Raw genomic sequence first — 572,360 nt, forward strand, 5'->3', positions numbered from 1 at the left:
GGTGCCCTCAGAAGTGGTTTCCTCTCCCCCCTCCCAGACCTCTCGGTGCGGGGTGGATCTCTGTGTACCTGGGATGCTGTCTGCAGCCTGGCCCAACCGCGGGCCAGAATTTAAGTGCGTTCTTCCGCCAGCTGAGAAGTCAGTGCAGAGAACAAAGGTCTAGTCAGGTGATCCGGGCTCCAATTTTAGCCCTAGCCTTGGTCGGCTCACCTGCCTTGCGGCGCGGTCCTGGGACTAGCACATGGTGGGGGTCGCGTGAGGTAGGCGCCCATCCCCGCTGACGGAATCCAGGGCCTGGGCTGGTTTCTGAGCCTCGCACACCGGCTCTGTTACACACCCCTCCGCCCCGCCGCTGGTCTCGGCCTCTCCTCTGCTGGCTCACAGGCAAAACTAGGCCCCCATGACTCGTTTCCAGTTTTTAATGTTTTTCTTGTAAAACCCAAAATATAAAACTGGAAGGGGAATGGAAAACAAGTTCTGTACATTTTATATACACGAGGTCTGTGATTTCAAAACCATTGGGGAGGAAAAAAAGGAAGGCACAGTCAAGGGAATGTCGGGGGCCACGGATCCTGACGGGTACCTCTGAGCACCCAGCTCGGGCTCAGGTGATTGTCCCTGGCCAGCGCAGGGCAGCCGCCGCAGACCCAGCACCCTGAGTTTGTGGGGAGCCTTGGCCTGGCAGCTCAGGCTGGGTGCACAGAGGGTGGGGACAGATGGCGAGTGGGCAAGGTAGTGTCTGCGATGGAGGGAGGACAGGTGCAGGCTGGGCCTTCCTTCAGGTGTCTGCGTAGATGGACGGGATGTGACTCAGGCAGTGGTCAAAGGCCCCATTGGGGAAGAAGCCGCAGTCCTCGGGGCCACTGGACACAATGTCTTCAGATGGCTGTGGTGGCAGTGCTGTGGGGCATGGGGCTTCGGCCAGGGCCTCGTAGCCTGTGGGTGGGGGAGGGAACAGGGTCCGGGCTGGAGGATGCAAGGGCTATGCTTTGTCATCTTCTCCCAGCCCCCTAACCCCACCTTCCTGTCCAGGGTCCCTTTACACGGTATCCCTTCAGTGGGGCCTGCTCGGAGCCTCTGCTCTTCCGGACAGGGGAGCTGCTGGGTGGGAGGAGGTGCTCCAGGCCTTGCATTGCCAAGGGACCTGGGGAAGCTGGACAGACAGCCGGCTGGCTTGGAGCAGTCCGTCACCCAGCGCTGGACTGTAGGGCCGAATGTGGGGGAGGGTGGGATGGGCTATCACAGCTCTTGTCCTCGGGGGCTGGGCCCCTCCTGGCAGAGCAGCACAGCGCACCCCCCACCCTTTTAGGTTCCTTCACCCCACCAGACATGAGAAACCCAAAGAAGGGACCAGCACTGACTGGGCTCTTACCAAGGTTTCACTGAAGTCTTATCTCCCTTCAGTGACAACAATCCTGTGAGGTAGGAGTCATTATTCTATATTATAACCGAGAAGATGGGCTGAGAGAGGCCAAGACACTTGCCTGAGGTCATATTGCCAGTAAGTGGGGGAACTGGGATTTGAACCCAGATCCATTTGGCCCTGAGACACCTGGTTCTTCCATTGGACATGCTCCGCTGCTCAGAGGCCCTTACCCTGGAGGGGCCTGGAGAGGTTGTCTTATCCAGTCCCTGCCCTAAGAGCTCTGTCCCTGAGTTGCTGTCACAAATCCACATAGCCCATGACAGGCAGGCCTCAGTCTTCCCATCTGTGCAGTGGGATCATGACGAACTACTACCCCGAGGCCCCACAGCCCCACCCTATCAGTCTGGATCAATCCCGCGTGACTATTCTCAGCTTGGCAGAGGACATACAGGCAGATGCACGGGGCCTGGGACGGGCACTGAACGCCGGGCTGCCACCCAGATAGCAGGGGAGACGGGAGGCCGGAAGAATCCACCACCCTGGTGTGGGGGCATGGAAGCTGCCTCTTGCCCATCAGAGTTACCTATTTCTGCTGCTAAACCCCAAGAAAGCTCGCCGCAGGCTGGATGGAGCAGGGGGAGGATGAGGTGGTGAGCCAGCAGTGCCGGGAACAGCAGCCAGGGCCTCATCGCACACCAACCCACGCATGTGCACACGCGGAACACGCCCCACCCACCTGCACGCACCCTGTGATCGGCACACATCTGCCTATGGTGCGTGTATGTGACCCGCGTCCACCTACAGACACACCTACACCACGGTTGAACACAGTCTGTGCACACAGGGGTCATGGGATGGATAACACCCAATGTGTCCACACAGACGGGACCACAAACACGTGACAAAAGAAGACGTACGTGGACGTGAGAACCTGTGTGTGAACAGGAACACATGGGCCCTCACGCAGATGGACCCACAGGTTTCTGCATGCTTGTCTGTGGCCTCATTACTGTCCCTATGTCCTTAATCCTCGATCCCCGGCTGCACACACCCAGAGCTGCCCAAGGGGCCTCTGGCACAGGGTCTCAGGCTCCCCTTTGTCTGGGGCCCCCAGCCTGCCCAGAACTTATAACTTCCAGCTGGACCCAGGCCTGGAGGCTGACTCGGGGTGGAGCTGGGCTTGGGGAACTCAGGGAGGGTCTGCCCCCCCCCCCCATCCGATGCCCCTGCTCTGATCAGCACTGGCCCCGCTGGTCTGAGCCTGATTCCACCCTGGGCTGTGCACAGCCCTCCCTCTCACTGGGTTTCTCCACCCCAGCCAGGGGCATTACGTGGGGAAGGCCCAGGGCCCTGTAGGGGACACGGATGCAGCACAAGGAACAAGCACAACCTCTAGGTCCTGTCTTTCCCGGTAGGGTGGCCTCTCTGGCCTCATTTTCTTTATTTGTTAAAGAGAGATCAGTATTTGTCTCTTTCCCTGCTGTCTCCCCAGGGTCCACAACTGTGTACATACTCTGTGCTCACTAAATATTTAAAGGGAAACCTCAACTAGCCTGCAAGCGTCCAGTTTGAGTCTTCTGTCTTCAGAAACCTGCCAGAGTCCAGACACGTATCACACACCTGCTGTGCGACCGTGTGGAAGACACACGGACGTCGGAGGTAGACAGGGTGCAAATCCCAACTCTGTGGGGTCCTGGGACCTGTGTGAGCCTTTATTTCCCTTTCTGTAAAATGGAGAGGACTCTGCCCCTCTGGGCTGTCCCAAGGCTTCAGGACAATGTGCACAAGTACCCAGCACAGGGCTGGGCCTTGGTAGGTGGCCAGGGAAGAGAGGCGTGCAAGTGGGGCTCACCTGTGGCAGGTAAAGGTGCGCTGAGGCTGTGGTAGCCATTAGGCCGCAGGGGGTTGAAGCCGTGGGCTTCCCCGGCCAGACTGTCCCCGCTGGCTGCTGGCTCGGCTGTCCGGTAGCAGTCACCATAGGGGAAACAACTTTGGATGGAGTGGAAGCTGCCCTGGTACCCTGCAAAGGGAGGTGGCAGGGGATGCGTTAACAAAGGAAAACCGCCCAGGGCAGAGAGGGGACCATCCCGCTGCACTGTCCAGCCTCCCGCATTGTCCTGTCCAGGCACGGTGGGTGCAAAGCAGAGAAGAGAGCCCCAGGGTGGAGAAGGTGCCAGGGGTCCTGGGCCCCTTTCCCAGCTCTGTCTGGCACCGGAGGGGGTAGGGTGAGGCGGCCTCACGTGGCTGCGCTGGACTTTGTGGCTGACATAGTGCTCTGAGGGAGGGGACTGTTGGCCCTCCATCCCCACCTCCTGAGATGCCCGCTCACTCACGTCCTCCAAGCAGCAGGCTGTACCCACCCCCCTGCCAGTGTAGATGCTGTTCCCTCCGCTGGGAGAGCCCTGCGATGCCTTGTCAATGGGACAAACGCTTCCTCACCCCTCAGGTGGAATTTCCTCCAGGAAGTGCCCCGGACGAGGTATGTCGGGTCACCCGACTCCTGGTTTCTCTCACGGTGGCCCTCAGTGCCCTCCGTCATTCCGAGTCCCCGCCTCCCTGCCCTAGGTCAGTGCCTTGTTCCTCCTGGACCCTGGAGGAGTCAGTGGAGACATATGGAGAGGCCCTCAGCCAGAGCTTACCTTGCGGACTGGGCAGAGGCGGGGGTGGAGGGCTCTGGAAAGGCGGGTAGGGTGGCTTGCTGGGGAGTGTGGGGAAGGGCTGGCCCCCTGGAGAATGGCTCTGGGAGGATGGTGGCAACGGTGGTGGCCCGAGCCCCTTCAGTGGGCTGACCATAGGTGAGAGGAGGCCGGGTCCCAACCTGGAGAGAACAGAGATGGCCATCAGCAGGAGAGGCTCTGGGGGCAGTGTGTGGGGTGGGGAGTGGGGGCCAGAGGCATGGCTGCTGCTGCTTGCTTCCCTCTAGCAACGCTGAGCTCACTACCTGCTCTGCTCTGACTTAAGACAGTGCAGTTAGAAGAGGAAGCTTTCACTTCTGAGTATGTTCAAACTGGAATTAAATGTTAAAGTCCTCTGAGCTTCAGAATCCAAAGGAATCAGTAAAGAACTTCTATCTGGCATGTAGGACTGGAAATCAGCAAGGAACACTGGTTATAAACATGGGCCTTGGAGTCAACAAAAGTGTTTTCTACCCATCTGCTCTCACTGGCCACGTGACTTCGGGCAAGTTGCTTAATGTCTCTTAAAGCCTTGGTTTCCTCACAGTGTGGCTGTGTCTCCCCCTGGTGCACTTACTATTATCACCCAGGACTAACCACCAGCCTCCCCCACTGGATCCTGACACTCTCCCTCTGTGCTTGCCGCTCCGGCCGCCTCTGGAGGACAAGCCCAGGAGCAGGTGCACTGAAAACTCTCGTGCTTCCTTAGCAGGAGAACATTCCATGGCACTTCCAGTCCCCACTTATTGAGCGTCTGTCTCGCCTCAGGCCCCATGAGAGAAGTTCTTGTGTCCGCCTCACAGATCAAAAAACCAAGGTTCAGAGGGGCTGCTCACCAACTCCCGGCCGCACAGCACTGACCTCACAGGTTATGACAAGGGTAAAACTAAATAAATCAAAATAGACAAAGCACCCAAGATGATATCAGAGGTATTCTCAGCCACTCCACGAATCGTCATCGTTATTCTAAAGATGTGGGAAAGAAAACTAGGAGATAGGTCTGATGTCCAAGTTGGGCTTTATTCCCCTGCACAGTGTGCCTTGCCTTCAGGGGCGTTCTGTCTCCATCCCTGGACATCTCCCCTCCACTTGCATACATCCTGTGATGGGGGGCTCACCACCTCCATTCATACAGAGCCTGAGGTGGTATAGCCCAAGTCTGGGCTCTCTGGAAGCTCATGTTCTGAAATGCGGCTGTAGTAGTGTAGAGCTGTTCAGTTACCTTGAACCCAGCTGAGCCCATGTGGGTCATCTAACTGGACTGCATATCACTGTGAACTAGGTTCCTTCCTCACGCTGACACCTAAGCCTCTGGAGTCTGTTCACAGGAACCAACATGGCCCTGAGGTCGGATGGACTTAGGGGCTCTTGGGACCAGGCTGAAGGCTCCTAGCCTACAAAGCACTTATGCGCATTGCAGAAAGGGTGGGGGGTAGCTCAAAGAGTCCATCTTCTTGTTGGCATTTGGGATTTTGGACCCTCCACATTAAAATATAGTATAAATTCAATGTCACAGCTATAGGTGACCTTTTCAGGCCAGGAATATTACCCTTGCCTACCCTCTAAAACATGATGGGTTAAAGGGACAGATCAGTGCCTTTCTCTGAAACAGAGAAAGATTTGGGGAGAGGCCAGTGGGCTCCACGTCTGTAACTCTGCTGGGTCCCCATCTGCTCCCTCCAGCCTGGGCATCCTGCCGTTTCTGCCCCTTGGCTGCACTGCCATCATTCACATGTCTGGAATCCCACCACTGTGAGCGTGCTGAAGACGGAGGGAGGGCCTTAGGCCTGGGTCCCCAGTCCCCAGCCCAACATCTAACACACTCTAGGTACCCCTCAACCTCAAGTTAATGAACTGAATCCTCATCGAAGCTCCATAAATTCTCATTATCGTCATCATTAACATTTTCAGGCCTCTCTCACAGGGCCGTCAAGTGGGACAGGGTCTACCACTGCAGTCTGTAAACTGTAGAGGGCTGTGCACGAGCTGTGTGTCCTCACAACAAGTTCTCTGGCTGAGGCCAGAGAGGCTGGGCCGTGGCGTGGCCAGGGGGGTGGGTCCTCCTTCAAGCCCTCTTCATGGGGTCCACTGGCCTTACGCCCACCCCATCCTGGCACCCATACACAGCTCTTCCCCGACTTCCTGATCGTCCCCTCCCCTGGGAGCTCGTGGGGAGGGCCAGGTCTCTGCCTCTGAGGCACTCTGTGCTTAGCACTGGGCCTGACACACAGCACACAGCTGATAAATACTAACAAATGGGCTTCTTAATCACTCGGCTACAAAACCCAGAGATTAACAGCATTGCAGAATTAAGGAGAACCAGATCTGAAGGGGGAAAAAAACCACGCATTCTCAAAGTTTGTTTTTCCTGTCTCAAACCTGCCATAAATTCACATTTGCCACCTTCACAGCCAGTGAAATTAAACAGAACACGACTCTCCACAGCAGACGTGAAGGCTGAGGCTACGCTGCTCTACCTGAACTCTTTAAAAGGAAAAAAAGATCATCTGGAGCTCCTCTTCTGAGTCATGCAAATGATTCCTAAATCAAATATTTTTGCTTCAATTGGAACCTATAAAAATTAATATAAAACCTCACTGGCTTGGCAGACTGCGGGCTTCATACCTCGTATGGGGCTGGGGAAAAAAAAAAAAAAAACTGCCCTATTCGGCGTCTACTCTGAGCCAGGGTAAATACATTTGGTCATGAAGTCAGGCCCTCTTAGCATATTTTTGAGTGAATCAGATAATTCTGTCAAGCTATTTAAACGTCCCAGCAAACCACCGGGGAGCCGCGAGTGGCCTTCCCTGTTGACTTTGGCAGGAAGGGGAGGCTGAAGGCCTTTTCCCCGCCTTGCCTCTCTTCTCAGGGGCTGAAAAAAGAAACCCATTCAAGCCGGGCCCGGGCCTGGGCCTGGTGTCGGGCTTGAGGGCCCTCCTCTCCTGCAGCCCAGCCCAAGGAGCCGAGGCGCCTGGCTGTTGGGATGACCCGAGCCCTCGCTCCCACTCCCGTAGGCCAGGGCAGGCGGATGGCGGGCCCGGCTGTCCTGGTCTTGTCATCACTCTGCCTCTCGCTGCAGGAATTCTTGACCGGCACTTATGCAGGTGGCAGGCGGGTGATGAATGAGGCGGAGCAGAGAGCACGGGCCTGAGCAGGGAAAGGCCTCTGTGGTTTATTTTTCTTTGGTTGGAGATGTTTTGGGGCCGGCTGGTGGGTGAGCAGGTGGCCTGAGCCGGTGGGTGGGGAGGTGGGTAGTGTCCGTGGAACCTGTCCCAGATGACACATACGATGCCAGGCATGTGTATTTCAGGCATGGCTGATCCTCACCACCTTCTTAGAGGAGGGTATTTTAATACCTATTTTACAGAGGAAGAGACTGAGGCTCAGGGAGGCCTGGTTCTCTGGGCCCCCCTTTGAGCCCCATCAGGCAGCCTCGTCGTGCCTCTCCCCCCACTCACAGTCTTCCCACTTTCCCTGCTCCCCGAACAGCACTTCTGCCTCCCCAGGGGCTCATCTCTGGTGGCTCCTCCCTCCTCCTCTCCCCGCCCAGTGGGAGTTTCCCCAGCCCTGCTTATGCTCTGTCACTAATGCCTCCTGGTGTTCCTCCTCCCCACCCACCAGCCCTGGCCCAGGCTGCCATCCACCCACATTTGATGCCTGCCCTGGCAACCAGCCCCACACTGCAGGCTGCACCCTCCTCCCCGGACTGACCACATCCCTGCTCGGCACCCTTCGGATACACTCCTGCCGCAGGCCTCGTGATCTGGCCCTAGCGACCTCCCTCCTGAGCTTGTCACCCCACACGAAGGTTCATGTTTCCCAGAACACGCCAAGCTCTCACCATGTCTACACTCTCGCTGCTAGTCCCTCCCAATCTCTCCACTCGGTCAACTCCTACTTAGCCTCGGAGGCCCGGCTTAGCATCACCTCCAGGAAGCCTTCCCTGACGTCCTCCAGCTCACTGGGTTCTCCTCTGGGCTTCTACAGCCCCTTCTGCTTCTTCCCTCAGAGCACTTGTCCCGCGTGGTCAATCCCTGCAGCTCTATCTCCCCTCCTCATGGTGAGCTCCTCCAGGACTGGGCTCATCGGCGGCTCCAGCACCGGGCCCAGGGCCTGCCCACACCAAGGACGCAGGAACCGGACACCGAATGAATGGATAAGTGAGTAGCAGAAGGAGCCTAGTTCGGAGCCCTGGGCCACAAACTTGGTGATGAAGCCGGGCTGGTCCCAGGCACAGGCAGGCCAATGCCAAGGCTAAGGCTAAGGCTGTGGCCTTAGGGAGGAAGGGCAGAGGAGGAGGCAGGTACTGAGGTCAGGCCTTGGGGGCCAAGTCTGATCAAGTCCTGCCAGCGATAAGTGAAAGTGGCAGGCAAGGCAGGAGGTGGGGCTATGTGACCTCCCTCTGCCCATCTGCAAGGAAAACAGATTCTGGCAGCATTAGGGACCAGCAATTAGCACATTTACCATTTCCAGCCGATTAAGCGGCCACAATGGGAACCACATTGAATACAGAAAAGGCTACTCCTCTCTGCAGTGATCCTACAGCAAGGGCCCCGGGACAGCCCGGCAGGCTGAACCAGGATCACGGCTGGAGCGGCCAGAAGTGGGGGTGAGGGCAGGATGAGCACCTCTGGTGTGGGCGGCGGGCAGTCTGCTCACCAAACGCACGGTCTGAGCCGAAGAGAAGCCAGGGTGAGACTCCCAAGGAGGCCTGGTACGGCAGTCCGGAATGCGGTACGGGTGCACAGCATCTTCCCACGGCTGCGCTCACAGGGGAGGCGCACACGAGGGGAGGCGGCACAAAGTTCAGATGCCAATACCATCCACCTGCTAGGGTCGCCGTGAGGCGCCAATGAGATGGTGCCCAGCAAGTGTTTGGTACAGGGTGCGGTATACAGTATGTGCCGCATAAATGCTGGCTACTTTTGTGGTCAGTAGCGACCACCTAGCGCGCGGGACGCCTGTCCTCGCCCTCGTCCCGCGCAGGTGCCTGCTCGCTATGCCAGGGGAGGATTGGCTGGCTGTACATACCCATCCCTGGTGCTCTCGGCCGCGGGCAGGGGGGACAGATGGTGGTGGGAGCTGGTGGTGGCGTCCAGTGGGTGGTGCCTGGAAGGGACATCGTGCATGGGGGGCAGGATGCCTGATGCGAGCCCATTATGGGGGGTGATGGAGCCAGGATATACGCCTGCAGGAAAGCAAACAAATATCACTGGGCTTCGGCCACTCCCGAGAGGTGGCTGTGAATGACCCCGGAGCTGTGTGCCTGCTGACAGAAAGAGAAAGACACAAAAGGAAACCATCAAGGTTGTATTAACAGAAGGCTAGGGGCCCAAACGGGGAGACGATGGCTCCACGCTGCGGTTCATACCCTGGATGAAGGGCTGCATGTGGGGCTGAGGCCCTACCCTGAAAGCAGGGTAGGTGGTGGACTACCAGGGGCTGTCAGAGGCATTAGGTGGTCAGGCCGTGTGTGTGTGCACGTGTGCGCGTGTGTGTGCCCACAAGTGTGTTTTGGGGGAGGAGGGTTGTATGGAGCAAGCTGCCTCAAGTCTCTGGGGCTGTTCTGAGAAAGAAGAGGTTTGCTCTGTGCAGCTCCAGAGGCAGACATGGATCCTGGAATGGAGAGAAGCTTGAGAGGAACTCGGGGCTTGGCCATGGCTTCTCACGGGCAGAGCCGCTGGAGGGTGATGGGCCGCCTTTGGAGGAAATGAACTACCCATCCCCAGAGATGTGCAAGCACAGCCTGGATGTCCACTGTGAAGGACCCCAAATAGAGGATGGCTGTACTAGCTAGATGGCAGGCCGGCCTAGGAGACCTATGGTTGTACAACCAGAGATGGTTGCACAGGCTGTACACTGCACAAGGGTCCTGACTGAGGAGAGGAGTCGGCCATGCTCTAGTCTACGATTCTAAACCTCTAGAAGACACCTGCAGGGTGATACCACCTTTTGTCACCTCTTACTCCTAAGCGCCTTACCCTTGTTAAGAAGACAGGTGGGGGAAGAATCAAATGGGGGACATTAGGTCATAGTCAGATGTTGTTCCAGGGGCCTGACGGTCTGAGAGCAGTTACTGACGCCAGTGTTTCCCAAATGCCTTCACCAAGGAACCCCAATTAGAGGGGAGATCGGACCCCTACTCTGGGACTGGAGCCTGGGAGGGACTCAGCAAGGGTTCCATGTTTTTCTCCATTTTATCTGAAAAAAAAAATGGGGCCAATCTTATTCCCCTTTTTAAATCTGGCCACGTTTATTTGCATTTTAATAGAAACTGACATCCTTTTCCTAGAAATCAACCCATCAAGTTGATGCCCTGGGAAGACTCTGCAGACCGGGGGGCCGCACACAGAGCCGTCCTGATGCGGTGTCCATGCTGATTAGTCAGAGCTCACCTGGGCCAGCTGTTACATTTTGAATATTACTCTGGTCATCACGGATCGAGACCCAAGGCTCCCTATCACGAGGACCATCTGAGCGCAAACCACATAAAGAAGGAAGTTTCACCTTGTCAGATGGCTGCCGTTCCAGGCTAGCCTGTCTCAGGCTGGCCCCTCACACCCAGGCCTGCAATTCAGGGAGTTACGGCCAGGGATTGAGGAGGCCAGGGCAGGGGTTGCAAGCTCAAATCTTCAACCGCAGCTAATCAGGCTTCCCAAGTGATACCAAAAGAAAGTCTGTTTAAAGCGAGGCCCAGGAAATGGCCTGGGGCTCCGGCTCAGGCTACGTACGTCCTAGATAGCCAGGTAGGGTCCTATGGTCCAGGCTTCACTGGGCTGTGAGACCCCAGTGCTCTAAATGGGCTCTTGGGGGCCTTCCTCCCTTCTGCAGTCCTTACCCCTCTGTCTCAGGGAACTCTGCCCACGGACAGCCTTGCCCATCTATCTATCCACCACCGCCCTTTACCACCCATCCTCCCCCCCACCCCCCACCCCCCAGCTTTGTCAGGAAGGCACTGGAGAAGATTTTGTGGATGGAGCCTGGCTCGGTGCTGTTCACGGCTGGCTCTGCTCACCACTTTTCGGAGCACCTCCTCACCTGCCATCTTGAACCAATTTGGGGGCCTGACCGCTAGGAAGGCCTAGAATCCTGATAAATCCTGCTTTCTCTCCCTCAGCCATGCCGACCTCGTGCTTCTCACATCCTCGCTGCCCATCACGTTACCTGGGTCTGCTAAAGGAGCCTGCCAGAAAAGCTCCTGAGGGTTTCCTGTGAGGTGAGTTCGTCCTTCCTGATGAGAGACAGGTTTTGGGGAGTTTCCTACCCTCAGACAACGAAAATTCGAGGTCATCCTTGCCAGCTCCTCCCTTGTCCTCAACTCTTCTGTTCTGGACTTCTCTGACCTAACACTCCTTGAATCTGTCCCGTTTCCCCCTGCCTTTTGCCCTGACTGTCCAGCCCCACGCAGGCAGACACAGGGTGGGCCACTGAGTGTGTGAACGAGGCATGTCAAGCAGTGGACAGACAGCGGAGGGCAACGAGGGAGTCATCATGAGGGGCAGCAGGAGGAGGACGCCATGGAGCCTGCTGGCCTCTCCCCCAAATGCACCATTTGAGGCTATAAATCAGCATCATCAATCATCAGCCATGAGCGCTTAACCTCTGGCCCTAACATCTGTTCCCAACTGTGCCTCAAGCATTTGCAGTGTTGCCTACGGAAGAACCTGGCACTGAAACCCGGAGGGATCCAGGACTTCTGGGTTCTCCCGGTTGGTCCCTGTCTCCCTGCTGTGTTGGAAGCAGCTTGAGGACAGGGACCGGCACAGAGCCTGGCACACAGCGGGTGCCCAGGATGGTGAGATCTAGCATCAACAGCAGGGAGGCAGCAGACTCTCTGGTTAAGGGCAGGGCCTGTGGCCAGACGGCCCGGGTTCAAGCCTGGCCTCTGCCATTTACCGGCTGTGGGACGTCAGCAAAAAGTTACTTAACCTCTCGAGGCCTCAGTTTCCTCATCTGGAAAAGAAAGAGCATAGTAGCATGTACTTTATGAGGCTGACGTGAGGATTCTGTGAACATGTACTTGTACGACCTCTAGAATGGCTTCCTGGGGTGAAAAATATTCAATAAATGCTGGCTGTAAATTATTAGGAGATGGGTGAATAAATGGTTCCTCTTTTCATTCACGATGAGCAAGAATAATAACGATGACAAAAATTATCGGTCACAGCGGGTTTATATAAGTGATCGCGTCACAATCACATCTGTTGTCACAGCAGGTCTGGGGGAGAAACTGAGGCTTGAGGCAAGGAGGACACCACTCGCTTGCTATTGGAGCAGGCCTGCATAGGCGTATTACCCTAACGCCCCCACCATCCATGCTGCGGCCTCAGTGACTTTGTTTCTCATCTGCAGCATGGGCTCATGGGGACTGAATGAGATGATGTTTGTTTAGGGACCAGCCCATGCGGGCGCTCAAGAGGTGGCTGTTGCTGGCCTAGCCCTTCTCCCTGGGATAGGCCCTGGCCTGGTATCTGGGAGAACAGGCTTCTAGCCTGGATCTGCTGCTGACTTCTCCAGATGACCTTGGGTCAGTCCTCCTCCTGCCCAATCCTGAATCCTCCCAGGATCAAAATGATGGGGCTGCAGGACTTCTTCCCCAAGGAAGCCATTGCTCATCAGTCACAGCCCTCTTTTCTGCCAAGCCTCAGTATCCTCAACACATCCCTGTTATCCCTTGGGTCTCTTTGTCGCCAGCTGTTTTAGCAAATCTGACGCTGTGAGAAACAGCCACGGCAGAGGGGCCTCTAGCTGGAGGAAGGAGGGTGTGATCCCTTCTCCATAGATCCACCCTCCCGGGGTGTCCTTGCCCTTGTGGACCTATGTGAGGGTAGGGCAACCCAGAAAAAAGTGTAAACACCTTCTCTCCCTGAGGCTGTTTGGTAAATGCTTCGACATAGTTTTAAATCTGTTGCTACCTCAACCCTGAGGGGAAAGCATTAAAAATTAGAAAATAAGAAATGTCTAAAATGGTTAGAGTAATTCAAGAAATCCCAGAGGGTGGGAAGAGCTTTCTGCTCTGATACTGTGGTTTCTTTGTGGGATGGGGAGGGTAGAGCACGAGTCTTGTCAGCTGGAATCCGCCCGCGGGCCACATCGCAAGCCACGCAGTGAAGCGTTCCTGCCGGACCCGAGACCCGCCTCCCGGCCTGCGGCCTCCTGGGGAGGACAGACAGGCTATGTCGGCTGGACCAGTGGCTCTGAGCGTCCAGCTGGATGGCCCGGAAGGGTCCCGGGGGTTGAGGGGCTCCACCTCTAGGCCACAGAATTGAATAAGCTGGAAGTGATCTGGACCCATTTGCCCACCCTCTCCGAGCCTCGGTTTTCTCCTCTGAAGCCAGAAGCCAGAAGCTGTGGTATGGAGACCTGGTGGGGAGCACGTGGGTCTTTAGGTTGAGGCCCAGGCCTGAACCCTGAGGTGGGGCCTGAAGAAAGCGCAGGAGCTGCCTCGGTGAAGGGCTGGGGTGAGGAGGCCGGCAGGGCGTATACGGTGGCTCAGAGGCAAGAGGGAGCACGGGATGTCCGAGGAACTATGTTTGACGTGCCAAGCAAGGCTGGTGTGGGAGGCCGCTAGGAGTGCCTCGGCCCCGTGAGGCCCCGAAGGCCAGGCTGAAAGGATCCTGGGCTTCCTCCCCTGAGCACTGGCGCCACACGAGAGCGTGAAGGAAGGTATGTCAGAGGAGCGGGTGCCCCCCACCGGCCCCTGGGCACCCACAGAGCATCACTGTCTTCCCGCAGGGCTGGCTGGCTGTGGAAGAGCCCTCCTGGGCTGTGCACCTGGCCGCTGCCTCCCCACACGCATACCTGGGAGCAGCTCCGGGGCGCGGCCACCCTTCCTCTCGCCGGCCGCCAGCTGTGTGGACCCGTGGAGCTGCTGCAGGGCCAGACATTCGGTCAGAACGTCAGCCTCAGTATCAGGGCCTGTGTGCAGCTGAGGAACAAGCAGAGGGAGAGAGAGAGGGTGTTAGCGCGAGACCATCTTCCCACCGGCAACCCTCGGTTTAGGGGACAGGGCAAGGATAGGTGGCTCCAGAGCAAGACCCTTCACCTCACTGCACCTCAGTTTCCTCATCTGTAAAACGGAGCCAACTGTATACGTTGGGTTAGTTCAGGTCTGAGAAGCAAACACTAGGAGTGAACATGCAAGGATTTTAACAGGGGAAGTGCCTGCGCGAGAGAAAACCAGGGAGCTGGGCAGTCTGGGAAAGGGAAGAGGGGGGAAGGAGTTTGGTGGAAGCTTCTAGACTAGGAGTCCTCAGGGAGCTGAAGTGTGCTGGAAGTCACGGGGTCCTGTGTCTCCCAGGCATCAGCATCTCTGCAGGGCCTGCCACACTCAGTCCTTGGCTGGGAGCAGCCTACAGGAGCCATGGCCTCACACATGTGCCCAGAAGGGTGTCAAAGTACAGCAGCTGGGGCCTCCCGCAGGTAGCCAGAGCTCCGTGTGGCCCGTTCTCGGGGCTGCCCCACAGTGAACTCATGTGGGCAGAGTAACATACAGTGGGCACCCAGGGAGTGTCTTTCCTTCTCTCCCCCTAGCCCCCATCCTCCTTTCTTTCTGGTATGAGGCATGATGGAAATAGTCCAGGGCAACCCGAGTTCAAACTCCACTCCCATCTCTTCTTCCTCCCTGCGTGACACTGGACAAATACCTTAACCTCTCTGGCTCTCCCCTGCCTGTAATAAGCAACGACAATCACCACCACCACCCCCCAGGCTGCTAGGTGGAGTAAGGAGATGACAGGTATGGACAAGCTTGTGTGAAGGGCTGGCTGACCCCAGCTGGCCGTGTCCCACATGGTCATGTGACAGTAGGCATGCTGGATCCGTATATGGACTTGAGGTCACTGGCTGAGAACAAGCCTGGGTGGGCAAATCCTTGGCCAACAACCCTTAGCCGTCTTTAAGGTAGACTCGAGCTCCATAGCCAAGAACGTCTTTGCCTTCCCAGAGAGGCCAGATGGGGACAGGGAGTGGCCAGTTGAGGCCCTTGGGACACCGGGCCATGAGGTAGGAGCGCATCTGGAAAGGAAGGGGCCCCTCTCCTAGGGAAGTCCCCAAGCCTGACTCTCAGAGCCCTGAAGATTTTGTCCAGATCCTCATTCCACCTGGGACAAAACAGACCCAGAGAAGGTGAGAGCCTTGTGTCACGTCACACAGCAGCTGAGAGTCAGCCCCAAGGGTTTTTCCACCTTCCCAGGCCAGAAGGGCTAGCACCCAGGCCTGGGGAAGGCGTGCCCAGCCTCCCGATGGGCCCTCGGCTCCCTGACCCAGCAGCTGTTTTCCATGTAAATTAAGTTTCTGGCAAAAGAGGGCCAAGGCATGTTCTTGCAGACCGCAATGTCGATCGGATTAGGAGCAGCAGGAGAGGAGAATTAAGGAAGAAAAGCATTTCTAATTCTCTCTGAAACGCAGCAGGGCTGCCAAGGAGCTGTCATAATACAAGGGTCGCTTTACCCAGAAAGATACATCGTCCCCGATGGCTCCTAATGGATGCTTATGGTTGGGAAGTTTGCAGATCTGCGGCCCCAGGTCCCTGGGGCTCAGTGCGAGCCAAGCATGGGGCCTGGGAAAACCAGGGCAGGATTCTGGTCCTCGGGCACCAGTCTGCTCGGGATAGAGGCCTCCTTGGCATGGAGCCCGGGCCATTTTCTGTCCCTGCTCAGGCCCTTCAACCTGAGATCAGTAGAGAGAGCTCAGGCCCCGGGGACAGGCAGGTCTGGAGTGGGACCCTTGGCTCCGTCACTCCTGCGTTGCACAACCCTGCAGATTTGTTAACTCTCTGGGCCTCAGTTTCCACGTCTAAGATGGGGGATTAAAAACTGCCCACCCCCTGGATTCATAGAGAAGACTAAATGAGATACGGTGTGTGAAACACCAGGCCCAGCGCTGGGTTCAGGTTCAGGTTCAGGTTCAGGTTCGTCCCTCCCTCACCAGAGTGAATACACATGTGGTGTTTTCACCAGCAAGCTCATGTGCATACTCTGACGGTGTCCCTCCTCTCCTCTTCTGCTTCCAGTGGCTCCCCATTGCCTGCAGGATGAAGACCAAAGCCTCAAGCCTGGCTGTGCCCCTGCAACGTCTTCCCAGCTGAGGCCTGCCTGTCCCAGACCCATCTCTGTACGCCCCCACCCCACAGGACTGAAGTAGTTTTCTTTCTCCAGCCTCTAGACTGTCTCTGCTTTATTTGCAGCTGTATCTCGGAAAACAGTACGTGCTCCATAAATCTTGCAGGGCAAATTAACAGGCTCTCCTTGCTCTGTTGTCCACTGTCACGCTGATGTCCCCGGATTGGCCCTGGTTTTCTCTTCACCCCCCCCCCCCCCCCGCCCCCGTCCTCCCTTGCACTCAAGTACCCACCGCACATGGCCCTGGTGCTCTTCTGGAGATGCGGGATGAACCGAGAGGTGGGCTTTGCACCAAGTAGCTGTCCCATCCCCCTGCTGCACTGGGTCCCTCTGTGGCTCACACACTTGTTGTCCAAACAGAACTCAATGCTTTCTTCCGCAAGCCTGCTTCTTTCTTAGACCCTCTGTCCTGGTGAAGGGGGCCACCACCATCCTGCCCCCCAGAATCTGTTTCTGCTACTCCTCTGCCAACCCCCTTCTCCCCCGCCCCCGCCCGCCATCCCACTCTGCCCCAAGCCACCCCCACCACCTCTCCTGCTTCCCAGCAGTGGCCTCCCTGCCTCAGGTTTCCCAACCAGCCCCAACCAATTCTCCATATGGCCCCCAGAGCCATCTTTCAAGGTGACACGTCCCTTCTCTGCTTAAGACCCCTTGATGACACCCACTGTCCTCAGGATGGCCCAAACTCCTCGGCAGAGCTTTGGGCCTGTCACGTCTGCTCCCCGCAGGACGCCTCTCCTCCTTGCATAGCTGCCTGGCCTCGAGACAGGCAAGGTGCCTGCTGTTTCAAGCTTTAGTGACTCTTGGGAACGCTCTCCTTACTGTCTTGGCCTGCCCAGTGCTTAATGACAACATGCACCAACTTCTTCTTGGAGCTTTTACTTTGGGCTAAGTACTGTTCTACACCCTTACTGTAGATGTACTAGTTTAAGCCTCACGGCAACCCTCTACACAAGTCCTCTGTTGCCCCCATCTGACAGTTGAGGAATATGAAGAAGAAAGGCGCTAAGAGATGTGCCCAAGGCCACGGGCAGGCTGGCTCCAGAGCACACACAACTGCAGTCCACTGTCCCCCATGTCATTTCTTCCATGGACCCTCTTGCTCCCACCCTTCTCTGTGCCCCTGACTATTCTCTGCATCCTTCCATTGCCATCTTTATTATATTATATTGAATTATCTCTTTATGTCTATCTCTGCCTGCCAGGTCTCCATTGGAGGAGGACACCATGGTTTTCCATTTTTGTATCCTCAGTGCCTACATGGGGCCCTACATCATGTATTACTAAACGAGCCATGGCGAGTGGGCAGATGGATGACAGAGAAGCCGGTGGATGGTCTGCGGGCAGATAGATGTCTGGCCGGCTGGAGGTAAGGAAGTGAACTCTGGGGCCAGGTGGGAGGCAGATCCCGGACGATGGACAGGACCATCCTCGGGCGTGTGGGTGAATGCACGTAAGGAGTGTGGGCACCTGGCTTGATGCTGGACAGGTGTCTGGGAGGCCAGCGGGGCATCTGCAGAGGTGGGCCTGGAACGAAGACCGTCTTACCTTCTTACGCACCTGCTGCTCTTTAGCTGAATGGGCCTTCACGTGCTTTCGGAGGGAGCTGGGGTCCGTGTAGCGCTTGGAGCAGCCAGGGATCTGACAGGCGTACGGCTTCTGTAACATCAGAGGTGCAGAGGTGGGGTGAGTCAGGGCCATCTGTCAGGCCCCAAGGTCATACTGTGTGACCTGCAATTGGGAGGGGGCAGGCAGCAGGTTCACACCCTGTCCCTCCCTCTCTGTCCCCAGCCAGGAAGGATCCAACTCTGCCAGCCCTGCCCACAGCCTCGTAGTGAAGGAGGGGTTGTGTCTCCATTCTACTCTCGTGCTGGAACCTCAGATAAGTCGCCTCCCATCTCTGAGCCTCACTCTTCTCCCTTGCAAAATGGGGCCAACTGAGTTCTAAGGATTCTCCCAGCTCTGACAGTGGCTCTGAGAAGAGTACACCCTTTGAGCCCACGGCTGCAGAGAAGGTGTGAGTGGACAAGGAGTACAGTGAGGTGGCGGCCTTGGAGAGGAAGAGGAGGAGCAGGGGAAGAGAGGGGACAGCACAGGGCCAAGCTGGAGTACGGCAGGGCCCCAGGCTGGGAGTGACTAATCACACCTTGTAGTGGGTCCAGAGATGCCAGACTGCTCTCTGGACCATGAGAAAACCAGATCCTCATCTGATGATCACGGGAAGCTGGGGGAAGGTGGATCTCAGACACAGGCCTGGGGAGGCTGGGGGTCTGTGCCCTTTGTGTACTTCCTCTTAGGGGCCCCCACTGCTCATGTAGAACCAATCCATACCCTTTACCACCTCCCCTGTTCCCCTGTTCCTGCCTGGGCCTCATGCTGCTCTCCCTGCCTCCAATCTCCCCTCCCACCACAGCCAGAGAGCCTTTCTCACAGACCTGGCCATGCTCTCACCTTTGAAAAATCCTTCCATGGCTCCCTCGTGCCCTCGGACACAGCCCATCTCCCGGTACTGAGGGCGCGCTGTGACTTGGGCCTACTGAAATTCTCACCTCTCCTCCTGCCCCTGTCCTTGTGTGCCCACCCACCCAGCCCTCCTGGAATCTTCTTTCTGTCTCTACCTCCTGATCTTCCCAAGGGCACCACTGTGCACCCAGCAATGCTGGGTGGTGCATTTCCTCGGGGGATAATCCCTTCGGATTCATCTCAGGTCCCAGGGACTGACCCAGGAAGTTGCTCCAACTGAATTCTGAGCTCTCCCTTAGGGGCTCCTGCTGAGGCTTGAAACAGTCCATCCCTAAGGCCTCCCTTTTTGACTATACCTAGTGGTCCTGATTTCTCAGGGCCCTCCGGCCTCTAGCAACTAGCAGGGAGGGTGTCTGCAGGATGTGGTGCCTCTCACATTAAGTACCGGGGACCACTATGTCCCTGTCAGACATGCCCATGTGGAACTGCCCCCCTCCCCCACCCCAGACCTCAGGCAACTCTGTCCCTGCTGGCCTGAGGACAGGCCAGTCCAACTGCAGACCCAGGGACCTCATGGGGAGGGGCAAGCAGAAAGAGATGACCATACCTTGGTGCTGCCACGGACAGTTGCCAGGTTAAAGAAACGGAGGAGAGCAAAAAGAAAGAGACAGTGAAGTGAGAGGCTTGCCGCGCTGAAAGGAAGGTGTGGGGCAGGAGGGTGGAGGGCACACTCAGACGTGCCCTCCCCAGCCGCGTGAGACAGACATGCTTGCACACACACACATGCATGCACACACACACGCACACACACATGCACACAACGCTATGGGCCTGCTCCCACCCCAACACATGCACGTACATACACAGAGACATTCTCTCTCGTGGGCCCTGCCCTGTCCTGCCCCAGGCCCCTTCCCCGGGGGATGCTGATACAAATCCACACGTTTTTGCCAAAAAGCAAACAAACAGAGCTCCGTGTGTGCAGGCGCGCTTGCCTGGAAAGGGCGCGAGGCCCATCTCTGTGTTTGTTTTTCCAGGGCCTGACGTGTGCAGAACATTCCTCCAGCCCCGCTCCTCCGTGAGCCCTCAGGAAACCCTGTGGCTGTCCCAAGCAGCAGCCAAGCCCCAGGCCTGGAGTCACTGCCCCAGCTCCGAAGCCTTGTTAGTAACAAGGACACTCGTGATGGTGTAGTAAGGACACAGTGCCACGGCCGAAGCACAGATGAGGAAACAGAGGCTGAAGCTTTGTCCAAGATCTCGCAGTAAGAGTGTGCCAGTGACACTCTGTTAGCAGGCCTCCTCTCGTCTGGGTAAAGGAGAGACCATCGCCCCCTGGGGCCGTGGCAGTCAGGACTGAAAGCCCACGCTGAGTGCCTGGGGATGCGGCAGGGTTTGCTCAGCATTCAGTCAGCGAGTCAGAGGAGGGAAAGGAGGGACTCACATTTGCCATGCAGATCGTGTGTCAAGCCTGTCTTTGCATCATTTCAGTTGATTCCCCTATGATGTAGGTGTTTGAGGAAATGGAGGCCTAGAGAGGCTAGGGGCATTTCTTCGAGCTCTGAGACCAGGTGGAGGGCCAGAGTTAAAACCTGGCTGGCTCTCTCTAGTCTGTTCTTCCACTTTCCTGCCCGTGGGGAGAACCCTCCGATCTCTGGTGCCAGAGGGGAGCTGGGAACATGACAGGGTCCCTTCTGGAAAACAAGGCCCAGCCTGCATGGGCCTGACCCACTGGCCTCTGGGCTGTGGGTGCAGGGCTTGGCGGCTGTACCTACAGGCTTCCCCAGGACCTTTGGGGAGATGAAGGCCTGAGATAACCCCGTGGGCTCATTCTGGGCCTGACCTGACCTAGTCCTCAGAGCTCTGTTCACACACCAAGTGGGGGCCAGAGGCCTGTTGCTTTGGGGCTGGGTCCAGGAAATGCAGCAAGGAGGGAGGGAGGAAGGGAGTAAGTCAGAGTAGGTGACCCTGAGAGGCCTGGAGGGACATTGCTCAGGCTGGGGGTGGGGCGTGCAGAGAGGCCTGGTGCTGTGGGTGCTGCCTTGTGGTCTCTGGGAGATGTAACCAGGAGGCTTGGGCACAAACTGTGCCCCTCGGGACCTGGGTGGGGGCCATGGGCCCCAGGGGCTGGGCTTGTGAGATGGTAATGAAGGCAGGGGTTTGTTAGAATGCCTCCTCCCTTGTGTCTCCAACAAAGCCTGTGATAATGCAGCCTGAGAGGGGAGGGGTGGAGAGAAGGGTCGGGTTCAGCCGGGGACAGGGCTCCTCCTTCCTACCCTGTCCCTTGTACTCCGTTCCACCTCTCCAGGGTGGCCGATACACTGGCTTTTCCAGCAAGGGCCACTGGACTCTGCCACTTAGGAGCTGCGTGACAGTCTGTGACTTAACGTGAGTCTCAGTTTCCTTGCAAAATGAGGATAATGGCCCTTACCTTGTGGGTTGTTGCCAACATTAAACTCGAGGAGCGCGTACATGATACTGATTGTGAAGAAAATGTATAGACCATTCTGCCCAGGGCCTGGCTGGGACCCAAAACAGTGAGCTCCCTATGATTTCTGCCACCCCCTTCCCCACCATCTTCTTTGGGTCTTGGCTTTCCCAGCTTATTCACATCCAAATAAAGGGTTTGGATCAGAGGGCCTCCAGCTCTGACCACTGTTGTCTTGTGGCCTCCAACTTACCCTGGAGGGGTTAGTCGGCCTTGTGGGCCTCTGTTTCCTCATCTGTGTATCTGGTACTAGACAGGCTGGGCCGGATGGCCACTCGGGTCTCCCAGCCCCCGACCAGTAGAGCTCCCCAGACATCTGCCCAAAGAGCACAGGTACATGGACTCCGGCTGTGGAACTATCTCCTGCTGTACATGGGGGCTGGGCTCCTACCAGGCTGCACACACACCCTCACACAGGCCCTGTAAGAGGGGTGTGAGGCCCAGCTCGGGGCACTGAACCTCCTGGAGCCCTGCTTCCTCCATCTGTCAAATGGCATAGTGACTGACTGGCCTGGTCAGTATGAGATGGTGGACACGATGTTCTAGAAAGTGCTCTGTTAACCTCTGAGGTCTGTAGGCATGGGAGAAAACGGGGAGACTGACACTGATAGAGCTTCAGGTTGTCACAGTTTGGCCCAAACAAGGGAAAGGGGGTGGACATATAGGTATCTGGGGACCAGAATTAGAGTCTCAGGCCCTGCTCACTTCAACCCCTCAGCCACCACACTCAGGGGGTAAAGAACAGCTCTGGAGAGGCTCTGGACTGTCTGCACAGAGGGCGTGGGGTGGGCGGAGCGGGGAAGGCCTGCTCTGGGGCTGGCTGACAGGCCCGGGGAGAGGAAGAGGGTGGTGAGCCCACTCTCTCCACAGGGACATGCCTGGCCATTGGTGCCTGGGCCAGTATCCACAGACTAAAGCAGTGGTTCTCAACTCGGGGAGAGTTTGCTTCCTCCTCCCCAGGATGTCTGGCAATGTTGAGAGACATCTGCCACAACTGGGAGAGGGAAAATTGCTCCTGCCTGTCTAGTGGCTGGACGCCAGGGATACTGCTAACTGTCCTACAAGGATGAGACTTCCCTCTCCCTGCATGCCGTCATCCCGCCCAGAACGCCCAGCGCTTGGGACGAAGGCAGGGTTTCTGCGAGGACCCTGGGTGCTACCCTGCATCAGACGAGTGAGGGACTGTGCACGCCTCCCACACCCCTTCCCCCTCGGCCTCTGCCCTCGGGCCTACCGTGTCAAGGTGGGTGCGCTGGTGCTTGGCACGGTCGCTGGAGTTGCTGAAGGCCTTCTGGCAGCCTGGGTGCTGGCACAGGTATGGCTTCTCGCCCGTGTGGCTCCGCAGGTGAATCTTGAGGTTCTCCAGCCGTGAGAAGGCCTTGCTGCAGCCTTCAAACTGCAGGAGAGGCCGGTGAGGGGCGTTCCGCAGCCCCCGGAGGGCCCACTACTCAGCCTGGAAATGGCCCCCCGTCTCCTCTGCCCCCAGTCCTGCCCAAGGCCTCCAAGTGCCCTGTTTCAGCTCCCCATGAAGTGATCAGGACCCAGACTATATCTGGGAAGCCCTGGTGGGTCCAGAAAAAGTACTCCCCTGACTTAGAGATGGCTCCCGGTGCTAGAAAAGAAAGCGGTCTTTCCAACTCTGGATCTGGAAGGATCCCAGTGGCATGTGGAAAGGACACACGGCTGTTGGCAACCCTGAACGGACAGACAGGACAGCAGGTGCAGACAACCCGCATTCGGAACCTAAGGCCTAGATTTGAGTGGGGCTCTGTCCCAGTGAGGCTTTGGGCAGTGCCTGTCCCTTGACCCACCCTGTCCCTTATTTCTTTGCCTACAAACTCGAGACCCTGTGGTCACCACCCAGGGCTGATATGAGGGCCTCAGGGTGGGGGGACGATGACTGTCAAAGGGCTTTGTCCACCTGGAGTGCGGCGTCGGTGCTGATTGCTGTCAGAGTAACAACCGTATGTGTAAACTCAGGGTCTTTGGTTTATCATTTGGCTATTTGTCCAGTGCCCACCATGTACCAGGCCCCATGCCGGGCGGTGGGCATGCAGCAGGTACAGCACAGACCTAGCGATGCCCTTGGCCGGAGTGGGGGTGGACAGCAACAAATGCACTGCCTCCTCCCATGGCTCAGGCCGCCCCATCTCCGTCCCACAGCCTCTGTCCACCTCCCGTCTGCCACCCCAGAATCCTCTAACTGCTCACTCCTCCCCACGTGACCACCCGAGATCTCTGAGGTAACAACAGGACCCCGCTGCTCCGCCTGAGGCCCTGGGATGCCTGAGTGGCTCAGTGAAGTGTCCGACTTCGGCTCAGGTCATGATCTCACAGTTCGTGGGTTTGAGCCCTGAGTCGGGCTCTGCACTGACAGCTCAGAGCCTGGAGCCTGTTTCTGATTCTCTCTCTCTCAAAAATAAATAAACGTTAAAAAAAAAATGTTAAGCCCTGCACCCTCCACGCCTTCCTGCCCCTCCCGACTCCCACCCACACCCTCAACACGGCAGGAGCCCACCGGGCAATCTCAAGCCTTAGATCACACAAGTTGCTCAGCAAGGTACGTCCTCTTTCTCATCACCATCCATCCAATCTCCCCTCAGCCTTCAGAGTCCAGCTTGAATGCTGCCCCATGGCACATTCCCTGGTCCCCTCGTGTGACCGGCCGCTGCTTCCTGCTTCTCCTCAGTGTCTGGGGGGCCCAGCCAGGCCGGTGTTCCTGTGGTGGGCACCACGGGGTGGGAAGAGGAACCGACACGCACCCGAACCTGCTCTGTCCACCCAGGCGTGGTGTGAGGTGTTGAACCACACCATCACTCTGAAGTGTGAGGCCTCAACACCTCAGGGACAGACGCTTCATGTGGTGATCACAGGTGATCACAGGTGTGGTGATCACCCTGCAACAACAGGGTGCAGGCCACGACTGACCCCAAAGCCCAGGTGGCTCTGCTACGCCCACTCCCTGCAGGTGGGCGGGGGGGGGGGTGACCCTTGAGGAGGACGAGGCCAGAGGAACCAGCTCCTTTGCCCAAATCATTAGTTTCATCCTCCAGCTCAGGACAGACACGAGGACAGAGACTCGAGAGACCATGACTCTCTCTCGGGTGAGCTCCCTTCACATCTGTCTCTCCCTTGAAGGCCTGGCCGCAACGGCAGGCCACGCTCTACTGGGGCTCATCCGGGGCAGGCCGCCTGCAGCCGGGTTTCAGAGCCTGCCCCGCCCCCTTCTCCCAGATGGTGCGCCTTTCCCATGCATCAAAACCAGGAGGAAATCCTGTTTGGGGAATAAATAGGCCACAACTACTCCCTTGCCCTCCTGCAATGGCCCTGTGCCAAGTTCACCCCGAAATGAGGTGGAGGAGCCACGGCTGGAAAGCGGGCTGCCTCTTGGCACTCAGCCGGTCCCTCTGTTCCTCCTCTGGCCCATGCCAGAAGGGTGGACATCTAAGGCCGAGGGGCAGTGACTCCTAATGTGCTGTGTGCTTTTCCTGACTCTGGGGGCGTCCACCAGACCCTGGAGACCGGTGTTTCATCTTCTCCCCGCTGGCCAGCCTCCGTCTCGGCAGCGTCGCTTCGTTCAAGCTGTACCCCTCCTGGGTACCCCACCTTCCCTTCCAATTCGTTGATATTCTAATTCATACATTTTTCAAAAGCCCAGGATCCGCAAGCTTGGTGTTCATGGCCTTCCACCACAGCCCCGATGCCTCTCCTGGATGCACACCCACCGTGTGTCCTGCTATAGCTGCATGGGAGTGTGATTCTCAATGTGTCAGGAACTTTCATGCCCCTGGGCCTTTGCTTGAGCTCTTCCCTGGGCCTGGAATGCCTTTCCCTCCCTCACTCATCTTGCAGACGTCTACTAGAGGTGCTAAGCACTACCTCCTCTGAGAAGCTTCCCCAACCTCCGTGGCCCCTCCTTGGTCACACCCTGAGTTTAGGGGTTAGAAGATTTTTGCTGCACACTCACTTCTCACCATGCCTCTAGGCTGAGGGTTTGGGAGTTCCTTTGACGGCAGGGCTGGCATCTCATTCACGGGACAAAGGGTGGGTTAGAAACTTGAGCCAATGGGAGCACGAACAGAAATTCCCAGGCCTGGGGACGTACGTGCCCTTGTGAGTGCACCCCCTTCCCTCCAGTGTCCATCGAAGTACCCTGATACCTGTGCCTTATGTCTGTGTCACGCCCACGTACACTGGCCCAGCCCTGTCCTAACCCCACACCCGCGGAACCTCCCAGAGCTGAGTCCCAGGCTGGGGTGCGGCAAGCAGCTATCGGGGTAGAACCCCCGAGGTGGGACCAGAGGTAGTAGCAGTAGGTGGGGAGAGGTGGCTGCCCCATCAAGACTGTTCCAGGGTGAGGATGCTGCAAGTACCACGGCAGAATAACACCCCCATGAGGCCAGCACCCAGACATGCCAGGGACCTTGAGGCCATGGGGGCTCTGTCTGCAGCTGCCTAGGTCCACTCGGTCCTCCCCATTCAAGCACCGCACAGATGGCCCACAGAGGCAGAGAGAGGAGGATGGCACACTTGTGGGTTCACACCTATGTGCACCCTCTCTGTTGGGCCCAGGATTGTCACCAGGGTGCCCTCGTATCCCTCCACAGCCCTAGGGGCAAATATTCCTCTCCTCCTGCCAGGAGCTGGGGCTCAGGGGACCAGCACAGCAGTCATAGACACCGCTCTGCCGTGGGACAAGCTGGGCTTGTGTCCTGGCTGCTCAACTCCCTGAGTGCTCCGGGAGGAGTCCCTCCAAGCCTTCGAGCCTCAGTTTCCTCATCTGTAAAACTAGGTGAGTCCTTCCAACTGTGGAAGGTGGCTGTGAGGGTGAAACGAAAGAGTGCCAGGTTAAGTGTTTAGCTCAGCACCAAGTCCCCACCTAGTGTTGTCACTGCTGCTCCCGGGCAAGGTCACCAAGCAGGTAAGCAGCAGGTGGCATTCTGCTGGGGTGGCGTCTCCCGGGCCTGCCCCTCTGTAGAGTGGAAGGGTGTGTGTGTGTGTGTGGCATGGTGGGCTCCCGCATCTCCCCATGTCCCGTTTCCACTTCTCACTCCTTCACCCCTTACCTTGCTCCCCATCCTCCTCCTCCGGCCTGGCAGCTTGGACTAACCATCCCATCACACCCTGTGCTTTCAAACCCCTTGGCTCAGGTGTAGGGGGCGGTTAGCCTGGGCTTGGGGCCTGGAGCAGCATGGGGACTGGGGAACAGGATGGGGGCTTGAGGGGCAGGTGTCCAGGGCTGTCCTGGTTCCACTTCTACAGGAGCATATGCATCCTGGACAGGTCTGTCTCCCCTTGTCTCTCTACCCTGGGGATCCAGGATCTGGAAGCCTAAAGCTGAAGCCTGCCCATCTGAGTTTCCTATGAGCCCCTCCCTGCTGCCTTACAGCCAGCGGCCTCACCAGACACCCCTACGGCCCTTCCCGCTCTGTGAGTCTATTTCTACGCTGCACATTTAGGTGGGTCACCTCCACTCAAGACTCTCTAGGGCTCATCATGCCTTCTCACAGCCAGCTAATCCCCTTAGCATTGGAGGCCTCCTAGGGTCTGATGCCACACAGCCTGGGGTGAAGGGTCCAGACTTGGAAAGCACAAAGTCCAGCAAGTCAGCGCCCCCTCTGTGCCTCAGTGTCTTTCTCGGTAAAACGAAGACAGAAACCAGCTCACGGAGTTGGTTGTGGGGTGAGACGATGTGCATGTGTGCATGACACACAGGACATACTCTGTAAATGTCATCACTGTTATTGTGGTGGTGATTCTTTCTATCTTGCCCTCAGAAAAAAACACCAGCCTAGGTCAGGTTTTACCATGGCAACCCCATGTGGTGTCCTTTGGGTGCCAGCAACAGCCTCTAATGAGAGCAAGGCAGCCTTTTGGGGGTGGGAATGGCCCGATGGGGCCCCATCTACTGGCCGTGTGGGGGCTGGGAGGTCAGCATGGAGAGGTGCCCCACCACTGTTGTGTTGTGGGGGTGCAGATGCTGCTGGAATAGACACACGCGTCTTGTAGCAGAAGGGTCCTGTAGCATGGGTCTTGGCTTTGTTTCTGGCTTTGAGCTTTGGTTTCCCTGAGTGGGGTGGAAGATGGGTCCTAAGGCAATGCCACTGTGACCCAAGGATGTAAGGATGCTTCCATGGGGTCTGTCCCCCAGAGGGTACACACAAGGGCCTTCCTGACATTCCTCCCACAACACTCCGGTCCCCTGGGGTTCGAAGGCAGACTTTGCCCTGGACAGACAGACCCCTTCCTCCCGGCTGTCAATGTTGAGGTATATAACCCTGCAGAGCAGACCTCCTGGGGCATCCCTCACCCTGTTGCAAGGGGGGCACAGGGAGAACTGTCCCTACTGTACCAGAAGGGCCAAGCCACAGTCAGAACTGCCCTCTCTCGCAGAAAGAAGGGACTCCTCAATCTTCAACCCGAGGTGAGCAGGTAGGACAGACCCCCTGACTCTGAAAGTTGTTCATGCACCCCATCCACCTGCCCCCGACCTTATCACTCACCCTCACTGCTGGTATCCCATCTGCACCTGCCCAGGCTTCCACCTATTCACTTCTGGAATTCACTCTCATCCTCTCATCTTTTTGCACATTGATTCATATCCTCTGCCTCACTCAGCTGCCCCTGTATGCCTGGCGGCACGCTGGGAGCTGAGACTTCAGGGCAAAGAAGACCACAAAAGACCCATAAGTCCAAACGAAAGACATGTATTCAGCCCCAAGGAGGGGCTAATCTCAGGGGGCTTCTAGCTGGGGAGGTCAGGGGTCACTAAAGCCTTCTTAGAGGAGCCGGGACTTGACGCCCAGGCAGGGTTTGGACAAACAGGGCGGGAAGCACAGGGAGACTGGGAGGGGTGCTGAATATTCTGGAGATTAAGGGGAGCAGGGAAGGAGAGGTGGAAGTAGAAATGGGAATTCGGGGGCTCCCTTCATTCCCACCCATGCAGTGGTGATCCATTCTAGAGCAGGTAAGTTTAGGGAGTTTTCGATCCCATTAAGACACCACAGAAACTGCCCTGTGCACTCACTGATGTGGCCCAGAAAATGGGGTGGCCCGAGGCTATTCACTGGAGGGACTCCGGTGCCACTGCTGCTGGCTAGACTCCCCACTAACTGGACCTCCCACCTTCCACCTAGATGCCTGAGCCAGGAACCTGTTCCCTCCTCCCTGGTCGCTGTATCTGATCGGCCACCAGGTCAGGGAAATGCCACCTCTTAAACCATCTTTCACGTGCACCCTCTTCTCTTCTTCGCTGCCCCGCTGCCCTGGTCCACACCCCCTGCATTTCTCACCCAGGTGACTGAACTAGCCACCATCTTGCCTCCTGCCCCTCCTCTCTCAACTCATTCCCACAGGATATCTGGGATCTAGAACGAAAACTGCAGCCCACAGGTCTGTCCCAGTCCCTCCCTGCTCAAACCCTGCACGGGTTCCCTAGTGCCTGGGGAGTACAAATCCTCACCACGGCATCCCAGCTGGTGTGATCTGGTCCCCGGTGACAGTTTGGTGGTGCCCGCCCCCTCCAACTCCCACCTCCAAACCGGCGTGTTTCAGTATCAGAGCGGCCTGGATGCAAATCCACACTTCCCAGCTGGATGGCCTTGGGCAAGTTCACTTCATTCTGCCGGAGCCCAGATTTTTCATCCATAAGTGGGGGCATCACTCGGGCACACCTGGGCACACAGTAGGTGGGTGGTCTCCGTGAACCACAGGGTGCATGCAGCATTCTGTCTTATTTGGGGTGAATGTGAAACACACCAGCTCAAATAACCAAACACACAACACATTTATCTGGCCAGAAACAAAGGCTCACACGCCATGGGCAGTAGAGAGGGTAGCTGCTGTGGACAGGAGGTACAAAGAGAGGGGAGAAGAAACAGAAAGGACTTTTGTCTAAAAAATGCGAAGAAATGGGTGTTAGGGATTTCTTCTTTACTTTATGATGCAGAAACGTAAACTATATCGTAAGACAAAACAGGTGAATTCAGAATGATGTAAGTGACTGGGAGACACCCTCTTGGACACCTACCAAGGGCCGGCTGCTGTGTGTGTCTCACGGGCTGTGTCATTTAATCATGACAACATGCTCTGCTGATAAGCCTCCTTCTTAGCCCCCCTGTGCAGATGAGAAAACTGAGGCTCGGAATGATGACACCACTGGCTCAACTCACAGCTGGTAACCGGCGGAGCTGGGGTCTGATCTCGATGGCTGATGTGCCAGTCTGTCCCTATGTGTCCCTAAATACTCTGGCCATTGCCTCAGGAGTAAAGCACCAACCGCGGGGTTGCACTCAGCAGCTATTACTAGGATTTCCAGCTGGGCCCACATCCTGGGTTCCAGTCCCAGGCAAAGGCCAGGCCCGGCCCAGGATGTAGAGCCGACGCTGGGAGAGGAGGACGCCCTCCAAGAGAGGAGATACCACCGCACAGAAAGGAAAAACAAGGCGGCAGAGCAGAGAAGAAAGAGCACAGAGCACAGAGTCTTGAAAGGCCCAGTTTCCACATGTGGGGCGTGTTACAAGAGAAGATTAAAATAACGGGGGAAAATACCCCGGGAACCGTGAAGCCCTAGACCATCTGGAGTTTTATAGTAACAGGCAGGGGAGAATCAGAACCTAATTGAAAAAAGTCCACTGCAATCCATTACCGCTGCGTGCAGCTCACAGAACCAAGGGCAGGAGATGAAAGACGGGGGAGCCATCCCAGGAGCCGGGGAGGCCGAGCCAAAGGGCCCTTTAAGTTCTGGCTGGGGGTGGGGGGAGGGCACTGGGTCAGTTGTCAGAATCTGCAGGCCTGGGCTCACCTCACTCAGCAATCTGCCCTCTCTGAGCCTCGCCCTCATCTGTCGAATGGCTAAGCAAGATCACTCGGGGAAGCCCCAGCACGCTGCCAGACACACCTCTGGTGCTGAGCATGACCGTTCTCTCCCTCTGGCCCCTGGGGAAGGAGGAAGAGTGCCGTTCCACACGTAGGGCAACGCGCCGCATGCCACAGACCCCAAGGTCGTGCAGACAGAGGCTTGTTCCCGGGGGCTCCACCACCGAGAGTCACCAACTTGGGCAAATCGTGTCCCATCCCTGCCCCCATTTCTCTCCTCTCTAAAACGGGGCTGCCACTAACTACTGTTGCAACTGGCACACGGTAGGCGTCTAGCGAACGTCAAGTTTCCTCCCTGTCGCTGTTGTGGCCCGAAGAGGAGCGAGGGCCTGGTTTCTCATGCTCTGGCTAAGAATCTGGACGCAAAGGGCAAGGAGGGAGTTTTGGGGGAACAGGGCATGGGTGGGGGCAGGGGAGGAAATGCCTCCACTTTTGGCATTTGCCAGTGACTTGCTTCTAAACAAACACATTTCTGGTTTAAGGGTAAAATATATTGGGTTACAACAGTCTGGCAGGCCATTCGGGGATCAACTTCTCATTTTTGTGCAAACTTTTAACTTACTTTATAACAACGATTTGGATGTGCAGTGCCAGATTCTTCTCCAAGATGTCAAATAATTCTGTGTTTGGCCAGCTTGAAAGGCCAGCCAGCCGGGAGCTGAGGTCTACTCTTCACTCCCGCACCCCTGCAGGGGACTCTGGCCCCGAGGTTACTGTCCTATGAGGCCCTCTGGGGTTTCCGTGGAAGTCTCTTCAGAGCCTGTGCTTCGCCAGTCCTCAGGGGGTCCGGGCAAGAAGGGGAGGAACAGATATGGAAGGATCCCTGGGAGGTGAGGCTGGAGGGCCAGCCTGGACTCTGTGCGCTGTGAGCCCACAAGGGTCTGGTCTAGCTTTGGGCACGCAGTGCCATCGGAATAAATGGAGTGGGCAGATGTGTGTACGAGGGAGACTATGACCCTAACAGCAGCTATCACATTTACTCTGTACCTGGGACTGGGCCAAACTCTTCTTAAATACGATCTCCTTTGTCCCATTAGGACAGTGTACCACCCCCCCCCACCTCATTATACAGGCAGAAACAAAGGCCCAGAGAGTTTAGGGGTCAGATTCCCAGAGCTCATGAGGGAGGGAGCCTGGGTTTGCCTCCAGCGCCTGAGCTCTGTGCCCTGGGCCAGCCAGGACTGAGATCTGAGGCCGGGGTGGGGGTCTCTTCACAACTGCTCAGCTCTCTGCGTCTTCGTAATCATCCAGAGAGGCGGCAGGGCGGGTGGGGGTGGGGGGCGTGGCACACAAAAGGCAAAGGGAGACTGGGCCAGAGGCACCACGGCTCTCCAGGTTTCCAAGGGTCGGGATGAGGGCTGCAGACCCCTTGTCTTTCCTCACCAGGACTGCACTGGAGGCTCTTGGCTGAGAACTCTCCAGTAGAAGGTCTCTGGGCCAGAAGCAGGTTCTTATTCCCAGGCAGCAAGGGCCAAGAGGACTATGCCACCCCTCCAGGCGGGATAGGAGAAGCGAAGGGGCTCAGAGTCTGCTTGCGTAGACAGGTGGGATCTGGGGAAGCTCCCGGTGTCAAGAGAAGGTCAGACATCATTGGAGATGCGGAAAGAGGCCCTACTAGGGGCCAGGGGCCAGCAGAAGGAGACAGCACGGAATGGTTAACACACGCACATGCACCAAGCCCCTAGCCACAGACCTGGAGACACACACACACACACACACACACACACACACTCTGCCTGATACCTCCCCTTCCTACCAAGCTCCACATCAAAGACACAGAACCCAGGACACCAACACACAGCACCGATTTAAACACATGGCCACACAAACACGACTCACGTCACAGAGACCCAGAGGCCAGCACATACACGCTCACACATGAGCCAAGGACCGAGCTCCAGGCCCCACCACAGGCTCAAACGTACAACCCCCCCAGACCCCAGACATACTGACAGACAACCCCACGCACAGTACAGCACATGCAGGAACCGGCCCATATCTCGGCACAGGACGGCCTCATGATGGTTTGTGCGCACAGGGAGAAGACACTCACCCAGAGACAACATCCAGAAAGTCTTCCAAGAGGTCAGTAGATAAAGACATGCCCTCATAACATCTTAACACCCAACCCAGCCAGTCCTGTGGACACTCCCACTCCCACATGCCTCTCTCCACGGCTCTAGGCAGCCCTCAGGGGCCCACCGTATCTCCCAACTTTCCCATGGCAGCTGGACGGACTGGCTTGGCTTTGGGGAGGGCACACATGACCTTAAAGAACCCTAAGACAAGGCCAAGAACGCCCTCTGGCTGTGCTGACCTCTAGCCCAATGCTTCCTCCTCCTCCCCGTGCTCAGCCACCAGCCACACCTTCCTGCCTCCAGGCCTTTGGCAATGCAGTGTCCTCTTCACATGAGGTCCATCTACTTGCCTGTCTTGTCCTCCCTGTCTTCTAAGGCTTTGGCTCAAGGCTCACGCCTGCTCCTCTCCCCAGTCTTTCCCTAACCCTCCCTGTTTCCGCCCTTCTCTGAGCACCTGGGACTGCGTTCTGCCGGGCCGCCATCCTGGTGCCGAGGCCAGGACTGCCCGCCTCTCACTGCTCACCCTTGGTGCAGACACCACACATGCCCTGGGGCCTTGCCTGCTGCTGGGCCCGGTGTCTAGAAACTCGCCCCCCAGGAGGGGAGGCAGGCAGGCACAGGCCAGAGAGCCACATGCAGCCGACCCCATCTCCACGGCCAACCACCAAGCAGGAGTGCCTGGTCCCCTTTACTGAGGTGACACCTTTGCAGACGGCTGCAGTGTCCAACTGGAAGAGCTGCTTCGGGAGGAGGAGGGAGAGGGACCACGGTGAACAAAAGGATCCTTTCCAGTCATCAGCTCCAAACCCCACCGCCTTCCCCCAAATAAGCTCGAGCCCTGGTCTGGGCAGGATATCTCCCCACCACCAGCACAGCTGGGGTTCAGGGCCGGTTCCTCTTCCTGCTGGCCCCTGTGAGGCTCAGTGTTCCCACTGCAAAATGGGGTGACTCTCCTGGCCTGAGATGCATGTGATGGACGTCAGAATGCCATGCCCTTGGTACTGAATACAGGACAGGTGCTCAGGAATGTTAGTCCCCTTTTTGGCTCCTCTCTCAAATTCCAAACAGCAACAGCAGGGATGGGTCCAGATGCGAAAACATCAGGGTCTGAAGACCCGAGGCCAACTATGTAATCTTAGACCAGTCACTTGCCTTCCCTGGGCTTAATCACCCCAAGGCTGCCTGCCCAGGACGGGTGGGACAGTGGGCGTGAACGTGCACCAGGGTCATACAGGTGGCAGCAGCATAATTCCCAGTGTCCTAGGACTGCTTGGGGAGGAAAGAGACCCCAGACTTCCCACCCATCTCCTGAAAGAAAACCTCACATCAGGCCACCGGGAAAGATTACAAATGTACAACATGCAAAGCTCCCATCTAAGGTTGTGGGTGGGTGGGAGCAAGCTTCCCAGTGTGCACCTGGGAGTTAGATCGTCCGAGGATGTCCTATGAGGCTCCGGGCCCCCACCTTGAGGTGGGAGCAGCGTTCAGAACCAGGCCTGTGAGGGGCAGGAGCAGGGCTGGGTCAGACTAGGTCCCGCACGGGCAGCTCTGGGGGCGGCAAGGGCCACGGAGGTCGGTGGAGGAGTCACAGAGGCCCTGCTCAATGTTAGGAGGAACCCTAGCAGGGAGGAGGGGAGTGGCCTTTTCCCGATGTTCAGGAACAAAACCAGGCAACTTTGTGTTCACTGGGGCTGTTTGGACGGTACAAGATGGCTCCCAAAGCTACCGGCTCTAAACTGGGATGGACCTGCTACCCGAGGCCCAGCGGAATAAACGGGCCAGGATGACCCGCCTCAGCCTCAGGACCACTACCACTCCCTCATCTAGCCACCCATCACTGATCATTTCAGGGGTGCCAAGGTGGGCTGACCCTGTGCAGGTGACGTAGGGCCACACTCTGAATGAGGCCAAGCGGGCCCATGTCACATCCTCCTGCCATGGATTCGTAATGGGTTCTGAGTAACGGTGGGTGGAAGGAGAGGTGGCAGTCTTGCACTTGTACCTGAGCTAGTGAAGGAAGGTCACTTACAATTAGGAACAAATTACCCAAGCAAAAACCCCAAATGAAACCCAACCCATGGAGGGGATAAGAGCTCAAGAAGAGACACAGCAAACCGTTTTGGTGGCCAAGTGCCTCAGTCGGCAGAACACTTCTTCTCGTTGGCTCCACCAGCATCACAGCGACACCGTGAGAGGCGTTGTGGGGTTTCTCTGTAGCTGGGACTGCTGTCAGGGCCCCTCCGCCCTGTCCCCAACTGCCCCACTGTGCACAGTGACATCCAGCTACAAGCCAGGCACCCAACCGGTCAGCCACAGGGGAGCCCCCTGGGCCAGGTATCCCGGGAAAGTCCCTTTCCCTGCTGGGCCTCAATTCTCATCTGTTGAATGGGTATGTGTGGAATAGCATTATGCTTCTACTCAGGTGCCTCAGGGAGGAGATAACTTAGTAGAAAGCAGGGCAGACAGGAGTGAATTTCTGGCTTTTGGGTTTCACCATCCCAGGGACCGAATGGAAAGATCTCTGGAGACAGAGATGAGTCACGCACAGTTAATATTTCAAACGATTTTTTCTGCCATAAACCTAAAAGTGCCCAACACGGCGCTGGCACCGAGTGGGCTTTCGTAAATATCTGTTAATGAATGAAAGAACCGAGCAACAAACAACTGAGCCTCGAGCGACAAACAACTGAGCCTCGAGGGAAGTGAGGGGCAGGGAGACCCCTAATTAGTAGAGGTCAGGAGAGGTTTTGTCGGAAGAGCAAAGCTTCCTGTGTCCCTGCTCCTGAGACAGCGCTCCAGCTGCGACAGGGACAGAGGAGGGGTAGCAAGATGTGTAGACGGCTGCAGTCCCTGGAGGTGGAGAGGCTTTGGACTTTGCTCTTACGCCTCTGGGGCCAACCCCTGGGTATGCAACAGCACCCCCAGCTAGACTTGTGTGACCTGAAGCAGGGCTCTCCCCAGGCGGGGCCCAGGCCCCCTTACAGGCAGGGCTCCAGATGTTTCAGGAGGTCCCACACCCTGCACTGTGGGGGAGACAGTCTGAGCTGGCCCTGAGGCAGCCTTTCAGATGGACGGCACACAGGCAGAGTCTGGCCAAAGATGGGGCCGGACGCCGGACAGCTCAGCAGGTGCCAGCATGACAAAGGCCCTGAGGACCCCTCGGTTCAGTGTATGCCCCCACCCCCAAGAACTTAGATACAACTAAGAGGAAACATGGCAGTGTTCTTGAAATGCAAGCATGTAGATGCTCAGAATGGGCAGGGAGTTCAAGGAAAATGTCCACGTTACATTCCTTTCTCTCTCACTGGAGTTTTCAGACTTGATGTTTGAACCTGACGTAAATAAGTTAGCCGTGGACCCTTTCGGTGCACTGCCTTCTTTGACCCTCAGGGCACCCTGGACACAAGATGCCATATCACCATCTTTCACAGATAAGGAGACAGGCCATCCCAGAGAGCCTGAGCTCAGGGCACCCGTGGAGTAAAGAGGCAGCATCGGGACTGAACTGAGGGGGGGACTGATTTGTGGGGCAAAGCCCTTGGTCCTGCTCTTACACTGCATTCGACAAAAAGCAGAATGGTTAGGAAAACACTAGGCCGTGGGAAAGAAATGGCAAAAAACATTAAGTGTCTCACCTTACCAGAAAACAGCAGTACTAGCAACAACAGCCACCACACCGTTTTTCAGATTCCCTAAGAGCACTGATTGCCCTTAAAACCCAAATCCCCCCCGCTCTTCAGTCCAGCACAGGTTGGAAAACTCTGGAAGAGTCTGGGGGAGGCATCCCACCCCTCACCTGAGCCTCGAATGCCCCACGGTTCTGAAGGAGAAATGTGGCTTCTGCTGGGTCAGGCGTGCTGTCTGGCTCTCCTGGGAGCCTTCTGTCCCTCAGACAAAGGGAAACACCCTGTGGTCACCCCACGAAAGAAGACCAAGTGAACTGAAAAAAAAGTGTAACCATATGATAAAACAGAAAGGGGTCCTTAAGGAGAAACACGCTGCAAGGCACTTGGCCGAGAACCAAGGGGGGCGGCTGGAGGGGCGTTCCGGGGAGCAGAGCCCCTCCCAGAAGCCTGGCCCTGCAGAGCTGAGCCCAACTCAGGGGGACGCCTGGAACTCATTAGCATTATGTCAGGAATAATGTAAAATTAAAACATTTAGCTTTGGCTTCTAAAATTAAGGAGGACAAAAAGAGAAGGATGCCATTGTGCTGAGCCATGCAGCTATGACTTGGGCACCAATAATTTACAGAATATAAATCTCTGCCTTGCACTTGGGCCCAGCCCAAGACTGAGGACTGAGCGATGAGTCTGTAGCTCTGTCCTGGGGCAAGCCAAGTTGGGAGCCCGGGGGCCGGGGGGGGGGGGGCGGCTGGGGGCGCAGGGCCCAGGTGAGGCTTTCCCACTGCTCACTCCCCACGGCAGTGCCAGGTTCGCGACCACCCTGCCGCTCTCCTCACTGGCCCCTCCTTACCTCCCTGGCCACTGTGCTCAAATCCATCACCTATCCTGCAGTCGGACAGATTCCTAGATCGCAAGCCTGTCCTTATCACTGCTCAAAACCCAGTGATGGCTCCCTACTGCCTTCAGGATAGGACCCAAGGCCTTCAGCCTGGTGTTTCCAGCCTCCCAGCATCTGACCCTGCAGGCCTTCCTGCTGTGGCTGGCTCCCCAAGCTCCTGTTTCCTCTCCGGGTGCCAGTTACACCGACTACTTGGGCTTCCAGAACTTCCTGTACTTTCTCAGCTTTTGCATATGCTGTTCCCTTAGCCTGGAATTCCCTCAGGCATCAGGGCTAAACTCCAATAGTGGCTCCTCTGCAAAAGCTCTGGGCTTTGAGGCAGGCCCTGGGCCAGAGACCTCTCTGGGTCCACTCTGGTCCTGGGATAAAGGCAGGATGGCTGGGCCAGACTATGTAGGAACCCAAGACTCAGTGTTAGGACTGGCCAGTCTTTGGAGGGCCTTGTGTTACAGATAGGGACATCGAGGCAGACCAGAGAGGGCAGGGCTGACCAAGGCTTCCCTGGCCCCCCCCCCCGCCGCCCTAGCTTTGGCCCCTTGGATTCTTAGGGCAGGCTCTTTCTGCTCCCACAGGCTCATTCTGGGGTATAGAGTACCCTGGAGTCACCCAGGCCTGAGTTCAAGTTGCAACTCCCCTCCAGCTCCGTGACAGCTGCAAACCATCTAACCTTTCTGAGGTCCCGCGTCTGTCAGCATTACAAGAATGGTAATGATAGCATAGGGTCACCCCCTCCTAGGGCTGTGCAGAGTCAGCATCGGATACTGCTGCAACACCGACCATCACCCCCCTGTGCAGACGGAGAAACTGAGGTCTGAGGCTACAGAGGATGGGGCATCAGTGACAGGATAGAGTCAGAAGCTCCTGCCTCTGGGAAGGCAGTCTGAGTGCAGTTCACAAAGCCTGACTTGTTTCAGTGACACAAGATAGCAGTTCATTCAGTTCTTTACTCGCCATTCATTCATTTCCTCGTTCACTCACTCACTCAGCTAAGTGCACAGAACCAGATGTCCAAAATATAATGTAGAGAAAAGAGCAAGTAACCAAACAGTAAATACAGCATGATTCCATTCTAGTAAAGAGTATAATTATCATATGTACAGAGAAAAGTCTGGAAAAATACTCTAAAATGTTAAACAAGGGGTATTTCTGAGTGGTGTAGTTAGGAGTAACTTTTCCTTTTTTTCTTTGTACTTCACTGTCTACTTTCTACTTCTTGATAGGTTACACTTTTGTTTTTAATTTTTTAATGTTTATTTTTGAGAGAGAGACAGACAGAGAGAGAGAGAGAGAGAGAGAGAGACGGAGCATGAGCGGGGGAGGGGCAGAGAGAGAGAGAAAGAGAGGGAGGGAGACAGAGAATCTGAAACAGGCTCCAGGCTCCGAGGTGTCAGCACAGAGCCCGATGCAGGGCTCGAACTCACAAACTGTGAGATCATGACCTGAGCCGAAGTCGGATGCTTAGCCGACTGAGCCACCCAGGTGCTCCTTGATAGGTTACACTTTCACATTTTTTTACTTTATGTTTTATGCTACTCTGTTTTGTTGGAAGTTAAAACAGAAAACCACAGTGGTCAGTGTAATCCTTTCATAGCCAGATTGAGGTTGCCGAACCAGACTTCTCAGTTCTCCATGGGGCTTTGGAGGAGCCGTCCTGGGGAATAGGACCGAGGATGCTCCCACCCTCAATGTGGAGCCAGAGAGATTGAGTCAGGTCTGGACCTGACATGTGCTCCTTCCGTCCTCTGTGATGTGGGCAAAGGACTTTGCTTTGAACTCAGTTTCCTTCCACATTAATATATGGGGGCAACACGATGACCTCTAGAAGGGATCTGAGGATCAAGGAAGACATGGATGTGACCAACTTTCCAAACGACGGGAGAGGAAGCCCATGACAATGACAGCTGTGTACCTGCATCAGGGGACCCAAGGCCCACCCCCCTGGACGCCCTGAGGGACACAGATGCCTCCTCACAGGATGATATCACTGAGCTGTTAGATACACAGTGGCCAATGATGACTGAAGAGTCTCTGGAGACGGAGTGGACAGTTTAATTAAATAATGGTGACAGACGGCCTCACTCCTAGGGCAGAGGACACACAGGCAAGTCTGAGCCACAAGCCCAGATGAGGGAGAGCAAGGTTGCAGTTCACTTCCCGGCAGCAGCCAAGAGCTCAGAGCACTGGGGAGGAGACAGCGCTCCTTCTACACCCATCTCTACGGCCTCGGCTGAGTGTCTGGGGACACGATTCTGAGCCAGCTGGATGGGGTGTGGGTTTCGGGTCAGGCGGACCAAGGTTCAAGTCCCAGCTCTGCTGCTTACTGGCTTGTGTCCTTAGGCATGTAATTAGCCTCTCTGGTCCAGAACTGTCTTCTGAAAAGAGTCAACAAGCCTTCCTTGTGGGTTTGTGGTAAGGGCCAAATGAGATAAGAGGTGGCAGGGCCCCACCATCTTTGGGCTTGGGACAGGGCTCCACCCAGCAATACAACATGACAATGACGGGAGTCACACTCCATGCAGCCAGTGCCACTGCTCCCATCACTGTCTACTTAGAGTGCCCTTCTGCCCCTGCCCCTGGCAAAATCCTGCTCATCCTCCAAGCTTCAGCTCATATGCCATCTCTTCCAGGGAACCTTCTTTGATTGCCCCACTGGTACAGCTAGGCCTCTCTGGGGTTCCACAGCCCTGTCCTTCACCTCATCACAGCCCCCCAGGACTCAGGATTATAACTGTCAGCTTCTGTACCCTTTCCTCCTGCCAGCTGGGGGTGTGAGTCAGACAGGGGATGGTCCACTGACTGGTCTCACTCCAGAGCCCAGCAACGGCCTTGACACACAGCGGGGGCTCAGGGCACATTTGCTGACTGGAACAATCTGCTCAGTCGCTGTTAGTCACCCTTGTCCAGTCCCACCCTCGGGTAGGGAGAAAGGCTCTTTTAAAATCACAGAAGGTCCGAGCTGGAAGGAGTGCTAGGGCAAGTCTGCCCCCATTTTACAGATGGGGAGACTGGGGCTGGGGAAGGAGAAAAGATTGGCTCAAGGCTGTCCATTAAGTCGGTGGTGATGCCAAGACAGGGAGCCAAGTCTTCGGACTCCCAGCCTAGTGCTCTCTGACCTTTGGCCTCAAGGGTATTCTCCTCCTTCACCCAGAGAAAGGACGTCAAGGTCATCTCCTCTTGCATGCTCACAGAACTAGCTCTTGACTCCTGGGCCCTGACCTCTATTCCACTTTTCACCACCTGCTCCTGCCTTTTAATGGATGCATGGTGCTACTTATCTCTGCAATGTTCCATGTCTCAGGCCCCGACCCAGGCCAAGCCCCCGTGACACACCTAGCCCCGCAGAACTTCACCAAGAGCCAGGGCTCCCCGGTGGGCCCCTCCAGGCCCGCTCAAGCCTGGATCCACAAGGGCCCTGCTTTAAAGTGTATCTGCTAACTGCAAACACCACAGTGGGTTTTCATCATCTTTGGAATGACTGTACATTCTGGAACACAAACTTGGCGAACTTGGCTCAGTCCAGGTCTGACAAACTCTATTTCCCTGCCTCTCCCTTCGTGCCGAGCCAAGCCTGGGCTGCCAGGGATTACCAGAGCAGAATGACGGTAATTTCTCATTAGAAATATGGTTCATAAAGTCCATTTCTATTTGACTCAAGGAGCCAGGAGCAGCCCAGAGAGGTCCAGTTTGAGAGTCTTTTTGTGAGGGGAGAGCAGGGAGGACTTTCATGTTCTTACAAATCTATGCTTATTGTGTTTTCCATGTTTTCCGCAATATGCGTATAAAACTTCTACAGATATTTGTTTTTAAAAATTCAAGGACAGAATACTCCGGAGTCTCCGACTCCTCCCCAGTGGCTTGCCTCCCTTGTTGCTTCTTTGCACTGGGGCAGTTTCTGCTAAAATGGGATGAATCTCTCCCCTCCAGTTGCCAAGCTCCACCTGGACCCTGGGTTTGCTCACTTTACCTTCTCAACCACTCCACGTTCTATTTTATTTTTTAAAAAGTAGCCTCCATGCCTCGCATGGGGCTCAAACTCACAGCCCTGAGATCCAGAGTCACACGCTCTACCGACCGAGTTAGCCAGGCACCTCAACAACTCTACATTTTAAAGATGACTCTTGCTCAAAGCCACCCCAGGAGTCCAGGCTGACTAAGACCTGAATACAAGTCTGCCTGATTCCTCTTTTCCACTATACCACTTTCCCTCTCTGGACCTCAGTTTCCCCCATTTGTTAAATAAAGGGAAGAGGGTTGAAGATAATCCCACCGCCCCTTCTGGCTCTGGCATGCCACGCCTAGTGTGACTGGCTTCTTTCAGGTAAGCATAATGATTTCAAAAAAAATTTTTTTTAACGTTTATTTATTTTTGAGACAGAGAGAGACAGAGCATGAACGGGGGAGGGGCAGAGAGAGAGGGAGACACAGAATCGGAAGCAGGCTCCAGGCTCTGAGCCATCAGCCCAGAGCCCGACGTGGGGCTCGAACTCACGGACCGCGAGATCATGACCTGAGCTGAAGTCGGACGCTTAACCTACTGAGCCACCCAGGCGCCCCTGCATAATGATTTCAAAGTCCATCGGTGCTCTAGCGTGAATCAATACTTGATTCCCTTCTATGGCCAAGTAACATTCCATTGTATGGAGAGACCACATTTGTCCATTCATCAGTTGATGGACGGTCAGTTTGTTTACACCTTTTGTCTACCAGGAATCGCGATGCTGCAGACATTCGTGTACAAGATCTGTGTAGACATATGTTTTCATTTGCTCTGGGTATAATACCTAGGAATGGCACTACTAGATCTTAGGGCAACTCTATATTTAACTGTTTGTGGAACTGCCAGACTACTTCCAAAGTGGTTGAACCATTTTACATTTTTCTCATCAGTGCATGTGGGCTCCAATTTCTGTACGTCCTTGCCAACACTTGTTATTACTCATCTTTTTTTTTCATGTTTATTTATTTTGAGAGAGAGGGAGAGAGAGAGCAGAGAGCAATCAGGGGAGGGGCAGAGAGAGAAGAGACAGAGAATCCCAAGTAGGCTCCGGGTGTCAGTGCAGAACCCAGTGCAGGGCTCAGCCTCATGAGCCATGAGATCATGACCTGAGCCAAAATCAAGAGTCGGATGCTTAACTGACTCAGCCACCCAGGCACCCCATTACCCATCTTTTTTATTGTAGCCATCCAGTGGAGGTGGACTAGTATCTCATTATGGTTCTGATTTGCATTAACCTGATGGCTAATGATAACGATGTTGAACATCTTTTCATGCGCTTTTGGCTAGGGGTGTATCTTCTTTGGAGAAATCTCTCTTCAAATCCTTTGCCCACTTTTACAACGGGTTATTTATCTTTTTCACGATTGCGTCGTAAGAGCTCTTAATATATTCCGGGTACAAGTCCCTTATCAGAAAAGTGATTGCAAAAGTAAAGCCATTTTCAAGCTAAAGCAACAACAGCTAACACTGACTGAGTGCTTACTATGTGCTGGGCCCCGTTGCCAGTGCTTTACATGTAATGAGTGTTTTCATCCCCACAACAACTCCATGAGGCAGGTATTATTATTGTTGTTGTGTTATCATCATCCTTATGTTACAGATGAATATACAGAGTCATAAAGCAGTACCCTGCTCAGGTCGCCCATCTAGGAAGTGGCAAAGTGGAAGCTTTGGGGCATTAAGGGAAGGGCATGGTGCCCCTGGGGCTGATATGGGGCAGAGTGGCAAGAGAACCCTCAGAGTAGACCCGATGCTCCTGAAAAGAGCCAGAAGATTTTCTGTCTCTTTTGCCACCTTCGGGAGAGCTGGGTTCAATTTTATTCGGGAAGGATTCAGTTTCCTTATAAGCCATACAGGCTCAAACTGGGTGGAAAAGGGATTTTTCTCCCAGGAGGTTTCAGACTCCTGTCCAGGAATCAAATCACTGCAAAAATCACAAATGATGAGGTTTTGAGCCATCAGTGCTAGAGGGAACCTCGCCCGTTAACACATTAGCAAGCGAGCATCCGTGCCCTTTCTCTCTAGTCTGGGCGGGAAGGAGGCAGGCGGTAATGCCGGAGGAGCAGCGAGCCTGATGGGAGAGTCTTGCCCCAGGGGTTGGAGGATTAGGTGTGACTGTGTGTAGGGTGCACACAGACTCACACAGTGCCACGTTCCAACTGCCCTACTGCCATCTGGGTTCTGGACACCTACGCAGGTTGGCAATCAGACAAGCTTTATGCCGGATGATAGTTAATGAAACGTTCTTGTTATGAAGTAGGAATAGTGGAAGTTCAGGAACAACCTAGATCCAACAACGTGAGCAAAGCGGAGTAAACTGTACCACCATCCGCGCGATGGACTATAATACTGCCATGAAAAACGATGGCTATGATGTGCCACGGAATCACGGAAGCTCCTTAGCCACAATGCTAAATTTATCAACACTGATTCTATTTATTTATTTATTTATTTATTTATTTAGTTATTTATTTATTTTTATGTTTATTTATTTCTGAGACAGAGAGAGACAGAGCATGATTGGGGGAGGGGCAGAGAGAGAGGGAGACACCGAATCAGAAGCAGGCTCCAGGCTCTGAGCTGTCAGCACAGAGCCCGACGCAGGGCTCGAACTCACAAACCGTGAGATCATGACCTGAGCCGAAGTCGGTCGCTCAACCGGCTGAGCCACCCAGGTGCCCCTCAACGCTGATTCTTAACAATCCTCCTACCGGCACAGAGCGGGGCTGGGACTTGGACTTTTCTCACTCTAAAATCCCAGCAATGAATTTGAAGCCACCCGCTTGTTGAGCTCGTGCTGTGTGCCAGATGCTGCGCTAAGCACTATGTCACACATGGACGGGAGCAGGCCCAAAGGCAACTGCGTCCCGTGCTGGTCCAGAGTGGTCCGCTCTCTCTTTTTGGTTCCGCAAAATTTCCAGCATACGATTATGTCACGTCCATACAAAGAAATGCAGAACCCCGGCCTCTTGGGGTTGCAGCAAAGCCTGGGGAGGTCACGAATGAGGTGGCGTCCCGGGAACTGTGGCAGCCCACCTACACTCAGCATCTGAGCCCAGGAGGGAGGCCTCTCACAGACGATGGGAGACGTCCAGGCCTCAGGCAGCTTCCTCCCTCCCATCCCGTGTCCTCATCTGTCCAGTGGGGCAACCATGTCTGGCCTATTGCCTCCGTGCGTGCTGGGAGGGTGCCAGGTCAAACAGTCGCTCTACAGGCACCTGGGCAGAGCCCTGGAGACCAACGGAAGCCTCATGAAGTGGCTGCCTTTCTTCTCAGGGACCCTCTGCGCACTTCAGAAACTACCGCTGGCAACACTGGCCCTCCCAGGGCCTCTCCCAGGACCTCTGCGGTAGCCTGCTCCATCTCTCCCTCCGCTGCCCACGGAATCACGTCTCTGTTTGTTGGCCTGACATTCAGAGTCACCGCGTCATGGCCCAAGCGCCACTTCCTTCTACTCTCCCTCACCTCACACTCACTCTCACACCCACCTGCTTTCCCTGGATGCACTGCATGACGTCCGCCTCCTGGCCCCTTGGCCTTGAACGTCCTTGGGTGCCGGTGCTCTCTTGAGCACCCTAAGCTCCGCTCATCTCCAAGAAATCTTCCCAGATGCCCCCTCTAATACCTCACATGGTCCTTGACTCGAGGAGGAAGGAGTGGGGGCTACAGGCTCCTGGGTTCAAATTGCAGCTGGGCCGAGCCGGCAGACTCATCTCCCCCAGCCAGTGCGAGCTCTACTCCGGCGCCTCTATACCTAACACACACACACACACACACACACCCGATGCACATCCAGCATCCCATCACACGCCTAAACACACACACACAAAACCAACATCAACATACATTCCCATACCCGATACACACGTACGCGCAGGAAACAGATTCTCAAACATACTCCTCCAAACACACGCATGCCTTGACTGTGCACATGCACACCCAACATATGATCAACACCCAATGCAACACTATACACTCAACACATACACACACAGCACATGCAACACACACCAAACACTCAACCACACTCGCAAACTACTCTCCCCCAATATAAGCACATGCACGACCATACCACACCTCCTAAACACAAACTCAAGCTTCTACTCACTCGCAGGCACACAGATGTACGTCTGTTGGAGGAGCGTGCTTGGGAGGGTGTCATGTGAGTATATGCTGGTGAGGGGGTGTTCACTAGGGGCCGGATGTGTGTGTTTACTAGGTGCTGGGTGTGGTATTAGGGATGTCTGGGTATGCTCTGGGTGTTGATGTGTAGGGACAGATGGGGTGTGCAATGGTATATGTCTGTCTCAGCCATATATTTCCCCGACCACATCCCCAGTATATACATACTTAACTGCATAACACCCCCATCCCACAGCAAACGCTACACCCCCCCACCACAATCCCAAATGTATAATCTGAAATCATATACCTCCAATCTTACTGCAAACAACACCCCACACCCACACAGATCTAATCATACAAACACATGTACCCCCTCTCTCCTAATCCCTGCAATGCTTAACACACACCCGGGTATAGCCAACCACACACATACACACTTTCACAGACCACCTCCCCAGGCCCCAAGAAGGAGTCTCCCCCTAGACTCTCCCCTACTGGCTCCCCAGGCCTCACCACACACCCCAACCTTAAACCTCTACGGGTGGAGACTGTGTCCCCATGGGAGTGGGACAGGCAGGTCCCTGTGAGCCTGTGTACAAACTGCATGCTTGGGCCAGTTCTGCACGGCAGGGCCCAGGTGGCTCGCAGACTGGCAGCCCCCACTGGGCCTTCATCCACAGGTCCCCTGGCTACATTCCTGCTTGCTCCAGAGGTTTATTCTTCCCTTGTTCATTGATGATTAAAATACTTTCAAGCCAACCACAAAGATTGTTGTCTTTGTCTTTCTTTCTTTCTCTCTCTCTCTTTTTTTTTAATATAAAAACCAACAGATGCATTTGGGGACCCTCTGATTTTCCTCCAGGGTGATTTACATGACCACAACCAGTTCTTGGAGAAGAAAAGCAAACATTCCCGTGGCCTAATAGAAACATTCCCTCCCTGCCTCCCTCCTCTCCTCTGCAGGCTTGGCTCATTTCCAGGGATGGCTCCCCGCTTGGAGGCTGAGGGCCCAGAGGAGGATCCGGCCACACCAAGGCCACAGCCCCTTGTGGGACTATCTCCACGAGCCTCTTCCTATTTTTAGTCTTATCATCAACCCTAGAGGGAGGAGTTGGGCAGGCAGAGACGAACCACCTCAGTGACAGAAAAGAAGGAAGCTGCCATTTATTTAATCGGACCTTTTAAACAAATAATACCCCCTGGAGGGTAAGTACTACTGTTATTTCTATCTCACACACAAAAAAACCGAGCTTAGAGGCAATAAGTAACTTGTTCAAGTCCTCAACTAGGGGCAGGGCTCAGACAAAACAATACACAGCCGTTATTTGAGCAGATTCCATAGGCTGAGGAAGGAGACCACCAACCTTCTCCACCTTACCTAGCTGGCCCGCAGGGGCCGTCAGGCAGCTGTAGTCAGCCCCACCCTTGGGAGCCTTGGTGAACACAGGTTGTGCTTCAGATCCCAAGGACACCAAGAAAGCACAGCCAGGGCTGGAAGGACTTGTGGGGTCACCTCACCCAACCATCCCCCAGGATAGGAAACTACTCCATGGCCTCCTTGCCAGGGACCATTCCCTTGGCTTACACACCTGCTGAGATAGTGCCCCCCACCCGAGGTAGCCTTTTCCTATCCATCTACCACCTTTCCATCCAACCATGACTCATGCATCTACACGCTCACCCATCCATTACCCATCCAATGTTAAGTGCCTACAAGATGCTGGGTACCCTTGTCACAGCTGCTGGTGATATAGTGGTGAACAAGACACTACATGGCCTCTGCCCTTCGTAACTCACATGCTAGTGGGGTGACACAGATAACAACCAAGAAAGCGAACCAGTAAGATAATGTCAGACCATGTGAGTGCAGTGGGCAAAAGCACTTGGCCCTGTGATGTGATGGGAGTGCTGTGGTAGGGAAGAGATGGTCAGGGAAAGCCTCTCTGAAGAGGTGGCATTTGAGACAAGACCTCAAGGATGAGAAGGTGCAAGGCACACTGAGCTCTCGGGACAAAGAATCCCAGGTAGGGGGAAGAGCCAATGCAAAGGCCCTGAGGCAGGAAAGGAAGCAGAGCAAGGAGGCCAGCATGGCTGGAGCAGACTGGGCAAGGGGAAAGATAGCTAAAGGGGTCTAGAGAGGTGAGTGAGCCTGTTTTGCTGGGTCTGGCCAATGATCTGGGAGACAGGGCCCACTAAGACAGTGTAGTGTCAGCCTTGACAGCCTCCCTGGGTGTTCCTAAACAGTAAAGAGGACACTAGACCTCTCCAAAGTCTGGCTCCAGGATCCCCTGCCAGGGCCACTTCTCGGTGCAGAGAATGCCATCCTGAACCCATGAGACCTCAAGACTCCACCCCGCATTCTCTAACCCACACCCCACCTTATTGCAGCCCCTTCCGTTACATGCCCTGTGAGACTTTCACACTTGAAATCCCATCTGATGGGGTGCCTGGGTGGCTCGGTTGATTAAGCGTCCCACTGTGGCTCAGGTCATTATCTCATGGCTCATGAACTGGAGTCCCGTATCGGGCTCTGTGCTATCAGCTCGGAGCCTGCTTGGGACTCTCTCTCTCTCTTTCTCTCTCTCTCTCTCTCTCCTTCTCTGTCCCTCCCCTGCATGTACTCTCTCTCAAAAATACACATTAAAAAAAAAAAAAAGGAAATCCCATCTGAGCATTCCAAAGTCAAGGAAGGGAGGACAAGCATGACAATGTCCTTTAAACAGATGAATAAACTGAGGCACAAAGACCTAGGACAATCATCTGAGGTCACCTGGTGAGTGGGACTTGAACCCTAGCCCTTTGGGGTGTCCAGAGGACCCCATCAATCCCACCACAGCCCTATGAGGTAATGTTTGGGCAACTGAGGTAGTGACAGGCAGTAGGGGCCAAGCCCTTTACATACGTTAGCTTATAAAATTAGAGAACCAAAGCTCAGAGAGGTGAAGCGACCTGCGCAAGGTCACAGAGCAAATCTGAGGAGGGGCCAGGACTTGACTCAAGTCTGGCACCAAAGGACTTATCAAGCAGCTGGTTCAGGCAAATTTCCTCCTTTGATGCCGATTTGGACTCAGGTTTGAGCCTGTGGGCAACAGGGTCACCGGGAGAAGAGTGTGGGGTTAGATGGTGAGGGGTCACCTCAGGGAGGCAGTGACACAGGCCCCACCTGGTGTAAATCACCCTGGAGGAAAATCAGAGGGTCCCCAAATGCAAATGTCATCGGGCCTCACTGGCCACTTCTGAGAAACTGAGGGACACTAAGAACCTAAGAACCACTGCCTCGGGGGTTCAGGAGGGCTTCCCACCCTGACATTCCTTCTGGTCCTGCTGAAGCCACCAATGAAGGACACTGTGTCATCCTCTCAGGTTCCATCAGGGCCTATGAGGCTTGAAGGGGACATTCTCTGAGGTGCAGAATGGATAAGACCTCATAAGAAGGGCAGAAGACCTGGGGATCTGAGAAGGACTGGCAGCTCCCAGGGCCCTGAAGCTCTCTCTCTGGGCAGACATGTGTGCTGCCCACTGGGTGGCTTCTCTAGGCTCAGCAACCCACAGAGCTGGCATGTTCCAGAAAGTTCCACAGGGACTCTCAGGTCTAAAGCCTGGCCACCCCTCCTCTCCATTCAGGTGGCTCCATTCCCTTCCCTACAAAGCAGTGTGTTGGGACAACAGAGGCTCCTGGGCCACCCTGATTCCTTAATTCCTCTACCCCAGACCTTGTCTGTGGCTTTGAAGCCTGTTGAAAGAGACAGGGCATGGCTCCCCTGGCCGCGTGCAGGTTTACTGCAAGCACGTGTGTGCGTGTAGGCTGCAGGACTGTGGCCCCAGGGACGAGCTTCAGGAGAGGTTTAAGGAGCAAAACCCCTCAGCTCCTCAACACCAGGCACATCGGGGAGCAGCACTTAGTGAAAATGAGGCGAAGAATTCACTCCCGGCTCTGGGAGGAGAATGCTAAGCTACAGACCGTGTTCACCCAGCACTCACAGCCAGCCACCCTCAGAGCCAGCAGCCTGGGGCTCAGCAAGCTTTGTGCACAGCACACCCACTCACTTCCCCAAACCCCAGGGTGATCCCGCAGGCTAGGGTGGGACCAGAAACAAATTGTATCCGTTTGGCCACGCCTGCGTCCTCAGATCAGCTTCAGTGGTGGGCATCACCATCATCCGTTTTACAGATGAAAAAACTGAAGCACAGAGCATTCGTTAACTTGCCCAGAGAAACTAGTTGCTGTTGGGATTTGACTCAAGCAGCCTGGCTCGGGAGAAAGGTCTAGGAGGCCGGGTCTTCAGCACTTGGTGATGCACTAGATGTAAGGAAGTGAGGAAGAGTTCAGAAAGCCTCTTGGGGTCCTGGAGGAAAGGGAGCGGTGGGGGGGGGGGGCACCAGTGGGTTTCCGGAGGCAGAGGCACCACACCCTGTGGCGGAGGCCAGCCTGGGAAGAGCAGAGCCTGTGACCCCATCAGGTGTGCCTTGAGATCGACAAAGTGCATGCAGATACCATGGGTGCATGGCACCGACGAGCAGCTACCATGAAATATCTTGTCACTCCAATTACATTTCTGAATGTCTCTCCCAATTCACTTCCTGTAAAATCAGACAGACTAGGTAAATATGTATCTTTTTCAAATGAAGCACGTTATAGTACCTAAACGGTTTTTATCAAGTTCTTTCCAGTCTCTTGCAAATTTCTGATTTCTAAATAATCTCTTATCTGTTCCATATGCCCCTCTGAAGTCATTGTTAACAGAACAGAAGAAAACACGTAAAGAATCTGCCTTTCCGCATGAGCTTATGCTTGACTCCAGTTACTGCCAATCAAATGTCTTTAGGAGAGCCCCAATCAAAGCAGGATGGAGCCACTAATTAGACTGGGAACAGGGCTCTAGATGATGAGGGATGAGGCCCTGCAGTGGGCAATGCTTGTCAGGCAGAAGGGCACACGGTCAAAAGCACACATGTGTAAACAATGTGCCGGGAGCCTGGGCTCAGGAAATGGAACAGCTCATGGGTGGGGCCGTGGGGCAGGGGGACACATTCAAAGGGTCCAATGTAGAGAAGGTAGCTTAATGACCCCGGAGGCAGGCTGAGTGTCATACCGTGCGCCATCCCCTGGGGTTAAGTCACTGCTCTGACACTATCAAAGCGATCTTTTGAAAGCTGATGGTATCACTCCTCTGGATCTCCAAGGTCGTGTCCCAGCTCCTCTGTGTGACCCAGCCCTGCGAGACCTTTCTAGTCCCCATCTGCTGCTCTTCACCCCAGGCCCTATAATCTGGCCCCAGCAGACTCCCAGTCAGTCCTAGAACATGACCGTCCTTAGCTCACACTGTCCCTCTTCTCTTCCTGGCAAACTCCCACCCCTTGGGCCAATCTGCACGTCTACTCCCTTTGTTCCAGTTGCCTGGCTTCCACCCGCCAAGACTCAGGGCAAGGTTGACAAGGGTGTTCCATTCGTGTTGTGGTGCTCAGCACCAACCCAGAGCCGGGCCCAGAAGAACTCTTGGCAAAGGCCGAATGAGTGAGCAAACGAATGCCCATCCTCCCCTGGGATGAGCCAATTAACTTGCACAGTTCAGGACTCTGTAGGCCTAGGACTCTGTAGGACTCTAGGCCACCTAGAATTTGTCACAGAGCCAACAAGGCCTGTAGGTAAACGGAGCACAATCCTGGCCTCGTCTGTGCTGTCCCAGAAACCAAAAAGCTGAGAGGCACAAAGCCCAACCTGGTTAAGTGTGTGCCACAGATGAGAGAAGACTCAGGCGCACAGTTAGAAGAGCCTAGAAAACGTTCTAGTCTTGAACCCGGGGGCTTCATAGAAATGGTAACCCATAATGCAGTAGGCTTTTCTGGCCTCTGCCATTTGTATAAACCCTGTCTTTTCAGACCTTGGCTTCTCTAGGGGCAGAGACTAAATCTTTTTTGGCTGTGCCCATCCCTCTCAGAGCCCAACTTGGCACAGAATGGACAGGCACTGGGGCTGCTGACTGGAGCGAGGACCTCAGGGCCCCAAAGACCACAAAGTCACAACCCTGCCTCGTCACGTGTTCAATCCCAAAACTGGCCCAGAACTTGGGACTCTCTGAGACAGATGGACTCTGGGTCCCTGCCCTCACCAAGGACTTCTCCCTTGACTGCTTGTCAATCCCTCAGCCCTGGCGATTGTCTTTCTGAAGATCCCTCCATCTGCTCTGCCCTTGCCCTGATCCAGACATGCCACTTCAGGTTGGGATGATGACTGGCAGGCTCTGACTCTTATCTGGCTGCCAGGCCTGCCCCTCCCGTCCATTCTCTCACTGTGTGGCTCTCCTTGTCCTCAGGGTCAAGCCCAACTGCCTTAATGAGGCACAGGGTCCTGGTCCTGAGGCCCCTGTGAATCTCTCCCTTTGCTAAACCTCCACCGGCAAGCCCAGCTCCAGCCCATCTCAGCCCCTGCAGCAGCCACCCCGACAGGTTCGTGACTTTAGGACTCCAGGCCCGGCTGCCCGAAGGACCGCGGGTGGTATATTACACTCTGCTCTCCACTCCCACGTCTGCCTCTGCTCCTGCCCCATCCGGCTTCAGGCAGCCAGGCAGAGTACCAAAGAAGAGGCCAGCCCCATGCCAGAAGTGTGGTTCTTTCAAGAGCCCGAACGTGCATGCCATCACTGAGCATCTCCTATGTGCTAGAACTGTGATGGGCTCCCTATTGCCCTTGCTCATCTGTTTGATTCCCACAAGGCAGAGCTATCTACTTAACTCTTCCCAAGTCCCACTCTGCCACTCTTGTCAAGTTATAGATGAAGGAGTTCGGCTCAGAGAGGCTAAACCACTTGCCCAAGGTCACACAGCAAGTAGTAGAGAGCCAGGATTGAAACCAGGTCCCCCTTTCTAATAATCTCCTAGGGTCACTTTAACAAGCAGCTAGGCCACAGGGGCTCTAGGCTTGCAGGTAAGCTGAGCAGCAAAACAGTTAAGAATATACTGCATTTATAAATGGTGTGCAACTTTACAAGCCTCCAGCTATAATTTCATCATAGCACAGACCCTGGAAAGTCTGCATAATCCTGGAAGGCGCTGGATTTCAGCTGAAAGACGACTGTGACTGCTAATTGGATCGTCAGCCTACGCTGTAAATCAGACCAGAGTGTGGGCACCTAAATGCAATCTTTTTTCAAACAAGTACTGTATGTCTTTACATTATTGTTGGCCAACCAGGGCCTTAAATAGTTTCTGTGTGACCAAGTTCATAAATCTGCCCTCGCTCCATGGCTGGCAAATGCTGCAGGAGAGGCGATCGCACTCCCAAGGTAAACAGTTGGCTGGCAGCTGCCTCCCAGCCAGTCAAGAACAGAGCAAAGGGCCTGGGGTGGGGGCTGGGCTCATACACGGGAAGCCTCAGAACATGCTGGGCTTGGCAGGGGCTGATGGGCCCAGCAGCCCATGGAGCAGTCATCCTAAGGAGTGGAACCAAAGGAACTTAGGCCCCTGTGAGCCAGAGTGTTCTGGTCAGGTGGAACATGTCGGCCAATAGCAGGGCCAAAGGCCAGCTAGGGAAACTGGAGGGAACTCACCCTGACCATGAACCTACAGCATGCACATGTCTCCACACTCCTGGGTGGCCGGTCTCACTATCCCCATTTCAAAGCTAGAGAGACAGAGGCTCCCAGAGGTTATGTTAATTGTCTGCAGAGCCAGCAACTGTAGAAGCCACAGCGTGGGTCCAGGGCTGACTAGTTCCAGAGCCCTTTTCCGTGTCACACAGGAACAGAGTGTGTGGCACTCGGAGGGCAAACGGGTTACAGATACTTGCCAAACCAGAAGATCTATCCGCTAGGAATGACAAGTGCCAGGGTGATTATGAGGGCAACATGACGGATCGAAGGTAAGATGATGCCGGAACACCATGCGGGGGGAGGGAGGGAGCTTCCCAGAGATGAACAAGCAGAGGCTCATGAAGACGCTGTAGATGTGGGTGGGGTCCCTGCATGATGCAGTAGAGAAGAGCCATTGTCCATTCCCGGAAGCAGCGTCGGCTGAACACCGGTGCACCAGGCCCTTGCCAGGTGACAAAGAGCCAAGCAAAATCCGTGACTTTAAGCATTGCCACTCAAGGAACTAAGACGCAAGCAGAAAACAGGGCACCAAGAATTCCACTGGCCACAGAAATGAGACAGACAAGGAACCTGGCAACATCTGAGAAGTGCAACTCTCCCAGTGAAACACTCGGAGCCACACCTCTGCGGTGACTCACGATGTACTGAAACACACTGCTGCACCCACAGCTCACCCCTCTGCTCCTAAGGGATGAGCCAGCACCCCAGACCACGAGCTGAGCTGACTCAAGATCACCCAGCAGAAACCTGTCAGAGCCACAATGCCACCATTCCTCCTGAGTCCAAGCTGCGCTGAGTAACTTCCCACCACACCACACTGCCTCTCAACCAACAGGTGGGCGGCCCACCCCGCTCCCTTAGACCCTAGGACACCCACAGGTACTCTCACTTCCTTCTCCTCCAACAACAACACAATGATAATAACAGTGATGCAAATGAACCTTAACCACTTAAAACATCAACTTCCTCCTTTGTAAAATGGAGGTGATGACAGAACCAGATCTGCCGGAGGATTAAATGAAATAATGCATGTAAAGCACTCAGCACCGTAAAATATCAACAACATATGGTGGTTATACTTCAAATAACATTTTTACGGTGCTTTGCCATATATGATTTCCTATGATTCCTACAACGACTTGTGGGGCAGCTCTTCCTTCTCCTTCTTCGTATCGGTGAACATTTTACAGATGAGGAAACTGAGGTTTTGCTTCTGGGCAAAGAACCAGATTATGCATAAAAGAGTTTTTGTTGAGTTGTTTGTATCCTAGAAGGTAAAAAGACTCTCAGAGGCTCGGGGAGACACAAAAGCAAGAAGCCATGAGCTCAGACTAGACAGCTAAGGGGCGGAGCTGTCCTGTTAACATCAGGACGGCAGCAGGGTTGGGGACCTTTGACTCCTAGACTGAGCTTGGGGTCTGGCTGGAGTTTGGAGTGACCTGATTCTGAGTGCTCCCTGGCTTCTGGCAAATGCAAACACTAATCTTCCAGAGAGGAAAGCAGGTCAACTCACGCCTCAAGCGTGCCCAGAGACAAAGACCAACTACATGACCTCACACTCAAAATTACCCAGCAACTAGGGGACAAGCACAGGGAGAACTTGAGGAGACAAAGAAGCACAAAATTAGATGCTCCCTCCAAAGATTTCACAGTTTAAAACTATCAGACTGTGCATATAAACTGCTATGGGTGAAATGTTGAAAGAAATAAAGGCTGGAATCACAAAATATGAGCAAGTAATAAGACGGAGTCAAAAACAACCAATGAGATTTGGGAAGGATCAGGTAGAATTTTTAGAAATTAAAAATATAATTGTTGACATAAATGTTTAAAAACTGAAATGGGCGAAACAGCAGATCAGACACAGCTGAACTGGAAGAGCTGAAGAAATCTCAGGAATTCAAGACCAAGGAGATGTGCAGCTTGGCAAATAAGAGGTGTGGAGGCCAGAAGAAGAAGGCATGGATACCTTTAATCAAAGCCTCAAAGGCAAAGAGGAAAGAATGGAAAAGAAGCAGTATTTCAAGAGACAATGGCTGAGAATTTCCCAGAGCTGGGGGAAAAAATTAAAACAAGGTCACACCTACTCACAGAGTAGTGAAAATGCAGAGCACCAAAGTACAAGATCATAAAAGCAATAGAGAAAAAATATAGATAAACCCACAAAAGAATGACGATTCTATCAACAGGCTTCTCTACGACAGAATGGGAACCAGAGGCAGTGGAATCATGTATTCAAAATGCTGACAGGAAGTAACTGTCAATCCAGAACGGGGCACTTCAAAAACTATCTTTCAAAACAATGGTGAAAGAAAAGACATTTTCAGATAAACAAATGAGAGGGGAAGAGAGACTTACTCGAGGAACCTCTAAGGAACTTACTAAGGAACCTCTAAAGGATGAACTTCAGGAAGAAGTACAAGGATTGCAGAAGGAGGGTCTAAAATGTTCAAGAATTAATAATCATGGGCAAATAAATGTGTAAACAGGTAAATATGGAGGTGGAGCTACACAAACATTGTCTTACAAAATAATAACATTCTCTAATTTGTGGCATTGAAACCAGGACAGAAAGAGAATACTGTATGACAACTGGATATAAACTTGGATGGAGTAATTAGAGGTTGTGTTCTGAGGTCCTTCTGTTACTGGGGAAGGGATTAAGGTATTCACTTTAGGCTCCCTTAGGTGAAGAATGCATGATAGAAATTCTAAGGTAATCACTAAAAACAAAAGAATTAGAGTATATAACTTCCAAACCAGCAGAGGGAGAAAGGTAATAAAGAGTAAAAAAAAAAAGCAAACAAACCCTCTCTTAATTGATCAAAAAAGCAAAACAAAACAAACAACAAAAATTAAGCCCAAAACGAACAAAAAAAAAAGTTAGCATAGAAAAAGCAGAGGTAGAAGCAAAATGTAAGATACCAGCAACATATCTACATACATTAGTAATCACAATAATTGAGAGCAGACAAAGCTCTAATTAAAAGAGAATACGTCCAAATGAACTGAAGAAGCAAACCACAGCTTCCACTATTTGCTAATTACAATAAACATACTTAAAGCATAAGCACATGAGAAAGTTAAGTTTGAGGACTGAAAAACCTAGATCATGCAAATGCTATCCAAAACAAAGCTGTAATGGCCATATTAATATTAGATAAAGTAGAACTTAAAAAATTATTAGGAGTAGAGTTATCTAAATGATAAAAGTTTTAAACTTCTAGGAACCTAATTTTGTTGCAAATATTGATTGAAATGCGGAGCCTACCAACTTGGTGGGAGATTGCAACACCTTTCTCTCAATTATTAATAGGTCTCACAAAGAAAAAATTAGCAAGGCTATCAAAATGTTGATCTATTGGGTGAAAATAAAACGTGCACATTCTTCTCAAGTACATATGGAACACATAAAAAACTGCATCATAAGTCATAATGGTTGATATTTTATAAAGAAATATTCTCCAACTACACTGAAATCAAATTAGAAGTCAATAACAAAAAGGGAAAATATTCCCCTATGTTTGGAAAATTAAGGCTCACTGGGTAAATCAAAGCATCATAATGGATATTAAAAATACTTATTCAGAACTCAACAATAATACCAACATTACATATAAAATTCTGAGATGCAGTAAAAGTAGTATTAAAAGAAATTTATTTTGCAAATGATTATACTAGAAAAAGAGAAAGTCTGAAAAATTAACGTGCTAGGCGACCCATTTGAGAAATTAGAAAAAGGGCAGCAAAATAAACTATAAAAAAACATGAAAGGAAAAAGATAAATACAAAAGCAGAAATTAATAAAGTAGAAAACAAAGACACAATAGAAAGAATCAACAAAGCCAGGAATTAGCTCTTGGAAAGACTAACAACAGAGACAAACCTCTGGTGAAATGAATCAAGAAAAAAAAAAGAACAGGCACAAAAAAAAGAATAATGTTAGGAACAAAAAGGGAGACATAACTACTGATCCAGCAAAGACCATAAAATAAAAGAGAACACTGTGACCAATTTTATGCCAATAAATTTGAAAACATACACAAAATAGGCAAATTCCGGGGGTGGGGGGACTGACTTCAGAAGAAATAGAAAGCCTTACTAGTTCTATGCTAATTGAGGTGACTGGAACAGTAGTTTAAAATCTTCCCACAAAGATAACTCCAGACTCAAGACAGTTTTACAGGCAAGTTTTGCCAAATATTTGAAGAACGTATCATTACAATCCTATACAAACTTTTCAAGGAATAGGAAAAAAGAGGAACACTCCCCAGCTCATTCTATGAAGCCAAAAAAAAAAAAAAAGATACCAAAATGAGAAAAGTATGCAAAAATAGAACTACAGGCAAGTGTCACTCATGAATAAAGACGTAAAATCCTGAATTTAGTAATAGAAAAAAAAAGTACACCATAATCAAGTAGGGTGGATCCTAAGAATTGTCAGACTGATTTAACAGAAAAATGATTTAACAGAAAAATCTAGAAATTTTACTCATTATATTTACAAATTGAAGTAAACTATACATATATATACATACGAGAACCTCAATGGATTCAGAAAGGCCATCTGATAAAATTCAATGCTCATATTTTCTAAAATTCTTGTCAAATTAGAAATAAAAATGAATGCCTTGAATAAGACAAGGATGTCCTCCTTCTCTCCTTTTTCAACATCACACTGAAAGTCCCAGCTAATGAAGTAAGACAAGAAAAGAAAAGAAAAAGAATAGAGATCAGAAATGAAGAAATAAAATCTTTTTTTGCAGGTGACACAACAATGTAGAAAATCCAAAAGAACCAACAAAAAACTATTGGAACTAATAAGTGACTATTGCAAGGTTACAGGGATACAAGGTTAACATGCAAAAGTCAATCACTTTCTTATGTCCCAGTGATGAACAGATGGAACTAACACTGAAAACACAATAATATTTACATCACCACACACATACACCCTGAAAATGAAATACTTACATATAAACCTAACAAAATAAGTACAAGATCTACAAGAAAAACTACACAGTTTGTGTGTGTGTGTGTGTGTGTGTGTGTGTGTGTGTGCATGTGTGTGTGTGTGTGTGAGAGAGAGAGAGAGAGAGAGAGAGAGAGATGAAAGAAATCAAAGAATTAAATAAATGGAGAGATATTCCATGTTTATGTGTAAGAAGATTCAACACTGTCAGGGAGCCAGCTCTTCCCAACTTAAACTACAGATTCAACAAAATCCCAATTTAAATCCAGCTTTATGAATACTGACACTGATATGAAAGTTTATACAGAGAGGCAAAATCTACAGAAGAGCAAAAATAATACAGAAGGAGAAGAACAAAGTTGGAAGACTGACACTACTTGACTTCAAGACTTACTATATCAATACAGTAATCAAGACTGTGTGACACTGGTGAAAGAACAGACAAATAGGTCAATGGAAAAGAATAAAGTGCTCAGAAATAGACTCCCATAAATAAAATGAACTGATCTTTGACAAAGAAAAAAGGGTAATACAATGGTTAAAAGGTAGCCTTTTCAAAAAATAGTGCTAGAGCAACCAGACATCCACAAAACCAAAAAATCTAGACACACACCTCACACTCTTCACCCAAATTAACTATAAACAGATAACAGACCTAAGTATAAAATGAAAAACTATACAATTCCTAGAATACAATATACGAGAAAATCTTGATGACTTTGGGTTGGATACACCACCAAAGGCATGATCTATGAAAGAAATGATTAACAAATTGGACTTCATTAAAATTAAAAATTCCTGCTTTGCAAAAGACACTGTCAAGAAAACAAGAAGACAATCCAAAGACTAAGAAATATTTGCAAAAGACATATCTGATAAAGGACAATTATCCAAAATATACAAAGAACTCTTAAAACTAAACAATAAGAAAACAACCAACCTGGTTAAAAAATGGGGAAAAGGTCTGAACAGACAGCTCACCAAAGAAGATATATAGATGGCATAGAAGCAAATGAAAAGATGTTCCACATCATATACCATTAGGGAATTGCAAATTAAGACAATAAGGAAATACCACTACACTACCACTACCACTACTACTACTACCATTCTATTAGAATGGCTAAAATCCCAAACACTGACAACATCAAATGCTGGAGAGAATGTGGAGCAACAGGAACTCTCATTCATTGTTGATGGGAACGCAAAATGGTATAGCCACTCAGGGAGAGAGTTTGGCAGTTTGTTATAAAACTAAACATACACTTACCATATAATCTAGAAACTGCACTCCTTGGTATTTACCCAAAAGAGTTGAAAACGTAGGTCCACCCAAAAACCTACACTGTATGTTTACAGAAACTTCATTCATAATTGCCAAAACTTGGAAGTAACCAAAACGTCTTTCAGTAGATAAATAAATTATGGTATATATCCAGACAGTGGAATATTATTGAGTTCTAAAAAGAAATGAGTTATCAAACCATGAAAAGACATACAGGAAATACATATTGCTACATGAAAGAAGCCAATCTGAAAAAGGCTACATCTTATGATGTCAACTGTATGACATTCTGCAAAAAGGGAAAATTATGGAGATTACTGGTTGCCTGGAATTAAGGGATAGGGAGAAATAAATATAGCACAGAGAATTTTTAGGGCAGTGAAACCATTCTGTATGATATAATGGTGAATACATGTCATTATACCTCTGCCAAACTCACATATGTACAACACCAAGAGTAAACCCTAATGTAAACTATGAACTTTGAATGATAATAATGTGTCAGTGTAGGTTCACTGATTGTAACAAACGCACATTTGAGTCCAGGATGTTGATAGTCAGGGGGCTGGGGAAGGAAGGGGATACATGGAAACTCTCTGTACTTTCTGCTCAATTTTTCTGTGAACCTAAAACTTCTCTAAAAAAATAAAATCTATTTAAAAAAAAGAAGTGCTTTTCATCTTGTAGAAGGTATCTACAGAAATCCTACAGAAAGCATTATACCAATAATAAAATGTTAGACACATTTAAAATCAGCAGTAAAACAAGGAGGTCCACTATCATTGTTTCTTTTCCAAGAGATAAAAAAGAAAGTATAAAGACGGAAAAGGAATAAATAAAATTATCATTACTCACATATATTAAAATCTATATAGAAATACCAAAAGAATCTACATCAAAAATTAACAGAAATAACAGAAGAACTTGTTAAGATGGCTGGGTGTAAGATCAATACACAAAACAGCAATTATATTCCTAGTCACCAGGAAAAAAAGGTAATTTATAAAGAGATCTAATTAACATTAGCAACAAAGAATAAAAGAAACCTATGAATCAATATTTAAAAGAAATATATGTAAAACATGTATGGAAAAACGTATAAAACCTTGCAGAGAATCACTAACAAAGACCATGTTTACAGGCAGGAATAATTAATATCATAAAGAGATCCATTTCCCCAAATTGATCTATAGAGTAAACGGAATGCCAATCAAAATCACAAGATTTTTTTCATGGAAATTAAAAATTTTTTTATTTTACATGTTAAATTTAAATGTTAAATTTTTATTTTAAATGTTTATTTTTGAGAGAAAGAGACATACGCACACACAGACAAAGCACAGGCAGGGGAGGGGCAGAGACAGAGGGAGACATAGAATCTGAAGCAGGCTCCAGGCTCTGAGCTGTCAGCACAGAGCCCGATGCAGGGCTCGAGCTCACAAACCATGAGGTCATGGCCTGAGCTGAAGCTGGATGTTTAACCGAGCCACCCAGCACCCCTTTCGTGGAAATTTTAAAATTGATTCTAAAATAAAAATGGAAGGGCTAGGGTTAAAGTCCCAACAACAGTAGAGGAACATTAAAAGAGACTGGAGTGGGAGTGGGGGGAGGATGGACTTTTCCATTAGATTAGCAAAGACTTCTTACAAAAACGATAGTAATTAAGTTAGTATGATATTGGTACAAGGATAGAAAAGTTGACTGATAGAACAAAAGTGCCTAGAAACAGACTCAAATGTTAGAAACTGATATATGACAGATGGCACTGCAGATCACTGGAGAAAGGATGGGCAATTCAATAAATGGTTAACCACATGGAAAAATATTAAATTGAGTCCCTACCTCACACCATACACCCTAACTACTTCCACTGGATTAAAACCTTAAATGAGAGTTAAACTTTAAAACTTGAAAAACTTGAAAATAAATCCTCTCATTATGATACAAGATGATTTACTTGCAACATCTAGGTAGAGAAGGATTTATTGTAACAGACACAAAAGATAAAAGCAATGAAAAGAAAGACTAATAAATTCAACTCATTAAAATTAAGACTTTCTGCTCAAGAAAAACACCGTCAAAAAGGAGACATTACAAGTCCTAAGCTGGCAGAAAGTATCAAGAATTCCTATAAACTAATAAAGAAAAAAGCAAACAGCCAATAGAAAAATGGGGAAGGACACTAAAGTCATTTCATAGAAGAGAAAATGTGAATGGCCCACAAACTATGAAAAGGTACTAGTAATCATTAGTAATCAGCTAAATGAAAATTAAGAATACCACCCGATACCATTTCACACCCACCAGACTGACAAAGTGGTGCAGTGTTTTTGAGGGTGTGGAACAACAGAACTTCTATACACAGGTTTCCCCTGCTATGCAAAAATAAAGCATTCCTGTGAAGACTTCTGTAAGCCCAAATGGCATAAAGTGAAGAAGCAATTACCACGAATAGAAAAATATTTTGAGGGTTTCCAGACTCAAAAAATAAACTCTCTTAGGTTTTTCTGGTACCTTAGGACACCTTCCGCTAACAGATGCACAAAATAAACAGAGATAAAACACAGATGCTCACAGACACAGTTCAAAGCCATGCGCTGGATGCTGAGATGCTGAGTGTGGTCCCAGGGAAGGAGCGTGGCCATGCCATGTGGGCTGCTTGGGGCGCATGCTGCCCATATAATGGCTTGCTGCAAAACAAACCCTGAATGCTATTTTAGCTTTTTTATTTTTATTTTTTTATTTTTTCAATATATGAAATTTATTGTCAAATTGGTTTCCATACAACACCCAGTGCTCATCCCAAAAGGTGCCCTCTTCAATGCCAATCACCTCCCCTCCCCTCCCTCCCACCCCCCCATCAACCCTCAGTTTGTTCTCAGTTTTTAAGAGTCTCTTATGCTTTGGCTCTCTCCCACTCTAACCTTTTTTTTTTTTTTCCTTCCCCTCACCCATGGGTTTCTGTTAAGTTTCTCAGGATCCACATAAGAGTGAAACCATATGGTGTCTGTCTTTCTCTGTATGGCTTATTTCACTTAGCATCACACTCTCCAGTTCCATCCATGGTGCTACAAAGGGCCATATTTCATTCTTTCTCGTTGCCACGTAGTACTCCTTTGTGTATATAAACCACAAGTTCTTTATCCATTCATCAGTTGATGGACATTTAGGCTCTTTCCACAATTTGGCTATTGTTGAGAGTGTTGCTATAAACATTGGGGTACAAGTGCCCCTATGCATCAGCACTCCTGTATCCCTTGGGTAAATTCCTAGCAGTGCTATTGCTGGGTCATAGGGTAGGTCTATTTTTAATTTTCTCAGGAACCTCTACACTGCTTTCCAGAGTGGCTGCACCAATTTGCATTCCCACCAACAGTGCAAGAGGGTTCCCGTTTCTCCACATCCTCTCCAGCATCTATAGTCTCCTGATTTGTTCATTTTGGCCACTCTGACTGGCGTGAGGTGATTATTTTAGCTTTTTTAAAAAATAAAAGTGAAAATCATCTTCCAATTTCTTCTGGTTAGCGAAAACGGGTACTAACATAAAGTCTTTTGTAAAAGTAAAGTGGCATAACGTGAACTTCTGAAAATCAGGGGAGCCTGGTATTGCCAGCGGAAGTGTGAATTGATAGAAGCACTGTTGAAAACAACCGGGCACTATCTCCCATTCCCTGACCCAGCAATTCCATTTCTAGGCACACATTCTAGTGAAACTCTTTCACTGGCCTAGAAAGACACATAAAGACACCCGTTCACAGCAGCACTGTGAACTGGCAGGAAACCGACACAACCAAAACGTCCGCCAACAGGAAAATGATTAAAGTTTGGATTATTCACACAATGTAATATTACACAGTAGTGAAAATGAATGACAGCCACATACAATAATAAGGATAAAATCCTAAAAACATAATATTCTGTGGAACAATCGCAAAGACCACATACGGTACGATACTATTTTTATAAAGTTTTAAACCAAGCAAAACTAAACAATGCACTGTTTATGGATAAATATGTGTGATGAAACTACGTACAGAAAAGCAGAGAATGCTAAGCAGAAAAAGAACAGGGGTTCCAGAAACTCATGGATGTTCATTTTGCTACGCTTTATTAGGTACACATATTTGCATGTATTCTTTTGACTGTATCAAATAGGATGTAATTTTTTAAAATGTAAACATGAGTAAGGGCTCTGGGGCTAATCAGCGCTTGTTTAAAGCCTGGTGCTTCTACCTCCTAGCGTGTGTCCTTGCCAATTCTCTTCGCTTTCCTAAGCTTCCGTTTCTTCATCTGTAAACCAGGGATAGTGACGCCTCCCTCCTGGAGTGTTGGGAGCCAACCCTAACTCAGCACAGTATCTGGCATGTATGAAGCAATAAGCATTTGCTATTTTTATGGCCAGGTATCCCCTGCTTTCCGAGAGTCTGCATTATGACCCTTGGCATTTATCAAAGACCTACATTTTGGCTTCGCAAAAGTTTTCACTATTTTCCAATAGTAGGGGAAACCTGTATTGCTCGTGATAACGATAAACATAGTGTTGGGGCAGGGACCTGGGTCACCCCCGCCTCCCACTCCAACGTTCCTTCTATGCTGCCCTTTCTGCTTGGTGTCCCTAGGCCGCTGGGGGTTGCAGCAGGGCGAGTTTTCAGGCCTTGTCAGAGGAGCAGCTGCAGTGGGCAGCACAGTGGCCAACAGCCCCCATGCAGTCACGGGCCGTTTACATTCCTGGAGGATTAAAATCCTCAGCCGGCACTGCAGCGGCGGCCTCGGGGCCCTGGTGATTAATAACCTGGCTCTAGTGCTAAGAGCTCTCAGAGGATGGCTGGCAGGGAACAGGCGGGATGGCCCGGGCACCTCTTGGATGCACATGAGCTCTGGGGACAGAAATGAGCCTCTTCCAGGCCCTGGGTGGCACTATCGCCTGGAGCTGGGGCAAGGGATGGGGGCTGGCAGTTCAGGTCCTCTTGACTCGGGCATGCGGGTTCCACGCCTAGCGGGTTCCATGTCTCTTCTTGCTGTGCAGACCCCAGGCAAACTGCTTCATCAGTCGGCCTTCAGTTTCCCATTTGTAAAACAGCACCTGGCTCAAGTGCATCAGAGGCTTAGACAATGTCTAGCACAGTAAGGACTCCATCGCTTTTAGCTATTATCATTATTTTTAGTTATTTTTTAATGTTTATTTATTTTTGAGAGAGACACAGAGCATGAGCAGGGGAAAGGCAGAGAGAGAGGGAGACAGAATCTGAAGCAGGCTGCAGGCTCTGAGCTGTCAGCACAGAGCCCTATACGAGGCTCGAACTCACAAACTACAAGATCATGACATGAGCCAAAGTCGTACTCTTAACTGACTGAGCCACACAGGTACCCCTATTATTATTATTATTATTATTATTATTAATTATTCTCAGGGCTCAGAGCAAGGGCTGGTACAGAAGTTTCGGGGAATGTCTGCTGACTGAAATCGCCAAGCGGCAGGCCAGCCTCTGCACCCACACTTTGGGATGAGAACCTCACCCTTTCCCTCCACTGGGGAAGGTCCTGCCCGTTAGAAAGTCATTCCTGGTACTGAGCTGAACTTGCTTCCTGACAGTATCCTCCTCTGAGCCTTGAGAATGGGGGAAGGGCAGTGGGGAGGAGAAGCCTCCCCTCTCCCCACTGGTAGCCACTCTCCAGGTCCCGAATCCAGCCTGCTCTTCTCAGGGGTCCTCCCCTGGCCACTCTGGCCAGGAAGAATACAGATACACAAGACAGGTGCAGGCACCCACCCCTTATACAGTCACATAGTCACAAACCAACTCACTCACAGGAACATACACGACACCTGGCCCCTGGAGACACATTCAACCATACAAACGCGCCCACAGATACTAACATGCAGTCACACGTGCAAACGTGCACACGTGCGCGCGCGCACACACACACACACACACACACACACACACACACACCAGGTACATGTAGTCATGGTGATAAGCACCCAGAGACAGCAAGCACAAATGCAGGCCTTCAGAGGCATGTGGAAACTTCAGAAGCCAGACGGCCAGGGTCACAGCTACCTCAGGACAGGAGGGCTCCATGCTTCCCTAGAGATGGACTTGACTGACCCTGAACTCATTCATCCCTTGGGGGCAGCTCAGGCTAATGCCAGAGACCACAGGTCTCCCTCTGGCCACTCTCAGCAAGCCTGGCATGGGAGGGGCTTTTTTTTTTTTTTAGAAATGGCAGAAACAGCCTCTGCTCCACTCCATGCCACGCAAGCTGTTGGACAAATTACACGACAATGACAATTAGAGCAGCAATTGTTGCAGGCCAGTCAGCCCGTGCACACAGACCTTGCAGCCCGCCTCCCCCCACCCCACGCCCCCCTCCAGACATCAGGACTCGGCAGGGCCTCACCCACCTCCAGACCATTTGCACTTCTGACCTCCACTTCTGCGGTCCTGCTCTGAGCTCCATCGAGGTCACTCTCTGTAAGGCCCCGGTCAAGCACAGTTCTGAGCCTCAGTTTCCCCAAGTGTTACTGAGCCTTTGGTCGGCTTCCCCTGCAACTTCTCCACCTAGCCTGTCTTTCTCTTAGGCCCCACTCACCTCTGTGTCCCCAGCATTTCACACATTGCTGGGCATATTCTAAGGATCACTAAAAGACTGTTGAAGGAATGAATGAACCCCCTCTCCACCCTGCAAGACAGGCACATTACCGTATGTGGCAGACCCTGCCTCTCATCCTCGTACACAAAGCTTCCTGTCAGGGTCTGCTTCTGGGACAGCCACCTAAGCACCATTTTACAGACGAGGAAACGGAAGCTTCAGAAAGGTAAAGAAAATTTCCCCATGCCACATAGCATAGCCAGCCCTTGAGGTTTAGTTCTGGGGAGGCAGCTCCCCAGACCTCATCTGACTGGGGTGGCTGCTGGTCCCCAATAAAGAAAGCAGCTGCACTTTGCCCTCGTGTCCGAGCCGCACTCGTGGTTCCAGCTGTACCATCGACGAGGGCCACTGTGATCCTCGCCTAGCTCTGGGGTCTAGACACGAATATAGTTAAAAGGAGAACTGAGTGCAGCCAGGGATTGACCTCAGTCCCGCAGGAGGGGGGATGCCCACCTGACCCAAAGCTCGGGCTCCTTTGAAGGGCCTCTCTAGACACACAGTGCAATTACTCCAGGCGCAATGCAGGCGGCCCTGTCTGGCCCTGACATCTCATAAGGGTTCCTCACTGGACACCCTGGCCCGGCACCGAGGGTTCTTGGGCCAAGTTGGAAAACTGCTCGCAAGCACAGTGTTCTCCAGCAGCCTATATAAATCTGGAGAAAAGGGTTTATTAAACCCTGAGAAACTGCAACCAAAGACACTACGTTCTTGGAGAAGCCTCCAAAATCAAGTCGTTACCTATTAATTAACAAGAGTGGGGCAGAGAGTTTGGTTAGTGGCCTGGCATGACCGTCTGCATATGTTGGCTCTCGTGAGGCACAAGAAGCGTATACACGTGTATGTTCACACACACCTCATGCCCCTCCTGCTCCAACCTACTCTCGGGTCTCTGCAGCCCTGTAGGCAAAGCCTGGGCTCCTCCATCTGACACACGAGGTCCTCTGATACGGCCCTACTCACCTCTCCCCCATTCCACGTTCTGAGTCACTTGCAGCTCCCATCTCCATGCTGTTCCCTGTCCTTGGGACACCCTTCCCATCCTTTTGCATCTGGATAATTCTTACCTAGCTCTCTTCCAGAAGCCTCTTCCCCCTGGATTAAATCTTCTCCTCTCGGTTCCCATTTATTTTCCTCCAGGGGAATTCATCACAGGGTCTAGTAACTTGGGCCCTCGTCTGTCCCCCCTCTAACCGTGAGCATCTCCAGGGCAGGACTCCATGCTGCGTGGAAAATACTCAGCACAAAGCAGGCGCAGAGCAGGCGCATGGCGGTGAATGGACACACATAGAAGCTGCTCTGAGCCGGCCCTTGCACCTGCCCAAGGCACTGGGGACGGCGCAGGAGCTGATGCACAGAGGACTCCCCTTATCCCAGCAGAATGAAGAGGTACCCCGGCCCACTGCTATCTCTTCCTGGAGAACAGGCCAGCCCAGTCAGTAGGGGGTGGATGAGAATCCGAGAGGGCCCAGGTGAGTGAACAACCCAAAGCATCCCGTACTATGTGATCCAGCCGATTCACTAGGCAAGACAACCCACACCGCCACACTGCCCTCGCTGTCCCCTGTGCCTCCACCAAGCTCTCTCAGTGGGAACAGCCCACTTTTCTCTGCCTCTTCATTTTGGATGGTCACTGTTCCTTCCCAACCTTCCGGACGCCCAACCCCTTTCTTCCCTGGCTCCTGGAGAAGTGGTCCCTGGGCACCTCCCCCTCCATACTCAGCAAAGTCCCTCTTTCCCAGTTCAGGCTCGCTCCCTGGTCCAGGGCCTCATCTTAGTGACTCCCTGCGCTGGTCTTGGGTCCCCAATCCTCCCTCCTCTGCTCACCTCAAACGCGCCCCCTGTCCCCACCACATTTTGGGTGCCGGCTGCAGACTTGCACATCTGAGTGGGAGTCTGAGTGTAGCCCCAGACTGCAGGGACAAACTTAGCTCCGGCACTGTGTGACCATGGGTAAGTTACCTAACCTCTCTGTGCCTCAGTCTTCTCATCCACAACAGAGAGGTAATAACATATCTCTCCCAGTTCAAGATGACACATGTAAAATGCTCAAGCATTGTTACCACGGCTAACTTTCCTTCCAACTAGCTCACCCACGGGCCTCCTGTCTGTCCTGGTTTCTCGGATCTCCATCTCCCTCCCTGCCCAGCTCAGATGCCTCTCACTGTCTTCCCAAGCTTCTCGGCTACTGCCCAGCATCACCCCACTCTTGGGGCAAATCCACAGATGAGCTTTGCCTGCGTGGACTCGGCTCCTCTGTCCGAGCCACCCAGCCCAGCGTGCAGTTTCCCTCCAACGCCCCTCTCCGCCTCTCCAAAACTCCCCTGCTCTCCTCCAGCCTGTCTCATCCAACTTCCAGCAAGTCCAAGATTCTCTCTCTTGAAACCAAGTTCATCACTTGGCTCTTCAACCCACCACCCTGCTCTACCCTACCACCCAAACGCCTTACCTCTCTCCCCCTGGCCTTGGCCTCCCCCATCCTGTAAAGGCCGATAGGCTCACTCCAGCCCCTCCCATATCACTGACCAGGTCGGCCCCCAGGCCGATGACACCCATCTTCTTGCACACCCCAACCCCAGGGACTCTCCGGCTGGCACTTCCCTACTCAGCATGGACCCAACCGGCTCACACCCTCCTCTCCTGTGCTGCTAAGGCTGTACCAGCATCCTCTCGATGATCCCAGGCCAGCGTGAAGCACCAATCCCTCGTTTAACAGCTTCATCCCCTTCTGCCCACCGTCTCTCCTGGGTATCTCTCAGAGCCAATCATTTCTGTAGCTGACAGATGTGCTGGTTTGACTGGCAGCCCAGTTTCCCCCACACTGAAGAGTCCCTCAGTGTGGGAGGTGAAGGTGTGAACAGGGAGGGCCCTTATGCCCTCCACAAAGGAGGAAGCGATATTCCGTCAGCCTGAGGGAGACTAGAGAAAGGCCAGGCCACTGGGATGTCCTGCTACAGCTTTGGCCCTGCAGCGAGAGCACAGAGGTCTCTTAGAGAAGCAGGTGGAGGCTCCCTGCTTGCAGGCCTTGCTCCTCTTTCTTTAGACAGATGGTCTGTGCTCACAAGGGCCTGCCGATAAATTCTAGGGGGTGTGGGGAGGGGGTGAGGGGGGACACAGGGCTCATTACGGCCAGAGCAGCCACCTCTCTCCACTCTGCCACAGCTCTGACCAAGGTGTCACCATCTCATGTCCTGGCCCATGCTAGCGCCACCTCCTGGGATGCCCTCTCTCACCTCCTCCATGATGCTATTCTGACTCTGCCTTCCCCTAGGCCCAGGCTGATAGCTACTCCTTTTCCTAGCCCCCCAAACCCCCTGAGCTCCCTCAGAGCACACAGCATACAATGTTACCCTCTTTTTAAGATCCATAGAGCCCCCTTAGGCTATGAGCACCTCGAGGAAGGGACCGAGTATGTCCCAAGTAGTAAAGCATGACATCTGCAGAGAAAGGCCACTTGCCAAAAAATTCAGGTCCCGCTGGATGATCAGGGCCAAGTTACTTAACTTCTCTGAGCCTCAGTTTCTTCATCCGTAAAAGGGGGATGGACAGACTAAAAGCAGGACATAGACTACAGAACATAAGTAAGGTACCTTCACTGCCAGTGTTTACTTGCCTCGGCTTTTCTCAAAGAATGTTAGCAAAGTTATTGGTGAAAATAAGGTCTACTGTTTTGTTCAGTGACTCTGCATTATCAACAATCAATTCAACAGCCTTCCTCCAGCCATTTAATCCAGGTGACTCTCACCATTGCCTCAAAAGGATCTGAGAGCGCAAAGAACTGGTCCCGATACACAAGCTGGCTGGTTTGTTTCCTTTCCCAGACAGCCAGAATTCTGCAATTCAACAAGTTGCCTTCTTTGCCTTGGCTTCTAGGAAGCTCCAAGAAAACACACAATAACTAAACGAACTCAGGTTTTTCATGTATTTACATCCTTTTCTCTCACTGTCAGTTTAACTACATATAGATCTTTTATTGTAAATGTCCACGAATCCTTAATGGAAGCCAAGAACTCGATGATAAAGAAAAAAAGATGGACTAGAATAGAAGGGAAGAGACTAGAACATCACAACAGGATTTCTGGTGTTTCCTCTATCTATTCCTCTTTCCAGAGGATGCAGCTGAAGCCCAAGGAAGGAAGGGGAAAGGCGAGGCATGGATCACACTTCAAGCGTTCCCAGCCTCTGCAGGGCTTGGCTTTTGGGCTGACTTATCCAGTGGGCATGCAGGCACAGTGGCGAGAGTCCACAAAATTTTCAGGGCCTCGTGAAAATGTTTTAATTTAAAATAGGAAGAAAAAAAAGGAACTTCTAGGTCAAAGAAAATGTTTTCATACATAATACGAATATGTGTCTTTATGCCAATGCCATCATAAAATGTAGTTTTTAGTGTTTTTATGGCGGGAGAAGCTGAAGCCAGAAGTGCTGGGGTTGGCAAATGCCATGGTGAGGCCCTGTTCACTTTACCACCTCACCAGGGAATACAGGAAGCTCCTACTTCTCACTCGCCCAACTTCCTGGGGGCCCAGGCCTAATCCATGCTTCTCTGTCTGACAGGATCCGATGGGAGCGTTTTTACGAATATTCCAGAGGGAAGTGGGGCCTTGCCAGGTGAATCTAATTTATACCCTTCGGTAACCACCTCAGACAGCTCTTGAAAAGCTGTGGGAGGGGGATCTCCTGGCTGATTTCACCAACCACTTGTCAGGACAAACCTTCCTGGGTTCACAATGTGGAGACAATTAAAGGCTGGCGCTTTGAAGGCACGAGCCGAGAACTTCCTGACAGAGGTGTTGACTGCAGGCGGCAGACCCTCTGTTCCTCAGGTCTCAGGACCACACCTCGTCTTCCCCCAGCTCTTGGGCTGGGCTCACTGTGCGGGCAGCAGCAGCAGCAGCAGCAGCAGCAGCAGCAGCAGGGTTGGGCTGAGAGACACCATATAATCCCTGGGCACAACAGCTGACAGAACTCAAAGGACAGGTGTGGCAGGGGAATACCTTGCCTTGGGCATGACTGCGGACCCACTGTGTGACCCTGGGCCTGGATGCGGACCCACTGTGTGACCCTGGGCCTGGCTTCGGACCAACTGTGTGACCCTAGGCCTGGCTGCAGACCCACTTGTGACCCTGGGCCTGGCTGCAGACCCACTGTGTGACCCTGGGCCTGGCTGCGGACCCACTGTGTGACCCTGGGACTGGCTGTTAACCTGCTGTAGGACTCTGGCCAAGGCTGCTGACCTGCTGTGTGATTCTGGGCAAGACTGTGGCCCCGTGTGTGACCCTCTGCTGACCACCCTGCTTGTTCAGGCCCCTGCGTCCTTCCTGTGAAGATGGGGCAATGTTCTCAAAGACACGAAGTCATTATGAGGATGATATGGAGCGAAGAACCCTAAGCAATTGCACCCAGATAAAGCAGGATTATCATTCCCACTGAACAGAGGTGGCAACTGGGGCCAGAACCAGCAAACAGCTTACCCAGCCAAGGTCATGGTAAATTAGGGGTCAGGCAAGGCCTTGGACCTGGAACCTGGATTCCAGGAGCCTTGAGGGCAGGGTCTAGATCTCTCCAAGGAGTGGTTCCACCTGCAGGCTTACCTGGATTCAAGTCTCGACCCTGACTCTTCTGGCTGTAAGACCTCCCCACGTTCTCTTCTGTCCCGGTGTATGCAGTCATGAGCTGCAGAGCCCCTCCATCCTGACCTGGTTCCTGCACCCCTTCTCGGGTCTGGAGCTCCAGGCAGCTGTCCCCCAACCTCTTCCTTCCTCTGACGCCTGCAAGGCCACCCTGAGCTGTGAGGCCAGCTATCTTTTTGCACGTAGAAGCCAGGACAGTGGGACATGAAGAGTCCTTGGACTCATGGTGCTGATTCTTGATCCAGCACCCCCTCCCTGCCATCCAGTGCAGGTTAACTGGAAGGATCAGCTCCAGATCCATGAAAAGCCCAGATTCCATGTGATTGCTTTTGAGGAGTCCCAGTAACGAATTAAGATTCCTTGTTAGGGGTTCCCCGGGGTGAGCTCAATGAAAACAAGGAATAATCAGCTCATGCTTGATTACAGAAAACCGTGTGGACGCAGCGAGTAAGCTGGAGCAGTGGGAGGCCAGGGGCTGATACCCCAGCACTTAACTTCTCTGAGCTACAGTCTGCTTATCCATAGAATGGGGCACTAAAGCCAACATCAAAAGTTTACTGAGAAAACATGAACAAAGGGCTTAACCTGGTATCTGGAGGAGAGCACATTCCTAACAAATACCACTTTCCTTCCTTCCTCACACTTTCAAGTAGCTGCTTTTGGGTAGTTTAATCGTTTCCCTTGTTGCATTCTTGGCTGTAATGCGTTTTGGTCATCAATTAATACAAAATTGTTCTCCTCCAGCTCTGGGCCCACGGTCGTAACGGCAGAACCTGTGGAGACCGAGTTAGTGGGCAGCTGCTGCACGTGGGGGCAGAGGCCGAGTGGGCAGAGGTGGGGCTGGGCAAGAGTATTTGGGGCACAGGGAACAGCCAAGCGAAAAGCCTGAGGAAGGAATGAACTTGGCATGTTGGAGGAATAGTCAGGAGCCGAGTTGCTGGAACAGAGCAAAGCGTGGAAGGAACTGAGACCAGAGGGCTCACTGGGGGCCCCCACACTTGCCCTTTCTTTGTACTCCCTCTCCTTCCTCCCCCCGGGATGATAAAGATGGATATCTGAACATCTGAGTCCAAAGGATCTTTAGAAGTCCTGGAGACTTAGCCTCCCATTTTGCAGATGGGAACACTGAGGGCCCAAAGGGGTCTCGTGACTTTCCCAGTTTGAGCTCTGAACTCGTGGGCCATGCTCCACCTCTACTGACCAAATCAGGGTCCTGAGTCCTAAGAGCTTTGAACTAAGCAAAGACCTCATCACCCAGGTGGAGAAAGTGAGGTCCCAAGGCCAGGTGGCTCTGTGTGCTTGAAGAAAGTAAAGCGTGGGGGCAGGCAGGGGAAGAGCATGCCTGCGGGCTTCTGCAGGGAAGCCAGGCTTCCTCGGGGCCTGACACCCCCAGTGATCAATCATCATGCTTTCCCGGTGCACGTAAAGAGGTGTGAGCTTTGACACCTACTGCCAGCTAGAGTCTCCCTGGAGCCTGCTGGGCAGTGCTTCACAAACCAGACCCTGTCGGGAGGGGAAGGTGATGCTGACAGGCATGAGCTGCACAAGCCGCAAGTCATCTCCCGCTGTGTGACCTCTAGCGGGTCATCAGGTCCCCATCCGTCAGAGGGTGCTGCAGGGATTGCGGGCAGCATCCGATGAGACGCCCTGGTGCAAACGCAACACAAGCCTGTGTTCTTTCAGGATACAGGAGGGAAAGACGGTACAGACGGAGACAGTGCACAAAAGCCCTTAACACGGGGCCTGGCACGTAGTAGGTTCTCAACAGTTAGTGGCTCTGTGGCATGGGACGGGCACCGGGCTGGGAGGCGAGGGAGCTGAGCTCTCCTTCCTTTGCCCTGTGACCTTCAATGAGCCAAATCCTCTCTACAGGCCTGTGTCCACATAAGCAAACAGCAAGAGTACAAACAGGCCTTGGGGCTCACAGCCTCAGTGAACCACCTCCTCTTCCCCTGGATGCCTGGGGAGAAGGAATGGGAGCAGGGTTTGGAAGGGGAGGAGGACCTCCAGGAAATACCTGAGAATGGCAGACTCATTTTTCTCCCTGGAGCCAAGCCCTCTTGACTTCCAATTGCTATTGTGACCATTGGCAACTAAACCTGGTCAGAAATGACCCCACAGGCCAAAAGGACTCCTGAAACGTGGGTTCAGAAGATTCTGGGAAGCACGGACTTATGGTTAAATGGGGGTACAGAGGCAATTGTGGGCAGTGGGAAGATCACAGAGCAGGGAGCCAGGGACATGAGGCGGAGTCCCAGATGGGACATCTGGCCAGGTAGCAGAAGCTCTGGATTTCAGTGACCTCACTGTAAAACGGATTCTGCCACTGCCCTGTGCATTCCCAGGGTCCTGCACGGGAACAACCCACCAAAACTCTGCATCCCAGGGCCCTGGGAAGGTGCAAATGTTACCTTCAGCTCAAAACCCTATGCGTTTCAGCTCTGATAAAACAAAGAGGCTGGTGGATGGTTCATCAAACACTCACTGGGTGCCGGGCCCAGCAGAGACTTCCCAGTCTTACCCACAGGAATGCACAGGCCTGCAGAAACCTCCAGTCCCACTGTCCCATCTGCAAGAAATGCACAGTCCAGTACTCCTGTGCATGTCTGCCCTCTCGGGCTCATGTGACAGACTCATCCAGGGGGTCAGGGGCATGTGGAGGGCAGGCGTGGGCTGTGCCCCTTCAGGAGGCCACCTCCTAGCTATTTGGAAATCGCCACGTACAAAGCCACAGAGTCCCAGTGATGGGCTCCCATTTTATCACTACCCACGTCAGAAGAACGATCGTGAGGAGGCAGTGCTGCACCATTCAGTGCTGTAATCACTTACAGACCACGGAGGCCCCGGTCCTGGCAGTGGAGGAAGATTTATTGTGGGGATGGACGGAAAACAAAGAACAGTTGTGCAAACTTTACAGAGCCACATTATGGGAAATGCCTTTCCCATTTCCCACTGGTGAATGTGCTGGACGCTGCTTCCAAAGGGAGTTGAGCTCGGTTACCCAACCTTACGGACACAGTGCCCCTGCATGGCTTGCTGGGCTGAGCCGGCCTGGCCCGCGGTGCCCAGGCCCTGGCTGACAGCCAAGCTCTGCTGGCTGGGGGTCACAGTTGACCTGGGCTGCGCGGGTGGACCTGGGAAAGAAGGCTCTCTCCTGCCTCCGTGTCCTCATCTGCCTGCTGTCACTCCCCCTCCGAGGACTGTGTACCCACCGCATGCCCAGCGTTCTTCTCCATGTTAACACTCATTGTGTTGCTCTCCTGCTCAGAACCTTTCCACCACTCCCTCCACTTCCCTCAGGGCACAGGCCAAGCTCCCGATACTGAACTTGGACGCCCCTTACGGTCCAATTCCAACTACCATTTCTGCTCCCAGCGCCGTGCAGGTAACACACCCCAAGCACAAGGAGACACCTATGTTCCCCCCGAGGGCCGAGACTGTCACATCTCAAAACTTTTGCATGTGTTGTTCCCTTTCCCTGAAAAGCCTTTCCTCATACACACCCTTCAAAAGCTCCTACACACCCTTCAAAGCCCAGCTCTCATGACATCCTGAGGGGAAGCCTTCTCCCTCTTCTGTTAATTCCTTCACCATTCCTTACTGACGCTGCACCCCACGCTTCTAGCATCAAACCTGCCACGGTATGGGTGTCAATAAAGCTGGTGAAGGGTTGGCAGGGGTGAGGAAAGAGACAACACAGACAGCACAAGGCTCTCTCCTGAGGGAGGGGCACAGGTAAGGAGTCTTGAGTATCCCGGGTCTTAGAGTGTCCTCGGAGACTGAGGACACAGGGTGGTGAGACCATGACCCGTCTCACAGATGAGGGCAGGATCCTGAGGTCCATCACTGGGGCAGTCCAAGTGAGGCACGGGAAGTCAGCTCAGCTAACCCATCTGCCATCCAGTGGAGACAGCGCCTATTAAGGCTCAATCATGAAGTTTACCATTTCCAGGATGTTCCTCTCAGAAAACATGGTCTGGACACTTTCTTAGAGTCACTGTTGATTTTATCTGACTTTCTCATTCTAATAAGACAATCATTTCAATGCCATTTACATTAAATTAAAAAGCTTTTTTTCCCCCTTTTATTATTTTAAATTCAATTCAGAAGGTTGTTTTTTTTTTTTATCCTTAATTTTTTTCATATTCCATAGAGCAGTGCTGAGTTCACAAAACTTGGCCAGCGTTCCCATACCCTCAAGTTTGGTGCTCCTAGGATGCGAGCGAGACCTTGGGTTTGATGACTCAAAAAAAAAAAAAAAAAAAAAAAAAAAAAAGAACAAGGGCTCCTGTTTTCAAGTGCCAAGTATTTGCCAGGCATGAGGTAAGTGCTCCACATGCATGATCTCATTTAATCTCACAACTGTCTCCCCTGTACACACACACAGGAAACTGAGGCTCCCAGAGGCCACGTGGCTGGTTTGAGGTCCCAGGGCTGGTTAGGCCTCCACTTGGCTCATAGATTCCTGACTCAGAATTTAAATAAGGCAGAAGGGGGTGGGCAGGGATGGGGATGAGGTAGGGGAGGGGATGGGGAACTGGATGGGGCCGTGGAGGTGGAAGTGAGGAGGGTGGGCTGTGGTGCAGGGAGGGAGGAGGCCCTGGAGAGCTGCAGGCTAGGAACTGCATTTGGGGAGCCTGCGGCTAACCAGCACCACGCCTGATGGAAGGCTTATCTGGGAGGAACACGTCTATGAGGGTGCCTGCGTCCTCTGAGGCCTGGGGGTCGGGAACCCAGCTGGCTCCCTCCTGAAGGGCGCTCTGCGGTTTGTAGATCACGGCCCCTCTGGCTCTCACAGACACTCTTCTGGGGCGAGCATCACAGCCCTCAATTTACAGACACAGAAGCAGAGACTGGGGAGCGAAATGACTTGCCCGAGGTTACACAGCTAGTGCGCAGGAGAGCTGGGATGAGCCCCCACACCTGCCTCCAGTTCTTCTCCCTTCCCCCAGGCAAGTCATTTCCATCGGGGGCCTCAGTTTCTCCTCCTGTACAGGGCTCTGACCCAATCACAAGGCCAGAGCTTCTAGGAAGCCTCTCCTTAGGACGTCCCCCGAGTTTGATTTTTACAAACTAGAGGAGAAAGGGAGGCAGCCCAGTTTGAGCCAAGTTCTGTGGAGCTGGAGCGTTGGGTCCAAGAGGGTAAAAGGAAGGCACTAGTGTAAACTGGGCTCCCACTGAACACAGGGTGCTAGACATTATCCCATTTCACAGCTCAGGAAGCTGAGGCTCAGCACAGCGAGGTGACCTGTCCAAGGTCACAAGGCCAGTCGGTGACCAAGCTGGGACTTACACCAGCCCTTTCTGTTCCTATGGGGATGTTCACGACTGCATAGCTACTATCCGTTTCAGACTCTCCCTTTTCTCTTTTCCTAATACAACCTGCCCACAACAGTCTGAATTATCTGCTGTGCATCTACTATGTGCCAGGCACTGCCGAAGCACCTCATATATGGCATCTCACGGGAGCCTCCCAGCTGTCCTGCTCCCTCCACTTCACAGGTAAGAACGCAAAGCCTTACAGAAGCCGGGTTACTCACACACGGTCACAGGCTGTCAGGTAGCAAAGCCACGTGTCAAGTTCAGACTTTCTTGCAGAAAAACTTTAAGCACCAGACTAGAGGGTGGACGTGCCCATCTTTAGGGCCCTGCCCATCTTGTGACTTCACTGGAAACTGCTCTGGAGGACAGTGTCCAGGCTGCTTCATGCACAGAGCTGGTCAGAGCCTCTGCACCAGAGGGCAGGCTTAGCTCCTCTGTCTCAAGGCTGAGCCAGACATCAGAGGGCACACGGTCCCCAAGACACTTGGCCATACTAGGAAATGTTGCTCTACATGGGGCAACACGTGTGGGGAGAGCAGGAGGCATGGAGAGGGGGGAAGCGGAGGAGGGAACATTGGACTGGGTTCTGAAGGATGGTTAGGAGTTTGCTGGGCTGGGAAAGGTATTCTAGACAGAGAGACCAGCAAAAGCCAAGGCCCAGAGGAGTGAAAGGAGCTGGAGTGTGCCAAGACTCTCTAGGCGTTCGGTTGCAGAGGAAACCTCAGGGCAGGGAGAAATAAAGCAGGCATCCCACGGCTACCATTACTTGCTGGGTGACAATGGGCCACTCTGCACCTTCTCTGGGCTTCGGGTTTCCCACCTGATAATAAGTAGACACGAGAACTGCTATGATCCCAGGAGGCACCCCAGTCGCGGTCATTGAAAAGGGCACATCTGCATGCCAACTTAAAAGCTTCCTTTGCCTAGAAAGGCCTTTCTACCCAGACCCTTCCCACCTGAGAACAAAGTGACACTGAGACCCCATTTCCAAAGTCGGTGGACTTGTCACCTAAGCTGGTTGGGCCAGCTTGACCTCTCCGTGCTCATTTACAGCAGGATTTTCAAGGGCAGGGGTTTTAAACCATGCTCCACTTTGCAGCTTTTTAGCTCACCAGAAAGTAAGCTTGTCTTCGGGTGACTTATTTATTTATTTTAAAGAAGGTGAAATGTCTCCCCCCTCATCCCACAAGGGCCCTCTCGTCCAAGATAGAACAAAGGAGTCATCATATCAGCAGGGCAGGGGGCCTGCGACAGGCTCTCAAGGTGGTGGGGGCGGGGGTGGGGGGTGGTGGGGATTCGTGCGGGAAAACAGTTAAATGCAAAAATGCAAGCGTCTATTGGTTTTCTCTGCTTAACAAAGCCTCCTCCAGACCAAAGCTGGCTTTGATTCCCTTCTGTGACCCCTGGGTCCACCAGGGCCTGGCATACAGGAGGTGCGTGCTCCTTGACAGCTTGCTGAAATGAGTTTCAAATCTGGATATTTTCTTCATATTTACAGGCAGACTGATGGTCCTCTGCCTGGGAAGCGGCTTGAGGTCACAGCTAGCATACAGTCTCCGGAGTCAGGCTGAGACCTGGGTTCAAATCTCACCCTATGATACACTTGAGACCTAAACTTGGGCATGAACCGGACTACCCTTTCCCTATCTGTAAAATGGGGATAATGATCCAGTCCCCAGGAATTATTCCTCCACTCTGAGGAATGCCTGTGTGGAAGCCCTATATAAGCTGAAAAATTCCCAATAATGTTCCAGCCGCCTTGACTGACTTAGACAAGGTTATGCAGCCAGGCCTCAAATCCTCAGCGTCTGGCTCCCCTCCCTCCTTCATCCAGCAATAATAGCATGAGACTCAAGGGTGGCTGGTGTCCTCCCCAAGGTGCCAGAAGTCTCGTTATCACCTCATCTTTGTCTCAGGACCCCCAGCTCAGCATGAGGCTGAGCACACGGGGGCACCCATCTTTTGGGTGAGGCAAGTGTTTCTGGGAAGGACTCTTCCCTCATCTGCGGTCACTTTCCCCACGGTCTAACTTTCCCCAACTTTTGGTTACTAGCCCCTTCAGGAAACTCCCTGTCCACTGAAGCTGCCCCATTTGCTGTGGGATCCTGGGCCCCTCACCGTCCTCTCAGGATCTGTCTTCCCTGTCTCTTCTCTGTAACGATGAAGATGGAAGGAAGACCCACCTGCACATGCATTTTGGGCTCTAGGAAAATTCCCGAGAATGAGTTGGAGATGTTGACGTGAGTCGGGGGTGTCCGCTGGCCCAGAAACATGCCCAACCCACGGGGCCAGTCTCAGGACGTGGGGCAGGGGGGCAGCACATGCCCAGGGACCCACTCATTGTGGTTTAAGGAGCACCAACTCGCCTCTGTGTGGAAGAGGCTGAGCAAAGGCAGGTGGGTGGGGGGCCGTGTGGCCCGTGGAGTGGCCCAGGCAGCTGAGCCGGGTGACAAAGAGCAAGCCATTTCCTCCGTGAACGTCAATTTCTCCTGAAAGAATGGGCACGGTGATGCGTGGCTGTACCTAGCATACCTCAGAATGTATTAGTTCTCTTCTCCCTGAGGACTTCCAATGAGATATGATCTCACCGCCAGTCAAGATTCTCTCTGACTCCCAACTCACAGCCTGGCCGGGCAGGTGGGCAAATCTGATGTGTAGCTGTGCCCGGCCACTTGGCTGACTGTGTGACCCTGGAACCTGATCTGGCCTCTCTGGGCCTCAGCGTTTTGACCAGTGGTTTTCTGAAGATGGACTAGGACATGGCTAGCCCTGGGCCCGGGTATTAGAATCTCGGCGTCTCAGCCAAGAGCACCTCCTTCTGCCTCCCTCACCTCTTCCAGCACCCTGCGTTTTGTTTCTCAGGGGTTGGGGGACTGAGGCAAAGCCAAAAGGGAGAGCCGGAAGCCCCAGGATTATGGGAAAGGAGAGAAGCTTTGGCCCAGGCTGGCCCTTCTAGGAGGTGGGCAAGGCCGTCCCAAAAGGCTCAGCCAGGTGGCTCGTGTCTGACTCCTTGGCTGGTTACGGCCAACCAATAATGCTCGGCTTTCAGTGGGCTGTATTTCCCTGGTGCCAGGTCCAGTGGTGGAGAGGGGCGTAAGGGATGGAGACCAGCGGCCAGAGCAGGTGCAGCTACCAGAGGAACCCAGGCAGGACGTGAGCCCAGCCTCCAGCCGCACACCGGGCCTGGGAAGGCAGGGACCAGAGCCTCCTCCCTATGTCCCCACCCCAGTTTCCCCTTCTAGCTCCAGTCACCCGGAGCAGACACCGTCTGGCACAGAGCAGGTGCTCCACATTGCTGGCAGACACCTGACCAGGCCACCGGCATGGGTGACGGCCCTGTCCACCTCACCCACAGTGAAGGCCGCTGGAACTGGCTGACCTCAAGTCCAAGCTCCACTACTGGCTGGCTCTTTTGGGTTTCTTCATCTCTAAGATAGCCACAAATGATCCTGTTGTAACTCTCAGGGCTACAGTGTCAATCTCCTGAGATGGTCGACGTGACGGAGCGTGACGGGGGACGAGAGAACTAACGAAGCACTTCCCTGTGTCATCTCCTTAAACCCTCGTGACAAAAATCCTAAAAGGGAGGTACGATTATCATTCCATTTTACCACCAAATGTGCTATGGTTCAGAGAGGCTAAGTCACCTGCCTGATGTCACACAGCTGCTACGTGGCTGGCCCAGGAGGGAACTGGGTTTGTGTGACTCCAGACCTGCCTACACATACCGTCCACACTGCACTCACGGCTTCGGTTAAAGCTCTTCACAAAGGCAGGAATTGCTGTCATTATTATTGTTATTTTATGAAACCCAAGGTTATGAAAGGTTTTCCTTTTTCACTCTGCCTCTCTTTTTCTTGATGGGGAGGAAAGCAAACTACACAGCCCGCTAATTTCTGCAGTCTCAGACAATCAGGATTCCAACTGTCTGGGAGAGCCAACCTAAGAAAGCAAGAAATTAATCTTTTCAAAGTTAACGTCTTCGAGGCGTCGCGGCAGTATTTGGGTTGGACGTATCCTCGCTATCCTAATGCAGATGAAACCCCAAATTTAATAAGGCTAAGACAACTCGGACAACATAAGAAACATAACAGGATATTGCAAAGAGATTAGGGAGCTTCCTCTGGATGGCGTGGATGGGCCGGGGAGAGGGCAGAGCTGGTGGGGCGGGGGGATGGATGGCGCGGCCTACCCCGGGGGCCCCCGCCAGCCGAGGCCCGATCCCGGGGCGGACCTGAGAACCTGGGCAGAGGGCAGCCGGCTCCTCGCCGCGCCTCCGGGCCTGCCTGGTGCGTGAGCGGAGGCTCCGCGGGCTAAATGTAAACCAGCTGGCAGGGACCGGAGTGGTACAGTTGGATGGGGCGGGGAAGGCTTACCTCATGAAAGAACTGTGGAAACGGCTGCTGGAAAGATAATAAAAGGATTAACTGCTATTTTAGTGGGCCATTTACTCTTCAATCAAAGTGTCTCATCTATTTCCTGTTCTCCAGAGGATCTGGGCCCAAAATTCCTTTGTCTATTACAGCACATGGTAGCAGAGGCCTGTCATGAGAAATTAATAATTTTACAGGGAAGGGAGACTGTACTTATTTGGGTGCGGGCTGGGGCCTGCCCCTTCCCCTGGGTCACCTACTGCACCAGCATCACAGGAAGGGGGAGCGCTCCCACGGCAGGCAGGGAGATGTTCAGAGGAGGTCTCTCCCACCACTCCAGATGATGGCACCCAGCAAGGCTGGCCCGAGGACCCCAGAGAATGAGGAGTGTAACGGGACAATCTACACAAACAAAAGCATCACAATTTAGAAAGATGTGGGTTCAGATTTCACGCTAACGGTTACTAGCTGTGTAACCTCAGGCAAGTTATTTTTACTGTTGTCACTATTATTACCACGATGATTAGCAGTCTCTGTTATTATTGTTGTTGTTACTGTGCGCTCCTAACTAGCTGTGTGACGTGGGGCAAATTCAGCAATCTTTCTGAACCTCAGTTTCCTCATCTGTAAAATGGGAGTTAATAGTCTCCACCCTGTAGAACTGCTCCCGGGATTGCATGGAGTTATCACTTAGAATGGTTTCTGCACACAGTCAACACTCAGAGGCTGCTTGTTGGTGTTATCATCAAAATCCTAAACCCCTCAGGAGGCAAGATAAAGTGTTCTCATAGTAGCAGGGAGAAGGCCGGCTGGACACCACTGAGCACTTGTTTCTTCATCTGTAAAACCTTGGTTTTACAGGGTTTTTGTAAAGATTTAAATGTCAGCTTGAACGTCACCTCCTCCACGAAGCCCTTGTGGGCCTCCTGTCCTTGGATCTATGCAAACTCCATCCAGAACCTGTCCACACCCATCTCCCACCCCTTGCTGACCACAACTGCCTGCAGGCAAAGACCTTGGAAAGTCTACGTCTGGGTCGCGGAGACAGGCACGAGCCAGGTGTAAGCCAGTGTTCTGTGGAGTCCGTTGAGCCAAATGAGATCCTGGAAGGCCCAGGAAAAAGAACCGTAGAGAAAGATCCCCAGACCGCACTGAGTAAGCTGGGCCTCTCTGACCCAATTACTAGGCCTCTGTTTCCCAGCAAATGGGCAGGGAAGGCTAGATTATCTCAAGGTCCCTGCCGTCCAGCACGGGCACTACTGGATGCTGTAATTCCACACAAGGGGCCTTGGTGGGCGGAGGCCCCGGACCGCACCACGCCAGGGTTTGGGCCTCCGCCCCGGCCCCCACAGACAGGAGGATCCCCCACAGGAAAGAAGACATCAGGGACCGCCGTTCAACAGCTGTCAGCTCCAGGGTCTCAGAGACGGTACCCTCTGTCTTCCAGTAGTCTGCTGGTCATCTCCTTCCAGAGATGGGCGGCGGGGAGGGGGTGGGGGGAGGCATGCCTTTCAGCAAGACTTGTGTTACAACACCCCAGAGGAACAGGGGCATGCCCGGGACTGGCCCCGCCCCCAGCCCTTCCCAGCATGGCTTTAGCCCCAAGGCACACGATGAAGTCAAATCCTCAGCCTGCCCAGTTCAGCCTCTCCCCACAACACTAATACGCCAACCGCAGGCTCCCTCCTAATCTGAGGCTGTCCTTTTGCAGAGGCTGTTCACTGCCTCTCCTCCTCCTCTTCAAGAACCGGCCCCCTTGAGCTGAATAAGCTGGTCTAGCTGGATGCCCAGGCCACAGCTCCACAAGCAGATGGGGCCCCAAGGGTGACCCCCAAGGGGTCCCAGGAAGGTGGAGTTTATACTGCTGGTTGCCAAAGCTTCCTCCTCCCCCGGCCCCTGTAAATACTACCCTGGGCCTTGAGCAGGGACAGAGGGGCACTCCATCCCAGACTGAGTGCTTCATGAAGAGGGGCCCAGCATCAGTGACAGCATGCACGTGTGGGGGAACCTGACGTCGGCTATGACGCTGGCCTTGCAGATCAGACACGTTGCTTTCTCTCCTGCCTCACCAACGCCCCAGTGGCTGGAAGATGGAGCTGGGCCTTAGAAGACTGGGTGGCTCCTCCAGCCTCTCCACTCCCAGGCGGGAGCCTCTCCCGGTGGGGTAGCTGGGCCTTGGGGTTAGGCACAGCAGCTCGGCGGAGGGTATCAGGGACTAAGACTGATAGGGATTTCTACCACCGTGAGAGCATAATACAGAAATGACCAGTGAGAAGGCTGGAGGCCTCGGTGCCCACTGTTAGTGTGTGTGTGTGGGGGGGGGGGGGTTTCCCTGGAAACCTCAGGCTCAACCCCAGCCATGGCACTGCAGGTGCCATCCAGGGCCTTATCTGTTACCCCTCCCCTTACCTCCAAACCTGCTCCAGGGACCCAAGCTCTCAAGCCAGATGCCTGTTAGGACACAGTGCTCCTTGGAGGAAGCCAAGCCTGTGGGCCGCTCCAAGGCCCAGAGAGCCTCCCTGGGAAGGCTGCCCGACCAGTGGTGGGTGAGACACTGAGCATCTGTGTGTAATACAGAAGGTGGCCAGGCCTGCTCTGACTTCAGAGTGTGTGTTGTCACCACCTGAACAAGTGTGTTTGACCAACACACAGGTCATGTGCCCTGGGGTGGGGGAAGGGCACCCGGTGAGCAGAGGAGCCAAAGATTCCCAGTGACAGGGGCACTGATTATCTTGACCAATGACCACATCCACAGCACTGATCCTTCCCCTCCTCGACCGCAGGGGATCTCAGCCAGCCCCCAGGGAAGGAGCCCCCGGTTGGCCACTCCTAGCACGGAGGTGGGGGCTGCTCTGTTTGGCCAGGCAGGGGCACGGCCTGGTGGCCGTGGGAACTCACCATGCATTTGTTGGGCTTCTCACCCGAGTGCACCCTCATGTGGATGAGCAGCTTATAGCGGGCATTGAAGGGCTTGTAGCGGCGCACGCAGCCCGCCCAGAAGCAGGTGAAGTCCTCGCCCTTGCGCTGGTCAATGTGGCTCTTCTCGATGTGCCGTACCAGCTCCTCCTGCTGCTCGTAGGCCGCACAGCAGTCCACCCAGCGGCACGCCTGCCGTCCGGCCACCCCCCTGCCCACCAGGCCCAGCCCCAGGCCTCCGAGCCCCGAGCCGGGCGGCAACTGAGACACGGGGTAGGGGGGCGGCAGGCCTTGCTGGGGAGGCCCAAAGAGATCTGAGAACTCATCCGCAGGCTCCTGCTTCAGGAAGCCCGCTTTCCGGCAGGCTTCAAGTTGCAAGCCGCCCTCGTGGCTCTCTGTGGTTGCAGGGCCAGGCCGGGCTCGCTTGGGGGCCCCCCCCGGGTCTCCCGGCAGAGGGGGGCTCCGGAGTCCATTCACGCAGGTGACCAGAGCCGTCTGGGAAGAGCGGATGATGGAGGTGACATCGGAGGAAGCGCAGGGGGAGGGGGAGGCCGAAGAGGTGGAGGGCAGGCCCAGGAGGCAGCAGCGCTTCAGGCCACCCTCGGGGAGGTGGGCCTCGGGCTGGGGGCCCAGGCCAGAGCTGGGTTCACTGCCCAGAAGGTAGCAGGAAGGTGCGGGGTTGGCGAGGCCTCGGCCCGGCAGGTCCAGATCTGAGTGCAGGCCAGTGGCTGGCGGGGCCCGGCAGTGAGCAGACAGGGGTGTGCGAGCTTCCGTCATGGCCCGGTAGTCAGGCAGGGACTCCTGCTTGATGTGCTGTGTGGCCGGAAGGCCACCATTCACATACGTGGCCTGGGGTCTGGGCGACCTGAAAGACAGTGACCAGAGAAGCTGTGAGAGGGTGGGCACTTCACAGTGGGGAGACCCGGGCAGGAGACAGCAGGGAACCTGGGACCAAAGGATGGAGAAGCCCAGAGCAGGAGTGAAGGTTGAGGGCTGGAGGCAGAGGGAGAGAGAAAGCAGAGGCTGGATGTGGTCAGCAGGAAAGAATATGGGGGAGACAAAAAGGGGAGGGGCTGGAGAGAGGTTCCAGAAAGGGAGGAGGTCTGAAAAGGATGCCAGGAAAGACCACCGTTTCATCCTTTTACCTCTCCAGCCCCAGATGCCATCCCGTCCTATTGCTGAGGCTTCCCTAGGGTCTCCCCTGACCTTCTCCCTGTGACCTTCTAGTGAGTTCTGGAGGAAGGAGGCTGAGGCGGTCATTTTGAGGGACATCCAGGTCCAGTATGTTTTATTTTTAATTAAAAACATTTTTTTATGTTTATTTTTGATAGAGCATGAGTGGGGGAGGGGCAGAGAGAGAGGGAGACACAGAATCCAAAGCAGGCTCCAGGCTCTGAGCTGTCAACACAGAGCACGACGTGGCACTCAAACCCAAGGACCACAAGATCATGACCTGAGCCGAAGTCAGATGCTTAACCGACTGAGCCACCGAGGAACCCCAGGTCCAGTATGTTTTAAATTCTGCCTATTTGTCCCTTAGATCTTTCTTAATTTTTGTAATCTTTGTTAATTTCTAGAAATGTTAATTATGTGACATTTTGCCCCAAGCAGTCTGTCTTTTCCACAGTGAATATCAGTAAGTTGGGGGTCTGAAACACAAGTCACGACGACAGGGGGCATCCTAGGAATGACTGAGGAAAAGCCAGGTGGAAAAGCCCAGACACTGTGACTACATGAAACTCAATTCTGGGGTGAGGCTATGGGCGGGCAGGCTGGGAGGGCAGCTCGGGGGAGGTGGGAGACCGGGGTCTGGGACCAGGCTCGGCCACTCCCAGCTGCACAAAGCTGGGCAAGGCACTCTGGGTCCCTTTCCTCATCGCACGTTCTTCTCCCGAGCGTGACTACGGTGTGACGTGCAGGGCCGCACGTGGTGCTGTCTTCCTTAGGCATGTGGTGCACGCGTTCGTAGAGAGGGCCTTTCCCAAATGCAGGACAAGTGAGTGCAGGTAGAGGCACCAGGGCCTCCAGCCACCAGCAAGGGGATGTAGATGAAGGGTCAGAGAAGCCCCTTGGCCGGCTGGGCAGAACAGGAAGCCTGCCGATGGGCCCACTGTCCTGACTAGGACACGCCATGTGTCCTTGGGCCTGAGCCTCAGTTTCCTCACCTGTGAAGCAAGGACTAACCCTCACTACCTCAGAGGGTGGCTACCAGGACCAAGTGGGACGGCAGGTGCCGTGACAGTCCTCTGGAAAGGGGGACAGCAGGGTGAATGGTGCCTTCGTGACCGCCATATCACCGCCAGTGTTCTGGAACTCTTTGCAGACGGGCTGTGGGGTCATCACCTGTCCCTGTGCTCCAAGCTGCCCGGCAGCCCCAGCCCCTCTATCTCTGGCTCCCTGCAGCTGCAGCAGCCCCAGCACTACTCAGGAGGAGGAGAAGGAACGAAGGGGCAGGGGAGACAGGGAGGCAGAGCCCAGAGGGCCTCAGAGAGCATGGGCTCCAACCTCATGACTCCACAGACAAGAAAGGAGCCAAGAAGGCACAGGGCTTTCCCACAGTCACGAGCAGCAAGCCAGTGATGGGGCCTGGGCCAGGAGCCGGGCTCCCCTTCTCCTGGAGGTGTGCGTTTCTTCACTGTAGACCCGAAGCACTCCCCGGATAAAGGCTTGCGGGAAGGCCCTTCTGCTTCTCAGCTACACTTGACCAATAATTATCTGCCTCACCCAGAAAAGACCTCCCTTCCCTGCCCAGAGCTTGGCCCCCAGATGGAATCAGAAGGATCCTGCACTCCAAGGTGGACAGCAGATGCACACCCCCCCCCTTCCCCAAGCCTGGGGACGCTGGGCCACCACTGCCAGCAGAAAGCGCTGAGGAGCTTAAAGAGCTGATATGAAAGTTGTGACTTTGTGAAGCTTAAAAAAATTAAAGCATAGCTGTTTTCCATATGGTTGTCATCCTGGGTGTGGCAGGGGTGGGCCCCAGGTAAGCATCTGTTTGGAATAATCCCTTTAAAGACAGCATCAGGGGGTGCCTGGGTGGTTCAGTCGGTTAAGTATCCAACTCTTTCTTTTCTTTTAATGTTTATTTATTTTTGAGAGAGAGACAGAGAGAGAGAGAGACAGAGCACAAGCAAGGGAGGGCAGAGACAGAGGGAGATACAGAATCCGAAGCAGGCTCCAGGCTCTGAGCTCTCTGCATGGAGCCTGATACGGGGCTCGAACTCACGAACCGTGAGATCATGACCTGAGCCGAAGTCAGATGCTTAACTGACTGAGCCACCCAGGCGCCCCAAGCGTCCAACTCTTGATTTCAGCTCAGGTCATGATCTCGTGGTTCATGGGACTGGGCCCCACATTGGTCTCTATGCTGACAGCACAGAGCCTGCGTGGGATTCTCTCTCCCCCTCTCTCTCTGCCTCTCTCCCTGCTCGCTCTCTCTCTCAAAACAAATACATAAACATTAAAAAAAAAAACCCAGCTTAGCATCAGGCTAAATAATCAGCAGAAGAGAACAGGAGAAGCAATCAAGAGAACAGTTATAGCACCTATGAGCATCGGGTGGGGAGGGGACAGCTCAGGCTGTGGTGTCTCCTGGCTCCAAATGCTAGCTGAGACAGCCCCCTGCTTGTCCTCGTGGGTCCCTCAGTCCCTGGAAGGCCGGCAGCGATTCCTGCCCTGCTCTGCCTCTGAGCCCTGGGTTCCCCAGACAACTCCCATCACATCTCTGGAAACTGTGAGCAGGGGTCCCTGGACAGAGCAAACAACTGCTGAGCAGCCCTGCATGCCAGGAACCTTCCTGAAGGCTGTCCCACGCAACCCGACCCCAGCAGAACCGATGCGTGGTATCTGCCGAATGCATAACTGAATTCTTCGGGGGAGAGACCACCATCTGTTTTATACTTCGGAAAACTGAAGCAACTTGCCCAAGCCCTCAGAGGCAGTTAGTGTGAGAGCAGGAATCTGAACCTAGATTGTCTGAATCAGAAGCCTGGGATTTTCCCACAACAATGTACTGCCAGGGGCCCCAGCTTCCTCTTATATAAAATGATGTAATTTGATGACCATTACGTTTCCTGGCAGCTTCAATGTTGTGAGTATCAAGAACTCCAACTCTGTCTGTCATCCTGGTCCCTGGAAGGGAGCTGCTGAAATTGGGAAAACTAGTGTTTCTCGGGCAGAGGTTCAAGCGGAAAGGAGGGTGTCTTTGGATCTCATGGGGTTCATGCACCCTTTGGTTCAGGGGCTACAGCCTGGGCTAGGGGCCAGTGAGGTCACTCTGCAGGCTTTTCCCTCTGTGCTCTGTGATGCTGAGGACACGAGATGTTTCATAAACCAGGTCCCTGCCCTCGAGAAGCTTCCCTTCTCACAGGGGAGACCGAGGACCGGCTCTCATGGGAACACTTAAACTCTGCTAAGAGGCGGACAGAGTTCTGGCAAACATAAGCAATCAAGGGGGAGTTCTGAAGGCTGAGGCATGAAGGTGGGAAAGTGTGCAGCCCACGGGTCCCAAAGCCAGGAGGCCAACGTGATGGGTGGGCAGGCAGCAGCCAGATCACAGGGCGCCTTCCCACACTACTGGTGGCCTGTGCACTCTGTGTTCCTATCCTCACCTTACAGGTAAGGCAACAAGGCCCAGAAAGAGTAGCATCCTGCCTGGGGTTACCCAGAAAGCCAGTGATGGGGCTAGACCTCAAACTGCATGTACGAATACATTCTCTTGACCACAGCAGTGGTGGGTAGTCATTTTTAGCACAGAAATGACAAAGTCAAGGTATCGCTGACATTACTTAATACTCTCATCACTTGCTGGGTGACCTCAGGCTGGTTTTGTGGCCTCTCTAACCTCAATTTCCCCACCCTCTGGCAGACGAGAATTGAGTGAGCTAATAACATGAAGAGTGCTTGGCCTAGTGTGTGGCACATAGCAAGTACTCCAGGATTGTCACTCATTAGCAGTGAGGATTAAATGAGAGATGTGCACAAGCACATTAGAGGCACTCAGAAAGCAGAAGCCATTTTTATTAGTATTAGAAAGCTGGGCCCGGGTGCCTGGGTGGCTCAATCGGTTAAGCATCCAACTTCGGCTCAGGTCATGATCTCGTGGCTCGTGAGTTCAAGCCCCGCATCAGGCTCCGTGCTGATAGCTAAGAGCCTGGAGCCTGCTTTGGATTCTGTGTCTCCCTCTCTTTCTGCCCCTCCCCCACTCACATTCTGTCTCTTTCAAAAATAAAATAAAAACATTAAAAAATTAAGAAAGCAAAAAGAAAGAAAGAAAGCAAGCAAGCAAGCAAACAAGCAATCTGGGCTGGAGGCAAGAAGGCCTCCCAGAACCCAGGCAGTGGGTCAAGGAGCCAGAGCACAGGAAGGGGGCAGTACGAAGGGAGGGGAGGGGTCCCTAACATAAGGCAGTCCAATGGGAGGGAGAAGGGAGAGGATCCAACTGGATGTGGGACAGGGGCTAGAGCCCTCTGTTGCTTCAGGAAAATGAGGGGGTATGATGCTGTCACATCAGCAGAAGAAATGGCAGCCCCTCAGATCAATGCGTATGTGGGGTTCTAGGTACAGGCTCTAAATCGTCAAAATGACACTCAAAATGACAAATATTTTGGATCATCTGTATCAAAATAAATAAAAGAAAAATCCCACCTGCTTTAGCTTTCCCTAAGTTAGCATGGCTTCTACCCTGAGATAGGAAGAACTTCCCTAGATAAACCAGATGCTGCTGGGGGGAGCGTCAGTGAATAATCAAGCAGATAAACGCACTGGCCTGTCACTGACCAACACGCGGCTCGAAGTCGAAAAGATGCTTGCTCCTTCTTACGTACTCAGTCGCGTCCCTCCAAAAATCCCATGCTGAAATCCTAACCCCCAGTGGGATGGTCTTTGAAGCCAGGGCCTTTGGGGAGGGAAATGAGGTTAAATGAGGTTGTAAGAGTGAGGCCCTAATCCAATATGATTGGCATCCTTAGAAGACGAAGGGCGTGCAAGCAAAGGAAAGGCCATGTGAGGAAGGTGGCCGTCTGCAAGTCAAGGAGAGAAGCCTGAGGGGACACCATGACCTCAGACTTCCAGCCTCCACCACTGTGAGAAATACACTTCTGTTGTTTTAACAACCCAGGCTGTGATCTTTTGCTAGGGCAGCCCAAGCAGACTAACACACTCCTAGAAATCAGAAGTCTCACTAATACCAATGAAGGCCACAGGGATTCTATGTGCTAAAAAAAAAAAAAAAAAAAAAAAGGCTCCGTGTGGAAGAATAAGCATCCTGCTATTTAGTAATACCTCTCACCTGAAGCTCTTACTGGACCGTCAACGCCACTGAGGAGCTCTCTGCTTCTTTTTTTTTTTTTTTAATTTTTTTTTTAACGTTTATTTATTTTTGAGACAGAGAGAGACAGAGCATGAACGGGGGAGGGTCAGAGAGAGAGGGAGACACAGAATCGGAAACAGGCTCCAGGCTCTGAGCGGTCAGCACAGAGCCCGACGCGGGGCTTGAACTCACGGACTGCAAGATGATGACCTGAGCCGAAGTCGGCCGCTTAACCGACTGAGCCACCCAGGCGCCCCTCTGCTTCTTTTGCCAAGGCATCTCCAGCATCCTACAGTGCCCGGCGCACAGCACATAATAAATGATAAGAGAATGAATTGCGAACAGGCAACTGGGCCAGGTTTTAGCATCTCTTATCTGTGAGGCAGGCCTCGGCCAGCATGCCCAGGCGGGGAGGTGCAGGCCCTGGGGCTGAGCTATGGGAACAGCGGCCTGCCGGCGGTTGACCTCTGCGTGTCAGAGGTCACAAACCAGAGGGCACAGAGGCACCGCTGGGACCCCAGGAGGCAGATTCCAGCCTAATACGCAATCTGATAGAACATCTGTCCACAAGTGGACATCACTGGAGATGTGCAAGCACTGAATGAAGGTCACCTGGCAGGAGGGCTCTGCGAGGTATGGCCTCCTGGGGCAGGAGATGGCCCCAGGCGGAGGAGCCCCTCCCTCCAGGAGTAGTCCAGGGTTTGACAGCACAGTGCACACAAACCCTGAGCTGGGTTTTCCATCCCCATCCCACCATGCATCATCCTCTTCTGAAATTACTGATTCTCTGTGAAAAGCCACCTCGGCTTCCGCAATGGGGAAAGACACCCCAAGAAAACCATCTCCGTCTCTCATGAGGCAACGTGACGCAAGAGGTTCAAGGCCTAGACCAGGCAGCCACCACTGTGCTACCGGGCTTTGGCTGGTCCCCGGCCCTCCCGTGCGACAGTTCCCCTGCGTATCCCACAACCGGGCAGACCAGGTGAGGTCCTTGACCTTCAGGAAGTGTCTGCAGAAGGCAGCTGATGGGCGAGGATAGAGCACCTACCTGCTAGGGTGGGGGAAGTGCAGGAGCCTCTCGCAGGCTGGGGGGTGGCCCCGGGGTGGTGGGGTGCCCGCGGGGAGGAAAAGGCCCTGGCGGCAGGTGGGGCCGGGGCCTTCCGCAAGGTCCAGGTCCAGCAGGCTCTTCTCCGAGCCTGGCGTGCAGTGGCCGTAGCTCCCGTTCACTGTGCAAAGAAAGACAGGAAGAGGAGACAACGTGAGTGGAGATAGCATGCAGAGGGGTGCAGGGAGAGGGCAGTCTCCGGGGCACAGCGTGGGACAGAGCACACTAACTGAACCTCTGCTGCATTCAAAGCACTGGGGATCCCTTATTTAATTTCCATAATCAGCAGCAGGATCGGGAATAAAATCCCCAATACTTAGATGCGGATGCTGAGCTCCAGTAGTCGAAGGACCCTGACACAAGCGCTGAGCCCTGACGATGTACCAACACCCTGCCAGGTGCAGGAAACAGTGGCAAACCAGGCAGACGAGCTCCTGCCTCCTGGAACGTAACCATCTATGACCCTCACGCTGGTCACCGAGCGCTCATGCGACAAGGTGCACGGATGCATGCTGGGGCTGCGCTGCCGGGCAGGCCGGGTGAGCAGCTCTGATGTCCGTACGTCCCGGAGCAGGTGCTCGCTCAACAGCATCTGTTCTTGTTCTCACCAAAACTCAATCTACGTTATTCCCCAAACTGCACCACGTCACGATTCTCCACGGTTCTTTGACAGCCTAACTGTCACATGCCCCGCCTTGCCCAGCTACTGGGTTTTTATGAAGACTAATTGAGGGAGAAGATATGAAAACCCTGAAAAAAAAAAAACTGTACACAGTGTAACAAAACTGTTAGGCGGTTGTTAGAAGCTACTTCCTCTCTCTGGGCCTCAGCGTTCTCTTCTACAGCACGAGGAGAGTTAATCTGGAAGCTATGTTCTCAGTCTTTCTGTCCTGTCACCTGGCAGCCATAACCCTAAGGAGGACAAGACACGGCCTTTGGGGCCTGATGGACCTCGGGGTGAGCCCCGACCGCCCCTAACCAAGTCTGTGCCTTGGACACATCCCTCCCCGAGGCTGACCCTCCGCTCCCTGGTGTAAAATGAAGACAGGGCGCCAGCTCTCCAGAGATGGCCGTGAGGTTTTGAGAGCTGAGGTGCAAAGCCCCCAGCACAGTGCTGGCACCTAGTGGGTGAGCTCCAGGAATGGAAATTGTTCTCATTGTCAAACAGCACTCTGAAAAGCATGAAGTGTCCTACAGGCATTATTCTTTTTTATTTAATGTTTTATTTATTTTTGAGAGAAAGAGACAGAATACTGGCAGGGGTGGGACAGAGGGAGGGAGACACAGAATCCGAAGCAGGCTCCAGGCTCCGAGCTGTCGGCACAGAGCTCGATGCGGGGCTCGAACTCACGAGCCGTGAGATCGTGACCTGAGTCGAAGTCGGACGCTTAACCGGCTGAGCCACCCAGGCGCCCCTATGATAAAGCATTATTAACAGGCCCAGGTATTTGTCCAGTACGGTCAACTCTGAGCAAGACAAGCCGTTAAGATGAGCAGGGAGCTGCCCCCAGGTCCTGATTTTAGCCGCCGAGACTGAGGATGAGGAGAGGCACAGCGGAAGCAGAGGCTCAGGGAACTTATGTCACTTGCCCGAGATCACACAGCTAGTAAGAGTCTGGGCTGGATCTCTGGCTCAGGTCTGTCGCACCCAAACCCCAATTCTGAATCGCTACGTGACAAAAAGTAGCCTCTTAGACAAAAATGCAACCCCATCCTCAAGGATCCACCTCACCCAACCCTAATCCTCGCCCAACCCGAAGGGGGTTGGAGCCTGCGTGCTGACTTGCCGAGTGCCCACAGCTCTGACAGGTTCCAGGCATCCACCTGCCAAGCACACTGCAGTTTGCAGCCCGGAAGCAATGCTCCCAGGGCCGAGGAGGGGCTCAGCTGAGCCTCTGCATTCCCAAGCACAGGCGAGCCTGCTGGAGAGGGCACGCATGAAGATTTGCTCAGAAGCGCCTGTCACCTTCCCTGGGCTCATTCCTGCTGCGAGGAACGCTCACTCCCGCTGGCTCCGGCTGCTGCTGGGCCAGCCGCTCACAAGCCTATTTTTTAATAACTTGGTTGTTTTTTAATTAAAAAGAAATCCCTGGTAACAAATGTGAATGGCCTGAGTTAATGAGAGCAGGCTGCCGCTCGTTTAGCCCCAGCTCTGCTTGGCGGTCTCTCCCTTTTCCAAATCGTTTCTGCATGCGATTTTATTGTCCCATTGAGGCAGACCCTGGGCCTGGGCCTCAGAAAACTGTGGATAATTTTATGACCATTAATAGCATTTGGAGCAAAGAAAGCTTAATCATCACACGGGGCTGTTTTGCCAGGGTCTTTCTCCCAGTCTTTGGGTTGGGGAGGTGGTTCTGAGCTTCCTCCAAAAACCCACCAGACCCACTGGGGGCCTCTGGGTTGCTTATCCTCCCTTCACTTAAGGAGGATGTGTGGAGCGATGGAAGGTGGGCCCCCAGAAAGGCGCCGGGGAGCCCAGCGCTTATCAAGCCCCTCCTAGGCATGAGGCACATGGTTCCCTTCAAGTGTCCGTCCCTGTGTGGCGGACTCATTCGAGCCATTTTTCAGATGAGAAAAACTGAGGTTTGGAGAGACTAAGTGCCCCTGACCAGGCTCGGGAATAAGAGGTGGGGGTCACAATTCAAACCCAGATCTCTCAGACTTCAAAGCTTGAGTTCGGTCCTGCTGCTTCTCAGCCAACCGATGAACAACTGGGGACCCCCAAACAGGCATCCCCATCTTTGACTCCAATGAAGATCATGTTGGGGGGGGGGTCTTGTGGGAAGTCAAAGTACAACCATTCCAATGGCTCCTGAATTTCAGTCTTTGTCACAGGATAGGACCACTCCATCTACAGACAAGCACATGAAGGCTCAGAGAGGTCTAGTGGTTTACCCAAAGTCACACAGGGAGTAAAGGGCATTGCTGAGATGCAAACCCATCACCTCCGTGGGAAAAAACAGTTATTACCCGACAAATAATTAAGGCCCGTTGGCTTCTTCTCCACTGGATATGTAAGATGTCTTCCTACAATAAACAAAGAAGCCGGCTCTTGGAGGGAGGAAAGAAGGAGCCCCTCAGGTCACAGTTTGGCACTGTTTAGGGCTCCAAGCCCATCCAAGCTTGTCTTGTGTGACCCTCACAACACTCTGGATAAATGCATCAGCCTCCCTAACTCACAGAGGGAGGGGAGCATCAGAGCTGGCAAGCGACTGTCCCAGGTCTCGTGGCAACTGCTGGCACAGTCGGGGCCCAAACCCAGGTCTCCCAAAGCCCATGCCAGACCCTTCCCTGGGCCACCTGCTTTCTCAAAGGCTGGAAATTAAACCATAGACTATAATGTGTGTCCCAGAGATGCTGTTACCACTGCCCACCACGGGTCCCAGTCAGCCAGGGGGCCTCCCACTGCCCTCCCACCTACTGGTATCTTGCTTCTCCGTCCCCAAAGGCGTCCCAAGAACCACCCCTGCTCACTCTTCATCTCCAGGGAGCAAGGGCAATCTTTTCCTGCACAGGCAGGGGAATGAGAAGGGCACATTGGCCCTGCTGCCCTGAGGCAGGCTGGGGGAGGGAGGTGCCCTGGGAAGGGCTGTGCCCGCAGCCATGTCTCTCTCTGTGCCACTGGAGCCAAGAGCAGATCCTGGACCTGGTTTCCATGTAATTGAAGCTTCACTGGAGACTTGGAGGGTGAGGAAGTCCTATGTTCGCTTTTATAAGTTAGTGAGAAATTCTAGAATGTTAGGGCTGGAACGGACTGCCCACTCATTTAATGAACAGATGAAGAAATTGAGGCTCAGAGAAGAAAAGGACCTGCCTTGGTCAGACAGCAAATCCACAGCACAGCCTGGATGGCACCCCCGGGACTAGGTAAGGGTTTGGTTTAGTTTCCTCTTTAAGTCTCTGTTTTCTCATCTGTAAAATGGTGCTAACAGCTACTCACAAGGTTGTGAGGACAATCACACGAGATTATGGACACAATGCCTTTGGCATGGCGCCTAGCGCACAGCACTTGAAGAGAAATGAGGATGATAACGATAATCATTTTCTTCTCCTATTTATCCATGAGGGAGGCAAAGCCCCTGTATTCTAGCCCCAGAATGTCAGGTCTGGCTAACCCTGAGGCCAGACTCAGGACAAGTCTCCAAGACTCAAGGGTCACCAAATGCAGGACCGGGCAGCCTGAATGAGGTCACAGCCAGCAAATCTGAAGCAAATGACTCCAGTTACACACCAGAGAGTTTTGCAAATTACCGTAATGACTTGGCTATAAAGTGGTACCACATATAAGGTGACTCCCCACAAGAATTTTAATTTATGCTTAAACCTGCCAAGTCTGCACAAGAAGAACAATGATGCATTCAGCATCTCAGGCCCAGATGCCACCTCCTTGCGGTCCCAGGAGCAGCCAGCAGCTGGGTCTAGGAAGGCCTGCACAATGACTGTTCCTCGTTCACCAACAAGCAGAGTTTTAGTGTCCACCAGGTGCCAGGCTGGCGACAGGGTACCACACTTCACAGTATAGAAAACATTTTGCAGCCATCACCTATGACCTTCACCACAACCGTCAAGAGTTGGCTGGGCAGGCTCAGAGGGGGCAAGCAATTTGCCTAAGCTCACACAGCAAGTGCAGGGCTCAGACATACACTGAATCTTCTGACTCAGCTATCTAGTCTAGCAAACATTTTTACTCTAACAAATGTTTTCTAAAAAAGGGCAAAGCAGCAAATATTGTAGGTTTTGCAGGTCACAGTCTGCCACAACTACTCAACAGTGAAAAGCAGCCACAGACAATATGTGAATGAATGAATGGGGCTTTGTTTCAATAAAATTTTATCTAGAAAAACAGCTCATTGATTCTGGGGCTGTAATCTGCCAACCCCTGAGCTCATGCAGCATTTAGAGGTAGGGTTTTTGCAGTTAGAAAGACAGAGATTCAAAATATGAAACCATCGCACCTTCTTGCATCTGTAATACGGGGAGATTTTTAGAAGGTGGAGTTGATGTGAAAACCCCTGGAAAATACTGAATGCAGGGCTGGCCCCTTGCAGGCATTCAATAAATGAAGTCCCTTTGGCCTGGATGGGGGGCCCTCACAGCCTGGGCTCATCCCTCCACTTGGGCGTTACCTTGCACTCCCATAGTGCTTTGCTGCTATGCTGCACACATCCTCACCCACCCAGTGAGGACAGCCTGACACCTCCCAAACTCCTCTGGGCCCTCAGAGCTTGGGAGTAGTGCATCTCCTTCCAGGATATTCCCTGCCCTCCGAGCTCCCCTACCTCAGCTCACAGCAGTCTCTGTGAACAGCTACCATTCAAGGTGTACTTTATGCACACCCAGCGCATGCCAAGTACTTGAAATATTTTATTTCTAAATCCCCACCATGTCACCACAAAATCAAGATTACACCACTCTGTACTACCACACTGATGCTTTTAAGTGCAGTTAGAACCCTGCCTCCCCCACAAGTCTATAAAAACCTTCGGGACAAGAGTTGTGGAGCCCCAGAGATGCTAAATGTCAATGCCTCCTGAGACATGATTTTGTCCAACTTACTTCACATACAGAAAACATGAACCTAGATGAAGGACAGGCTTATCTTGGTCACACAGTAAGGTTCTTTAGACACCAAGGCCCCCTTGGAGATATTCCCCTCATTCCTAGCACACGGCTGGACCCGCAGGAGGTGCCTGGAAACCCTGGGAAGGTGGGTGGCTGGAAGGACTGTCACTGTCACTTGTTTTTGTGACACATCCACCCAGATTGAAGCCCTGGCCCTACCCTGAATTTTCTGGTTATGTGACCCTAGATGACCTACCTCACCCTTCCGAGCCCCAGTTTCTTCATACGTAAAACAGGGATAAGAATCCCAGCTCCAGAAAAAGGCAGTGAGGAGTAAATGAGTTAATGTATTTAGAGGCACGGTGGGTGCAGCACCCTAGAAAAGGTCCCTCTGTTTTACTTTCTTGACGGGCTGAGGAGACAGAGTAATCGCCTTCCAGGGTGACCTGTGTCTCTTGGGACAGAAATGCGTGTTCCCAAGTAGTGAGCACTAATGGCCAAAGAAGGGTAACTTCAGGCTAATGGGGTCCTGAGTCTGAGCCTGGGCTCTGCAGGCTCGGTCAGGGTAGAGCAGGGCCCTGGCCCCCTCTCTGAGCCTCAGCTTTCCCCTCTGAGTAGTGGGAGTGCCAGGCCGGGGCAGGAGGAACACTAGAGATCCCACAGAGTGGGAGACAAGAGCTCCACTTCACAGGCCCAGGAAGGGCGAGTGGTTCTCTCAGGACACACAGCAGAAGCAGGGCCCGCACTGCCACCCTGCAGGACCCCTTTGGCCTCACCAGGCTGCACCGTCCCCTCCCTCTCCTCACCAAACCCAAAGGTCTGGCAAACAGCAGGAGGTGGGGGCTTCTGAAAGAGGGGAAGCAGGAAGGCACACAGCCAGATTCGTTCTCATGTCCACAGACCAGGTGGGATGAGCTAGCCAAGGCCCACTCACCCAGGCTGGAGCCACCTTGGGGCATTCACAGCCATCAGGGGGCCTGTAACCTTGTCAGGGCTTCTGGAGCCGCAGAGCCTAATGCTCAAGGCCTCACACCGGGCTTATGGCTGCCCATCGTCTCTTATCCCACATCCCCCAAACTCTATAAACTCCCCCTTTAAAGCTAAGCTAGATTTATTTACGGGAACTCAGACTAGTGAAACCTGAGAAGTACTAGGCTCTTTCCATGCCAGAGTTACCAGTGCCATTTTCCAGAGCAAGAGTAACTGACTTGTCCAAGGTCACGCAGCTGGCAGAGGGTGGAGTCGGGAGATGCAAGCCCAGCTCTCTCGGACTTGGAAGGCAGGATTGGCCTGATGTTGTTGCCCATCATGAAGGGATTTAGAGGCAATGCAGTGATTGCTTCCCCAGTGTGTTAGTCCACTTGGGCTGCCATAACAAAACACCCCAGCCCGGCTGGCTTCAACGATAGACATTTATTTTCTCACAGTTCTGGAGGCAGGAAGTCTAAGATCAAGATTCCTGCTGATTTGGTATCTGGTGAGAGCTCTCTCCCTGGCTTGTAGATGGTGGTCTTCTCGCTATGTCTTCCGTATGGCCTTTCCTCAGTGTATGCAGAAAGAAAAGAGAAAGAGAAAGAAAAGAGAGAGGGAGGAGGAGAGGGCATGAAGGAGGGAGGGAGTGAATGCACATACCCTCTGGTATCTCTTCGTTTAAGGACACTAATTGTATTGGATCAGGCCCTACCCTTATGACCTCATTTACCCTGAATTACTTCCTTAGAGGCCCCATCTCCAATTACAGTCATACTGGGGGTTAGGCTTTCAACATATGGATTGGGGAAGCACAAACATCCAGTCCATTACACATAGTATTCATTCCTTAACACAGTCCCATATTTCCTATATCTATGGGGCTTGAGAAGGAGACTCAGTATAGATAGCATGTGGGATGCAGATTCTGGGGCCTAACTAGGTTTGAATCCTGGTTTTTCCATTTACTAGCTGTGACCTTGTCTGGGTCAAACTATTTAACATCTCTGTGCCGGTTTATGAAGTTGAAATGGGTTCCTATACCACACGTAAAATGCCTACGATAGATAGTACCCCTGGCACACAGTAGACGCCATGTGAGTGTTTGCCTCATTGTTTTCTCATTAACCCACTCCAGAGGGGGCAGTGGAAGCCTGAACCAATCAGCATGACGTTCTCTTGCCAGCCACAGTGCCACAGTGATTGGCACATAATACAAGTTGGTTTAACTAGAGTCCTGGAACTTCTGTTGACAACTGGGGAAAGAGCAGCCTCTCCTCCCTTACATGCAAGTGAGGAGGCGTGAGGCCCTGACAGCTAGGGGGAGCCATCTTGTCTTCCCACGGGAAGTTGGTTGGAAGGCAAGAACAATAAACCAAGAGACACTAAATCATAGCATTGGTGGCGCTAAGAACGTTTTGTGTGAAGAGTGAAGTTCCTATACAATTTTAAGCCTATCTCAAATGGGTTTTCTGTTACTTAAAACAAAAAGCATCCTTACTAATACAATATTCTTCTAGAAAATAATTCTTATCTACTGTGACTTTTGTTGTTGGGTAGTTCATTTATACCATTTACATTTAATGTAAGTAACTTATATTTTGCTTTAAATCTACAATCTTACTACTTGTGTTTTATTTGTCCCACCTACTCTATATTCTTTTTCTCTCTTGCATTCTTTCAGATCAGGGATTTTTTTTTATCATACCAGTTTCTTATCTCTATTAACTTGCTAAACACATTCTTTTATTATTAGTGGTTTTCTAGCAATTATAGTCTCCATCGTAGACTTATTGCATGCAGTCTAATACAGACTAGTATATTTACTATCTCCTGTAAAGTGCAAGAACCTCAGGACTCTACACACACACACACACACACACACACACACACACACACACACACTTTCTTTCTCTTGCTCTCTCGCTGAGTTATTCTTGTGTGTATTTTAATTCTACATATATTTTTAAACCTCACCAGATATTATCAATGTTTTATATAGTCTATATTTATTCAAATATTTTACCTTCTACTGATTCCATATGGGAGTCATTTTCTTTCTACATGAAGGTATTTAAAAAATTGTTAAGTCTGCTGACAAAGAATTCTCTCAACTTTTGTTTGTCTAAAAATATTCTTTTTTCCCCTTTACTTCTGAGTGATACTTTTGCTGGGTATAGAATTCTAGGTTGGCGGTCACCTTCTTTCAGTACATTACAGATTCATTCCACTGTCTTCTCGAGTTCATCATTTTTGCTGAAAAGTCATCTTTAAGTCTTTCAAGATACTACATTGCCCCCCATCTCTATTTTTAAAGTTTTCTCTTCATGTTTCATTCTCAACAGTTTGACTATGACTAAGATGTGCCTAGATGTGATTTTCTTTTATTTTAAGTTTATTTATTTATTTTGAGAGAGTGAGTTGGGGGGGGGGGCAAAGAGAGAGGACAGAGAGAATCCCAAGAAGGTTCTGCACTCTCAGCATGGAGCTTGTGTGGGGCTCCAACTCACAAACAGTGAGATCATTACCTGAGTCAAAATCAAAAGTCAGACGCTTAACCAACTGAGCCACCCAGGCACCCCTAGATGTGAATTTCTTTGTATTTATTCTGCTTGAAGTTCATAGGGCTTCTTAAATATGTGGCTTGATGTCTTCTGTCAGTTTTGGTAAATTGCTGGCCATTATCACTGTGGATATTACTTCTGTCCATTATCTTTCCTCTACATTCCTGGGGAAACAATGTATGTTAGACCTTCTCATCATGTTCTATAAACCTCTTATGCTCTCTTCTGTATTCCATCTTTTTAAACGCAAGCTTCAGTCTAGATATTGTCTACTAATCTATTTTCCAATCCATTAATCTTCTCTTTAGCCATATCTAATCTATTAAATCCACCTTTGAGTCCTTAAGCTTATTGTATCTTTTAATTTTCCAATTCATTGATTTTTACAGCTTTCAGATATATTGAAATTCTCCATTTCTCTATTTTCTCAAACATATTCATGACAGTTATTTTAAATGCTATGTCTGATAACCCCAAAATGTGGACTACCTGTGAATCTGTTTTTATCATGATTCTCCCCCTCTTGCTCCTGTTTCCTTGTATCCCAGATAATTTTTGACTAAATTCCCAATGTTGTGTATGAAATTTTTACAGGCCTCAGATGATGTTATCTTCCTAAGAGAGAATTTCCTTTTGTTTCTTAAAAAAAAATGTTTATTTATTTTGAGAGAGAGAGAGCGGGTAGGGAGGGAGTCTGTGTGAGCCAGGGGAGGGACAGAGAGAGAAGAGAGAGAAAGAATCCTAAGCAGGCTCCACACTGCCACAGAGCCTGACATAGGGCTCAATCTCATGAATCATAAGATCATGACCTGAGCCCAAATCAAGAGTCAGACACTTAAACAGCTAAGCACCGAGGTGCCCCTCTTTTGCTTTTTATAAGTAGTTAAAAGAGGGGAAGATCGTCTTTATCCACTTTAGGTTTTAGCTGCTTTAAAGCTGGGCTTAAGTCTTTGTAAAAGTAGCTCTATGTCTTACTCATCCTTTCTCCTAGGATGCTGCCCTTCAGGGGTCCCAATTAAAAGCTTGGGAGGCCAGGGCTCCTCTTCCTTGGTTGACACTAAACTTCAGTATGTGTCTTCCTAGAACTTGAAGCTGTTGAAAGCTCTGCTTAGCTTCTCAACCTCTTAACTGCCATACTCTGTTGATTTCTCAGCCACTTAGCCTGAGCCACTTAAGAACCAACAAATATTTTGAAAGGAAAAGCAACACACTGAATGTTAGGCTTGCATTTTGCCACTTCCTGTCTCCATGGAATCTTGGCCCTTCCAGAACTGCCTATCTTGGTAACCCTAAACTCCAATTTTTGTCTCTCCAGCAAAGTAAGGTTGTAGAAAGCTGTTCAGCTCTCTCTTAGTCCTACACTACTTGCAAATTGGCAAATACCTGAAAGGAAGAAGTGGTACAGAGTGTCAAATCCACATCAGTGCGTTTCTTTTCTCTTCAGAATGTTGGTTTCTCAAGCCCTGGATGTCTTGGTAGTCCTCTGATGTCTTTAAACAGTTGGTTTTTATATTTTATACAAACTTACTTGGTATAGCCAAATGTAAAAAGCCCCTTCCAGCAAATAATTTTAATGACTGTCTAGTATTCCATCATATGGTTGTACATACTTTATTTAACCTAGCCTCCAGAATTGGGATTAAGACTGTTTAGAAAAGTTTAAAGCTAGAAACCATCATGTAATGAATGTCCTTATAGACCTGTCTTCATGTCCGTCCATATTTACAGCCTTAAGATAAATTCCTAGATGTGGGATGGCTGAATCAAAAGACATGCAAAATTTTAAGAATTTAGCTACCTGCAATTCAAATTGCTCTCCAAAAGGAATATGAATATATCATTTGATACCATCAGCAGTATAGGAAAATACCTGTTTCCCTGTACCCTCGCCAGTCTGGTATTCTTGTTAAAACAAACAAACAAATCTCTTAATTTACCAGTTCAGGGTTGTTTATAACAGAAAAGAGTAGGAGACAGCCTGTATATCTAATAATACAACAATTATTAGGTAAACTACAGTAAGGTTCTTCAGAAATTTCACGTGGCCATTAAATCTGATACAGTAAAATCTCACCATAATGCAATAGCGTGGCGCAAAAACTATAATTAATTAGAAGTACAGAGTTATATTATTACATAATTTAAAAATTATACTTTTGGTGGTTTTCCAGCTAATATGTGGGAAAAAAGTTCTTAGTTATTAGATATGTTGGGAATAGCCCATTTACCACAAAATACACAGCACACAAGGAACTGAGAAAGTCTCATGTGGTTGTGAGGCGGTCAGTTCCTAAGACCAGCATGCCTTGCAAGCGCCAGAGAAATGAACAATCTCACAGCCCCATTTGTGAAGAGAAGGGATGGAGGGCAGAGGCAATGGCCAATCATGTTTTATATGAATTTGCCTCATCACGAGGCATCTGATAGGTTTTGCTGGATTTATCAAAGGCTTTAATTAGAAGGGAAAATATTTATGAGAAGTATATTCAATGGAAAGGGCAGGATTCAAAATTCCATAGACATGAAAATAACCTGGGTTGTAAAAAAAATGCAAAATTTCCTTTAATATCAAATGCAAAATGTACATCAAATGCTATTAATTCCTTCACCCACTTAACACATGTACACTAAATGCCTATGTGCCAGGACCAGGCACTAGGCACCAGAAATGCAGTGTTCTAGGTACCAGTCACCAGGAATGCAGGGATGAATGAGGAAGATAAATCCCTATTCTCACAGTGTTTTCATTCTGCTAAGAGAGAAGAAGACAATTTCAAATGCAAACACACAAATATATCCTACGATATCAGGTAGAGATAAACGTTGTGAATTAAAATAGGGGTAAGAAGCTAGAAAGTAGAGATGGAGATGGTCAGGACAGGTGTCTCTGAGGGGTCTGCACAGAAACTTAAGAGAAGGAAAGAGCCAGGTGGAACCAGGAGGAAGAGCATTCCCACAGAGAGAGCAGCAAGTACAAAGGCCCTGAGGTAGGAGTGTTCTCCAGAGTAGGAACACAAGAAGTCCAGGGGTGGCTGTAGCCCATCGAGCAGGGGTGAAAGGGGCAGGTGATGAGCAAGCTGGACCTGACTGGCAGGGTCTTGGGAAGGTCCTGGTGAGGATCTGGGTTCTACCCTGATGCATCAGGAAGCCATCAGAGGGGGAAAGCAGGAGCAACCAGATCTCACCTATGGCGTGGGATCACATCTGAGTTTTGTGTTGAAAATAGACCTTAGAAGGAAAAGAGTAGATGATGCAGGGAGAGCGGTGGCTTCATCATAGGAATGTTTTCTAAACTCGCCATTCCTTTGGGAGGTGAGGGAACTGTCCCAATTGCTGACTGTAATGGTGTTGCACTCCTGACGTAATGACTATGCATTTGTCAAAACTCATGGAACTGTTCACACTCACACGTGATGTGAATTTTATCTTACACAAATTTTAAAATAATGTCTTTTGAAAATCTCTGTATTACACATTCCAAAATATTTTCTATTATTTTAATAAAAATCTCTGCCAAAATCCATCCTTGAGTATAGACCCAAGATGGAGTTGGCTGTCCCTAACATGGCACAGACCATCTTCCAGCATACCCTTCCCTCCCAGCCCACCACAAGCACTTCCGGGGCAGGGTACATGTGAGCACGCCCAGACATCAGCCTGGGGGACCTCTGGGTACCTGTCCTTTTAATGGCTTACAGAAGAGAACAGCCCTAAAGGACATAGGCATGTTCACATGAGGTAAGGGAACTGATTCGAAAGATGCGCTGCCCAGTACGTCCTCAGGACTCAGGGCTTCCTCTCCTCAAGAGGAGCCTCTGCCCTCCCCCTGCTGTCTCACAGCCCCCTAGCCTGTCCTCCTCCCCACCCCCTCCTCCTACTCCTCCCCTCCCCCTCCCAGCTCCATCCTTGGGAAAGGCTGAAAGGCTGCACCCACATTGGTTGTAAATGACTGCTAGTGTGCTCCCCCCACTCCCCAGGAGTGACTGAGATTCCAGGCTGAGTGGGGAGGGAACCCAGGGGCTGGCTGAAGAAAGCATTATGTGTATTTAGCGTATGTAAATATATTGGGGGGGGGCGGCGGAGGGCTAATAAACTGGTCTCTCTTAAAATTCTGTTTCTACACTTTCTCATGCTGAGCCATCAAGATTCCAAAATTTAAAATGAGAAATTTCCATGCATCTGGGATTCTAAAATTCCACAGTTCTCTCCTTCTGAGATGATGCATTTTTAGAAAGCTAAGCATTTCAATTACTACGGTTCTAAGATTCTGTGATGTCACAGATGAGACATGAGGAGATTCTCTGGTTCTGGGATTGTAAAATCCCACATGTCTCTAATCAGAAGTCCTGCCACTACCTAGAGTGCCCGAGCCCACGCACGACCCTGGCTGGTCCAAATCATCAGGGAGCAAAAGTGATGATCACCAAGAACCACTTTTTATCCAAGCCCCAAACAGCCCAAGAGTCATAGGATGACAAGAAATTCAGAGGAAATGACTGTTGAATCTATAAAAACTTCTCAAAGACAAACATATTCCATCTGTCTTTTTTTTTTTCAGTAAATACAGGACCATAAATGTTTATGTGAGGCATATATTTATTATTTCATGCTTGACTTAAAAAAAGAAAAAAACCTCTTTCCCTTTAAATCAGGCTAATTAACCTCTATGTTCATGCTGGCTCTTCCCCCTAACGGATGAAATATTCCCCCAAAGTGCTCAAAAGTATATGAAACAAGAAGAAAGACATAACAATAGGGAGAAATGCCCAGCTCCAGGCAGCTGGCGGAATGTGGGGTAGGATGTGAGATGCCAGCTAGTTAAAATCCCCATCCTCCCTCTCCGGTCTCCCTGGGAAGGATCAGTTGTTTTGACTGAGAAAATACCACCACCTGCAGGAAGACACCTCGACCTCCAGGAAAGGGTGCATCTTGGGATGCAGCCCAGAGCAGGCAGAGGGAACCTTTCCTCATCCCTCAGAGAGAATCAGACTTTCAGACTCTGGAAAAGATGGTTTGTTTCGTATTAAGGCCACAAAAGGCTGGCAAAGCCTACTGAAGAAGTCATAGAAGTTGCTTTGGCTTCTGAAAAAAATCCCGACCTTGGTACCCCAGATCTGAATCCACACAGCTCCCAGGGCCTCTCCTCCAGGAAGCCTTTCTGCTCTCCTCCTCTGCCCTCGTCGAGGAACTACAGCCAGTGTTCCAGTCTGCACTGTCACCCACCAGGCCCAAGGGGCATCACTGCAACAGGGACTCTCCAGGGTGTATGTTCTACCCCAGGGAGCATGCTGAAAATCACTGGGGGAATTTCTGTTGGTCACAAGGACTGGAAGTCACTGTCATTTAGTGGGGAGGAGTCAGGGATGGGCCCCAAGGAGGGTCAGCTCTCCACTAACTTTTGTATATCTTTCCAGATACTTAAAAGAACTGTAAATGAGCCACCTCGTCACCTATGCCTAGAACATAGCTCCATCTTACATATAAACAGCTTTTTCATGGTCTTAACATATACTGAATTTTCCAGGAATGGAACTACCATGTACATTGAGGAAAGACTGGCTTGTGTTTTGTTTGGAACTTGCCCAGGAGTTGTTCACCATTTCAGAAAATCACGTCACCCTCGGTCACTCAGCTTGTGATGTCTGTGTGTCTGTAGCTGGCCGGTTCGGGGATGCCGCACGCAGGTGCAGGCAGCTGACTACTTCATCCCGTCTCCTGGCGCGGTTGTGCCTCAGCTTACGCGGGGAAATGCACGTTACTTGGGAGTTCCTTCCCTTTCGTTTCTTTTTTATAATACAATTGAAACATTATATGGAATTTTTAAGAATTATGGTGTAGGCGGGTTACATTATCTGTGAATTTCATTTTAGGAGAGTAAAGGAGGCAGGACAAGAAGGGCCCTGTTAGGAAAAGGAAGCGCTGATGTGAACCCCCGACCGCAGCCAACTCATTTTTCAGATGGGGAAAGCAAGGCCTCCTCCACAGTCGCATAGTGAGGGGAGTACCGGAGAGCCTTTTGGCCAAGTGTGTCTGATTCTACAGTGCTCAGACACACAGAGGGAGGGCCCATGTCTTGAGGTCTTTGAATCTCATGGTCCGTTTCTGGATTCAGGGACACAGAGAGAGCCCTGAACCCAGAAGGACCGTCAAGAAGGCAGGTGCATGGTTCCCAGGTGGGTCCCCAGGGAAGGGGCCTGGGGACACAAGGTGGGCTGTGCCACGTTGACTCTGGGAAGCCCCCAGAGAGGCAGGCCACAGAAGGGGCTCCGGCAGGTGCAGTCCCCGGCACTGGCTGATCAGCAGCGGCTGGGGGGTTGAGACTGAGCTCACCTCTGCACCCCTTTCCTCCCCCACCCCAAACCTTCCCCACTCTCCTGCAATGTTCCCCAACTCAGCTCTCTTCTCTCCCTCAGCCCCCCATTCCCGCACTTAACCACTCTCAATCTCTGCCTCAGTTCAAACTGACACCTCTTTCACCTGGACGACAGTCTCCCCTCTTCCCCGAATGCAATCCCTGCACCCCACAGCAGCCAGGTGGTCTTTCCAAAGCACGAGAGTCTGACCAGTCCCCCCCTGCTCCTCACCCTCCAAGGCCCCCACAACCCATGAGATAGCTTCTGAATGTCTAAGCCAGGAAAACAAGACGGAGCACCTTCTGTTGGCCCCAGCCCCTCTCCTGCCGTTCCCAACATGCTCCCTGCTGCAGCTGAGGCCAGCTGCTCACAGACCTGGCCTGTTCTTTGTTCCTCTGAGTCCCTGCCATTCCCCCCACACCACGCATGCCCTCTGTGCCGCCACCCGCCCCGGCCCTGGGTCCCCGTCAGAGCTCCCCGTGCACCATGCAGTGTGGCTCAGGTGGAAACTTGAAGAAGAAATGTGGAAGCGAACACATCCACGAACGAGGCCTTGGATGACTCGTGAACCCCTGCTGCCAGGAAAGGCAGATCTAGAAAGGCAAGAGAGACAAGAAGCCTTTTCTCTAAGATTCAGCCCCTGGGGGTGGGCCGGCCAGGCGCAGACTCCGCTCCAGCCATTACAGCTTTACTGACCGAAACCCACGGATTCCCCTGAGAAGTGGGGGATGGAAACGCAGCGAACATATCCACAAACGTGTCTGAGGGTCTGGGAAGCAGCACCTAGCAGTGTTTTCATTCCAAACAGCAGCAGGCCTCTGTGAGGTGGTGGAAGTGTGGGTGGACACTGCCCTGGCCCAGCCCGGGCTCTGCTCCCAGCTGCACCGCCCGGACTTTGCAGGCTGCAAGGAAGAGGTTTCTAGGAAACGCAGCTGATGAGGGACAGCCCATTCGAGGATGCTCGTGGCTGCTGTGATTGCAGAAAAGTCTGCCCACGAGGTCACATTTCACCTCCGTGGGGAGGCAGGCAGGTTCTCATTAAAAGTAAACGCATCAATGGTGTATTTTGGTCCAGTGGCCCTCACGTTCAGTGCTGACCCCATATCTCACACTTGGGGTCAAGAGTCCGAGGAAAGGCCCCCTGGGCAGGGACGCCGAGCCTGGCATTCTAGGCTTCCCTGAAGACTCACTGCATGTCTTGAGCAGCTCCCAGCCCCTGGGCCTGTTTCCTTTCCTATAAAATAAAGGAAGTGCACTGGAGGTGCCCCTAAATGTTCGTGTTCTTTCTAGACCCACACAGCCATACTGAATTCCCTGTCAAAAGGCCTCACGACCCAGAGGAGGGGCTGGTCTTGGATAGGCCCCAGCCTCCCCTGCCCCAACCCAGGCCCTAGCACTTGGGGCTCCTCACTACCCAGGGGCCTGCCACCTCCCAAAGGAACCCAAGGCTTTCTCTGGAATGTGCTAAGAACAGCACCTATCCCTCCCCGACACTCCTACTCTGAGCCAGGCCTGGGTACTGGACGCTGAGATGAACCAGACTCTGGTGATGCCCTCAGGAGCCAGTCAGTGGTGAGTGACATGGACCTTTAAATACAGAAGAACATCAGGACGGATCAGTACCAGTACTGAAGTGCCCCCCATCCCCAAGGATGAGGTGGCATACCTGCGTACTCATCCTTTCTTCAGCGTCGTGGCCACTTCCTCCTGACCCTGCCTTGTGACTGGCTGCTCCCAGGAATGATGGGAGTCCCACTCCTGAGCCCTTACTGCGTGACATAAGTTATGTCCGCACCCGGTAGGGCAGAGTACTATGCTAAGTGGGTCACATGAGCCTCTCAATAGTCTTGCTAGATAGATCAGTTAGCCCATTTTATAGGTGAGGAAACCAAGGCCCGGAAAGGTGAAATGACTTCTCCCGAGTAACACACCTAGAAACAAGCCGACCTGGGACTTGATTCTAGACTTGGAATAACCCCTTAGCCAGGGTTATAGTGTTCATCCCATGCCCCACCCACAGGACAACCCACAGGCCCAGGGAGGCCATTCCCAGTGGGACCACAAACACACATCCTAAGAAGCATTACCTCAGTCATTCTGATGTTAAGATGCCAGGGCTAAAACAGGTTAAAAACTCTATTACAATGATCATCTAATCTCAGCCTTCTGTTTTACAGAAAAGAGAAACTGAGGCCCACAGAGAGCAAGGGGGCTTGTCCACGTTCACACAGACAGTGGCCAAGTCAGGATCAGACCCAGTTCTCTGCAGTCCCCATGAGGCACTCACTCCATGGTGCCTCACTTCTACCTCTTAATGGCGGCTGGAGGGGGTAACACTCTCCTTAGCCTCCTGGAAGAGATAAGATATTCATAGGCACAACTTGGTTTATGAGTGCGTCTCAAGGATTCTCCCATCAGTTCTGAAGGCAGAGGTCATCGTTAACCCTACTGGAGAGATGAAGAAACTAAGTCTGGGAGGCAATGAGGACCATGCCGGTAAACTGCCTGGGGTCACGCCCAGGCTCTCTCTAGGATGCCAGGCTGCTAGGCTGCTGGCTTTGACCATACGGCACCTCACGGTAACCTGTATGGCCCCACTGGGCCTCACCGAAGCCTATGGCTATCACTGACCTGTGCTTCTGATGCCAGCTCAGTGTCAGGGCATCATTTCTTCAGGCCAACCCTGACATTGCAGGGTACCACCTTATCGCAGGCAACTGTCTAGAGAAGAGTGGGGACAGAAAGGGGCAGGAGGGCCTGGGCTCAGGACGTGAGGTCCCCAAAGCCTGCCCGCTTCCTCCTCACCCTGCTTGGCTGCCAGGTTTTGCCGGGTGAGCCGTGGCAGCTCACTGCCAAGCACGGGGACCCTGTCAGCGGGCCGGCCATGAATGAGTGCAGTGTTTGGGAGCAGAGTCAACAAGATGGATGTTGTTTCGTTCCGGCTCCACGCACCGTAAACATTCTGTGGCAGACGCAGCGCCAGGTGGCTCGCTGGCTCACACCCGGCAGCTGGACCAGCCTGCAAAGGCCCATTAACATGGACATAAACAAGGAGGGCTGGGGGGGTGGAAGGCAGGGAGGCCTCTGGGGTCTGTCCCACTTTCAGAGACAACACAAAGGACACAAAGGAGCAGAAATCCAGGAGCCGGGCTGGAGGTGGAGGTGGCCGAGCGAGGAGGAATGAGGCCCCGCCTGGTTCTAATCCCAGCTCTGACGCTGATCCTCTGTGCAACCTTCCAGAAATCTCACACCTTATCCAGGCCTCGGTTTCCTCATCTGGAGAAACAGGAAAGGGCTTCACTGTCAGGTTGCAATGAGGCCCACAGAAATTCTTTCTGAATGAGCTGACTGCACCAGCAATTGCTTAAAAACAAGGACTGTATCTGATTCATTCTGACCAAGTGGTTAACAGCATGGGCTTTAGAGGCAGACAGACAACCTACCTGGTCTGGAATCCCCACTCTGCCACTCATCTGCCGGTGTGGTCATGGCCAGGTAACCCAAACTCTCTGAACCTCCCCCTCCCTTCACTGTAAAATGCAGACGATCATGCTTGTTGCACAGGTTTGCTGTAGGGGTCAAATGCCACAGGCACTTAGCCCAGGGCCCAGCACACAGTCAATGAAAGGTCACTCTCATTCTGTTAATTATTTGTAGCTCCCAAATCTCCTGGAGGAGGGTCTCACGATGAAGCGGGGCTGGCCAGGTCTTCTGGGATTCTCCCCTCCTGATCTAAGATGATCTTTGGATCCTGGACCAGGCGCTCAGCCTGCCAGGCGCCCGTGTGGGCCTCACAGCCTGGCCCCAGACATCAAGCCCCAGGCCCATGTGGGAGGCAGTCCAACTTGACGAACATCACTTCTCCAAGAGCCAGTTGGCCAAAAATCAACATGTCAAATGACCAATTTATCAAAAGCCAATTAGCCACAAATTACTTTGCCAAATGGCAATAATCCCAAATTACCCAAACAGTTACCCAAAACTTGTTTATTTTAACCATTTGTAACGATGACAATTTGTGTTGGAGGAGACGGTTTTAGTTTTAGTAAGTTTTCATTCTGTGTTCAGAGTAGCATTTTAAAAAGTATTAAATTGGTCAAAATCAAGGATCATAGATTGATTTAGTCTTCTTATTTAGTATTTATTCAGTTTATTTCATTATCAGAAATCAAGTACCATTGTTTGCTACAGGAAATCTTAAAGTTACACTGTGTAATAGGCTGAAGAGTGGCCCCCGAAAAGATAAGCCCACATCAAATCCCTGGAATGTGTGAACGTGATCTTGTTTGGAAATACCGTCTTTGCGGATGTAATGAAGTTAAGGGTCTTAAGATGGGAAGATCTTCCTGGATTATCCTGGGGGCCCTAAAGCCAATGGGAAGCATCCTCATGAGAGACACACGCAGGAGAGGAGACAATGTGTCCCCAAAGGCAGAGACTAGAGCAGTGCAACTACAGGTCAAGGAACGCCAACAGCCACAAGAAGCTGGAGGAGGCGAAGATCAGATTCTATCCGTTAGCCTCCAAAGCCAGCACCTTGATGCCAGACTCTTCCCGAAGGGTAAGAGAATAAATGTCTGTTGTTTTTAAGCTACAAAGTTTATGGTAATTTGCTACAGCAGCCTCAAGAATCTAATATACATATTTCTAAATCATTATTTTATGCCATTTCCTATTTTGCCAACTCTTTTCTTTTTAAGGGATTCTTTTGCTAACTTCTCAAGAAACCTAGTGACTTGAGTTTGTTTATCTCTGGCAATTAACACACAGCTGTGACAGGGCTGCGTACATGACTTCTTAGTTTATTTATTACTTTACCCATCGTTTAGGACTTTTTATGGCTTATAAATAACTTCTTACTTTTTTCTTTAAAATTTCATATTTATGGGTCACCTAGGTGGCTCGGTCGGTTGACTGTCTGACTCCTGATTTCGGCTCAGGTCATGACTTCAGGGTCATGGAATCCAGCCCTGCATCAGGCTCTGTGCTGAGCATGGAGCCTGCTTGAGATTCTCTCTCTCTCTCCCTCCCTCCCTCCCTTCCTCCCTCCCTCTCCCCCTCTCCCCCATCTGAATGCTCTCTCAAAAAAAAGAATAAATAAAATAAAATTTCATATTTATGGTTAAAGATATCAAGTTTGTTATCTATTATTTTAAAAAATCAGTGAATCAAATCCAGCGATATATAAAAAAGATAATTCATCATGACCAAGTAAAGTTTATCCTCAGAATGCAAGGTTTTAGATCAATCAACATAATTCACTAAATTAAAAAAATAAAGAAAAGCCATATGATCAGCTCAACAGATGCAAAAAAAAAAAAGCAATAAAGCAATACTTATTCATGATAAAAACTCTCAGCTTACTAGGAATAGAAAAGAATTTCCTCAATACAATAAAATAAAATCAATGATAAACTATAGCTAACATTATGCTTTATGGCAAAAAACAACAACAACAACAACACAAAAAACTGAATGTTTTTCCCTAAGATTGGAAACAAAGTAAGGATGTCCACATTCACTACTTCTCTTCAATATTTTATCAGAGGTCGTAGCTGGTGCAATTAGGCAAGGCATGAAAATAAGAAAATAAAGAGTCATAACTCTTTATTCCCAGATGACATGACTGTTTACATGGAAAGTCCTAAGTAATCTCCAAAATCAAAAACAGAGAAATAATAAATTAATTTAGCAATGTCACAGGACACAAGGCCAACATATAAAAATAAATTATAATTCTATATACTAGAGAAAATGAGGCAAAAATGGAATTTAAGGAATAATACCATATATAATAACATCAAAAAACATAAAATGCTTAGGAATAAGGTTAAAAAAAGTTGCATAAGACCCTTTACCCTGAAAATTACTAAATACTCCTGACAGAAAGTAAAAAAAGACCTAAATAGGGGAGCCTGGGTGGCGCAGTTGGCTAAGTGTCTGGCTTTGGCTCAGGTCATGATCTCACATTTCGTGAGCTTGAGCCCCGGGTCAGGCTCTGTGCTGACAGCTCAGAGTCTGGAGGCTGCTTTGGATTCTGTGTCTTCTTTTCTTTCTGCCCCTCTCCCGACTGCGCTTGGTCTCTCTCTCTCTCTCAAAAATAAATAAACATTAAAAAAAAAGAAGACCTAAATAAATGGGGAGAGATACCATGTTCATGGATGGAGGATTCAACATGGTTAAGATGTCAATTCTATCCAAATGGACTATAAACTTAATGCCATCTTAATAAAAATTCCCACAGGCTTTTTGGCAAAATTTGTCAAGTTGATTCCAAAATACTTCTGAAAATATTAAGGACCTAGAATAGCCAACAAATACTAAAAATGAAGAACAAAGTGAGAGAATTTAGACTATCTGATTTCAAGGTTTTTTATAAAACTACAGTAATCAAGACAGTGTGGTGGTGGTAGAAGAATAGACATATAGATCAATGGAACAAATAGAAAAGTCTATAGATAAACCCACACTACTATGAACAATTGATTTTTTTACCAAGGTGCCAAGACAAACCAATGAGAAAGAAGTCTTTTCAGTAAATGCTTCTGGAACAACTAAATAACTGCATGGAAAAGACAACCTTGACTCTTATCTGACATCATACCCAAAAATCAACTCACAGTACACCATCAATCTAAACATAAAGCTAAAGCCATAAAACTTTTAGAAGAGAGCATGACTTGGGACAGGCAAAGGTTTCTCAGAACACAAAAAGCAGAAAATATCTCAAAGAAAAAGTTGATACGTTGGACTGCTTCCAAGTTAAGAATCTTTGTTCTTAAAAGACACCACTGAGAAAATGAAAAGGCAAGACAGAAAATGTGAGAAAATATTCCCAACACATATATCTAACAAGACTTGTATCCAGAAGATACAAAGAACTTTTACAACTCAGTAACAGGACAGACAGTGCAACTGAAAAATGGACAAAGGACTTGAATAGACTCTGAAAGAAGATATGCACATGCCAATATGCACACGAGAAGGTGTAAAGATGCTCCACATTTTTAGTCACCAGGGAAATTAAAACGGGGAGACAGCCAGTGCTAGCAACCTTGGCTTGTTGGAAGGTTGGACCTGCACACCTACTGCTGGACTGTCTTCTTGTTGAACAGTTCTGAACAGAAAGCAAAATGTAAGCCCAGCTTCTGGCAGCTTCAGGTCTGCATCACATACCTGGTATTAAGCTTCTTTTTTTTTTTTTTTTAATATTTATTTATTTTTGAGAGAGAAAGAAGAGACAGAGCATGAACGGGAGAGGGGCAGAGAAAGAGGGAGACACAGAATCCGAAGCAGGCTCCAGGCTCCGAGCTATGAGCACAGAGCCCGAAGCGGGGCTCAAACTCATGAGCCGTGAGATCATGACCTGAGCTGAAGTCGGACGCTCAACCGACTGAGCCACCCCAGGCGCCCCTTAAGCTTCTTTTCCTGCTTCTGAGCAGGAAGGAGTCAGAAAAACCTTCCAGAGGAGATGACTCTCGAGCTAAATCCTGAAAGATTATTTTCCAGAAAGGGCAAGAAGACCATCAAAAGTGCATGGACCACCAACTAGCCAGAGATATGCAACGGCAGGAGGCATGTGGGGGTTTTGAGTGTTCAGAACTAGGACCAAGAAGCCCAGGAAGTAAGACGAGCAGGGCTGGGGCAGGTGGGGCCTGGTGGGCCACTCCAGTAACCTTGGACTTTATCCTCTATTATGACAGAGTCATAGATTTATCACTTGGCCCAGGTCTGGACCAAATCCCAATATGCACGCCACATTATTAGCCATTCATTCTTCATTTATTTAAGTATTCATTCAACAGACATTAACTGTGCACCTACTGTTAACATTCCTGTCTCCCTCATTCCCAGCCCACACTCTTTCTCTGGGAAATGCAGCCCCTACAGAGTAAGCTCCTACTATACGCCAGGAGCTGGGCCTGATGCTATTTAAGCAAAATCTTATTTAATCCTCGTGTTTTCTCCATTTTGTAGATGAAGAAATGAGAAGCTCAGATCAGAAACTGATTTAAACCTAGGCCTATCTGACTCCCAAACCCCTATTCAGATCAATCCATCCATCTGTGCAGAAATAGTGCCCAAGTGCATGCTGTAGGCCAGGGAGACGGGTGGGGGACACAGGTGGCCACAATGCTGCCTCTGAAGAGCTCACGCCTGCCTGCCCACGACTGCCTCACCTATCAGAGGTGGAGCCACCTTCCCTCACAGGGATCTAGGTGGGCCCCCAGATGCCCGGGCTGAGTGACCTTGGAGCTGTAATGAGGACACTGACCCAGTCTCCCTGGCTCTCCTCTCTAGCCACTCACAACAGTGGATGCACTATCCCTTCGCCTCCTGGTAGAACTACCAGGCCCAGAGTTGGGGACTGCTCTTGGGAATGGTATGGGGGGCAGGGCATGGTGCCAAGGTCTAGCCTCCTCTGCTCCGAGCCCACACCTCTGGTATGACCAGACCCTGGCCAAATACTGAAGCTCCCATTACTGCAGCTAGTGGGGTCACGAATCCAATCACAGGCAAGTCACATAAACAAATAACAGACAACCCATTACTTCCCTAGGAGGCAGCCTCCCCTACCTCCCCTCTGGAGCTCTTGCCAAGTCTGACCTCGATAGCCCAGTAGTCACAGGCTCTACATACTGCCACCTCACTCCGGGAAGCCCCAACTTTGCTCCAAACCTTCTTCAGGGACCCCCCATTCCCCAAGTCTGATGGTCCCCCACCTGTATCAGGAACCCCTGAACTAGCTGGGGGCTAAGTTCTCTGCCTCCTTATTAGCCCCTCACTGTTATGAGATGAATGTTCATGTCCTCCCCAAACCCACACGTTGAATATCCCCAGGGTGATGGTATATTTGGAGATGGAGTCTGCGAATTCCCAGCCTCCACCGCTGTGAGAGAGAAATGCCCGTTGTATCTTTGTTATAGCAGCCTGGACCAACTAAGATGCCTGCCTCGTCCTCAAACACACCTCAGGAGCTTTGCATTTTCTAGCCTCTCTTCTCCCAGGTCTACGCAGCAGTTTCTTATCACCACTCCAGTCTCAACACAAACGTCGCCTCATCCAGGAAGCCTTCCCTTGCTTCCTGGGAGCCTCACGGTCATGCCGTCCTGTTTGACCTTTACGGCCTTTTGTGTTCTTGAACAGCATCTTGTTTCTTTGTTCACATCTTTGATTTTCTACACTCTGCGGGCATGGACTTGGTCTGTGTTGATCACTTCCCAGGTTAGAGAACACAGCCTGGCTCACGATAGGAATTCACAAATACCTGTCACACGCATGAATCCCAGAAGGCCCAGCTTTCAATGATGCCTCCTCAGTGAAATCTGCCTGGACACCCTTGCTCAGCTCCCTCAGAGGTGTAGAACTCGCAGTCTCTCCCCCAGGTGCCCGAGGGCACGGCTGTGGCTGATTCACTTCCACATCCGGCACCTTACACAAGGACTGGCCTGCCACAGGGGCTGAATACAATTTCACTGAATAAATAAATGAATGCAATTCAGCTTCACCACCTGTGATATATGTGGAAGGACTCTGCAAACTGTGGAGTGCCATGTGCACATGCATACGAGCATTCATACACACACCACACACACACACACACACACACACACACACACACACACACACACACACTTTCCAGGGCCTGACGGTCACAGGGCCTTACCGTACATCTGCTGAACTGAATTCTGGGCAGTTTCTGCCTGTGCCCTAACTCCAGGTCCCATAATCACAGCCACGCATTGGAACTGCGCAGCCACTACCACGGTTGGCATGAGTCTTGAACAATTACCTGAGCAGCCTGGGAGGCAGAGGTTAAGAAAACCCCAGCGCTGAGCGCTCTGCAAGCCTGGGAGGGGGAGGCGCAAAGGGCCGCCTGCACATGTGAGCAGCAGATGGTCAGCCTGGCCAGTCGGAGAGTTCTATTTCAGTGACAATTCATTTTCAGTAATTATCCCTCTCTCCTTTAAAGTCACCTAAGGCAGCCCTCGTGGGCACAGCGGACCTCTTCCCTGGGCGAACTTTCAAGTTATTTGCACTTTTGGAGATGCGTGGAATTAAAAGCAGATGTGCCAAATTGAGCCTCCTACTTGCCTCTCCATCTCAGATTTTTTTTTTCCTGCCGGCCCACTGTAATGTTTCTAAAATGGGACCCCGGCACTAGCCATGTCAAACAGCTGAGTTCAAGGTAGAGGAGGCTGCCAGCAGGGAAGACGGATGAAATTTAAAATCCCTTTCGACAGATTAACTAGAGACACTTTGAAGCCATAAATCATGCAGACAGTCTAGAAGAAGCTAATAATGGATTTCGGTTTTGTTCGTATTTATTATCTTGAAGAGATAGCAGAACGCAGGGCCAATGTGCCTGGCTGGGAAATCCACCGGGGACTTCCCAAGGCTGATTATCAACCAGAGGAGAGGTGGGACAGGGAGGGAGGAGGGACGTAGGAACCAGCATTAATTATGTACCTGCCGTGTGCCAGGCACTGGGCTTGGCATGACTTGTTTTATCTAAGCCACGATGCCAACCACGTGAAGAACACGATACTGTCCCCACGTTACAGAAGAGGACTCTAAGATGCTCCAAGATAACTTGTTCCAAGCCACACAGCCTGGCCTCCCTGCCTCAAAAGCTCTGCTCTTTCTACTTAACAGGATATAGGAAAAGAGATGGCCCAAAACGACAGCACAGATCTCCGAAGAGAGAAGCAGACAGTAAGAGCATGAGCTCCGGCACCCTGAGGGGCCATCTCCCCAAGTGACTCCTGTACTTGTCCACCACCGGTCCTTTTAGCCTTCCTGTGCTCTCTACCTGGGCTGTGTTCTTCAGTCATTTCCTGAGCTCATAATCAGGCCAGGACCTGGTCTGGGTCTCTGCCCTCAAGAGAGTGTGCTCAATTACAGCATTTTTGTGTTTGCCTTGTTGATCCCCAGAGGGCTTGCCTCAAATAAATATAACCCTATCCATCCCTGCATCTTCCCACGGCCACCTAGGAGATGGTCGATGCTGTTTCTACTGAATTCTCTGTTGCCCCAGCACCTGAACACCAGGATCACATCCACCAAGGGCAGGGGAATGGCCAGGGGAGGAAGCTGATATTTTAGAGCACCTCACTGACTCATTCAACACACCGTTTTGATGCCCACTCTGTACCAGTACCAGTGATAGAACCACGAACTGGACATGGTGCCCACTTACAGCCTACCCAGAGCTTAAGTACCAGACACTTTATATACTAATTTAACCCTATCAACCTAGGGGAAGGGATAACTACCCCCACCTGAGGCTCAGAAGGTGCGGCAGCTCAGCCATGATCAAGTGGGATGTGCACCCAGGCCACCCGTCAGGTCCCCCTTACCCCCCCCCCTCACCAACGTAGTGGGTCTAAGTGCAGTCTACTATGTGCTGAGCATCAGGCAGCCAGGGGTGCAAAATGCAGGGACCAGGATGGACTTAATGACCAAAGGCTCAAATACAGGAACAGGAAACACCACCCTGAGAGGTCAGAAGGGGCAACCATCAGGGAGGACTTCCAGGGCAGAGGGCAGAGTCCTGACTCTCCGTCTACACTTCTCAGCCACTCCTCATCCATGGCAGTGGGCTCCAAACTTCTGCTTCACATCAGAATCACCCTGGGGGACCTGAAAAATATATCTGGGTCCTGCCCTTGATAAATCAGATCGGAACCTCAGGGGTTATGGGCTAGGAAACTGTACTTTTATGAGGGCTACAGAGGATCCTGCTACAGCCAGCCTAGTGCCAGCCCTACCTAGTGTTTGGCCACCACCAAACCTCAAGAGTAGCGAGTCTCACCTCTGGCCTGGCACGTTCAAGGTCCTTGGCTCCGAACCACCTCTCCGGTCTGATATTCCGGGATTCTCTGCACCTACACTCACATACCCCCAGTCATAGCCTAACAGCTATTTCCCACTCCCCTGTTATGTCCTGATTCGTGCCCTTCTCTCTCCTGAAATGCCTTTCTATCCACTTCAACGTGGCGAAATCATTCCTGCTTATGCCCTCCCAGATCTCCTCTGTGCCTCAGAGCCCCATAAACATGCACCCCCAGATCCCAGCTGCCCCCCTGAGGTTGGCGCCTCAGGTCCTCTCTCTAGTTCTCCCGCTAGCCTCACTTCCTGGCCCAGTGCCTGGCTCAGAATGGTGCTCTGGAAACAAATGAGGCATGAGGTGGTCTTGGGAGAGAAGGCCTCCCCCCAAAGGTAAGAGGAGAAGGAGAAGCGTCACTGGGAGCCTTACTCCACTCTCCCCACTACGGTGCAGACACGCTGGCCCCATCCCACACCAGCAGCTTGCTTTTCCTTCTGGGCCTTTGCACTAGCTGTTTCCTCTGCCTGATGTGCGCTGCCCTAGACAGTTCACGGATGGCTGCTTCTTGTCACTCAGAGCTCGCTTCCCCAGAGAGGCCTTCCCTGCCCTCCTCACCACTCACTATTCCCTCACCTGCTTCGATCTTCTTCTTAGCACATGCCGCTACCTACATATCATCTATTTGCTGTCTGTCTGCCCCACTCGAACACAAGCTCCATGAGGACAGGGAGTTTCTCTGGCCTCAGTACGTATTTTTGCTACACCAAGTGAACTCTAGAAAAGCCTGGAGGGCCTTCTTGTTCTTTCCCGCACACACACAGCCTTGAGAAAGCCATCACAGACCGTGCAGTGTGTGAGCCTTGGGCTTTCCCTCCTGAGACGCATTCATGGCTAACTGTGCATGTTCATTTATGGTGAACCTTCAGAGGAAAATCTCCCCAAATTAAAAATAATTCCATAATCTCATCTCTCAGACTGCTTAGCTTTTGACACACTCCTTTTTTTTCACTACACCTACGTGTGTGAATGTGTCTGTGTTTATAGGTACCCACACATACAAATATATATACAAATATTCAGCATCTTATTACATACTGACATTTATTTAGTATTTGTTACACAAACCATGAGCATTTTCCCCTTGTCATGAAGGATTCTTCAAAAACTCCCTTCTGAAAGGCTGCATAGTACTCCATCATGGGATCACACCATAATTTATTTATCTATTCCCTGTTGTTAGACATTTAGGTTGTTTCCAATTTTTTACTGTTATAAATAATGCCGTGATGAGCACCCCTGGACATAAATGACTGTCTGCATCTCTGAATGCTTCCTCAGGAGAATTTCCCAAAGGAGGAACTCCTGAGTCAAAGGGACTGAATACTTTCCAGGTTCCTGGAAAATATGGTCAGATTGCCCTCCAGAAAGATCGTCCCAATTTATACTCACACCAGTGACTTCACTGCACATCGCAGCAAGGAGTGGCAGGATTTCCTTTGCGTTTGCTACTTTGCAAGACCGAAGCGATAGTTCATTTTTATTTGGAGCTGAATACCAAAGGGGGCAAATAACTGCATACACTTTTTGGCTCTCTGTATTTCTTCTTCAGTCAACTGCCGGCTCCTGTCCTTCCTCCATTGTTCTCATTGCTTTGGGGTGGCTTTCTTATGTGCTCAAGACATCAGGCTTGCTCTCTGTAGCAAATGCTTTTCTCAACTTGTTGACTGCCTTTTATTGTTGTTTATCCATTTCTACACCGGAAAGTCTTCTAAATTTTCACACAGTCCGATGTAACAGGGCTTTGGTCGAGATCGTTTCCACGGGCTTTATGTAAAGCTAGCCCTTTTCCAACCAGACATAAGATAAATATTTCCCTATAATACCTTCTAATTTTTTGTGCGGCTTCATTTTTCACACTTAGCTCCTTAATCCATCTGGAATGTATTTTGCAGGATAATGTAGGTGAGGATTTAACTTTATTTTTTTCCCTGAATAGTTAACCAATTGTCCCCATCTGTGTTCTTTTTTTTCAAGACCTTATGGCAGAGTTTCTACCATCTCCCTTAGTAGCGACCACAGTGTAATAATAATCATCACAGATATCACATGTATGTACTTACGCTTTACAAAACGTTATCCATCATTCATTCATTCATCACATTTTTGTCGAGCGCCTGCTATGCACTGGGGACTATTCTAAGTGCTAGGAATAGAGCCGGGAATAATACAGATACGTGCTCTCACGGAGCACACCTTCTAATAGGGGATGTAAAATAAGCGAGTAAATTATACAGAATGTTAGTGATAAGGAGAAAAATAAAACAGGAGGGGGATGGAAAGTATTTGAGGGGAACATGTACTTCTGCATAGGACGTTCAAGGAAGGCCTCACGGAGAAGTGTCACTTGGCTAAAACCTTGAAGCAGGTGAGGGATTGAGCCATGAGATGTTGGGGCTTGCGGGAGGACATTCCAGCAGAGGAAACAGCCAGTTCCAAGGTCCGGAGGCAGCGGGAGACCTAACATGTTCCAGGATCAGCAGCAAACCAGTGTGGTTAGAGAGGAGTAAGTAAGCCTGAAGGCACAAAGGAGGAGCTGAGACCAGAGTTACAAGAGAGGTGTGTGTGTGTGTGTGTGTGTGTGTGTGTGTGTGTATCACGTAGAGCCTCACAGGGCTTTGTACAGATCTTGCTTTACTTCCACATCTGGATGGGATGATTGATTTGGATGTGTTTTAAGCAGAGGAACAACATTACTAATGTTTTCACACAGGGTTTTTGAACCCCAGCACTACTGACATTCGGGCCAAATAATTCTTCGTTCTGAGGGGCTGTCTCTACATTGCAGGATGTTTAACAGCATCCTCAGCAGCATGAGCGTGCATGTGTGTGCACGTGCACACACACAGTTGTGACAATTGTCTTTAGACGTAGCCAAATGTTGTCTACGGGACAAAATGGCCCTGGTTGAGAACCACTGCTTTAACAAGACCACTCTGGCCGCTGTGCTGATGGGGCAAAGGCGGAGACAGAGAAACCAGCTAAGGGGCCACTGCAATCAATCAGTGAGATGACGGCAGCTGCAGCCAAGGCAGTGAGAAGTGGCTCGATTGAGGATATGCTGTGAGTGCAGAGGCATCAGGATCTATTGACAGATCACCTTTGGGGAATGAAGGAAAAAGACGAGTCTGTTTTATATCCTCAAGACCTATGAGGACGGAGCTGCTGTTTACTGAGATGAGAAACATAGGAGAAGGACCAGGTTTGGGGGAGATCATTGGGAGCTCAGTCTTAGTCTGTTTGAGAGACTTTCTAAAACAAATGTTGTTGTTGTTGTCGTCGTTGAGTTCAGAGAGAGAGGGAAACAGAGAATCCTAAGTAGGATCCTTGCTGTTAGCGCAGAGCCCAAGATGGGGCTCGATCTCACAAACCATGAGATCTGTGACCCGAGCCAAAATCAAGAGGAATCCAGAGTGGGACAAGAGGACGCTTAAGCCACTGAGCCACCCAGGCGCCCCCTAGAGACTTTTTTGACATGTAAATGAAGACACTGAATAGCAACTAGATTGACAAGTGTGGAGTCTGGGGGCGAGATCAGGGCCGGAGACATAACTTTAGACCAAGAGCAGATGGATGGTGTTTGAAATGCAGTGATACAGGATGAGACCACCAAGGGAGTGAGTTAAGAAACAGAAAAGAAAGCAGTCCAAGGACTAAGCCTGGGCACATCAATGTGTAGAGGTCAGAGAGCTGATGGGGGCGGCCAGAGGCGCAGAAGGAAAGCCACGTCTGAGCAGAGTCCTGATGCTGAGAGAAAGAAGTGTTTCCAGGAGCAGAGAGTGATCTACCGTGTCCAAGGCTGCTGAGAGGACAACCAAAATGAGGACTGAGAGTTATCCCCTGGATTTGGCCACGTGGAAGCCGCTAGAAACCGTGAACAGAGCTGCTTGGGGGTAAACAGGGAGTGAAGGGGTGGTTGGAGTTCATTCATGAAGGAACGGGAGGAGAGAAACTCGAGATGCTGAGCGTAGGCAGCTCTTTCAGTTTGCTACAATGCATCCTCGGACTTCTCTTATGCTCCTCTGCCATCCTCCCGGCTGCCTCTCACTGCTGCGGGGGCCAGGTGCAGGCAGGCTTCGGGCTTCGGGCTTCAGGCAGGGGCAGCCTGCCAGCGCCTCCTACAGAACAAGTGTGTGCGGTGCAACTCCACACACCCAACCCTAACGTGGGAAGGGGTTAATGCTTTGGAGCACCCTTGGCCAGCAGGCTTGGGCACCCATGAGTAAGTACTTCCTCCCTGACAGACAGCGCTCCGCTAGGCATGTGAAAGACTCTCTTGACAGGCTCTCCCCGCTGCCTTGTTTGACTCCTACGTCTCTCAATCGGGATCCCTGGAATCACCTCTCAAGAAAACTACCTGTACCAGAGCATGAAAATCTCTGCCTCAGGGGAAGACAGGGTAAGACAGATGGGAAGGATAAGAGAAGGGGACTGGAGATGGATATGCAGTCAGGAGAGGATTTTGCTTTTGTTTTTTTAAAGATGTCAGAAATAACAGCAGGCTTGTGTGCCGATGGCAATGATCCAGGAGGGATGCAAAAACTGATGCAGGAAAGGGGAGAAACACTGGAGCAGAGGTGTCCTTGAGTGAGTGAGAGGAGGGTCCAAAAACTGGGCCACAAAGCAACCCTCAGTAAATTTCAAAGGACTGAAATGAACAGAACGTGTTCTCCGGCCACAATGTAAAAGGGAATTAGAAATCTCCTAGGTTTAGAAGAAACATGCCCCTTTAGCTACAGCTCAAAGACACAATGGAAACTACCAAATATTTTGGATGATTGATAATGAAACATCTACATAGCAAGACGTGTGGGATGCTGCTAAAGCAGTGCTTCAGAAAAAAATTATGGCTTTTAATGCCTTTAGTGCGTTTTTTAGAAAAGAAGTGTTGAGATTTCGTGAGTTAAATATCCATTTCAAGAACAGGGGTGCCTGGTTGTCTCAGTCAGTTGAGTGGCTGACTCTTGATTTTGGTTGGCTCGGGTCATGATCCCAGGATCGTGGGATCAAGCCCCGTGTTGGGCTCTGTGCTGAACATGGAGACTGCTTGGGATTCTCTCTCCCCCTCTACCTCTCTCTCCTTCACTCTCTCTCTCAAATAAAAATAAAAATTAACATTAACATTAAAAAGAACAAAATAAAGCAGAAAGAAATGATAAAGATACGAGTAGAAATCATGAAGATAGAAAATATATTCACACATGTGCACACACATAATAGAGATCAGTAAATTAGTCTAAAGTCGGTTCTTTGAATAGATGAGTAACGTCAACAAACAACTGACAAGACAGATCACCAGAGAGAAGAAGTGGAATGAATAACTAATATCAAGAATGAAAAATGAGACAACGCTTGATGTTACAGGCAATTTAAAAATGTTTAGAGGATATTCTGAATATCTTTATGCCAACATTTTGAAAAGTAGTCAAAATGGACAAATTCCCAGGAATATGTAATTTACCAAAACTGATTAAAGAAGAAATAGAAAACCTGAATAGTCCTATAGGCACTAAAGTAACGGAGTAAATGGTCTAAAATCTCCCTACCATGAAAATGCCAGGTCCAGATGCCTTTTCCAGTGACTTACACCCAACATTCAAGGAAGAAACAATCCTAATCTAACTCTCACTCTTCTGGAAACTAGAAAAGGGAATAATGCACATTCATTTGGCTAAGGAAACCCTGCTATTAAATCTCAAAAAAGACAGTATGGGGAAGGAAAATCACAAGTCAATTCCATTTGTGAACATAAATGGGAAATTTTTAAATAAAACATTAACAAATTTAATCCAGCAGTATGTCAATGGAAAAAAATATATAATGACCAGATTGGGTATATCCAAGGAATTCAAAATTGGTTTAACATTAGAAAGTCACGTAACGTTATTCACCACATCAGTAGATTTAAAAACAAAAAATAATAAAAGCATCTCAATAACTGCAGAAAACGCATTTGATGAAATACAATATCCATTTGTGATTTAAAAAGAAAACGATTAGCCAATCTGGAAAATAAGGGAACTTTCTTTATATGATAAGGAGTATGTTACAAAAAGCCACAAGTAAATTTCAGACAGTGGTAAAATGTTGAAAGCTTTCCCTTTGATACTGAAAGCAGACCAGGATGTTCATCTTTGTCTTTCATCCCTCATCCTCCACTCCTATTGCATTCTATACCATACTCTATATAATAATGTCAGAAGGAGGTCCTAGCCAGAATGGAAAGGCAAGAAAAAGAAAGGACAAGATTTAGAATGTATGAATACAGCTGACAGCCACGCCCAGGCTTCTCTGTTTCTAGCCCACACTGAGGGCTCCCATCTCTGGTTCCAACTTGAGTTTTACCTGTTTTTTTCTTTGTTCTGATTTTGTTTCTGTTTTCCTTTATCAGTCTTTGATCCTGCCCCTACTCCCTCACTCAGTCATTCAGCAAATGTTTGCTGGGCTATCTGTGAACCCACTCATCACCTGATATTTTCTGCCTACCGCTGCTCTGGACCTATGGTGTGTTTGACTTCCCTTCCTCATAGACTGCATTCTGGGGGCCGGGACCCCTCTTGTATTGTTCTCCAGGCTGGACAGTCCTTCCCTCTGCTTCTTTAGCTCCTTGTGGGCAGGACCAGGTCTGCTTCACCTGTGCCCCTAGCCCTGCACATGCAGCAGGTCCCAGCTAGTGCTTGCTGAACGATGAATGAATAAAGGGACTGTGACTGCAGCTGCAGAATTCTGTCTCCCAGGCAGGGCCTTTCTACTTTACCAACATACATCAGCTTCTGCCTTTCTTCCTTAAGAGACTATTCCTGCTGCTATGCACTGAGCAGCTACCCTATACTGGCCCTACACTGGGTGGCTACTAGGGACACAAAGAGGGCACACTGAGACCAGCCCCTCTCCAGTCCGGAGAGCTGACAGTGGCCACATGTGATGGTGGGGACAAGAAGGTGACTGACCCAGCCTGTAAGGTCAGGAGAGTCTCCCAGGAGGAGGAGGTACAGGTAGGTTCTTGAGGGTAAAGCGCCATGAGCATCAATGAGGAATAAGGGGGCACTGAGACCAGAGAGGTCACTCCTATAATGTATGAAACCGTGGACCCTCCCCCCGCCCCCAGAAAAATGCATGGACACAGTCACCAGATTGTGCACATACGTTAAAGCCCATCCTGGACCCTTAGGTTCTAAGAATCTGGACGGTCTCCTGAGGATGGCAAAACCAAACTGGTCCAGACCTAGGGAAGAAGAGTACAACTGAGTTTTACTTGCTGATCATGTTAGCCCGTGACGTGGGCCAAGATTCAAAATAATGCCTCCAAGGCTAAGGCTGACCTCCCAGCTGGAACAGACACTCTACTTCCAGTTTGCAAAGGTCCTGCAAGCCTTGGCCCATGGCACTGAGCAGAGTGTGTCCAGCACAGGCCTTGCAGTGGCTCCATCACTGCGAGGGAAATGTCACCATCTGCCTCGTGAGCACCATCACAGTTACCAAAATTGCCCAGCACCTACCACGTGCCAAGCAATAATGGATAAGCATATGTCAAACAGGCAGGGGAGAGAAGGCTGTTCCTGAAACAGGACACATGTGAGTAGAGGATGTGCACCTGAAAGAGCCTGGTGTCTCAGGGGGTCTGGCTGAAGGATCCGATGCCAGGACACTGACTGAACATCCTGGCCCATGTGGGCCAGATCCCAGAACCTGGGTGCTCTCCCGAAGGCAGAGGGTAGCCAGAATCCAATTTGGGCTTAGAGCGATCACTCTGGTTGGGTGTGAAGAGGGATCCAACATGATGGAGGTAACTGTCATGTTCAAGGCAGGGCCTGACTTGAGAGAGACAGTGCATATGGAAGGGGTCTGGGGAGACCAGGAAAGTATCTCTAGGGAAAGGAAGTTTCCCCTCCCCCCCCCCTTTTCTTTCATTTTGACAGATAATAACTACAGGCCTGTTTGGTGCCGCACACCAGAAATCCAAAGGCAAGGGTGCCCGCCGACTCATTACGATCACAGCGACTATAATGGGTGTCAGCTGCAGGAAGGAAAGACTGAGCAAAACAGATACTGGCTCAAAAGGACAGGCTTCCTCCAGGTCATCTCAGGCCCAGCTGGTCAGGAGTCCAGGTCCCTCCCTCAGCTGACAGATGAGGCCAAGACCCACAGGGGGTTAACCAGAGGCCACCGCAGAGTCAGAGTGTAGAAATGGCCAAGCCAGTCCTGAACGTGATCCGAGCTCTCTCTTTCGCCAGCCCAGCAGCTTCCCAACCTCAGCAGAGCCACCAAGGCAACAGGGAGCAACAGCAAGGCCTCAGGAGCCTGGGAGCAGGGAGTCCCGTGTCCACGTCCTAGCTGCACACCCCTGTGTGTCCCTGGCCAGCTCCTGTCACGGCCAGTCTGGGCCAGACGGCTGTCAATAAGCCCCTTTCCAACACTAAAAATTCACTTACCCAGAGGCCAAAGGAGGGATGTGGAGAAGGAGCCAACGGACATAAAACCAGCAGTGACCCTGAAGGGGCGTGGTTAGGGAGGTCACAGGAAGAAGGAAGTGGGACCTGACCGGGTGACCGGGAAACACAGGAAGCAGAACCAGTGGGAAGAGGGCCACTGGGCTCTGGGGTCTGGACTTCCTCATCCACAAATGGGGGTCAGGGGGTAGAGGGCAGAAGGAGAAAGTTGGACCAGATGCTTCCAAAGCCCTTCAGCTTCATAGTGACAGCACAAGCCTCAATATCAGGATCTGCCTCTGGTAGCCGTGCAACTTGGAACAAGTCCTTATTCATCTGTAAACTGGGTATAATAACACCACCTCATAAGGCTGTTCTAGAGATTGAACCATACCAGGAGACACAGAGCAGCCATGTGACAACGCTCACACTCTCCAGATCTACACCAAGAGAGCCTGGTAAGGCTGGGGGGTCCAGCAGCCTCCACCAGGCCCCTGCGCTCCTCCCAGCTCCTCCCAGCTGCGCCAAGTCAGTGCCTGGCTGCCGGGGAAACCTCTTCGGCTTCCCCGCTTCAGTCAGAGTTTTCCTTGGCCCCCAGGGCCACTCGCCTTCCCTCTCCACTCGTCCCACAGGGTAGGAGCTCTGAGAGGGCCTGTCCATCTCCTCAGGGCTGGCAGGAGGCGCCCTATAAATCAATCAATAAATTCCAAGCAGATGCGCACAAGTTGTTTGAGTTGGAACCCTGGCCCTTCTCTGCGGTTGCCGTGAAACCAGACTCTCTCAGGTGATTCAGAATTTGACAGGGCCGGGCCTGGATCCACCAGCGGGTGACGATAATATTTTCTTTCCTGTCTTACCTCGGAGACAGGGTGGGGTTTTTTTTTCCAGCCCTCTCTCCTGGGCCGACAGCAAACCCAGGTTTACTCAGTGCATATTTATAGACCCCTGGGCTTGGGGAAGCCAGTAACCAGGACAGCCAGCACCGCTGTGGGGCTTCCCAGCGTGCGAACACCTTCTCCCATGGGACTCCATTTTCCTCACAGCCACCCATGGGGCTCTGCCTGAGGAAACCAACAGCGAAAGCTGTGGCTTTCCTGCCCGTGGTCTTGGGTTCTAACCCCAGGTCTGACACTTCCCTGAGGCTCAGTTTATACTTCCGTTTTGTTCTGTAAACAGGGATGATAACACTTAACACATCATAGTGAGGCGAGGGCTAAAGGAAAACAATACACAGGAATAGCTTACACAGAGTCCAGCACATTTTATATATTTGATAAACTGTCACTATATGATGATGAGTGCTCAGAAAGGAACACAGCTCAACACCTGTGACAAGGTCACGGCACAAAGTTCAGCGGGCTAGCTCCAGAGTCCAAGCCGTCCTCAACTTCCTCTGCAGCCGACTGGACGGACCGGTCCCTCCCTCAACACAGGGGGCACGGGGCAGCCGGTCAAGGAGAAGAAAAGGAAAGGAAAATACGCCACAATGGGTGCGCCTGTGTGCTGGGCCCCTGCCCCACGAAGCAGGGATGGGACACCCGGAAGACAGAGTCCGTGCCCAGCACCACTCGGCCGGGTCCCAGGCAGCCAGGCTTCAGGCAGGGCAAACACCGACTCCCCCTTCCACGGTCCCACAGACACGCTGTATGAAGAATGCCCAGAAAGAAGGAAAAATACCTGAGCACCAGTTAATGATTCAACTACTTTTTGTTGTAACCAAATAGGAGGAATATAAAATTTAGGCCACGAGTCTTGGTTTAAAAGCAGGCCAGTGATTCCACACCTTTTTTGGCTAAAATCTTGACCTGCCCCTCCCTGGGTCTCGGTTTTTCATTGGATGGCAGGGCGTCTGCGGTCCCCGGCACTCTGCCCTTCTGTGGGGTCTGGATCGGCAGCCGCCCGCCGGCTGGGTGTGTGGAATCTAACAACCACGGCCATTTGCTGAGCGTGTACCATGCTGAGCACCCAGACCACCCCACGCCTCACCCCAGCCCTGCGAGGTAGGAGCGCCATCACTGTGCCCACCGTACAGAGGAGCGTTATCGTGCAGAAAGGTTAAATAACTGGCCCAAAATCATTAAAGATGTAAAGGCAGGATTTGAAACCCAGGCACTCTGAGCCATTCTACTGGCCCTACCCCTACCCTGTTCCCCTACACACACACACACACACACACACACACACACACACACACACACACACACTTTCTCTCATGTACATGCTGATGCAGCTGTCAGAGTCTAGGCTCAGCTGAGAGTCACAGCAGGACTATGACCTTATTATCCCTGAGCCTCAGTCTCCTCATCTGTAAAAAGGGAATAACAACACGTACCTCAGAGGGTTGTTTTAGAGAATAAACAACACCAGATGACATACAGTTTCAGAGGTCAGGCTGACACGGCCTCCCTGCCCTTATAATGGAACAGCCAAGAACAGAGAATTATGACACGATGCACACGGCACAGGTCTCAACCTGGCTCCCGAGGCCCCCGCAGCCTGGCCTCGGCCAACCTCTCCCCATGACCTGCTCTTAGGGTACAGCTATACCCAACATCTTTCAGAGCAATCTGGCTCTTCGCCACCTCTGGGCCTATGCTCTCGGAATCACTCTGCCCATAATGTCTTCCATCACCCCTTTCCTTGGCAAAGTCCTACTCATCCTTCAGGACTCAGTTCAGCAGCCGCCTCCTCCAGGAAGCCTTTTCTGACTACTATAAGCTAGGCTAGAGCCTTTTCTGGCTCTGGCTGCTCCTGGCCTCTCTCCACCCCAGCCATGCTCACTCTGGGTTACACAGCTTTACATACTCCCCTCTCCTAGACTCTGGGCTCTTCCAGGGCTAATGCTGTGTCTATTCACCTGGGGCCCCCAGCCAAGGGCCTGGCCCAGAACAGGTGTTCAGTGCACATTTGTGGCATGAATGAGTTAGTAATTCAACAGCTGGATGAGGCAGGGATGGGGAGCCAGAACACCTTCCTGAAGACCAGGCTCTGTGCTTCCCCCACCGTGTCTTCTCTGTGCCCTGAAAGCATTTTGTCCATCCACCTCCCCTTACACCTCTCCTTTAGGGCACCCATACTGACTCCTTTTCTGGGATGGGCCCAGGGAACATGGAGGTGAACCCGAGGGACTCAGAAGGGACCGTAAATCACAGGCAATACAGTCCCATTAGGTTCTCCTGCCAAGCACCAGCTCTGGAAAGGGAGAGGCTGTGACAGTCCGACGGCCACCTGCTCAGCACCACGGTGTGGCCAGGCCAGGCAGGCCAGGCTGCCAAAGCTGACTCTGCAAAGAGATAAAAAAGCCTGAGAAACAAGAGTGCACAAGGGAGGGAAGGGAAAAGGGGAGAAGGAAAAAATAATAAAAAAGGGTTCTTTTGGTATTTGTTTTCAAAGCCACTGACGAAAACCAGATTTGAAGTTTTGGGGAAAAAAGGGATTTGGGCCTTTCAAATTCCACTCTCCACTAATTGACTGCAGTTTCCTTTGAAAGAGCCCCCAGCTCTTCTGAACAATCAGCAGCCCAGCTGGTCCTCCACAACCAGCAGCTTCCAGGCCTCCCGGCTCCAAAGGGTCGCCCTGGTTGTGTGAGCTCTGGATGGACAAACAGATGGATGGAAAATGGGGCACTGGGACCCGCAAAATGAACAACACTTGGAGCCGGACCCGGTGTGAAGTGCTTTCCATGGAAAGAGGTCGGGCCAAGGCTCAAACCCGGGTATGTCTGACCTCAGTGCTTGTCATTTTGCCATGTTTCTGCCTGCCTCTCAAGGTGCTTGTGGCTTTCAGAGGCAGTAGGGAACCACAGCAGGTTCAAGCACCAAATTCCAGGAGTGTGCTCCACCACTGTGGGCTCTGAGAGTAGAAATCCTGATGGGGTTAGGTACCCACTGTCTCACACATCCTGCCCAATGTCCCTCCCTACTCTGCCAGTGACAGTGCTTCTGTTCCTGTTCTCCTCCCAACACAGTCAGAAATGCCTCCCCATCAAGCCCCGTGAATCCTCCCGCCTCTTCCCGTGCCTGACCTCAGAGCATTTGGCCGATGGCTTCTCTCTGCGGCAGCTCAGAAACAAATATCCCTTCTCCCACTTTTTACTCAGAGACACCTAACCAAAGGCCCAAGAATCCCAGCAACCCAGCTCGAGGGAAATCCAGGGGCCTCACCTGATGACAGCTCAGACCATTAGCCCTCCTCCTATAGGAGGCTTTTCTACCTCATGTCTCACGCTGAGGTCCAGAGGGGCAGAGGGACCTGCCTGAAGACACACGTCAGCCCTAGAGTTAGCAGAGTCTAAACCCAGACCTGACTGTGAGTCCTGCCCCCATTTCCCTGGACCAACCCATCCGTCCAGACAAAGAGCCTTACTTGCCTTCCTGAGCATTACCCCAAAGGGATCTATGAGCAGCAAAACCAGAAAGTCCTGGAAATGTCAGCTGTCCTTCCACAAATGAAAAGGACCAGCATCCTTCAACAAAAGCTGGCCTCCTGGCTTTTGCACATGCTGGTCCCTCAGCCTGGAACGCCCTTCCCCTTGGAGAACTCATACTCCAACAAGCTTTGCTCCAGTGTTCACCTCCTCCAGGGCATGCTCCTTGACGCCTCTGGGCTCCTGTGCTGTCCCCTCTTGTGTCCTGCTTGGCACAGTGCAGAACCACTCCGCCCATCTGCTGACTCCCACAGACGAGCTCCCCCAGAGCAGGAACAGCTTTCCTATCGCGACCTCCTGGTGCCCACAGTAGGAGCTCCAGTAGTGCCTGAGGAAGGAGGAAGGCAGGGGGAGCCAGAGGAGTCCCAGCACTCCAGGTAAAGCCCTGGGTGCAGGTCCTGACTCTGCGTGACCTTGGGGAACTCACTTCCCCCCTGGGCCTTGGGCTCCTCACCTGAAAAAACTGTGGGTGCCTTAACTCTGCCCTGTGTGGTTGTCACACAGATCAAATGAGACTGAGGATATGGAGGCACTTTGTGAATTATGTAGCTTTGAGTTGATAAGGACAGTGGAGGGGTGGTGATGATAATTGGATGCTGGGGACAGGCAACCTCGCTGGTGGAGTGAGGGTGAGATCCCTAACACGTCTTCCTGACATGTGGCCACCTCTCCTCTCGGGAAGGAAGAGCCAGTCTGCCCATCTGTGCTGGGAAAAAGTAGAGGAGTTAATGACCGCTGCGCACTTGTTCTGCGCAACTGAGAATTGCCTCGGCCAGCACCGCAGTTAATTCCCCAGCCCTGAGGAGGGGTGGGTGCGTATTACCTCTCTTTCACAAGGTAGTCACTGATGCCAAGGGTGAGGTACTTGGCCCAGGTCTCATGGTCAGGGCAGCCCCACCCCAGAGCCTGTCCTTTGCATACCGCCCTCCCTAGGCTGAGTGCAAAGCTCTCCTTCACACGGCGTCTACCCCACCCTCAGGCGCCGCCAGGCCTTGAGCCTCACAGGCTGTTCCTGGGGCCAGCTGGCCAGGGCCAAGACGCCTCAGTGGCCCAGCAGGACCAGAGCCCCTCGGGCCAGGGCACACCCACCCTGATGAATCCCCAGGCAGCCTGCTGCCCTGCTTCTGTTCCCCATTATGAGCAAGGACCAGTGCCCGTCAAATAAATCAAGCCTATGAAGTCTGATGAACAAAGATTGTGACGGTAGGAGCTGAAATTATAAACATCAGCTGCCTGGCAATCTGGGATCAGGGCTGCCGCCTTTCTTTGATGGGGGAACGAGTGGCAGAGCAGCTCGACTTAAGATTATTCGGGACACTGCAGGCCGGAGGAGTCTGGGTCCTTTTGCCCTGTCTTCCCGGCACACCGCTAGAGTTTCAAGTCGCTGCACGACACATGAGGCCTTGCTCCGTGGGGTCTTGCCAACCCCTCCGGTCCCCACCTCTGTAATACCCTGCTGGCACTGCTTATTGCGCTCCATACTCACCACAGCACTTCACATTTCCAGGCCTCTGCAAAGGTCATTCTACGTGCCGATCCATCCTGCAATATCCAGCTCAAATGCCACCTCCTCCAGGAAGCCTTCTGAGCATGCCACCAGTAAAGCATTCCTCCCTCCTGCTATAGGGGTTTCTTCCAGTCTCACACAGAGCTAAGCTCCATCTTTTCTCATGTCAATCGTTCTCTCTGCCTTACCCCTGCAGCTGTAACTCCAGCTCCCCTTTCATGTCTCAGATTAGGTGTCTTCCTTCTCCTCTGGGAAACTCTGCCTGATCTGCCACCAGGCTGCCATGGATGCTGCCCCATCCCTCCCAGATCCCTGCTCTTGCCCCCCCCGTACTATAATTGGCAGTTTGCGTGTTTGCAAACTAGAAAGTCTCTGTTCCCAATGCCCAGCACAGGCCTGGCACCCAGTAAGTTCAATCATTCTCAAACAGCCAAGGGGCAGGGCAATCCGAGGCCCACAGACTCTGTCTTGAGTCCTCTCTATTGCATCTAAGACTGATCAGAAGACCCAGCTTCTAGTAACTGAACAAATGAAACCACCAAGGGCTGCCATGACCCAAATGCAGAGGGCTTCATATGGAAGGAATCAAGGGGACTGAGGAATAAAATATCAGTTGGAATAGACACTTTATTATCCAGGCCATAAACCTGATTTACACTCAGGTTTCTTCTTTCCAGAAGCTCTATAAAGCTTTACCTTTGCCCCTGCAAGCCTTGAGAACAAACCTTTAGAGCAACAGGAAACTGCCCATTATGACTAGGAGAGGGGAAGGGGGCTCTCTGATGCTCCTGCCCTCTGGGCAACCCTGTGGGTCAAAATCACCTGAAGAAGGCACAGAGGATGGGGCCTGGAGAGAACCACAGGCAGGAGGCCTAGACACCTGGGTTTAGTACAGGTTCTGCTATGTACATGGTATGGCCTCAGTCTCCCCTTCTGTACAGTGCCATGGGGAAGGAGTTTAGGTCCCAGCCAGCATTAATGTTGAAGGCACAGCAGCTGTGGGTTTGAATCTCGCCAACTGTGACTTAGGTTATGGAAGTTCTGCCCCGCTTTGTACACCTCTACCATGGGGCAACTGCCTCCCAGGGCTAGTGTGAGCACTAAGGGGGTTAATGCTGGAGAGGGGTCTAGACTAGCACTTGGCACACAGCGGAGCCTCTCCACTATGCCCCTGGGTCTTCTCCTACCCCCCTCGGCCATCAGATGCTGACAAGTGGAAATAAGACCCTTCTAAATCCATTGTCCAAAGTCATCCCTTAGACAAGCTAAGAGGTACATGTCACCCCCCATTAGAGATGAGAGAAATGAGGCTTGGAGAGGGCCCTTACCTTGCCTGTAATTCAGCCAGCTGGGAGCCTGGCCCTGGACTCTCAATGCCAAGCCCAGTGTTCTTTCTTTCCCTGACAGAGGATGGTCTGGGCCAACTTGTTTTAAAAAGAAGGGGCAGTGTAGAGGGGGGCATAGTGTAGAGCTAGGGTTAGCTCACAGATACCAGAAGATCTGTCTGAAAGACACCACTTAGGGTCAGCTGATTTGCCTCTGTTTCTTTCTGTTTACCTCAGCCCCAGTCACTAGCTCCCACTGTGGTCAGAAGCATGGACCCCCTTCCCTGCAGAGCGCTGGGCTCCCTCCTTCACTCCACCAGGCCTGTGTTTGGATGCCACTGCGTCAGAGAGTCCTTCCCTGCCCAGCCATAATAGCAGCCCCACCCCGCCAGCCTCTTACCCTTTCTTTTGTTAAATCACCATATAGCATACTACTGGACACAGTATGAATTTTTTTCTTTAAACAAATATTAACTGAGCACCTATTACCAGAAGCTGTTATAGACATCTGGGAAATGACAGTGAACAAAACAGACGCAAGTCCCTGACTTCGTGGAACTTACATACCAAAGGAAGATAAATCATAAGTAATAAACCTGATAAATATGGTCAATATAGCAAACGTTAGACTGTGAGAAGTTATTTGAAAAAAATTGAGCGGGGTGATGGGAATGCGTGTGCCAGGGTCAGGAGAGGGGCTGTACTCTTGATTAGGTCGTTGAGGTGGGCACCATAGAGAAGGGGGGGTAGTTAGCCCAGCAGCTATCAGAGGGAAGGGCATTCAGGCAGAGGGAACAGGTAACTCAAGGGCCCAGAGGAAGGAGTGTACTTGGCTGGAGTGGGGGAAGTAAGTAGGGAGGGAAATAAATGATGCTGTGGTCAGAGGGACCCCGGGCCTCCCTGTAGGCCGCCGTGAGGACTCAGGTGCTGGTTCTGAGTGAAAAGGGTATCATTTCATAATAGCAAGTATTAATGGCAAAGAAGTGAGAGTATAAAAGGATCACTCGGACTGTTGTGTTAAGAGCAAACTGTCTCGGGGTACCTGGGTGGCTCAGTCAGTTAAGCATCCAACTTCAGCTCAGGTCATGATCTCATGGTTCATGAGCTTGAGCCCCACGTCTGGCTCTGTGCTGACAGCTCAGAGCCTGGAGCCTGCTTTGGATTCTGTGTCTCCCTCACTCTCTGCCGCTCCCCCACTTGTGCTAGGTCTCTCTCAAAAATAAACAAACATTAAAAAAATTTTTTTAAAAAGAAGAGCTGTCTCAGTTGTCAGTTGGTTTATTGTTTGTCTCCTCCACAAAACTGTGAGATCCACCAGGGTAGCACTTGATCTGAGTTGATCTTCATTATCCTCAGGGCCTAGAACAAGGCTTGGCACATTCAGGTGCTCTGACAATGTCTGTGAAATGAATGACTGGGTAAACAAACAAATAGACAAACATGCACTCCAGCCACACCAGCCTCTTGGCTATTTCTCACACATGCCAAACATACTCTGGCCCCAGGGCCTTTGCACTTACTGTGTGTTCTATCTGGAATGCTCTTCCCCCAGAGATCTACAGGGTTTATTCCTACACTTCAGATCTTTTTTTTTTTTTTAATGTTTATTTATTTTTGAGACAATGTGAGAGACAGAGTGCAAACAGTGGAGGGGCAGAGAGAGGGAGACACAGAATCTGAAGCAGGCTCCAGGCTCTGAGCTGTCAGCCCAGAGACCAACGTGGGGCTCGAACTCACAAATCGTGAGATCATGACCTGAGCCGAAGTCGGACGCTTAACCGACTGAGCCACTCAGGCGCCCCCCCTACACTTCAGATCTCTACTCAAATGTCACATGAACACTGAGGCCTTTCCTAGACATACTGTTTAAGAGGGGCATGCCACATATCCCCCTCCAACACATCCTACATTTTTTTCCTGCTCATTTTTTTCTCTGTTGCACTGGTACCAAATGACATACTCTACATTCTCCTTTCTTACTATCTGTCTCCATCCACTTTTCTCTTATATTCACTGATTAAATCCTACATCTAGGGCAGTTGCTGACACACACCAGGACTCCAGTAAATGCTTGCTGAATGACCGAGTGACTCTTTCTGCCTGCTGTTTTGTCCAACCTCGGTGAGCAGTATGGCAACACGGGCTGGCTGTGGCCTCCCTGCCAAACAGCAAGACCCCCTGCAAACCACAGCCTTGGATACAGAGGCCAGAGCAAAAGGTAGGGCGTCGCCACCCACGCTAAGCTGTTTCATGGCGAGTTAGCACAGGGTAACCACACAAACCGTTATCATCTACGTTTTACTCGAGAGGGAAACCTATCAAAGCTCAGAGAAGCTAAGCACCTTTCCCAAGATCACAGACTTTACGAGGCTGCGGCACTGGGATCTGAACGCTGGCCTACTGGGCTCCTTCCAGTTTTTTTTTTTCAATCAAAAGCTACTGACCTGCCAGGCCATGCCCGCCCTGTGCTGAGGAAGTAAACAGGAGGCAGCAGCGAACAAGAGGCTGGAGGCTGAGGTAAGGAGGATCATTTGGCAGAAGGAACAGCACATGCAAATGCCTGGAGGTGAGCGGTATGGTCTGGATAGACAGCTGTAAGAGGAGGCGGAAAGGGGAGGGGGCGCGGGAGTCAGGTCACAGAAGGCCTTCTTCGTGAGATGCCTTAGGAAGTTGGCACCGCAGGGAAACGTGAGTCAAGACCAAATGAGGTGCCGTTTTACACCTGTCTGACAGGCAACATTAGTGAGTCTGACAGGAGAAGCTATGGGCGCCGCGTCCTTCGTGCTCTGCTCGTGGGGTGCACACTGGTGCATTACTCTGGAGACCAGCTGGGCATTATCTTGTAAAGGTGAATCCACATGCCCTTCAGCCCAGAGATTCCGTACCTCAGTGATACTTAAGAATGCTGTTTATCAAAGTGCAGTCTGCAGACCACAGAAATCAGTAAACACTACAATCAGGGTTTCCCACCCCGCGCCCCCCCCCCCCCAGAGAGCCAGTTGGTAAACATTTACTAGCAAATTATTGGACATAACCCATGTATGCAAAAGGGCCCTGGGTGTCCTTAATGATTTTTATGACTATAAAGGGATCCTCAGACCAAAATGTTTGAACTACCACCCTAGAGAAACCTTTGCATATGTGCACCAGAAAATGCATACAGTCCATGTAGCAGCCCCACTTGCAATAGCAAAAAGAAAAAAAAAAACTGGAAACAATCCAAATATCTACCAACTGGAGTGAATAACAACAACTGTGTTCTGTTCCTAAGATGGAATGTTACACAGCAGTGGAAATAAATGAACCAAAGGCACCTGCAATGACCAGTAACATAATGTTGAAGTTAAAAAGTGAGTTCCTGAATTCCCTAAATTAACTAAAACTAAACAATACATTGTTTAAGTCCATGCACACAAGCATACACACACACACACACACACACACACACACACACACGATAAAAACTTTTTGATAAAAGCTGTTTTAAAGAAATAGAATGACAAAGAAGACATCCAGATGGCCAACAGACACATGAAAAGATGCTCATCATCACTTATCATCAGGGAAATGCAGATCAGAACTACAATGAGATATCACCTCAAACCTGTCAGAATAGCTAAAATTAACAACACAGGAAATAACAGGTGTTGGCGGGGATGTGGAGAAAGGGGAACCTTCTCGCACTGCTGGTCTGGTCGGAATGCAAACTGGTGCAGCCACTCTGGAAAACGATACAGCGGTTCCTCAAAAAATTAAAAACAGAACTATCCTATGATCTAGCAATCGCACTGCTGGGTATTTACCCAAAGAATATAACACTAATTCAAAGAGATACATACAGCCCTGTGTTTATAGTAGCATTATGTACAACAGCCAAGATATGAAAACAACCCAAATGTCCATCCGTTAAATGATAAAGAAGATGTGAGATACACACACACACACACACACACACACACACACACACACACACACGGAATATTACTCAGCCATAAAAAAGAAAGAAATCTTGACATTTCCAACAAATGGATGGAGCTAGAGAGTATCATAATAAGTGAAATAAGGGGCACCTGGGTGGCTCAGTTGGTTAACTGTCCAACTTCAGCTCAGGTAATGATCTCACAGTTCGTGGGTTCGAGCCCCATGTCAGGCTCTGTGCTGACAGCTCGGAGCCTGGAGCCCGCTTTGGATTCTGTGTCTCCCTCTCTCTGCCCCTTCCCCCTCACGCTCTGTCTCTCTCTGTCTCTCAGAAATGAATAAACATTAAAAAAATTTTTTTAAATAAGTGATGTTAAGTCAGAGAAATACATATACCATATGATTTCACTCATAGGTGAATTTAAGAAATAAAACAAATGAACAAAGGGAAAAAAGAGAGAGGCCTAACAGACTCTTAACTATAGAGAAGAAACTAACGGTTACCAGAGGGGAGGTGGGGGGGATAGGGGAATAGGTGATGAGTATTAAGGGGAGCACTTGTTGTGATGAGCCTGGGTGTTGTGAGTGTTATAAGTGTATAATGGACACCTGAAATGAATATTACACTGTATGTTAACTAGAATTTAAATAAAAACTTAAAATGAAAAATAGGTAATTAAAAAAACTTTTTAATGTTTATTTTTTTTTGAGAGAGAGAGAGAGAGGGAGGGAGGGAGGGAGAGAGAGAAAGCACAAACGGGGGAGGGACAGAGAGAGAGGGAGACACAGAATCCGAAGCAGGCTCCAGGCTCTGAGCTGTCAGCACAGAGCCCGATGCGGGGCTCGAACCCACAAGCTGTGAGAGCATGACCTGAGCTGAAGCTGGATGCTTAACTGACTGAGCCACCCAGGTGCCCCACCACCAAATAAATAATTTTTAAAAGAAAATAATAGAATGACAAACATAAAATTATCTCTGATGGGTAGGCAGACATGAAAGAAATATATAAGAATTGAAAAGAAAGAAAGAAAACTTACTATTCACTGATGACAATCAGATGTCAAAAATGATCTAGAAACATGATTGCCATTAATAACTGAATTTCACAAGACATGCACATAGGGTGCATACTCAAAAATCAATTGCATGTCCATCTCCAGTAAACAGAAAAGGAAGTTTTTATTTTATTTTATTTTTTTTTTTATTTAAAAAAATTTTTTTTCAACGTTTATTTATTTTTGGGACAGAGAGAGACAGAGCACGAACGGGGGAGGGGCAGAGAGAGAGGGAGACACAGAATGGGAAACAGGCTCCAGGCTCCAAGCCATCAGACCAGAGCCTGACGCGGGGCTCGAACTCACGGACCGTGAGATCGTGACCTGGCTGAAGTCGGACGCTTAACCGACTGCGCCACCCAGGTGCCCCCAGAAAAGGAAGTTTTTTAGCCATTTATAACAGTATCCAAAAACATTAAATACGTAGGGATGAATCTAACAAAAGATGTGCAAGACCACACAGAAAATTACAGAACATTATGAGAAAAACAAGATTTAAATGAATTGAGAGATACGTATATTCACGGGTCAAAAAATTCTAAATGTGGATTTGGAAATTCCGAATTCATCTTCCCAAATTTACCCTGAGATTTAACAGCAATCCAGCTCAAAATCCCAGCAGGCTCTTTCTGTGTGAGGAAATCACCAAGCGAACCCTAAAATTTACATGAAAATTCAAAAAGCCAAGAAGAGCCAGGGTCATCCTGAAGAAGAACAAAGTAGAAGGGCCTCCACAACTAGACAGCAAGGCTTACTGTAAAATTGCAGACTGTGAAATCAGCACAAAGACAAACAAATAAACCAGTGGAACAGAACAGAGAATTCAGAAATCGACCCCCTTGCTTAATTGATTTATGACAAGGGAGAGTGGAGAAAGGACAGTGTGTTCAATAAAAGTTGCTGGCTCAATCAGATTTCTATATGACAAAAATGAAACCTGACCCCTACCACACACCGTACACAAAAATCAAATCCAGATGGATTATAGAGCTAAATAGGAGGCGTAAAACGACCAAGCTTCAAGAAGAAAATACAAGAGACTATTTTCACAATTTGAGGCAGGCAAAGATTTCTTACCTAGGACGCAAGACCTCACTAACCACAAAAGTAACGATTACTAAAGTAGACTGTTTTGAAATTAAGAGCGTCTACTCATCAAAGGTCACCATGAAGACGCCTGGGGAAAGCTATCTGTATGGCACCTGACGGAGAGCTTAGATCCCGAATAAACATCTTCCCTACACAAAAAGGCAAATCATCCCCCCTAAAGAACATTTTAAAGGACTTGAATAGTCACTTCACAAAAGAATATTCAAATGGCCAAGAAAACATGTGAAATAGTGCTCAGTATAACAGGTCAACAGGAAAAATGCAAACCAAAACCACAGTAAGATACCACCACACATCCATCAGAAAAGGTTAAAATGAAAAAAAAAGGTTTTTATGATGTTTATTTATTTTTGAGAGAGAGAGAGAGAGAGCACACGTGGGCAGGGGGAGGGGCTGAGACAGAGGGAAACACAGAATCCAAGGCAGGCTCCAGGCTCTGAGCTGTCAACACAGAGCCCGACACGGAGCTTGAACTCACGAACCATGAGATCATGACCTGAGCCGAAGTCAGATGCTTAACTGACTGAGTCACCCAGGCGCCCCAGAAAAGGCTAAAATTTTTAAAACAAGCAACACCAAGTGTTGCAAGGATGCTGAGCAGCAGGAACTCTGCTCTCCTGCAGGTGGGAGTTTTAAAACAGCGCAGTCGCTTTGGAAAACTGTATGGCATTACATACTACAAGTGAACATACCTGTCCCTTCATATACAGCCAACCGTCAGTGCAAATATACGTACGTGATAGGACACGTACACTTGTATTCATAGTAATATCACCGCTAATGGTCAAAACCCGGAAACAAGCCAAATGTTTACCAGCAGTGGAAAAAGATCAATAAACTTGTAATACTACCTATCAATGGAAATGAAAAAACCACAGCTCCACAAAAATACGACCACATTTCAGAAACATGATGTTGAGAGAAAAAGCTAGACACAGACAGCAGGTACTGTATGCCCCCAGCTATATTAAGTCCAAAGCAAGCAAAACCGACTCGCCCTGGAAGGCAGGCCTGGGTACCTGGGGAAGGAGGCAGGGAGTAGTGCCTGGGAGGAAGTGTGAGCACGACTTTCTGGGGTGAAGGTAATATTCCATTTCTTGACCTGAGTTTTGATTTCACAGTTACATTCATATTGTAACACTCACCGAACTGTGTGCTTAGAATTTATGTAATTTTATATATATAAGATTTACTTCAATAAAAAGTGTAATTAAGATAGAATAACAGGAATAAAATTCAGTGATGTGATTAACCTGCAGACTGGAGGCAGCGAGACCAGGTTGGGGAGAATACACAAGTAAACGTATTTTCTTGTTCGTTAGTGTTCAAACGGGGAAGAGGGAGAGGAGAAGGGAGAGAGAGAGAGGTGGGCACATTAACGGGCCAAAGAAGACAGTGACACAAATGACACTGCTTAATCCAATTCTAAGCATGTAAGATTAAAAACAAGCACATAAAAAGGACCCACGCTCCAGGAAGAAATCACAGGAACCAGGACACCACCACCCACGTCATAGGGTCATGAGACAAGTGAGTGGTATAGTGCCCTGTCAAAGACAGAATAAAATAAATATTATTGTCTTGATATGTATTCAGCATCTAGAACAAGGCAGATTTCTGATAAATAAGTCCCGGGGATATAAGATACAGCACGGTGACTAGAGTTAATACTGTATCGTGTATTTGCAAGTTGCTGAGAGAGTAGATCTTAAAAGTTCTCACCACTAAAAAAAAAAAGCCTAACTATATGAGGCGATGGGTGTTATCTAAATTTATCGTGGTGATCATTTTGTAATACATTCATGTATCAAATCGGTATGTTGTATACCTTAAAAGTAATACACTGTTATGTCAATCATATCTCAATAAAACTTGGGGGGGAAAAAGAGCTGGAGGGACAAATGAATACAGGAAGCAGGACATGCCCCCACCCCCGCCCCACCAGGGCTCATCTCACCCCACCCATCCACCAGCAACCTCTCCCGGTGCTTACGTTCTTTTTGGCTGGCACTGGCCTAATTAGCGCAGCCTCTATTAAACCCCCTCACCACCCTCTCTCCGGCAATGCACTCTGGCCCAGGGAGTCCTGGTCATTGGGCCAAATAAGTTAACAATTTCCTTTCAGCCCTATGGCGTTTCTCAAATGTTAGTCCATTTTTTCACAGCCTGAAAGAGCCAGAGTCTTTTTAACAGTCCAGTCCTGGGCTGGATCTGTCACCACGACAGTAAAAAACAAAAATTAAAAAAAAAGTTTAAGTGCATCGTGTGCTTATAATAAATAGTTTGCACAAAATTATTCCTTCCACATATGGGCAGAGCGATGCCTTTAATGTGCACATTGTTTGCGGACAGCCTGTAACTGAGGCTGTTACTAGGCAGAATGTGGAAGTCGCTTTCTACTATTAAATAAGGGAAACAAGGTTCTCATTTTAAAATTAATTCAATGAAAACTATTAAGCAGTTGGCCGTGAATGCGTCAGTATTTTTTCCAAACTGATACTAATAAGGGCTCCCACTCCCAGTCCTGCCTAAACAAAAACACAGGGTCAACCACAGAATTTCCAAGAACCTTTTCCCAGTGTTGTAGTTCTGAAACACGTAACCAGGAGGGGTGTGCAGACCCAACCCAAACCACGACCCGAGTCCCTGTGACACTGTCTTTGGGTGGGTTTGGGTGGGGTGGCCGCCTTCTGGTGCCACAGGGGCTGGTGCAGGGAGTGCTGGTCTCCCTTTGCCATACCACCCGTTGACTGGGGAAGGGGGCAGTGCTCCGTTCAAGTACTAAAAGGTGGGAGGGACTCAGGGGTGCATTAAAGTCCCCGATCTTCTCCAGACCAGCGTGGTCAGCAAGTGCTGACAGGGCTCCCACTGTGGGGCAGCTGATGAAGGGCAAAGACGGCAGGGCTGTCTCAGACATGCCACCCCCTAGCTTCATGGTCTCAGTGTCTTCGTCTGCAGCGTGGGGCTGTTCTCTGAATTCCATGTGTCCTTGGACACAGAGACCACAGCAGGTGGCCATCTGATGTCGGGCCCCCTTCTCCCATTCCGTGCCAGCTCTGGGCTCAGGACGCAGAGACGGCCACTGCTCCTGGTGGAAAGCCAGCTCATTAGAGCAGGAGGTGCGGCATGCTGTGGGAGCTCAGGTGCAGAGGAGGCTGGGATCTGAGTCCCCATGGGGAGTCTCTTCTATGCCGTTCCTGAAGGGGTATCTCTCGGCTGCTGGCCACTCAGACCAGTGCCAAGCAGGAAAGGGGGTGTCAGGGACAGGCTAGAGGGGAAGCCAGACTGGAGCGACATGGCCAAGGACTCTCTGGGAGCCCCAGACCACGTCCCCCAGGCCCTGTGACCATCGGCCCTCTGAGGGCAAGGATAGCATCTGACTCATTTCTGAGTCCTCAGTGCCCAGTCTGGGTGGCAACAGATTAAAACTCAGTGAAGGTTATTGATAAGCAAGTGAGTCCTCAATCACATCTTCCATATGGTTCCTACGGTTCAGGAGGAAGCTCATCCTGGGTGGAAGCCTGGATCCCTGTGCAATACAGCCTCCTGGGTCACCCCTCTTAAAATTGATGTTCATGGGGTCACGGAAGGTGATGCAAGGACAGCACAAGGCCACCAAAAAAAGAGGAGAAGGCAGCACCCCCAAGCTCCCACGTCTGCATCCGCAGGTGGGGATAATGAAGCAGTAACTCTGTCTCCCAGCGCTGCCCACGGGACCCAACGACATTACAAGGGGACGAGAGGTGCTGGACACACATGAGGCTCACCATTCCTCTCTCTCTGTTCTGTCTCTGTTTCTCAGCAGATTCTGACTGTGCACCTGCTGTGGGCCACGCTCTGTGGCCTGCAGGGATGAGCCCAGGCTAGAGGTCAGCCTGGGGGTGAGAATGCAGGTCCTGGGCATCAGCTGGGCTGGAAGAGGCAGAGGGAAAAGAAAAGGTGGCTGTGAACCCGATGCCTGGTTCAAATGGAAGCTTAATAAATGTTGGACTGACAGACGGATGGTTGGACATACGGATGGGGACAAAGGAATGATCAACAGAGCGGGCAAGATTCAAACCTCTAGTTCTCCGTTCTTCCTTCTCCCACAGAGGTGGTTTGCTGCGCTCTGCCCCCAAAACACCCAGACCCAGAACCACACTCTTGCCGTGACTCCCATGGAAGTGCCTGTGAACAGCGCTCGGCCCTCCCATTGTGTCTGCTGTCTCTTCCTGGAAGGCACCATTCTGTCTTTTGGCCTCTCTCTCCAAGTCTCTGACTTTCTCTGTCCCATTCTGGCTTTCTCAGGAAATGGGTATCCTCTGTTTCTCTTGTTGTCTCTGCTTCTGTTTTTTGGCCTCTCTTCTCCTTTCTTCCTTCTCCTTCCCCTTGCCCAATCACCGGGCTGCCTTCCCAATCCTGCTGTGAAAGCCTCAGTTCAGCCGGCGCAGGTGTGCCTACAGGGGCTTTGACCAGGGACACACTGCTTGTAAGCGGTGAGAGAGGATCAGGGTGAAGTACACATCCCATCAAAAGGGGAAGCCCAGCTGAGAGGCAGGTCACAGGCAGAGGAGACCGGAGTCCCTGCCGTGCCCACCCACCTGGTACCTCACGTCTTGGCTGGTACCGAGCCCTAGCTCTCCCGTGGCCGAGACCTTCTGGATGCCAGCAGGGGCGAGGAGGAAGAAGCGTACACAAGGGAGGTCCCCACCCGGCTCAGACCTAATGAACAGGTGCCAAGAGACCACTGCGCTGGTTGCACCAAGGGTCTCCCAGCCACAGTACTGCCACCTCTGCCCCAGGACAGAAGCAGGGTGATCCTCTGTGAGGGACATCACCAAATTCCAACTGGCTGTGGGCTGAGACCAAGACGCCTCAGCACAACAGCAACGTGGGTTGCGTGTCCACGTGGGCCCGGCACGTCACAATTTCCAAGGTCCTGACACCGCATCCATCCATTCAACAGATACTTAGGGAGCACCCCCTGTGCCAGGCACAGTTCTAGCTCCCGCACCTCGATGGGGCGGAAACAAGGTGGGTACGCAGAGCTGCCACTCTGGAGGGGGAGACGGACCACATACATAACCTGAACACTGAGGACAGTGCCGACAGAGCTTCCATCCCTGTGACAGCAGTCTGGAGGCCAGAGTATCCCCAGCCTGGTTTTGAACACATTAAATCTGGGGCACTGCCCACACATCCACGGGGAGATGACATTTCGGAAATGTCACCCACACATCCACAGGGAGATGCAGGGAAGGCAGCTAGGTACATGTACAAGTCTGAGCTCCAGGGGAGGGGCTGGGCTGGGCACATAAATGAGAGGGTCAGCAATGGACCTTCCTCAAAGCCACAACCAACACAAAATCAGAATGCAAGAGAAAGCTCCCTGAGATGAGGGGGACCAGGGAAGGGGGCTGGAAGCAGCAGAGGGCCACGAGATCTGGGGAGTGTGGTGTTGGTCAGGAGGCCAGCGAGCCCGGGCTAACGCTGCTGACGGGCACGGGGACTGAGAGATGGCGGTGGTGGCCTGGGTGACACAGAGGCCCCGGGGGCCACTATAGGAGCTGCATCCGTGCAGCTGGGATGTGAAAGCCTAGCGTGGGCTCGGAAGGGAGTGGAAGAGAAACAAAAAGCACAGCCCACTCTTTCAAGGAGCTTTGCTCTAAAGGGAGGGAAAGAATCGAGGCGGGATCTGGAGGCTGAAGTGGGTCGAGAGGTTTGTTTTGTTTTGCACTATGGTAGAAAGAACAGCTTGCTTATGCAGAGACAGGAATGACTCAGCAGAAAGCAAAAGCAGCTGCCCAGGGCCAGCCAGACTGCTGGGGCTCGTCCTTGAGCAGGTGAGGGGCATCTGGTGCATTGGTGCCACCCCCCCCCCCCCCCCCCCCGCTGGCAGGTAGGACAGCCTGCCCTCATTTTTCAGATGAGGGTCCTAAGGCTGAATACCACTGACCCGCATCTCCAGGACAGTCACCGGGAGTTTCCTTCCTCACCTGCCCCCTCAAAAACCTCCCATGCCCCTCAAGGAGGGGCCGGAGGCCACACTCAGCCTTTTCCTTAAATATTTTTCAGGCACGCTCAAGTCTGACAATCCCTGCTCCACACCAGGAGTCTCCAAATGTTTTTGATCTCATATCCCTATCGGGAGAAAACGTATTCATTTATCAATCACAGACATAAACTACTATTCTACCACATGCTAGGTATACAGCCTCGGCCGAGTGGCCCCCCCACAAAAAAAAAACCAAAAAAAAAAAAAAAAAACAAACCTCTCTGTGCCTCAGTTTCCCCATCCATAAAATGGAAGATAATAAGAGCACCCACCTCATATGGTCATTGTGAGGACCACAGGCGCTAAAAATGCATTCAGCGCTCAGAACAGTGCCTGACACATATGACCGTCATTACTTTTACTTCACCCAAAACGAGATATGTCATAAACATCAACCCCATTCTGGTGTTTCTCCCCTACTCATAGATGGTCTTGGTGGCCACCTTAGCGATCCTGGTCCTCAAGGACAAGGACCACGTGTTTCTTACTCATCCCTTCATTCCTGATGTCTAGCAGAGGGCCTGGCACGAAGCAGGTGGGCAAGAATCTGCTGCTGGAATCAAGAACCATCATTTGTTGAGGCCCAACTGTGAGCCGCACATCACTTCGTCCCTGCAACAACCACTGAAGTGGGGGAATCAGTATTCCATTTTACAGTGGGAGAAACTGAGGCTCCAAGGGGTAAAGTGAGTCGCTGAAGGTCATAGAGCAAGCTACAGCAGAGCTGGGGTCCACGTTGAGGCATCTGGATCCTTAGTCCCACAGCTAGTGGCCTCATCACCAGAGGTGTAGCCAGAAGATACTGCTGGGGTCTATGGGGCAGGGACTGGCTCTTAGCCTGACTGTTGACCCTGCCCCCAGCAGAAAAGGAAGGATTAGCTGGGCAAACACACACACACACACACACACACACACACACACACACACACCCCTCATAATTAGCAGAAGCACAGGGGAAACCAGAGCTGGGCGTAGGCAGGAAAGGCAGGAGAGGCGGAGACCCTAACCTGGAGGCCCCGCCCACCCCAGCCCCCCAGAGCTGAGCCTGGCCTGAGCCAGAGAAGCATCACTGCCATTTGGGAATCTGCACCTTCCTTTCACCTCACGCCTCCCTGCAGGCCAGGCTGCACATCGGCTGGCGAGGCTGCATTAACGGATTTCTGAAATGTCACCAAGAACAAAGCTCCCCTTTCTGCCAGCCCCTAGTATTTACAAGCAAGCACAAATCTGTGAGAAAATTCAATTGAACGCAGATGGCAGGAAATTCCTCTAAAATGACAGTGGCCAAATTCAAACCACAAGACATGAAAATAACCCAACATACTAGACGTGAAGAACACATCTATAGACTTCTCCTCGTGCGATTTGCAATCTGTGATTGATTACCAGGAAGACAGACTGCAGATTTATTGGACTTCTGTAGAACACGGATTCCATTTGCAACAATTAAACCTTCCGTGGTTGAGAAAGGGCTTGGAGGGGCTGGAGGGAGATGGTGAAGTTAAGGAATGTGGTGTGAGACTGATAAAGGCTGGTGTTAGCACCCAAAGAGCTGGGCGTCTGCTTGGCTCAGGTACTGGCTGGCAGGAGATGGTCCTGGTGTGCCGGGGCATCTGCAACTCATGCCATTGGGTCGGAGGTCCAATCTGCGGCAAAGGGTTGGGGGCAAGACGCATGCTGACGGGCTTCTGAAGGGACAGGTATACGCAAATCTGCTGACCCGTTGGGTATATACGGCTAGACGCGAGCAGGGGAGGGACCCTCATAATGGCAACGGTCCTGGTGGTGCTAAGGGGAAAGAGGAAGCAGAATCAGGGAACCAAGGGATAGTGGCAATGGCCTTCCCCAGGCAGACAAGGCAGACGTCACTAATAGATCACACCATCTCTTTTCTGCTAAGCTCAGAATCCTTTTCCACACCATTCTCCAGGCAGTACTAGTAAGTGGCCAAAGCCACCAATCATGGGCTCCCGCGCCGGGTGGCCTTCTGGTGTGTGCTGAGGGCCGGGGTGCCAATGGTGTGCTCCGGGACTGAAGGAAGCAGGTGTGTGTTAAACTCTTAATGATCTCGAAGGAAGCCAGAGGCTCAGCTGTGTGTCACGGGGCAGCGGTTGAGGTGTGTGCTAACAGGTGAGAGATTCAAATCTGTGCTCCAGAGTTCTGTTTCTCTACCAAGTGGCTGAGACCCAGCATCTGTAAGATTCCACCTCCCAGTCCTCAGAGGGGCTCAGATCTCTCTGTAGGAGATGGTGGGGGCTGCATGTGGACGGACGGGCCTCTCATTAGGAAGCGGGTCTGTGTCCTCTTTGAATCCGAGCTGGCCTATGACTGCCTTGACGAATGCCGTATGGGGGAAGTGATGCTGTGCCTGGTTGTGAGCCTGCCTTTCTAAGGACTGGCCACTTGCCTCTTGGTCTCCTGGAGCCCTGAGCTCCCACAGAAGAAGTCTGACTACCTTGCAGGAGGCAGCCCATGGAGACCACATGAGAGGGAGCAGGACCCAGTTGAGCCCAGTCTTCCAGCCATCTTCAGCCATGTGCCAGCATACAATCAATCTGTCCTGGACTCTCCAGTCAGACCTGAGGCCAACTGAATAGCACCAAAGGGCCCCCCCCCCCCCCGCTGATGCACGTGGGGCAGAAGGATCACCCAGAAGAGCCCTGCCTCAAATTCCTGACCCACAAAGTTGCAGAACATAGTGAAATGTTTGGTGATTTGAACCACTGAGTTTTGGGGTAGTTGTTATGTAGGTCATCCGTCCTTGCCCCCTGCCTCCCCATCCTCACTGTTCCCTCCCTTTTAGCCTCATCATCTCTGCCTGAAGGGCCACCCTGGACTGGGTTCCCAGCCTCCCATCAGGTCCCTTACCAGCCATACTCTTGCTGGTCTCCGGTGACCTTGCTACACCGAGGCTCTGATCACACCCAAACTCAAAGCCCTGTGGGGTCCTGACCACCTCTCCAATCACCTTGCCACCCCTCCCATTCCCCACCCCTATGCTCTCCATTCCTCAGATGGAGTACAATCCTGAAAGGCCTCCATGCTGTTGTATGTGCTGTTCTCTTTGCCTAATGCCCTGGACAAACTCCTACGCATCCTCCGGTGCCCAGCTCAAATCCGGGATATTCATCGGCTCCTTCCTCTGGGCCTTTTTAGTGTTCACCATCCTGCACCGTCATATACAAGGCTGGGAAGCAGCTGGAGGAGAGCATAAAAGCTCCTGGGCTCTCATCAACCCAGCACTAACATGGTACCTGGCACAGAGTCCAACAGAGTTTGACTGAATAAGTTAGTACAATAACAAATGCATGACACAGGAAGTCCAGTGCAGGTCCTGGCCCCAGGCTGTCAAGTGGGAAGGAAAACATGAAAAGTTGAATTCCAACAAAGAGTTCTGACAAGCAGCACGGCAGTGACCACTGGCTCAAGGTCAGAGAAGGGAGAAGCCACTAGGGCCTGGGTAGTCAGAGAGGACTTCCTAGAGGAGGAGGACCATACTGGTGTCAGCATGAGCTCCTCCAGGAGCTCCCAGAGAGTCCCCTGGGTCGAGGCAGCCCCTCAGACCCCCACTAGCTGCACTCCCCTGACTGCATCACAGGTGCTGGTCATGTGCCCCACTCCCCACTCACTGCCGCATCCACAGTGCCCAGCCAGGGGCTCCGAGACAAGCTGATCTCTCCCAGGGCATCATAACCGGGCTGTCTCTCCTCCATCTGAGAGAAAGGGACCAGCACAGCACCCCACCCAGAGCACACACACAAAGGCCGGTTGTCGAAATGAGTGAGGGGGAGGTTAAGGAGGCATTGTGGGCAGGATGACGCTCAGAGCAGCCCAAAGAATGCCCCAAGGAGCCATGGAGCAGGCACTGCACCGCTGTCCTGGCCACGAGACCCCACGGCTTCCCCTCTGTAAATGGGGATCGTGGCAGGGTGAACGCAAGAAGTTTCTGGCACGGGGTAGTGTGTGCTGATGTGTGGTAAACAGGAATCCGGGCACCAGGGAGTTGCTGGGGGATGACCTCAGGCCCTGACGGCCTTTTGGTGCTCTAACACTGGAGAAGGCGTCTGGAAGGGCCCAGGAAAGGGAAGGAAGCATTTCCAAAGCAGCAGCCAAGGGCCAGGCTTGGCTGCCACATTCACTGAGGGAGCACTAGAGCAGGGGAACCAAGAAGAGGCAGCAGAGAAACTCTTGGGCCCTCAGAGAGTTTGGCTCCTTGCAGAGGAGAGCTGTCCAGCACACGGACAGGCTGACTAGACAGGTAGTGAGCTGCCCATCACAAGGTGATCAGTAATAGGGTAACCCCTTAGAACAGAGAATGTCAGGGCTGGAGGGTCTCTCACACTTCCTCACCGCACACACACAGGGAAACTGAGGCTCAGAGAGTGTAGAGCAAGACGCCACTCTACACACACCCTTCTCAGCTGACGCAGAGCCAGGGGCATCTGTGCGGGATCCTACAGGCAAACTCCACCCAGACACCCCCCACCAAGCCCCTCCCGCTGATGAACCCTAACCCCACGGCCCTGCAGCACCAGGAAGGTTGTGCCACCCTGGGAAAGTCGCTCAGCTACTTTGAGCCTCAGTTTGCCCATCTGTAAAATGTAAATAATAGGGCCTACCTCAAAGGCTTTAGGTGAGGATTAACGAGATTAAATACGAAAAGCACTCACGACAGGCCTGGTATATTGCAAGCTGTGGTAAATGTCAGCTGTTGACTTTTTTCGACCATTTGAGGCACTGAAACACATAGGACCCAGCTCTGCTGCCTTCTGGCTCGGTGGCCTCGGGGAGGCCTCTTTCGCTCTCTGAGTCCCTGTGTCTCTGAAGTGACAGAGACTCAGTTTGGCTGAGTGACGGCAAACGTCCTGGGCGGCTCCAAAGATCTCCCAACTACTTTAGGTTTTCTCAGGTGTTCCCAGTGTTGGCCAGCCATCTCATTAGCATACAGGAAGCCTCACCCCTTTTCCAGACACCTCAGGTGGGGGAGCATCCAAAAGGCACTAGGGCCTTCCTCAGGAGACCAGGGATCCCCTGCCTCTTCCTTCTTCCAGATCTCTGGCAAGGTCTTTCTTGGCTCACTTCATCCCACCCCACGCCTCAGTCTGCCCTAGCCATCCTCCCTTCTCAGCAAGGAAGGGGCTGGTTTCTCACGGATGGAGTAAGGAAAACTAACATCTAGTCAGCATCTCCTGTGTGCCAGGTAGGGCACCAGGCCCTCCACGTATGTAATTGCACCTGTCTCAGCAACTCAGGGGCAGGGACAGCATACCGCATTTGTGCCAAGGAAGCCCAGAAAGGGGAAGCGACTGGCCCCTGGTCACATGGGGACATGACAGAAAAGACACCAGAGTTCCAGCACACAGTCCATCCTCAGGTGCCTTCCAGGGGCGCTAGGCCGAGGAAGGGTAGAAGAGGGAGAGAGCGTGGACCAACGTCCCTGCACCTGACTGCTGGCCTGGCATGGGGAGAGGGGAGAGCCTGGGCCGGCCTGGAGCAGGGCAGGAAGAGGGGGGGAAGCAGTCCCAGGGGACCCCTGAGCCCAGGCCAGCCTAGACATTCCTCCCTCTCCTCTTCTCATCTGGCCAGACAGAGGAGGCGGGAGCTCTCTCCTGCTCAGGTTTATAGGAATGTGTCCCCCCAGGGTCCACTGGAGAGGAAGGACTACGAAGAGAGGAGTGGGTCACTGCAAACCAAAGCACATCCACCAGTGAGCTCCTCTCCCAGCAGGCCAGGGAGGACCACAGCCGACAGTCACAGCAGGATACACTGGGGAGGTGACTGCGTGGGGTGGAATGTGTGCTGGCAGACCCACGTTTGAATTGTGGGTCTACGACGGGGTGGCCTTGGGCAGTGCCCACTCCACAGGGTTGTAGGGCTGAGCAAGAAGATATACGTGCGTGTACATACGTGTGCGTGTATTTCGGTGTCGTCCAACTCCTGGGACACAATCGGGAGAGGTGCAAAATGGGAAATGCTAGCACCTCCTTGGCATTAGGGACAAGGCTGGGTCCCTGCCTTTTGGGAAGACAAGAAAGCAAATGCTTGGTAAAAGAGAGATGCCTGAGGACTGCAGGAGCATTAGGTAAGGCCCCTTACCTAGTCAAGAAATTCAGAGAAGACTTCCTAGAGGAGGGGGTATTTGAGCTGGGCAGCAGGATGGGGAGTAGGGTGGGGAGACTGAGGGCAGCACATCTGGGGCAGACAGGCAAAGGAAAAGGGGGGTCCACCATGGATGGCTTGTTTGCTCAGATACACATCTGAGCCTTGTCCTGGAATAAAATTCCTCCAAAAGCTTAATTTGCTTTCATCAAAAACAATCCCCAAACATCAACTCTTGCATCAACCCCCCGAATGTCTGGTCTAAAATCTCCTAGACTATTCCACACAGGCCCACACAGTTGGAAGAACCTTAAAGGGAAGGGGCTGGTAAGGGCATGATTGAGTTTTTCGATTACTGGGGGACCTTAAAGACTTTCTAATTCAAGGAGGCCTAAAAGGTGCTGACTTCTCAGGGTCAAGTGGAGCCCAGAACCCCAGATGCTCAGCCCAAGGCTCCTGCTCACCAACACTCCCTGTGTGATCTCTATTCTGCCCCCTCTCTGGGGTAGGTTCAGGATGTGCCCTAACGGGGGGTCAAGATAGAGGCAGTAGGATAGATACAACACAGAGATGAGGACTCAGTCGGTACAGGGGCTGGAAACCACCTGGCCATTTGAAAGGTCATTTAAAAGGTCATTTGAAGGGCTGTACATCAGGAGACAAATCTCCTGTCCTGATGGCTTAGCCAGGCTGTGCATCACCAGACCACACAGCTAGGACCATGGATTGGGGGACAGACCTCTGTTCAACTTAGGTAGTGAGCTTCCTGACCCTGGAGGTATGTAATCAAGTGGCTGAGCTGCTACTACAGAAGAGAGGCCTGCCTTGTATGGAAAGCTAAGCTGAAAAAAGAAGACCCCATTAGCCCCCCATTCTACCACTCAAGTCCCAGCCTCATAAGCTGGGACATCTCAAGCGAGTCACTGAAACTCTCAGGGCCTCAGATTTTCTTGTCAAATGGGATGTTCATTCCCGGTTGATGAGCCTTGTGAAGAGCCACAGCGAGGGCCAAATGCAAGCATGGACGTGAGGGCACTTTGCGAAGTACAAAGCACTATAAAAATGCACCGCATTATTATCATTTGAAACAGACTTTCAGAGGAGTGGGCCCCACAGGACCCGAGAGAAATGCATCCTTTGCCTTCTATTGGAACCATGTGTTCCCAATGAGGTAATGGATGAGAAAGCACTTTGTAAAATGTAAATCCCCACACAAATGGTAGTTGTTATCATTGCCATTATCATGATGATGATGATGGTGATGATGACCATTGCTATTCTCCCATCTCCTGCCGCGGGGATCCCAAGCGGCCCAAAATAATCAAGCCGTAGATCCTGAAGGCAGACCTGTCACCTGTGGGGCCATCAGCCTCCCGGTTTGGAGGCGGCTGGGAAGCAGTTTCTGACAGGCCTGGTCAACCCCAGAAAGGCCTCCCCATCTCCATGGGATGCCTCACAGGTACCCAGATTCAGCCGAGCTCCCTCCCACCCCAACCCCATACCTGCTCCTCCTTTCCACCTCCAGATACCCAGGGCATCATCCTACATGCCTCCCTTTGTCCCAGGCCCCCAGCTGACCAGTCACCAATAATAACAATGACAGCTAATGTTTACTGAGCCCCACATACACGCTGAGATCGTTCTAAGCCCTTTTAAGGTTATCCCCCTAGAAAACACTGTTTTATAGATGAGGAAGCTGAGGCACAGAAAAGGTAAGTAACCTGCCCAAGGTCACACAGTTGGTAAATACTGGAGCCAGAGTGTGAACCTGGACAACCTATAGCCAATGAACTGCCTCTTCCATGTGCTGAACGTCTCACAGCTCCCCACCCTTCTCCGTGACACCTGCCACCACCCTAGTTCAGGCCACCAGCACCTCCTCTATTCCCACCTGCCTACCACACCAAGTGCGAGTAACTCAAGGGCGCGGACCTGTCTGGTTCTTTCTGAGGCTTCTAAATTCTGGCACAAGGCTGGGCCCAAAGCAGACAGACATCAGTAAGCACCGAATACACTGACCCAAACCAAACCCACTCAGAAGGCCTGGGGGCTGCTGAAGCTGATGCTGGGGCCATGAGCAGCAAATGGATGGCCCCTGGGTGCCAGGCACAGGCGGAGCACTCTCATGCATGACCCCATTTCATCCACACCAGGACCCTTCCAGGTATAACTGTGCCACTCGATGGATCAAGGCTCCTTCTGCTCCACCAGCTGGAGATTCCCCCTTTAGACCACGGAGCTGACCGATGGGCACGGTTCAAGATGAGAGGTGAGGCTGACCTCTGTGCTCCCACCTCACTGCTCTTCACTGCTCCATGCCTCAGTTTCCTTGTCTGTTCTGTGGGGTGAGCCACCCCTTCCTGGCAGGGTGGTTGGGGCAGCCAGAGGAGTGACACTATCAGGGAACTGGTGGCCTAGCTCTGGCATGTAGCTGGAGTTCAAGAAACGCTGGCTGCCCATGCTCCATGGCGGTCTCTCTCAGGGGGAGCCAGGGGTCAGGAAGACAAAACGTTCTGAGGCTGAGCTGTGGCTCCCTCTGGGCCAGCAGCTGGGTGGCCCCAAGCCCTGGCCTTTACAAGGAGCCACAATTTATGGGCTCATGTCGCCGGAAAAGCCTCCTCTGATGTGGCTCCAGACACCTCTTAAAGGAGCCGGACTGCAGCACAAGATGGGCCCGGGGAGCCCCGTCCCAGGCTGGCCCTCCCCTCCCCTCCCCGACAGCCTCATCCCGGGCTGGCCCTCACCTCCCCGGAGAACCCCCTCCCAGGCTGGCCCTCCCCTTCCCAGAGAGCCCCATCCCAGGCTGGCCCTCCCCTATCAATTCCCTTTTGCTTTTTGTGCCCAGCTGACTGGGAAGGTGGCAGGGAACTCAGTTCAGAAAAAGAAGGGCAACCCAGAACATGTTCTGCACCAAGTTGAACCCCTGTTAGCTAGAAGGTCTGAAATAACCCTGACAGAGTCTGTACAGTCCCCAGTCCAGCAGACAGCCCAGGTCCACCAAAGTCCTGGTGTGCAACCACTGGAGAGTTCTGAGCCGCAAAGTGACATCGCTGGGTTTGTGTCAGAATAGGACACCGGCTGTAGGGAGGCCAGGGTAGGAGCAGGGAGCCGGACCGAAGGTGACTGCAACAACCCAAGGAAGAACGATTGAGGGAGGTGTGGACCAGGCTAACAGCAGGGAAAGGATGGAAAGGGGTCGGATTCTGCCTCTGTGGTGAAGGTACAACAACAAGATTTGGAAATGGGTTTGCCGAAGGATTTGGGAGAGAGAGAAGAGAGGAGGGGACTCCAAGGCTTTGGACCTAAGCAACTAGTAGGGAAATGGGGGTGAAAGGGGTTGCTGCAGGGGTGTTTCTAGTTCAGCTCTGGATATGCCAAGGTAGAGCTAGCTATTAGACATGCAGCTGCAGAGGGGGGCAGCATGGAGTGCAGAGGTGAGGGCCAAGCTGGAAGTATAAATTGGGACTCCCTGACGTGATTTAAAGGCACAAAGCGGAGGAGATCACCAAGGGAGTGAATGCGGGCAGCGATGAGAACCCCAGGCACACAGACATTTTGACGTGGGGAGGAGGAGGCACGTAAGAAGGAGCTGCCAGGGATACAGGAAGAGAACCAAGACGTGTCTTCAGAGCAAACGAAGAACATGTTTCAAGGAGGGAGTGAACAATCGTGTGTCAGACAGTGCCGAAAGGCCAAGGACACTGAGACCTAAGAACCCAGTCCTGGTTCCAGCAACCCGGAGGGCACTGGTGACTCCACGATGGGGTGAGAGTGTGCGTGAGAGTAGATCCAGGAGAGAATGGAAGACAGAAAGTGAGTATTAACTCATGTCCTACTCACAACAATCCTAGGAGGTCAATATGACTTTTTTCAAATAGTTTCAAATTTAAAACGACAAAACTAGAGAAACACGGAGAGGGCTAACCGGAGTGCCCAAGGTAGCAGAGCCAGCAAGCGTGAAGCCAAACGTTGAACCTGGGCAGGCTGGCTCTAGGGCCGCTGGTCCCAACCACTTTGCTCTGCTGTGGCTGACTCTGATAGACACACAGCCACCTGTTTACGGAGCACCTGCTGTGTGCCAGGGCTAGCCCCTCACAAACACCACCCAACAGCATTATCTCCCCTTCACCTACTACACAGGTCTGTTACTTCCCTACCTGGCACATGAGGAAACCTGGGCTCGGAGTTAGCAAGAGGTGAGACCAGCATTTGGGCCCTGGTCAGGATGACCCTGATGCCTGCGCCCTTCATTGATAGCTTCCAGGATGGCATCCTGGGTCCCACTGGATCAGGTACTCTGTTCAGGCAGGGACCAGGCCAACCACCCTGACTTGGGGTCCCCAAATCCCACCAGTTGACAGAGAGCTCAAGCACCGTGGACAGCTCTTGGGTCCTTGAAGGTCTGGCCTACCTCCCCTCCAGCCTCCTCCTCAGCCCACCTCCCACCCCACAGCAGTCAGCCACTCCTGTGGGCCCAAACCCTGGGTCCAGCACACTTGAAGTCCAGCACAGAGAGGCACAGAGCCCAGGCACACCCCTGAATGGAGGAAATAATCAGGCACAGTCCCCACGACCTCTACAGCACTTTACCAAACCCCTTCCCCTCTGCTGGTTTTGAGCCAGGATGGGGAGCCACAGGGCAAGAGTGAGGAAGTCAGACTCTGCCTCGCTCTCAACGCCTCTATCCTAGCAACGCTGCCTCTCCCTGCAGACTCATCCTGCCCCAGAGCCAGGGACTAGTCCTCTCCCAAGATGTGGCTCGCTCTGGCCTTTGTCCTCAGAGCATATTCGCCTCCTTTCATGAACCTTTCCTGTGCTGCCCTATCCCTGTACTACTTCATCCATCCATTCTCTTCCTAGAAACCTCTGAGGCTCGGTTTCTCAATGGACAGTGAATGCAGATAATAATGTATACTTCTCAGTGTTATAATGAGGATAAAAGAGATTCAAAGGGCTAAAGCACTGTGGGAACCATGTCAAGTACGTGTGCCACCCTGGGCCTCCCCCATAAGCCCAGTGGCATCTGCCCCACCCACAGTAATACACGGTCCACTCCAGGTATGATGCTTATCAACCCACACCCTCCTCCTCTGAACATAAGCCCCCCCCTCCCCCCGATGGCCAAGATCCCATGCAAACCACCTTTCATAGCTCCTGAGGTTGGCCTCATTATTCCCATGCTATAGATGAAGAAACTGAGGCCCAGATCAGGGCAGTATATCCCCGGGGGCCCCTAGCCAGTTGGTGGGGGAGACCTGCCATGGTTCAGGACCCTCCAGCTCCAGCCTGGCCCCATGGTCCATTCTCAACCCTGATACCCAAGCGAGGCTTCAAAATAACATTCTCACTTGTCTCTTCCAGGCTCACATGACTTCAGTGGATCCCAGCAGGTGCTCAGTGAGGGACAGATGAAGGAAAGATGAAGGAGGGAACACAGATTACTTTCTACCAGGTAAGACTAGGTGATGACTGGTCCCCTCTACTCGCATACCTAGGCTGGGTTAGGTACTACCCAGTCATTCATTTCACAGATATTTACTGAGCATCTATTCTGTCCAAGGCAGCGTGCTACAGGTAGTATGGAGAACAAGCCAGATACAACCCAGCCCCCATGTACCCTATGGGCTGGCAGGATGTCCAAGCTTTACAGCCCCCGTGTTCCCTTGGTCTAAGCCCCTCCCACAACATAGTCACTGCCTGGTATGTATCTGTCCCACAAAGACTGAGCACACCCCAAAAGTAGAGTCCAGATCTAACTCCTCCGTGTCCCCACACCCTGCCCCCAGCATGAGCTTGGCCCGGAGTAGACCATTTACTGGTTGAACTGAGAGATGGGGCATCCAAGGACTGGGGTGAGGGATATCTGGAGAGTGCTTCCTGACCAGGGCTTGCAGCCCAGCATTGCTTTGTCAGGCTGGCAGCAGGCACTGGAAATGGAACAGCCTGCATGACAACAAATGGAGATTATTGGTCTGGCTTTTTATCCGCTTTTATCTAAGTGACCCAAAGCATAAAACAAAAGTGGCCCAGCAGCCCCAGCCCAGGCAGGAATCCTATTTCTGGACTGGCTCTCTCTCTGGATTCAACCAGAATCTGGTATGAATGGCTCAGCTGACGGGAACTGAGCGTTCCCCCAGCCTGAACCCACATCTCCCGTGTGCAAAGATGGCTTCCTGAGTCACACAGCACCTGGCCGAGCACAGACAGAATAGCTCAGGCGGTGCCACGTTTTGCAAGTGAGGCAACAACTCCCCCAAATCCCCAAAAGTGAGGGTACCCCCAACCTCCAACCTGATCCCTCTTCTAAGCCCTCTAACTTCTGAACACGTCTTCTGGGATGTCCACCTGTTTTACCAGTAAGACTGTTATTGGTTCAAAGACAAGGACGAGCCCCACTCATTTCTTCTCTGCCCCAGACCCCAGTACACAGAGGCCCTTAACAAAAACTTACGGTTTCTACATCTTAACAATTCGCTAAAGGGAAGACACCTTCCATTCAAATCCTGGGACACAAGCCAGATGAAATCCTGAAGGGATACATATCAAGTCCCATAATGAGGTTCAAATTACATGCTGGGTCCTCCAGGCTGAACTCCAGCCTCTGTGTAAACTCCCGGCAGAGAACTAGCCAGACTTTGGTCTAATCATTTGTTCATACCTCCATCTCCCTGACCAACCGTGCTCCTCCAAGGTGCCTTGCTCATCTCTGCCCTCCAGCACCCTGCACGTCCCCTGGCCTGCAGGAGGAGCTTACTGGTTCTTTGTTAAATGAAGATGTCCCTCACATTATTATTTACAATAGTGAGAGAAAAGCAGAAAACAACCAAAAAGTCCAGCAACAGAGCAAAGAGTCCATGGATCCAGGTAGTGTCCAGGTAATGAGACACCATGTGGCCATTACTCTGAGAAGATATGGCTCATGAAGAAAAACTTCAAAGTAGAATATAAAAGCAAGGGGCACTGGGGTGGCTTAGTCGGTTAAGCGTCTGACTTCAGCTCAGGTCATGATCTCACGGCTCATGAGTTCGAACCCTATGTCGGGCTCTGTGCTGACAGCTCAGAGCCTGGAGCCTGCTTCGGATTCTGTGTCTCCCTCTCTCTCTGCCCTTCCCCCTCTTGCACTCTGTCTCTCTCTCAAAGATAAATAAACATTAAAAAATTTAAAAAAAATTAAAGCATCTATGCCATGATTCAAACTATTTTTAGTGTATTTTCTTTATTATTGAGCTACAGCTGATAAACAATCCAAAGTATTTTTATTTTTATTTATTTATTTTTTTTTTAAATTTTTTTTTAACGTTTATTTATTTTTGGGACAGAGAGAGACAGAGCATGAACGGGGGAGGGGCAGAGAGAGAGGGAGACACAGAATCGGAAGCAGGCTCCAGGCTCTGAGCCATCAGCCCAGAGCCTGACGCGGGACTCGAACTCACGGACCGTGAGATCGTGACCTGAGCCGAAGTCGGACGCTCAACCGACTGAGCCACCCAGGCGCCCCGATCCAAAGTATTTTTAAACCATGCATGTGAACAGAAAGGATCAATGAGCAGGGGAAATGTGATTTTTTGTGGGGAGGGGGCGGGTTTGTGAAAGTGCATCTCATTTTGATTTAGTTAAGTAAAGAATTCTTTCAAAATAATTTACAAAGAACAGGAGATGGAAGCCTGTCTTAATAGCAGAGGATGTTTTTAAAGGACAGAGAGGGCTTCGAAGCATGGAGATGTCTGTATACCGTGAGTCAACAAGTTGGTAAACTCGAGCTGCATTTGCCAGAAACCTTCAGGTGTGAAAACTCTCCTCCCAGACCCAGCTGGGGAGTACCCTGGGGGACTCAGCTCCTGGCACCAAATTTTGAAAGGAGCTTGGGTACCCTACCTTCTGAGAAGGGTTCCCACGGCTATGGCCCAGGGAAGTGGCTCTTGAATAAGGGGAAGGCTCACTGGCCTCCAGTGCCTGAGGCCTCATGGAACAAAACCAGGATCAATGGGGGAAGCAACAAGGGACCAGATTTCATGTAATAGAAGGACTGTCTTGAAAGCAGAGAGCTCACAGGGCGCCTGGGTGGCTCAGTCGGTTAAGCATCCAACTTCAGCTCAGGTCATGATCTCACGATTTGTAGGTTCGAGCCCTGTGTCGGGCTCCGTGCTGACAGCTCAGAGCCTGGAGCCTGCTTCAGATTCTGTTGTGTCTCTCTCTCTCTCTGCCCCTTCCCTGCTCACACCCCCCCCAAAAAATAAACTTTTTTAAAAAATTAAAAAAGAAACTAGAGAGCTCCCTATCACTAGGAGTAATTGGGGACAGACTGCGGACCTTCCACTGGGAATATTTTGAGGAGATAGGCAGTTTAATCTCATGTATGCTGTGGGAAATGGAACGCATAGTTACTGAGCATCTATATACACTGGAATGTACTTTCAATACATATTATTTCATTAAACTTTCATAGAATTTTTTTTTTTTTTTACAGAGAAAGAAACTGAGACTTAGGAAGGTGAAACGGTATGCTCAAGCTTTCAAAGCCAGCCAAGGCAGAGCAGGAATTCAAACCCAGATCTGCCCAACTCCAAAGCTCCTTTCCCTCACCCCCTACTTTTATCTTAAATATTTCATCCGTGAGCAAGAAGGGACTCTGAATTCTAATTCAGACTTCCTCCCACTGTAGAATGCGGAAATTCTCAGCTTCTCCACCCGTGAGCTATGGTGTGGCCTGGAGAATGCAGCAAACCCCAGTCAAACTGGCAGTGGCCCATCTGCAGGGCTGGAGGGCCAAGGCCAATGGCGTCAAGTCCTGCCTCCAGGCAGCCCTGAAGCCACCCTACCAAGCCAGTCCCACTAGTCCAGGTGCTGAAATGGCACAGGAGTCCAGGGCATATTCTAAGCCTTCCCAAGGTTCCTGCTGGGTGCCTGAGAGTGGACTTAGGAAGCAGTGTGGGGCAGTGGACAGAACAGCAGATGAGGAACCAGGAGGTCTGGCCTCCACCTATGGTAAGCCTCTCCACCTTCCTGAGCCCTGCTTACTTTTGTGTAAAATGGAACCATTCCATCCACCTGGTCCAGCTGAGAGCTGCATGGAGTTTCACCTAGAATGCCCTCTCATCAGCCTATCAGGGAACTCCTACACACCCTTCGAGGCCCAGCTCCAATATCACTTGCTCTATGAAGGCTTCCTTGATCACCTCCTGCCCTTGGGCCGAGAGTGAGTTACTCTGCTTCACTAGTACCCAGAACATCCCCTATCCTTGGACTATTTATTTGACCGTGGATCTTGAACCAGGTTCCATGCGTCTCCAGGCGCACAGACTGCTGAGTTGGATGGACAAGACCTCTGTGCCAACCCGAAACCAGCGTGGCCTTTAGGGGCTTACATTTGCAGATCTCTGTCAAGTCTGCCTACAGCCTCTGAGAGCAGCTCTTCTACCTGTTCCTCTCACCCACCTCCCTCTAGAAGACTCCGTTTCTCTTTCCTTCCTATGCCCCACAGTACCCAGCTCAGGGCTAGGCACGTAAGAGGACAGCACCTCCGCGAATCTCTCCTCGCATGACATGGAGAGTGTCCTGGAGCGGCTACAGCCCCACCCTACTCTGCTGGGACCGGCCGTGCTGCCTGGCCCTCGGCCACTCCTTACCCCACCCGCCAGGCTAAGGCCGTGCAGGGCTCTCCCCCAAGCCCAGTCTTGCCAGACTGTCCCCGGGTCTCTGCCCTGCCAGATCACTCCAGTGTTGGGTACATTATTCCCTGAGCTGGCAAGCACGCCATGTTCTCCACAATCTCACGTCTATAAAGGCAGAATGGCGCCAGCGGTCACGGAAGCCTCGTTGCAGTCTGTGTCCCCCTGAGGCCTCCTCTGTCTCCTGGAGCCCACGCTCAGTTTGGGACCATAAGCGTTGTATCTTTAACCTCCTGTCCGCACCATCCCCACAGATTTTTTTTTTTTTATTAGTGAACATTGGAGTGGTTTAGAGAGATAGCAGTGATAAAGGGCCTCTGAAAGGGCCTGGATCAGCACTGGGGCCCTCTGCCCAGGGAAAACCCAACCCCAGAGACACGGGAAAAACAATGCAAATCCATACCTCCAGTCAGACCACGTGGAGAAAATGAGCCAGAGGGTTTTATAGAGACAGCACAGTGCAGGGGAGACCTCCCTCAAGCCCTGACGCTATGCTGACCAGCCCATGTGGTTCTGGGCAATTCACCTCCTCCGGGGAGCATTCCCTGACTTCCCTGCACTGGCCCCGTTCCTCCTTGAGCTTCTCATGCATGTCCTGCCACACTGGGATTTCTTCCCAGTCAGGGATACCCAGCTCAGCCTACACAGAGGCGCACCAATGGGTATTTATTGGCTGGACGGATGGACAGAAAAACAAAAGAACAAATAAAGTTCGATTCTTTGGGCCTACTGTTCACCTTTAGAATAAGACTCAAGCCTCCTGCCGCTATAACCCTAATGCCAGTACCACGCCTGGTGTCAGGCAGACGCTAACAGCTCTACCCAAAGTCTGGGTCACAGTCAGGTGGCATCAGCATCTCCTCAGAACTTGCTGGAAATGCAAATTCCCAGGCCTCACCCCAGACCTATTCAAACAGGTTCTCTGGGCAGTGGGGCCCAGGAATTTGGATTTTAGCGAGGCTGTCAGGTGATTTTTCTGCACCGGAGAAAGTTTGAGAAACTCTGATTTTAATCATAGGTCTGAGTTCTTTATGTTTTCTACGCCCCTGTTTCCACCTGTGCAAAATGGAGACAATGCCCATAAACGTGCTCTGGAGGGTCGCAGGCGTGTTGTTGTTACTAAATGCCTACACCAGGGGCCCGGCAGGAGAGAGGGGCAGGGAGGGATGCAGATGTAGCAGGTACAGCCCCATTCTGCTCTCCAGAGTTCTGTTCCCTCCATGGCTTACGCTCGGGATAAAAGCCCAGTACACCTGAGGGGATATGATGACGTGTTTGGTGGTGTGGCTGGGCCACGTGAGTGAATCTCTTGGCTGATCCAGAGGCCCTTGGGATTGAGCTGAAGCTGCCCCCATAAGGGATGCTAGGAAACTACTGGAACCTACAAGTTCCATTTTACACAGGACGAAACGAAGGCCAGAGAGGGACAAGACTGGCCGGAGGTCACCCTGGCAGTGTGGATGATCCAAGCCTGGGATTTAGGGAGATTTCGAGTAGATTCAAGCAGAAGTGCCCACTGCAGGACCCCGCACTCACCTCAGCCCAAGAGCAGCGGGGACAGGCTGCCTGCATACAATAGGGGCCAACTCAGTACTCCCAACATGCTCTGGGCCAGGAGCCTCATGTGGGCTGACATTCACAGTGAGGAGCCAAAGTGTCTCCAAGGTGAAGGTTGGTTCTCTTGGGCCCCCTGCTTTGTTGGACTGAGATTAAAGGTGGGGGGTCTGGATCACTCCAGCAACCTAGGGTCCCTCAAAACAGCTTCTTCCCAGTCCTGACTCTTAAACTCACATTCATTCACTTACTTATTCGACAATTACTCTCTGAGTGCCTCCTGTGTGCCAGGCTCTGCTCAGATGGCTTTAATCCCAGCAAGGACAAGAAAATCATTCATCTGGGTTATTATTCTGCTTTTAGAAACAAGGCTCAGAGACGTTATGTGAACTGCTTGTGGTCACACAGCTCAAGAGTAGAGTAGTCTGACACCGAAACTCACGCTCCACCTGTACTCTTATCACTCCCTTGAATTAGAAGCTTGGGTTTGTGCCTGGCTCCCCCTAAAATTAGGTCCCAGATCAGGCAAGTCACAGCCCCACTCTGAGTGAACCCAGATGTCCCAAAGTCAGCAGGGAAAATATCACCTATCTCCCAGGCCTGACTAGAGAAATCTAAAGAGAAGATGGAAACAAGGAGATGTGCAAACATGCGGCGTCATTGTCTGCTCACCTCTCACTGCTGGCTGCAAGGCACAGACATCTGCAAGGGTTATCTCCCCATAGCCCTGCAGGCAATGTTTTAACAGAGGTTTAGAGACGGGTAGCTCTCACAGAGCATACAGAAGCCAAGTCCGAACTTGAACCCAGGTCTTCCGGCTCCTAGACAGGGTCCCTTCCATCAGGGCTCTCATGGTCCTGCCACCTCCTTCAGCAAACCTCCTCCTCCAACCACTCCCGGGAACAGGGGCCCTCCCCACGCCACCCGACTCCACCTCCTCTCTCTACCTGGCCCAGAGTCCAACCTGGAGCCAGCAGCCACCAGGACCCTGTCCAAGAATCCCCAGGCAAAAGCAGAAGGGGAATAAGAGGCACTACTAAGATTTAAAACTTCTTGAACAGAACCTTCTTTTATTTTGAGGAAGAAATCGTAGACTTGGTTCACAGTTCAGGAAAAAAAAAAAAATTAATCCTCAGGTTTGGTTTGGGATTCAGCAAATTAGCACCGTTTGCTCTGGTTTGGGGTTTGAGGTTTTGGTCAAGTCCGTGGGAAGCGAAAAACTGGGGACACCTCATTCCTCAGGCCCCGAAGGCTTCAGCCTCAATGGCTTTGAAGAACAGGGAACAAGAAAAGACAGTCAGGCAGGAATCAGTCCTGGCCTGGATTGAAAACCATCCATTCTTGCCCAGGGCCATCTCCTCCTCCAGCCCGGCTGAGTGCTGGACCAGCCCCCAGCCTGCCAGGAGGGAACCAGCATGGCCCCCTCCCCGACACCCTGGCACAGCCGCCCAATTTAGATCCTCTGAGCCTGAGAGTTCCAACCACACTTCCCTCAGACTGCCCTGGTCTTCCTGATGATCCTTCCACCTCCCCCCCCCCCCAAATCACCCCCCCCCCGCCCCCGGCACTGGGACCCTGCGGGTAGGTCCCCATGCCAGTCCCAGGCCCGTCCACAGCAAGTCCTCAGTCCAAAATCCCCCACCCACTGGGCCTGTCACAGTTCCTTAAGGAAAGGCTGAAAGAAGCAAGGCCCCTGCCCATTCCTTCCCCAACCCTTGGGTTGAGTCTTTCGGTTTTTGATGTTTGTGTCCTGGGGCCAGAAGCACCATCCTTCCCAAGTCCCAAGGAGGGTCTCGCAGCCTAGGGCTGAGCCATGGCTGTATCCCCCTCCTCGGCCTCATTCGGGGGCTGGGAACTTTAATAACCACTTGAAGGTATTAAAATTTCTCCCTCACTCTTGCCTCATACCCAAAGGAGCATGGGCTTTGGACAAACAAGCCTTCAAATCGCACCTACCTCTCGTGCAACACTGATAAGGCTGCTCTGCGACTTATCCACAAAATAGGAGTATCAATGATACCTATTTTGTTGGGTCTCAAGGATTAAGTGATATGATACCACTTAATGATTGCATCTAGTGAAACAACCCAAGGTCTCCTTCCTCCCGTCCCCACTCCCAGGGTGCAGTTCCCGTGAGGTCAGTGCACCCCACTAGCTACAGCTCATAATCACAAATGCATGGCAGCAGAACAGGCTTCATGCTGGGGTCCACAGCTCCATCAACAGGGTGCGGTCTGCAGGGTAGTTAGTATGGAAAGTCAGGGATCACTGAAGCTGCTTTTCCCCCACAAACGAGCTTGGTGGAACCAGATGGGCTCCCTCCATGCAGGACGCACAGTCACCCCCTCTTCCAGGTAAGAAAAGGAGCAGCCAGGAGGACTTGCCAAAGCCGGTGACAGAGCTGGGCTGGAATTCAGGTCTGCTGGCTCTAGAGCCCAACACCCTGCAAGTGACACAGCTGCCTCCCCAACACCTCAGCGTGTTCCCAAAAGTTCTGCTCCCCAGCCTGGCCGTTCAAGGCACGCCGGCCGGCCAGAGGAAAAACAGCCCTGTTTGGAAGGCAATAAAAATGTGTTTTTTCTTGCTAAACAAATTAGTTTACATCTGGTGATGTACAAATAAATAGAGGGGCCTCAGCCAGGCCCAGACCAGACGTCTCCCAGGGCCTGGGCTCCATTCCGACTGGATCTGGCCCCAGGCGCTGTGTGGAGCACCCTCACTTCTCACTTGCTCTCACGCCATCTCTGGGGTCTGTTGTGCCTCCTCACCTCCTCTCCCTCTTCTCTGTCATCACCCGGAGGACTGCCCATCTAGTGGGGATCCCCCAGTCCTCTTCCCCCAGGCCAGGGGCGGAGCAAGGTCTCTGGCATTTGCTGCCCACCTCCCTGCTGTGAGGGCCTCAGGCATTACTTTCCCCTCAGAGCTTCAGTCTCCTCATACATAAAATAGGGATAATGAGGTCTTCCTGCCAGAGCTGTTGTAAAAATAAAAATACCTGGGGGCACCGGGTGGCTCAGCCAGTTAAGTGTCCGACTTCAGCTCAGGTCACGATCCCACAGTTGGTGGGTTCGAGCCCGACGTCAGGCTCTGTGCTGACAGCTCGGAGCCTGGAGCCTCCTTCGGATTCTGCGTCTCCCTCTCTCCCTGTCCTCCCGCACTCACGTTCTGTCTCTCTCTCTCAAAAATAAATAAACATTAACAAAATCCATTAAAAAAAAAACAACCTGAAGTCCCTACCATCGTGCCTGGCACTGAGAAAATGGCCCCCAAATGTGGGATTCCTTTACTGTTCCCTGGCACCATCAGGCTCCTTGGGAAACACACGGGCTGAGTCTAGTCCTCCCATACTCCTGAGGCAGTGAGCACCCCCACCAGTCCCAACTCTGTTCCCCACCAGGCCATTCCCTGAAGATACCCCAATACCCCTTCCTGGAGACCCACACCACATACCAGCACCTTATACCCTCTGAGGGAGCCTGTCATCCAAAGCCTTGCTCCAGAGTCGTCTTAGACAGCTTAGGAGGTGCTGCCTTGAAGTGGGCTGAGGCTGTTTCGCTCCACTACATACATGAAGAAACCAAGGCCCAGAGATCAGATCACTTGCCTGGCGTCACGCAGCAAACCAAGTCCCCAGACTCCCTGCAAAGCTGGTACCTTCCACCCGAGGCCACGACGAGAAGGTTACTGCAGTGATGCAGTAACGGCACAGTCCACGGCCTGTCCAAGTACTAACACCCACTGCAAGTGCCCGATTCCCTTCAGACTTAAAGGCTTCTGACTTCCGCAGCCACTGACTTAAAAGGCACATCACAGGGGCACCTGGGTGGCTCAGTCGGTTAAGCGTCTGACTTCAGCTCAGGTCATGATCTCACGGTCCGTGGGTTCGAGCCCTGTGCTGGGCTCTGTGCTGATAGCTCAGAGCCTGGAGCCTGCTTCGGATTCTTTGTCTCCCTCTCTTTCTGCCCCTCCCCTGCTTGCGCTCTGTGTCTCTCTCGAAAATAAATAAACGTTAAAAAAAAGTATTTTTTAAAAAATAAATGGCACATCATGAAGGTGTGCATGTTGGCGGGGGGGGGAGGTCATACCTCCTGGAACTGTCAGCCAGGACACAAGGTGAGCTGAGAGCAGAGCAAGGGTGATACCTCTGAGTCTAGGGGAGGTGAGGAGGGGAAGCGAGCCCCTCCCTCTCTGGACCTCAGTTTCCTTTAACTGCAAGAGGAAAGCGCTGGACAAGACCCCCAAGGTTCACTTCCTAGCCAGAAAATCTGGCTTATCTGGACCCAACTTTCAACCCATTTTGGCTATAAAGTGAGGTGTATCTGTGACCCTGGTAATCAGAGTGTGAACCTATGACCAGCCCTGGCTGCTCCTTCCCTAGCGACCCCTCCTCGGCCTGGAAGGTTGCCCCCTCACCTCCATGTCCTTCTCCCACCAGGCCCGGATCCGAAGCTGGTCTCTTGGACACCACAGCCTCACAGCGGGTGGACACGGGAGGGAGTGGCCTCATACCTCACTTCATCACCCTCCACTACCTCTGGGCCACCCTGGGCCTCTGCTGGAAGGGGACGGGGTCCACAGGGCAGGGAGGGAGGCGGCGGCCACATTCATCCTAGCAGCAGTTGGATGACTGTGGGACCTGGGCCCACAATTAAAATAAACCCCCAAACAGCCTTAAAATAACTACAAGCCATTTCAGAAAGATTGTATTGTTGAATTTACTGTTTGTTTACTGAGAATCCGACTTGGGTTTCAGATGAAAGGAGGAGGGAGGCCAGATGGGAGGCTGAACGTCTGACCTGCACATCTGCTGCTTCGGCAGGAGTCCCTGCATGCTTGGAGGGGAGGGGCTGCCCAGAGACCCAGATTCCTGCCCCAAACCGGTACTCAAGGTATTCGGGACCCAGAAAGCCAGCATTCCACCTCCACGCTTCCTGCTTTTACGTGGAGGGCTACTCGGAGGCAAGGAGTCCCAGAAAGAGGTCTCGGCCGCAGAATCACAGACACGAAAATCCACATGCTGGCTGTGCAACCCAGGACAAGTCACTGTGCTGGTCTGAGTCCATTCTTCAGCACACACCAGCCTCCTGCGCTGCTGTGAGCAGAGAACGGGCCGTGGTCCGGAAAGCCCCGGGCACAGCGCCGGCCTCAGGGGCCTCTGTGATGGCAGTGCCAGCCCCACATCCCCACTTCCCCCTCCAGCTCATTGGGTTTCTAGAAATGAGTGACAGCCGAAAGAGTGCTTCAGCTCTGTGAACTCCTCAAGGTCAGGTACCAAGTTGGAATTCTCTGGGTCCTCGGTGCCCATCCTGGCGCTGGGCACAGAGCAGGGGTTTCCAGCCACGTGTTGCATGAAGGAGGGAGGTGACAGGGCGGGAGGGAGGCCTCAGGAAGGGTCTGACAGCACAAACTGTCCATCACATGTTAGCAACTAATAGTTTTAAAACCTTTTCATATCAAATATGGTGGCTGTCCTTAATGTCCTCATAAGGAGGGGCAAGGGGGGAGATTTCCATCCCATCCATTTAATGGATGGGAACATCAAGACCCAAATCGACTCAGAAATCCCTGCTCTATCCATGTCACAAGCATGGGGCCTGCCACCGGATGGCACCAGCACCAGACTAGGACATGGAGGGGAGAGCAGACGGCCAGAGACCTCTAGAGCTGTGTCACCTGGGGCAAGATTCTTAACCTCTCTTAGCCTGTTTCCTTCTCCTACAAAATAGAAATAAAGAAACACCCTCACCTCATGAACATTAAATGGAACAATGGTAGGGAAAGTGTTCTGTAAACTGTAAACAACATGGAGATGTGAGGATTATCATTCTCTTATGATCACAGAAGGTTTTAAAACTCACAGGGTCAGAAACAAATCAGCCCTATCTGGGGAGGGGTTAGGTCCAGGCAAATGTGTGTCTGTGATGCTCCAGATACCTGTTGAACAGGTGAGTGCGTGAATGAACGAATGGCGTTTCAAAAGCTGTTCAGGTCACCTGAATGTATTCTAAGACTGATCCACCCCAATAACTAAGCAGTAGGAATAAGATATCTGATCCACTGCTGTCCTGGGATCTACACTTGCATCAGAAGAGCAGGGTTCTCTTCTGAGCCCATGGCTGTGTGACGATGTGTGCCCAGCTGTGAGTCACTGGACGGGGTGAGGGACACGTGGCACACTCTTCCCCAGAACCGGGAACGCAGCCCGTGGTGGGCAAAGCCCATCAGGGCGGGGCTTCAGGGCCTTGTCGCCTCTCGCCTGGGCTGTTACAACAGACCCTCATAGGCCTCACTGTTCAAGGGATGATGCCAAGTGGGGTGGAATATGCTGGTCAGAGCCAGGAGAGGGGCCTGGATCCGAGAAGAGATTTGGGAGAATTCATGTAAAACTGTGAGCAAACTGAGAGAAATGGATGCTGCAGGCCAGGGCTTATGTCTCCAAAGGCGGCCAAGAAAGAGAACATGCGCATTCTCTCTAGGCTGACCAAGTGAGGGACTGGACTTCCTTCCACAGCTCCGGCGGTGGGGGGGGGGGAGGGGGTTGCTTTTCAAGGACCACTAAGGACAGGCAGGTAAAGTGGCCCCTCAGTGACCACCCATTCCACAAGCAGGTGTGGGCGCCTGGAACAGACAGGCCCCAGACATGGCCAGACATGGGCCTTCTCCCAAATAGCTCAGAGGCTAAGTGATACACTCAAGGTCACATAGCAGATAGGCAGCAGGGCTGGGTCTCAAACCCCTGTTTTCTGATCTTCCATTATCTCCTTCCATAGAGTCACATGCACCCAGCCAGCCACTTGCTCCTTGTCTTGGGACCTTCCCTGTCCCCACCCGCCGCCCCCCCCCCACCACACACACACACACATACACTCCTGTGCTGAGTTTATACTACACTAACTTAAACCACTTTGTCGGCTACTTTGCAAGTGTTCTTAATCTTTCAGCTAATTCATCGGCTCTTGGAGAATAAAGGAAATTTGAAATTGCTGTGTTGCATGCAATAAACTCTTGGCATCTGGCCAGCCGGGGCCATTCCAGGCGGATTCAGCACCAACCCTGCACAGATGCTTCCTGTTGTAAAGGTGAGGAGCCTCTCTCCCTTTCTGCAACCCCTTCAACAACCCCAACCCCACGACCCACTCTGCAACTGTCCCCACTCTGCAACCATTCCTTTTCTCCTTTGGCCATCCAGCAGTCACTGACAGGGCTGACACCTGGCGGCGGGCCCTGGGCCAGGCCAGGGGATGAGGCGAATCAGGCATGGTCCCTGCATCCCCATGTGAGGAGCTCACTCACAGTCTGGGCAGGCCAATGGTCACTCACCTCTCACCCCATACATGTGACTGAAATAAACTGAACATAATCAGAACAGGGACTTCCTCTGTGGGTTACCTTTTAACATGTGTCCCCAGAAAGAATGCAGGGGCACAAGCAGATGCCAAAGGCCCTGGCAGTGACCCCATGTGCTGGTGTCGCAGGTTGGTAACTTTTTACCTGGGTGGATCTGGCATCACTCATTAGGATACCTCTACGCTCCTGTCTGAATGGATTCTGTGTGTGTGTGTGTGTGTGTGTGTGTGTGTGTGTGTGTGTGTGTGAGAGAGAGAGAGAGAGAGAGAGAGAGAGAGAGAGCAGTAACCACAGAGCCAGGGAGGTCAGGCAAGGAGGAAAAGGATTAGGAGAGGCCCTTTTACCACTGGTTAATCTATGAGGATTTTCACCCAAAAAAAAAAAAAAAAAAAAAAAAACCAAAACCAAAAACAAAAGAGCAGCAGTAATTCATTAAATCATACTACCAGAGAGTACAAAGGGACCTCAAAGATCATCTCAGACAACCCTGCCATATTACAGATGAGGAGACTGAGGCCCAAAAAAAGAGAAGAAGCTACCACAGGCCTCCACAAAGGCTGGAACAGGGCCTGCTCAGAAAGGTGGGATGCCCAGCAGAAAGGTCGATGCTGGCTTCATCAGTCCAAACTCCTCCTGCCTCCCCGAGAGAGGTCCTGGTGGCTCAAGGAGGATACTGGCCCACCCGAAGAAATCCACAATCGGTGAGCTTCCCAGTAAAGTGTCACAATGCGGTAGAGTTGTTGCAGAGAAGGTCCCCAGAGATGCTGACCACCTGTGAGGCCCAGGCTCACTCCACTGGATTCTCCTCCTCTCCTCCTAAAGGTCCCCGGGTACCTTCCCCTTCTTTCCTTTGAACTTTCATTCAACAAGCATTTGTTGCAGACCACTATATGCCAGACACTGTGGACATAATGATGAGCTAAACAGATGTCCCTGCCTTGAGCTTAGCACCTAGCGAGAGGGTCAGAGAGCAAGAATCACCCGGATAAACGCAAAATGAACTCTGCAGGTGGCGCAAAGGGCCTGCACAGGGCGCTATGAGGGCCCAGGAGAGAAGTCGGGGAAGGCTTCTGAACTGCAGGGGCAGCATCTGAACAGAGACATGCAGAGCAGTAAAGATTATGTGGGCAAAGGCTGCAGCAGAGGAAGGGAAAGCAGTCCAAGTCAGGGAACGACCCGTACACAGGCCACAAGGCAGAGGGAACAGCTCCCTGGAAGGGAGGGAAAGAAGGCTAGTGTGGCTAGCATACGCAGACTGCAGGGAGGCCACTGAAGAATGAAGCCACAGAGGCGGTCACAGGCCAGAGCGCCCAGGACCCTGCGGGCTAAGGTGCAAAACGCGAGTGCTGTTCCGAAAACAGGAGCAACCCAGCAGAGCCGTGAGCAAGGTGAGGGTGTGTGGCGTGACCAGATCTGTGTTATACAGGGTCACCCCCCAACTGCAGGGTGGGAAACAGCCTGTGGGGAAGCAGGGAGACCAGATGGGAGGTCACTGCAGTTGGCCAGGCTCTCCCTGGGGTGGCGACAGTGGAGATGCATGGAAGTGGACACGCTCAAGAGAGATTCAGGAAGTCAAAACGACAGGGCTGGCAGAGGGACTGGAGGTGGCAAGTCAGGGGGCTGCATCGAGAACAATGATCAGACAAGCTCGGTCCTGGCATGTGGAATCTGGGGGTCCGTGTCCTCACTCCCCGACCTGCACTGCCGGCAGACCTCGCTAACACCTCCTCAGCATTTACCAAGAGCCAGGCCCTCTTCTGAGCACTGATACCCACTAAGTCCCCTATCATGGAAGGGAAATGGTAGCTGTGACTTTGAACCCCTGAGGGCAGTCTCCAGAGCCTGAGAGCCACACCAAAGGCCCCCTCTCGACGAGCCACAGAGCACGGTGACTGAGCGCAGAGGTGGGTGACGCTGGGTGAGTTATTCTACCTCTGAGGGTCCCATCTGTGAAATGGGGGTATGATAGTGCCAGCTACCAAGGACAGTCCTCACATGGATCAAATAAGAGCATCAAACAAATCCGTCAGCAACGTGCCCGGCTCCCGGTAAGAACAACAACTGTGTCCCCAGCACTGGCAGAAGGCTCGGCATGGGGCAGGTTTGTGGAATGGAGGAACCACCCAGGTGCCCAGTAAGTGCCCAGTAAGTGAGTGTCACACCCTGAAGGGGTATACGGCGAGGGAGGGTGGGTAGCAGGGACACTCAAACACATGCGGGGTGGGGTGGTCACTTGCTGGGGACGCCGCACAAGGGATCGGGGCCCGGGGAGGGCCTGGCCTGGAGGGACGAGAAGCTTTGGACAGTCCTTCCCAAACCTGAGGTTCAGCGACTCTCTCAACTCACCGGCCTGCCAGAGCACGGACAATTTTATGGAGCTCAGTTCCTTAATCAACCTTACTCTGCCGGGGCTTAGAGCTGAATCCTTTCCCCAAATTGGACATTTATGGGGCTGGAGGAGGGGCGCGAGAGCAGGATGGATGAAGTGTCCACATTCCAGCTGGGAGGTTACAGGCTTTCGTGTTCCTTCTTTCTAAACCCCAAACGTTCCCAGCCAGCCCTGGGAGTGTCCGTGTCTCCTCAGATGGGCAGCCCCCTCCCGGACCTCTGGATTCCAGCTCCTCCTCCTGTCTCTGGAGGGAGCCAGGCTGCTAGAACCTCAGAGGACCCCCAGGCCTCAACACAGAGCTGCCACATGGTAGGTGAAGGTTTGTGGAGGGTGTAAAGCAAATTTGGCCTGATTTCAGGCTAGCCCTGCTCCCTCTCACTCCTGGGCGGACGTGGGCTCTCCGTGGTCAACACCAGCCCGGGTCCCTCAGGGCTGTGCATGGGGACCAGTGCACGTGTGCCTCGCTTTATAGTGCAAGCTGAAACAGCCCATGGGAGCTCAATCTACCTGGGCAGCTGGCTCAGAGGGACCCCATTCTCACGAAGAAGCAGCTCAGGTGTCTTCTGAAGCACAGCTCTGTTTGTGTCACTGCCCCAGATCAAACCTTCAGCAGCACCCCATTGCTCTGAGCGTCAAATCCAGGCTCTTCAGCCTGGACTCCTTCCCATCTTCCCTTCTAATGAATCTCCGTGGACTCCAGGCTGGGGGAGCCACCTGCCTTTCCTCATTTGGGCAGCAGGAGAGTGAGACACTCAGGGACTTCTGACCCTGGCCAGCGGGCTCCCAGCACCACCCCCCTGCCCCCATGAGCACCTCTCAGCCAAAGTCCTGGGGTTACTCCTAAGGCAGGTAAACAGGGCTTGACCCTGCTTTGCTCTTTTCCTGTGGTTTCAGGGACTTGGTTCTGCCCAGATGAGTGAACGGACATCTACTCGGTGTCTGGCACTGAGCGGGACACACAGGTCATGGAGAGGCATGCTGCCATCAAGGGACTCAAGGTGTGTGGGGGGGCGGGGGGGCAGGAGTGGGGAGGAGACACACACACACAGATGATGACAACCCAGAATGACAGAGCTGTGGGGATCCAGGGGGTGACACCTCACCCAGGCTAGGGGGTCGGGGAAGACTTCCTGGAGGAGGTCCTGAAGGGAAGGCTTAAAAGAGGAAAAGGGTAAAGGAGGCTCTCCACCCAGCAGGAAGGGCATGAGCAAGCACTCAAAGGTAGACAACAGCAAGGCGCACGCTCTGGCCGACCTCTGCCAATGCCCGGCTCCCAGGAGCAGTCCCCATCCACAGAGGCCACAGACGGGGGACCAGACTTCCACACGCACCCCCTGCCACCTTCGTGCCCATCGGAGCCCGCGGACATACCATTCCTTGTGGCCACCCCGCCGTGGAGCACTGCGTCCCCAGAGCGCCGTGGTGTCTGCGCTGCCGGGTACGATCTGTTATTATCCCCCGTCAGTGCTGCCGGCCTGTGTACATTCCTCGGTAATGAGTCTGACCCTCCTCGGCAATGTTTAATCAGAGCCTAATCGACCCTGGCTTTGATCTGCTTCATTTTCTGCAAAAACCCCGGTACCTGATTTTTACAATCTGATTAGCAGGGCTAGCTCTCCGAAGCCAAAATTACCCTGAGTTGCAGAGATCCCTGCTGAGCCCTTTGTGTTTTTCCCCTCTCTACCAACAAGTTATTTCCTGAGACAACTGTCACTTCCCCACTTGCCTGCGACAGTCTCCCTCACCCTCATCTTTCACATGCAGCCAGTCGCCAAGTCTCAAACAGCGGCCCTGACCCATTCCTCCCCTCCCTGCCAGCCTTGGCCCTGGCCGCCAGCCTCCTCGGCCCTCCAATCCACATCTGATCAGAAGCAAGGCGTCCCCGACCATCTGGCCTCAGGAACTGCTCCCTGACCCCTCCAGCCTGACCTGCAACCCCACCCCCACCCCACCCCCACCCTACCCCCACCGGTGACATGCCAACTCTCATCCACAGGTTGTGTGAGACACAGGCCCTCCCCTCCGCCAGACCCTTTAGCTATTTCACGTCTCCCCAAAGTTCACACCAGGCTGCTGGGCTGACTCCTCAGCGTCACCGTCCTGAGGGCTTCCCTGCATTGTCCCAGTCCTGCCTATGGTCACTGCTTCCTCCATCTCTCCCACCAGACCGTGAGCTCCTGCAGGCAGGGGCTCTTTTATTCTCCACTGTTTCCCTGGGAACCAGACAGAGTTGGACATGCACCTGTGTACTCACTAAATGCTCACTGGATGAATGAATGAATGAATGAATGAATGAAGATTGCCCTGCAGCCCATTGTGGAGGCCGCACACCGGCAGGTCAGATAATGGCCCCTTCTTATCTTTCAGTGCCTCAAAGCACAACTCTCCCCTCCCTGCCTCAGCCCCACCCCTCTTCCTGCCAGCTCCTATGCCTCTGCCACAGAGGACACTGCTTTGTTCTCACTCACAGTACTGTCTCTTCCCTCCAAAGGGGAGAAGAAGAGCAGGTGGGAAATGGAGCAAAACTCACAAGCGAAGGAAACTGGTCTTTGCTTGGTCTGTGCCAGACCCTGAGCCGGGCACTGAAGGCACAGATGAATCGGGCCTTTTCCTTTCCTTTGGGAAGCTCAAAGCCTATCAGGAACCAAAGAACGGAGCCAAAATACTAGGACACAGGGTAAATGGTGCTTGTATTTAGTCAGGATAATGGACTCTGCTTGCAAAAGATGGAAGATGTTCAAAGAGGGGATATTTGAGCTGAGTTTTGAGAAATAAGTAAGAGTTCTCCAGCCAAGGAAAGAGCAACTATCCAGAGGCGCGGAAGCATGAGAACACATGGTGTGTCCAGGGGATGAAAACGTTCGGCGTGGCCCAGATGAAGGACGGAGGGGTATGTTTGTAGGGCCAGATCCTGAAGGGCCCTGTCCACCATGCTAGGGAGGTCAGACCACGTCCTACAGGGTCGCCCAGTCTGTCATCTGACTGAACTTCCAGACAGTGTTGAGCCCTTCCCTTGCCTTGGCATGCAAAGGAATCCAGAGCTGTGTGTAGGATTCTGTTAAGTTCTCGAGAGCGATCCCAATGCCAGGACTTTGGCTGTGAGAACACAAGCTAAGAGAGACCAAGTGACTTAGCTAAGGTCACACAGCCTATGAGGAGCACAGCCTGGGCTGGAACCTAGCAGGTCCAGAGTTAAGGGAAGATGTTCACAGGATGGAGGCAGATGAGCAAGGGGAGGTGAGAGCTGGAACCGAAACCAGGCAGGTGAGCCAGACGTGGAAGGGGGCCACTCGCCTCTTCTGTGGAAGCTGGGAGGGAAGTGGGCCCAGCTCCTAACACCTTTCACACCCTTCGTGGTGCTGCCTGCCTGGATCTCTCAGATACCGTCTTGGGCGAGGGGTAACAGGAAGGAGGAAAAAAAGGATCTCCTAACAGTTTCCCGTGGGGTTCTTTTACAAATTATTTCTTCCCCGCCATTCCAAGGAAACTTTGGATGCAACACCTAGCACCTGGTCCAACCATCGAACTCAGCTTTTGCCAAATCTGAAGCGCTGAGCCCCCGTGTCAGGGCTTGTCCAGTTTGATCCCCACAATAACACCTCATGGCAGATACTATCATATCCCTGTCACCCTCACCTGGAGGAGAGGCCAAGGAGCTTCCTAAAGGTCACCCAGCTGGAGAGTGGGTTTGCTTATTCTCTTCCTCAACCCCTGAAACTTGCTCAACAAATGATGGGTCCACCCTGGGCCAAAGTCGCTGCCTCCTGTCAACCAGCCCAGGGGTCTCTCCTACACCTTCTTGCCACCTGCTCTCCAAGGTGAGGATGGTGAGGCAGGAGCTCTGGCTAATGGGGGTTCCAGTTAACGGGGGTTGGCAGCCCCATGTCACCAGGTGACGGTGACAACTGCCCCCACCTGTGGAAGCTCACGGGTGCAGGCACTGGGGCAGCTGCTCGCCTCCCCTGTATCTGACTCTCACTCTGGCTCGGGAAAGCCACAGATCCTTCGCGTCTCAGGTGAGGAAGCGGCTGCAAAGGTAAACCAGGCTGCCAGAGGCCACACAGTGATCTCAAGCCTGTGGGACCCCAGCTTCCCTGCCCTCCCTGGGGGCCGCCCCACTGGGGGCCATATAAGCAGTGTTTCCTGCACAGCCAGCTCGGCCCTGTGTGTGGCAGGCGACGCCTGCTCAGTCCCTGGTTCATGGCGAGCACCTCATCAGACTCTCATTAGGCTCTGTTTTCTCTGCAAACATCTCCACGGGCCCGCCGCCCCTCCTGTGCCCAGGAATGCGACCATGGGCTCACGGGGGATAAATCTGTCTGAGTCTCTATTTTGACTAGTCCCTACAACATGTGCTCTGAGCACTTCGCAAGGGAAAGGTGGGGAAGAGGGAAGACATGGGAGCGGAGAAGGATCCCCTTCCTTCCTCGTGCAGATGTGTGAGCTCCTGCTCAGGCAGTGAGCTGAGCACTCCCGACCGCCCTGCCATCCCCAGGCCGCCCCCCGCTTCTGTGCCGGCCTTTCCAACCACTCTTTCTGCTCTCCCTCCCATTAACCGCTAAAACCCTTCCATTCGTTAAGGCCCAGAACAAAGACCCTTCTTCCAGGAAGTTTTCCTTGGTTTACCCCTACTGGGAAAGATGCCTTCCTTCCCTGAGCCGCCACAGCATGTGCTTCCTCCCTTGTCTGACACGTGCTTTCCCCACTAGACCACCAGCTCCCCAAGGGCAGCCCCATAGCACCTAGAAAGTGTCATGAACCACAGTAGGTGCTCAGCAAAAATCTGCTAAACGTGTCCATGAGTAAGTCAATGTTCTCACTTGGAGAGTTTTCAAGTTTTTACTGAATGGTGGAGAATTCATTTGGCAAGTACCTTGAGAACTCTAGGGGGACAGGCACCTGTTGGCAGAGCCTTGGAGGCCCAGGTGTTGGGAGATCTTGCACTAGCCACATGCCCCCGGCCCAGGGGCCAACTCCATGCCAGGCATCGATACGGAGATAAAACAGTCATCGTAATTGGTATGGTAATCTCACTTTTGCCTTTAATAGTACTTTGTGGAAAACTGAGTACTTCCTCTCAAATTACTTGATTGTCCATAGACACCACCCCCATGGGAGGGGGAGGTTGACAGCAGCCCAAAGTCACGGATTGCCCAGGCTTAATCATGCATTCAACAGACTTCGGGAAGACAAACACAGGAACAAGGAGGGGGGCGTGGAGCACACAGGGCCACAGCCCCTTAGAGGGAAGTCAGTCTCGGGGACGGCTTCACAGAGGTGACACCTGAGCCAAACGGTGTAAATCAGGGAGGAAATGGGCAAAAATATAAAGAAGGGCAGCCCAGGCTGAGGGAAAGGTGGAGGAAAGGCACAGTGCCGTGGGGAAGGAGCATGTGGTTCAGAGTAAAGGCAGCAAGACAGATGTGGTAGCATGCCGGGGGCAGTCACTGTGTGCGGGGCCGGGTCCTGACCTCAAGGGGAGGGAGTAGAGGGAGTGCCCAGCAGAGGCACGCCCTGCCAGGGAGGTACAGACATCAGCAGGAGGGAGGGAGGAAGGAGGGTTTCTGGATCTTGGGGCAGCCCATCTACTCAGGAATGAAGCTCCCTTGGGCTCCGTGCTCCCTCTGGACTCCGGACCCGAAGTCACTCTGTGTGGTCATTATCTCATACCCAGCTGCCCAACCCCTCCGCTGTGAGCTCCTCCAGACAGGCTTGGACCTGATTTATCTCTGGGTCCCCACCATCCAGCACAGACCAGAAGGAGCAAAGAACAGGAATCAAACAGCGACAGGTCCAGCTGTCGCCTGAACCTCTTTCTAGAATGAAGGCATTCGCTCAGCACCGTCGTGGAGCACCTTCAGGGCCCCAGGCAGAGATGGGCCCTGTCTACCATCTTGCCACTCCAGCCCCACATGACGGAGAAGGGGTGATCTTCAAGGCTCTGAAGGTCCGTGCTGCAGGGCACAGCGGGGACCACTTCAGCCGGCCTCGTGCGGGACACGGCAGTCAGGCTCTGGCCTGAACTGACCTGCCAAGCCCCCAGACGGAGGAAGGACCCTTAATTGTTTTTTATTTTTTTTTAACGTTTATTTATTTTTGAGACAGAGAGAGAGAGAGAGACAGAGCATGAACGGGGGAGGGGCAGAGAGAGAGGGAGACACAGAACCGGAAGCAGGCTCCAGGCTCCGAGCCATCAGCCCAGAGCCCGACGCGGGGCTCGAACCTAGGGACCATGAGATCGTGACCTGAGCCGAAGTCAGACGCTTAACCGACTGAGCCACCCAGGCACCCCAAGGAAGGACCCTTTAATGCAACAAGCACCTCTCAGTTCCAGTTTCCACATCTAGTAGATGAACCAAGGACGAGACGGCAGAGCGGCTTACGTGGCACGGCCTGGTCCAGCACGCCCAGGCTGTCTCTTCTCCCTGGGTCACCCATGAGGCGGGCAGGGCAGAAAGGATTAACTCCTATTCTCAGCTAAGAAAGTGAGACTGAGAGGCGGCACATCCGAACCGGGCCTTTAGAAGGCAAAGACAGGAGGAAAGGGCATTTTGGCAGAGGGACTGGCGTCGGCACGAACACACGCTGGCCACGCTGCATGGACTGTCCAAGGTGGGGCTGAAGCGGGGATAACAAAAGCCAGGTGCCACTCTAGCCACTCTGCAGGTACTTAAACTGCAAGTACTTATGACGACCCCCTGAAGCGGGTGCAGTTATCCCCCCCCCCTTTTTACAGATGAGGCGACTGAAACACAAAGATTAAGTACCTTTCCCAAGGTTGCTCGGCCAGCAGGTGAAGGAGCAGGGGTGATGCACACTCAGGCTCCAGGGGCATGTTCTTTCCTAACCACCAGGCATCACCGCCTCTCAAAAAGGAAGGGAGCATGTGACAGCACCCTATTCAGAGCCTGGCCCTTAATTCATATTTGATGAGCAAACAAGTGGATGAATGAATGGAGAGCCTCGGCATCTCTCCCCGTCTGTAATACTAGCTCCCTGATCCTCACCACTGGCTGGGACCACCTACCCCACACAGGAGAGCACGCTCGTCCCCCGCCCAGGCTCTGGGACCCAAACAGCTTCCAGCTGGAAGATCTGTGAGGGTTTTCAAGGAACCCAGAGCGAGGCACTCAGGGCGGCTACTGGTCCTGCTCTGACTTCGGCCCTATCTCCATGGGCAAGGCCACCATGCCCTCAACCCCCACACCATCGTCACGTTTGCTCTGGCCCTCCTTTGTCTCCCTAGCTGTGGACCTCCGCTTCTGACCCTTCAGTCTGATTCCCTGGACAACCCCCTCTCCAGTCCCCACCCGGATCTTGGATCCCCACATACCCTCTATTTGTGTCATCTCTTGTGACCAGCCTCTAACCAAAGCTCTCCAAAACATTTGCTCCCACCCCCTTAAGCTAGGCCCACCCCTCCTTCTGTCCCGCCAGTGGGAGTCCCTTGGGCCTAGGCCCAGCCAGCCCTTTCACCTCCTGCTGCCTGTCACATCATCCCCTCTACCCACTATGGGAAGCAAAGTTGGGCCTAAATCAGTACTCCTCAGAGCCTGTGACTTTGCCTTTTGCCCACAGACTCTTGTTTAAAATGCAGATTCTGGGTCTACCCAGGACTCTACGAGTCAGAGTCACTAGGTATGAAGCCTGGGAAGGCCCCTGGGCCCAGGGTCCCATGCACACACATTCAGAGTTGCCGAGGGCCTTGCTCCCCCCCAGCTCCCTGAACTTCCCTCCTTCCTCAGTTCCCCCTTCCTCCCTGCCTCCCCTCAGCTTTTCCACTGGCCGCTCCCAGCAGCCACTCAGCCAGCATCAAATCATACACTGGCTGAGCTCCGGATTTGCTAAGAAAGGGTCCTTCATCTCCACACAGCTCTCCTTATCGAACTTCCAGTTTCTCTGAGTGGCCTCTGTATTCCTTTCGAGGTCAGTTCCAACCTCCCTCCTACGCCCACCCCAATCCAGCTGCACCCACCAGTGCCACCAGTTCCACCAGACCAGATCCACCCAATGTCTGCATCCCTGAAGGCACAGAGATCATGTATATTAGAATTCTTCCTAAGTGCCACATGTATGAGGCCGATGGGGCAGGGGGATTTCTTTCCACACTCACAACCTGACTTGGGGCCATCGTTTATTTAAATTTTTTTTAATGTTTATTTATCTTTGAGAGAGACAGAGACAGAGCTTGAGTGGGGGAGGAGCAGAGAGAGAGAGGGAGACACAGAATCAGAAGCAGGCTCCAGGCTCTGAGCTGTCAGCAAAGAGCCTGATGAGGGGCTTGAACTCACAGACCATGAGATCATGACCTGAGCCGAAGTCGGACACGCAACCGACTGAGCCACCCAGGCGCCCCTGTCTCAGTTTTTCTTAACACAAGCTTTCTTTTCCTTCCCATCCAAACTCTCTTTTCCCCCCAACTAAAAGAGAATGATTTGAAAAGTCATTTTTTTTTTAATGTTTATTTTTGAGAGAGAGAGACAGAACGCTGGCTGGAGAGAGGCAGAGAAAGAGAGGGAGACAGAATCCGAAGCAGGCTTTGAGCTATCAGCACAGAGCCCAATGCAGGGCTTGAACCCATGAACTGAGAGATCATGACCTGAACTGAAGTCCGAATGAGCCACCCAGGAGCCCCAAGAAGTCATTTTTAAAAAGTCCATAAAATAAGAAATCCTTTTTTTTGAACTATCCAAATCTCACAATGAGGCTTAAGCCCACTGCTAGATTAATCATCTAAAAGCCGAGCTCTATGCCATACCCTTGCTCAAGAGCCCCGCATGGCTCCCCATTGCCTAAAGAATAAAAGTACTCAGCACAACCATAAAACAACAAGACATATCCAATGTACTTGGGACCTATGTGGAAAGAATGGCATAATAATGTGAAGAATGTAACGATAAAAACATGTAACAGTTAATGAGCATTTGCCATGTACTTCATACATATTAACACATACTACTTACCTTATCTCACAGGGTTATATTAACCCTCACAATAACCTGCAAGGTGGGTGCTTCTATTATCCCTGATTTAGCATTAGGGGTTGCAGTGAGGAAAGGGCTGGGAAGGCAAGTTAGGGAAATCCAGGCCACCCCAGCTCTACCTTCTTTCTCCCCACTGGGCTGAAACCACTGGCATTGCCATCAGATAAACCCCACGGTCTTCCTGGAACACGCCTTCTGCTTGCCTGCACTCTGGATGAAGATGCCCATTCTTTGCTGGCTGGACTGGCCCATTTGTCAGCCTGCCTCCCAGTGGCCTAGCCACCCCAGAAAGGTGGCCTAGCCTTCCAAAGAAGCTGCTCAACAGCCAGGGTCTCTCCTCTATGTCCACCTCCCTTCTGAGGAAACACGAGCGTATGGCACTTTATAGTATGTATACAGCTTCGTCTGGACTTCACATCAACCCAAGGAGATAGGTAGGGCAGCATACGTATCCGCTTCACAGAGAAGGAAGTAATCGTGGCACTCAGTATGTTTCAGACACTGTGTAATGACGTAATCCTCTCGGGGCGCCTGGGTGGCTCAGTCAGTTGAGCATCTGACTCTTGATTTCAGCTGAGGTCATGATCTCACAGTTTGTGGGTTTGAGCCCCACATTGGGGTCTGTGCTGACAGCACAGAGTCTGCTTGGGATTCTCTCTCTCTCTCCCTCTCTCTCTCTGCCCCTCCCCAGCTTGTGCATGCACGCTCTCTCTCAAAATGGATGAACATTTAAAAATAAATAAATTAAAATTTAAAAAAGAATGTAATCCTCTCTACAGTCCTCTATGAGAATGCTATTATTCCCCTTTCACAGTTGAGAAAACTGAGGCACAGAGAAGGCAAGCGACTCACATGCCCCTATGTCAACTCAGCAGCATTCATGACCAGGGAGAACTTGAACCCAGGTCTCCCTGGGAGCAGTCAGTGCCCAGAAGCCACCATCATGGCCAGCTTCACCTCAAAAGGCCAGAGAAGTCTGATCCATCTCCCTGCTGCTACTGACCATCCCAAACCTTCAGGACACTCAGACATGTGTGTAGGCATCTGGCCAATCACTTGGGATGGTGTTCAGCAGGCCTCAGGCCCAGAGGCCAGAACCACTAAGTCTGGTCCTGGTGTGTCCATCCAGCACCCCCATCCCGTCCAGGTCTCCCGGCACCCCAGCCAGAGCCGCCCCCAACCCAGCCTCTCACCCCCACCCACTGATACAAATTTCCATTCTCTCAGCAGCATGAGCTCAGTGGGGAGGAAGGCAATCTGATTACAAGCAGTCCTGGTCTCGGGGTCGCCAAGGGTGTGGGCATCATAAGCAGGCGCCATCTATGGCATGGCGCAGGCAGGGGGAGAGCGCAGCAGGCCTCGGACTTGGAGCTCAGTCCCAGAGCAAATTCCTGAGCCTCAGTTTCCTCACCTTATCACCACGGCCTTACCAAACTCTGACAGCTGTGAGACGCAAAGTGACAATGGATGTGAACATGCTTCGGAATATGGACAATACAGGGGGTTCTATCATTACTCATCAAATTGGACAAGACTTCCCTGAGCCAAGCTGGATGGGGGACACTGGGGACAGAGAAGAATGAACATGATCCTAGACCTCAAGACCTACCGCTTGGTGGGGGAGACAGTGAACAGGCGACCAGCACACAGGTGGTCAGTGCTGTGGGGAGGGGTGCTCAGGGGGCCTGAGAAGGGGGTCCTAACCCAGCCTGGGGGTCAGGGCAGGTCTTCTAGGCTGGTTCTGAAATGAGTCTTAAAAGACCAGCAGGAGTTAGCCAAATACAGAAGGAAAGGAGGGCACTCTAGGCAGAGGGAACATGGGAGAAGCAAAGAGACAGAGGGAGCATGTGCTTTCAGGGTAAGGGTAGTTGAGCGCTGGCGGGGAGGGGTGACTAGGAGAGGCAACATGGCACATGGCACACAGTAGGTGGGCAGAACATGGCCATTTTCTTCCTGTCCCCACACATCCCCATGGATTCAGGTCCAAGCTCAGGACTCCATACTCCCTTTCGGCAAGCTGGCTGACCCTGGTCTGGATGGGCCCTTTCTGCCTTCCTTCTCAAGGGCTGGGACCTAGTGTTCCAGGAGAGCTCCGCTGACCTGATCTTCTGGACCGGCCCATTAAGGTCAAGCCACAGGGAGACATCAGGAGGCAGGAGTGCCATACAGGAAGAAAGCCCAGGCTGGAGAGACACTGTGGGGACCCCAGTTTTGCCTCTTAATAGCTGTGTGACCAAGTCACTCCAGGGCTCAGACCCTGGACCTGCAGTAAAAGGGTTTTTGTAGACCAGGTTATGCAAGGCTCTCAACATCATCCTGCACGCACCATTAAGTATCGAACGGCGGGAACTAAATTCTATCATACTAAATGAAGGCTATCTTGGAAGATCCTAGGCCATAGGGCCACTCGATGAGCAGGAAATGTGCAGGCGACACCTCTGACACAGAGAGCAGCCAAGGTTATGGGGTGGTAGGGAGGAGGAGTGGGTAGCCTCAGTGCAGTGCTACAAGGGCCACTCTGAAAACAAGGGTTCACTGCCTCCCCAGAGGGATGCGATGGACCAGGGCCAAGTGGCAAATGGTTCCTAGTAGGTCAGGGAAGGTAAGTCAGTGAAAACGTGACAGTGCACAGTAGGCCCCCATCTGTTGCAAAAGCCTTCTGTGTGGTCTGCCAGGGCAGGTAGGGCCCAGGGAAGCCCCCTGCTCGGCTGCACTCTACCAGTCCTTGGCCAGGTTCCCCAGCTGGGTGACCTTTCACCTGTAAAAGGGAGTGACAAGTCTCCAAGGCCGTGGTGCAAGTCCACCAAGAAGATGGGTGCAAAAAAGCATGAGCTGTAGGGAAAGAGTGAAGGAACAGAGTGAGGGAGGATATAGAGATCAAAAAGAGACACTGCAGAGCTGGGTGAGTGGAGACCTTCCAACCAGGAGAAGGTGTGTGTCACGGCAGGACACACACCCGTGTGACAGGGAATGAAGACAGTCCCCACCCCCACCCCGACGCAGTGAGCCCATTCTTCCCGGTCCCTCAGAACTACCCCTGGCGCATGCATAGGAAGCCTCCCCCAGGCCCCCAGGGAGGACGAGGTCCCACGCTGGCCACGTTACACCATCACAATTCACGCATCTGTCTTCACCCATCCTGCTGGGAGCTCTCAGAGGGCCCAGGCCTGCCTAAGGCATGGCTCTCAGGTGCTGACACACGGCCAGCACAGAGCTGGCAACACCGTGGAAGAGTCAGGCTGAGCTGGAGCCTCTCTCTCTCTCTCTCTCCCCAGTGCATAGGGAGTGAGGTGGGGCTAGCCCTTCAAGCAGGGCTCCAGTAGGCCAGAGCTTGGAGCCTGGAGTCAAAACAAAGAAAGGGCAATGGCCAGAAGTGTTCTGCACTGGGACCCATTAACCAGCATTTATCAAGCACTTACTGAATACCAGGGTATCCAGTTTACATACAGTCTCATTTAGGCCTAGCAACTACCCCTAGAAACCCCCGCGTATAAAACCAGAGCGATACAGCCAAGTTCACACATCTGAGGAGAGACTCGGGCCTGACCCAGGCGCTGGCCGGGGACCCTTCCTCAGCCCTCCTTGGCCTCTGTCTCAGTGCCAGGGACAGAATGGGGACTAAACCTGCCATCACAAGGCTGTGCTCCAGCTACAGAGATGCCAGAAATGCAAGAATCCCAGGCTGCTCAGATCCCAGCAGTAACTCCCTGCTTTACAAGGTGGGACCATTCTGAGGGTTTTCCTTCCCTCGGGGCACTGGAGCGCTCCAAGCGGCTAATGCTGCACTCGGCAGAGGGTTGAGTTTAATAAAACTAGAAGCAGCTAATGGCTAACAATAAAAAATAATATTTTTCCTTCAAGCAATTAAATTGTAATATAGAGCTCACTAATTCCTTCCTGTTCTTTCCCATGGGATCTCAGATCAAGCACCAGGAGAAATAAATTATGTGTTGCTATTCCCTGCTTGAAACCCAAGTATTAAAGAATCTGTGGGAGAAAAAACTGCCTTCTTCATTAAGGCAGAAATTTCTGAGGATTTTTATAATGGTTTCCTAACAAGTTACCTTTCTGCAAACAAAGGATCCACACTACCCATCCCCACCTTAAAGACTGATAAATTCACTTCTTGCCCCTTCCCCAAAGAACTATACTGTGTAACAAGAACACAGCTAAATGCTCTCCATGGCTCCCTGTGTCTACAGGGAAACGAAACTCCCCTCTCCATCCACACCCCGCCTCACTTGGCCCGGCGCTCAAGACCCTGCAAGCTAATATATTTCTCTGTTCCCGCCACAGACCCTTTGCTCAAGCCAAGCAGAGCTCATGGCTGCTCCTCACACACGCCCTCTGCCTTCCCTGTCCTGTGCCTCTGCCCACGCTGATGGTGCTGCCTGGCATCTCCTTCCCGCCAGTGCTCCAAGCCCCGCCTCCCCGCCCCCCTACAGCCTTGCCCAACACCCCCAGCTGGAACAGGCCATCTGCTCGTGGAACTCCTAGGATACTCTCGGTCTCGTGAAGACCTTTCCTTTTGATCCTGGATGATAGCCTCATGAGAGAAGCACCTTAGACTAGGAACAGAAGGCCTCTGATGTGCTATCCCACCATGCACACGCATCTTTGTACACCATGCTGCCCCACCCCCCGTGTTGTGCCTAGCATGGTGCCCAGGATTTTATAGGAGGTGCCTCCAGATTTACGGGGTGAACTAATAAATTGTCTCAGTAACTACTGAGGCTGCTTCCCTCAAGACCGGGGAAGGGAGCCGGGAGAAGGCAGGACAAGGAACCTCTGGACACTAACCAGGTAGTGGGGAAGGCAGTCACATGGCATACGACTCCGAGAATGATGCAGTGACTGGCCCTCTAAGCAAGGTGAGTGGAAAGACAACGTCTGAAATCCTTCAGTGGCTCCCCTGCCTACTGGGCAGAGTTGACTTCCTTAGCTTGGCATTCAAGGTCCTTGTGAGCCGGTCACCAGCCTCGTCACCCCATTCTCCATTTCTACCTCCTAATCTAGTCACCTGACACATGCAATTGCTCCCCACCAAGGAACCCCTATTCATCCTTCAAACCACAATTTACTGTTACCTCCCTGATCCTTGCCTCTTGGGCGGGGGGCAGGGGGGTGGTGAGGGGCTGTCTGTTCTTGAGCCTCCCCTTGCCCAGTCTGTGAGCACCCCTGGATGGATGGGCTCAGAGAACAGGCTCCACTCTCAGTGGAGGGCGTGGCCCCACTAAGGGCTCAGTGAGTGTCAGTGAAGCCGAACTAAACAGGAACTCGGAAGAAGGAGACACGGTTCTACTGGAAGGACCTCCCCGTCCTCATGCCTCTTGCACAGTCCAACTAACGTTTATTTAGCACTAATTCTGTGCCAGACACTGTTCTCAATGCTTTTGTATACATCACCTCACTTCAGCCTAACGATAACCTATGAGGTAGGTGCTACTATTAATTCACAGACAAGGGAATGGAGGCACAGAGAGGTTAAGAAACTTGCTGACGTCACAGAGCCCATCAGAGGTAGAACTGGGCACAGAGCCAGTGGTTCTAACCACTGCAGCCAACGCCTCTCTGAAATACAAGGATCCATGGGGTGGGGCGAGACCAGTTATTCCAGCAACCTTACCCCTTACGTTTGAAAACCTCCCGTCTCTGTTTTCTGACGTCTGCCCTCCTCTGCCCCAAAGAGGCCTTCTGTGCTGCCCAGGCCAACATTCCGAGGACTCCCCACCCCACCCACCCCATCAGCCCAGACCAGACAGCAAACAAACAGGACTTCCATTAAAGAACCAACCAGAAAATCCCATAAACTCCCTCGGGAACACACCCCTCCCGCCACTCCAGTTTGGGATGTCTGAGCTGGAGGACAACTCAGCCCGCAGCTCTGCAGATAAATGTGACCGGCAAGGGCCCCTCGGGACACACTCCAGGGTGACGTGGAAGAAGCTCCAGACGGTGCTTTTCCATCCAAAGACTTCCGAGTCCCTGATGTCACAGAACAGAAACAGGAGCCAACTCAGCCAGCCCTTCCAGGTCTACTCATGTCCTTAAAGGCAGCTTTTGGCTGCCGACGGCAAGGCTTGTCTGCAAGCCAAGGTTCCCCCCCACTTGGGTTCAGGCAATGCCTAGTGGCAAGGTCACGAGCTGTCTGTGGGTTGTCCCTGCCCCATCCTGCCTCTGGGCATGGGCCCTGCTTCCCCTCCGCCTGGCTCCCTGTTCAGCGACAAGATGCTTGTGAGCCCAGAACACCCGCAGGCGGGGCCGAGCCCAGGGATCTCTATTCAGTGCTGCCACCTGGGTACAGGTAGACAGACAGATGTGCTGCTACGACACGGTCACTTCCTAAAAGGACCACGTTGAGAGCACCTTTCAGACCTGCCACCAGTACAGCACTGCTCACATTTCCTCCCACACGTTCCTGTCGGCTTTCCCATCGTCTCTACTCCATAAACACCCAGCCCCTTCCACAGGCAAGCCATTGCACAGTTTACAAGCCCCTCGACCTAGATTATCTGGCCTGAGCCTTGCCACAGCCCTGCGTGGGCAGCATCTTGACCTCATTCTATAGAAGAGAAGACAGCTCAGCGAGGCAAGGGACTCGTCCAGGGTCCCACAGCTATGAATGACCATCACAGTCATACACGGAGCCACCTAACAGTGACAGCAGGTTTGCTGACCACATGCCAAGCACCAGGCTCTGCATTTTACATCCACTGTTGTTGTTAATGCCTTGTCTTAGTCTGCCCGGACCACCATAACAAAACATCGCAGACTGGGGGGCTGTGACAACAGACATTTATTTCTCACAGTTCTGGAGGCTGAAAGTTCAAGATCAGATGGTTCAAGACAGATGGTTGGCTTCTGGTAAGAACTCTCTTCCTGGCTTGTGGATGGCCACCTCCTTGATGTGTCCTCACATTGTAGAGAAAGAGAGAAAAGAGAAAGCTCTCTGGTGTCTCTTCTAATCGCATCATGAGGACCCGTAGCCTAATTCAGAGGAGGCCCCATCTCCAAATACCAGCACACTGGGGAGTAGGGCTTCAACGTATGAATTGAGAGGTGGGGGCCTTGGGGACACACAATGTAGTCCAGAGCATACCTACCACAACCTGTGTCTACTAAAGAGGACACCGAAGCACAGAGAGGTTGAGTGATATGCAATAGGATGCTCAGCTAGAAGAAGAGTGGGGATTCAAATCCAGGCCTCCCTGACCCACAGAAGGGACTCTGAGGAGCCAGGGTGCTTCTATTGGGTGATGGCAGAGCCCAGCTACCTGCTCAGCCAGGGCCTCGGCCCCACCATTGTCCTACACTACCCCAAACATTCTGGAATATTGACAATGTACTCAGTACCCGGCGTGGCAGAACAAATGAACAATGAAGTACCCAGATGCTCTGCTCTTCATGCCCATTCCGGGCTGCTGCCTGCCCTTATGTCCCCTCCCAATGATCCTACACCATGTTTTCCAGTAAGGAAATGGAGACCCAGAAGAAGGGGCAAGAGTGCCAGGTTCAGTGGCTCCAAAGCTCCAGATTTCTTGCCGTGAGATCATCTATGACATGTTTACTTCTTGGCCCTGGACAGCCTGCCAGAGAGGAACGGGACAGAGCAGCACATAAGCACAGATCTGGCTATTCCAGGTACTTCTGCCCAGAGCACACAGTGAGATGCATGTCCCCGGGGGAGGTAGAGAGGGCTTTTGTTATTCGTATTTGTTTTTCTTAAATCAAGATATAATTCATATACCACAGACTCGCCTGTTTAGAGTGTTATTTAGTGGATTTTAGTATGTTCACCGAGTTGTACACCCATCACCACTATCTAATTTTCTAGACATTTTCATCAGCCCCAAAACAAACTCCATACCTCTCAGAAGTCACTCTCCATTCCCCCTCCCCGCCAGCCTCCAGTAACCACTAATCTACTTTCTGTCTCCACAGATTTGCCTATTCTGGGCATTTCAGATAAACGGAGTCATGTAATACGTGGCCCTTTGTGTCTAGTTTCTTTTACTTAGCACAACGCTCTCACATGCTGTAACACGTATCAGTATCTCATCTTTTTTGAGGGCTGAACAATATTCCACTGCATAGATAATTACATTTTGTTTATCCATTCATCAGCTGATGGACATCTGGGTTGATAAATCTGGAGTATGATGAATAATACTGCTACTAACACTTGTGTGCAAGCTTTGTAAAGAGGTAGGTTTTCAATTCTCTTAGGTATATACCTAGGAGTGAAATTGCTGGGTCATGTGTTAACTCTACGTTTAACCTTTTGAGAAACTGCCAGACTGTTTTCTACAGCAGCTGCACCATTTTGTATTCCCACCAACAGTGTGGGAGGGTTCTAGTTTTTCTACCTCCTCTCCAACACTTGTTATCGTCTGTCATTTTGATTCTAGCCATCCTGGTGGATGTGCTGTGGCGTCTCATTGCGGTTTGGGCCGGATTTTTAACTCTTCCTTAAAGAAGAACTTTGGGATTCAGAGCCTCCCAGAGTCTGCTCCATCTCATCTCCCTCCCATCCCACACCCTCTTCGCCTGCCCAAAGGAACACTTACTGAGAGTACTCATGATGCACCAGGTACTGGTCTAAGCCCTACTATTGTCCCCCATTTTACGGATGCAGAAACTGAGGCATAGAAAGAAGTGATTGCCTAAGCTGGTAGAGCAGGGATTCAAACCTCAGAGCCTGGCTCCAGAGCCCTGGCTCTTAACTACCAGGATCTTCTGCCTCTCAAGTCAATAAAGACAATACCAGGAAACACACTTTGCTTGTCAACTTAAGGACCACAGCACCATTAGCTCTCAGTGCTATCAGAAAGTCCAGCCTCCTCCACGGTCAGCTCAGTGCCCCGGCCCCTGGCACAATGCCCAGAAAACAGCAGGCATTTAATAAATGTTTAGAGGAGGCAGGCAGATAGCCTTCATGTTATTTCTCCTTCCCTGCATTTGCTCATATAGGTGACTTATACTTCTGACCCCTTTCTACTCTATTTCAGCAGGTGGACCCTTCCACCCACTAAAGGATGAAGATGGGGCCAGGGCAATAAAAACTAGCAGGAAGAGAAATTAAGAAAACAGTCCCATTTACAATTGCATCGAAAAGAATAAAATACCCAGGAATAAATTTAACAAGAAGGTAAAAGATCTGTACTCTGAAAACCATAAAACACTGATGAAAGAAATTGAAGAAGACCCAAAGAAATGGAAAGCTATTCTGTGCTTATGGATCAGAAGAATTAATATTTTGAAATGTGCATACTACCCAAGGCAATCTATAGATTCAATGCAATCCTTATCAGAACACCAATGGCATTTGTCACAGAACTAGAATTAACACTTCTAAAAGTTGTACGGAACCACAGAAGACCCTGAAGAGGCAAAGTAATCTTGAGCTTACTGGAGGTATCACAATCCCAGATTTCAAGATACATTACAAAACTATAGTAATCAAACAGCATGGCACTGGAATATAGATCAAAGGAACAGAATACAGAGACCAGAAATAAATTCACACTTATATGGTCAATTAATCTTTGACAAAGGAGACAAGAATGTACACTGGGGAAAAGACAGTCTCTTCAATAAATGGTGTGGGGAAAACTGGACAGCTACATGTAAGAAAAAATGAAACTAGACTGCTTTCTTTTACCATACACAAAAATCAACTCAAGATGGATTAAAGACCTAAATGTCAGACCTGAAACCATAAAACTCCTAAAAGAAAACACAGGCAGTAAACTCTTGTACATTAATCTTAGCAATATTTTTCTGGATCTGTCTCCTCAGGCAAGGGAAACAAACACAAAAGTAAACTATTGGAACTACACCAATATATAAAGCTTTTGCACGGGACAGAAATCATCAATAAGACAAAAAAGGCAACCTACTGAATGGGAGAAGATATTTACAAATGATATATACAATGAAAGGTTAATATCGAAAATATATAAAGAATTCATACAACTCAACACCCAAAAGACCCCTAAATAATTGGACTAAAAGTGGGCAAAGGACCTGAAAAGAGATTTTTCCAAAGAAGCCATACAGATGGCCAACAGACACATGAAAAGATGCTCAACATCACTCATCATCAAGGAAATGCAGATCAAAACCACAATGAGACATCACTTTATACCCATCAGAATGGCTAGTATCAAAGAGACAAGAAATAACAAGTGCTGACGAGGATGTAGAGGAAAGGAAACCTTGTGCACTGTTGGTGGGAATGTAAATTGGTGCAGCTACTATGGAAACAGTATGGAGGTTCCTCAAAAAAGTAAAAGCAGAAATACCATATGATCCAGCAATCCCACTTCTGGGTATTTACCTGAAGAAATGAAAACACTAATTTGAAAAGATACATGCACTTCTTTGTTCTTTGCAGCATTATTTATCTCAGCCAAGATAGGGAAGCAACTCAAGTATCCATTAATAGATGAATGGGCAAAGATGATATGGTATCTCTCTCTCTCTCTCTCTCTCTCTCTCTCTCTCTCTCTCTCACACACACACACACACACACACACACACACACACACACCCCAGAATATTATTCAGCCATGAAAAACAAGGATATCCTGCCATTTGCAACAACATGGATGGACCTAGAGAGTGTTACGCTAAGTGAATAGGTGAGACAGAGAAAGAACAATACCGTATGATTTCACTTATATGTGGAACCTGAAAAACAAACAAAAAGACAGAAAGAGACTCATAAATACAGAGAACAAAGTGGTGGTTGCCAGAGGGAAGGGGGTGAGGAGATGGGTGAAACAGGCAAAGAGGATTAAGAGGTACAAACTTCAAGTTATAAAATAAGTCTTGGAGATGAAAAGCACAGCATAGGGAATGTCGTCAATAACATAGTAATAACTTTGTGTGGTGACAGATGTGACTACAAAAAAAGGGGGGGGGTGGGAGATGGAAGAGAAGGGGGAGGAGGAGAGGCTGGCGCAAGAAGTCCAGTCCCGGCTCCAAGATCAATGCTCCCCCACCCCTTCCCCAAGCTGCCTCTCCAGAAGGATACCAAGGCTCTCTCCTCACCTGTAAACTGGGGATAATATGAGTACCTACTGTATAAGGTTATGGTGAAGATTAAGTGAGTTAATATAAAGAAAGCACTTAGAACAGTGCCAGGTGCAGGGTAAACGTACAGTAAACGTCAGCTCCCATAGGGAGCCTTCCCTTTGCATCTGCCCCCTTGCCGAAATGTGGGGAGCACAGATTTGTGGTGTGTGGGGTGGGAGGGCAAGGCCTCCCGGCTGGAATAGGACCAGGGGAGAAAGAGGTGGCTGACCCCGAGCCCCTGGCTGTGGGCCAGAGCTTCCTTCTCACCCTCAAGTCACATTCATTGCCCAGAACCAGGGCACCCCTCATGGCACCCCCAGGTGGCAGGGGTGCAAGGCTAGGGGCCACTCTCCAGAGCTGGGGTTACTGCCACTTTGCAGTCGGCTCTGAAACTTGACCTGCCCAATTAACGAGGAGCAACTGTGTCATTCTCTGCATGGTCATAAAACTCTAAGCAAAGACTCAGCACTAACCAGTCTGATAAGCCCCTCCCACAGGGCTCAGAAGCCAAGCCTGCCCACAGGGCTTACGGGGGGGGGGGGGAAGTGGCACTGGAGACCACTGCAGACTGTCCCCTTGCAGGGGTGCCCCCGCTGCCTGGAAAGCATTGTGGCATAGCAGCTCTCATCTTCCAAGACGTTCTCTGGCTTTAAAGTCAACTGGACTCAAACTCAAACCCCTGCTCTGCCGCTCACCAGCGTGGGCAAATGACTTCACCTCTGTAAGCTTCAGCCACAGCCAGCATAAAAAGCAATTCCATCCCTTTCTGGCAGAGTCCACAAGGGAGCTGCCATTTACTGTGCATTTACCCTGTGCCTGGTAATGTTCTAAGCTCTTTCCATGTATTAATTCACTTTACCTTCACCATCACCCTAGGAAATAAATACTATTATTACCCACATTTCAGAGAAAGAAACATGACAGACAGATGGGCAGGAGACACACATACAGGGACCTAGTACAGGCCCTGGCACCCAACGCTGCTCTAAAGCATGAGTCCTCCTTCCCCTGAGTAGGTGGGAACAGGTCTTGGGGTTTTTGAGAGTGTTAGGATGGCCCTTGTTCCAAAGAATCCATGGAGCAACCTGGTCCCCATGCGGCGCTCAACACAAACCTGCCACCCCAAGGCAGTCAGAGCCCAGAAGGTTTTCCAGCTCTCTGCTGGTAAACTGGGGTCCCGGATGGGCCGCTCACCACCGCAGACCCTCTGTGGCCTCACAACTCTATAACCATGGCCAGGGAGACCCAGGGCAGGGCAAAGCACTCCAGATCCCTCCACAACCCAAACCGCACACATTTAAGCCTCTTAGATTTTCCGATTTTAATCAAGCCTAGCCCGGAGCAACATTCTTCAATAAGGGGGGGATTTGTTTGGCTTGTTGAGAATCAGTGTTACCCACTAAAGAAACAAAACCCTCTCCCTCGGTCCCACTTGTGCATTTAAGACCATACGTGGCCTTTAAAAATCCTTCTCACTTGGAAGAAACGTTTGCACGCAGCCGAAGATGCAGAACATGGGGTATTCTCCCAGGACCGCTGTGCTCATTCCCAGCGCCTTGCCTAACAGCACTTTTCACCGGGTCCCACCTGCTCACTGTCAGACTGCTATTACCCCCTTGTAACAAATTTGTGGCAGGATTAAGCGGGTATTATCTAGCCTGTCTTATCGGTGGAGAAATCCAGCCATGGAGAGGAAAAGTAACTTGCCTGCAGACACACAAAGTCAGTAGCGGGGTCATTCACTTGTTCATAGAGCTTTCCATTCGATGGGCACCCCCATCCTGTACCCCTGAGCCACATATCACCCTCAGTGTGGGCGAGCAGATGGACTGCGGTAAAGAAGGAGGAGAAGATAGGGGGAAGAGAAGAGGGCGAGGAGGAAAGTATGTTTAGGACAGAGAGCTAGAGGAGCCACCTGCTTAGGAGCCATTCCAACTCCAGGAGTCCAGGGTCTAAGAGCGGACATCAGAACAGGGACAGAGCAGGCCTGACCTACAGGGAGACAGACTTCAGGTTAGCCTGGCTCTGGAGGACCCAGTAGTTCCCAAATCTTGAGCAAATCACCTCCCCCTCCCAACGTTGCCTCACGATGAGAAAGATGACACCACCACCCCGCCCCCCAGAGGAATGCTAGGAGTTTCAAGGAGGCAATGCCCCTTCGTAATCTTCCACGGGAAGCATGAAGCATCATTACTGTTACTTGTATGGTCTGCAAGTTTTCAGGTGCTTTCATATGCCTCCTATGAGGCCGACAAAGGATTCTTCTCCCCATTCCACAGATGAGCAAAGAGAGGCCAGGGAAGGGAAATGAGCAGGGTGAGCATGAACTCACACCTGCTCCCAACACACAACCTAACAGGATACTGGGCAATGAAGGAAGGAGGCCTTTTGCTTGTTAGGGCTTTTCCTAGGCCCCGTGGTGCCTCCTGGGAAGATACGGCAGATGTCGTATTGGTGTCAACCCTGGTCCAGAACCTTCACATCAACTAAGGAGACTACTTATCATCTGAGGACACTGAGGCTCAGAGGGAGAGAGCAACCTGCCCAAGGTACCCAGCTGGCACGTGGCAAATCTAGAGGGTAAATCCAGGCTAGCCAACTCCAAAGCCATATTCCCCAGGATGCCTCAGATTACTCCCATACCCCTGCAGCTGGATGGAAATCAGAAGGCCCATGTCCTGGAAAATGGCAGGTGATGGTTATTCTTATAAAGGCTTTTGAGTAGAGAAGAAGTCAGTGTTTCCAAAAGCAAGCTTTTTCATTATGCCATGTGTGGGTGGGGGGACAGTTGGTATCATTCCTCCTCTTTGTCGACTGCTACTCCTATAAAGCAGTAAAACTACTCAGAGGTCATAAAAAGAAATTTTAAGCATAAAAAAAAAAAAATCCAACCTGTTCTCATTAGTTCTCTCACCTGCCACCAGGTGTCCAGATAAGGGAAAAAAGGTGAGTCTTCAGGCAATACTCAGTCCCATGGGTCAGCAGCATCCCCAGACCCCTTCTGAGACAACAGGGGGCAGAAGAAGGGAGAGAGAGGGGGGAGGGTAAAGGAGAGAGAAGGAAGGGTGGGAGGGAGAGAGAAGGCAGGAGGTAGGGATGAGGGAAGCCTTCTATCCCAAGCTGTTTCCACTTTTTGTATTTACCCAAATCCTTTAATTGACCTCCATGGAAAGACTCCCGATTAGGCTAATCCTGCCTACCGAGCTTTCCCATTAATGCTCCGGGGAAGTCTGGGGAAGGCTGAGGGAATACCCCATGTCCTGGTGAAGGCTGCCCTCCCTGGTCATCTGCTGCCCCACACAGCCCCACCCACCGAAGCACCCTCAGCACGACTGGAGAGGCTCTGGAACCTGACGCCTGGGTTCTAGCTACAACCCCCTACTGGCAGTGATCCTGGCTACTCAGCCTCTCCGTGCCTCCATTTAATGATAGTGACATTGGCTAATGTATGGAGCACAGATAGTAATGGATACTATCATTGTCCCCATTTTGCTGGTGAAGAAACCAAGGCCTAGTGAGATTAAGGAATTTGCCCAGACTCACAGAAAGTGGATGACAGAGCCATCCGGGACCTGAAAAGCCATCCTGTGGGCTGAGTCAACATTCTTTTTTTTTTTTTTTTTTAATTTTTTTTTTTAACGTTTATTTATTTTTGAGACAGAGAGAGACAGAGCATGAACAGGGGAGGGGCAGAGAGAGAAGGAGACACAGAATCCGAAACAGGCTCCAGGCTCTGAGCTGTCAGCATAGAGCCCGACACGGGGCTCAAACGCACGGACTGTGAGATCATGACCTGAGCCGAAGTCGGATGCTTAACCGACCAAGCCACCCAGGCGCCCCTCAACACTCTTAACCCATGCCATACTGACTCCCCTTCAAGAAGGTAATAACCTCAGAGCTGTTGTGAGGTTCGGCTAGACTCTCCAGGAAAGCACTCATGTGACAGAGCCTGGCACACAGTAGGTGCTCTAAAAAGGAGTGTTCTTTTCTCTTCTCTCTTCCCCAGACCGTTGAGAGAAAGAGGGGTTCTTCGTGTCCATGTTTTCAGACCTCTATGCAGCCTTGGTCCCCAGCTGGGAAGTGGCGACAAACGGGTCCCATTCAAGCAAAAGGACTGCCTGCCACCTTCCGCATTTCCTACAGTCACAGCTGAGGGGGTGACTCCACTGTCAAGGCTCCACCAGGGACTGCCTCCTTCTCTCTGAACCTGGCCTTTCAAAGGGGCTTTCATTTATCGGGCTTTAATGTCTCACATGATTTAATCGGAAACACGTGCCTTGTAAATATCGTCTGTCATGTTCCATTAGGTTCACAGGGAAAAGTACAAGTCAATAAACAAAGGTTGTAGCATAAATCTACCTTGAACACATAATACCTCAAATAAGAAAATCAAAACATGTGTGGCCTCTGACCTGTGGAGTTTCACGAGAGGGAACTCTGGGTATAGTCAGGAACATTTCTAAATGTTCATAATTAATAGAGAGGCCGGAGCTAGTCCCGTTTGCAGAGTGTGAGTGCACACAGCCCTTCAACAAAAGAATCTGCCTATACAGCACCTGCTAAATCACAAAGCATTCCTAGCTGGACCAAAACCTGGGTATTTCCACTGCAAAAAGACTCTAAGAGCCCAAGAAGCTTCCTTCTTTCTTTCTTTTTTTTTTAAAGAGAGCATTTCCTGTATGTTAACTAAAACTTAAATTAAAAAAAAAAAAAGAGGGGTACCCGGGGGGCTCAGTCAGTTAAGCATCCAACTTCAGCTCAGGTCATGATCTCACAGTCTGTAGGTTCAAGCCCCATGTCAGGCTCTATGCTGACAGCTCAGAGCCTGGAGCCTGCTTCAGATTCTGTGTCTCCCTCTCTGTCTGCCCCTCCCTCGCTGTCTCTCCCTCCCTCTCAAAAATAAACATTAAAACAAATTTTTTTAGGGGCGCCTGGGTGGTCGGTTAAGCGTCCGACTTCGGCTCAGGTCATGATCTCACGATCCGTGAGTTCGAGCCCCGCGTCAGGCTCTGTGCTGACAGCTCAGAGCCTGGAGCCTGTTTCGGATTCTGTGTCTCCCTCTCTCTCAGCCCCTCCCCTGTTCATGCTCTGTCTCTCTCTCTCTCAAAAATAAATAAACATTTGGGGCGCCTGGGTGGCGCAGTCGGTTAAGCGTCCGACTTCAGCCAGGTCACGATCTCGCGGTCCGTGAGTTCGAGCCCCGCGTCCGGCTCTGGGCTGATGGCTCAGAGCCTGGAGCCTGTTTCCAATTCTGTGTCTCCCTCTCTCTCTGCCCCTTCCCCGTTCATGCTCTGTCTCTCTCTGTCCCCAAAAAAATAAATAAACGTTGAAAAAAAAAATTTAAATAAATAAATAAATAAACATTTAAAAAAAATTTTTTTTAATTAAAAAAAGACTTTTTTAAAAAAGAGCTTTCCCCCCAACTTTCTCATATAGAGGATGTAGGAGAAGATGGTATGATAAAAGCCTTCCCTCTTCCCTTTCAATCTCCTTCTTCCCTGGCACTCTTCCAGACTGTATAGAGAGCTCTGAAATGGAGATGGGGGAAAGAGGATGAGGATTGCGGAGTCAAAGAACCCTGGGTTCGAGTCCCAACTTTGCCAATTTTTTTTTTAATTTATTTATTTTGAGAGAGAGAGAGAGAAAGAGAGAGCAAACATGAGTGGGGGAGATGCAGAGAGGGGGAGGGAGAGAAAGAATCCCAAGCAGGCTCCAGCACAGATCCCAAGCAGGCTCTGGGCTTTCAGCACAGAGCCCGACGTAGGGCTCGATCTCAGGAACCATGAGATTATGACTAAAATCAAGAGTCAGATACTTAACCAACTGAGCCACCTGGGTGCCCCCCCCCCCCAGCTATGTCATTTAAGACCAAGTGGCTGCTGCCAAGGTCTTGTCTGATAGGAAAGCAGTTAATTATAACACCTTCTGTGGCAGTGTTCCTGCAATTGAAGACATCAAAACCAGGGTGCCTGGGTGGGTCAGTCGGTTAAGGATCTGACTCTCGGTTTCAGCTCAGGTCATGATCTCACAGTTTACGAGTTCGAGCCCCACAGCAGGCTCTGTGCTGATGGTGCAGAGCCTGCTTGGGATTCTCTCTCTCCCTTCCTCTCTTGCTCTCTGCCCCTCCCCCACTCGTGTGCGCGCACATGAGCTCTCTAAATAAATAAATAAAACAAAAAAAGACATCAAAACTCTTTACTGATTTTTTTCCCCTCAAACAAATGAAAATAGCATTTGCCATCTTAGATGAGGTACTGGACAAAGACGGGCTCGGGTACCCCTTTAGACACACACACATCCACCCACCCCTGGAAAAGCTTTTCCCAAATCTTCGAAAGGAAAGTAACGACTGAAGGTAGCTTGACAGAGTGGGAAAAGTCCATTTTCTCATCTGTGAAATGCAGGTAGCAACCTCCTCCCTCACAAGAATGTTACAAAGATTATTACTCAAAATGCATATTCAAGGCGTGCCTGGGTGGCTCAGTCAGTTAAGTGGCCAACCCTTGATTTTGGCTCAGGTCACGGTCTCATGGTTTGTGAGTTCGAGCCCTTCATCGCTGATAGTACAGAGCCTACAGAACCTGCTTGGGATTCTCCCTCTCTCTCTCTCTTTCTGCCCCTCCCTTCCTCTCCCTCCTTCTCAAAACAAATAAACAAGTAAATAAAATGGTATATTCAAGAATGCCATCATAAAACATAATATAAATACGTCTCCCTTTTAATTAAATTCATAGATCTTAGAGTCATGCTCCAGGAGATTTTACAGCTTGTCTAATACAACCCCTTCATTTCATGGTTCTAGACAGGGGTTCAGTGCGGGCAAGGGACTAGTTTCACCCAGCAAGTTGGTATAGACGCCAGCACTGGTACCGGGGCACTGGGATGGCCCTCAGGGTCAAGGGGCACTTGGTCTCATGTTTTAGCAGGTTTTCCAGTACTGTGACCTCCTAGGCTTAACTCTCGTCTCCCATCCTGGGGCGGTCCTCACTGACTGCCCCTCTGGCCACGCTGTTTAAGCGCACTCCAGTTTAGAACGCAGCCCACGTGCACAGAGCCTGGGAATCCCAGACCTGCCTCACTTCCAACTCCCTCAGGGAGCCTAGCCCACACCCGGCACACAGGAACACATACACCAATCTTTATTTTTTTTGTTTACTTGCTCCCCTACTAGAATGTAAACTCCATGAGGTCAACAATTGTCTGTCTTGCTCACCACAGGATTCCAAGTGTCTAGCAAGTGTCTAGCAGTGGGCACTCAGTAGCTGCTGTGTATATGAATCTGTTGAATAAATGAGAGTAGGGCCCCTATCTTGGGCTTCCATGTACAGTATTCCGGAATACCAGAGCTTTAAAAGCAAGTCCCAGTAACTCAACTGACACAGGTCATATATCAGGCTACTATTCCAGAATCTAATACGATGCTTCTTACATGTTGAAATCTTAAAAATGTGTTTGCTGATGGTATGCAGGTGAATGAGTTGAGAGGCAGCAGGGTAGCTAAGTGGGTAGTAGGGTAGTTGGGTGGTCTCTGGCAGTTAGAGGCCTTCATGGTTGGTTATACAGATGGGTGGGTAGGTGGGTGGGTGGATGGAGAGGTGGTTAGATGGATGGATACATGAATGGAAAGATGAGTGAATGAGAGAACGGACAAGTAGGCAGGAGGGAAAGGAAAGCTGGGAAGGAAAGACTCCTTCAGATTCACTCTCTGATCTGATTCATCTCTGAAGCAGAGTCAAGAAATTTACAGCCTTCTTTGATGTCGAAAACAGAAAGCCACACCCACCTCCAATGAATCCTCACCAGAGGTAGTTCTGATTCATCTGAGGGTGATCTAGTACAGCGCAAGAAAAGGGGACATGATGAGGCTTGGTAAACGTTGGCGGATGGGTGACTGGGTAGAGGTATGAAAACACCGATGACGTTCATGCAAACGGGCACGAAGATGGTTGTGGGGCTGGATGGGTGAAGGCCTTATTGGGAGCAGATGCAGAGGCACATGTAAATAGCCACTGATATACACAAGAGTGGAGTACGGGGACAGAACAGGAAGGTTGGGCAGGAGAAGTTCAAGGCACAAGAGACCTTCACTTATGTCCCGATTTTCCCGAGGAGAGCCTGCTGCCCACACCCCCTCACGCAGGCCTACCGTAGTGGGGAAACACTGACAGTCCCCCAGCTGCAGACCCCTGCCGGGACTGCCCATGCAGCTCGGAGAGGGGCTGGGTGTTGCCCGACGCTCAGCCAGGCCCCTAAATGCCTTCCCTCTCCATCTCCAGGGGCACTCTGAATCGTACCCAGCCGAGCCGTCTCCCCCACACGACTGTAAGTGAAATAAACAGCCCCACGGCCTCGTACATGTCAACCGTGAGGAATTGTGTGTGGCACAGGGGCTGTGCTCACAGCGAGTGGCGCGGTGCCACACGGCGGCCCGGGCCGCACATTTCAAGTCCCCTCACGTGACGCTGATTTCATTTTACCTTCACGATGAGCCCGCGAGGCAGGCGCTCTTAGACAGATGGGGAACCTGAGGCTCCAAGAGGCAAAGGGACCTGTGAGAGGATCGGGCTGACTGACTCGGAATCCGAATCTGTGCTGTGTAGCTGATAACGCTCCCCGAGACTCTGAATCAGTCCCCGTGGGGACAATACCCCCTACTTCACAGGAAGGACAAGAGCCTCGAAACAAGCCCTCCTCTGCAACCAAGTGCCGAGAGGAAATGCTCTCACCCGACTGCCTGCCAGGCCCCCGGGAAGAACCCCCTGAGCTCGTCCTGCAGGAGCCCCTGAGCCCGGGTGGCTGCGAAGCTCCGACACGGTGCCTGTCACGCTCGTGCAAACGTGGTACTCCCCGCAGACCCCCAGCACATGTGGGAAGCCAGTGCCAGGCACCCTCCCACGCATGTGAATGTTCCTAAACAGAGTAATTAGAGTGGTGTTTAGGTAACTTTTACACAGGCCGCCTAATCAGAATCACATGTGGGATGGAGTCAGCCATGGTGGCCGAGCTGGAGGGGCCGGTCCGGCTCCTCCCCTGACAAAGCTGCCACCCATTCTGTCTTCCTGAAGCCCTGTTTCAATACCTCCCACCCTAGGACGGCAACTACCCGCACCCTAATACAGGTCGACGGGAAAACCCTCACGGGATCAGGGCCAAGCCACCCTCCAACAGCTCTGTCATACGCATCGCAGCACGACATACACAAAGCCAGACTCAGAGGGGACCTTCAAGACCCTCTACTCGAAGCGCCGCATAAACCCCGCGGGTGAGGAAACCGAGAACAAGGAACGTGCTCACCCGAGGCCACCCAAAGAGCCGAGTGCTCCCTGCCCTAGTGCAATCTTCCCCAAAACCAGATCCTACCTGTTCAAAAGCCTCCTGTGGCCTCCCACTGCCTCTAGAAGAAAGCCCGAGTTTCTTGGCCTGTCGTCCAGGGGGGCAGGCCACAGCAAGCCCTGGAGTCTGCCAAACGTACATTCAGAGTCCAGCTCTGTTCTTAGTCACTTGTCCTCAGGCAAGTGACTTTATTTCACAGAGCCTTAACTTCCCCACGGGTTAAACGCAGATCACAAAAGGGAAAAGACCTAGATCATTCGCCCAATGGCCAGCACCCGATTCCATACCTGGCCTAGAGTGTGAACTCACTAAGTAACCGTCATTCTTATCACAAACAAATACATTCCCAGACAGCGCCAGCTGTCCCATCCCTCCTATTTGCTATGTGACCTTAAGCAAGTCACCTGAGGTCTCTGGGCTTCAGTTTCCCCCATACAACTCAGGGGAAGATAGGACCTCCTGACCCTGAAAGTTCTTCACTGACACGGTGAAGTCTGTCGGTCTGTGGGTCTGGCAGGTCTGGGAAGCAGCAGACATGGCCTCAGCTCCCTTCTCATCCTTAGTGGGTCATTCAAGGCCCCCTACAGTTTGAGTCCAACCTTCTTTTCTTGCCTCATTCCAGCCACTTTCAGCCACTTCTCTGCTCCTGAAACACTAAATTCCTCCCCGCTGCCCAGCACACAGGCTCTCCCTGCAACCAGGCATTTGCACAGTCTTGGCCTAGAGCAGTCCTTCTCCAGCTTTGGTGTGCACACGAATCATGCAGGAATCTTGTTAAAAGGCAGATTCTGGGGCACCTGGGTGGCTCAGTTAAGCGTCCAACTTTGGCTCACGTCACGATCTCCCAGTTCGTGAGTTCGAGCCCCGCATTTGGCCCTGTGCCGACGGCTCAGAGCGTGGAGCCTGCTTCAGATTCTGTGTCTCCTTCACTCTCTGCTCCTCCCCCACTCGTGCTCTGTCTCTCTCTTGCACGGTCTCAAAAATAAATAAACATTAAAATATTTTTTTTTAAAAAGGTAGATTCTGATACAGCAGGCCTGGGGTGGGACTGGGATTCTTGCATTTCTAAGAGGCTCCCAGGTGATGCCCATGCTGCTGGGCTGCAACCCGCACTTCGAACAGGAAAGCCTAGAATGCCTCATCCTTGTTCACCACCCAGTAAAATGTCTCCTCATCCTTCCAAGCCTAGCTCAAACAACCCCTCCGCTGAGAAGCCTGCACCCGCAGCAGGATTCATAAAGCCCCTGCAGGCCTCCTGTGTGTATAACTGATAATCACCCACCCAGCGCTCCCCACGATAAACCGTTTCTGACTCCGTGTGCCTGCCAAAAGCCCCTTGAGGGCAGGGCAGTATTTCAGTGCCGGGCACAGAACTTGCACAGAGGGAGGGTCAGTGAGCCTCCCCTAACTGAATAGGGTCGCGGGCAGTGGGGTCATTCTCAGACCTGCCCCCGGGGGTCAGGAGCCAAAGTGACCTACAGAGGTCTACCCTCCTCCCACCTTGTCCCCAGGACTGGACCGCATGAGGCCTTGTCCCGTTCTACCAGACCTCTGTTTCTAGGCACTTCAGGTGCAGGGAAGAGCCGCCATGGGTCACCACACAGATGATTCTTCATTAACACAACCGCAAAAGTAGTACTTGCCAGAAACAGCAGGTAGCAGGAACCTAAGTGTGAATATGGACCTAGAAAGGCAGAGACAGAGAGAAGGAAGGAAAAAACACAGGAAGTGAGGCAGAGAGAAGCCTAGATAAAAAAGACATGGAGAGCTGCAGAGGAGAAAAAGGGACAGAAACAGAAGCAGTGTAAAGAGAGACACCAAAAAGGAAGAATCAGAAATGCCAACAGAAAAAAGGAACCAAGTATAAAGGCAGACAGAGTACACGCCAGAGTGTGAGAGAGAAGGAAAGGAGAGAGAGGGAGAAGAAGAGATGTTTTTACAAGTGGAGAGGGGGTAGCGTCTACGACCGCAGCTAACTATTGGGAGAGCCACTAATCCACAAGGTATCAGGCAGCCTCCCCACCAAAGGGCGCTGTGGCCCCTGAGGGCTTCAGCCTCTTCATGCTGTGCCTGCCACCTACATACACCCCTGGCTTCGGGACTGTGGCTGGGCCGGGCGAGTCCTAAGACCTTGTCTTCATGTCCCCTACCTTCCCCAATCCTCCCTGCCCCCCCAAAGTTAGAAAATGAAGAAAGAAGAGAAAGAAACTGAGGAAAAACCCAGCAGTTTGGATTTTTGTTTTGTTTTGTTCGTTTTTCAGTCTAAAGATCTAAAACTAGTAGGAGACTGAGCTGAGCCTAAGAAAACAGAGCCATGACCAGCTCCCCGAGGTACCAGCAAGTCAATCACCTCCTCCAAGCCTCAGCTGCTTCAGGGGCAAAATCACCAGGAGCCTCACAAGACTGTTGGAAAGATTTGATGAGTTATGGTAACATGAGAACAGCAGCTCATTCTAGCCCCAGTAGGTGCCTCATAAATGGTCACTGCATCTGAACGGCAGAGTGGGTTCCATAAATACCCTCTTTATTAGCTCTTTTAAAGTCCTTTCCTATCCTGTGTCTCCCGTGAGCCTCACAGGAACCCAGGCTTGGATTATCATCCCGTTTTACAGAAGAGAAAACTGGGACATTTTATGTGGCAGCCCTCATCCTCAGGATCGTGTGGAAATCCAGGACCACCGTGGGCCCCCACTGTTTCTCCTAGACAGGCTGCAGGCAGCATCAGAACTAAGGCCTACACAAGAATAACAAGAAATGCACTTTTTTCCTACAGTGACCCAGCCTCCGCTGATGCTGTGCCAGGCCCTGTGCAGAGATGGGCACAGACATGGACGAAGAGCAGTCCTGCCTGCCTGGGAGACAGACGACCCAGTGTGACCGCTGCGGAGACGGGCAGTGGCAACGGGAGAGCGCTTGGCCCACCCGGGGTCAGGAGCCTACTCTTTGCAAACACTGTTCTAGGCCCCGGCGAGGTGCCTGCTGCTCCCAGTTTCCGTTCTTGACAGTGAAGGATGACTGACCTTGAACGAGAGAATAGGCAATAATGACAAGTGCTCTGGGGAAAATGCAACCGAGTAAAATCAGACAAAAGAACCTGGTGGTCAGGGAGGGGGCGTTTAAGCAGACACCCTAGGCCACCACGAGAGGATGAGCTGGAAAAGCACACCAGGCAGAGGGAACAAGCTGTGCAAAGGCCCTAAAAAAAGGACAAGCTTACTGAGTTCCGAGGACAGAAAGGTCAGCATGGCTGACGTGCCAGGAGGGACGCAGAGAGTGATGTGGTACCTGAGGGCGGACATCACCTCAGCCTGGCAAGGCCAGGGCAGGAGCACAGAAAACCAAAGGAGGGCTTTAAACGGTGTCATGGTATGATTTACACTTGAAATCATACCTACACCAGCTGCTGGGGACAGCATGAGCTACAGCAAGGCAAGGGTGGGGAGGGAGGCCAGGAGGCTGACTCCTGCAGCTACCACAAGAGAGGCACCAGGAAGCGGCCTGGGCCAGGTGGCAGTAGACACGTGTGGAACAGGGTCTGGAGGCCGAGGGAAGTGGCGGCCAGTGCAGGGCAGCAGGCAGAGAGAGCCCGGAGTGGTTCCTGTGCCCAACACTGCCTCACCGGCCGTGGCATGGAGGCAGGCAGGATGGCTAGATGGGGCCTCGTGAAGGCCACAGGGGACCCTGACAAGCAAATGTGGGCGGGGTGGGCACGGACATGAACTTGAGAGAAGAGAGACTGCAAACCAAGGCAACTCCCTTAGGAAGCTTCATTCACCCTCAGCAGAAGCAGAGGTGGAGCAGGCGGGGGACGGGAGTGCCATCGAGGCAGGGATGTTGGCCATAGGTTCTGCAGCACATCTGGACGCCGATGGCACGGACCACTGGGGCAGGCGAAACTCACCCTGCAGGAGAGGAAACCCCCAAATGGGTTGGCCTGTGAAAAAAGCAGGGCACCGGGAGCACCTGGGGTGGGGTTGGGGGGGCAGGTAGGTCTCCACCACGGCTGGGGCCTGACGGTGCAAAGAACAGCTTTGTGGAAACGGTAATTATAAAATGATGGCCTCTGAGCAGGTGAGTTGGGCAGTAGTGATGGCAGCGAAAAGTGGGAAGGTTAGTGTAATGGGATGTCTTCACGAGGTCAGACAATTGTCACACCATGGGAGGAAAGCCGTCGACCTGGAAGTGTGAACCCGGTCAATCAAATGGATGACAGGAACACAAGGCACAGGAGAGGAGATGGTTTAAAATCCTAACCATCAAAAAAATAATAATAATAAAAAATTAAAAATAAATTTAAAAAATTTCTAAATCCTAACAACGTCACCTCCTAAAAAATCCCACCTCCTTAGAGAGGCACGGTAAGATATTACATCCATAAACAGAGACAGAATGCATGAAAAGGAATCACTGGAGATCAAGAAAGTGCTTTTGCAAACTAAAAATACTAAAATAAAAAATAAAATGGGAGATAAAGTAAATTCTCAGAAAACAGATCAAAAGCACAAAGACAAAAAAGATAAGAAAATTAGAGGATCGATACGGAAAGTAAACCAGAAAAAAACAGAGAAGTGGTACGGAAAAAAATCCTGAATCTCCACAAAGTGCCCACCAAGCACCCAGTCTAATTAATGGGAAAAACTCCACATCAAGGCCCATCACTAGAAACTTTCACAACATCAGGGATGGAGGGTATATCTAGAAGTCTTCTAGAAAACAGATGGTAGGAGCTGGGGGCGGGGAGGGGGGATCAGGCAGAACCTATCTATACAAAGCCTGCAGAATCAGCATGGCACCAGACTTCTCAACAGCAAGGAGGGAAGCCGAAAGACAGAAAATGGGACAGTATTGTCAAAATTCTTTTTGTTTTTAATTTTTTTTAATGTTTATTTATTTTTGAAAGAGACAGAGACAGAATGCAAGTGGGTTAGGGGCAGAGAGAGAGGGAGACACAGAATCCGAAGCAGGCTCCAGGCTCCGAGCTGTCAGCACAGAGCCCAACGCGGGGCTTGAACTCACAAGCTGTGAGATCATGACCTGAGCCAAAGTCGGACGCTCAACCGACTGAGCCACCCAGACGCCCCGTATTGTCAAAATTCTTAACAGGATCAGCTCCGAAGACAAGACGCCTGAGTTCTGATCCTGGCCCTGCTACTCGCTAGCTGTGTGACCATAGCCACATTACTTAACCTCATTGGATCTCAGTTTCCTCATCCATAAAACGAGCACAATAATAGTCTCTCCCACCTACTTTAATGCATTGTTGTAAGGATGAATGGATCCACGTCAAGCATGCAGAACTATGCCTAACACACAGTAATAAACACTTCAGTGTTAGTTCTTACTCTTATCAAAATTCCCCAGCGAAACAATCAGGAATGAGAGACTTTTCAGACAAACATCTTTACTGACCTTGCCTACAAAGTCATTGGAGGATGTGCTCCAGCAAATCATAGGGTTAAACCAAGAAAAAAAAGGAAACACAATGCAAAGGGCATTTGCCTTTCTTTTGGAGTGCCCAGCATCTGAATGCCTTTCTTCTACTGGGAAAATTGCTCAGCTTATAAGGCAACCCCACCCCCCACTCCACTTCAACACATACACACAAACACACACAATGAAAATACATACAGAAGCTGGAAATATCTGATCCCTTACATCCTTTGCTTTTGCTTTACGTCACCCTATCATGAGCACATTGTGAAACAGCCGTCCCCCGCGCCCTTCTTTTTCTCCATACCATGTATCATCATTTAGCAAACTTTACATTTAACCAGTTTACTTGATAATTTGTCTTCCCCTCTCTAGAATGTAAGTTTCATGAGGGCAGAAATGTTTGCCTGTTTGCTTATTTTCCTAGCATCTAGGAGAGTGCCTAGCTCATAGCAGGTGCTCAATGAAAACTTGTCGAATGAAGAAAAGACATGCTTTCCCAGCCTCCCTTGTGGCCTCCATCTGCACAGATAAAAACAAGGAGTCAGTGATAGCCAGTGACCAGGGGTCATGACTCTGCTATCAATGTCTGCCACCCACTCTTTTCACTGCACGGCCCTGTGGCAGGATTTGGAGTAAGGCTCTCCAGCCTTAGTAGGAAATAATGAGAGCCACCCAGCACCCTCTTAATAAAATCTCTTTTCTGCTTAAATCAGCTGTGGTGTATGATATAGGTGTGAGCCAAGAAATGGGGAATCCAGCATAGGAGAGCTTCAAAGGGGGAATCCCAGAGGTCAGCTGTACAGCACAAATACCTCCTACTTTGTTGGGGTGCTTGGCATGGAGCCAAGACAACCCGATGCGTTTGAGCATTTAGGAAAGTATGATTGACAGGCGCTTGACAAAACTGATGCAATATTTAGGGAGAAATGGTAACAGATACATAAATATAAAACTAAGTAAATGAAGAAAGAGGTGATATTTAACCCCAGGAAAACAAGATGCTGTACTCCAAGGTTAAAGTTCCCATAGTACAGGACTTGTGTTCCAAATGTAACCACTATGCTGACAAAGCAGACCCCAGAGAGAGCTATTGAAACAATTTATCATTACCTCCCCCTTCCCCGAGACTCACCTCCCAGAGAAGGTCCCTTTTAAATTTTTTTTTAATGTTTATTCATTTTTGGAAAACAGAGAGAGACAGAGCACAAGCAGGGATGGGCGGAGAGAGAGGGAGACACAGAAGCCAAAGCAGGCTCCAGGCTCTGAGCTGTCAGCACAGAGCCGGATGCGGGGCTCGAATCCTTGAACCGTGAGATCATGACCTGAGCCGAAGTCAGACGCTTCACTGACTGAGCCACCCAGGCGCCCCCCCAACGGTCCCTTTTAAAACCCAACCTGCTGACCTGCTCCCCACCACTCCCACCTCCTCCCCTGTGACGTCTCTGGAAGTCCCCTTAACTCGCTGGATCATTCTTCGATCATAAAACGTCTTTCAGACACATCAGTCCCCGAAACAGTCTCAGAGTTGTAATTAAGATGCCCCATCCAGATTAGTAATCTCAACCCTGAGCTTCATTTACAGTGAAGCTCCTCCCCTCCCCCAGTGTGGGCTGTGGGCTCTGGGCAGGGTGAGGGGCCATGTCTCCAGTCCTCTTACTCTATCGCGGTGGCAGGAAGGGGCTGACTTGCCCAGTACCGTGGGAGCTCTGTGGACTCAGACATTCAGTGGGAGAGTTCCCCTGGTTGGCAGACACCCCCTACCCCACTGCGTGCCACAGGACACCTCCAGTGTCTCTCGCCTCTGCCTGGCAAAAAGCCATCTTGGACAGAGAGGGTAGGTGGGAGAACAATCATCAGGCAGGTCCCCCGGAACACAACCCTCTGCTCCGTCACAGGCGCAACAGCAGCCACCCCTCTTCACTCCGCCACTGCTTTCCTCTTCTACACTGTCAGGCACAGAGAAACACAATTGTTAAGCTTCAGGGGCTGTGCCTGTTTGTCTGAGGGGGTCTCTCCCTGAGTGGCAGAGAGGAGAGAGCAACCCCACCCCGGCTGGCCTGACACAGGGGAAGAAAACGTCACAGCTTTCTCAACAACTGCCTCCAAAGAAATCCCCTCTTTGGAGGATTTGAAGAAATCCACCCCAACCCACGTGTATGCCAGGTAAGGATCTCAAAACCCAAGTTTAGTTTAGGCACCTAAAGCCCCCACTTTAGAACATAGTAAAGTCCCGCTTTAGAAGGTAGCCGCCAGTGCCCATCGTATCTCTTGTCGGGGCTCAGCCACAACCAAGAGAGCAAAATCCCCACGGGGCATCCTGTTATGCACAGTCCCCCCCCCCCCCCCCCCCCCCCGTGCACAGGCTCACACAAAGACTGTGCTGCAGCCCAGGGACAGGAGCGGGAAGGCGGGTGTGCAAGTGGGAAAGACCTGGGCTGGAGGCAGGGCTCTAAGAGATGGGAGTCCTCATCTCTCATAACAAGGTGCCAGGAGACAACTGGGTACAGCTGATACGGAAATAGCCGCACAAATCTTACTTAGAGGCCGCAGCGCACAGCGGTGAAGGCTTCGCCACTCACCAGCTGTGTAACCCAGGACAAGCCAGTCACTTTCCTCCTCTGGGTCTATCTCTTCATCTGCAAATCAGGGGAAATAGTAGTAACGCCTTCACAGGGTTGTTGGGAGAATTACAGGAATTATGTTTGAAATGTGCTTAGAGCAGGACTGGACCATAGTACCCTGTTTAGCCACTGTTTTTGTTTTTGTGACTAGACATACGGAAGAAAATACTAGAAAAAGATAAGCAAGTAAGTTGAAGGCAGGGCCACCACTGTGTTGCACAACCTGGGGAGCATCATTCACATAGACGGGGGACAAGTGGCGCCCCCTGGAGGTGCACTTCCCAGCAGCCCTGTCTACAGGCAGCTGCCTCCTGGGTGTAGGAACACGAAGGAAAGGAAACCCACTCTCTTTGAAGTCTTACAGGGGGCGCCTGGGTGGCGCAGTCGGTTAAGCGTCCGACTTCAGTCAGGTCACGATCTTGCGGTACGTGGGTTTGAGCCCCGTGTCAGGCTCTGGGCTGATGGCTCAGAGCCTGGAGCCTGTTTCCGATTCTGTGTCTCCCTCTCTCTCTGCCCCTCCCCCGTTCATGCTCTGTCTCTCTGTCCCACAAATAATTAAACGTTGAAAAAAAAAATTAAAAAAAAAAGTCTTATAGTATTAGGTGATTTTAAAAACTGCTTAGCATTATTTTGCTAAAAATAAATATTTATTTTTAGAATGCTAATAAAACAAGCTCCCTAAAATAGTAATAACAGCAAACAACAGCACTTGGCGAATGACAAAAAGGAAAGCAATGAAGGAAATGAGAAAGGAATGTCTTGGAAATAGGACTATACAAAAAATTTCAAATTTTTGTTTTAAAATCATCGCTGAAAACTTGTTTAAGCAGCAGACTCATAAAAATATCAGCAACAAATATGATGCACGAAGCATTAATTAACATGCTTAGCTTACTTTCTATGTATATGAAGAGTAAATGTTTCAATTTTACAAGTAAAATATTCAGACCCCAACCTAAATACCAACTTGCAGGGCATCTGGGTGGCTCAGTCGGGTAAGCATTCGACTCTTGATTTCAGCTCAGGTCATGATCTCACAGTTCGTGAGTTCGAGCCCCACACTGAGCTCTGCACTGACAGTGTGGAGCCTGCTTGGGAATCAGTCTCTCTCTCTCTCTCTCTCTCTCTCTCTCTCTCTCTGCCCCTCCCTCGCTTGCACACTCTCTCTCAAAATTAATAAACTTCAAAAAAAATAATAATAAAGCCCAGCCAATTCAGTGTTGGGGATCTATCCTAAGAAAATAATCAGAGATGCAAATAGGGATTATTACATAAAGCTATCCACTGCAGCATGATCTATACTGGGGGAAGCGGTGAAAAATTCTGAGCATTATGCAGTATACGAGTAATACACATACAGATTGTTTGTATGGACATAAACTCTCTCTGAGCAGCCAGGCATCACTGGTCATTGCCAGCAATGGGAATGGGGCAGAGGAAGTAAAAGAAGAAGGCTTTTCCTAAGAACCCTTTTTGGATCTTCTGAATTTTATTTTTTTTTAAATTTTTTTTAACATTTATTGATTTTTGAGAGTGAAAGAGATGAGCAGGGGAGGGGGAGAGAGAGAGAGGGAGACACAGAATCGAAAGCAGGCTCCAGGCTCCGAGCTGCCTGCACAGAGCCTGACGTGGGGCTCGAACTCACGGAGTACAAGGTCATGACCTGAGCCGAAGTCAGCCGCTCAACCGACTGAGCCACCCAGGTGCCCCTGGATCTTCTGAATTTTAAACTATTTTAATGTATCACCTATTTAAAATGATTTGACAGATTTAATAAAATGCATGTATTTTTGAATGTTTACAAAGAATGTTAACAGCATGGAAGGGGCTTATTATGTCATAATGTTACGTTTAAAAATAAGTACACAAGACATTCAGAAGGATCTCAATGATACAAAAAATACATTAATATACAATAAGTATAAAAAAAGACAAATGAAATATACCAACATGTAAATGGTGGCCGTTGTGTGGGAGGGGTGAGATTTTAAGCAAATATTATTTCCATCTTTATATGTTTCTATAGTTTCCAATGTTTCTAAAGTATGCACTACTGATGTAAGTGAAAAAATAAAGAAAAAAATTAAAAATTAAGAATAAAAATAAGCCAAATTATCTTTAAAGGGTAATCCACCTCCCAAAGAAGGATGATAACGAACATCAAGCAATGGGTCGTAAGTCAAGAACCCACTGCTATCTAAGAGGCTGTGCAGAGAGCCCTGAGGAAGCCCTGGGCTGATTCCACCAGCAGAGACACACTTGCATGAACCACCTGCCCTCTCCGGGCTGCTTCTCTGCAGAACCAGCAGAAACCAGCCACTCAGCCACTGCTTCTCAAGAGAGCCTGCTCTGATATCTCTCCTATCAGTGCTGACGCGTAAGCTCTCTGAGATCAGGACAGACCCTAGGACTCACATCTCATCCCCAACAGGAGCAGGCCTAGTAACAAGCATGCTGGCCCTACCTCCAAGCTGGTATGTCCACCTGCCTGCCCTCTCGACTAGCTGCTCCCCAAGGCAGAGCCTGAGCCTGGGTTACATCTACTTATCCAGGGCTGGATACAGAGCCTGGCATACGATAGGGCTCCAGAAAGTGTTTGCTGAACAAATGAATAAATTAAAGAATGATACTCTAGAACTAGTGCTGCCCAACTGAACGTTCTGTGGTGATAGAAATGTTCTATCTTTGCTCTACCCAGTATGGGTAGCCACTAGCCACATCTGTCTCCTGAGCACTTGAAATGTGGCTAGTATGACTGAGGGATTGGATTTTTAATGTCACTGAATTGTAATTAGTTGAAATTTTCATCTTAAGAGTATTCCACAAAAACACTTACATCATAGGGTAGTTTAAGATTACACAAGATAATCCTTTAAAAAAGGGGGGGGGGCCTGTATCCAAAGGATACACGAGTGCTTATTAAAAGGGGCACATGCACCCTGATGTTGTAGCAGCACTATTGACAATAGCCAAAGTATGGAAAGAGCCCAAATGTCCATCCACAGATGAACAGATAAAGATGTGGTTTTTATATAGAATGGAATATTACTCAGCCATCAAAAAGAATGAAATCTTGCCATTTGCAATGACGCGGATGAAACTAGAATGTATTATGCTAAGCAAAATAAGTCAATCAGAGAAAGTCAATAGCATATGATTTCACTCATATGTGGAATTTAAGATACAAAACAGATGAACATAAGGGAAGGGAAGCAAAAATAATATAAAAACAGGGAGGGAGACAAACCATAAGAGATTCTTAAATACAAACAACAAACTGAGGATTGCTGGAGGGGAGGTGGGTGGAGGGATGGGTTAAATGGGTGATGGGCATTAAGGAGGGCACTTTGTTGGGATGAGCACTGGGTGTTATATGTAAGTGATGAATCACTGGATTCTATTCCTGAAATAATTATTACACCATATGTTAACTAACTTGGATTTAAATTAAATATATATATGTAATATATACTATATGTATATATACTGTATGTATGTAAATTGTAACATACACACACACACAAAAGGGGTACTTGGGTGGCTCAGTTAGTTAAGCGTCCAACTTCAGCTCAGGTCACGATCTCACAGTTTGTGGGTTGGAGCCCCGTGTTGGGCTCTGTGCTGACAGCTCAGAGCATGGAACCTGCTTCAGAGTCTGTGTCTCCCTCTCTCTGTCTCTCTGCCCCTCTCTTGCTTGTGCGCACTCTCTCTCTCTCCCTCTCTCTCTCTCTCTCCCTCCCTCAAAAATAAATAAACATTTGAAAAATAAAGAAAAAGAGAAAGGAATGCCTGGCTTGCTCAGTAGATGGAGCATGTGACTCAACCTCGGGGTTGTGGGTTTGAGCCCCATGTTGGGTATAGAGACTACTTAAAAAATAAAATCTTTAAAAAAAAAAAAGAATTAAGAGGAGAAAGAAAACTCCAAAGACTTAGTAAAATGAAAAGGCAAACCCCAGGCTGGGTAAAATATTCACAATAAACATATCTGACAAAGGCCTTCTATCCAGAACATATGAAGAACATTTAAAACTCCCCTAATATCCCATGAAGGAGGAGAAGGGTAAAAAAAAAAAAAAAAAAAAAAAAAAAAAAGGTACAAAGAGAGAAAGACAAACCATAAGAGACTCTTAAATACTGGGAACAAAGTGAGGGTTAATGGAGGGTGGGGGAGAGGGGAAAGTGGGTGATGGCATTGAGGAGGGCACTTGTTGGAATGAGCACTGGGTGTTGTATGTAAGCCTATTTGACAATAAATTATATTTTAAAAAATCAATTCATAAAAGAAAAAACTCAGTAATAAAACAATTCAACAAAAAAATAGGTAAATGACTTGAACAGGCATGTCACAAAAGAGGTACGGTAGTGGCCAGTCAGCACATTTGAAAAATGCTCAACATCACTGGTCATTAGGGAGATGCAAGTTAAAATGGCAGTAAGATTCCACCACCCATCCACCAATCAGAATGGCTACCTTTAAAAAGAATTACAATACCAAGTGTTGGCAAAGATGTGGGAATGCAAAATGGCGGGGGGGGGGGGGGCGGAGAATTTTATTAAGGTAGTCGATTCAAAAAGATAATCCAGTGTCTGGCAGGACTCAATAAATGGGTACTTCGGCACACTGAAAATGAGGAGGGGAGGGAGGGGAGAAGGGCCCCTAATAGCCCCAGTGCCCCCATCTATGTGCCCAATATCACACAGTAGGAATTTACATGCCTCCAGGTCTCCCTAGCAAAGAGCTCTCCTATATGAGTAGCCAGAGTCACTGAGAGACTGAAAGGAGTGGGGAAGGAGGGGTGTGAGCTGGGACAGGAGGGACTGAAGATTTTGCAAAAGGAAAGTTCTTGGCCTATACTGCCAGAGACAATGAGAAAGGGCATCCCCTCCAGGAGGAAAGCTTAAGCAAGCAAAACTGGCTACTGGTACAAGGAAAGGGCTGGCAAAGGGACTGACTATCCCCCTCCAACAGCGTCCAGCCCCTTCCCACGGACCTCACTGATTCGCTCACTAGCCTTGCAAGGGGAGCTAGCTAGCAAATATTTCTGTTTCATAAGCCTGTAAACCAAGGCTCAGAGAGACTGTCCGAGGTCATGAGGCTTAGACTGGCTGGAGCCCAGGAGTCTGCTGAGGACGGTAAACAGGTGATAAGGCGGTGAAGCTGCACAGAGGAGGACTGGGAGGGGTCCTGCACACACTCGCCCACTGTCCGCTGCCCTCGAGACTGCAAGCTCCATGCAAGTGAAGGTTCCATCTGTTAGACCACCATGGCGTCCCAGGGCTCAACACAATACCTGAGACACAGCAGCCATTCAGTACACATTGACGAACAAACGAACCAACAAGCAAACCCAGGTACAGTCCTTCCCGTTTTCAGGACACTTTCATACACTGTATCCCATATGCTCATGACAATTGCCTGGGCAGGGATCACTGTCCCCATTTTACAAATAGGAAATCTGCCTGAGGAACTCCCCTCGGAAACCTGGACTGGAAAGGGGCAGATTAATTCTCTTGGGGTTCCGCGCTCACTCTGTTCTCTGCCACACTCCCTCTACAAGGCAGAGATGCGTTTGGTCTCAGAGATGTGATGGTCTCATCACAGAGGAAAACACAGACCCAAGCATCTATAACACCTGTTTAGAGAAAGAAAAATGACAAAGGGCAGTCAGGAGCCGAAGCAGGGAAATGGTAATTCTGGCCAGAAGAGGCAGCCTCTCAACCCTGATGAACAGATAAGACTGGACCCGAAGCAGCAAGGAGGTCCAGAGGACCTGAAGGGGGGACCCAGAGAGGTAGCAAGGTGTAAGAAAGGTTGGGTCCTGGAGCCAGACAGGCCTGCGGCCACCAGCTGCAGAATTTTGGGCAGGTCACTCTCTGGGCCTCAGTTTCCCCCTCACACGGAGTAAATGTAGAAAGCATTAAATGGCTTCACAGGCTATCTACTCACAACAGGGCTCAACAAATGGAAGCCACTACAGTAATGCACAGACCTGCACGCATGGGGAAGCAGGGAGCAGAGCAGTAATGGCATCACAAGTTCGGGAAGCAGAATGGAAGTAATTCACCTGGGCGTTGTTCAGAAGGCGAATCCCAACCCAATCAACAGGGGGCGGGTGGCTCTGCCTCCTGACCCGGCCCACAGACACCCTCCCGCTCCAGCTGGACGCCAGAGCCACCACAGGCCGAGTGAGGGTTTGGGACTGACCCAGAGCCAGGACCTGTCAGACAGCTGTACTGAGGCAGCCCACACCCACTTCGGCAAGGACAACAGCTCCTCACCTACCGCCAGCTCGAAGCGAAGCCCAGATGCCAGCCGATCAGATCTGTGTCCCACAGGGCTCCGATGAGAACCTCAGTCCTTAGACTCCGAAGTGCTTACTCTTCTAACTTCACCAAAAAAGTAAAACAAGAATCAGAGTAAGGGGATAGGCTACCATGCCACAGAGGAGCGTCAGATGAAGTCAGGACTGGGAACCTGTCCCAGTTCTGCACTCAGTAAGACAAACAGCAGGGGCGCCTCGGGTGGCTCAGCTGGTTGAGTGTCTTGATTTTGGCTCGAGTCGTGATCTTGAGGTTTGTGGGTTTCAAGCCCCACGTGGGGCTTCACCCTGACAGTGCAGAGCCTGCTTGGGATTCTCTCTCTCTTCCTCGCTTTCCAAATCTCCCTGCCCCTTCCTCACTCACATGTGCTCTCTCTCACTTGCGCTCTCTCAAAATAAACAAACTTGAGAAAAAACAAAAAATTGGGGCACCTGGGTGGCTCAAGTCGGTTGAGCGCCCGACTTTGGCTCAGGTCATAATCTCATGGTTCATGGGTTTGAGCCCTGCATCGGGCTCTGTGCTGACAGCTCGGAGCCTGGAGCCTGCTTGGGATTCTGTGTCTCCCTCTCTCTGCTCCTCCCCCACTCGTGTTCTGTCTCTCTCTCAAAAATAAATAAAAATATTAAAAAAAAAAATAACAGCAACAAGACCAACAGCATCAGCTCACCTTTGTTTCACGCCTACTATGTGCTAGCCCCTGAGCTAGGTACTCTACAGACTTCTCATCTTCATCCCCACATCAACCCGGTGAGACAAATTATCTCCATTGTACAAATGAGGAAAACTCGGGTTCACAGCTCGAGGAACTTGCCCAAGGTCCAGCAAGTGCTATACTAGGAATCTGAACCCAGTTCTGACTCCAAAAGCCACGTGGCCACATTTGCACAAGTAACAACATGGCCTCTTTGAACTTAGTCTTCCCCTCTGTTCAAAGGCAGATTGAACAAACGGTAATGATTTGGGCAGAGCTTTCCAGTTTACAGGGCTGAAACCACAACAATGCCTGGAGAGAAGCTGGTAGGCCAGTACAATGCCCCCAGGGGACTCTGTCTAAGCCTGACCTCGAGTGGAGATTCAGCGTATGTACATCAATTTCCACCCCCCAGCAGGACTACGGAGAGCCATCGTCTGGTTCCTGGCCCTCAGTTCCAATACTTGGTCCGAGGTTCTTCTTCATCGTAGAGAAATCTGGGTGTTACAACCACCACCATCTGCTCTTTAAACCACATGATGGGACACATTTGACAATGTCTGATTTTTCCCAGGAGGGAGGGAAGGTGTGCAGCAGGAGGTGCCTCCAATTCTGGGCCAGTCACTCTGGCACAGCCATCAGGCCCCTAGCTCCTCCACGTGGTCCGTGGCCCGGCAACTCCATAGGCTTGCAACCTAGAAGAGTCTGTGATCACCAAAGCCAACTCTTCCCAGAAAAGAGAGGAAGGGGAGACCCACACAGGTCAGAGGCCATGCCCAAGGTCACCTAGCAAGCTAGGGGCAGACTTCATTATGAAGAGCCCCAAATAGGTGCTGGAAAGAGAATGTGACTGTGTGTGCATGTGAAAACTCCTTGTACATTTAATCAGACTCTCATATGCACCGAGAGCTTACCGTGGGCTCAACCTTGTGGGAAAAACAAGAACATACAACTTGGCTCCTCCTTTGTAGGTTACAAGCTCCCGGAGGGCAGAGATTGCATTGGACTCCATTCCCAACCTTCCTAGACACCCACTCTGAGCCAGACCCTGAGCTGTGCAGGGATAAGGAGGCTCTGCCCCTGTCCTCAAGAACACACAAGTAAATAGAAAATCACACAGACTAGTGCTATAGCAGAAGGAAGGAGAAGGGCTGTGTATGCCAGAGCTCTAGCAAAACCCAGCCTAGGGAGAAGGGGAAGCCTTCTGGGAGAAGGTGGCTCTTGAGCTGGGTCTTAAAGAACAAGTAGGAGTCAGTCTGGTGAAAAGGAAGGGAAGGAAAGCCCTTCTAAGAGGTTCTGTTTACCAAACGTTTACATTAGCAATAACAATAACAATAATAATAATCCCAACATTTATTGAGCATTCTACCATGGTCCAATCCCCATATTTAAGCACCCATACATGTATTAACTCGTTTCATCCTCATAACAGCCTTTTGAGATCATCGATATTATTATCCCCATTTTGTAGATAAGGACACCAAGGCCCAGAAAGCTCCACAGCATGCCCCACATTCCCCACATTAGTACCCAGTGCTAGGATTCGAACCTGAGGGCCTAGTTCCATGCGCACAACCTCAATCAGAATCACCCTATCTTTCTCGGATATGCACTTTGTACCAGACTTGGAACCGGACACGAAGGTGCAAAGATGAATAAAAAGACGTTCACAGTGTATAAGGACAGAAGGACAAGTAAAGAGGAAATCCTGGGTCTGAAGCTACATAAGGAAAAGTTCGACACCGCTAGAGAACAAGCAAAGCTGGCATCAGCAAGAGATGAGGCGGACTGGTGGTGAAGGCCTTGAAGATCACATCAAAGGGCCTGGATGTTTCCCATTGGCCAAACAGCTGCCAATCTATAAGCCAAGTTGTAATATCAGAGGCCACCTGTAAAGCATGTACCAAAGACTGGAGAATATGGAGACCTCTACAGATAGGTAAGTGAATGATAAAATACAAATCTGTTTAAAAGAGCTCTTAAAACTAATAACCTCTTTAGGCATCTTATCCATCAACAGACACTAAATATATAACTGCTGTCATGTGAACCGGGGAAAGATTTTTTTTGTCCTTGTATTTAGAAAACTTGGATACCCCTGTTGTCAGGGATGGGAAGTAACAGAAAGTTTCTAAGCAAGGAGTTCTTAGATGGCAAGGTCTGGGGTTTCTGCTCCCCACCCACCCCTGCACTCCCACTTCTCCGAGCCCCTCAGTCTGCTGGAAGTCAACCATCTAAAGGCCCGAAGAAGAGCCGACCCGGCCGAGAAGCTCCAATGCAGAGATAGTCTCACAAAGAGCGCTACGTAAGTACAAATGACTGTTTGATCAATCATTTGGCCTCGGCGTGGGATTTGGTTAGAATTAAAGCCATCTGGCTGGTTGGGGGGGGGGGGGGGGTTGATGGGGGAGGAGACAAGCAGGCGGGAAAATGACCCACCCCCTCCCCCAGAAAGCATTGTTAAAATATAAGGGGAAAAACAGTAAAGTCCCTGCTGTTATTTCAGCCTAAGCCACTTAATCCTTCAGCACATAAAGCAACTTATTTTATGACCTTTTCCCTTTAAAAAGTAAATCAGAAGACGCTGCCTTGAATTCAGATATCTCTGAAACACACAACTCATCCCTCCCAGTGAAATATCCTGTTTCATAAACCTTCTTCGAGATACTTGAAACTGCAGATCACTAAATGCCTAGCTTTAGGCATCTGACATTCCAGAGAATTAATATTTAAACTTATTATAGGAAAAAAGAATTGCGTTTGGTTGAAGCATGAAATATTTAATAGCGTCTCCAAATTAGAAACCCTATATTGTTTCGTGCTGGAAATGCCAACGTTATTACCTGGGCTTTGCACTCAAATAAGATAAAATGCACAGGCGGTCTTGAGATTAAACACATAATTACGGCCGTTTTCTCCAGAGAGAAGGGGAGCGAGGCAGGTTTGGGAGTGGAAGCGATTGAGTTTCATTTTTACGATACACTTAAAATTATACTATCATCCTCTGCCTGGAGGGTTGGGTTTGAGAGCGTTGAAGCTACTTAATCACAGAAAACTGTGTCAAGATCGGTGAATCCACGGAGGCCTATTCACGGTCTCGCAAAGCTGTCTCTGTCTTGGAATGGGCCCGCTGCTGGACAAGACGGGGTAACTTTCCCTACTCGCTAGGACAAAAGTATTAAGTGGTTTGGGATAAAAATTAAGCTTCAATTGACACAGTGGATCCTGGCAGCCTCTGCCGGCACATGTAATTTATTTACAGGGTTGGAAAGTCGGCAAAATACATCATCAGCTCTTATACAAACTTCTACTAGGTATTAAATACCCAAGCCTCAGAGAAGTAATTCATATAGTCCAGCAACGTTCCAAAACAAACCCACTCTCCAGCCCTCCGGAGAGCTTAAAACAGCAAATGGGATCTGTATTTTTAAAGTCAGGTTTAGAATTCTCCCTGGTTTCTTGCGAAAGCTCTATTTTCCATCAAACCTGTTATTTAAAAACAAAAGCAACAACATCTAAAAGAGTAATGTAGTGGTTAAAAAGACACAAGTAGGAAGGGGCTGGGCCACATCACAACCAGCACCATCCTGGTACTGCTTCCTCCTCTCCCTTTCAGACTCAGGGTCAACATCCGAAGGCAAAGAAGCCTGGGGCAACAAGGTTTCCTGCAAATCCATCCTCAGGATAAGTAGGATTCTTTGAGAATGTCCACCTTCTCGTGAACGCAGGCACCCTCGTGCAAGGCCACAGACAAACCAGCAGCGGGAAGTTTTCCTTCCGTGAGGGTCATTTGGTGTGTTCATCATCTGATACAAAAGACCCGCTTCCCACAAGCAAACTCTCAAGTTGACCCTGATCCCGGGTTGCTCTCCCCACCAAGCCCTTCTCTGTCCCATCACTGAATAAGAAATAGCTTAAAAGATCTTAAGCCATCGTGCCCAGTGAAGCATGCATTCTACACCCTAGGCATGGAGGGGCTTATGAGGAATTCTCTTCAAACATCAACAGATGCCTTCAGAAGCAGGGGAAGGAAGACCACAACCAGGGTCTGGGCAAGAAAATCTCCCCAAACTGTGTGAAAGGCTCAAAAAGGGACTAGAACCCGCCATAATGCGTGTGCCGCTGCTTCTGAGGAGGAGCTGCTTCTAGAGGATCCCTCCGCAGCCTCAGAGAGGCCTGGCCTGAGGACCCCGTGTCACAGCTGGGAACCACTGTCTTTCCCCCATTTGTGCATCAGGGAGGTGGATGGATGCAGGGAGTCTCCCCATAAAGTCACACCTCTGCTTGTTAGCCAGGACTCGGAAAGGGCCGCTCCCGGGAATGGCTGTCTGGCCCAGCCTGCAGCCTTCCGCTACGTTCCCCCCGGGAATGGGGGCACATTCTGCAGCCACAGCAACTCCGTGCCACTGCCTGGGTTTTAAAGCCTGTCCTTGAGAGTGCTGTGCTTTAGGGGGAAAGCATTGGCTTTGCTGTAAGACAGAGCTGAGTTCAAATCCCAGGCTTTACTAACTTACTACCTGTACAGCAAGTCGCTGTGAACTAAATAGTGAGCTTATTATTGGGGCAAATGACTTAACCTTTCCAACCCTCAGCTGCCCCATCTGTAAAACCAAAATAATGCCTCCTTTCCTCACAGGGTTATTGGGCATCATTAACTGCAATCACAACTATAATGTACCCAGCCTGTCACAGAGTAGTTGCTCAGTAAAGATTAGTTGATTCTCCTCTTCTGTTTTCTTCTGTGGTCAGCTTCAGGAATCAAGTGTTCATAGGAGAAATCAAGTCTAAACCTGACCTGAGACAAAAGTGCCTTCTTCCCATACCCTAGATCCTTCCCAAACTTCCCAGTCCAGTTCATGGGGAATCCCGGAGCATCAGAGCAGGAAGGGACTATGTATAGATCATCCAGTCCCCACTGCTTCCCATTTTACAGATGGGGAAACAGACTCAAAGCCAAGAGCATGGCCTGCATGCATTGAGGCTGTACAATGGTGCATGTGTTTGCTCCAGACAGGCCCAACCATAACCACCAAATAAATTCAGGCCATACAGGAAATGCATTATTCAGTTAGCGGACTGAAGGTCTCCTCTCAGTGCATCTGACTCAAATGCTGACTTTAAAAACACAGCTCGTAATGCTAACACAATCCGCCTCAATCCGCCGGAAACCCTCTGAAGGAATAACCCTTTGGAGTTTAGGGGAAGACGGGGAAAAGAAGAAAACAGATGCTTTCAGTGACTTTAAACTAGAAGATCACTGGGTTAGGGATGTATTCTCCCCACCCCCACCCACCCCAGGTCTCTGTTTCCTTTCAGTTTCTTATAAATAAGGCCTAGGGAGACCAAATCAGCTACCACCACCCTCCCCCTTTTCTGTTTTCCTTACTAACTCAGCTATCAGCCCGGACTTTGCTTCGAATGCTGAAAGCACTTTTTTTTTTTTTTCATTGTAAACTATTAATTCGGGCAGCCACTGTTGATAAACAAGAAGTCCGTTTTTAAACTGCTAGAATCATTAGCACAGTGAAGGCGCTCGGCACAAATATTTCAGGAGTTTGCTCTTTTTTTCCTGGCCCTGGTATTACAGCTGTGCTTTCTGCATAATGCACTTGAATTTTTCAAAGCCCACTGCAAAATTTGTTTCATTTCTTCTCCCCCTTGAACTGAATGTCTTTGTTTCTTTAGGCACAAAAATAAACTACCCCCTACCAAAAGAAACAACACAAGTCTCTAGGTCCAAACTAATTGCAACTAAAATCTGCATTAGGAAAGTAAATTACCAAACCACATAATTTAATTTTAAATACAATCGTGGATATATAAGGTGAGATTGTTGAAATACTACCACATCGGCTTCAAAAAAAAAAAGGGAATTTTTTCCCAAGAAAACTGAGACAAGGAATGGAAATGACCCTCTCTAGGCAAAAGCCACAGTTAGCCATAGTCTGGTCAACTTACAAATAAAGTTGGTATTTGTTTGTTTGTTTGTTGTTGTTGTTGTTGTTTCCTAATCCTATCCAAAAAAGGACTGAAAACTTTTTCTCCCCTTTTCTAGGATGCTGGCCAAACTCCACAAAATAAAACCGAAGAAAATGATGATAATTATGCAACATTCAGAACAAAGAACATAAGAATATATTTTTTTAAATGATTCATTGTGCACTTATGCCTGTAATGAGATTTTAACGCACTGTAAAAATAAGTGTGCTGGCTCATTTAGCTTCTCACGCAAATGTAACGCAGGGAGATGAATAACTCAAAGACAGGGTGGGTTTTTTTTGTTGTTGCTTTTTTTTTTTTCTCAGAAGGAGGAGAAGTGTGAAGGAAAACCACAGCATATAAAGAAACTTATGTTTTCAAATCACAGATGGAGCAAGACAGCCTATCGATAGGATTCAACAGCTAGAAGAGTCCTGAGACCTCGGCCCAGCCAAGTATGGCAGGTAAACTGCTCAGAGGCAGCTAGGCCTAAATTAAGTTACGATCGCATGTGATGGTCCCCTCTCCATTTGTACACCAAGTCCTAGCAGCTTCTGGAGAGCTTGGGAGGCAGGAAGGGAAGAGAAATTCTAGCCGCACAAGATTCTTAGGGAATCTTTGGGAATTATATTTCCGCTACACGTCTATAAAAGATTTGTCGGATACATAACTCTCATGCCTGTAGACGCAACATGTTCCTATCGTATTTGTGTACCCACACACATACACGGTTCTCTCTTTGTCTCACTGAGCCTGACATTTGGCCAGCAGGTTTCCCTCCCCTCCTTATTTGAAACCTCAAGCACCGAAAAAATTTGGATCTGATTATTTCCGGATCGCAGGACCAGCACTTTAAAATGGATGAAATGCAAGCAAATTGCCCACCAGAGCCGGAGGGGGTAAATGCTTTCAAAATAACTCATACCTTTCTATTATGGATGCGCTAGCCCCTGCAAGGCCTCCCCAGGACATCTCTGTGGCTTCTGATTCAGATGAAGAAATTCTACCAGGTAAGGCCACTAAAACCATCATGTTTACTCTCCACTGTCACCAGCCCCTAATGCCCATGCGGACAAACTAGAATGGCATTTTGTTTTCCTTCTTCAAGAAAAAAAAAGAAAAAAAGAAAAAAGAAAAAAAAAAAATATATATATATACACACACATACATACACACACATACTAACTATTATTTTAAGTTACAAGATTGACTTCTTTTTGGCATTTACAGCCATGTTATGATGGCTGTTTACTAATGGCAGTGTCCACATTTGTCATGATCATCAGCCTTCTTTTTAGTGCTAGGACGTGTCCAGTCTCAGTACGTGGTGAAAGGGCCCAGAGAATCGTTGTGAATTAAATAGTGAGCTCATTATCTGGTTCAGTCTGGGAACAGCAACTCTGGAAAAACAGTAAACTAGCAAGTTTTCTAACTATGGCACAGATACTACTTCCAAAAATTCAAGACAGAAGAAATACCAAAAGCAAAAATATTTTAAGTTCCCCGGGCACGTTCAGAAGCCATCTAGTACGCCAGCCCTCAGCCGCCGCCACACACATGTAGAAGGTACAACCCGTGTCACCGGGATCTGCTACTTGGCAGTGGAAGGCTAAGAAACTGCCACTTTCTGTCTGTAGCTTTGAGCACATCCTTGAAACTCAACGTCTTCATCTATAAAATGGGAACCATAGTAATAAGAGCCAGTATCTGCCCAGCACTTAAAAACTGCAAAGTGCTCTCCATCTGTTCCGTCCGAACAGCCCACGAGGTAGGCAGAGCACAGCTGGCGGGAGGGCAGATGAGAGAATGTGTGGGAACGTACGTTGAAAACCGTAAAACGCTGTGCACGGGGAACAAGCGTCATCGGGCCATCGCCACAAAGCTGTCTGCCTCCATAAAGCCCAGATGTTTACCTTCTTTCCTTGTCAGGATTTCCAAAAGCAGAGCGTTGGGTGTTTAATAAGAAGAAAGAAAAATGCAGCATCTGGTAATTTGGCCTTTCCAGCTGCTTGGAATCTGGATAAACGGGACTCTGCCATAAACAGATCGTGATTCTTATTGTAAATGATGACAATGTTAGTCCATGACGTCGCATCATCCCAGTGCCTCCTGACTCCAGATCTGGAAACACAGAGGACCCTAGCATTTGCGGATAAGCTGCTGGACTAAAGGGCTCGCTCCCTTTCTCGGCTTAGGGTCTGTCTGAAGCAGAAGGCAGGTCATCTGAAACCTGACCCCAGACCAAGCAATACTGTCTTCTCTCCGGTCACTGGGCAGCCGTGGCCACAAAAGACCTGAAGCTTCGCTCCTCTCAGCTTCCTCTGGCTAGCGTACCAGTGAGTACGCTTCACATCCAACATTTTAAAAATCAAACCTTTCTCCCTCTTTTCCCTGCACCCTTTATCTCAAGGATCACTTACCCCAGCATGGTGCCTGGCATGAATTAGTAAAAGTGACCCCTTCTAGCTTTTTAGTTTATAAAGCATTCTTACAACCATTGTTTGATTTACCCTGAGAGGAAGACATTATTATCTCTCATGCAAATGAAAAACCAGAGGTTGAGAACATTAAACACATTACAAGAGTAATCCCCCCAGTAACCAGGCACTGAGGCTTTCTAAGTCAGTGTCACAGGAAATTTACAAATGGGGGAACTAAAGCGCTCAGAGAGGGAAATAACTTCCCCCAAACTCCCACAAATCATAGATGGCAGGGCATAGTCAATAAATATTTTTCAATTGGTATTATGCCTGTTTCCAATAAACCTAAGATTTGAAGCTAGACACCAAACATTCAAAGGGTTACGTGGTCTGGGGAATATTTGGGTGGGAGTAGGGGTAAGAGGTGCCGGTTCCTTACGCATTTACAGGAGGACTGCTGACACTCTGCTGGAAGTTGGTTTTGTCTCAGGCCACTGAAGGGCTTGACTTGAAGAAGAACTTGCATAGAAAGACAGAAACCAGGATGGAAACCTCTTCAAGCCCAGGTCAGCAAGCAAAGGCTGACCAGAGAACTCCCACCCACACCTGCTGGGTGGGTGCCCTTTTACATGGGAGACACTTTCTCCACTCTCAGGCCTCAGTTTCCTCATCTTTCAAATGGGTGTGATAAATCCTACCCCACCAGCCTTGCTGAAGGCTGTGAAGAAAACAGTTCAGAAGGATCTTACAAACACTTAACCAGAACAACCACCTTAGGGTACAAAGAAAAAACTTGTTCCTCCCATCCCTTTATCCTCCTCTGTCCTTTCCAAATATAATCCTGACTTAAACATCTCATACATAAGACACTGGTGGGGGCAGGGGAGTATGGATAAAAATAATTGGGGGTTGGGAGAATGGAAGTAGGAAGATCGTAGGCAAAGCATCCAGATGAAAGGTCTCTAACCAAGGCTCGGGACAAAGACTATGTTTAGGAGAGCCATGCACCAGGTCTGCCGAGAACTCGATCTTCAGTTGACAGCTATGATTTTTTAAAACTTAAAATGTTGCAGGAGGGTATCTGTTTAAGAGAGGATTATGCGTGGAGCCGGGCAAGGCAGGGAGTTCAGGGCAGCAAATATTACTCATGTCTTGCACACCACTTCTCTCTCCCTAGCAAAAGAGAACTTTATATGTGTATCCCTGTAATAATACTCTAAAGCCATTTTTTTTTCTATATCTACCTTTTCAAACAGGACCCCTAACTGCTGGAGAAGAGACTGACATTGAAAATGAGACAAGAAATAGCACTCTTCTAACAAACTCTGGTGTTTTTGTTAAAAAGAAAAACAGTTTGCGTTCATTTCGTTTTACCAGTCCCTGAATTAGGAAGTTGGATATTTTCTACCCTGAAGAAGCTCTCATCTCTAAAAGCAAGACACCCTACCTAAGTTGCTGGGGTTGATGCTAAAGAAGTGATGTCTATAGAGCCAAATAAACTTTTTGTCTTCCTTGAGAAGCACCTGGATAGAACCAAGAGGTTCCAAATGCTGAAATAATGAAATCCCAAGCCTTGGTTTCTCTCAGGGAGGAAAAAAAAAAGGGCAGGGGGAGAGGAGCACACAGCGTCTTAACAATTTCCTCAATTTCTGGTTAATTATCTGTCAGCATGAAACTTATAAATAATGGCTCAATAATAATTAACTGTGATGAGAAGAACAGATTCATGAGAATCCCCACATCATCGCTGACTTTGAGCCCATAAACCTTCCTTGGGCCTGCACCTTATACCCACCAGCTTCACTGGGTGGAGGAAAGGTATTGCAAAGGAACTTCTGACCAAAGATTATGCTTCTGAAGCTTCAAATTGAGAAAAGCCATTTTCTAAGTCAGAACTTGACTCAGGACAGATCATAGATTCATAAAATTTTCTAACAGGAATCCAGAAATCATCTGATGTAATTAATTCCTTACTTGAAAGATGGGGAAACTGAGGTTCCAAGAGGGGAGAGGTCTTGCTGAAGGCTTCTGGTTTTTGTTACTTAGGGAGATTGGAATAACTCAAAATATGCCTGCAACTGGTTCAGAGATCCTCGAGTTGCTATTCACCCTAATTTATAAGATTCTGATAAGTTTCACACAACTTTTATCAGAAATACACAGAAGTAAAATTATGTAATCTGAACTCTCTATACACACACTTCTCCAAAATAGGCTTACTGATTTTAAATGAGATGCTTCCTAAACAGGCATCATTTTATAATGACAACCGAGTCCCAAACAACTAGAAAGAAACTGAGGAGCACTGTTGAAAGTTCCACCAAGTTCTCCGGAGAATTCCCACCAAGGTGTGCGGTATCCAGGCCAGGCAGCCCGAATTTCTCCACACCTCCGGCCAGACACGTTGGCGAGGGCAGACTTACCCTTCCCGGCGGTGGCCTTGGACGGACCGTAGTCTCTGGGGCTCCGTGGTCGGAGGAGGTCGTGGGCGCACGGAGGCTGCACGGGCGGCCGGGGCAACAGGTCACGCGGGCCCCCATCCACGCAGCCGCCGCCGCTCACGGTGACCCTAAAGGCCATGTGCGTGCCGCCGAGGCCAGTGGGCCCGCGGCCTGAACCCGGGGCGCCGAGGGCCTCCTTTGGCCTCTTGTCTGAGTGCGCATCTGCCACCTCGCAGTGCATGGCGCCAGGGCAGGGCGCGCCGCTGGGGGTCGCGCCGGGCTCCTGGGGAGGGGAGAAAGCATCAGCGCATTAGTAGGAACGGACGGAACAGCCCCTACGGTGTCCCGGGGGAGGTTTGGGCAGGTCACCACTCCTCGGTTTATTTCTTGTCTCTAAAATGAGTTAGCTCCACCACACTTACCTTAACCTGACGCACCCACCTGATCCCGCAAAAGCCCCTTCCAGGCACAAGAGTGGCTCATACTTCCTTCTCTGGTGCGTCCAGGGCCCCCGCCACCCGCTGCCACAGCGCTTTCCGAGGGGCCCGTGTATCCTCCCGCTCAAATCCCCTCCACCAGTACCAGCCCGCTTTAAAAGGGAAACTGAGGCCTGGAGAAGGGAGAGTGGCTGTGCGGTGACACCCAGTGAGGCAGGAGCGGGAGGCAACTAGTATTCCTGGGCAGGGCTCCGGCGAAGCCACGGAGGCTACTCCAGGTGGGTCAGAGGCTGCGCGCCTTCTGAGCGCTCCGGGGACCCGGCTGCACGTAGGGACTACAGACTGTGCACCCACCAGCCTGGGGCGCAAACCCTCTGAGACTTACCAAGACCCCCCCCTCCCCGCTAAGCCAGGAGAATGCGAGTCCGACGATGGGCGCTCACTCCCGCGACACAAACCCATCACGAGCACACAGAGACACGCACACTCCCACGCGCAGCAGAGAAAATGAACCCATCGCACGCGCAAACCCGCACAAAGTCTGTAACGCCCATGGACGCTGGCTCCAACGCATACCATACACCCTCGCAAATGCACGCCGGGGACACAGTGTGCCACACGTCCTGCTCTCACTCACCCGCTCACTCAGCAACACTAGCAGCGTCACTGGCTCACACTCCACAAACACGCGGGCTGCGTCCTCCTCCACAGAGTCTCAGCCCCTCCATCATCCCTCCTGGAGCAAGGGCCCGGGGCCCCCAAACTCTCCTTTCCTCTCTGCACTCCCCGCGCCATTCCAAAGCTCCCGGGATTCGAGCGTCGCTGGGACCCCAGCCTCGGATCTCAGGCCCTGGCGCCCGCCCCCTCCCCGGGTCACGGGCCGCGCCCCCTCTCACCTCGCCGCTGCGGCTGCAGCTCGCGGCGCGCACCGCTCCGCGCGCCTCCACTGGCGCCGCAGCCCCCGCAGCCGCCGCTGCCGCCGCGTCCTGCGGGGCGGCATCCCGGGAGGGGGCGGGGCCCCGACCTGCCAGACAGCCGCTCCAGCCACTGGCTAGCTGCGGCTGCCTCGCGGAGACCAATCGCGGCGCGAGGGCGGGGCCTCCTTGCCTGGGGGGCCTGGGCAGGGCCCGGCGCGGGGCTGGGCGGAGGGTTTGACAGGCGGCGGCTGCCGGAGCCCTGCGCTGCCCGCTGCCCTCCGGCCGCCTCGCCGGGCAGGGCGGCGCCGCAGGCGGGAGAGGCTGGGCTCTGTCGTCCGAGCTGGACTGGCCGGGCGGCGGAGTGCACTGGGCGTCAGGAGAGCCAGGCTGTGTCCCCGCCTGTCCCAGCGACTGAGGCAGGACCCTTCCCTCCTCCGAGGTCAGTTTTCTCCTCACCAAATGGGACCGGCGAAACCTACACGCGGAGGTAACAGATGTGAAAAGTGCTTTGAAAGTTTTCTTGCAGGATCCAAGCGGCTCGCTTGCACGCATTTCATAAGCCAGTCAGCGGCAACGTTGGGACGCAAACTCAGGGATCTCAGACCACTTTTCTTACGTTTTCGTTTCTGTGGTGTTTTTCACCCTAGAGTCCAGGCTAGAGGGTCTCAAACTCCAAAGTTAAAAGACAAACAAAAACAGGGGCGCCTGGCTGGCACGGTCAGTACAGCATGTGACTCTTGATCTCAGGATGGTGAGTTCCAGCCCCACTTTGGGCGTAGAGCTTACTTAAAAAAATTAGAAAGGTAAAGATGTTTGTTTAAAAAAAAAAAAAAGACAAACAGAAACAGATGCCCAGGTCAATATTTTATTTTTCAAAACACAATGTTTATTTATTTGTTTTGAGAGAGAGAGAGCAGGAACAGGGAGAATCCCAAGCAGGCTCTGTGCAGTCAGCACAGACCTGGAGGCAGGACTCAGTCCCACTAACCTCCAGATCATGACCTAAACCAAAATCAAGAGTGGGTGGCTCAACCGACTAAGCCACTCAGGTGCCCCAATATTTTCTAATTAAATCTGTAAATCTGTCTGGGGACAGAGCCCCAGCGCCCAGATTTTTAGCAAGCTCCCAGATCTTCACAGACTTGTAAAGGCTTAGATGCATTCCTCTAAGTCCCTTCCGGGCCTGGAACCCGGTTCGCCTGCATTCCGGACTCCTCACAGACAGTAGTGTCTCAGGGATCCCTGTCCAATGTATAGAAAGAACACCGCACAAACAGGACTTCAGGGTGACCGGTAGCAGTGGTTCAGTCCCCTTCTCTGAATTTGTTTCCTCCTGTACAAAACCGGGCTGTTCAGCTGGAATGGACTATTTGCCAGGGCTACTGGAAGGGCCCGGTGGGGCCCCTGAGGTGGTCTCTGCATTTCATCTCAGTCCACCCCCTCTGCACTGTTTGCTAGGGACCTGGGCAGGCTCCAAGGGACCTGTCTGGCTTCACACTCTCTGAAGGGAGCGGTCTGACCTCTTTGGCCCTGCTCTCAAGTTGAAAAATGTATATGGAACCCCTCCCTATGACACAAGTCAGGTCTCACAATAGAGGATTCTGCACAGAGTAAGAGACCTCAAGCAGCATCCCTGGAATCTTGGGAAACCAGGATTTTAGAATCCTAGAATTCCAAAATCTGATTTCCTGTAATTGACTAAATATAGCATCTTACAATTAGAGAGCAATAGCGCTAAGAAGGACCTTGGAGATTTAGTTAGACCCACCCCCACATTCAAAGGAGAGAGGATGTGACTGGGTGTGGCACCAGCATCCAGCCTTCCTCACTTCGATGCCAGCCAGTTGCCTCTATTAGGTATGGGATGTCAACCAACCTGTCTGTGACACATAGGTCAAGGGCCAAGGGTTGTATAGGGCATCTCAAGGTGTTGCCTCTGTCCAGGGATTTGGAGCCAGGGATTGTTGCTACTTTTTTGGTAGGAGGGGAAGGGGTAGAAAGGAGCAAGAGTAGCTCAGTAAGCCCTCCCGACACACCACTAGGTGCTACTCCACACACCCTCCTTCGGAAGTGCTGCCAATAGGCCACGTGGCTTTAGCAAATCACAATCTCACTCTGGACCTCAAAATCAAGACAGGTGGAAGAAGATGGCTGGCCTTTCCAGTTCTGCCCTTCAGCCGAGCCCTCTGCCTTCCCTCCTCACCACACACACACACACACACACACACACACACACACACACACGCACACTCACATACAGCATCGCACACTTAGGACGATGAAAACATTTGCTGAATAAGTCACTGAATCAACTGGAACTTCAGGCAAAGGCTCTTCCAATTTCCAAGGTGCACCAACAGCTCATTCACTTATTCTTTATTGGGAACCTACCCTGAGCCAGCCCCCACACCTGAAGTAGAGAAATGGAGATCCTGCCCTTCCTCCAGTGAGCTCACAGCTCCACCCCACCAGGACAGATGGGTTTGTAAAGCCTGACAAAGCAATGAGAAGGTTAATCTGCTCAATAAAATAGGCCTCTTAAACACTTGTATACTGCAGGAGCCCTTTGGGGATATACAGAATCCAGTGGGTGCATGCGGTTTTTTTCCTAGAAGGAAATACAAGGCAGTGTTAACAGTGGTTAAGAGAATGGAGGACGGGGGGGGGGGAAGGGGGGGGTGGAATCCTGTACTTTTCATTTTTTACTCTTCTGAACTGTTAGTATTTTCTAACAGTATATATTGTCCTCCCTCTCTTTCAGTAGGGGTTATTTGAGTATTAAGAGTATGAGCTATATTTCTTTTCTTTATAGTTTTGGTACAAAAATAAAACTCATTCATATTTTAATTGTCAAGAACAAAACCAAGCAAAACAAATAAAACCCACTTCTCCTTTTAGCAGGCCAGACAATAATGTGTGTTTTTTATACTCACCAGTGTTCCAGCTCAAACCCACTTTTGCCCTTCTAGTCCCACATACAGCCTGTCTACTAGATATCTCCATCAGGGTCCATCTGCAAAAGCAAACATCATGTTTTCTTCTCTGACTTAAGTCTTCATTCCTGTAACTACCTAGATGAATGTCCCCATGATCAAGTCTCCCATGTTAGAAGTCTGAGACCCAGCCTAGGTCCCTCTTCTCCCACACTCCCATATTTGATTCGCCATTAATCCACTTAACAATCCCACCCTTCCTGCCCCCTCCCACACACACACCAACATTTCTTCCCAACTCTTCTTCCTGCCTCAGCCTCATCTTCTTCCCTAGCATCCATTTTCCCTACAGGTCTCTCTGTCTGTCTCTGAGGCACAGATTTGATCACATCATTTCCCTATTTAGGGCAATGATTATTAATAGATCCCAACAGCCATCTAAATAAAGTCAAACCATTTTCTCACTGTACCATTTGGCCCTATCCTATGTTCCAGGAACCCTAGAATATTTTTCATCACCTAGAACCCAGAACATATACTCATGTCTTCATGGTTTTGTATATGATGCTTACTATGCTAACATTTTTCCCTCCTGTCCTTCTTCATACTCCTTCCTGTGAATTGTTTGATACACAGCTCAAGTGTCACTTTTACCAGAAGCCTTGTTGGAATCCTCTGGCTACAATTATTTTCTTCCCATACACTCTTACAGAAATCTCTACTTCATTCCATCTCAGAACTTATACTGTTTTAAAACTACCTATTTAACAGCCTCTCTCTTCATCTAGAGTGAGACCTCTCTGAGAGCAGGGGCAGCCTTTTGCCTTTGTAACTCCAGAACCTAGAACAGATTCTAGCACAAAGTCAGTACTAGATAAATGTTTATGGAATGCTGATTGAATTATTAAAGACTGACCACTACTCCATTCGCTTAACTGCATTTCTAGCTAAGTGCTTCTTCAACCTATCATGACTTCCCCACTCACCATCTTTGTCCACGGTCTTAAGAATATACTCAGCAAATGGTTGAGGCAAAAATAGACATTTCTGGGTATCTAAGGGTCTCCTGTGTCCTGGAGATATGCAAAAGGAGAAGGAATAGAGGTGATGAATGCTGCACTGCTTACCCTGCCTCTATTTCTTGCAGCAAGAGAAGAATTAACATTCACTGGGGAACCTACTATGTGCCAGATAGTATGGCTGACACTCTTCATATGTGATCTCATTTTATCCTGAAAACTCTGAGAGAGAGATTCTCTTTCCCATTTTGTAGGTAGTTCCAAATTAAGTGATTTACTAAAGTTCTCAGTCAAGAGTCCCAAGACGAATCATTTGAGAAAAACATAGTCTCTTCAACAAATGGTCCTGGGACAACTGGATATCCATATGCAAAAGAATAAGTTGAATCCCCATCTCGTACCATCTACAAAAAGTAACTCAAATGTTCCTAAATGCAAGAGCTAAAAACCATAAAATGCTTAGAAGAAAATGTAGGGGTAATCTTTGTGACCTTGGATTTGGGCAATAGATTCTTAGATGTGAAACCAAAAACAGAAGCAACAAAATTTAAAAAAGAAAAAAAGGACTTCAACACAATTAAAAGCTTTTGTGCATCAAAGGGACATTATGAAGATAGTGAAAAGACAACGTACAGAATGGGAGAAAATATTTGCAAATCATACATTTGATAAGTGTTTGGTATCCAGAGTATATAAAGAACTCATATAACCCAACAGCAAAAAGACAATCCAGTTAAAACACGGGCAAAGGACTTGAACAGACATTTCTCCAAAGAAGATGTACAAATGGTCAACAAGTACATGAAAAGATGCTCACCCTTACTAGTCATTAGGGAAATGCAAATCAAAACTACAATGAGGTATCACTTCACACCCACTAGGATGGCTATAATTAAAAAAAAAAAACAAAAAAAAAACAAGTGTTGGTGAGGATGTAGAGGAATTGGAACCTTCATATATTTCTAGTAGGAATGTAAAATGGTTCAGCCATTGTGGAAAATAGTTTGATGGTTCCTCAAAAATTTTAACATAGAATTACCATATGACCCAGCAAGTCCACTCCTAACTATCTACCCAAAAGAACACTGCTGTGGAAACAATCCAAATGTTCACCAGGATGAATGAACAAACTGTACACACACACACACACAAATGGCATACTATTCAGCCTTAAAAAGGAATGAAGTACTGTTACATGTTACAACCTGGATGAACCTCAAGACACAAAAGGATTCCACTTATATGATATCTTTTTTTTAGTGTTTATTTGTTTTTGACAGAGAGAAACAGAGAGAGACTGGCCGTGAATGAGGGAGGGGCAGAGAGAGAGGGGGACAAAAGATCTGAGGCGGGCTCTGTGCTGACGGCAGACAGATCCAATGCCAGGCTCAAACTCACGAACTGTGAGATGGTGACCTGAGCCAAAGTCGGACACTCAACTGACTGAGCCACCCAGGTGCCCCATAGGACATATTCTTTTTTTTTTTTTTTTAACATTTATTCATTTTTGAGAGACAGAATGTGAGTGGGGGAGAGGCAGAGAGAGAGGGAGACACAGAATCAGAAGCAGGCTCCAGGCTCTGAGCTGTCAGCCCCTAGCCCAATGCGAGACTCGAACTCATGGACTGCAAGATCATGACCTGAGCCGAGGTCGGACACTTAACTGACTGAACCACCCAGGCGTCCCCTGTACGATATATTCTTAGTAGGTAAATCCGTAGAGACAGAAAGCAGATTGGTGGTAGCCAGGGGCTAATGGGGATTATCTGCTTAATGGCTACAGGTTTTCTTTTAGGCTAAGGAAAAATTTTTGGAATTAGATAAAGATGATGGTTGCACAGCACTGTGAATGTACTAAATGCCACTGAATTACTCACTTTTAAGTAGTTAATTTTATGTTACATGAATTTTACTGCAATAAAAATTTTTGACTTAATTAAAATTAAAGATTGTGTGCCTGAGTACAAAGCTTGGGTTTCCTTCACTGCACTTAGAGAGAGAGCACGCACACATGGATGGGGGAAAGGGGCAGAGGGAAAGAGAGAGAAAGAATCCCAAGTAAGCTCCATGCTTGTGTGGAGCCTGACGCGGAGCTCGATCTCACCACCTTGGGATCATGACCTGTGCCGAAATCAAGAGTTGGACGCTCAACTGACTGAGCCACCCAGGAGTCCCAAAGATGCTCTATTTTAGAACAAAGAAAAACCCCTGAAGAATCCTAATATGGAACACAGTCATAAAGGACCAATAAAGATGTTCTGGATAAAATCTCAAATATGATTAGGGAGAATAAGAACCAACTGAAAGTAGGAATAGGAAGGAACTTTCTTAACTAGAAAAAGGGCATCTACAAAAACAAAACCTACCATCACACATTTACACTATACTTAGTGGTAAAAGATGAATGATTTTCCCCTAAGATTAAGAACAAATAAGGATATCTGCTTTCACTATTCCTATTCAGCAATCACACTAGAGGTCCTAAGCAAGTGCAGTAAGGCAAGGGGGAAAAAAATTGACACACGCAAGTTGGAAAGTAAGAACTAATATTCTCTATTGGCAGGCAACATTATCATCAATGTATAAAATCCCATGGAAACTATCCCAAAAACCCTCCTAGAGCTAATAAATGATGAGTTTATCAAGGTTGCAGGATACAAGGTTAATACAGAAAAATCCATCACGTTTATATATACTAGCAATAAACCACTAGAAATTTTTTTTTTTAATTTTGCCCATTCTCTTTTCCCCATCTTCCGATGTCACCATAACAGTGAGCATGAACATCCTGGCAGATGCTCTCAAGAGCATTAACGTGACAGGAGAGACAAACGCCAGGGCCTTATTAGGCCATGCTCCAAAGTCATCATCCGGTTTCTAACTGTGATGATGGAGCACAGTTACATTGGCAAATTGGAAATCACTGATATTCACAGAGCTGGGAAAATTGTTGTGAACCTCACAGGCAGGTTAAACAAGTGTGGAGTGATCAGCCCCAGGTTTGCTGTACAACTTAAAGATCTAGAAAAATGGCAGAATAATCTGTTTCCGTGTCACCAGCTTGGTTTCATTGTACTGACAACCTCAGCTGGCATCATGAACCATGAAGAAGCAAGATGAAAACACACAGGAGGGGGAAAAAATCCTGGGATTTTTTTCCTAGGGATGGAATACATACATGCAAATAAAATGCCTCAATGGACAAAAAAAAAAAAAAAAAAAACTTGGTTGAGCGTCCAGCTTCAGCTCAGGTCATGATCTCAGTTGGTGAGTTCAAGCCCTGCGTCGGGCTCTGTGCTGACAACTCAGAGCCTGGAGCATACTTCAGATTCTGTGTGTGTGTGGGTGTGTGTGTGTGTGTGTGTGTGTGTCTGCCCCTTACAGGCTCATGCTCTGTCTCTCTCTCCTTCAAAAATAAGTAAACAGTAAAAAAAATTTTTTAAAAAGATATAGTTAGATATAAATCTAACAAATAAGTGCAGAATATATATGCTGAAAACTACAAAACTCTGATTAAAGAAATCAAAGTAGATCTAAGTAAACAAAAGAGGTATACTTTATTCATCATTTGGAAGATTAAATATTATTAAGATGTCCATTCTCCCCAGATTAATGTATAAATTCAGCACAACTTCAATCAAAATGCCAGCAGGAGTTTGTTGTTGTTGTTGTTGTTGTTGTTGTTTTTTAAATTTTTTTTTTCAACATTTATTTATTTTTGGGACAGAGAGAGACAGAGCATGAACGGGGGAGGGGCAGAGAGAGAGGGAGACACAGAATCGGAAACAGGCTCCAGGCTCTGAGCCATCAGCCCAGAGCCCGACACGGGGCTTGAACTCACGGACCGTGAGATCGTGACCTGGCTGAAGTCGGACGCTTAACCAACTGCGCCACCCAGGCGCCCCTGTTGTTGTTGTTGTTTTTAATAGAAAGCAACAAGCTGGTTTGAAAAACCTATTTGGAAAGCCAAAGGAATTAGAATGGCCACAGTTATGAAAAAGAAAAAGATGGAGGACTCACTACCTGATTTTAAAACTCAACATAAAGCTATAATAATCAAGACAGTGTGACAATAAATTATATTTTAAAAAATCAAGGCAGTGTGATACTGGCAAAAGGATATTCACATAGATTAATGGAACAGAATATTCCATATTCTATGGAACCCACATATGGCGAAGAGATTTTGTCAAAAGTACAAAACAATTCAGTGGAGAAAGGACAGTCTTTCAACAAATAGTGCTGGAGTACCTGAATATACATATACAAAAAAACAAACCTCAGCCTATACATCACACGCTATAAAAAATTAACTCAAAATGGATCAAAATGCAAAGCTGCGACTTCTGGAAGAAAATAGAGAAGAAAATACTTGTGACTTCAGATTAGGTGAAGAGTAATTAGATATGATGCCAAAAGCACAATCCATAAAGAAAAAAAGTGTTAAATTGGACTTGATAAAAAATTAAAATTTTTGCTCTTCAAAAGCCACTATTAAGAGAATGAAAGGACAAGCCACAAACAGGGAGAAAATATTTGCAAATCATATATCCAACTAATGACTTGCATTCAGAATTTCTGAAGAACTCTCACAACTTAAGAAAAAGAAAACAACCAACGGTTTTAAATGGGCAAAAGATCTGAACAGATACTTCACCAAAGAAAATATGCAAAATAAGTACATAAAAAGATGTTCATCATCATTAGTCATGAGGGAATGCAAATGATAAACACACTGCAATACCATTACACATCTATTAGAATGGTTATAATTTTAAATTTAAAAATAAAATTTTAAAAATATCAAATGCTGGCAAGGATGTGAAGCAAGTGAAACTCACATAAATTGCTGGTAGAAATGCAAAAAGGCACAACCACTTTGGAAAAGTTTGATATTTTCTTACAAAGTTAAACATAATACTTGCCATACAACCCATACAAGCCAGCAACCTCCTTCCCAGTTTGAAATGAAAATCTAGGTTTACACAAAAACCTGTACACAAAGATTTTTTAGGAACATTGTTTGTAATCTTCAAAAATAGAAAACCAAATGTTCCTCAACTGCAGAGCAGATAAACCATGGTAAATGCACAGAATGAAATACTATTCAACAGTAACATAAAGTTGATTATTGACATACATAACAACATGGATGAATCAGATGTATCATGCTGAGTAAAAGAAGCCAGACTCAGCGTGCCTAGGGTGGCTCAGTAGGTTGAATCTGACTCTTGATTTTGGCTCAGGTCATGATCCAGACTCACGGTTCATGAGTTCCAGCCCTGCATCAGGCTCTGCACTGACAGTGAGGAGTCTGCTTGGGATTCTCTCTCTCTCTCCTCCCTCTCTCTGCCTCTCCCCCACTCATTCCTGCCCCACACTCTCAAAATGAATAAATAAATCTTAAAAAAAAAAAAAAAAAAAAAAAAAGAAGAAGCCAGACTCAAAAAACTACATACTGTATGATTCCATTGATGTAACATTCTGGAAAGGCAAAATTATAAAGAACAGATCAACAATTGCCAGGAGTTAAGGGTTAGAAAAGATCTGACTACAAGAAATGAGGCAATTTGGGGGAGGAAGGGCCACGATAGAACTGTTCTGTATCTTGATTGTGGCAGTGTTTACACGACTCTATGCATTTATCAAAGCCCTTAGATCTGTACACAGTGAATTTTACTGTATGTAAATTAAAAACAGAGTCAAGTTGGTTATTCCTAAAAGTGGAGTCTCTTCTAAATGACGCCTTAGGCTCATCAAACTCTCTCTACAAATAAAAACTGATAAATGGCTTGAGAAGTCAAGTTTCTCCCCACCCCCTCCTTCTCCTTTCTCCTCTCCTCCTGTTTTCTCTTACATGAATGATGGCACCATCAAGCTGGGATCCTAGGGGTTATCCCAGGCTCCTTCTCTCCCTCCACCCACATCTAGACTCCAAGGCCTGTAATTCCTACCTCCCGTGTACTTCCTGTAAGTGCTCCTTCTCTCCATCTCTACACTGTGGCCTTCACCAGGCCTCATCATCTCTAGTCTGTATCACTGGACCAGCTTCCCATCTGGGTCTGCTGCCTGGCCCCTGCAATCCAACCTCCTCCCTGCAGCCAGAGTGGTCTTTCTAAATTACTAATCCCACCATGTTGCTCTCCTAGCTGAAAGCCTTCTGAGTGCCCCCAGCTCTTTGGGGGCAGGAATTGTGCCACTCTAGCCCTGGTACTGAGCACCTGGTATGTGCCTGGTGTCCATGCACACTCAGTGAATTATGGTTGAATAGATGCATAAGTTAATAGAGTGAATTAAGGAGTTGCCAAAGGATGTGAAGACCCTCCAGAAACTCATTCTGAGAGATCAGAGGTAGTGTATGCACATTCCCATCCATCTTGATCCAACAATATTGACTGAGCACCTACCATGCCCAGGATCTGTTCTAAGGAGCCAGAGACTTATGGAGCTTCCAAGTGGTAGTGGACAGAAAGTATTCAACTAATCATACAAATCCATGCACGTACGTGAATCATACAATTGAACAAAGATATAAGGTCCTGAAGGATAAACGCCCCATGTGATGAGAGGCTGTGAAGTAGGCAGGGGTGTTGGGGGCTTGATGAAGTCTAAAGGGTCACAGAAGGCTTCCCTGAGGAGGTGATGATTCAGATGGAATCTTGGAGGAAACAAAGTCGCTGGTCTCAGAGCTGAGGAAGAGCTTTCCAGCAGATGGCTGAGCATGTGCAAAAAGCCCTGAGATGAGAGGAACGAAGATCCCTTCCAGGCAGCAAAAGAAGGGCAGTGTGAATGGAAGCCGGTGAGTGAGGGGAGGGGAGGCCCCAGATGAGGCCAGGGAAGGGAAAGGGCTGGATCCAAAACTGATGAAGAATTTTAGGCTGGAGACTGACATAATCAGATCTGTTCTGAAAATACCATTCTACCTGTTGTGTAGAAAGTTGATTGAGAAAGAGGCAAGTGCAGATGCTGTCAGAATCATCAGGCCTAGTCCCAAAGAGCAACGCTGGGGAGCCTGGACTCAGGTGGCCAGGGTTGGTGGGGATGGACAGAAGTGGCTAAATGCAGCTTTATTTAGGAAGTTAACCTGACAGGCCCGGGTGATGGGGGCGACAGAGATGGAAGGGAAGGGAGAGGTCAAGCATTTGGAAGTTGCAGTTTTCAACTTTGGAACTTCCCCTGGGTGGCCCAAGGCATCCCTCATCCTTAATGGTGGTTTCTGGAAGCCACGTTGCCGCAATTACCAGGCCACTAAGTTATACCCCTTCCTCACTCTCATTACTGGGCAACTGCTCTCCCATAAAAACTTTAGTTGGCTTTCAGCACATCACTGTATTTGTCAGGAAACAGAACCAGACAATATAGTAGCCTCTTAAGTAGTCTCCCTGCTTTCATTCTTACCAGCCACCCCCTCTCCCCCGTCTACTTTCCACAGAACAGATTGAATTTTGAAAAAACATACGTGGGCCCAAGTTACTCCTTTGCTCAGAACTTTCCAATGGTTGCCTCTGACTCAGAGTAAAAGCAAAGTCCTTACTGTAGCCTACCAGTCCGGACGTGGATTGGTCCTCTCCTACATCGCTGACCTCACCTCTGCCACCCCCCACTGTGCCCAGCCACTCTGCCCTCTTTGCTATCCCTTGAACTTATCAAGCGCACTCTGGTATTGGGGTCCTGCTTTCTGGGACTTTTCTCCCAGTTATCTGGCCAAACATCACTTTACCAGGAAGGCCTTCCCTGACCTCCCCACCTAAAATGGACGACTCTGCTAGTTACTACCTACTTGCTGTATCTACTTGCTTTTCAGAATACTCACCATCACGTGACGTTGGTTTATATTCATTGCCTATCTCCTCCAACTACAGCCTTAGTTTGCCTACTCTGAGCTACTTGCTATCCATATGAAAACGTGTCAAATATTTGCTGACAAAGAGAATAAGCCAGTTCCATCTTATTATTTAAGAAGATCTAAAAGGGTAATATGGTCTTCTGTCCTAATAATAACAATAATTGTTATTATTATCATAGTTAATAGCAACCACGAAAACATTACAATTTTTGAAATAAGAATGATGGACTTCAGTATACCAGGCCAATTTGTAAGGCTGACTCCAGAACCCAGTGTCCTTTTATAGCAGCCCAAAAGATACAAAGCTTTTCTTACTGTTCTCACATGACCTCTTCAGTGAGAACGAGGCGGGGCAAACTGACCACTCGTTATCTGGTGATGGACACAGCTGTCCTCTCATAACTGTCTAGCTTTGTGGAAAATCCTGGTGACTTATTCATGTTTTAAAACACGAATAAATAAAAGTCCACTAAAACAGATTTATCTTTTCATTCACAAACAGTACTTCTGTCCAAAGTTAGGAGGTTTTCCATTGGACTTGTACATTGAAATAAGAATTCTCTTTACTAAACTTGATTCAACTAAATAAGTCTTAAGCTTGAGACATATTTGGAGACGATGTTCCATTTTCACGAGGAGAAGGAGCAAAGCCTGACAGAGCATCACAGTTCCGTTTCAAAGAAGACAAGGAGTAAAGTCTAGATTCTGCAAGAAAATCACAGGCTGAAATTTGCAAAGGAAAAATAGCAAGCTATTTCTAAGGTTTTGCTTCAAAAATACATACTCCTCTCACACATTCTTGGGGATTGTTTCTTCAAGATGATAAAATATTCCTTCCTGGGGCGGGGGGGGGGGGGAGTGGAGGGGTTGGGATGGGAAGTACAGCTCCCAAGAAAATTAAGAGCCTGGCTTTGAAGACAGATCTCCATGCATCTGAATCCCATCTCTATTAGTTGTGTGCCCTTGGGCAAATCGTGTCATTTCTCGCCTCAGCCTCCTCTCCTAGAAAACTGAGGTAAACGACATAACCCTGACAGATAAATGGCTATTAAAGATAATGTGTATGGAGTACGGAACCTGTTGTCCAGCACCCAGCAGGTGCTCAATAAACGGTAGCAGTTATTGCTCTATGAGCATCTATCTACAGAATCCCACTCAAGCCATCAGCACTTTCAAATGTAAGATACTAAAACAATCGATTTTAAAAGAACACTTAGAAAATACAGAAAAAAATAAATCTCCACCAGTACTATGAATAAAATCCCCCCCCTAAACAAATGAGAAGTGGTGTGGACTGCAGACATCTCTCCTTTAACAACTTTGAAATAGTGACCTCTGCTGGTCAGTGGAAAACCAGAGCTTTCCAGCCAACTCTTTCATGATTGAGCAAGGGTTGAGTCAGCGAGGCTTGGTCCCTGTCCCTGGAACAAAAACCAGGTGTTGCATTACAAGGGACAGAAATCGTCACAAGGGTTACCACGATGTAATTGGGATGTTAACAAAATTAAAGGCCGGCCTTTCCATTTGCTCATCTGCCCAGAAGAATCTTTTTTTCAAACCCCGTGGTCTCCTATTTTTAAAATGTCATAATTGCATGCAAATGTTACAGCTGAAAAACAACGCAAGGGGCATTAAAAATCAATCTTCCATGTAAGCCTCAGATTTTCCAGCATGAAGATCCAAAAGCAGAAGTGGTGACAAATGTGTAGAAAACAGAGTGAAAAAGTCAGAATGCATCATTAAGAATATTACAACAAAAGGAGGGAAAAAAAATCTTTGGGAATGAATACACGTCTGATTCAGCTGGGGTAAACAGCCAACTACAAAGAAGGCTTTAAAGAACCCTGCAAACTTCTTACAGATATGACCCAGAAATCCAATTAGGAAGCCGCCATGTCCCTTCTGTTCAGTCAGAAATACACTTGATGGAAGAGGCTACTTAAGAGTCTGTGGGCTGGGACATTTAGACATGAAACACATTCCTACTGCTTAAGGTGTGAAATAAAATAGAGGTTGAAAACTGGCAGCCAAAGGGCCATGTCGTTTGGTTTGGCACTTGCCCTATTTTTTAAATTAGTTTCCAACACTTTAGAAATGGAGATTTCACATCAAAATCTGAATTTCTGCCTTCTTATAAACAACAAATGGAGAGATCTAGTCCTCTCAGGCCAACATTCTCCCACAGCGACAACCAACTAGGGCCAAGCAGTCGCGGTCCTCCCTCCAGATGGGGCGCGTGCTCTCTGGTCTGCCTCGCTCATCACATCACCTGTCTGGCTTTTCCAAGTGCTTGAGTCTGAGACTCTGGATTTCTAAAAGCCCAAAGGCACTGATGATGAACCCAGTTCAGTTCAAACAAGTATCAACCACATGCCAGGCACTTAACATAGGCACTGGGGTTATAAAAAATGAGATATCACCCCTGAACCCAAGGAACTCACAGATTTCAGTTTCCAGTGAGAGCTAGTAAATTGGAAATTATAATACATTTCCACACATGCACTGAAAAGGCATAGGAATGGTAAAGACTAACGTGATTAAGTTCACTTTCTAGCTTCTTGAGATGGTACTTAACTCACTCATTTCAGTCTTTCTTCTTTTCTGCTATATGCATTTAAGGGTATACGTTTCCCTCCAAGCATAGCATTAGCTGTATCTCATAAGTTCAACATGTATTTTTATTATTGCCCATTTAAAATAATTTTTCCCACCCATGTGGTTTCTTCTTTGACCTGTGGGCTATTTAAAAGTGTAGTTCTTATTTTCCAAACATATGGAGTGTTCTAATTATCACTTTTAACTGATCTCTACCTTAATTGTCCTATGGCCAACATACTCTACATGATTTTAATCCGTTGAAATTTGTTGAGACTTGCTTTATGGACCCACATATGGCCAGCTTTGTAAATGTTCAGTGTAAGCCTGAAGAGAATGTGTGTTCTTCAGTTGTTAGGTGCCATGTTCCCTATGTGTCCATTGGGTCAGATTTGCTGCTCATGTCATTTAAATATTCTACATCCTTACTGATTTCTAAAACCCACTTGTCCTATCAGTCACTAAGAGAGGTATGTAAAATACCTTGTTATACTGTGGACTGGTCTATCCCTCCTTGTAAGTGGTTCTGTCCATTATAATGGATATTTTTTGAATTCATAATATTTTTAATTCATATTTTAATTCAAGCGTAACATACATAAAGGACAGAAATCTTATATAGTTCATTGAATTTCCATATGTATACACCCACATAACTCAAATCAAGACAGAGAACATTTCCAGCACTTTAGGATTGCTCACGACTCTCCCATGTCAATATACCGCCCCTCTCCCCATTATTCATAGGGTGAAAACATAGGGCGCTGTGCTTGAAATGTATATAAATATAATCACAGTATATATTCCTTTCTGTCTGGCTTCTTTTGCTTAATATTATGTCTATGAACTTCACTCACATTGTTTAACACAGCAGTAGTTCATTCTTTTGATTGCTCTGTAAAATTGTATTGTGAAAGTACAGCACATTTATCCATTCTACCGTAGTGATGGACATTTGAATTGTCTCCAATCTGGGGCTACTGTGAAAAATCCTAAGACTCCTACAAGCATCCTTAGTAAATGAATTTTGGAGGGGGAGATGCACTAATCTCTCTTACATATCTTGGGATATGCACTAATACCAATTAGTGGAACTGGTAGATTCTGGGGTAGGCATATGCTTAGCTTTAGTAGTTACTGCCCATTTGTTCACTCCTTCCAGCAAGTCTATGGGAGTTTTAGTTGCTCCACATCCTCATCAACACCTGTCATTGTCTTTTTTTTTTTTTTTTTTAAGCCCTTCTGATGGGTGAGTAGTGAGATGTCAGTATAGTTGAAATTTTTATTTCTGGGGATACCTGGGGGGCTCAGTCTGTTAAGCGGCCAGCTCTTGATCTCAGCTCAGGTCATGATCTCGCAGTTGTGGAATCAAGCCATGCGTTGGGCTCTGTGCTGTCAGCATGGAGCCAGCTTGGGGCTCTCTCTCTCCCTCTCTCTCTGCTCCTCCCCTGCTTGCTCTCTATCTTCTAAAACAAATAAGTTTTTAAAATAGTTTAAATTTGGGGGCACCTAGGTGGCTCAGCTAAGCGTCTGACTTTGGTTCATGTCATAAACGCAGTTTGTGGGTTTGAGCCCCGCGTCAGGCTTTGCGCTGACAGCTCAGAGCCTGGAGCCTGCTTTGGATTCTGTCTCCCTCGCTCTCTGCCCCTCCCCCGCTCATGCTCTGTCTTTCTCAAAAATAAATATTGAAAAAAAAAAAAAAAAGAGTCCACGTATCTTTAAAAGACTGTCAAGGTAAAGGTCTGTGATTTAGAGGTCACCTTTTAATGTTTGCCTGCCAGGGAACATCCCATAGATCTTCCAGGACTGCTTTACCACCAGGATCACTTGCAAGGCACACTCAACAGAATCTGATAAGACGTGTGTGCAGAGAGAACATGAGAAGTTGAGAGCAAGGCAGAGTCACACAGCTCCTGCAAAATAATACAAGTGACAAAGCAAGCTAGCACCAGGACACCTAAGGAGATGCTGCATTTAGTGCTGAAAGGGTCCGTAAAGGAAGTGGGCACAAATGCAAGCAACAGCTATTGCTTGGAGTAGGCTAGAGCCAGAATAGATGCTCAATCAGCAAACAGCAACAGCAAGACAGATCAATTTTGACTTCTTTTGTCTTTTGTTTTTAATGTTTATTTCTGAAAGAGCATGAGCAGGGGAAGGGCAGAGAGACAGGGAGACAGAAGATCTGAAGCAGGCTCTGCACTGACAGCACAGGGCCCAATGAGGGGCTCAAACTCATGAACCATGAGATCATGACATGAGCTGAAGTTGGAGGCTTAACTGACTGAGCCGCCCGGGCGCCCCAGGACACGTCAATTTTGTAAATAAATAGGGAAAGGTTCTGTGGGTACATGCGGTGCCTCCATTTACTTCTCTCACACAGGGTGGAGAACCCTTTGAGGACAAGGTCTATGACCTTGTACGATCAGAGCCTATCACAGGGTCTGGTATACAGTAGGCAGTGAGTGAATGCTGGATGAGTGAATGGAAGAATTAACAGCATTTTACAAAAATGCTACAACACCTTGTCTTAAATGCCCAAGGCCAGATGTTTCAGAATACAGTTTTTCAGGTGTTAGGTAATCACGATGTGTATTACATAACACTCTCATGGGGTCTGGGACAGCACCTCATAAGCAAACATACTACAGCAAACGTAAGCATAGTCTCACTATGTGGAATAAATTAAGTCTACAAAGAGCCTCACATCAGGTCAGGTTTTGCTGCCAAATAAATTTTGTCACAAAACTTACCAACAAAAAAACGCTCTAGATTTCAGACTTTGTAGACAAAGCTCTGCTAAAGATGAAAACTAAAGTAACCATAGAAAGGACTACTAACTTTCACTTATTTATTGGGAAACCGTGGTTAGTGGAGCACATAGTCTCCATGGGTTCACAGATAAATTTAACCGCTGATTAGACTTACTGGAAGAAAATGATAGGTCAGAAGAAACTATCCAAAATAAAGCATAGAAAGTCAAAAATATTAAAATAGAGAAGACGAATTAAGACACATATGGTATATTAAGAAAGTGTAACTGGAATCCTGGAAAGAGAGAGAGCTCATAGTCTAAAAGGAGATACATATTATAATCAGTTAAATTACAAATCAATGTGATAAGTACAAAGAGGGAATGACAACACGTTGAAAAAAACACATCGAATTCTATCTGGGAGTATGTAGAAAGGCTAAGCTCATCCTGAAGACCAGGAAGTATGCCAAGACACAAACCCAGGCAAAGGGAACATGAACATGAGTATATAATGACATGGAAGGGCAGTTCATGTTCTATCACTTGCTGCAATTTCAAAGTAAGTATATGAACACCTATTTCTCAGCCTTTGGGGTCTAACCATATTCTTCACGCTTTCCAATAAGTGCATCAGAAGTATGCCTTATAGCAAATGATGGTTCACATGCTTCAGACACTCATCTGAGAGCACCACATAGAAGACCATCCGCTAGGGCCATGGTTCTCAAAGTGAGGTCTCCTAACTAGCAGCATCGGCACCACCTGACCCTTGCCAGAAATACAAACTCTTGGGCCCCACCCCAAACTTACTGAATCAGAAAACTCTGGAGGTGGGGCCTAGCCATCTGTTTTAACAAGCTTTCCAAGGGATTCCAACGTATGCTAAGTTTGAGAACTCCTGATCTAAAATAAACTCTTCTCACAGTGTGATTCTCAGACCACTGCTTAGAATTTGTTACAAACTACATCTCTTGGGAACCAGCACACAGGCATCATCTGTACCAAAGTGGAGCCTGGACTCTACACCTCTAATAAGCACTCTCTGAGAGGCTCATGTTTCTGATTCCAAGTTTCAAATGCCACTGCATTAGATTATAAACTTCTCAAGGGCAAGCAAGAACTGTCTTGTTCACAGTTCAATTTGTTTCCAATAGCTGGGCTGTAACAGACATTCAGTGAATGTTTTTGAATGATTAGCTAGCTCTGGATCAACCTGCACATCAGTACAGCAACTGCCAAGGTTGCTTAGGACCATGACTGAGAACTACAGGCCTATGTGCTTGTCCTACCTTGTCTTATACCCCTTAAAACAAGAACAATTTTGTCTATTTTAAAACGGTGGTCAGCAGCTTGCTAATAACAGCTGGATTATTAACTGAGGAATTAAAGCCATCTTTGTTTTAAGCTATTTGGTTTTAAAGAAAGAGAACTATGGGTTGGGAGAGCATAAGAGGGAGTTGAGGGCCTTAGTGTAGTGCCTCAACAACCTCGAGGTGACGTTCAGACTGAGACTAATTTAAGTAAAGTTGACAGACATAACCGTGAGCCTGGGGAATATGAGCCATTCAGAAACAGTATACTGGCAAGAAAAGAAAATTCTATTAAGAGATGGCTTTCAGCACCTACATCCTTTGCTTAGTTCTGGAAGAAAGGCAGCCAAGACAAGGAAGAAAGAGACCTTCAGAATTCAGGTTCCTTGGTTATCGTTGAACACAGATATCCACCAAATTAGTTCAGTTAGGGGCAATAGCTAATTTATCAAGAAGTTAAACCTTTTCAAGTTTTGTAAGCAACTGAGGCTTGATTGACAGGGCTAAAAGAACACACACACACCAGATATTAAATAAATGACCTTAAGGATACACATATTTTAACAGTCCCATTTAGCAAAACTGTCGATTTATTTTTCTACCCAATTCAGTATCAGTGATATACAAAAGGATAAAATAGATTACCACATTTACAGGAAGATACACAAACCAACTATCAAGGAACAATCCAGCAAAGTAACAAATTGTTGCTTACACACATCTACTCAAGGGTATATACACGGTTCATTCTAGGACAGTTTCCCGGTTCCCCAGGAAAGAAGCTACCTGAATTTATACCCCCCATAAGGTGAAGCAAACATTACAAGTGCTGAAAAGAACCATGTTTTGTACTGACAGAGAAACACTTTTAAAGAACACTCTCTAATTTTCAGGTCAATGTTATAGAGCACCTGTGGGCTCACAGGCAGGATAGGACTTCGTCAAAGGAAATGCTTCCCTCCTCTTAGCCTTTCTAAGACCCTCCTCCTTGTACACAGGAGAGGGAGCTCCCTTTAATAACAGGTGGCCGAGCAATACCCTACCTCAGCGGATGGTGTGTAGGTTATCAACACATAATGGGGAAAAGGAACTACCTCTCTTATCTACTAAATACAATCCACATTTGGGCGGAGTTTCCAAATCTCCACCAGGCGGACATTATGTGACCTGTATTTTGTACACAACACATTCCCTTGAGAGAAAATAGGGATGAACACCTCTCAAATTTTCACATTGTTCATCACATGTACCTTTTCCCAAAGCATATGAGAAATGGCAAAAACCTAAGCCTGGCCAGATACTTTACCCAAGTCACTGAAAGCTTACAGGAACCATCTCTTCGTCAATCTCCAGGATCCAGTGGGTGAAGTGCCACAATTCTTTAAGGGAAGCAGAAGGTTAAGAGTCCTTTTCTCCCAAAATGCCTCAGCCAGAGACAGCACAGACAGTGCAACAGAAAAAGCTCAACGGCTCCAAAACATGGAATTCAACAGTCTTCAGTCAACCTCGCCACACTCTTCTGGCCATCTCCAAGGAATTACCACATTCGAAATTCAATTTTCATATTCAAAAAAGAGATCACTCCACTTCAGATGAGAAAAAATAAAGCAATGGCAATTAGCCTAAATACTCCAAACACTTGACAACTGGGGAACTGTCTCCTAAAGACGCTCAAAAGGCCAGCAGGATTCATTTATAATTTGGCATGCGCTGGTTGATGGGGCAACAAATAAAAGGAATAAAGATATAATACATCAAGTAATCAGACAAATGGCAGACATACATACCACATTAAAGATTCATATACAATACTGTGCTGACTTTAAAGAAAAAACTGGGAAAGGGTGGAAGGAAAAGATAATAGGGAAAGAATTACAAGGGAGCATTTCAGTCTAACGCTAGTCCAGTGAATACTACCAGTGGGATTTCCAATCTTCCATCTCCAAAGAAGCTGATCTAATAAATTGTAAAATTACTTTGCTCATTTTGGGGGCATACAACATACTCCCAAGTACAGTAAGCCCTCTGACATTTTGGTTTCACTTGCTATTTGATGACTAAGTTGTTTCTGGTTGTAAAGATTTTCCTAATATATTTTTATTAGCCAGTTAACACAGCAAAGGCTGCTCCCTCTGTGAGGCCAAACGAGCTTCACCAAATAATTTGATCTAATGAAGATGAAGGGGGGGGGGGGCGGGGGGAAAGGGAAAGTTTCCTGGTTTTTGTTGCAAAACTTCTTCTCTCACTTAAAAAGCTCTGCAATCGCTTAATGTTTTGTTCCAGAAAAAGAAAGCAAAACTAGTTAGGGAAAATACCCATACACTTATTGTTTACTAGCATGATACAAAACAAATTCATAGTTGTCAGTCAATCGTCTTTCAAAAATCAAATATGAATGTTTGATCTTGTAACTTAAGAACTGAATTTTTCCACATTCCTTTATAGAGAGTTAGCATCTGTAAATTGAGACCTTTTTTTTTGGACAATCATGCAAATTTAATTTGTCCCTGGAAAGAAAAACACAACCTACCAGATTAACAAAATATGTCCTTTAAACAATAATTTTTCTGTGAATTTTTCTCCACTATTACCATTTCATCCTTCAGTAAGCAGAAACCACTCTTAAAAAGTTTACGTATTTCGAGTGCACAGAGAGTTAAACTCACAGCAATCAGGAAGACCGAATCAAGTCAATCTATTTTACCTTCTGAACTGGTTCTACTCAGCTCAAAAGTAAATTCTAAACATTTTCCAGTTATTATTATTAAGCTATAGAAGCTAAAGACATTTCTACTGCCAGAGAGGCTTCTGTAAAATTGAATAAAGATTTTATTATACCACACACACAAAAAGCCATCGGTACAGAAAAGGCAGTTTTCGGTTATTCTGTTGAGAATTTCTTTCCATGATTTCTCCCATTAAAGTATAGTTTTCAAAGCAACCACCACGACAAAGGAAGCATCTAATTAGTCCATTTTCTTCTGATCCAAGAATGCTGAACATTTACTGTCCCATCTGTAGCTGTATCAGCAGTGTAATGAACACAGTTTATATTACTGAGCTATTCTTTGAACTCCAAGAACTGTTGAAGTCTTTTCTGATGTTCTGCAGATGCTTGCACAGCACTAAATGAAACATAAATTCAAAGCATAAGCTTTATTTTACATTAAGCATATTAAGTGAACCACAGAGCACAGAGTCAATATTTTTCAAAACAATTAAAAATGAATAGAAATCTTCACTTATTTAGTACTTCTGAGAAAGCTGGATGAAAACCCTCCTTAATCTAATGAGGAGGAGGGCTTGCATTCAGTAACAGCATGCTTCTACCTTCTAAGAGACCAAAGCAAATTAAGACTGACAAGTGAAAGCATCGATTTTAACCTGCTCTGCTGTGGAACCTGCTGTGCAGAGTTCCAGGCCTTGCAGTAGATTTTCTGGATTTTATTATTTTATTTAAACCAGATTCCAACATTATCTTTGAGTTGTGGAGTATTTGAATTGCCTTTAATATAAAATCCTTTAAACTAAAATGTTTGGTTAAAACACAATAGACTCCACTAATCGTTTTCAAAGGTAACAGCTTGGTGGTTTAGATTTAGTTTTCCCTTTGAACATAAGTTATGTCTTGGATGGGGAAATAGAGTTCTCTCCCTACCCTTGCCTCCCACAAAAATACATTACCTTGATAAAAGCGGAGTAAATATATTCTGTAATTAGTATAAAACTTCTTTTCAAATTTTTGGGTAAAAAATGAATAAAGATTCTGGTCTTCTAGTTGAAGATGGTATTATTAAATGATTTAAAAAATCCAGGTTATAAAAGTTACCACTTTTAAAAGTGCCAAAAAAGTCTTCTTACAATAATTCTGCTTCAAATCATCCCAAATCGCCTTATAAATACGCATCTCTGCTTGCTGAAACCAGAGTACTGAAACCAGTTCAGTTAGGGGCAATAGCTAATTTATCAAATGAACCATTTCAAGTACTTTACTGTGTGGACTCCCTCCGGGTGCTAGTGAGGCCAGATAACATACCCATTTCACAGGAGGGTAAACAGTATCACAAAGGTCAGAGATTAGGGGAGACAACTCAGCCTACTGGTTAAGATTATAGACACCATTAAATAGAACACTAGGTCAGAGAGACTGGAGTCTGAATTCTGGTTCTACATAATCGTGGGCAAGTTAAATCATTAGGTAACTTGACTGCAACCACAGATAGTCAATGATGTAACCAGACATAAATCCAAATGTTTTAATTCCAAATCTTTTTTCCCCACCATACCATTCTGTCCTGGACATACAACAGTCTACTGACCTCATCATATATAAAAGATGGCTCTTCTCAGAGAAAAGAAACTAAGGCAGAATTTCAGTGTCATAATTTATCAGTCATGCATCCCCCATTCTTATCTAAAACTATTTCCCCCTTTCTCCCTGCTTTTGCTCTATCATCATATACATATTTCATGTTCCACATTCATCAAGCATCCTCCATGGTGGTTTATATCTCAGAGGCAGTCTATGATATAGGGAGAAATGGTGGGATTTTAAGAGTAAGTAAGACCAGATTTCAGATTCATGTTCTAAACCCAACTAGACTGTGCTATTAGGCAAGTCCTTAATCTCCTTGAGCCTCAGTTTCCATATCTGTACAGTTATGATAACCTCTATACCTCATAGATGCTTTGAGAGAAGGAAATGAAAAAATGTATTTAAAGTGCTAAGTGTATTGTCTAGAACAGTGCTGTCTTGATAAACTTTCTGCAATGACACAAATGTTTTTCTTTTTTAATTTTTTTTTTTTAACGTTTATTTATTTTTGGGACAGAGAGAGACAGAGCATGAACGGGGGAGGGGCAGAGAGAGAGGGAGACACAGAATCGGAAGCAGGCTCCAGGCTCTGAGCCATCAGCCCAGAGCCCGACACGGGGCTCGAACTCACGGACCGCGAGATCGTGACCTGAGCTGAAGTCGACGCTTAACCGACTAAGCCACCCAGGCGCCCCAACAAATGTTTTAGACCTAAGATGTCCAATACAGTAGCCACTAGCCACATGTAGTTACTGGGGACTTAAAATGTGGCCAGTTTGACTGACAAACTGAATTTTTAGTTAATTTAAATTTGAACAGTAATATGGAGTTATCATATTGGAGAGCACAGAGGTAGAAGGCACTCCATAAATTGTGTTTTTTTTTTGTTTTTAAACAAGTGAATAAGCCTCTGAAAAGAGAGAGGATTATCTAGTGCTCTTTACATTGCCACAGAGCCAAGTGTCCCATAAAAACCTGCTGTGCATTGTGGAAACAATGCTGTGCATTGTGGAAGTAAAAGGAAATATACTACTCTTTCTAAAAGTAGGCAGCATGCAGAAGTTCTAAACTACTCATTGACCGCATACAGAAAAAGCAATCTTTTGTGCCTTCTAAAGTTCATTTATAATTGTGATAAACATAGTTTAGTTAATAAACTAGCATCCCTTATCCTGCCGAGCTGGATTATTTCATGAGAAGAAAGCAGTAAACATCAATGAAACTAAATATAAACAGGCTTGGCATTTGTGGTTTTCTTTCTGGTTCTGTTTCCAAAGGTGTCATGATCTGTCATTGTTTTTCTAGCATGATTCACAAAGCACCAAGGACTCATTTATGGAACACTCTGCTCACCTAAAGTCTTAGCTGACTAAGATGTAATATCAGAATTATTTTTAATATGCTTTTCTGGAAAGGTACTCAATTTTTTGCTTTTTATCTCATTAGGATGTTTGCTGCTTTTATAACTTTCTATCCTTTTTTGTCTGTTTGAAAGAAGGCCCCAAAGCTTATATGATAGGCCCAATTTTAAAATATAACGTCGATATCAAAGCTGTTAATTCCCAGTAGGAATCATGAAAGTCACATGTTGAACATGTGAGCCTTTATAATTCTCATACCTGTTCCTCATGGGAACTCCTGAAAGTAGATTATCATCATGGGTTAAAACAGGTAAACTTACTTCAGATGTTCACCAAATGTAGTAGTTATTCGATAGATGGCAGTTTTTAATGATGCTCTAAATGCAAATCTTAATGTTTTATAAGAAGTGTCCACAAGGCTTCCTGAAATCCGAGGTGGTTTACTGGAAGCATGAGGAAGCTTGAAGTACTTGTCAACTGCCTAGATCAAGAAAGAAAGAAGGCACATTAGTTCAGAATATCAATAAAGCCATATTAGTCCAAAGAATCAAGGAGATTTTATTTCAAATAAATTAAGAGAGAGAGATACACACATCATACAGGCATTCTAGAAAACATTTATTTTGGATCGCAGTCAAAAGTTTGAAAGACAATGCAGTGGATGTTTAGCCACTACAGCAGTTAGCAGAGAAAAGTTCAGACCTGCCGTCTGAAGAGGAGCCATTCTGCAATGGTCTTGAAAATGCAAAGCTGGGAAGTGAAATACAGATATCCTACTTTGCTTATGGTGTGTGACAGCTAAGAGTACTTTTATTATAAATCTCAGAAAAAAAAAAAAAAAGACCAAAACTTTATGCTTTACATAAATAAAGTTATTTACTATAAGCTAGCTTATCTTCCTTTCTAGATGATAAAACATCTATGAGCAAGAATAGGTAGAGAGAGAGAGAATCCATAAATGAAAGTGACTTCATTTATACTTGATAGAAAAAGAAATATAGATTTAAGTGTATTTTTTGAAGGCCAAAGGTAAATAATATAATTTTTAAATGATATAACTACATTAAGAAAAGGAAGAACTAAAGATACAGAAGTATAAGTGTATTAAACTATTACAGAAAGATAATACTATAGTGACAAGAAATAATACTTTAAGATTATTGTTCATAGTTATGGAAAGAACCACCAAAAGAACTAAATACAGTTAAAATGATTTCTGCCATCATGTTTTTAATTTCAAGAGCTCTTTTATATCATCTGAGTGATCCCTTTTATTTTAGCATCCTATTTTTGTTTCAAGGATGCAATATCCTCTCCTATTTCTGGGGATTTTGATGATTGTTGTGGTTTTGGTTTTTGGTTTTATAGTTTCTTCCAAGCTACTTTCCCCATCTTTGTTTCTTTGGTCTCTATTTTCTGCATTAGAGACTGTGCTCGGAAATCTAGTGATCCCTGGCTCATGAATGCGAGAGGGACCTCCTAAAAAGCTGACCAAAAGCACTGAATACATAGAGATTACTGACAACAGGCTTCACAAGAGGTGACCTGCATGGATTTTTTAGGGTTGCCCAACTCAGTAACTTTGTTTTTCTTCTTGGATTAGTCAGAGTTCCCAGAGAAGAGTTTTCCAGTACTCTGTCTGGTGGGCCTGTATTCAGGGGAGTATACCCCTATCTATTTAATACAGAAGCCACAAGCGTGTCTGTCGTGTCCACTCACAACTCTGCCAGCCCAGAGAGCCCAGTGCTCTACCCTCTCTAAAGGACAAACCTCAGCTGCTGGAGACGGGGGCACCAGCAGCAGAGAATCTACAGATCTAATTTTCGAACAGCTCTCAGCCATCGTTCTTATTTTGGTACCTATCCCTTCATCCTTAGTTCCAGAGGTACTGGGGGCCTGTCTCATTACCAACTTCAGATTTGCTTCTGGGGTCTGCCAAGTTAGTTATCTCAACCATCTCCTCTCCAGCTTTGAAGACTCTGTTGCTGTTGTCTCCTCTCCTGTTTGTGGATTTATGTCTTTTTAAAAGTCCTTTTACTGTGGTTTAGCAGAGTGTGGGGGAAGGAACAAGATTTAGTGTGTGTGTTCGGTCTGCCATGACAAGTTCAAGTCCAATCATTTATTCTTTCAACAGTAACTTATAAGAGTGTTTCCTGAGACCAGGACATACCTGAAATAATTTTAGGCAGAATGGGAGGTGGTATTCAGTGACGTACCTAAGCAACATTAGATAACACCGAATCATAATGGAAAAGTTACTTCCTTTTCAATTTTCTTGCAAACTTTGATTAACCCTCATTAGACCAGGAAAAATAGCTATCATCATTTACCGCCTGGGTCCAATGGTCCCTTTTTATAATTTAAAGTCACCTTACAAAAAATCTACAGAAGAATGATACCATCAAAATGCAATTATTTTTAAAAATTTTTGACAGCTCATAATTTTGAAGAGAGTTTATCAATTTTCCTTGCACCATAATGGTAAAATATTTTCATTCTTAGGTTTATAAAGAAAAATTCAAATGATGAATCTAGTGAGTTTTTTCATTTCAACATCATCTATTTCTTTCCAATCACCTCTGTATACACCTTTATATCCCTTCAGCATTTATCCACTTATAAGCCATATAAAGTGTAAAATATCACAGAAAATGATGTAAAATCATTGGTGTAAAATATCACAGAAAATGAAAGAATACTGTCACATATACTCTCAACAAAATGGGATGATCCACAGGTTCTTATTATAAAATATTTTGGGACAAAGTCCTTCCTCTTGAATGACTTACTGAATGAGAATATCACATATATTTCCTTTTTCCTTAAAAATACATCATTCTGTCATCAATTCTTGAGTTTGAAAAAATATATCTAGAATATTATCATCTGAAGATTTACGGTTTAAAATTTCTCTTCTATGATCCTCATTAAAATCTAGAGCTGTGCGATCCAATACGGTAACCACTAAGATACATGGAAATGTGGCAGGTTTGAACTGAGATTTGCCTAAGTGAAAAGTACACATCAGATTTTGAGGACTTAGTGTTAAAAAATATATAAAATATCTAAGGGTTCCTGGGTGGCTCAGTCAGTTGAGCGACCAAACTCTTGATTTCGGCTCAGGTCATGATCCCAGGGTCGTAGGCTCAAGCCAAACGTCAGGCTCTGTACTGAGTGTGGAGCCTGCTGAACTCCGCCCCTTTCCCTGACCCGCAAATGCTCTCTCTAAAATAAAAAATAAATACGTATAAAATATCTCCTTAATAATTTTGTATTGATTACATAATAAAATTACATTTTAGATAAACTGTGTTAAATAAAATATATCCTTAAAATTAACCTCACCTGTATTTTTTTAATGTAACTATTAGAAAATGTAAAATTATATTGCATTATATTTCTATCTGACAAAGCTGGTCTAGAGTGCTATTTGCATTCATCTTCTGATTTATCTAAATAATATTGCACATACTGGCAATTTTCTTCCAATTGCCAAAGTGAGTAAAAAAATTTTTTAATTCTGAATTAGCAACTATATTCAATGAAAGTTTTAAAAAAAAAGACTATAAAAACGTATGCCCATATTGCTTATATACTTTTCTTGAAAGATGATGGAATACTATGTGATTCCATCATTCTCCTGTTTCTTATTGGGCTTTTTTACCACAATTGGGAATAAATAATGAGTAATGATGAAATAATTCCTAGGATGCTCAAACAGCAAATCTTGAAATCTTTACATTTCAAGATACCGGAAACATCAAATCACTAAGATTCCAAAATACATCTTGGATTTTATTTATTTACTTATTTATTTTAAATGGTTAGCTTACTTTTCTTTAGACTGCTGATTTTTTTTAAATGTTTATTTACTTTTTCTGAAAGGCAGAGAGAGAGAGAGAGAGAGAAAACGCAAACACACAAGTGGGGGAGAAGCAGAGAGACAGGGAGACTCAGAATCAGAAGCAGGCTCCAGGCTCTGAGCTGTCAGCACACAGCCCTATGTAGGGCTTGAACCCACAAACTGCAAGATCATGACCTGAGCTGAAATCGAACACTTAACCGACTGAGCCACCCAAGCACCCACATCTTAGATTTTAAAGGGGTCTGAAGGGTAAATGCAAAAGAATGAATTTTGTTAAATTGTTTTTTATCTGTTCTCTGAAAGACCTCTAAGAATAAAAGTCATAAAATATCAGCTCTTAAAAAATAAGGAACGACAGACCCTAATGAGATAAGGGTTAAACAAGGGAGGAAAGTCTGGGTTTGGAGCTAATGTGTCCCTAACACATCTTGAATCCTCATTAATCTCTTTCTATGACAAAGGACAAATAGGTTTCAGGTTCAGGGACTTCAGCAAACAACAGTATCTACAGCTAGAGCTTTCAATTATTATCTTTTCTCACTTTGACTGTCTTACCCTTAATACTGAAATCCAAAAAGCCCTGAAAACAAAAACTTTTCTAACTGTTGGTGGCAAAAGCTGACCTGACTTCATCTGGCAGTAAAACCTGACCTGAGCTGACACAGGCTATTTACAGTCTTTATTTACTTAATATGAAGACCCAGATATTTCACTGCAGAAAAGTATTAATGTATCTGATTAAGGGGATTCTGCCTCAGATTCCAATAGGAGTATTTTGTAATCTAGGATATATATACAATGTTATATTTTTAAGATCCAAAAAAATCTGAATTTTGAAATATATCCTAAGGTTTGAGATAAGGAACTGTGCACCTATGTTCTATTTGTAGCAATTCAAGCTAGTTTTCCTTTTACAAAAGTGATATAAAATGTCCTTTTAAGTAAATTTAAGTTAGGGGTACCTGGCTGACTTAGTTGGGAGAGCGTGAGACTCTTGATCTCAGGGTTGTGAGTTCAAGCCCCATGTTAGGTATAGAAATCACTTAAAAATAAAATCCAAATTAATGAATTAATTAAGCTTATAATGAACGACTTAAAATACTAAATAAGTAATAGTTCAGGTGGCAAATAGGACTAAAATTATGGCAATAACATGTGGTAATAAACAATGACAGCAAAAACTATGGAAGTAGTACATGAATAACTTCACTCTAGGAAACACCAGTTTGCAGTATTTAGTGATGTATGCCATAGTTAGAACCGAAGTACTTAATCAGCTGTGAGGTTAAACAAGTATCTATTGAGCACTCATTTTATGCACTACACATGGTTTCTGGCCTGAAGATTGATATTACACAACTGGGATCTCAAATATCCAGTTAAGAATTATCCCAAACAACGAAAAGGGTAAACAGTGAGTAGAGTACACCACTAAACAATATACTCTTCAGTAAAAATGAAAAATCCCCAAAAGGCCTTACATTAGCCCTTATAGAAGCCTGAAAAAGGGCTATACTATGAAAATAGGCACTTTTGGCCCATTTATATTTATATGCACTGTATATGCACAAAAGCCGAATAAAGAGAAAACTCTCGTTGCTCTCCTGTGACTATTTATCTGTCAGTGTCATTAACAAATTCTCCACCGTGCAGAGCTTTGAAAGCGCCTCGTCTCAAGGATCTTACTTACAACCTAGTTAAAATAGAGGTTTATTCCACGAAAGCCAGAGTCCCAAACAAATGGCAAGGAGAACACCAGACTCTGTTAAATGTAATCATGACTACAGAGTTTCTCAACCTCAGCACTACTGACATCTTGGACTGGGTAATACACAGTTGTGGGGGCCGCTTTGCGCATTATGGGCTGTTTAGCAGCATCCCTGGCCTCCACAAAGGATGCCAGTAGCATTCCCCTCTATCTGTGACAATCAAAATGTCTCCAGACATTGCCCAAAGTTTCCTGGGAAACAAAACTGCCCCTGGCAAAAACCACAGCTACAAAATGATACTCTTAGATGATGCTGATAGCTAAATTTACTGATGGCAGTTATTGTGCGCCAGGCACGGAGTTTAACTGCTTTATATATGTTACCTCATTTAAATATAAAATAATTTGCTAACAAAGACACCATGCTGACATCACAAGCATTTCATTTAATGTTCATTTAATTGTTATTTATTGCATACCTGTTTTATGTTCTCTGATCATTCTACATTTCTGTACATTGTGGCACTTATTACAATTGTAGTTAATTATTCATAGATTATCGGTTTTATACTCTGTAAACTAGAGGGCTGGAACCATGTCTGTCTTTCTCTATTCTGTATCTTAGCACATGGTAACTGTTAGATTATTGTCAGGCAATTGATAACTTAGGACACCACTCTAGACTCTGTATACAGATTTTATCTCGAACCCTCATAATAACCCTGCAAGGTACTATTTCTGTTTTAAAGATGAAGACTCTAACCTGACAGATGTTTAATAAATTACCCTTGATCGTTCAGAAAGTACAAGAGCCTGGACTTGAACTGGGCATCTGTCTGACACTATGTCTCTTAGACTGCTTGCTTACAGTAGTGATAGCAATACTTTTTTTTAATCTTGAAAGATGTTTTCTCCTGTACACTGTAAGAATTCTGTCATACAACATGGAAATAATAACGAAGTAATAAAAGCTTACATTTGTTGGATACTTAATATGGGACAGGCATCCTGAGTACTGATCTCATTCATCGTTCACATCCCCATGAGGTAAGTACTACTATTACTATCTCCATTTTCCAGATACAGAAACTGATGTTTAGAGATTACTATTTTCACTGGTTATACAATGCACTCCCCCGCCCCGCCATTTTAAAATTCCTGAAATGGAGATGTATCTTCTAATTAATGATATCTTAGACTCAATGAAATATGGTAAATGTATTTCTAAGGTTGCACAGCTAGGAAGTAGTAGGAGCTAGGACTCAGACACAAGTGGGATTGATTCTAGATCTCGCACTTTGGTCCATCTAACATACTGCCATTCTATCTCAGGAAAGGTTAGGAGATGCATAACCCTCCAAGCCCTCACAGAGGCAAAGGACTAGGAGTCCGAAAGCCTGGTTTTCAAATCTGACTTGACCATTTACTGAGCATAATCTTAAGTCATACCAAAAGATAGTAGCCTTTTTGAGACAGATACAATCATGTACAACAGCCCTTATTCCAACCTTAGTTGTTAAAATTTTATTTTTTTTTTTATTTTATTTTTTTTTTAATATTCTTTTTAACCGTCGACTTAAAAAAAATTTTTTTTTCAACGTTTATTTACTTTTTGGGACAGAGAGAGAGACAGAGCATGAACAGGCGAGGGGCAGAGAGAGAGGGAGACACAGAATCAGAAACAGGCTCCAGGCTCTGAGCCATCAGCCCAAAGCCCGACGCGGGGCTCGAACTCACGGACCGCGAGATCGTGACCTGGCTGAAGTCGGACGCTTAACCGACTGCGCCACCCAGGCGCCCCAGTTGTTAAAATTTTAAAGAAAAATCATTTCTTTGGAATACCACACAAACATTAGGTAGAGCAGCAGAGGATTCTAGAGGAACAAAAAATGAACTGCGACTTATAAAAGAATATTGGTCAAGTGTCTCTGAGCCTTCAAACCCACAGTTCTACACTGCTAATGCCCTGCAAACAGCTCAGGTTCAAGTTCCAGCTCTGCCACCTGAGACTTGTGAGCGAGACCTGAAGCTAGCCTCCCTCATCTCTAAAATAGGCCTGATACCTCCATCCTACTTCCTTCACAAGATAGTTATGAGGACCAAAAAATATAAAAATAATAATAATAATAATAATAATAATAATAATAATGGTATGAGTGAAATTGTATGGTATTTGTCTTTTTCTAACTTATTTCTCTTTTCTTACTTTTTAAGAGAGAGAGTGTGTGAGTGAGCTGGGGAGAGGAGCAGAGAGAGAGGGAGAGAGAATCCCAAGCAGGTACCACACTCAGCATGGAGCCCGATGTGGGGCTCAGTCCCACCACCCTGGAATCATAACCTGAGCTGAAATCAAGAGTCGGACGCTCAACTGACTAAGCCACCCAGGTGCCCCTAATCGACTTATTTCACTTAGCATAATACCCTCTGGATCTATCCATGTTGTTGCAAATAGCAAGATCTCATTCTTCTTTATGGCTGAGTAATATTTCATTGTGTGTGTGTCCCCCCCGCACATCTTCTTTATCCATTCATCTATGGATGGACACACTTGGGTTGCTTCCATTATCTTGGCTGTTGTAAGTAATGCTGCAATAAGCACAGGGGTGCATGTATCTTTCCAAGTTACTGTTTTCATTTTCTGTGAGTAAACACCTGGTAGTGGAATTATTAGATCATAGGGTAGTTCTATTTTTAATTTTTTGAGGAACCTCCATACTGTCTTCCGCAGTTTGTAGCAGTTTGCATTCCCACCAGTAATGCATGAGGGAGGGTTCCTTTTCTCCACATCCGCACCAACACTTACTTCTTGGTGTTTTTTTACTTTAGCCATTCTGATGGGTGTAAGGTTAGGTGTAAGAAACAAACAAAGAAAAAAGAGACAGACAAAAACACCCAGACTCTTAACTGTAGTGAACAAACTGGTGGTTACCAAAGGGGAGATGGGTGGGGGAAGGGTGAAATAGGTGAGGGGGGTTAAAAGTACACTTACCGCATGAGCACTAAGCAACAAACAGAACTGCTGAATCATTATGTTGTACACCTTAAACTAATAACACTGTATGGTAATTATACTTGAATAATAACTATTTTAAATAAAAAATATACTTTAACAACCCCAGAAGTTTGGTAGTTAGAGAATCTAAAACTAAGTCTTCCTAAATGAAACAAAACAAAACATGGTAAGTAATCGCTCTGTAGACTACAAAGCACTGTACTGTTATTGTTATTTTATTGTAAACTACACCGCCCGAGTGATAAAAAACAAACAATGCTATGTGTGTTAAAGATACGCCCACATTAAAAAAAAAAAAAAATTAAAAAAAATTTTTTTTTAATTTAAAAAAAAAAGGGGGTGCCTGGGCGGCTCAGTCGGTTGAGCATCTGACTTCAGCTCAGGTCATGATCTCGTGGTTTGTGAGTTCGAGCTCCATGTCAGGCTCTGTGCTGACAGCTCAGAGCCTGGAACCTGCTTGGGATTCTGTGTCTCCCTCTCTCTCTGCCCCTCCCCTGCTCATGCTGTGTCTCTCTCTCTCTCTGTCAAAAATAAATAAACATTTAAAAAAAAAAAAAATACACGCCCAAATCCTGGGTATCCTACTGTGTTGTCAGGCAAGCCAAATACTAGAAGTTGTGGGGAAATACTAGGAAATGATTTCTTTAGAGAAAGGTATCTGGGAAAAGAGCACAAATAATAAAACTATACACATGTACATACATCTCAAAACACATTCGTGAGAAAGTGGGCACAAAAAGAACTCAAAGGAAAAAAAAAAGAATCATTGGCTCTGATGCCTAAGACTTTGTAACAGGCAAAATAAATTGAGAGTGGAAGAAAAGAACGGCAAAGCATGTTTTCTTCTCGTATTTTACATTCCCTCCCAAGACGTTCTTGCACAGATGCACCAATCGTTCTTTGAGCCTACTTCAACACCACTCCTCCGGAACACCTACTGCACAACCCAGCTCCCACCTGGAAATGCTTTTGGCACTCAGTGTTTGCATCTATCACCTGGCGTACAATGACAATGCCAAGACAGCGTAAAACACACCACCCAACATGAAATGAGGAAAGGAAGCCTATTCAGAAGCAAGAAGCATATGTTTTATCTTTCTGTCTTTAAGTCTAGGACTAAAAAGTCCTACTACTTTGAAACTGTTCACCCAGACTGGCAGCAAGAGATCTGGCCAATAGGTAACATTTATCTGCAAGGATAATTTAACTACAGGTTATTTTTAGTAGCTACAAGATGTGTAAGGATCCAAATTTATATCACTGAACAGAATTCTAATACTCTAAGTAATCTGATTAATACCAGAAGTTTAGTGACTTCCTTTTTCTGTTTCTATAAAATTATTATTTACAAACGAATTAGAAGTTTCTCTTCCTGGTCTCTCTTAGATTAGAATTTCCCATGAGTGAGAACAGTACGACATTTTAACTTCCAACATATGTTTTGTTACTCAATAAATGTGATACGTGAGAAACAAACTGAAAAACCTGGGAGGAAGGGAAAAACATGACCGTCTACCTCCCCGCAACCCACACACTGCCTACCTCTTGCAGCGTCAACAAAGTGTTAAGAATAGCTGGTAGTGTAGTCTGGACAACTCCAAATCTATCTTCGGTGAATGATGCTGCTACTAAGTGAGACAGACCTCAAGAAGAAAAGAGAAAAAAAAATTAGGCAAATCTACTGACGATACATCTATCGAGAAGGGATTAATATCCTGAGTATCTAAAGAACTTGAAATAGAGGAGGAGGGTATTACGCTAGAAAAATGCGCAAAAGATTGGAACATGCACTGAAAAGGTCCTCACTACACCAGTCCTGAAAAAGAGGAGTCTCTACATTCTAGTAGGAAGAAAAGTTTTTAAATGATATTGTTTCTGGTAGTGATGACTGGTAGAAAGAAAACCAAAGCAGGATAAAGGAAAAGAGTGACCGCTATTGAGGGCACTTTCATTAGGGTGCTCAGGAAAGGGCTCTCTGAGGAAGTATTATTTAAGCATTGAGAAGGCAGTATGTAGGAGATAAAAACAAAAAAACAAAAAACAGTTCTTTAACAACTAAATTTTCATATTCAAGCTAAATATGAAATTCAAGTTAAATACGTTAAAATGTTAAATGTTAGGTTAGGTCAACATAAGTTGACAGTTGAAAACAATCTATTAATTGTTGCAGTTTTTTGAAGCAGAAAAAGATAGGTAAGAATCCCAGGCTCAGTTTCTCTGCTTCTATATAAGGAAATTTTCTGCCCAAATTAAAGCACACCTAAGTATCTAAGAAAGAAAAATGATCCATATAAAACAAAGATATAAAAATGTATCTAAAAATTCAAAGACTGATATCAGAGTCTAGAACTGACCTTTCATGGATTATACTTCAGTATTTAACTGATAATGAAAATCAGAATCGTAGTTCACTGAGGTTGCTTACCTTCTAATGCCCAAATATGCATTTGGGCATCTGAAAAAACAGCCTGAATAGATGCCTCTGGGTGCTACAAATACAACAAAAACATTTCAATAAGTTCCCCTGGGCAATAACTCTTATGTCATCTATCAACTACGTAGCTGTAACAGTACAAAATTCACAGCTGGCTCTCAAGAATTAAAATCTGAAATTCTTACACAATATGATTTCACTGCAATAAAGCAGTCTATCACCAACTTATTGTGTGACTCTTGCCCAATCTCTAAATCTCTATGTGTCTCAGTTTCCCACTTAAAATAAGAGTTACATACACTCAACCCACCTCAGATTGGTATACAGATCACCTGAGAGACAATGGTTACAAATGCTCAGAACACCTAATGCTCAGGCGTCAAAACCTCAGAACGCCTAAATACATATTACCCACTCTTAAATTGTCTACCCTTAGCCCCACTCCAAAGAAACACCATCCAACCTTCTTTAATACAGCAAGGTCAAATAGTATGGAGCATTTTAACAAATGCTGGCTTTGGTAATGCCCAACAAAGCCTATTAAATACACCAGCACGTTACATTTTTCAACATCCAACGGCAGTGTCTACAACTCCTCATCTTAAAAGAGATCCACTTGCAAAATCAAAATCAAAAGTAGACGTTCACTTCCAAGGGAAAAGGAGATCTCGTTCAGCATCTGCTCTGCCACTTACTGGCTATATGCCCTTAGACTAGCTACTTGACCCCCCCCCCCCACCCCCCTGAGCCTCAGGTTTCCTTATCTGTAAAATGAGGACAGAAAGACATCTGACAGGAATGCTGTTAGAATTAAATGAGGGAACTTAAGAGAAAAGAACATGGCATACATAAGACACAAAGGTGAGTTCTCTTCCCATCCTTCTGAAGTAAAACTTCGGACAACCCCTCTTCCTCTTGGTGGAAGACAGGACACCTTCCTCGGGGGGGCTGATAGTTTTCCCAAAGCTCTAATGGAGAGCCTGAGGTAGATTCTTTTTGGTAAAGGTAATTGCTAGTTGGGTGGATCTTCCCTGCCACCAAAGCGAGAAAAAAGTTTCAAGCACTTGAAATGATTCTTTTCTTGTGTGTGCCTATGTTCCATCAGAGTTACTCAGATCTCTCTCCCCACAGAATGAAAATGAATAACGTATGCCAGTGCAAACTTTTCACTTTAACAAAGTACAACATTAGCTAATACTGCAGTATCTTCAGAATGAAAGAAGTTAGATTTAAATAGCTTACACAAAACAAAAATTCTTTCCCCTACATATGGGCAGAAGTTTTGCTTATCAAAGGATTAACATGCAACAGCTGTAGTCAGTGAAACAGGATCGACTCTTTCGCTTCTGCAATTCAGAGTTACTCTCCTGCGGCAGCTGGGCGGCGGACGGACAAGGTGGAACGTCATTTCATTTGTGGCCTGAATCACAACTTTTTATCCCACGCAAGCGTAACATGTATAATCTAATCCAGTCATCTCTCTTCTGAATACCAAACTGGCCACAAAGATTTTGGCAGGACAATGAGCCATGAAGGATCGCCATGGATTTGATCACTCCGCAGGAAGAGGCTGACTATGAGCACAAAGCTGTCCTCAGCCAGGAGACTCGGGAGGCCAACTGCAGTCAAGCCTCGGGAAGCCACTGAGGTGAGGTGGGGGTCTAGGGCAACTACTAACATGGAGGTTTAGCAGAGCACTACGCCAAGCTTCCTAGGATCGAACTAAATATTTAGAAGTCAAATCTAGTCTGGTACTTCACTTCGTTTCATTTCCTCTCCCCCCATTCCCAATGCTGTAACTACATATTCTTACCTTACTGAAAAAATACATTATCAGCACCCGTTTTGATAAGAAATTCTTAACCTGAGTTGGAAAGAAGGAAGAATTAACACATGTAAGTTTTCAGATCTATTCAAACATAATGTTAACACATCCCCAGTTTCTCCCTGACACTACATTAAATGAAACACTTCATATCTTACAGAGAATAGTTATAGTAAACCACATAAGTAAACACCTTCATATTATAAACTGGAAAACGAAGATGGGCCATCTCACCTAAACTGCATTCTCAAGTACACATGTCTAACCCCACAATAAAAGGAATCTGGATTGGTTCTGGTGATATTTTCTTACTCATTTCTTGAAAACTGTCTTGCCCTTTAACTTCTTAATGCCAAAAAAGAGTGTTTCCTTCGACAACAACAAAAAAAATCTTAAGACATGAAATGGTTTTCTATTAGTTGATATTTACATGGGAAACAATTTTCTTAGTATTAAGCTCAAAGCTATATACCCCAACTGACTTGAAAGGGAATTCACGATACGGTGGTACTTACGACAGGTAGGGCAAATGGGATCCTGAAGTTTGTATAATGCCTACAGTCCCTCTCTATTAATCAATCATTCCGTCAAAATAGATGTTACTCCTCTCATCTTAAAATATAAAACCCTTCCTTGACCCCTCAACTCCTTCCCGCTATTAATTACCCCATTTCTCTGTACCACTTATAGGAAAACTCCTTGAAAGATCCAGCTTTTCTTGTGGCCGGCAATTCCTCCCATCTCTCCTGGACCCATCCAATCAGGCATTCATCCCCAAGGCTCCACCCAATAGCTGGACAAGGACTCAATGACCTCCACATTTCTAGCACAATAGTTCATTCAATAGTGTGGATCTCAGGCTACATATCGGCAGCAGGTGGCATTTACTTCCCCTTTTCTTGGTTTTCTTCTCACCTCAATAGTTACTTGGTCTCCTTTGCTATTCCTCCTCATCTCTCAGACCTCTTTAGTCATTGCAGAGTCTGGTTTTTACATGTCTTTTCTTCTGTATCCACTCCCAAAGCATTTTTTCATGGGAGTCTCATGGTTTTAAATACTGTCTATATTCTGATGACTTCCAAATTTGTATTTCTAGCCCAGAACTTACCCCTACACTTTGGATATACGTCTCAGTTCTTACTCAGTATTTTCAATTGGTTGTCTAATAAATACCTCAAAATGGACGTAAATAAAATTCATAATTTCCCTACCTCATCTCTACCAAATCTCTTCAAATCAGTTAAATTTACTCCATAAATTGTAACTACATTACTTCAGATCCTCAAGCCAAAAACTTGAAAGTCAACACTGTCTCTTTCACACACAACCAAACAGTAAGCAAATCCTATCCCACCTACTTTCAAAATACATCCAGACCTTGATCACATCTAACATCTCCACCACAAGTACCCTGATCACAGATACCATCCTCTCCCACTACGTTACTTCAACAGCTTTACAACTGTCTCTCTGCTTCTACTCCTGCCATCTGAGAACATAGTCTCAACACAACAGCTAAAGCAGCACTTTCAAAATGTAAGGTTACATCACGTCATTCTTGTGGACAAAATCATCCTGTGGCTTTCCATCTCACTCAGAGAAAATGTCAGTTTTCACAATAACTAATGTGCCTGATGAGCTCTGGGTGCCTGCTGCCTCTCCGACTTCATCACCACCTCCTAGTGTCCATGCTGTTCCTCACACAAATCAAGCACACCCCCACCTGAGGACCTTTGCATTTGTCTGTTCACTGCCTTTCCTTCAAGGTCTCTAATCAAGTATCAACTTATCAAGGAGACTTCCTTTAATGGCTCTATTTTCCTATACAGCACTTAAGACATCAAATTTCTTCCCCTTTAAGACACATATTTTTCATATTTTGAGTATAACATATTGGGACACGTCTTAACAATTGACAGCATGTCATGGCAACTTTTTTTCTTAATAGCATATGAAATAACTCTCACAATACTTTTTTTTTTTTTTTTATTCAGAGAGACATGGTTTAATACATTTGCTTGCTCATCTATTTCCCCTCACTAGAATATAAACATATGGTCAGGGACTTTTGTTTGCTGTTTTCCCAGTGCCTAAAACCACACCCAGCATATATAAAGAACTTTGTAAATATTCATTAAACGAAAGAATTCACAGATCAAAGGCATTGTATTAGTCTCAGTCATATGAAATTACAATTTATATAGCTCAAAGCCCGTCAAATACTGGCAATTTCATTTGGGTCAACTTAATACATGAAGCATCAAAAAAAGTCCTATTTATCCCTGATGGGTTACTCTTGTGAGATTCCTGATGCTCTCAATGTTATGTGCAAATATAAATCCTATAACCATATCATCCTACCTGTTCACGTTTATTCTGAATCCATGAATAAATCATGCTAGGCTGTCTTGCTGTCTTACCCTCCGCACCAACACAGGTAGATGGAGAAGGATTAGAAAATTCAGGCATTTGCTGATCTAAATAAAAAAACAAAAAACAAAACAAAATCAAGAAAGTGAAAACTTAGGATATCAGATTCTCTACAACTATGACATTTCAAACTTTAGAAAACAATCCTCACCAGAAGTCCATAATCTTGGCCCTCTTCTTATCAGCTGAGAACTCTGAGGTGACCCATAGCAGGTATTTACATCAAAAATTCCAGCCATCCGATTCACTACACTAGAACCAAATGGGGTTCCGAGGGGACTTGCCACATCAGGAGTAGACAATTTTGAGGAAAACAGTGACGTCTTAACTAATGGTGGCACTGACGGCCGAGGCATCTGGCTAGATCTCAGGGTCTGAAAAGCAGTTTCTTCTGTAAAAGAACAGAGCCAGTGCTGAACAGGCAGCCTGAACAAATTTTACACATCTCAGTTTTTGGGTTAATGCATTTACCCAAAGTTCAGTAGCTTGTTTCCATGTATGTTTACACTCTCAACATCCAGCTTTTACGACAGCAACTCAGCGACCACTCACGGGGGTGTTCTACATCTTCGGTCAGACTGGTGCAGCTTCCCTTGTTTTCTACCCCCAGAGAAGATCTTCACCTTCAAGGTCAGTTTCTCTAAACCTACGCTATTTTGAACGAACCTATCAATTTCTATTTTATTTTTAAATGGCAACAATCTCAGTTACTGCGCTAGAATGTGTCCAATGTTACTGCAAGCTCCTACTACAGCTATTACTTGGCTAAAACAAATTTGTATTGTGAAATGTACTGATAAATGCACACTTACCCATTTTCCACAGAATTTTTTCAAGTTAACAGAAGTCACACCAGAGATGAATTTGCCCAGGGTTATCTACAAATATGATCTATAAACACTTTCTTCAAAATTCATCTTATAATCACCAATTTATAAATTCCGTTGTACAAAAACAAAGGAATATTTTTCCAGCCACTCCAGTGCAAGGCACAAAGACAAATAGATTACATTGGTGTTCTAGCTTCTTAATAAAACCACCATAAAACATCAAACATTTAAAGTGCCAAACTTTTTTGAATGACTTTTTTAAGGTTAGTGCTAATTGGAAATATTTGAAGAATCAATTTAAAAATTGAGACTGGGGTTTTTAAGTTCTACAAAATGTGAAATACTGACTGAGCAATGGGATGTGACAACAATTTAAAATAATGAATAATTCCTATTTGGTCACCCCCATGATTCCCTCCTAACCTGGGACTGCACTGATCTAACATGCTAATTTGATATAATTAGCCTATTCAAAATTCTCTAATGGTTCCATATTGCTACAAAACATAAACTATATATGCCAGGCCTCCTTTTGTTATCAACAATCATCCTACCCATTCAGAATCTGTGACAGACTTCTTTTTTTACCAATTCCATTGTCTTGTAATTATTTGTGGGCCTCCCACTAAAAGGTCAGTTCCAAGAGTGTTTCATCTTTGATTCTCTGGTTTCTAGCACATTGCCTGGCATATACTAAGCATTCAATAAATATTTATTGAATAAATAAATGCTAATCTGAACGTGGAGAACAAGTGAAACACTAGAATCTTTTAAAATCTGACATTCACGATCTTACCTAAATTGTTTTCCATTTGTAATCTCTCATTTTGGTCTATGACCCCCTCAGAATCATGATGTTTACTGTGACCCATGTAGTGATTTTGTAAATATCAAAATTAGTTACCAACATTTAAAAAGTGGAAAATTTCAGGGCACCTGTGGTAGCTCAGTTGGTTAAGCATCCAACTCTTGATTTCAGCTCAGGTCACCATCTCATGGTTTGTTAGATCGAGCCCTGATCCAGGCTCTGTGCTCACAGCATGGAGTCTGCTTGGAATTCTCTGTCTCCCTCTCACTCTGTCCCTCCCCCCAGCCCCTGTTCACAACAATGCACTCTCTCTCTCAAAATAAATAAACTCAAAATAAAAAAAGTGGAAAATTTCACCCAAAATATTTTCAGATTTCAGGCTTCTCTTAAAAGTAGGGATGGGTGGGGAGGCACACAGAAGTTCAGATACTGGGTCCAAATTCCCACATGGGAACAATGAACCGAAGCTAACCCACAGCTTCCCCTACAGATGAAGCCAGTGCTCTCAGGTTTACCACAGTCCTCACCCAGCCAGTTTTGCCCATTTTCATTAAAGGCCTGGCTCCAGAAGGCAGGTGAACATTAAGTCCGTTCGTTAGTCTTACATTCCTTGGCATTTTTTGACATAAGGAATTCGGTCAAATAGCCTAGGTTCCTCCACTGTACTTCTTCCCCTCGGCTTTCATCTTTCAAACATTCTATCAACCTCTCTGAAAACCATGAATGCGATGCCCCCACCATGAAATCACTCAGTCGCGCAATTACTCTTCTCTGGGCACTGGCCAGCGACTTTTTGTGTCTGGGATACTGCACCAGTACTATATGTAAAGCTTCACCTGGCTTTGTACCTGAGGAAGCTGACGCTTCCTTCTATTTGATGAGCCACAGTTAACCTTTTTAACACCATCAGCACACCAGACTTAATTTCTTCAATCTACAATGATACTCAGGCCTTCTTCTTGGTTCAGTACAATATCCCACTTATGAGATCAATTTTCCCTAAAAATTTAGGATTTCCCTATAACTCCTTCACACTCACGTATACGTATCCTGAGATTAACTACCGTCATCTTTCTTAGGAAACAAAATGTATGTACTTTGCCCTCTCTCACTAGTACAGGCATTACCTGGAAAATTCGATTTCTTAGGCTCCACAGAATACGAGGACACCATTCTCCCATTCGTAGCAGCTGCTTCTTGATACAGAACCAGTTTCTGAGTCATATCATTTAAAAGACTCAAACACTCCCTTGAAATGGCTGTCCAATTGTGGGGATGTCCACCTAAGGGGTCAAAAAGCCAGCTTTTAAAATGTACATAATCTTAGAGTCTCCTCTCAAAGTGAGGAGAAAACTCTGCAAGAAACACTACATTACACTTTGCATGAAGGTCCACTTGCCACGGCTAAGCTACTATTTACACCACTGCCATCTACACAGAAGGAGTTCAATAAATATTTGTATGAAATAATTTTCCAAAAAGTCTACAAGCGAAAACTTGCCATCTTACCATTAAAAAAGAAAAAACAAAAAACCTGCCAAATTGGTTGCTAAAATAAAGCCAAATACTAGAGGATGGTGTGAGTGAAAAAGACTAGAGTTACTTCCCTACCAGCACTGAACAGACTGAAGACGAAGACAATGAATACAGGCATGTCTCATGAGATGCGCCCCACGGCCCCCAGTGACCCATAAATTTGTGTCTGGCCCACTAAGCTTCCTTACATTTTCATTTACAATGGCCCCTATTTCTTATTATGTCTGTAGGAATGACATGTTATTCCTAACGATCATATTTTATACACATATCTGTTATTATTTAACTGAAACTACTACGATCCACAATTTTGTAAAAAATTCCCTTACTCTCATTATCTTTTCATTTCCTAAGACCTTTCTCTCCCACAGCTGCCACATAAAAATCAACCATGCTACTTTCTATGTTGAGAATAGCCAAGGAGTCCACTGAAAATTTGTTTCCCATTCTGGGTGCCAAATAACCTTTCTGTCTTCATTTAGAGCCCCCCTTAAACATTTCCCCCACCTACAGCTCAAGAGGAATACCACTTAACCTCCAAGCAAACAAAATACTTCATCAGTAGGTCCCAGAATGTTTTATACTGCTGTAACTCAGAACCACTAAGCAACTATGTGATTGTCCAGGGAAATTTTAATAATATGCCCTAGAATATAAGTTCTCTAGCAGAGAACATGTCACCTTGTTACAGTTCACTGGAATATCTGGTGAAAATATTTAATGCATACAGAATTCCTAAGTGAACCTAAGTCTGACAAAAAAGAATTGCTAGTTAATTTTCTACAGCATCAGCTCTGGATTTTTCATGCTACTAAAAGGAGAGTGTGGCTCCAATCATTTATATTTTTATGTAACTGAATTTCATTTCCATGTAACATTTAACCATAGAAAGTTTCTTTTATAATGTGGGAATTGGCAAGTTTAGCAAAATAATGAAGAGCTGATTACAGAGATGAAAAGCTACCTAGGTTAGGTTGTTCTCCATTGCTGGCTAGGCTGGAATGCTTTCCATCCAGGAACAGGCAGAGCACTGGCATAGTTGCAGTCTTGATGAGTTTGTAACAACTGACAGTGGAAAAGTGTTTCAGAGTTGCCAAGGGCATCCTCCGGTCACCATCAAATCTAGTTATTTTTTACTTTTTTTTAAAGGGAGGCAAAGTAACATGACAGAAGGAGGGAGCTCTGCACTTGGGAGTCAGATGACAGAATTTCTTATTCCAACTCTGACATTAACTGTATATAAACCACTTAATCTCTCTGAGACTTAGATGCCCCATCTAGGGAATTAGACCACCTGATTTTCAAGACACTTTGTAACATGAAAACTCTGAGGATACTTAAACTGTACTCTTCTGCTCTAAAACTGTCAATCTACCTCATCATTTCTTCAGGGTAAAGGAATGAGGATGCTGAAGAAAGTTTTAAAATACCTTTCCTGGAAATATAACCTCTAACCACAGCAATGCAAACATTTAGGTGCATTAAAATCAATACTTCATTTAATGGACTCAACAGTTGTGTATTTTATTAAATACATCTCTGTCACCAAAAATTTTAAGTGGAACACCTTCTGCACACATATGCCTATTATCTGTTACTTTTGGCAATACCTGGTTGGCTAAGGCTAAAAACTTCTTGTCTTCGTGAGGGAGAATACTGAGAAAGCAACATCAGGTCCTGCAAGGCCAAATACTAAAAGGGAAAAAAATAAACATTATTTAATTGTTTTAACTTTTTTTTTTTAATGTTTATTTTTGAGAGAGCGCATGCATGCACACGCATGCACAAGCAGGAAAGGGACAGAGAGAGACAGGGGGGAGAGAGAATCTGAAGCAGGCTCTGGACTGACAATAGGCCCATGTGGGGCGTGAACTCACAAACCGCGAGATCATGACCTGAGCCAAAGTCAGACGTTTAATGAAGTGAGCCACCTAGGTGCCCCTAATTGTTTTAACTTCTATATGAAATCTTAGTTATGAATTGGGCTCAGTATTACATGTAAGGGGAAATCGCTGAAATTTTTCATGAAGGAAATTCAGTTTGTCAATCAAGCTGGCCATAACCTTCCTTTCCAGACTCCCAGAATTGTCTTGCCTCTACCCTCTGTAAGCTACCCTACCCACTGTAGGCCCCAGCTACAAGAAACTCTCTGTGTTCTCTCCCATCTCTATGGTGAGACACTTAAAACATCACTTCCTTCTAGAACTTCCCAGGCCTCCCCCACATCAACATATACTTACACAGCTCTCAACCATGACACTTAACATAATTTATTGTAACTGCCTGTTTACTTGTCTCATCTGGTTCCACCCACTAAACTCTGAGGCAGGGACAGCATCTTACTTGCTACCACATCCAAAGGCAGTGCCTGGCACACAGCAGACACACAACATATGTTGAACTTTTTTTACTGAAAATCTTCATTTTGTTTCCTGGCAAAATCGTTCACTCATCATTCAAGACACCATCACTTCTATGAAGCTTTCCTATTTTGGTTCCAAGCAGAAAAAGTGGCTCCCACTGCACTTATCACAATAAATTTTCATTATTTTGTGTATCTGCCTTTTCCATTAGGCTTGCTACATCTTACTCGTTATTATGCCTTAAGCAACTAGCAATGACTGACACCTACCCAGTAAATAAAGATATGTTAAATAACCAAATGAGTAGCTGATATTTTTGTATATCTAATAAATTAGTCATAATTGATGTTTAACGGTAATCAGAACCTCACTGGTTCATTTTCTTATTCGTTTACAACTTTTCGGAATGTATTCCAAACTCTGGGTTCCATTTTCTTTGAATTATTTTTTAAGTACTAGGACTTCTTAACAGGATCACACATATTATGTATAGATCTACTTTAAAATTTCAAAATGCAATTTGAATCAAAACAATTTATTCTTAGTTTAATTTGTAAATTTGTTAGAACTTCTTTAAACTCTTTTGATTAAAATTTAATTTAGGATCATTATCATTATTCATCTTTTTTTTTTTTTTTTAATGTTTTATTTATTTTTGAGACAGAGAGAGACAGAGCATGAGCAGGGGAGGGGCGGAGAGAGAGGGAGACACAGAATTCGAAGCAGGCTCCAGGCTGAGCTGTCAGCACAGAGCCCGATGCGGGGCTCGAACTCACAAACCACGAGATCATGACCTGAGCCGAACTTGGTTGCTCAACCGACTGAGCCACCCAGGTGCCCCTCATTATTCATCTTTTAAGACAGCTCATTGTATGTGTATACCTACCAAGCACTACCTTTGATCATAACAACCAACAATACTACATGAGTAGGGGCCCTTGGGTGGCTCAGTCGTTTGAGCGTCCAACTTTGGCTCAGGTCACGATCTCGCGGTCTGTGAGTTCAAGCCCCGTGTCGGGCTCTGTGCTGACAGCTCAGAGCCTGGAGCCTGCTTCTGCTTCTGTCTCCCTCTCTCTCTGCCTCTCCTCCACTCAACACTGTCTCTCTCTCTCAAAAATAAACAAACATTAAAAAAAAATTTTTTTTAAATAGTACATGAGTAAAAACATGTCGACTCCATAATAAATAAAACAGTATTTTGTTTTGCTATAATTATAAGTTTATGAAAAGCTAATGCACACATACGGTTGTATATCATAGTATTTTGTGCCAGGAAATATTTTTATGTCTAATCTAAGTATAGTTTAGTTTGCACAAATTAGCTTAGCTTGCACATACACACTGCAACATATCCTTGCATTTTAGTCACTTGGAATGAAAACTAAGAAAGTGAATGGCATTCCATGCAGTGTGTAGTTGATTTTTTACAATACTGGTGCTAGAATATTGTAGGCCCTCAAAAAATAGATCTAAATACGCTAAATATTAAGTCCGTTTCATAAATAGGTTCGAGATTACTGCGTGAAGACACAAAACACATAGCTCAGGCACCTTTATGATGAGGGGAGGATTGCTGTTTAAGACCTTCGGGAGGCATTCGTCCGACTCTTCTGAAAATGGTGGCTGAACAGGGAACAGATGAGCCTATCAAGTATAATCAAATATAAAGACTATGAAAATGATTATTTTCTTGACTCTATTCAGTAAGTTAGCACTAATTGAAATTTATTACAACAGGAAACAATACAACCAAATTAACATCTTCAGTGTTTTAATAATGGATTGCATCAAAATTACATATACCTAAACACACTACTTTCTGAAATGTTACTCTCCCCATTTTATTAAATCTCTGGCTTCCAGTAACAAAGATTCTCTGAAGCCACTGAAGGACACAAACCTACAAAGATGGTAAACTGAAAAACAAACACTCATTTCCTAAGATAAACACCTGGATGATAAAGACAATGTAATTCCCATTCATTTAAAATAATTTCTATACAAATTTTAAGACTTTCCTTCAAAGAACAAATATTTTATTGCTTTATATTGAATATTTTCAGAGTAGCTATACCGATAGCATGTAAAACTAATTTAAAATTCAGGCATTTAGTATGTGCTCACTAGAGGAATGAGAATTACACTACAGATAAAGCACAATTAAGTTCCACTAGCAGTTCATGCAGTTTAGTTTCCAAAGATCAAGAACACTAACACTGTTCCTTACACACACACACACACACACGCACACACACACACACACACACACACAGCAAATTATGGTTACAAATGATACATCCCTAGTAAAGCCTCAGAAAAGAGACCAAAACCCAATTTATCAGAATGGCTTTAGGCACAATAGCATACTGCTTAGTGCTCTGCTAAAAATACCCATGCCCTCTAAAACACAAATGTATTAACAAAAAACTCAATACTAACCTCTGTGGCAAAGATTTTGAAGAGTATCCATGAGATATACCAAGTCATCAGAAGAAAGACACCACATAGCCAGACATGGTAGAGTAATGAGAGATTCAAGAGGCCACTCAGAGTGTCAAGAGGCCTATGAAACTGCCTATGAAAGCAGAAATTACTGTTTAATCCAACGGGGAAAATACAATCTCAGCATTCAACAGCTTCACAATGACAAATCAATCTTATTTATTAATAATAATGGTGATATGGGGGTGCCTGGGTGCCTCAGTCGGTTAAGTGTCTGACTTCGGCTCAGGTCATGATGTCAGTTTGTGAGTTCGAGCCCCACATCAGGCTCTGTGCTGACAGCTCAGAACCTGGAGCCTGCTTCACATTCTGTGTCTCCCTCGCTTTCTGCCCCTCCCCCACTCATGCTCTGTGTCTCTCTCTCAAAAATTAAAAAAAAATTTTTGTAATGAATAAATAAATAATGGTGCTATAGACTCCCCTCCTTTTGCACCCTATACAATTCTTTCCCTAATACCTACTTACGAACTACATAAGGGAGCCTTAAACGAAGAAGAGACCTAAACTTATGCTCAGTTTCTTGTGCTCCAAATCTTCACTGTCATTTCCTATGGAGAAAGAATGAGCCAAGCCTGTAAGCCAACCCTTAGCAGCTGGGTAAAATTTTACTGTTACTTTGTAGCTTGACACATAATCATTCAATAGGACTAGCACCTCCCCTGGGCCAAATTTCAGCTCTATCTGTATACCCTAAAAAAACAGTTCCACAATAGTTGGGAGCACATAGCACTATCAGAAAATCACAATCTTTACTTTTAAAATAATTTAAGGGGCACCTGGGTGGCTCAGTTGGTTAAATGACTGACTCTTGATCTTGGCTTAGGTCATGTGTGAGATTGAGCCCTGCATTGGGGCTCTGAGTTGAGCACAAGGAATCTGCTTGGATTCTCTCTCTCTCTCGCTCTATCTGCCCCTCCCCAGCTGGTGCTTTCTCTCTCTCTCTCTCAAAAATAAATAAACTTAAAAAAAAATAATAATTTAAGAAACTCTGTTAGAAGGCTAAATAAAGGGAACACTACTTTACCAAAACCTTGAGTAGATCAATTAGCAAAGTCATCATAATCCTACAATCACACAACTCGTAATTTTAAAACAGGATTAGAACCTCTGGCTCTGCCATCTAGGTGTGTTGTGATTACCTTTAACTGCTTGACCTAACCCACACTCAATTTCTTCATCCATACAATGGTGCCATAATCTCTTCTTTTTTTTTTATTTAAAAAAAGGTGTGTTTTTTTGTTTTGTTTTTTTTAATGTTTATTTTTGAGAGAGAGTGAGACAGAACGTGAGCAGGGCAGGGGCAGAGAGAGGGAGACACAAAATCCAAAGCAGGCTCCAGGCTCTGAGCTTTCAGCAGAGCCTGACACGGGGCTCGAACCTATGAACTGTGAGATCATGACCTGAGCCAAAGTTGGACGCTCAACTGACTGAGCCACCCAGACACCCCTCTTCTTTCTTAGGGCTATTTTGACATTTAAAACACCTGATGTCAGGTGTGTCTAGCATAGTGCTTTACAGTTTCTAGAATAAAGTTATTTTCAGATTTTAAGTATCTGCCATATATTAAGAACAGGATATTTGACACTGCCATACAAATAAAATGTATTTCAAGTGAAAGAGGGAAAAAAATACTATGTTCAATTACAGTCAAATGTCATTATCATTTTTCTCTTTCCATTAGACCCAATGTAAAATCCGGACTAACGTAATAAATGACCCATGCATGTGGTTTCATTATCTAGCAATTAAACCGAGGACAAAACTAAATTTACCTAGAAACTTTTAAAAGTTAGAAACTGAGAGGTGTCTGGGTGGCTCAGACTCTTGATTTCGGCTTAAGTCATGATCTCACGGTTCGTGTGTTCAAGCCCGGCATGAGGCTCCATGCTGACAGTGCAGAGCCTGCTTGGGATTCTCTGTCTCCCTCTCTCTCTGCCCCCTCCCCTGCTCGCTCTCTATCTCTCTCTCTCTCTAAATAAATACATAAACATTAAAAAAAAAAGTTAGAAATTGAAATACACAATGTAGAAACCATAATATCTCAAACACCTACAAATGTCAACATCCCCACCCCCCCAAAATGCTATTAGTTAAATCTACATGATATAAAAAGTCTCACAGTAGAATAATAAAAATTAAAAGAACAAATACTGATAGAGAAATTTACATTTTTTTCCAAATAAAGATTAAAGCCTTATCTATGTGCAAAGTACATGGGAAAGAACCAGAGTAAGACACCCTAGTGCTGCCACTCGATTATCACTTATTGACCTTCAACTGGTCACATGACCCTGCTTAATTTTGGTTTCTTTAGTGGTAAAGTTAAAACAATACCATAGCACTGTGCTTACCTACCACAATAGCAGAGAATGATTACTGAGGAGAAAAACAAGAGAGGTATGCCCATACCACTCAAGAAGTCCACTTTTCTATAATATAAAAGCTATATCTAACAAAAAACAAATTATCACTGCTAATTTCCAGGGAGAAGAACCTTGGTGACTAGAGACAGGAGCAAAAGGATTATTCTTAACTGTATACTCTTTTATATGACACTGGAATTTTGAGTTATATGAACTAGGTATATTCCAAAATGAATACAATTGGTTTTCAACTTTAAAAATTTAAAGGCTGGGGCGCCTGGGTGGCGCAGTCGGTTAAGCGTCCGACTTCAGCCAGGTCACGATCTCGCGGTCTGTGAGTTCGAGCCCCGCGTCAGGCTCTGGGCTGATGGTTCAGAGCCTGGAGCCTGTTTCTGATTCTGTGTCTCCCTCTCTCTCTGCCCCTCCCCCGTTCATGCTCTGTCTCTCTCTGTCCCAAAAATAAATAAACGTTGAAAAAAAAAATTAAAAAAAAATTTAAAGGCTAAATCTAAACAAAATACCTGGAAAGTGGTAAACACCTACAATGATGGAAACAACTAACAGATTTAAAAATCAGACTTTTCATATATCACTTACTCATCTATCTGAAGGTCCATTGCAGTGCTAATCCAAGCTTTGGGAATATGGCCTGACAGGAAAAAAATACAATGCTATAAACATAAAAAGTTAATAAATCTTAATCGTACTTTGTAACATGAGGTTGATGAGATGACCAAGTAGACACTAAGACCTGGGTCAAAACGCTAGGTTGTTTGATCAGGAATGGGCAGGAAAAGAGAATAATTTCTAAATACAGGAAGTCCTTGCTTTGCACAGGTCTGATTATGCATATATTTCAGTCATATTTCAGTGGTGGTTTAGTTAAATCACACTAGTCCCCCAACAGCATAATTCAAATTTCAGTTGCCAATGGTATATTTACAGTGAGCAACTGAATATATTTCCAGCTTCTCAGTACACAAATCAGTATGTAGATAATGGAAACACATCACAATCTGTGACTAATCACATCCCTTTTTTCTAAGTCTGTTTGTGATTGGTCACTGACATCTGTTATTCAGTTCAGGCGCAGACAGCAAAGCATAACATTGTGTCGCCTCCTTGTTTCCTATGAAAAGCCCACATGACATTTTATAAAAATGAATAACTGAAAGAAACTGGCCAAAAAGACCCAAGTGCAACAAAGAAATGAAAAGTGCTAACATCTGAAATGAAATCTGAATGGAACATGTACAGAGTTCTAGAAGAAATGGTTGACCACGGAAATAGTCACACGGCTGCTATGTCAGCCCAAATGTACAATGGTGGGGAAACATCCAGGCTGAAGATAGTAAGTTAATAAAAAAACAACAAGGTGTTAACATCAGAATGACAGTTGTAAGAGCTATGTAAAACAATGGGTTATATAAACTAAGGATGAAAGAAGTAGACAACAGAACAGCCCATACCCAGTAAAAACAATTCTATAAAATGATTCCATAGAAAAAAGTAGGATCAGAAAGTTATGCAGATATCCCCTGCTTTTTGAAAGTTCATGTTATGCCACTTCGCTTTTATGAAAGGCCTACGCTATCACTTGTTCTAACTGAAAGAAATCCGAATTTATGAAAAAGGCAGAAAAGTGAAAACAACATTCAGCATTTGTTCTGCACCAAGCCGAACAGCTGCTGTATAAAGACAGCACACCCTGAGCAGCAAGAGCAGCCCCACCAGGCTCCTTCCTGCAGCTCAGCATCAAGCCTCCAAAGCTCTGAACTGTGTCTGTGAGCATCTGTGCTTTATCTCAATTTGTTTTGTGCATCCATTAGCAAGATGCGTCCTAAAGTATCAGAAAAGCCTAAGAGAGGTTATTTTGGGATACTCAAAAATCTTTCCATATCAGGGTGCCTGAATGGCTCAATCAGGTGAGCATCTGACTTCAGCTCAGGTCATGATCTCAGGGTTCCTGAGTTCGAGCCCTGAATCGGGCTCTGCGCTGACAGCTCAGAGCCTAGAGCCTGCTTTGGATTCTGGGTTTCCCCCCTCTGCCCCCTCCCCGGCTCACACTCTGACTCTGTCTTCTCAAAAATAAACATTTAAAAAAATTTTTTTAATCTTTCTATATAAATCAACAGTAATTGCTTCTTCACTTTGTGATATTTCAGCTTACAAAAAGTTTCCCAGGAACACTCCACTTTCAGATAATGTGGGAAACCTGTAGTCTGAAAACAGTATTTTAGGATGCTGAATTTTGTTTATACTATTATATGTTGCTATTGAGATTAATGTTTTCCATTCATCTTAATCTGCCTCATTATATTAAATAAGCTATATTTCTATGCTTAAAATTCATGTTAATAAATTCTATGTTTCCCTTAGCAGCAGGATATTCTAGTATATTAGTACCAAGTTACAAAAGGTTATTAAAAAAAGAGTATGTTATTTATAGAATGACAAAATGACATATATTTTCTTTTTTTATCATGGTAAAAACCACACAACAAAATTAACCAGCTTAACCATGAAGTGTACAGACACTATATGCACCTTGTGCAACAGATCTCCCGAACTTTTTCACCTTGCAGACTGAAACTCTCTACCCACTTAGCAACAACTCTCCTTTTTCCTTCCCCCACACAGCCCCTGGCAACCACAATTATACTTTCTATTTCTAAGAGTGTGACTGCTTCAAGTAACACCTCATGTAAATGGAAGCATGCAGTATTTGTCTTTTGGCAACTGGCTTATTTCACTTAGTATGTTGTCCTCAAGTTTTACCCATGTTGTAACATATAACAGGATTTCCTTCTCTTTTAAGGTTGAATAATATTCCATTGTTTGTACATACATTTTCTTTAACAATATTTTCCCTTAACTTAATAAATACTCTTTAACAATCTAAACATTGAATCAGGCTAGTCACATACCTACAATTGAGAAACAAACAAAACCAAAAATGATTTGGTTAATTGACATTTTCTGAACTGTGAGCTAACACATACACTGTATCAAAAAGCAGAAATTCTTACCAAGAAAATAATACACAATGCAGAAATTTCTAATCAGGAACAGTGATTCCACACAACTATGCTTAACTAACAAGAGCAGAGATCTCCTGAAGCGCAAGAACTTGTATTGCTGAGAAAAAAAAGAAAAACAGAATCAAAGGACACTTCCAAGTAGAGGTTCTAGTTCATTCTAAAGCAAACACTAAAACAGTCCACGCAATAAAAAAAAAATAATAATCATTGCATAAAAAGATGGAAGTTTATTCCAGAGGTAAAAAATCAACAATTTCTGATGTTAAAATATTTAATATTTACATATACAACATCTCATTGATAGGAGATCAGAAATGACAAAATTAACAGTATCTATAGTTATACTAAAGACTATGGGAATACAGTGTGTACATACAAAAAACATGATAATCACAGCAGCAGCAGCTGACATTCTTTGGCCACTTAGCATGTACCAGGTACTACTCTAAGTACAACACTATGAAGGAGGTTCCATTATTATCCTCAGCTTACCAATGAGGAAGCTGAGGTGCGACTTAACCAATTTAACAGCTAGCAAAAGGAAAATCTGAGATTTTAAACCAGGCAGGCTGGTTTCAGAGACTACAATCTTCTGCATACTGCCTCTACACTCAATGTTTTCAAATGCTGTCTACAAGAAAAATAGGCAGAAGACACGAGACTGAGTCGGCAGACCTGAGTTTCAGTACCTCTCTCTGTGTAGCACTGAGCAAGTCATGTCTCCTAATTATCTGTAAGATAAAAAGGCCAAACAGTGCCAAACAGTGCAAACAGTGCATTAATGGGTATCTTCTATTCTAATCATCTAAGAGAGAAAAATCAATTAAGAAAAAATATGAAATGCTTTTTTCCTGGAAAAAAAAAAAACTACACTTCTTATAAAATAAGGCTTGTTTGCTTCTTTCCTCTCCCCTCCCTGCCCCAAAAATGCCAATGAAAAAATATTTTTAAATTATTGGACAGAATCTAAAGGAAATTTAATGAAGCAAAGATGAATTTCCCAAATTCTGGTCTTCTTTTCTGCTTCTATTATGGCTGATCCTTCTTTAAGGAATTTCAGGAGCTAAAGAAGAGCAAATAATTATATTACTCAGGTGGAAATTACAGCTTCATACAATGTCTGTGAACTCCTACAGTATCTTTCAAAAAGCATCCCATATGAATACTTGGTCACTAACCACACAGTTCTAAGTGTCCTGGTTTATTTGGATATATTCAAAGTCCAAGATACAGAGGGGCACAATTATGCACAGCCACTGAGTGCTACTACCTTCTTACCTCGATCTCCCAATAGAAAGGCTATAGTTCCTATACTGTTCCTACTGAAGCTCTCACCTCAAGCACTACTCACAACTATCCAAAGAGGTTAGGCAAAGAGGTAGGCATATCAGTAAATATGCAGAGAATAACTGACAGAACCTCTTCGTGCTCCCCAATTCCCTAGTGGGTTTCTTCTGTGATGTGGCTATAAACTACCCTTCACTGAGTATTAACTATGTGCCAGGCTCTATAAATCTTATCTTACTTAATACTTTCAGTCTTGTTGGCCTAGAGCTTGCCAAGCCCTGTCCTGATGTTCATCCACTTCTTCGTCTCCTACTCCATGCTGATGTTGTTTTTCCCCATCAGTCTATCATTAAGAACTCAATAAGGACAATGGAACTGGTTGTAGTTCTATAGGCTAGTTTAGAGAAAAACTAATAGGCTAATGGTAAATTGCTTAGAATTAGATTTTTAAAAAGAGCTAATTTTTCATACTGTTACATGAAAACAGTAGTTAGTGAATAATATGTACCATATAAAACTTTATGGAAACTCCATCCTACAAAATATATATGGAAGCTCCATCCTACATATATATAATATATATGTAACTATACAGTAAAGGGTTTAGCAGAACATACACTAAACTGGTCACAGTGATCTCTGAGGCAAAGATTGAGATTGGCAGCAGAATGACTAAAGGAAACTTTTGTTTTATCTACGGTATTGGAATATTTTATAATAAAAATAGTGTTACCACTCTACTCTTAGGACGTAAGCTGACAGGCAGCACCAAAAATAATGATGATGGTGATGCTAATAATAATGCCGTTATGCTTATAGAAAAAAAAAAATTTAAGGTCTAACATTCTCTGGTCAGCTTGGCCAGTTAAAGAAAAAAAGTAAACAGCTATTACCATCATCTCATTTTATGGAGGTTCAGAAGAACAAATGGGCCTGATCTCACTTTAAGCTTGCAAGTTCCTATCAATATTGCTTTCCTTAGCAACTGAAGTGCATAAGGAAAGGTCATACGATGTGCACCATGCTCTTAGGGCTAATCAAAGAAGGCTAAGCTATTGTATGTTCCTTCCCCGTCCATCTTCTGAAGAGGCAAATCTATCCAGCCAGGCAAAGACAGTTACAAACTTGGTGGATGAGAAACTATGATCCATCCATGTAATCCATGGTTACAAAGATCCATCATTTCAACTACTCTTGCCAAAAACCAGTACCTCCCTTACTCCACTGCATCCACCCATAAAACCCCTGTTCCAACCATCCCCGGGGCTGGAGAATAACACCCACCTGGGCAGACCAAACAACACTGTTCCTGTACACTCATGGTTACGAGAGATGCCCCCAAAATAGATTTTGGCCAAACACAGAATGGCCCAATGTTAAAAGTCAACGTTCTGCCAAAGTTGAATCTGAAGCCAAAGCTGAATATTACCGTTAGAAAAGAAACTTCAGGGCGCCTGGGTAGCTCAGTCGGTTGAGCATCTGACCTCAGCCCAGGTCATAAACTTGTGGTTCACAAGTTTGAGCCCTGCATTGGGCTCCCTGGAGCCTGCTTCGGATTCTGTGTCTCCCTGTCTCTCTGCTCCTCCCCTGCTCACACCCTGTCTCTCCCAAAAATAAATAAAAACACTAAAAAAAAAACAAAACAAAAAAAAGAAAGAAAAGAAACTTCATGGGCATAAAAATAAATCTAAATTTTTATCAAAGGACGGGGCGCCTGGGTGGCTCAGTCAGTTAAGCGTCTGACTTTGGCTTAGGTCATGATCTCACAGTTCTGGAGTTCGAGCCCTGCATCGGGCTCTGTGCTGACAGCTCGGAGCCTGGAGCCTGCTTCAGATTCTGTGTCTCCCTCTCTCTGCCCCTCCCCTGCTCATACTCTGTCTCTATTTCTAATAAAATAAAATTTTATCAAAAGAAATTACAAAAACTTTAGTAGTAAAATTTTACAAATGTGACATTACTGGGGCACCTGGGTGGCTCAGTCAGGTAAGCGTCCAACTTCGGCTCAGGTCATGACCTCACAGCTCATGAGTTCGAGCCCCACGTCCGACTCTGTGCTGACAGCTCAGAGCCTGCTTAGGATTCTCTCTCTCTCTCTTTCTTTCTCTGCCCCTCCCCCACTTACACTCTGTCTCTCTCAAAAATAAACATTAAAAAAAAAAACAAAAAAACAAATGTGACTTTACACAGCAGGAACCCTCTACCGGCAGGCACCGTCAGTTACCTGACCGTTCCTACTTGTACTCTTTTGCCATCAACTGAGGTTCATGGAGGAGAAAGTGATTTCGGGGTATCTCGTTTTTCTCTAACACTTTTATTCTTTATATTCTTAATTACATTTGGATCAAATATGATTTAGCATGGATATTTCTGTACAGAATTTGGGGTTTTTTCCTCCTAAAATTTTAAGGTGGCAAAGCTGACACTCTGCTTTTAATTCATCTTCTCCAGATGTGAAGAATTTCTAACCAGGACTCTTCCTTCATACACTCACAGACTGCAGGGAGGTAAGGGCCAGCTCCTGTTCTTTTTTTTTTTTTTTTTTCATGTTTATGTATTTTTGAGAGAGAGAAGCAGAGCATGAGCAAGGGAGGGGCAGACAGAGAGGGAGAGAGAGAGAATCCCAAGCAGGCTCTGCACTGTCAGTGCAAAGCCCAATGTGGGGCTTGAACACACAAACTGTGAGATCATGACCGGAGCCAAAACCGAGTCAGACGCTTAACCGACTAAGCCACCCAGGTGCCCTCTCCAGCTCTTTTTCTGTGAGCGCTATCTCCTTGCAATAGGTCTATTTTTAACAGATCGTTCTCATGGAAGCAACAGGCATATGGGACCTTCAGTGAAATCAGGAGAACCCTAATCTACATTCTCACACTCTCACGATACATCATTTGTTTGCACATCCCTCCCTCCCCACCAGACTGGGTCTCAGTGGGAAAGGGCTGGTTCTAATAGTTTTGCTCCAAAGCCCAGTCCTTAGCCTGCCACAGCACAGGAATGAAGCGAGTAAGAGCACAGTCAGGAAGAGTGGGAACAGTCTGGAGACAGCCTTCACGCCACAGGAGAAATCTCAACCGATCTTTCTCTCTCCTGCCAAAGGAGGTGGTTCTGAGTTCCACCAAAGACTCCTACCAGATTAGATTTTTAAAAACCTAACTGAAAGATAGTTTAAACTATTCAGTCAAACCAGTCAAACTGTTTGATTTATTTACATACACCATGCCTCATTCTGGAAAAGATCTGAGACAGTAACTGGCATTCTGTACTTACGTGAACATCCTCAAGCCCATGAGTTCTCAGGTGCAAAAGGAAGCTGGCAGCTGCACAGAAGTACACTGCATGAATGTCATCCTCCTCCTCCCCCAGCCCTGCTAGGTCACAGCAACTGCCACTACCTAGCAGCAGGGGAAAGAGTGGGGCAAAGCAGTATCCTCAGAGTGGCAGTGTGAAGGGCAGCTACAGCTCTCAAACATATGCTAAAGTCTCATGAAAACAAATCACTCTCCTCCAAATGGCATTTTGATGATCTCAGTCCTAAGTTTTGTTGATCAAATCTTGAATCAATCAGATAAGGCCAGTTATATACACATATACGAAGGCAATTTTAACTCTGCTAAATTCTGACATAACGTAATGCTCAAATGATATCTTACCTGTATGATAGGAAATGGAAGATAGTTCATGTTGTTAATAAAATACAGGAGACTGTAGCTATAGCCCATAAATGCACCAGCCAGGAGAAAAAACAGGTGATACTCATTTAAGCAGGTTTGTGCAGCAGGGCTATTTAAACTGGAGAGAAAAGGGTTATTAATTCAACAGTCAAGGACACAAATCACTGTTTTAGAAAGCTCAAACTCTGACATAATCACTTAAGACATGCCCCAAATGCTAACTAAATGGTTCATTTTGGGTTAAGTGTGGGCAAAAGATTGATAAAACCCTTTCCCGGATGCATGAGAATTTGACCTCTCTAAAGGTTAACTCCTTAGCTCTTCCTGTGGAAGTATGCCAACGGGAAGAACATGCCCTGTGATAGCACGCAACACTGCTTACAAGCAGGTACGCTGCATTTGGACTGAGAGGAGCTAGAACTGAAGGGTGCGTGCCTGCTAGAGAGGTCATGCCTTTGGCAATGACCTCTCTAAATGCCTCTAAAGGGGCAATCCCTCAAGAGGACCCTTCTCACTAAAGAAAATTTATCACATTAGGGAAAAAAAAAAAAGCCCTATGTAATAGTAACTGGGGGGGGGGGGGGGGGGGGAGGGCAAAAGGAAATCAAGTATTAAGTAGTACTTGTGAACCCTAGATTTTAAAGGCGGTAAAAAATAGGGAACTTAAGACTACCGTAATCTTTTTTTATTTTTAAGCTCAGAATAGCAACCTGAAATTTTTATCAGGGCCATGTGTTCAAGAAATGTATCAGTTTCAAAGTGATAAAACGACTACTGAAGAAGGTGGTTGTAATTATTTTAAAGTTTTTTCTTCATTCTCCCCACACAATCCTTCCTTAAACTCCAACCTAAATGCCACCTCCTCCAAGAAGCCAATGATCTTCCCTGCTTTCTGAACTGCCACAGGTTTAATGTGTACACATTACTTTCTTATTCCCTCCCACTTCACATAAATTCCTATTTCTCTTCTATCACATCCATTTGTGTCCATGTCTTAATTCCCTTACTGTTCTTAACTCTCAAAGACCTTATAGCGTATGTGTGAATCACTCCCACAAATCCAACAGCACCTAGCATAGCACCTTGCACAGAAAACGGTTTTAAAAAAACTACTGAAATTCAACAAGCACAAATATCAAAAACATCTGATGTTATGTATAAAAGCACCTTCCGTGTAAGTCTAGAACAAACAAAGAATGCCCACAAACTATTAACCTATACAGGTCACCTTTGGATTAGTAACTAAACAAGTTCCATAGAGAAAACATATTTCATATTACCTCTCAGTACCAGTGCAGGAAACCACAAGAAAACCGTATCGACCCTTGGTTATCACTGCAGCACACCAAGCCACCATCATCCCCATTGCAGCATGAACAAATGAGTGCATGAGCTGCTGAGGGTGAATGATCTTCCCGATCAGTGCCAGTCTGGAGCAGGGAATGGAAGGCACAACTGCAAATAAAGCACGTTACTGTGGCTTTATAACCTGTAGCATATGAGGTCAGGGGACACGAACCGTATTGTTCCCTCTCGTCCTTGCACAGATATTCCAAAGGCACAAGGAAACCCAGAATCAATGTGAAGTAAAGAAAAACTCTACATTAAGAATTCTAAGTTAAAATAATTAAAATAGTTTAATTAAAATAGTTCAAATACTGTCTACCCTGCCAACCTTGTAGGTGCCATAAAAGAATAATGATCATTTTTGAAAGATAGTGCTTGCCCTCTGACAAGTTACCTTTACTTCAGCATTTGAACTTGTCAATATATAGCCCAATTGTAAAAAGTAACCCACAAACTAGGTAAATGATGACAACACTGAATACTAAAATAAATTCTTGTACAGGAATTTCTAATACTTGTGATAATCAAAAACAGTTTTCAGGAAGTGTGCTAGGGCAGGTGAGTGTGGGTAGGAGGGATATTGACTTTGACTTTTGAAAACAGCTAGCAGAGGGTTTCCTGACCTACTCATACACACATTCTTTTCTTTTTTTAATGTTTATTTATTATTTTTGATAGAGTAAGCTGGAGAGAGGCAGAGAGAGGGAGGGACAAAGGATCCAAAGCAGGTTCCATGTTGACAGCAGAGAGCCTGACAAGGGCTCAAACTCACGAACTGTGAGATCATGACCTGAGCCAAAGTCAGATGCTCAACTGACTGAGCCACCCAGGCGCCCCTATACATTCTTCTTTCAACAGACTCCAAGTAAAGAGAGAGTAGAGAGATGAAAAATTCCTGTGAAAAGAGAGGGCTTAGGTGTTTTACATTTGGAAAAAGAGATTGCTATTCCCTCTCCCTGCCCCCCAGAAATGCCCATGAGACCCACTTGCGTGCAATTGACTTATAATGCTCTGAACATACCAAAGCTTCTGTCTCTAAGCCTTTTTTTAAAGAGAGCACACGAGTGAGGGAGAGGGGCCTAGGGAGATGGAGATAGAGTGAGCAAGCAAGAATCTTAAGCAGGCTCCACACTCAGCATGGAGCCCATCACAGGGCTCGATCCCATGATGCTGGGATCATGACCTGAGTTGAAACCAAGAGTCAGGAGCTCAACCAAGCCACCCAGGTGCCCCTAAGCCTTTCTATGTGCTATATCTTTTCCCTGGAACATCATTTTCCTTCTCCCAATTAACACAACTCATCCTTCAAGGCTTGGTTTAAGCATCATCTCCTCCACGAAGCTTCCCATGCTGGGTAAATGTGTTCCTATATATTCCCATACTATCCAGTGTATTGTAATTGAATATGTTTGATTAACTGAGATCCTCTGGGGACAAGTGGGACCATAATACTTATCTCTTATCCCCATACAATGTATGGCACATAGAATGCTTTTGAAGGAATGATTCAAAGTGACTAATCAGGCTTTAAGAATGACAAGTTGGACAGCCCTAGTGTGGCATCTACATCAAGATGACCTGAGAATGTGGGACTGCGTAAAAGAGCACAATGCTATAAGCTAGGGAGAGTTGTGTATGGCTTGAACAGAAAAAGAGATCCATCAGCCAGGCGTGAGGGATTAAGAAAGCAAGGGAAAAGGGTATATATTATAACATCCAGAGTAGGACTTGAAATTTTATCCCATCTCTAAGAAGCAACTACTGAAGAGCTAAGAGAGGGATGATGGTATAGTCAAAAAAAAAGAAGTGTCAGAAAAAGCTTCTTACAGTACCATAAGGACAGATGCAGGAATCAGAAAAGACATAAAGAGTAAAAAGAGAAACCAAAAAAAATACAAAGCTCTGGAATCTAGCAGGTGATTTTCCCAAGGCAAAACATACAATTGTTGTTGTTTTTTTAACTATAGAATTATAGACTTTTATATTTGAAAAGGACCTTAGAAATCATCTGGTCCTGATCTCCTACCCTATAAAGGAGTTATTTTTATAATGCATCTGCTGAGTCACAGCTTTAACAGCAGCTGTAAACTATTAAAAGGTCTAAATTTTGTTATTGTGGTAAAATATACAGAAGTTGACCATTTTAACCATTTTTTCCCATTTTAACCATTTTTAAGCATGTAGCTCTGCAGCATAAGTTCACTCACACTGTTGTATACCCACCACCACCATCCACCTCAAGACTTTCCCATCCTGCCCAACTGAAACTCTGTGTCCATCAAAGAACAGCTTCTCATTCCCTCCTCTCCCAGCCCCTGCCACCATTATTCTTTCTGTTTTTATGAATTTGATGACTCTAGGAATCTACTATATAAGTGAAATCATATAATATTTGTCCTAAGAGCTCTAAATATTTTAAATAGGCTTCACACCCAACATGGGGCTTGAACTCATGACCCTGAGATCTAGACCTGAGCTGAGATCGGGAGTCAGATGCTTAACTGACTGAGCCACCCACGTGTCCCAAACCTCTAAATATTTTTAAACACAGAGAAACTGGCATTCAAATAAATTTTTAGTTAAAACATTCAAAGCAGATGATTCTGTATAGATATCTTAAACTGACTCAAAAATCTTAAACTGACTCAAACTGACTCAAAACAAGCCTGTTATATACACCTACATACAAAATGCACTGAGTATGCCCTTAATAATATAAAGTCACATATTTTTAAGACAATTAACATTTGAAAACTCACCTGCATAGAACTCCACGTTAAAAATACTTATTATTACTACTACCACTGACAGCAGCAGGAGGTAAAAAATTACATAGGAACTATATAGATCATTGAAAGAATCTAAAACACAAGAGAGATGAATTAGTAAATTCATTCAGTCATGTAGTCACGATCAATACACTGCAATAGAAAAGGGGTTTGAACCACAGCTGCAAGTTTCATTGTAAAAGTGATCTTTTCTTTAAGAATTTACTCATACCCTGCTGACAGGTCCTACAGAACATCAACTCAAGAACTACAGTGTGAGTTACTTATACCAAGCTCTGGGTCCTTTAAAATTATACTAGAATTTCCTTTAGATGATCCAGATGTTAACATCAGACAAAATACTACCATATGCAAATGTATTTCATCGTGTGAAAGAGAAGTACCACATTTAGTAATATACCAACAAGGTTTCTTTTTAAAATGTATAAATAGTATTTTTCATATCTCTTCTTAATAAATGCAATTAGCTCCTACAGCAAAAAAATGTAACATTTCTGGAAACAGCATAATCCATAAATCATCTAAGTGAGCTGAATTAAAAAAATTTTTAAATCACGATACTCCTGTAAAATACTAACATTCACATTTTAGAGTAGTCCGAACAAGCAAATATTCCATTTCAAAAATATGGCCAAGTTTAAAATATGTATGTGTATATAAAACACCTAAAAACATAAATAAGAGAAATAACAAGGAAATATATTTGGTATACAGGCTGAGACTTAATAATAAAACCTATAATTTTTAGGAGTATAATTTATTGACCAAGATTAGTAAAGAATATTTGTTAAGTATTCACAATTAAAGCCAAACATTATACTGACCTAAAAGAATGAAAGAACGGATTCATGTGACTAGAAATAAGAAAGGGAAGAGCACAGTTTCTCTGAAAAGACTTTGTGAGCAAAAGTTGAAAGAGATGAGAAACATTTGATGAGAAAAATGGCACAAATCAAATCCCATTTGGAGGGAAGGTGTTACTAGGATTAAAAAACCCTTGCCCGTGAAATGGCAAAAAGTTTTTCTTAAGTGCCAATTCAGAACAACTGGTAACGGTTCTCGATTTCAGTGCTCAATACTCGGAGGTTGGGCCCAGACAGCCAAGATCAATGAGCGATGCAGACTCAGGCAAGGTGGTTACAGAAATACCTGCCATCCCTGTGCTGGCTTAAGGCTTAATTTTATCTGCCTTGTAGAACCCCTGCAAGAAGGGACTGACGTGTCTCAACAAAAAACTTAACACGACTATAATTCTTTAGCAGCAATGTCTCCAAAGACCACAAGGTAAAGCTTCTGACTCCCTGAAAATCGGCATTTTCTTCTGAAAGTTAAATCAACAACACACTTTCCACTTCCCAAAGCAAAAGAAATTTGTTGTTCTTGTTGGGGAGAGGGAAATAAAAAGAATTAAGAGTATTTGTGCTTCTTAGCCTTAGGCAAGAAGCTTTAAACTTTAAAGAGTTCAAAACCTATCCTGGCAACATTTCTCTTTTTAATTCTAGTGTAGCATAGTGGAAAAACGCAGGCTTTGAAGTCAGAGCCCAATGTTCAAATTCTGGTTCAGTTACTCGCTGTGTGTCTCTGCACAGACTTATACAACCAAGTCTCAGCTTCTTCATTTATAAAGTAGGGATAATACCTCTTTATTATATAGGGTTGCAGGAAGGATAACAGCTAATATACTTAAGGTGCCTAGTACAGTGTGTGGCACACAGTAGATGGCAATAATTGGTCGTATTATTAACATAATCATATTGTAATAAATGTAGTGACTTTTTTGTCTCCACGGAGAAACATTTAGTCTGCTCCAATCTTTTCCTCCTCATCACTCTTTGCATTTAACTCTATGTTTCTTAGTCTTTAACTCTTTCCCCCTTTTCTCTCTTCTCATCTTTTTCTTATTAATCACAATATAGAAATGAAGTAGTCTCAATTTTAGACAGGCTTTTTTAAAGAGATAGATGTCATGTTTTCTATTCCAAATTTTTAAATAGATAAAAGGAACAGTTCTGGTCCTTAAAAAGACAATGTCAAAAAAAAAAAAAAAGCAGTAAAAAAGACAAACAAACAAAAATTAAGGTACGTTTTCATTTATGTGATCTTCTAATTACCTTTTTGCTTATGTGATAATACAGTCTGACAGGTTTACTAATATTACTATATAGTGAAAAGGTGATTCATAAAGGGAGTGCCTTAAGATTACCTCAAGGTGAATGTTTTGCCATATCAATATGGGCAGTGATGAAAAACAAATTATTTGATAACACAATTTTTATGCTGAGAAGTAGGTCCTGTAAATTTGATTTCCCCAAACTGAGTACCACTTACCAGACAGCCACTGAATAGGATGAAATAAATCAATGCTGCTGAAGATTATAAATACTGTGGTACAGATGGGTAGAAGCAGCACTGACCAGACAATACTCGCAACTATCCTCCAGCCCAAAACCTATAATTAAACAAAATCCCTCAATCATGAAGTCAAACTATTTCAGTTACTCCAGTTATGCAAATCCTATCTTTTCATACAGGACGTTAAACACTAATATTTACACCCACATCATAACGGTTACTCCTATGAATAACACTGCATACGACTACAGAATCTTGTAATTATCATTGAACTGATTCTTGTATTAGTCCAGAGTCCAATGCCACATTAAATATCACACTTTGGGGAAGGGCAGGAATTGTCTTATCTAGTTTTACAACTGCATTTTACAGCAACTTGTACTTGTCTCTCTAGGTTTAACTGATAGATATGTTAGTATCTAAAAGATGTATACACTGTATGGGAATCATCTGCATATCGTAATTGCGTTTCCATTATTAGCTACAGCAATTATCAGGCAGTTACTGCATTGTATTCATGTGTGATCACCAGAGCCTGCCACTTAAGAGACACAAGACAGAATGCCGAATAAGTCAATAGAAGAAGAGATACTGAGGGGTCTGAAGAAAGAAAATGACAATCGGATTTACATTTTGGAAGGTAAAAACACTCTCGTGTTTGTAAAGTGGCTATAATGAAGATGGATCAGAAGGAAAAGACCCACAAGAGGCAATTAGGGGGCAGTCTACCACAACTGCCCACAGCCAAAGTTTACAGCCTGTGCCTGAAGGGAGGCAGTGGCAATGGGAACGTTTTGAAAAGAAGAACTGCAGCCATGTTTTCTGTCTACTGAACACCAGTCATGGATAACATAGGTGATAAAGAACAAGTAAAACTTAAGGACTCAAAGCGTTTAGCTTGGAATACAGCCTCTGCTAAGACCACACCACAGTCTTTCCAATTCTGGACATTCCTTCCCACTTCTTAACCCTAGTAATCAATAAGCTATTTATTTTGCACCTACTAGGTAGACCACACCTGCATGAAACTCTTGCCCATTCCCTGCCCCAATTCCCACGCAGGTCATCCCTCTCATTCCAACCAGCTTCCTCTTGGGACTCCTCTCCCACCCCATAACAAGTCACTCAGGACGTCCCGCTCGCACACACTAATCAGCCTTCCTCAGCCCGCTCCGCCCACCCTATAACCAGATTCCACTCGGGATGCCCCCAGCACATTCCCGTAATCGGCTCCTCGGGTCGCCCCCTCCCCACGCGCTCCCCACGCTACGCTGGAGCCGCCCTCCACCCACCCGCTCACCGCGCACGCGCGTTTAGCACCCGCCCGCCAGGCCCGACTGCAGCGGCGGGCCGAGCGCGCGCCATAGCGCGCGCAGCACTCACGCGCCACAAAATGTCCCGCGACCCGCCGGCGGAGGGCCGACTCGCAGCCGTGGCCATGGTGATGGCGGCCCCGACTCTGAGGGGTGCAGGAGACAGTGTGCCCGCCCGCCACAGCAGTTCAAAGGGAGAAAGGCCCCACGAGGACCCTGTTGGGGCTGCCTCAAACGCTGCCTGAGTGAAGCCCGGCCCGGGCCCCAACCAATCCCTTCGAGGCTTCTTCTGGACAGGCGCAACGCGCCAGAACTGCCCCACGGACACGTTCCCCAAAGGGAGCTGGGACTTCAGGACCCGCCCCCTGGCGTCCAAAAGGTCTCCCCGAAGCAGGGACCAGCGGGGCGCCAGAGACTGGGGGCGGCGCTGCATGCTGGGAACTGTAGTCTCGACCGCAGTCTAGGAGCAAGGGGAGCGTTGCATTCTGGGACTCAGTTCCATAGTGTGGCATGCCGGGAGTGGAAGTCTTCCCAGAAGTACCTTGTGGCATGCTGGGAATCGTAGTCTTTTATAAAGCCGATAATATGAACAGTGACAATTGGTCGGAATTTTACAGTTACATCTGGCAAAATGATCGGCCCTTATTTCTCCCAGTTTTCTTTATCGACTGCCTGAAAGTGAAATTAAAGGATGGTGTGGCCTTCTCCACAGAGGTACTTACTAATTTTACTGATGGAAAAAATTTTCTTTCCATAAAGGTGAATTTGGTTTCCTAAGATCTAGTTCCTAGTTCCAGCTCTGCCACTTGCTAAGTGGAATGTCTTGACCCTCTCTTAGCCTCCATTTCTTCACCTATAAAATAAAGATAAAAATAAAAGCATCCAGTGATGTTGCCAAGATATGATAAAATGCTATACAAATATTAATTTCCTGCCAGTAAGGAAAAAGATTTTTACCAACCCAAGTCCCACTTCATGAAATCTTCTCTGATTGCAGCAGCCCTCAGTGAGATCCCTGGAGGCATACTGCTAACACCTTTTAATACCCAATTACATACCACGGTCAATGTTCAGTACTCTAGTAACAGAGATTCAGTGATTTACTGACTGGAGAAAGTCCCAGTCTAGTGAGAGAGATTGAGATCACACATAGTGCTTTGTAATGTTTGCTAGTAATGGTTTCCTGAGTTGCTTTAAGATTATATTCACTTCCAAAAACATGTTAATATCAATCATGTCTGAAGCACTGAAGAACAAACTGGGAATACAAAGGTAGATCAGGTATCTGACAACCTTCTATCTGGTGGTAGAGAAAGATTATAAAGAATCAGTCTAGGGGCGCCTGGGTGGCGCAGTCGGTTGAGCGTCCGACTTCAGCCAGGTCATGATCTTGCGGTCTGTGAGTTCGAGCCCCGCGTCGGGCTCTGGGTTGATGGCTCAGAGCCTGGAGCCTGTTTCCGATTCTGTGTCTCCCTCTCTCTCTCTGCCCCTTCCCCGTTCATGCTCTCTCTCTGTCCCAAAAATAAATAAACGTTGAAAAAAAAATTTTTTTTTTAAAAAAGAATCAGTCTAAATGAGTGTCCTTAAACACACCCCAGGAGGTACGCCTGGGTGGCTCTGTCGGTTAAGTGTCCTACTTTGGCTCAGGTCATGATCTCACGGTTCGGTTCATGAGTTTGAGCCCCACGTCGGGCTGCCTGGAGCCTGCTTAGGATTCTGTCTCCCTCTCTCTCTGCCCCTCCCTACTCACACTCTCTCTCTCTCTCTCACTCTCAAAAATAAACAAACATTAAAAAAAAATTAAACAGGGGCGCCGGGGTGGCGCAGTCGGTTAAGCGTCCGACTTCGGCCAGGTCACGATCTCGCGGTCCGTGAGTTCGAGCCCCGCGTCAGGCTCTGGGCTGATGGCTCAGAGCCTGGAGCCTGTTTCCGATTCTGTGTCTCCCTCTCTCTCTGCCCCTCCCCCGTTCATGCTCTGTCTCTTTCTGTCCCAAAAATAAATAAACGTTGAAAAAAAAATAAAATAAAATAAAATAAAAATTAAACACTCCAGGTTACTTGCGATCAGATTACCTTGTTTAGTTCCTTTAGTATCTTGTTCAGACTACTGGTTGTCCACCCTATCTATTCTTCCCTTACTTCTTAGAAGTAGAATCCCCAATTTTTAGCTAGGCATGTGGCTACATTTCCTAGTCTCACTTGCCGCTAGATGGAGCCAGGTGACTAATGAGTTCAGGTCAATAAAAATGTATTCAAACTGTTACGTGGTAGCTTCCCAGAAACTCCCCTTGAAGGAGAGGTATCCAAGGTCTTTGCCCCTTCTTAAACCCTTCCTCCATCCAGCTGCATGGAATATGGATAAAAGGAGACTTGATTATTTGGAGCAACTAAACCAATCCTTAGGCTACCTGCCCTTACCTCCTGACTTCATTTATACAAGAGACAATTATTTATTGTTTACACCACATTTATTTTTAGAGCACTTACCACAATGTGAAATCATCATGTGTAACTACTTATTTATTGTCTGAGTTCCTCACTAGCATATAAGCTTCACATGGGCAGGGGCTTTGTCTATCCTGTTTATCACTGTTTTGAAATGTCATAACATTCAAAAGTAGTCAATAAATGTTTGTTAAATGAACAGAAGAATGAATGGAAGTAACTACATCAGAAAGCGTCTGTTCAGGACAACAAACTTTGTTATCCAAATCAAAGAGGGACTGAATGCAGAGAATTGATAACAAAAGTATTAGAAGGGCTGAACAACATAGGGGAGAAAGAATAGGGTTGCAGTAGCAAAAGGGAGGAGGGAGTCCTTATCCAAACATTATGAAGGTGCTACTCCTGTATTAGAGCCATAAGCACGCACGCACGCATGCACACGCGCACACACGCATACACACACACGAAGGGAGCGCCAGTATTGCTGTTAGAACTACCCCATGGCTGTTGAGCAGGAACTTGCACTATTTCCTTAACTTACTTTAGCTTGTTTTGAAATACTAAGTTAGCCTTTTCATGTGATTTTGTGGGTGTGTCTTCTGGAATGTTTTCATATCATTAGGGATATCATTCTGCTCTGTATTTTCATTTTTCTAATAATAACTTCACGATGAGATATGACTGCGGTCCTTTCTGTTGCTCATTTTTCTATGAAATTAGTTCTCCTGCACACTTAGGAAGGATGGGTGACTTAGGTTGGCTTCGCTAAATTCAAGATTCTACAGATTCTTTTTCTGTTTTCACAAAGCGTTCAAACACATGGCTTCACACTTTCTGAGACCTCCTGGCTGTGTGCCCTTCCCCCACTCTCCTCTGACTTCCCTTTTCTGTGCCCCAAATATCTCTGGCCTACTCTATCTGTATCCCATTCCTTGCAGTTTCTGCTCTGATGTCCTGGAAAGAGCCTTCGGCTGGTTTTGAGAGTCCACAGGACCTGGACTGCTCCAACTTCTTCAGACCTTACTTCAGACCCCCTGCGCTCATCAGCTGCAAACTGGGTTGCACAAAACTGCCCTCGAATCCAGCTGCTGTTCTCCCACTGGCCTACTGTCCTCTCTAGGGAGTACCTCTTGGCTATTTTGAGGTTCTCTCATTTTTAGATTTCTCAGAAGCTGAGCTGCTTCCCTTTGCTTCTTTCCACAAAAGTGCTAATACCATGTGAGTCTTTGAGTTGCTAGTGGTTTCCACCAGCTTGATTTTTGGGGTTTGATGTCTTGTCACCCAGGTTTGTTGTAGATGTTGTCCATAGGTTTTGGTTTTGCTATCCCAGATGTTCTGTTTTTAATGGAGGAATTTGGGGAGATTCAAAAATGCCACTGCCATCTTCTCAGAATTCTTTTCTCTTAAATCTTCATATGATGCCAACCAGTGAAATCAAACTGACAATGGAAAAACCACCATCCATTAACTTTTCTAAAATTCCAAGATGTAATAGCTATCTGTCTAAAACTCATTCTGGTTTCATTCAGGGTGGCAGTGTGTCCAGCTAAAGAGCATTTCCCAGCCTCCCTTGCAGCTAGGGATGAGCATGTGATACAGTTCTGACCAATGAGATATAAGCATAAGACATTAAATGCAGTTTTGGAGAAAGCTTATTCAAAGGTGGGTCCAACTGGTCAACCCCTTTTGCCCTTTCCCTTCTTCCTGTCAAAAGCTGAGCTGAGCTGAGCTGGAGAGCTGAGCTGCCAGGTGTCTGAGTAGTAAACATGAATAGTTACAGTCAAGTCTTAATCATTCACTGCGATGGTATAAGCAAGACACTAAATAGGAGAAAGCACTGACTCCCCTAATGTTCCATTTTTCCGCATGGAACAGTGACAGGCAAGGGTCAGGTGGATTGGTACAGATGTGGCGCGGTCTTACTGCCAAAGGATCCCTAAACAAAAGTCGCCTGCCATTTTACAGCCCTGAAGGGTAGGAGGAGGGAGAGGGCTATGGGTAGAAGGGGTCTGAATACTGGGTCAGAGTGGAGAAAACATCTTCAAGACCCCAACCTCACCCCAACCCCCGAGTATGTTGGTCTAGCAGAGGCACCTGAGGGAGGCCATGGCTAGGGCCCTCATCCATCAGGAGGCCTCCAAAGGAAGGAAGCTGCGCTAGAAATGCAGATTTGCAAAAGAACAAGGCTGGGGTGGTGGTAGGGTGAGCCCAGAGCCCCTGACTGCAACTCCCCTCAGAGAGCACAGTGCTAAGGCCATGCACCTAGTCTGGTGTGCAGTGGGCAGCTTTCCCAGAGCCTGTCAGGTAAAGGCCTTTAGGTACATAGCCCCTAACTGTCTATGGTCAAGCCTGAAAGATATAGGGTTCTGGCTTGGAGCTGGACTCCTTACGGCCTACACTTTGCTGGAAGACAGCAGACATCTTGGGATCAGATGATGGCAAATTCATGCTAAAGACTGTTGAACCAAAGAAAAATGAAAAAAAGTCAGACTCCCTAGGGGCATCATGGAGCAGCTATATTAACCTGGGTGGGGCTATCTCTCAACTTCTATTTGCGTGAGAAAAGTAAAACTACTAATTTGTTTAAGCTATTGCTTTTCAGAATTCTTTTAAGGTTGAATACAATTTGTAAGTGCTTCACGGAGGTCCCAAGAGCAGGGGCTCCCAAATGGCAGGGCCGTCTGGTTCATGAAATGTTCACTGGTCCTTCATAGGTGAGAAAAAATGAACAAAGTAGTCAGCTTCTTTAGTACTGAAATTATGCCCCTTCAGATTATTTGATATTATGATGTTCTCTCTTTTATAAGATGATGGTGCTAATTTATGAGGGTGGTTGTGTCTAACATCCTTACTTAGAAATTAAATCCTGACCAATGTATTAAATAATCTCTAAACATTTTTTTTTTAAACTTTACCAGTCATACTACACTTAAAAGTACTCAGTAGTAACTAAATTCTCCCTCAAACATGGATATTTATATGTGCCTGGGAAAAACTCACTACTCTCCTTCACTTTAACGCTTAACAACACTTCAGTGACCAGATGTGTGGGTTTTCCACACCAAGCAATTCTGCCACTAACTGCCTGGAGGTAATACAGACCCAAAGGTTAAGGGCACCCTCCCACAAGACTGCCCTGCTGACTTCAGACATCAATTGCTAATAGTGGGTTCCCAGGTTACCCATGATTTCTGTCTGACCTGGCTATAAATTGTTGGTTCCCATGACCTCCTCCCTGAGTTTGACAATTTGCTCACAGAACCCAGGAAAACAGTTTACTCACTATTGCTGATTCATTACCAAGAACATTCTAAAGGATACAAATAAACAGCCAGATGGAGAGATACACAGGGCGAGTTCTAGAAGGGTCCCAGGTACAGGAGCTTCTGTCCCTCTTGGAGTTGGGGTGCACCACCCTCCGGGCATGTGGTTGTATTCACCAACCTAGAAGCTCTCCAAACCCCGTCCTTTTGGGACTTTTATGGAGGCATCATCACATCAGCATGATTGATTATTACCTCCATTTCCAGCCCCTCACCTCTCTCCAGAGAATGGGGAGTGGGGCTGAAAGTTCCAAGCTTCTAATCATGGCCTGGTCTTCCTGGTGACAAGCCCCCTCCAGAGCCTCCCAAGAGTCACCTCATTAGGAAAAAAAAAGGGTGCCTGGGTGGCTCAGTCAGTTAAGCGTCCGACTCTTGGTTTCGGCTCAGGTCATGATCTCATGGTTTCATGACTTCAAGCCCCACATCAGACTCCAAGCTGACAGTGTGGAGCCTGCTTGGATGCTCTGTCTCCCTCTTTCTGCCCCTCCCCCACTTGCGCTATCTCTGTCTCTCTCAAAATAAATAAATAAACTTAAAAAAAAAACATGCTCCAGGGGCACCTGGGTGGCTCAGTCGGCTGAGCGTCCGACTTCGGCTCAGGTCATGATCTCGCGGTTTGTGAGTTTGAGCCCCGCATCAGGCTCTGTGCTGACAGCTCAGAGCCTGGAGCCTGCTTCGGATTCTGTGTCTCCCTTTCTCTCTGCCCCTCCCCTGCCCATGCTCTGTCTCTGTCTCAAAAATAAATACAACATTAAAAAAATTTTTTTAAGTGTTCCACTACCTAGGAAATTCCAAGAGATTTGGGAGCTCTGTCAGACACTCTTTATCATCCAGGAAATGGCAAGGGTCTTAGCAGCTTGGTCAGAAACAGTGGCAGAGACCAATATATAGATTTATCATTTCACAATATGCTTCTATTCTTCAATCGGAGGAAAGTCCTGCCACTCTTGCTAGGGGACAGGAAGGGGAGGTTGCAAATGGCCTGTACAGGGAATTCACAGGACCCACATGTATAAGAATCACTGCCTTGGGCAGCAGGAGTTAAATTTTAAAGAAAAAGCACCAGGGTACCAGTTCAGAGGGTGACCAGAAGGTACAGACACCAAGTTCTTTGAAGAGTCCTTGAAGATAAAAGAAACACTTAGCGGGGGACTGGGTGGCTCAGTAGGTTGGGCGTCCGACTTCGGCTCAGGTCATGATCTCACGGCTCGTGAGTTCGAGCCCCACGTCGGGCTCTGTGCTGACAGCTCAGAGCCTGAAGCCTGCTTCAGATTCTGTGTCTCCCTCTCTCTCTACCCCTCCTCCGCTCATGCTCTGTCTCTCTCTGTGTCAAAAAATAACAGAGCCTGGGGCCTGCCTTGGATTCTGTGTCTCCCTCTCTCTCTCCCCCTCCTCCGCTCATGCTCTGTCTCTCTCTGTCTCAAAAATAAATAAACATTAAAAAGAAAAAAAAAAAAGAAGAAACACTTAGCTGGAGAAGACGCAGGGGGTGCAGAAGAGCTGTTTTCAAACATCTGAAGTCAACAAAGGGAAGACAGCTCAGACCTGATCTGAGAGGTCCAGGGGTAGAGCTCGGACCAAGCAGTGAAAGCTGCAGAGGTACACACAGGAGTTGTTCGAGGAGGAGATGGCGGCGTTGGAGAGGCCGAGGCTGGCGACTGCCCAGCAGTAATCATGTGACGGTGAGATCCAGGGCTCAGGGACCTTGTCTGTTTTGTTCACTGCTCTAGTCCCACTACCTAGAATGGTGATCAGCACATAGTAGGTGCACAACCTATACGTGTTAAGTAAATCAGTGGGAGGAATACTCTGCACTTGATGGGAGGTTTGCCAAGGTCATCTTAAGCTCACTGGAGCCGGAATTGGTACACATCTTCCTTTTTCTGTGTGATCAGCTTTTTAAGTCCCAGTGCGTCTTTGTGGCTGTCTCAGAAATATATTGGAAATTCCTATCCTGAAGAGGGTAACAGAACAGTAGGGAATCAGCAATCCTGACTTGACAGAAGCTCAGCTTCCTAGGTGCTACGCATTTTGAATACAATGTATTTTAAAAGTATCCGTGAGGCATCACTGGTTTCCCCCCTTAAGGCACCCTAGCCAGGAGTCATGCCACCTCAAAGAGGTACTCAAAGTGCCCTCCAAGTTTTTCCTAAAATGTGTGTGTCAGAATAGGTTGTAAGTGAGCATGGTCTTTAATCCTTCTGTTCCCTACTTCTAGGAAGAACAATTCCAACGTCCCACACCCCAACAGCTAGCGCATTAAATAAATCAAGATTCCCAGCAGCCTCCAGCATACTAAAGATAAAACATCAAGAAAGAACTTGAGACCAAAGTCATCAAATGCAGACAGACATTCTATGAGGTATTTATTTGCAACGACTAGGTTTGCTTGCTCAGTGTCAGGTCACCAAAGACAAATGTTCAGGCTCCCAGTGGATCCGAACCAAAGTTCATACAGTTTGGCCACTTTAGGATGGCAAGCATTTGGAGAGGAGAGGATCACCTTAGAGGAACATCCAGAACAAAGACATGAGAAGCTCGGGATGGATCCATTCCACGTATCAAGGGCAGACCTAATGTGAAGCATGTCACATGACAGCGAGAGGCAAATGGCAGGCACACATACCACGTTCCCTTGTGTTCCATTCCAAATCAGGGCATAGTCCCGATGGTAATCGACAGTTGAGAAAGAAGAGCTGAAAGACACAGGCGCTGAACAACGTTTAATTGCTGTGTGTTAAATTAGGTGACTGGGTTTCAGGGTGACACCTCACAGAGAGATGCCAAAGGTGGTGCCATTGCATCAGTTTTCCTGCACTTGGTCGTTCTGCTTTCCTGCAGGAGATGCCACGTCCAAAGGAGACACACGCCAAAACACATAAAAGAGAACTGAAAAACAGAAAGAGGAACTTTTAAGATGAAGAGTCCCCCACACGGAAAGGAGCTAAACTGCAGGACGGTATTTATGTTTAGAGGTATAGCTTCAATACCAGACAGCCTTGAGCCCTGATTCGCGAGCTTCAAGGCTTACCATTGGAGGGAAGATGACATTTTTAAAAGTTTTCCCCTGTTTCTTTGGAAATCCAGTGATTTTTCTCTACCAGACCCCACAGTTACCTTCACCCATCCTTCTTTCTCTTGTCTTTGTGACAGCTGTGTTAGGTGCTAGAGGAGCAAGAAAGTAAACATGGAGACACATAAAAAGACTTGGGAACTGGGGAACTGTTTGTGGTTGTTGAGACATGAGGTTATGTAGGGGACAATGGCAGGATATGAGGCAGGACAATTAAATTTGGGATAGATCCCACTCTCCCGGGAGTTTAGATTTTGTCTTTTAGACAATAGGAGGCCCCCCAAAAAGTTTTTAAATAGAGGAGTGACACAGTTTATAATGTTTTGTAAACCGCTTTGGCTACACATCAGATAGATTAGAAGGAAAAAAAGAAAAGAGATAGAGAAACCCATAAAGTTATTACCACAGTCCAAATGTGAGATGATTAGATCCTGAACACCAGGTATAGTACTGATAGGACAGATCTGAGAAACATTTCAGGGGTAGAATAGACAAATTGTGCTGATAGATAAGATGTAGATGATAAGAGAGAGGAATCTACATTGATGATGAGGTTTCTAGCTTGGGTGACTGGGTTGGATTTCTTTTTTTTTTTTTTTTTTTTTAACGTTTATTTATTTTTGAGACAGAGAGAGACAGAGCATGAACGGGGGAGGGTCAGAGAGAGAGGGAGACACAGAATCTGAAACAGGCTCCAGGCTCTGAGCGGTCAGCACAGAGCCCGACGCGGGGCTCGAACTCACGGACCGCGAGATCATGACCTGAGCCGAAGTCGGATGCTTAACCGACTGAGCCACCCAGGCGCCCCTGGATTTCTTAATTAATCCAACAAATACTGAGTGAGGACTCATGTGTCAGATGTGTCAGGCACTGGGTACAGTGATGAATAAGGTAGATGTGGTCCTAACTCTCAAGAAATTACAGTCTAGCAGCAGAAACTATAGAGGAAACAAATACATAAAACATTACTTATGTTAATTACAACTGTATGGGAACTGTGAGAGAGTATGATGAAGAATCTAACCTAGTCTGAAGTCAGGGGCGGTGTGGATGGTAGTGCCATCCACTGAGTCAGGAAAATACAAGGAGGATCTGATGGGGGTGGGGGTGAGTTTAGTTTCGGACATAATGAATTTGAGTCATCTGTTGGTACACCCAGTTGGGGATTTGCAATAGACAGGAATTTGGAAAGAGGCGCCAGAAATATAGTTAAATCTCAGGGGGGTGGTTAAGAAATGTGGCAGAGAGGGTTTCCTAAAAAATGGCCTTGAACCTAAGAGAATGTGCCAGGCCTCCTTAGAAACCATCAGGGGCAGTATCACACCTAGACGTCGGCATCTGACCACACTAGCAGGGTGGGGCTAAGACAGGGGAATATACCTTAATGGCCCGGCTCCAGAAAAGGGAAATGCTGTCAACAATATATCTGTGAAAAGTGGTTCGAGAAGGGTGAATGCTGGGATTTGCTGGATTGCTAGAACCTAAAGTCCTGACTGGCCTTCTGGTAAACATCAGCTCAGGTTTCTGAAATGCTAAATAAAGGCAGGGACAAACGAGACCACAGGGCAGGCACTAAAGATCTTATTTTCATAAATATACTCTTTTTCTCTCATCTCTCTAGCTGCCTGTTCCAAATTAATGTCAAGACTAGAGGAGGAAGTGCAGACAGAAAATTCCCTTGCCCTGCTGCCAACCTTTATAGGTAGTCTGTGGGACAGAGGCTGGGAATTCCTGGGGCTTGGGCCAGAGGGTGGCAAGTCAGATGATACTTTGTGCCAGACTTGACCCATAATGCCACCAACAGCCAGAACCCCCTCACCTCTTCCCTGCCGAACACCCGATTCCTGGCCACTTTTGGCTCCCCACTTTTGGCCCCACTGTGGCACAGGCATGCCCCGTGTCCTGTTCGTCGATACAGCCCTGCACCCAAGCCTGATCGGAGGTGCTCCAATCAGAAGTTCTCTCTTAAATTTAGCAGGGCCTTCTAGTCTGTCTGAGCACATGGGATAGAAAATCAAGGTGTAAAATCTGTGAGGGTAAGGACTTATCACTATTGTTCACCCCAGTCACCCAGCAAAAAGTAGCAAAGGGTAGTTCTCTTTGAATGAATGAAAGTTCCTAAGTAACCTGGCAAACAAACCGAGGATATGTGCATGTGATTGGTGTACCGACTGTCACTCGTCGGTTTGATTTGAGGAAAACGAAGCTTTCCTCAAATGCCTGCTGGAAGCTGCGGCTATACTGGTAAATGCATCTCCGCTCTCAAGGAATTCCCAGTCTAGATTACAATAAATAGAAAAAATTGCCATAACAGAGGAACATACAATGAGCTGTAGGACAGCACAGAGGAGTAAGTAATATAAACTTCCCCAAGGAGAGGGTTATCTGTAGTGGGTCCTGAAGAATAAATAGTGAGCTTCCAAGCAGGCGAGCCAGGGAGGGGAATTCCAGAACTTAAAGCGCAACAAAACAAAACAAAACAAAAATTAAAAGGTTTTAGAGCAATATTCCCAGTGATAATGGTAATGCTGTCGCTGTTATTAGACCATTGTGAGTGCCTGGATACAACAATTAAGTACTTATGTGACAGGCCAATTCTACCACTGCTGGTATTGTTGAAAAGCGAGATCCGCAGGTGAGAAAGGAGATGCAGATATAAGATAAAAGTGATTTAGTGAAAACTCTGTAGTGCTACATAAGAACTGAAAGGCTGGGTATGAACTCACAATGTATCTTCTTTAAAAAAATAAATAACCAAGCAAACCACAAATCTGTTTCCCGACTCTGAACAGTGAAAAGGCCCGTAAACAGCCAAGACCCCTCCAACGATCTGGCAGTTCACCACTTCCCCACTGAACAGGACCGAGGCTCCTTCGAGACATGACTCAACCTGGGTCTCGGACAGGAAATGTTCAGAATAAGCCCGGAAAATTTTGTTATGACAGATAACAAGGCAGTCATCAGAAACTCTTAGGGCCGTGCCAACAGGACCCAGGCCAATTTGAAGAGGTTCCCATCAGCCAAAGATGGGACAATTTGAGTACTGATAAGCATAATACTTGTGATGGACTGAAATTAGTTGGTCACTGTTGCCGCGTGCTGCTAAACCAACTACTATTTTGAAGATAGGTGAAAAATAAATAATTTATTCTGCTCTTCTATAAAAACTATATCACTGGATAGCCAAAGAGTAGATAAAGGGAAGTTTTTATAAAAGCAATATTCTAGGGGTGCCTGGGTGGCTCAGTCGGTTAAGCGGCAAACTTCGGCTCAGGTCATGATCTCTCAGTTCGCGAGTTTGAGCCCCCTGTTGGGCTCTGTGCTGACAGCTCAGAGCCTGGAGCCTGCTTCAGGTTCTGTGTTTCTGTCTCTCTCTGCCCCTCCCCTACTGATGCGCTGTCTGTCTGTCTCTCTCTCTCTCAAAAAACATTAAAAAAATTTTTTTTAAATAAATATTCTAGTTAGTAAACAAAGAAGCGAAGATGGAATTGAAATATCACCATTTTGGAAGCCCTAATGAATGAACAGATGTAGGCATTGCTTATTAATGGTCACTAATATCAAAGAGTAAAAGAGATAATTACACATTATGAGTTTATGGGTGGAAGAATTTACCACCACATATCAAGTAGTCTTGCCAAAACCAACCAACCGACCAATGCTGAATCTGAACAAACCATTAGATACAACCACCAATTTACAGAAAACAGAAGACAGAGCAACATGTTAAACGACACCATACGGATACAGTCAGCAGAATCCAGACAGTGGAAGCTACAGGATAAATGATTCTTCAACAAATACATGGTAAAGGGAGAGAGAGGGAAATGGAGTAGGAATCTATAATTTGAAAAACATTTAAGAGATATATCAATAAATTGCAAGATGAAATTCAAACACTAAAGTATAGTTGATACAGGCATACCTCAAAGATATGGTGGAGATATTCCATACCATGGCAATAAAGTGAACACCACAATAAGGTGAAAGCAAATGAACTTTTTGGTTTTCCAGAGCACATAAAAGTTATGTTTACACTATATTATAGCCTGTTAAATGTGCAATAGCATTAGGTCTAAAAAATGTACACACTTTAATTTAAAAAATACTTTATTGCTAAACAATGCTAAGCATCGTCTGACCTTTCAGCGACTCACAACCTTTTAGTGGTGGAAGGTCTTGCCTCAGTGGCAATGGCTGCCAAACGATCAGGGTGCTGGTAAGACTGGAGTGGTTGCGGCCATTTCTCAGAAGACATCAATGAAGTCTGACACATGGATTGATTCTTTTCACAAACGATTTCCCTGTAGAGTGTGATGTTGCTTGATAGCATTTTAGTGACAGTAGAACATCTCTCAAAATTGGAAGTCAGTCCTCTCAAACCGTGCCGCTGTTTTATCAACTAGTTTATGTGATCATCCGAATCCTTTGTGGTCATTTCAACAATCTTCACAGCATCTCCACCAGGAGTAGATTCATCTCAAGAAACCACTTTGTTTGCTCATCCGTAAGAAGTAACTGCTCAGGCGCTCAGGTTTTATCATGGGATTGCCACCATTCAGTCCCACCTTCAGGCTCCACTTGCAATTCTAGTATCTCTTGCCCTTTCCACCCCATCTGCAGTTACTTCCTCCACTGAAGTCTTGAACCCCTCAAAGTCATCCATGAGGGTTGGAATCTTTCAAACTGCTGCTCATGTTCATGACCTCGTCATGAATCACAAATGTTCTTAATGGCATCTAGAATGGCGAATCCTTTCCAGAGGGTCTTTAATTTACTTTGCCCAGATCCACCGAGGAATCACTACAGCAGTGGTAGCCTTATGAAATTTATTTCTTAAATAATATGTCTTGAAAGTCAAAATTACTCCTTGATCCCTGGGCTACAGAATGCATGTTGTGTTAGCAGGCATGAAAACAACATCCATCTTGTACATCTCCATCAGAGCTCTTGGGTGACCAGATGTACTGTCAATGAGCAGTAACATTTTGAAAGGAATCTTTTTTTCTGAGCAGGTTGTAAACAGATGTGCTATCATCTAGGGTTTGTTGTTCCATTTATAGAGCACAGAAAGTGGAGATTTAGCATAATTCTTGAGGGTCCTGGGGTTTTATTAATGGTGAATGAACAATGGCTTCAACTTAAAGTCAACAGCTACCTTAGCCCCTTGCTAAGAGAGTCAGCAAGAGAGTCAGCCTGTCCTTGCAAGCTTTGAAGCCAGGCATTGACTTCTTTCCTTTATAGCCATAAAAGTCCTAGATGGCATCTTCTTCCAACATAAGATCTGCATTGGAAATCTGTTGTTTAGCGTAGCCACCTTCATTTATCATCTTAGCCAGATCTCCGGGATAACTTGCTGCAGCTTCTACATCAGCATTTGCTGCTTCACCTTGTAATTTCATGTTATGGAGATAAGCTTCTTTCCTTAAAGCTGTAAACCAATTTCTGGTAGTTCCCAACTTTTCTTCTGCAGCTTCCTCTCAGCCTTCACAGAAATGAAGAAAGTTAGGGCCATGCTCTTGATCAGGTTTTGGCTTAAGGGAATGTTGTGGCTGGTCTTCTGTCCAGACCACTCAAACTTTCTCCATATCGGCAATAAGTCTGTTTTCCTTTTTTATCTTTCATGTGCTCACTGGAGTAGCACTTTTTACTCCCTTCAAGAACTTTTCCTTTGCACTCACAACTTGGCTAACCAGCACAACGGGCCTAATTTTCGGCCTATCTCAGATTTTGACATGCCTTCCTCACTAAGCTTAGTCATTTCTCACTTTTGTTTTGTTTTGTGTTAACGTTTATTTATTTGTTTTGAGAGAGAGAAGAGAGAGAGGGAGACAGAGAATCAGAAGCAGGCCCAGCACTGTCAGCACAGAGCCTGATGCAGGGCTCGAGCTCACGAACAGTGAGAACGAGACCCGAGACAAAGTCATATGTTTAACCAACTGAGCCACCCCGGCACCCGTCATTTCTAGCTTTTGAGTTAAAGTGACAGACGTGTGTCTCTTCTTACTCGAGCACTCAGAGGTCATTGTAGGGTTATTAATTGGCCTAAGTTCAATATTATTGTGTCTTTAACAGAGAAGCCCAAGGAGAGGGAGAGAGATGGGGGAATGGCCAATCATTGGAGCAGTCAGAACACACATAACCTTTACTGATTAAGTTTACCATCTTATATGGGCGTAGATCATAGCACCGCAAAACAATTACAATAGTAAGTAACATCAAAGATCAGTGATCACAGATCACCATAACAGACATAACGATAATGAAGAAGTTTAAAATATTTCAAGAATTACCAAAACGTGACACAGAAACACAAAGTGAGCAAATGCTTTTGGAAAAATGGTGCCAATTGACCTGGCTACCACAGACCTTCAATTTGTACAAAACACAGTATCTGTGAAACACAATAAGCAAAGCTGAGTAAAAAGGAGGTATGCCTGCATTAAGAAGTTATCATTTTTTTAGATGTGACTATGGTGTTATGGTCATGTTTTTAAAAGTATCTTTTATAGATTCAGAATTTAAATATTTGTGCATCAAATAATAGGATACCTGAGATTGGCTTCAAATGAATAGGAGGGACTAGATGAGTGTGTGGGTGAAATAAGGCTGACCACAAGCTGACAAACTGTGGAAAGGGAGCCATGGTTATGTGGAGATTCGTTATACTGTTCACTCTACTTTTGCCTGTGTTTAAAGACTTTCCACAAAATAAGTTTAAAAAGGAATAAGAAGTTATTGTATTGACCCACTCTCCAACCCAAGTTCCCCCAAATGACTCCAAAGAAAGAGAACCAGGAAGAAGAGCAATGAAGAAATAGTGCAGAAACTGAAAATGGATTCTCTGTGCAGGGACTTTTCAGACATGGTGTAGAACATAAGGGGCTGGTAGAAAACAGTGTTAGCCGTGGTATAAAGTCCTGCTGTTTGGATGCTGTGTTAAAGAGGAGGATAACACTGGGTTAAAGCTGATTTCAGAATGGAACTGATGTGTATAAACATAGCAAAAGGGTTTGTAGCTTTAGTTGACCAAAGGAACACTCCTGACCCAAGTGAGTGAAAGGATAATTGCACATAAACCCTAGGTATCAAATCAGGAGTGTTTTAATGACAAAGGAATCTTCTCCAGTCCTCTGCTCATCTCTTATTAAAGTCCCATCACACTGCAGTATAATTATCTGCTGGCCACCTTCCTCCACACAGACCCACTTATCACTGCTCCTGGGAAGGCAGCCCCCGTCTGAATGCGGTCCTTCAGAAACTCCCTCCCACAAGCCAAAGTAAGACTCCCAAGGTAGTTTCTAGGCTTTCCCCAGGGTCTTGGCTCAGAGAAGAAATGGCACTGGCCCTCAGGTGATAAGTTAATTTTTAAAAAGGAAGCAAAGAGCAAAGGAAAGAAGGAAGGAAAGGAGGGAAGAAGAAAGCCAAATATTCTCTATAATGTCTCAATGACTTATACAGGGGTAATTTCTCTGATCACAAGTAATCAGAAGCTCCTCTGTGATCCTGAGTTTCCAGACAGAGCTCTTCCCATAATCCATGCTATGCTAAGCCCTCCAATGCACAGATTTATATAAGGAAGGTTATCTGCGAGATTAGAAGCCATTCTTTTTCAGTGAAAGCTGGGAGGCTTAAGATTACAGTAGAAGGCAGCCAGCTCATAAATCTACAGTGCCTGGGGCTCTAGACAGACCCCACATTGGCAAAGCGATTGATGCTTCTGCCAGGGAAGCTCCAAAGAAACTGTTCATCACTATCTCATTTGTAGACGTGAGGCCAAATGGAGACACTGACACCCAAGTTTATAGATCTGAGCAAAGCCCAAAGGTGTCAAATTTGTATAAATCAGGATGGGAGGTCTGCAATGGTCCTGGGGTCCAGGCTTTTCTCAGATGCCAGTTTCTGACTCTCTGAAGGTTTACAGCACCTGGGACGTTAGTCGGAGCCTTCATAATAAAATATAAGGAAGGAACTCAAGTCCTAATGCAAGAGCAGGCTGAAAGAGCCCCTCACCCAGGCTGGTATCAGGATTCTCGACCAAGGCAGAGAGATCCAAGCAACTGTTGCCCTTGTGGTCTCTACCTCTCTCCTCCAGCTGAGCTCAGATTTTCTTATTCCCAGTGAGGTGAGCCCACATCGCATCATTGTGTCCCAATGAACAACCTATGACCTCACCTTCCCAAATGCCATGGGAAGCTGACCACTCTTCAGAAAAACAGGTAATTGATTGCTTCTGCTCAACCTTCAGGGCCAGACTCAGACAAGATCCCTTCTGCGAAGCCTTCCCTCAGGCCAAATGAGTCAGTGCTTCTGTGCTCCCACCTCGCTCATCAATTCACAATTTGGGTAGGGCACTTCTCACATAATCTGCCTATTATCCGTTTAGCTATTTTACCCATGGACCGAGGCTCCCCATGGCAGATTGCATCTGACTCTCTAGGTCCCCAATGCCTGGCCCATGGGGGGCCACAGAGTCACCTCAAGTAAACACTGAGCGACAGAGTAAATGATGTCTGGAACTCCGTGAGCCAAGACACCTCTGGTAAAAGCCCACATCCCACTCTTGCCTTAATCTTACAAAGGGTCACCTCCAACCACCCAACTTTGAGCACTCGCTCTGTCTGTGTCAGGCAGGCATTGGGCCAAGCACTGGGGAGTCCAAGTCCAATTAGACTCAGTCTCTTCCCCATGAAACTCAATCTCAGGAAGAGACCCGCCTTGTCCTAGGGCCTTCTCTGCAACAGTCAATGAAATCCATCTGCAAGAGGAGCTGAACAAATGTGCAGACAATCAAACCATGAGGCAAACAAGCTACCACATGCTCATTCTAAGGCGGTGGGCTGCAAAAACAACCCACTGAGGTAATGGAGGAAAAATGTTAGAACTTCTATTAATATCTATTTTTCATCAAAAAAGGAAGAAACTACGCTTTAATAGTTACTGTATGGATTGACAACAAAATACGTAAACACCTACACACATATTACTAGAGTATGTGCTTGTGGCAGACAGACAGCAAAATGGCCTCCATACAATGTACACGTATATTAAACCATCATGATGTACACTTTAAATACCTGTATCATCTTATTTGTTAATGATTCCTTCATAAAGGTTAAAAATAAAATAAAATTAAAATGCCCTCCAATGATCCCATGCCTTCGTATAATCCCCTCCCATTGAGTATGAGCAAGACTTGTAACTTGCTTCTAATCAAAAGAATACAGCAAAGGTGATAGATATCATTTCTATGGTTATTTTATGTTACAGATCTTCTGTCTTCCTGACTGTCGATTATCTCCATTTACAGCTTTGATGACGCTGGTGAGCCTATGGAGAGGCCTATGTGGCAAGAAACTGGGGACAGCCTCCAGCTGACAATTAGCAAGGAAGCCTTCAGTCAACAGGCTACAAGGAAGTGAATCCAGCAAACAACCATGTGAGCTTGGAGGAAGATCCTTTCCCAGTCCAGCTTTCAGATGAGACCCCAGCCCAGGCCAACACTTTGAGCGCAGCCCTGTAAGAGAACCTGAAGGAGAGAACCAAGCTAAGCTATGCCTAGATTTCTGACCCACAGAAACTGCGAACTAATAAATGAGTGTCATTTAAGGTGCTAGGTTTGAGGTAATATCGTTAGGCAGCCATAGATAATTAATACAGCCCTCACATTCTTAAATTCTTAACTGATAGGTTATGCAATCAAACAAGTATGGATTCTATGAACTGAAGCATCTCTAGACCAGCAAAGGAGGGCTCCAAAAAAGAGGCCAAAAGCCAGCAGTGGGAGCCTGGAAGTTTTATTAATAAAAACAACATCAGCCTTCAAGGTAGGAAATCAGAAAAACCTCCAAAATTGGCTTCAGAATACATGAGTTTGGGTCCAAGCTCTGCCTCTAAGAGGTAGGTGAACTTAGTCAACTCAGACTTCTTAAGTCCATCTTCCTCATCTATACAATGGGGTCAATAAGGCTGGTGAGAATGGACAAAGAGAGAGTGATCTGGAAAGTATTTTGCAGAATGAAGTGTGATATTACACATGCTGGTTTGCTACAAAAGTCTGGGATGGCCTTGGGCAAGGCACTGTCCTCTCTTGGCCTCAGCTTCCTTATTATAAAAAGGGGGAGGGAAGCCCATCCTATCTGCAAGGGCTCTGACCTTTGATTCTGACATTACATCCCCATGGGAAGAGAGGAAGAGGGGAAGGAGGGCTGTGACATTTACAATAGTTCCCTAGTCATTCCATTGGTCAGGGCAATTGTCTTACCAACAACCCCACCAGAGGTGTCTTTGTTTGACCAAGCAAATCTTATCAATTTGCAAGGCCTGCAACCCAAATTCCCCAACTAAGAGAAAAAATCTACTTATTTGACAAAAAAGAAATAAAGGGTCAAGGTAAAGTCAGTGGGAACCACCAAATCTCAACACAAATACCAAGCCACTCTCAGAGGGGCAGTAGCTTTGAATCTATCACTGAGTACCTTAACTATGTGCCAGGAGCTTTTTAAACGTGATCTCTAATCTTCACTGCAGTCTTAGAGTATGGGTTGTATCATTCTTATTTCACAGTTAAGTTGGCCGAGGCTCTGAAAGAGTAAGCTCCTTGCCCCAGGTACACGGCCAGTATAAGGTAGGACCAAGATCTCATTTTAGTTCTGCTTGACTCTAAAGGCCCTGGTCTTTGCACCACACTCAATTACTCTGGGAGAGGAGAAGATCACCCTGTGGTTACAAAACAGACGAAAGGTTCTTGGCCCACAGGGAGATCAGGGGCAGAATATGGCTTCATTCACTCACTCCACAAACGTTTAGTGAGCATCCACTGTGTTGTGGTGAGCAATGAAGATAAAGGGTAATACCTATTTCTTGTTCTCATGGAACTGAGCTGAACAGTTCATACCTCAAGAGGACATACCAGTCCACAGAGGACAAATGAATCAATGAATGAACAAATGAATAGGCAGATGGACGCACAGCGAACAATTAGTAGTTCAAGCACCATTAACAGTAATGTATAATAAAAGCTATAATAGGATCACAAGGTAAGTGATGACGGTTGGAAGAGAGGGAACATTTCAGCCATCTGGAAGAGCAAGTGCAAAGGCATGTGTTCTGGCAAGGGCAAGAGTCCAGCATGGCTGCAGCCTTGGAACATGGAGGAGCTGGAACTGGGAGGCAAGGAATAGGCCATGGAGGAATTGGCTCTCCCTTTACTTCCTTTACTCTAACCAACGGAGCTCACCACCGAAGTGGAATCATCCAAGAGGCCAGAGAGCAAACCAGGCATGAGAATGTGTAAGCTTTGGAGAACCCCATGAGTAATTCAAGAGAAGTCACACTCTGGGTCTGAGGCCACGGTGAGAAGTCACAGGGAAACTACAAAAACCACCAGGACTGTAACCAAGTAGAACACACCCACACTGTGCTCCTGGGAAAGGGGCAGAGAGCAGAGGGGAGGGGATGCTAGGACCAGAAGGCAGGAGCTCCTCTCATGAAGAAGCTTAGAGCTCATATCTCCCAAACCTAGCAAACCAGGGCCACATGGATTTCACAGTTGAGGCCTTCAGCTAGAGGACGCATATATGCAGACATGCTCGTGCACAAACACCACAGTGAATCGTACGGAGAGACAAAAAGGGTCTGGCCCTCTTGGTTCTTGATGCTAACAGTAATGGAAGTGCTACGCTTGCCCACTTCTGACTGTACCAAACAGCAAAAAATATAATGAAAAATAATCTCTTACTTTCCTTTTCAGCGGGCCTTGGCTGCTGCAACTGTTTGGTTTGGAGCAGCTGTGGCTGTGGGGAGGTGGTCCATCTCCGGTGCATCAAAAAAGTATGCCTGCAGGAGAAGGAAACCCATGAGGGCGGTTAAAACACAGTGATCTGCTCGAGTGTTCTAGTCTTCATGCCAATAGTATGTCTGGGCTCTCATGGCCCCTATGTTTCCCTCTGACACATTTGTCATCCCACTGAACTACAACCAACTCTGTTTCTGTCCATCTCACTTACTCTACTGTGACTAACTTTTTAAAATTTAGCCACTATTTATTGGGCACTTACTACATCTGACTTCATCTGCATAACAACCCCAGGGAGTGCTATTGTTATCCTCATTTGACAAATGAGAAACTGAGGCTCAGGGAGGCTGCCATTCAATCATGTGCACATGGCCAATAAGTGGGAGAGTCGCGTCTTTTCTGACTCCAAGCTCCTCAGGCTCTCAATCACTACCTTACAGTCTCTCCTCCCGGGCAAAGACTGTGTCCTTCTTGTCCCTGTGCCACCAGCCTCTGACTCAGGGCCTGGCACACTATGTAAACAGCCAATACTTAATGAACTGAACTACGACAGATTGCTGCTAAACCCGCTGGCTCTTGGTAAAGACCTTCGAAAGAAAGCGCCAGGCAGGACTTACCTCATAATTCTTCAGCGTGAAAATGAAAGGTTTGATAAATGCTTTCAGTCAACGTCTGCAATTTAACTGTCAAAAATCAGGAGGAGATAGAAGAGGGAAAAAACCAAGGAGGATCTTCCGACCTGTCTCAAGGTCTGCGAATCTTGACTTTAGCCCAGTAAAATACCTGGGTTGTTCAAAGGAAAGGTGAATCTCTTAACAGATCAAGGATCACTGCACACTTGTGATTCCCCCTTGGAAGTAAGGGCATAGGGATTAAATGGATAAAAAGCCAAGTCAAGAACCATTTTGCCAGCGCTGCTCTCTATCAGCCAGAAGGGGGCACCAACATGACACACTAGAACTTTGCCCAACATACTCTTATTCTGTGTTAGCTCTTCAGCAATCCATTTCAAAGTTTCCAGCTACAGGGCGCCCCTAGTTTGTCACATTCCCTGAGCAATCCTATTAGCCCTAAAAGCCTTCCTCCCAGGGTCCCTTCTGGCACTTGTTTTCTGAGGCAGGGAAAGAATGGTCCCTAAATTAACAAGGGGACAGGGGACATGCTGCTATAGTGTTGGGCTCCTCCAGATATCGTGAAGGTAGAGCCACAAAGCCCTCATGAGGCAGGAACAGTACCTTTCTTCCAGGCTACTGGACGAAACCCTCATCAGAGGGAATGAGCCAAGAGGCCAGGTTCTAAACCTGGTTTTGCTAGTAACTCGCACAGTAACTCTGGACAAATCACTCCACCCGTGAGTCTCAGTTTTCTAATCTGTGAAATGGAAGGATTGGAAAAAATGGCCTCTAAGGTCAAACTGTAATTCTACGGCTCATTAGTTCATTAATTCCACAAATACTTAGCGATAGCCACAGTTGTCATTCAGGGAGTACCTACTGTGCATCAGGCGCATAGATCATTAACCTACTCGATAATCCTGTAATAGGCAATTTTATCCCCATTTTAAAGATGAGCAAGTGGCAAAGAGATTTTCCCAAAGCTACACAACCCTGTGTCTGAGGGCTTCAATCTGGTTGTGTCCGGCTCCAAAAACTACATTCTTCTCTTCTCCAGTGCTGCCTGCAGTTTGGCACCTAACTTTATGCCCAGTCTAGATCAGATGAGATGGGCGTGTTCAGGGTGGTATGGCCGTAGACTATGTCCAGTCTAGGACGAGGCACTGTGGAGGCCTCAGGATGAAACATCAGGCTTTCTAGCAGTAGGGCTGGGAGTGTCCCCTGGCAGAGAGGGCACAGGACTGTCCACCATCAGCAGTAACCACGGCAAACGCAGGCTTGTACATCTCCAATCCACCAGTCAAGGATGCACCCTCTGGTGCTTCCTTAGTCCTCCCCACCTGGAGTGAGCTTCCACTACCAACTTAGCATACAACTGTGAGCCCTGAGGGGCCCTTGGCAGATAGAGGACTGTCAAATACTTTAGTACATTGAAGCTTTAAAACCCGCAATCCGTGCTTCCTGGGGCAGTGAGAAGCCAAGCTGTGTGGGTCAGCCAGTGCCCCTCCCCTGACAATTCTTCTCCCTTCTGCCCTTCCACTAATAATAATATCTGCCGTATTGTTCATACGGCATATTGTTCATACGGCATACGATATCTGCTTGTATTGTTCATGTTGCATGTATCATTCAGTCCTTACAACAGTAAAGATGTTCCTGCAGCTCCGTTTTCTAAGTGAGGAGGTAGGGGCCAGAGAGGGGAAATAACGAAAGCAGGGAGCGAAGGAGCTGGGACCAGACCCCATCTCCTAACTTCTGCTCCAACCTCTTGTACTGCACATCTCCAGAAGAGATAAGAGGAGGCCATCTCCAGCATGGAGAGCAAAACCCCAGGCACAGAAGGCCCCTGGCTAAACCCGATCATGGGATGGTTCCCTTCCCCGAGGAGGAGAAAACTGCACCTCCCTCCAAGAGGGGGTCTACACCTGCAGTTCCCTCCCTGCTCCATCATCCAACGTGCCTGGCTCCTTGGGCTCCCTAAGAAGTGAACAAGAAGAAGCCTTCTCTCCTGTCTCCTTCTCTCCTCCAACTTCCCAGCCAGGTGTATGATGGAAAAGGCATTCTGGAGAGAGGTGGGAAGATGCCAGTGAGAGGCACCAATGAAAGGGCCCCGTCTTTCGAGCTGTGTGACCTTGGACCACTCTCACTGGGGCACTCAGGAGGAAGAGGTAGCAGAGTGGCCTTGGCAGCTTCAGATCACACAGGGCTCTCTTAGTACCTTCTTTACACCTGAAGAACCCTTCACGACACATGAAGGGCTCTCACGGCCATCTCCCTGAGTCTCACAAGAGCCCACAAAATATGAGTCTCCATGACAGAGGAGGAAGCCAGGGCTCTGAGAACGAAGTCACTCGCCTAGGCTCACAAAGCTAAGCCCAGTCCAGGGCTCTTTTTATTTCATTATAATGCTCTCTTCCAGCAAGTTCCGGAGCAGCAGGACGGGCAGGTAAATCCTAACTTCAGTGTCATTTACCCCCAAAAGGGAGTAACAGGCATGGGAGGTAAAAGACCCTGCCACCCACACCAAAGGAAATAGGTTCTCAGTAATATTACCATCACCACCACCTCCCTGCCCCATCGTCTAATCTGCCACGCTCCTCTCTATTCTTTACAGAACTGAACAAGGCAGTGCTTCTTCTCTTGCTTCCTCTCTCCACCAACTCAACTAGGTATATGCGGGGAAATTTTCAAGAGAGACGTGGGGAGACACCAGTGAGGGGGCTACGGCGAGAAAGGACATTCTTCCTCCGCAGACAGAAAGGTCAAGAAAGGCCTCAGCAGCGTTACAATGGGTCAGCCCAGGGACTTCAAGTCCCCGAAATCAATGGTGTCACTCTGCCGTGAGTCAGACCGATAGTCCTCCGTCTCAAAAATTTAAAGCTTAGACATGTAAACTGCACGTAAACCAGGTCCGTGTTTCAGAACTTGGCACTTTGTATGAGACTTTGTTCAATGATCAAGTATTGGGATCTTATTAATGACCCAGGTTGTCTACACAAAACTATCACAGATCAAATGGTGCCAAAGAAATATTTACTCCCACAGCTGTAAAACCCGGCCAAGGGTCTGGACACATGCAATATGGGTATCTTCCTGTGGGCACATTCTTTCCTTCATTAGTGACCTTAACATTCTTGGACTCGGTGTTCTTTAAAAACCTGCTTCAGGCCTTGTTAAGGCCATGGGCAGCAATTTTTGTGTACAATGTGCACAAAAGATATAAAACTGTGGTTTGTACAATGTGCACAAAAGATATAAAACCGTGTTTCCTTAGGACCAAGGGAAAGGGACCTAATTTATGGGCATTTGTGGGACAAGTTCTATATTAACTTTTATATGTATTATTTTTTTTTATCCTCAATACAACCCTAGGTGGCAGGAAATTTTATGCCCATGTTACCGATTAAGTCGTTCAGATTCAGAGAAGGTAGGTACCATGGCCCAGCTCACACAGCCAGTGAGTGACAGAGCTGGTCTTCAATCTGGACCTGCCTGAAAACCACATGCTCTCCCTAAAAAGACACCCAAATACACGAACCCAAAACCTCTTTTAAATGTTATTCACCTTAAAAATATCTCCCCTCTCCTAATTTGATTTCATGCTCAGACTTTCCACCTATGAAACTGGAAATTTCAAAACTCTTTCTAGGTATGTGCAGAAAACCTGCAAAGACATCCAAAGGTTGAACATCCCCCCACCACCCCCGCCCCCCAACCTCTTACAGACACTCATCCACCCCGACTTCCTCTGGCCAGACTCCAAATCTTACCAAGTTTCAGAAATTAGGTAAAGCCAGAGATTACCATCAAATTCTCATCAATTTACCGCTTCTCATTTAGGACAGTCTATTCAAAACAATATTGATTTTATGGAGCCCGTCTTAAAAGACCCGTTCGTTGTGAGTAACAGGTTGAGGTCTTTCAGCATTTGTATCTGAGGCACACAGGAAGATCACAGGAATGAGACCATACCAAGCAGCCCACAGAAAGCAGCGTGTGAAGCAACACAATTGTCACAATTGTGGCCAGTGCGATGCGCCGGTTATCCTCACGAACGGCTGGCCAAAATGTCATTGCCAAGACAGAGCCTGAGACACCCAGGGCAATCATGACTAGAATCCAACGAACAGCTTTCTGGGGGATAATCCACAGCACCTGAAAGAAGAGGAGGAAGGGGAGGGCTTTTTTGGAGGCATTTCGGAGAGGCATTTGTTCATTCCAGGCACGTGTGTTTGTAAAGGCCCCTGAGCCAATCAGCAGCTGGGCCCCCTGTGCCACTGTGGTTTCTCAGTACAGCTGGAGAAACACCCCAGCATGCAGACTGAGGCGAATGCTTTCAGAACAAAGGGCTCAAGATCCAGCAAAGGCACTTGGCTCCCTATCCCCATTCCCGCTGCACCTCTAAATTCAAATGGTATTCTTCAGGCGTGCATCAGTGTCAGGCTAGAAATGATGATGCTGGCTGAATTTTCAACAAGCCCGGGGCATCGCTCAGAATAAGTATAGTACTTACTGCTGTGGGGATATAAATGAAGAGCGAATATCCATAGACGCACACAATCTCCAAAAACGAGTAGGAAACGATGTTCATAACTTTGCTGTTTCTCCACATGAGGAAACCCCAGAGTGCGAGAGGAACCAGCCAAGCATAGGCATATATGATCGTGGCCGCTATGGACACTGAGGATGACAGGACACAAATTTTAATCCCCATCGTGCCTTTAATTACTATCAGAGCACTTCTAATACCTTACTGGACTTACTCCCTAGCATGTCCACCTGCTTCACTGGCTCATGGGATCGAGTCTTATTGGTCTCATAGTCCCTGCGCCTGGCACAGTACTGCCACAGAGCAAGCACTCTAAGGCGGTGCTGAATTGACGAAGATTTAGCACTGTCTTTGTGTGATGACCAGTGGTCTCTCATATGGTCTTTATAACTGGTCTAATAACAACAAACAGTACTGAACAACTGAATTATGCAACTGAAAGACTTCAGAGGGCCTCAATACAAGTGTTTAAACATACCAAGCATTTCAGTCAAAGGAAAGCCAACTATCCCTTTGGAAGAACACATCCTCTTTCCCAGTATAACAAGAGCTGACACCGATGTCTTGAGCAAATGTATTCAAATGCCCTGGGTGCAGATTAACTTGCTCTGCGTGCTATTTAGAGTGCCTGCTGTCCCTGAAATAGGGAGTTTCAGTTCATTGATGAATCGCTCGACAGATTCTTCACTTTTACTTTCTTCATTAAATAATTCTGTGTCTGTGGTAGCAATGCTACCGAGTGGCTCCTCAGAACAGCAGTGTTCAGTCTGTTACGGTCCAGGCCGCCGCCACTGCCTCCACCTCCTCCAGAAGATTCATTTTCCCTCCTCTGGAGTGGAGGACCATAAAGTGTGGCTAAGCCCATGGCACCAGCCCTTCCTACGGGAAAATCAGTAAGTAATGCACTTAACGCTCTTGGCAAGCACAAAGGCACCCCAAGCAATTGTAGTCAGACTCTGGTTAAGACATGTGATTGGCCAAAACGTTTTCAGCTCCCAGAGGAGATTTTTCATATTGGGAACTAATAGCCAAATGTAATTCTCCTGCTATACTGCCTTTTTTTTTTTTTTTTTTAATAGCTAAATGAAGGGGAAGGGAAGTACCTATATACCGACAGCCATCCACTGGGTGTCAGGCATTTCACTCAGTATTTTATTGAGGCAACGCTGTGTAACAGTCAAGGTCACAGACTCTGCATGTGGACTCCAAGAGTTCTAATCCTAGCTCTGCCACTTATAGCTAAGTAACTCTGGAGGGTGAATTACTTAACTTTCCTGCCTTAGTTTCCTCATGGGAATTATCATAGCATATACTACCTTCTAAGATTACTAGGAGAATTAGGGGCTCTTGGGTGGCTCAATCAGTTAAGTGTCCAACTCTTGATTTCGGCTCAGGCCATATGATCTCATGGTTTGTGAGACTGAGCCCCCACTCCAGGCTCCACACTGACAGCACGGAGCCCATCTGGGATTCTCTCTCTCTCCCTCTCTCTTTGACCCTTCCCAGCTCGCATGTGTGCAGGCTCTTTCACGCTCTCTCTCTCTCTCTCTCTCTCTTTTGCTCTCGCTCTCTCTCAAAATAAATAAACTTAAAAAAAATCACTAGAAGAATTAAATGAGTAAAAACAAATATACTTATAACACTGATTGATAAATAAATGCTCATTCAAGAATTAGCTTTTCATATCATTAACTGATATGTAAATATATTATTTCACATAATCTACATCTTCATTTTAGAGATGAGGAAATAGGATCAGAGAAATTAAGTGGCTTGGTCAAGGTCAAATAATTAAAAAGTGGTGGAAGCAGGATCTGACCTTGAATGTGTGGATGTATACCCTTCACATAAAATGGAAAAGTGTTTATTGACAGAGTCAACGATTCATCCCATGACTCCCTTATACTGTCCAACCAAGGAGGATAAGAAAAGATAAAAACTCTGCTGAGTTTCCAGACCCTCAGGCAGGGTAATTCACTCCTTCTTTTCTGTTAATATACCTACACATACCTCTGATATAGAAATTAACACATACCATTTACAGCAATATTCATTTACCTGACTTTCTTTACTTAACCATTGAACAACTTGAAGGCAGGGTCTATATCTCATGATTAACATTTACTGAATTAAACTCAAACCAGGATCATTTGACAAATGGGGCTGGAAATGAATCAGGTCTGACTCTATGAAAATGGTCATGGAGGGTAGAGGGAAGGATACACGGAGACACATACACACACGGAAGGAACTACATATCTCTCTATACACACATGTATGTGTATGTGTATGAACTCTTTTTTGTACAAGGCACTATTCCAACCTCTTTACAAACCCCAACTCTTTATTCTTACAATGGCCCTATAACATAGGTATTATTATTCCCATTTCACTGATAAGGAATCCGAGGTCAAGAGAGATGAAATAACTTGCCCAACAAGTAGAAGCTAATGAGTGATGGAAATGGAACTTGAAGCCAGTGGCCAGGTTCCAGAGACTGTGCCCTTACACAGTCTGTATATAGCCTCTCACAGGACAGCAGGCAGGCAGGGGGGTGGGGGGCGAGGAGGACAGAACTGAGCGAGTGGCACACATCAATCTCCTATAAACTTCCTCATTTGGGGGTAGCTGTCACCTACAAGTCCCTAAAAAGCTGTTGGATGGTTGGTTGGTTGGTTGGTTTGTATAATTATCCAAGACTGCCACAAGAAAGAAAGGTTTAAAAACAATGTCATCCACAAGCCCATCGCTAGGACAAACTCATTTCTACATTCTCCCTTCTAGACCCTGACCATTTGCAGACTTCCCTCTAACAGAGTAGCTAACAGCAAAAGCATAATTTTGGATTATCAGTTTTCCACACGGTTCTAAGTGTTTCATAATTAGTGGCTACAGACCCAGCTAGTTGAGTCACCATGACTTAAATAACAATGCCCCTATTGTTTCCAACATCTGGGTAATACAAATAATGCTACAATGGAGACTTTCATGCACACTGCTTTTTACTTACTTTGCACATTTTGCTTTGAATAAGTTCCAATTGCTATTTGGCCTTGCTTTACAGCTTTCCAGAAGATACGTGGATTCACAATAATTGTGAATGTACTCAATGCCAATGAATTGTACACTTTAAAAGGTAAAATGGTAAATTTTAAGTTATGTATATGTTACCATCATAAAAAAAGACTATGTCAATTTACATAGATGGGTGGTAAATGCTGAGGTGATAAGGGTGTTTGAATCCTTTAATACAAAAAGCAGGGGCTGCAGCACCTAGAGACAGAGGCCCAAGAGCTCACTAAAAGGAACGCATGGTAACAAATTGAAAGCATTCCAAATGAGTCAAGCTATTCACCAACCTTTTCGGAATTCGGGCACATAATGGTATGTCTTCTCTCCCAGATGGATTAAGAAGTTGGAAAGATTCCCACTAATTGCTATGGCAAAGACCAATGTGGCACATATCCAAAAGGGGCCTGCAAAGAAAACCAGAAAATTCAGACAAAAAAATGAAGCACCAGCTTATAGACTCTTACAGAATAATTTGTTATCTCCCTCGCCCTATTCATATAAGCAAGGGAAAATGAATTTTAGATGCAATCAATATTCATCTAATGGGAATTTTCTTTTATAAAAGGTAAACATACAACTCAGCAATTAGGTGCATTAAAGACAGGGGAGACTGGAATGAAAAGGCCAAAATACCTTCTACAATTAGCTGAATAAAGACACTAATTTGTTTATAGCTTCTTTTATTAGAGGATGTCAAAAAACTCATGGACATTTTGTTAAATCTTCACCATCAGGATATAGGAAGCAAAGGTTACTTCCCTTATCTAAGTGCCAAATGTTAATTAATGCCAGAGAAAAATAACTTAAATCAGACGGGTCCTTCTGCAGTCTAAACGGAAGAGTAGTGCAAGCAGAACACTTTAGGGAAGAATTCATTTAATCTACCAGTTTGTCATGGTTGTATGTGTGCATGCAATGTGTTTAAGACTCTTCTTTTTAATGAGAAAGCAATACATGCACACAGTTCAGTGTTCAAAAGAGAACGAAAGGCAGGCAGGAGAAAAGTAAATTCCTTTAAAATAGAGAAAAGTAAATTCCTTCTCTCTCTGTTCCCTGGCTCTATACATTTTTTCTCCCCAGAGCTCGCAGCCATAACCAGTTTCTGGTGAATCCCGCCAGAGATTTCTATATACATATAAACAAATGCACATTTTGTGTGTGTGCATGTTTATATAAATGATAACGTGTAGATATATAGATAGATAGATATCTATATCCATTTAGCCTTGCTTTACAGCTTTCCAGAAGATACGTGGATTCACAATAATTGTGAATGTACTCAATGCCAATGAATTGTACACTTTAAAAGGTAAAATGGTAAATTTTAGGTTATGTATGTGTGTGTGTGTGTGTGTGTGTGTGTGTGTGTGTGTATCTATATCTATCTTATTCCATACTTTACGATTTTCACTTTAATATAGCCTAGGGATTCTACCATAGCTGTTCATAAAAATCAACTTATTCTACGGGGCACCTGGGTGGCTCAGTCGGTTAAGTGTCCGACTTGGGTTCAGGTCATGATCTTGAGGTTCACGGGTTCAAGCCCTGCGTTGGGCTCTGTGCTGACAGCTCAGAGCCTGGAGCCTGCTTCAGACTCTGTGTCTTCCTTGCTCTCGGCCCCTCCCCCGCTCATGCTCTCTCTCTCTCTCTCTCTCTCTCTCTCTCTCTCTCTCTCTTTCTCAAAAAAAAATAAATAAACATTTTAAAAAATCAGCTTATTCTACTTTCAGTGATTATCAACTATTCCACTGAGTGAATGAGTACACTATGCTTTGCAAATCCCTTTCTCCATTTCACTTGATTTCATCAACACCACCCTTGCTTCTCCTTATCTAGAAAAAGTACTACAAAAGTAGAACAAAGAACATTTTTAAATTGAGATATTCCTAATAAATTTTATGAATTTAATGTTTCGATGTCACCAATACTTTGCAACACCTTTTAGCATAACTGCAGGCACCATGACGTATCACAAAACTCAGAAAATTACTGCGTCGCAGAAGATGACTAGCAGAAATGGGTTAGCACTTCTCAAAGCCAAGCTGGCTCCTGAAGGTGGGAAAGAGAGCCCAAGCAATCAACTGGGATACTCCAAAGAGTCACCACTATTGGCTTTCCACATACTGCTCTTGACTCATCAGCCTACAAGCCCTCTGCTACCACCAAGGACTAGTTCACTGTATTATTCTGAATACCAACCATATAAAAGATGTAACAGACAAGGCCAAAAAAAAAAAAAAAATTCCTACAGTTTCATGATTACAAAATTGCCAAAAGCTTTGTTGAAAAAATGAACAAAAGTGACCATGTGTTGTCAACGGGCTGAGACCATCCAAGCATATGACCACAAGTGGCCAAAATATTATAGAACCTATAACTAGAAAGCAGAGGGGGTGCCTGGGTGGCTCCATCGGTGAAGCAACCGACTCTTGATTTCAGCTCAGGTCATGATCTCATGGTCTGGAACTGAGCTCCACGTCAGGCTCTGTGCTGACAGCGCAGATTATTTGTAAGAACCCACTGTTCTCTAGACCCTGGGCCAGGTGCGAGGGATACAGTGACACACAACAGATGTAGTCGCTGAGTCCTGTGCCCGAAGGCAAACAGGAAGCTCGGATTCCAGAGACACACAACCACCTACTCATCCCAGGGCCTGCCAGGTTGCTTTATACACCTTCTCTTTCCCTCTTTCCTGCCAATTTCTTTTTTTTTTTTTTTAATTTTTTTTTTTTAACGTTTATTTATTTTTGGGACAGAGAGAGACAGAGCATGAACGGGGGAGAGGCAGAGAGAGAGGGAGACACAGAATCGGAAACAGGCTCCAGGCTCTGAGCCATCAGCCCAGAGCCCGACGCGGGGCTCGAACTCCCGGACTGCGAGATCGTGACCTGGCTGAAGTCGGACGCTTAACCGACTGCGCCACCCAGGCGCCCCTATTTCCTGCCAATTTCTACTCTTATTATGGGGTGGGGTGGGAAGGAGTCTTAATTTAGTTTGTATTATGCATTGTTATATTATAAAATATTTCTAACATACAGAAAAGTACAAAGAATGATACAACAAACACTGGTGTACCCGTCATGCTACTTTTTCAAATCCTTCTAATGGGGTCATACTACTCACATCCTTCAAAAACATGCCTTTCTTCATTTATCCTTGTTCTGACAGTTAGCCACATTGATGCTCATAGATCTCATTCATTCTTATAAATTACAGCATTCTGTGTATGAATACACCTCAATTTACTTATTTCTTCACCTGCTGATGAATATTTTGTTTGTTTCCAAATATTTGCTATTATAAGCACTGTTGCCACAATGAATAATATTCTTCTATATGTCTTTTATATTTGTGTGTTTCTCTTAGACCATACATAGCAACTGCCAATTTGTAGGGCACGAGAATCTTCAAATGGCTCCCATTCGTGCACCACTTACATACCCACTAGACACATATTAGTTCCCATTGCTGCACAATCTTGACAACTCTTGGTATCAATGTTTCTGAAAATCTGACTTAAGGGTATGTCATTCCTCTGCTCAAACCCTCCAATGGCTTCTCACTCAAGTAAAAGCTGAAGTCCTCACTGTGACCAAGATGCTACACAACTTACCCCTCCATGGTGTCTCTCCGACCTCATCTCCTAGGCTCCCTTCTTCCCTCTAGCCCAGTCACACTAGTCTCTGCCGTTCTCTGAGCATACCAAGCAAATTCCTGCCTCAGGGCCTTTGTGTTTGCTGTGCTCACTGCTTCAGATGCCTTCCCCTTAGATATCTACATGAATTGCTCCCAATTCTTCCAGGCCTTTACTCAAAATTCACCTCTTAAAAATTTTTTAAATTTCAAATTCACCCACCTACACAAGTATTTCCTGTCCTTTAAAATTGTCACCTTGGCATTTATCATTAGCATACTATATATCTGACTTATTTTACTTATCATAAAGCTCAGTAGATTCTAAACTGCCTCAGAGCAAGGATTTTTGTTTTTCTCACTACTATATCTCCAGTGCCTGCAATAGTTTAGTGCTCAATACTTGTTGAATTAATTGAATGAACGAATGGAGACAAGTCAATTTGTATGTTTGCTAAAATGAGCATAATATAATCTCTTGTTTTTATTTCCTTGACTACAGGTGGGGCTAAGTATCTTTTCATATATTTGTTAGCCATTTGGGTTTCCTTTCCTGTGAATTGCTCATTTTCCTCTAAAACTTATAACTGGTTTTATTCTTACAAATGGTAGGAGTTCTAAAGATATTCTTGCTTTTCATCCTTTGTTGCTAATGAGAATTGCAAATATTATCTCCGGTCTGTAGTTTATTTACTTATTTATTTACTTTGCTTATGCTTATTTTGTGGTATAGAAAATTTTTTTTCCTTTTTTTGAAGTTTATTTATTTAGGGGGTGCGTGAGTGGCTCAGTCAGTTAAGCGTCTGACTTCGGCTCAGGTCATGATCTCACGGTCCGTGAGTTCGAGCTCCACGTCGGGCTCTGTGCTGACAGCTCAGAGCCTGAAGCCTGCTTCGGATTCTGTGTCTCCCTCTCTCTCTGCCCCTCCCCTCTCACTCTATGTCTCTCTCTCCCTCATAAATAAACATTAAAAAAAATTGTAGTTAAAAAAAAAGTTTATTTATTTATTTTGAGAGAGACAGAAAGAGAGAACGTGCCCACCAGCGGGAGAGGCGCAAAGAGAGAGGGAGACAGAGAATCCCAAGGAAGATTCTCTCTCCACACTGTCAGTGCAGAGCCTGAAGCAGGGCTCGATTCCACAAATCATAAGATCGTGACCTGAGCTGAAATCAAGAGTCGGACACTTAACCAACTGAATCACTCAGGCTCCCCCAGTAATTTTATATTTTAGTTTAAATGCAATCAAATTCATCAGTCTCACCCTCGGATTCTGCAGACTGGCACTTCTGTCATCTTTTCCCCGACCACCTTCCTCCAATCTCCCCCACAAGGCCCAGTCCTCTCCACTATCAAACACTTTACCTATATAGTACCTCTTTTTTTTCTTTAACCATGTCTGTGAGCTCATGTCTGTGAGTGTTGTGGAAAGAAGCAAACTTGGGGTTCAAATCCCGGTTTTATCAGGAGAGGCAGCATAACAGAGTAATAAAGAATATGGATTATGAGCTGTGGTGCTGATTTGAAAACTGTGCTCAGCTATACGATCTTAGGCACAATGCATTACATCTGAGTAACTCGGTGTCCTTATTCATACAACGGGGATAATAATAGTAACTACCTCATAAAGTTCGGGTTGTTATGAGGATTAAGTGAGTTAATATAGGTTCTTCCCCGATAACGGGGCCACATAATAAGCACTGCGTACATTTGCTAGTGTCATTTCCATGCTAACTCTGTGACTATGGGCAAGCTATCCTCCCCAAGCTTCCATTTTCTCTTTTGTGAGGTAAGCCTACCTCGGGGTGTGGGATATAAAACTATAAAACAGTGACAAAGTGCTGAGCTCTTGGCACTTGTGAGGCACTCGGCACATGTTAGTTCTATCATTTCTTTCTTCCTGGCAGTGGAGACTGACTTTATCTTTGCATCCTCAGCCTGTAGCACGAAATAAGGTGCTCAAAAATTGTTTGCGTGCTTACTCTGTGCCAGGCCTCCACCAGGCACTGATGACATAAATCACTCAGACACATAGCCTATCTCTCAAGATCTCAGGCTAGAAGAATAAACAAGAGAGCGAGGAGGAGAAACTGCCTTGGCAACATTTAGACGAGAGGCATGGGCCAAGGCAGTGCTTTGCACATGGCGCTCCCTGGCGCTCCGGGCATTCCGCCGACATCTGGATGGAACTTTCAGTGCTGCCAGATAGAGGAGCTATAGAGAAGGGACCCTCTCCCCAGCCTCCCCCACGGTGGTTCCACTTTCACTGGTTCCAACTATTGGACCTCCATGCTAGCTGATGAAAAGGTTCTGTAGCTTAAAACCACCAGGCGAACAGAGTATGGGCTTCACGTAACATCAAACTAGTTCTGGCTCTTGCTTTTTCAGTTTGACAACTCTCGGCCCTGGTTTCCTCACAAGGAAAAGAGGGCTAACCACACTTAATATAGAGTCTTGTTGAAAGAATTAAAGTGTATGCAGTCATCAGCACACAATAGATCCTCATGAATTCCTTCTCCTCTTATGATCAACATATGTACAAAATATGTAACATATTACTCTAATGCTTATTCAGAATCGAGCATACACATCACTGAGCCTCACTGAGAGTCAGCTTCCTTGTTTGAGAAAGGGGGAGAAGAATACCTACCCCCAAGGTGGCTGCAAGAATTACACGTGCCCGCGTCCAGTCTTTTGTAGCGCATCTGCACAAAGGAAGCACCCAGAACCGCTGGCTCGCTTCTCCTTTCAAACACGGAAGGCCACGGCTATAGGAGCCCTTTCCCTTCAGGAGTACCAGGTGGGCCTCTGACCTCTCCTCAGACAGCATGGAGGTCAGGAATGGCAGTCACCCCCGGGCCCATCCCTCTTACAGACTTCCAGTGCTGCTGACTGAATTCCCAGGGGAGCCAGCTCATCTGAGGGCAGAGCTGGGACTCAGCACAGCAATGAGTAAGTATGAGAGCACCTTCTCCACACTGATCCCCACCCTCAGATCCTCTCAAGTTAAAATCAACAATCTCCTTTTGGACAAAGTGACTTAACTCGTCTCAGGTTTGCAGTGTCATTTGAAGATGTTCAAAGGACATGCCAATTACTTGTAATCACAGCATTCATATAACACAGAATTGCATTTTCCCCAAAATTGTTTGTAAAGGCTGTCACTGACATCCAGAAGAGTTGAGTGAAATGTTGCATGCCCCACCAACAGTGCACTTCTCCAACCTTTCAGGCAACGCTCACGCGCACCTGAATTCAACTGGTACGTGGTAAAGAATCCAAACAGCTCTACACATACCGTAAAGATCTGGATTGCTGCGGATATATAACCTCACAAAGTTTTTTCCTGGTATTGGCAAAAGGGACCCCTTTATTCTGTCAAAGACCTGGAAAACAACATAGCAGTAAGTCTCCTGAAGATTTCTTACAGCTTTCATGATGATATTTTCAAATGCGAATGATCCTTTATTTTTGTAAGACCATAGCCAGTCATAAAAGCATTCGCATCATGTGATTGTTTAACCACAAAAGACACAAGTCTCCACTACGTGTAAAAGGAAAGGTGAAACGGGTTTACAAACCTGGTAAGTGTCTACGTCAAAGAATGTTTGATAGTATTCAAATGTCCAGAAGGGGGAGCTTTTCTTCTGGCCAGCAAGTAACTGTCAGAGGTGAAATAAAACATAATGAACACAGAAGTAATGTCCTTATATCAGCGATGCAGACAGGGGGCTAATCTAATGGAAAATCAAGATGCATCAGAGACCAAGCTCTTTTGCATTCATGAACTTTACAACAGCCTTGCCCAACTCAGCCTGATAGAAAACAAGCGTGTGTTTTGAAGTCAGACCAAAAGGTTTCAATTCCTGGTCCCTCCACCAGGGGGAGACTTTGTCAAATCACTAGACTTTGTTCTCCAAAAATTACAGCCAACAAGATCCACTTCATAGGATTATAGGAAGGATTAGATCAATTATATATAATATGTATCAGGTACAATAACACATATACGCATTTTTACACACACAAACATATACACACAGAAGGCAGTCAGTGTCAGATCTTCTATTCCCCTACCTCCTCAAGATTCTTACCACTATCCCCACCTCAACTCTCAAAAATCTGATACACTGATTCACTCTAACATGCTGAAAACTTAAAATATACTCCTCTGACAAAAAAAACCCCACAAAACTCCAATTTATGAGCAGCACACACGGGGCTCATCTATCCCAACAGCGCAGCTATTTGACAACAGAACGCAGACCCCTTGCCGGGAACTACGACTGCCACTTCAGATATTTCATGAGGATTCGTACAGCGAAAGGTACGGGTGGACTAGCTGGAGCTTTGCAGGACAAGGGGCAGGGTTTTTTTGTCCATTGAAAGGAGAATTTCTCCACAATTAAAGTTGTCTAATAGTGGCAAATGCTGCTTTACACGGTAACAAATAGCCTCCAGAAGGGGGTATCCAAGTGCTGCCTTTCCCACCTACCACAGACAGCATTAGTATCTTGGGAGGGAAGGTGACATACAGAAGACTGAAGGTTCTTTCGAACTCTAGCATTAGAAGATATTGAACTCCAGAGACCAATGTTCTATAAGCTAGGACAAGGGATTCAGTGCCTATCATAGAATATTGGTAACTTCTTCCCAATTCCCAGACAAATTAAGATGATGGATAGAATGTTTTCAATTTTAAGATTTTTCTCCCCCCTCATACATTTCTCAAACTTTTGACACCCGCTGTTGCTCAGTGTGATGGTTAATTTCGTGTGTCAACTTATCGAGGTCAAACATTATTCTGGATGTTTCTGTGAGGGTGTTTTTGGGTAAGCTTTAACATTTAAATTGGTGGGCTTTCGGGGCACCTGGGTGGCACTGTCGGTTAAGGGTCCAGCTTTGGCTCAGATTATTATCTCATGGTTTGTGGGTTCGAGCCCCATGTTGGGCTCTGTGCTGACAGCCCAGAGCCTGGAGCCTGCCTCGGATTCTGTGTCTCCCTCTCTCTCTCTCTGACCCTCCCCTGCTGGTGTTCATCTCTCTCTGACTCTCAAAAATAAATACACGTTAAGAAAAAATTTTTTTTTTTAATTTGTGGCTTTCTGAGTAAAGCAGATTGCCCTCCATAAGGTGGCTGGGCCACAGCCAATCAGGTGAAGGCCCAAATAGAACAAAAGGCCAACCTCCCTGAGCAAGAGGGACTGCTCCAGCAGACTGCCTTTGGCCTTCATCTGCAACACCAGTTCTTCCTGGATCTACAGCAGAATGTCTTTGGCCTCAAACTCCAATTCCTTCCTGGGTCTCAGTCTGCCAGCCACTTCCAGCAGATTTTGGACTCGCCAAGCATCCACAATCACGTGAACCAATTTTTAAAAATAAACCTCTTTCTCTATATATACACATCCTATTGGTTCTAGCGCTCTGGAGCACGCTAACTAATTGTGTGTTCCAGGGCAGCTTATTTAAACTTTGCGCCTCACATTTCTCCTTTGTAGAATGAGGATAAGAACAGTTCCTGGTATGCAGAGTTGTTTTGAGGGTTAAACGAGATGATCCAAGTAAGGAACTTTAAATGGTGTCTGGCAGCTATGAAACATGGAATAAACATTAGCTATTGTCATGATAATGATGGCGATAGTCAACACATTATTTTCTTATATTTCAGATGAGGAAACCCGGTCTTAGGGAAGTTCAAGTACCTTACTCAAGACCACATAGCTGTTACTACTGGCTGGGCCAGGATTCAAAGTTAGGCTCCTAGTCTAAGCTCTCGCCACAGTGTCTAGCATATATGGGTATTTAATTTAGCACAAGCTTCGGTGCTTATTGTGATGGCTCACGGAGTTCCAGAAAGATCACCCGGCACCCTAGAGCTCTGCTACTTAATGAGCCTGTGAACTCAATGCTGTAAACTGGGTGCTCCTCTAGGGCACCACAGTCATGACTGCATTTACAAAATATGGATAGAAATACTATTTTTCTGGAACACACTACCAGTGCACGTGGAGATAAATCTTTGTGACCAAAAACAGCCACCTGCTATTCACCGTCCAACCAGATGCAGAAACCTGGAAGTCTCGATAAAATCTTTGCTCTCTATCCCTCACCCCTTCTCCACAAAGCCCAACTGAGCCCACCCCCTAACCACCTGTGTCCGGCTGTGGTTCGGGCTTCTAGCCTAGACCACTGCCACGGTCTCCCGCTGGCCTCCACTCCTTCCAGTTTCTACCCCACAAGGCCACCATACCTTTATCTTTAAACTCTCTGGCTAAATATCATCTAAAATCTTTCAGTAGCTCCTGATAGCTTTCAGAGCACAGTTCCTACTCATTTGGTTGAGTCCTGGCCGAGCCGTGTAGCCTCACCTCCTGTCTTCACCTGTATTTTGCTCTAATGTACGTGAAGATGGGAAACATGCTGCGTGTGCCACGTTCTTTCGTGCCGCTTTGGCTTTGCTGAAATGGTTCCCTTTGCCTAGATCACCCTTCCCTGCCTTCTTCCCTTGGCCACCTCCTACCCTTGTGCCAGGACTCAGTTCAAGTGTCACTACTGGCACAAAGCCCCCGCTCTGCCCCCACAACCCCGGTGTCCCCTCCACCAGCACGCTCCCTGTGGGTAACAATGGCCTGCGTGCCTGTCTGTCTCCCCCCTGAGGCAGAGGCCACGTGTGATCCACCTTTGGGCTGCCACGGCCTGGCACTCTTCGTGGCACACGGGAGACAGTGAATAAATGCATGAAGAAGCTTTTAAAAAAATTAAAAGGACAAATCAGAGACGAGTCCGAACCTCAGTTTTGTCAGAGTCATCGTTTCCCAGCAACTCATCATCCTCTTCTCCCCCGGAGCCTCTTGGGAGTCCTGCTTGATGCGCCGGGCTTTCACCAGGACCCTCGATACTTATCGTGGTGGCACCTGGGTTTTCTGCTGCAGTAGCGGCCGCGTTACCAAATTCTGAAAGCAATTAGAGCACGAGGGCATCAAAGACCTTACCCACATTGGAAACGCTATACTTTGAATCTAAAGACAAGCTGTTTCAACCCCAGCTTTGCTCTAGACCCTATTTGATATAAATGGCAAAAGGCTCTGAAAAAAAACCTCATCTAGACATCAGGCTGACTTAGAAAAGGGGTTACAAAGACAATAGAATTTGGAGTCAGACCTGGATTTTAGTCCTGGCTCACCTACTTACTAACTATAAGAGCCTGAGTAAGTAACTCAACCTCTGCATGCCTCAGTATTCTCATCTACACAATGGGGAGAATAACATCTACTTTAGAGAATTGGGGGAAAGTCAGGAATGTTACCTAAGTAAAGTCCTTAGCAGAGTGGCTGGCCCACCGCAAGTACCCAATCTATACCTGTCTTCTTTGATTCAAGTTCAAAAAATTTTAATGGAAGTTATTTTTTCCAAGAAGTTCAATGTAATCACTATAGGGAATATAGGGTCAAAAATGAGAGTAGAAAGCATAGAATAAAAATCACTCTTAGTCCTACCACATCAAGGCAAACACTAATAATTTTTGATACGTTTCCTTTTCTCCATATAGTGACTCCATATAGATTCATGCCAGTGATGATCATTCATTCACTGAACATATATTTACTGCATGCCTACAATGCGCCAAGTACTGATGTGATACTATACAATTTTGTATCCTGCTCTGTCAACTGGAGATTATAGAAAAATGATTTTTTCATTTTATATCAGTCTTTATAATAACCATTTTCGTAACTATGTAATATTCCATCAGCTGGGAGGTGGAGGGAGTAGGAGAGAGAGACTGTAAGTTGGATGTTTATGGTGTTTCCAACTTTTCATTATAAAAATAACACTTGTGGGGCGCCTGGGTGGCTCAGTCGGTTAAGCGTCCGGCTTCAGCTCAGGTCATGATCTCACGGTCCGTGAGTTCGAGCCCCACGTCTGGGCTGATGGCTCAGAGCCTGGAGCCCACTTCCAATTCTGTGTCTCCCTCTCTCTCTGCCCCTCCCCCGTTCATGCTGTGTCTCTGTCTCAAAAATAAATAAACTTACAAAAAAAAATTAAAAAAAAATAATACTTGTAAGGAGTGTCTGCAAAGAAAAAGCTTTCGAGTTATTATCTCTGAACACCTATCAGTGCAATTACCAGGTCAAAGGGTTAGTTAAGACTAATGCTCTATGACCTTGGGCAAATAACACTATATCTCTGAGTCTCTGTTTCTAAAATGTAGGTAATTGGGGCACCTGGGTGGCTCAGTCGGTTAAGCATCTGACTCTTGATTTCGGCTCATGTCATGATCTCACCGTTCATGAGTTCAAGCCCCATATCAGGCTCTGGGCAGGCAGTGTTGAGCCTGCTTGCAATTCTCTCTCTCCCTCTCTCGCTGTCCCTCCCTCACTTGCACTCTCTCTCTCTTTCAAAAATAAATAAATAAATTTTAAAAATAAAAATAAATAAAACGTAGGTAACCCCTATCTTACAGAGAGATTTTGAGGATGATATGATATAATAATAAATATTGTCATAGCTATCATTTATTGATGGAACAGGACACTAACATTTAAAAAGATGATCACGGGGCACCCGGGGGTCTCAGTCAGTTAAGTGTCTAACTTCAGCTCAGGTCATGATCTCACGGTTCATGAGTTTGTGCCCCGTGTCGGGCTCTGTGCTGACAGCTCAGAGCCTGGAGTCTGCTTTGGATTCTGTGCCTCCCTCTCTCTCTGCCCCACCCCTTCCTGCGCTCTGTCTCTCAAAAATGAATAAACGTTAATATATATATATATATATATATATATATATATATATTTAATATATTTAATATATATATTTAAAAAGATGATCACAACTGAGGGAATCAGACAGAGGAAGATACACTTTTCTCATATTTAAAAACTTTTTTAGTGTTTATTCATTTTTGAGAGAGAGACAGAGTGTGAGTGGGGGAGGGGCAGAGAGGGGGACATAGAATCCGAAGCAGGCTCCAGAATCCGAGCTGTCAGCACAGAGCCTGACGGGTGGCTCGAACTCACAGACCGCGAGATTGTGACCTGAGCTGAAGTCAGACACTTAACCGAATGAGCCACCCAGGTACCCCAAGTCTCATATTTAAAAAGCAGTAGTTTGGGGCGCCTGGGTGGCGCAGTCGGTTAAGCGTCCGACTTCAGCCAGGTCACGATCTCGCGGTCCGTGAGTTCCAGCCGCGCGTCAGGCTCTGGGCTGATGGCTCGGAGCCTGGAGCCTGTTTCCGATTCTGAGTCTCCCTCTCTCTCTGCCCCTCCCCCGTTCATGCTCTGTCTCTCTCTGTCCCCCCCAAAAAAATAAATAAACGTTGAAAAAATAAAAATAAAAAATAAAAAGCAGTAGTTCACCAGGCAGAAGGGCATACCAGAAGGGGAACAGAGGATCACTTTAGAAGTACAATGGCCAGGGGCACCTGGATGGCTCAGTCAGTTGAATGTCTGATTTTGGCTCAGGTCATGATCTTGCGGTTCGTGAGTTCAAGCCCCACCAGGCTCTGTGCTGACAGCTTGGAGCCTGGAGCCTGCTTTGGATTCTGTGTCTCCCTCTCTCTCTGCCCTTCCCCTGCTCACGCTCTGTCTTACTCTCTCTAAAAAATAAATAAGCATTAAAAAAAAAAAAAAAAAAAGAAGTACAAAGGCCAAAGATGTTCAAAGGAGGATGATAACTTGTCTATTTGACAGGCTTATTAGGAAAGGCTTCTTGAAGATGCCACATGAGAAGGATGGTCAGATGTGGTGAGGATGGCATCGCGCACAAAGGGCATGGGAGGAGCAAAAACCAGGCGATGGAAGATGTGTCCCCTATCTGAGAAACAGCAGGTAGCATGGTTTGATTGGGACGCAGCGTGTGTGTACCTCTCACAGGATCACTTGACCACACACTCTGCTCCATATGAGTTACCGGTGTCCATCACAGCTCCCTGAGGACAAGACTGGCATGTTCTTCATTTCCACCATCATCTTCTCTACTTTTACGTGCCGGCATATCCTATGCTATGTGTGGCCTCTGATCCTTTCCCGACACAATGTCTTCCACCTGACGAGTCCCAATCTCCACTTTCTCACCTGAACTCCCATCCTCCTCAGGAAAGCCTTCCATGACCCCCATAGCATCCTACATTCTGTTCTAAAGAGCAAAGTCCTTAACAAGGTCTGCAATGTCCTCTGTGATTTGGCACCTGCCTCCTCTCTAACCTCACCTTGTGTTCATCTCCCCCCCACCCCCAACGCCAACCCCGAACCATCTGTGCTCTGCACATTAGCTTTCTTTCAATTACCTGGGAAAAAAGTCAAACAAACTTCCTCCCCCCTTGGGTACTCTGCATATGCTGTTCTCGACATTGTACTTTCCTACACTATACTCAGAAAGGATGGCCAAAGAGGGCCTCTCAAATGAAGTGAGATTTGAACAGAGTGAGGGAGCAAGCTATGTGGCTATCTGGAGAAAAAATTCCCAAATAGATAGCACAAAAGCCCTAAGCTGTGAGTGTACTTGGTGTCTAGGAGGGACAGTGACAGGCCCATGTGGGTAGGGCAGAGAGAGAAAGGACAAGAGTAGCAGGAGAGATCAGAGGGAGTGGAGGGCAGTATCATGTACGGCCTCCAAACACAGAAAAGGCTCTGGCTTTCATACCTAGTGAGATGGGAGCCATTGGAAGGTTCTGAAAGAATGACATGATCGGACTTAGTTTTAAAGGACCACTCGTTGCAAAATACAGACTGTAAGGGGGCAACAGAGGAAGCAGGAAGACTAGAAGGAAGGTAAGGGCTATAGTTCATATGAGAGGTGATGGTGACCTTGAGCATGGTGAGGGAGAGGTAGTAGTGAGGAGAGGTGGTCAGATGCTGAATGTACGTTGAAGATGGAGTTGACAGTATTTGCTGAGGAGGTGGTTTCTCTTTAAACATCTTCTCTCTTCCTCAGATAGCAGTGAGATAGCACTGGCTGTGAAGCCAGGCTGCCTGTGTTCAAACCCTGCTTTACCACTTGTTATGTGGCCTTAGGCAAATTACTTCATTTTTCTCTGCCTCGGTTTCCTCACTGGTAAAACAGGGAGAATAATATTTCATAAAGTTAACATGAAGATTAGACGAGCTAATATTTGGAAAGCATGTAAACTAGGGCCTGACGTATAGTAAGTGCTGTGCAAGTGTTTATAAGACAAATAAGCATTTGTCAGTCCCTAGTCTAGGTTAGGTTCTAGGCTGTGAGTGATGAACTGTTCCTCCAACATTTTCATAGTCTGTGGATATATATGTAAGTGATCATTTATCAAATTAATGTCTCCCTCATCAGACTGAAAGCTACATTAGGGAGTGAACTGTCACTCCTCTGTCCCTGATAACTGGAACAACTGCCTGGCTCATAGTCACATTCATGAGATACTTATTGATTCAGTGAAGGAATGACCTGATCACATTTCATCATAATTAGCTTTTTACACTTTTATCTACTCCAGCAGAGGAAAAAACTCCTCCTTTATCTTTTTATCTCCTGCATCTACTAAGTTCTAAGCACAAAGTAGATGTTCAGTAAATATTTGTTGAACTAAGGCAGTAACTCTATAGCTATTTTGTAATCACAGTATTAAATTAATGACGTTACCAATCTGGGGACACCTGGGGTGGCTCAGTCAGTTAAGTGTTGGACTTCGGCTTAAGTCATGATCTCACGGTTAGTGGGTTCAAGCCCCACACTGGGCTCTGTGCTGACAACTCAGAGCCTGGAGCCTGCTTCAGATTCTGTGTCTCCCTCTCTCTCTCTGCCCCTCCCCTGCTTGTGTTCTCTCTCTCTCTCTCTCTCTCTCTCTCTCTCTCTCTCTCTCTCTCAAAAATAAATAAACTTAAAAAACATCTTAAAAAAAATGACGTTACCAATCTGAAGGGCTATTCGGCAAAAAAGGACAACTGATGTGGACAAACAGAAAAACCTGGATGTGGCCAACATACTTGTACCAAGATGCTTGAAATAATCTTCTTAAATATATATGCCAGTATATCAATGAGAACCCATTGCTGTGACTGTGGAAACACTGATCATAAAAGGTGGGCCCCCAACGGATGTACCTTCAAACTGCAAATCACCTACAGCTGCCATCCAGCCAGCGGGTCTTCTCCCAATTATTAAGAAGAAATTTTGCAGAGGTCTAAAAAGGAAAAATAAATAAACTTCATAAGATACCAGAATAAAATATACGCAAACAAATCTTGTTTCAGCATTAGAAATGGTACTATTTTCCTTGCCTCCTTCTTTGGTAGGGTGAGACAGGTCTGTATAAAGATAACCACTTAGCAACAGATACAAAGAAACTAACCCTAAGGGGTCCAAAGGTTCCATCCAATCTCACTCACTCTGTGGGTGTTTAAGGACCAGGTGCAGCCTGGAAATGTAAGGGTGAGGAAGGGGAGGCTGGACTTTGAGAGGTGGCTATGAGGGCAGTCAAGAGCAAAGACAGTTCAGCCTAGCCAGTGGTTAAGGGCACAGGCTCTGGGGTCAAACAGACCTGGGTTTGATTCCCGATTCTGCTTGTCCTCGCTGTATGACTGCAGGCTCCTCGGGGCCTCAGTTTTCTCATCTGTAAAATGGGTTCATAATGGTACCTACTCGCACGGTGCTGGGGGGCCATTAAATGAGACAGTGAGTGTAAGGCGCTTAGTGCACGGCCGAGCAATTAGTAGGCGTTGGAGTGACGGCGACCCTGCAGCCTGGGATACCCTAAGCCCCGGCAGGCCTGGGCAAGAGCTGCCCAAAAAGCAAAGGCAGGGTTGTAGGGGGGGGATCTGGGCCGAACCGGCCCGGCGGGCAGGAGATAACGGGCCTCTCGCGTCCCGGGCTCTCCCCGCAGTCCCGGCCGCCTCACCTCGAGGGGCTCGGCGTCCAGCTGGTCGGGGGGAGGCTCCAACCTCAGTAGTACCAGGCAGGTCCAGGTCCAGCCGAGTTGCCGGAAGCCGGAGATCCGGGGGGCGGAACTTCTCCACCTCCTCCGGGCAGAGCCCCGCCTCCTTAAAGAGACCGAAGCGTTGCTTCTGAGACTGGGCAGCCACGGCCTCCAGAGCCGGCTCCTAGCCCCGCCCCTGCGAGGCGGAGGCTCGGGTTCTTAAAGAGACAGGCGCAGCCCGGAGCGGTGGTGGGCGTGGAGTGGGGGGAGGAGAAGGGGAGGCACAAAGAATTCTCTAGCTTGTGGGGTCTTTTTATTGTTTGTTTATACCTCTATTCTTATTGAAATATAAAATAACATAACGAAGAACGGTTGTCGAGAGACCAAAAGTCATCAACCTCTCGCATTCTTTTTTGGCTAAAAATTTAATGAAGCGGTAAGGGAGTGGATGAGTCCAATCCTTTCTGAGTTGTGAACGAGTGAGCGAGCGCAGGATGACGTCTGTTCTAGTGGCCGCCGTCCCCCGTGAGTGTGGTATTTGTTCCTTCACTCCCGCACCCGCCTCCCTCTGCCCCGGGTAGGGGCGGGGGGTGAGGAGCAGTAGGCCTTTCTCACGCACCCTTCTGTCCTCCACTGCACTGACTGCCACCCGGCACTCGACGGGGTCCCAGTAAACGATGGCGGGGGTGCACCAGCGAACCTGGTGAGAATCGTTTCGCCCTACCTTCCGTCTTGGCCTGGTTAACGCCTACACAGCCTTCCAGGTTTGGGTACATTTTCTCCTTGCAGAAAAAGCCTGCCTTGCTCCACCACCGCGCAAGGACTTCTTGACCTCCCCTGGTCTCCAGGGCTCGCTTCTACCACTGCGATTGCTGTTTTCTGCCCATCTTTACCAGCCTGTGAGCACTTAGAGCGCAATGATCAGGAATTTTCTGGTGTCTGGGTCGCCAGGGCCGGGCACGCAGTAGTTGCTCACTAAAGGTTAACTGTAGAGTGAACAAGTTCTGGCTGTCTGAGCGTCATAAGCATAATTCGCGGCTCACACAAAGGGTGACCTCGGCCTCACCACACTGGACCCCTGTGGTCAATTGGAAAGACTTTACATCTGACTCACATACACACACACACATTCACACACACACACACACACTCACTCACTCACACTTACACTTAGTGTATTTGTTGAGCTGACATCCTGATCAGGCTTTATACATGCAGGATCTCTAATTCTCAAAACAATCCTGCAAGCTTGAGGTGATTATCCTCATTTTATAAAGAAAAAGCTGAGGCTTAGAATATGAGAAGGGTACTTTGGTCGAATAGGTATCAGGAATGAATCGCAATGCAGAAATTCAGGTGGGCAAGTATATTAAACACCTCATGCCCCATTTCAGATCCTCCTGGCCTCATCTGCTGCCTATTTCACCACCATGTATCTTACTCCACTCCAGCAGGTAGAACCTAAGTGGGCTTCACCTCAGGCCCATGCCTCAGCATTCTCACCTGCCTCATGGCTTGTGTCCTAATCCCATGAGGTCCTGGGGCTGTTGGAACTGGTCAGCACCAGGACAGGAACAGCCCAGAAGGGCCGGGGTGGGGAGTGGTTGATGCCTCATGGACACGTTTTTGACCAATGGGGTCAGCAACTGATGCTTCTCTCTTTTTCTCCTCAGAAAGACTCTTCAAATATTTCATATAGCTTTCTAACTCTCTTGTAGGATCGAGCAGCAAGTGCCTCAGGAAGTGGCCAATTTGATAATGCATCCTTGCAACGGCGCTCCTTCCTTTCCTGCTTTATAACCCCTGTCCGTCACTCCCGGTTCTTGGACTCACAGTTGCCAGTGAAGTACTCATATGAGGAACCTACACTAAGGCACACTGGTACCACGAGTGGCCCCGGTAAGCAGCCCTCAGGTTGGAATTTTAGAACTGGACTGCTCAGCAGTCAGATGGCAACAGTCCCATCGCTGGTGGTCAATGTGTCTGTTAGGGGGAGGTGATAACAGCTAGGCTATATATTTCTTCTCTTAGAAACAGAAATAAAGGTTATATCGGTTTATTAGTTATAATGATATAAAAGTTTGGGCTCAAACTGAGATAAGAATCAAAGATTACTGGTTTAAAACAGTGATTCTCAGCTGTAGGATATTTTGCTCCGAGGGGGTATTTGGCAACGTCTAAAGTCATTTTTGATTGTTATAACTTGTGGGGTGCTACTGGAGTGCTCCTGGCCCTCATACTTCTAAACATCCTACAGGGCACAGGATAGCCCTTCATAACAAAGAATTATCTAGTCCGAAATGTGGACTATTGGTGTCAAGGTTAAAAATCTGAGCTCAAATGTTCAGATGTCCTTAACTTGTCTGCCCAATTATGATAAAGTAGATGAACTCAGCCGCTGATGCTAATTCCACCTCTACTGCTCTGAAGGGGAATGAACCAGTGAGAGATGGAACCCATCCCACCCTCCCACCCCAGATAGAGTGAGGGAAGCATGAAGGGGGAAGGAAAGCTGAGGAGCATCTTGCTCTGATGGACAGGGATGAGGGGGGTGAAGGGGACACTCTGGTTAGATGCTGCATGTGATCCTGACTTAGTCCCCTGGCTTTTTGCTGGTGACCACACAGGTGAGCCATGTTCCAGAAAGCATCTCCACCACTCCCGTGAGCAACACCCATCACAAGGAGAGGGCTGCTGGCACTGTGGGAGCATCTCACCCTGACCCTAGGACTGCTTTAATCTTTTTCTTTTGGATTTCCTAACACACAGCCCTCTTGTCCTTTTTTAATGCGCCCGGTGTTAAGGGCTAAGATTGTTTGAAGCCACCGTGTGGGCAAGGGAGACCTGAAATAGGCCGCTGGCCCTTGCTCAGGGTAGGCCAGAGCCATCCTGCAACAAACAGGACACAAGACTCATATAAGTGTCCCCCTCCCCCTACCAAAATTTGATCATAAAAATTTGTAAACCAACTGCAAACATTTTAAAAGACGAAATAACAGATTTCAAAGACTTTGTAAACTGAGTGGGCTAGTCCCAGATACTCGGTAGTTAGCAGTACGTGGGAGACAAAGTGGAGAAGCATGGCTTGGCCTGCATTCTATTGCATGCCCTGTCTGATAGAGAAGTTAAGTGATTCGGCTTTGGTCATACAGCTGGGTGCAGATCGGGCCAGTGGCGTGCTGGAGCATTCTCGGACCAGTTCATGAGAGCTGGTTGCTAAATTCTCAGGAATCCTGTTATTCTCAGGAGCCAGTTATTAAATCCAGCCATTATTAAAGTTAAATTATATAAGCTTACAATTAAAGAAATTATATGAACAATAAATTATTTTAACAACAGAGGTAATAATGTTCAAAACACTGCTTTCTAAGTATTTCTCTACATTTTACCATTATCTATTCTCCTGAAGCTGTATCTATCTTATATATACAGTGTGCTTCTGATAATCTCTTCCCAATCTCTTCAGTGATGTCACATTGGTAGCTTAAAATGAGCAGTGGTGAAATTAATTACATCACAGAAATAGGCAAAAGCTACATGTCTGGGATTGATTTACTGTGATGTTAATTGTCTAGACCAGGGCTGGCAATCTTTTTCTAGAAAGTCCAGAATAGTTTAAATGTATTTCAGCAGAGTCTGTTGCAACTAGTCAAATCTGCTGTTGTAGCACAAAAGTAGACATAGGCAAAAGTATAAATGAATGGCAGGCTGTATTCCAAAAAGCTTTATTTATAAAAATAGGCAGGGGCGCCTGGGTGGCTCAGTCGGTTGAGCGTCCGACTTCAGCTCAGGTCACGATCTCACCAACCGTGAGTTCGAGCCCCGCGTCGGGCTCTGGGCTGATGGCTCGGAGCCTGGAGCCTACTTCCAATTCTGTGTCTCCCTCTCTCTCTGCCCCTCCCCCGTTCATGCTCTGTCTCTCTCTGTCTCAAAAATAAATAAATGTTAAAAAAAAAAAATAGGCAGAGGGCCAGATTTGGCCATAATATACCACAATGTACCAGCCCCTGGTCTAGATTTAAGAAAGTGATGGAGAAAACGTTAAAGTGCACGTTCAATATAAAAATACATGTTGTAGGGGCGCCTGGGTGGTGCAGTCGGTTAAGCGTCTGACTTCAGCCAGGTCACGATCTCGCGGTCTGTGAGTTCGAGCCCCGCGTCAGGCTCTGGGCTGATGGCTCAGAGCCTGGAGCCTGTTTCCGATTCTGTGTCTCCCTCTCTCTCTGCCCCTCCCCCGTTCATGCTCTGTCTCTCTCTGTCCCAAAAATAAATAAACGTTGAAAAAAAATTTTTTTTAAAAATACATGTTGTATCTGTAGTAGTAATATTGTGAATAACACAAAAAATGGAGGCAGTATTCTTTGAGTATTCAAAAACAACATCATGAACAAACAAGTCAAATTTTGACATATGTGTTTATTTTTTCACTTTCACCTTCCTCCTTCACCTAAAGAAAAGTATTATTAACACTCATGTCCAAACGATCCTATTTCTCAATTGCAAACATAGGTGGACTGAAGAAAAGTATTTGCCAAAAAGCAATGAAAGCATCCTATGAAAACTAATTGGCTAGATGGGATTTGCAATAGGAATATTTTATATTTTATTGTCATTTGTAAATTTTTTACTTCACATCCTTTATATCTGTAAAATTGATGACAAACTTACAGACCTATGCATGCTTTTTTTTTTTTTTCTTGTTTCCTGAGACAACCAGTGGTTGAGCTTTAGGCTCAGACCCAGATCTCTCTGCAAAGCCCACAGGGAGCCGCGAGTTTTCCAAACCTCAGCTGTGTAGGGCCACCACCATGATTCCCACCATACTTGGCAACTACCTGCAACTATGCTGTCTTATTTATATAACCCCCACTCGCCTTTGAACAAAAATTGACAGAACGTTAGTATCTTGGCTTTGCAGATATCAAATTAATCTTTAAAAAAAAATTTTTTTAAGTCGATGCTGAATTGTATCAGATGTCTTTTCTACATTTAATGAGGAATCACATGATCTTTCTACTTTAGTCCGTTAAGATGCTATGCAGTAAAAGATTAACTCAGCAGGTCTGAGTTGTCTAAATCCTGCACATTTCAAATGAAAGTTTGTCTATTGCCTGGCTACTGGAAGATCCCTTCTAAGCCCTTGGAATATCCTGCCATTAAGAGAGTCCTTATTTACCTGAGGCTTTGGGCCACACCAGATAATGTATACTAACAATGTGATTCTGGTAGATACCTTGGGCCGTATAGTATCAGTTTGACCTCTGGAGATGTTGGAGACTCAAGGTCAGCCACAAGAAAGTGTCAGTCATGCCAGTATGATCAACCGTCAAAAGCCTTGGACATCAATGCTGGGTGAGTGTTTCTCCATTTTGCCACCCATTTCTACTGGGAGAATTAAGCAATGTCTGTAAACCTCACTGAGTGAGGACAGTTGGGGGCTTTCTCTTGGTCTCTCCTACATCCTGCCCTGTGTCCCTTTTCTGTGCTGATTTTAATCTGTATCCTTTCACTGTAGTATCTTTTCAGCTGTATCCTTTTAACTGTAATTGAACCAGACGGTGGTCTTGGGAACCGTTGAACACAAATGGCAAACCGCTTGGATTCTGTTGCATTTCATTAGCTAATGTTGCTGAGAATTCCAGGAATTTTTAGATCTATGTCCATAAGTGAAATGGACCTATACTTTTCTTGTACAGTCTTTATCCAGCTTTCAAATTAAGGTTATATAGCTTCATAAAATGAACTGAGAGGCATTCTCTTTTTTGCTATTTCCTGGAAATCTTGTGCAAGGCAAGTATTATCAATCCCTTGAAAGTTTGGCTAAACTCTTTTGTAAGTGTTGTGAGGCTAGGACTGTTTTGGTGGGAAAGATGTTAGAGGTTAGAGTTTCAATTTTAAATGGACATTGATCTTTTCAAATTTCTGTTCCTTTTTACCAACTTCAGTATCTTGATATTTGTCAGAAAGGTACATGTAATCTAAGGTTTTTAATATACTGACACGTTGTTCAAATCTCATTTTATTTTTAAAATCTCTGGGGGCTCAGTCGGTTAAGTGGCCGACTTCGGCTCAGGTCATGATCTCGCGGTCTGTGAGTTTGAGCTCCGCGTCGGGCTCTGTGCTGACAGCTTAGAGCCTGGAGCCTGTTTCAGATTCTGTGTCTCCCTCTCTCTGACCCTCCCCCGTTCATGCTCTGTCTCTCTCTGTCTCAAAAATAAATAAACGTTAATAAAAAATAAAAAATAAATAAAATAAAATCTCTGTTGTGTCTGTTCTTTTTAAAAAATGTTTATTTATTCATTTATTTTGAGGGAGAGAGGGATTGTGGGAGAAAGAGAAAGAATATCCCAAGCAGGCTCTGCACTGCCAGCATGGAGTCCCACACCGGGGCTCGATCTCACAACTATGAGATCATGACCTAAGGCAAAATCAAGAGTTGGACGCCCAACTGACTGAGCCACCCAGGCGCCCCTCTGTTGTGTCCATTCTTACTAGTGTTTATTTGAGATTTTCATTCTTTATCAGATTTTGTTAGAGATTTATTTATCTCAGTAATCATTTCAAGGAAAATTTTTTGAGTCATTTGTTTTTTCCTTCTAGCTCTCCATTGCCACCCATCCACCCAACCCCACCAATTTATTCTTTTCTTTCCTTATCTTTATGATTTCCTTGTGAGGGGGGCTTACTCTATTGTCCTTTTTCCCATCATGCATTTGAATCTTTAGTTCATTTTTTCATTCTTTCTTGTTTTATTAAAAGAAAGTATTCTTGGTATTGTTTTAGCTGTGACACACATTATGCTTTCATTGTTATTCACTTCTAAATATTTTATAATTTCCCAAATGACTTCTTCTTCAATCCAAGGCTTATCTGACAGCATGCCTTATAGTTTCAAGGTATAAGGGATTTTTTAGCTAACATTTTGTTACCAAATTTCTAATTTAATGATGTACAAGTCAGTGGTTATTAGTACACTCACAGAGCTGTGTATCCAGCCTAATTATATAATTTTAGAATACTTTCATCACCCCAGAAGAAACTTTGTACCCATAGCAGTCATTCCCAATCCCCATCACCACTCTCATAGTCCCTGGGAACCACTGATCTACTCTGTCTTTATAGAGTGGTCTATTCTGGGCATTTGATTTAAGTGGAAAGGTATATAGGTTTTTAAAACTTTTTCAATATATAGTTTTTTTTGTTTTGTTTTGTTTTTATTTATTTATTTTTCCAATATATAAAGTTTATTGTCAAATTGGTTTCCATACACCACCCAGTGCTCATCCCAATGTATAGTTTTTAAAGACTGGCTTCTTTCACCTAGCATAATGTTTTCAAGGTTCAGCCATATTGTAGCATGTATCAATCAATATGTCTTTCCTTTTATTGCTTAATAATATCCCATTGTGTGGATATACTACAATTTGTTTATCATATTCCAGTTAACAGAATTTAGGTCATTTCTACTTCTTGGCTATCATGGATTATGCTACTGTAAACATTCATGTACAAGTTTTGTGTGAACGTGTTTTAATTTCCCTTGGGTATATACCTAGAAGTAGAATTGCTGGGTCACATGGTTCCTTTCCTGAACTAATGCTATAAAATCTGTATTCTTTGTTGTGTGTGACTACTGAAGTCTCTGCTTGGTTGCTTTAGTGGTTAGCTAATGATTGCACAGATTTCCTTAACTGCCTGGAAGGAATGTCTCTCAGACTTTGCTGAGGGGCTCTGTGTGAATGTTGGCTCACGCCTCCAACGCTGAGTCAGACAGGTGACCGCTCTTAGCCTTCACTTCCTACTTGTTCAGAGCCTCAAGGTCAGCCAGAGACAGAGATTAGGGCCTTCTTGGGTCTTTCTTGTGCATGCCTACAGCCCCACACATGCACATGGCCTTCTGGATTTCCAGGAATATTTTGGAGCTTTGCGAAACCCCCCTATGGATGTCTCATTCCTCAATTTTTTTCTTTTTAATTTTTTTGGTCAGCCTCTCATTACCCCAAACTTATTACACCACCTCAGACAATTGTAGTGTTAAAGAATTGCCACTGATATTTTGACAAATACCCTGCTTTTATAGAGTGAGCTCTGACTCAGGTCAAATAAAACCAAGACCCAAGAATGGAGCTTTCCAAGGAAGACATTAGACAAGTCAAATAATGGAAGTTCTCTGAGGATAGGACTTTTTTTGAAGAGCTCCCAACCCATTCTTCCACCTCCCGTGTCTACTTGATGGCTGTTTTTCACAGCAACCATGGTTGCAAAGCTGTTGTTTTTCAACTGGAGCTGTGTGAGGGGCATGGGAATAGAGTGAGTTAAAACATCACAAAGCTCTTACCAAGATTCAGCTGTTTTTCTTGAATAGACACTTTTCAGACTATTGCAAGCTTTTCTCTGGTTAATTTAAAGAATTCTGGAAAAAAAGTTGATTTTGACCATTTTTGCCATTGTTCTCATCACCTTTATAAAGGAGTGGATTTTCCAAGATCCTTACCCTTCCTTCCATTCCAGAAGTGCTTCTAAGCCATTTACATTAAATGTGATTATTTTCTATATTTAGACACTTCAGTCATCTTTTTGCACATTAAATACTTCCAAGCCCTCTTCACATTCCTTACTATCTTTCATTAGCTAGGTTAATTTTTTTTCTTGCTAATTCAAAGTGATACATCCATTTTATTTTGTTGCTTCTAACTCATTTTTTTCTAGAAGCTTATTAAAGTCATGTATACTATCCAATGAACAAGACAATACCCCAGCACATTCTCTAGAGTTTTGTTTCTGTATTGTTATTATATACATTCTGGTACTTGTTCTGTTGTCTATTCTGACACTTGCTCATTCAGAAAATGATAAACTTTACAAACAAACTCACTCATTCTTATTTTCCTTAGCCCATGGCGTTTTCCTGGATTCATTTCTCTTCTTGCTGAAGAGTTTCCTGTAATAATGTTTTCAAGATGTGTCTCTGTGGCAAGCCTTCCAATGGCTATACGTGCCTCATAATATCTCAAATTTATTTTACCCTCATGTTTAAATATTAATTTAACAGAACGTGAAATTCAGTCACTTTCCCTCAACACTTGACAAATATTATTCCCTTTTCTACTTGTCTCCAATGGTTCTTATCATTTTATCCTTTTGTAGATAATCTGCTCATGTTTCTAGGTGGGACCGTGTATTGTGTTGTGTTGTGTTGTGGTATTATATTGTATCTTATTGTGTTATATTGTATTGTATTGCATTGTATTGTATTGTATTTTTTTAGAGAAGTTTTAGGTTCCCAGAAAAATTGTAAGGAAGAGAGAAAGATATTTCTCCTGTACCCCTGTCCCACATATGCACAGCTTTCTCCATTATCAATATCTCCCATCAGATGGTTCATTTGTTATAGTTGATAAACCTACACTGACACATCATAATCATCTGAAGTCCACGGTTTACATTAGGGTTCACTCTTAATGTTGTACATTCTTTGGGTTTGGACAAATGTGTAATGACATGTATCCACCATTATAGTATCATACAGAGTACTTTCAATGCCCCCCCCCCAAATCCTCTGTGTTTCTCCTGTTCACCCCACCCCAAGCCCCTGGAATCCTCTGATATTTTCACTGTCTCTGTAGTTTTGCCTTTTCCAGAATGTCATATGGTTCAAATCATACAATATGTAGTCTTCTGAGATTGGCATCTTTCACTTAATACTATACATTGAAGGTTCCTCCATGTCCTTTCATGCTCCTTCCTTTTTAGCACGGAATAATATTTTCCAGTGTCTGAACGTATCCCAGTTTATTTATCCATTCACCTACTGAGGGAAATCTTGGTTGCTTCCAAGTTTTGGCAGTTGTGAATAAAGCTGCCATAAATATCTGTGTGCAGGGTTTTGTGTGGACTTGGGTTTTCAGCTCCTTTGGGTAGATATCAAGGAGCGGGATTACTGGATTGTATGGTAAGGGTATGTTTAGTTTTTTAAGAAACTGCTACACTGACTTCAAAAGTAGCTGTACCATTCTACATTCCCACCAGCAAAGAATGAGAGTCTCTTGCTGTGCACCCTCACCAGTATTTGGTGGTATGGGTGTTCCAGATGTTGGCCTTTCTGATAGGCAGATGGTGGTATCTCATCGTTTTAACTTGCAGTTCCCTAATGACATACAATGTGGATCATCTTTTTATATGCTGATTTGTCATCTGTGTGTCTTCTTTGATGAGGTGTCTGATAAGGTTTTTGCCCCCTTTTTTAACTGGATCGTTTGTTTTCTTATTGTTGAGTTTTAAGAGTTCTTTGTGTATTTTGGTAACAGTTTGTTATCAAATGTGTCTTTTGCAAATGTTTCTCCCAGTCTGTAGCTCGTCTTCTGATTCTTCTGACAGTGTCTTTCACAGAGCAGAAGGTTTTGATTTTAATAAGTCCAGCCTATTCTTTCTTTCATTGATTGTATCTTTGCTGTTGTATCTAAAACATCGCCAACAAACCCAAAGTCATCTAGGTTTTCTGCTGTTATATTCCAGAAGCTTTATAGTTTTGTGTTTTATGTTAGGTCTGTGATCTACTCTGAGTTCATTTCTGTGAAAGGTGTAAAGTCAGTGCCTAGATTTTATTTTATTTTATTTTATTTTATTTTATTTTATTTTATTTTATTTTATTTTATTTTTTTGCACGTGGATGTCTGGTTCTTCCAGCACCGTTGTTGAAGAGGCTGTCTTTTCTCCTTTGTCTTATCTTTGTTCCTATGTCAGATTCCTTGACTGTATTTACGTGGTTCTGTTTCTGGGCTCCCTATTCTGTTCCATGGATACTTGTCTATTCTTTGCCAATAGCACACTGTCTTGACTAGTATAGCTTTATAGTAATCCTTGAATTTGGGTAGTATCAGTCATCTGACTTTGTTCTTCTCATTCAATATTTTGTGATATCTACTTTTTCTCTCTGGAAACTTACAGAAATTTCTCTTTGTGACCGATGTTCTTAAATTTCACTATAATATGACTAGGTGTGTTTTTGGGTTTGTTTAATGTTTGCTTATTTTTGAGAGAGAGACAGAGACAGAGCACGAGCTGGGGAAGGGGGGAGACACAGAATCCGAAGCAGGCTCCAGGCTCTGAGCTGTCCGTACAGAACTCAATACGGGGCTCAAACTCACGAGCCATGAGATCATGACCTGAGCCGACGTTGGGTGCTCAATTGACTGAGCCACCCTGGCACCGCTAAGTGTGGTTTTTTTCAATCTTACTTTCAATCTGAAGTCTTACATATTTCTCTAATTATAGTGGTTTTTAGTTGGGATTTCACAAAAGTCTTTTTCCCTATATTTGTTTCCCTCTGTGAATCAGGATAGGCTAGGTCACGCTGCAATAACTGATGACCCTCCCCCCACTGCCTCCTTTGATGTAGGTTGTTCAATTGAATCTTTTCCTTTAAGACGGTGTTTTATCTTTCTGAATGAACTCTTACTCTTCTAGGGGTTTTAGCCCCTTGTCCTGGTGATGAATACCTGAGAGAAGAGCCTAAAAAAACAAAAACAAAACAACACCTGTGTTCTGTGTTCTATGTGACAAATTGGGAGAGAAAGGTGTGGAGAGCTACCAAAGAGTGGAGAGGGCAGCTGTGCTACATACTCTGTATCAGACTCCTGGCACTGCTCATTGTCACCTTTATCTAGAACCACCCAGTCCTTGGAGATATGGAGAGAGATTGTAAAAGGAGGACCACTTAGGACTTACCAGTCTGCCTGAATCTCAGTTAACCATGCCCCACTCTGGTCTGGTTTCAGCAGTAGTGATGGGCTGGCTACTGGTTTTTTTTGTTTAGTTGTTTTTTTAATAAGAGGGAGTGAAAGGGTCTCTCAGTGGAATGTATGGGACAGCAAATGGACACATGGAAACATGATAGTCCACCCTCTCTCCAGTCCCCAGTGCACAGCCATCGTCTTAGGTGTTGTCAGCTCTGTCCCGTGCCTTCACCAAGACCTACTCACCCTCTGTTGCCCGGGAAGCTCCCACAGTGTTCACATTAATTTGACAGATTGACCAACCACTTTGGTTCCTGGGGTGTTTCCAGGTGTCTCCATCCTGTTAGGAACTGTAATATTTCCCTCTAAATCAATCACTTTTGGGGGGATGATGCCCAACCCTTTATTTCTATTCTTATTTTTCTATTCAGAACGTATTTATTTAGATTTACCTATATGTTTACCAGTTTCATTGCCACTACGCCTGCTTACATTTTAGACATTCCTCCTGAGAGCATTTTCCTTCTTCCTGAAAATTTTAGAAGTAATTTTGATGAAGTCTAGGATCATAAACTCAGTTTTTGTTTATTCAGGAATACTTTCCTTCATCCTCATTCTTTTCTTTTCTTAGGAATATTTGATAGATTTTTTTTTTAAGTTTTTATTTATTTATTTTGAGGGAGAGAGAGGGGCAGAGAGAGAGAGAATTCCAAGCTGGCATAGAGCCCAAAGCAGGGCTCAAACTCACCACACAAACCATGACATCATGACCTGAGCTGAAATCAAGAGTCAGACGCTCCATTGACTGAGCCACCCAGGCACCCCTCATCCCCATTCTTAAAAGACAGTTGGGGGGTGCCTGGGTGGCCCAGTCAGTTAAGTGTCTGACTTCAGCTCAGGTCATGATCTCACAGTTTGTGAGTTTGAGCCCCGCATCGGGCTCTGTGCTGACAGCTCGGAGCCTGGAGCCTGCTTCGGATTCTGTGTCTCCTTCTCTCTCTGCCCCTCCCCAACTTGTGCTCTGTCTCTCTATGTCTCTCAAAAAATAAATAAATGGAAAAAAAAATCTTTTTAAAGACAGTTGGGTTGAGCACACAATTCCTGATTGCCAGTTATTTTTTCCCTCAATACTTTGAAGATATTATTCCACTACCTTCTGATTTCCATTGTTGCTGCTGAGGACTCTGCTGTTGCACTTGGTGCCCCACCTAAATCTTCATGCCTACCTGCTGCATCCATTCCCCAACTTCTGTGGTGATTACTCATGGCTCAGAGCTTCCTTTTTCTCTGGAGAATTACCCTTCAGCAGAAGGATGCTGCTTTGTCTGGAAATGTCTGGGAGGTGATACGTGTAGCCAGTAACTGAGTGATAGGAGTATACTAATGGTTGACCCCTCTTTGCCTCAAATTGATATAACTCAGTGGTGCCATACATGATCCAGAGCATCCTCATGGGATCAGGGAAAGACTAGACCTCATCTGAAACCACATTTTACTTAGCTTCTTCCCTTGCCCTGTCCTGCTTTCCTATACCTTAGAGGTTCTCCTGAGAGCCCTGTCAGTAAATCATGTGCCGGAGGATCTTGTCTCAGGCTCTGCTTCTAGGAAAGCTGACTCAAAATTGCTGTCAATATGATTCTCATTTCTTTGTAGGGGACTGTTTCTTCCCTCTGACTTTTTTTTTTCTTTGCTTGCTTGCTTTTACTTATTTCCTGTTCCCCCCATGCCTACTTCAAGATCTTCTCTTTGTTCTTGTGTGTGTGTGTGTGTGTGTGTGTGTGTGTGTGTTCCATAGCTTCACTAAAACAGCGTACTGATTACTTTTTGTAAATGTTACTCTGAATTGCTTTAACTTCTCTTTCATGTTTTCAAATAACATTTTTTCATGTTTTTCAAATCCTTTGATTTGCATGGCATCCCAAGTAATTTCTTTATACATCATTCTAGCTAATTCTTTCTTCAGGGGTTCTTAATCTGCTATTTAAACCACCCACTGAGTTTTTAATCCAGCCATTATGTATTCATTTTCTAAAAGTTCTGTTTGGTTCTTTAAAAATCATTTTGGATAACCCATGAATGCTTTTTTTTTTTTTTTCAATAATCCAGGAAGGCAAATACTTACTAGTTTGCTGGTAGAAGCTGGCCTTTGTTGTCAGGGTTCCCTGGCTCCTATGAATGAATTAAACTTTTAACACATAGTTATAATTATTTAAATAGGCTGTATTTGATAATCCCACTACCTGAAATTCTTAAGGATTTCAATGTTGTTTTTCTGCTGACTCTCACTCATGGTGGTTTGTTTCTTTGTACTACTCGTGGTGGTAATCTTTGCATACTCATATCAGTTTTATCCTAATCTATGGAAATCCTCAGGTCTAAATATTTTTTCTTTTCTAATGGTTCTATTTGGCTCTTTTTTCAAATGCACACAGTCATTGTTGACACCAAGATACAGGGGATATCTTTTCAGAAAAGAGTTAATATTGATTCTTCCAGAAGCCAGTAGTCACTGCCGACACGGGACCCCTTACATATCCTTCCAGGAGTCTCTGTCCTAATGTAGGAAACTCAGAATCAGCCGCTCTGTCCTATAGCATGTTCCAGACATCCTTGCACAATCACAGAACTGATATTGCCATTTTCCCTCAGGGCTGCTTTAACTTTTACATTTGCCCAAACCATTTTGCCCAGTTCCCTATTTTGGTTTTACCCAATGATATTATTTATGCGTGTGTACACTTACATGTCGATGTTTGGAGGTTTTCCTTTATCTCCTGTGAACGTAATACATTAAAATAGTTTTTGGGGGGTTGCCTGCGTGGCTAGGTGGGTTAAGCGTCCAACTTTGGCTCAGGTCATGATCTCACGGTTCCTGGGTTCGAGCCCTGCATCAGGCTCTCCACTGTCAGCACAGAACCTGTTTTGGATCCTCTGCCTCCCTCTCTCTCTCTCTCTGGTCCTCTCCCTTTTGCATGCTGTCTCTCTTTCTTTCAAAATAAATAAATAAACATTAAAAAAAATTAAATAGTTTTTTCATGGAAAAGCTAGTTGTTTTGTGAGCAAAAGGCTGACATACTGCTAGCAATTCTTAACTAGTGTTTCTATTATTCAAAATTCCAAGCATGCACAGAAAGTAAAGGACAATTCAGTGAAATCCCGTGAACCATCACCTATGTGCACTTACCACATCCTTGTTTTCCTTCTTTTTTTAATGGTTTTGTGAGCTCACTCTTTAAACTTAAATATGTATATTTTTTAATTTTTTTGTTTGTTTGTTATGTTTCTTTTTGAGATGGAGAGAGAGAGTGCGAGCAGGGGAGGGGCAGAGGGAGAGAGAGAATCCCAAGCAGGCTCCAGTGATGGCACGGAGCCTGACATGGGGCTCGAACCCACAAACCATGAGATCATGACCTGAGCCGAAGTTGGATGTTCAACTGACTGAGCCACCCAGGCGCCCCTAAATATGTTTATTTTAGAGAGAAACTGTATATCAACCTCCATGAAATGGAAAACCACGATCTCTTGCCATTAATAGAATGTAGCTATACTAATAAATACAATGAAAATCAAAGTCATTAAAAATTAAGAAAATAAATGATAAAATATAAAAGTAATTATTTATACAAATACATATCTAAAAAACTTTTTAGTGAGAATAATGGAACAATACATGATCAATCAGTAACACAGATATATTAAGCTCGTTGTCTTTTTTTTTTTAACGTTTATTTTTGAGAGAGAGAGAGCGAGACAGAGCGTGAGCAGGGGGGGAGGGGCAGAGAGAGAGGGAGACACAGAATCCGAAGCAGGCTCCAGGCTCTGAACTGTCAGCACAGAGTTCAAGACGGGGCTCGAATTCATGAACCATGAAATCATGACCTGAGCTGAAGTCAGACGCGTAACTGACTAAGCCACCCAGGCACCCCTCATTGTCTCTTTATTTAAGATAAGGATTTGTTTCTAGAACAATAAAATGAGTCTGTTGTTTGGTTTCAGTGCTACAGCACCAAGAATCCCAACTCCCAACACATATCTGCAATTGGAAAGGAAAGGCAAAACATATTTAATCCCTTTCTAGATTTCAGTGAAACATGTTTATACCTACTTTGCATTATAAACAGTTGTCAGCTTTCTGAAGTGATGGTTAATGTATCACTGAAAATAACAGAAGTGCTGGAGCTTTGAAATGTTTATGGACAGCCTGTGTAACATGGTGTATCATAGGTCCACCCCAAGTCTCAGTGATCTGTAGGAGGTCGCAGAGAACTTAGCATATAGTCATACTCACAGCTATGCTTTCACAGCGAAAAAATATAAAACAACATCAGCAAAGGGAACAGGCACAAGGGGCAAAGTCCAGAGAAAACCAGTCCAGAGAAAAAGTTGTGACAACATGTATGAAATATTGTCTCCCAAGGAAGCTCATCAGAGACTCAGTACCTAAGGTTTTATTTTACTGGGAGCTGGTCACATCGGCATCCTCTGTCTAGCACACACCTGAATTCCAGAGTCCCAGAAGGAAAGCAGGTGTTCGGCATAAGGTGTTCAGCAGGTGTTCACACTGTTTTCATAAACAGTTCCTTCACAGTGAACCACTATTTTCAGTGGTGGGAACCCTTCTAAAATCGAAGTTCCCGAGCACTAGTAAAGCGCCAATCTCACAAGAAGGACTTTTTAACATTAACTCTTTTCTGAAGACGTAGCTCACCACTATACTATCTACTTTGGTCTTACCCTAAGTGATAATAACTATGAAATGATAGGTTTTTTTTTAAGTTTATCTACCTATTTTGTAGGGGGTGGAGAGAGAGAGAGAGAGAGAGAGAGAGAGAGAGAGAGAGAGAGAAAATCCCAAGCAGGTTCCATGCCATCAGCGCAGAGCCCAGTGTAGGGCTCAAACCCACAAACCATGAGATCATGATCTGAGCCCACACCAAGAGCCAGATGCCCAACCAACTGAGCCACCCAGGTGCCCCAGTTTTGGTGTGCTTTTTATAGGTAATACAAATTGAAAAAAATACATAACCATTAAAATTTTAAATATTAATGTTGACATCATCTCATACCCATTGGGATGGATAGTATAAAAACAAAAAGAAAACAAACAAAACAAAACACAACACAAAATAGCTAGTGTTGGCAAGGATATGGAGAAATTGAAATCCTTGTGCACTGTTGGTGGGAATGTAAAATGATGAAGCCTTTATGGAAAACAGTTCCTAAAGAAATTAAAAGTGGAATTACCATATGATTCAGCACTTCCACTTCTGGGTATATACCCAAAAGAATTGAAATCAGGGTCTTAAAAACCTATGTTCGTAGCCGATTATTCACAATAATAACTAAAATATGGAAGGAACCCAAGTGACCATCAGTAGATGGGATAAGCAAAATGTGTTACATACATACATTGGAATATTATACGTATTATCCATACAGTGGAATACATATATTGGAATATTAATCAGCCTTAAATTAGGAATGAAATTCCTCAATATGCTACAGCATGGATGAACCTTGAGAACATTATGCTAAGTGAAATAAGCCGGTCACAAAAAAGACAAATATTCTATGATTCCATTTATATGAGGTACTTAGAGTGGTCAGATTCATAGGCAAAAAACCAATGGTGGTTGCTTGAGGCTGAGGGATGTGGGGAATGGGGAGTTATTGTTTAATGAATATAGTTTCAGAATTGCAAGATGGAAACAGTTAGATGGGTGGATGATGATGATGGTTGTACAATAGTGTGAATGTTCTTAATGCCACTGAATTGTATGCTTAAAACTGTTTATGGCGGTAAATTTTATGTTTTGTGTACTTTACCATAAAAAAAATCAAAAGTAAAAAAGTAATAAGAACAGTGATTATATAGATCATATCGTTCCAATAACTGTTTACATAATAACTCTATTTTTAAAAAAGTAAAGGGATGAGGAAAGATACACTATGCTAACACTAATCAAAAGAAAGCTGGAATGGCTACACTAATTTCAGAGCAAACTTCAGAGCAAGAAAAATTACCAAGAAGGAGCATTACATAATGATGAGGGATCAATTCTCTAAGAAAACATAACAATCTTTAATGTGCATGTGCCTAACAACAGAGCATTAAAATGCATAAGGCAAAAACTGATAGAACTGAAAGAAGAAATAGAGGAGTCCACTATTATAGTTGGAGACTTTAATGTCCCTCTATCGGAAATGGACAGATCTAGCAGACAGAAAATCAGTAAGGACATAGTGGAACTTAACAGCAGCATTGGTCAAGTGGATATAATCGACATATATAGACTACTTCATCCGACAACAGTGGAATATACATTTTTCTCAAACTTACATGGAACATTCACCAAGATAGACCACATTTTGGGCTATAAAATATACCTTAACAAATTTTTTTTTAATTTTTTTCAACGTTTTTATTTATTTTTGGGACAGAGAGAGACAGAGCATGAACGGGGAGGGGCAGAGAGAGAGGGAGACACAGAATCGGAAACAGGCTCCAGGCTCTGAGCCATCAGCCCAGAGCCTGACGCGGGGCTTGAACTCACGGACCGCGAGATCGTGACCTGGCTGAAGTCGGATGCTTAACCGACTGCGCCACCCAGGCGCCCCTATACCTTAACAAATTTAAAAGAGTAGAAACTATATTATATATGCTCTCAGGCCGCATTGGAATCAGACTAGAAATCAATAAGAGAAAAATACCTAGAAAATTAGAAAAGAAGAAAGATTTAAAGTCCGTAATCTAAGCTTCTACTTGAGGAAACTAGAAAAAGAGAGAGCGACAATTAACTCTAAAGTAAGCAGAGGAAAATAAATAATAAAAATTAGAACAGAAATCAATGAAATTGAAAACAGGAATTCAATAGAGAAAATCAAGAAAGCCAAAAACCAGAGGTTTATTGATAAACTTCTAGCCAGGCTAACTAAGAAAAAATTCTAATATTGGAAATGAAAGAGGGCACATTACTAGAGATCCCAGGGATATTAAAGGGATACTCTAAATAGCTCTATGCCCACACGTAATAACCAAAATAAAATGGATTAATTCTTTGAAAGACACAACGTGTGAAAACTCATACCAGAAGAAATAAACAATCTGAATAGATCTATATCTATTAAAGAAATTGAATCAAGAGGCACTTGGGTGGCTCACTTGGCTAAGCTCCCGACTTCAGCTCAGGTCATGATCTCACGGTCTGTGGGTTTGAGCCTTGTGTGGGGTTCTGTGCTGACAGCTCAGAGCCTGGAGCCTGCTTCGGATTCTGCGTCTCCCTCTCTCTCTGCCCCTCCCCTGCTTGCGCTCTGTGTCTCTCTCTCTCAAAAATAAATAAACGTTAAAAAAAGTTTTTTTAATAAAGAAAGAAATTGAATAAATAATAACTTTTGAAAACAGAAAATGCACCAGACCCAAATGAACCCACTGGTTTACTGGTGAATTCTACCAAACATTGAAGGAAGAAATTATAACAATTCTCCACAGTCTTGCCCAGAAATTAGAAGCAGAGGGAATAATTCCTAATCCATTCTATGCAACCAACACTACCCTAATACCCAAACCAGGCAAAGACATTACAAAAAAAGAAAATTAGAGACCAACATTTTTTATGAATAGAGATGCAAAAATCCTCAATAAAATTAGCAAGTTGAATCCAACAATGTATAAAAAGAATTACACACCATGACCAAGTGAGATTTATTCCAGATATGTAAGACTTGGTCAACATTCAAAAATGAATTAATGTGATCCATTACATCAGCAGATTAAGGACAAATCACACGATTATAGCAAAATACATGCAGAAAAAGCATTTGACAAAATCTAACACCCATTAACGATAAAAACTCTCAGAAAAGGGAATAGAGGAAACTTCTCAATTTGATAAAGAACATCTACAAAAAACCTACAGCTAACATCATACATAATGGTGAGAAACTAGATACTTTCCCACCAAGATCAGGAACAAGGCAAGAGTGCACCCTGTTGGTCCACAACCTGGCCCCTTTACACAGAGGGCAAGGAGAGACTGAAGAAAGAGGCAAACTATTCCAGATTGGTAGGTGGCAGTTTCAGTAAGCAAGAGAACGTACTTATGAGGCTTGTCTTGGGCAACCACAAGAGAAGTAGATCTCTGCACCTGCCTGCCAGAATCTTAAAAGTTATATAGAGGCGTTAACTGGGTTTCGTCATGTATACCATCCAATGGTCTCAACAGCACATTACTATCTCAAGGCCGTGTCCTTGGGCAGCTTCTAACACAGGGAAGGCAAATGACACACACATTCCAAGGATACGGGAGGTGGTAAGGAGCCTCTGATTTCCCAGGCCCAGCTTGTGGGTCAACTGGCAGTCATGTCCTCCCAATAACCTCTGCCAATACCCCTTCTAACACCACTCTTTTTCAACATCATACTGGAAGTCCTAGAGAATGCAATAAGACACGAGAAAAGGAAATAAAAGGTATACAGATTGGGAAGGAAGAAATAGAACTTTTTTTGTTCATAGATTATAATATTGAAAATCTGAATTAATTGGCAAGAAAACCTCCCAGAACTAATAAGTGTTTATAGCAAAGTTGTAGGATACAAAGTTAATATACAAAAGTTAATTGCTTTTTCATATAACAGCAATGAACAATTGGAATCTGAAATTAAAGTCATAATACCACTTACATTAGCACCCCCCCCAAATGAAATATTAGATATAAATTAACCAAATATGTAAAAAATCTATACAAGGAAAACTCTGGTGAAATAAGTCAAACAAGAACTTAAACAATGGAAAGACATTCCATGTTCATGAACAGGAAGACTCAATGTTTTCAAGATGTCAGTTTTTCCCAACTTAATCTATAGATTCAACACAATCCCAAAGCAAATCCCGGTAAGTTATTTTGTGGATATTGACAAACTCATTCCAAAGTTTATATGGAGAGACAAAAGACCCAGAATAGCTAATGCACTATTGAAAGAGAAGAACAAAGTTGGAGGACTGACACTACTCAACTTCAAGACTTAATATAAAGATACAGTAGTCAAGACAGTATGATATTGACAGGAAAATAGACAAAAAGATCAATGGAACAGAAAAGACTGCCCAGAAATAGACCCACACAAATATAATCAAAAGATCTTTGACGAAGGAACAAAGACAATACAAAGGACAAAAGACAGTCTTCAGAAAATGGTGCTGGAACAATTGGACATCCACATGTAAAAAAAAAAAAAATCTAGGCACAGACATTTCATGGAAATTAACTCAAACTGGAACTTAGACCTACATGTAAAACACAAAACTATAAAACTCCTAGAATATATCACAGAAGAAAACCTAGATGACTTTGGGTTTGGTGATGACTTTTTAGATACAACACCAAAAGCACAATCTGTGAAAAAAAGAATTGGTAGGCTAGACTTCATTAAAATTAAAAACTTCTGCAAAAGACATTGGTCAAGAGACTGAGAAGACAAACCACACAGGCTGGGAGAAAATATTCACAAAAGACATAGCTAATGAAGGACTATTATCTAAAAGAAACAACTCTTAAAACTCAGCAATAGGGGCGCCTGGGTGGCGCAGTCGGTTAAGCGTCCGACTTCAGCCAGGTCACGATCTCGCGCTCCGTGAGTTTGAGCCCCGCGTCAGGCTCTGGGCCGATGGCTCAGAGCCTGGAGCCTGTTTCCGATTCTGTGTCTCCCTCTCTCTCTGCCCCTCCCCCGTTCATGCTCTGTCTCTCTCTGTCCCAAAAATAAATAAACGTTGAAAAAAAAATTAAAAAAAAAAAAACTCAGCAATAAAAAATGAACAAACTGATTTTAAAATGAATGAAAGATTGGAACAGACACCTCGCCAAAGAAGATATATGGATGGCAAATAAGTGTATAAAAAGCTGCTCATTATCATATGCCATTAGGGAATTGCAAATTAAAGCAAGAGTGAGATACTATTACATACCTATTAGAATGGCCAAAATTCAGAACACAGACGACACCAAATGCTGGTGAGGACATGGAACAATAGTAACTCTCATTCATTGATGATGGGAATATAAAACGACACATGCACTTTAGAAGACAATTTATCAGTTTCTCTTAAAATTAATCATACTTTCACCATAAGATCCAGCCTTTGTGCTTCTTGGTTTTTACCCAAATGGGTTGAAAACACGTCCACACAGAAACTTGCGTATAGTTGTTTATGGCACCTGTCTTAATCCATTCATTCTGCTATAACAGAATACCATAGACTGGGTGGATCACAACAGAAATTTATTTCTCACAGTTTTGGAGGCTGGAAGTGCAAGATCAAGGCACCAGCAGATTTGGTATCTAGTGAGGGCCCACTTCCTGGTTCCCAGACAGTCAGTCATCTTGTGTCCTCACATGGATGAAGGGGTGAAGGAGCTCTAACCCATTCATTACGGCTCCACTCTAATTACCTAATCACCTTACAAGGCCTCACAAAAAAACAAATACCATCACTTTAGGGATTAGGTTTCAACATATGAATGGGGGGGAGGAGGGGTAGGGCAGGATACAAACAGTCTATAGCAGCAGCTTTATTTGTAATTGCCAAGACCTGAAAGCAACCAAGATGTCCTTTAATAGGTGAACAGATAAACTGTGGTACATCCAGACAATGGGATATTGTCCAATGTTTAAAAAAAACAATGAGTTATCAAGTCCTGAAAAGACATGAGGGTTTCTTAAATGCATATTACTAAGTGAAAGATGTCAAACTGAAAAGGCTACATGCTGTAAGACTCCAACTATATAACATTCTAGAAAAGGTAAAACTATGGACACACTAAAAAGATTAATGGTTGCCAGGGATTAGGGGAGAGGGAGGGATGAACTGGAGGAGCACAGAGGATTTAAGGGCATCAAAACTATTCTTTATGATACCTTAATGGTGGGTACATATCATTATAGATTTGTCAAAACCCATAGATTGTACGATACCAAGAGTGAAGTCTAATGTAATCTATGGACTTTGGGATAATGATTTGTGAATATAGGCTCATCAACTGTAACACATGTACCACTCTGGTGGGATACAGATAGTAGGGGAGGCTGTGCAAGTATGGAGACCAGGGGTAGTTGGGCACTCCCATACTTTTGGCTTAATGTTGCTGTAAATCTAAAACTGCTTGAAAAAATAGTCTACTTAAATAACAGAAATGCTTTGTATGGGAAAATGCTATGTACACATTAGGGGTTATTACTGCTCAAACAGGCAGGTGCTGTACTTTAGGGACACAGCTTGGCATTTACAGTGAGATGCTTAGAAACAGAACAGCTTTTGGAGGTGTTTTTTCTTCTCTAAATAGAGTTAGTGTGCTAGAGGCCAAGGTTAACACCTTTATGGCTATGACAGTCAGCTTTCAAGTCTTTCTTCCCTCTGCCCTATTGCACAGGTATGCAAATGTGTCAGGGAGGGGTAAACTTCAAGCTTTGTGAACTAACTCTTTAGGACATTAGTTAATTGCAGAATTGGCCTTCAGTCTCTTCCCCTCTCTAGGCCTCAGTTTCCCTGCTTAAAAGGAAAGTAATTTTAGGTGTTTTCTAAAACACTTTCCAGCTCTGAGCTTCTATGATTCTTCTTTTAATTTTTCCAGTGGGCCATGCTCTCTCTGGCTTCTAGGTCTTTGGACATGTGGTTCCGTCCACTAGGACCAATGTCCCCATTTGCCTGGCTTACTGCTTGCTATTCTGCCTTTCTGGTTTCAGCGTAGATATCACTTTGGGGGAAGTCCTCTTGGCCTCTCTAAATAGAATTAACTGCATTAACTGCCCTCCACCATGTTTCCAAGCCCCCCACCCATCTTCTGTTTCTGTGCTTCATATGCTAAAATGATAACTTTTTGCTTACTTGTCTTTTCCCCACTCTGGACTGCCACCCTGCTGAGTGCAGAGTGTTGTAGTTATATCACACAACACACACACACACACACACACACACACACACACACACACACAGGTCCAGGTTTTCTTGGGGATAACCCAGCTCTGTCTCTGCCTGGGAGTTTCCAGGCCCAAAATCCTCTAGGGGAGGCTATGCCTCCAGAAACATTCAACCACCAAGTAAGAAGCTGTGAGTGGGAAAACCATCTCTCATTAGTAAAGGAACAATTTACATGATTAAAAGAACGATTAATGTTAGGAGTTACTTACAACAAAGCCTTTCTAAAGGACCAAAGAGTCCCTTTAAGTGTGATCTTTATAAGTATTGGTTTTCGAAAATTTATCAGAGGGAGGATTTAAAATCTGAAGTCTCTCAGTCCAAGGATCTCTCAAAGGTTAAGGCAAAGGATCAGAAATGATAATAATTAGAAGAGACCTTTGAGCCCTCAGTTTGGAATTTTCCATTCCATTGACAGGAAGGCAGACACCTTCTGTCCCAGGACCTTCCTGCTGTCCCGGGTTGGCTACATCCACCCTGCACCTTTGTTCAGCTCCTCCCATTACCGCCCGGCTGTGGCCTCTCTGCCCACCGGCCCCAGAGCCAGCTCTGGCTGTGCCAAAATGGGGCTGCCCCAGGCAGGGCTGTGGCTGAGGAGGCTCTGGGTCCTCTTTCAGGTGGCCCTGCAGGTGGCTGTGGGCAAAGTGTTCCTGATATTGTTTCCCTCGAGAGTCAAGCAACACATCGTGGCCATGAACCGGAAGAACCCCCACTTTTCCTATGACAACTGGGCCCCAACTCTGTACAGCGTGCAGTATTTCTGGTTTGTCCTGAAGGTCCGATGGCAGCGACTCGAGGACAGGACTGAGCCAGGAGGTCTGGCCCCCAACTGCCCCGTGGTCCGGCTCTCAGGACAGAGGTGCAGCATCTGGGACTTCATGAAAGGTCAGGAGACTGTTCCAAGCTTGAGATGCGCTTGGAGTGGGGGTATCAGCAGTGGGTGGGGAAGTGGGTTGGAAAGTCCTGAATTCTATTCTGGCTGCTCCCTTTTGGCTTCTTGTCTTCTCACTTCCTGCATCTAGGACTTCTAGATTCTGTTCTTCCGAGCAGCATCGCCACCTTCCCAGGCCCTTAACCCACAAACCAGCTACACTGGCCTTCAGCTCCTTCCATATGCTCTTTATTTATTTTTTTTTAATTTTTAAAAAATGTTTATTCATTTTTGAGAGGTGGGGGAGGGCAGATAGAAAGGAGAACGTGAAGTAGGCTCCATGTTGTCAGCACAGAGCCCAACGTGGGGCTCAAACCCACGAACCCATGAACCGTGAGATCGCGACCTGAGCCGAAGTCAGATGCTCAACCGACTGAGCCCCCCAGGCGCCCCCTTCCACAGGCTCTTAGGCTCTTAGAGTCGCTCTGCCTGGTCAGCTCCTGCTCATCCTTCTCACTTCCGCTCAGTGCCACTTCTTGCAACAAGCCAGCCCTGGATCCCCACCAGGCTAGGTTACCTCCTTTTCCATGCCTGACGTCCTAAGCTTCTCTTTACTGCACCTGACCTGATAGGTAGTTCTGTGCCGCCCCCACTAGCCTGCACGCTCCATGCAGGTGGAGCCCGTGGTCTAACCCACTTTGCATCCTTTTGGCTGCTGCTGGCCCATGGCAGGCGCTCAGTAAATATATGTTGAAGCACTCTCTCTCCTTCTCCTATGTATACAAGTTCTATCGATGTGGGGTCTTACAGACACCCCCCTTTTTTTTTTTTTGGTCCTCACAGCTGTTCCTTCTACCAGGCCTTCCTCCTCCTCCCCCTGTTGCCCTCTCTTCCTACCCCACTTGCGACTGGCTGCGAGATTGCCCCTTAGCAAGCGCATCCCCAGCCTCGGCAGCTGCCCTCTGCACTCAGAACGAACCCGGGCCCAGCCTTGTGCTCAAGGTCCTTCCTGAGCCAACTCCCGCTTTCCTTCCCCGTCTCACCTGCAGGCTGCACCTCATGCTGTGGCCTGCAGACCAATTCTTGGGCCTTGCACATCCCTTGTGCTTTCCCTTCTCGGCCTTGCTCATGTTGTTGGCTCTTCCCCTCTATCGCCAACAGTCCAAACGCCTCATCAACAGGGGCCTGCTCTCACACACACGCCCTTCTGTGAGGCCATCTCAGAGCCCTGCAGCTAGGCAGGCGCTCTCTCTCCTGGACGCATGGCTCTGCATCTGCCCCTCTCCTCGGACACTGATTCTTGCCACCCAGCCTCTGGCTGCCCAACGGGGAGCCTCGTGACAGTACTGTGTCCGATTCATCTCTGATTTCCCGGGACCCAGACCCAGCGGATAGAGTAGAGAAGGCCCCTGAGGCAGGTGGCTACTCTAGTGTTTTTCAAAGCACGTCTTTGGAGGCCAAATCCCGCAGATAAGCTTTACTACATCGAGTTCCCTGATTCAAGTAGTTTGAGAAACGCTGCACGCTATACCCTCCTCCTGGAAATTCATACAGCACGCGAATATTTTTAAAGCTCTGAGAAGCCCTGAAGCTTCAAAACAAACAAAACTTGGGGGAAAAAAAAACAAACTGACAAAGCACTGACTGATGTTCCTCACACACACAACCCCCAGGTCTCCCCCTGAGGAAATGCCTGTCATCATCACACATGATCCAAAGAACACCCTTTGGGAAAAGTTGGCCTGATCTAGTCCTCTCACTTTAGAAGGGAATGGAGGACGCTGAGAGGCAAAGGTAACAGAGCCAGTGAGCGACCAAGTCAGACCCAGAATCTGGGCTTCTTCATCTCCTTTTCTTCAGTCAGCAAACATTCACGAGCACCTCCTGTGTGCCCGGCCCTCAGCTAGACGCCAAGGACTCAGAGTTAGGTAAGAGCTTGCTCCTTCACTCAAGAAGGTTACGGTTTCCCAGCACAGACGGACATAGTAAAGGAATCCTCACAGTTCTGTGAGATGGGGGAGGCTGTAAAGGTATAAAGTTTGCCTGCAGGGCTTGGAATGTTTCCTGGAGGAGGTGGCTTTGGAACTAGGCCTTGAAAAATGAGTAAGATTTTTATAGCTTGGGAAGGGAAAGGCGTTTCAAGTAGAGCAACAGGCAAGAGTTTCTTGCACGTGACTTTAATTTTTTTTTAACATTTATTTATTTTTGAGAGACAGAGTGTGAGCAGAGTAGGGGCAGAGAGAGAGGGAGACACAGAATCTGAAGTAGGCTCCAGGCTCTGAGCTGTCAGCACAGAGCCCGATGCGGGGCTTGAACCCACGAACCGTGGGATCATGACCTGACCCGAAGGCGGACGTTCAACCGACTGAGCCACCCAGGTGCCCCAGTTGCTCATGACTTTAAACTGTGGTGCACAAATGGCCTGTATTTATCCAACATTTGCCAAGTGACCACTGATAATAAGAACACTGAGAATAACAGTTGACTTTTATTGAGTGTCCACTATGTGCCAAGCACTGAGCTAGAAGCAGGCCAATTTGATGAATATCAATCATCTACTGACCAGTTCCATGAAAGCCAACTTGCCTCATGGCCAGTTCACAGAATGTACTCGCTTCTTGTAACTGTTTGCTTTCAGTGGACCAGTTTACATTTAAAAAAAATTTTTTAATGTTTATTTATTTTTGAGAGAGAGAGAGAGTGAGATAGAGTGTGAGTGGGGGAGGGCCAGGGAGAGGGAGACACAGAATCTAAAGCAGGCTCCAGACTCTGAGCTGTCAGCACAGAGCCCGAAGTGGGGCTTGAACCACGAACTGCAAGAACATGACCTGAGCCGAAGTCGGACACCTATCCGTCTGAGCCACCCAGGCGCCCCTGGACCACTTCACATTTTAAATACTTTAAATATTTGCCTCTGCTCCCTGCTATTGCACCTGAGACTGAAGAATGGAGAGAGAAGGAGACCGAGAGACAAAAGAAAACTCTACTTATAAAATGAGTTGGCTTTTAGCACATGGATTCAGAAATAATGGTACTGATGGGGCGCCTGGGTGGCTCAGTCGGTTGAGCGTCCGACTTCGGCTCAGGTCATGATTTCACTGTTCGTGAGTTCGAGCCCACGTTGGGCTCTGTACTGATGGCTCAGGGCCTGCAGCCTGCTTCAGATTCTGTGTCTCCCTCTCTCTCTGCTCCTCCCTTGCTTGCACTCTGTCTCTCTCTCTCTGTCTCTCTCTCTCTGTCAAAAATAAGTAAACGTTAAAAAAAAATAAAAAGAAAAAAGAAATAATGGTACTGAATCGTCCTGAAATAATAGATACTGGTGATACAGAAATCAACACAACTGGTGTCGGCCCTAGAAAAATCTCATAACCCAGAGGGGGACATGGTGTAGTGAGAGAGGGAAGCAGAGGGTTCTGGAAGATGTGGGGTGGGTAGGAAGGTGGTCAGAGGAAGGCTTCCTGGGGAAGAGGATGGCGAGCCCATTGTCTAGAGACAGTGAAGCTTTGGAGTGTGTGGGGAACAGGAGAGTGGGGAGCAGAGCAGGACAGAGGGGGGGAGCTGCGATCTAAGATGTGGAGGTGACATCAGTTTGGCAGAAGTGGGACTGTGGGAGGCACGAAGTGGTGAAGGATGAGACTGGAGCCATCATCAGGGACCAGCACTTAAGGGACCTGATGTGTCTTAGTGAAGAGGGTAGGCTTCATCCTGAAGGTATTGGTGAATCCCAGAAGGATTTTCAAGCAGGGCATTAACATGATCAGTTCTGCTTGATAGAAAGATATCCTATAACTGCTTTGGAAACCCACCAGACCACTAAAAATCTCTGACGTATGCTTTAGGTATAAATCTGAGCTCATTTTACAGCCGCAGACTGGAAGATCTAGAAGACTCTATGGGTAATCTAAAGCAGTTCTTTCATTTTTTTCAGATGCAAAGGCCCGGCGAGGGAAATGACTGACTCAGAGTCATATGGCAAGTTCTTGTAGAGCCTGAATTAGAACTTGTGCCTTCTGACTCTCAGCTACTGTGCTTTTTGTTGTTGGATCAGACAACAGAGGCTCAGAGAAATTCCCAGCCACCCCCTATCCTCTGCATGTACATGCACATGTACACACATGACATACACACACACACACACACACACACACACACACACACACATACACACAGCAAAATATTGATTAACTGGTGTGTTGTGGTAGAAGGCGATGGTGGGTAATTTATTTTCTAGACACTTGAGAGTTAATATGAAACTGGATTTATTTCAGCCCCTGTTTCCTATCCTCTAAAATCTCTCCCAGTGTACTTAGGAGGTGCCATCTAGCAACTATAAATGGGCTTTGTCTGCTGAGAGAGCCTGCCATGGGGGCTAATTTACCGGCATGGAGGTCAGGATGGTGGTTTCAAGTCCAGCTGCTGCAGAGCTGTTTTCCCATTTATACAGACAAGCTGGACTTGGCGGCACTTGCCTGACATTTGAAATGGTGTTCTCTGCACCGTGGCTTGTGCACACAGGCAGAGTGCCAGCCCTCTGTACCGCTACCCCCTTGCACCCATCCTTCCCCTCTGCTACCACGTAAGTGGGGAACCCAGTTTAAACTTTGCCCTCAATACTGATCACTGCACCCAACCACACTATAAATAATTAAACGAATGTCTCTGTCTCTTCCAATGTCCTAATCAGTGTTGAATTTTGTTCCAATTAAAAACAAAATTCCAGACAGCTAATATTTAGCACTGGTCCTGACCTTAAGTCTTTTGGGTTCTTATCTAAAGCATGACTCTGGGGTCATTGGAGGCCAATGGCTGACCACTTGGCCTTGACTTACCTCTGAGCCTCCCCTGATGAGGCCTGGGCAACCCTGTCACATGGGTGAGGACTTGTGTAATCAACCGACAGGGGACTGAGGCCCACTTGGTACTCCCTAGGGCCTCCTAAGAGAAAATCTGTGAGCCAAGGACAAGGAGAGATTTGTATCTCCTGGCCAGCTTTCTCCTTATGTACTGAAAAATGAGGACTATATAACCAATTGTTTCTATCTGTACTTGGGCACCAGGAAACTCAGTCAAATATTAGTTCGGTTGCAGTGAATGCATGGGACCTTGGAACTGGTTTATTTGTCTTCCATAATTCCCTTCTGTTCTGTGCCTCCCAGAAGGGCATGATTTTTTTTTAATATTTTACTATATGTGTAAGCTGCTTCAAACCCATTGCACAACAAGGTGAGGGTGTAACTCATGGAATGAAGCATCGGCAAGGTAAGATGCCCTCTGTTCCCCTCCATCAGCAAGTTCTATCTTCCCCCTTCTCTGCTGCCCACATACTTGCCCGGGCTCCCATGATCTCTCACGTGCGTTTCTCTGACGCCCCCTAACTGGGTCCTGCCCACTTCCATTCTCATCCTCAGGCCTTTCTCCAAAGAGTGATGTCCAAGTGTAAATCTAATCGTGTTTCATTATTATATGCCCCTACCGTAACAGTCAGGGCTCTGGCTTGCGAGCCACAGAAACTCACTCTGGTTTTCTTAGTCACAAACATACGGACGCAAAAGAACATATTAATAAGGTGTTGCAAGATCTCCAGAATCAACCACAGTTGGAGCCCTGGGCCTGGACTGTCTTTTAGCATCAACAGTCAGGCCAGGATGCTGCTGTCACTGTGATTGCCTTGAGAACCAACCCCCCACCCCCAGGACCCCACCGTCCCTGACAGGGGCACTACCACTGGGCCATGGATGAATTCTGCCATCCCAATGACTCCAGAATCAAAGATCTATGTGGGAGAGTCCAATCAGCCCAGCCTGGGTCTCTGCTGTTGCCTTGGCTACTCAGGACAGAGAACAGACCTGGCCCCTCTCTCCTCCACAGAGGCATACTCTCCCATTAATAGCATACAAAATAAGAAATTCCAACTAGGAAGGAGGCTTAGGAACTGGGCAGCCAAAATTGCAACAAATATCCACCATCCTTGTTTTTTATCTCCATGATGTCACATCGTACGTGGAATAAAATCCAGATTTTTCACCAAGGCATAGGAGAGCCTGCCTTCCCTGGCCCATACCTACCTCTCCAGTCATGCCTCTCGTTACCCACTCTCCCACCCCCTCCCCAGGCCTGGCTCTGGTCACAGTGGCCTTACAGGTCCTTGAACACGCCAAGCTCTGTCCTGCCTCAGGGTCTTTGTACATGATAGAGTCCTTTTGTCTGGAATGCCCTTCTCCTCCCTTTGCCCATGGCTGGCTCTTTCCTATCCTTCATTTGTCAGGTTAAATGGCATCTCCTCAGAGGCCTCTCCCGACCCACCTGTCTAAAGTAGGTCACTCCTTGATTGTCTCTTTCGTAACACTTATCGCAAGTTGAAATTACCACATTTATGTGTTTACTTGTTTTTTTGCCATTAAATAGACCTCAAATTGCATGCAGGCAGGGGCCTGCTGGCTTTGTTCTCTGTCGAATCCCTGGTGTGTGGCTAAGAGCCTCGCACAGGATAAGTCTGAATAACTTGCTTATAGGTGGAATGACAGCATGCTTGGGGACATGAGGTTGAGTGAGGAACAGGCCCTGCCCACAAGGGGCCACAAGTAGCCTGGCGGGCACAGACCCGTCACAGGGCGCAGCCTGCTGTGCTCTGACAGATGTGAGGGACGGGCTCGATGATGTCGGCCCCGGCCACAGGTAACCACCAGGTGCTGGCAGCTCCCTGGAGTTACCCCCAATCTAAGGTGGGAGAGTTGCAGAAGGCTCCCACCCAGGGCCCGCTTCGTGGGTGTGGGACCAGTGGGTCACACAGGGTTCCACATTCAGAAGGGCCCCGTGCCTGGGGTTCAGTATTCTGCAGTAGCTGTTTGAAATCCTTAATCATTGTACCTTTGAATCTGCATTTTGCAAGTGAGGCCTGCTGGGACAGTGGGACGGGCCAGGGGACTTGGAGCCTTGGCTCATGCAGGATCCTGCCTCCCACAGCTTCCTCGCGCCCTGGGACATGTTCTCCACGACCCACTCTTACCCCGCTCAGATGCAGGGCTTGGCCAGCCTCCTTCCCATCGCTATCCAGTGACTGCTGCCTCCTTCTGACCCCAGAGAGGGACTGGATGCAGACACGGGGAAGGTTGGGGTCCCGTGAGCCCATCCTGCCACGTCTCCTGGCAGGGCGTGGAGGCGGCTGTCCCCATCCCGGGCTGACAGCGCCATGTGCACTGTGCTGAGTGTGTGGGGTAACGTGGTGGGAGAAGCCTCTTGCCCATCTCCCCTCCCCCGTCAAGGAGCCGGGCACGTGTCCCTGAATGGAGGTCACTATATGCTGTGAGGTGGGGGGTGGGCATGCGGGAAGGGTGAATGTCTAGCTCAATTTCTGTGCTCCTAGTGGGGGCATAGTGTGTTGATCTGGTGCTGCAGGGAGAGGCAAACTGGCAGCCACTGGCCACACACACACACGCACACACATGCACACGAGCACCGAGTTTTGGGGCTCCTGGGTGACTGTGAGGGCCTGCGTTCACCCCATGAATATCCCTCTGTCCGTGGGAACGTGACATTAAGTAGTAGCTAAAAAATACCATGCCAGTGCAGGAGAGAGACCACAGAAGAAAATCTGTTTATTTTAATATATTTAGGGGCACTCCCCCTCCCCACTTTGTAAGCAAGGGGCTCAGCATTTTCATTTTGTACTGGGCCAGCAAATTATGTAGCCAGTCTTGTCCTCATCCTTCCTTCCCCTTGGTGGCATCCCCTTCACTGCCCCTCCCCCACTTCATAGCTCAGGAATAAGACAGCCGATAACAACAGCTTACATTTATTGAGCACCTACTATAAGCCAGGCACCATTTTAAGCCCTTATCTGTACTACCTTCTTCAATCCTCAAAACGATCCTATGTTATGTCTGTTTGTGAATGAGGAAACGGAGGCTTTGAATGGGAAGAGTACTAAATTGAGAGTCTAGAAGCCAGAGTATTAATTTTAACTCCACCACTGACCTGCTGCGTGGCCTGGAACACGCCTATAAACAAGGCGGAAAATTGCCTACCTTGCGGTATACTAACCTCATCCCATGAGAAAACATGGGATGCGTGCCTGCCTTATAAACTGCATGAGAGGGACTCTCTTTATCATTATTGTAATTACCACCTAGTGGCTGCAGGTGGTCTACTGAGACCCCTTGATAACATGGCCTTATTGTGGAGAGGAGCAAACTGGCTCCAGCCTGTGTTCAGTCTTGCCCTGTAGGCTTCAGCCCCCCCACTGTGGCCTGGCTTCATCTCTGAGGGAAAATAAAGGTGGTAACAGAATTTGGACGTCTGGGTGGCTCAGTTGGTTAAGCATCTGACTCTTGATGCTTTGGCTCAGGTTATGATCTCACAGTTTGTGGTTTCAAGCCCCACATCGGGCTCTGCAGTAACCGTGTGGAGCCTGCTTGGGATTCTCTCTCCCTCCCTCTCTCTCTGTCCCTCCTCCCCCTGTTCTTCCCCCCCCTCTCTCTCTCTCTCTCTCACAAAATAAACATTAAAAAACATTTTTTTTTTAATGGTGGTGATAGAAGTGAGGGCAGGAGTAAAGAAGTTACTGGCAAATCAATGCTGTGTGTAGATGACTGGCTGTTGCTGGTTCCGTTCCTGTTTCAGGCAACCGGCCATTGGTGCTGAATTTTGGAAGCTGTACCTGACCTTCATTTCTTTTCAAATTTGACCAGTTCAAGAGACTTATTGAAGACTTTTGCTCCATAGCAGACTTTCTCATCATCTACATCGAAGAAGCACACGCATCAGGTAGAGAGAGACGCTCTGCCCTTACCTCTTCCTACCTTCTCTTTTCTCTCCTGCTTCCCCCAGGCCCTGTCTCAAGGTTGGGGATTGGGGAGGAAGCAGAGTGAGGGAGAGAGCCCCACTATTCACTGCGTACCTGCCGTGTTCAGTCCCTGCTGGGTTTACCACCACTGCTAACTCCACCGCCTGTGCCTTCAACCGGGCACACAGAGCAGAAGACCTGGAGGGACAAGTCTCCCTGGCAGAGGACCCACGATTTTGAATGGATAAATAGGGAAATCAAGGGAGAGAAGCTAGGAGGAGGAATTTAGACCGGAATGACTGCTCTAGAGCTACTTGTGAAATCCAGCCTAAGACTCTCCAAGCTCAAAGGGACACTGGTTCATCCCAGTCAATGGTTCCCAAGCTTTAGTGAGCCTCAAAAGCACCCGGAAGGCTTGTTAAAACAGACTGCTGGAGCCCACCCCAGAGTTTATCAGTTAGACCTGAGAATTTGAATTTCTGCCAAGCTCCCGGTGATGCTGAAGCTGCTGGTCTGGGGACCACACTTTGAGAACCACTGCTCCAGGCTAACTCTCATCTGGGGCAGGCATTCTTTCTTCAGCCCCTAACAGGTGGCCACACATCTTCATTACTTCACGTTTAATCTCGTTCCTTTCCTGGGCAGCTCTCTTCGGGAGAGCTCTCCCTGAAACTCCTAGAGCTCATGGTCTAAGCCCTTTGAACTTGACAGAATGGTCAGACACACTCCTATCTCCCGATTTTTGAGGGGGTTGGACCCATGAGTGTGGCCCAACTCTCAAACCCAAAGACCGAAGAAGGCAAGTGGGACCGGTGTCATTTACTCGCCCACCTCCCACACGATTTGTCGGTCCCCAGCATCTGGCAGAGCCCATGTCGCAGGATCAGAGCTCAGCAAAAGTTGGATGAATGAGCGTGCTTAGGCCAGTATTAGCCTTGCTGGTTTATCCATGTGCTATCAAGTGTAGGCTGCTATTAATTATCAGCAAAGATGGCCCAGCAGCGCTTTCTCCAATATGCTTCCTGGATCCCTGAAGTCAGAGCTACGTGGGTTGCTTGTTAAAAATGGATATTCCAGGGACGCCTGGGTGGCTCAGTCGGTTAAAAGTCTCACTTCGGCTCAGGTCATGATCTCGCAGCTAGTGGGCTTGAGCCCTGCGTCGGGCTCTGTGCCGACAGCTCAGAGCCTGGAGCGTGCTTCGGATTCTGTGTCTCCCTCTCTCTCTGCCCCTCCCCAGCTCGTGCTCTGTCTCTCTCCCCCTCTCTCTCAAAAATAAATAAGCATTAGAAAAATTAAAGAAAAAAAAAAGGATATTCCAGGGCCCCCACCCAGGCCCATTGCATCCTGATTTATTGCACCCAAAGGTTTGAGAACTTCTTTCAACTTAATACTGTGTTCATTTCACTGGCGTCTTCTATCCCCATTAAGGGTTTGGGGCAACCTAAAATATTAGCTAGCATAGGGGAATAGGTACACAAGAGATTCATTATACTGTTTGCTCTACGTTTATGTACTTTAAAACTTTTCCATAACGCAATTGAAAAGAGTGTAGGTAACAGGAGAGCAAATGCTAGCTCAGTGTGCCTCCGGGCCAAACACTCCTTTGGGAGAGCAGCAGCCAGGAGCTCCAGAGAGAGAATTGGGGCACCTTCAGGTGTCTGTGGTCTCCATGGCCGAGAGGAGACATTGACTTGATGTCATCACAGCCGGCAGCCAAAGCTCAGCCAAAGCTCAGCCAAAGCTGATTTAACTGTCCTGGGGCAGCACTTAAACTTGAACGTGCGCGTCAATGACCTGGGGACCTCAGCCGGTTCTGGCTCAGCAGTGCCACAGTGCAGCTCCCCAGGGGAGGTTGAGGCTGCTGGTGCAGGGACCACACTTGTAGTGACAAGGCCCTGGAGGATCCAGCTTTAATCTCTAAAGGAACAAGTTGTAAACCGTGACAAGAGGGGTGGATCGTCACAGAAATGGTTTCTGGTCCTGGTATCTGTCCTGTTCCTCCTGGGGTCAGCCCCAATAGGTTTAACTTTTCCAGAACCTCAAAGCCTTTGAAGAAGGACTTCCTCACCCTGTTCTGACAGTTTTCTTGCCCCTGTGCTTTGCCACTCCTAGTTCAGGCATTTCTTCCTTCACCCCATCTCTTTCCCCGGGGGTACTTGTTTCTGTCAACCAGACAGGAGTGAGTACGGCCTGAACCCCAAAATTAAAATGCACAGAGCCAGTATCCACCAATCCCACCAGGTCTGGGGCCTGTGGCCCAAGTCAGCTGGCTTCCTTTTCCTCCCCACGCCACATGTTTGTCCGGGTAAATTACAGGGAGGCATGAGGCATGGTGGGAAGAACACGGACTTTGGAGCTCCAGACCTGAGTACGGCTCCTGGCTCCATCACGTGCTGGCCACGTGACCTTGGACAGCTTCCCTGCCGTGCCCACTTCTGCCACACTGAAACAGGATGGCAACACCAACCTCACACTCGCTTGACGAGGTTTAATGAGAACCTGCTGTGTGCCAGCCCAGGGCTGGGCTCAGGGATATTGAGACAAACGACACACACAGTTCCTGCCTCTCAGGAACTCACAGTTAAAGCTGGGGAAGCCAGTCACTGCTCCTCTCTGGGCCTCCATGGTCTCAGCTTCAGGATGAGAACGAGAATTCCGCCTGACTCCCATGGGTGGCTGTTGTGAAGCCCCAGTGAGCTAATTGTTGCACGAGACTGGCTGCCTACCCGTGAGGCCAATGTAGGCCGGTGTTACCGTCATCTACAAAGTTTTGGTGTCTTGGGGCAGGTAATAATTACTTTACATATGGCCAGGCACTTGTATCTTGGTGTGAATTTCTCCTGAGAGCTGGTTTTTCTTGGAGTAAGGTTCCTGAGCAGAGGACTCTGCTGATAGACTTAATCAACTTATATTACCCTGGGAGGCAGCTATTACTGTAAACACAGGCCACGTGGCTTCCGAAAGAACCCATGACCACATTGCCCGGGTTCCAGGCTCCCCAGAAATGAGGCAAGTAGAAGGGCAAGGCCGGTAGCACTTTATGGTTGTTTTTTTCAAACTGTGGGCCCATTAAACTAATGAGTACCACTTCCTGTAAGGAGGCAGAGGGGCACCTTGGCAAATGAGGCCAATTGAAAATCCCCTCCTGTTTAAAGTTAAGCAGTCAGGGGTGCCTGGGTGGCCCAGTCGGTTAGGCGTCCGGCTTCGGCTCGGGTCATGCTCTTGCGGTCCGTGAGTTCGAGCCCCGCATCGGGCTCTGTGCTGACTGCTCAGAGCCTGGAGCCTGTTTCAGATTCTGTGTCTCCCTCTCTCTCTGACCTTCCCCTGTTCATGCTCTGTCTCTTTCTGTCTCAAAAATAAATAAATGTTAAAAAAAATTAAAAAGAAAATAAAGTTAAGCAGTCAAAGTGGTTTGGGGCATCTCCAGAGCAAAGTAGCAGTATTCTGCAGGACACAATAAAAACTGGGTTCTTTCCCACCTGTCTGTTATTTAGGGCACTCGGGCAAAATAAACCAGTATTTTTCAAGCAGCTTCTATGAAGGGATTTCCGTATAAGTTATCTCATACAAGCCATTGCACAGCCATCTGCAACATAGGTTCTATTAATCCCATAACAGATGGGGAAGCTGAGAATTTAAAGAGATTTCAGGGGTGCCTGGGAGGCTCAGTTGGTTGAGCATCCAACTTCGGCTCAGGTCGTGATCTCACGGCTTATGGGTTCGAGCCCTGCATTGGGCTGTGTGCTGACAGCACAGAGCCTAGAGCCTGCTTCGGATTCTGCTTCTCCCTCTTTCTCTGCCCCCTCACTTGCTCGTGCTCTGTCTCTCTCTCTGCAAAATAAATAAGCATTAAAAAAATTTTTTTAAAGAGATTTCAAGATCCTGCCCGATATCATACAGCTGAGTGTGTCAGGGAAGGCTTCCTGGAGGACAGTTGAGTGGTTCTCAACTGAGGGTGGTTTTGTCCCCCAAGGGGTATTTGGCAATGTCTGGAGATGGTTTTGGTTGTCACAAATTGTCAGAGCGGTGCTGACACCTAGTGAGTAGAGGCCAAAGATGCTGCTCAACATCGGGGAACACTCAGGATGGCACCCCCCCCCCCCACCAAATGTCAATAGTCCCAACGTTGAGAAGCACCGTGGTAGAGGTGAGCCTCTTAATTTTTTTAATGTTTATTTATTTTTGAAAGAGAGAGAGACAGAAACTGAGCAGTCTCAGGGGAGGGGCAGAGAGAGAGGGAGACACAGAATCCGAAGCAGGCTCCAGGCTCCGAGCTGTGTCAGCACAGAGCCGGATGTGGGGCTTGAACTCACAAGCTGTGAGATCATGACCTGAGCCGAAGTCAGACGCTTAACCGACTGGGCCACCTAAACGCCCCAAGGTGAGCCTTAAAAAGGTAGGATCTCAAATGTGGAAGAGATGGTAAGGAGACAGGGAAGAGAGGGGGCAGCATCATTTGAGGAGGATTCACTTCAGCTAGACGTGGGAGGACAGGGAGCCGTGACCGGAAGTACGCATGGAGAGAGATGGTCAGGATCATTACACGCTATGCCAAGGAGCCGGTCCTGTAACTGGTTTGTAAGCAGAGAAACAAATCTGATTACATTTTGTGTTGGTAGCATTGCCAGAGATCTTTGGATGATGGGTTAGAGAGGAGCAAGATCAGGAGGGAGGCAGGGATACTTCTTAGGAGGAGTTGAAAGTAAGGTCATTGCCAGGCCAGCAGTTGTACTTGGCTGTCGGCTCACCCTGAGTGGCAGGCACCCTGGGGCTGTCTGGACAGCCCACCAGCAGCAGTGCCAGAAGTCATAGGAAAGAGAAGGTTCTGTTGCCCTCACACTGTGGGTGAAGGTGGCACCGTGATGAAGAGGGTGGAAGTGAGAGGCAGCTTGGGGGTTGTGGGTCAAGGGGTCCCAGGTTCACCCACCTGGCTGGAGCAGAGGCTGGAGGATGTAGGTGAGTCGGGCCAGGTCACTGGGGAGATCTATCCCGAGGATGACAGGGAGCCATGAAAAGCCACGGCCGGAGAATGCCATGGTCAGGTTTGCATTTTGGAAAGAACATTCTGGTGGAGAATAATTAGAAGAGGGAAATTGTCTAGATTCTGGATAGTAGTTCTCAGACTTCAGTGTGTGTGTTAGAATCATTTGGAAGGCTGTGAAAACACATTGGTGGGCCCCATTCCCGGTCAGTCTAGGATGCGGCCTGAGAATTAGCAATAAAGCCCAGATGAGGCCAGCACTGCTCGTCTGGACGGAATGCCTGCAGAGAACTACTGCTCTAGACCCTTGCCTCTCAGAGTGTGGTCCAGGGAGCAAGCAGCCTTGGCCTCCTAAGCACCAGCTAGACTCTCAGTGCCACCCTAGACAGACCGAATCAGGATGTTCCTTTAACAAGGTCCTCATGAGGATCAAATGCACATTCAAATTCGGGAAGCACTGGCCTATTGGACTCTCTCATGCTGAAGAGCTGAGGTCTGGGAGTCAGGAGCCCTAGGCTTTGTTTTTGGGTCAGTCAGTATCTCCTTATGTGATCTCATGCATTCACACATAATAGGACACTGGGCCAAATCATGGTCAAGGGCTCATCTGGGACCCTCCGTTAAAAGGGCGTGGGGATGGGGATGGGGGTATTTAATCTGCGGAAAATATGCGCCATGCCTGTGAGGCCCGCTGCCCATCCTTTCTTTTGCAGATGGCTGGGCTTTCAAGAACAACGTGAACATCAGGAATCATCGGAATCTCCAGGACCGCCTGCAGGCAGCCTGCTTGCTGCTGGACAGGAGCCCCCAGTGCCCTGTGGTGGTAGACACAATGAAGAACCAAAGCAGCCGGCTCTACGCAGCGCTGCCCGAGAGGCTCTATGTGCTCCAGGCGGGCAGGATCCTCTACAAGGTGGTGCCCAGGGGCAAGGGGTCCAGGGCGGGTGAGGGCGGAAAGGGCTTCGTATCAGGCAGATCGGCATTCAAGTTGTTGCCCGGCCATTTACCGGCATGTGACCAGGGGCAAGTCCTTTCCTGTCTTGGAGTTTCCCTTTCCTCTTCTGCAAAATGGAGGTTCTGGCCCCCCACCTCACGGGAGGTGAAATAATGGGACTTTCCGGTCCCTAGCATTTGGACTGGAGCCGCAGCCTCCTGGCTGCCTTCTACACCCAGAAGACTGGCCCAGCCCTAGTGCAGTTTGAAGCTGAATGAGAGGATGTAGTTTCCATTTCCTAAACAATGCTCGGAGGACATTGACTTGCCCAAGGTCACACTGCGCAAGGCTCTGATTTCAGTTCTAAATCCTTTGAATGGGACAGGCCAGGAGTGGGAGGGTCTGAAGCTGCTAATCTCCGAGGCCGGCCTGAACCTGGTGGGGGTTGTAGGAGGGGGAAGAGAGCAAACCCTGTAGTTAAGAGCTGGAAATGCCAAAGCAGGGATTCAAGGCAGGAATTGAGTCCTGGCTTCCTTTCTGGTGATTGTGTCCCCATTAGGACTGCCAGCCTGGCCAGGGAGGGGGGTGTAAGCACAGCCTCTGACCACGCGGGCACTGTTGGCCTCCCCTGAGAGGGCGGAAACTGTTTTATAGCTGCCTTAGGGGTTTCAAGCCTTGGAGAGCACATGAAGCCCAACCATGTGGATGCTCCCCTGCCCACGTGTCAAGCTGGCCCTACTTACGCGGGTAAAATGAGCAACAATTTGCAGATGAATCCCCAGGGTGCCAAGGGCCACAGGACAAGAATTCAGGTCCTTCTTCCTTTCTCCTCCCCAGAGACATGGCTCTAAGATGGCACGATGGAGGCCAAGCAGGGTTAGGCCCCGTGCAAGGACCGGCAACACAAAAACGATTTGAAAATGGCCCACCCCTTACTTGGAGGTGCTCACAGTCTGGAGGATGAGGAGGACACACATAGAGTGCTCCAGTGTCCCAAGTGCTGTGACACTCCGGAGCAGGGATCAGCAAACCTTTTCTGCAAAGGGCCAGGCTATAAGTATTTTTGACTCTGGGGACCAAATAATCCTGGTGACAACCATTCAATCCTGCTGTCCGAGCACAAAAACAGCATAGACAGTATGTAAATGGAAGAGTGTGAGCATCAGGACACATTTGGCTCTCAGACTGTACATTTCCTGACCCCTGAGGAAGAGAGGTAGGCTCTTTAGAGGTGGTGACAGTTGCTTGAGGCTTAAAGGCCAGGAAGCCAGCCACATGAGCATGGTGAGTGAAAATCATGGCAAATATAGGGAAGAAGGTGAGCAAAGGCACTGAGGCATGTTAGGGCAGTGTGTGAATGGAGAGTCGGGGCATTTAGGTGACTGGGGCTGCTTCCGGGCCAAGGAGTCCAGCCTACCTCTTAGGGCAGAGGAGAGCCAGTGGGAGTTTCGAGCAGGAGACAGGCATGACTAGATCTGTATTTTAGAAAGATCACTGGCTATAGGGTAAGGCATTGACTGGAGGGGGCAGGGACTGAGGACTGGGGATAGTCAGGAGGTGGGATGGCTGCCCGAGTAGGGAATGAAGAGGGCTGAACTAGGGCATGGGGATTGGAGAGGCAGAGGTGGTTCTGATGGATAGAGAAGATAACGCCTATCTAAAGGTCTAATTATGGAAGAACAGCTTATTTGTAGAGACCCCTTTCTCCTTTGAAACTATTCACTTTACCCCCTCTGGTTCTCCTCAGACTTCTCTGTCCAGTCTGCCCATTAAATGTGAGTGCCATTCCACACTCTCCCCCTGGGTGACCCCATCCGCTTTGTGGTTGCATCTGCCATTGTCTACACCATCCTGACAACTCCCATGTAGCTATCACCAGCCCAGTTCTCTCAGCTAAGCTCCAGACCTGCTAATTCCTGCAAGTCGGAAATCTGGGAATGCTGATTTATCTCTCTTGCAGGGTAAACCTGGCCCTTGGAACTACCATCCAGAGGAAGTTCGCGCTGTTCTGGAAAAGCTCCACAGTTAGTCTGGGCAGATCCCCCAGCCCTAGGTGATCAGCAGGAGGGCTCCTCAAGTCCTGGCTCTCCCCCCAGCCCATGTGGCTGTTACCTCTTGACCTGTATCCCCAGCTGAACTACTAGCTCAGAGCTCTCTGATCTAGCCGAACAACTGTAGTCAGAAAACGAAGCAGCAAGTGAGCTGAATGTTAAAGACTGTACAGAATGTCAATGCTGCCCCCACGGCAGAGACCACATTCATTGCACGTGGTCCCCATCTCCAGCCACTCTGATACCAAGTGGTTACATACGGCAGTCCTTACGTCAGGCAAATTCATTCTACCAAATTTGCCGTTTATGGAACTGATCATCTAAGACACTAAATAGGTTTTTAGAACCAAGCATGGGGAGAACTCCTGTTGAGGAGAGACAGATGAGGAATTGAAAGCTGTCGTTCATTGATGCGGAAGCTCGCATTTGAAATTGTTTCTCTGATTTCTTCGCAAGTCTCCTAATGGTCATTTGTGTTACATCAGACTCATGGATAACCATTGGTATTCATCTGTTTTAACTCTGCTTCTTTTCACGTTTGTCTATGACGGCCACAGTCTAAAGTGCACACAGCTGTGACTTGACTTGAACGAAAATGTTTTAAGATGCAGTAAAGCTAATACAGAATGATTAAAACATCTCAGGCTATTTGGGATGGCTTCGGTGTGATCTTTACATTTTCTTTTCCAATTTGTGTCAGCCTGTTTCAGCTTTAATTATAGCCCAGTGTGATCTGATCAGCAAAAATACCATATGCTGGAAGTGCCTCATTTGGTCCAGGGGCCGTTGCCTTTAAAGAAAAAAAAAACATTTTGATTCACATTGGAATCAAGCTACCTTCACAACATGCCATAAAAGAATGGACTTGGGAGACATTTCTCCTTTTCTTTTTTAATTTTTTTAAATGTTTTATTTATTTTTGAGGGAGAGAGACAGAGCATGAGCAGGGGAGGGGGAGAGAGAGAGGGAGACACAGAACCTGAAGCAGGCTCCAGGCTCCCAGCTGTCAGCACAGAGCCTGAAGCGGGGCTCGAACCCACAAGCTGCAAGATCATGACCGGACCCGAAGTCGGACACCCAACTGACTGAGCCACCCAGGTGCCCCGGGAGACATTTTTCTAACATGAAAACATCCTCTTTGGCTCTGCCTTAGTTGCCACAATGTTAATACTATTAACGTTGCTATTTTATTCTTTTTTAAAAAAAGTTATCTCTAATCATCTACCAGCTACCCACTTTCAGATATGTTAACTCATCTAATCTTCATGTATTTCAAAGAGGAAATTATTATCCCCATTTTCTAGATGAGGAGCTCAAGGCTCAGAGTTAAGTAACTTGTGAAAGGTCTCAGAGCTAGTAAGTAACCCACAGAGATTCAAACCCCATCTCTAAGTTCAAGCCAGAGTCCTGGCTCTGCTCCCCGCTAGCTGTGGGACTTTGGCTCAGCTGCCTTGGTATCTTGAACTATAAAATGGGATATCAACAGCGCCTGCTGCATACACGATTCATGAGTAAAGCACTCAGAAAATGCTACTCTCGGAAAGAGTAAAGCACTGTACCTGCCTTGGAGAATATGCTATGGATGTGTTGGCCGTTGTTATTATTATTTCACAACTGCCTCCTTGGGCCCCCTTTTCAGGGAGTGGGGGATGGAGGGAAGGCATGACAGTAGGGACACCGGATAAAAATTCTTCACCCTGCCAAAGCAATGCTGGCATGAGTTTGTGAGGTTAGACAGAGAATGAGTAGCTGGGAAAATGGCGGGGCTAACGCACAGCCGAGCACTGTCCTTCCTAAGTACCAAGTTCCACAAAAGGAGACAGCGGCTAAGGCCATGCTCCTCTGAACCACTTCCCAGATGGTCCCCCGATTCATGCCTCTAAATGCACAGAAAGCTCCCAGTTTTCAGTGAACAATAGTGGCTGGAACTGAGGAGGTTTTAGAATGTTAAAATAGACCCCAGGCGTGCCAATTCAATTCTCTTAGTTTAATGCTTCAGACATTGAGCACTGAGTCTTTTCTGGGTGCTAAGAAATGCACAGATGGACAAGGTCCAGCTATATTGTTCTCCAGCAGCTTAACCTCGTGGACGACTAGGCATACATGGCAATGCCCGCAACTCAAAGCAAATACGATGGGGACAGCTGAGATAAGACTAACTGATCAGGGGCGCCTGGGTGGCTCAGTCGGTTGAGCGTCCGACTTCGGCTCAGGTCATGATCTCACCGTTTGTGGGTTTGAGCCCCGTGTTGGGCTCTGTGCTGACAGCTCGGAGCCTGGAGCCCGCTTCGGATTCTGTGTCTCCCTCTCTCTCTGCCCCTCCCCTGCTTGCACTCTATTTCTGTTCCTTTCTTTAAAAAATAAATAAACTTTAAAAAAAAAAAAAAAGACTAACTGACCTGGGAGTATAGAGGAGAGAGCAATCCCTCGGAGCTGGGTGGGTCTGGGAAAGCCTGTCATAGGTGGGGGCATTTGGGCTTGGTCCTCAAGGAGGCCCAGGCCTTCTGGAACGGAAACCTGGAGAACACGGAAAGGGAAGAGGGTGTTAAAGCAGAGAAACCTACACGGCAAAGATGGAAAAAAGACCAAGTGCGGGGGACTCCAGAGGTTTGGACTCAACTCTAATTCTGCTGAACTGGCCACAGACTATTTCATTTCTGGTAAGCTCAGCCATGAGTTTAAGAATGTATGTTAATACATTTCATCCAGCATAGTTAGGGGTTCGACTGAGGAAGGATTCAGGATACCTATTTTGCCATATAGATTACATCACTGAAAGTCTCAAGTCGGGGGCGCTTGGGTGGCTCAGTCGGTTGAGGGCCTGACTCTTGATTTCAGCTCAGGTCAGGATTCCAGGGTAGTGGGCTCAAACCCCACGTGGGGCTCCACACTCAATGTGGAGCCTGCTTGGGGTCCTCTCTCTCCCTCTGCCCCTCCCCCCTTGCTTTCTCTAGGAAAAAAAATGTCTCAAGTAGGTTTTTCAAGAAAAGCACATGGGTCTTGTATTCCCCGAATGAAGTCTTACATATTTGCAGCCGCCAGTCTATTGTCTGTAAGCCTGCAGGATACCTGGCTGGGTTTTAGACTCTTGTGTTTCAGTCTCTTTACCTCAGAGATTTGCAGATATAGTTCCACTGTTGTCTAGAAGTCCTGAGAAGAAAAGTCTGAGGCCAGCCTGATTACTCCTAGCACTTCCTGCCTGAATTGCTTTTATTCTGCCCCAAACCTGTCAGATTCTTTCTTTATACTTGAGGTTCAGTAACTTCACCAAGACATAGTCCAGTGGTGATTGTTCTAGTATCGAAATGTCCTGTAATACGGCTATAGTCTGAATGGTGGTGTCCCCCCACCCCTGCCAGATCCATATGCTAAACCCAAAAGCCCAGCGTGATAGTATCAGGGCAGTCCTGGGAGGAATGCTGAATGAATCATCCTTCGGGAGGGACCCCTTTGGGATGAGATTAGCGTGTTTATAAAAGAGGCCCCAGAGAGCTAGCTTGTCTCCTTCCACCATGTGAGGACGCAAGAAGTCTGCAACCCCAGAAGAGGGCCCTCACCTGACCTTGCTGGCACCCCGATCTCAGACTTCTGGACTCTGGAACCGTAAGAAATAAATTTCTGTTGTCTATAAGCCACCCAGCGTATGGCATTCTTGTTATGCTAGTCTAAACAACTAAGGCACATATAACATCCTCTTCTGGTCTTAAGCGTTAATTCTTCTTTTTTTTTTTTTTTTTTTTTTAAATTTCAAGGACATTCTCTTCAGTTGCCTGGAACATCTTTTCTGTTGTATTTTATCCTACTCTCTTAGGAACTATAATTAGGTATGCTGTATCCCTTTTCTTCCATAGCTATTCTCTGTAACTATTTTTTTAAATCTGTGTTCTATTTCATTCCGTGATTTTTCTCAATCTCTCTCCTCTGACCCGGATTCTTCCTAAACTGGGTTTATTATTGAGCCAGATAAAGTTTGTTGGTTCTCACCCATTCCCATCTGCGCACCCTCTCCTCTGGATTTCAGGGACCTGGAAGCCTGAAGACTGACTGTGTTCTGCTTAGGTTCTGCCACGGGGAAGCGCTGGTGGGAGATTAGAAGGTGGGTAGAAGGGAGAAGCCATTTTTCCCATATCTGGCTATAGGGATGGAAGGGGACCGTGCACCGTGGCCGTCTTATCACCACGGCAGCGGGTGGCTTCTGTTCAGAGACAGTGATGGTGCCTCTGCTGGTCAATAGTGAGTGTGGCTCATGGGTGCCAACGTTGGGTTACATTCCTACCTCCTGTTTGTTTTCCCAACCTCTTCAACATTTTGTAACAAATTCCCTGCACTATTTCCCTCTCCGCTTTAAATACAGATCTGGGGTGATTGTAGGGTCCTAACTGAATGCTGACTGTTGTAACTACCATCATCATCCCTTTGTTTCTTACGTGGCTTTACCTCTGAAATGGTTTTATTTTTCTCTTCCATGTCTTTTATTAGCTCTGGCAGCTCACTGTCCATCTTCCGTGCCTTATAATTTTTTCTTTAAATCCTTGTATCTCTTCTTTGAGCTCTTTTTGTCTTCCATGGGCCTCAGTTCTTGTGTTCTTTCATTTCTCTTGCAACATGTGTCGTATAGCCGCTTCATTTTTCTGTTTTTTTCCTCCAATGTCTTTTAGTTTCTAGTCATCATTCTCTAACGGTGTGGTGGTTCTCAAGCTTCGGCATGCATTAAAATTCCCTGGAGGGCTTGTTAAAATAGATTCATGGGTCTCACCCCCCAGTATTTCTGATTCAACAGATCTGCGGGGGGGGGGCAGGGGGGGCTAGGAAATCTGCGTTTCTAACAAGTTCTCAGATGGAGGCTGACGCTGCTGTTTCAGGGGCCACAGTTTGAGGAGCACTAAGATACTGGATGTTGCTGGTGATCCACCCTGGTCCCTCTCACCAAGCCAGTGCACCCATCTGCCAGCTGCCGTATTGGTTGCTCACAGATGCCCTTTCTCCTGACAAGTGCCCTCAAGTGACAGGAGCCGTGTTACCCAAAATTCCTGAGGTGGCCCATGATTGATGCATTTGAAGCACAAAGTCCTGGTCTTTTGCCTCATGGTGGGGAGTATACCTCTCTGGTGCCACTCATGGTCCAGAGCTCCCTATGGGATCAGGCTGGGGCTTCAGCTGAAGCCATATCTTGGATCAGCTTTCCCCTCCTGGCATATCTTGCTTCCTGACAGCACTCATTCAGTAAATCGCTCCTGCAAGAATCTCTGTTTTGGGCTCTGTTTCTAGAGAACCTGACCTAAAACAGTACCCTTCTGGGTCTTTTCTGATTACTCTCCTTTAATGGGACATGTTATTTGTTGGAACAGAGTGTAGAAGGATGGAGTAAACTGGGGCTATCTGCAACTTTCATTTAGGTTAGCGGTCTTAACAGCAATTGCACTACTAGGTATTTATCCAAGAGATACGGGTGTGCTGTTTCAAAGGGGCACATGCACCCCAATGTTTATAGCAGCACTATCAACAACAGCCAAAGTATGGAAAGAGCCCAATGTCCATCGATGGATGAATGGATAAAGAAGATGTGGTATACATATATACAGTGGAGTATTACTCGGCTATCAAAAAGAAGGAAATCTTGCCATCTGCAACTACGGGGATGGAACTGGAGGGTATTATGCTAAGCGAAATTAGTCAGAGAAAGACAAGTATCACATGACTTCACTCATATGAGGAATTTAAGATACAAAACAGATGAACATAAGGGAAGGGAAGCAAAAATAATATAAAAATAGGGAGGGGGACAAAACATAAGGCACTCAAATATAGAGAACAAACAGAGGGTTGCTGGAGGGTGGTTGGAGGGGGGATGGTCTCAATGGGTAAGAGGCATTATGGAATCTATTCCTGAAATCATTGCTGCATCATATGCTAACTTGGACGTAAATTAAACAAATTCAAATTAAAAAATAGATTAGCAGTCTTAGATACCCTCTTATTAAGTTTACTACCTCCTTTGCAACGGTGCTCCTAGAAATCCCCTCAGTCACACTCTCTGCTTTAACTGCCTTCTCACCACCTCGTATGCGCTGAATTCATATGTTGTAGCTCTAACCCCCAGGGTGACTCTATTTGGAAACAGGGCCTAGAGGTGGTAATTAAGGTTAAATGAGGGGAGCCTGGGTGGCTCAGCTGGTTGAGGGTCCGACTTCGGCTTAGGTCATGATATCACGGCTCACGAGTTCGAGCCCCGCGTCGGGCTCTGTGCTGACAGCTCAGAGCCCGGAGCCTGCTTCAGATTCTGTGTCTCCCCCTCTCTCTGTCCCTCCCCTGCTCATGCTCTGTCTCTGTTTCTCAAAAATAAACATTAAAAAAAATTAGTAACGTTAAATGAGGTCAGGCAAGGGCAATGATACAATAGGATCAGTGTCCTTTTAAGAACAGACACCAGAGAGCTCGCTTTCCCGCTGTGGACAGAGAAGAGGTCATGTGAGCACACAGGAAGATGGTGGCCGTGTACAAGCCAGGAAGAGAGGCCTCACCAGAAACCAACGATGCTGGCACTCTGAGGTTGGCCTTTCAGTCTCCAGAAGTGTGAGAAAATAAATGTCTGTTTAAGCCCCCAGCCTGCTGGATTTTCTTACAGCAGCCCGCCTTCACCATGCTTCCTCCAGCACCTCCTCTGCTGTGTCCTGCCTGTCTCTCCTTCAGTTCCATCTCCGCTGCCATTTGGAGTTTATTAACCTTAGCCCTCTGGGGACATTCCCCCTCCTCTGAAGCTACCTGAGGGCTGAGATGGCTTGAGTCTAATAAAAAAAAAAAAAAATGTTGAATAAGCATTTCATGTCTGTGACATGTTCAAGAAAAGTCTCTAGTTCCGGTAAAGCATGGCTGTTCTCAGCTTCCTTTTCACCAAAAATCCCGATTTCACCGTATGTAGTGAAAATCCTTTCCAGTTAGAGGTCGTAATTATTTCCTTGAAGATGAAATTCTTTTTTTTTTTCTTTTTATAATTCTTTTGTTGTGAATATGTGTTTTGAAAAAGGAGACAGAGTAAAAATCTCTTTCTGCCACCATCTTTAACCAGAAGTATCCATCCTATATTTATAAATGATTTATATCCCATTATAAAGTGTGATATTTGATGTCTATATATTTGCTTTCTAATGTATGGATGCACTGTTGTTTCCAGTTTTCTGTCCTGTAAACAGCATTGCTATAAATCTTGGTTCATTTGTCACTGATCTGATTCTTTCATTAGCATGTATTCCTATAAATGGAATTTGTGTCAAAAGCTATACGCATAAAACTTCTCACACTGCCACATGCTATTTTTAGGGGGCTTGCTATCAGCTACAACGGGCTGTTGGAGCATCACCTTAGAAGGTGGAGCTCCCAAAGGATGCCCCCCATGGAGGGGAATTCCTGAGACAGGACTCAGAACTGCAATGCTTGTTAAAAGTCTGCATAAATGAGTGAGAGATGCAAGAATTTTCATTTGTGTAAAATTTCTTTGCCCTGTTTGAGTACATCATAAAACGTCATTAGATTTTTACTTTTTGTTTTGTTTTATTTATTTTGAGAGACAGAGACGGCACGAGTGGGGGAGGGGCAGAGAAAGAGGGAGGGAGACAGAATCCCATGCAGGCTCCACACTATCAGCGCAGAGCCGGATACAGGGCTTGAACTCACGAACCGTGAGATCATGACCTGAGCCGAAATCAAGAGTTAGACACACGGGGCGCCTGGGTGGCTCAGTCGGTTAAGCGTCCAACTCTTGGTTTCAGCTCAGGTCATGATCTCATGGTCGGTGAGTTCAAGTCCCGCATTGGGCTCTGTGCTGACAGTGTGGAGCCTGCTTGGGATTCTGTCTCCCTCTCTCTCTGCCTCTCCCCTGCTTGCTCTCTCTCTCTCTCAAAAACAAATAAATAAACATTAAAAAACAATTTAAAAAAAAGAGTCACTTAACCAACGAGTCACCCAGGTGCCCCTAGATTTTTACTTTTTAAAAAATCCATCCCTTTAAATAAATTGATTGGTTGTTTAACTTGGCACTGTAGTAGGCACTGGCCCACGGTAAATGATCCAAAAATGGGTACTTTATTAGCTAGCTTTATTAAAAAACTCCTCAAGGATGTTATAGTATAGAGACAGAGATATGCAAACAAATGAACATTGTTTATTTATTGAAAATATTCATTGAAAATCTACTATGTGCCAGGCACTAGGGCCTGAGGATACAGTCATAAACAAAAGAAAAGTTCTCTGCCCTGTGGAACTCACATGCTAGTGAGGGAAAGACACAACAAATACGATATACATAAGAAATAAGAAAAAAATATGTGTGGGGCACCTGGGTGGCTCAGTCAGTTAAGCGTACGACTCTTAGGTTTGGCTCAGGTCATGCTTTCACAGTTTGTGAGTTTGAGCCCTGCGTCGGGCTGACCATACAGAGCCAGCTTGGGATTCCCTCTCTCCCTCTCATTCTGTCCCTCCCCTGCTCTCTCTCTCACTCTCTCAAAATAAATAAACTTAAAAAAAAAGAAAAGAAAAAAATATGTATAGTAATAGGTAGGGCCATCCCTGAAGGCTTGTGGGAGCCAAGGGCAATTCAATCAATGGAGACCCTACCCAAGATACTTACACCTGAAAGGAGGCTGCACTGACCTCATCTTTCAAAGCTGACTTGGGATATGGTTGAAGGGGGGAAAATCTAAGTTGAATTTTAGTGAGAAAAGAGGAGTAAGGTACCAGACACAGGGTGGCTAGTCCCAGAACACAGGAGAAAAACACAGGGAAGGAAGACTGAATGTGTTCATGTTGCAGTGGTGTGTGTGGGTGGTGTGGGTGGGAGATGGCCAGGATAGTGAGATAGATACAGGACGCCAGGGAAGGCCTCACTGAGATTTGGTGTAAGGATCTGAAGTCCATGAGGAAGCTAGCTGTAAAGATACCTAAGGAAAGGAAAGAGAAGGCAGACTCAAAGGTCTAAATCGCATAGCACACACAGCACAATGGGAGTCAGGAGTCAGTGGGTAGGTGGAGATAAATCCACCTACCAGTGGGTAGGTGGAGGGATGAGGGGGACAGAGGAAGCCAACTGGGGACAAATGATACTTTGAAAAGATGATGGGGTTCAGCAGTGAGGAGGAAAAAAGATAAAGCCACATATTATTATACCTATTGCTTGAAACTTGGAGAGGTTTTTATAAGGATGAAATGAGTTTTTAAAGTCCAGGAAAACGCAGGTTAAAGACTATGCTGTTTTTAAGTATCATAAAGTGGTAAGACAAGCACTAACACTGATAACTTGCTGCCTGCATCCGCGGAAGACAGAAACCGAGAAAAAAGACTTAGAGATAATTTACTAGGTCTGTGCCAAAGAGATCAATCAGACAACCTCTGGAGATCCCTTCCAGCAATCCGTGAGCCCTTCTTACGCAAAGAATCATTGACATTTCAGTTTAGGAAGGTGGCCAAAAGAGAATCCTTAGCATTTCATTTTATTGAACAGGAACGCAATTGCTCTGAGTCACCTTCCTTCTCAAAAACCTTACGTGGCTCCAGTGTTAGGGGAAACTATTTGAGAGCATTAAAGGCTGTCTGTGATCTGTATGGTTTTCGTCTCATTCTTTGCCCTAGTCAGACTTAAATCCTCATCACTCTCCAAATGTGTTTGATCAGAGAGTGCTCATCTTCCCATTGCCGATCACACCAATGTTGCTCTTGAAATACCTTTCTTACTCTCCTCCATTTATTTGAAACTTACCTTTCTAAAAGTAAATTTGTGCAACAAATCGTGGTAAGTAGTTTATCAGAAAGTAGTTAAGAGCCTAATTTTGACCAGTTTCCGCTGGGAATCTCTTCTAAGGAAATCATCTGAGGGGCAGCACAGAGATGCCCTCAGTAGCATTAATGATTTTTATTTTTCTATTATGGAGAATGTCAAGCACACACGAAGATAAAGGATGGGTACAGTGAAGCGCCCCCCCCCCATATATCCACCACCCAGATCTAACAATTTATGGCCATATTTGTTGCAACTAATGCCATTTCCCTTTAAAAAAATCTGCTGAAGTATTTTAAAGCAAATTCCAGATATGTCATTTTACCCCTACATACGTCTATACGCATCTCTGAAAAGTATGAGCATTCTTGCCTAAGCATGATGCCAGTAACACACCTAGCAAAATGAACAGTAACACCCAATCTGTAAGAGTACGTCCTCAATTGTCTTTAAAATGCCTTACTTTCAGTTGGTTTGCTCAAATCAGATCCAAACATGATCTACACATGGCATGAAGTTATTGGGACTCTCATGCCTTTTTGAATCTAGAGTGGACCGCCTCCCTTAATTACCATTTTTCAGGCCACTGACTTGAAGAAACCAGGTCACTTGCTCTGTAGGATAAGCCACATTCTAGATTTGTCTGTGAATCGGTCAGGATAGGCCAGGTTATACTCTAAATTTCATTGACTTAAAACGATGAACCTTTATTTTTCCTTCTGTATGTCCATCTCACACTGGCTGAGAGGTCTGCTACCTGCCATCACCAGGCTCACTTCCAGACCCAAACTGATGAAGTAGTTACTGTGTAGAACGTCGCGGCCGGTCGTTGTGACAGAGGAAAAAAAAAAGAGCTTTGAAGTGTCTCATGCAGGCAATTAAATGCTCAGCCTAGCAATCACTTTCCCCTCATCTCATCGCCCACAAGTGGTCACATGGCCCTACCCAAGCAAAGAAGGCCAGGAAGCATATCTTACCTTGTGCAGGGAAGGCGCAGCTCTGCACATTTCAGTGAGCTACAAAATGGCCTCTAGTCTATTTGCTTCCTTTTGGTGTCATTTTACTTGTTTATCCATCCCTCGTGTTTCCTGGAAATGGAAGTGAACTCTAGAACTTGATTTAGGCTCAGTAATTTTGGCATGAGGACTTCGGAGGCTGGCCTGTGTGCTTCATGTTGCTTCACATCAGGGGGCATACAGTGTTTAATTGTAGTAGGTTATAGCAGTAATAGCCACCACCTCCCTCTCCTCCCATTATATATGTGTGTGTGTGTGTGTGTATGTGCGTGTGTGTGTGTGTGTGTGTATATATATATATACACACATATATATACACACACACATGCACATACACACACACACACACACAGATAATGGGGGGGGGGAGAGATTGATTTTAAGAAATTGGCTCATATGATTATGAAGTCTGGCAAGTCCAAAATCTGTAGGGTTGGCTGACAGGCTGGAGACCCAGGGAAGCTAATGTTGTAGTACAAGTCCGAAAGCTGTCCACTGGCAGAATTCTTTCTTGCCTGGGAAAGGTCAGTCTTTGTTCTATTAAGGTCTTCAACTGATTGGGTGAGGTCCACCCACATTATGGAGGGCAACCTGCTTTACTCAAAGTCCACCAATTTAAATGTGAATCTCATTCAAGAAAAACCCCCACACACAAAACATTCAGAATGTTGGAACAAATATCTGGGCATTGTGGCCCAGTCAAGATAATACACAAAATTAACTATCATAAAGATATTTCACTAAGATTGTGTTGTGGGTTGAACGGTCTCTAAAAAGACATGTTGAAGTCTTAATCCTTGAATGTGACTTTACTTGAAAATACGTTGCAGATGTAATTAGTTAAGATGAGGTCACACTGGAGTAGGGTGGACCCTAATTCAACATGGGACTGATGTCCTTATGAGAAGAGAAGACACACAGAAACAGATATGCACAGAGGGAGAATGATGTGAAGACATACAGAGAGCATGCCATACGATGACAGAGGCAAAGTGGAGCTGCGGTGCTACAAGCCAAGGATTTCCAGAAACACCAGAAACTAAGAGAAAGGCATAGAACAGATTCTCCCTCAGAACCTCCAGTAAGAACAAACACTGTCAATTCCTTCATTTCTGACTTGTAGCCTCCTGAGCCGTGAGAGACTAAATTTCTATTGTTTTAAACCACCCAATTTGTCGTACATTATTATGGCAGCCCCAAGAAACTAATACGAACCCCACAGGCAAAACACTATGTTCTAATGCCATTGTTTCTATGTGTTTATCAACCTGAGATAACATTAGGTTTACGCATTTCTGGTTTATTTTTCAATATTCTGGATTTTCTTTTTTTACTTTTTGGCTATATTGGTTATTTATGTTTTCAAAGTCAAACTATATAATAAAGTACATTCAGAGGTTTTATTTCCCTCTAGTCTGTCTTATTTTATTCCTTACCTCCCCAACTTATCCAAAAAATCAAGTAATATCAATATGGTTGTCTATGGGAAGTCCGATAATGTTTTTCCTAATTCTTCCCTGAGATTTTCAAATCAAGGCAAAATAAAATTAAAAGAAATAAATAATTTGTTCTACAAGACCCAGCTCATGTCGCCTCCATGAAACCTTCCCATAAGTACTTTCTCTCTTCTGAATTCATACATTCCGTGTCTATATTGCTCACTTAGCCCTTTTCATCAGTTAAAAAATTAATGCACTGAACCTAAAAAAAAATTAATGCACTGATATCTGAGGGGCATCCTGTTAGATGTTGTGAGGACACCACGGATTATCAGTTAAGTTTTCACATATAGTCATTTCCTTTGTTAAGCTGTATATAGAAGTGAGAGCTTTCTCATAGCCTACATGGTGGCCAACACTTCTGACTAATGAACCAATTCCTTTGCGCAAAATGGTGAAGAGAAAATAAAAACCGAAACAGATCGATACCAGTCCCTTTAATAAAGTACATCAATGACAACTTCATGTTTAAATAAATGTACTGTTAAAAAACCATGCAAGTGTATTTTGTTATAATGACTAAGAAAGATTTGAGACTGCTGTTCCCTCTGCAGAAACACTATGCACAGATGCAAAATGATCAAAGGCTGATATAATAATGAATCTCAAGTAAGTGGCGTGGCCATCCCGGGCCTGTAAAGGAAAAATCAATATGAGTGCTTTTAGCAATTCTAGTTAACTGTTGAATGGCAGTTAGCAGAAGAAAGGGTTTGATGCAAGAATGATATCCTAAATATATAATAATATATAAGCTACAACACTCAGAAGAGAAGCCAGCTGCACATAATAGTGAAGTTGCTCTGATGTATTATCAGGCAAGTATCAGCATTGGTTTGATGAAAAAAAAAGCAGGTGGAGCTAACAATTGCAACTTTACATTTCTGATTAATTTTTTTTTTAATTTTTTTTTTCAACGTTTATTTATTTTTGGGACAGAGAGAGACAGAGCATGAACGGGGGAGGGGCAGAGAGAGAGGGAGACACAGAATCGGAAACAGGCTCCAGGCTCTGAGCAGTCAGCACAGAGCCCGACGCAGGGCTCGAACTCACAGACCGCGAGATCGTGACCTGAGCCGAAGTCGGACGCTTAACCGACTGAGCCACCCAGGCGCCCCTCTGATTAATTTTTTAAGTGTCTTTCTATGGGGCACCTGGGTGGCTCAGTCAGTTGAGCGTCCAGCTTCGGCTCAGGTCATGATCTCATGGTTCATGAGTTCGAGCCCCACATTGGGCTCGATGCTGTCGGCACAGCCACTTCAGATCCTTGGTCCCCTTCTCTCTCTGCCCCTCCCCTGCCTACATTCCCTCTCTCTCTCAAAAATAAACATTTTTAAAAAGTGTCTTTCTGAAGTATTTTTCATGTTAGATTTCCCTTGTTTTATGATTCCTCTGACTATATACCCTGAAACGTTACTATACTTTCACATTTATATAATTTCTCTGGAAAGCAAATTGACAATATACATAAGCAGCTATAAACATGTCTACACTGATGGACCCAGTAATTCTATTCCTTGAAATTTAATCTTAGAGAATAATTCACAAGGTGACGATCACGGTAGCAAGGACGTGCATAACATGGCCTCTGTAGTATTACTTGTAATGACAGAGGGAGGAAAAATGAAATCAGTTAACATTTGCCTATTTTCACACATTTAATTTTAATTATGAAACTTGTAATATAATATTGTTTAAAAAGATACAAACTTCTTCATTTTGATAACTATGTGATGCATATTGACAACTAGAAGAAAAAAAAGCTGTTGTGGCAGGCTAATAAAATCATGGCTGATTTCCAGCTTCCCATTCCCCCTTACTATTTTCCAAATGTTCTATATAATTTTGCAATGCTCCTTGATTCACAGTGAGTTCTGAAACAAAATACTTACCAGAAGCTTACTAATCATAACCCATTAGTAAAGATGGACAAAAACAGGCAGTTAATATTCTGTCTAATTAATCATTTTTCTGCCCCCCACTGGCCTCTCCAGTCCTTGGGCACATGTGGGTGGTAGAGAAGATAATTAAGAGGATTCAAAAACTTCCTACAGAATCTTTTGAAACGCTGCGCCCAGTAAGTTGTGAAGAAGGAAACTTAACTTTAAGCCTCATTTAGAGAAATCTTAATTAAACAAACACTATCATCTAAAAAAACAAAAAACAAAAAAACACGCCACATTCAGTTGTTTTACTTTTTTGTGTGTTTGTCTAAAACCAGGGCCTGATAAACTAGCAGGAACAGAGAAACTCCTGATGAGGCAGCAGCTTCATCAACGGGCATTCATTCCACTTGACAAGCAAAGCCCAATGGAATGTTGTCGAAAAATGCTGGTTCTCTTTCCACCTCATCTCTCTTTGGCTTATTTGTTGCTGATCCTATGCTCCAGTTCCCCTTATGTGAATCTCCCTTGTCCTTTCATGCTTAAATTAACATCCGATTTTGGCATCTCGACCTTTTTCAATTCCTATTCTAAAGGCCTACGGAATCAAATGAAAGAAAGCAAAGCAAGTAAATACTTCAAAATAAACGAACAAAATAAAGATAAATAAGTGAACTGTTTTATCCTTGCTGTCATTCTACGATAGACAAGAGCCTAGTTTATGAATGCTATGTTTAGAATATAATATTATTGAGAATAACCTTCTCTGTTGGTTGATTGGATAAAGAACCTATAATATAACAGGAAGATATTTATTAACTTTATGACTAAAGAGATAGATTTAAAATTTAAATACATTGTGCTGGCTAAAGATACTGTTTATCTCTACCAAGTATATTTACTTACCATAATTTCTTCATTTTGAAGCTGCCCCTCTGTGTGGACTAGATCTAAAGCAAATTTAACAGAAATGAATTAGGGACCAAAATACATGAGGACAGCTACTGAAATTTATGTTCAGCAAAACATGATGTCTGGTAAACTATAGTTAGATCAGACTTACCAGGGTTTTGGGGTTAAAATTCAATTTCAAAATAGGAATATGTGATATAAAAAGCATGAAAGATAAACTGTGAGTTCTAGACCATCTCTAGTAAGTATAAACAAAACAAATGGAAATTACAGTAAAGGAATATAAAGTAAGGAATGGATAAAATGTGGAAGTCCCTTTTAAGGATCAAGCTATTAACAGTTATTATAGGCCTGAAAGGAGCCATCTTTTTTTTTAAGTTTATTTATTTTGAGAGAGAGAGGGAGCATGAGAGAGAGTAGGGAAGGGGCAGAGAGAGAATCTCAAGTCTCAAGCAGGCTCCATGATGCTGGTGCAGAGCCCGATGCAGGGTTTGAACTCACGAACCACGAGATCATGACCTGAGCCGAAATCAAGAGTTAGATGCTTAACCAACTGAGCCACCCAGGTGCCCCTTGAAAGGAGCCATCTTATCACCACTCTCATGGGTCATGACTACAGCTCAGTTTCTCACACTAAATTTTTACTGTGATGTTGAATTATGCTGCCCATGAATTGATCTTTTCAGGTATCTAACTTAAAAAACCTTTACTTATATAATTTTAAAACATTAACTTAGTTGATCACAAGTTAATCACATCAATCACTTTTTGGAAACATGATTTGAATTTTTTTAAATGTTTTTTTAACTTATTTTTGAAGGAGAGAGAGACAGAGCATGAGTGGGGGAGGAGCAGAGAGAGAGGGAGACACAGAATCTGAAGCATGCTCCAGGCTCTAAGCTGTCAGCACAGAGCCTGATGCGGGGCTCGAACTCACGAACTGTGAGATCATGACCCGAGCCGAAGTCAGATGCCCAACCAATGGAGCCACCCAGGCGCCCCTGAATTTTTTTTTTTTTTAATGTTTATTTATCTTTGAGAGACCAAGACAGAGTGTGAGCTGGGAAGGGGCAAAGAGAGAGGGAGACACAGAATTCAAAGCAGGCTCCAGGCTCCGAGCTGTCAGCACAGAGCCCGATGCAGGGCTCGAACTCACGAACCGTGAGATCGTGACCTGAGCTGAAGTCAGACGCTTAACCGACTGAGCCACCCAGGTACCCTGGAAATATGATTTGACTAATATAATAATAAATACTGTCATAATTTAGAAATTAACTCTCTTTGTATCAGAATAGTTAGCATGCATACTTTTTCAAGGCACATCCTACAAACAGGGTAGTCTGTAGGAAGTAAGATGGTGCATGACTTTGTTTCCTAACCTCTCTCTCAGGTAATGAATAGTAATCCATCCCCTCCCTGACCCTTTCTTCCTTCTCTAGTCCTGCTCCTGAGAGGTAATGTTTTCAACTCCTTAAGCTTTTTTTCCTGGAATTGTAACATGTTTATATTCCTTTTCTCAATCTGTAAATGATTTACTGACTTTATATTATGGTAGGAGAAAGTTTAGGTCTCTTAGACCAATATTCTCTCCCTTTTCCTCCTGTAACTTTTCCCTCCCGCCATCCTCTCAATTTTGAAATCAATACTTGATGGTTACATTATTGCCTATGTAAATGCTATTTACTGCTGAAATGAGTAATGGACTACGATCCCATTTTCTTTCTTACACAATTCCTCCTCTACCAGGAGTTAATAACAACCTCTTCTTTCATTTGTTTAGTTTTATAATTATGAAAAATTGGAAAATCTCACATACATAAAAGAAGAGAGGATATAATTCCTGTATATACCTATCATCTTGATTTTATACTTATTAACATTTCAGTATACCTAATTTATGGAATTTTTTTTGCTCAAGTATTTTAAAGCATGTTCTAAGACAACATGACATTTCACCTCCAAATATTTGATTATCTATCTCTAAATAATAAAGGTATTTTCTTACGTAACCATAATACTATTATCATACTAACATTAAAAAATGCTTTAGGGGCGCCTGGGTGGCTCAGTCGGTTAAGTGTCTGACTTTGGCTCAGGTCATGATCTCCTGGTTTGTAGGTTTGAGCCCTGCATTGGGCTCTGTGCTGACAGCTGGAGCCTGGAGCCTGCTTCAGATTCTGTGTCTCCCTCTCTCTCTGCCTCTCCCCCGTTCGTGCTCTGTCTCTCTCTCAAAAATAAACAAACACTAAAATAATTTTTAAAATGCTTTAATATTATATAATAACCAGTCCACATTCAAATTTTCCAATTGTTCCCAAAATGTCTTCTTATGGTTGCTTTATCCAAATCAGAACTAAGTCTCTTTTAATCTTGAACTAATTTTCCCCCTATTTTTTCCCACGTCAGACTTACTGAAGGGGCCAGAATGCAGAATGACACACATTTTGTCATCTTGCCTCTTCATGGTTTCATTAAATCTGTTCCTCTGTCCTCTGTTTCCTATATACTGGAATTAGAACTAAAGGCTTGATCATATTCAGGGTTTGAGGCTTTCACCAAATGTCTTTGTGATCTTTGGCTGTCTTTCGTTACTTATAATAAATCACTTGAAAATTGTGTGCATGAAACCAGGCTCACTGACTAGTGGATTTCAATAGGTGGCCAGGAAAAAGCTAGCCTTTGTCAGTATCCACAGGTCTTTTTTCTATAGCCATTCAGTTTCTCCAAAAATTAATCATTCGGTCTCCTGGCCAGGACTATATTCTTGGTTGCTGTCATAAATAGTAGAGCACATAGGCGTTCCCACCATTCAATATGCAGGCTTCCACTTAAATCCCATTTTCAACTCCATGCCTCACGTAGCTTCCTCTATTATGCCTGGTCTCCCGGAGTGCTGAGCCTCAACATTCAGTGTTCCTAGTCACCCCTTGCAAGTGGTTTGTGGTCCAGCTTTGTGGAATAGGAGAACTTGCCTAGGGCCCAAACATTCTATATATAGATATTCAACTAATCACCCTTGTTTTCTGGTCCTTGTCTCACTTGCACTTTCCATGGTACCTCTTACATTCAAATTCTAGACCTTTCTAGGGTTCTGTTTGGGCAAACTGGCGTGCTTCACACTGATATTCTCCTTGACACTTAGGTTATAACTTACTCCATTCAGCTGTACAAGTTAATTCTCTTCCACCTGTATCCTCTCTTCCATAATATCCATCTCTCACATCTGCTTTGATCTCCTATGGTTTTTGTTTGCTTTTATTTTTTGCCCTTGTAGGTTTATGCTTCCTTTTCCTTCCTTCTTTCTTTATTCCTTTATTTTATTTTTTACTTATTTTTGAGAGAGTGTGCTCGCATAAGTGGGGGAGGGGCAGAGAGGGATACAAAGGATCCAACGTGGGCTCCATGCTGACAGCCAAGAGCCCCACGTGGGCCTCAAACTCACAAACCATGAGATCATGACCTAAGTTGAAGTCAGACACTCAACTGAGCAAGCCACCCAGGTGCCCTGACTCCTTTTATTTCTTTATTATTATTTTCATGGTATTTTCATGGAAGGAAAGGAAATAGACACATGAAGGCAATATGTTGTGTTTAACTCGAGGAAATTCTGCTGATGATATTAAATAGTACCACTAATTAGGAAGGAAGGAAAGACAAGAAACTAACATTTACTGTCTACCATATGCCAGATACTAAGTTCACAAAAACCTTAAATGGTAGGTTACCATCACCATTTTTCAGATAAGGATTCTGAAACCCCAAAAAATTAAGTATTAACATGGTAACAGTTGCATAACCAGTAAGTGAAAAAGCAGTCTTGTATTCAAACCTGAGTTTTTCTGGGCTCTAAATAAATCACAAGAGTCATCTTTTTCCACCAAAATGCAGTCGAATTGGAAATACAGAATCAAAGGACAATACTCCTTCATTATCAGAATAATGCTGGTAAAAAACAAGCACATACCTCTTTCAATCCATGGCTCAAAATCAACTGGCTCTTTAGAGGTGCTCTTTTCAATCCTCAACGTCCTCACTGACATTGTAAGCAAACAAAATGAATAAAGTGTTAATTACCTACCTGATTTTATGTTGCTGTCCCTATATTCCTTTTTTCCTGTTTCAAAGTGTCAACCAGTGGTGGGACTGCACAAAATACTGGGATCAGAAACACCATTGAAAAATCATCCACATACTCTGTTTGTCTGTAGGGCCCAATGGTAAAATGCAGTCTTATGTCACTATAATCTTATAAATGTACTAACAACACAAAGTTAGTAGAGTCTTTTTTAAAAAAAATTTTTTTAAAGTTTATTTATTTTTGAGAGACAGAGAGAGAGAGAGTGCAAGCAGGGGAGGGGCAGAGACAGAGGGAGACACAGAATCCAAAGCAGGCTCCAGGCTCTGAGCTGTCAGCACAGAGCCTGACACGGGGCTCGAACTCATGAACTGTGAGATCATGACCTGAACCGAAGTTGGACGCTCAACCGACTGAGCCACCCAGGCGCCCCTAGAATCTTTGAATTTGGTATCATCCAGAGTTTTTTGAATACTGGTAATAATAATAATAATAATAATAATAATAATAAATTATTTTTATATTCTGATATTATTAATTATCATTACTATTATTATTATTATTATTATTAGCGGTCTTGGTCATAAATATTTACTAGAGAAACTACTGTGAGCCAGGCCTATTTACTCATTCACTCCTGACCATAATCTTATGAGAAAAAATATTACCAATCCACTTTATCGATGAGGAAACAGGCTTAGAGAAATCAGGCACCCTAGAGAAGTAAGGCAAAATGTTCAATGATACACAACTAGTAGGGGCCAAAAGTGGAATTCTAACTTTAGGTGTGTCTGACTCCAGAGCCTCTAAAATTAATGTCCGAAGAGAGACTTAACCAGAATGCAGGCATTTTCCTTCTGCATTGATTTTTCTCCATTACCCCTAACCCAGATCCTGCTACCCCAGAACCACTCTTCTCTTCTTTGTTCTGTGCCCTAGGGGGAGGATCCCTGTAGACAGCACCACTGGCTACTGGTCAGATTTGGCTAATGGGAGGCACTGGGAGGAAATTGGAGGGCAGTGGCGAAGTGAGATCAAGTTTTTTCTCCACTCCCTTCCTGCTTCCATGCCATGTCTTTGACAGTGGTTGGGTCCCTTCATGATTACAGCTGCTGCTGGGCCACAGGCTCCAGCTCCCACTGGGCTCCGATAACACTGTTTCCATCCCTTATCCCAGGAGTGGTAATGACTTATTGCTGTAGCCAGTTTCAGGATGTTCCCACCATCCCTGATTTGTTTCTTTATTCAGACCATAATTTTCTAAGTAATCTCATCAATAAATTCATTTGAACCATCTGGGATATATTGTTTCCTGCCATGGCTTTGTCTGAAATACTTTATCCTTAAATAAACATGAGACAGGATTAGAATGATGTTCCAATGGGAGAGTCTCCTCCTAAACCCCTCAGAAAATGCCATTATTAATAGAAGAATCAAAATTATCCCATGCAAATAATCAGGGTTATCAGATTTTCAGAAAGAATTTGACAGAGAACCCCAAGCCAAATGAATCTGGAATAAAGATGTTGAAGAACTTAGTGTTCTGGCAAGCTGGCTTCTTATGTTTATAATAGGTCTTTTGCCAAAGATTATCAAATAGTAAATTGCATGGAAATTATTATGCACTTTGGAAGGGTTTCAAATTTGCAATTTTAGAGAAGCTAACTGTGCTCAAGGCAGTTAACCCATATTCCTCACTCTCCCACCCCAGCCATAAAACTGCAAAAAAAGTTAGTGTTCTGCCAAGAAGTTTACTTGTTTTGCCAAAAGTTTACATATGTGCCCTCTGCCTATGGGAAAATTAAAAGATGATGAATAATCACATAGGATATGCTTACCAAAGTAACTTTGGATTACAAGTCTTTCAATCCTTACGTGTTTGTGAAAACAAATAATGAACTCTTGGGGAAACATTCCTGTTGTGGTCCAAAATGTATCTGGATTCCTATTGTTAATTTTAAAGAAAAAGAGAAAGGAAGAGCCAAATAAAAATGTTTAATCACAAAATTCTAGTGAATAAGTATTTAAAAAAAATAAATGACCCTGGATTCTTATAATTCCTTTCTATCTCTTCCTTCTGCCTCTAATCTCTCCCCAACTTTAATACTTCTTCTTTACTACTAGCAGATCTATTTTTTAAAAACACAGAAACAGAACTGATATCGCTCTGGTCTGAAAGCCTTCAGTGGCCCCTTATTGCTCATAAACATGACTGTGTAGTATGGCATTTTACGACCCTGTACAATTTGGTCCATTATTAAAGTACACTGTCTCCCATCATAGTATCCTCTCTCATTACTGTAGTCACATTGGGCCAATTAAGATTCTGCAAAGACATCATATAGGCTCATGTTTCTGTGCCTCACTTAATTCATGAGATTCTCTTGACCCGAAAGCCTTTTTTCCCTTAAAGTTTATTCACTCTTTGGTCCCATCTCTCAACCCCAACAAATCAGAATCACTTCCTCAGGCCTCCTTTGCACTTAGCATCGATTTTTGCATGGGTACTTATTTCTTGTGTTTTTATGGCTCCTGCTAGATGCTGACTTTTCTGAGTCAAACCACTTTCTCTTACTTGTCTTTATACCCCAGCAACTATCACAATGGCTGACCCATAGTAGATGCAGAATAGATGTGTGTTGAGAAAAAAATGCACTCAATTTTAAGTCACATATATAATTAAATATATAGTACTAAATATAACTATATAACTATAACTAAATATATAGTACTGCCTACAGAAATAACCATTTCTATTTTCTTTTTCTTTTTTGGAGGCAAATTTATACCTATGGTGAAATTTATCTTAAGTCTATAATTCAATGAGTTTAGACAATGTATATAGGTCAACCAATACCTCAATCAAGGTATATAACATTTCCATTGTTCCAGAAACTTTCCTTCTCTTTCCTTCCAGACAATTCTTACCTCCCTTAGGCAATTACTGCTCTGATTTCTATGACCACAGACTATGCCAAAATTTGGTTACTCATTCTTTTGTTTGATATTTTGTTAGATATTTGGATTGCCTCCAGTTTTTTAGTATTATGAATAGGTGATTACAAACATTCTTGTACAAGTGGTTTTGTGGACATATTTTCAATTTCTCTTGGGTAATTATTAGGAGTAGAAATGCTGGGTCACAGGGCAGAGGTATATTTAATTTTACAAGAAGCTGTCAGATTTCCAAAGCGGTTGTACTATTTTACATTCCTACCATCAATGTAAGAGGGTTCTAGTTGCTCCACACCCTTGTCAACACTTGCTGTTGTCAGTCTTTTAAATGTTAGCCATGCTAGTGGATGTAAAATGGTGTCTTACAATGATATTAATTTGCATTTCCTTGATAACAAATGTTGCTAAGCATTTTTTCATGGGCTTTTTGGCCATTCACACATTTTCTTTTGTGAAATGCCTGTTAAGTGTTTTTTCTTTTATTATTAAACTGTTTATATAGTTGACTCTTGAACAATGTGGGGGTTAGGGCTGCCGACCTGATATGCAGTCAAAATCTATGTGTAACTTTTGACCCCCAAAACCTAACTACTAATAGCCTACTATTTACCAAAAGTTTTACTGACAACACAATCAATTAACACATATTTTGTATGTTATATGTACTATATAATGATACAATAAAGTAAGCTAGAGTAAAAAACATGTTAAGAAAATCTGCAGGAAGAGAAAATACGTTTACACCACTGTACATATATTTATTCAGAAAAAAATCCCATGTAGTTCAAACCCATGTTGTTCAAGGGTCAACTGTACATTACTATATATTTTTGTAGGGGTCCTTTGTGAAATAATATGTATTGTGTATATTTTTTTCCAGTCTGTAGTTTGCCTTTTTCTTTTCCTCCTTTTGTCTTTCAATGGGTAGAAGTTTTATTTTTGGTGAAGTCCAGTTTTACAACTTTTTTTCTTCTATGTTTAGTGATTTTTACGTCCTAAGAAATCTTTGCTTACCCCATTGTCATGAAGGTACATTCTAATGTTTTTTTCTCGAAGCTTAGTAATTTTAGCTCTGAGTGGAGATCTATGATCCATCTTGAATTAACTTTTGTGTTTGGTATAAGGTACGGGTAGAGGTTCATTTTTATTTGTATGTTTATTCAGTTGTTCCAGCACCATTTACTAAAAGACTTTCCTTTTCTTATTTAATTGCTTTGATGTCTTTGCCTAAAATTAGTGGACTGTATATGGGTAGATCTATTTCTGCCTCCTCCATTTTATTCCATTGTTCTGTTTCTATATCCTTAGCCTTCTGTTGAAAATTAATTGACCTTGGGGCATCTGGGTGGCTCAGTCAGTTAAGCATCTGACTTCAACTCAGGTCATGATCTCACAATTCGTGGGCTCGAGCCCCGCATAAGGCTCTGTGCTGACAGTTCAGAGCCTGGAGCCTGCTTCAGATTGTATCTCCCTCACTCTCTGCCCCTCCCCTGCTCATGCTCTCTCTCTCTCTCAAAAATAAATAAACGTTAAAAAAATTAAAAAAAAATAAAATTAATTGACCTTGCATAAGTGGGTCTATTTCTGGGCTTTCTATTCTGTCCCACTGATATAGATACCTATCTTTACAAAAATATCACAGTTTGATTACTGTAAGTTATTTTTAAATCTTGAAATCAAATCACATAAGTGCTCAAACTTTCTTCTTTTTCAAGATTATTTTGACTAGACGAGACCCTTGCATTTCCATATACATTTCAGAATCAACTTGTGTTTTATGCAAAAAGTCATTTGAGATTTTAATCGACATTGTGCTGAATCGATGGTTATGTTAGGGAGAAATTGCATCTTGACAATATGAAATTTTCCAATCATTAATGTAGTGCATTTTTTTCATCTATTTATTTAATTTTTCTCAGCAACATTTTATAGTTTTCAGTGTAAATGTTTGCGTATCTTATTAAATTTATACTTAACTCTCTTATATTTTAACTGTTATTGTAAATGGAATTTTTTAAACTTCAGTTTCCAAATGTTTCCTGCTATTATATAGTAATACAGTTGATTTTTATATATTGACCTTGCTAAATTTACTTATTACTCTAGTAGGCTTTCTTTGGTAGATTCCTTGTTTTTTGTAGATTCAGATGAAACAATGCAATCTGTGAACAGAGACAATTTTATTCCTTCTAATATTTATGCCTTTTATATCTTTTTTTTTCCTTATTGCATGGTTTAAAACCTCCAGGACAATGCTGAATAGAAATGGTGAGAGCAAACATTCTTGCTCTATTTCCAATCTCAGGGTGAAAGCATTTATTATTTCAGCACTAAGCTGAATGTGTTTAGTAGATGACTTTATCAGACTGGTTAATCTGATTGGTTGCTAAGAATTGTTATCATAAATGAATGTTGGATTTTGTCAAAATCATCTATTGGATAATCATCTGATTTTTCCCCCTCGTTCTGGCAATGTGGTGAATTACACCCAACCTTGTATTCCTATGATAACGTGGTAAATATGCCAACCTTGCATTCCCAGGATTAATTCCATTTGCTGAATTCAGTTTATAAGGATTTTTGTGTCTATGTTCATAAAGAATATTGTTCTTTAATTTTCCTTTCTTGTTTCCTTTCCTTCCTTTCCTTTCCTTGTAATGTTTTTGTCAGATTTTAGTTTCAGGGTTACACTGTTCTCAAAAAAAACAATTTGAGAAATGTTTCTTCCTCTATTTATGAAAGATTCATACTATTTTTTCCTCAAAATATTTGATAGACTTTACGATAGATACATGGCTATTCAAATTCCCTTTTTCATCTTTTGTCATTTTTATAGGTTGAGTTTTTCAAGGAATCTGTCCATTTAAGTCGTCAAATTTAGTAGCCTAAATTTGTTCTTTTTTAATTAAAAACATTTTTTAATGCTTATTTATTTTTGAGAGAGAGAGAGAAAGAGAGAGAGAGAGAGAGTGCGCGAGCACAAGTGGGGGAGGGGCAGACAGAGTGGGAGGGACAGAATCCAAAGCAGGCTCCAGGCTCTGGGCCATTCAGTGCAGAGCCTGATGTGGCACTCAAACCCATGAACCGTGAGATCATGACCTGAGCCGAAGTTGGATGCTTAACTAACTGAGCCACCTAGGCGCCCCAATGGAAAATATTTTTAAATTGAGGTATAACTGACATCTAACATATTAATTTCAGGCATACAACATAATGATTTAATATCTTCAATTTGTCCTTGATAGTGACTTATTAATCTTTTAGAAGCTGTACTGATACTGCTTTTTTTAAAAAATGTTTTTAATGTTTATTTATTTTTGAGAGAGAGAGAGAGAGAGAGACAGAGCACAAGCAGGGGAGGGGCAAAGGGAGAGGGAGACACAGAATCTAAAGCAGGCTCCAGGCTCTGAGCTGTCAGCATAGAGCCCAACATGGGGCTTGAACTCATGAACTGTGAGATCATGACCCAAGCCGAAGTTGGATGCTTAACTGACTGAGCCACCCAGGGAACCCAATATTGCTTCTTTCATTGCTGGTACTGGTAATTTATATTTTCTCTATTCTTTCTTGGTCAATCTTACTAGTGGTCTATAACTTTTATTAATCCCTTCAGATAATCAATTTTGGCTTTGTTAATTTTTTCTAATTGTCTATTTTCTATTTCATTGATTTCTGCTCTTTACTAATTTTCTTCTACATTCTTTGGGTATACTTTGCTCTTCTTTATCTAGCTTCCTAAGGTGGAAATTTATTTCTTGGTTCTCAAAAATTCTTTATAATAGAAAATATTCATGCAATAAATTTCCCTGGAATCACCCACGTTAGCTGCATCTACAAATGTGAATATATTGTGTTTTCATCATCATTCAGCTAAAAATATTTTCTAATATACCTTGTGATTTCTTCTTTGACCCATCCATGGGTTATTTAGAAGTGCCATGCTTAAAATCTCAGTTTCAGAGATATTCTTCCAGATGTCTATTTAAAATTTATTTGTAATTTACTTACATAGTGGTCAGAGAACAAATTCTTTTCTCCAGCTTTATTGCAATATATTCAACATAACAACATTACATAAGTTTAATGTATACAACATGATGATTTGATACGTGTATATGTTGTAAAATCATGACCACAATAAAGAACACAACCATCATCTCACATGTTTACCATTTTTTGGAAAATATATTCCCTAAGATCTGAATCTTTTGACATTTATTGAGATTTTATGCCCCAGTACATTTTAGTGAATGTTTAATGTATACTTGTTCCCTGTGCCATTGTTGATTATAGTGTTGTATAAATGTCAGTTTAGACAAGGTGACTGACAGTATTGTGCAGATCATTCTATCTTTACTATGCCTTTACTATCTGTATCTTTAGATTTTTCATCTGGCTGCTTTACCATTACTGAAAGAAAGTTGTTAAAATCTTCAAGTATGATTATAGATTTGTCTATTTCTCTTTCATCTGTCAGCTTTTGCTTTATAAATTTTGAAGATCTATTATTAGGTCAGTATACATTTAGGATTATTATCTCTTCCTGATGAAAAGATGCTCACACCTTGTAAAATGTCCCCTTTAGCTCTGGTAATTCTCCTCTTTTACATTCTACTTTGTCTAGTATGAATATAGCCAGTTACTTTCCTATGTTTATTGTTTATAGAATGCATCTATTTCATTCTCTTATTTTCAACCTATTTGTGACTTTATACTTAAGGTACATCTCGTGCAGACAGCATATACATAGGTATTGTCCTTTTATCCAGTCTGACAATTTCTGCCATTTAATTAAAATGGCTAGCCCATTGGCATTTAATGTAATTATTGCTATGGTTGGATTTAAGTCTACCATCTTGCTATTCATTTTCTATTTGCCCTCCCATCTATTTTTTTCTTGTTCTATTTCTCCTTTCTTATTTACTTTTGACCGAATAAAAAACCCTAAAATTCCATTTAATTTTCTATTGGTTTTATATCTCTTTTTTTGGTGTGTGGCTATTCTCAAGGTCATAATAACCTCACGATAGTCAATTTACATTGAACTCCACTTGTGTGCCATTATTTTCATGTATTTTACATTCACATACATAACATTTGCTACTATATGTATATAATAAATCCCACAGTACAATGTGTCTTTTTCCCCATTACGTGGTTAGTTGAATTTTTTAAAAAATTAAAAGAAAAAGGATAGTTTTTTACATCCACCCAAATATTTACAATTTCCAATGTACCTAATTTCTTCCTCAGATTTGAATTTCCATTTAGTATTACAACACTTCAACATGCAGAACTTCCTTTAGCATTTCCTGTGATGCAGGGCTAGTTGTGATGAATAAAATGTTTCTATTTCACCCTGAATTTTGAAGAATATATTAGCTAGATACAGAATTCTGAGTTGACAGGGGTTTTCTGTTGTTTCTTTTTTCAGCATTTAAGATTTAAGATTTTGTTCCATTGTCACCTGTGTTCCACTGTTTGTGATGCAAAGTCAGCTGTCACTGGTACTATTGTTCCCTTGTAGTTAATATATTTTTTCCTGCAGCTATTTAAAAAATATTTTTCTTACTTTTCAGCAGACTGCAGTATGGTCTTTTTGTAATTATCTTGCTTGGGGCTTGCTGAGTTTCTTGGATTTGTCACTTGGCATTTTTTAATAAGACTGGAGAAAATCCAGCTTAAAAGTAGAAAAAACTTGAATATCCATCAGCCTGGTGAGTGGATAAATAAAATGTGCTATATCCATACAATGGAATATTATTTGGCAATAAAAATAAATGAAGCACTGATATGTGCTATAACATGGATGAAACTTGAAAACATGTAAGTGAGGGGCACTTGGGTGGCTCAGTCGGTTAAGCATCCAACTTCGGCTCAGGTCATAATTTCTTATGAGTTCGAACCCCATGTTCTGAACTGTCAGCGCAGAGCCTGGAGCCTGCTTTGGTATCTGTGACTCCCTCTCTGCCCCTCCCCGGCTCGTGCTCTGTCTCTCTCAAAAAGTAAATAAACGTTAAAAAAATTTTTTTAAGAAAAAAAAGAAAACATGTAAGTGAAAGAAGCTAGTCACAAAAGACCATATGTATGATTCCATTTACATTAAATCTCTGAAAGGCAAATCTATAGCGATATAACATAAAGTAGATTACTGAGAGCCTGGGACTGATGGGGATAGAGGGAATATAAGATGACTGCAATGGGTTGCAATGGAGAGTAATGACATGCTCTAAAGTTGATTATGGAGATAGGTGTATAACTGTGAATATGCTGGAAGCCAATAAATTGTACCTTTTATTTATTTATTTATTTATTTATTTATTTATTTATTTAGAGGAAAAGAGAGAAAGAGCATATGGGGAAGGGGCTTAAACAGGCTCCATACCCAGCACAGTCCATGAATTTGAGCCCCGCATTGGGCTCTATACCAACAGCTCAGAGCCTAGAGCCTACTTTAGATTCTGTGTCTCCCTCTCTCTCTCTGCCCCTCCCCCACTTGTACTCTCAAAAATAAAATTAAAACATAAAGAAAATTTATTTTTTTAATAATTTTTAAAAATTTAATGTTTATTTATTTTGAGAGACAGAGAGAGAGAGAGAGATAGTGCAAGCAGGGGAGAGGCAGACAGAAAGGGAGACACAGAATCTGAAGCAGGCTCCAGGCTCTGAGCTGTCAACACAGAGTCTGACGCGGGGCTAGAACTCACGAGCCATAAGATCATGACCTGAGCCGAAGTCAGATGCTCAACCGACTGAGCCACGCAGGCGCCTACTCCCAAAATTAAAAAAAAAAAAACAAAAACATAGGCAGTAATCTCTTGACATCAGCTGTAGAAACATTTTTATAGATATATTCCCTTTGGCAAGAGAAACAAAAGCAAAATTAAACTATTAGGACTAAACCAAATAAAAAGCTTTTGTACAACAAAGGAAACCATCAACAAAACAAAAAGAGAACACACTCAATGGGAGAATATATTTGCAAATGATATATCCAATAAGGGGTTAATATCCAAAATATATAAAGAATTCATACAATTTAACACTAAAAAAACCCAAATAATCCAATTAAAAATAGGCAGAAGACATGAACAGATATTTCTACAAAGATATCCAGATGGCCAACAGACCCTCAAAAGATGCTCAACATCACTCATCATCAGGGAAATGCAAATCAAAACCACAATGAGATACCACCTCACACCTGTCAGAATGGTTGAAATCAACAACACAAGAAGCAAGAGGTGTTGGCAAGGATGTGGACAAAAAGGAACCCTTGTGCACTGTTGGTGGGAATTAAAACCAGTGCCATCATGGTGGAAAACAGTATGGAGGTTGCTCAAAAAACTAAAGATAGAATCACCATAAGATCCAGTAATTCCACTACTGGGTATTTACCCAGAGAAAATGAAAACACTAATTCAAGAAGACAAAAGCACCACTCTGTTTATTGCAGCATTATTTATTAATAGCCAGGATATGGAAGCAACTCAAGTATCCATCCATAGATGGATAAAAAAGATATGGTACATATATACAATGCAATATTACTCAGCCATAAAAAATAATGAAATCTTGTCATCTGCAACACATGGGTGGTGCTAGAGAGTATAATGCTGAGTGAAATAAGTCAGAGAAAGACAAATACCATATGATTTTACTAATATGTGAATTAAAAAACAAACTGGGGCGCCTGGGTGGCGCAGTCGGTTAAGCGTCCGACTTCAGCCAGGTCACGATCTCGCGGTCCGTGAGTTCGAGCCCCGCGTCGGGCTCTGGGCTGATGGCTCAGAGCCTGGAGCCTGTTTCCGATTCTGTGTCTCCCTCTCTCTCTGCCCCTCCCCCGTTCATGCTCTGTCTCTCTCTGTCCCAAAAAATAAATAAATGTTGAAAAAAAAAATTTTAAAAACAAACAAACAAATAAAAGAAACAAACAAAAAAAACCCAGACTAATATACAGAGAACAAACCGGTAGTTAGTTGCCAGAGGGGAAGTGGATTAGGGGATGGGTTAAAATAGGTGAAGGGGATTAAGGGCAGTGAGTAATGTACAGAATTGTTAAATCACTCTATTTTACACCTGAAATTAATATAGTATATGATTAATATGTTAATCATACTGAAATTTTTAAATAAATAAATAAATAGATTTTTAAATGGCATATGACTGAATTCTCATAGTTAGGTATAACGAAGTCATAAAAATGGTAGTTTTCTTTTAAATAAGGCTTTATAACTAACAACTGTTTAACATCTATTATCTCAAGTGATTTTTTTCACAATTCTGAGGCAGTCAGTGTAGGTAGTGTTATCTCCATTTTGCAGATCAGAGAAGTGAGGCTCAAAGATATACTTTTAGTCCAAGTTAACACATATAGTTCACTCCACCAGGAATTTTAAAGTTGTTTTGTGTGTGTGTGTGTGTGTGTGTGTTTTTGAGAGAGAGAGAGAGAGTGTGCATGCACGCAAGTTGGGGAGGGGCAGAGAGACAGAGATAAAGAATCCCAAGCTCTGTGCTGTCAGCACAGAGGGGCTCTATCTCATGACCTGTGAGATCATGACCTGAGCTAAGATCAAGAGTTGGATGCTTAACTGACTGAGCCACCCAGGCACCCCCACCAGGATTTTAATTGTAAATCTAGTATTCTTCTATATTATGCTGAAAGGACTAATTCTCCGTCTCCCTTTTCTCTTCACTCGTTTTTTTCTAGTGCAGAACTTCCTTTCTCCTTTTTCATTGATATATTAAATATCAGAGAGCAAAAATAGAGTCAAAGGCAAGTAGAAATATAATCACTTTCTTTAACTCTGATTCCTGAGGAAATTGAGAGTTGGGAGAACTACCTAATGGGGGCAAATTTATGGCATTGTTTTCCCCAAATAATTCTATGGTTACTTCCATTTAGACAAACCAACCCATGAGCAGAGAATAATTTTTAATATCTACTGTATAAAGTCTAATTGTATTTATTGGAAATGCATATGCATTAAAAGTCTCTGATGTGTTCTGCTTAGTTGTCAGGTCCAGTAACTACTTTTATTCCATATAGTTTTCTGTACTAAGGGTTTTGTCTAAGTATGATGTCCTTAATCATTCATTAATATGGACTGATCTTTGGAAAGATCTCTATTTCTGAAAACAACTTAAGGTGAATCTTTTTATGTCTGTGTATCCTCACAGCAGTCCCCACATTAATTTCTCTACTCCAAGGCAGAGTGGGACAAATAACTATTACCTGAATTTTAGGAAGTAAAAGACGAAGGATTAAGAGGCACAGGCAAAAAACAGATATTGAGTTTCAGATTCAAACCTAAAGTTTGACTTATGATAGTATGGTACAAAGAACCCCAAACTAGGAGTTAAAAGACATGAGTGTTAATCTTGATTCCACCCCTTGGTTATCTGTGTAATTCTGAATAAGTCATCTTTACCTCTGATTATCCTTTTCCTCATCTTTACAATGGATTGAAAATACATTTGTAAAATATCTTGCCTCTTATTTCCCAAGCTTATGGTGAGGGTCAAATGACATAACATCTATGAAACTATAAAGCCCTATGCAAATATAAAGTAATACATGCGTGTGTGTGTGTGTGTGTGTGTGTGTGTGTGTCCTCAGCTACTTTCCAATATAATTTGAGTTTGATATTTGATGGTCAAATTCAAGCTACTCAACAATTATTTTAAGTAAGTCACAGTATCTGAGTAAGTCATAGTCTCTAACTTGTAGGAATTCATAGTTAAGAGAGGACACAAACATTAAAAATAAATAATCATATAATAAAGGAATAAGGTAATAGAGGTATATAGCAAATTCTTTTACAGACCAACACAAAGGTAAATTAATCTTACATGAGAGCAAAGGGACAGATGTCAGACAGGAGATAACAACTAGGCTTAAAGGAAGAGGTTGAGTTGCTAGAATTTTATCTAGATACATGGGGTTCACAAAACACACACAAAAAAACCACAAGATCTGTGTTATAACTGGCTCTGCCTTCAATAATTAAAACTAGTACTTGAACTCTTTAGACTTCTCTTACCACAAGTCTAAAATAAAACGTTTACCTAAGATAAATTCCTAAGTCTTTCCAGCTCTAAAATTATATGATTCTATGAGTCAAACTCTGGCCATTGTACAGATATCAAGAAAGAGAATTCAAGAAAGTAATAAAATGGTCACAACTATTAAAAAAGGACATTTCCCACTAACTACTTTTTCTTGGAATTCAAAAGCCTGAGAATGATATTTATCTCTACCTAGAATAAGCTCTAACACAGTGAAGAGAGGAAATTGGAATGATAACAAGAAGCTGAGAACCAAACAATGCATGTGGATAGCAGGAAGTTAAGCACTCAGTTTAGCAAAGATGTTGCTTAGACCACTAAGGACATAGGCAGTAGATGAGAAGTTACAATGTTTTCATTCCTATAAACTAAAAAAAAACCTGGAATAAAATCATAACCAGATATTAAAATGTACTCTTTCATAAAATGAGGTAGTTGTTCGTTTGAAGTTTTGCCTTGTTAAACAGCTTCATAAAAAACTATTTGTATAAAAGGTCTGTTTAAGAATTATAAAGAAAGGATCAGAAACCTAAATATACACAACTGAATTGGTTTCAGGAATGGTACCAAAGGTGAACATTGTCAAGTAATATACCTCACCAAACATTTATTAAACTATGTTTAAAAGTTCTGGTTGTTGCAAAGCATAGTCCCAGTACTCAAGGGGTTCACTGACCTACTATCAAGACTTTAAGGAAGAAAAAATAGTTAACTCTTACCCATCAATCATATTTTCAGGAGGGTGTTTTTCATCACTTGATGTAGCTAAAATCACTTCCGCCCCCTCAGAGCTCAAACACAGGTCAGTTTTTTTCATCTTAAAGTCTTTAATCTGCAAATGAAACAATAATAAAAATAGTAAATTCTTGATTCTCTGAACTTGATCTGAGAAAAGGAAGACAGAGAAAGCCTGTTGCCTAGCACACAGCTTAACAACCAAGCTATTCAACAAGTGAAAGGGACTCTAACGTTTATTTACATAAGTAAACTTCTAACCTCTCCCAGCAGTAATCTGTAAGAAAATGATTATTTCTACTACTCTAACTCCACAAAACAAGACTGACTATTCTGACATCATTTCTCTGATTCTAAAATTAAAAGTCCTCAATGATGATATAGAACCAATTAACAAGCTAAAGTGGCATGAATTAATGGGTAAATTTTTAAATATTTTATTCTCAAATTAGTTAACATACAGTGTGGTCTTGGCTTCAGGAGTAGAATCCAGTGATTCATACTTATATGTAACACCCAATCTCGTCCCAACAAGTGCCCTCCTTAATGCCCATCACCCATTTTCCCCATCCCCATCTACCCTCAGTTTCTTCTCTGTATTAAGGGTTTCTTCTGGTTTGCCTCCCTCTCGGGTTTTATCTTATTTTTCCTACCCTTCCCTTATGATCATCTGTCAAGTTTCTCAAATTCCACATGAGTGAAATCATGTGATACCTGTCTTTCTTCAACTGACTTATTTTACTCAGCATAATACCCTCCAGTTCTATCCGTGTTGTTGCAAATGCCAAGATTTCATTCTTTTTCACTGAATTACTGAGTAAATTTAGAAAATTATTTATATTGTTATATTTCTGAAATTTATTTTTTTAATTTTTTAAGTTTATTTATTTATTTTGAGATAGAGGCAGAGAGTGAGTGGGGGAGGGGCAGAGAGAGAGAGACAGAGACAGAGAGAGAATCCCAAGCAGGCTCCGCACTGTCAGTGCGGAGCCTGACATGAGGCTCAAACCCATGAACCATGAGATCATGACCTGAGCTGAAACCAAGACATTTAACCAGCTGAGCCACCCAGCTGGTGCCCCATATTTCTGAAATTAAAAAAAATCTGGAACATGGGGCACCTGGGTGTCTCAGTCAGTTAAGCATCCAACTTCGGCTCAGGACATGAGTGTGCGGTTTGTGAGTTCCAGCCTCACATCAGGCTCTGTGCTGACAGCTCAGAGCCTGGAGCCTGCTTCAGATTCTGTGTCTCCCCCTCTTTCGGACCCCCCCATGTTCATACTCTGTCTCTCAATAATAAATAAAAATGTTAAAAACATTTTTAAAAAAAAATCTGGAACATAAAAGTGGATGTTTTTGTGACTGTTTACCCATACATTTATCAACTGAAAATAGCAAACTACATTATTCACAACTTAAAAGGTATCTTACCATCATTATTTTTTTGATGCAGAATATAAAATAAGAGAGAAGACAAGCTTTTGCTTATTTTTAAATTCTACATCAGTCATTTGGGTCATGGGTTTCAAGACATTTCTATTGTATGGTAATATTTTAAGTTTAATAAAAGTATCCTGAAAAGATATCATTGAGCTCTACTATGGATCCTGGTAGATAAGACAGAAGATGAGAAAAGATTCTATCAGATCTCACTCACCTTTCTCCTTGATCTGGTCGTGACAGGGCACAAACCAATATGTAGATGCAAAGTGACTATGAAGCTGAATCTATAAAGAATTAAAAGACAAAGAGTGTTTGGAAAAAGGAGAAAAGCTTCCAATACCCTTCATACTCCGGCCTCAGTCTGATTTTTTTAAAAAGTGAAACTGTTTCAAATAAACAATCAACAAATTACAGAGAATATCACATATGTTAAATAACTATGTACCCGCTGTCCAGATTTAATAAATATTAACATTTTTGCCCATTTCTTTCCTTGCCCAAAGGTAACAGCTATTCTCAAGTTGATAAATACGCCTACTTACTATGTTTTTATACTTTTACCATATATGTATCCATAAGTGACATGTACTGTTCTTTTAAAACTTAAATGCTTTCTCTCTCTCTGTCTCTCTCACTCTCTCTCCCTATATATATATCCTTATGCTATCCGCTTTTTTCATTCAAGTTTTTAATCCTGTTGATATATATATATATATAAATCTACTTTATTCACTTCAACTGCTGTCAGGTCTTTCTCTATTTCTCTAATGATGAATATTTGGGTAAGTTTCCAATTTTTTGCTATTATTATAAACAAATTTGAAATGAGTATCTTTGTGTATGTATCCTTAGCACATGTGGGAGAAAGTCTTTATGATAAAAGTCTCTTTACAGAAGTAAAATGGCAGAAACTTAGAATCAGCATATCTTCAAGTCAATAATTGATCAACTAGATGTCTAAATTTTAACAATTTACACTACCATCAACAATGTATGAGAGTTTCTGCTTCCTCATATTCTCACCAATTTGGTATTGTTAGATATTTTGGCTTTACCCAATCTCATCAGTGTGAAATGATATTTCAATAAGGTTATAATTCATATTTGTATAATTATTAGTGAGGTTGAATACTGTTTCATATGATCATGAGCCATTCAGACCTCCTTCCGTTATTTGCTCTTCCTTATCCTTTGTTCATTTTTCTATTGTGTTGCTTTTTAAAACTTTTGTCGTCCTTTGCTCTTTGATTTATGGGGATTTTTAAAATAAAATATTCTGGATACAAATCCTTTGTTATATTTGTTGCAAATATCTTCTACTCTGCAGCTTGATTTTTCTTTTTAACTTTGTGTGTGTGTGTGTGTGTGTGTGTGTGTGTGTGTGTGTAAGAGTTTTCCCCCCCCCACTTTTTATTGCTTAACTATAACATATAAACAGAAGAGAACACAAATCAGAAGTATGTAGAGCAATAAATTTTCACAAAGTTAACACACCCAGGTAACCAACACCCAGGTAAAGAAGTAGAATACTATCAGCACTTCAGAAGCCCTCTGCATGCCCCCTCCCAATCACTACCCTTCCCACCTTTCCAAGGTTAAGTATGGTCCTTATTTCTTATATTAATTTTGACTGAGATTCATATACATAGACTCATAGTTTGTACTTATTTGTATCCGGCTTCTTTCATCATTGTTTTTGACACTTACCCATATCACTGTGTCATAGACTTGAAGTGCAACTAAGTAAAGATGCAATCCAGCCCCAACCCAGCTCAACCTCTAATAAAATCAAAGAAATCGTCCCCCAAGTGGAGCTTCACAGGAAGTTGGGTATGAACTGAAAAGCAAAGAAACATTTCTGTGACCTTGGGTACTTAGATCCCAAAGCCCTGATGGAGGGGACTGATCTGAATTTAGAGGCAAACTGAATATCTGAAATTAGAGGTAAACTGAACTATTTATTTTTATTTTTTTAAGTTTATCTCTTTATTTTGAGAGAGACAGAGGCAGTGTAAGCAAGGGAGCAGAGAGAGGGAGGGAGGGAGGGAGGGAGAGAGAGAGAGACAGAGAGAGAGAATCCCAAGCAGGCTCCACACTGTCAGCACAGAGCCCGATGTGGGGCCTGAACTCATGAAATTGCGAGATCATGACCTGAGCTGAAACCGAGAGTCAGACGTTTAACCAACTGAGCTGCCAAGGCACCCCTGTAAACTGAAACTATTTTTTTTTTTTAATTTTTTTTTTTTAACATTTATTTATTTTTGAGACAGAGACAGAGCATGAATGCGGGAGGGTCAGAGAGAGAGGGAGACATAGAATCTGAAACAGGCTCCAGGCTCTGAGCTGTCAGCACAGAGCCCGACGCGGGGCTTGAACTCACGGACGTGAGATCATGACCTGGGCCGAAGTCGGACGCTCAACCGACTGAGCCACCCAGGCGCCCCATAAACTGAAACTATTTAAATAAAAGTACAACTCAGTCCAATCCTGAGGTGGACTAAAGTGATCTGCCCCTTATCCTGGCTGCTGGGCAAAGAAAATTGTCTCTCTGGGAAAAAGCATTATCTACTTCAGGATCTATTGTTCTTTTAAGCACAACATCCAATATACAAAATCACTTCAGCAGATCTATAGATGACCCAAGTGCTGGAATTACCTAAGATAGCTATTATAAACCTGTTAGATAATTTAGTGAAAAGATGGACAAGGGAATTTTAGCAGAGAAATGGAAACTAAAGAAAAACAAAATGAAAATTCCAGAACTGAAAAGCATAGTATCTCAAATAAAGAATTCATTAGATAGGCTTAGCAACAGATTGGATCCAACATAATAATGGGTCAGTGAACTTAAAGATAGGTCAACAGAAATGATCCAAAATGAAATACAGAGAAAAAATGAAATACAACAGAGCATCAGATACTTGTGAGACATTATCAAACTATTCTGAAATACATGCAATTGGAGTCCCAGAAGGAGAGGAAAAACAATACTATAGAAGAAAAATCTGAGGAGATGGGGCTGAAAATTTTCCAAAATCTATGAAAGGCATAAACCGAAGATCCAAGAAGCTCTTGAATCCTAAGTTGGATAAACACAACAAAGAAAACCCCACATAGAGGCATCTTTATTGCTGAAAATTAAAGAAAAGATAAAAAATTAATAGCAGCTAAAGCAAAAAACAACAACAACAACATTACATTTGGGAGAACAAGAATAAAAACTGACTTCTCATCAGAAACAATAGAGACCAAATGACAATGAAATGACATCTTTAAAGTGCTAACAGACAAAATATAGAATTCTATATCCACCAAAAACATCCTTCAAAAGTGAAGGCAAAATAAAGGCATTTTTAGGCAAACAAGAGCTGAAAGAATTTGTTACCAATAGACCCACACTACAAAAAATATTAAAGGAAGTGCTGTGGGCCAAAGGGAAAGGATTTCAGGTTGAATCCTGGATGAGTGGGAAGGAAGAGCATTGGAAATAGTACATATATTACTAACTTAAAAGACTATTTAAAATTTTTCTTTACCGGGCTAGTATCCAAAATCTATAAAGAACTCCCCAAACTCCACACCCGAAAAACAAATAATCCAGTGAAGAAATGGGCAGAAAACATGAATAGACACTTCTCTAAAGAAGACATCCAGATGGCCAACAGGCACATGGAAAGATGCTCAACATCACTCCTCATCAGGGAAAAACAAATCAAAACCACACTGAGATATCACCTCACACCAGTCAGAGTGGCTAAAATGAACAAATCAGACTACAGATGCTGGCGAGGATGTGGAGAAACGGGAACCCTCTTGCACTGTTGGTGGGAATGCAAACTGGTGCAGCTGCTCTGGAAAACAGTGTGGAGGTTCCTCAAAAAATTAAAAATAGACCTACCCTATGACCCAGCAATAGCACTGCTAGGAATTGACCCAAGGGATACAGGAATGCTGATGCATAGGGACACTTGTACCTCAATGTTTATAGCAGCACTTTCAACAATAGCCAAATTATGGAAAGAGCCTAAATGTCCATCAACTGATGAATGGATAAAGAAATTGTGGTTTATATACACAATGGAATACTACATGGCAGTGACCAAGAGTGAAATATGGCCTTTTGTAGCAACGTGGATGCAACTGGAGAGTGTTATGCTAAGTGAAATATGTCAGCAATCTATATAAGACAGAGCTTATTTGATCCTGTAAGCCTGCTAAAATCTCTCTAGGCACGCTTTTTGTTTTTACTATTTCAAATTCAATTGTTCGCTTCAGGTTTTCCACACTGCCTTGAATCAATTCTGAAATTTCAATTTTGAAAAATACTATCTATTTCTTGTTTTTATATTTACTGGCATAAAGTTCATTTTTATTGTAATTTAAAAATCTAGTATTATAGAGTTGAAAGCCATGGTGAGATTGGTCAAGAAAAAAGGGATATGTTCTGACATTTTCTACTTGTGCCTCTTTTTTTGGCTTTGTTCTTGCATTTAATACTATCGATATCAGAGAACTAGTGTTAGATGCTGTTAGTACTTAGTTTGAAGAAAGATGATAAATTCCTAGAAATACAGATCAATGAATTTGGGTGTTAATTTTCAACAAAATTCTAAAATTAACAAATTTCAGTATTAAAACGATAACCTTGAAAACATAAATAAGAGAGTAGTACAATAGGAAGGAGCAATAACATTAGTTCACAAAGATTATAACAAACATTTCTTGTTTTTTTGATAGAGTCACTACCAATTAGGGACATGTTCTGAACATTTCAACAAAACTTCAGACAAAGCCTCTCAAGATACACATGGACCAGATGGAGAAATGTCGGCTGGGTGACAGGCAGTACTTTAGGTAGATATTTATAACTCTTTGAGTGGCTATGCTCAAAGAATGATGATTAATGGAACAGAATGAACTATGAAAGACCTCTGTCTTTATGCCATTCAACATTTTTATTAATGAAAGATGGAAAAAGTATGCTTATCAATTTTGCAGATGACACAAAGCTGGAATGTCAGGTAATATGCTGGATGACAGAATTAGCACACAAAAAGATCTGAGCAAGGCAGAAAGATGGGGTATGATGAATAATATATTTAATAAGGATAACAATAAACGCCCACACTCAGACTTAAAAAATCAATCACACAAGGATTGGGTCTAGATTGGGGTTGGCAAACTACTGCCTCTGAGCCAAATCTAGCCTGCCATCTGCTTTTGTATGGCCTATCAGCTGAGAATGTTTTTTATTTTAAGTTACTTTTTAAAATTAAAATAATATCTTGTGATACATGAAAATTATATGAAACCCATACTTCAGTATCCATGAATAGTTTTATTTGAACATGGTCATAGCGTACACTGTCATGTACACTGCCATGTATACACTGTCCGTGGCTACTTTTGTGTTACAGTGACTGTCATAGAGATCAAAAGGCTCATAAAAGTGAAAATAATTATTATCTAGCCCTTTACAGAAGTTTGCTGACCACTGATCTAGATATGTAAAATGTATAGGTTTGGTTCACTACAAAGTCACAGTATAGGGCAAGAGTGTACATATCCACCCCCCAAAGGTAGAGGAATACTATCTTAGGAGATAGTAGTAGAGGTAAGGCGGAACTATATCCATCAAAATTTGTGAATACTAACTAAGGACCAGGCATTGTGCTTGCTAGTAATGCAAAGATGACTACAACCTAAGACAAAGATGGTGACTAAGACTTGGTTCTTGCCTTCAAGCTCAGAGTCAAGGAAGATGGACAAACAGGCAACAAATATTACACTATGTTATGTGTAATAATGTGATCTACATCCAGAATCGTGTTCAGTTCTGGGTAGTATATTTTAAGTAGGACATTGTCAGACTTCATCTTGTCAGAGGAAAACAAAAAGTTCATGATGATCTATGAATTATCACATGGAGAAAGTTGAAAGAATTAGGAGCTGAAATGTTTCAAAAGAGAAAAATGCGATTAATACCACAAGTGTTCAAAAACGAAAAAAGGATTAGAATTTTTCTTTTACAACTCCAAGAGGGAGAACTGGACTCAACAAATACAAATTTTAAACAGGAAGAAAGACATCACAGATAAAAGAACTTACTGGCAAAGTAAAGGTTTTAAGTCTTTTCCATCCTTGAAAGTGTCCCAGACAAGTAGATAATTTATGGAGGAAACTAAAGAAAGGATTCCTGCATTGGTGGTTCTTTTAGACTGGATCACGTTCTGGGAAAGACAGACTGAGAACAGATAATGAAGGATCTTAAAAGCCAGGTTAAAGTCAATGGGCTCTATCCTATGGGTCTCAATAGGACTGGGGGTAATTTTGTCCCCCAGGAACATATGACAATTTTTTTCCTTTTTTTTTTTTTAGAGAGAACACACTCATGCCAGAGCAGGGGAGGGTCAGAGAATCTTAGGTAGGCTTCACACCCAGTGCAGAGCCCTGTGGGGCTTGATGTCATGACGTGAGATCATGACCTGAGCTGAAATCAAAAGTCAAGTTGCCTTAACCGACTGAGCCACCCAGGTGCCCCAACAATTTTTAAAGAGTTTTGCTGTCATAACTTGGTGTGTGTGCATGTGTGTGCGTGTGCGCGCGCTACTATGGGCACCTAGTGGACATTTTGTGATGCTTCTAAATATCCCACCGTGCACAGAACAGTCCCCCACAACAAATAATTATCTAGCCCAAAATGTGAATAGTAAAGAAGTGGAAAAACCTTATGGTAATATATTTGGGGGTGGAAATGTGGGGGTTGGAGACTTAAGCAGAGAATATGCTTTAAAAAAGTTACGCTTTAGGGAAAAGTATCTAGCATTGATGTGTAGTATATGAATACGGAAAGGATATACGCTAAACGTTCAGTTTTCTTGCCTCACATTATCATCTAAGTTGTCTGAGGGAAGCCAACATGTACTTTAACACAAAACTCATTTCATATCTCCTTATGTCCGTCAATATCCTTCCTATTTCCTGTGTTGGATGTAATTATTTAATGGCAGAACTAGAGTTCTCTTTAAGGTTCCTTTGTTGTGGTTAATAAGAAAGAGGCAAACTAGCCCCAAAGAAACCCACCAGACAACTCCATAGATATGTTGCTTCCACAATTACAAGATGCAGGTTTGCGATGTAGTCTAAACCCCACCCTGGGATACCTTACTCTAAATCAGATATTCCCTTAGGGCCTCAGTTTACTAAAGGGGATGCACTCTGAGGTACACCATCCTCTGCACCTTTTAAGGTCCCTGACCCTGGACTTCCCTGATGTCTTATTCTGTACTTTAAACCCAGGGCGACTTAGCCACCCTTTAATCTCCAGTTCACATGACATTTCTGGTACCTTTCTGAAAACCTAGAGGAGTCAATTTCGCAGCATCCCTGACTTGGTACTCCCAGGGGCCAACGCCTTCGGCTTGGTATCCCTAGAAAGGCAAACCAGCCGACACTACCTCCTCGCTTCCAACCCAAACCCTTCTCGGTTCAAGGCCATTTCAGGACCTCCGAGGGTCCTAAACACTCAGACTTGATCGCCCCACTCCAAATTGTATAAAATGTATTAAATGAACCCACATCGTGATTCATAATATATGGCTTATGTACCAGTTGAGAGGTTATTTTGGTAGACTTATTAATTTCGATTTGCAATTGTTTTTCCCTTTTGAGAGTGAAAACATCATTTCAGGTCTCAAAAAAGTTCGTGGAATGCCACTGGTGTCTGCGTCAGACTTCCCTCATCCATGTCCCCACTCGGGCCGCCTCTCAGCGCCCTCCCGCCTTCCACCTCCTCGCCGCGCGTCTCCTCGCAATCCTCCGCACTCTCGCTCGCCTCTCCACCAGCTCCCCGCTCTGTCCGCCTCCGTCCAGCCAGGATCCCACCCACCCAGGTGCCGGCCCAACCATCCCCACCGCCCCGCCGCCCCGCTCGCCTGCGCTCCCGTTAGCTCCAGGCGGGCGGACAGTCCAGGCTCCGGAACCTCCTTTCCGTCCCGCCCCGCCCCGCCGCGCCGCAGCGCGCCCCGGCCCCTAACCCCGCCCCCTACTCCAAGCCTCCAAAGAGTTCCCGGGAGCGCGCACTTCTCTACTCGAGCTCTTCGCTCCATCCCACCCACAGGCCCCGCCCCGCGAAATCCGTCCCGGTTCTCAGCCGCGCTCTCGGGCGCGCTCCCATCTCGACTCCGGGTTCTTTGCCCCACCTCTCCTGCAGGCCCCGCCTCCGAGTTCGCCTTAACTTCGCGGCTAAGCTACGCAGCCCCACCCTAGGGCCTTTCCTCAAAGCAGCGGCCGAGCCCGCGCCGCCTACCCTCCCCCATCTCATATTAATCCCAGGGGCTTTGTAGGACCCAGGGGACCCGCCCTTACGCGAACACGCATGCGCAATCTCCACCTTTCCCGGATCCGAGCCCTCCGCCCTCAGGTCTCCAGCCGGGGCCCGGCCCCGCCTCCAGCCCGGCCCCGCCCCTCATGCCGGGTTCCGCGCACGCGCGTCTTCCCAGCCCAGCCTTCTCCCCCGCCCCCGCCAGTCCCGCGGTCCCACAGCGCCAGGTCGCCCCCAGCCCCCTCCCTCCTCCCAACCTCTCTCGGTCCCACCCTCCCTAGCTTTGTGCCCGGGGCGCCGAGCCGCTTCCCCCATCAGCCGCGCTGCGGGAGGAGGGAGCCGCCACCTAGAAGCTGCCGCTCGCAGCCCCGGGCAGGGGCACAGGTAGGTGGCGGCCGCGGGCTGGGCCGCTCACGCAGCCCGGGGCTGCGAGTGGGGGCGGGGGCGGGGTGTGAGGGAGGGGCGGACTGGGGGAGGGGTAGACCGGGAGGGACGGGGTTGGGGTGTGGTTTGGGTGAGAGGTGTGAGGATGAGGAGATAGGGGTATGGGAGATGGGTTTACGGGTGGGGTCGGGGTGCCGTGGTAGGGCAGTTGGGGGCAAGGTGGGAGAAAGGACCTGGGTCACTTTGGGCGGGCTCGGGGAGGGGCATGCGTGGGAATTGAGGGAGGGGTGGAGAATTGCGGTACTGGGGAAGGGGAAAACGAAGTGGGATTTGAGGGTTGTAAGAAGGAAAGGATCAGGATTGGAATAGAAGGGGTGGGGTCTTGGGGGTAGGGGAGAAAAGTTGGGGCTGTGGATTATGAAGTTGGGCGTTGTGAGGCGTGAAGGAAGGGGATTTTGAAGGTTATCGACAGAAGACAAGAAAAGGGATGGAGAGATTGTCGTCCTAGGAGAGGGAATCCCAGACAGTGGGAGGAAGGGAAGAATACTTGGCAAAGGACAGGGGAATCGATGGGGGTGGAACAGTGTGGGGAAGGAAGGAGAGGCAGGTGGAAGTGGAATAAGGTGTTTGGGACCGAGAACCTTATTTCACAAGGGCCATGGAAGGACTGGAAGGGCCTGAGATGTGAGAAGTCAGGGCAGGGATGCTGGGAGTGGATGAAGGGAGTGAGGTGAGGATTTGGGGTGTAGAGATTGGGTTGTGTGTGAATAGCTCTAGAGTTGGCAGGTAGAAGAACTGTAAGAGTGTCAGGATGTAGAAGAGATTGGCCTGCTCCTGGAGGGAAGTAGGGAGCTGGGTGTGGTGTGAAAGGAAAGGGTAGGGGTGAAAAGGCAGGTAGGAAAGTGCTGGGGGGGGGCGGTGGGAATGCAAGGAGTTAAAAATTGAATAATGGTGGTGACACAGAACAATGCAGGTAAGGCTGTTAGTTGGTTATTGGTGGTTTGAAACTAGTTTCTGTTCACATTTTGGTGTGGAAATTTTCTCAAGAATACTGCATTTTCAAATAAACCAAGGGTGTCTGCAGCCTTGGGATGAAGGCCATGGGTTGACAGATGTTTTCCTGGTGTGTGGATGTGGGTAATTTCTGCCCTGGCAGAGGGAGGAAGGGAGGCCTCAGTGTAGCTCTGTCCTGGCTCTGTTCCCACCAACTCTTTCTTCAGATGTCCACTTTTTTTTTGTTTGTTTTTAATCTCCTCTCTGCCCACCCCCCACCCAAGCTTAAGCTAGTGAATACCAGAAGGATCAAACAGGTGGGTGAGATTAATTTTTAACATCTTTTTTTAATCCTTAAGGCTGATGTCATATTTTTATTCTTGAGAGACAGTATCATGCAGTTGAAAGAGCTTGAGCTTTGGAGTAATACAGCCTTGAGATTGAATTCTGGCTCTGCCATTTACTAGCTCTGTGCCTTAAGTAAGTTCCTTTACTTCTCTGGGCCTCTTTACCTGTTAAGTGGCAATCCTGATCTCAAAGGATTGTCAAGGGCTACATGAGATCACTTAATAGAGTACCTAGCACGGTTCTTGACATCCGGTCGGTGCTTAATAAATGGTAGCTATCACACCCAGTATCATCATCATCAGTATGATTTATTCTTAGGGGATTGTTACTTTACCTCCTAAAATTAAGGAAAGTGTTTACTTCAAATTAGAGAGCCATAGACTCAGCTCACATTTTTAATCCTGTGACTTCTGTCTCCGATTCCTTCCCTCCAGTCCATTTGCGTGGGATGGTCCTGCTTTTTGCTTGGTAAACTGGTGCAGGTTGTAAAAAGTTGCCATGTTTAGTTATGAGTTATTTTTGTTTTTTGCCTCTTATTTAGAGGCTATAAAGAACTGAGTTCTTAATGTAGTAAGGTTACATTTTTTTCATTTGATGAAATGATACGTTTTGTGATAACTTTGGCTCATTTGTGGTGACTGAATAGAACACTGTTGTAATATTTTCTTTTTCTAAAGTTTATTTTGAAAGAGAATGAGTGAGCAGCGAAGGGGCAGAGAGAGAGAGGGAGAGAGACAGAATCTCAAGCGGACTCCATGCTGCCAGCACAGAGCCCAACATGGGCCTCGAACTCATGAACCGTGAGATCATGACCTGAGCTGAAATCAAAAGTCAGACACTTAATCAACTAAGCCACCCATGCTCCCCATGATATTTTTCTTTTTTTTTTTAATTTTTTTTTTTAACATTTATTCATTTTTGAGACAGAGAGAGACAGAGCATGAATGGGGGAGGGTCAGAGAGAGAGGGAGACACAGAATCTGAAACAGGCTCCAGGCTCTGAGCTGTCAGCACAGAGCCCGACGGGGGGCTCGAACTCACGGACCGTGAGATCATGACCTGAGCCGAAGTCGGCCGCCCAACCGACTGAGCCACCCAGGCGCCCACCCATGATATTTTTCTATGAGGTTGTATGGTTTACAAAACTGCCTCTCTGGAGACCAGCTGGGAGACCATCAGAATACCTTGTCATTCTGTTGATCTAATATAAAATATAGTTAATACAGATCTCACCTAGATATTCTTACAGATACTAGTTATTTTAATTTTCCAGTTTGTGTGGGATTTTTGCCATGGTATAGCACAGGCCCTGTTGCCTGAGGGCCCATTTATAATAGACCACCGTGTAAAATGGCCAGGCATAAGTAAAACCAAGTACAGAAGCTTTATGTGGAATACTCTTGTCTTTATGGTTCTTAACCTTGAAAGGTTTAAACATTAATTCTTAGCTCATTCTATAGTACCTCACAACTTCTTATTGGGAGAATGTGAGATGCACAAAGTTAGTAGTAGAAATCAAAGGTTACCTGGATTTCCTGAACCAAGGTTAGTTACTCAAGTACCTTCAATTGAAGAGCAGAGGAGCCTTGGGGCTTCTGGACAGATAATGTAGGTTTACTTTTCAGGAAATCCTGGGTTTTTCTTTCATCATTTAGAAAGATAACTAGCATTTGATGAGTACTTTAGAGGTAAAATATAGCCAGAACTATGCCTTTTTTTGAAAGTGATCGATGCAAAGAGAAGCTGCCAGGATTTGGGGCAGCCTGGGTTAGCATCCATACTCTGATCCCAAGTTGCTTGTGCCCTCTGCTGGATGGAATCAGACTTTTCTGATTTTCACCCGAAGTGGTCATTCATCCATTTGTCCATTGGACTCCAAAGTTTGTGGAACACACCGTTGGGGTGAGAGTTAGGGGTAATACGGATGGGCACACCCTGTTTCATTGTCAGGGAGCTTATAGTGTGCTGATTTATTATAATATGCTATCTTCCATAGAATTTGCCTTTCTCATATTACAGTCAAGTCATTCTTTTTTAGGGCCATGCCTGGTGACAAATTTCTGATCCACAGGTAGAGTAGGGCTCTAAATGCCCAAATCCAGGGATAGAGACTGAGGGGCTCTGCTTTGTCTCCTCATCCTCAAGATTAAAGTCTGTGAGGTTGAAGGGGCCAGACACTTATCTCTACTGGATGAAGAGCTTAGAATAAGAGAGGCATTTCCTTAGCAGCAGGCACTGAATACTGGCGAGAGTATGGGTTAGAAGAGCTGGCACTGTGACAGGAATTTTTTTTTCTGGGTTTTAGATTTTTTTCCCCCTGGTAGTACCAGTAGCAATATAGTCCCATCATCTGCTTTGCTTCTTCCACCTGCAGAAGGGTCTGGCAAGTCGGGGAGGAGCCTGCAGCTGTTGCCTAGAAGAGGAGCTGGCTCCTAGCAACAGTATCTTCAGGCCCTGCAGCTCAGAGCACTAAGTCTGTCCCTTTGAGGTCTCACCCTCCCTTTCATTCAGTCCAGCAAGTATCTGTTGAGGGCTTACTCAGTACTAGGCCCTGTGTTGGGCCTGGGAAAAAGAGATGAATCCATTAAGTGTCTTGCCTTCAAAGAGCTCATAGCTCTGAGAACATTAGCAAGTGAACAGACATAGTACACAGTGCTACATGCTATATAGAGAGAAGGAGACACTGGCCCTCTGGGAAAATCAGACAGGCATGCACTGGTGGAGGAGTTAGTGAAGATTTCCCAGGAGAAGGATGGTGGTTGAGCTCGGTAATGAGAGTAAGGCTTAACTAGGTCAGAAAAGCAAAGAAGGGTGTTCCAACCAAAGAGAGCAGAATGGGCAAAGACCATTGGGATAAGAGAACACAGCCAACTTACTTATTGTGTGGCGTGGCTGAAGGTAGGGCATAAGAAGATGGGCAGGAAAAGGTGAGGCTGTCAGGCTAGGCAGGGCCCTTCTTTCTGATGTGCTTTTATACACGTAATTATCCTCCAGAGAAACATGGATTGCACTGATGCCCACAAGCAGGATCACTGTTTGATCTCCAGAGACTCAGCATTTTTGATCACTGACTTGTTTGCTTTTACATGGCATCAGAGCTACATCCCAGCCCTGCACGGATGCAGAAGAAGCTGGGTTAGCTCAGTTTAAAAGCCAGAGTCTTTTATTTATTTTAGAGGGAGAGAGAGAATCCTAAGCAGGCTCCATGCTCCTTGCGGAGCGGGATGCAGGGCTTGATCCCATGACCCTGGGATCATGACCTGAGGCAAAATCAGAAGTCACTTAGCCTAACCAACTGAGCCACCTAGGTGCGGAGAGAGTCATTTAAAGATAATGGCAGCTATTTGACATATATAAATTTTTTTCTGTCTAAGTTGCTGTGGAAATGATAATCAAACACTTTCATTTAACATAGCAATTTCTCATGTATTTTTGAAATCTCACAGTGTCTCAGGAAAACAGATATTCCAATTGATGCTTGAGCACAAAATGTCACCCATAGGATTGCATAAATGCCCACTGTTTTTGGTATTTTGCTTTAGCTCAAAAGTATCTAATAGAACCTTAAGAGATAACGATGTTTCCAAGGAGTAGAATAGCTTTCGTTTTAGCTCTTGTGATGGAGGTCTTTCTTTGTAGATCCAAAAAACCGTATTGCTCGTGGTCTATGTAAGGCTTAGCAAATGAGTAAACTTTAGTTCCACAAATATCTGCTCAGGGACTGTTACATGCCAGAGCACTATGTTAGGGAGTCTGGATGAATTAAACACGGTCCCTCTCCTCAAGGAGCTCAAACCAGTAGAACACAGGCCCAGAAATAAATCAGTAGTGGAACACTGAGTCAACAAAGATGTGGAAGGTGCCAAGGTAGAATTATTAGTTGCTGGTCTTTGTTCTGTGCATAAATATATTTTTAAAAAAAGAAATAGTAAATTTCTTATGTACTGTTTGTAACTTTCGAATCAGTAAAAAAATTTAGGATTTTAATGACTGCATACGTTCCATGGTGCAGATGTATCATAACTTATTTAATAACACCCCTGTTGGACATTTAGGTTGTTTCCAGTTGTTTTGCTATTACCAACTGAGCTGCTATGACTTTCCTTGGAAGTGACTCTGCGTGCTTCTGTAACTTCCTCAGGGTGAATTTTAGAAATAAGATTTGAGCTGGCTTTTGAAAGATGAGTGGGAGTGCACCAGATACAAAGAAAAGGGGGAAAGTAAGAAACGGCGTTCCAGGTAGAGGCAATAGAGGCAGCCTTCATTGCCAGAGTTCACAGGCAACTGGTAAGCTTTGTTTCCCCAACCAACCAAAGGGCCTTCCTGGTAGGCTTATAAAGCTCTGGGCACAGCAAGATGAAATTACATGTTACAAATGGCATTTTAATTGGATTGCTTCCTTTGTGCTTTGCTTTTACAGTTGCAACCAAGGCAATGTCTTACTACCTCAACTCAGAAAACCACCTGGACCCAGGACCTATCTATGTACGAGAAAACGGTCAGCTACACATGGTCAATCTGGCCTTGGATGGTGTCAAGAGTAGCCTGCAGAAGCCAAGGCCTTTCAGACTGTTTCCCAAAGGCTTCTCTGTGGAGCTTTGCATGAACAGGGAAGATGATACTGCACAGAAAGAGAAGACTGATCATTTCATCTTTACATATACCCGGGAGGGGAATCTTCGGTACTCTGCCAAATCTCTCTTCAGCCTCGTCCTGGGCTTTATCTCCGACAATGTTGATCATATTGATTCCCTTATTGGCTTTCCTGAGCAGATTGCTGAAAAGCTGTTCTCTGCTGCAGAAGCCAGACAGAAATTCACAGAGCCAGGTGCAGGGCTGAGGGCTTTACAGAAATTCACTGAGGCCTATGGAAGTCTGGTGCTTTGTTCCCTGTGTTTGCGAAACAGGTGGGTGTTCCGATTGGGATATCAAGTATTTTATTGGGTGTGTTAATTCTGTCTAGTGCTCAGGCTTTGTGGGCTTGGGGGCTTCCCCCATCAAATAGCAGTTCAATTTAAAACTTCCAAATACAAAGTGGCAGACCATTTTGAGAAAAATCACTCTTTCTCGCTCCCTACCCCCACCAGAAAACACTTAGCTTTATTTTGAAATCTCTTTGTCACTACTTGACTGCTACCACTCTTCCATTCAGTAAAAAAATAACTCATCTACCAACTCCCCACCCCCCAACTTTTCTAGTGTGAGAAAACAGAAAAGACAAAGAATGTGATCTGCCAAATATCTCTTGGTATGCTCTTGGGGAGGTGAAGATTAGGAACCAGAGTTCTGGGCTCTGTTCCAGTTCTCAGACCTCTAGATATTGAACATTAGATAAAAAGGAACTTTAAAATAGTGATTAAAATTTCGAGTATCCTGAAGTTTGGAAATTTTCACATAAGATCTGTTCACCTTAAAAATAGAAACTACCAGTTATTTTATCAGCAGAAGATGGGTTTATTCAGGAATAAAAGAGAATTGCAACCTGGGACAAACAAGCTATGGCAAAACCACAGGCAAGTCCAAGGGAACAAAGGAGAGGCATACTTTTTTTTTTTTTAATTAACTTATTTATTTTGAGAGAGACAGACAGACAGACAGACAGTGAGCAGGGGAGGGGCAGAGAGAGAAAATCCCAAGCAGGCTCCACGCTGTCAGTGCAGAGCTTGATGCAGGGCTCAAACTCACAAACCATGAGATCATGACCTGAGCTGAAATCAAGAATCAGAAACTCAACCAACTGAGCCGCTCAGGTATCCCAAGGCATACTCTTTTAAGGAGAAAAGGAAGGTGGGAAGGTTGTTTGGAACTAAAAGTCATTGGAGTAAGCTAGGAGTTCAAAGTGTGGTGACTTTTCATTGGTAAAGCTATTGCCGGGGTGGAGGGGTGGGGGGGAGGCGGATGATGAGGAAAACAGTTTCTTTACTGGCTGGAAGTAGTAGAATAGTAGAATAGGGTTTGCGTGAAAGGTCAAGTCCATTTAAGGTCAAGCCTCGCTCTTTCTGTTGAGTCCACTATTGACTCCTAGTGATAGGGCTTAAGAGCTCCCCCTGCTGAAAACTCCCCTCTTCATTTTAGTGAGGCTTCCCATGACTCATTTTCACAGGTCCCAACAGCAACCCTTGTGACTTGCCTTTGCTCATATGCTTTTATTGATTGATTTTTTTTTTTAAATTTTTTTACAGTTTTATTTTTGAGGGAGAGAGAGCAAATGGGGGAGGGGCAGAGAGAGAGGGAGACACAGAATCCAAAGCACGCTCCAGGCTCTGAGCTGTCAGCACAGAGCCTGATGCAGGGCTTGAACCCACAGACTGTGAGATCATGACCTGAGCCGAAGTTGGACACTTAGCCAACTGAGCCACCCAGGTGCCCCATGCTTTTATTGATTTATTTAAAGTTTTTATTCCATCATGTAAAATGAGCATTTTTTAATGAAAAAAAAAAAAAACTTTAAAAACGTGCATGGAAAATTCAAACACAAACACAAAAAGATATAAAGTGAAACAATCTCCCATTTTATCTTCTATCTTTCCAGAAGCAACTACTATTCACAGTTTTACATCATTCCAGAGATATCTTGCACATGTACACGCATCTATAATTCTCCCCTTTGTTATACAAGTGGCAGCATACTGCTTACACTGTTACACACTTTGCTTTCTTTACATATTTTGAAAATCCTTAGTCATCAACACCTGTAGATTTAAAAAATTAGTGTGCCACTGTGTGAACTTTTCTTGTGATTAGAAAATGTGAAAGGTAGCTTACTATTAAGATGCACCGTCAATATGACTGTTAAAACAAGGCTAAGAAGAGCATATACGAGAAGAAAGTCATACCAGAAAGCATAAGCTAAACTCATATGCTTACAAAAACAAAAAAGAAGCAATCTTTATTTAATTGGCTCACGGAATTAATGGTTTCACCCCAGTCCTAACATTGTACTATAAAAAGACAAGGCATAAACACATGCCGATGAGAGCAGAACCGTGGACTTAGGAACGGAGCAGGCACATTCTAAAAGCTCTGTCTCTGTGCTGTGGTCAGTCACGACCAAACCGGGGGCCGCTGCCAGAAGAAAAAAGAATTACCTTACCTAAATGAAAAAGCCTAAGCAATATTTCATTGTAGCTCATATATTTAAAATACATTTTACTCCTTCATGTTTTGTTCCAAGTTATTTATGTTCATTGTAGAAAAATTAGAACAATGAAAAATAAATGGATGATACATACTGTATCTTAAAATTATTTTATAAAGGCAGTGCATATTTGGGAAATACATAAAGCTATAATTTTAAGAAATTCTTAAGGCCACTATATGTGGTGATCATTTTCAAATACACACTTGGAAATATACTCTATAACTTGTTTTCTGTTTTTCCCCCATCTACCATTATAGCTAAGGTATTTCTTATGATGGCAAAAATACTTTTTATCCATTTGTGATGTCTGTGTACCGTTATACTTTTCTTTATAATTTTTCAAATTTTCTTAATTTTTTTCTACAAGGAACTTGTATTACTTTTATAATCAGAAAAATGGAAACATTTTTAACATGATTTTTGATTCATGTTTTAGTGCAACAATTCTCAACTTTGTTGTCTTATTCAGATACAAGAGTAAGATTTTCAATTATGGTTCCAAACTTCCCTTCTACTTTAGAATCCCCAAAGGAAAAATAGGAAATGGACAAGAGATTTGGGTTTGCATTTACAATCCAGGGCTGATGCTGCTGCAGAAAGGTTTTACCAGCACAAAAGAGTTCAAGTCAAAGAGAAAGAGGCTGAGAAAATTATTGAAAATAAGGTGATTGGGGATGTTCAGTCACTTGCTGCCTTGGGGTAGGTCACAAAGCTGCTTGTCAGAAGAAGCCAGTGTCTTTGCAGCTGGGTCCCAACCGTGTAAAACTATTTCTTCCTTGTGTTGAAAACCCAGTGGTTTGGGTTTTTTTAAGTTTATTTATTTATTTTGAGAGGGAGAGAGTGTGCGCACTCACGTGCAAGCATGAACAGGGGAGGGGCAGAGAGAGAGAGAGAGAGAGAATCCCAAGCTGACTTCGCCGTCAGCCAAGAGCCCAACACAGGGCTTGATCCCACAAACTGTGAGATCATGACCTGAGCCAAAATCAAGGGTCAGATGCTTAACCGACTTGAGACACCCAGGTGCCCCGAAAGCCCAGTGATTTTTAAACCCACTGGTGGTCACAGGGAGGCAAGTATGTTTTCTTAAAATATCATCCTGGGGCTCCTAGGTGGCTCATTGGGTTAAGTGTCTGACTCTTGATTTCGACTCAGGTCATGATCTCACAGTTTGCGAGATCAAGCCTCACATTGGGCTCTGTGCTTAACAGTGCAGAGCCTGCTTGGGATTCTCCCTATCTGTCTGTCTCTCTCTCTTTCTCTCTCTCTTTGCTCCTTCCTCTGCTCACACTCGCCTGCACGCTTTCTCTCTGCCTCAAATAAAAAAATAGCCACCATTGAATGAAGTTCTATAAGATGTCACGTGTTTTTGGAATATTGTTTCTAATTTTCTTAATAATTCTTAAAAGAAGTAATCCTTTACCCCATTTTCTAGCTGGAGAAATTGAGGATCAGAGAGGTTAAGTAACTTTCTGTAGTCACACAAGTAATTAGCATTGTTAAAATCCAAATTCAGGTGTATCTGACACTAAAATAAGCCTGTGTTCTTTATGTTGCTTCTCCATTACACCATTCTGAACTCTGTGGGGCAAATCGGAAGACCAGTGTTGAGCAAGACCCTAGAGCTTTGATCATGTCCTAGATAAGCATCTAGTAGTGTCTGTGGCTTTGTATGTTGGTTTCTCAGCCTTGATTTTGTAATGTTTATTAATCAAAGTATACATTGTTAGGTCCTTTGCAGATAACCCTTGTTTCAGAATTACTGAAAATATTTTGGTTAATTGATCAAAGGATGTGTGTTTTCCTTTCTCTGATTGCCAGTAATCCCCCAAATCCCCATTAACCCACTTCAACTCTGTGATTGGAAGATGGAAAACAGCAGCTTTATTTACAGTGCAGTTAAAATATGTCTGAGTAAATAAGGCTCAATTGTGTACCCAGCTGAGCTCTGTCACCAGGCAGCTTAGAGAGGGTATCAATGCCCCAGGCCATCTGTACTTAGCAGTCAGGCCAGTGATCAGCTTCAGCACATCTTATTTTGATTGGAAATAGGAAGAAAAGAGATATAACTCCCCTCTTGCCCTCAGATTATTCCATCTTGTTTTTGGTAATTGTGATCCTATTGACAGAAGAGAGAAGTGAGCACTATTAAGTGTCACTCCACTGATCCTAGCATACCATTTTGCAATCGAAACTTTAGACACCCATGGGGAGAATGGATGAGGAAGGCAGTCTCTTGCTATAAGTTAGTTTCCCTGTTCTTTTAGGATCCTCTCCTCTGTTTCCTGTCACACCTAATCCCTTTTTGATTTTTTCTCACTGACATCATCTGAAATAGATGAACAACTAGAAAGCAGGGTGGAGGCCCTAGCCCGGGCTGTGAAATGCCCTTTTGATCTTCTTTTCCTCTCCAGAGGCCTGCCTGATGCTTCCTGATAATAGTTTGGCAAGGTGCTCCAGTGTAATTAAGTTGTTTGTGCTCACAGACTTGTCTTAACCATCTCAATTAGACTGAGTCTTTGGAGTCTATCATGCTGCACTTACTTTTGGAGTAAAGTTAATAGGCACAGTGGAGTGAGCAGCTACTGAAGCGTGTGTTTGAATAGAAGAGAGAAAATGTGATCTGCCAGATATCTCTTGGTATATTCTTGGGGATGTGCAGAGATTGGAACCCAGAGTTCCAGGTCATATTCCAGTTTTCAAACCAGTAGATCCTGAGCATAAGGTAAAAGGCAACTTCAAAAAAATAAATGATTAAGTTTTTGAGTATCCTAAAGTTTGGAAATCCTCCCATAGGGCCCAACACCAACACCAAGGTCTGTCTTCTGAAAAAGCAGATATTTTTTCTTGTGTCTTGCCTTTGCTCGTACATTTTTATTTAAAGATTTTATCCCACCATCATGTAAAAAGACTTTTAAGACATTTACTAATTTAAAAACTCAACCTGTGCCCACACAGTAGTTGGTGAAGTCGGCTTATTACATAGTACCTTGTCCTGATAGAATGTTGACTGTTTGACAAAGCCATAAATGGTAACGTTTTAAAAAGAAAAAGTTGTTGATTGCCCTCCATGCCCCACAGATACCTGGTGATTTCAGAAAAACTTGAGGAGATTAAGTCTTTCCGGGAGCTGACCTGCCTGGATCTTTCCTGTTGCAAGCTTGGAGATGAGCATGAACTTCTAGAACATCTCACCAATGAGGCCCTGTCTAGGTATTGACCTGCCACTACTTGTAGATGAATTGTTTTATTTTTTTAAAGAATGTTCCAATGGGATCATCTTGAAGAATGCTGGTTGTTTCCTAATCCTGTGTTTATTTGCTGATTTTTACTCTTTTCTAAAACATTTTCAATCTCCTTTAACTGAGCATAAGCAATATAGATTGGACAGGTCTTAGGAAGTAAGTTAGCTGGTTCCTTTTATAAATAACCTTTATTTCAACATGTAGTATAGGAAACTACAGAGGTGAAAATAATTTTGCTCTCAATTTGTCCAGTCCTAGGTTATTCTAGCATGAGATAGTTATACAGGTATCTACAATCATTTTCTTTTATTTTAACTATCATTGAACTATAAACTACTTAAAACGTAAACTACTAAACACTGCCTAATCCTTTTCAAGAACCATAATCTTAAAAAATCACCCAGTTTATACACATTCACAAATAGACCAACTGATCCCGTTAGTCTGGCCAGCAGAAAGGAGGCCAGATGGGTTCTTTGTGGTTTCATAAACATCCAGAAGGATAACAGCATTACAAAGTTAAGTCTAACCAGCTTCCTGGGGCCTGCCTCAGACAGCGACACTACACAGTGCCCCATACAAAGGTATTTTTGTGTGGGGTTAGTAAAGGTTCAGATTTCTTGTGTGGGGGACAGTGGAGCAAATTAATACACAATTTCAGGTTAGCTGGATGGATTGGGTTATGGGTATACCTAAAAATCCAATCTGAAAATCTGGATTCATAAAGCTAGTTAAAATTAGAGGATTATTTGCTTTGCAAAATGAATTCTAATAGAAATTCTTTAATAGACTTTCCTGACATAGAGTGTTTTTGGTTTTCACTTAGGATTTGTCATGAATGCAGCTTTTGTGTTAAACAGGGTATATTTATTTCCTTCGTGAAGTCCCTGTTTACCTCATTTGACCATATACTATTAGTGTCCTCTGCCATCTGAGGTTAGTGCTACATTGACACTTTGATCCCTAAGTTAACCATCAGTAAATAGCAACAAAAGATTTTTAGCTGTTAAACGCATTGGGTGTGAAATAACAGGATGTAGAGGATATTTTGTATTTTAGGTATTTAGGTGAAATTTATGTATGTGGACTTTCTCAAACTCTGTTTAAGTGATTTATGTATGGACTTTATTTCCCTAGTGTAACTCAACTCCACCTGAAGGATAATTGTTTATCTGATGCCGGGGTGCGGAAAATGACAGCACCAGTTCGAGTGATGAAAAGAGGCCTTGAAAATCTAACATTATTAGACTTATCTTGTAAGTTTTATTAGCAATTATAGTATTTAACGTTGGAAGAGTGGCCTTAGAAATCCCCTATTTTTCCCCATCAATTTAGAGGTGGTAAGATGAAGGGGAGGTGACCCTTCCTAGCTGCCATAGCAAGTTAGTGGCAGAGCAGAACTAAAGCCAGAGGCTCTTGACTCCTGACTATATTCCTTTCCTGTATGCTGCCACTTCTTTAGGATAGGAAACACCTTTCGCAGAGCTAGAGCAAACAATCCTAAAATTTATATGGAACTACAGAAGACCCCGAATAGCCAAAGCAGTCCTGAAAAAAAGAATAGGAAAAGCCTTTCCACATTCATCTGGGTCACTTACTGTGTACAGACAGAACAGCCTTTCATCATATTCATGGCACATAGAAAGGACATGTGGCTCCTCTCTCTTTGAGTTGCTGATCCATGGTGTCTGTCACCTAGGTCTTTTTTTAATCAGTATTTGTCTGATGACAATCTGGATGAATTCACAGTTGTGATAACTTTCTCAGGATTAACCAGATATTGATTTCAGTGGTAGAAAGTTGGTAGAGATCATTTACAATTTAGCTGAGCATCCATTGAATATATAGCAGGTTGGTATGGTGTCAAAAGAATAAAAGGAACAGGGGTTTAAGATCAGAGGACAGTCCTTGCTCTGCTGTATTTTTAGCGGCTGTGTACCCTTGAGCAAGTTATTTAACCTCCTGGGCCTTAGCTTCTGTAGAACAGAAACAATAGTGAATGTCCAGTCTCCCTCCCAGGAAAGCATATTTATTCAGCAAATATTTTTTGAGCATCTAGAATGTGCCAGGCATTGTGTTTATGGCCTTGAGGATTCAAGTAGTACTGTCTGAGTTGAGAAGGTAATATGTGAGAAAGGCTTCTGAAAACAGTGCAAGTTAGTGAGTAGTGGTTGTCCTATGTCTAAATACCTTTGAAAATCTTTTTAAAGGGACACTTGGGTGGCTCAGTTGGTTAAGCGTTGGACTTCAGCTCACATCATGATCTCGAGGTTCATGAGTTCAAGCCCCACATCGGGCCTACCGCTGTCAGCATAGAGCCTGCTTGGGGTCCTCTGTCCCCGTTTCTCTCTGCCCCTCCCCTGCTCATGCTCGTGTGCGTGTGTGCTCTCGCTCTCTAAAACAAAAAATAAAAACATTTAAAGAAAAAAGAAAGGTTCATAGCTTAGAAATACATATATTTTTAAAATAAATCTTTAACTTTGGAGGTGAAATAACCATGCACAAAGTCTGATAAACCATTTTAATACATGTTCATGTATGCTACTTTCATAAAGCTCCAAATTAAACCCTTTGGGATAACTTCCTGGTTAATTTTTTTTTAATGTTTGTTTATTTTTGAGAAAAAGAGAGCGCGCGTGCGAGATGGGGAGGGCCAGAGAGAGAGGGAGACATGGATTCCGAAGCAGGCTCCAGGCTCTCAGCTGTCAACACAGAGCCTGATGCGGGGCTCGAGCCCACAGCCGGTGAGATCAGGACCTGAGCCGAAGTCGGACACTTAACTGAGCCACCCGGGTGGCCTCGTTTATTTTTCTGCTAATCCCCAGCTCCTAGAAAGTTAGAGCTATAAAGGATCTTAAGGGTCGTCTAGTATGGCTTTTCCATATTACAGACAGGATAAAGATAAGATCCTTATATTGGTTTTCTCTGCAAAGTTTGCTCACTCAGTACTTTATATTTTATTGCTTGGCATTTTTTCTGAGTTTGTTGTTGGATTTTAGCATTAGTTATACTGTATATTGTAATACAACCTATGTTTCTGGCATCTAGGTAATCCTGAGATCACAGATGCGGGCATTGGATACCTCTTCTCTTTTAGAAAACTAAACTGTTTAGATATTTCTGGGACAGGGCTCAAGGTAAGACATTTGCTCCCTTCTTTTATTTCTCCAGACTGACAATTAGATATTTTTGGCTCCTGCTAATTGGTGTTTAGAAAGAACTGGTATTTATGATAGTACTTATTTCCTACTGAAAGTAAGCACGAATTGACCAGATGTGTGTGCATTCTTATTCTTTCCCTCATAGGACATCAAAGCCATCAAACACAAGCTCCAGACTCACATAGGCCTTGTCCACTCCAAAGTGCCTTTGAAGGAATTTGATCACAGTAACTGCAAGACAGAGGGCTGGGCTGACCAGGTACTGCAGCTTTTTCTCTCCCACAGTGAGAAGTCCAAGTGCTTCAATCAACACTTTGAACAAACATTAATCCTCTTGGTAGTCTGAATGAATGGCCGTCTTCATGTCAAATCGGAGACACTGATGGCCTTTAACTGACCCAGCTACTTAAAGCAAGGTGTTAGATGCTGATCCTTAAATCTCTTGCTCTGGTCACTAGCTTGTGTCTCATCCTTATTCACCCTGGGAGAAAATGCCATGTTATAAACAACTCAGAAAAAAGCATATTCTGGCTTGCTATGCAAAAAAGCAATATGACCTAACTTTAGGACAAATTCCCTTAGCATGTAGGTAAATGCTGAAAAGAGAATAAGTTGCACTGTTTAGGATTCAAATCTGATTCTTCTCCTTAGTTTGGACCAATTTCTTAACTCTTAGAGTCTTAGTGAGGACATACCTTTTTCTGTCCTCTCACTAAGCAAACCCTCCCATTTTCAACTTCTTGGCTTTGATTCTCTCATGTCTTCTTGGTGGTCTTCCTCAACTTGGTAAAGTGTAGACCTAAATAGGAAGTCAGAAGGTAACCGAGTAGTAGAGCACCAGTAGACGGCAGCTTGCCTGTAGCTCGTGCCTTTCTTCCACACACACTTTAATATTTCTTGGTGCAGGCCTAGAGGACCCACCAAAATGTTTGGTTCTGAATTCCTCCTTGGCTCCACTATAATGCATGATGGTGGACCTATCCAACTGCCTAATTGTAACATCACCTCCCTGTAAGTAATCAGGAAGGGATGAGTCAGTATTTTAGGAGCACTTTGACATTTGTCCAGAAAACGTTATGCTGAAATAATCACAACAGTGCATTGCCAGAAGGTTTGTAGCACTGAATGAATCCTATATGTATCCAGTGGACTTGGGACAGATGTGGGATAGTCAAACAGAGGTTTAATGAAGTTTGGTAGCACATGATATGGTGGAGTGAGCATAGGCTATGGAGTCAAAGAGACAGGAGTTTGGGATCCTGGCTGGACAGCCCAATAGCTACATGACTTAGGCAACTTGGATTTGCTGTTTCTTCATCTGTAAAATGCAGAAACCAGGACCTCTCTTAAATAGCTTAGTGAGGATGAAGTAAAATACCTAGCATCCTGGCCTGAAGTACAGGTGTACCATGGAGATATTGTGGGTTTGGTTCACATCACCTCAATGAAGCGAATATTGTAATAAAGCAAATCTTGCAATAAAGCAAGTCAGATGATTTTTTTGCTTTCCCAGTGCATATAAGATTTCTGTTTATACTGTAGTCTGTTAAGTGTGTGACAGCATTACGTCTAAAAAAGTAAAGTACGTTACATTAATTAAAAATATTTTATTGCTGAGACATGCTAGCCATTGTCACGAGCTTTCAGCGAGTCATTGTCACTAATGACCATAACAAATGTAATAACAATGAAAAAACTTGAGGTGTTCCAAGCATTACCAAAATGTAACACAGAGACGTGTAGTGAACAGATGCTGTTGGAAAAATGATGCAAATAGACTCGCTTTACACAGGATTGCCACAGATCTCTAGTTCATAAAAAACAGTATCTGCTAAACGTAATAAAGCAAAGGTCAGCAAAGAGAGGCGTGCCTTTAAGTTGATGGGGCTCCTTCATACACGCGGCTTCAGGCCATATCCCCCTGAGCAGGCCCCTAAAGCGTGGCCGCAGCATTTTACCCATCTCTTGCTGATCCGCACTGAAATGTTTCAGGCTGACTCCAGTCTCCTGCCTCGTTCTCCCCAGGTGACACAGAAAAATGATGGCCGCTAACAGGAGTCCCCATACTGCCCTATCAGTGTCTCAGAATTTTTCCATTTCTTCAACCGTATCCTACTTCCCTCCTATCCAAGGGGTCAAGTGTGCCACTTTATTCTAGGGATAAGCATGTCAGTGTTTGTTTTTCAGTTACAGTCCCTGAGATCTCCACATTTCTCTGGTATAGGTCACTAACAATTATTTTCCTCTGCTGCCCCACCCTTCAATTTTCAGTCTCATGCTTTGTTGGCCGCTTTCTTTATGTGTATAAACATGAGTTACCTTTTTTCTAACATGTTCTTCATCCCCCCCAATGCAGCCGTGAATTGGTTTCTGCGATCTTGCCCCCCTCCTCATTGCCCACTCGGCTCTTACTCCCTTGTAATCTAGGTGTCTGGTCTCCGCTGCTCTGCGGTGGGTGTTTTCTTGAAGGTGGCGTGTGATCTCATTCTCCACCTTGCTCACTTTTCTGCAGTACTGGTATAAACATACGTGCCTTATGCCTTCCTCTCCTGGCCTTTCTCCTGACTCCTGCTTGCTTCTCCCTCTAGTTCTTGCTGATTCCTCACTTCCTCCTCCCTTCCTCTGTTTTCTCTCACTCTCCTGGTGATGTTGACTGATCTTAGCACCTTAACTGTCCCTGCAGGGAAGATTTTACCTTCTCTGACACATCAGACTTCAGACCCGTTCCTAAATATTGTCCATAAATCTCTACCGTGCACCCCAGATTTAATGTGTCCGGAACCAAGCTCATTTTCCTCTTCCCTTTCCCCCAGCAGCTCTTCTTGATATTCTTACTAGTGTTAGAGGAAGTACTATTTTCCTGATTGCCCACTAAGTCACCAGGTTTGGTTTATCCTGGCGTTCTCTTAGATCTGACCCGTTTTCCACAATCAGGAAGTTATCCTGGAAGGGATGATACCTGGTATTCACTGAGTGCTTCCTGCGTGCCAGACACTGCTAAACCCCTCATTTAATCTTCCCAAGAGCCTGGTGTGGTATATACTGACCAAAGAATCAAATCACTTGCTGAGGGTACCCTGGCTAGTAAGTGGAGGCACTAACACTGTATTCTTACACTCTTGTGCTGTCCTGCCTCTGTGTCCTGAAATGTTTTCTTCGACTTTCTTTAGGATCGTTTCATTGCATACTGTAATGACAACTATTAAATTAAAAGTTCTTGTTACTTGTGGTGTATGTGAAAGAATCGCTTACTTTGTTTATGTATATTTTATATTCAGCCAAGTTTCCAAAAGAATTTGTAGTAGTTTATAATAATATATTTGTAACAGATTTAAAAAACGGAAACTGATCATGAAAGATGAGAATACAGAAACATGGGCATTTTACTTACAAGAGTTTGAATTGTATTTGATACATTTAAGGCATGGAAGTGAGTCTAGGAACGTGTGAAAAGTATTATGACTAAGGTTTTACATTTTATTACTTAATTTGAGAACATGCACTTTTTTCTAGCTTGAAATAGAGATGAAAATAGGGAATCAGCTTCACAGATTTTTCCTGAGTCATGGAAACACAGATATCCAACATGTTTGTATTCTGATCACCTTATGTGTTAAAACAGAAAATCCAAGCTTGACTTGGTTATTCTTACCACCTGTCATCTGAAGTAAGATTACCACAGGGATTTGTGTTTCTGGAAAGGGAACTAGAGGAAACAAGGAAAACTTGAGATTTTGTTCGGATTCAAATCTTTCCAAATGCATTTTAGATTGTTCTGCAATGGGAGCGTGTGACTTCAGAAGCTGTGAAGCCACGAGAAACCGGGGAGCCTCGAACAGCAGCTCAACACTTCTGTAAGAAATTTCCTTTTCTTTGGAGTTTTTGCCCTTAGGTTATTTGCACCCTTAAAGCAGTTAGCCCGTCTTAACCCAGTGGGAAAAGTAATTATGATGGTATTGACTTAAAGAGATCATCAAAACTTGTATTGTCTCAACATGCTACAGCGTAAGTTCACACTTAGCCTCAAGCACCTACACCAGGAAAGTAGTTTATTAAATGTACGTGTGTGTGTTTGTATGAATATCCCATTTTGTTTCAAAAAAGATTTGCAGTGGCACAAAAGTGGGTAGAGCACAGAACATTAAAAAAGGAATTAAGTGTAACCAAAAGATAGAAGCAACCCAGGTATCCATCAAAAGATGGAATGGATAAGGGTACCTGGCTGGCTCAGTCGGTGGAGCATGTGACTCTTGATCCCTGGGTTGTGAGTTTGAGCCCCATGTTAGGTGTAGAGATTACTTAAAAATGAAGTCTTTATTTATTTATTTATTTATTTATTTATTTATTTAATGTTTATTTATTTTTAAGAGAGAGAGAGAGACAGAGCATGAGTGGGGAGGGGCAGAGAGGGGGGAGACACAGAATTTGAAGCAGGCTCCAGGTTCTGAGCTGTTAGCACGGAGCCCGATGTGGGACCTGAACTCACAAACCGCAAGATCGTGCGTGACCTGAGCCGAAGTCGGATGTTCAACTGACTGAGCCACCCAGGCGCCCCAAAAATAAAATCTTTAAAAAAAAAGAAAAGAAAGATGAATGGATAAATAACATGTAGCATTTCCATATAATAGAATATTAGCATTAAGACAGAAAGAAGTTTTGACATAACATGGATGGAATTTGAAGAGATCATACCAACTGAAATAAGCCAGTCAGAAAGAAACAGGTTATATGATTCCTCTTATAAGAGGTTCCTAAAACAGTCGAGAGAAACAGAAAATAGAGTAGTGGTTGTCAGGGACTGGCGGGGAGGGAAATGGGGAGTTATTGTTTAATAGGTATATCATTTCATTTTGCAAGATGATAACGTTTTGAAGAAAGATGGTGATGTTTGCACAACAATGAATGTATGTAATGCCACAGAACTAACTATACACTCAAAAATTATAAAAGTGGTAAATTGAGGTTAACTATACTTTATCATAATTTTTTAAAAGAGTTAAGGGATGAAATCAAAATGAAGGAAAAATAAAGGTAGCAAAATAAGAATTCAGGGCATACCAAAAACTATAGAATAAGGTGGGATCATTTGCTAGAGTGTGCCACAAATTTGGCTCTTTTTTAGAAGACAGAGTCCAGATTTTGAAGAATAATAGGGAACATTTTTTGAGCTTTTACTCTGTGCCGAACATTGAGCTGAACACTTTATATGTTGCTTCATTTATCTCCACATCACCCTCATAAAATAGGATTTATATCCTTATAAAGCTGAGAAAATTGAATCTTCGAGAAGCTGCTTGCCCAAGGCCACTTATCCAGAAGTGGCAGAGCTGGGATTTGAATCCAAATCTGTCGTACTCCCACATGAGTACACGCCTCCACCCTGTGCCAGTGCACATGCCACTGTTCCTCTGTAGGGCATTCAGAAGAGAATAAAATTAATCCAGACCTCTGCCTGTTAAGGCCTTTGTCGTTTGCCTTGGATCATCTCTCTGGACTTGGGCAGGCATTAGCACACCAGCATAGTCAACTCGTTGCCCCTCCCTCTGTCACCCTCACAGATGGCAAGCGGGCTCGAACAGAAGCCCCTGTGAAGTGTGCCCTGGCAGATACCCACATGAACTCTTCTGAGAAACTCCAGTTCTATAAAGAGAAAGCCCCAGACTGCCATGGGCCACTATTGAAGCGCGAAGCTGTCTCAAGCCAGGAGTCAAAGAAGAGCAAGAAGAGAGCTTTTGAAGAGCCAGAGAAGGAACAGAGCAACTCTTCACAGTCTTCAAAGCAGAAATACGTGTGTCTTGCTGTGGAAGACTGGGACTTGTTAAATTCCTACTGATTGGTAGATAGGAGTTGACCTCTTTCCCCCTACTCTTACGTATGAGGAAAGGGGGCTGATGGTGTTTTCCCTTTTGTTTGACTTTACCTATGGCATTAGCATAGCAAGTGGATATTTCTACTTTTGTGGTGGGGGAGGGGAATGCTATGGAAGTATGTAATAATTTCTAATGTATATTTTCAATACATAGTAATTTTTTCAAATAAACGTTTTTGCTGTCCTTAAGTTCTGCTTGTGAAATGTAGACTGGAGCTACAGGAAACACCACTTTGGTTTGGGATAGGAGGCCAAGTGAATTAACAAGGCGGCTTAGCATGATTTGTTACTACAGGGTGACCCAGCCAAGAGGGTGTGTGTGTGTGTGTGTGTGTGTGTCTTCCTTCCATTACTGAATGCCTATGTGCCACACCCTGTCCTCACGGCAACAATGGAAGATAGGTACTAGCCCCACTTTAGAGTTCGGAAAAGTCAGCATCATAGCAAAACTATGGAGAGAGCCCAAATGTCTGTTGACTGATGAATGGATAAAGATGATGTGGTATATATGATGTGGTGTATGTGTGTGTGTGTGTGTGTGTGTGTGTGTGTGTGTGTGTAAATGGATAAAGATGTGGTATATATATATATGTATATATATGTGTATATATGTATATATATGTGTATGTATATATATGTGTGTATATACATGTATATATGTATGTGTATGTATATATGTATGTGTATGTATATATATGTGTATACACACACACACAGTGGAATATTATTTGGCCATCAAAAAGAATGAAATCTTGCCACTTGCAACAATATGGATGGACCTAGAGTGTATTATGCTAAGGGAAATCAGTCAGAGAAAGACAAATACCCTATGATTTCACTCATATGTGGAATTTAAGAAACAAAACAGATGAACATATGGGAAGGGTCGGGGAGAGAAGAGTGGGAAACAAACCACAAGAGACTCTTAACAATAGAGAACATACTGAGAGTTGATGGAGGGAGGTGGGTGAGAGACAGGCTAGATGGGTGATGGGTATTAAGGAGGGCACTTGTTATGAGGGAAAAAAAACACCTCAGTAAAGAAAAAACTCAGCCTCAAATGAGTTGGTTAAGATCACAGAGCTCATAAGTGACAGAACCCAAATTTATACTCATTTTCATCCAACTCTAGAGCCTACTCTTACATTACCTTCCTAAATAATAGTTAATGTTTATTAAAATCCCAACTATTAAGTCTATGAAGTAAACCAAGAATTGTCACAATAGTCCTGCAAAGTCAGGATTATCACCTCGATTTGACATGAGGAACCTGAGACCAATGACTTGCCTTAGACCAATGCTTCTTAAGCTTTATTGTGCATGCAAATCACCTGGGAATCTTGTTAAAATGTAGATTCTGATTCAGTAGATCTAACGTGGGGCCCGAGATTCAACATTTCTAACAAGTTTCCAGAAGATGCTTGTGCTTCTAATTTGTGGACTACACTAAGAGTAGCAAGGTTCAGGACCTTCCCTGTTCAATACAGTAGCCCATAGTGACATGTAGCCTTTTGAACACTTGAAGTGGGGCTAGTCCAAATTGAAATGTGCTGTAAAAAACATACTGGATATCATACCAAAGTACAAAAAAGTATAAATGGAAAATATCTCCCATTTTTTAGTATTGACTACATGCTAAAATGGTCATTTGGGGGTTAAAATATTCATTTCACCTTATTTATGTTTCTACTATGATAGTACGAAGTTTACACGTCTTATGTTGATGATTTATGTTTTATTTCTGTGGAACAGTGTTGTTGTAGACCATATTCCATCCTTAAGATGAGCTTAAAAGCAAGACATACTGGCAAGTAAAAGGAAGAGAGTGAATTGCTCAAGGAATTAATACATTGGTGTGATATACATTAGTGTGACAGGTTTGACAGTTGGAAATGCTCTGGAGTTTAACCAGGATTTTAGTAAAGGTGGATCTTGGGTCTGATACATGTTTTATTTGCTTTTCAGATCTAGGCAAGCTCTAGGTCTGTAAAGGCCTATTGCCCAAGATCATATCAAAAGTTCTGATCCTGGCCTGGGGCCGGGGTGGGGTTGGGGGGGGGCGGTGGGCGGGCGCCTGGGTGGCACAGTTGAACGTCCAACTTGGGCTCAGGTCGTGATCTCACGGTTCGTGAGTTTGAGTGCCACGTGCTCAAACTGTGCTGACAGCTCAGAGCCTGGAGCCTGCTTCGGATTCTGTGTCTCCCTTTCTGTCTGCCCCTCCCCTGTTAGCACGCTGTCTCTGTCTCTGTCTCTCTCTCTCTCAAAAGTAAACATTCAAAAGAAAAAAAAAATTTTTTAAGTTCTGATCGTGAAATTTGTACATTGAAAAAGGCAGAGGAGGTGCAGATTGCTTTTCTTTGTAGAAGTAAAGTTGAGTTTTGAAATGTCATTCGGGTGGACAGGAGCACACCTTGCCAAATTCCTAGTGCACATATACAGCCTTACTTGTCAAACTTAGCATATATTGTTGGACAAACTGGGGTCTAATTTGTGGGTCACCCACCCCATTGTTGCAGTGGGACAATACCATCAGAGAGGTGCATCTGAAATTACTCTTCAAACATCCACCTGTTCTGGTCGTTTTGGAGGGCAAATCTTGGAAGCAACTTCTGACCACTTCTCTTTCATAAATAGAGTGTACTTTCAAAGTTAAGATTTCATTTTTTTTTTAATCCTTTTTCTCTTTCAAGGATCTCATTTTCCTCTGCTGGTGATTCCTTTAAACAAATGTTTCTCGTTCGATTTGAACAATTCATCATAGTCATTCAGATGGAGTTACAAAAGTCTAGGCTTTGTTTAAATGATTGAAACAAATGATCAAGTCCATGAATTTATGACTAGCATAAAATAGATGGGGTAATTTGTGTATTTGTTAAGCTTACCTACAAGGATTAGCTCTTTTTTTTTTCTTTTTTAACATTTATTCATTTTTGAGAGACAGAGCGTGAGTGGGGAAGGGGCAGAGAGAGGGAGACACAGAATCTGAAGCAGGCTCCAGGCTCTGAGCTGTCAGCACAGAGTCCAACGTGGGGCTCAAACTCACAAACTGTGAGATCATGACCTGAGCCGAAGTTGGACGGCTCAACCGACTAAGCCACCCAGGTGCCCCGAGGATTAGCTATTCTTAAATTGAATTTCTTGTTTCTTCTTAGGATTCACTTGCTAACTCTTTATGAACTTTAGCCAAGTGGCTCAATTCTAATATTCCCTTTACCACTTGAAAACTAGGCCACCTACCTGCTAATACTTGTGAGAATGAATAAATCAGTAGTTTCAAAAGTATGGTCTGTGGACCCCTACCCCAGAATCTCATGGGGTATTTATTAAAATGAAATTTCCTGTGCCACAACCATATTTGCTGAATCAGAATCTTCTAGTCTATTAGAATTACATAACGATGATAGGCCAACATTTCTTCTCATACATTCATATTTTTAAAATGCCAAGTGAAGGTATTTATCTGAAAAGGTATCTATTGAACATGTAACATGTGCCTGGTGCTAGGGTTCAGTAGTGAATACTACAAGGGCTAGTACTTGCTTTCAAGGAGCTTACATTCAAGCAGGTGAGGAGACAAAAAGAAAGCAAATAGGACAGTAAGTCAGAAAGCTAAGTTCACATGGTGATAAGTACTTTAAAGAAAGTGGAATAGGATAATAGAATATTGGGGCATGGGGAGGGTTCATTTAGACTTCTAATTCTTTTGGGGGTTATAGAAGGCCTGTCTGAGGAAGCGACAGTTGAGCTGAGAAGTACGACAAGGTACAATCATGCAAAGGTCTGGGTGAAGAGAGTCCCAGGGAAAGAGAACAAGTGCAAAAGTCTCTGATGGTGAATGCTTGGCACATTTTAGACAAAAAGAAGAAAAATAATAAAGGGCAGATGGCTGGTGCATAGTAAGTAGTAAAAGATGAGTTTAGGAGAAGCAAGTGGCAGATCACCTAGGCCTTGTGGGTCATGGAATTTGAATTTTACTGTAGTGTAACAGGAAGCTACCACTTAAGCCTAAATCACATGTCATCTGATTTATATTTTGAATAAGTAACTCTTGCTGCTCAATGGGCCCCATATGTGGAGCATGGATCATGGCAGAGCCACGAGTGAAGCAGGGGCCCCCATCAGGACCCTTACAGAAGTCCAGGTGAGAGATGATGGCAGCCACAATGTTGGGCAGCAACAGTGAGAATGGGAAGAGGCTGGATTCAGGGGCTGTTTTGGAGGGGGAGCTGATAGGTCATGGTAATGAACTTGGTGTCAGGAAGGAAAGGAACAGAAAGAATAAACTCAAAGGTGACTCCTTCCTAAGGCTTTGCCTGAGCAACTGAGCGAGCGCTGGTGCCATTTACTAAGATTGGACAACACAGGAGAAGAACAGGTTCAGAGTGGTTGGAAATATCAAGAATTCTATTGCAGACGAGTATGTGATGCCTGGTGGGATACAGTAAGTAGGCATGCTCTCGGACAGGAGTCTGGAGCTTAGCGGATAAGTAAAGTTGGGGTTCAACCGTGTAGAGCTGATAGAGCCCATGACTACACGAGATCACCTAGGGAGGAAGTGGGAAGAGGGCCGAGACAGGGCATGGGGCCTTCCCACACTTAAGATCAAGCAGAAGCGGAATGGGTGTGAAGGTCGGGATAAAACAAGGAGAGTGTATATGATATAAGCCTAGAATGGGAATTTGGACAAGAAAGGGGTAGTGGATTGTGATAACGCTCTGAGAACTCAGGTTGGATGAGAATAGATAATCGGCAAGCTGGAGGTTGTGGCCTTGATTGAGATAAAAACCAAATGAAATAGATTAAAGAGAATGGGAGATGAAGAAGTGGAGAGAACTACAGAGGAATTCAAGAAGTTGTACTCTGTAAAGGAGTAAAAGTTCCAAATTTCAATGGTAACTGGGGTATTGGGGTCAAAGAAGCGTTTTCTTTCATCATTTTTTTTATTCAAGCATATTTAAAAGTAGAATAGAACAGGGGTGCCTGGGTGGCTCAGTTGGTTGAGCGTCCGACTTCGGCTCAGGTCATGATCTCGCGGTGTGTGAGTTCAAGCCCTGCGTCAGGCTCTGTGCTGACAGCTCGGAGCCTGGAGCCTGCTTCAGATTCTGTGTCTCCCTCTCTCTCTGACCCTCCCCTGCTCATGCTCTGTCTCTCTCTGTCTCAAAAATAAATAAAAACATTAAAAAAAATTTTTTTAAGTAGAATAGAACAAACCCCCATGTACCCATTATCCATTGCGGTAGGCTAAATGATGCCCCCCCAAAGATGTCCAGGTCATAACCCCCAGAACCTGCGAATATGTAATAGGGACTTTGCAGATGTGATTCATCTAAGGACCTTGAGATGGGGAGATTAACCTGGAACATCCCAGTGGGCCCAGTGTAATCACAAGGGCCCTTCTAAGAGGGAGGTAGGAGGCTCATGGAAGTAAGAGGCTGGAATGATACAGGGTAGGGGCCTCGTGGCGAAGGAATACAGGTGGCCTCTGGACACTGACACAGGCAGGGATATGGAGTCTCCCTGAAGCCTCACACAGAGGGAAAACACAGGAAAACGAGAAAGTGTTAAAGCAAGAGCAAGCAATTAGCTTTCCCAGCCCTGGAAGTGCTTGGGACATTTGGCTTTTTGACAACTCTTGCAGAGTTAGCTTGCAGGTTTTTTCCTGGTCTTGAGATCTCCCCACTGCCTTCTTAGTGTCCAACTTAGCTGTGATCTTCTGGAATCCCATAAGCAAACAAAGGTAATACCAAGTCAAAATAAATAGAACGTGTTACCAGAAGGCTTTGCTTTCTTTCTAGTCCTGCCACCAAAGGTCTTTGTGTACCTTTGGTCTGGAAAAAACACAGAGGCCTAGCTTTGGAATAGATTTTGTAAGAGAATATTCTGGAAAAATTAAATGCTGCATGCCTTCTGGCCAATAAAGAGCAGTGAGTGACCCGCCTTCCTGGCCACCTTTAACATGCATCTTTTGTCATCTTTACTTTTTGAAATTTATCTTTAAACCCCAAGTTAGTAGTTTTTAATACACCAGGGGTTGAGCTCTGGCTATACCTGTACTCTCTCAGTTGGAGAAGAGAAATTCCATTCTGGAATTCCTGGACTGTCCAGACCAGTCTGATTTTGATGTCCAACCATTATGGTTTTACTCTGAGTTTCTGTAATGAAATTTCCCCCTCTGCTCCTGCTTCAGCCTCTCGTTCCTGGCAACTTCCTCTCTTTCAACTATGAAAAGATGGTTCTTTGGGCAGTGAAGAATCAGCTCTAGACGAGGAGTCCCAAAACCCAGGCTTCAGTCCACGTTCTGTCACCAACAAATCTCTTCCTCTAGGGGCCTGGATTAATTTATCTGTAAAAAGAACTAACTTGCCTGATAGGACTGTTGTAGGAATTAAATTATATAATGTGAGAGTGCTTTGAACTATAAAGTCTGATCCCGATGTTGTCTAATTATAATTATTTATTTCTAGAATCCTAGAATATTATTACAGCTCTTCATTTTACAGATGAGGAAGCTGAAGCTTAGAGGGAGGAAGTTTATTCATTAGGGTGGTTAATTTTATATGTCAAGTTGAATTGGCTATGATACCCAGGAGTTTGGTCAAAATCCAGTCTAGGGGGGAAAAAAAAGCCAGTCTAGGTGTTGCTGTGAAACTATTTATAAATGTGGGTTTTAAAAAAGAGATTATTCTCCATAATGTCTATAAGCTTCATCTAATCAGTTGCAGGCCTAAGAGAAAAGACAGATACCTAGAATAAACCTCTTCCTGCCCCCCTCCCTGTTTCTCCCTCTGTATGTGTACACGTGCGTGTGCACACACACACACACACACACACACAGAGCCTATTTGTTTTTCCTCTCTGCAGACCACTAACTAATACATTCCTCCTTTCATTCATATGGCAAATATTGGGCACCTACTGTGGGCTCTGTTAGAACAAATGAGACAGGGTCCCTGTCCTCAAGTAGGGAACAGACAAGTGGCTTCCCAATTATCAGCATTGTGATTTGGGTCTGCTTTGGGAGCGTTGGGACCACAGTGAAGGAATGCTAAAATGGGTAACCAAGAGCTGTGAGGCGCAAGATGCTTCCCAAAAGAGGAGACCTGAGTGAATTTTGAAGGATGAATGTGAGTTAGCAAATCAAAGAGAGGGGCCGGGCATTTCTAGCTCTATGGAGTGTGGGAAAGGGTGCTAGCATCTGCCCACCTGAGGCTCTCAGGAGTTCTGGAGCTGGAGCCAGAGGGAGTTGAGAGACGAAGGTGGAGCAGTCCACAGGGACCCGTCTTGGAGAAGGCCTCTTTCCTGAAAATCACAGGGAGGCACACTGGGGATGAAAGCAGGGACGACAGAAACCCATGCTTTAGAAAGAAAGATACTGATGGCTTGTCGGTGGAAGCTGGCCAGGAGGGGGAGTCCAGCAAGGAGCCAAGGGAGGCCTGAGGTAAGGCACGGAGGAAATGCAGCAGAGGGGCTGGTGGTGAGATGTCTTCATTCACACACACAGCAGGCGTCTGTTGAGCATCTGTGTGAGCCAGGCACTCTGCCCGGTGAAGGGGCTCCACGATGAACACAGACACTGGAGCCGTGGAGCTTGGTGGGGGAACTGGAAGGATTTGGTGTTGATCTACCGGAGAAGGTGTGGTCAAAGACTGCTTCGAGGTCTTTCGATGGAGGTCAGTACCCACCCAGATGGGGAGCCCTGGAGAAGGAGTAAATTTGGAGCCAGATAAGTTCAGTCTGGGGGTTTGTCGAGTTTGAGGTGGGACAACCAGATGAAACTGTCCAGGTGATCATTGATCTGTTAGTCTGAGGGGCCAGAGAGTTAGGCACCTGGGAGAGAGACTGGGAAGAAGCTGGGGGTGGCGGGGGTTGGGAGAGGAGGGGGGAGGGGGCAGAATGAAATCAGGCAGGAAGAACAGGCCTCAGGCTAAGAACCTGGAATTGTATGCAAAGTGTTCTGTGTTTGGATAAATGTGGGTTTCCCCCACCCTATGGTGGCTCCAGAGCCATCATCCTCACATTCTCAAAGGGGAGAAAAGATGCCCCCCCCCAATTATGAGCCACTGAGATAAAATGGGGTGAGCAGATGGCTAAAGATAGAGACCTAGGGAGTAGCAGCCTTTAAAGGGAAGCAGAGGAAGAGGCCACTGAGAAAAAGGAGGAGGAAGCCAGAATAGCGCCCCATCATGGAAACCGCAAGAGAGGAGCATTTCCGTGGTGCAGAGGGCAGAGAAGACAGATGCAAGCAGTTGGACTTGGAGTTGAGAAGGTAGCCCGGGGAGAACTTGGCATAGAAGCAGACTGTTTTCATATCAGGAAGACTGAGACTCGACACATGTTCACATGCTACAAGGAACAACCCAGGAGACAAGGGGAGCCATCGCAGGCCACCAGGCTCCCAAGCAACATCAGTACCCACCTCCCACCCCCCGGCACTTCAGGAAAGCAGTGGCCGTGCCAGCACAGCAGTGGCTCCCCCAGAGCAAGAGGAAGCCAGTGACAGGTGAGCGAAGGCAGCCCTGTGCAGCTTGGCAAGTAGGCTTGTTCAGGAGACTGAAAACCTTGATCCCAGGAGGAGTAGCCGAGGACCGGGGAGTTGTGCAGCTTGCGAAGCCTCAGGGGGCAATGGTTAGCTGTTTTCAGATGAAGAACTTTCCTGGGACAGAGGGAACAGATAGGTTTTCTGCATCCAGAACTAATTTAAAGAGAGAGATTTGATTCAGCAATGGAAGAAAATTTCTAAACCTACAGCTACTAGGAGAGGTAGCAAGTTCCTCGTCTTCAAAAGTGTGCAAACAGAAGGCAAGGCTGGTACATAGAATCCAAACATCAGGTGGGAGTTAGGGTAGATGAACTTGAAAGTCCCCTCTAGGCTGGGCAATCTCTAATGCTTGTCAGATCTCCCTGGTCATCTCAAAGTTTTCTGTGAAATGGGCAAAAATACTATTTTGATTCATTTTATTAAAGAAAAATCATGCCACATAATGCTTATGAGGTTAGGAGTAGAAAGGGGTGATATAACTTGACAAGGCAGCACATCTAGCAAGTGGAATAGCTCCTGGGAAGAAAATCACTGGCTTAAGGTTGGATCAGTGATTCCTAGAAGTTCCAAGTCCTCCACCTGAGGACACTGTTTAAAAAAAAAAAAGTGCAGATAACCTCCACCACTCCATTCTGACTCTCAATTGCTGTTTGGCCCCAGGAACCTGCATTTTAATCAAGCAGCATTCCCCCTGCCCTCAGAATCTTAGGTGCAGGTCCCAGGACTCTTCTTTGGGAAACTGATAATGGCACAAGAACAAAGATCCTCTAATCAAAGTGCTCTGTAAATCTCTGTGTGCTGTGCAGATGGGAAGTTGGGCTCCACTATGAGGGGGGGCGGTGGGCTTGTGGGGAAAGTCAGGGTGTAATCTTGGACTGACTCTCAGGTCCAGTATTTCCCACAGCACTGAGCGGGCTAAATGCGGAATTTTGCAGGGCTTAATCCATTCATTACCATCAGTCCCATCTGTGGAGACCAGGAGGCTTGAGTCATTGCCTCAGTCTCCCAGCCTATAAAATGAAATTGCGATGGTTGGACCCTGGCTTCTTGATGAATGAGGTAGAACAAATCTGCAAGTGACTAGGGCTGGAAAACTCTAGGAAAGTGCCTCCCACTGCCTTTCTCAAAGGATTCAGAACACAGCCAAGATGTAATAATGGGACCAGCTTTGCCTTCCTGCCTGGAACAAACAAAAAACCAGGCAGGATACATGAAGCAACAATTTTAAAACACGGGACATCAGACCATGAAGGGTAATGATCGTTGAGACTGAATGCTTTCTCCTCAAGATCAGGAACAAGGCAAGTACATCTAGTCTCACTGCTTCTAGTCAACATTGTAAATGACCACTGAAATGAGAGAAAAAAATGACAGACATCCAGATTGGAAAGAAAGAAATAAAACTATCTTCATTCACAGATGATATAATTATCTATATGGAAAGTCTGATGGAATCTACCAAGAAAATATCTAGAACTAATGAAAGAGTTTAGCAAGGTATATATGATTGATGTACAAAAATTGTATCTTTATACAGTTAGCAGTGAAAAATCAGAAATTAAAATTTGTAAATGCCACTTGACATCAAAAACCATAAAATACTTAGGGATAAATCAGACCAAGGGTGTACAGACCTGTATACTGAAAACCATACCACATTGCTGAGAAAAATTAAAGGAGAACCAATAGAGATAAATGTAATCATTGGTAAGAATACTCAGCAATGTTAAGATGTCAGTTCTCCCCAAAATTGGTCTGTAGTTTCAATGCTATTTCAATCAAAATTCCAGCAGAACTTTTCTGTAGAAATTGGCAAACTAATTTTAAAATTCATATGGAAGTGCAAAGGACCTAGACAGAATAGCCAAAAAATACCTTTGGAAAAGAACTAAGTAGAAGGACTGATACTGCCTGATTTCAAGGCTTAGTATAAAGCAACAGGAATCAAGACAGTATGGTATTGGTACCAAGACAGACTAATAGATTCGTGGAACAAATAGACCACAAGTATATAGATTACTGGTTTTTTTTTTTAAGTTTATTTATTTTGAGAGAGTGCAGGGGAAGGGCGGAGCGAGAGAGGGAATGAGAATCCCAAGTAAGCTCCATGCTGTCAGCACCAAGCCTGATGCAGGGCTCGATCCCGTGAACTGTGAGATCATGACCTGAGCCGAAATCAAGAGTCAGATGCTCAACCGACTAAGCCATCCAGGCGCCTCTATAAATTACTGATTTTTGACAGAGACGCAAAGGGAACCCAGTAGAGAAAGCATTGTCTTTCCAACAAATGGCACTGGAACAATACCATGTGCAAAAACAAAACAAAAAGAATATTGATTCATTCCTTGCACCATATACAAAAATTAACTCAAAATGGGTCATAGACCTAATTATAAAAACAAAACTATAAGCCTTCTAGAACGCAGAGGGTAAAATCTTTGTGACCTAGGGCTAGGCAATTATTTCATATATACAACACCAGAACATTATCCATAAAAGAAAAAATCTGGGGCACCTGGGTGGCTCAGTTGGTTGAGCATCCAACTTTGGCTCAGGTCATGATCTCATGGTCTGTGAGTTCAAGCCCCGCGTCGGGCTCTCTGCTGACAGCTCAGAGCCTGGAGCTTGCTTTGAGTTCTGTGTCTCCCTCCCTCTCTCTCTGCCCCTCCTCTGCTCACTCTCTCTCTCTCTCTCTCCCTCTCTGAGAATAAATCAACATAAAAAAATTTTTTTAATGAAAAAATCTGATAAATTGGACTTCATCAAAATAAAAAATTTCCACTCTTGGAAAGGCACTGTTAAAAGAATGAAAACACAAGCCACAGACTGGGAGAAATATTTGCAAATTACACATCTGATAAAGAACATGTGTTCAGAGTATATAAAAAACCGTCAAAGCCCAGTAATGAAAAAACAAGCAATCTAATAAAATAAAATGGGTAAGGAATTTGAAGGAACCCTTCACCAAAGAAGAAGTATACATGGCAAGTAAGCACATGAAAAGATGCTCAACATCATCAGTCATTAAGGAAATGCAATGTAAAATCACACCGAGATGCTGCCCAACACCTACTAGAATAGCTACGATGAAAAAGGCTGGCCATAGCAAGTGCCGGCAAGGATACAGAGCAAGGGAACTCTCCTGTTGCAACGGCGGGAATGTAAAATGATACAACAGCCACTTCGGAAAACAGGCAGTTTCATAAAAAGGTAAACATCCAGCCATCTCACTTGCAGGTATAACCCCAGGATAAAGGAAAAGTATCATGTCCAGATAAGGATTTGTACATAGATGATCATAGGGGCTTCATTTGTAATAGCCCAAATTGGGAGTAATCCAAAATCCATTAACAAATGAATGCGTCACTGAAGAGTGCGTCTCTTCAGCCTGGAGTGCACCAATTGTGGTAGATTTATACAAAAGAATACTAGTCACCAATAAGAAGGAAGCCCGATCAGGCATGCTACAACATGGGTGAGCCTCATAATAGTTATGCTGAGCCAAAGAAGCCAGCCTGGCCAAAAGCGTATATACTATGTGATTCTATTTCTATAACATTGTAAAAAAAAAAAAAAAAAGGACAGACTATACTGAAGAAAGATAATCACTGGCTGCCTGAATATGAGAGTAAGGACTGAGGAGAGTGAGGGTAAAGGGTGATGAATATGTTCACGATCTTGATTGTAATAGATTCATGGGTATGTACCTATGTCAAACTTATGAAAATGTACACTTAAAATATGTGTAACTTATTGTATGCCAATTATACTTCAATAAAGCTATTTTTATAAGTGTTTTTAAATGTTTATTTGAGAGAGAGAGAGAGAGAGCAAGAGGGGAGGGGGGAGAGAGAGAGAGAGAGACAGAGGATCCAAAGCGTGCCCTGTGCTGACAGCAGAAAGCCTGACGCAGGCCTTGAATTCACGAACCGTGAGATCATGACCTGAGCTAAAGTCAGATGCTTAACCAACGGGGCCACCCAGGCGCCCCGCAATAAAGCTGTTTTTAAAAACTCATTAACATATACTTGAGATCTATGCATTTACTGCGTGTAAGTTATACCTCAATAATTTTTTTTTTAAGAGGATTCGGAGAAATCACTTCTACCTTGACCTGGAGTTGCTGCATATCCCTCAGAATCCCAGTGACACCCAGCAGACAGTCAGTGCCACTTTGAGCTGGTCCCAGTGTCCTCTTGTCAAAAGCTTGGCTGGGCTCTGAGTTTCTCACCACTTCCAATACCTGTGGTTCAGAGAGTCCAAGGATGGACGGAGAGTCCTGGGCAAACAGTGACCACAGAGGGTTAAAGCAGACCAGATTTCCAGTGCAAGCCCTGCAGTGAAGGCTGAGCCTCTTTAAATTTCATCCATCCGTCCCTGGGGGTGGGGGGTGGGGGGAGCCGGGGCCAGGGAGATAGCAAATATTGACGCTGGCTGCCTGGGTTCTCGATTCAGCCTGTGGCATTAAATCCGCCTTTCTGTCCATGTGAGCCAGGGGAGGGGCCTGGCTGGCCGCCTTGGGCTCTGTGTCTTTCTGGACCTGGCATATGAGTGTTGTCTGGGAGGTTGCTGTGGCACCTGCCTCTTTCTGAAAGGAAGTACCGATAAACAAGAAAAGAACAAACGCCATTCTGCCAGCGGCAGCCACCTCCTGTTGACAGGCCGGTTCCCCCTGGCCTGGCCTCCAGCTCTCTCTTCCAGGGAATCCTGGCTGAGGAAGAGTGAGACGTCAAGGGGCGGGGTGGGGGGTACGACAGGCTCTGGATCTGGACCTCTTAAGGTTTGATCCTGGCCACGTGATCTCAGGCAAGTAACTTTATCTCTCTGTGCCTCTGTAAAGTGCAAATAAGCAAACCAGGTTCCTGGAACGTTTGCGAACACGAGGGGAAATGAGATACAAGGGACAAGACGTAGATAAGTTTGTGACACTGCTTGGCAGATACTACATGCTGACTCAATGTTGCCTTTTAATAGTCACTAAAGTGAAAGGTCCCTGGCACAGTGCTTGGCCCTCCCCTTTCTTCTGCTTAAAGCTTTAAGGTTTCCCAGCGGCGTTCACATTCTGGATCTCACTTTTTCTTCTCAATGAGCCTGCAAGATAGTTTGACGATGACATCATGATTCCTGATGCACGGAAGAGAGACTTCTTTGCAGCCCTCCTCGGAAGGAAGAATCAAATGTGTTCCTCCTGCTAAAGACCTCTGCCAGCACCCTGCAGTCTCCAGAGTCAAGTTTACTCCCTGCAGCCCAGAGTCGGAGGCTCTTCCTCACACTGCAGCCACGGGGTACCGTCTCACATTCCCTCAGCCACCGGGTGCCCTGCCTGCACGCTTCAGCCTGGGCTACCCTGTCCCTGCTTCCCACTTGGCTCCTGCATGGCCCTACTCAGGCATCACCACCACCAGAAGCTTCCCGGTGTTCAACAGCAGACTGCCACAGCTAAGTGCCCAGGCCCCTGGCTCTGCCCCCGACTGGTCGGAGGGTTAAGCTCTCACTTAGAATTGTGCATGCTTGGCTCATAGTAAGCACTCATCAAGTGCCAACTGTGTGCACCTGGAAAGCTGGCTTTTAGTCCTTGCCTTGCCACTGGCACACTGCGTGGACTGGGACAAGTTTGTTCCAGCCTTGTTTCTCTGTCCTGAGAAAGGAAGCATCTTTCACGTGCTCCCTAGGGGCCTGTGGAAGGGTTTGGTGGAGAGAGGAGGGTAAAATGATGTGCAAACAGTGGGGCCTCCGGGCACTTTCTTTTTTTAAAACTTTTTTTTTTTAACGTTTATTCATTTTTTGATAGAGACAGAATGTGAGTGGGGGAGGGGCAGAGAGAGAGGGAGACACAGAATCTGAAGCAGGCTCCAGGTTCCGAGCTGTCAGCACGGAGCCCGACGCGGGGCTTGAACTCACGGGCTGTGAGATCGTGACCTGAGCCGAAGTTGGACGGTCAACCGACTAAGCCACCCAGGCACCCCGAACGGGCACTTTCTGAAAAGAACTGCGGCCACTGAAGAAGCCCAGGACTGGATGACCACTGGGGTCCACCTGCCTCTACCCTGCAGGGCCCAACCACGGCACCAATAGGAAATGTTTTCCTGGAGGGAACCGGGCACTCTCCTGCTGCCCGAACCACTGAGGCTGACTGGTGTGAGCAAACTAAGGGCATATTCCCATGGCCTCCTCCCAGCAACTTTGTTTTCAACAGCCAGGGCTCAGGGCATTGGAAACATATTATATCTGAGTGCTGGAATGTGCCTCTGGAACGTTCCTTGTTCCTTTCTTCCCCTGGAGACGGGTGTCCTGTTGGAGAAGGCATGGCCCAGGGAGGGAGGACTGGTACTCTTTCTCAGGCCTCTGGACTCCTCTATCTCCTTTTCCCTTTTCCCATGCCCTGTCCCCCACCCAGGCACCCATAGGGACCTCCTCTCCCCGCCCCCCACCCCACTCCCATAGGGCCCTCCTCTCCCCGCTGCCCCCCAATGCTCCCATAGGGCCCTCTTCTCCCTGCCCCCACCCATGCTCCCATAGAGCCCTAAGGCCCAGGTTTCCCCACCCATAAGTAGCCCTTGACTACCCCCTCTGCCCAGTTGGTCCAAGTGCTGGCATCTCTTTCTTGGATTATTGCAATTAAAGTTCATCAGAGGTCCAGAAAACTTCCTTGCTCCTTGGCCCCGATGATGCCCATTGCCCTTAGGATGAAGCATGACAAGCTGTGCCCTGAGGGATCACATCCCTCTTCGCCTCCTCACCTTGTCTCCTACTGTCTCCTACCCCCAGCCCATGCTTTGGCCTCTCTGGCCTGCTGGGCATTCCTTGGCCGAGCTGTGCCCTGTCACACACCCATACTTTCATTCACACTGGCCCCTTGGAGGGGAATGCCCTTCTCCTCCACCTCTACCCCTGGAAATTCTCCTACCCTCCAGAGCCAGCCCAAGTGTCCTTGCTCTGGACCAGGTGTCAGAAGTGCCTCACTTGTGCCGTTAGTTGGAATGAAGCTCAGCCAAGGGTGCCAGAGCCCTGGGCTGACCATCCCTCAGCCAGCATCCCTGAGGCACCTTGTTCCAGGAGCTGGTCGTCAGTGTCGGGGACACGATTGTATCCTCACTCCCCAAAGGCCTCTCCTTGGTGCCCTGATCCCAGCATTTCCTGCTGCCCACCCATCCCTCTACGTGTGAGGTGCCTCCCCCATGAGACTCTGTTCCTCGTGTGCTGGGATCCAGCTGTCTTCCCTCTTGGGTGCCTGGCCCTGGCTTGGCCCACAGCAGGTGCACGGAGGCTGTGCAGTGAGTCAAAGGATGAACTGGAGCTCAGCAATCTCTCAGATGCTCATTTTCAACTCAAAACTCACAAAAGACTGCTATATAGAACCAATTAATTTCCAATGGAGATATGTCTGTCTCCTTCAACAGGAACCCTCTCGTTGGCCAGATTCTAAGTCTCTCTTTTGGAATAAGGGCAGGCCACATTCTGCCCTTCAAGCTACCTTGTTTAAATACCCCACAGAGATTCTGTTCCTGGCCGAGGTATAAATCACATTGGTAGCAGGAAAGGCTTCAGAGCCTAGAGACCAGAGACCATGCTTGAGTTCCAGTTCCAGCACTGTCTTTGCTGTATGACCTGAGCAAGCCATTTCTTCCTCTGGGCCTCAGTTTTCTCATCTGTTCAATGGGGATACCGTCCTCTTCTGTCTGGCTATTGTGAAACCAGAAAGTATTCAAAGAAACAGTTCATTCACTCAGACACCAGCACCAAAATATAATACCCACTTCAGGAAACCTGGGCTGTTTGGCTGGGCAGCTGGTCACAGGGTAGAGGGTGGGGAGTGGTAGGGTGGAGAATGGGCAGTGAGCAGCTCCTCAAGCTTCGCTTTCTCCTGACCCTCTATTCTCCGGCTCAGAGCCTCCGGTGACAGCTTCCCAACGGCTGAATGGCCTGTACCCTGCCTCATATGCAATCTTCTGTGGTCAATCAGTAGCACTCGCTGGGATTACCGTGTTGAGAAAAATGCTAAGGCTGCACGTGAACCCGGCCGTTTGTCTTAGGTACCAGAGGGGCAGAAAGTGGCATACACTTCACATGTATGTTCCATCCCTAAGAGCTAAATTCCTTAGCTTGGTTTTTTAAGTCCCAGACTTAACTTTTTTCTAAGGGGTGACAAGGTCAGGATCTGCAAGCCTGTCTTAGGGCAGAGGAACATATTTCTCCTGTGTCGCCCAGAAACAGGCCCAAAATCATGGAGGCAGATTCCATTCATCTTAGGAGCTGCCTATTACAGTAGTGAGCCTTTATCACTGTAGGCATTCAAGGAGAGGCTGACCAACTTGAAGGCAGGAGAGGCAGTTTTTTAAGAGAGAGAGCAAGCAGGGGAGGGGCAGAGTGAGAGGGAGAGAGAGATTCTTAAGTAGGCTCCATGCTCGGCTCAGAGCCCGGTGCAGGGCTCGAACTCACGACCCTGAGATCATGACCTGAGCCAAAATCAGGAGTTTGAGATTTAATCGACTGAGCCACCCAGGCGCCCCCAGGAGAGGGGATTCTTGTTCACAGGCAGTGGTGCATGGATCCCACTAGATGATCTTGTAGCCTCCTTCCTGCCTTCGCGTTCTTGGATGTGATGCTCGTGTGAAGGGTTATGAGTGCCGTTCCAGCCAGCCTCCCAGCCTGGCCCGGGTGGCCCCCTCAGGGTCCAGGACAGGAGTATTCATCAGACCAGTCGGAGCAGTGCTGCGTGTGGTCACGGCACAGGACCCTCGGGATGCAGTCACAGTACTTGAAGACAGTGGAGGGGCAGCGCCACCAGCCGGGGCCACAGGGTGGGCATGCAGTCACTGTGGGCACAAGAGCCAGCAGAAGGGCCGCTGCTGTGTCCTGGAGTGCCCTAGGCACCCGCCCATCCCTGGCTCTGAAATCTGCCATAGCTCCCCATAGAGCCACCCCATCAGACATGGGTCGCCTGTATGCCTTATCTCCCAGTGGGAGAGAGAATTTAGACTCCCCAAATCATAGGCTATGTGACCACACACAGCCTTACCCTGTCTGAGCCTCAGTTTCCTCATCTGCTCAAGGATGTTATTAAGGAAGATAAGCAAAGTGCCAGGCCCATGGTCAGTGTGGGATATTAAGGGGAGCATACTGTCTCCCGCAGCCTGTCTTCCCTCCCTCGCTCTGACTCAGCCACGCCAGCCAACTTATGGCGACTCTCGGAGGATGGCTCACAGACTTCCTGCCTTCACCCTGTACCCTGGGCCTCCAGTGTGCTTCGTGCACACTCAGCATCTGCCTGTTAAAACCTGCTTGAACAGTGCCTCTTCTGAGAAGTCTCCCTTGATTCTTACCCATCCCCCCCACCCCCCGCCCTGCAAACCCTCTCTAGGGTTTTTGGAACCCAGCACTTCCTTTTGGCATCAACGTGATGTTAGTCTTGAGGGTAGGACACATGTTTGACTCCTGACTATCCCCCAGCAGAACCTGGCACCAGGGCCAGCCCCTCACAGTGCTCGGAACACGTTTGTTGATTGAACAATGGGGAAGAGATTGAAAGGAAAGTCTGGGCAGTGAAAGAGCTTCAGACTTGGAGTCAGGAGACCTGGGTTTATACCCATGCTTCTTTCCTATCACTTATTCTATTAAGTCCCTTCTCTAGCCTCAGTTTACCTACATATGAATTTGGGGCCAGTGATTCCTATGCTGCTTCCTCACAGGGCTTTTGGGAGGTACAGAGGGGATGAAGGAAACTCGGGTTCACATCCCAGTTCAGCCATGTACATACTCTTTGCGTGACTACCCTCTGGGCCCCAGTTTCCTCATCTGTGCCCTTGAGGGTGAGCTCCCCACCACAGAAGAATAACCTACTCCAGCAGGAGCCACCTGGAGTGGTAGTGAGCACTCCACCACTGGAGGCATTCAAGCAGGGGTGGAGAACTTCATGGTATGTGAGAGGGGGAAGCAGGGGGAACCTCTGAGATTCTCTGGTCAACTACTGCCCTTTGGCCACTGCCTGGTCACCTGCCCCAGCCCGGCCTGTGCCCAGACCCTTACCTGGGCTCAGTTCATCTGAGCAGTCCCCGCAGTTGTTAATGCCATCACACTTTTGGTCCGAGTAGATCCAGGAAGTCGGGTTTCCACAGCGGGCCACGAGGAAGCTGGGGAGGCTCTGGGGCACATCCCCTACAGGGGGACAGGTGAAGCAGGGGGAAGTCCACATCCGGCCTCCAGACGTCTATCAGGAGGTGGATTGTCCTGGCCACCCTGGCAGTTGCCAAACGGGCTCACAAGGAGGTTTCCTGGGGCGGAGGTCACGTCAAGGGCAGAGGAGTGCTCTTTCCCTGTCTGCCCAACAAGATGCCCAGAGAGTGGCATCTCCCTTCCTCACTCCCAGCTTGGCTCTTGCATGCCCACCCCACACCAGGGCTTGCACTATTCCTTCCTCCGGAAATGTCCTTCTTGACACCTCTCCAAAACCATCCCACTTCTAAGTCCAGGTTCAAGTTCCTTCACCTCCAGGAAGCCTCCAACAGGAACATAACAAGAGTAAACATGAAATCTTGCATTCGGGCGCCAGAACTCAGAGGATGCGGGTTCACATACTTTGTGAGAGGGCGTCAGAGCACCATTCTTGCAAGTGGGTTCTGTGTTAGAGGGGTGAAAGGGCTACCAAAAATTCACATAAACTCAGGCCACATCACGAGAGGCCTTTGGGAGTGGAAAAGCCTTTGTTCCTTGGACAAGCCAGGGCCAGCCAGAAACGTCATGGATGCTTCTGGAGCCCGACCAGGGAGAGGGGCAAGGGTAGCTGGTGTGTGTCCTATGGTGTGCTGGTGGAATGGAGAAAACCAAGCACAAGGGGATGACTGTAGGAGTTCAGAGTGTGGCCCGAGGAAGGAGACTCTCACGGTAGGCGAGAGAGCAATCTGCAAATCCATGCAGTGCCACCATCATGGAAGATAGATTAAAATGTGGTTCAGATGAGAGAACAGAGTTGGAACCAATCAAGGATGCTGCAGGGAGACAGCTCTAAACTTGGCACAAGGGAGACATTCCCATGGAAACCATGTGATGAAGGAGGGGAGCAGTGCCTCACACTGTAGTGAGCCCCCCGTCCTAGACATATGCAAGCAGAGGCTCGGTGGCCTTTATTGGGTTTGTTATGAGGGCATTTGAGCACGAGCTGGGACATGGACCAGATGACCTTTAACATCTCCTCTAGTCTAGCGTGTCCACGATAAAGTGACCCTTTCCCCATCCGTTCCCCCCCCCACACCCACTCCAACACAGTAGACTCTCTCCCTCCTACATGGAAAGTGCCTCGTCTACACAGCCATGGTTTTTCTCTCCTGAGTACTGTCAGGTCTCTAAGTTCTGGGACCAGGTTTTCCCACTCATTCACTCATTCCATCATTGATTCAGGAAATCATCCCAGATCTAGTCCTCTGCCAGGAACTGGAGCCCCCAGACCAAGTAGACCAGGCCTGCCCTAGAGGGGTTCACAGTCTGGTGGGGGTGGCCAATGTGCCAATGTGAGTAGGGCTGGGACAGGGGGAAGCACGGGGGCTATGGGAGCCCAGGGGAGGGAATTAACCTACTTTGAGAGTCAGGGAAGGTTTCCTGGTGGAGTTAACACTTGAACTCTCCCTTGAAAGATGGATACAGATTCTCAGGGAGTGGAGATGCACAAAGCGAAGACCTTCCTAGCATGGGCACGTATGTGTGCATGTGCCTGGGACAGGGTGAGGACAGTGCTCCTCGCTGAGGGTACCATACAAGCAAAGGCTGGGGGACATGAAGGTGCCTGGTAGACTGGGGACTGTAGAGCTTCAGTATGGCTGCAGGGAGAACAGAGTGGGGGGGGCAACCGCAAATGGGCCCTGGCGGGGCCCACTCAGGGCAGGGCAGGACTGAGCAGGTACTCACGGCACATGGCCTCGTCCTCATCCTCGCCCTGGGCACAGGTGCGGACGCCGTCACAGACCCTGCTGGCTGGGACGCAGCTCCTCCGGTCGTGGCACAGGAAGCCTGTCCTGTTCATCAGTGTCACACAGGTCTGGACCCCTGAGTTGACAGGGAGAGACCCCGGAGGCTCAAGAGCGGTGCTTACAAGGACATCATGAGTACCTGAAGCTGAGCCTTACACTGAGCCTGCCCACAGGACCAGGTGTGACCCTGGCGGGATGGTGACGGAGATGAGGTCCAAGCCCCCACTCTACCATTTGCCAGCTGTGTGACCTTCGGCAGACTACTTGACCTCTCTGAGTCTCAGATTCCTTGTCTGTACAATGGAGATCAGAGCACAAACCCCATAGGACTGCTGGAGAGATTACATGAAAGCTTGTGTGTGAATGACCCTACCACAGAGAACAGGCAGAGTGAGTCATGGTTCCCTCCTTTACTGAGAGCTTAGGGCCAGTCCCATGGAGGCCCCTGAGGACAGCGTTCCAGTCCATGAAGTGGTTTTAATCGTGGAGGTCCTGGTGCCAGGTCAGGTTGGCAGGAGCAGTCTAGTGGGGGCTGCTGGGGACCATTAGGCCACAGTCCCTTACCTGTGGGCACAACTTCATGGGCTGCAGAGCCCTTTCACATTTGTACTCTACTGTTTCCCCCAAAAGCCCTGTGAGGTGTCATCATTAGCCCCACTTTACAGATGAGAAAAGTGAGGCTCAGACAGATGCAAGGCCCAGTCCCACCGCTGATAGCCCAGGCCTGCTGGGGCTGGCTCTTCCCTGAGGCTGAGGCTGGCCCCCCAGTGTCCAGCTGAGAGTCTTCTCTTCCATCCCACTGGGGGGAACGCCCACCCCGTGGCTGCTCCAAAGAACTAAAGGAGAGAGACTGGCAGACAAGTGGGGGGTCGCCCTGGCCCCACGAGCTGTGCCTGTGTATGTATACGTGTGTGCAGGTTGGAGATGGGATCAGGGCTGTGCGCGTGTGTTTGGGCACCCATGAACCACGTCTCACCTCCCGGAGCTAGCTTGGCTTCTAGGAGGGGGACTGACTCTCAGAGATACTCACATTGTCACACATACATACACACAGCGACACACATGCACCTACTCAGACACGTGCACACACATGCACACGAACACACACACAGACACCCGCACACACACTGACACACACGTACAGACATACGTGTCATTCACGGGCACATGAGTGCAGCTCCACATGTGTTCACGTCTACCGTCAGTGCCCGTGTTCTTGCACAGGCACATAGAGTACTGTGGATTTTACCCCCTACCCCCACATTATCCCCTTATACCCCCCCACCTGGCTCCAGAGACCTCTCTGAGAAATGACACCCCACCCCCAGCTTAAGCCCCTTCCTATGGCTCTCTGGATGATGACCCCTCCCCAGGACAGCCCTGAGGCCCTGGGCACCTGCCTCGCCCCCTGCTCTTGCCCTGGGTGTCCCCTGGCCTCCTGCAGTCGCTCCTTCTCCTCATGTTTCCTCTCATCCCAGGGACTCTACACATGGGGTTGCCTGTGCCCAGGACGTTTTTCCTGCCACCCCCTCCAGTAACCAGTTCCCACTTTTTCTTCATGGCTCGGCTCCCTTTCACCTCTCAGGGCGCCCACGTGACTCCTAGACTGGGTCAGTGCCCCTGTTCCAGACTCGCAGAGCCCCCATTAATCCTGCCTACAGGTGCTTATTTGATGAATGTCCTTTAATCTCCAAACTGCGAGCTCCACGAGGCAGAGACTGTGTTGGGGTTCAGCACTGAAGTCAGGGCTGCAGGGATGTCCCAGACACGTCCCTGTCCTTTATGGTGGAGGCAGATACACAGGTAGACGGCACCTCCCAGGAAAGCCAGGCCAGGGGAAGAGGAAGTATGTGGGGCTGTGGGGACCGAGACACATGGCCTAGCCTATGGGCCAGGGAGGATTCCTGAGGAAGGTGATGTCAGAGCTGGTCCTCTCAAGAACTCCTATCACAGATGTGCAAATGGCAGCTCAGACGTGCATGTGGGCCGTGTCTGCGCACACACCCTGGGAATTGTCCCAAAGCCTGTTCGTGGAGTAGCCAGCGGCGTTAGGATTCCTTATCTCCCTGTCCCCGGATCCCCTCCTGGTAAGTCCAGCCCACCCTCTCTTGACCACACTGACCTGGTGTGCGCGGGGGGAGTCCAAGGATGGTGACCAGGGCGATCAGGGCTGCGAGAGTCACCAGAAGCAGGAGCAAGAAGGCTGAGAGGCAGGCGCCTCGGCGTGAGCAACAGAGGGAGCCAAAGCCTATGATGTACGGGGTGGGAAACCAGTGACCAAGCAGCTAAGGATCCTAATCCCTGGCCCCTATAGGTGTGCCTCCCCTCCTAGGGGTGCAGGGGCAGGAAGGGCTCCCTGGAGGAGGGGGTGCCTGAGCCTTCCACGATGCTCCCGGTCCTGCCTGTGGGCCCACCTCCACCAAGCACCCATCCCTCGCCCCGGCCAGTAGCTGGCCAGTGATAAACATGTCAGAATAAACATCCCAGTCACTGCTCCACTGCCCTCACCCAGATGTCCTCCCTCGAGGACTTCTCCTCAGGGGGCCAAGAGAAATGGCCACCTGCTTGGTGAGCCCCTGCCTGGGGAAAAACTAAAGCAGGCCTTCATAGTCATTAATTTTTCAAAAAGAACCTTTATTTTATAGATGAGGAAACTGAGGCTCAGAGAAGAAAATGTCCAGGTCACCTTGTGCAGAGCTGGGACATGAGTCGTGCCCTTTGCAGGATGCCAGCTGATTGTCCATTCTGGAGCCAGCCAGGATGCAGGTTAGAATCCCAACTGGACCATACTGAGAAACCACTTTATTTTTCTAGGCCTCTTTCCTCATGTGGAAAATGGGGGTCATAATACCTACCTTAGGGTTGTTGAGAGAGCTAAGCTAAGCTAGTTAACGGATAAGAGCAGAGCTTGGCACATAGTAAGTGCTCTAAAGGCTTTAGCTATTATTGTTTGCTGAGCACCGACTATGTGCCAAGCTGTATCCTAGGCACTGTGGAAATAACTGTGAGAGGAGACATCCTGCTCCTTTAACTTCCCTGGCTCCTTTAAATTTTGCTTCCTTATGAAAATAATGAAAGAAAGCTTTATTAAGGACCTATGAGGTGCTCTGCTCTGTAAAGGACAGAAAAACAGTAGTCATGGCTCTGGTCCTCATGCCCTGAAAGCTTGTTGTACTTAGAGGACAAGGCATGGATGGGGAAAAGGAAGAGTGTGGGTGCCCACTGCTGCCCTGTCCTCTGGGCCACAGTTATTGCAGAAAAGGGAGCGAGACAGGTCTTAGGCATCTCTAGGTCTCCAGGGTCCCGTTGAGAGGCAAGACACACAGTAGGTGCTTTGTGACTGCCCTGACCTAGAGATGCCAGAGACACGGGAGGGCCCCCAGTTCAGGTGAGTTCATGTCACTTCCCTCTAGTCCACTCACATTTCCGGAGCTGCCTACTCTGTGCTTGCCCGCCCGTCAGACGGGTACCTGGACACGGGCAGCTCCGGTGCCAGGCACTAAGTGTCGAGCAGGCATGAGCAAGGTGGCATGGCTGCTGGACAGAGGGGTGTGGGAAGCACAGGTGGGATTTCCACAGGCAGGTGAGGGGAGGGTGCAAGGACAAGGCATCCCAGGTAGAGAGTGTAAGAGTAAAGGCTTGACGGAGGGCGTGCGGGGGAAGGGCAAGTGCAAGTGGCCTGGTGTGGCTGGAGCCCCTGGTGTGCCCTGGGAGAGGATCTAGAACAGGTGATGCAGCATGAACTGAAAATCCCCAACCCCCGCAGCCCTGGTGGGTGGCAGACACAGAGTAAACTCCGGTAGCCAGGGAGACAGCGGGGAGCCTGGTCAGCCAAGCAGCTGCTCCTCAAATATTTGTGCAGCACGGGCTGCGGGCGGGGTGTCGCGGGAGACGCTTGAGACCCATTGGCGGCACCAGGGCCTGAGCCCCGGTGAAGATGCCGCTCCGCAAAGCTAAAAAGCCCTCGGGCGCCAATCCGTTCCGGACAGACGGGAACCCAGACTGTCTGTTCCACAGCCACGCCCACCGGGAGCCGCACTGGGAAATACACAAGCCCCGGTGTGGAGCCACAGGGACGCAGGGGCGCCAGAGGAACCCCAGTTCGAATTTGAACTCCACCTCTCCCACCTCCCAGCTGTGTGGGATCCCAGTTTGGCCAAGTTCCCCCAACTCCCTTCTCCTCAGCTGCCCCGTCTTGTTACTGCCCCAAACAGGACCCCTTCCCGGAGCGGCCTGGGGATTAAAAAGAGGCCATACAGTGCCAGGCCTCTAGGCCTGGGGGGTTGATTCTTTATAGCCATTATTATTATTATCATCCGCCTCTCTGGTTCTGTTTCCACCGTGACAGAAGTGGGCCAAGACAGGGCTCAATAGATGTGTGTTCCTTCCTTCCTTCACTGCGTAAAGGGAAAGCAAACTGTGCTGGGTACACTGTGAGTCACTGTCACAATGGAAGTGCTAAGTATGTGATCCTGCCCGCTTTATCCCTCAGAGGTAAAGAGCAGAGCTCAGGTCATGCACTCAGTCAGGGCTTTGGCTCCAGAGCTCTTCCCTCTATAGGTTACAGGGGGCGCTGTATGTGGCGCGGGGTCTGTGATAGGCAGCGCACAGTAGGCGCTCAACGAACGCATGGAGAGAAAGAACAAGCCTCGTAAGCAGGTGACCGTCAGCAGGGCTGGCCAGGAAGCTGGGAGCGGGTGACATTAGCATGGGGGCAGAGGTCCGAGGGACAGTGGGAGCCGTGGGGAGCCCTCTTCATGCGTCTGTAGCCGTGGCCCAGCCTCAAGGGAGCCCCACCTGGGAGCCCTCTGTCCTTTACCTTCCCCTCCAGGGAGGGCTTTGGTTCCAGCAGCAGCATTGCCATTGCCATCTCCCTGCCCAAGAGACAGAACGGGTTTTCAGAAGGGTCACGGAGAGTCTTCCATGGAACCACAGGCCCCCAAAGCCAGCGCGCTAAGTGCCTCAGACCTGCTTCTTGATTCCGCACCTGCGCCTAGACTGTGCCCTCTGCCTGCAACGCCTTTCTCTCCACTTGGCAAACATTCCTCCTTCAAACTGGCTTAGCCTCCTCCTTGGAGGGGCTTTCCTTGATGCCCCCTCCCGTAATGGTGATGGCTGCCTCCCCTGGCCTCCTGTCCACCTGGTTCCTCTGTCCCCCTTCCAGCACCCACCACCCCAACTGTGTAGCTGGTTCACCTGTTGGGCCCCCTACAATCTGGGAGGGAGCCTCCAGAGCAAGGGGGACCTGGGCCACCTCAGCACCTCACCACTTTACTGCCCACTCCTTGCCCCGGGGTTGACTCCCCCAGGTCAGGAGCCATTTTAAAGCTGTTCTTGGGGCACCTGGGTGACTCAGTGGGTTGACCAACCGACTCTTGATTTCTGCTCGCATCATGATCCCAGGGTTGTGGGATCAAGCCCCACGCTGGGCTCTGCACTGAGCATGGAGCCTGCTTGAGATTTCTCTCTCCCTCTCCCTCTGCCTCTCTCCCCTGCTCACACACTCTCTTTCTTTCTGAAATAAAATTTGAAAAAAAAAAATCAATCCATCAATCAGCTCTTACCTGGGGGAAGATTTTGTTCATGTCTCTGGCCTCTAGCTCCCAGCTCCAGCCTCCTGGCACTGGGGGCCCCATGCAGAGAACTCAGCGGGTTCCTGCCCTGTCACCAGGGGCAGCCTGGAGGAGGGAGGGTGTGAGGCCTGGCCACACCCTCCCTGCGGGCAGTCCCTTCCCAGGCTCCTGCCTGGCCTCTCCCCACCCTGCAGTCTGATGGCACACTCTCAGGTTAGAATCTTCCTGCCCACGTTACCAACCAAGAGCCTGTGGTTCAGAGAGGGAGAAATTGCCCCAAGTGTCGCAGTAGGGGGCAAGCGGGGTTCAGACCTGCTTTTTCCTCTACATCAGTGACGAGACTGGGGGATCTCCGGCCCCTCGGCCACATAAAGATCCAGGCAGAAATACCCAGAATTAATGTTCTAGTGGCTAAAAAACAGGGGTCGTCTTCTTATTGTTCTTCTATTCAATTTCATAGGTTATCTATGTGGAAAGAATATGAATTTTCCACTAAAATTATAAAGCAGATATAATTTTAAATTATTTTATTTTAAAAAGTAGCCATGTACCTTTTCTCTTCTCTTTTCTTTTCCTCCCTTTAAAATTTTCTTTTAGGGGCACCTGGGCAGCTCAGTCAGTTAAGCATCCGACTTTGGCTCAGGTCATGATCTCACCATTTGTGAGTTCTTAACCCTGCATCGGGCTCTGTGCTGACACCTCAGAGACTAGAGCCTGCTTCAGATTCTGTGTCTCCCTCTCTCTGCCCCTTCCCTGCTTGCGCTCTGTCTCTCTCTCTCTCCAAAAAGAAACATTAAAATTTTAAAAAATTTTTCTTTTAATGGTTATTTATTTTTGAGAGAGAGAGAGAGAGAGAGAGAGAGAGAGAGAGAGAGAGAATGAGCGGTGGAGGGGCAGAGAGAGGGGGAGAGAGGATCCAAGCAGGCTCCGTGATGTCAGCACAGAGCCCGACGTGGGGGTCAATCTCATGAACTATGAGATCGTGACCTGAACTGAAATCAAGAGTCTGACGCTTAACCGACTGAGCCACCCGGGAGCCCCGCCACATACGGTTTCATCTTTCTGGAAGTGGGGCCCCTGGTGGGGGAGGGGCGGGCAGGTTGCTCACCTGAAAAACCCCTGCCGCCCAACCCTCATCCCACCGCTGGGGAGACCAAGGCCCAGGGAGCTTAAGGGACTGGTTGGAGGACCAAGGGAGGAGAGGTGTCCGTTGGGGCCTCCAGGGAAGGTCCCTCTGCAGCCTGCCTCTGATACCCAGGGGTTGTCTAACCTGTGACTGACCTTCTCTTTTGCGCTGGGATATTAAGTGCCGGATCCGCCTGCGGTAGGGCGGGATGGGCAGCCCTCTGGAGGCAGCGGCACTGGGAAGGGCTAAACCCTTCCTCTCTCCTGAGGGCCCTGCCACTGGCGCTGCTGTGGGCGAGTGGCTCCCCTTCTCGGAGCTTCAGTTTCCTCGTGCGTAGGTGAAAAGCTTAGACTAGATGAAGGGGGCGTCTTAGCTGGGGACTCCTATAATCAGACCATAAGACCAGACTGAAAGGCAAATAGGCTTAATTGGGAGTGATGCCCGGAAATGCCAGCTGGGGAGTGCGGGAAGTGAGAGGGGGAAAGGAAGGACCCCGTAACGGGCATGGTATCGAGCACATTCCCACGACGGGCACCTCAGAGTTCCCCCACCTGACGGCCAGGGCACTGCGGTATTTATCTGCCGGCTCGTGCTAGTCACTGGCTGAGACTCGCCGGAGGGTACTCACTCCTGGCACCGCTGGCCTGCCTCAGGCACGGAGATGCGAGCTAGGTTGATGTGCCCTGAAATGGAAAGGGCTGAGGGCTATGGGCGGGACTCGCCACACCGTCTGCTAAAGATGCCGGCTAGATCTCGTCTGGTGTGCCAATGGCAACTGATTGGTAGAGGATGTCTGGCGCACGGGGTTCGCGGGGTTTCTGAGGTCAGGACTCAGGGTTTTAAGATTGAGCAGAGACGTCTACCATGGGTTCCCTTGGGCAACCCTGCTGAGCTCCCTTGGCCTTGGCTGGGGCCTGCTGGAGCCAACTTCTAGCAAGAACAGGAGCTTTGGAGCTGAGAGTCCAAATGGTCCCACGCTGGCTGTGTGGCCTCTGGCAGGTCGGTTACCCAACCTCTCTGAGCTTCAGCTCTCTCATCTATATCTCTAAGCTTCCTATCCGTTCATTCCAGAAGAAAGGTGGTGCCCCAATAAAAGGACCTCTCTGTCCTCCCCACTCAACACCCAGTACCACCCCCAGGTGTCCTTTCCCTATTTACTCTCACTTCTCCCTTCTTCCCCTCTTCCCTCCCTTGGAAAAAAATAGAGTCTCCAAAACTTATCACAGAAAAGTAGGAAGAATCATGTAACAAATAATCATGTACCTACCCCCAGAGTTAACAAAGGGCAAGACTTAGTCATTTTTGCTCAGACATCTTTACTATTATTAAGTTTAGCAAAATCAAAGGCATCTGTTCTCCCCAGTCGTGTTTATTCCCTTCCTTCCCTCCCCGGAGTCCATTAGTTTCCTGACTATGCCCTGTATGCTTCCAGGGGCTGATTTTTACAATGCTGCTGCCTTCTCTACACACACACGCACACACACACACACACAATCACATGGTAAGGACACCTCAGTTTTACCAGAATTTGCCAGACTGCTTTGCACGCCCATTAGCAGTGTGTGGGAGTTTCTGCCTCCCGTCTCCCCAGCCTTGAAGTGGTCAGACTTTCAAACACCTGTGTCTGGTAGGTTCAAAAATCGTATCTCTGGTTTAATTTGTACATCTCTAGTAAGTAAGTACATCTCTACTACTGCTGCCACTAATCACTGACAATTACGGAGCGTTCACTTTTGCCACTCGCTGTGCTACAGGCTGTATGTATGTTGACTCGTTTAGTCCTCTCAAGCACAGACTGTGGGGACTATCATGTCCATTTTACAGATGAGGAAACTGAGGCACAGGGACATTAGGTGACTTGCCCAAGGTTCACAGATGAAAAATGGGAGAGCCGGGGCGCCTGGGTGGCTCAGTTGGTTAAGCGTCCGGCTTCGGCTCAGGTCATGATCTCCCAGTCCGTGAGTTCGAGCCCCGCGTCGGGCTCTGTGCTGACCGCGCAGAGCCTAGAGCCTGCTTCACATTCTGTGTCTCCCTCTCTCTCTGCCCCTCCCCTGCTCATGCTCTGCCTCTCTCTGTCTCAAAAATAAATAAAAACATTTTAAAAAATTAAAAAAAAAAAAGAAAGAAAGAAAAGAGGCAGAGCCAAGATACAGAAATGGCTGGCTGGAAAGTTCACACCCTACCTGTGCCCACACCCTCACTTCTCCAAACAGCATGCGCATCATCTGAGAGCTGTTTAGAACTGGGGTCTCACTCCAGCCCTACCAAGCCAGAACCTGCATCTCAACAAGAGTCTCAGGAGATTCAAAAGCACATTCAGTTTGGAAAGCCTTGTCCTACTCCAGGCTTTTGTGCCGCTCTTTTTTATACACGGGTCGTGCGGATTTCCTCCCTGGTGTGTTGCTTTTTCCTATCTGTTGTTCATTTTTCTATGGGCGGTGTGTCATTTTCTTATTGATTTATGGATTTCTTTATGCTGGATTTGAGTAAACTGTTACATGGGTTATACATACATCTCTCTCCAGACTATAGCTTGTCACTTGCTTAGAGTGACTTCTGCTGGCTCTCTCTGCCTTTTTTTGTTTTTTAAGATTTTTTGGAAGTTTATTTACTTTGAGAGAGAGAGTGGGCAAGCAGGGGAGAGGAGAGAGAGAGAGAGAGAGAGAGAGAGAGAGAGAGAGAGAGAGAATCCCAAGCAGGTTCCACACTGCCAGCACAGAGCCCGACAGGGGGCTCAAACCCATGAACTGTGAGATCATGACCTGAGCAGAAATCAAGTGTTGGATGCTCAACCACTCAGCTGACTGAGCCACCCAGGCGCCCCATCCTTCTGCCTTTCCAAATCCACCTTTTGTGCCCAGATCCGGGTAAAAACCTCACTTGGTGAAGACTTGACTCTCCCTCCTCCCTGGATTTACCTTTCCCTATATACCTTACCCTGTGGGGTTCTGTCTTAGCCCAGCTGTGGCTAGGAGAGACCCCCCTAGATGTGAGATCAGCAAACCTCAGCTTGTCAGACACACCGGGGTTTTCATCCCAACTCTGTCAGATTAGTACTATCTCATTTAAGGTGGCAAGTCACAGCCTCTTGCAGTCTTTCCTCATCTGAAGGATGGAGATAAGGACACTTACCTCAAAGGGCTACGTGTATTATGAAGTAAGAGCCCCTATGTGAAAAGAGCTCCGCTCCCTGCAATATTGTTTCTGGAGGCCTTGGTTTGTTTACAATCACAGAGAGATCCGCTAGGACTGCTTCTCAGTCCAGTGCCCAACGCTGGGTTGGAGAATGCTAATGGGTGCCACCATTACATGGACCCAGGAACCGGAGAGATCTCCTTCCAGACTCGCCTAGAGTGAGACCTGGTCCCTGCCTCGGCATTTATCACTCCTCCCCTATAAGTTGGGGAGCGCTGGCTGGCCGGCTCTCCTCTCCGAGACTGTCTACGCCAAGGCTAGAGTGGGAATAGCGGGTCCCAGCCTGCTTTCCTAGAAGAATGTTGTAAGCACCCATTTAACGTGATAGTGAGACTGCTCTGAAGGGCTTGGCAGAAGTGACAAACGCCATCGTGACAGATCTAAGCAGACACTTTTCCAAGATAGCATTATAATATAGTTTAATGCAGATGATCCTCACGTTATTGAAGTTGACATACTTAAGCATTATGATTCAACAGATGTGGGGCTCCAGCAATGACTGCCTGATGGTACATCTTGAGGTAACATTATTGAGCTTTTGTGGAAACCTCTCATGTCTAATTAGTCGCTGTTTTCTTTCTGCCCAAGCCTTCAATTATTGCTGTTCCAATGTTGCAGAACAATTCAAGTATAAAAAGCACACAGGAAACAGTAAAAAAAAAAAAAAAAAAAAAAAGCCCAAATAATTTAGAATTGAAGAAGCAAACAAAAATATTTTGCTCCTAAAATGACAAAGTAAAACTGTAGGTGAACTGGAATTTCAATAAAATCTTATAAAAAATGACAAAAGTTAGACGTCCTTTAAACCAAGGATTCAGCGAACTTGAATGGGAAAAAAATTAAATCTTTATTTTCACTAACTTCTAACTGAAATCTATCATTTCCTTCAGTTATGAAATACAGGCAACAATCGACAGTATATGAGAAGTACCTGCGACTTTGTCACCAATAGAAATCACAGACATTTAGAGATCATATTACAGTTGCTGCAGATATTTCAAAAAAATAATTCGCAGTTACTTTGAAATTACAGAGGTTTTAGAACCACCACTAGACCTTAATTTATGTGTTAATAAAGAAATACCTATATACACAACCACAACATTTCAAAAGTCTCTTAAGAACTATATTTTAACATCATTAGTGTCCTTTGCAGTCCTTCATATTTAGTTTTATGCATTTGAAAACATTGTTCTAAGGAGTCCACAGTCTTCACCAGATCGCCAAAAACGTCCACGGTCTGAACAGGGTGAAGAACGCCTGCTCTAAACAAGTAAGTCATCAACATCACAGGAAGAGAGCACTTAATTTGAAATGTATGGAGCTGACTTCAACAATCACAACTTTCAGAAAAGGTATATACACTGTACCTCCCAGTATAATTATCGCAAGGAGTCAGAAAATGCACATTCATTGTACAATCTAGCTTCTCACGGAAGTCTGCATTTCCCACTATTTCAATCTCGGTTACTGTACGTACCTCCACCCCCAGACTCTAGAACAAGTGGTCAAGGAAAGAAAGATAAAAAAAAGGTAACTCAAATGTTGATGATACTCAAATGTAAACATGACACCCTTAGCAACTGGAAAGCTTGTGGGAGGGGCTCAGGAGCACACTGGGTTGGAAGAGACTGGGTTGGCAAACCTAGAATTTGAGCATGGTGAGAAGTTGACCTAGCATTGCAGTTTAAAAACGTAGCCCAACATAAGTCTGGTAAGAAGCTTGGGCTTCATGGAACAGCCTTCCCAGTTGGCTTGGTAACACTTAGCTTGTGACCAGGACCCAGAGACTGGTCCTAGGGTTTACCATCCAAACAGTAATGTGGAGGGGCAGAGAGACTTAGAGATAAGGACTCAAAAATATATGTGAAGTAAAATGAAACAGGATTATTGGGCATTAAAAAAAAAAAAGAACTCTGGGAAAGGAATGGAATTTCCCATTTTGGTGTGGCTGAATAAGTACGTAATTTAATAGATTCTAGAGGTTACTACAGAACCGCTATTGTTGGCTTCTGAACTTGCCCCTCTGGTCTATCCTCAACGTTGCTGTCAAGTGAATCTGTTCTAAAATGCTATAACTTGCTTCAAACCTTCCTATGGCTCTCCGTCATGCTCAGGATCAAGTCTGGGTTTAAGAAGGTCCTTTATTATTTTTCCCGCCCAGCACCATCTATCTCTATGCTTTTGCGTACTCTGTCTCAACCCGCCGACCAATTGGCAGTCCTCACATGTCTAGGTCTTTGTGCGCACTGCTCCCACTGCTTGGGATACTTCTTTGTCTGGCTTCCCTTTCTCCTCCAGGTTTAAGCTTGGATACCACTTCCTCCCACAAATTAAGGTTAGGGGTCTTCCCACAGTACTTCTATGCTTATCTGCTCATAGCCCTGATCACATTAATAGTCATCTCCTTCCCCAGACTTTGAGCAACCAGTCTTGTTTGTTGCTAAAGTCCTATCACCTGGCATAGGGCCTGACACTCAGGCCCTCAAGTGGTTGTTGGATGGTTACACTGTGAATCGGGAACAGGATCCCGGCACAAAATCACTGCCATGGTGTGCGTGTGTGTGTGTGGCGGGGGCGGGGTTGGGACTCAGATGAGACTGTTTTATAGAATGCTCCAAAAGTGAGGGGGGCTGGTTAATTTTATCAGAAAAGGTCTAGAAACCTTTAGGTCAAGATTCCCAATATACGCCCTAAGATACACAAGAGCTCATAAAAATCCTAACAGAGCTATTTTATATATTACAAAAATCATAATGGAAATGGCACATATATCTGAGATAAAGCCAGACCAATAACAAAGGATAAAGTTGTTTGCTTTTGGTTAGACTATCAGCTCAGAGTAAAATAGGTTTCACATGATGATCGAAAGCTCAGGTCGGCTGATAATGTATCACAGGAATTTCTGAGACAGGATTGATAGGCCAGATAATCTGGCCATTTCTAATTTCCTGGGGAAAAAAGTGTATCCTAAACAAAAGATGTCCATAAAGTTTTGTGAAAAGATTGGGATTCTTGGGGCTTACATTCTTCATTATAGGGAATAGTAGTCTCTGTAACTGCCTGAATTAGTATGTATCTTAGACCAGGGACCTGATCAAAGATCTTTGGAGCGTGGGGAGTTTGAGTCATAGACTCAAGGGTCTTGATAATTTGTCCAGGGCCAAAACAAGATTCTCAAGAAGATACTGTGTGGTAGGAAAGAAGGTGCTGCCTGTCTCATGGCAACAAGTGAAGATGGGCCCATCCAACAAGGGCTAAACTTTATTTATTTTTTTTTAAAGTTTATTTATTTTGAGAGAGAGAGAGGGAGGGCCAGAGAGAAAGGGAGAGAGAGAAAATCCCATGCAGGCTCTGCACTGACAGCATGGAGCCCAATGCGGGGCTTGAACCCATGAACCCGTGAGATCATGATCTGAGCCGAAATCAAGAGTTGGAGGCTTAACCAACTGAGACACCCCGGTGCCCCAAAAGGGCTAACTTTAAAAGAAGGAAAAAAAAAAAAAAAAAAGAAGGAACTGGTTTTGTTGCTTCTTTTGGAATTTCAAGTCAAACATTTTTATGTTGTGTGTATTTTGTTGGGGGGGGGGGGGGAGTTTTTTTTTTAAGCTAAACTCTTTCCGAAAATGTCTTTTTGGTTTCATACTAAAATAAAAAGTCAGAACACAAATATTTGCATGCCTACTAAATAACAGGAATGACTGGGTATTTCCACATATATGGAAATGTCTCATACACAAGAGGGGATAGTTTGTCTAAACTTGGATCGATACTTTCAAGAGGAGAGTGTCTCAGGGGTACCTCATTGGAGAAGCAAACAGAATTAAGACCAAGAGAAGGTGGGAGAATCTAGGACAACTATCCAGTTGCTCCTTCTTATCTACGCATTCCTTTGTAGTGTTTTATTTTATTTTATTTTTTTCAACGTTTTTTATTTATTTTTGGGACAGAGAGAGACAGAGCATGAACGGGGGAGGGGCAGAGAGAGAGGGAGACACAGAATCGGAAACAGGCTCCAGGCTCTGAGCCATCAGCCCAGAGCCCGACGCGGGGCTCGAACTCACGGACCGCGAGATCGTGTAGTGTTTTATAAGGAAGGCCCTCCCTAACAGTGGGTTCTCAGGCTACTATAAATTTGCATCATCTGGTGTACTTCCCTCGCAGCATGCTTCACTGGATGCATCACAATAAAACCTGTGCCTGACTAAGGAACATTAAGTATGTAGCATGGGTGGGAAAATAAGACAACTGTGTGTGTTTTTAGATAACTCCAATCTATTCCTCAGGTTTTTCAACTGTTTTCTACAAAAAATAAGAAAGAGACAATGACTGCTCGACAACTGCTTAATAATTCCTTCCTTCTACCCGTTCTGGATCTGTTCGCATACTTTCAAACCCTCTGTCTTTCAAATCTAGACAAACTATTTTAAAAAATAAAACCCATCATTTTATGACCAAAGTGTCACTTGATGAGTTAACCCTATTTTCTTCTGACTCAGAGAAAGCTGATGACCCAGCTGGAAGGTAAGCGTGTGACTCACCCTGCAGAGTGCTGGCACGCAATGCCCTGTGAGTAGGGAAAGTAGTGGTCTGCAAAATTCTTTAACATTCCATGGTATAATGACACAGAATCATGTTCTGACTGTGGTGTACTATGTCGCCTAGTGTCACTCTTCTTTTTAAATCTGAATTATTGTAGGTTAAAGGAATGATGATAACAACAGTCTTTGACAAGTGAAATCTATACCTAATTCTGCATCCCAAAGAGTCTAATTCTTATCATCAACATGAAAGGTTTTCTCTGAAACTTATACTTGATATGCTTTCGAACACAGAAAAATCGTTTTTTGGAAAGACTCACCCAGCAAAAACTCTATAGCCTATACAAAATAACATCAAATGAACTTCTGAGAGAGTCATTTTTGCTTCAGTTTGTTCTCTGATCATCATATTATATAGCGATAGACATAGAACATTTCATAATTCTTTTCTAGGTTGGGTTGGGGTGAAAGGGGAAGATCTGGAAAATCAAGAGTATATTAACTCAAATTTTGGCACATAATTATTCAAATAAAATTTTAATGACTTCAGTCAATACAACTGAAAATGTAGTGTCATAAAGGGCATTTCCTGCTAAATTTCAAAATACAGTTTGTGGGCCATTTCTGAGCAGAAGCATCAAATCCTACCGAGTATGCAGTTTATTAACTAAGACGACAGATACTATCATGGTAGGAGGAGGGGAAGAGCAATGATCAACTCACACAATTTGGCTAAGAAAAAAAAACAAAAAACAATGTAAATAATAAAATAGCTACAGATATTAGTAAAATAAAAATGCAATCTCAAATATCTGTCTCTTAAATTACTAGAAAAGAAATTACAGATAAAGTTACAGCAAATACAGTCTTCACAGATCTGGGTAACTTTATTTGCAGTTTATAGTGATTTTTAAGCCCTATATCCAATGAAACCATTTTTAAAAGCTCTATGAGGAAGGGAAATTTAGATGTCTATTACCCTTTACTTTAAAAAAGAAAAAAAAAAGCTTAAATTTCTGAATGAGCAAGATTCACTTTTGCAGGTAGAGGCCCTGCTTCTTCATGGTCTTCAGCTTTAGATCTAACAACCACAAGAGAGGAAGCTGGATATCTGTTTAGCTTTTGTTCGTTCACAAATTCCAAGTCACCATAGATACTCAGCTTCTGCAAAAGAAAATCAATGCGTATTACAATAGTTAAGAACCTCTCTGAGTACATCCTCAAATAGTAATTTAATCTACAGGTATTTGGTAAAACAAAAACAAAAACTCTACCGACATCCTCAAGACTGAAGAATGCTTTTACTCAATGTTACTGATAAGTGATTCAGCTCCCAATGGATGGCCAAAGAAAACTTTTCCACATGTCCCAGCTTAAAATACATAGAGGTATAGCAACTGAGTATCAAGAAAAATTGCTCAGGTTTCAGTGGACATAAATCTGACATGCTGTGGCCTCCTTAAACCCCAGAACTAACAGGCGCTAATTTGCTCTGGGGCACGGCGAGAGAGAAACTTTCACGACCCTAACGGCATTTAGACCTTGAAGCAGTGACCAAGACCGGTTTCAGTGATCTCAAACATCCACATGGAAGAAGCTACCTAGAACAGGGTAAAAGTGTAAAATGTGTGCAAAGAAATGAATGGGAGTATATGGACACTCTGTAACCAGTAGGTATACTGATTTTGTGACTACTCTGAATTCTCAAATTCCAATTAAATATAAGGGTACAACAGAGAGCTTTTCAAAAGTGTTAACTTGATAAGTTTACCATCCAAGTATCCTTTATGAAAAACAACTACTTAAGAAAGTACTCCAGCAAAATAAAAGAATTCAAGAAAGCAAAACACACCGAATACAAGAAACAGTAGCAGTTGAGATGACTTAGAAAATGAGAAGAAGGCTAGAACAAAACAATAAAAGGTTCCATTAAGCAGAGATATTTGGAAGATTCTCTTGGGAAAATTTTAAGTAATTCAGGTTTACATTTACTTTTATGTGACTCTAATCACCACTGTATTTGGTTCTATTTTGCATATTTACATAATCATATAGTAAATGCTATCTACTGGATTTTAATGTTTTTAATATTTTTTAAAAGTTTTCATTTATTTGAGAGATACAGAGAGAGTATGATCAGGGGAGTGGCAGAGAGAGAGAGAGAGGAAGAAAGGAGACTCCCAAGCAGGCTCCATGCTGTCAGCACAGAGTCTGACGAAAACTCACAAACTGTGAGATCATGACCTGAGCTGAAATCAAGAGCTGGAAGCTTAACCGACTGAGCCACCCAGGCACCCTATTTTTATTTTTGAGAGAGAGCAAGCGAGAGCGAGAGCACACATGTAGGGGTGGGGGGGTGGGTGGGAGGAGGGTCAGAGACAGGGGGGGACAGAGGATCTGAAGCAGGCTATGGACTGACAGAGAGCCTGATGTGGGGTCTACCGAACCATGAGATCATGACCTAAGCCAAAATCGAACACTTACCGACTGAGCCACCCAGGCGCCCCTGGATTTTAATTTTTCAAACTAATCTATTAGAAAAGCACAGAGGGATATATAAATAATTAATATTTACATTTTATTGTCAAGGGTCATAATAACTAATGAAAACTGAGAGATAGACTACGGGAAGAAAGGAGAAGGTAAGGAAGTATGAGGAGTTCAAGTAAATCACTAGAAGTATACAAAATTCACATTACAAAAACAAGAGCATGGAGAGACAAGGTGAGGTGGGACACAGTATAAGTGAACCAAGTTCCTCATTCTTCAGTAGGAAGACCTTAGATGATGTCTGAAGTTGATAAAACAAAAAATGGAAGATAAAATAGAAGATCAAAGACAAAAATAAAAATGGAAGATAAAATTAAAAAGTGGCAGCTACTTGGAAAAATTGTTAAACTATTAACTGGTTTATCTGAGAAGTGAAGAAAAGGAAGACAATTTAATTCACATGCATTATTACTTCTACAAGTTAAAAAGTAAATTAATAAATATGTATTTGGGTTTTAGGCCTCGTTCTGCCACTAACCAGTTATGGGATCGTGGATAAGTTACTTAAATCTCTCAAGCTCAGTTTCTAACAGAATTTGCATTTAAAAGCTGTGGCATTTACACTGTTTTCTGATTTTCTGACTCTTATCAGACTTAATACTTCAGAACAGCACGGTTTTTGGTCTTTTTTAAGTTAAAAAAATAATGCTTATTACAGTTTTTTTTTTTTTTTTAATTTATTTACTTTTAGAGAGAACACAAGCAGGGGAGGGGCAGAGAGAGAGGAAGAATCCCAAGCAGGCTCTGTGCTGACGGGGCAGAGCCTGACTTAAGGCTTGAATTCAGGAAACTACGAGATCATGACCTGAGCTGAAATCAAGAGTCTGATGCTTAACTGACTAAGCCACCCAGGTGCCCCCTTATTACAGTTTAAGACATATTTACTCTACTTCCCAGGTCTTGGAAGCCTTTATCATTCCATCTTGATCATAATATTCTCAATTGTATCTCTAGTGCCTTGAACAGAGCTTGGCACAAATCAAGTTACTCATAAATGTATGTGATATACTAACATGAATGTTATTAGGAGTCTTCTAAAAGCCTTTTTTCTTTGTAGAAAACTGCATCTTATTTTGCAGTTAGAATTCTGAACAAAATAAACAAAACCCCCCACAGCATACATCCAAACCTAATGTCAAATGTGGGAATAAATAGGGTTTGAGGCCCTTGGATACTGCCTTAGAAAGACAGGAGAGGAAAAAAACCCACTAGGTTATCAGCAGAGGGAACGAGGTAGCCCAGAGCCACTCAGGGCTACTAGGAGAGCCATGGGGACACTATGCTGAGGGCACAACTTCTGCAAGCAGAAACTCCTCATCTATTTTTTTTTTTTTTTAACGTTTATTTATTTTTGAGACAGAGAGAGACAGAGCATGAATGGGGGAGGGTCAGAGAGAGAGGGAGACACAGAATCCAAAACAGGCTCCAGGCTCTGAGCAGTCAGCACAGAGCCTGACGCGTGGCTCGAACTCACGAGCCATGAGATCATGACCTGAGCCGAAGTCGGACGCTTAACCAACTGAGCCACCCAGGCGCCCCCTCATCTACTTCTTCCACACAGGAGGCATCCTCGTCACCCTCAAGGGGAGGCTCTCATCAGGAAGAGCAGCACTGGGTTCCTGTGCTGCCACTTCATCTGCAGCAATGCCCGGGCCTAGTTTGACCATGAGGTAGAGACAGCTGGAGTGGGCTTGGGGATCCTCAAGTGGCAGGCCAGAAGACAGGAGTGGAGTTTCAAATACCAGCGCCACCAGATCCTTGACAACCTTATCATTCTTATGTGCCTCTGCCTTTTGGTGCAGTGTCTGCACAACGGGGTGGTCAGTGTTAAGCTCCAGGGGCTTTCTGGCCATCCTATTGCCCACTATAGAGTTATCCCAAAGCGCCTGGGATATGATCTGTTCCATGTTAGCTAAGTGCATTAGTCATAATGCAGCAGGGTGAAGACGTAAGCCTACTGGAAACTGTCACCTTCTTATCCAAGATTTCTTTCATGAGTTTGCAGAGGTTCTCAAGCTTGGCCTTACTCTCCTCCATTTTCTTCTTCTCCTCTTCATTCTCAGGTAGCTCACGCCCTCCTTGGTAACTGAGACCAGACTTTTCACATCAAACTCCTTGAGCTGCTACGTGCAGTATAGTCAGTAGGCTCGGTCATCTACCTTGAAGCCCTGCTTCCACATTTGCTCCACAAGAGCAGAGTTGACAACCTGCTCTTTGTTCTCACCAGTGATGTAACAGATGGACTTCTGGGTCTCCTTCATGTGAGAGACATATTTTGACAGAGAACTCACCTCATCTCTAGACTGGGAGGTGTGACAGTGCAGCAGCTCGGAAAGGAGTTGCCAATTAGTCAAGTCTCGAAGGATTCCAAGTTTTAACTTTTTAGAGATTGGCTCATACAGTTTCTTATAATTCTCCTTGTCTTCTGCCAGCTCAGAGAAGAACTCAAGGCACTTATTGACAATGCTTTTGCAAATGACCTTCGAGATTTTGCTCTGCTGCATTCTCCGGAGATGTTGAGGGGCAGGTACTCAGAGGCAACCACAACCATGGATGAAGTTGAGATACTCCCATAGCAACTCATCACAGCTGTTCATAATGAACAGATGGCAGATGGAGAATTTGTTATTTTTCTTTTTACTCTTGCTTTCGGAGGTCAAAAGGAGCCCAATAGGGGATGAACAGCAATGCTCTGAATTCCAATTCATCTTCTAGAGGTAAGTGCTTGATTACCAAGCGGTCTTCCCAGTCATTGGTAAGGCTCTTGTAGAACTCTGCATATTCCTCCTGGGTGGTATCATCAGGTTTATGGTCCAAATGGGCTTAGTCTTGTTCAGTTCTTCCTGACAAATATATTTCTCCTAAGTCTTATTTTCTTTTTGTTGTCCTTCCTGCTATCATCCTCCTCATCTGAGCCTACATCTCCAGTCTTTGGCTTCCCCTCATTATCCTTATCTTCTTTCTCACCTTTCTCTTCCTCTGCCTCATTATCAATGATTTCTCTCTCTTGTTCCTTCTCCAAATAAAGGGTGATAACATAACCTATGAACTGTGAGTGCTTCTTCACCACTTCTTTGACCTGACTCTCCGCAGTACTGTGTCCGGTCTTAAAGTAGAGGATCACTTCGGTAGCCTAGCCAATGGGCTCACCATGGTCTGCATGTACAGTGAAGGAGCCTCCAGCAGAAGATTCCCAAGCATACTGCTCATCATCATTGTGCTTTGTGATCACAACCACTTTCTCTGCTACCAGGGAGGCAGAATAAAAGCCAACACCAAACTGTCCAATCATGGCGATGTCTGCACCAGCCTAAAGAGCCTCCGTAAATGCTTTAGTACCTGACTTGGCAATGGTTCCCAAATTACTTATGAGGTCAGCTTTGGTTATGCCAGCCTGTGTCCACCAGAGTCAGCGTTATGTTCCTTGGGACTGGGATGTCAATTTTCAACTTTTTAGCACTGTCCAACTTGGAAGGGCCTGTCAGGCTCTCATAGTGAATCTGGTTCAAAGCATCAGAAGCATTACTGATCAACTCCCAGAGGAAAACTTCCTTGTTGGAATAAGTATTGATGACAAGAAATTAGAATCAGGCAATTTCTGCCTGGAAGGCAAAAGTCTCCATCTTCTCCACTCTTGGTACACTATCTCAGGCACCATAAAGGAGAAAAGCTACATGCACTACAGACCAGGGCGGGCAGGGACTGTGTCTGGCTCACACTCTGCAACAAGGCTGCACAGGAGTTGCTCAAGAGAGATAAAACCCTTTCTAACTGACCGCCTGAAATCAGAGTATTACGATCTCGAAAAATAAGAAAAAAGGAAGCACACAGATGGGAACACTGAACAGCATCTATATCACCATCTGTTGCAACAGAAAATTTCCCTCTGATCTCTAGGAATGAATAATCCAATACTGCTACATCCTGATCTCACATGTCAAGTTTGACCTTCCTGACAAGGGCCACTATGAATGACGACTCTTTATCTTAAATGGATAGCTCAACAAGAGAAAGCGTCATGCCATGAAATTTCAAAAATGACATAAAAACTGTGAAATAGGAAAAAAAGGAGAGAAAAGAGAATCAAAATCTTTATAAATGACACTGCTTCAAGATCAACCAAACAAATGAAATTCTTTGCCAACTCTTTCTGGTCATTATAATCAAATGATAAATGATGAGTACCTACTATGTGCAAAGCAGGCTAAAGATAAATTATTACAGAGCTTTCCTAAATAAGAAAAACAAAGCTGCTCATAAGTTTCTAAGACCTCTTGACCTCTTTACCACAATTTTAAGCTTTGTTGTAATGACCGAAAAGGAAGCTTTTTATATTTCATGTTTGAGCTCTCAGATACCAGATCAGTACTGAAGAGAGACTCTCAGCAGACTTAAGATTTCCTACAAACACACAAGATTATATATGTAAGTAATTTAACAACATATAAGTAACATGGCTCACACGTGAGTTATACTTGTGGAACTTAAAATGAAGTCTCCTGTTACTATGGAGAGGGGTCAGAAATAGTTTGTGTTTCAATAATAAAATCAACAAAAAGGCTTTATGAAAGTAAAGTTTTAAAATAGGTGGCTTTTGGCCAAGAAAACCAAGTAATTTTTCTCGTGCTAAGTTTTCAGCTATTTTTTTACAGTAAATAGAGGAACAAATACCAGGGACAGAGATATTTTGAAACAAGAAACAAAATATTAACAATACGTATTAAAAATTATTATTATTAAAAATTTTTTAACGTTTATTTATTTTAGAGACAGAGAGAGCACAAGTGGGGGAGGGGCAGAGAGAGCCAGAGACAGAATCTGAAGCAGGCTCCAGGCTCTGAGCTGTCAGCATGGAGCTCGACACAGGGCTCGAACCCACAAACCATGAGATCATGACCTGAGCCGAAGTCGGACGCTTAACCGACTGAGCCACCCAGGTTTCCCAATATTAAAAATTATTTGTGCTGAAAAGAAATCTGCTAAAATGGAAACACCATGATAGTTTTGGATGGTGACTGACTTTTTTGTTTCTTTATACATACTTTACAAATTTCGACAGTAAATATATGCAATTTTTATAATGAGAAAACAATAGTTAAAACTACATTATTACTTAGCCAAAGTTTGGATTCGCATTACAAAGTAAAGCCCAAGAGCAGAGAATCTAAGCGGCTGTTTTCCACACGTTTTTCTAGAAAATCTATTTTCTTAGAAAAGCACAGGTCCTTTGAAGATGGAGCCATAATTTGATTGTTAAGGATATGCAGTAGAGTTCTAGAGAGGGGTGAGAAAGTAACATCCATATGGCAGGTATCTGGGGGGAATATACCAGCTGCCCACAGGACTCTGCGTGGTGCTGATGCCTTAGGTTTTATGATCACAAGCGTGTGGGGGCATCTGTGGCAACAAGTGAGGTGTTTCCCCAAAGAACTTGGAAAACAGGAGAGAAAATTTCTCACAGAATTAAAGCTATACAATCAAAACAAAATTTATCAGAGCAGAGACAACACCTGAACAGAAGAGAAGATCAAGAGTCATCTAAAAGGGAGGGAAAGAGCCCCAGGTCTATAAGATGTAACCAAAGCCACGATGAGAAGCGGTCATCTCCACTAAGTCAAATAAGGCGATAAGAGAGGAAAAACTATGAAATGTCCACCTATGAACTGTTTGGATAGGAGAGAATTTGAAGATCCTGGCGCAAAAACATGAACCACGTGGTCCGGGTGGTATCTATCTTCCTAGTGTCAAAGAGGTCCCACGGGGAGATCAGTCCTGAGATGAACCACATAATCAACTCTGCTGTTTATGATTTCAGGCTAACTAAAGACACTTCAGGGTACTAGCTTTGGAGTCAGATTCCCCGGGTTTAAATTCTGGTTCCACCACTACTGGTAGGTGACATTGGGGAAATTAAACACTCTCTTTTACAGTCTTCCTACCTGGGAAATGGGAATGATAACAGCAGCCATCTCACAGAGTTCCTGAAAGGACTCCATGTGCCAATTCAGGTAAAACACCTAGAAGGGTGTCTGCGAGAAAGTGTTCAACGTCAGTCAGGCCTGGGGACCAGGATCCAGCTTGTGGTGGACTTACAAAGTACATTCTGCCTGAGGCCAGCCATTCAGTCCTTCCCGGCAATCTCCAGACCAATCTCTATGGAATCTTGGGGATTCCAGACCAATCTCTATGGAATCTCTATGGGGAGTAAGGAGAAGGAGCTGTGCTGACATACAAAAAGCAAGGAACGAAGTGCCACAGGGTGGGTGGGGATCAACAAAGATTTAGTAATAGAGGTTTGTAGCTTTGTTGTCACGAGGGTTTAGAGAGAGCATGGGGCAGCTCTAAAGGAACAGGCCAAGGCATTCCTATGTTACGTAAGTAATTTCGGTTTTATCAGGAACAAAAAAAATGATTAAAATATGGACAACAGAACTGAACAAGAACACATGTAGATAATGTAGCCAGAGGATGTTATTAGTATATTCATATCATAAACAGATGAGTTCTATAGAAATCTACTCATTCTCTAATACTTCCACAGTTCAAGGTTCTTCCTAATCCTAACTTTATTCATTTTGTTTAATTTCCTAAGTTCTTTTAATTAAGTCAATTCCTTACAGTCCGTCACTGACAGCTTATTCTTGCCTGTACTTGGGAAAATTACCCACCCTCCTCTCTCTGCTAACCTATACCTTACTAGCCATTTTCCAAAATTCAGGTCAAGACCCCCATTATCCAAAAGCCCTCCCTGACAATCTCTGCACATAGACTGTGCTTTCCTTGACACTTTATACGTTTCCTATTTGTGCCACCTTATTAGCCATGGGAAAGGTGGTATGTATACAGGAAAAAAAACAGGAGTCGCAAGTCAAAAGACATGAGCTGAATTCCAGCCTCAATATTTTCATAGCTGTGCAAATCCAGGAAAGTTACCTAGACTTTGTAAGCCTGTTTACTCATCTACAAAATGGGTAAGAAAACCTGCTCCAGTGTATTGCTAGACATAGAAGATACATGAAAATATTTTGAACATTTTAAAGAACTCTACAAATGTTAGTTACCAACATTATCCTGTCCCAGTTTCTAGCTGCTTGTATCACACAGTATCTTAATAAAAAATATGAAATATCGTAATCATTACTCATGTGTAACCTTATATTAAATAAAACCTATCTTTAAAAACTACCTTTCTAGTCTACTCAGATAAGGCTATTATTGTTCAAGCACCATGGTAGGCACATCCTAACTATTTATTCGATTCTATTTTAATTTCTCTTTCTTCTTTTAAGTCTTTTTCTATTACACTTTGGAGGCACAGGAAAACTAAAGTTTCTTTCAGTTGGATTTGATGTCAACAGACATTATTATTCTCTATACAGTCACATAAATAACTTTCTTTTCTTGAAAGCTAAGTTGAGTCACCAAATTATAGCCTTTTCCGCAAACAAAAATCCTTTACACAGTTAGGTTTCTTGGGCCAGTTAAATTTTAATTACCAAGGAAGTCACAATCGTCTTCCACCTCTGTCAGGGTTAGGTAACAGCACACAGTAACTCAAAACCAAATACTCCAGCCATGTCACTTCTAAAGCAGCAATTCCTGCTGAACATCTGTGGCAGTTAATTTAAAATTTTAAGTAGTTCTACAAGTCTTCCTTCTTACATATCACCTTAGAAACTGGTATCACCAGGTTCTCTCTATGCTCAAAAAACCAGGGAAAGAGAGAGACACCTTACTCAAACCAGCCAACATATGCGTCACTCTGGTAGCATCGCAGAGCACTGGGAACAGTGATTCTTCTGCTGCAAACCTGCCATTTCCATGGGTGCCGACACACATCTGTGTGATTAAAACCACCTAATCTTCTCTCATTCCATTAACAGAGAGGCCTTGTTCCTCTAGTTAACAAATAAGGCGTTCAAAACGGTAAATCATATGGCTCATACTTCAAACGGCCAAAGGGCTGGAATTAAATTTACCTCAGAGGGAACGTACTGCTCCACAGCCGTGGCAACAGTTGCACAACAAATCCAGAGCAGTACCATCACCGAGAGGACGAGAGTCGTGGTTAAAATCCATCCAGAGTTACTGAAAAACAAGTTAGTCATGTTAAAATTTCCTAATGTAAAAAGAAGGAGATTCTTAATAATTAAAGGCAATCAACCTGATGTATTTAGTTTAATAATACAATTAAAACTTCACATGTACTACCTTTAAAACTATTTGTTAGATTTTTTTTTAAAAACATTTATTTATTGTTGAGAGAGAGCAAAAGTGGGGGAGGGGTAGAGAGAGAAGGAGACACAGAATCTGAAGCAGGCTCCAGGCTCTGAGCTGTCAGCACAGAGCCCAATGCTGGGTTCGAACCCATGGACCAATTTACAAAAGCGCATCTATTATGAGACATTCTGTACCCATTATAGCATACCTTAGTAAAGAGATAGTTAAATTTCTCTTACGTTTAAAATATCATAAAATTGGCCAGTTACAAGAATTAGCAACTGAAGTTTTTTCTATAATTGACCTATTGTTTGCCAAACAATAATAAAAACAAAAGTCAAGCTATTTTTAAATATCTAGTAGTCCAGTTCTGAATAAACTGATACTTAAGGCAGGTAGTCTGATTTTCACATCTGTGCTCATCTGATACTGCCTGATAAAGGTCTATACTCACCACTGTAACCCATTTACTTGATGGTTTGCCAACACTTGAACATGCTAAAGAAAAGGTATGTGGAGTCACTGTGTGTGGGCAAAAGAGGTGGACACTGAAAAATGCACTGCATCTAAAAGCAGGGAACGTCTATATGATGTTTTAAGTATTCCAATTTAGAAAGATAACAGTAGACAACATTTTTCATGAAAAAAAACAAAAAACAAAAAAAAACACCCACTTTACATATCCCAGCCCTAACCCGAGTACTAAGGAATTTCCTTCCACGAAATGAGAAGAATATACTTGATATCTGGATTCTAGTGACAACTAGTTAAGCCAGAAAACAGGGGCTCAGTGTACAATCAATCTGCTTCTTCAACTTCCACAATAAAACGATCCTACAGATTCTCAACTATCTCTTCTCTCTTCTGTTCGGGAGTTACCACAGCTCTCCAATCTGATCTTCTATCCTTCACATAGAAGCCTCTTCCTAATACTTAGATTTGATTACTTGCCTGCTCCTACCTAGTTCCTGTCCACCTGGTTTGGTCAAATCCCTGATTCTCCTGACTCTCCAATGCATAGTAATACACTTTATGTATTTAGTAGGAAGCCAGCATAACTGGAAAAACAATTAAATCTGCTACAACTAGCAAAGCTCTCTATTCATTATTTAAGACTTATTTCTATTTCCTTTGTCAATCCTCCCTTTGAAGGTATATTCCTTGTATTCTGTATATGAGAGATGTGTATGTGTATGTGATACACAGCAATCACCACTGCTGACGGTTTGCATGTCTGTCTCTACCATATTAGACCTGAGAACTCCATAGAGTCAGAGACTGAAATTCTTTCTTTAGGTTCAAAGTCCCTAACACGGTTCTTGGTACACAATAGACTCTTTGAGAAGAAACGGCAAGTGGAAAAATGAGTTGACCTCAACTTCCATTCTAGAAGCTAAGGGTACCTCCATAACAGCTATACAGTACAATAAAAAGCACTGCAGTCAAGAGCCAGATTCCACTGACTGGCCAGGTGATCTTGCATTCATCATGGAAAACGCATGACCCTTTAGAAAAGACAACTATAGCAGAACAGGACAAGTAAAAGATGTAGGTTTAGAAAAGCTAGGTTTGAACTTTAACATAGTGGGTATATATAACCTTAGGGGTGGGCAATTCACCTCTGACCCACCTACTTATCACAGTGTACTGTTCTAAGAGCCAAATGAGCTCACTGAGGGGGGGAAAACATTAAAAAAAAAGAGTATTTTTTATTAAAATGTAGAATACTATAATTCATGTTTGTGCACAGAAATTTCTAGGCATTAAAACTCTAGTTATAAAGTTACTTCTTTTATAAATTAAACATTTACAAAATTACTTCTAAAATGTTAAATTTAAAAGAACTACATGAAATACAATGATAAAATGCTAAAGAGTGTAAGTCACCAATAAGCTACCAGGTAGTATACTATTGAGAATAAGCTGTAACTCAAGATTAGGTGATTACTTAGGTTTCCTAAGACCAGCAAACTACAACAAAGATCCTAAATATTAGAGAGAGGAAAAATTGCCATATTCTGCCAAGGTCCAAAGCAGGTTTAGAGATGAAAGGAAGGGAAAATTTAAAGTTAAAGCCCCATTTTCTTACCCAGTCTTTAAAGAATTTGGTAAAAGGTATTAATTTTTAGGTGCCAAATAACCCTACTGATACCTGACAAAACCTGTCGAGAAACTATTTCTATTGTAAGAAATGACAGAAGTGGGCAGTTTAACTACTGCAGTGTTACACTTGAGACAGAACAGCATATACCGGAGTATACACACCGTGAGGGCAGGGTTTACCAAATGCTTTGTCTGGTGAGTAGATGATTATCAGTAAGTGCTCCAGGCCACTGTCTTTATTTTTTTTATTTTTTTTATTTTTGGAGGGATGGAGGTGGATATAGGGGGAGAGCTCACATCAGAACTCTATGGAGGAGAAGAAGCATACGTATTTTTTTCATGTTTTTATTTATTTTTGAAGGAGAGAGAGAGAGATAGAGCATGAGTGGGGGAAAAGCAGAGAGAGAGAGGGAGACACAGAATCCAAAGCAGGCTCCAGGCTCTAAGCTGTCAGCACAGAGCCCGATGTCGGGCTCGAACTCACAAACTGTGAGATCATGACCTGAGCCGAAGCCAGGCGCTTAATCCACTGAGCCACCCAGGTGCCCCAGATGACTATGTAGATAAAAACAAAATCCAACCCCAAACCATTCAGACATATTTTAAAGCTTATTTTAAATGTCTGGAGAAGCACATTTCTTAACATAATAAATCAAGGAATCTTAACAAGAACAAAAATGCTTTGGTATTGTGAAAAAAACTACCTGCTTGGGTTTTATTACAGTAGTCTATTACCTTTTAAACAAACTAAAATATCCCAAAGTACAAGTTTGGTAGGAAAAGGGTTTTAAAAAAGTTTTTTTTACTTTTGAGTAGCTTGTATAGTTTTATTTTTTCATATTTTACTTATTTATTTTGAGAGAGAGGGAGAGTGTGTGCGCGCACGAGTGTAGAGAGGCAGAAAGAGAGGGACAGAAAATCCCAAGCAGGCTCTGCACTGTCAGCGCAGGGCCCAATGCAGGGCTCGATCTCACGTACCAGGAGATCGTGCCCTGAGCTGAAATCAAGAGGTGGATGCTTAACTGACTGAGCCCCCAGGTACCCCAAATATAATTTTAAAATAATAAAAAGGAATGCATCTGCTACAAGCCAGATTCTATCTCCTCTACATATAAATAAACAGGAATACGTACAGAGAGAGACATCTTAAAAAGCCATCACTTTCTCCATCTTCAAGATAGTTCCTATGTGTTTGAGAACTTCTCATTTGCAGATCTGCTGAAATAACAAGGTACAATTCATGACATCCTGTATCCCAAGAGCTAGCCTCAGATGACTACCCGTAGATACGTTCACTGTACAGACACCCAGTTGTTTTTATAAGTGTAATCTGATACGTTGATAATGAATGCAAGTTCCTCCGGCACATTAAAAACCAAATGGATATTCTACCACATTATGGATTTCCTATTTTATTTCCAAATTCTTACTGACGTTGCTTTCTGTTTAATTACATTCTGTTTAATTCTAATTACAAAATAATTATAAAATTAATTAAATCAGTATCTAAAATAAGGTATGAGCCAGTACATTTTAAAAGGTGAGCTCAGCTTTAGGTTGATGTTTTATATTCCTGTAAGTTAAAATTTATTTCTAGTCTAAAAGTAAATAGAACAGGAACTCACACCTTCGGGCTGATTTCACTGTTTGGTTAGCATATTACAAAGTATCACAGTATCTTACTAGTTTATAGTCAAAATATCCTTCAAAGCCAATTACATGTTTGTATACTATTGGTTCTCAAAGTGTGATCCCCTGACCAGCAGCACCAACAAAAATCTGGGAACTTGTTAGGAATGCAAATTCTCAGGTCCTATCCCAGATCTAGTAAATTGGAAACTTGGGAAGTGGGGCTCAGAAATCTTTTCTAACAAGCTCTCCAGATCCTAATGCAAGCTAAAGTTTGAGAACCACTGTTTAAGAGTTATTTGTTCACTTTCTACTAGTGTAAGAATAATCATACAACTAATTCCAGACCACAACCAGATTTGCTAATGTTGTTATCCCAAGCTACTGGAAATAAAACTTACAGGACATTTTGCTTAGCGACGATTCTTTCAAATTTGTAGGCTCTTGCTCCAACTGTGGTGCATACTGGATTTCTGGCTTAGACTAAAATGATAATGAAAGCAATTAAGCCATTTGTACTTCTTATGCTTTTCTAAGTAACAAGTTCTATAACACATCATCTGTATAAACATTCGAATTGAGAAAAAGTAACAGAAGTATGGTATAAAAAATAAAACACATTTACCACAATATATTTTAATTGCACTTCCTAAACATCAGATCGAGTGCCTTGCAAAGAAACAGACAGATTTCTGGCATCATCAAGTATCTAGTCAGTTTAACTTTCTGACAACATTAAAAAAATTAAAAAGCAGGGACAAATGACAACATACTGCATTAAATATCATACCCTGCAAAAATGAGTTCTAATTCTAGTTGAAAAAAGAGTAATTTAGCAGGCTGCTGAAATTTTGGGCTACACTAGTATTATCTCTATTTTTCTCATCTGAAACATTCCATTCTTCCCTCAGTATGAGTAACTCATACATTATAGCTAAACACTCCATACTTTACATCCTCTATGGAGCACAGACCCCCTGGAGTGGGGGTTTCTCCATTGTAGTTACACTTGATACAAAGAAACAAAGCTAATCTCACATCCAATCAGGAATGAATGAGGGCTCTACTCTCACATTCAACTCAAGCTTTAAAAGCTAATTAGCTTTAGGACACAGAACTTATTCACAAATTTAAAGAGAAAAAAGTCCTTCTGTGTTTTACTTATTACCAAATTATGTACAGAGGACCCAACACTCAGGATAGTGCTAAAAATTACATGGTAGCCTTACAGTGAGCCATTCTATTAGCAATATTAAAAGGTTTACTTTATTACATGGGGTAAAGTGCCACAACATAGTTTGTGGTACATTTGAGGAATTTAAGTACCAAATTAAAAGGAAGATAGCATGGTAGGGTGTGATATGTGCCTGAGAGCGAAAAGTGACCTGTCTTAAGTCTAATTGTTACCTACTGACAGGGTGATCTTAAAAAGTTAGACTGTTTCCTTATCAATAAAATAGGGATAATACAACCTCAGGAAGGTATGCAGATTTGAGATAATATATGTAAATGCCTAGTACCTAAGAACCTTCAAGAAAAGCAGCTATTATCATCACATCACATGGTAAATAATGAGGTAGGAGAAAAGTTACTTCTCTAGGAGGCAATATGCTTCTTTAACAAGCTCTTACAAGAATTATGAGAAAAAGCACTATAATAAAAGCTAAAAATTATGTCATATTGCTTTTCTTTAATATCCGTATGTGATATACAGACATGCCATTATTTACATTCAAAGTATATTTATTATTATCTCTCATATCTAGTGGTTTCATTTCATCAATTTAACCACTATAACATTTAAAAGACTCAGAATTCTTGTTAGATAAGGATCAGCGGGGCTTCCACAGGCTTCCAATGGGTAGACAGAAGAGTAAGTCACACTGTGTCCTGATGCCCAATGTTTTAATGTAGGTCAAATTAGTAATTATTATTTGATGATGTATATGGCGCTATGCCAAGACATTCATTTAAGACATGTACATTTACTCTTGTCAGTATTTAGATGAATCTATGAAGCATAGTCATTACCTGGAATATCACTATTTTTCCATCATCAGCTTGAAGATAGAAAGTCCAGGAAGAGGTTATGAAGCTCTGTGCAGAGTCCATCATGTCACTCCAGAATGACCTTACCAGAGTTAGAGGGAAAAGTAGATGCATTTTTGGCATCAGGGACATGAGCTTCAAAAAAATAAAATAAAATCATATATTATTTTTATATATGTATATTCAAGAGAACAAACTTAATCAACATTCCTCAAATCCTGATTGAGACAGAGAATAAAAAGTGAAGTGATTCTACTAGCATTAAACTCTTAGTTATCTATGCAAATTAACTGTGATAAAGCTTAATATCCCAGGCTACTTTATCACCAAACACACATATAAACTACCTGTCACCTCTATCAGGCTTTTGAATTAGGTCCCAAAATACATTTTGGAGAATCTTAAGATTTGATTAAAAAAGGATTAGCAAGGACTCAAGAGATAGAAGGGGGAGGGAGAAATTATACCATCCTCATCTTTGATGTTTTCATGTAAAATAAATCATTCTAGGGGCGACTGGGTGGCTCAGTCAGTTAAGCATCTGACCTCAGCTCAGGTCATGATCCCACCATTTGTGAGTTCGAGCCCTGCATTGGGCTCTGTGCTGACAGCTCAGAGCCTGGAGCCTGCTTCAGATTCTGTGTCTCCCTCTCTCCTCTCTCTCTCTCTCTTCAGATTCTGTCTCCCTCTCTCTCTCTCTCTCTCTGCCCCTCCCCTGCTCACACTTGCATGCACTTTCTTTCTCTCAAAAATAAATGAACATTAAAAAAATTTTAAATAAATCATTCTGCAATGAATGCTGATGGAAAAGGGGAAGGAAAAAAATCAATCAAAAGAATATATGCATAAAATGTAAGACATCTGATAATAGGGCAGGGTGAGGGGAGTATTTATGGGCTATATATATTCAGCTCCTAATATATAAGCTACTCATTTTAACATTAATTGGTTTCATGTCCCCATTCCCCCAGTTCTGACTTCTTTGCTTATTTATTAGCAGCAGTGGGCCCCTCTAGAGCACAAGTATGAGATACCATTTGCTGAACTCTAGAGATAGCTTTCGTTCTGCTGTATTTCAAGAGAGGCATTACGGGGTAAGAGATCAGTTTTTAGAATCAAAAGACCTATATTCATGATCCAATTTCCCCACTAATAGCTGTGAAATCTTTCATTGATTAATTCACCAAACAAGTATTCAGAGATTATAAATTTTAGGATATCAGGGACCATGTGTATTTTATACATCAATGTACACCTGTGTTTAATCTGTGTAATCTATATAGGACAGAGGTTAAAAATAGGGTAATACATGTATATGGAGAGAGGCACCTAACCCAAACCAGAGTGAGAAGTGGTTAAGGCTTCACACAGGGAATGACACCTGCCCTGAATCAAGGGGATTCAATAGAAGGATGGAGAGTAGAAGAAACAGAAGCACGTAATAACTCATCATACTGTAAAAATTAAGAACTGTCCACTACGTATACAATTAAGAGAAAAAAAACGACTCTTAAAAATTAGAAAACATGTTTAACATTAATCATAATAAGAGAAACATAAATTTAAACTACCTTAAAAGTGGTACATTTTCAGGAGTCAGGGAAGGGGGGAAGGAGGAAAGGAGTGGGTAGGGGATTTCTTTTTGGGGTGATAAAAATTCCTGGAATTAGACAGTGATGATGGTTGCATAACTTTGTGAATATACTAACAACTATTAAATACTTTAGAAGGGTGAATTTTATAGTATGTGAATTATACCTTGAGTTAAAAAATTGGTAAAATTCCACAAAGAGCAATTTTGCTCTATTTCTCAAAATTAAAAATACAGATACCTCTTACTCAGCAATTCGACTGGTTTTATTCTATTCGTATAAATGTGCAAAGTAGGCAACATCGCTTATAAATGAAAAAGATTAGAAACAAGGTACATTTCCAAATAAGAGACTGCTTAAATAGACACATCTATAATGGATTATGCAGTAAAAAAAAAAAAAGAATGATTAGACATTCTTTGTGTATACTTGTATTTTAAAAAAAGAAAGAATATCTGTTTCCTTGTATATGCATAAAATACCTGTCTTGGTAACACTTGCTACATTAATGGAGAAAAACTGAATGATGAAGAGATACAGGGGTACGAGATATTTCACTACATACTCTTTTTACCTTTTGAGTTCTTTACCATGTAAGTATATTTCCTCTGAACAAATTTTTTCCAGTGTGTTTGGAGGACAGAGTATGAGGGGTGGGGAAGAGAGATGACATAAGAGAGGAAATCAGGAGCCAGGCTGTGATAAGTGGTTTGGACTTACTCCTGTACGTAATGGGAGGTACTGGTACTGAAGAATATAAGATAGGAGAATAACATGATGAGAGTTCCATTTAGAAAATAAACATCTGAACAAAGACTAAAGGATGGACTAGAAGCGGGTAAAGTGGGAAAATAGTTTGGAAGTTTAGTAATACAGATGAGAAATAATGATGATTTAAGGAAGTAAGGCAATGGCAGTTGGGGTGGAAAAAAATGACTCTGAACTATAAACTTCTCTGAGCCTCAGTTTTTTCATATGCAAAATGGGGATAATATAGTGGACCGAGAGAAAAAACAAAAGAGATTATGGATGTGAACAGAACTTTTGGAACTTTTAACAGTAAAGCATTATACAAAAGTAATTATGCAGTTGAGTTTTCTATTTGCAAACATACAATTTGTTTGCTGAAAACTAATTATAAAATATAACACTAAAATAGTATCAAGTGGGCGATAAACACTTCAATACAAGTCAGTGCAATTTAAGCAGGCAATTTTGAAAGGCAGTATTGTTTCGTACTTGTTCTTGTCTCAGTTCAGCGAATGGCAGCTGATTCTGGCAACCAAGATGGCAAGCATATTGCTCATCAGATTGGGAATATGCTTCTGTACATGCTGTAAGAGAAAAACAGTCAAATTACAAGGAAAAAGAGAGAGAGGAAAGAAGAAAAGGAGAAAGAAGGAAGAAAAGAAAAGGGGGAAGGATAGAAAAGAAGGGACTTGGCATTTTATATAAAAATTTCTTATACTTAAAAAGCATTTTATCAATATGAATTCTCAAATTTGGTAATAGTAGCAAATATATTATTGTTAATAAACCCCATATCTTCTACCTCTCACGTGTCTGATGTTTCGGGTATAAATCTACTGATTACACACTCAGGCTCAGGCTATATGATAACATTCATAATAAGGGAATCCTCACAGCTAAGGCTGTAAAGTGGAAAAAACACTGGTCTGGCATAAGTTTTGGCTCCATACACTCTTGGCTGTGTATGTGACCTGGCCTGTGCTGTTTAACCTCTCCAACTATTGACTTCTATATTTTTAAAATGGAAATAGCATCACCTACTTCATGGAGTTGAACAAAACAATATATTTTAATGATCGACACAGATGTATGATATTACTGTAAAGAATTAGATCATTTCGCTGAGAATCAAGGGTATTCCCACGGCAAGGAAAAACAAAACAAAGCAATCAGCCTAACACCCTAAATTCTGAGAAACTGAACTTAGAAAATGTTCTATAGTAGGATTCTGAAGTTGAAATGAGTATATACCCTCTCATTTAGCTCACTAGAGCCATTTCTTTCCTGTGACATAGAACACTTTACCACTATAACAATCTTTTATTTCTTTCCAACCCAGTCATGCATTTGTAATATACTTCTCAAAGGTGTTAGATCATAAACTGAACTGCACTAAGCTAACAAAAAGATGGCCAGTTAGGAGACTGAGCCATAAAAAGTAAGGTTATGATACCAAGGAGACTGGATAGGAGTCATGGCACAGTGATAGGGAGAAGAGAGGTACTTCCTGCTACACTGAGGAAACAGCATGATGTAATGAATGGAGAAAATTCCATTACAGTTCTTTAAAAAGTTAAATGTCAGTTTTGTCTCGATTACAGGCTTCTTTTATTAAACACATCTCTTTCAGCAAAAGGTAAAAACAGTGGTTTAAGAGATGACAAAGACTTTGGTTACTTCTTTTATCGGCATGACCCACAAAGAATACACTATTAAATAGTGAGTCAAAGGCCTGATTCAGTAAAAAAAAACAAAAACTTGGAGCTAAATTAACTGGCCTATGATTGAAAGGCTTTGGAAAATTATACTATCCACTGAAAAGGTAGTGATGAATTATGAGAAGGGTAATTACTACTGCATTTAAACCAAATGCTTGGTTAAACAAAGGTGTCCTATCCATAGTACAAAATAAATATTGTCTCAACAAACAGAAGTATCCCCTACTTTTCGGAAGTTCATAGCTATTTTTGCTAACCAAAAGAAATCAAAAGAGGATTTGTGCTTTTCAAAAAAGAAAGCGAAAACAGCGTCCAGCAAGTGTTCCGCAGTGAGCCCCACAGAGGCAGCGCACGCTCAAGCAGCAAGAGCGGCACCACCAACCTCCTTCCCTGGGAACTACGCTCAGCATCTCAGCGTCAGGCCACCATGGCTCTGAACTGTGTGAGCATCTGTGTTTTATCTTGATTTATTTTGTGCATCCGTTAGCAAGATGTGTCCTAAAGTATCAGAAAAGCCTAAGAGAGGTTATTTTTTGGGTCTAAAAGCACTCAAAAATTTTTCCATGTAAATTAACGGGAATTGCTTTGCTTTATGCCATTGTGGCTTATGAAAGGTTTCATAGGAACACTCTACTTTCCTACAGCGGGGACTCCTACAGATGAAATTTAAAGCCCGTGAAATTTCTAGCAGCTGCTGCTACAACTCTGACTTCATAATAATTAAAATATGCACAAAATTAGTTTAAACAATATGCTTGCCATTTTCTGAGGAAAAGACATAAAGAGCATAACATAACCCAAAGAAAGCAGAATGTTATATATTGCTGATATCATTAGCATAGCATCTTACCAGATTCACATTCCATTTTGGTCCGATTTAAATCAATTCCATCATCCACAAATTGACAAATTGAAAACAGCCTGCAACCTCTCTGACATGCATACAACTCCTCTTCCTAGGGAGTTCAAAAAGAAGGAGGATTACCAAAAAATAAAACAGTACTTTTCTCTCAGGGAAAAGAAGGTCAAAAAGAAAGCAAAGTTAGTAGGGTTTATTATAAACGGTCCAATAAAATTTTATAACTGAAAGAAATATGATAGGAGCCAGGTGATTGATACCCAAGACCTTTGCCATATAAAGAGGCTTTAGTTTCTTATTTTAAAAGTGACACCCAAGAAAAAAGCCTACTGGGTAAAAGTATCACCTTTTTCCAATATTCCAAGGTCACATTTTATGGGGAAAAAAAATTGGAGATAAAAACAACAGTGACATCATCAGAAATTTAGCAGAGGTGGAAATGAGTGAGCAAGTACCTTAGGATGAATAGCATACTTCTGCCACATAAATATTTATACAAATCATCAGGCTTCTCAAGAAAAAGTAGTATGACTGGCTTCACAGAGCAAATAGTGTCATAAAGGCCCCCACAAAGTGAGGCACACAGCTATAAAAATGCTTACATGAAAGGGTTATTGAAACTTGGCTTACTTTAACTGAAAACACAAACGAGAGCAACAGTGTGGCATATGAGAAAGGCCTTTAGGATCAGCCAGACCTGGACTAAAATCCTCTGGGCGAGTGATGCTGCCGAAGTTACTTTACCTACTTAAACCTCAGTTTTCTCATCATAAAAGGGGATAATAGCTATAAATGATCTCCAAACCCCTCAACAATGCTGGAAGATAGCTATTCCTAGTATAGTGGCTGGGACACAAATGGTTCTCAGTAAACGGTAGTAGTGTTAATCATAACAGATTTTTAAAACAAAACAACGGTTGTAGGCATCATTGTATATCTATGGGAGCTCAGGACAGGGTAGATTTTTCATTACCAGAAAATGTTAGCTGCTTAATAAGACTAATGATGATGTCTTCAATAGGTTTTTCTTAGAGGAAATATATACAGTATTTGAAACAAACCAGTACATGTGGGGGAACCCCCTCAACTTACTGTGTGATCCACTGTGTACAAATTGGCAGGCACCTAATAAGGAAGCAAACAGCATGTGCATATACCAGTTAGCAACCAATGAACACAAAGGTATGCATTTCTTTCCAGTAGAAGGATCAGTAAAATTTATGCAGCAGCAACAATCCATTAAGAAGAGATGGCTGCAGTCTAATATTAAGCAGTTGTTATCAGATGACTTTGAAGGTGGCATATATTTGGACCTCGGTTCTAGTTGCATTTACTGTTAAGGCGAAACTGAAAGAATTTTAACAATTAAGATAAATTTCATACCTGAGTAGCTTTTGCAGCTTTGGAAAAGTGGAAGAATTCTCTTACGTATTTGGAGTACACGTTTTCTTATATTGCAGAGGAAGCCTGAGCTCATTAGTAGGAGCTATATTGCATGCCATTTCATTTTCAGGTATGTTTTCTTTTGTTAAACCAAGCCAATAAGCCCTCCAGTCCCATTTTCAAAAGGGAGTATGGCATGACGAAAAGAGCCAGGGTCCAAGAATCAGTCCTGGTTTGAAGCTCAGCCTCACCACTTATTCTGTACAATCCTGGGAAGGTGACAATCTCTCTCACAGTCTCAGTTTCTTTGGTTGTAAGCTGGGGACAATACTCTTGAATCAATCTTATGATGGGGATTATATATTTTATATCCACAATACCATGAATATTATGCCATACTATCTAATAAATAGACACAACAATAATATATTCAACGAGTACCCACAATGTGCCAGGCACCATGCTAACACCTAAAGTATTATACAATATCCAGCACAGAGTAGGTACTCAGTCGGTAGCTATTAAGAATCCTATCCCAGGGGCGCCTGGGTGGCTCAGTCGGTTGAGCATCTGACTTCGGCTCAGGTCATGATCTCACGGTCCGTGAGTTCGAGACCCGCGTCGGGCTCTGTGCTGACAGTGCAGAGCCTGGAGCCTGTTTCGGATTCTGTGTCTCCCTTTCTCTCTCTGACCCTCCCCCACTCATGCTCTGTCTCTCTCTGTCTCAAAAATAAATGAATGTTAAAAAAAAAAAAAAGAATCATATCCTTATTCCAACTAAGTGTTTCATGTACTACATAATATTATTGTTCTAAGTAAATATTTCATGCTCTATGTATCTCAAATTATTGGCAAACTAATCTAAAATATATCTCCTCTGATTTAGAGCACAAGGAAATGGTGCTCCCCACCAAAACAAATACCAGATAAATAATTAGAAGGCACTTCAATGATGCTATCTATGGAATATACACATTTTCTTTCCCAGAGCTAAGTCGAGCTAACTATTCTCATTATTCAGCACCACTGATACTATAGGTACCAAACGGGTTTTATGACATATAGCAGAAGAAATAACTACCTGTTGTCATCTGTTAGGCACTGTGATAAGAGTGCCACATACATTATCTTTAATCATCACACCAGCTCTGCAAGGTGTGAGGGTTTTGTTTTTGTTTGTTTTTTTACGGCTGACAAAATGAAGTCATGAGAAGTTAACTGATCAGCAAAAACACACAGTAAAAGTGGAGCTGGGAATGGAACCCAGGTTTATATGGTTCCAGAGCCCCCACTCTGTTTAAAAACGACCAGGCTGCACGGGATGCCTGGGTGGCTCAGTTAGTTAAGCATCTCACTGCGGCTCAGGTCATGATCTTGCAGTTCGTGGGTTCAAGCCCTGGATCAGGCTCTGTGCTGACAGCTCAGAGCCTGAGCCTGCTTCAGATTCTGTCTCTCTCTCTCTCTGCCCTCCCCCCTGCCACTCTCTCTCTCAAAGACAAACACTAAACAACAACGACAAAAAATGACCAAGCTGGTTCTAATTAGTTTTGTTGTTAACATAGGTCTCTCCTATTTGGATCCAGACAAATGACACAATTGCACTGCTGAGGAAAGTGAAATGGTAACTACATAGTAATTTTGAAATAATTACTTACAAACAGGTCAAGTGTTCTACTTTCTTGCAACAAATAATTAATTCTGAAAAAGAGTCATTAAAATAACCCTATCTTCCAGTTGCACATACCAGACTAGAAAGGCTATGTGAGCTTCTAAATTCATCTCATTTCTGGTAACACACAAGGCTTTTTCCTGAACTGCAAAGCACAACAATTCAGAGGGCCAACAGAAATCAGTGAAGTAAATTAAAAATTTTAAATATAACTTTACTAATAGAAGGCAGCACATTGTAGCCAGTTTTAGGACTGAATTCCTACTACTCCACTACTTCTTGGCTATGTGGCCTTAGACAAGTCACTTAACCTTTCAGAGCCTCAACTGTAAAGCCCTACTTTGCATGCTTGTGAGAATTAGGGATAATGGGTATAACTCCCTCATCACACTGGCTCACAGAGAGTAGGCAGTTAATAGATTTTAAGTTGATCTAACATACAGGGAGCCAGACGACTTAGAGTTCCTGGTGAGAACAGCTTTAATAAATAAGCAAAAATGACTTACAGATATCACATCAATTGTTAAAAATTGTTAAACTGTGGATATTATAAAAGTACCTGAAGTTTCCAGAAATGTTTCTATTACTTAATTACTCTCCCAGCATTCTGGGTCACACTACAAGTTTGCTAAGAAAAGCTCAAAAAGGGGGGAAAAAAAAAAACCACAACCAAACACTAGGTTACAAAATAAGTCTCCGCCCAATGCCAGGCCAAATCAATATTAGTGAGTTTCCTCAATCTTGATGAGAGGTTTATAAGCAGAGAAGAAAGTAATGTGTTTAGGGGCAGTACACACTGATTTAAGCCTGGAAGTCAGAATTTCTCATTTCTCTCTTGATTGCTCTATTAGTGTCTGACTGAAAACTTTAGGGTAATCTCTCCCACACTTTTTCTTGAAAACATAATCCTCATGCAATGTAAAATCCTGCAGTAAACAAGATATAGGGGAAGTGAAAGCATTTAGAGCTTTTCATTTCAAAGACCTGAAAGTATTTTGCCAATAAGAAACATCCTAAACTTCAGTAACCCTGTCCTCATGGTCACTTTGTAGTCTGAGAGAGCAAACAGGGCTAGCCACACGGTAAAGCCAACAGCACAGAAGAGATGAAGGGAAAACAAGGAGAAAAAAGCCAGAAACATGAGCAAAAGCTCATAAAAAAAGCAGTGGGGGGAGGGGAGCATAGATCCAAAATTACATATGGGAAAGGGTGGGGAGTCGCCACGCAATTGACCATGTCGAGTAAACAGAGTTCCTAAACTGAGAAAAACAACTTGAGGAGTGGGATGGAATTAAAGGAAAGGCATCACAGACGGGTGCACAAGGAGTGAAAGCTGGGTCACTCCCCTCCGTAAACTGGGACCCTGAACCCCCCCCCCCCCGCCGCCCCAGAGCAGTCTCATTTCTATACTCGCTCCACAAATTCCCCCTGTCTTCTGCACTGAACGGTTACGTTCTTTGAATGCAGAAACCTAACTGCTTCTTCTCTAAGCCATCCCAAAGCCCTAGTGGCAGCGTCTTGCACGCAGTAATTCAACACAAGCAGAAAGCCCTTCCTGGGCGTCTCACAACTCCTAGGGCTGACTTAATACGTTTCATACCACAGTGGAATTGTCTACTTGTCGGACTCCCAGAACAGACTGTGCGCTCCCAGCCCGGAGAAGCGCTCAGTAAACATGGGTTACGAACTCATCTTTTGTGGGTTTGCATATCTGCTCCTCCCCCGCGACCGTCCCTTAAGCTCGTTGAAGGTGAAGACCCTGCATTAATCATCCATATCCTCCTCCCCAGCCGCCTCGCAAGCTCCCAGAAGAAAGAAGTCCTGTCTTTTTCATCTTTGAGTCCCCCCAGCCCATATTATAGAGTAGATGCAGCACAAACTTCCCATTAATTACAGCAGGAGCGGGGTGTGGGGTAGAATTAGGGAAGAAAACAGGAGCACACAGGTGAGAGACAGAGGTTGAAGGGTGTGGGTTCGACACCCAGGTTCCCAGAGCTGACAGATGTGCGGGAGAGCGAAGATGGGCAACCAGGGGAGGGTTGTAGCCCGTTTCGGACGGGCCCTACCTTGGGGTAGGTATGCAAGGGGAAGGTCAACTGACAGGCCCGGTGACAAGACGCCGTATCACCCAAGATCGAGTCAAACGCTTCAGCCGAAGCGGTCCCCGAGCCTCCGGCCAGGGCCATGGTCAGCAGCAGCAGCGGCGGGAGCCCCAGTTGGGCCCTGACCCAGAGGCTCCCCTTCGACGCCGCCATTTTGTTTCCCTCTGTCACAGCAGCTCAGCTTGTTGCTGTTTTCTTTTCAGGTTTTCCTCCGCCTTCCGGGGCCAGCCCCTTCCCCGCCCCTCAGGCCGCCGCTTCCGCCTCCGCCGTCTCCTCAGCTCCGCCCTGAGCCCACCCCGCGCCCCGAAACTGCCGCCTTCCGCCCCACCTCCAAATCTACGATCTTCTCTTAGGTTGGCAAGAAGAGATGGATCCAACCATCGCGAGTATTAGAACGAACCGGCATTCCCTGACTCCTTCCCTCCGCGGGGTACGCTGGGGGATGTAGTTCTCCTCTGGCTAACAGTGCACGGTGGGGTCGGGAAAGTTGATCTCGGAGAACTACAATCGCCCTGGGCGGGCCTCACCGGCTCCTTTGCAGTGCATTCTGGGGAATGTGGTTTGCTGTGGCTCGGAGACGCTTCGCTGGGTGGCGGAGCCAGTTCCGAGAAACCACGGTCTGGGAAGGAAGCGTCGGTTTAATTCTCACCCCCACGGCCCAGGCTTGGGTCCTCAGCGGGTGCGCTCTGGAAGGGTCCAGCTGCTGGCAGGACTGCTTTTCCTGGTGGGTTTCACGTCAGACCGTTGTTGGGTTCCCCTTGCTGGGCCCCTGAGTGCTGAGGGTAGAGGAAGATGGTGTTTCCCTTTGCCGGGGGATCCACAACACGACAGTCCTGGTTAGGGTCTTTTGATCACCGAGCAATACCTGGAGATGATTGCTTGTTGTGAGGACCCTGCTGAGATCTGGAGGTGGTTGTTAGTTGCAGGTTACTAGGGGGATCTTTGGAATTGTGATTATGGTGAGATAGTTGTTAATAGAGCTTCACGGAACTCGGTGGAACTTTTAATCCTGCCTCAACTTCACCTAGGTTGGAAGAGGCTTTGGAAGTCACCAGATTCAACGCCTGGCCCAATATTGGAATCTCTTGCACAGCGTGCACTTCTGAAGCTAGGCACCTCCTAACTCAGGAATTAGACAGATCATTATATACAGTTTCAGTTCATAGCAAGATATTTCTTTTCCAAGACGAAATTTTCTTTCCTGTAAATTCCACCCCAGTCCTCCTAATTGAGGAAGGCTTCCAGAGTATATAAAAGGCCATTATGTTACTTTAGGAGCACACATCACAGCAGTTTTGATCACGTTTTAGAATCTTCCCTCTTTCTTGAGCAGAACACGCTGCCAGCACGTGAAGGTAGTTGGGAGTCCCCTAGGCATGGATAAATTCGTCATTCGAACGCCTAGAATCCAGAATAGCCCTCAGAAGAAAGATCCTGGTGCAAAGATTTACAAGCAGGCCACGATTGAATCTCTTAAGGTGAGAGGGGATATGGGACCAGAGAAAATGTGGAAAGGACTGTGATAGCGAGGTGGTGCAGGAGGAGTTCTGTGGAAGACCTGTGAATTCTTTCTTGCTGTTTTCTCCCCAAAGGGTTCCTGATCACTCCTAATTTATTTTCTTCATACCCTATACAGACTTCTATTTATCAAGGCCTGCATGCATTTCTGTTACTTTTCTGATTACTTTGGCTTTATGGTGTGTTTTGCTGTCTGGTAGGACAAGCCCCCTAGGTTATTATTATTATTATTTTTTTTTTGGCAAGATTTTCTGGTTTATTAGGAATGTTAAAGTACCAAATATGATTCTGTGTACTCTGTACAAACTCAGTAAGGCTGGGTGATGATACTATACTCTCCTGTCTTATTGGCTGGAACTGTATCACATGGTCTTAACAGCTACAGCTGAGACTGGGAAACAGACTATTTTGACAAGACTGTTTGCAACTTTGACATGTCTGATTTCTGTTGGCAAAGAAGAGGCAAGGGAATAGATACAGGATAGACAACAATGCATCAACGGACATAGATACCCAATTAATGATCAAGTAAGAATTGTTTCACTACAAACAAACAAACGGTTGTAATTAGTTCCCTTTGCCTTCTTGAACTTCTACATTTCTGGCCTTTTCTTTTTAGTTTCCTTAATGGGCTCCTCCTCTTCCACCAGACTCCTAATATTTGTGCTCCCCAGGGCTTGTCACATTTTATGTATTTGGCCAGGGTGACCTTATTTGTCTTACGGCTTCCCACAGTGATGACTGCCAAATGTGTAGCTCCAGCCTAGGTCTCTGAAGGTGAGAGTGGGATCTGGGGCTAGAGAAAATATGCGCAGGGCTATGATAGCAAGGCAGCATTCTGAGTACTTAACTTCCGTACTTAGTTGGACTCCTCTTCTAGACGTGCTACGGATTTACCAGACCCTGATTAGAAAGCAGTGCAGGGGATGGGGCGCCTGGGTGGCGCAGTCGGTTAAGCGTCCGACTTCAACCAGGTCACGATCTCGCGGTCCGTGAATTCGAGCCCCGCGTCAGGCTCTGGGCTGATGGCTCAGAGCCTGGAGCCTGTTTCCGATTTTGTGTCTCCCTCTCTCTCTGCCCCTCCCCCGTTCATGCTGTCTCTCTCTGTCCCAAAAATAAATAAACGTTGAAAAAAAAAAAATTAAAAAAAAAAAAAAAAAGAAAGCAGTGCAGGGGAGTATAAACAGAAGCCTTGGTTCTCGGCCCTGTTGTGCAGCTGGGTGATCTTTAGCAAGTCATTTCTTACTTGGGATCTCAATTTGTCCTCATCTGTAAAATGTGGGGGTCGAACCATATCAGTATTTCTTCAAAGGAACATTGTTGTCATTTGGGGCAAGGTTAATTCTTCATGATTTGGAACTGTCCTGTGAATTATAGGACATTTAACATCCTTGGCTTTCAGACACTAAATGCCAACAGCACCTCCCATTGTGATAAGCAAAAATGCCCTCATGTGTTTCCAGGCAGCCCTTGGTTTAGACCTACTGAATTCTAGATGATCTTTAAAAGTCTCTCCTGGTCTTGGATTTCTGTGCATAATCAGATTTTTCAACTGTCTGTGTTTTATCAGAGTGTTCATGGATACTTGTATACAATAGTGATTCTCAATGACGTGGTGGGCAGGATTGTGGTATCAGACTGGAAGAAAAAGAGGAGGGTAGTAATCGAACTACTCATACACTCACATACAAACACCCAGATTCTAATATACCTCCACCTGCCCCTTCTCCTCTCTGTGTCCCCACTTGGGCCTCAGTTGAGAGTCCCTGTGTGTGAAGATGAGAATATGTCATGTGACGATGGAATCAGAATAAATAATAAGTGTGTATGGGGAATAACTTTCCCCTTCAATGCAGTAGCTTTTCTCTCAAACCTGTTCTTCATTCTCTTGTTTTTACTTTTAAATCCATATGCCAAGAAACTGGGACTAGAAACGTGGAAGCCATCCTTAACTCTTTCCTCTCTTGTATCTACTTTCCAATTCTGCCTCCTAAAAGTCCTTCTCGTCTCTACATCTCCAACTTTAAATTTAAAAATCCCTCATCTAGAGCAGTGCCATGGTCTGTTAACTCGTCTCCCTGCCTTTGGCATTCTCTTTCATTCTCCCCTTCACACTGAAGCCAGAGAAGTCAGTCTTAAAAAAAAAGAAAATCTGTCAGGTGACTTCCCTGCCTAACCCTTCAGCTGTTTCTCATTACCTGTCAATGAAGACATTTCTTTACTTGGCACCCAAGGCCCTCTGTGACCTGGCATCCGCCTGCTTCATCTCCTGCTGCTCTCCTTGTTTACATTCTATCCGGTGCCAACCACTCAATTTTCCAGAGATGGTGTGCTGTTTCTTACCTCTGTACCTTTGCATATGCTGTCCTGTTTGGCTGGAATGGCCTTACGTTCTTGTCCTGGAGGCAATATAGTATGGTAATTAAGAACACAGACTCTGGGGGCACCTGGGTGGCTCAGTTGGTTAAGCAGTTGAGCTTCTGACTCTTGATTTTGGCTCCGTCGTGATCTCTAGGTTTGTGGGATCGAGCCCTGCATCAGGCTCTGCACTGATGTCATGGAACCTGCTTGGGATTCTGTCTCCCTCTCTCTCTCACCCTGCCCCACTCATGCACACACTCTCTCTCACAAAATAAACATTTAGGAAAAAAAAAAAAAAAAAAAAAAGAACAAAGTTTAAATCCCAGCCATGCCACTTACTGTTTGCATGACCTTGGGCGAGTCATTTAATCTCTCTGTGTCTTTCTTCATAAAGTGGGATTAATGAACTATCTATTTTATAAGGTAGTTTTGAAGTTTGAGTGAGCCAATATATGTAAAGTGCTTGGAACCGAGACCAGCACATAATAAGTACTTGTGCAAGTGTTTGCTGTTATCATCAATTTATGACCTCCAGTTTATTCACTATGACCTAGTTCAAGAGTCTCCTCTACTATGAGGCCTTTTCTGACCACCCAGAAAGCCAATCTAATCACTCCGTTCTCTAAGCCATCCCTGTATCTTAAGCATGACCCTGTCACTGCACTCCTTTGTGCTATGTTGTGTCTTTTTTAATGCTGTATCCTACTATACTCTGAGCTTCTTGAAAGACTGTGTCTGACTGATTTTTGCGTCCCTGGTACCTGGCACAGGGCTTGGTACATAGAAGATCACTGTGTATTTTTCTGAATGATCAAATGAACTAAAACACTAAAAGCCTTGGCATTGTGTATGAGACCCTGTTCTGCCCCAGTGAGCCTTCTCATCTCGTCCCTTATGGCTCCCCATTCCCAGGAATGCATTCCAGCCACACCCCGTTCTTTGCTGTTCTCTGTATAAACTAGTTTGTTTCATGTCTCCAGTGATTTGACTTGATGCTGGTCCCTTTTCCTGGCAAACTTTTTTTTTTTTCTTTCTTTCTTTCTTTCTTTCTTTCTTTCTTTCTTTCTTTCTTTCTTCTTCTTTTTTTTTTTTTTTTTTTTTTTTTTTTTTTTTTTTTTTATGGAGACAATGCTACTCATTGGTGAACCCACTCAAATGCGACTTTCCTTGTGAATCCTAGATTATAAGTTTCATGAGTACAGGGACCTTGGGTATTTTATTTACCTCCTGTCACAGTGCTTGGCATATATTAAATGGTTAAATAAGTGAGTGTTGAAGTGCTTTCTGAGTCCTTTGGAGGGAATTAGTCCTTCCCTCTTCAATACTGTCTCAGCACTTTCTTCAGATATCCTCATAGCACGTACCTTACTGTATTGTGATGATCAGATTACCTGTACTTTTCCCCAGTCTACTGTGAATTCCTGAGCACTGAGACCACAGTGTCTTACTATGTTCTGATTCTGTTCCAAGACCTAACACAGTGCCTGCATGTAAAAATTTATTGACTAAATAATAATCGTTCTTATTTGGGGATGCCCTTGCAGGGTCTGTATAGTAAACTATTTAACAAATATTATTACAAAACAACTTCATGCCCAGCACTATGCTAGATACTCCAGGGAACATAAAAAAAATTAAAATTTTTTTTCTAAATGTTTATTTTTAAGAGAGAGAGAGAGAGAGAGAGAGACAGAGCACAAGCAGGGGGGAGGGGAAGAGAGAGAGAGAGGGAGACACGGGATCTGGAATAGGCTCCCAGCTGTCATCACAGAGCCTGATGCAGGGCTCGAACTCACAAATCGTGAGATCATGACCTGAGCTGAAGTGGGATGCTTAACCGACTGAGCCACCCAGGTGCCCCCATAAAAGAAATTTAAGATGAAAGTATGAACCCTCATGGGACTCCTACTGGAGGATCATATTATAAGAAATTAATAAGTAATGATAGAAAATCATATGTGATCCATTACAAAACTGTTGTTTAGACAGTAAAGGTTAAGAGATAAGAGGAGAGAGTTCAGTGTCTGTTTTAGTGCTCAGAGCACCTTAAAGATTTGAAAAGATTTGGCGAGGTAGAGGGAAGTAGGGATGTATAACCACTTAATAGTAAGTAGTTCTTGCTGCTCTCTTCCCTTTGTCCGTGTACACATGCTTACTTTATGTATACACAATGACAAATTAAAACCAAGTTGAGTTAAATTTGCATTTTAAAGAGATCTACTCTGCCAAGTAACTTATTCCCACATACCAGTGTCACATTTAAATGCCAAGAATCTGCTGAATGTTCAAGCCTCAGTTTCCTCATCAGTAACATTAGAAATAACTATAACCTGCAGGGTTGTTATGAGAGCTAAATAGATAAATACATATTGAAAGGGCTAAGCATTGTGCATGTCATATAGTAAAACTGATCAGTAATGTTCTCTTTTCATGTGTGGAAAAGGAGGGGCTTGTGTGGTAACACTAGAGCTGGGAACAGTGATGATGATAGCGATGGTCATGATTACAGCTAACATTGAGCCCGTTTCTCTGGGCCAGGAATTGTGCAGAGTGCTTTACATATATTAACTCTTTAACCTCTGATAACAGCTCTGTGAAATGGATGCTTTTATCATTTATATTTGACAGATGAATCTAAGCCACAGAGAGATTAAGTAGCTTGCTCAAGGTCATGCAGCTCTAAGTGGCAGCTGGGATTTGACCTAGACAGTCTGGTTCCACTGTCTGCCCCCTACAGGGTGAACTAAGAAAGTGGAGGTTTCTGAATGTCAAGCAGAAGAGGTATAAAAATCTTGGATATTGGGACCATTGTACTTCTGTTATCGGTATATTACAAGTAATTTTGCCATAGCCTTATCACATTCAGTAGAAGTGATACCCAATAGAGCGTGTGTAATATACATTTGAATGGTAGAGGTTAATTTGGTTAATCTCTTCTTACTTCCTGAAGGGAAAGTGATTTCCTCTATTGGTTGCAATAGGAGATTTTTTTAAAATTATTATTAAAAGATTCAAGAATATGTGAATTCTTTTAGGTTCAGCACTTTAGAATGTTCTGTAAACCTTTCCTCCTTCTGTAGGATGGAGCAGCCAATAGATTGTCCCCTGCCCCCTCTGGTGGGATGGTTTCCATGTTATTGCTTATGAGTGAATCATTTTCCCTAATTGGTTTTGTCAAACCTGATGTTTCAGCCATCCACAACTATAAGACCAGATGGTATAGGAGAGAGCACGTCTTTCTGGTGATAACCTTTCCACTGCTCATTGTAGCTTCCCCTTTGATACTTTGTGTCCACTTCCCTTGTTCCTCTAAATAATTCAGATAATAACTTGAAATTTCTCTTTTGAGACCCATATTTGGACAGAAATAAGGAACATTCTTGGATATATGTGGAATTCTGTTCTGGAATTGACTGCAGATTTTTCTATTTCTGAGCTAAAATTTCGGATCTGAAAACTATACTGGATTTAGTCCTCGAGGGTAGAGATGACTTGTTCAATAATACCTAGTGTGGCAGGGAATAGAGAGACAAATAAATTGTCCCAGCCCTTAAATTGCTTAGTCAGTGGTGAAGACAGCCTTATAAATAAGTATGTGCATAAAATGCAGATACAGTGGTAGGAACCACTTAATTACAAAGGACTTAAAAGGGAGTGTGGTCAGATTTGGTAGGAGAGAGTCAGGAAAGGCCTCATAGAAGACGGGATGCTCGAAAGGAGTCTTAAAATATAAGTAGGTGTTTATCATATGGTTGAGGCAAAAAAAAGAGCATCCCAGGCAGAGGGTGTGAAACACTGCAATTCATTTAGGCAGCTTCAGATAGTTTGCTATGTAGCTGGAGCAAATTATGAAGCTGCAGAGGATGTCAGGAGCCAAGTCATGTAAGGCCTTTTATTCCATGCTAGAGTTTGGGCTTCTGTAGTTCCATATACTAGAATGATCTCATGTGGAATCCCTCACCTCATTCTAACCATGTAGAAATGCTAGATAAAAAGTCTCTAATACAGAGCTGAGCTTGAAAGCAAGAACGAGAAATCTTCAGATGCCAGAAAGAGAGAGGAAATTCAAACCCTAAGCTTTAAGTGGGGGCTGAAGCTGAACAGTTTTATGAAACTAGATACAATGTTTGGGGTGTGAAGTTTTAGGGCCAGTGTGGGGCCTAAGGCCTCAGGCTAATAATTCCCACTTCAAGCTGGGAGCCCAAACAGGTCTACCATGTTTGTGAAAAATGAACTAGAAAAATTCCATCCACTAGTCCAAGGCAATAGCATGAAAATGATGATCTTCTCAGGAGTTTTGGATGGAAAAAGAATTGACTATAATAAATTAGAACCCCATACTTACTACTATGCGTGGTTTTAAATTTACACTCTTAGCAAAGCAGGAAAAAAGTGAACATAACTGGCATAGATCAGAGAAATCCAGAGGCTTTGGCCAAGGCAAATGTGAGATTTCCTGTTAAAACACCTCACACCCTAGGACACCAGATCCCCATGGAAATAGTCTCCATTGAAGATGAACTCATGGTCAAAATTACCCAGAGGGAGATTGCCTGCCCCAAGAAGTGGCAATAAGGGCACAACCTGAAAGAGATCTTAAATATGTGAATTTTATAAAGAAAAGATGAGATACTGTAAGAAAAAAACAAAAGACTATGAAAAGAAATTGGGCGCATTTTGAGGAAAATATTAAGTTGTCCTATGAAAAAATTATTCCTTGATGGAGACATGGAACAGGTTAAAAGTAGACAAGCCATAGCTACAGAGAGAAATAGTGGATTGGAAGCTTGAGGCGAGGAAATCACTTAGAATTCATTCCAGAGAAATAGAGAAAAATATGAAAGAACAGTTAAGGTACACGAAAGGATAGACAAGTCATTTATATTTCTAGTAGGGATTTCTGAAGCCGAAGCTTGTGAGGAGGATACTGATACAGATTTCATAGAGCATATGTCTTAAAAAGTATAATAACGAACAGTATAATGATAGAAATAGAATGTATAATTTGCCAACCGTAAAGAAAAGATCAAAGAAAACTCAAGCTGTTACAATCAAAGATAAGAAAGGAAAAGTAAAAGAAGCAAAGAGGAAGTATATCCAGTTATATCAGTAATCATAATAAATGCGAGTGGCTTAACCATGCCTGTTAAAAGATAGAGATTCTCAGATTGGATGGGGAATGGGGGCAAAATAAAGCAACCATAGGCTATTTAAAGCATAATGACCCAGAAAAGTTAAAAGGCAAGGGATGGAAGACGATATTGAATATGTCACAGGCAGGAGTTCATCCTAGCAATGTTTACAACAGGAAAAATATTGGGTGGGGTGACCCTAAATATCCATTAGGGGAATAGATTTTAAAATTCTGAGACATTTGTGTGTAAAAATAATGGAATACTATCCATTACTATTAAGTGGATCAACTGGGTTTATGTATATGAGTGAATGGAGAAAATATATTGAGTGAAAAAAAGCCTTTTGCAGAATGATATGATATTTATACTTTACATCTTCTTCCTATTGAAAATATCCCCTTAACTGGCTTCATTTCTTTATTTTGCATACCATATACCACTGACAGTATTGTTTTGTATTGTAGCAGATCATAACAAAGAACTTGTCTCCCTTCTGGCTAAAGCACCCCAAGGCTGAGAACAAAGCAAAGTGTTCCCAGATGAGATTCTAGACTATGCAGAAATTGTGAAGGCGGTACATGAAGACCAGTTTCGGAATCCCGAACCCATCACCTACTCTAGGCCATAAAGAAGGTTGAAATTAAAAGAAGAGAGGAGAGAGAGTTCCCTTGGATATAGTGGGAGGGCTGTGGTATTTTCACTTGGAGAACTTGACCTCTGTACCTGGATCTGGTGGACACAGAGACCAGATCTGTGCCTGGGAAAGACTAAAAACAGAGAGTGGCTGGATGGGAAGGCTGTTAACCCTTCGAATTCTTCAGGGCAAAGATGAGGATATAGCAGAAAAAATGCGAGCTGGCCTGGAGTTGATTTAAAGGGGTTAAGTTCACAAGGATCATTGGAAGGTCAGTGGGACCGCCACAGAGAGCGTGTGTAAAGTGGTTTGCCGAAAACTGGGAGCTTGCGGGGAGTTGGAAGTGGCTGGCTAGAAGAGGCATTACCAACACTACAGGGATGGCAAGTGAGGTCTCCACAATGGGGGCTCTCCGAGGAACCACAGAAACACCTCAAAAGAAAAAAGAGTCTGCTTTCCGAATCTGCCAAGTCTAGAGAGCACACTAAAACTGGACTAGTGTAGTATCACAAAAGAAGAGAAGGCTTTTCCTGTCCCTTACCTCTCCTCCTTTTCCCAGCTTCAAACCTGGAAGGGTCAGAGGCCAAAGCAAACAAGCAGATGGGGGAAGGGGAAGCAAAATGGGGAGAGGAGTCAGACCTCTCCCACCATGGGCTGCTAGGTTGGAAGCAGACCCCAGCCAGGGAAGGAAATTGAGATTTTGTTGTTGTTGCTTTTTACTGAACTATATAGAACTATATTGAACCTGTATATAGAAAAGTGAACAAATCATGAATGTGCATCTTGACAGATTTTCACAAAGTGAACACACCTGTGTCACCAGTATCCAGATCAAGAAACAGAACATTACCAGAATCCCAGAAGCCCTCTGTGCCCCCTTCCTTTCCCTAATTGGGCCTACCTCCCCGGGGAAATAACCATCCAAGACAGTATTTTTTTGTAATTATGAAAGCAACTTTATTATTTTGTCTTTCAGTTTAATTTTTTTAATTCTTAGCTGAAATAACTTCAGAACTACGAAAAAGTTGCAACAGAGTACAAGGAACTTCCTCATCCCCTTCACCCAGATTCCTTAAGTGTTCATATTTTACACCAAATGGAGAGATGCATATCAACTTGAAGGTGGTGATTTCTCTTAGAAACAGGCGAGAAATGAGTTTAGTGAAGGGTGTAAGGAGACAAACTTTAGAATGTTTTGTTATTTTATGGGAAATGGCAAAATGTTAACTTTTTTTCAGTTATAAATAGTTACTCTGTACCTTATTATGTGTTTTAGAGTTTTAAAAACTTTTCAAACGAGACTTTGACTTTTATCATCTAGGAAGTGGGGAGCTGTTGAAGTATGCTTTTTATTGTTGAAATAAATATGCCTTTATGGCTTCTTTGCTTTCTGTCCTTGCCTGTGAATGAAGACACTTAAGTGAGCTATAAGGTTGATTCACCTTAGTATCATTTTTCTTTTCTTCTCATCCTTATTGCCTCTCTCTGCTAAGTGCCCAGCAGTGTCTGACATGGTTAGATTAAAACTTGCACTTTTCCTAATAGATGTAACTCTCTTCCTGATTTGCAGTAAGCGGGACCTGCTTTTAAGCAATTACCCATCATTTGGGGCCATCATGTACTGTGCTTTGGTTCAGGTCATAATCAATAATTCATATGTCAATAGGAGCCCCATTAACTCAGGTGAAGGCAGATGTTTTTCTAATGAAAATGTTCCATTTCCAAATGACTTTTCTTTTTCCCAGAGAGTTGTGGTTATAGAAGACATAAAAAGGTGGAAAACTACGTTGGAGCTTCCTGGTCAGACCAGAGAGAATCTAGTTGAAGCTTTACGAGAATTAAAGAAGAAAATACCCTCCAGGGAAGTGTTAAAATCAACAAGGATAGGTATGTTCTTCTGAATTTTATGAAAAGTGCTTATATTTTGTCTCTTCTTCCTCTCCTCCCTGCCTCAAAGATTAAGTTATCTATCATATCAGTGCCTCTCAGACTGTCCGTGGTGAAGGACCATTGTTTAAAAAATTCTCCATTGGTTGCAGACCAATACTTCTATAACACATAATAAAAATTTCCAGAAAAATAAAATTAAAATATACAAAATACAAGCCCCACTTCTTCTTCTTCTTCTTCTTCCTTTTTTTCTTTTTTTTTTTTAGATTCAACGGATACAGAATTACTCTGTCAAATTGCTATTAAAGTTTCTTAATGCATACTTCAGTTTCTGTACTTACCTCATAGACTGGTAACCAGCAGTGATCTAGGGATAACATTTTGAGCGCGTTTGATGCAGGGTGTGTAGAAATGAATGAGACATGGTTTGTCACCTCAAGGAACTTGAGGTTTGGTAGGAGAAACAAGCATGTAGGCAATGAGGAGCAGAAAATATTATAGGTTATAAATAAAAACATATGAAGAGTGTCCTGGATATCATTGTACTCTGTACAAGGTACCTGCTGGCACAGAGGACAGAGCAGTCACCTACATCTAGGGAATTCAGAAAAGATTTCATAGAAGAGATGACATTTCCGCTAAATCTTGACAGTTAAATCTTAGCTTTTCTGTCTTGAACAGAAATAACTTGCAGAGTGTGGTTTGTAAAAACAAAATGATGGCAACATTTGCTGCGACATCCTTTATTACAGCATTGAGATGTTTAAAAGGTAAGTCAGGGACTACGTTGAATTGCCATTTTAGTACAGTACACAACTGTGAATAATATGTAAGGGAGGGCCAACATGTGTTCCTCAAGCTGCTCCCAGCTCCCTAGGGAGTCCAGGGTAGTCATTCACAGCTGCTGTTCTTGCCCTCGCCAGTGCAACCAATGCCTTCTCTGCCTCCCCTTGACCTCTTGTTCATGGGAAGCAAAAGAGAGAGCAGCTTCAGACTGGTGCTAACAGCTGGCAAGAGCTGTGTGGAATCCCCCAGAGGGCCCCCCAAGAGTCTCGAGAGTTGCACCCCTGTAATATAAACCAGAATCTGAGAAAATTAGATGCTTAAAGAACATAAAACCCCATCATTACAGCCAAGGAGATTCTCCCATCTGCTGCTGGATTTTCTCTTTATAAGTCATGGTCACTAGAGGGCAATAAGACCATTCATATGAGCCGATAAGGTATTTCCACCAGTAGAGGGTACTAGTGATTAATATTTTGTGACATGTATATATGTACATATGTGTATGTGTATGTTCATATTTAGGCACACACCACAAATGCCATTTCTGCTCAGATCATAAATATCAACGGAATAGGCTGGAATTGTCCCACACACACAGAACAGATGATCATTTAAAAATATATATTTCTGTTTATGGGGTGCCTGGCTGGATCAGTCAGTAGAGCAGGTGACTCTTGATCTTAGGGTTGTGAGTTCAAGCCCCACATTGGGCACAGAGATCAATTAAAAAAAATTATTTGTCCTTTGAGTACAATTGCGAGTGTGCTTTTAAGAATGGATGTGTCTGATGTTCATAGATTTCAATTCAAGGATCATAATGAAACCATAACAAGGAGGCTTAACTTAGGAGGAGCTGGAAATTATCCAACTTTTGATTCCTGACCTTACCCTAAGCCCTCCCTAAACCTGAGGTTGTATGGAATATAAGGGTTTCTTGGTTCCTTTGTAGTTACTTCAGTTGCTAGGCTGAAGATTCATTTGGATCATTGCCTGAAAATGTCTCCATTCTTCTACCTTTAGCCTCCTGCCTGTCCATATCCTGTGGGCTAAAAGGGACAAATATTTACTGACTACTTTGTGCTAGGAACTGCGCTGACGTAATAATAAAGGAGACAGATATTGTCCTCTCCTTTTTGGATCCTGCAGTCTAATGGAAGGACAGACAGTTTAATAAGAGTTTATCATACAGTGTGATGAGTGCTCTGATGATGGGTAGAAGCTAGCCAAAGGAGTATATGCATTGGGAGTAGAGAAGAAGGTGTTGAAGAATGTGTTAGATAGTGGGTAACATGTGCGCTTTACAGAGGACTGGAGGGGGGAGAGAACATGATGCATTCCAGAAACTAAAAGTTTGGTGTGTGTGAAATGTAATAAACGGGAAAGTGTGGCAAGAAATGAAACTGGAGAGGCAGTCTGGACCAGATGGAAGAGGCTCTTTGTAAGCCTGTTCGGTCTTAGTGTGTGTATTAGTTGTCTATCCCTGTGTAAAAATCACCCCCAAATTTAGCAGCTTAAGCTTTTGTTATCTCACATAGTTTTTCTGAGGGTCAGGAATCTGGAAGCTGCTTATTTGGGTGGTTCTGGCTCACGGTCTCTTAAGAGGTTGCAGTCAAGCTGTTGGCTGGGGCTTTAGTCATCTGAAAGTTTCACCAGGGCTTGAGGATCTCACGATGGCTCATTCACTGAACTGCTGGCAGGAGGCCTCAGTTCCTCATCACATGGGCCTCTTCTTATGGCTGCTTATGACACGGCAGCTGACTTACCCAGAACAAGAGACCCAAGAGAGAACAACCAAGATGGATGCCACAGTGTGTTTCATTACCTAATCTTGGAAGTGATAAGGTATCGCTTCTGTCACTGACACCAACCCAGGTAAAATTTGGGAGGCAACTGCATACAGGTTATGAACACCAAGAGGTAAGGATCTTTGGAGGCTATTAGTAGATTGGCTACCACAATATGTATTTCTTTTTTTTTTTTTAATGTTTGTTTATTTTTGAGAGAGAGAAAGTGCAAGCAGGGGAGGGGCAGAGAGAAATGGGGACAGAGTATCTAAAGTGGGCTCTGTTAACAACAGAGAGCCCAGTGTGGGGCTCAGACTCATGAACCATGAGATGACCTGAGCTGAAGTTGGATGCTCAACCAACTGAGCCACCCAGACGCCCCCAAAGTGCTTCTCTTTCATTATTCCTTCGTTTTTGGATTCTACAATTAGAAGTATGTTTAGACCTTTTATTTTCCATACCCCTTAGCTTGTCTGTCATAACCCTATCTCCTTATCCCATAGAATTCCAGTAAATTTCTTCAGATATATATCTTCCAAGTCATTAATTCTCTCTTCAGCTCACTCTAATCAGCTGTTGAACCCATTCACTGAGATTTTTGTTTCAAAAACTGTTTTACATTTTTATAAAATTTCCCCCCAATCTGTCTCTTTTAAATATCGTTTGTATATCCTTGTGATAGTGCCTTTGATTTCTTTAAATATTAATGTATGGTTCTTCTGTATACTTCATCTGACTATTCTAATATTTATAGTCCTTGGGGGTTTAAATCTTTGTTTCTTCTAAGTCTTATGGTGCTTGCCTTTCCATGTGCTCGTTGATGTTGAATTGTGAGCTCATTCTTTTCTTTTAATCCATGGAAATTCTGTGGGGTTAAGTTGGAGCTTATCTCTAGAGGGGATTTACTTTTTTTTTTTTTCTTTCTGCCAGTAGTCAAGGACCACTTCTTACCTGGAATACTTTAGCACACCTTGCAAAGATCCCAGCCCAGTATCAGAGTCCAACTAACTGGTTAACTCTCCCACTTCACCATGGGCCCAAAGCTAAGTATTTTAGTAACATCGCTGTTGACATCACCCCTTAGGATAACCCTACTTCTTTAGCCTCTGTCTACTTTTTTTGAGGGAATGAAGTGACTTTTGTCCAGAATTTATCTAGTGTATTGCAGTGCAAGGGTAGCTTTAGTCCATCGTAAAGCCTGAGTTCTTAAGGATAAAAAGTGGTTGCATCGAAGTGTTTTGAATGGAGGAGTGACATATTCAGATTTGCGTTTTAGGGAAATCTGTCTACCAGAAGAGTGTTGGAGAAAACCAAACCTAGAGGCAGGGAGGCCAGTTAAGATGCAATTGAAGTGTCTGGGTGAGAAATGAGAGTGACCTGGATCAGATAGTCATTGTGGGTATGGAGGAGTGTGGTTGGAATCAAGAGATTAAAATCCGAAGGATGTAGATATTGATTGGATGTTGGGAATGAAGATAAAGGAACGAAGGTTGAGGCCCAGACTTCTCATATGGGCAAATTGGTGGATGGCAGTACCACTTATTACCATAGAGATGGGGGAAATAACAAGTTCTAATAACAGTTAGACTTACTGTATTTGATATACTGTGGGGCATCCAAGAGGAAATGTCCAACAAGATGTTGGATGTACAAGGCTGAAGCTAAGGAGAGACTATAAATATACACTTGAGAGTCATCATCAGCATATAGCTAGAAACTGAGGCAACAAATAATAAGCTTGCCCGGGGAGAGTATGTAAGAAAAGCTAAGAGCCAAGTCCAAAATCCTGAGGCACACCAGTATTTAAGAGACTTGTAGAAGGAAACTGAGAAGGTGTGACCAGGAAAACAGGAGGGAATGCTGTCATGCAGTGGGAAGGAGTGGGCATTTGCTGGGGGGGGGGGGGGGGGGGGGGAGTGTCAGTATGTCCATTGTTGTCAAAGGGCCAAATAAGCTAAATCTAAAAATTGCATGTTAGATTTTGCAAAGTAAGGTCATTAACAGTTTCGATGAAGACAGCTTCAAAGGCAAGGTTAGGAGCAGAAACGGGAAGAGTAAGGAAGAAGTGAGGAAATGAAACCGGCCCTTTTAAAAAATTTTGTATTGAAAGAAAAGAGAGGCAGCAGTATCAGAAAAGAAATGTGGGATGGAAGAAAGTTCTGACTTTTGGAACAGGAGAGAAGCCAGCCTGCGGAGTGACAGGTTCATAGAGGGAACCTGGTCTGGGCGAACGGACTGGACTTAGCAGGGACTGACTGTGGAAGTGACAGGGAATGAGGATGCCAACATGCCTTTCGCTTTGTTGCCCTCTCCTCCAGCTCATCCTATCTGCCCTTAGACACACTCAGATCTTCCCCTTTAACTGTCTACTGCGTCTTCCAGGCACCTGTTTCTCTTTTATAGCCAAATTCCTTTAAAAATGATTGATACGCATTCACAACTCCCATTCCTGCCCCTCCCATTCCTTCATTAAACCCTTTCCATCCTGGCTTCTCCTACACCACTGTTCTTTCCTCACAGGACATGAGTGATTTCTTTCTACCCAGATCCAGTACTCTTGTCTCATTTCTCATCTTCCCAGAACTGTGAACTTGAGACCATTGATTACTCTATTTTCTGTTGACATAAATGGCACTGAACCTGTTGCCCATTCTGTGTCTGTTATTTTATATGTTTATTTCTTTCATATGCCTTCTCTGACTTTATAATTAACTCATTTTTTTGGCTTCTTTGTCTTTTATTTGCTAAATCGCAGCTCTGTGCCTGCAGGACCATGCTATTTTATTCACCAGTGCTTTTCAAGCATTAGTGTGGCATATAGCAGCAGCTCAGGATATGTTCATCAAATCAGTGAAAGCGACAGGGTCAAGGATTCCCTCCATGGCTCTTTCTAGCTTTGTATATCCTGTTTCTTGCCCTTCTCTCTTTCTTCAGTCCTTGTCCCTTTCCCCAAACAGAAGGGACTTTAGAGTACCTACCCAAAGAGCTTGTCCACTTCAGCTTAACTGAGGCCTTATTTCAGGTAATTCTTGGGCATATATATCTCCTAGCCTGATTCATTTTTGAATCTTAGACTTTTAGAAATATTCCAGTTTATATTCCTGCCATTTTCTTAAAATCTTACTAATTTAATGGGTAAAAATAGCATCTTGTTTTTCATTTGCTGCATAGAATGAATTGTTTTCTGTGTTTATAGGCACTCTCTTCTTTTCTTGGTGAATTGTATTCTTTGTTTATTGTTGAGATCTTTTAATTTTTGTTATCTATTTCTGAATTCTATAAATGTCAATGTTGTAACACTTTTAAATCCATTTAGCTACTTGAATTTGTAAAGAAGGAAACTAAGACCCAGGAAGATGAAGTGACTTATCCAGGGCCACTTAGCGAGGTTAGCACTAGCAATGTAATGAGAACCCAGGTCTCTTGGGGCAGCGTTCTTTCCTGGTTCGCAGACAGACTGTCATTGTGCCCTGGACCCCAGCCATATGTGCCTTTATTTTATTGGAGCATTTCTATGGGTTCTGCCATCTGCTCAAACTCACCTTTTTTAAGTCAGAATTTAGTGCCATTTCTTATGTACCCCAGTTGGGAGTTTTCTCCTTGTATTCCCATTTTAGTCAGCATCTCTTGGATTTTGCTCTGACGTAAACTCTCTTAGGTAGAAATGTCCAACAGGCAATCGGAGATGTGGGATTGAAGTGCAGATGAGAGATTTAAGACTAAAAATACATGTTTGGAAGTCCATCTGCCTGGAAACATTTGCTTGAAGTCACCTAAGTGGATGAATTCTCTGAGTAAAAGAACAGATTAAAGGGGTGAAGGATTGAACCTGAGCGAATGTCTGTGGAGGGGAAGCGGGAGGAGGAAGAGGAACCAGTGAAGAGGTAGAGGGAGTGTAATTAAGAAGGAGGGAGAGAGCCAGGGCAGTACAGTGATGTGCAGGCCCAGGAGGAGAGTGTTTTAAGAGGCAGGAGAAATGTGTGCCCTCACTATTCTCAAGTGGTCTGGGAAGTCGAGGGCTGGCTGGACAAAAGCCTTTGGACCTAGCACTTAATTAAGGGCTCTGTGACTGGATACCTTTATTATAGAGGAAATAAGTGGGCAAGGAGTACTGGGTAAATGTCTCGTAAGGCCGTGGAGTGAGCAAGCATGCTCCCCTTTTTTCATATTGTATACACGAATATTCTGGGGAAAGTTTTATGTCAGTCCTATTGATCTGATTTCAGAGACGTCTTACTTTCATTCACGACTGGTTAACAACAGCAAAAAACCCTGTACTTCCAAAGTACTTTCCCATCTATGATCTCATTTGATCCACTTAACAAGTGTGTGAGGGAAACGTTACGATTTTCTCCGTTTTACAAATGGGAAACTGAAGCTTAGAGAGTTTGAAGGAACTTGCCCTAGGTCAGAAAACCAAATAATAAGTGACAAAGCGCTGATGTACTTACTCCATGTCATGCCACCTCTTGAAACCTAAAGGCGCACCTTTGTCCCTGGTAAACTCTTACTTTTCCTTCACCTGAGACCCAGATGAAACAGTCTTCTATGTGAAGCTAAAAATGTTTGTTGGATGAATAAGTGAGTTAGTGAGTGGGTGAATGAATGGGTGTGCGATTTAACTTGATAAAGGTTATGGAATAAGTTAGTGGTAAAGACCTTCCAAATGACCTTTTCTTTTCGATTTGTCCCATAGATTGCCACTGCTTCAGCAATCTTGAAGTACTTACAGATTCCTGTACTCATTTTCCATTGAATGGTGCCATGACAAAGTGCCACAAAATTAGTGGTTGAAAACCTTGAAACACAGATTTATTTATTATCTTATAGTTTTATAGGTCAGAAGTTCAGGACAGGTCTCATTGGGTAAAATCAAGGTGTTGACAAGGCTGTCTTCCTTCCTGGATACTCTAGGGGAGAATCTGTTTCCTTGCCTTTTCTACTTTCTAGAAGCACCTGCATTCTGTGGCTCATGGTTCCCTTCCTTCATCTGTAGAGTTGGCAGTTGTGGGTCGAATTCTTACACTTACCTCTCCAACATAAGCCTTCTGTCTCTTCTACTTTTAAAGACCCATGTGAGTATACTGGGCCCACTTAGATAATTAAGGCTAATCTCCCCATCTCAGGGTCCTTAACATTAATCTCATCAAAGTCCCATTTTCCATGTGAGGTAATATATTCACAGGTTCTGAGGATTAGGGCATGGATATCCTTGGGAATCATTATTTTTCTTACCACAGCCCTTAAGTTATGCCATGCTATTTCAGGTTCTATGTTCTCATTCACTGTACTTCTCATGTGAGTCCTGTCTTCTTGAGTCATTGTCGAGACTCAAAACGAGAATTACCTCTTTTCGTGGTGTTCCCCTTTGCCAGCTGAATTGACTCCTCTGTCCTTTTGATCCCCCTGGGTTTCCCCTTCAATACTGTCTTAGGACCCTGGATCTGCCTGTAATACTTTCATATTTTGTTTTGTTTAGGTGTCTTCTCCTAGGCTTAGACCTACCTAGAGCTCCTTGAGTACAGGATTGTCTTATTCAACATTCTATCCTAGGGTCTAGCACAAGACCTGGTATATACTTTGTATTCAGTAATGTTTGCCAAATGAGCAAAAAGACTGCTTCCTGCAGGAAATTCGTCTTGATGTGTTAGGATGCAGAAACCCCCTACCCTTAAACCTAGGGGACTGGACTTAGATCATAAGACCAGCCAGGGGCACTGCTTGCTTTAAAACATAAACTTCATGGAGCACATAATGACTTTGCAGATCATTAACTTCCTTGATGTAGCTACTGACCAACTTGTGACCTTGGGGTAAGGTCACAGAGCCTCATATTTTTTCATCTCAGTCAGGAGGAGGTAGGACTGTATCATTACCAGAGACAAGAGTATAGGATTAAAGCATGAGCTCTGGAGCCACTTTGCCTACATTTGAAACCTGGTCCTGCTTCTTACTTGTAGTGTCCCACAAGTCACTTAATTTCCAGTTCCTTAGGTTCTTTACCTGTAAAATGGTGAATCCTAACAGCACCTACCTCATAGTGTTGTTCCAACGCTTAAGTGAGTTAAGGTAGGTAAAGCATTTAGCACAGTGACTAACTGTCATCATTGTTACCATGAAATGCCCTTTATGATCTAAAATTTGTTATTTTGTCTTTTTTTTTTTTTTTTTTTTTTGTCCTAGAAGAGGATTTCCTAGACCCCCTCTCTTCTCTTTTCCTGCCCCGGACCGACTGCCTTTCCTGCTCTCACCCTCTTGGTGACAAATCTTGGATCTTCCTGGGCTCCCTTACAGTGCTATCCTTCCCGGAAGGGCTTGGCTGGTGTTGGCAGTACCTCCTGACCAGTCCGGGTGGGGTTCCTATGGGGCATCTGTGAGGTATACTGCCTCCTACAGGCCAGAAGCAGTGACCCCACTGGCCTGGCCTGAGAGTCGAAGCCTTTTGCCCTTTGGCCACCTCTTAAGACCTGTGCTCTTCTGATTTGGGAATATTCAGAAGGTGAACTACATTATATCAAACACTCCCCATGTGCCAGTCCCTAATACAGAGAAGTACAGGGTATAAGCGGCTAAGTGTGCAGGCTCTGGAGTCAGGCTGTGTGTGTTCACATCCTGGCTTATACACTTACTGGTTGTGAGGCCTTGGGCAAGTTACTTTGCTGAGCTTCCTTTTCTCATTTGGAAAAGGAGATAGAATAGTTTTTAGTTCGTTTTTCAGTTATAGAAATGAAATAACTACATAATGAGGATAATTCATATACAATCTGGAGTAGGAAGAATTCTTAACAATGAGTAAGAATTAGAAACTTTTCATTTTCCCAGCGCCTTTGGATTCCATTCTTTGTAGTATAGTTCCATTATTTTGTTTGCAGTTGTGTGATTTTCCCAATCAACTGCATCCATATTCAAATGTTAGTACAAAAGCAATTTGAAAGCCAAATGTAAGTGGTTTTTATTTAACTGTTTGATTCAGTTCAGCAAACACTTATTGTGCTAGTCATTATGCCAAGAGCTGGCAGTATAACTTGGAGTGACGTATGGGGTCCTGCCCTCAGGATGTTTACAGTTTAGAGGGGAAGGTGGGTATTTAAACCTTGTAGACAGAGGGAACAGTGTGAGCTAAGGCACAGAAATGTAAGAAGGCCAGACAGCCTGACCCAAAACAAGGACATGCAAGTTGCTCTCCTTAGCCAGAACTTAGCTCATGGAGGCAAAGGGGTAGGAGGGCTGGCAGGGAGGAAAGAGGGCAAAAAGGTGAGAGGTAAGGCCGGGGAAGTTCCAAGTCATCGAGAGCTTGGATGTTATACTTAGGAATTAATTTGAGAGCAGCGAGGAGAGCCATTTAAGGTCTTTTGGTAAGGGAGTAATGAGATCACATTGTGTTTGTAAAAGGTTATTTTGACTTCAGTAATGAGATTGAGTTGGAGAAGACCAAACTGGGGACAGAGATTGGTTAGTACATTTTTGCAGTAGACCTGTGGAGAGGTGATGAGGACCTGGATTAAGGTAACAGTGAGGAAGAAAAGGGAAAGATACAAAAAATGTTAAGGAGCCTGAAATGATGGGTGAGTGGCGGTGCTATTGTATGACAAGTACAGGAGGGACAAGTACAGGACACTGAGGGGGGATAATAGTGAGTTCCATTCTCCATTTAGAAATGTTGAGTTAGAGGTACTTGCAAAATAAACAAGTGGAGGTGTCCAGTAGGAGACTGGTGTCAGTGGGAGCCTTTGGGCTAATACTGGGGAGTCATCTGCTTGCAGATGGTAGTTGGACCACAGGAGTGGGTAAGATTCCTCAGGGAGAGCAGGTGGAGAAAGAAGAGAAGAGACCGAGGACAACGCCCCAGCTTGGGTTCACTGATAATTAAAGTTTGGGTAAGGCATATGCAGCCAGCAGAAGAGAGAGAAAGAAGAGTAACAGGTGGTGTCTCAAAAAGTGGTGGAAGAGAATATTTCAGAAGACAGAAAACAATATCAGAGGCCACAGAGGCATCAAGTTACATCAGGATGGAGAAGGTCCATTGGATTTGACAAGCAGAGGGACTCTGTTTGAGGGACTTCGGCATCTTCATTGCTCACATATAAAGCCTGATCAACAGTGTCTTTCTTGGAGAGAGAAAGGGATAAGAAGGGGGACACATGAAGAGAAGGATCTGTGTTCCAAAGAAACCGGAATGCACCTCTAGTACAACACAACCATGCCGTTAGGATTGCTTACAGGCTGAGCCAACCCATGAGACTGAGCTGAACTGCACAGATGCATTCAGTCCTACGACTCAGAGGAGACCCCAGTTAATAATTTCATTATAAATTCTTTAGACTTTTTTCCCTGCATATAAACAAATATGTGTGCTTATATGTATACACAAATATAATTTTAAAAGTAAATATTGGCTCATGCTGTGCGTGCTCTTCTGAGAACCTGAGTAAAGTAATCATCTTTCCATGTTACTACATGTAGAGCTATTCCAGTCTTTAATGGCTGCAAAGTATTCGTTGTTCAAGTGGACTACAATTTATTTAACAAATTGGACCCTGAATGATGAACTTCTCATTGTTTCTAGCTTTTCACTATCACAGTACCTATAAGGGTATTTTTGCACACGTATCATCTTTGTACACTTTGGCAGAGTGAGTGTAGGTTAAATTCCAAGGACTGTGTCTTACTTGTTTCTCTTTGTGCTAATCTTCTATATTTTACAACGTTGTACATTTTCCCCTTTCGTTCACATTTTCTCATGTATTTTAGTAAAAATACATTCTTTATATGGGTGTTTCATTCCACCAACATTTACTGGACACCCACTCTGCCAACCCCTACCTTCTGCCACTGTGTTCTCTGCTGGAGAGACAAAGATGAACATGTCACAGCTCTTGCCCTGAAGCTGTCTTTGGTGGGCAAGAGAGATAGCTGATCAGATGATTACAACTTACTGTGACAATTATTGTGAACAGAAGCACAAGGTGCTAAGGAAGCACAGGAGAAGAGAGGCACCAACCAAGACTGGGGGGTGTTAGGAAGACTTCCTGGAGTAGGGGACTCCTAAACTGAGTCTTAAAGGCAGAAGGGAAGTTAACCAGATAGAGGGAAGCAAGAGTATTCCAGGCAGACTGAATGTTCATTGGAAAGTAGGTGGGAGGAGACAGATTGTGAAAGGCCTTGTGTGACAAGATATGAGTTGGATACAGGATTGAAAGCCGTAAGTGGAGGAGTGAAATGGTCAGATTTATGTTTTAGAAAAAATATCCTGAAAACAGAAAACAGTTAAGTTTTGGGGTGCCTGGGTGGCTTAGTTGACTAAACGTCCAACTCTTGATTTCAGCTCAGATCATGATCATGAGTTCATGAGTTCGAGCCCCACATTGGGCTCTGCTGAACCTGCCTAGGATTCTCTGTGCCCCTTGCCTGCTCGCTCACTCTCTCTCTCTCCCTCTTTCTCTCTCTCTCTCAAAATTAAATAAATACACATAAAAGACAGAAAGAATAGTTAGGTTTTAAAAAGGCCACTCTGGCTGCAGTGTGGGAGATGCCATTAAGGGGTTTGAAACTTAGGCAGAGAAGCCAGTTGGGGCTGTTGGAATCAGAGATGACATGCCCGAAGACAGGGTACCCCACTCTTGTTAATCTTTCGCTAAGTGGTTTATGGTTTTACTTATTTAAGCAGAATCTCTCCCTAATATATTCAGACTAGCTATTGCAGATGTAAGAAAGCAATTGATTTTTTTTTTAAATTTTTTTTTTCAACGTTTATTTATTTTTGGGACAGAGAGAGACAGAGCATGAACGGGGGAGGGGCAGAGAGAGAGGGAGACACAGAATCGGAAACAGGCTCCAGGCTCCGAGCCATCAGCCCAGAGCCTGATGCGGGGCTCGAACTCCTGGACCGCGAGATCGTGACCTGGCTGAAGTCGGACGCTTAACCGACTGCGCCACCCAGGCGCCCCGCAATTGATTTTTTTAAACATAGCTAATATTTGTCTACTTTTTAAGTGTTTAAAATTTTTTTTTTATCATTTATTTCAAGAGTGAGTGTGAATGGGGGAGGGGCAGAGAGAGAGAGAGAGAGAGAGAGAGAGAGAGAGAATCCCAAGCAGCACACAGAGCCTGACACAGAGCTTGAACCCATGAAACCATGAGATCGTGACCTGAGTTGAAGTTGGATGCTCAATCAACCAAGCCACTCAGGTGTCCCTCTACTTTTTGTTTTTATTTTTTATTAAAAAAAAATTTTTTTAATGTTTATTTATTACTGAGAGACAGACACAGAGTGTGAGCAGGGGAGGGGTAGAGAGAGGGGGAGACACAGAATCTGAAGTAGGCTCCAGGCTCTGAGCTGTCAGCACAGAGCCCGACGCGGTGCTTGAACTCACGATCTGTGAGATCATGACCTGAGCCGAAGTCAGTTGCCCAACCAACTGAGCCACCCAGGTGCCCCTACTTTTTAAGTTTTTAAATCTAAGTGTTTAGTTGATTTTTTTGCTTTTCTGTGTAATTATTTTTGAGTACTTTTGCATATTGATATATTTTTGATCCTTTCCCTCTTTTTCCATTTTTATTATGCACATCTCAAACATACATAAAAATAAAGAAAATCATAGAACACACCGCCCTATGCCCTTCGCCCAGATTCAGTAACTATTAGGATTTGGTCCTGGGGCACCTGGGTGGCTCAGTCGGTTAAGTGTCCAACTCTTGGTTTTGGCTCAGGTCATGAGCTCATGGTTTTGTGAGTTTGAGCCCCACCTTGGGCAGTTCTGCTGGCAGCGTGGAGCCTGCTTGGGATTCTCCCTCTCCCTCTCTCTCTCTGCCCCTCCCCCACTTGCACTGTCTCAGTCTCTCTCAAAATAAACAAATTAAAAAAAAATTTTTTTTAAAGATATGGTCCCACTTACTTCATCTTTCCTTTTTTCATGGTTTTGTGCTGTTGCTGAAGTATTTTAAAGCAGAATCCCAGACCTCTTATTATTTCAGCTCTACAGACTTCAGTACGCATCTCTGAAAATTTCCCATGTTTTTCAGATACAAATTTTCTTTTTTTAATTTTTTTAAAATTTATTTTGAGAGAGAGAAAGAGCAAGCAGGGGAGAGGGGCAGAGAGAGAGAGGAAGAGAGAATCCCTAGTAGGCTCTGTGCCGTTAGCACAGAGCCCAGTGTGGGACTTGAACTCACAAACCATGAGATCATGACCTGAGCCAAAATCAAGAGTCGAAAGCTTAACTGACTGAGCCACCCAAGCACCCCAGATACAGATATTTTCTTACATAACCACAGTGCCATTATCATTCTTAACAAATAGTAATTTCTTGGTATAATTTAATATCTAGTGTATATTCATATTCCTTGTGTATCTCAAAATCTCTTTTAATAGTTGGTTGATTTGTTGCAGTCGGGATTGGAATCACACATTGCATTTGGTAGTTTGAACTCAAAAGACTCTTAATCTATAGCAGTCCATAACGTTACTCCCTTTAAAAAAAAAAAAAAAAATCAACAAATGAATAAGCAGGAGCACCTGGCTGTCTCAGTCTTCGGGGCATGTGACTCTTGATTGCAGGATCATGAGTTCGAGCCCCACATTGGGTATGGAGATTACTTAACAAATAAAATATTTAATAAAAAAACAAACAAAAAACAGAATCAGACCTGTAAACACAGAGTATAAACTGATGGCTACCAGGGGAGGGGGGGCGTAGAGGATGGGCACAATGGGTGAAGGGAAGTGGGAGATACAGGCTTCCTGTTACGGAATGAATATGTTACAGGAATGAAAAACATAGCAGAAGGAATATAGTCAATGGGACTGTCATAGCGTTGTATGGTGAGCATAGCATAAGGTATAAACTTGTGGAATCACTATGTTGTACACCTGAAACTAATGTAACATTGTGTGTCAACTACACTCAGATAAAAATTATAACACAAAATAAAAATGCCATTGACTATTGAGGAAATCAGGTCTGTGGTCCTGTAGAATGTCCCACATTCAGGATGTGTCTTTTTCCTCCTACTATAATTTAACTTATTCTGCTGCCTCTCATATTTTCTGTTAGCCAGAGGTTAGCTTTGAATAACTAGTTGGATTCTGGTTCCTCTTTTCTTTGGGAGGAGGGTGCAAGACTACTCATAGGTAGGGCTGTGAAGTGCTACCTCTGTCCGATAGCCGCACTCTTCGGGGCACCAAGATTGATTAGTGGTTCAGGCATTGACAGCTCCTCCCTCCATTATAAATTTCCCCATCAGCCTTTCATCGAATGAGTTCATCCACTGATGCTTGTCACCTGAATGAATTATTTCATCATGGGCTATGAAATTTTTAAAAATTCTGTCAATCTTTTCACACTTCTTAGTTGAATAAAGAACATTCCCTCAATAACTAGGGCTATTTGGTTGTTCTGAAATATAATATGTACCAAAAAGACAAGACAAATGCTTAATTCATTTTCTTTTATTGCAATTTTTGAATTAAGGAGTTGGTACCTTAATTGTTCCATTTTAAGTATCTATTGATCATGCTTCTATTTTATGACTTATTGCATTGGCAAGTCTAGTGATCCTCCTGCCATGATTATCTGGTTATCTCAGCCTTTGAGAAATGGGTCTTCCTTTGCACAAGAGGCTTTACATCCTTAGGTATGTGAATGACTTTCTGCATGTCACACATCAGTCCCTCTAGTCCTGTAGTTTTCAGTAGAAAACAGAACAACCTTTCCTTTGGTTTCTCCTCTCTTGTTTCAGGTCACACTGTGAATAAGATGCGTCGGCACTCAGATTCAGAAGTGGCTTGTCTTGCTGGAGAAGTTTACACTGAGTGGAGAACTTTCATTGAAAAACATTTAGATAGACCTTCTATTGAAGTGCGAAGTGACCCCAAAACTGAGACATTCAGGAAAAATGCCCAGAAGTTACTCTCAGAAGCCTTGGAATTAGAGGTAATGTCTCCTGGTTGGAATGTGATTCTCTTAGGTAAATGAGCCTCACATTTTCGTAATGATCTTTCATAGTCTTAGTGCTTTGGCTTTATTCTACCTAGGCTTGCTTGCTTTCTTTCTTTCTTTCTTTCTTTCTTTCTTTCTTTCTTTCTTTTTTTTATTAAATATAATTTATTGTCTGATTGGTTTCCATACAACACCCAGGGCTCAAAAACCTCTCTGACCTCAGCCGCAGCAATTTCTTACTTGACACATTTCCAAAGGCAAGGGAATTAAAAGCAAAAATGAACTAGTGGGACCTCATGAAGATAAAAAGCTTCTGCACTGCAAAGGAAACATTGAACAAAACTAAAAGGCAACCGACGGAATGGGAAAAGATATTTGCAAATGACATGTCAGACAAAGGGCTAGTATCCAAAATCTGTAAAAAACACCCCAAACTCCACACCCAAAAAACAAATAATCCAGTGAAGAAATGGGCAGAAAACATGAATAGACACTTCTCTAAAGAAGACATCCAGATGGCCAACAGGCACATGAAAAGATGCTCAACGTCACTCCTCATCAGGGAAATACAAATCAAAACCACACTGAGATATCACCTCACGCCAGTCAGAGTGGCTAAAATGAACAAATCAGAAGACTATAGATGCTGGTGAGGTTGTGGAGAAACGGGAACCCTCTTGCACTGTTGGTGGGAATGCAAACTGGTGCAGCCACTCTGGAAAACAGTGTGGAGGTTCCTCAAAAAATTAAAATAGATCTACCCTATGACCCAGCAATAGCACTGCTAGGAATTTATCCAAGGGATACAGGAATGCTGATGCATAGGGACACTTGTACCCCAATGTTTATAGCAACACTTTCAACAATAGCCAAATTATGGAAAGAGCCTAAATGTCCATCAACTGATGAATGGATAAAGAAGTTGTGGTTTATATATACAATGGAATACTACTTGGCAATGACCAAGAGTGAAATATGGCCTTTTGTAGCAACGTGGATGGAACAGGAGAGTGTTATGCTAAGTGAAATATGTCATACAGAGAAAGACAGATACCTTACGTTTTCACTCTTATGTGGATCCTGAGAAACTTAAGACCGTGGGAGAGGGGAAGGAAACAAAAAGTTAGGGAGGGAGCCAAACTATAAGAGACTCTTAAAAACTGAGAATAAACTGAGGGTTGATGGGGAGTGGGAGGGTGGGGAGGGTGGGTGATGGGCATTGAGGAGGGCACCTTTTGGGATGAGCACTGGGTGTTGTATGGAAACCAATTTGACAATAAATTTCATATTAAAAAAAACAAACCACCCGGTGCTCATCCCAACAGATGCCCTCCTCAGTGCCCATCACCCACTTTCCCCTCATCCCCACCCCCCAACTCTACCTGGGCTTTCTTTAAGGATTCTGAATTTGTAAGCATTCTGGGAGATAGTATTGCAGAAAGACTAGCAAGACCTGGATTAAAACCCTGGCTCTATTAGGAACTGGTTGTGTCACTGTAGGCAAATCCCTTAATGCTTCTGAGACTTGACTTTTTTATCTGTAAAATGAGTATTATAATTCCTATCACCTATAATTATTGGAAAGATGAAACACACAAAGGAATAGTATATATAGTATGTGATGATTAGAAGTCACTTAACGAGTATTGGTTCCTTCCTACTTAAAATTCTTCCCCTTCCCACTGAAGCAAAAATTCTGGTGTGGAATCTGCTATGGACTATCAGTCTTTTGAAAAGACACTACTCCCCCTTTTTTAAAATGTCAGCACTCATACCTTTAGTTCCAAGGCATATAATCAGTTGGCAAGACATAATCTCTATTGTTTCCATAGCTGACAGCTCAAATGTTAGTAGTTTGAGGTACACCTGGTAGAAGGAGTTTTGCTCATAATCATCAAAAACAAATCTTATAGATCAATTAATATTTTCGAAAAATCAGATGTAACATCCATATTTTTTCCTATTCTTAAGATATCCCTATTAAAATATACTTAAAGAATAATTTGAGAGGCACCTGGGTGGCTCAGTCCATTGAGCATCCAGCTCTGGATTTAGGCTTGGGTCATGATCTCACGGTCACGGCATTGAGCCCTGCATTGGGCTCTGCCTGCTTGCGAGTCTCTCTCTCTCTCTCTCTCTCTCTCTCCCTCTCCCTCTCCCTCTCCCTCTCCCTCTCCCTCTCCCTCTCCCTCTCCCCCTCCCTCTCCCCCTCCCTCTCCCCCTCCCCTTCTCCTTCTCCCTCTTCTCTCCCCCCCCTTTCTCCTTTCCCTCTCCCTCTCCCCCTCCCCTTCTCCTCTCCCTCTCCCTCTCCCTCTCCCTCTTCCCCTTTCTGCCCTTCTCCTGCTGGCATGTGTGCGCACTCACACTCTCAAAAATAAATAAGAATAATTTAATATTATTAACAAAAGAATTTCAAAAGTCTGATTTAAACGCTAGGTCTGCATTCTCTGAGAAAATATTTTAACCTTTCTATCTCAATTATACATCTCCAAAAGAAAGATAAATGGACTTGTGGTATGTTACTTTTTAAAAATAGAGTTTTGGGCTTTTTAATACAAACTTATGATAGAAAATGAGAAAAATGCAGAAAGGAAAAATAAAATCACCATTGAACTACCATCAGACATAATCTTATTGACATTTTGGTGCATTTCCTGTTTGGTAAATTATTATAGCTCTTTAAATGAATATTGGGTAAGTTAATGATTATACCATATTTATTAAGAGCCAATCATACGCTAAATGTTCCATATGATGCTTTTATTGATTATTTAAATAACCGCCGAAAACTGACAATTATTTACATTTGCATTTTACTTTTAACCTTGATCAATATCAGTGTCATTTTATATATCCTTTTCTATATATCTTTATTTTTTCATGTTTATAATTTTTAATGTCTATTTGATAGTTTAGTGAATTAATATGCTGTAAGTTTGCTTAAGTTCTTCTAAACGAAGTTTTAATATGACTATTAAACCCTTGAAGGAAGAAAAAAATACGAAGACTGTAAGTCTAATTTTCCAGAGTATCGATTAGCCAACAAGGTTTGCTATTTAATATTTTATATAAAGTTTATTTTTTAAATAAGCCAAAATTATTGCAGGAACATAGAGTGTGGGTATATAATATGTAGTTAATGTGGTGGTAAATACCAGTTCCCTGTGGTATCTTTTTAAGTAAATGATAATAACGAAGCTATGCTTGTAAGGATTAATGAGCAGTTTGCCTGCTATATTAAACTCCATAATAATTATCCTTTTAGTTTATCCATTAATTATCCTTTAAATGGCACATCAAGTGGTAAGCACTCAAGTGTTACAAAGCAAAGTTAAAAAAGTGATACATTCGTTAGTGCTTCCCAATGTAATTGGAAAAAATATCAGATTAAGCATAGCTGAATGGTTTTGCTCCCAAAGAATAAATTTTTAAAATTAAAAATGTGCATCTTACCATCTTCCTTGGGCAAAAAAAATCAATCTGTTTTCCTTGCATAATAAACAGCATTTGATAGTATTTTTATCAGTTTGGTATGTCAGAAGATATAAATATAAGCACTTTTATATAAGGTTAACTTCTAGCACCTATCATCATCTGAAATATTTCCATATTAGGGTGAATCAATGAACCATCTAATCCAGTATCTGGTCTTTGACAGTAACCAATGTTGAGTGCATTCAAATCAGACATCAGATCTCCATAAATGTACTCTATCAGCCAGTAGTAAACCATTGGGTAAGTTACTGGCCCAATGACTAAAAAACCTTTACAATTTGATCCTAGTATGTGTTCTTGCAAATTCACTCATTACATTTTTGTAGAAAAAATGGTCTCGTGTTATTTGTTTGGGTCATGTCCTTTAGTAGTGAAAGCCACAGATGAAGAATATACACACACAGCCAAAAGGCGCATCTCTTTATTACTCTACACAGGTCTCGCTTTCCAGATTTATGGATTGTTTCCTTGTTCTTGGAATAATGGGATAGATGAATAAAAACTCCACTTTTGAGACCCATGCTCCATTCCCCTTTACTTCTCCCTTCCGGATCTTCTTTGTTCTTCCCTGTCTTTTAGATCTTTCCTCATATGAACGTCCCCTGTGGTGTCATTCTCTTACTTCCCCTTCCTCATTATCCACTCTCCTTCCTACCTCATGGCCTGTGATCATTTTCCTATTATGTCATTAAAAAAAAATGAACCTGATTCTCAAAGTGAGCCCGTATCATTAAGAGTTATGAAACACTGGCCGGTTGGCCCAGTTGGTTGTCGGATGGTGCTAATGAGATCCAGGTCAGGGGTACGTCCCCATATGGGACTGTTAGTTTTTCCTTTGTTTAATGGCCTCAGACTGCACCTCTGGCTTTGACCAGCTCTCTCATAAATGTATTCGAGTGGTCAAAAAGGAGTGTGGGTAGATGTGTACAAATCCAGTCAAGCTATTGGAAAACTCATACGAAGTTTGCTCCCAGTGGATATTCAAGTCAACAAATGTTTAGTATTGGTGCTGGTACTGGACAGAATATAAACATAAATGAGTCGCATTTCCTGGGCTAAGAAAGCTTATCCTTTCTTGGCTGAGAGCCTGCAAATGACTAAATATAAGGCAGGATGAAAATATGTCTAGAATAGTGGTTTGGCAAGTGGTATAGACACACAAAGGACAGAACAGTGAAGTCTGATGGGGGAATCTGGGAAGGTTTTATGGAAGAGATGACAGTCGAAGGGGATAGGATTTTCCTAACTAGAAAATACATATTAAAATAGAAACATTATATTTCAGATCTCATCTTTTATGCATAGGATATTATTGGAAGAGCAGGAAAGGATGGAGGTATACACAGGGAAAAAGGATATTCATTTAACAAATGCTTACTGAGCACTTGCTTTGTGCCTGCACCTATGCTGGGCATCAGGAATTCGGGAATAATTCCGACATGGTAACAACCCTAGACGGGCTCACCATCTTCTGAGGGAGATAGACAAATAAATAGTCACAATCCAATGTGGGAAGTTCTACACTTGAGGTAGACACCTGAAGAAGACCTCCTTAGCTTGCTTTTAAAGAGCTTAAGGATGTGGCAAACATCACTAATGGATTATGGCACCATTTCCCACTGGGTCCAGACTCCTTGATGGAAGACAGCTCTAGATGGTCACATTTTATATCTTCCCCAGTTACAGTCAGTTTGTCCAGGATTGGACACACAGTGAACTTACAGGTACAAATAGATAAGGAAGGCAAATCAGATTCTCTGTCTCTGAGAAGTGTGAACTAGGAAATGGCAAGAAAGCAGCAGTAGGAGTGTTGAAGCAGAAGGGGTGTTGGAAGAGTTACGAGGGAGCAGAAGCTGTGGGCAGAGATGTGTAGAACAGGGGAGAGAATAAAGTGGTTAGAATTGGTAGTAGGCAAATAGAGAGGAGCAAAAACGTGTAAGAAAGAGATCAGGCAGATCTTGAGACACACGAGAGAAAGGGTATGGTCTCTAAATAAATCCCTAGGTTTCTTGTTCCCGTTCCCATTCATACAGATATATCCCATTCCGGTTCCCATTACCATTCACATGGATGTTTCTCATGGCAAAACCTCTTTTTCTCAAGGTCTCAGTGAGACTCCGGTCCTTTCACCCCAAAGGACTTAACCTGAATCACCAAGTTAGGACCCATTGGAGAGGACTCAACAACTTGGGTAGGTTTGAAATATCCAAAGGCAGTTAGAAGATAGACACTCTTCACTTGGGGCAATGAACTTGTACACATGGGTGTGTGATGAATTCTTTCCCCTTATGATTTACAGTTTAATATCACTGCTATTTTTCCTCCTTGTGATTGGCCTCCATTTAACAAGAAGCATGCATGAGAATCGTTAGGTGTTTGCTTTCTGTCCCTGTCACATCACTGGTACGGCACGCAGTCCACTGCCCCACGGTTATCTGTATACATGCCATCTCCTTTTTCCACTGGGAGTTCCTGGAGGGCAGGGTCAGGTCTTTTCGCTCTGTGTCTCCAATACCCAAATCAGGCCGGACTCAGAGTAGTGACTCAGGAATTATTTGCTGAATGAAGTATGGGTGGTATCCAGTTATGTGAATTTCAAGGTACTCTTAAAGTTCTTTTTATATGTATATTACAGTTTGATGGAATGGCCATGACCTCTTTTTGCAAATGCACATATACCCTTCTCCCCCAACAACCACTTTCCTCAAAAAAAAAAAAAAAAAAAAGGAAAATGAAGACTTCCTCTTGTCTGTTATGTTAAGAGAATTTCTGAACAGTGACTTACTATCCTCACACTGAGGTGAGCAGCCTCTCTGGCAAATGTTGCTGGACAAACAGTGGGCCAACAGCAGCTACCCTTTCCATCTCCTAAAGTAGTCTGGTACCAGGGCTGCCTCAGGCCGGGGGCTAGTTCGGTGCCCTCCCAGGAGGCTACGAGAAGCTCAAGGAGTCTGGATTCTGGAGAACCATGTTGCCATACCACTCACTCCAATGCAGGCCTTGGAGATAGTCATCAGGATCCCGAACTTCCCTGAGCATCTTTTGTCTACTACACATAGGCAGACGTCTGGGCCTAGACAGTCATTCTCCTTGTCTCTTTGTTTCTCTCAGTCCTGTTCTGCTCTCTGCCTGGTCCTTATTTCTCCCAAGCTTCCCTTCTCTATTCGTTTTGTTCTGTCGGTCTCTCTGTTATGTGAGGATGTTTTATCGAATATCAGGTGTTCCTTTTTTACTTTTAGTACATTTTTTCTTAAACTTTTCTTTTAAATAGAATTATAGTACATATATAGGAAAGTGCACAGAAGATAGATGTGTATGTAGCTCTGTGAATTTCTCACAAAGCAAATGCCCACTTTACCTCACCAGGTAAGTCTCGGGTCAAACATCACTCTCTCCCAAAGCCAGGCGCTGCCCTCCTGGCTTGGGACCCTGTGCTGTAGCTCTGCGCCCCAGCACCCATTCCTGTTCCCTTTCCTGATACTCCGTATACTTATGATCCTGTTCTCTACTTGTCTCCAACTGGGCTGTGCTCTCCGTAGAGTCAGGGACAGTCAGCCTTGTTCACTGCTTTTTCCTCAGCCCACGCACAGAGCCTAGCACATAGTAAGTGCTGAATAAGTATTTGAATGAGTGGCAGGGTGGGGAGAGAAGGGAAAAAAGGAAGTGAGAAAAAGAAAATTGTTTCCTGTTTTCAGGGAAGACAAACTCAGAAAATAGGTCATTCATCTTATGAAAGTGTCTACAGGAAGCTTAGGACAGACATTGTGGCCACCCAAGGAAGAACTTTCAGTCCTTTGAGCTAGGATTTGCTTTTTTGCTTTTTGGTTTTGAGCTGAGTTTTCACATGCAAATAGGAATATGTTTCTTGGGAAAAGTGGACCTTGCTGAGGGAACATGTACCTGGGCAGCGGCACAGCGGGATGTGAAAGCACCTTGGCTTGCTCAGGCTGGGCCACGGTCAGGGCTGGCGAGGCGAGTAGTGGGAGGTGGGCCTGGAAAGGAGGGTAATGAGGGAGTCTCTGAGCAGCAGCCCAGTCTGGCCTGGATCCAGACCTGTCCTGCTTTGATTAGGTCTGTGACTTCAGGAGGGCTTGGGCCTGAGCTGGACCACCCCAGAATTGCTGCAGGTCCCATCCGCTAGGGCCACTCTGCTTAGCTGGCCCCGTGGAGGTCCCTTCAAACTCAACTGGTCTCTCCAAAAGTAAGGGGCAGTTAGTATGGTGAAAGGAGAGGATCATGAACTTTGGGGTCAGGGGTGCCAGGTCAGAGTCCCGGCTCTGCCTCTCAGTTGTGAGACCTTGAACCTTTCTTTACCCTTGAACCTATTTCCTCATCTGTAAAATGAGGTAACAGGAGTTGTGAGCATTAAATGTGAAAAGTGATTTATAAACTGTTCTACACACATATCAGGACCCAGACCCGGTGTTTCTAAAATGTTGTAAGGGGTTAAAAGGCACTTTAAAAAACAAACCAAAAAAAGTATAAACTGTTATACTGATTTATTATCCTTGGTCTTCGTTTCCTGGTTGGTAAAGTACAGGGCCCAGTACCCGTTGCTTAGTTCAGGCCAGTTTCCTGTTATAATGGCAAATATTACCACCCGGCAGGGGTTGTGAATGAGGTCCCTGTCACAAAGCACATGGCCTTGTTCCTTAATTGCTAGGGTGGAATTAATTTGCTCTTCCTGTTTCTCTTGTGACAGGAAGTAGATGTCCTTGAATTTCAGTTGATTAATGGAGGCCTCTGAGCAGAGTGCTCCAGCCTCTCTTGCTTTTAATCCTTATGCAATGCAAGGCCCTAATTTGATAATTTTGCTGTTTTTTAGATGGATCACCTACTGGTTGAAAATATTGAGCGGGAAACGTTTCATCTCTGCTCCCGCCTCATTAATGGGCCATACCGGCGGACGGTGAGAGCCCTGGTCTTCACATTAAAGCACCGAGCTGAAATCCGGGCTCAGGTGAAGAACGGCTCGCTGCCAGTCGGCACGTTTGTACAGAACCACAAAAAATGACCCGAGGATGGTTCCAAAGCTGGGCTGGGCAGAAAGCAAAATGGGCCTCTCTCTGCCATTCAAAGACTCTTTTGAGTTTGGGTGATGGCTGCTGCTGGTGGTGCTAAATTTTCCCATGGTGCCATTCCTTCAGACAGAGAATGCGGAGAGCCCCGGGAGCCAGGCCTGCGGGAGATGCTTCATTAGCTGTATGCACTTGCGCTGCCTCACGGGACGTGCGCTGGCTGTCACTAGGAAGCGCGGTATGGTTGCCATCACCCAACCCAGTGAAAGGGTGACAGATTTCACTGTGAGTGCGCCAAGGACACCTCTAAACTTCCCCCATGTCAGGCAGATGAAGTTACTACTTTATTTCGCCACCCTGCAGGTAACTGAAACTCAATTACTGTGGCTGCACACTCAGTTCCATCCCCCTGAGTTTAGATAGCTCTGGTGCCTCTCAGAACTCCCCTGTCTGTTCTCTTTGCTCTACCCCGGGGGTGAGCCTGCTGGAGCCAGCCAACTACCCCTTCTTTCCAGAACTCACTTATCTGAACATTTCAGCTCTCCCTGGAAGACCTTCTGCATTGGTCTCCAGAGCCCCCATGCTGAGGCTTCTAATGAGGAACTGGCCTGAAGCGTCCCCCTACCTTGGGGTTTATTTGAATACGCTGGCTCTTGGTTTAGGGCTCCGTAGAAGATACATAATGAAATTTCTCTTGAAATGAATTACCACAGTAGAAAAAAACACATCTATATTCTGAAATGAAATGCCTCTGTACAGGCCTGCTTGAACAATTACATAAATGAGATTTGCTCTTTTAAAGTCATAATAAACTGGGACTTTTTTTTTTTTTTTTTTGCCTAAAACAAAAGGTATGGCCTGTTCATTGAAAAGTATTTGGGGTTGAGAAAGGGGACAGTTGGTGAAAATAAAGAATGACTGGATGAGAATTTGAGGGAGATAGCAATACCCAAGGAAAGCTTTTTAGGTTAGGGCAGATGAGAGCATGTTTATAATCTGAAGAGAAGGAGCCAATAGAAAGGAAGAAATTAAACTGTTTAAAAAGAGGGGCTAAGTTCAAAAGCAAGGAGAAAAGAGAGGGGCCTAATGTCTACCTTCTAAGTGCTAGAGACCATTCTTAAGCTAATTTGTTAGCATTTACATTGATGTTTATGTAGGGTCTTAAAAATCCTGTTTAACCTTCTCATTGTTGCGTTAGTAAATAGTGTTTCAGTTTTTTAGATTTCTTCATTTATTTAGCACTTATTTACTGAGCACCACTCCTCGGGGCACTGTGGGACCGACCGAGCGGTAGCAGCAGATGAGACCCTGAGGCTCACCAGGCAGAAGTGTCTTGCTCAGTTCCCCACTGCTAATAACTGTTGGAGCTAGAATAATAATCGAGCACTTAACCACGGGCTCGGCACTGTGGTAGACATTTAAAAAACTCCTAACAAACCAAGTAAAAAAGTAAAACTAATAAACTAATACCTAATTAAAGATGAGGAAAGTGAGGCTCAGAAGGGCTGGTAACTTACTCGGGGTCGCACACAGATGGTGAATGGCAGGTTCAAGATCCAAAACTGAAGTCTACTTGATATAGATGGTCTTCCTGGTTGATTTCGTCCACGCATGCCCTTAGGCATTTCGTATATGCCGATGACTCTCCAGTTTGTGTCTTCAGACCCCTGAGCTTCAGACAGAATCTCCTAGATGCGCATCTCAGAGGTAACATGTCTTCTTGTACTTGGCAATACTGGCACGTTAGCCAGGAGCCTGGGGGTCAGCCTAAGCTCTTCATCCCCTCACCCCCCCTCACCCCTCACCCACCCAACCAAATCCTGATGGTTTTACTTCTCACCTAGGTTTACAGTCTCTTGTCTCTCCTCCATATTTAGCACAACTTCAGGACTTTATCCTCTCTTTCCCGGGTGATCACATGCCCCACTAACTAACTGATCCCTCTGCCTCTAGTCTTAACCTCTTCAAATTGGCCTCTCTCTGCTAGAAACAAAGTGACACACCAAAACTGAAAATCCCACTGTGTCACTCCCCCTTGGAGCATTTTCACATGTGAGCGTTTTCTCTCTCTGGAATGCTACTCTATCTAATTCCCTCCCCTGCCCCTTCTGTAATACCCTGTTCTATATACATACTCACATGTTCTCTGGGTATCCCCACTCGATTGGAACCTCCTTCAGAAATCCTTCCAGAAGTCAGAAGTCCTGTCTTACTCCTCTAGGTATCTTCAATCCTTAGAACAGTGCTTGTCCCATAGAAATACCCAATACGTACTTGTGGAATTAATGGATATCCAGGTGCCTATGCCCTGTCTACCTCCACCTTTGTTCCCCTTAGAATCTATTATCCGCTAGGGTAGGTAGAGTGAACCTTTAAAAATGTAAAACAAATCATGTATTTACTCTGCTCAAAACCTAGTGGCTTCCCTCTCAGAGCAAAATTCCAAGCCCTTCCAATGTCCTCCCAGGCCCAACATGATGTGGATCATGGCTGCCTCTTTGACCTCACTTCGTAACATTCTCTCCCTTTCTTACACCTGTGTGGTCCTACTGGCTCCCCTGCTGTTCTGAACACACACACCAGACATGTTCCTACCTCAGGGCCTTTGCACTTAAACCCTTGCGCTGATTACAATGCTCTTTTTATAGATACTTGCGTGTTCCTATTTTCACTTGATTTGGGTCTCTGTTTGCCTTATCAGAAAGGCCTTCACTGACTCCCCTAAACAAAACAGCACTCTCTCCCAATCATTTTTTAATACTCTATCTTGCTTTATTTTTGTTCAGAGTATTCATCCCCTTCCTTGATACAGTTTATTATTTCTTTATTGCCTATCACCCCACCTCCTATAAGAATTTAAGCTTCTTTTTTTTTAATTTTTTTAATGTTTATTTATATTTGAGACAGAGAGAGAGCATGAGCAGGGGAGGGGAAGAGAGGGGGAGTCAGAGGATCTTAAGCGGGCTTTGTGCCGACACACCCCGATGTGGGACTTGAACCCACAAACCGTGAGATGACCTGAGCCAAAGTCAGGTGCTCAACTGACTGAACCACCCAGACGCCCCAAGAATTTAAGCTTCTTGATAGCAAGAGTCTTTGTTTTTGTTCCTACTATACCTCCAGCACCTAGAACAGAGGCTGGCACAAACTTCGTCTCCATAACTGTTGATTGAATAATTGAATGGCCAGTTGTAGGCATACAGGAAAGTCATCTAATCCAATCAGGGAATGCTTCCTGGGGGAGGTGACAACCTGTGTGCAGTCTGAAAGGGCAGAAGTAGGTAATTGGGTGGTTGAGGTGTATGCCTGGCAGAGAAAGCAGAGTATGGAAAGCCCTGGAACTGTGATCCCTAGGGGGTGATTGGTATAGCCGGAGTAGAGAACACATGCAGGAGAGTACCTGGGGATGAGGCCGGATGGGAGGGCAAGGACCAGGACAAATCTGAAGGGTCTTGAGCACAAAATGAAGAGGTTTGGACTGATCGCAAGCAGGAACTAGTTAGTTTCTTATTACCGGGCTGTGTGGAAGAGAAGCTAGAGCAGGGAGAGCTGGGCAGGGGGAGGAAGCTTCATTTATAAACATCCAAAGAGTTCCGCTAACTTAGGAACCCAGAGTAAGTTGAAAACAAATTGCTGTCTAGCTGAAAGGCTTCAGTGGTGATAGTTAGAAAGTGAAATGATTGCAGAGATGTGCTTTGGAGATTTGGAAGGCAGGCTGTGTTATTTGTGGCTGTTTTCTCCTTGATGCATGTGCAGAATTTCCATGCATGGTAATGGAGCTATTCTGAGTGCTTGCCAAAGGGAAGGAGGCTCACAGACACCCACGTACGCTTGTCCACCCACAGAGAAGCACCTCTGAGCTCCAGCCTGTTACAAGTGAAAGGAACAGCTCCTGAAAAGGGGTGAGAGAGGTCCCTAGGACTCTGAGTTACCTGTAAGTCTACGCATGAATATGTCTTCTGTATTTACTTGCTGTAGGAAATTAGGAAATTAAGTACCATTAGAGTCTGCTCCACTAGTTTATTGGTCCTTTTTTGGTGGTTGAATCAGAGGTCCTGGGCCCTTGGGTAGGGACTGGGTCTTTTCATTCATTTGCTCAATGAACAGATGTTGCCCATCTACTGTGTGCCCATGACTGGACTGGCACTGGGGAAACCGCAATAAATGAGATGTAATTTCTACCTTTGGGGAGCTCTTAGTCTGGTGGCGACACAGACACATAGGTAAATAATTATACATACATATATATATATATATATACATGTATATATATACACACAATAATTATACATATATTTACATAGGTAAATAATTATAGTATAAGATAATAGGTATTTACTGTAGATATTTAGTTAAAATGTTGAGAAGGTGGGAAAAGGAATGATTCACACCATTCTAAGGGAAGAAAGTCTTCACAGAGCATTGATGTTTGAACCAAATCTTGAAGTAGAGGTAGGAGTTCTTAGCAGAGGGAGCAGCGTGTGCTCAGAGGCACAGGTGTAAAGGCTTGTTTCACTAGAGGCAAATGTGTGTTGGAAGCATAAGGCTCTTGGAATGGTGGGCAGAAATGGGGCAAAAAAAAAAAAGTGGCCAGGGCCGTGGAGACATTATGCAGGAGTTGGACTTTGACCTTCAAATAATGGGAGGCCATGAGATGTGTTTGAGGAAGTGAGGGACCTAGTAAGGTGTGTGTTCTACAAAGATCAAAATGTTCCTACGTAAAAACGTATTTAAGAAAAAAAAAATTGTTAACCCAAAAGCTTAAGACAAAGGAAAGACACGCTTGAGATTCAGTAAATGAGAGATTTTTTTTTTTTTTTTTGACAAATGAAGTTTAGAGTTGACCAAACAGATATCATTAGAGAGTCCCAGGTTTGAAAAATGGCAGGAGGCTGAGATAATGCATTTACTTTGTTCAGTGGTGAAGGAACAGGCAGCTGGCCTTTTTTCATTTATAGAATATCAGGTTCTTAAACTTGTGCATGTCAACCTTGGTTTTCTTTTGCTGCAGCCTCAGGCCTCAGAGCCTCACTCTGAGATTTGTAATGTGTTTTGGATGCGTTTATCACAGGCAAATGGGGCGGGGGCTCGGCTTGTTACTGTCCATTACTGCTATCAAAGGGAGTCCATCCAGAAAACAAGGCTTTGGGAGCTTTGATTAGGTCAGTGACACTGCCTTTGTTTCCAAAGAGAGATGGTTTGATTGGATAACATTGTATTTTCTTTTAAGTCAACCAAAATAATAAAATTGCTGTCAGGGATAGGCTTACCCAAAAGCAAAGGAGCTTAGTCTCAAGATCCCAAGAATACCAGGATGTCCAGTCAAATGCTACTTGTTCATCTTGTTAAGATCACTCACTCAGTGTGTATGTATTGAGCTCTTACGAGCCAGGTCCGGGGGGCACAGGGATAAATGAGACATAGTCTCTGGCCCCACAGTCTAATGAAAGAAACAGATAAACCATTAAAAAAAGACAAATGATTGTGAATTCTGGGAATTCAAAGGAAAGGAAATAAGCCAATAAACATATTAGAAGATGCTCAACCTTACTAATAAAAGGGGAATGGCAAAGATCAATGCCATCCTTGAGGACGTAAAGGATGCAGGGGCAGTGATTCTCATCGTCTTCATTTCATTCACTGATCTGGCCCCTGCACAAATCAAGTGGTTCCTGGAGGATGACTGTGGATTACGGCAAAATCAACCAAGTGCTGGTTCTGCTTGCGGTGCTGTGCCAGATGTGGAGTCTGTCCTAGCGCACATTCGCATGTTCTCAGGTCCACAGTATAAAGCTATGGACCTGGTGAGTGTGTTTCATCTCCTTCCCCATCAGAAGCAAAGATCAGAGTTCATATTCCCTTGGAACAGACAAACGTACACAATTACCATCTTGCCCCAGGGCTGTTGAGCTTCCTGCCCTCTCACGACCTAGTCTGAGAAGACCTATACTGCATAGATATCTTGCAGAACATCAACTTGGACCAGATGAGCAATGAGCAAGTGTACTGGAAGCCCTGATGAGACACATGCATTGCAGAGAGCGGAAGAACACACTATGAAGGTTCAGAGGCCTGATAGACATCTCAGTGAAATTTTTAGGGACCAGTAGTCTGGGATATGCCAGGGACATATCTTCCAAAGTGAAAGATAATGGTGATTGCACCTCCCACCTCCACCCCACATGAAGAAGGAAGCTCAATGTCAGGTGGGCCCCTTTGGGTTTTGGAGGCAGCGCATTTCCCACCTGGGAATACTGCTCCACCCCATATCAGATGACACAGAAGGCTGCCAGTTTTGATGCTGGCCCAGAATGGGAAAGGGCTCAGCAGCAGAACCAGACTATACAAGTAGCCATATGATCTGGCAGAAACCATGGTATTTGAGGTATATGTAGTGGGAAAAGATACGTATGGAGTTCGCGACAAGGCTGAGTAGGAGACAATATAGACCCTTGGGGTTCTGGAGCAGGGCCATGCCATCTGTAGCCAGGAATAACACACTTTTCAAAAAATAGCTTCTGACTTGCTGAGCGTTCTGGTGGAAACAAAACAGATCATCTGACTGCAGAACATCAAGTTGACCATGGAACTAAAGCTGTTCATCGTAAGGTAGATTCTGTCAGATCCACCAAATCATAGGGTCACACAAGGCCCAATTCATCAGGATAGACCTGGTACAACTGGGATTTGGCACAACAGGGCCAAAGGGCAAAAGACAGCTGCATGAGCAGGTGGCCCAGACATTTATGTCATCCACCATCTTTGCACCAGTGCCTCTCCCTGAGGTCACCTATGGCTGCCTGAGGAGCTCCTTATATCCAGCAGGAGGAGAAAAAAAGCCAAGCTTTGTTCATGGGTGGGTCAGCTCAGTATGTGTGAGTAAGCCAAAAATAGACTGTTGCTATACTGCAGGCCCCACTGCAGTGTCCTTGAAAGACAGTAGAGGAGGAAATTCTTCCAGTGGACAAGCTCTGAATAGTACACCCAGTCATCCACCTTTTGTGGAGAGACAGAGGGCCCATCGTTAGAAGACACATGGATCTAGTGGGCAGTGGTGAATGGCTTGGCTGGTTGGTTAGAGGTCTGGAAGGATAAGATTGAAAAATCAGGGACAAAGAGGTCTGGGGTAGAGGCACGTGGATGGACCTACGAGAGTGGGCATCAAGTGTGAAGTTCATTGTATTCCATGTTAACACCCACCAGAGAATGTATACCACAGAAGAAGCATTAAACAAATACAAGTAGCCATGCTACTTGTGAACCATATGATCTAGCAGAATCCATGGTATTTGACCATGCAGCCAAAGTTGTTCATCATAAGCTGGGTTCTATCAAATCCACCAAATCATGAAGTCACACAGTCCCTAACTTCTTGTACGCTAATCTCCATCTCACGGTCTACCTTCCAGGGAACGGACCTGCAACATAGCTCTTCTAATTGCTGGTAACAAATCGGGTGTCAGCAAAATTTTCTAAAAAGGAACAGAAAAAGTCTGGTTTGCAGGCCATATGATCTCTCACAACTACTCAACTCTGGCGTTATAGTACAAAAGCAGCCATAAATCATACATAAATGAATGAGTGTGGCTGTATTCCAAAAAACTTTCCAAAGGCATGTGGTAGGTGGCATTCGGTCCACGGCCTTAGTTCGCCAACCCCTACTCTAAAGAAATATTTTTACAAGCGTACCAAGTAGGCGTTACAAAAATTTAATTGCAGCATGGTCTGTAGTAAAATTTTAGAAGTAATTTTACACTAAAAAAAGGAAGGTTACATAAATTGTGGTATTTATAGATTTTGGAATAGTATGCAGCATATAAAAAGAATGAGTTTAGATCTATAAAGCAGCACTGTCCAATAGAAATATAAGATGAGCCAGCCACATACGTAATTTTGAATTTTCCAGGAGCCACAATGAAAGCTGTAGAGAGAAACAGATGAAATTAAGAATATATTTGAGGGGCACCTTTGTGGCTCAGTCAGTTGAATGTCTGACTTCAGCTCAGGTCATGATCTCGTGGTTTTTTGAGTTCAAGCTCCGTGTTGGGCTCTGTGCTGACAGCTCAGAGCCTAGAGCCTGCTTTGGATTCTGTATCTCCTCTCTCCGCCCCTCCCCTCCTTGCACTCTGTGTGTGTCTCTCTCTCTCTTTCTCTCTGTCTCGAGAATAAATAAACACTTTAAAAAAGGAGACATATATTTGAGCTCTCTACACTGAAGATATTATCACTTTAACTTGCAATTAACATAAAAATTATTTATGAGATATTTTACATTCTTTTTTTGTACTGAGTTTTTGCAGTCTGATGTGTATTTTGCATTTAACAGCCCATCTCAATTTGGACCAACCACATTTTCAAGTGTTCAGTAGCCATGTGTGGCTAGTGCTACTGTATTGGACAGCGTAGATCTGTACTGAAAACCTGTTACTGCCACGGAGACGCCACTGATACATGTATGGTTTAGTGAAAAAGGGAAGGTACCACTTTGGTATGAACCACTTCGGTAAAGGGGAAACACTCCACGAACATATTGAAGAAGAAGATGTATACACATGTGTACCCAATTTAGAATGAGGCTTTGGGTGGAGCGATGGAGGGACTCACTCTGTCCTTACCTGATTTTTTACAATAAACTTTTTATTTGTGGATAATTTTAGACTCACACAAAAGTTACAGAGATGATACAGGGAGCTCCCATTTGCCCCTCACCCAGTTTCCCCTGTCGTTAACATTGTACATCAGCATGGCGCATTTGTCAAAATTAAAAACCCACGATTGGCACACGACTGTGAACTAAACTCCAGACTTCATTCAGCCTTTGCCAGTGTTTCCACTAGTGTCCTTTTTGTGTTCCGGATTCATGCTGGGATTGAACTGCATTTCGTCATTATGCCTCTCCAGTCTTCTCTGCTCTCTGACCAGTTTCTCAGTCTTTCCTTGTTTCCTATGACTATGATAGTCTTAAGCAGTGCTGGCCAGGCATTTTGTAGAATGTTTCTAAGTTTGGGTTTGTCTGAAGAAGGCCTCCTGACTGAACTGGGGTGATGGGTTTTGGGGAAGAATACCACAGAGGTGAGCTGTCTTTGTCACAGCACATCCAGGGGTATAGGACATCCATATACCTTATCCCTGGGAATGTTCACCTTTGTTGCTTGGTTAAGGTAGTGTCTGCCCTGTCTCTCCACTGTAAATGTTACTATTTTTCCCTTCCCATACTCTGTTCTTTGAAGGCAAGTCACTAAGTCCAGACCTTCCTCAAAGGCGGTGGTGATTAAACTCCTTTCTCCTGGGTGGAGTATCTACCTGTATCATTTGGAATTCTTCCCTAAGGAAGATCTGTCCATTCTCCCCTGTCTGTCTGGCTAGCTAGCTCACTATCAGTATGGACTCACATATTTGTTTTATACTTTCAGTTGTAATCCAATTGGATTGTTTTTCACAATGAATATAAATTCATGTATTGTGATGTTTTTAATGCAGAAAACACAAACAACCATGCTGTGTGAGACACAAATTCTATGATTGGCAAGACTTTTACCTCCACAGCTCTTCAAGACTGCCTTTGAGGAGGATAATCATTGGCTCATTACTATTCAACTAGCAACTTTAGACACGCTATTTCAACTCTGCAGCTCTCAGTACCCCCATCTGAATAAGAGAATGTATCATGAAATGGTCTCGAGGTAAAGAAGGGGATGATGTTTGTATTACAGGCATTTTGTTGCCTACTAATAGACATTAAGTCCTTAATGGCAAGTGTTGTCTTCTCTTATTTATGTTGGAAGATGAGCCCAGAGCTAATAGCCCTTGAGAACATGACGTAAACATAATCAATATTTACATCCCCTATCACAACCCCAAATAGTTCTCCTGACCTACTCATTCACCTCTGAGTGGGATCTGGCTTTCCTATTCTCCCTCAGCTTTTTCTCCAGTGGCTGAAGTCTACCCTGAGGCCTGGCACTGGGAGCCCTGTCCTACAGATGTCTCCTGACCTCTGGCTTCATTCTTGTGCCTCTCATCTATCTCTGCTATGACCACACTGATGTTCTTATCACCCCCATGAACGAAAACACTTACTGAATATCTCCCTCCTCTGTGGCAGGCCCTGAGATGAGATGAACCGGATAGGGGCTTTGTGTCCTAGCCCATCTTCCAGTGGGGGAACCAGGTCATCAATCCGTAGCAATCTGTCATCTGGAGCAATGGGTTGGGGACTGTGGGAGCGTTATGGAGGGAGGGCCTAGGTGTGCCTGTGGAGGGGGTTGGTCTGGAGAGAATGTAAAAGGCTTTGCAAAGATGCTAATTTGGGAGCCGCCCTTGGACAGGTATATAAGAGTTTACCAGGCAGGGAATGGGAGAAGTGGTGCTCCAGCACAAGGAAAGGTATATGCAAGCCAGAGAAATGTCAAAGAACAGGGAACCATAATATGCATGATATGGCTAGAGCCAAAGTGCAGACAGGACGAATGGCCTGAAGTGAGAGTGGAGACTGAGGTGGGGGACAGTCTGTGAAGGCCTGAATTCTGGGCTGGAAATTTCTACTTGGGGAATTTTTGATATTTTGAGATGAGGAAATTACCTAAGTAAAAGGAGAGGTCCTGGATCAGGGACCTACTACTCAGGTAACTGTTAATCAACAAATATTGAGCTCCTGTGGCACATCACGAGGCACTTGTTCGTTTCCTCCTCCACCCTGACGGTGAGCTTTGGGACAGGGACTGTGTCTGATTCATTTCTGTGTCCCCAGCAGAGTCTCATACAGAGCAGGAACTCCACACACACACACTGAAATGAGGGAATTAGAAGCCCAGGTGAGACCCGGTGCCTGAGTCCTGTTTAGGTTCTCACCATGCAGGATAGGGGCCAAGCCCTCCCTCATGATTTTCATGAGTCTCTCATGGTTCTGCAGTTTCTCTATACATGCAAGAGTCTCATCCTCTCCTGCCTGATGCAGAGAGCAGAGCTCCCTGAGGAAGCACTAAGGGTTGGATTGCTTCAGAGCCAGAAAATGCATGGCCCATGGGAGGTTCATCTCAGAGGTAAGCAGCCCACGTGGCCACTGGGGACATGATTTGAGGACAGCCCACAAGGGAAAACGCGGCTAGCATTGTCGTGGGGGCCTCCGAGCCAGTACTTGAGCTGATCAAATACCAGGATTTTTCAAAGGTATTATTTTGGAAAGGCTGTGTGGCAGAGTATCAACTAATCTAAACTCCAGCCATCACATAGTGAGCTTCCGCTGCATGTTAGAGAATGTGCTAGGTACTCTACCCTCCGTATCTTTTTCTCACTGTTACCTCCAAAACGTAACCTCAATCCTATTCTTTTCCCCACCCCTAGTGCCAGAGCCTCTGACCTTGTCCCCTTGGGGGCCCTCTTGGCCCTCCTGTAATCGGTTCTCCGCCCCGCAGCCAGAGTGAACATCTAAAACATACTGCAGGTCAGGTCACTCCGTGCAAAGCCCTCCAGTGGCTCCCATCACACAAAGCCCTTACGGTGACCTACAAGGTCCCCAGTGGCCTGACCTCTGGCACTGTCTCCATCTTGTCTCCTACCCCCGGCTGCAGCCACTCCGGCCTTCTGTCCCTCACACTCATAAACCGTGGCCCTTTGTTGGGGTGTCTGCTCCACTGCTCCCTCTGCCTCGTGCACCCTGACCTTCCAGTGGTGACTCCTTGTCGTGCAGATCTCACCTCCTCGGACAGGTACTTCCCTGGCCACTTCTCTAATTAGGCCCTCGCCCCCAAGTCATTTTCTGACACATCGATGCTTTTTTTCTTCTTAGGGTTTAACCCCATCTCCACTTCTTTACTGTACTCATTTATTCCTTTTGCCTGTCCCACCAGAGCACATGCTTCATGGGTGCGGTGACTTTGTCTGTCCCTCCTCTGGGTCTCCAGTGCCTGGCAGGGCTCCATACATACGTCCTGAATGAGTGTCTTCCCCTGCACACCTTCAAGCTGGCCCATGAGCGCCCACACCACTGAGCGGCCCTGTTTGCACTCCATGGGAAAACCTAACCCAGAGCAGGCAGACGGACAGATGGTGGGGAACCCAGAACCGAGGCGCGGCTGTTATTAGTCTGAGTTGCTTTCGCTTGGAATAGGATTAGCATAAATACCATCCCTGGCAAGTGGATAAGCTCTGTTAGTTACATTCAGATTTTGTTTCCCTGCCGCAATCCAGAATCAGCCCTTTGTTGGGGTCGTTCGATTCCCGGCTAAAGGTGTTGTCCAGAGAGGTCAGATGGGGTGGGAGTGCGGAGGGTCGCACACACAATCCTCAGTCCCTGCCCCACACCGGCCTCTGAAGTGACCTCTCTAACCCCTAGAATCCAACCTCACCACCGCGGTGAAAAGCCTTGTTCTGGTCTGCGTTGTCCCCAGGGAAGCCCAAAGGCCTTATAATAATGAAGATGTGATGAAGGTAGCTGCCACCTGACTCTGTCAGAGCCTCACAGCAGCCCTACAAGGCAGAAGAGTAACTCTGTCCTCATTTGTTGAATGAAAATCTGATGGCTCAGAGAGGTTCAGTGACTTGCCCACAGTTACTCAGCCAGCAAGTAACAAGGACAGGTGCCAAGCCCGGGGCTGTGGACTGACTGACTGACAGGCATTTGAGGCCCTTCGTGGGTGGACGAGCCTTTCTCTCAGCCAAGCTGCCCTGCTCTTCCAGGTGCCCAGGCGTCAGCCTCACCTGACTCAGCAAGGAGCCCAAAGGCAGGTGTCTGCCCCACGAAACGCCTAAGTTCTGACTCAGAAGCATCACTTGCTTTAGCCTCTTCCTCTTTAGCTCCATGAAGGAGCATTTAACTTTGGGGGGGGGGGTTATTTTCCACAAATAAACAGATTCTTAAAAACTGATTTATAATAATATATATAATAACAATAAAAGCTAACATTTATGGAGTATTACGTGAAGACTCCTGTCTCCCATTTCCCCTCCCAGAGCCCACCGGGGCCTGTTCCTTGGGTATCCTGCAGGGTCCGTGAATGACCGTGATCTCACTAGTCCTCCACAGCCCTTTGAGGTAGATATGAATATACTTGTATTACAAATCAGGACACCGAGGTTCAGAGACAGGAGGCTGCTTCCTCAAGGTTACACAGCTTTGGGTGGCAGAACTGGGATTTCTCCCCGGATGGGCTGCCTCTAACCCCATGTGCATTCTCTCCCCGGATCACCCTGCCTCTTCTGGGGAGGAAAAAACCAGTAAGTTGAGCTAAGAAGTGTAGGCCAGGCAGGCTTTTCCTCCACATACCGGTCTTTGAGAATTCAAATTTGCGGTGGGGGGGGGGGGGGGGGGTGCCTGGGTGGCTCAGTCAGTTAAGCGTCCGACTTTGGCTCAGGTCATGGTCTCGTGGTTTGTGAATTCGAGCCCTGCGTCGGGCTCTGTGCTGACAGCTCGGAGCCTGGAGCCTGCTTCAGATTTGTGTGTCCCTCTCTCTCTGCCTCTCCCCTGCTCACTCTCTGTCTCTCTCTCTGTCAAAAATAATAAAATATTTTTTAATTAAAAAAAAATAATTCAAGTTTGGGCCTCAGTAAAATGACAGATTATGACCTGTCTCAAACCTCTGAGGTTATTGACCAATAGTCAAGACCTCAAGCATTCCAATCCTAAATACCCCTGGATGACTGTCTTGCTGTACGTGCCTTCCTGTACCTTTGTGCCCTTGGTTTACCCTTTGGAGGCATCGGCTCAGACAAGCCGTTCAATATGAATCAAGTTTTGTGAGACCAAATAGAAAGAACACAACTGCTCAGCCATAAACCTAGACCATACCTCAGCTGCCCCTCTGGCCTGCATGACTGGGCTGGGCCAAGCACCTCTCTGTGCCTCAGTGTCCTCACTCATAAGGCGGGAATGATTACATCTCACGTAAAAGGTTTGGAGATGCTCAAGTGAGGTAATAAAGGCCAAAGGGCGAGTAACAGTGCCACATGCAAATGTCATTATTTTTAATAACCATAAAAGTTGGAGTGAATCTGGTAGTCTCTATGTAAAGACAGCTGGCTAAATTCACAATGACTATCGCTTCATTTCTTTCCATCCCACCCCCAAGCCTGCATTTGTGAAATCTTTTACAGTCTATAAAATCCTTTTTATCTGTTGCCTTATTAATCTTTGCCCAAGCCCTGAGAGGCAGCGGGATTAGCAACCCCAGTTTACTGATGAGAAGACTGAGGTTCCAAGAGAAGTGCCTTGCCCAAGGTCACAGAGCCGGTGAGAGGTGGTGCGGTCCTCACACCTGGCCTGTCACTGCCCTGCCCTCGCCCATGCCACAGACCTGTGCTCCCTGGCCCCCAGCACCGCAGGCTCGGCAGGATCTAGCCCCGCCTTCCTCCCCAGATTCATCTGTCACTTTGCCCCTCTACGCTCTGGTCTTTTCAAGTATCTCTTCATTCCTCAGACAAGAGGTGACCTCTCTCAGCCCTTGTCCTTTGCTTCCCTCTGCCAGGCCAGCCGGTGGACTTCTGCCTCTCCTTCCCACAGTCCTGACAGACACCTGACACAGTGAATTTCCATTGTCGTTGTCACTACTGTATTGATCATTTTGCAGAGTGTTTCGGGGCCCAGGCTCTGGAGCCAGGCTACCTGGGTTTAGATCCTGGTCCAGCCGCTTACTAGCTGAGGGCTCGTGGGCAAGTTACTTAGCATCTCTGTGTCACGGAGCTGTGCCTTCTAGAATTGCAAGGAGTAAATAATACATGCAGAACAATAAGCTCAGGGCGTGGCACAGACTGAGCGTTAGCTCATTAGCATTAGCTATCGTGATTATTTTCCATTACTTGTATTCAGGGATGCCTGCCCTGTCCCAGTCCTTGCGTGGCACACCGAGCTGACTCAGACACAGTGTCTGGGCTCAGAAGCTGAGGGAGGAGAGAGGCATGTATACACCCTATGACAATGCATTCATTCGGACCAAGTCACTGTTTTGCTTAAATCCTCCAGTGCCCGTGTTCCTGGGCTCCAAGGAGCAAACACCACGCTGCAACCACTCCTTCCCTGCCAGCGGTGGCCTGGGTCCTCGTTCCCCCCACCCTGTTGAGTGTCTGATCATGGGGAAGGGCTTTATCGGCCCTCCCTTCTTTCCACGTTAACCCCAGAAACAGGCGGCTCCTAGAATGCAAGGAGAGTCCGCTGCGGTACAATTTATCTCCCTGGGCTGCTTCCCCAGCGGAGATTTACAGGCTGTGCCTGTCACAGGGACCCTGCAGGCTCAATTACAGATCTGCTTCCAGGCTGGACTGGAGCAGCAAAGCTGCCTAGATTTGCCAGGCGGCCCTGAGGGAGAACCATGGACCCTGTCACCTGGGGCCTCGGAGAGCGTAGGGCCCATGCAGCTGCCTCGCTTGTGACACATGAGGAAACTGAGGCCAGAAATGGGGAGATACTTTCAAAGCTCCCACCAGGGAGAATGGGCCCAGTGTGAAGTCTAATGCAGGCCCCTGAGTACCATCCCGGGAGTTTATTGTACTGTATGTGAGTGTATGATTTTATTACCCCAATAGCTTTCTCTTTATACAACAAAAATAATTGCTATGGAAACTTGCTCTTTGAAACTGAAGCCTAAAGCAAAACATTGCACTTCCATAAACAAAGACCCTATTCGGTCTGCACAAACACATTAGGAGTGTATTCAGTGCAGCCTAAACATTGCCCGGCTTCACCAATCTGTGATTACAAAATGGAGGTTTATTTTTGTCCAAAGACAATGGCCCTGAACCCCCTTCTACATAAGGAAGAAATTATCCCCAAAGAGTCCCCCAGTTATTCCTGGGACTCTCCAAGAGTAGACACAGACCAGTCTGTCGATTGCAGTCATCATAAAATATTGGCCTGTTCTTCCTCTCCAGCTGTCTCCTTTATCAATATCCTCAACTAGTTGAGGTCCTTAGAAGGAGTCACACTGCTGCCATTGTGAATAGTGCCTGTTGTGGGGACAGTGTCAGGGCCTAAAAATGCCCCAGGTTGCCTTTTCTCTGGGTGTGACCACGCAGTGGGGCTGGGCCCCTAGGGAGGGAACCAAGGTCGCTCAACACCCAGCCCTGCTAAAGGCTTACCATCTGACAGCCCTTGGTCAGGCCTCTGAACTGAATTATTTCAACTGTTACATAGAGGCTTAAGAGTATTGTCATGAGGATCACATGAGGTCATATGTACATGATACCTGGTATATAGTAGGTGTTCAATAAATGGCAGTTATTATGATGATGATAATGATGATGTCTGAGACCAGATTCCCCCAGGAACAGATCCTGAAACAAGGATTTGAAACAGTTGATTTGAAAGATAATCCGAGGAAACCCCTGTAGAGGTTGTGCTAGAAAGTGAGAAAGGGAAGGGAAAGAAGCAAAGAATATACTATCAAGCAAGATTCTGCTGGAACCAGCCTGGGCTCAGTTCCACTAAGGAATTCTGGATAATGGTGAAGAATGTGCCTCAGTGTTGTCCCAATCAAAGGGCAAGGAAGCTGGAGTATGTATCCACCTGTCATTGGTTGGGATTTGCTCAGAGGAAATAGATGTTAAGTCTCTGGCAGTGTTCCTGCACAAATGCAGGCCGGGCCAAGTGGGCTTTGAGGCCAGAAAAGGTCCTCAGGGAGAGTGCAGGGGCTGGCACTTGGAAGCTGTTGGGTCGAGATGCACAGAATTGGTGGACACCAAGAGACACAGGCAGGACATTCAGAGCATCTGCTGCAAATACCATGTAGTGTCACTTCATCTTACAAGAAAGATAGTAAAAGCACCTCCTTTGGGCTGGGGGAACCTGGGAGAAGGCGGGAGGCTCTGTGGGTTCTAACTCCAGCTCTGGTGCCTTCAAATTGACTGTGACCCTGGTCTGTGCCATCTCTGATCCTCAGTTTCGTCTCCTGTCCAGTGGGGAGTTCAAAGCAGGTGGATCTTGAGGTCCCAACCAGCTCTCTCAGAAGTTCTATAATTCTACAGCTTTTTGATTCACACCCCAGAGCACGCCTTGGCAGGAGGTAAGCCGGGCCGGCGCGATTCTCCCTGTTGAGAGCCAAGGAAAGTCAGACTCAGACAAATGGTTAGGCCAGCAATTCTCAAAGTACGGTTCCTCCCTGCAACATCAGTTAGAAATGCAAATTCTTGGGCCCGACGCTAGACCTACTAAATCAGAAATTCTGGGGGGAAGGCCTGCAGTCCGTGCCACTGCCTGGTGATTCTGTTCCTTGCATGCTCATGTTTGAGGCTAGGCCACACAGGGAGTTAAAGACAAAGCTGGGACTCGAATCTGAGTTCCTACCTCCCAGGCTGTTGCATCTGTGGTTGGCACAGTGCCCCGTACTTAGTAGACCCTCAATAAATAACCAGGGGATCTTTAAGCCTCACACCCCTTTCTGGTCACTGCCTCTCCAGGGCACCTTTCGTGCTGTGCTGTCTATTAGTCTCTGGCAATCAGGTGAATCCATGGTAGACAAGAAACAGTCCTGGAGAAGAGGAGCCCCTGGCCTCAGGTCACTCAGCAAGGAAGTGATCAAACCATACGCAAAGACCTGGTGTCCCTCCTCTTACCTCAGAGCTCCCCTACCACTGCTGGGTGTCTCCTCTGGGCCAGCAGTGAGGTGGAGACAGGGGTCTTTTGAGCCGTCTGGATGCAAGATGATAAAGTCCTGTGACACTAGGTGCTCCTGGGGTCTCTCAGCCTTTTTTCTTTTTTTTAATGTTTATTTATTTTTGAGATGGGGGAGTGGGAGGGGCAGAGAGAGAGGGAGACACAGGATCCAAAACAGGCTCCAGGCTCTGAACTGTCAGCACAGAGCCCGACGCGGGGCTCAAACTCACAGACTATGAGATCAGTAGCTGAAATCAGACGTCTAACTGAGCGCCCCTCTCAGCTTTTTCTAGATGCTTCTCCCTTGCCATCTGGTGTGCCTGGGGCTTATGAAAAAGCTCAGCTTTGGGGAAAGGAAACTATTTTGGTCTTGGAAACTCTGGCATAGCAGCCAAAAACTTCTAGTTATGTCTTCCCCACCTAACTACTTCCCGAGTCTACATAGAAAGGTTCCCCGAGGTAAGGAGCCCTTCCCTCTGCAGAGCCAAAGGGCCTAGTCATAGCACTAAGTGAGGGCTGGTCCTGGGGAGGGTCACCTGAGGGAGCAGCTAGTGAAGCAGAGAGCTGAGTCACCGCAGACCCCTCAAGAGCGGCTGTTCGAATACCCGAGAAGGGAGGGACCCAGCCAAGGTCACTCAGTTGGATCCTGGCTCCCTGACTGGCCTAGACTGACCAGATGAGGCCTCTCGGTTCACTGTCTCCACTCCATGCACCTCTCCTGCAAGGGCTCTCGGGCTTACCCCGACTTGGCCCGACTCTGCAAATCTGACTTCGTGCTCACTGGGCACCACTCCCAGCTTCCACTTCCACCACGTCACTTGCCTGGGTCACCAGTGCTCTCTCCGTTTCCACACATAAATCAAGACTATCGGGGCGCCTGGGTGGCATTAGATTAGGCGTCCGACTTCGGTTCAGGCCATGATCTCACAACTCGTGAGTTCGAGCCCTGTGCCAGGCTCTGTGCCAACAGCTCGGAGCCTGGAGCCCGCTTCGGATTCTGTGTCTCCCTCTCTCTCTGCCCCTCCCCTGCTCGCACTCTATCTCTGTCCCTTTCTTTCAAAAATAAATAAAACCAAAAAAAAAAAAAAAAAAAGTTCTTACCCAGACTGACAGCTGCAGCATCAGCCAGCCACTTTATCCTTGAAACGTGTTCCTCTCAGTTTTTCCAACACCCTGTTTTTCTTGATTTCTCCTGTGAGGTCCCAGGCTTCTGTGGACTCCTTCATTCATCCTACCGGGTTGTAAGTGGCTGTGTGTATATGCTAGTCATTGTGGCTGGGTCTGGCAGTCAGTGGGGGGCAAGGTGGTCAGGTCCTGCCTTTGGGAGTACACGGTGTAAGAGGCTCTGTTCTGAGCCCTCCCATCTCCCTCTTCCCCGCTCTCTTCTGTTCTTCTCGGCGACACACTGCTGACTGCCAAGCCCCACTCTGCCCAGCACTTCCCCCCAAGCTCCAGGCCCACAGCTCTTACTGCATGGAGGACAGTTCCCTCTGGATGGTCCACAAACAACTCAAACTTGCAAGGCCCAAACCAAACCCGTGACCGTCTTCTCCCACCTGTCCTCCTTCATGGCTTGTCTTACACAACTGGGGCGACATGCCTCACTTCTCCCTCCGGCACCTCGCAACCATCTGCCTCCCTAAATAATGCACTCCTCTGTCTTTCCCACGGCCAGAGCCCTCGGCCTGCCCCCCTGACACGGCCCCAGCCCTTCTTCCTCGTCCTGTCTTGTTCCCTCCAAACCATTGTATGGACAGAGCTCAAGGGGTCAAGAGTAAGCCTGACCAGCCCAGTGTCCGTCAGCAGGCAAATGAATACTCCATGAGTGGCAAATCCACACAGCAGAGTATTACTCATCTATAGAAAGGAATGCAGTACTGACGAACCGGTGAACCTTACAAACACGAAGCTACGGGAGGCAAGCCAGACACAAAAGGTCACGTATCGCATGGCTCCATCTGTGTGAAATGTCCAGAACAGATGAATCCATAAGGCAGAGAACTGACGGTTGCCAGGGACTGGGGGAAGGGACACTGGGGAGAAACTACTTAACACGTAAGGGGTTTTACTTGGAGTAATAGAAATGTTTCGCCCCTACATAGAGAGGAAGGTAGCCCAACACTTTGAATGTACTACGTGCCACTGCACCGTTCACTTTAAAAAGGTTAATTTTAGGGGCACCTGGGTGGCTCAGTCGGTTGGGCGTCCGACTTCAGCTCAGGTCATGATCTCATGATTCATGGGTTCGAGCCCCGCACGGGCTCTGTGCTGACAGCTCAGAGCCTGGAGCCTGCTTCGGATTCTGTGTCTCCCTCTCTCTCTGCCCCTCCCCTGTTCACACCATCTCTCTCTTTATCTCTCAAAAATAAATAAATGTAAAAAAAAATTTAAAAAAAAAGGTTAATTTTATGTTATTACGAACTTCACCTCGGTGAATTAGTTGTTTTAAATGCCACCCCCGTACCCATTAGGATAGCTCCTACCAAAACCAAACAAAAGACCAAGCAAAAGAAAGTAAGCGTTGGCAAGGATGTGGAGAAACGGGAAGCCTTGTGCCCTGTTGGTGGGAATGTAAAAAGTGGTGCAGCCTGTATGGAAAACAGGACGGTGGTTCCTCAAAAAATTAGAAATAGACATACCACACGACCCAGGCGTTGCACGTGGGGGTGTACATCCGAAAGAACTGAGAGCAGAGTCTCAGAGAGATATTCGCACATCCACGTTCCTAGCAGCGCGATTCACAAGAGCTGAAATGTGGAATCAACCCAAGCGTCCATCGACCGATGAATGGATAAATGACACGTGGTGTAAATACACCCCACGGAATATTATTCAGCCTTAAAAACAAAAGGAATCCTGCAACATGCTACAACACGGGTGAACCTCGAGGACACGATGCTAAGTGACATTGACCAGGCACACACACACGCAAAAGACAAATAGTGTATGATCCCACTTATATGTGGTGCTTAGACTGGTCAGATCCACAGAGACAGAATGGTTATGGGGGTTGCCAGGCACTGGGGGGAGGTTTATGTATAGAGTTTCGGTTTTACAGGACAAACAGGTCTGGGTATGGGTGGTCGGTGATGGTGCACGACAGTGTGAGTGTACTTAATACCAGTTCACAGTGGCAAATTTTAGGCCGTATGTCACCACAACATTTTTTTAACAAGGAAATCTGACCTTGTCAGTATCTTTTCAGTTCTCTGCCATGGCCTGTTCTTGGGACGAAGTGCCAGCTCCACAGTTGGGCACCCAGAGTCCCCTGGGACGCCGCCTCCCCACCTCTCAGGCCTTATGCCCTGCTCCCCACAGTCGTCACTCCACAGTCTCAACTGCTGACAGTTTGTCGCACAAGCCAACCGTGTTTTCTAATGCTGGGGCCTTCGCACATTTTTTTTTTTTTTTATATTTTCAACGTTGGGATTTGATTTTATTTTTTTAAAGATTGTATTTTTTGGGGGGGTGCCTGGGTGGCTCAGTTGGTTGAGCGTCTGGCTCTTGATTTCAGGGTCACGAGTTCAAGCCTTGTGTTGGGCTCACGCTGAGCACGGACCCCCCTTGCTCTCCCCACGACATCCTTCTTCTCCAGCCAGTGTTGTCCTTGTTTATAGAGGCCTCTGTCATCAACCGCATTATTATCTCCTTTGGCCAAAAACTTGATATGTCCATTTTGCTTTTCACGAATCTTCAAGACTCCACGAACTATAGGAATCTCTCTTCCTTCTATCCTAAAAACAATTTCTCCCACTCGGATGGGATCTTCAACTCCATTTGTTAAAAAGAGAAGATCTCCTCTATGAAATGCAGGTTCCGTGCTGCCACTGAGCAACTACAATTGGACTTTGACTTCCAGTTATGACCATTAACCCCTTCCAGATCATTAGTGCTGAGGAAACTATCATTCCAAAATTTAGGACTTGCTAATACAGCTGCCGCTTGTCCATTTGCTGCACATCATCCAAAAAATCTAGAGACAGCATGGTGAGGCCGGCGAGGGGGGGACACGGGCAGCAGAGAGGATGCGATGTGACCTGCGGGCGGTTCTTCCCCGGGATATTTTTCCCCACTTCTTCTCCAGGGGCATGTTTCATCCTTTAAAACTACGCTTGGGGATTATTTTCTCTAGGAAGCCTTTTTTTGCCTCCCTGCTCCCAGGTCAGGGGCCTCTAGCTCCCCTCCATTATAGCACTGATGTCACAGTGCTATGTGTCCGTCTTTCCCACCAGGCTGTGTGCTGCACAAAACCGCTGACGCGATTTTTATTCACCTCTGTGCATGAGTCAGCAGAGAAGAAAGGAAGAATGTTAGTGTGGAGATTACTGAGGCGGTGAGCTCTTAGTCTAGGTGTGTAAGACAAGGACACAAAGGGGGTAGATGTGAAGGGCAGTGGTGCGTAGAGGAGGGAGCAATCCTGTCCCTGCCGCTGAGCCCCAGAAGCTTCTTGGAGGTGGAGCCATTTCAGAGGGTAACATTTCTAAGAGAGAGATGGAGGTCTTTGGAAGAGCCTGGGTAAAAGCACAGAGGTGGGAAGCTGCTTGGTGTGGAGGAGAAGCAGAAAACAACTAGTCATCTTAGAGCAATGACTCTTTGCAAACCTTTCAAAGCCACAAAAGCCTTCTTAGAAACAAAGTCGTAAGGAACCCCAAGCCATAAAACGTACACAATTGGAACTGCTCTGGTCAAAGTAGATGTGAGCGATCTGAAAGCTCTATTCTGCCCCTACCAACACTGACACACCAGCACAGCTACTGGAAACATACCATCCCAACCACACACACCATCCCAACCACACACACCATTCCAACCACACACACCATCCCAACCACACACACCATCCCAACCACACACGCCATCCCAACCACACACACACCATCCCAACCACACACACCATCCCAACCACACACACCATCCCAACCACACACACCATCCCAACCACACACACCATCCCAACCACACACACCATCTCAACCACACACACCATCCCAACCACACACACCATCCCAACCACACACACACCATCCCAACCACACACACCAGCCCAACCACACACACGCCATCCCAACCACACACACGCCATCCCAACCACACACACACCATTCCAACCACACACACACCATCCCAAACACACAAATACCATTCCAACCACACACACGCCATCCCAACCACACACACACCATCACAGCCACTAGAAACACACCATCCCAACCACACACGCCATCCCAACCACACACACCAGCCCAACCACACACACCAGCCCAACCACACACACACCATCCCAACCACACACACACCATCCCAACCACACACACCATCTCAACCACACACACACCATCCCAACCACACACACACCGTCCCAACCACACGCACGCCGTCCCAACCACACACATGCCATCCCAACCACATACATCATCCCAACCACACACATGCCATCCCAACCACATACATCATCCCAACCACACACACACCATCCCAATCACACACACGCCATCCCAACCACACAAACGCCATCCCAACCACACACACACCATCCCAACCACACACACCGTCCCAACCACACACACATCATCCCAACCACACACATGCCATCCCAACCACACACGCCATCCCAACCACACACATCGTCCCAACCACACACACGCCATCCCAACCACACACACGCCATCCCAACCACACACACCATCCCAACCACACACACGCCATCCCAACCACACAAATACCATCCCAACCACACACACCATCCCAACCACACACACACCATCCCAACCACACACATACCATCCCAACCACACACACACCATCCCAACCACACAAATACCATCCCAACCACACACACCATCCCAATCACACACACCATCCCAACCACACACACACCATCCCAACCACACACACACCATTCCAACCACACACACACCATCCCAACCACACACACCATCCCAACCACACACACACCATCCCAACCACACACACACCATTCCAACCACACACACGCCATCCCAACCACACACACCAGCCCAACCACACACATGCCATCCCAACCACACACACGCCTTCCCAACCACACACACCATCCCAACCACACACACACCATTCCAACCACACACACACCATCCCAACCACACACACACCATCACAGCCACTAGAAACACACCATCCCAACCGCCACGCACACACCAATAATGCCACGTACACACCATTGCACCCATACCATCATCATTCTCACCAGAACACAGAAAACCAGCAGCACAACGGGTACAGGTGGAGCAATGGTTAGAAATGTAACTCTAAGGACAATAAGAACTGGTCACATAGCAAGGTCCTCAGGTCACATCCTGAGGACCACGGAGAGCCATGGAGGGGCCTGAGCAGGAAGACGCTCCAGCTACAGAGTGGATATGGAGTAGAGAGATACCTGAGCTGGCCTTGGCCAGCCTTCCCAAACGCCCTGAAGGACAAAAACAGGGCCCTCACATTCCTCTCATGCAGGGTGGCTAGAGAGAGTGTCCCCAGGCTGGCATGGCAAGAATTCTCAGGACTGAGGACCTGGAACCGAGTCCAAGCCAGCATTCTCACTCATCCTTAAGCTGGGACCAGACTCCACGTTCTGGCCTGTTCTAGATGAACTCAGGGCAATTGCTGGAGGCCGCAAGGCCAGGGGAGGATGGTGGTGACAGTGTAGTGGCAGCGGGGATGAGAGAGAAAGAAGTAGACTGGAGAGATGGTGGTACATGGAATTGAAAGGACTGGATGTGGAAGGTGAGGGATTCAGAGGGATCAAAGAGGGATCAAAGATGTCTGGCTGGGTGACCAGTGGGTGGGAAGGCCACTTGTTGAGATAGGAACACAGGAGAAGAAAGAGGCTCAGGGGACATCATACTCGCATTTGAGGCCTGTGGGGTGGCTACGCCCATGTGACAGCCTGGCTCACTAGTTCAGAGCAGATGAGGGGACCGAACCCAGGAGAGAGGTCTGGGTGGAGGCCCAACTGGGAGTCACCAAATCCCACAGAGATGGTAACAAAGCCCTCAGGATAGAAGAGATTGTCTAAAGCGTCTGTGGCCAACAAGACCCCTGCTGGGGTGAGGGCACAGAGGCCTCCTCTGACCCTTCAGACCAACCTAGGTCCCCAGGAATCGTCTGCACTATTTCCCCGCTGCCACACGTGCTCATCTAGCGTGACTAACTAGTCCCGTTTGCCCAGGACTTCCCTGATGTTAAAACCGAGGGTCCTGTGTCCTGGAGACCTGTCAGTCCCAGGCAAACCAAGGCAAACCAGGACACATGGCCACCTTTGGCTTTTCTCACTTTTTTTTTTTTTTTAATTTTTTTTTTCAACGTTTATTTATTTTTGGGACAGAGAGAGACAGAGCATGAACGGGGGAGGGGCAGAGAGAGAGGGAGACACAGAATCGGAAACAGGCTCCAGGCTCTGAACCATCAGCCCAGAGCCTGACGCGGGGCTCGAACTCACGGACCGCGAGATCGTGACCTGGCTGAAGTCGGATGCTTAACCGACTGCGCCACCCAGGCGCCCCAGGCTTTTCTCACTTTTAAGAATTTGGTTAGCGTCTGACTTACCTAGTCAATGGGAATAGCATTTAAGAGTCAGAGAGAGGAAGGAGCATCCTCCAGGAGGAGCCAGGAGGGGAGGGGGGAAACCTCAGGGAAGCCTCTTGGATCTCTTTTGTCCCAGGAAATTGGCACAACCCGGATCTGGTGGCCTGGGTTCTGGGAGCGGTTTGGCCTTCCAGGTTCCCCGGGGGCCACTCTTCCCCATCCCCATCCCTCTTTCCCCCCACGGAGGCCATCAGCTTCCCCGACATGCCACAGATCCCTCCTTGCGGCCCCACAAGGTGGCGCTGTGCCCAACACCAGCCTAGGCCTCTGCCCAGCTGGGCAGAGGGGCCTGGAGAGCCTCTGGCCAGCCCGCTGAGCCTGCTCCCCCATCCCTCTCTGAGGCCTTGGGCGCTTGGGAGCCGTCCGGTGGAAGAAGACACCCCCAAACACCCACAGTCTGCACAGGCTTTCTCTCTCACCAGGCACACATCTGCTCAGACACACTCCCCTGCCCACATAGACCCCAAACACGCTTGACCCTGCAACCCTGCAGGAACATGCTGGGCAGAGCCAGGACGGACCTGAAGGGTTATCACTTCCGGTCCCTCTGGAGATGGCACCCGCACACGCATGGGAACATCCATCCAGGAACAGGCATGCAGGGCTACCTCCTGCGGTCGGGTGCCCTTCCCTCACCCTAGCTTCCCTCGGCCCAAGCTTCCTTTGGCCTCTCTTTCTCCACAACCCGTGCCATGCCTCCCTCACTGCCCTACGACGGGGATCAGATAAGACACTGGAAGAGATGGGGTTTCATGAGAGTGCAGTGGGGGTAACGTTAGACACACACACAGATGCTCTCAAACACACCCAGATACACCTGCACACGCAGCAACACGCAGCCCCTCGCACCTGTGCCCCAGCCACACACGAGAGAGCTCATGTGCAGCTATGCGTGTGAAGCAGTACAAGGACCCACGGCCCACAAACTCGCCCTGCTGCGCAGACCGGCAGGCCTGGTCCGGACGCCTGATGCCCAGCGGGCCCCTCCTTCCCTTTTGCTATGAAACGGAGCTGGCAAAGAGGCCCAGCGCCCAGGCAGGGCTTCCCCACACCTCCAGACTGCACCCCAGTCAGCCCCGAGTTCGGCTCTGGCTGGAAATAAGCTCCTGCAACCCGTCCCCACCTCGGGCCCGGGTTCCAGCTCCCGCTGCGCTGCCTGTGTGACCTCAGGCAAGGCCTTCCACTCTCCGGTCCCTTCCCTGTTCCCTGAGGCTGGATTGTCCTCTATCAGATGTTAAGGGGTCGTGGGGGTACTGGAAGGACTTGGGCAGTGGAAGATGAGCTGGCCTAGAGGGTCTGGCCACCTAAATCGGAACTCCCATTCCACCTGAGCCTGGGTGACCTGGGACACTGAGAAACCTTTCCCGGGGTTTGTAAGGAGACCCGCACAGGGCCTGGTACGCCCAGAGGCATATGGGAAATCTTTGCTTCCTTTATTGCAGGGAATCCTCATTTTGTGGCAGGGATTATATAGAAGGGGAGACTGTACAAAAGAAAGGATTTCTATACCCCTGAGCTGGAGGTGCCTAAGGACAGAAAGCTGTGTTCCAGAGAAAGGGAGTGAGCACGTCTCAGAGCCCACCTGGCTCCTTCTCACCCCACCCCTGCCCCCAGCCCGGCACCAGGACCGTGAGCTCCTTCTCCATGCTAGGGGGCAAGCAAATCTGGGGAGGACCGGGTGTCCAGGAGCACAAGGCTGTGGCCTGGGTGCTCTTGTGTGTGTGTGTGCACACGTGTGTGTGCCTGTGCAGGCAGCTGTGTCCCCACGTGGCTGAGAGTGTGTGCAAAATCGCTCAACTGAGCCTGTGGCTTCAGTTCAAATCCCAAGGACACTTGCGGACTCTGTGACCTTACCCAACTTACTTCACCTTTCTGTGCCTCAGTTTCCTCATCTATAAAACGGAGATTTTGATAAAAAGTAAATAATAGGCCTCGCAGGGATTAAAGAGACGATGTGTATAAAAAGTAGCTAGCCAAGCACCTGGTGGCACGTGGTTAGTGTTCAAAAACCTCTCAGCTGCTATTTCATGTAACGTAGCTGGCACTGTGTATTCATTCATTCATTCATTCATCTTTATTCATTAACTGGCTCCATCTCTGTGCCAGGCCAGCCTTGTGCTAGAGACTGAGGATACAGAAGTGAACTGGATAAGGTCCTTGCCCTCCAGGAGCTTCCAGAAGGATGGGGGAGACAGATCTGAACCCCAACAGCAACAGTAGAGCAGATGTTGAGAGAGGCAGCTGGGAGGGGAGGGGAGAAGAGGTCCCTGGGAAAGGAGGGGAGCCACCCCGGGGTACGCCCACACTCTGCGCACCAGCCCCGTTGGAGTATTCCCTGTTTCCTGTCTGCCTGCTTCCTCCTACCTCCAGGCCTTTGCTCACGCTTTCCTTGGCCCAGAAAGCTCCCCTCCTGAGTTCTGCCTGGTCACTGCTATGCATTTTTGAAAGGACCTCAGTGACACCTCCTATGACCACTCTTGGCTTTACCCACCACATTCGTCAGAGATGGGTCATTTAGTCGATGTGTGTCCAGCACATGCCGCCTCCTCGGGCCACTTGTTTCTGATCCTAGAGCGCCCTCCTTCTGTGACCTTGAGCATTGCACTTAACCTCTCAGGCCTCAGTTTCTGCCTCTGTAAAATGGGCAGCACCTTTTTCTCAGGACAGGTGCGAGGATCAAAAGGCAGAACGTTTGGGGAAAGCACTTTGCAAACTATAAATCTCTGGGCGCCCGTCCAGGAGAGTTTTTATTCAAACGGCTTCCTTTCTTCTCCTGGGTGTGAGCCAAAAGGTGTGTATACCTCACAGGCTCGGGCTGCATTTACCTGGAGCTCAGGTGTGGGGCAGTTTCTGCTTGGGGTTTGTGTTTGATCTCAAAGACAGGGAAACTCCCTCACCCAGGTGATATGGGCGGGCCTGATCCACAGAGTTGCCAGGGGAATCCCAAGGTTTGTGGGCCCTGATTGCCCCCCGTGGTGATCGGACAGAAACTCATCCCCCGGGAAGGAGGAAGGGCTTTGAGATGGTGCTGCAGGGACAGGGTGTCCCTTGGAATCAGGTAACCTGGGTGTGATTCTGGCTCCTCTGGGTGACCTGAAGCCAATCACCTTCTCTCCAAGCTTCAGCTATAAAGCCAGTGTACCGGATTTATGATTTGGGGAGCCCTTTGTACACAGGAATCCCGAGGGCACCAAATGGGGCCCAAGAGCCGACATGGCCACTGTGTGGGAAGTCTCTTGAAGTTAGGCTGTGTCCCCACCTGCCTTCCCGGCCCTGTCACCTCCACTGTCTCCTCCCACTCTGTGCTGTAGCCACCTGGTGAATTTGGCATTCCCTCGAATCTCTAATCTCCAGCCATTGCCTGCCCGAAATGCCCTTTCTCCCTGCGTCTTCCCACTGTTACCAGTTTAATGTCTTCTCGTTCCCCAGCACCCTGCCCGGGGCATCACTGCCTCCAGGGACTCAGGCTGCTTCCAGGCACTGTGGGGTTTCCTCGTCTATCCACCTGCTTTGCGTCACTGTTGGTTTAGGGGAGGCCTACCCACACCGCTTGCATTGCCACTGTCTCCCCAACACTTACCAGTCCAGTGCTAGGCACTCAAAGGCATGAATAAATACCCCTGAAGTCCTCAGCACAGAGAGCAGGGGGGCCATCTGGACAGAGTCCATGTGGTTTCGATTTCGTGGAAAGAGCCCCCGGAAGGAACTGGATTCAGGTCCCCACTCCACCAGTTACCAGTTGCGTGGTCTCTGGCAAACCCATCAGCTAGACTGAGCCTCGGCTTCCTTGTTTGTTAAGCGGAGTGGTTCTGAGGACTAGAGCGGTTAAATGCCTGTGTTCCCCCAAGGGGCTCAGGGAACGGGAGCCGCCACTGTCTAGCTCCAATTCTGCGAGCGCTTCCAAGGGCAGGGGTATCACGGCTCCCTCTAGAGCCACAGCCAGGGGAGCTCAGGGAAGCAGTAGGATACAGGCCCAGGCAGGGCCAGGGTGCAGAGATACAGCTGGGGCAGCCTTCCCCGAAGTGCCCGCTGCTCCTGGAGTCCGGGCGGCCTTGGAGGAAGCCAGCAGAGGGCAGTGAGCCCCACTGATTTTCCAGGAGGAAAGCCAGCCGGGGCCTCGTTGACTTTAGAGGGGAATGTGGAACAGCCCTGGGGGGCCCTGAGGTTCAGTGTCCAGGGCAGCCGGGACTGGCTCGGGCACTGT

General features: G+C 46.2%; 9 protein-coding genes, 3 long non-coding RNA genes and 2 pseudogenes across 30 annotated transcripts; 6 read left to right on the forward strand and 8 right to left on the reverse strand.

Annotated features, from left to right (window-relative positions):
- Nucleotides 1–405: 405 nt before the first annotated feature.
- On the reverse strand, nucleotides 406–229,799 carry GLIS1 (GLIS family zinc finger 1). Of its 2 annotated transcripts, none has more exons than XM_023258716.2 (11): nucleotides 229,692–229,799; nucleotides 228,341–228,641; nucleotides 90,803–90,980; nucleotides 83,427–84,309; nucleotides 22,346–22,507; nucleotides 17,724–17,822; nucleotides 13,843–13,969; nucleotides 9,073–9,229; nucleotides 4,006–4,184; nucleotides 3,219–3,386; nucleotides 406–936 (listed from the first exon to the last, which is right to left on the reverse strand). In XM_023258716.2, the coding sequence occupies exons 2-11, from the start codon at nucleotides 228,597–228,599 to the stop codon at nucleotides 779–781; spliced, it is 2,370 nt and encodes a 789-aa protein (XP_023114484.2). In that variant the 5' UTR covers nucleotides 228,600–228,641; nucleotides 229,692–229,799; the 3' UTR covers nucleotides 406–778. The 2 variants fall into 2 exon arrangements, with proteins under 2 accessions (XP_023114484.2, XP_023114483.2); XM_023258715.2 differs by having other exon boundaries at nucleotides 17,712–17,822.
- A 5,470-nt stretch (nucleotides 229,800–235,269) lies between these two features.
- LOC123379080 lies at nucleotides 235,270–239,828 on the forward strand (annotated as a pseudogene).
- Nucleotides 239,829–248,739: 8,911 nt separating this feature from the next.
- On the reverse strand, nucleotides 248,740–295,801 carry NDC1 (NDC1 transmembrane nucleoporin). Of its 2 annotated transcripts, XM_006934756.3 has the most exons (18): nucleotides 295,391–295,798; nucleotides 293,984–294,104; nucleotides 291,626–291,727; nucleotides 288,800–288,974; nucleotides 287,499–287,637; nucleotides 282,550–282,658; nucleotides 280,118–280,169; nucleotides 277,095–277,230; nucleotides 276,207–276,299; nucleotides 273,903–273,984; nucleotides 271,884–272,039; nucleotides 269,270–269,509; nucleotides 269,050–269,165; nucleotides 266,677–266,727; nucleotides 264,855–264,918; nucleotides 263,972–264,072; nucleotides 254,164–254,324; nucleotides 248,740–251,292 (listed from the first exon to the last, which is right to left on the reverse strand). In XM_006934756.3, exons 1-18 carry the CDS (start codon nucleotides 295,751–295,753, stop codon nucleotides 251,229–251,231), a joined length of 2,325 nt encoding a protein of 774 aa, XP_006934818.1. In that variant the 5' UTR covers nucleotides 295,754–295,798; the 3' UTR covers nucleotides 248,740–251,228. The 2 variants fall into 2 exon arrangements, 1 of the variants encoding a protein (XP_006934818.1); XR_002160871.2 differs by lacking the exons at nucleotides 248,740–251,292; nucleotides 254,164–254,324 and adding an exon at nucleotides 265,712–265,894 and having other exon boundaries at nucleotides 264,002–264,072; nucleotides 295,391–295,801.
- A 108-nt stretch (nucleotides 295,802–295,909) lies between these two features.
- Nucleotides 295,910–304,442, forward strand: LOC123379611. Its single transcript, XR_006584284.1, has 2 exons — nucleotides 295,910–296,034; nucleotides 303,307–304,442. It is a non-coding gene; the product is annotated as an uncharacterized LOC123379611 (long non-coding RNA).
- On the reverse strand, nucleotides 303,430–341,446 carry YIPF1 (Yip1 domain family member 1). 3 transcript variants are annotated; one of them, XM_006934757.5, is made up of 12 exons: nucleotides 341,431–341,446; nucleotides 340,689–340,830; nucleotides 340,332–340,403; nucleotides 339,895–339,974; nucleotides 334,613–334,776; nucleotides 331,405–331,485; nucleotides 331,122–331,209; nucleotides 324,481–324,597; nucleotides 321,086–321,252; nucleotides 320,545–320,727; nucleotides 315,902–315,999; nucleotides 303,430–303,977 (listed from the first exon to the last, which is right to left on the reverse strand). In XM_006934757.5, exons 4-11 carry the CDS (start codon nucleotides 339,923–339,925, stop codon nucleotides 315,910–315,912), a joined length of 921 nt encoding a protein of 306 aa, XP_006934819.1. In that variant the 5' UTR covers nucleotides 339,926–339,974; nucleotides 340,332–340,403; nucleotides 340,689–340,830; nucleotides 341,431–341,446; the 3' UTR covers nucleotides 303,430–303,977; nucleotides 315,902–315,909. The 3 variants fall into 3 exon arrangements, 2 of the variants coding, with proteins under 2 accessions (XP_006934819.1, XP_006934820.1); XM_006934758.4 differs by lacking the exon at nucleotides 340,332–340,403; XR_006584283.1 differs by lacking the exon at nucleotides 340,332–340,403 and having other exon boundaries at nucleotides 316,576–320,727.
- A 23,526-nt stretch (nucleotides 341,447–364,972) lies between these two features.
- Nucleotides 364,973–382,005, forward strand: DIO1 (iodothyronine deiodinase 1). The gene is given in 4 exon segments (NM_001009267.1): nucleotides 364,973–365,294; nucleotides 373,900–374,043; nucleotides 379,757–379,956; nucleotides 381,938–382,005. Coding segments are annotated over 4 exon segments (734 nt in total).
- Nucleotides 367,074–369,952, forward strand: LOC123379612. The gene is made up of 2 exons (XR_006584285.1): nucleotides 367,074–367,208; nucleotides 369,209–369,952. It is a non-coding gene; the product is annotated as an uncharacterized LOC123379612 (long non-coding RNA).
- A 603-nt stretch (nucleotides 382,006–382,608) lies between the features above and the next one.
- On the reverse strand, nucleotides 382,609–424,834 carry HSPB11 (heat shock protein family B (small) member 11). 6 transcript variants are annotated; one of them, XM_023258722.2, is made up of 9 exons: nucleotides 424,745–424,764; nucleotides 422,486–422,621; nucleotides 416,592–416,661; nucleotides 414,919–415,031; nucleotides 403,015–403,121; nucleotides 401,066–401,134; nucleotides 397,096–397,139; nucleotides 384,428–384,545; nucleotides 382,609–382,818 (listed from the first exon to the last, which is right to left on the reverse strand). In XM_023258722.2, the coding sequence occupies exons 4-9, from the start codon at nucleotides 415,014–415,016 to the stop codon at nucleotides 382,796–382,798; spliced, it is 459 nt and encodes a 152-aa protein (XP_023114490.2). In that variant the 5' UTR covers nucleotides 415,017–415,031; nucleotides 416,592–416,661; nucleotides 422,486–422,621; nucleotides 424,745–424,764; the 3' UTR covers nucleotides 382,609–382,795. The 6 variants fall into 6 exon arrangements, with proteins under 6 accessions (XP_023114490.2, XP_019692601.3, XP_023114487.2 ...); XM_019837042.3 differs by lacking the exon at nucleotides 424,745–424,764 and adding an exon at nucleotides 424,312–424,391; XM_023258719.2 differs by lacking the exon at nucleotides 422,486–422,621 and having other exon boundaries at nucleotides 424,745–424,834.
- Nucleotides 424,835–424,880: 46 nt separating this feature from the next.
- LRRC42 (leucine rich repeat containing 42) lies at nucleotides 424,881–446,027 on the forward strand. Its single transcript, XM_023258717.2, has 8 exons — nucleotides 424,881–425,084; nucleotides 430,846–431,332; nucleotides 436,645–436,776; nucleotides 437,946–438,064; nucleotides 439,857–439,945; nucleotides 440,115–440,228; nucleotides 443,739–443,823; nucleotides 445,528–446,027. Exons 2-8 carry the CDS (start codon nucleotides 430,860–430,862, stop codon nucleotides 445,800–445,802), a joined length of 1,287 nt encoding a protein of 428 aa, XP_023114485.1. The 5' UTR covers nucleotides 424,881–425,084; nucleotides 430,846–430,859; the 3' UTR covers nucleotides 445,803–446,027.
- Nucleotides 446,028–462,844: 16,817 nt separating this feature from the next.
- On the reverse strand, nucleotides 462,845–472,455 carry LDLRAD1 (low density lipoprotein receptor class A domain containing 1). 2 transcript variants are annotated; one of them, XM_045035870.1, is made up of 6 exons: nucleotides 471,902–472,447; nucleotides 471,157–471,211; nucleotides 468,460–468,585; nucleotides 466,276–466,413; nucleotides 464,404–464,532; nucleotides 462,845–463,193 (listed from the first exon to the last, which is right to left on the reverse strand). In XM_045035870.1, the coding sequence occupies exons 1-6, from the start codon at nucleotides 471,971–471,973 to the stop codon at nucleotides 463,045–463,047; spliced, it is 669 nt and encodes a 222-aa protein (XP_044891805.1). In that variant the 5' UTR covers nucleotides 471,974–472,447; the 3' UTR covers nucleotides 462,845–463,044. The 2 variants fall into 2 exon arrangements, with proteins under 2 accessions (XP_044891805.1, XP_011283283.2); XM_011284981.4 differs by lacking the exons at nucleotides 462,845–463,193; nucleotides 468,460–468,585 and having other exon boundaries at nucleotides 464,322–464,532; nucleotides 466,276–466,382; nucleotides 471,902–472,455.
- An 8,838-nt stretch (nucleotides 472,456–481,293) lies between these two features.
- TMEM59 (transmembrane protein 59) lies at nucleotides 481,294–508,282 on the reverse strand. 8 transcript variants are annotated; one of them, XM_045035881.1, is made up of 9 exons: nucleotides 507,725–507,748; nucleotides 503,335–503,367; nucleotides 502,234–502,339; nucleotides 500,155–500,249; nucleotides 497,306–497,458; nucleotides 495,676–495,757; nucleotides 494,779–494,863; nucleotides 491,302–491,410; nucleotides 481,294–481,936 (listed from the first exon to the last, which is right to left on the reverse strand). In XM_045035881.1, exons 3-9 carry the CDS (start codon nucleotides 502,247–502,249, stop codon nucleotides 481,781–481,783), a joined length of 696 nt encoding a protein of 231 aa, XP_044891816.1. In that variant the 5' UTR covers nucleotides 502,250–502,339; nucleotides 503,335–503,367; nucleotides 507,725–507,748; the 3' UTR covers nucleotides 481,294–481,780. The 8 variants fall into 8 exon arrangements, with proteins under 8 accessions (XP_044891816.1, XP_019692611.1, XP_019692612.1 ...); XM_019837052.3 differs by lacking the exon at nucleotides 507,725–507,748 and adding an exon at nucleotides 507,361–507,629; XM_019837053.3 differs by lacking the exon at nucleotides 507,725–507,748 and adding an exon at nucleotides 507,361–507,628 and having other exon boundaries at nucleotides 494,779–494,860.
- Nucleotides 483,174–488,127, reverse strand: LOC102901620 (annotated as a pseudogene).
- Nucleotides 507,964–543,805, forward strand: TCEANC2 (transcription elongation factor A N-terminal and central domain containing 2). 2 transcript variants are annotated; one of them, XM_019837057.3, is made up of 6 exons: nucleotides 507,964–508,120; nucleotides 508,730–508,874; nucleotides 518,790–518,931; nucleotides 534,243–534,436; nucleotides 540,041–540,128; nucleotides 542,763–542,895. In XM_019837057.3, the coding sequence occupies exons 2-6, from the start codon at nucleotides 508,773–508,775 to the stop codon at nucleotides 542,780–542,782; spliced, it is 546 nt and encodes a 181-aa protein (XP_019692616.1). In that variant the 5' UTR covers nucleotides 507,964–508,120; nucleotides 508,730–508,772; the 3' UTR covers nucleotides 542,783–542,895. The 2 variants fall into 2 exon arrangements, with proteins under 2 accessions (XP_019692616.1, XP_003990175.1); XM_003990126.6 differs by lacking the exon at nucleotides 540,041–540,128 and having other exon boundaries at nucleotides 507,965–508,120; nucleotides 542,763–543,805.
- A 15,849-nt stretch (nucleotides 543,806–559,654) lies between these two features.
- Nucleotides 559,655–562,797, reverse strand: LOC123379614. Its single transcript, XR_006584288.1, has 2 exons — nucleotides 561,638–562,797; nucleotides 559,655–559,971 (listed from the first exon to the last, which is right to left on the reverse strand). It is a non-coding gene; the product is annotated as an uncharacterized LOC123379614 (long non-coding RNA).
- Between the last annotated feature and the right edge of the window lie 9,563 nt (nucleotides 562,798–572,360).

This window comes from Felis catus, chromosome C1 (genome assembly GCF_018350175.1).
Source record: "Felis catus isolate Fca126 chromosome C1, F.catus_Fca126_mat1.0, whole genome shotgun sequence".
In the NCBI taxonomy this organism is placed as follows: Eukaryota; Metazoa; Chordata; class Mammalia; order Carnivora; family Felidae; genus Felis; species Felis catus.

What these genes read in the sequence shown, in the direction of transcription:
- GLIS1 (XM_023258715.2), bottom strand. Translation starts at nt 228,599, where the DNA reads ATGCACTGCGAGGTGGCAGATGCGCACTCAGACAAGAGGCCAAAGGAG. An exon ending in AGCGCACCCACCTTGACACG is followed by an intron (nt 17,823 to 22,345) that starts GTAGGCCCGAGG and finishes CTGATGTTACAG; the next exon opens with AAGCCGTACGCCTGTCAGAT. An exon ending in GCCGAGAGCACCAGGGATGG is followed by an intron (nt 4,185 to 9,072) that starts GTATGTACAGCC and finishes TGTTCTCTCCAG; the next exon opens with GTTGGGACCCGGCCTCCTCT.
- NDC1 (XM_006934756.3), bottom strand. Translation starts at nt 295,753, where the DNA reads ATGCAGCGCCGCCCCCAGTCTCTGGCGCCCCGCTGGTCCCTGCTTCGG. An exon ending in TAACGTGGAGTTCTATGCAG is followed by an intron (nt 288,975 to 291,625) that starts GTGAGTTTTCAA and finishes CTTTATTTGCAG; the next exon opens with TTGTGCCTTCCATTCCCTGC. An exon ending in GCCAAGATTATGGACTTCTG is followed by an intron (nt 269,166 to 269,269) that starts GTGAGGATTGTT and finishes TTTTTTATTTAG; the next exon opens with ATCAGCAAATGCCTGAATTT.
- YIPF1 (XM_006934758.4), bottom strand. Translation starts at nt 339,925, where the DNA reads ATGGCAGCTGTAGGTGATTTGCAGTTTGAAG. An exon ending in ATGACTCTGACAAAACTGAG is followed by an intron (nt 331,486 to 334,612) that starts GTTCGGACTCGT and finishes CACCTCTGACAG; the next exon opens with TTACTTGCTGGCCAGAAGAA. An exon ending in TGTGCCCGAATTCCGAAAAG is followed by an intron (nt 321,253 to 324,480) that starts GTTGGTGAATAG and finishes TGTCATCCTCAG; the next exon opens with TGTCCATAGCGGCCACGATC.
- HSPB11 (XM_023258718.2), bottom strand. Translation starts at nt 424,700, where the DNA reads ATGAGATGGGGGAGGGTAGGCGGCGCGGGCTCGGCCGCTGCTTTGAGG. An exon ending in AGGCGGGGCCTGCAGGAGAG is followed by an intron (nt 416,662 to 424,578) that starts GTGGGGCAAAGA and finishes AATTCTTTATAG; the next exon opens with ATTCAGCTTCATAGTCACTT. An exon ending in CGACCAGATCAAGGAGAAAG is followed by an intron (nt 415,032 to 416,591) that starts GTGAGTGAGATC and finishes TTTCATTTGCAG; the next exon opens with ATTAAAGACTTTAAGATGAA.
- LRRC42 (XM_023258717.2), top strand. Translation starts at nt 430,860, where the DNA reads ATGTCTTACTACCTCAACTCAGAAAACCACCTGGACCCAGGACCTATC. An exon ending in AACATTATTAGACTTATCTT is followed by an intron (nt 438,065 to 439,856) that starts GTAAGTTTTATT and finishes TCTGGCATCTAG; the next exon opens with GTAATCCTGAGATCACAGAT. An exon ending in AACAGCAGCTCAACACTTCT is followed by an intron (nt 443,824 to 445,527) that starts GTAAGAAATTTC and finishes TCACCCTCACAG; the next exon opens with ATGGCAAGCGGGCTCGAACA.
- LDLRAD1 (XM_045035870.1), bottom strand. Translation starts at nt 471,973, where the DNA reads ATGGGGCCCCCAGTGCCAGGAGGCTGGAGCTGGGAGCTAGAGGCCAGA. An exon ending in TGAACAAAATCTTCCCCCAG is followed by an intron (nt 471,212 to 471,901) that starts GTAAGAGCTGAT and finishes TCTCTTGGGCAG; the next exon opens with GGAGATGGCAATGGCAATGC. An exon ending in TGAGGACGAGGCCATGTGCC is followed by an intron (nt 464,533 to 466,275) that starts GTGAGTACCTGC and finishes GTCCCCCTGTAG; the next exon opens with GGGATGTGCCCCAGAGCCTC.
- TMEM59 (XM_019837052.3), bottom strand. Translation starts at nt 507,549, where the DNA reads ATGGCGGCGTCGAAGGGGAGCCTCTGGGTCAGGGCCCAACTGGGGCTC. An exon ending in CCTTGCATACCTACCCCAAG is followed by an intron (nt 503,368 to 507,360) that starts GTAGGGCCCGTC and finishes CTTCCTTATTAG; the next exon opens with GTGCCTGCCAATTTGTACAC. An exon ending in GAAAAATAGTGATATTCCAG is followed by an intron (nt 495,758 to 497,305) that starts GTAATGACTATG and finishes TTATCATTTTAG; the next exon opens with TCTAAGCCAGAAATCCAGTA.
- TCEANC2 (XM_003990126.6), top strand. Translation starts at nt 508,773, where the DNA reads ATGGATAAATTCGTCATTCGAACGCCTAGAATCCAGAATAGCCCTCAG. An exon ending in CCACGATTGAATCTCTTAAG is followed by an intron (nt 508,875 to 518,789) that starts GTGAGAGGGGAT and finishes TCTTTTTCCCAG; the next exon opens with AGAGTTGTGGTTATAGAAGA. An exon ending in CAGAAGCCTTGGAATTAGAG is followed by an intron (nt 534,437 to 542,762) that starts GTAATGTCTCCT and finishes GCTGTTTTTTAG; the next exon opens with ATGGATCACCTACTGGTTGA.